The 523,568-nt window shown below is 39.8% G+C and overlaps 6 protein-coding genes across 10 annotated transcripts; 3 read left to right on the top strand and 3 right to left on the bottom strand.

Annotated features, from left to right (window-relative positions):
• The first annotated feature begins 16,304 nt into the window (after positions 1-16,304).
• SLC17A5 (solute carrier family 17 member 5) lies at positions 16,305-40,228 on the top strand. Of its 5 annotated transcripts, XM_074861882.1 has the most exons (12): positions 16,305-16,458; positions 19,541-19,582; positions 19,818-20,014; positions 21,457-21,690; positions 22,194-22,281; positions 25,065-25,151; positions 26,405-26,523; positions 27,394-27,552; positions 29,804-29,936; positions 31,552-31,699; positions 36,915-37,005; positions 38,542-40,228. In XM_074861882.1, the coding sequence occupies exons 1-12, from the start codon at positions 16,398-16,400 to the stop codon at positions 38,677-38,679; spliced, it is 1,497 nt and encodes a 498-aa protein (XP_074717983.1). In that variant the 5' UTR covers positions 16,305-16,397; the 3' UTR covers positions 38,680-40,228. The 5 variants fall into 5 exon arrangements, with proteins under 5 accessions (XP_074717983.1, XP_074717984.1, XP_074717985.1 ...); XM_074861883.1 differs by lacking the exon at positions 19,541-19,582; XM_074861884.1 differs by lacking the exons at positions 16,305-16,458; positions 19,541-19,582 and adding an exon at positions 16,477-17,529.
• Positions 40,229-61,275: 21,047 nt separating this feature from the next.
• Positions 61,276-65,982, top strand: EEF1A1 (eukaryotic translation elongation factor 1 alpha 1). The gene is made up of 8 exons (XM_074861881.1): positions 61,276-61,463; positions 62,274-62,464; positions 63,387-63,566; positions 63,695-63,991; positions 64,250-64,400; positions 64,583-64,839; positions 65,050-65,284; positions 65,580-65,982. Exons 2-8 carry the CDS (start codon positions 62,321-62,323, stop codon positions 65,702-65,704), a joined length of 1,389 nt encoding a protein of 462 aa, XP_074717982.1. The 5' UTR covers positions 61,276-61,463; positions 62,274-62,320; the 3' UTR covers positions 65,705-65,982.
• Positions 65,983-76,897: 10,915 nt separating this feature from the next.
• On the bottom strand, positions 76,898-84,233 carry MTO1 (mitochondrial tRNA translation optimization 1). The gene is given in 13 exon segments (XM_074861879.1): positions 76,898-77,522; positions 77,524-77,723; positions 77,904-78,061; positions 78,562-78,680; positions 79,396-79,567; positions 79,651-79,855; positions 80,319-80,449; positions 80,708-80,898; positions 81,038-81,150; positions 82,271-82,560; positions 82,729-82,846; positions 83,608-83,807; positions 84,030-84,233. Coding segments are annotated over 12 exon segments (1,917 nt in total). The 5' UTR covers positions 83,803-83,807; positions 84,030-84,233; the 3' UTR covers positions 76,898-77,497.
• Positions 84,234-84,377: 144 nt separating this feature from the next.
• On the top strand, positions 84,378-91,097 carry CGAS (cyclic GMP-AMP synthase). Its single transcript, XM_074861880.1, has 5 exons — positions 84,378-85,247; positions 86,094-86,316; positions 87,077-87,322; positions 88,614-88,716; positions 89,793-91,097. Exons 1-5 carry the CDS (start codon positions 84,660-84,662, stop codon positions 90,133-90,135), a joined length of 1,503 nt encoding a protein of 500 aa, XP_074717981.1. The 5' UTR covers positions 84,378-84,659; the 3' UTR covers positions 90,136-91,097.
• A 6,302-nt stretch (positions 91,098-97,399) lies between these two features.
• Positions 97,400-117,041, bottom strand: DDX43 (DEAD-box helicase 43). The gene is given in 16 exon segments (XM_074864721.1): positions 97,400-97,507; positions 100,936-101,065; positions 101,852-101,990; positions 102,694-102,827; positions 103,385-103,512; positions 105,091-105,178; positions 105,965-106,065; positions 109,536-109,677; positions 111,060-111,170; positions 111,443-111,561; positions 111,640-111,796; positions 113,451-113,532; positions 114,065-114,172; positions 115,494-115,623; positions 116,012-116,067; positions 116,705-117,041. Coding segments are annotated over 16 exon segments (2,070 nt in total).
• Positions 117,042-118,824: 1,783 nt separating this feature from the next.
• Positions 118,825-414,524, bottom strand: KCNQ5 (potassium voltage-gated channel subfamily Q member 5). The gene is made up of 14 exons (XM_074861878.1): positions 414,166-414,524; positions 210,615-210,705; positions 194,655-194,781; positions 174,533-174,708; positions 173,978-174,103; positions 164,010-164,120; positions 162,006-162,101; positions 158,687-158,781; positions 157,126-157,152; positions 148,178-148,398; positions 135,383-135,491; positions 125,780-125,911; positions 124,795-124,921; positions 118,825-124,397 (listed from the first exon to the last, which is right to left on the bottom strand). Exons 1-14 carry the CDS (start codon positions 414,519-414,521, stop codon positions 123,456-123,458), a joined length of 2,736 nt encoding a protein of 911 aa, XP_074717979.1. The 5' UTR covers positions 414,522-414,524; the 3' UTR covers positions 118,825-123,455.
• Between the last annotated feature and the right edge of the window lie 109,044 nt (positions 414,525-523,568).

The raw sequence follows: 523,568 nt of genomic DNA, 5'->3' as shown, positions 1-523,568 counted from the left end.
ATGCTGGCAGAAACGCAAGGAGCCTTGTAGCTACTTAAACGTGAACCGATTGGTAATGCATCTCTGCCTTACCGGACTGTCCTCTGTGCCCAATATCTGCAAAATAAGGTCATATCTACATATGCATCTTAACACACTTTCAGAGTCCAAAAAGTGCACCGAAGCAGCTTGGGTGAGATTCTACTCCTTTAGCATGTTCACTGTAACTGTGCAGATCAGACACATCTAACAATGTTTTGATTCATTTGAGTTCTTTTATACCTGCGCAAGTCTAATACATTTAGAAATTCCACCCAGTTCTTGAAGTCTGCCTCTACAGAAGTGCTGGGCTGGCATCCTCTGCACTGTGTTACACAAAATACAATCAGTTATAGCCCTGTTTTGCTCTTAAGAAAATCAGATATGAACAGTAAATGTACATAAACACTGTGCTCTAACAGCATCCCAGGCAGTCATGCCATCTTTTCACATCTTTTAAATCCGCTTTTGTAAGTTTTCATACCTCTGCTGATTCTTTTTGGAGTGCCAGTCTTTGTACTGACAGAAAAGAGGGTGCCACCTCTGTAGACCAGGAAAGGGGTGATATTACAGCAACCACAGCTGATGCCTGGAAAGTCCATCTTGGCAGCTCCTCACCTGCAAAAGGTGCATGATGAGGTAAAGTTTGGGAGATGTTTGCTGTTGTTATTTGCAAGTCCTTAACTCATTGCTTGTGAGAAACAGGCAAGGAAGATGAACAGTCACTGCCGCTCCTTTTCTTGGAGGTGAGGAGAAAAAGTGCTTACAAGTGGTGCTGCATCCCCAGCACACCAGCCTCGGATGGTAAAGCAACTCATAGTACACATTTCTCCAGCCTCTGGCACTGAGCCTAACTGGCACTCCACCATACCTGTCAATATTCATCAGCTCTCTTAGTCTCCAGTACAAGGTGGCCACATCCAAACTCCCTGTTGGGTATGGTCCATGCTAACCCCAAAACCTTATCACAAATTGTTCAAGAGAGCACTTGCTGGCCAGGGCAAAAACATGCCAAGGTCAGCTTGAGGGTAGAGACAATCAACTTCCAGTCCCAAGAACATTTGCTGGCACTGATAAATTCATTAGCATGAATGTAACCCAATATCCATTAGTGAAGCTGCTTGCAAATGCCACAGATTTTACCCAGCTGTGCAACAATATTGTGGACTCCCATCTTCCCTTTTTTTCCCTAAGGGCTTGTTATTTAAAGATACTTTTGTATATGTATTTGATCTCTTCTACAAAATTACCAATAAAGGAATCCTACAGCAGGAAGAAAGAGAAGAAATGGATTAATAGTAATTATTAATAGTAGGATTTCATCTGTCCTGAATAGATTTATCACTGATAAGAAATGGATAAACAGAAATTGTGTTAGATGCCATTCCATAACATGCAAGCTCCATTTCTTAAAGGTATATCCATGTACTCAGAAACAGGTAAAATTAATAGCGGACTGTCCTTACCAGTTGGAGATCTGCAAAGCTCTGGGTCCCCTGAACATACCCCCTTCATTCCCTTCCTAATCCAACATGAAGTCTCCTCCGCTGGAGTTATACCACCCTCTGACTCCCTCTGCCTTGTCAGAAGATGCTTAAAGCCCCTTTTCATCATTTCATTCCCAAACAGGATATACTATGCTGTATGTACATGTAAAGGGTTTTCATGATTAAATGTACCGTTTAGGAATCAAATGTGGTACATAAGGATTCAATAAGTTCCCAGTTAGCACAAAACTTAAACACATAAGAGCCCACTTCAGGCATAATTTTAAGAGTCACATCTTACCAGCATCTAAACAAGGTCTTGACTTTCAAAAGTGCTCTGCAGCTGCTAATTTTCACTGCAACATAAGTTGTGATTTCCCCAAAACACCACTTCAACTCCTACACTCTTTTATCAAATGTTGTCTTTCTTTGGCCCAAACAACACTAAATACTGTACCTGAACAGGGACTAGTTATACTGTGTGATGGTTCCTGTGAGAAAGCCAGCCCCAGGAGCTCCCTCTCCCATTCTCCACTCGGCACCTCCCAGATCTGCAGTCCACAGCCCTCCCAACCCTACTCTGCAGCCTGTGCCATATAGCTCTTTCTGGAAGGAGGCTCATTTCAGTGGCTCCGTTTGCAACACAGCCCCACAAGCAGCTATCAGCACAGTATGTAGATAGGAAACTGTGGAGCACGGGCAGATATGAGGCAAAACAAGGAAATTTTAAGTCCACTTCAGCCCTATAGCCAGTGTATGCTAGAACTACACCATGTATCTCAAGCATCCTCTGCACATTTCTCTGCACACAGAGAATAAAAATGAGTCAGGAGTAACTGGAAAATAAGCATAGTTACAGAGAAATGGCCTGAGCCGGTATCTTGTTCATGCTCACTGTGTTAAACTATTTGTTCTGTTGGACCTGACTTGTGTTTCAAGTAAGCATAATTTATCATGCAACCCTACCAATTACAGGACTGTTACATTCCCCTGCGCTCTGTTAATCTGCTCATTTCCATTTACGGTTGTCTACACTAGGGTTTTGTTATGCAGTTACATGTCACTTTAGTTTGATCTAGGTCAGACTCAAACAAAAACAAGGAGCACTTCAGTTTGTGCTAAATTGGTCAAATTTAAACTTAGTGGCGCCTAGATTTGAAAAGCTTTTGCATACCCACCAGTTTCTGTTACAAAGCACAGAAGATCCTCAGCTAAAAAACACCTGTCCATCCAGAACAGGCAGATGAAATGGATTACATTAGTTCTATTAAACTGCTAGGAGAGCTGTGTTTAAACAAAAGACCTTACCCGGGCTACACATTATTTTCAAGACCATAGAAACAACCATGTCTCAGGCCTAAGTAGGTTTTAAAAGCCTGGCTCTGACACACACCTGAGAGACTAATTTGTCCACCAAACTGGAAGCAGGGAACTGCACAGCAACTTATTGAGATCACCATGTGGGGGAAATTTGTTTTGGACCTGACTTCTGCATATTAGGAATAATTTTGAAAGAGTATAACCTAGCATGAAAGGATTTAATAATATTCAACTGCTCCAAGCCAGGGAAGTGGATACTCTGGAGACACAATTTGGGAGGTAAAACAGGTTGTCATTGTGTTTGACATGCAACCAGGGAAGCTAGCTGAAAAATCCCTCTCTGTTCAATTTTCATGTTTTGGAGTTAAGCAAGCATTACCAGACTCAAGTTTTACACCTATATGTGGTATGTCACCATAATGAAAATTCCACTTTTACCACCTTCACTGCTCCCCAGGAACCTAGTTTTGCTATCTTTCATGGTCTCTTACAAGCAGAGCCTGTAAAGGCTGCAAAAGACATCTACAGCACTGGCTACGGTCTCTGGCAGCTAACAACTATACCGTTGTCTGTTCCTATACAACTTAGTTAAATCTAGCCTGAATATATGTACCAGTATCAGCTGAAATCACACCTTTGAGTTGCAGCCTAGGTATAGTCTAAATAAAAATGTGTTTAAGTAAATACAGAAAACCGGAATGCTTCCTTAATGAGTCCGGAAAACAACTTCTGCCTCGGTAAATAAGAAGGATCGCAGCACCCAGCAAGCTCTACTAATTGAAGATTGGCTGGATATAAACACATGCACAGCAAGGTCTGCTTTTCTCTAATATCACATGTAGAAAACAGTACTGTTTGGTAAATGTAAAAACCTAAGCACTACAGTACTTAAAATACCGCGGAAAATCTCAACAAAAATTATGACAGCAAGGACTTGAATGGTCCATACCCTGTCCTGCTTTTAGCATTAGATGGTGAACTTGGCTGGTCAGACATTCAGTTGAATTCAGCAGGCATTCAACCAGACTGTGGTCCAAACAAAGCAGGTTTCCATGAAATGAAGCAAATTCAGGGAAATCTGAAGAGCTGTTATGTGGAAATTTGAACTCGAAGACCTCTATATATCTCTCCCAGCACAATATTCTGTCTTTTCAAAAGCTTAGCCCGTTGCCTTATGCATCACTGAACTCAAGGCCTGCAACAAAGCTCATTTAGGGGATGGATAAATCTTTTAATTAATCTCAATAGGTTTTGGATGAAGTCCTAGCAGAAACTGAGATTCAGCACCTCATGGAACTAGGAAGGAAGCAAAAGTCTGTTTTATCACTCACAGTGAGTGGACAAGAATTATAGGGAATACTAAAAATAGGTGGGTGGAAGATCATTCCGTGGTAGTAGGAGGGCACATTCCTTGCTTGGATGTAAGCCTGAAGAATTTGCATTTGCTGGAAAGTACTGACAGGAGCATAGGACATAAAGCTCTCCCAGAAGTGCTCAGTAATAACACTTCTGATGCTGGTTCTGGTGATGGAATGTGTCAAAACGTTTTACACTACACTGACAAAGGGTGTGCCATGCACTGAAACTTGCCCTGAGCTATCAGGGTGGAGTTTCATGAAAATCTGGTTGTTATGACCCAGACTGGGAGCCCAGAGAGTCATAAAGGTTCTGTGATCCCCTTGGGTTAAATTAAGGTGAAACGACACCAGACAACCAGTTAAAATGTTTTACTTGTGGTAGAAATAGCTTACACTTGGAAAAGGATAGTAAGCAATGTGGCCTCTTATAAATCGATAAGAAAGAAAAGAAAGGAAAGAAAAGAAAAAGGAAGGAGAGAAAGTCCAGATCACCACTCCAGGTTCCAGCATTGTCTCAGGTCAGTAATCTTGGGTGGTGGGTGGACACACAGCAAAGTTTTCTGTCACCTTTTAAGTTCATCTTATCAGCTGATCAGCACACTAGACCAAGAGAGGCAGGTATTTCACAACTCATTTCCATGAAAGACAAGGAAAAGTGGAGCATGGGTTCTGTGCATGCATTGAGAGGGAATGGGGTGCACCAACCCCCTCATCCAATTGAGTCAGTGGTCATGCTCACCCCCCCACACCTTTAATTTTTCCTTAGATTTTTGCTTAGGTCCATCTGGTGCTGATTATTTATCTCTCTTGTCAGTCTTTTAACCAGAACATCTGGTTTCACTCAGTCCATGTTCCCCCCCTTTGAGGTTTATCTAAGGAGTTTGGCAATACAACCGCAAGGGGAGTGGGGACGTGAATCCTTCGATACACTCTGCGCGTCCTTGGGCAGAGTTCCTTAGACTAATCACAAAGGCCAAAGCTTGTCCTTGAGGTTTTTTGTGTCGATGAATGTTTGAGGCATTAATTCCTTGTTCCTTACACTGGTCTGCACTGCAATTAATATCTTTTCTCCTAGCACCTGAAGACATGTCTCTTGATAAATAATGTTATTTGCAATTCATTTCCAACTTGAACTGTTACTCCAGGCATAGTGGGTAGGATTCACCTGGTCAAATGCAGACTCTGCAGTTGTCTACAACTAGTTATTTACATTTGTGGGATAGACAAAGGAGCTAAGTAGGCACTTTTCAGACCAGATTTATATGACTCATTAAGATATCAACGTTTGAATGAGCAGACATTCAAAAGTGGCCTTCTAAATGAATCAGTGAATCCCATCCTACAAGTACCAATTTCTATGAAATGTCTAAACAGGGAGTCAAGACAAGTAGTTGAAATATATCTTGCTATCTTCAGAGCATGTAAGATGACTATAGCTTAAGTGTTCTCCTTGAGTACTCAGTGAATCAAACCTAAAGATACACATTGATTTTGACAAGCTTTGTATCAGGGCCTATTTGAAGGTATCAGATTTTGATTGTATTTGTTCAAAGGTCAGCATAAGAACAAGCAAGCAATGTCCAAACAGGAGAAAAGCTTCTTTGTTAATATAGCATAGAAAGAGGTTATTATCTTGGAATTATATGTTTACATTTTCACAATATTTTAATTTTTATTATTAAAATACCTGTACACATTTTAGCCATACCCATAAAAAATTAAGGTGATCAAATCTGTAAATATTGTATTACTGAATATTACGCAATATTATATATGTACTTTGAAATACCCCAACAAAGTAAAGCACTGTCTTTTAGGAAACACATCAAATGTAGAAGAACATCATGGATAAGGATTCACTTTTAGAAATTATATTCAGAAAGAAAGGGAATTAAGAAAGAATGACAAAATTATACTATGGGAAATGTGAAAGTCTGAGCAGCAAATCTACAAACGATACACCTAGGAGTTCCCCTATAGCAAAGATAATCCTCAAGTTCCCTGGCCTTACAGCCCTTTTGAACTGACTGAGCAGTGCAGAAGGACCATAATGGAATGAAAATGAGGACCTTGCCTCCTGTTTTTCCCAGAACAATAGATCTTGGTAGTTGATGGATCTCACAGAACCATAATGAATTACTGCAAAATGACCCTATGTTCTTGTTGCTGATGTGTTGAAGGTCCTCCAAGGTGCAAGTAAATGTGGTATCTGTAACAGGTTTTTATGAGTAGCTGAATTTTCAGATTTCCTCTGCAGGCATCCTCAAAGTAGACTCTTGGCTTTACAGAAATCAATGGCACTGAAATTATTGCCTTCAGTGAGGTCAGGACTCAAAATTGTATCCTCCACCTCGCTCAAATCTCTGTAATTTTGATATGAAGAACTGAGTTTTCTTGCATTATTTGCTGCACTTAGACCCTTAACTTTGATTGATATACTGTATGTTATCTGATACGTATGAGCAGAACCTTTGGGAAGCAGGTTCATGTAATGCATTTTTTTATTGCGCAGTAGAAGTTATGCCTTAATTTTATTTTATTTTAGCATTTTTCTCTGATTGTAAAATGTTCAACTGTACAGTAGGGGCATGTTAAAGTATGTACAAACATACTGTTTTTATGAAAGTGAGAGAAGTTAAAAACTTTTACAAATTATGACAGATTGTCATCAAAAATCTGTTTTCCAAGGGCAGTATTTTTTAGAATTGTATGTGATGAAATTCTATTTACCAAGCTTCATTAACCATTTTATCTCAGCCACCTTTTATTCCCTTTGCTCTCTGAGGGTTTTCCAAAGGGCAATACAGCCCCTCCTCATTGCACATACTGCTGAAACAGCCAAGAAAAACCTTATTTTTATTACACAATTTAGTGTGCATTAACACTATTTCATTTTAAAGAAGGTGAGAATTCCCTGAGGATTCAATTATCTTAAACTATAGCGTGTAATTAAACTCTAAATTTAAATTACAGCTTTTAAAGAAGGAATTTCTAAAACCAGTGTTTCCAAAATGTCATAGAGTAGCAAATCACAGCATTCTGGAGTACATGCATTCATACATTGTAACTTCACTTTTAATTAAGTACATAAAAACTGCCAGATTTTTTAATGAACGTGTGTTTCTGTAACAGCTATTTATGACATTCATCTACCCATAAAAAAGGGGATGTTAGTACAGCAGTCTGCTTTATAGACCAGTGTATCCCTATAGGTAGAGGCAGACTCCTTTCAAAAGCAGACTGGCCCCAGAGAATTCATAGTGTATACAAACCTCATTTCCCACATTTCACACAAAAGGAAGTCAAGGTGTGGAAGACAATGCCTTAAACCCACATTCTAAAGAGATGCATATTTTAACTCATCAGAGAAAGAAGACTGTTAAGGGCCTCTATGCCACTTTCATAGGAAGAAAATAACAGGTGCTGATCTATGGGAGAAAAATTTAAAAAGAACTAATGGTCAGGCATTAAAGTCAATCAAAAGCAAATTAGAAATGAGGCACATGCTATCAACAGAGGTTACCTTCCTGAACACACTACCAAGGAAAGCGATGGCTGCTGCTTCTTTTTATGTCTTCCCATCAAACCTGAATGCCTCGAATGCCTCTTTGAAAGTCTAAACCAAGTAATTAGGCTAAATAGAGCGTCAACTTGCTGAAATTCTGTACTCCATGACATACAGAAGATCAGGCTAGAGGATCTCCAGGCAGTATGATGAAAATCCATGAGGTTCCTTTTGAGCTGAGGGACCAAAATCATACACAGAGAGATGTGTATCCTGAAAGGACAGAGCAGGGATCTGCTCCCAATGAAATTAAATAGAATTGACAAGAGGGAAAGAAAAGCACCTAACAATAGTGAAGACTATACTATTTCAGTCCTGGCTTCCTCCATCTTGGCATGCCCAGAAAAGGTCAACACCATAAAAAAGAAGACAGAATTAGAAGTAGTTGTTAAAATGAAAAGTTTTTGTAGGATGTGATGAACAGCTTTTCTTCCTTCTAAAAATGAAAACCAAACTTCCTGCTTGGAAATTGGTCAAAAGTTAAAATTGTGACCATGTTTAAGTTTAGTTTGTCTTTTTTTAAAATCTTAAAAAAAAAAAAAAAAGAGAAAAAAATCCCTCACTTTCCAACCAGCTCCACTGTGGTATCAAGAAGCAAGTTATTTAGAGTAGAGGAAGGTAGACATTAATTATGTAGGTAAAACCTCTCAGAACCTCCATTCTATTTTAGATGACATCCATTTGATAATCACATGAGAGTCAACCTCACGTTATGCCAAATGTCTCTTGCAGAGTCAGTTTCTGTAGCAGCTGAAATGGTTTCCATAGACATAAGCGATTAAGAATTATTTTTAAAAAAATACATTCAAACTATTTATCAAACTTGCACAAAATTTTGTGTTTAGTTTAGACCCAGGTAAATGCCAGTTGTCTCTCCCTGAGAACTAACTCTTAACACATACTGCCTACAGGAGAGGAGGGAGGGTGAGGAGTCCAACCTCAGTGATTAAAGGACCTGAGTGAAGGTTTCATGTTTCAAGGCACCAAATAAGCCAAAGTCTAAATAAACTTAGCCCTTGAGTAATGCCACTATAGGGTATTCATTCACACTGTTCAAAAAGAAGCTGTTTGTTCCATTGCCAACCACCCACAGCAGCAGTCGTGTTTATTTAAATGAAGAGGGTGTGGACACAGAGCTGCATCTTTCCAAACTTTACTGTAGCAACCGAATGTTTGGAAATTGCTGTCATAAGTCTGAAAAGTGTCCTATATTGGACAACTTTCTAAGGCCTCCTAGCCATGTTTTTAGGCTAAAGATTCATCCTGTGATTTTTCTGACCACTAACAGCAGTTCTGGGAGTTTCTTCTTTTCTTCTCATTTTGTTCCTTAGCAGTAATTTACTTTGGATATTAAAAAAAATCAAACTATCTTTAAAACACCTAGTGCACATGCTGTTTTTTACTCCTGAGAGGGGTCGCAGGATCACAGGACCACAGGCAAATTCAGGGCAGATGACTCAAAAGATCATCTAATTCAGCCTGCTCTTCAAAGCAAGGTAAGCAATGAGGTCGGACAAGGTTACTTGAAACTTTATCCAGAAAGATCTTGAAAACCTCCAAGGATTGAGACTGAAAAACCTGATGGTTAAAGGATACAGAGCTCAGGAGCTTGCAGTTACATTCCTTACTGTCTGAAACAGAGTTGTTAAAATTTTCCAACTGCACTTTACTTATGCTTAACTGCAATGCTCATACATTTCAATCTTGATCGAAATAATGTAAACCACAACCAGGTTGCTATTTGAATGACTGCAGTAGTTACTATTGCCTTGTTTCCCCTTCTCCAGTAAAGAGAAATTTGGACAACAGGACAAACGGCTCTTATGCACTGCATAATACAATCAGAATGAGAACTGGTGGTAAAGAAGCAGAGAGTCTGTGATGCTACTGTTTCAGCTCTCTCAGAGAGGTATGGCATTATGGGATGTGTTGCACTGAGTAGGCACAAAAGATTATGTGATAGGCATCAGGCCAGGATTCAATCCAACTGATATTCAACGTGTACATGGACAGGCTGTCCCAAGAGTGATCCTGAGCAATGTGGATGTGTTGACAGCAACTGAGATAAGCCAGGGTTTACTCCCTGACATGGATCACAAAGAATGTATAGATATAATTTACACCTATCTTTAAAAATTCCAGCCCTTGAGGCCTGATGCTCCCCAGCAAATAGAAGGAAAAATACTTGTATTTAAAGACCATACAAAAGTCATGAAAGACTGGAGAAGACTTTTCCATGCTAGCCAGAAAGATCAGTTTGTCTGCAACTTTCTGAAATGTAGGATAAGACAAAAACCAAATCTTACAAAGAAACTGAGAGTTCATAAGGGGTGTATTGGCCTACTTAGCTGAGAATTTTTAAGTCTGAATTTAAACATTTGTATTACTTTCCAAATCCTGAGGTGGAGAGAGTGACTGCTGTAAGTCATACACCAAAATCTTCATGGGATTAACAACTGCACAATAACCTGGAGAGAGGTCCCAGAGAGATGTCCTGCAGCAGACAAGGACATGGAGCCAGTTTGCAGGGGGGAAAAGACAAGGGCTTTGCAGAGGCTCCACCACTCCACAGAAGGATAAGGCTGGGCTTGCAGGAGGGTGCCAGAGACCCCTATGATTGGCACCTCCAAGGGACAGTTGGCTACCTCAGCCAGAGTCTTCGAGACTATGTAGCAGCTTCTGCACCCTGCCACCAGTCACCATGCAGCACATTGAAAAGCTACATAAAAGCTTCTCAGTTGAAAAATGACTCATCTGAGACAGTATGAGCACTGCTGTACAACAAGGTTCAGCTTTTTACATGTTAACTGAATGGGACCCACCTCCTTTTCTCCGTCTCCCTCTCTCTCTTTCTTTCTCTTCCCTCTTTATTTCTTTTTTGTTTTGTAATAGTCCTACTGTATTTTTATGTAAAGTTTTTTATGTACATCCTATAGATGTAATAGCTGGGGATAGCTGTCAGTATTTGCAAAAGAAAAAGCAGGTTGGTTCTGTTATGAAAGTATTATAATTACCATAAATTTAGGCTTAATTTTGGAGCACAGAGTGACAAATTAGAGGCATAATTTTGGGCAACATTGTAATAAATTGCTTTAGTAAAAAGACACCACATTTACTCCTTCAAAATTCAACATTTTTCGAATCAACATCAAAGGAGAAGTGTCTTTATTGTTGCAAGAAGCTTTGTTTCTTTATGCTAGACACACCTAGATACCAAACATCTGAGAATCTTCAGATGTATGTCTTCCTTAGACACCTGCTGGTAAAAACTAGTAAAGTCAGTCTCTATTTCCCCGACCAGTCTAAGGGATGTCACACTATCATACACATTTTCAAGTCTCCTAGATACACCGTTAAGCAAGAGACTACCAGTTATTGAGTACCTAATTCTTACCTAAACTGGCATAATGCATTCCTTGAGCACATAAAAGCACAGCATCCTGTTCTGTGTGATGGTTCCATCCAGCTTTCTGAGATCTCTGCAAAACTTATTTACTCAGTTATCTACAAGAGAAACATTTTTTTCAGGATCTCTCACCTATTATCCATAATGCAAGTTTGCACATACCAGCACTTCTAAGATTAAGTAAAGCTTCTTTGCCGCTGGAATTTTTTTTTTTTAAGTTTTATCATTAACTTTCAATACAGAGTTCGTGTTCAAAGTTAGAAAACACTTAAGTGGCAGCTGCAGCACATTCCCGGGAAGTTTCAGGCTTTGGCAAATCCAACTATCAATCAAGTTCCCAGCAAGCTTTCCTAACAGGAACAGGACAAATCTGTAACGAGATAACCTGTGAGATACCAGCATCTTTTATCCTCATCGTTCCATCTTTCATGATAGGATAACTCAGATTAATTTTGGTTTGCCGCAGATCTGAACAGCCTCAACATTGCAGAATTATAATGCACCACATCATGGGGTGGAAACAAAAAAATCATTCTAGCCTGGCACCAGGCAGGTACAAAGATGTGGTTTTGCAAGACTGAGCCACACAGCTGAAAGCATAAGTCCAACATTTATGTACACCACTGGAATTCATAAAGTACACCCCAGAAACCTGTAAATCCCTAATATTTCAGCACCTGACACTCCACTGGTGAAATGCCTTAAAAGTCAATGTTTTGATGGCTAGGCATGTGCACAGGGAGAAGTAACTCCTCACCAGGGATTCGGAAAATAAGCATTTCTTCTCAGAGCATGCTTAGTCTAAGACCATAAAGGCATACCCCTGTCTGTAGTATATAATTCAGCTGTGGAATTCCTTGCCACAGGGAACATGGATACTAAATTTTACGTGGGTTCAAAAACAGATGGCATAAATTCTTGACAGACAAATCTCTCAGGGACTGCTGACTACTAAGGTACCACATCCAGCTCAGGAAGGTCCTGAGTCACCAGTCAGTGTATTCAAACATGCAGAGACTATTCAGAGGATGTATCACCCTATGTGATCTGTACAAGTCCTTTCCCTCAGCATTTGCTATTGACTGCTGTGAGAGACAAGATACTGAGGAAAATGGACCAGTGGTCTGACACACTATAGCTATTCATATGTTTTTATAAGCCCATTGACAAAAGAATTGCTTTTTTTAGCAAGCTCTCCAACATCCCTTAGTAGTCCATATATCCACAGCAAAGCATTTAAAGCCATTAACATTAAAGCCACAGGGCTGAGGGGCAGTGCTGATGGGGAATCTACTCTTCCCTAAGGACATTCACGGCTTCTACACATGAGGAAACAACTATAGTTAAAAAGAAGTAAGATTCCACAAAGCCCCAGTACATTGTCTTGCCTGAGGTTCAGCATTCACTGCAGAGGTAAAACTAAATGCCACTGACAGAGGAGAAATATGAGTCCATCTTTCCATATACAGATGACTGTCCTGAACAGAGGCCAGCTGATTAATAGGAAATGTTAACATCATTGCTACTCCCATTTCCTTTAGGAAGAATACCTTTAAGTAAGGGAGTCTAGACATCAAGATTGCCTGTACTTCCAATCTATACTTCCACTGGCTACCATAACACTAAAATTTAAGCAGTACAAAGCCTAAGTCACTTTTCTGAATCTAGTTGAGTGTTGCCATACAACCCAGAGGAATACTTTGTAGAGAACGCAGTACATGCTTCCTTTCTTCCATATGAAAGCAATGTTGCTAAATGAGGAAAGTCCCAAGCTCTCTGTTGTCATGGCCAATGCCAAAAATTGAACTGCATAGAGTGCCTCTGCTAACAAATTATAAGAAAAGCTGGCATGATGAATATCTCCCATCCCAACAAAACCCCCCGGGAAAGATTATTTGTGGCGACGGGGAGCCCTGAGGCATTTGCAGCAGACAGAATATTTCCAGACAGATGAAAACACGTTGTACTGCCAGAGTCACATAAATCATTTCTGATTTGGTCAGCATCATCTTATGCATGATTTAGTAATGATTTTGTATTCAGCTTTACAGTAGGACTGCACAGCTCAGGGCATCCTGATTCTTTTCCTTTTTGATTGACTGTAACTTTCTCTCTTGTGGGAAACCTGGGAAATTTTTTGCTTGGATGCATGTGCATAATTTTATATTCTTCCATTGTTTAAATTACCAGTCTAAAACATAAATATCCTTGGTAGACATTTACACCATAAAAATGCTGTATACTGTAATGCATATAAGGAGACTTAGACAAATTTAAAAGTAGATATTTCAATCCAGAGAGAATTGAACTCTGCTTATGTTATTTCCAGTTATTTGAGAATAACTGGATGATTCTTATATTGTGAGTATGAGTTGTATTTCTCTGCTCTTCTGTTTATCTTGAAAAATAAGACTTCAGAAGTCAGATTCTTTAAAAGGAGGCATAAATAAATAAGGGTATCTTGTAATACGAATTTTTAAAAGACTGAAAAAAGATGTGGGAACACAGAAACACACATTTTTTTTATTATATCCTATAAAACTTCAGAACCTGACAGAAGAGACATTATCTTGCTCCATAAGGAAATGCTGCAACTTAGGATAGCGTCACTGATATATTTTCCCAGGCCACCTTCCTCATCTCCTACACAACCCTCAGCATTTAGGGTTGAGGGTTGCTTTTAGTATAGGTAGTGTTAAACAGTTTAAAATGTGTTCCTACATCATCACAGCCATATCCTGTCTGCACCACTGAATGAGTATGAGAGCTTGCCCTAAGGAGCCATGGCACTGGAGGGAACAAATCTGGAGTTTCTCTTAAGACCCAGGCACCATCCAAGGCTTCTTTTCCTAACTGGACTTCAGAGGAAAGAGAGCCATCTGCTGCTCTGCACAAGACATGCCACAGTGTGTCTTTAGCTTGTTTATGTGAAATGTCAGGGTGGGATTTAGGGAAGGAAGTGCAAACCTTTGCTGTTCTCCTCTCTCATGCTGCAGAGCCAGATGACAAGGGAACTGGGGTGCCGAGCAGTGCGGTCCACCACTTCCCCAGCCTAGAGAGTACAGCTGCATCCAGAACTGAAAGTAACCAGGACAAAAGTGATTGAATACAAACAACAGTCCTTTTTAGAAATAAAGATAAATAAAGTCAGAAAAGACTTAAAATACTTCACATCAGGACTGCATCACAAGTATGACACAGACCCTGGCAGAGCAGAGCGCAGGCAACAACCAGCATTGCCTAGTAGGCTGGCCAGAGGCAAACCACGCTTGTTTGCATACACAAAGTCAGCCTCCAGGGAATAAGGAATGATGTTCTCATCTGCTGTGACAAAGGTCAGTGCTCCTCACACACTCCTAAATCTGTATTTATGGGTGTCACCTTTTGACTTTGGGGCTGCAGCCTTGCAATCAAGCTGCTTCTGGTGCAGTGTGTTGCTAGATGAGCGAGATTCACTCACCAGTGAGGGTATGCAAGATCCGAGGAGGAAGCAGGGCAGAGAAATCCACATTACTTGTTGCAGGGTTTCTGACCTTATCCCATACTGAGTGTAGGTAGATCGAAGATACAACTTGCCTTGGTGGGAAGAAATGAGAGGTAAAAAACTGGGAAGCCTAGGAAAAGCTTTGTCTACTGCTCCAGTCCCTGAAGTCCCTTGTCCTCCCTGTGTTACGATGACAGAAGTCTAGGAAGAGCTTGGGGTTCAGCCTCTGGATGGAAGTGATCATACTCATGACCCTGTGCAGCACACATCAGTCCTGGCCCACATGTCCCCAGGCTTCCTTCCGCATGAGCCAGTTGCTTGTGCACTGGTGTCTCTCTCTGGTGGTATGTACAGAAAGGCCAGGAAGAGTACAGCATGTGTGAAACACAAAGCTAAAGTCTTCAAATACTACAAACCAATTGGTTTTCCTCTGTAATTTTGGCTGCATGAATGACTTCCAGGTAAGTTTGACTCACAGAAAACACTTAGGCTAAGTTACAGAACCAGAACAGAAGTCCTGGTTTGCTTCATATGTTCACATAGATGTCTTACTATATGGCCAGCACACAGCCACAGTCATTCTATTAATATTTGCAAACTCGGTATATCTACCTTGTGTGGAATGATATAGTTGAATATGCTGCCAGGAATCTTTTACATTCTTTCATTTTCCAGTACGCAGAATTTTCCAGGCAGTTATTTACACAGCAGTATGATGGCATGGGCATCTAGCAAAGCCGAGGGTTTCAGCAAATGACTGGCAGGGTCGTCAGAATGATTCAGCATTCAGCCCTGGCAAGGGCACAGACGACCAGAGGTATGCTCCTATGTAAAAGCCTGTAAAACTTCAAGACCTCTACCCTGTTGTTAGCTTTGACTGAGGTTGAAAACCACAGATTCCAAGAGGAAAAGCTCTATTACATATGCTATGACACTTATTCATATATATTGGTGCACATTTAAGGCCTCACTCCAGGAATAACGCACTGTGCACGCACACAGAATAAAAAGGCCCCATGCTGCAGATACTGCAACTTATTCTTAGGATGCTGCTCGAGCGGCTGGGCATTTTAGTCGTTACAGAGAAACCCAGCACCTGCACTGCAACCCTTCTCCAGTTCGGACACGGCTGTGGCACTTCACCTGCACCCAGAAGCCGCTCGCCTTCGCTCACACACCGCCATGTGTGCTCGCCGTAGCACGGCCACCTGCCGCCGTGCCAAGGAGCCCTCAACGTGTGACACTGCTCTGCCCCGGCGCTCCTTGGCGGCACGAAAACCGAAGCGCTTATACCAGAGCAACGCTCGAACCACATTCACCGCCGCCACCGCCCCGCGGCTGCCACAGAAGCGGCCCGGACAATCAGGCGTGATTCGCCTGATGAGATGCGTCCTAAATAGGAGGAACTTGTCCCAAAACACTCGAGACAGCCACATCCGCAGTCCCGCCGGCCGCCAGCCCGCCCCGCCCCGCGGGCGGGAGAGAGGGAGCGGCCGCCTGCGCGCTGCAGGCGGGCGAGCTGTCGCGGCCCCTGCCCTCACCAAAGATGGCCGCCGGGGGCAGGGCAGGAGAGGCGTCGCTCTGCGGTTGAGGCCGTTTCCGCCCGCCAGCGCCCGTCACATGACCGCCGGGGGCGGCAGCTGTCACTTCCCGGCGCCGGCGGGGGGGCTGCGGCGCGGCGGGCCGCGCTCCCGTCCGCTCGGCGGTGGCGGCTGGCGGTCTGGCCCTGGGCGCGCTGCGCGGTCCGGGTGGCAGCGAGATGGCGACCGAGGCGGGAGAGGACCGCACCCCGCTGCTGAAGGAGTCCCAGCCCGGCACGGGTGAGAGGACCGGGAGGCGGCACCGGAGTCAGCTGCCCCGGCGGTCGTGCCCCGCCGGGCTCCCGCCTCGCTGCGGACCTGCCGGCCCGGGGCCGCCGAGCCCGGTGGCGCCGTGGAGGGCAGGGTCGGGCCGCGGCCGCGCCCCGTGTGTCGCGGCGTCGCGTTGCCATGGAACCTCGGGCCCGCGCCGAGAGCGCCTCGGGTCCGCGGCCTCGGGGCTTCGGCGCCCGCCCCGCGCCGTTAGTGCCTTTGTGAGGGGGGGCGCGACGGCCTCAGCGAGCGTCAGGGTAAACACGGCCCGGCGTCCTGGCCGGGGTCGCGGCTTTGCCCTCAGCACGGATGGCGGGGAGCGGGCGGGCAGCCCCGGGACTTCGTTAATTCGCCTGTAAGCACCTGCCCTCGGCCTGCTGTCTTGTCTGTGGGATAAGTGGGTAATTCCAGTTTAAATGCCGGTCTAACTATTACCGAGTGCTGGGGTCCACCGAGGTTATTGCAGAATTTAATTTTAAGACAGAATTTGAGTAAGACTGCTTGCTTGTTATGGAAGTATGGAGAGGAAGGAAGGTGGAAGAAGGCACGAAGATAATGATAGGATCATTATGGGGTCAGGGCTTAACAACAGAGCTAATGTTTTAGGGGTTTGTCTGTGCCATTTCATTTCCCAAGAATGTATAAACTTTAAGGAGTAAAGTAAGATTTTCAGTTTCTTCAGTATGCCATGCAAAAATACTCTAAGCTACTTGAGAAACATATAACTGCGGCAAGAGGGGCTGCTAGCAACGTGACTTAAAAGTGCTAGAAAGAGAGAAATTTGAGTTCAACTCGGTTATTAAAGCAATACATTCTTAAGTTTGCACAATGCATCATGCTCCGGTTGAGGTGGTTCACCTCACCCACAAGGAAGAATACAGCAGAAGAGCAACTTCCTTTAACTGCCACTCAACTTGCAGCACAGACCTATTTTTTTAACTGCAGTTTGAGAATCTTGTTCAATTACAGCTACAGTATTATAAAACATGCCCCTGAAATCAGAACTGAGTATAGATGTAGGACCCAAGACCACCAATCAAGGTAAGACCTTGAACATCATGGTTAGCTGCCTTAAACTTTAGGGGGGTGAATGTCTGTGTCCCTTTGATTATAGCAATCTCCTGAAGAGGTGGGTGACTGAAACGCATCTGGAATCTTCTCGAATTTTCTGCTCTGTTAACCTGATCTAATATTCTCAGGTACTGCAGATGCACTTAGTGGAAAGATAGGGAAGCAATAACTTAGCAGCCATTTGTTTTACAGTTGCAGATCTACATGTTAGATTTTTATGATAAACTATCTGCAGTTTTAAAAAATCTGACATTGGTGTTCTTAAGTTCTTGCACATCTGTTTTGTGGAGCTTGCTCTGCAGACAAGGTTTATACCAGTAAGAGGCTTCCAGAGGAAGCACAGTGGATGTTCCAGTTAATCTGCATTTCCAAGGAAGGGTTACTTCATCAGTGTGATATTCAGCCTTCTGTTATTGTTTGTCCTTAGCAAATACAGGCAGTAGAAAGTTTAAATAGCTTTACATGTAATTATATTCGTTGTTATAAATTATATGACTATGCATTTTCTACCTAAGTCAAATTGCTTTTTTAAACAACAATAAAGGACAAGGAAGCTGCTTGACTAGTTTTTGTGCAGTAATCACTTCCTGCTCTTGGTACCTGTTGTTTTTAAAGTAAGCAATAAAATCTTGGCTGCTCTCCTTCATGTCATTTGAAAATCAGATGTGCCTTTTTCAAATGCTCCTGAGGCAAGACTTGCAATTACCACAACTCTGGAAGGCATTTTGCCTATTTGTACAGTAGCTTCACTTATTACTCATTTACTAAATGAACATAGCAAATGCAGTCTCTCTGTGTCATTTTAACAACTTGTGCAGCCATAATGAACTTCACATAAAGTTGGTCAGTATTAGAGACTTCAAAAATGGGGAAGTTCTACTACTTTCATGAAAAATACAGTCTTGCAGAATGGCTCTTTTGGTGCCCCCACTGAAAAAGACAAAATCGCATAGGCTTATTCCCTGTTTCAAGGAAGTTACTGGGAGGGATCTTTAGATAGCTTGTCCACAGAGCATCCTTTTTGCTTCTTACTGCAGATCAGAGAATCCAGTAAAGAGACATACTGCAGCAGCAGATGAAGCTCCACTCAGTTCTGTTGTTCATAGATATATTTGTTCTATTCATCATTTGAATTCTGAATGGTCAGAGAAAAACGAAATCACTGTAGACTGATGTATTATCTGCAGGTGCTGATCCCCAACCCTCTTGGAGTTTCAGACATCCAGGTTATAAAGTTTTCTGTTAGCACCATAGTTTCCTCACAAGGGAGGAAACTCCACCCTCTAACTATTTGTAAATTCATCAGATTCTTCAAGTAGTTTCTCAACAATTTGACATTTCTACTCAGTAGGTTCAGGCATTCCCAGTTCATAAAGGGTATCTTCAGAGCTGTAAACTGTATTTTGTATAGATACAAAATTTATTGCCCCTTGTGATGTGCTGGCCAAGTTACAGCTCAACTCTGATCTGAATCCCCTGGTATCGATGAACAATCTCTGCCAAGTGCTGCTGTGTTACAGTGCAAAGTCTGATATCAGGGTTTAAACAAGCTGACAGAGTCGACTTAGTGCCACAACACAGATTTTATGCTGAATCTTAAGACTCCTTTGTCAACTTCATTGTTGTATGGTGACTGTAGAAGAGGGGCATACTGGGAAACTGTTGCTGTTTTACAGTGCCACTGCATTGTTTGCCATTCCCCTTTCTGCTAGTTTTCTCTGTTTGGCAGCTGTCAGCAAATGCCTATTCCTTTATAAGCAAACTTATAGAAGGAAAACTTGTCCTAGAAAACAGCCTGCAATCTCAATGACTGTTCTTTAACACTACTTTAAGAGTCTCTGTTTTTCTTGAACTGTTTTTACACATATGACAGGCTTCCTGCTAATCTTGGCTTTTTTTAGTGTGAAGTTCTACTTTGAATAAATATTACTGTATTTTGATGAGGACTTCTGAAAACATGTTTCTAACTCCATTTCTGCAGACCATGCACCACACTTCCTCTGCAGTCCCTACACTTGTGCAGGTAGCTACCAAGTGTCTAAACCAGAATTACATTTGTTTTGCACAACGGTAGAAAAGCGGGTGCTTTTTTTTCTGCCTTTATTGAATACACCCCTTAAGACTAGAACAATTAGCTCATTTTCTTGCATATTTTTTCTTACCCATAAATTTCTGAGATTATTAAAAACTGCTTAACAGTTGTTCTTATTGTGTTAGGTTCTGTTAAAACAAAAATTTTTCATTTACTCTCGTTTCAGTCCCTGCATGCTGCTCAGCTCGCTACAATCTAGCACTACTGGCCTTTTTTGGGTTCTTTCTCCTGTACGCATTACGAGTGAACCTAAGCGTTGCTCTTGTGGATATGGTAGAACCTAACACAAGCATAGCAAAGAATACAACTTCTAATGTGTGTCCAGAGCATTCCTCCACCATAAATGTTCCTCGCAACACAACGGTGAGGTCTCAAACGTATTGTCCTGTAATGTGGCATGTAAAAGTGTTTTTAATAAAAGTCTGTGATTGATGACTCATGCTTAGGTGGCAAGAGAACAGGCTACTTTTTACCGGATGGCCTTTGAGTGTTTCCTTTAAAGCTATTCTGAAACATAATAGCCTTAAATGGCTAGCTAATTTCGAAGTGCTGTGCTCAGGGTCAGTTTCTTTATGTACATCCTTTCTGTGCTATTCCTTACAAATTGGCTAATCTGACCTTGTAGATCTACTATGACTCACTGTTTTATATGCCAGTGATCAACTGTTACTGTTATATCTGCGTCAGAGCTCACATCACTGTCCATATTTGCCTGTTTTTCATACAGTCTAAATGGCATGAAATTTCATGACAAATTAACATGTAGTATTTTTCTCTTCACTTCTTTGATCTCTTTCCCAGATCGTGATTCTTGTCTTCATATCCTTTATCTCTGACTTCCTTTCCAGTAATCCTTAAAATCACATTTCTTAACTGAACTGTTGGATATGAAAAAATGCTTTAAAAAAACCCAAACCCACCAATTTTGCGAATTTGGACTTGCACAGATCTCATCTTATAATTGAAGTTTATTACTGAGCACTCTTGCTGTCTTCCTGCCTTCATTTTGTTTGCTTGTTTAGAGGTCATTTATTATTTATCATGAGCAAATTATATCTGAGAACTTTATGAGAATAAGATTCTGCCTCATCACTTCTGTGAAATGTATGCTGCTCATTTAGATGCTCATAAATTGGGCTTTTGGAAGTGATCCCAAACTTCAAAATCACTTTACTGGACAACAGTTCATGTTGTCTTGCTGACTTCCTTTATAGCTTCAGGTTTTGTATCTTGACCATCTTTGCTTTTATTACTTTGTCTGCGAAAATAATCTTCCCTCTGTTGTGTTTATCCCATCCTTCCACCTACCCTTGTGAGTCCTGTCCTTGCCTGCTCTCTTTCTTTGTGTTAAATTTAAGCATCTGCATCTCCTTGTTTGCTTTTCTGTCCATACGTTTTCTGCAGGAAAAGCCATTTTCTAGTGCATAACAGAATGTCCATACTTTGATACGGAAGTGGGATTCACACTCATGGAGATTCTGTAGTCTGTACCTGTGTTACCTAACCCAAGTTGCTTAGAACTCAAGGATAACTGCCCAAACATGGTACATTTCACATTGTGGTGATTTGCATACTTGAGCTAGATATGTCTGGACAGACTGTAAACTACCTGAATTAGCTTTCAACACAACTTTGATTGCAGTATAGACGTGAGCAGAGGAGGGAGACCCTAGGGAGGAGGCCATGAAACATTTGTAGTTTAGGTGTAAAGGACTAAATGATGGATCAAAGTTATATAAAATATGGTCAGAGAAGCTGCTGTTTTGAACTTACTGCATTTTGGGTTTTTCTTCTCCTCTTTTTAGGGGGAAAAGTATTCTTGGGATGCTGATACTCAGGGATGGATCCTTGGTTCTTTTTTCTATGGCTATATCATTACTCAGATTCCAGGAGGATATCTTGCAAGCAAAACTGGAGGGAAGCTGTTGCTAGGGTTTGGCATCTTTGGTACCTCTGTATTCACCTTGCTTACTCCCTTAGCTGCAAATTTGGGAGTTGGCTACCTCATAGCTGTCAGAGCCTTGGAAGGATTGGGAGAGGTAATCCTTTTTCTTTATGTAACTTGAAAATGTATCGGAATAATGTATTAATAAATTGTAGTAATTAGACCCTGTGGGTGTCAGTATGCTGGAGTAGTATATGGATTGTTTCATTTTGAGTAGCTTCGTTTTAATTTCTTTGAATAATTAAAAAGTTTGCCCTATATTTTAGCCTAAGCTTTCCAAATAAGAAACGGGTTTTATTTGTAAGGACACTTGAGACAAGACTAGATTTATCCCTTGTCATTTGTCAGAAACCAGGAATTCAGAACAGTATTGTTTGTATTCTTGCAACTTTTCCAGTATATACAGAATCAAAAGCAGGAGAAATTAATTCTGCCTCCTTACTCATGCCTTGCGCACTTTTTAAAAGTGATTCCTTAGTAAACAAGAAACTAACAGATTGTACTACTGCTTTTTAATGAAAAATGCTTTGAAACATGCAAAGTTGAAGCAAGTTCTAAAATTGTCGCATTTCAACAGAATGAAATGTTGTTTTCTAGGGTGTTACCTTCCCAGCTATGCATTCAATGTGGTCTTCTTGGGCTCCTCCACTGGAACGCAGCAAGCTCCTTAGTATTTCATATGCAGGTGAGAAATTCCCACAATGGTAATGGGATTATACATTTTTACTGCAGTAACAGGGAAGATTGACTTAAATCAAAGGGATTTATATTATAAATTTTAATCAGCATTTAATCTGGAAAGCATAACATTGAATTAAATCTTGCTTTGCATTCATTATCTTCATTTATTCATGGCTTTTATAACCCTGAGGAAAGGTATTGATCTGCAACTAAGTATAAACTTCAATCTAACTTTACTGTAAAGTGGTGCGAAGAGTTACTGTGAAGCTGATGAATAGAAGATACTGTAAACAAAGGAGATTTAGTATTGGGAACAAAAAAGCTGGGTCAGAATCAAAGGACAGAGGTGTTTGGTTGTTTTTTTGTTTTCTGTTGTTTGTTTTCTTTTAAAGTGGTTTTGTAGGAGCTCAAGGAAGAAAATGTCCAAGGTCCCAGGTATTGGAGCAAGAGTCGGAGTCCAGTACTCCCAGACCAGATTCTCTTAGATATTCTATGCATGGAAGGTGTAATGTTTGATATCAAATTTACTTGTTTGAAAATATTTAATGTTACACAGGATTCCTGATTTAGCAGAGTGATGCAAAATGTACTGAAAGCACAGTACAAATATAATAGCAGTTGCAATACATATTTGCATTACTAGTCTCTAATATGCTCACCGTCATGATGCTGGGAATCCCCAGTCGCCCAAAGGGAATACATGGGTTGAAGGCAGCTCAAGTCTGTTGTTCTCTTAGGAATTCTGCTTTTAGTTGTTTAGTTTTTATACTTTATGTTGGGCTGAGTTACATATTCACTCCCTTCACGCTGGTCTGGCTAACACAGGGAGACAGTCACATTTTTAATGAACTCGGGGAGAAATGTTTACACCATAAGATGACCCACTGAACTGACATAGCTGTTTGTTTAAAACAAAAGCCACCCTCTGGTCCCCTTTATGCTGAGATAAAGTCAGCTTTCTGTGCAACAGCTGTGGTCAGTCACACCCTCCCTTATTCCCTGAGCTTCATGGACACATTGCTCTTGCACATCTCCACTGAGCCTTTGTCTGTTTTAGGGGTTTATTGGTCAGTCACTGCTCAATGCAGTATTTGTGGGGCAGGTGAAAAATGTAGCTTTCTAAATTTACTAGTCAAAATTGATATTTTCTCCTTGAGGATGACAAATTTTGCATTCACTTAATGAAGTAATCATTTGATTTACTCTTGTTAGTCTGTTACAGCTTTCTTATTTGACCTGAGCTTCATCAAGAAGACAGGGCTATACCATGTAAACTGTGGCTACAGTTTCTCAAGTAGCTAAGACAGTCTGGTGGCTCACTTGTGCCAACAAGAATGAAGCCTTAATCCTTTCTTCCTCACATTTCCTCATTTCCTCACTTCCCTCCTAGACAAGTGTCTCATTCCTTCCTTTGCGCTATTTCAGGCACTCACCAGACCCTTCCATGAGCCACTTCAACCCATCTAATGCAGCAGAAAGCTTTTTCTCTTTTTTTTTTTTTTTTTTTTTTTGGTCTGTTTTCTATTTCTTAATAGAAATTCTTGTTTTAAAAGAAGTTTTCGTGTGAGAGCCAGCACAGAAGCTAAGCAGAGAGCACAGAGTTGGGGTTGACATCTACCGCATTTAACAATTGGTAGCTTTTAAACTGTCGTTTTGTATCTTGTGACACTATATGCTAATGTGCTAGTGAGAAGAGGCTGTGGTCTTGAACGGTCAGTTGTTAGCAGTCATGAATGCACAGGGTGTCTTGTGTACTCTTAGCAGAGCGTTTCCCCCATGTTTTCATGGTTGGCAGTCATGTGATCTGTGGCTTATTTAATCATGATCATATTGATTTTCTAAGAGAACACATGATTGAGGTTATATGTGGCTGTTATTTTGGTTTATATTTTGCAAGATGTATGTGTTTTTGTTGTTTGTGCTCGAAGCTTTCTGCCTCGAATAAAAATTATTGTTTCCATGAAGATGGAATCTAGGCAGCCAGTGTATCAACATAATCTAATGTTTTCTGGGTTAGCATTAGGTTTGGAGAAGTGAACATATAAATAACATTAAGAGACAAGGTATGCTCTTTATCACCAGTGAAGTTCCTAAGTATATAAATAATATTGGTTGGGTTTCTGGTTTAGATTTGGAGTGTGGGGGGAATCCGTCATCCTTTACAAAATATATATTCAGGAATAGTTCTTTCCTGCTTTTGGCTTGTATCTGAACTGGTATCTGCCTATCTTTCCCTTCTTCCTTGCCCAATCCTACAACCTGTCAAATTCAGGGACCACAAGATTTGAACCTGCTGGTTATACGGATGCCTTCTGGCTCTTGTTTCTAGCATTCATTCCTGTTACTGTGGAGCTAGTAGGAGTTATAAGAAATGCAAACTAATTATATTAAGTCAGAATATTATCCCCCCACCCCCAAGTCCTTAATTATACTGTGATCAGTTCTCTCTTGTTTTGCAGCAATGCCAGCTGACTAATCTGTATTGTTTTGGATGTACTAGAGCCATCACTTTATTGGAGATAAATGTGCCAAGAATGCCTGTCTTTTATTGCTTTTTGCTTGTAATTTTGGATGTTTAGGACTTTGTGGGTCTCTCTACTTGGGGCTGCATCTTATTGTGCCTGTGTTTCTTTAAGGTGAAGTGGCAGCCCTCTAGTGGTGGTGACAAATCTTTTCTGCATGATTTATTACAGAAAAATAAAATAACTGTGAAATATCACTTAGTTTAAGAAGTCTATAGGAGATGTAATTATTGTTTTTTCACTTTGCTTTGCTTTCTTACGGTAGGTGCACAGCTGGGAACTGTTGTCTCTCTGCCACTATCTGGTTTAATTTGCTACTATATGAACTGGGTTTATGTGTTTTACATATTTGGTAAGTAGTTTTTTTAATTATTAGAAGTACAACCCATATTATTTTTGAAAAGCATGGTGTATTATAAAACTTATTTTAAGTTTTAAAAACGTGTTTGACATGTAGGGTTTCTATTTTATTCCTCCTGGGATATTAGAGATATTTAAAGCTAAATAGAGTTTTGTGTGTGGCTATGTAAGTCTTGCTTCCAATGAGCAAAGCTGTCTCTGTGTTGGACAAAAGCTAGTACAAGTCAAATGCTCTTAACTCTCCCAGTGCTTGGAGACAACAGGCTGAAATTTCTTATTTGAAGTGTGAAATTGAGTTAATAACTTTAATCCCAGGAACAAGCTTCTACTCTGAATGAAAGAACATGTGAACAGTTACTGCTGCTTTAAATGGAAACTGTGTGGAAAATCTCTCTAGCAGTTACAGGAACTCCGAAGGAATGCCCAAAATGCCAGGCATAGCCTGTTTACTGTGAGTTATGTTCTAGCAGAAGCTCAGACAGAGAACATACTTTCTAACAGCATATCGTAGATCTAACTGATGCTTTTTATGGGTCTATTTACATGTCTGAGCCGTTTCATATTCTGCATGGGGAAGGGAGAGTCAGAATAAAAGACATGGGTTACACTTTCCTCAACAAAACCACCTTCAATTTTTGGATAAAGGAAAAGGGTTCAAAACAAAGAATTGGACATAATGAAATAAGTTGCAATGTTATAGTTATATAAAAGTAGAGTTCATTTGGTCTGACTATTGAAAAGTTACCTTTGTCAAATGATAGTTCTGGGGTTTGGCTTAGAAAAGAAAAGGAGTATTGGTACATCCATTAAGCTGTATATAGTGATATTCTGTGTATGTGCACAAAGTATTCTTTGTGATTAAACTTAATGTGAACTTTTACTTCCTCTGGGTGAGCCATATCCCTTGTGGCTGTTCCATGTGACTGATAAAAATACAATATGTATGCGTATGCAACTTTCTTGCTGTGTGAGGCACTTCCATGTGGAAGGACAAAAGAAAAAAACCCCACAAAACCAACCCCACTTTCCTGCTTAGTCTTCTTTATTGTTTAATAACTCTAAATGTGTATTGTTAAGCCACTTTGGGGAACTACTGTTTGTAAGTAGATAGAAAAATAATGTTTATTAATATTATATTAGAGTATTTGGAAGAAATCTAACTAAGTCATCTGAGAGTGTTATTCACTCAATATAATTGCTTATGGTTTTATTTTTATCTCTTCACCCATCTTTTCCCAACAATAGGTGCACTGGGCGTATTATGGTTCTTCTTCTGGATGTGGTTAGTTAGTGATACACCAGAAACTCACAGAAGCATTTCACATCCTGAAAGAGAATATATACTCTCTTCTCTGAAAGATCAGGTACAGCACTTTGGTATAGTCATACTTACTTAAGTAAGAACATAAACCACAAATATTGTCATTAGTGTCATGCTCTGCTGATGTCTAGAAACACACCCTTAGTCTGAGATAGGGACAGAATTTGACAAACAAAAAATTAAAAATACAGTGCAGTTGTATAACTGAGAATCAATCAGTAATCAAATAAAGCATTTATAATAATGCCTTTTGTCACAGATGTTGCAGTGCTTTTTAAATAAAAAGCTCATGTCTAGGACTTCTCATTAAACTAGATCCAGACTTGTATAACGTCTTTAAACTTTGCAATACAACATTTTACAACTTTTTTCAATGTGTCTCCTAGAGTAAGAAAGAGATTATTGTTTGCAAAAAAACCCATTTTGATAATGCTAATGAGACAGTTCGTAAAGTGTGCATAAGAGTTTGTTCATGTGACTGGGGATATGTATTACAACCTGTGAAGCTGGCAGAGAGACCAAAGTTAATATCTAGGATTGAGCTAAGATTCAGCTAAATAAACATGAGGGGTGACTTTAAATATTTAATCATTTATAGTAAAAGCAGGAGGCAACAAATCTCAGCAAAGGCAGGCATAGTTTTGAAATTCTGATTACAAAATGTGATAGTAATTGGTTTACTTTGCAACAGTAAACAGCAGAGCGGTAATATACATTAGTATACTTTCAGTGAGAACTGAACACAATAATTCATTCATTGCTGATGACTTGGATCTATCAACTGAGACTCCTTTTGTGCTCTTAGGAATGAATGATCATCATAGATTTGGGTAGGATCAAACACTGGAATTAGTAAATGTTCCTATTGATGTCCTGATCACTCTTTCTCTTCCCTTTGTCTCCTGCTTGCTAGCTTTCTACACAGAAATCTGTTCCCTGGAGACCTATACTGGAGTCCCTTCCACTCTGGGCTATCGTTGTGGCACAATTCTCTTATAATTGGACTTTCTATACACTTCTTACACTCTTGCCCACATACATGAAGGAGATCCTGCGGTTTGATGCACAGGAGGTGAGATAAATAAAAATATAGTCACTTTCTTCTGAATTAAAGAAATGAAATAACAGATCTTCCCTGTTGTTTAGAATAGAAGGACCTGTTTAAGGACCTTGGAATGTAAATGTATAGCTGGGAAATGGTAAAACAAATCCCCACAGTTAAGTGGATGCTTCGAAAACATTGCCTGCTTTGTAATATCCACTTTTTTTCAGGACTTATTTGACATTTAGCTTAATGCTAGCTTTTGAGCTCAGTTTTCTGTTTGAAGATAAGTATTTTAAGGGGGGGAGGGGAACCTTCAGTCTGATTGGATCCACTTCCAAATTGTCACTTTCCTTTCCATAGTGAGCAGCAGAGGTAAAATACCTTTTTTTTTTCTAAATAGGATGAAATAAACCCATAGGCTTAAGGTCCAGATATAGTGCTTTTCAAGGAAATTTTTAAAAATTAAATTATTTATCAGTGAAAAATTACAGGGGCAGGGGGTGTGGAAAATTCTTATTTATAGCAATTACTTGACTGTACTAGTCTTTCTTTAATGAGAAATTTTCGATGATAGCATAGTTTACCTGGAGAAGCTGGTACAACTCAAGTGAAAAGGCACTCAGAAATTCTAACATAGTCTTTTCCTGGTTTAACACCTGAGACTGGTTTAGAGCAAACTGAACACGCTTGCCATTCAAGAAAGAGGTGATGTGAGCAATCTTGGGAGGAAAAGATGGGGAATCTCATTAGAAGAGAACGTTGTGGTAGGGCAAGCTGCAAAATGGCTGGAAAAAAATAGCTGAAGCTGCCGGGTGGTTTCCTTATTATGCCTCTTGAGGGAATACCTGTGTAAACTTCTGTGAAAGTCAATTGCTATCACAGCCCTCGATTGCATGTGTTTTGTAAAACACCGTTGCATTAAATGCTAACAAGTTCTGCTGTGAAGTGGTTTCCTGTGTCTCTGGATTAATTTTCTTCTTTTTGGAGTGACTTAGAGTACTGACTGTTGTGAATGTTTAAAAAAAAATAAAATGGAAAAAGCTTGCATAATAGTGTTGTACTAACTTTGTTGCCACACATTTAGATGGAAATTGCATTACTGTTTAAAATATTATACAGTTGCTACTGTATAGTCCACCAGTTTCCATCCTATGATAAAGGAAATGGTTAAAAATAATGCCCTGTCTTTGAACAGTGCTTCAGAAGAAGTTGGTTTTGTTATTACTGAGACTATCTTCCATTTTTCAAAATTTTATTTACTGCTTTTGAACGCAGAGCATTGAAGCCCAAAGGCATCATGTCTGAGTGCTGATAAAGTGGATTTCAGGTGGAGATGTGTTTCTAGTCTCATTTCAGATTAAATTTCCTAGGGAAGCTTTTGTTTCTTCTTTGACAAATATACATTTTACAATAGTGTATAAATATTAGAGTATTTCTATCCAATAGCTATCCAAATACCTCTTTTTAATCACAGATTAGGTCAAATTATAGCTCTGTTATCAGTAAGTATCCATAATTGTATGGAAAGACTGTAAACTTCTGCAGCTTGGTAGTACCTTTTATTTCCCCTCATTGGAAAATCATGCAGAATCAGGCAGAAGTCTCTAAACAGCTCTTGTTTAAAGTAATGGGGATTAACAGGTGACTTCAGTATAAGTAATGTTAGATCCTGAATAATAGCTTTGCTTTGGGATCATAGGATGTCCAGCCTGGATCTGATAAAAATTCTAGCTCTGTATCTCATCTCTGATTATAGCCAGCGTCAGATGTTTCAGCAGGTAGATATGGTATAGTGTAATGTTGAAGAATTATGGTAGTACAAACCCCTGAGATTCCATATAGCTTTCATAATTCTGAATAATATTTATAGCTTCCACTTACTTTAGTAACTCACTTGATAGCCTGTCCTACTTGACATTGGTGTTTCTGGAAACTTGCATGGTCAGGTTAATGTCCACAAGATACCTTCATGTATAGTTTTGTTTTTCCTGAACCTAGTTGCTGATTTAAAACCTCTGAGTTTTTGGTCTGGCTGCATTGGTATTTACGGATTAAGTCATGCAATGGAAAGTTTACGCATTGATAACTTTAAAATGTTTTGCTTTTTCTGTCCCTAGGTTTCTCTCGTATGGTAATACCAACAATAGTTATGTGGATGGATGGTTGTGACACCTCTGGTTCAGTCTCTGTTAATGCTCCAGCGCAAGTGACTTTTCAGCATATTGAATTGTCATTTCAGTGTTTTAACTGTCTTTTTTTTTTTTTATGTCCTTAACAGAATGGGTTTTTATCTGCCCTACCTTATTTTGGCTGCTGGTTATGTATAATTCTGTCTGGGCAAATTGCTGATTATTTACGGGAAAAACAGAACTTGTCCACTGTTTGTGTTCGCAGATGTTTTACCTTAATAGGTAAGTGCAAGTATCATCTCTGGAACATATCATAATATCAGTCTGGGAAAAATGAAGGATTTGGGAGAGTAGTGTGACATTCTGCTGTGAGATTAGGCAGGATTGTGCATGGCTTGAGAGGAGCAGCTTTATTTGTCAAGAGTAAATCCTATCTTTTTCCATAAAAAAGTAGGCCTATCGGATAAGGGAGCAATAAGAGATTGCCAGAAACTGTGTTTAGGTCAAGATACATCAGTCTTACAAGCAAACATTAAATAAATGGTCAGGTAGAGTCACCATTAAAGTGGTGATAATTGCTTGACCTTGTGAATGGCTTTCTTGAACTGAGACGGGATGTTGTTCTGCATGAGCCTATTCCCAGCCCTGTGTTGTTCAGCATTTTGTTTATTTAAGACTTAAGTAATCAAATAGGAATACACTTGAAAAATTTACAGTTGCTACCAGGGTAGCAAGACCAAATAGAATCTAAAATGATGTTGACTAATTGGGAGGAGAGATGATCTGAAATCAGCAAGAGATCATCAAGATCAGGTTTTTAACTAAAAGGCTATATTTAGGAAGGAGAAGTTGATTAAAAGAGAGGGCAGGGGAAAGAAAGAAAGAAAAAAAAGAGATTAGCACAGGATCCACCCAAGTGGCAGCCTGCTTGATCTGTGCACATCCTTGCTGCCTTCTCCATTCTGCTGATTCAATTGCTTCCTTTAAAGGAGTTCTTACAATAAACCCTCAAGCATTTTTTTTATGTTAAACCTACACCATTTTGGTGATCCAGTTTATTGCAGGGCCTCACACCAAAGTATGTACAACTGAGGGGGAAATATGCTGTTGTGTTAGGAAAAACAGGACTGTTAGGTTGGCTTCATCAACAAAAGCACATACTTGAGGCTGTTTACAGAGATCGTAATGGGGTCATGTGAATGGGCTCTGGTACGGGGAAATGGGTACCAAAGTTGACCGCAGATAGGAAGCAGCATGCAGTAGCTCATGATGGCTGCTGTTTCCAGTACCTAATGGAGCATCTCTAAAACTAGCCTGGGTTCTCTAAATTGTACAGCAAACTTCAGCATAGATATACCAGGCATTCACATCTTGTAAATGTGAAATAAAACTCATTCTAGAAGGTTCCTGTGGAAGAAATAAGCGCATATATATATATGTACATATTTGTATGAACCCTTCCAGCTCTACTTTGTTATGATCTGCAGAAGTCAGTGTTTGTACCTGAAGCCTGGAGCATTAAATGGGGATAATTTCTTTGCAGTGCACTGTTCACCTACCAGTGTCAGTGTGGCTTCTATTATTTTTATAACAATAAATAAAATTAATTCGTGAAGTCACTTTCAGTATCTGATTTTTGTTAATTTTTTATCTAGTTGAAATTGGTTCTTTGCAGCTAGAGTGGGATTTTTCTTGATCTGTCTACCATTTCCTGAGGCAGCAACAGGTTTGCAACCCATCTGCTCTTCCTTACAGGCCCGCTGTAGTGCATGTAGTGCAGTGCTGGATTCTGCACACTAGGTGGTGATGGAAGTTGTATAGAAAATATACACAGCTTAGAGCCTCTTAATGTCTCTCTTGTTAAAAGTCCATTGATTCTAAGATTTCTGTCTTAAAGGAATGATTGGACCTGCGGTGTTCTTAGTAGCAGCTGGATTCATAGGCTGCAACTATGCACTGGCTGTTGCATTCGTGACCATATCGACAACACTAGGAGGATTTTGTACATCTGGCTACAGCATCAACCATCTGGACATAGCACCTTCGTAAGTATTGCTGAAGCTATTGTTGGTGTGCGTGATTTGTCGCCTATCTGTAAGTGACAAATCAGATAGGTACAATTGCTCTTAAATGACTAACTTTTAAGAATGGAAAGTTAGAGTTCAGGCTGTAATTTCTCCAATGTGTTACAAATTCAGAATCTGACAGATCCATCAGTTTCCCAAAGAGCATGGATGTATGTGTATTCTTTTGAAAGTCCACATAAGCATTCTTTGCACTGGTAAAAGTCAAGTACTTTGCTTTGTCATTCATTTACCTGTTTGCAGTAGGACTTAGATATGAGCAGAGTCAAATGACTTTATGACCAAAGAAAAGAGTGTTTCTGTACTAATGTGCAAAATGAAAAGGGTTTAAATGTAAGTGAGGAGGGGGAAAAAAAACATTTTATAGAAATGTTACCTAGAAAAAAATTCTTAAGATCTGAACAACTTAAAGGGGAGACTTTGGGTCCAAATTGAAGATGGTATCTAGGCTTTGGCAATTAGAAGGATGGTGGTCATGTACACAATGATGGATATGAAACAGTGGGAGCCCAATTAATCTTGGCAGGAGAGATTAGGTAGCAAGCAAGAGGGAAGGTGTCAGTAGCCACCTATAAACAGCTTATACTATGAATTGAATATGAAAGTAAGAAGAATAGCTTCTGTGGTGCACTTTGTTTTAAATCAAGTAGAATTATGAATTTAGAAGATGTAGATAAAGCCATGCATCTGGGGTATTATGGGGCCATTATGCAACGTCTGTTTCAAGCTTAGCTTTGCAAAACTACAAGTTAGTTTCCTAAAAATATAAAATGTTAGCTAGGAGTTGAGTTAGTTATTTTATGTCTTTGTGTTTAAAAATACAAAACACAAGCATTGAAGTCAAAAGACATTGCTACTGTAAGTAACTTAATGGCAGAACTTGGATATCTGTGCAGTTTTGATTTGCCTCCTTTTCTCTGTGCGTCACAAATTAGTCTTTGTGTCATTGTTGTAATATTCCTCTGCACAGGACCTTTTCTTCACTCAGTGTACAGGATGGATCCTGCTCTAGAAATGACTGAGTGTTGTCTAGGGAGAAAGACTGGCATTCATTCCGAAACCCTCTACCTCGTAGCTGTAGTAGTGGGAGAGCACATAATGACTGAGACAGGGCATTGCAGGAGAAAAGAAGGGTCATGTTTAAGGTAGCCAAACATTGCTCTTGGGAATTCAGTCCCTTCAGTGTTCTGTCACAGAGTTTGCACGTGATAAGTCAGGTGGATCAGACTCTAGGGTGGTCATCTGTGAGGACCATGTTCATACCCTCTGGCTTTAGGAATCTGGACTCTTAAGAGTTGTTTAGTTATGAAGAGTGATGGGAACTTCTTGAGGCTGGTTCAGACTCCCATAATACGTAAAGGGAGTCTGCAGCAGCTGGAGTCCAAACTTAAACATCTCAGCTGAGAAGCTTATGTCAGATCCAGTGAGATTAATTGAGGTCTAGCTGATTTATTGCTTGTTTTTGTATGCCTCTTCAAACTATTAAGGTCTTCTTTGCAAAAATGGTATTACTCAGAGTGTGAACAGAAGTCAGTGGAGCTGTGCTTTGAATATATGAACAATGCTGTTAAATCATCTTAAAATGAGATCCTGAGTGTCTCAAATCAAGCATCCAGTAGGCACGTACATTTTTGGCCTATGTTTTCACTTCCTATCTATAGGATGGGTTTCACATTGTCATCTCCATCTCTCAAGAGTGTTGTGAAAATAAATGAGTATCATGAAGAGTTCTACTGGAAAGTGTTTGGGGTGATTAAAGTTCTACTTGCAGCAGCTGAATGGAGAAAGGCTTGGGTCCATGCATTGAGAAAGTGAAGTGAAACAAAATATTAAATGGTGCTCATTAAGTGAGTACAATTCATCCTGACCACTGAGTGCAACAGAGCTGTCACAGGAAAAGGGAAATTGCACAACTGCAGTGTGTGCCTCTGAGGCGTGTGCACAAGGAACTTCTGTATGCAGGTGATGGCAGAGGTTTCCAGAACTAGGATGTTGTGTGTGTTTTCTAATTTGAGGGGTACTTCACTCTGCATTTCTAATGTGTTTATTTCAAGAGTGAATTTGTATATTACAGTATACAGAGTATTTTAGGTGTTGAAAAAAGCCAAAAAAAAAAAAAGAAAAAAATCACATGGCATGATGCTGATACATGTCAGCAGGTATAATTAGATTCACCACATGAATGCTGCTGATCCCTCTGACCAAATCCCACTCTATTCTTCCTACCCTCAACAAAGTCCAGCTTCTACTCCTTTTGCATTTAAACCATACAAGTTCCTCTAGCCCTTCTTTCCTCTCAGATAGGCTGAAGGGAGCATACTGATAGTGAGTGCAGGAGAGGCAGGTGTCTTACTGATAGTTCAAGTACTTTGGCCTGGCATTGCCTCTATGCAGACGAATGGCTGCATATGCGGGAAAACTTTCCTGGATGGGAACATGGTCAGGGTGGATGGTGTTTTACTGAAATCAGTGATTCTCTATTCAGCACATGCATGCTTTAATTCAGGGTAAATCTGTCCAAATGGAGAGAGAGAAGGAAAAGGGCATGTCCTTGTAACAAAGGTTGTAGAAAAAATATTTCTTCAACTACAGAATCACAAAACCATCTAAGACAAGAGGAAAAAGAAGCCTGTTTTTTCCTGCCTGCTTAACTTTCTGCGACTGTCTGAACTTTGTTGGATGAAATGGCAGAGGCAGACATTCACAGTTTCAAGGAAATGCTTGACATAATTGTAGAAATCTGAAAACGGGGTCTGCATAAATCTGTGAAGGAAACTTCTGTTAAGATTTTACCCAGAGCTCTCTTTTTTTTTTTTTTTTAATTTACTGAAAGATATTAGAATAACCAGAAGAGATTCAAAGAAGTTTCAAAATGCACTTAAATGCCCATTTTAATTGGTTAAAAGTATGCTGATCAGAATAGCAAAGAACCCCTTGTTGCTACTAAAACTTGCATTATACCAAAGAAATAATTATTATATTCACAGGAAAAAGTGAATGAAAATACTGATACTGAAGGAAAACCAATACTTGTTATTTGGTTTTGGTTTCTAACATGTATTTATTATGCCATCAGTGTATTGAATTGGGGGTGGGGACAAGAGGGAGACAAGATTTTTCTTGTGGGGAAAATGTATTCCATTCTAGCTCTTTAAATCTGCATCAATATGTTGCCATGATTACAATTTTTAGTATTGGTGTTACCCTGAGCCCTCGCAATATTGCTGTAGCTGTGTTACCCACTAAATACTTGACATACGCTTTTTTGCTCTTGATTTTACTAGTTAACTGCTCTGCAGGTCAATTTTTATTTTGTTATCCCCACTATGTCATAAGAACCTGACCAACAGCTTACTATTAGTCTTTCTCTGCAGACGTGTCACTTTTTGCTTTCCCATTTCATATGGGAGTCTCTGCTGTGCTGAGGGAGTGGCATAGCAGTTATCTGCATCAAACAGCAAGCGTTATCAAGAATGCAACCTGTGTCAGAAACACTGGGCATAACCAGAGGCATTTAGCCATAAATTGATTACCAAAGATCTTTGATGACCAGGGAAACTATTAAACTATGTTTAGTTTTGAAAGTGTGTGTTAGCAGTATTGTAGTGCTTAAACATGTTGAAGACAAAATGCATTTGGTGCTACTTAAAGGTTTTAAACAGAGTTTTGCTATATGTGCTGATCTGCCTAAGGGAAACTTTTACACTTTCACATTCAGCTTCATAAAGGCCTATTAATTCTTAAACACTTCCCGAGATAAGAAGACTACATGCTACATTTATAAGAAATAAGGATTATTTTGATTAAGGCAGTCGAAAATACATTGCCACACTTTAAACTGTTGACTTCCAAGAAAAAAATCAACTAGTAGGCTAGATAATTGATTCTCTTTCTCAGGAAAAAACAATTTTCTCTAGTATCATTGGACTGGATAGGCATATCACAACCTTTTGTAACAATGCTGTATGGCTGAATTCTCCTGTTTTCGTAAATAAAATGTCAAAGCTATGTATCTCACTTTAGAGATGAAATTATATTTCTATTATGTTAAAATCAGTGACGGCATAATTTCACACTGCTAAACAGCCTAAAATGATCACTGGAAGTTAACTCCTTTCTCCTGCTGTAAACTGCAACTATTAGTATTTTGTATGATTCTTCAGCCAGCAAATCCACCTTGGAAATCTGAACCGCAGGGATCTGTGCTCTGGTGGTTGGAAGGTTGAGCTCTGCTGTAGAATGTCTAGCTCTTCTTTCTCTTTGGTCTCTCTCACAAGTCTGCGCTTGTGGTACAGTTTCAAACATGATCTTTCGGTATTGCAACACTCCTGTGAGAAAGATATTTAATTGCCTAGAGATGAGGTGCTGAGACTCATATGTTAAGCAAGTTACCAGCTTTTCCCAGCAAGTTTTTACCGCTGCTGGTGCATATGCATGCACGTGTGTGATAGAGCAGCACGTTCGTGAAACAGGAAGCCCAGAATGGAGCTGCAGGAACAGCAACCAGCAGAACTGGTTAAGTCAGACCCATTTCCCATTGGCCTTGACCCACAAAAAGCTGAAGGGAAGGACTGCCGCAGCACTCTGAACTCATGTCTTTGGAACGCTCAGTAGTGTGGGGATATCCATCTGCGCTGGTGACACTGCCTTCTTGGCAAAGGCTTTTTAGCAATGATACCTGAACCAACTCTTACTGCTGCCAAACAGCACCCTGTCATAGACCTTGTCTTTCCACTTCAAGGCATGCAATGTTTCTTTTCTAACTTCTCCAATGGATCCATTCCAGACAGTTTGGTTGTGGCTTAGCAAAGGGGATGTGAGTTTGGATTATGGATCCTGAGCAAAGCCATGAGTAATTTAAGTTAAATTCCATAACTAGCTTCTGGAAAGTAGAGACGTGTACAATCATTTAGGTTGGAAAGGACCTTTACGATTGAGTCCAACTGTTAACCTAACACTGCCAAGTCTACCATTAAACCATGTCCCTAAAAACGTATGTACCAAGTTGTCAGTGAGTTGTTACTAGAATAAAAGCAACCCATTCCCACTGGAATATTTGTATTTTAATTTGTCTGTATGATCAAGATGAGGCCTATGTGATCAGGTAAGGCAAAATCATTTCCGTGACTGGTAAGCAGTACAAGTTAATAAGCAGCATTAACAATTTCTCTTGCAGGTATGCTGGAATTCTCCTTGGGATCACAAATTCTTTTGGTACTATCCCAGGAATGGTGGGGCCAGTTATTGCCAAGAACCTCACTCATAATGTAAGTCTGCTTACTATTTCTTCAGTTGTTATAATTTTATTTCCATTGAATAGAAATTCTGTCTTAAGTCTGCAGTCATTAAATGAAATCTGGGTTATCCATGTAAGTTGTACTGTTCTGTTGCTGTGAGTGACTTAATTCCTAGCCTTTATTCTTCTGATTTTGATCAGGAAGACAAAGATAAAATCAAAGACCTGTGTAGGACTTTAAAATTTTAATGATTCACCCTTATATTCTCTAGGTATAAAATGAATATGTTTTTATCACAGTAAAACTCTCTACAAATACCAACTAGATGAGACAGTTGTGGTATTATTGTAGCAAATTAAAACAAGTTCTTTCTTGGTTTTGTGGGTTTTTTTTAAATCGGTCTCTCACATGAGGTGTTGAGTTGTAAGGTCAGCATTTGTCAGATGAGTGAGAAACTAGACTCAAATGGGTGGTTTTTGTAATGCAACCCTTTGTATGTACATTACAGGATTAGGGTATTCTAATCTGTGTTAGTTTCACAAGACACCTAACTTGGACAGTGTTAGATTTGACTTCCAAGACGGTTTAGTCAAAGGGTGATTTGGAGTAGAAAAAGGGAGTGAGGAGTTGTTTGATATTTTTTTTTTTTAAATCAACTACATCAATTACTCTAAAATCTTTTAAGAAAGGAAGATGGGAGGAATAAGTTTATTGATGCAGTTGAATTTTTGGAGTGGGTGATTTCCTTAAAAATAATATGAAAATATTCATTAACACATGAATCCAAACAAATTAGTTCTTCCAGACATCTTAACAAGTGGGATTTTTTTTAGTTTGGTTTGGGTTTTTTTTTCCCATGCTAATGCACTGTTCTGGTATTATTCTGTTTTTTAGTAAGATCATTTACAGGTTTGTTACAGTAGTCATCTGGAAAAAACAGAACAAAACAAACAAACAACCCTTAAGACATCTACAGATACTACTTTATTTAAAAAGAAAAGAAGATAAGGAAAAAACCTCAAAACCCAAACAAACCACTGTTCTTTGCTACCCATGTCTTAAGGCTTTTCTTAAATACCAGAGTTTAGAGGATTCCTCTTGAAATCTGAGTAAAGATGTCTACCTTCTTTGGGCTAAAAAGCTTATGATTCTTGAATATCCACATAGTAGTCATTAAGAATAGCTTACTGCATAGTGTAGAGCACTTCAGTGCTTGAATCACCTGTCTTAAAAGCAAGGTAGTGTTTTCCCTTACAGTAGCATTCCCTGTGAGTTTGTGTAGCCTTCATGCAAATGTGAATTTTGATATGAAGGTTCTGCATCTCAGATGATAAACTGATCCAGATAGTCTAATGCAATTCTGATAGGACTATCTGCGTATGCTGTATTATTAAACTGAAGTTGACTATACTGATGATTTGATCTTTTATGTTTATATTAGTATGAAATCATGCTGAATAGCATTTATGTTTAAATAGGCAAGGCATGTAGCATCGGTTTTAAAGTTACTTTTTCTTGTGTGGAGCTGCAAATTGACTGCATTTTTTTTTTTTCCCCTTTTGACAGAATACTGTGGAAGAATGGCAGACTGTTTTCTATATTGCTGCTTCTATTAATCTATTTGGAGCAATTTTCTTTGCATTATTTGCAAGTGGAGAAGTTCAGGACTGGGCAGTCAGTGGATATCACTTGCATAGAAACTGAAGGAGATGTTGAAATACCAAAACTGTGCTGAATCCCAATGTGCTAGAATTATGTGACCAAAGTGCCTTCCCTACTGAGGCCTAGGAGTCTTCAGAGCTTTTCAGTTAAACTATTTTATCTCTATATCTTTTGTACTGAAAATCATTTGACAGCATATGTGTGCTATTCCCTAACAAGAAACTACTTGGAGTATATTTAATAGTTTCATGCTAGGACTTGATATCAAATATACGATCAGACACACCATTTTAAATCGGTGTGCTAGGCTCCAATTCTTTCCAGTTTTTAATTAATATTTTCTGAATTAATGTGTAGGCAGATGTTTGATACTGAAATGAGAGGAAAAAGCAAAGTGATTAGGTAGCGCTGTATGGAGGAATGGCATGCAAGAATTGTACCCAAAAAAGTGTTTTGATTTCCATGATGAGATTGATAGGTTTTATTCTGTTTAAAAGTCTAGAAGAGCTCTAGTTTTCTACAGTCTTTTATAACGCTTTTACTTTGTCAGTGTTTTAATTGGTGTTTAAGAAATGCACACATGATTTTATTCTATTCTACGCACAAGTTTTCAATATATAAACATTCCCTGTTTCATGAATTCACAACTGATACAGAGCAATGAGGAAGTAAAATGTACCATTGTGACTGACAGAATAAGCCATGTGTTACTGTTCTCTGTGGTGCAGGCTTTTTAAATAGGCCTTATTTTTATTCCTCTGTGCAAAGAAGCAGCAGTGCAACTCTGTGGTTTCAGTCTAGGCAGCACGCAAGAGTGAACTAGAAATAAAGTATCTGCATGCTTACCTTAAAATAACTTCCAGTTTGGCAGTTCATTTTTTGTCTTTAAATCAATGCAGTAGGTTTCTTTCCTCTTGCATGTAGATATATTTGTCAGCTTGTCAGTGTAAATGCAATAAAATAAGGCCAGTGTAGGGAATAATGAAGAAAATCAGTTCTCTAACAGTCTTGTTTGTTAGTCAGGTAAAAGTAGAGTAAAAAAGAACTAGTGCAATAACCTGATGCTGTTAGTCTCCTATCAACATAGAATTTGACACTCAAGAGCATCCTTTGCACAACATGCAATTAAATGCCACACAGTAGGATTAAATGAAGTCTATGAAAACAGTGGCCTTGTTAAGAACAAATGGCTGAATAATCTTGTAGTCACAAAGCAAAGGAAAATTCCTGTGCCAAAGATTCCTGGTTTGGAGGTAAAAAAAAAATCCCTGGGCTCTGGGTTTTTCATTTCCACCAATCCAAAAGAAAAGCCCAGTACTAAAGCTGCTCCAGTGGAGCCTACCTTCCATCATTTCTAGGAAATGGCATCTGCCTCTTCTTTTTAGCTTTAAGAGCCATTTTGGTTTGACTTTCCTTGAAGTGTCATGTTCTCTGATGGTGGAACTGTGTTTCAATCCATGTTTGTGTCTGCAGCATTTCCACAATAAACAATGTGAAGTTAAGATTAAATTAATACTTGTTCAGTGGGAGTATGTTAAAGCTATATTGTCTGCAGTGTTTCCACAATAAATGGAATTAATATTTTGATGTACATCTGTTGTTGAAAATTACTATCTCCCTGAAGTTAGAACACGGTTTTCAAAGTATGCTGAACAAGATTGGTGACTGGATTAAGGGATGATTAATATTTTCCTGGAAAATTACCTGCTTTGGAAGTTTCTTGGGTAGCTTTACAGGTGAGTACTATCTTCTACCTGACACTGTATTAAAAGGATTAATTTCACTTTGTGTTTACAGAAATTTGTACTCTTTCAGTAGCCTTGGTTAAAAAGGAAGGGAAAAAAAGAGTTCCAAAAATTTTTTAAAAATTCTGGATATAGATTAAATTAATTTATGCCTCTGCTTTTCTAGAGATCATGAGCAGGGCAGCATACAGACAGGGTTGTTATTTTGCCCATTCTGAAGTTGGAAACTCAGCTTCCCATGCTTTTAGTCTTCTTCCTTGAAAACAGTTCTGTTGAATATCAAAATTAAAAAATAGATACTTAAAGGTGTAGATGCAGCAGAAGTGAATGTAGACATTCTTTCTACCTCTGAAACGAGCCTGAACTGGATTCAGTTAAAACTGAATCAATTTTAGGCATATCCGCAACTGAGCGGTCTGGAAATTTTTGACCAGCATACTAGATTTGGTTTTCTTCTCATCTAATGCATCATTAATACTCATTTTGTATACTGTGTAACTTTTAAGTGAGCTTCAAAACTGGGACTGAAAAAATGCTATAAATCCTTATATTGTTTCTAGACAACAGGCTACAATTAACTTGGTACATAACTACTTCCAACTTTATTTTTAAAAGTATCAAAATGTGGGATTGGATTCTTGCTCTTGATTCAGTGAGGCTCTTAACACATACAAACAAGCAAGAAAACCCAAAAAACCTCTTAAGTTTTACCTCTCTGCATCATGCTCACAAAAAGGAAAATCTATAGGAAAAAGCTGTCCACATATTTTCTGCTAATCATGGTACTGTTTCTGTTGCATTGCCAGGTTCCTGTTTGCACAGCTCTGTTTCATCTGTTCGAAAGCATTTCTCATACTCTATATTTTCAGAAGTAACAAGGGTTTTGAGTACCTCTCATCTCAGTTCACCTGTGTGACATAGGATCTTGACAAAAATTGTTTTTTTGTGGTGGCTGTTTTCCTGAAACAATCCTGTGATTTTTATTTTTTGCTGCATTCCCTTAACAGGTATACTAGAGTAAGAAGTTGTGCTCTCCATTCCATCAAGAACCCTCTAATTAGGATGTCCGCCTGGGATGAGGGAAGTTGATTCAAAACCAGATTTCACCCATTTCAGAGCAGGAGTTGAACCACTGCTTTGGGAGCATGTCTTAGTGTTGCCAGGTATTTTTAAGTGCATTTTCGTCAATGTCTCCTTCTGATATAGTTCTGCTTAAATATTTTTTGAACATTTAGTGCAAAATTCTACCAACAGCAGTAACAGATGGAATAACTCTTTGCAGAATATCCTACAGCATGTCCATGGGTGTCGACCCGAGATCTGAACCATGGTATTTTACAGCCTGGAAAAATGCCTTCATCATGCTTTTCAAAAGAGGGAAAGACCACAAAGTAATGGGTGTGTTTTTCATTCACTATTAGTTTGTTCCAAGGGTACCAACTGTCAGTCATGCATCTTAAAGAAGTCTGAAGTATTTGACACCCAAAAACATGAGTTAACTTATGTAGGCTTTTTTAATGCTAAACTAGTGAACGTTTATATAACTCTTTATAACATATAGGCACCCGTGCATGGTGCTTCCCCATGTACGTGTTCCTCTGTAACTGGTAACAACTGTATTTGCTATGTGAAAGGGTCATCTTAGATCATTTCCCAGAAATTGAATTGTTCCTGTGATATATCTTTTTTTCTGGCTTCTCTCAATCAGTTATTTACTTATTCGCCAATTTTTCCTCTTCTACTTTCTGGAAATGTTTGATTCCATGATAAATGAACTAACCTTTGAGTTTAACAGGTCTTCCAATATTTTTAGCATTTGCCAGGAAGGAAAGCTGTGGGTGAGGAAGCCTACACATTAGGAAAAATAAGTGAGACAAAGTTCATATGGAAAGGTAGTGTCTTCTGTTAGATCCCTTCAAGCATCTGGGAAAGAGAAGAAACTTTAAGCCTCCTCTTTTACATTATGAGCTCAACCATCACAACTAAAACACTGTAAGCTGTTACAGTGAGTAGCATCGTAACAGGGTCTTCCATTTCTTCTGTGTACTTGTATCTCAAAAAGCTGAATGTCTACTCTTAAACCACATGATTTAAGATCAATCATATCAAACAAAATAAATCAAAATTATTCTCATTCAAACAGTTGTTGGCTGGCCAAATCCTTTTCTGAGACTTGTCAATAAAGATGTCTCTATTAGGACAAGGGTACTGACTTCAGTTGTTATACTGAAGAAGATATGTCTGACTTGAAGCTAAGAAAAGGATGTAATTTGACATGAATGATTTGGTATTAACACATTTTTCTATTACTGTGCCTGCTGGGAGGAAACCACCACACTAGCAGTAGTGTATTCACCAACAGTGAAGTAGATAATCCTGAAGATCTAGTGGGGAAAAGCACTTATAGAGAAGTTGATTAGGGTTGTGTTGGTCTGCTATGACAAAATATAATTAGCCGTTTTTTAAAAATGCATTTATAATCTAACAAATCAGACCATGCTAGAGTCAACTAAAGTTTTACTGATTTGCCTACTTCATGCTTCACTCATACAACAGTTAATATTCTACAGTTCTGTATCTAATGGACTATATGTTTATAACTCTGAAAAAAAGCTTAAGAAATGGTTCATTTATTTATACTTTATATGACGGTGTATATAGTCTGTTGCAGAAGTAATTCTTGCCATGTTTAATGTGAGAGTAAAACAATGAGTTATATTTATTTTAATTTCTTGCCCTCCACGCAGCAGAGTTGCCTGTAGCCCCGGTAACTGTTTTCTGTCAGGGTGTTAGTTATTAACATTTTGTAAGATTCAAATAGCCAGAAAAAGAACTGCAGGAAGACACCAGAAGTTATTTAAATCCCAGCTGCACAGCACACGGGGGTGGGGGCAGCACACAAAGGTATGCCAGAGGTTAAAAAAGCTGTTACCTTGAGTGAGAAACTGGAGACACTCCCAAGTAAATCACCATTGCAACCTTTCTACTTCCCCTCCTTCATAAAGCTGCCATAATGGTGGTTGGTCATACGTTTTAAACTAAAACTACATCTACATGATTCAAATCCTTGACGTAGAAATCAGGTTTTTATTGTGTGTAAAACCATTGATCTGACTTAAGGCAACACTTGGTAATTTCTAAGAAGCTCCAATGCACATCTGTCAAATGTAGTTCTCAAGAGTTATAACTCAATCCAGTGAAAACTGCATTTCTTTGAGAAAAGTTATTCCATGTGAAATTTTAACTGTTTGGCCTTATCAGTTAAGCAGTGCTATCCTAAAACAGTTGCAGGTGTTATTTTAGAGAAGTAATTTTCCTTACCCTGTGTAAGCTCCAAAAATGCTGAATTTGTGTTTGCTTTTCAGTAGCATACCTAATAAGATTACACATTGGCAGGCTTCAGGCCTGGATCAGACACGAAACATGAAAACTCAGGTAGAGGAGTAATTAAAAAGAAGGTTCAGGTACTGATGTGCATTTTCAACTGAACACAGATTAACTTTAGAATAATGGTAACTTTGCTGTCATTGCAACATAACCTGTGTAAGGTTACAACACACTGCAAGAGAGGCTGCCTGGGAGTTGCCCAAGGCATAGCAGTGGCAAAAAACTGTGGTTTATTAAGCCAAAATTCTGTTTGCCTTCCCCTCCCTTTAAAGGATAGCCATTTGCTATAGAGTAGAGCTGAGTGAACAGTGGTAATAGCCTTTCATAATGTGTTTTTGTAAGGAAATTTCTTTAAAGGAATTTCTTAAAATCTTTTTTGTAGTATACAGAAGTTTCCATATGGCTGCTTCAGAATAGGAAATTAATATATTATTTTTTCTGGTCTTTTCCTAAATTAAATTCTATTGTAGACACTTAATAAGCTTAATTCAGCCAGACTTCGATATTGTCATGTTTTCTGATGGAAAACATGGTCCTATTGATGTTTCTCTGACTACCTCTTCTGATGCGTTCTAGCAGTAAATGACTAATCTTCTATTTCTGAATCATCTTACTAGCTGAGAAGACTTAATAGATGAGAAGCCAGAGGGCTTGTTTGGTTTTGATGTGGGGGGGTGGGTGGTGGAAAAAAAAAAAAAAGAAAAAAAAAAAAACACCACAAACACAACCACCATTTTTCTACCACTCCTTTTTCCCTGACCATCTGGGCTTCATGGAGAACAAGAAGCGACAAGTGCCTTCTGTATCTAGTTTAAACACTCTCTGCTGAAGGGGAAAGAAAGATTTTTCCATGTATTCATTAAAAGGAAATTAAGCAAGAGTCCTGCAAGAACTGATAATTTGTAAGCAATTTAGGGAAAACAATATTCTAAAAATTGCAGATAGTTTTTGTGATAACGTGACAATATAAAGAGAATCACTGCTGTGGCCATCTTTAAAAGGAAACTGAAATGGAGTATAATTACACCTCAGTTCAAGACTGACACTGCCTGTCAGTGTTTAAGAGGCACTTGGACAGTGCACTTCATAATTTGCTTTAACTTTTGGTCATTCCTGAAGTGGTCAGGCAGTTGGACAAGGTGATCATTGTAGGTCCCTTCCAACTGAAATATTCTATTCTAGGACCTAAGTCTGCCAGTCCCACTGAGCATTAAGTAGCTCTAATGCTATTAATTTAAGCAAAAACACTTCAACTGCCTTTTGCATGAAGGGCTGAGAGGGTGTGATAGTAGGGAGAAGAAAGGAGGGCATTTCCTTTAATAACACCAAAAGATGTCTGTCTTGTGAATGATCTTAAAATTAAACTGTATGAAGATACAAAATGTCACTAAGTGAAATTTGGTTTTGACTTGACTTACGATGCTTTCAAATTTGCATGCTATGCATGCAACTTGCGTGGTTGTTTTGTTCAGCTGGGAAAGTACATAATAACTTTAAGTGGAGGGGAGGGTGATTTTTGCTGTCCAGTAGAAAGGAGGTAATAATGTAATGCTCAGATGGGATGGAAAATAAAGCCCATAGCAATTATAGAGGAACTAATTATTTGCCATGGTCTGATTTGCCATCAAATCTCTGTCATTACCTTCATCATAACTGGCATTCATTTTGCACAGTCAAGCACTGCTCCTGCAGTCAGCAGGCCTGATTAAAGGTCTGAGACTGAAATTGAAGGGTTCTTTAAAATATCCATAACTAGATAACTGGTTCACCTATAAGTTGAACTATAAATTCATTTGGAATGGCTATGGGAAGGCTTAGGTTTTGGTCTAGAATGTTGTTTAGTTAGAGCAGTCTTTGACTTTTTTATTTTGGATTTAAAGAGGTGCATGTTTGGAATCTACTTCCAATGTAGTTACTTACATTAATATTTTCTGCTATGAAAATAGCTCTGCTTAAGCTTAAAAGCCCTTGTGTGGAGAGAATGAGAAATCAAGATGTTTGAATTGTTAATGCATAGCTGGTAGAATTGCTAAGCGTCCCTGCATGGTTTTGAAAGTAGAGAAAACTGGCAAATGCAAGATGTACATAGCAACAGAGAGGGATCACATTGTGGAAGAATATTCACACAGGGATAGAGGTGTTAATTTAACATCTCTCTGTAGTCATGTTGATGCCAATGGTACTTTAAGCAGCTATTGAGAGCTAAGCATCTGCGAAAGTGTTTTGCTGTAGTGTGACCTAAAGCCAAATCTGCAAAGGAGATGGCATGTGGCAAAGCTGTGTCGTCCCTAAGTAACTGGTAAAGTACATGTTGCCAACAACAGAACCCACAGTTCTCTGTCACAGGCCTAAACTCTCCATCCCATGGGAGAAGTGGGCTTGAATTCCTGCAGGCAGAGGGTGGAAATCAGCCTTGTTCTCTCTTCCACACAGATTGGGGTGGGGGGAGGGATATTAAATAATCAGCACTTATTCCCTGTTCTAAGAGAAAATGGGCAGCTTTTTTTGTGAACAGCCTACCTTGTCAGTCCTCTCATCTTCAAGAGCTGAGAACAAGAACTGCATGATGTTTGTGGAGCTGTGAAAGGTTTAGAAAGAAAAACAGGGTTACCAAGCAGTTGTATATCAAAGATCTGTGTAGGTGCCTGTGCGCAGCCAGCACCCTTAATGTAAGAAATGGACATATGTGGGCAGAACTGTCTCTAGAGCTGGGCAGCAGCTGAGGTTTTGACTACCAGTCAAAGCGCATGCAAAATGTGCACTCAAGCTTAGATGTAATAGATATGTATAACTTTGTATGCATTGCTACATTCTTGGGATTCAAATTATCCCTTCTTACTGCAACAAGCTGTGAAAATCAATCCACAGCAGTCGTCTTCAATCAGTCTAAGAACACACTAAAATCACAAGCCACAGAAGCTGAGATTCCTCCCCCCAGTTCTCTTAACAGGGTGCTAACTTCAAAGGTTACTTTTGACCATTGAAATACCAACTGTATTAAACAAGCAGTCAAAATGCAAGCAACCAGTTTGAATTGCTGGAATTGAATTATAAGCAGCTGGCTTCACTTCTAACTGAGGATCTAATGTAAAAAAAAAAAAAAAAAAAAAAAGGCAACAGACCAAAACAAAATTCCAAACTAAATCCATCTGTCTGCTTCTACTCAATGAAAGTTAAATAGTAAGTGTGTCACTTTGAAGCCCAGATGAAAGTTTCACTGTTCAGAGAATGTGCAACCTGTACAAACACACTTTTACAAAGGCAGATGTCTTCCTACAGCAGGAAAAAATAAATCTCTCTACAGGTTTCCTCTTCCTCTGTGCCTGTTTTAATTCTTCTGAATCACAAAATATGACGCAAAATCACAACCGCATGCACAGATGGATGGCTAATATGTAGCTCCTGTTGTTCTGAGGAGGTTGCTGTTTGACTCGTGTCTTTTCAGCTGAGTCATGAAGTACAACTATGCGGCTGTACAATTCTTTGTCTCAGTGCGCCAGGCAAGGAGGCTGCTGTTCAGAGCAGCTATCTCTGGCAGTGAGGAAACACAAAAGCGGGGATTTAGAGTGCGTAGCGGGGCAGTGCTGAGTTGGTGCATGCTTCTGCAACAATGGAGAGCCATGGCAGGCCCCTGCCCCAGCATGGCTGTCCTCAGCCAGTACCCCCTCTCCTACCAGTTACCCAGTAGGCAGATCACACACGTGTAAGAAGGCACAGAGGACAATATAGATAAGGCGCTATAAGAATTCAAGGCATTCGGATGGAAATAATTTCTCTAAAAATGCTGATCCTTCAAAAATCTCATCAAGTCAGTTTAGTCAATAAAGATGATTTATTTTCACTTTTTGCATAGTGCCTTTACTGCACTTGATTTTGATCTGAGAACTACTCATAAAGAAATGTACCAAGCCTTCCCAAATAGACCTCTGTCATGCTCCAAAGTGTCCTCCGAGGCCCCTCCACCCCCACATGCAATTTGTTTGAAATCACTGCCTCCAGCTGTAATTGTGTCCTGGAGCCTTTGCTTTAAATGAAAATGGCTTCATGTTGAACCCTAACCCTTATTATCATCCTCAAAAGGAAAGAGGCCCAGTGGTAGTTCTGCTCCTGTAAAGGTTTGAGTAGACCTACTTGACTCCTTCAGAGAGAAAAATGACCTCAAATAGGCAGGCAGAAATGTATTGGTTAGGGATATATTAATGATACAATAATGAAGTATGAATAGCTAGCCTTTACGTGTCCGGCATTTTCCATCAGAGTGACTTCAATCACTTCCTGAGTATCTTTGCATTATGCTGCCTTATTGCTGTTGTTCATAAGATGGTATAACAGGCAGCTGCTTGGAAGAGATAGGGGGGTGTGAGGCAGTTGGAGAGTGGGAACCAGTACTGTGAGTGATTTGCTGCTCTTCAAAGCCTCTGTACCATGCAAATGAGGCTCTGCAGCCCCAAAGCATTAGAAAAGTCAGCAATTGGCTTGTGACTGTTAGATTAGCATGGCTATGTGCTTTCAGTCCTAGATAGCTAGGCAGCCTGATCGAGTGGCAGGTGTCCCTGCCCATGGCAGGGGGGTTAGAACTAGATGATCTTAAGGTCCCTTCCAACCCAAACCATTCTATGATAGCTGTGATGCAAAGGTGAATGTTTTCCTCTTATTTTTCTTTGTCAAACTAAATATACAGCTGGTTCCATTGTGGAAGGTTCTCACATATAGAAAATAGGTAACACAGGAGGGGAACCAAAAACAAAACCCTGGTTAATTTTTACAAAGGCACAAACTAGGGGTGTGAAAAGCAGGAGGCTCTGGCATAACAATAAGCAGCGTCACTGGGAATGGATTCCAGCCATGGGGTAACAGTTCCTCCAGCAAAAGCATCTGGCTAGTGCAGTTTCCATTGCACAAAATCATCTTCATGTTTTATGTCAGCTAAGTTAAAAATGATGGATTTTTAAGGATATCAGTATGATGCAAATCTAGTTTTTCAGTTAAGTGACAACTGGCAACTGTGTAGCTAACTAATAGTATAGTGTCATTCTGCTCGGTGTTTGGGAAAAAGAAAGTAGTACCCAAACTCTTATAGTATTTGTATAGAATGTGAGTCAGTTGTGTGACTCTTCGTAATAACTAAATAATTTATTTAACATCCACACATTGCAGTTATTCACTTTTAAAACAAAATTCAACAATCAAAGTATAAAATATGAGAAAAGACAGGTATAGGTACACTGAATTAAACTGTTTTGGTTAACAAGGAGGAGGGAATTAAAGGACAGAAGTTTGTGTATTGTATACTGGAAGTAGTATTGCTCATAGTAATTCCCAGTGCAGGTGAGTTGTGTATAGAGTTTTGGTAAGTTCATGACTTCTACAGCTGAGTGATTGATTTATTCTGGTTAATTTTTCTTTATTTCTGGTGACCAAGCATTCTGCTGTTTTATTCCACCAAGCTATGGAGGTGAAAACCTTAAAATCACTGCACCGGTGGCTAGTTTTACATTTACGTCTGCATTTCATCTCACTTTCACTGCAAACAGTGACTTCCTGGTAGGCAGGGCTGTACTCTGTGCTCTTGCTTTCTCTCTTCTGATTAAAAAGGGTTCAGGACGGTTACTTTGTGCATGTGTGCTAACTCTTTTTTTTTTATTTTTTTAAACTCTTCAGTTTCTGTTACATTCTCAACAAATGTAGGACTGCAGTAGAAACTATATATGCCTCAAATTAACCGGAAAAAGCATGGTTATACTGATAAATGTTTTGCTTGCATCTCCAGCTGCAGTAATATGAGACCTGCTTGATAATTCATCCACTGGGAATTTTGTGTCTATTTTGAAACCTCTGACATGTGCCTATTAGTAGGTAACTGAGAACTGTATACTGACACTCTCAAGTACAGTGTTGACAGATCATTTTTTTTAAACCTTGTGGGTACTTTTGGACTGAGACTTGCCTAGCATATCATAAGAATGACAGGAAGACTTGCCTAGCATATCATAAGAATGACAGGATTATAAATCATGCTTAATCACTATGGCTTACCTTAATAACCCTTGAAAACCAGTTCCACTGCTGGTTGGATGGTAGCAGGAGTGATTTTTTTCTGTTGAGTGTAGCTGGATAGAACCATCTCAAACCATCCTGTACTTAGGTTAAGGTAAAATGATGGTGATATGCTGTATGTTATGCTGGGTATCTCTGGTAGTCTGCACGGTGAAAAACAGATTTGGGCTTTTTCACACAGGTTTGTGGTTTCTCTTTTCTCTTTCACTCTGAATTAATCTGTGCTTTCTGCATTTAAAACAGGAGTACTCTGGTCTCATTCACAAATGGGTAACTTTGGGGAGATGTCCTTATATCGTATGGATAGTAGGAGAGGCACTTGTAACTGTGATATAGGTGTTGCCTGTGTTCCAGGCGTGGTCAGCGTTCCTTTTCTCTGAGACTAGTCAGAGAGAAAGTACGTGAGACACTTAACTGCTTCCATTCTGGGAGACATCGAAGATACATTAGCAACAGTTTGGAAACTGTTGGTTTGGCTGAAATCATCATTTCAAAGCCATGGCACAGATTATTGTCATAGCTTTGTTTTCATACTGCATTTTAAAGAAGCCCTGAGGTAGTTGGTCTTGTAATCCAAAAAAGTCACTGTTTTATCTCTTTTACAGTGATTCCTCACCACCCCCACCTTAGGCTGTGCTTTAGGCAATCACTGGATATCAAAATGCGTTATGTCTGGAAGAGAGAAAATATGGAAGAATGGAGCAGTTTGTAAAATTGAAATGGAAAGCACATTTGGTTGCTATATTTTTAGAAAGCTACTTATGAATATAGATGACAGAGTTTTGTCAACTGCTACTTAAAGAGTATGTATATTAGCTTAACCAATTTGAAATGCCAAAAACCTGGTTTGGCTTCTCTAAGATGCAACCTAAGAACATGGTGGTGGATAACTTTAAAAAAAAAAAATCTGTTTTTTTTAAAAAAACCTCTAAGAAAAATTCAATGAAACTTAAACTCTGGATTAATTTGGGCAGTTCTGTAGTTGTTGCTTATTCAACATATTAAAAGAATTAATTGGGTAGAAAGTGAACAACACATGATCACATGTAATTGTTGCATATTGCCATTAATAGATCAATGGGTGTACCTGGGTATTGTCTGTTATTGCTTGTATGCTTTGAGATGGTACCCTTTAAGTCCCAGCCCCCATTAGCAGGCATTGTACATGTGTAGAGCGAGAAAAGGGAAAGACCAAGCAACAGAAAAAAAACCAACGTGCATTTCCTGGTTCAGAACTCAGAATTAAGAGACTGTAGAGGTTGTCACAAGATTAGGGTCGCATTAAGATGTCTAAGATGGTCTGACCTTACCTAGTCATGCACACAGTGAAAAGTGATGTAATATTGTTGTAAACTTGTGAAGTTGTAAATTATAATTCTTATTTTGTGCATATTACCATTGACTTCTCTGATGAATACTTAAGAATTAGCAGTGGAGAAATAGAGTTGCCATGGAAAAATACTCAGAATAGTTTTGAAAGAGGTAAGTGTATTTTCACAAGGTTTAAGCATGAAATGCAGGTCTGGGCTTCTTAGGTATGTGTGTAGTATGTGGTGCAGCCTAGATCAGCCTTGATGGTTATAATAGCCACATAGTTTAGTTGAGCGAATAAGTAAGAGTGCAATTTCACTTTGCAGCTAATCTGATGTAACTGAGCCTTGCCACCTAAATGATATATCCTGCTTGGTTGAATCTGGGGATCATGTGGCCATGGAGTTAATTTGGTCAACTGGGTGACTGAATAGGAAAAAAAAAAAAAAATCTCAAACAAACAAAAAACAACCCCCCAAAAAACCCACAAACAAAAACCCCCCATCAAACAAACAAAAGCTTTCCTGTGGATAGCTTCACTGCTCTCACTCCCCTTTCAACTATACAGTCGCTAGATCCAATGCAGGAAATTTCTGGACAGAGAGAAACAATTCTTCTGGCAGGTTCTTCACAGCTGCATAGGTTTAGCTTTGACATGGAGTAACACCTTTCAAATTGCTGAACTCAGATGTAAGATTAAGAGAAGGAATTAAAAACTTATTTTGGAATAGACTTTGTTTTTCCTTTCATATTCTCTATATTACACTTTGTTTTACCCACATCACCCGCTGTCTGCTTCATAGGAATGCCATTATTCTGAATTGTTGCTAGTGGATGCTGTTTCTCAAGAATATCCCAGAAGGAAAGGGGAAAGCAAGTGAGCAAGAGTTTCTGCTTCCTTAGTTCATATGGGAGTGTGAACGTTGCTGGGTAACATGACTCACTGCACAGCTTTGTGAAGTAAATGGTACTACTTTAGCAAGTATAAACTATTTGCCATAAATAGTGATACTGCCCTTTGTCTCTAATGACTCAACGGAGCTAAATTTAGAGAAAGAGTGAAGATTTACTTTCTAAAAAGCAGCATTTCTTTACAACTGCCATTTCACGCACACATACACGTCCACCCCTACCTTAGATGGTGGGTGGACCCCATTCAGATGTGGGGGGAAGTGGGGGAGACACTGCTTGTGTGCGCTCCTATGGGTTTTTTTATTACAGTAGTTGTACGTAGTATGCGCACAGGTTTTCTATGGTGAGTGACAACGTATGTACATAAAACAGCTGGGGGGCGATTTAATATCCTCTGTGCTGAATCAAAAACAGCAGACAGGATTAAAAACTCCGAGTGTGCTTTACACTTCAGGTCGCCTTATGAATTGCAGAGACTGTGATATGGAGACTGCCCAGTAACTAAGATAGATCTTCTAGGTCTTCCTGCTTTGCACAAAGGGATCCTTGATTGCTATTCACAGTTTCACCAGTACAGGCTGTCTCCTGCTGTGAGCAGAAAAGTTCCTGTTTCAGGCAGCAGAGGACAGTAACACGACTCGCTCATATGAATCAGTTTACAATCTTTTTCTAACCCATACTGTCTTTTTTATGTATTTTACTTTTATTCTGGCCTCTGGGATAGCCATATCTCTAAGCTCAATCATCAGTCTTTTACAGTTCATGTTCCCCTTGTCTGTCCTCCCCTCTGTATCCTCCATCATGTAGTCGTGGCCTGAAGAGATGTCATGTCAGCCTTGGCTCCCCTTCATCCTGAGGTTTGGCCCGGGTGCAGAGAGCTGACTCAACACCTGTTCCCTGTGTTAAAGCGGCCGAAGTCTACTTTATACAACGTGTGGTACAAGCTTTTAACCTCTGAAGTGCCATTCCTCTGTGGATTACCTTGCAAAACCACAGCTGTTGTTTTTCACAACTATTGTTACAGAAGGGACTGTGAGGAGTAGCAGTGTGTATGGACTGTCCTCCCCCATAATGTTACTTAGTTGATAGTTCCTGTCATGTTATCACTGCCCGTGGGAAAGTCATGTGCACTGTTTTTTACCATTCTTCTGGTTGTTGCTTAGAAACTGCTGGAGAAACCAAACATGTTTTCCAGCACTTCATTTTATTAAGAAACCAGTACTGAATGAACGCTCCATAATGTCATGCCAGGAACCTACTCAGTTCCTAACAGCTCTAACATAGCCTGCCATATGCAGTGGTAGGAAGAGTTTGTGGTACAAAATTTCTTCTCTCATCTTTCATTTTTAGCCTCGCTCTTCCTTGGTTAGAGTTTAGGACTGACTATTCCATTACTTTCCACACCTCTGTGTTAGTTATATTAGGCTAGTTTTTGGTTTTCAGTAAGATGTACTCGATCATCTAGTATGGAAGATGGAATTTATACAGTGAGATGGATGATTAGTCGTTGAAATATTTGTGATTTTCTATTCAGATGTAACTACTATAACTAAAAAGATTGACCTTCCGCTGATACAAACACATTAAAATCCTGGAGAGATTTCCTTACCAAGCTAAACAACGTGGGCTGGAATTAGGGTATAAGAAATTAATTCATGATCACACAGACCTTCTAAGTAATGTAAACCTGTGGAAACTAAGGCTTGAAGAGACCTTTGGATATCTAATCCATAGATAAGGAAGTATTAGTTATACTTGAACCATTCCTGGTAGGTATTTAGGTGCTTGTAAGAAGTTGGGTAATGATGGGGATTCCACCGGCTGCTCACAGAATCTGTTCCAGTGTTTTTGTCGCTGGGTATCATCTTGAAGCATGGCTCCTAAGATGAACAGAGTATCCCAGTAGGGGCTTTAATGAGTGCTAAGTAGAGTGGAAGGTTTGTTTTGCGTATTTTACAGCACTTTGGTTTATATACCTCGGTATGTTTGCTTTTTTCACAAGAGTATGGCAGTGTTGACTCATGTTCAGTTTGTGATCCACTCTAACCCCAGGTCCTTTTCTACAGGACTGCTGGCTAGCTGCTACTTATCCTGTGTTTGTTCATTGAACTGTTCCTTAAAAGGACAAATATTAACCTTGATTTATTTTCTGATTATTTTAGACCATTTCTCTAACTTGCCCACATTACTCTGAATTCTGTTCTTGACCTCTGAAGTGCTTAGCACCCCCTCGCCCCGCAAATGTGTAATTTAAACCTACATTTGTGTGCATTTATAACTGTGTATGGTAGAATAATGTCTGTGCCCACAGAAACTGATTTGATGCAACCTTTCATAGTGATATTAGCAACTACTCTGAGCACATCTCATCTTCAGCTGGTGTCCTGCACATCCATGATTTTGTCCAAAGTTTGCTGGGCTTACTTATGAAAGTTGCCTGTAAGGAGCATCAAATCTTCCCTTAAATTGAATGATATACACATTTCCCCACCCATGAGCCTGTTAAACCTGTCACAGTAGAAAAGATTAGTTTGATGCAATCTGCTCCTAACAAGTCTGGGGCTGTTACTTATGAACCTATTATCTCCTAAAAATAGTTCATTTGTTCCAATATATTTTTCCAGGAATTGAAGTTAGACCAACTCTTCCATAACTACCCAGCTCGTGCATGAGCTCGCTCTTTCTTTTTTTTCTTTTTCTTTTTTTTTTTTTCTCTTCAATTTAAGGATGTTTTTTCTACTTTTCCAGTGCTCTGGAACCTTCCCATTCCATAGCTTTCAAAGATAATCAGTAGTGGCTTTGAGATAGCTTCAGAGAGACTGTATTAGAGTCAGCTAACTAAAACCAAAGACATCATTTTAAGTAAATGGCCCTTCATGTTTCCCTCTTCCCCTTCAATCAAGCTCTTTCTCCTTTGTTGTGTTTGGGGTTTTTTTACTAACATAAATAAATATTGAGCACTTCTTCATCTGGCTTACTGCTTTCAGCAACCTGTTCCCACTGTTCATTGCCAAATAATTGGCTTCTATTTCTACGTTAATTTAGCTACCAGCAATCTTGAATCTTCCTATGTTTTTGTGCTCAGACTCATGAGTCTTCCTTTACAGGATTTTGTGTCTTCTAGAATTCTGGAGACTAAGACAAATTGCCTTGCAGTAAACTCAGTATAGATTGAAAAGGTCAAATATAAGTACTTTTCCAGATCTAGATTTATTCCCATAGTTCTTCTCTGAAACCTTTCGAAACTTTAATAGTCTCAAATCTAAATTCACTGAATAAATGTCAAGCATATGCTATATACACTAAACCTGAGCAAGGCTTCTATATGACTTGACTTGCACCACTTCTGGCTACTACAGTTACCACATAGCAAGAATGATGCACATGTGATTGCAGTGGAAACTGATCCTATGGCCTAAGTGATGCCAAGACTCGAAACCACAGCAATGTCGAGATGGGAGAGTGAACAATGGATGGCACTTCAGCAGAACAGTGGGATGTGTCTGCACCATCCTTGCTAGCCCAAGTTGCAAGGTACTGCCCTTCCTTTGGCCTCCTGACTCCAATTTGTAGCATACTTTTGCAGTCTGCACCGAAATCACCCTTTTTATGTTTCTCTCCCTTGCAGCCATAAACTGCATCTCAGGTTTTCTTGATTCATGGAAACCCCTTCTAGGAATCTATGTATAAACTTTGTCTCCCTCCTTGAAAATTTGCCTTTACTTGGGTTGGTAGGAGAGGCAGAAAAGGGGGAATGCAAAAGGTCTGCAAGATGAGAACAGGGAATTAGAGGTTTTGTGTTGATGAACTTCCAGCTTGCTAAGTGCACAAGCCAGCTCCAAACCTACTATAGCAAGAGGCAGCAAAATTAACCTTATAAGTGGACATTTAACAAAGCTATCACAGCATAGCTGAATTGCTGCAAGGGCTCAGAAGAGAACTCTAAAATGCATGGTCAGTGGGTGAGGAGTTGAGACCCCACTTAAAGGTTTCACCACAGGCTTAGCAGCACAAAAGGACAAATACATTGCTTTTGGCAAAATTATTTTTAGCAGAATAGACCGGAGCTTTAAAATGGAATTTTGGAAGTTCATGATAAATTGAGAACAAAAGTCAAATTGCCCTCAACAACTGGATTTCTGTTCAGTAACCGACACTTTCTTTATGCACAATGCACTATTTTTATATATATATATATTATTTGTTGGGTTTTACGCTCCCATTTAGGGTATTCTTTGAACTGAACTCCTAGAAGGGCTTACCATTCATTTAGGGTGTCCAAAAAGCAGTGGGATATAATAGAAATGTGATTCCATTTGGGGAAGAGGAGCAAATGCTGTAGCCTGTTTGCTGTTGGAAAACACTAATGCAAAACCACAGAACAATTTAACAAATTATATTGTTTCTCCGTAATAGTGGTGGTTACTTTGTCAGCCCTTCACCTTTATTCTGTATTGGTGTCTAGCAATTCTGCTTTTTGCCTGGAGCCAGGTCATCAGCTGGTGTAAATTAGCCCAGCACTAATGAAGTATATGAAGCTTGGTCAAGGTGTCTACAAGTGAAGGGTCACTTTTTGGTTAAACTAAAGGAGGAATTAATTCTTGGATCTGAAGTCCTCTAGTTGTCTGCATGTATCTTCCAATTCACCGTTCAGCTCCTGACCAGCCTTGCTGAAGCAGCCACCTGTGAGGTTCTTCCCACTTAGGACACTTCTGCTCTAAATCAGATACTTTCATTTTCTAGCTCAGTAATACAGACCTCTGCAGAACAGAACAGAGGCTTAAATACAGCTGTTAGTTCTGGTCACATCTGCAGTATACCCACTCTGTCTGATACTAAACCTTCATTATCACAATTCAGCTGGTACTAGATATTCAGTATAAGGTTCAACTGATACGAAACATTCAATATAAATTAGCCTTCTCACGCTGTGGATAAATGTGGTTTGAAAAGATTGTTCAAAGGATTTTTTTTAAAGCAGACTGTCCTCTAAGCATTGGTCCTTTGCACATTGTAAATGCTGTAACTGGAACAGTAGTGTTTCCCACAGGAAACTTATTTTAGGGGAAACTGCCTTTTTGAGAGGCTTATGTTAAGTTACTCAGACACCTCTGAACTTGTAGTTCCCAATAATACTCTCAATAATTTTGAAGACCACTCTCTTACACCTCCTACTGTAAGACCTTATTTTCTGAATCTATAAGCAAGGTCAGCTATGAGATCAGACAAGGTTGTTGAGGGCTTTATCTAGTCCAGGTCTTAAAGACTTCCAAGGATAGAGGGTTTTACTTTGTGCTGTCTCCTAAGACAGTAACTTAAAATGTATTTACTGTTGTCTCTTTCTTTTACCAAGTGATTTCATTTATATAAAAATATCAGCTACTAGTACAGAGCTAAATAACTTTCAGTAGTAGCTTTTTTTTCAAGCAGCTTAGATTACCTCACCCAGTTCAGTTAAACCATTTTTTTTGAAGCAGGTTTTCTGTCTAATCTCTTCATACAAGAATAACACCATTATTCTATTAATTGTTTTTATTTATTAAACAGATGATTGTAAAATCTGGTAGTAAGTGTTAGGATCATATAGGGAAAAGGATTTCATAACAAATGTAGATTTTTTTTCTATTAAGAATCGGTGCATTAAAGAACGCTTATAGATGAAAGTAAAGCTGTGTGTTCATGCTGTAGTTTATGTTGAACATTTGGACTAATGTACATACAATGATAATTGTAACTTAGGGATTAGAAAGCATTTCACAGTAAGTATGTGGTTAATTGAATTACAAAAGAATGCTGTGTGCCAGAATCTGGTTTTGCTAATCACCAATTACTACTGGTAATTTTGGACTGCTTTTCCATCACACTTTCTGAAAGTACCCTCAAGAAATCTTAGTGCTTCTTCCATATATAGTGAGCTTGATAAACTGTATTTATCAGATCTGTATTTAAAGTCTTGTGCTTATAAAGTCTGTTTGCTTACACTCCTGAATGACCTTGTTCATTGCGGTTAAAACAGTTGTATGAGCGCTAGTTATCTTCATCTTTGTACAGGAGTCTGACCAAAAAAGATGTCACTTTCACATGTACATGGAATAGAGTTAAAATTCTTCAGAGGTGCTCAGTGAGCACATCTTTTATTTTCTAGCATGATTTCACTGGCTGTGACTGTGTTCTAAGCTTATAGTACATTCTGTATGCTCTGGAGCCACATGCTAAAATGAAAGTAATGCCACAGTAGCTTCTGCGATCTCAAAATCCAGTTAACATTTATTTTTAAAAGTCTGAATATTTGGTCTAGATATACTGACAGCATAACTTTTATTTTAATATCATTTGATCTGAGATTCAAAACCATTTTAAAATGGTGGCTATTTTACAGGTTCCTACAATACAAATGCTTTAGAGAATCCTGAGTTCTTACACTTGAAAGCATATGTGGACATAGGTTATTTCAGTTTAGTATATGCTCACCAGTGGTCGAGGGAGAATGAGTACTTTTTCCCCACAAACTCCTCCTATTTCCAAAGTCAGTCTGGATTTAATAAGCACTATTCCAAAGCCCAAAAGACCTTGACTTCTTGCAATATCTTATCTCTGTTTCTTCCTGAATGTTTCATATCAGAGATTAGTTTTGCCAAATGAACAAAATCTAAAATTTTTAATAGGCTATTTGCATACAGGATTTAGTCCAGTGTATGCCTGTCTGTGGTAGGTGAGAGGATTCTTCAGAATGCATTTTCACTGAATTATGTGAGACTGCTCATATATCTGAAGCTCCCCAGCTGTATAAATATTTGTGAGATTGATAATAGAATGGACATTGAGAGATATACCAGTAGTTGAGAGAATAAAAGCATGTATTGGACAAATTAAAGAGGAAATAATAAAATTCTTCTGAAAACTCAAAGAAATGGAGGAAAAAAACCCAACTGTTGCAGACTTGAACTAGGGCTGTGGTTAAAAGTTTGTCCAACAAATTCAGCTTTCATAGCTTTCAGCTATGTACGTACCACAGAAATTGCCATCTTAAGAAATATATAGTTCTAACTACCTTTATGAAATAGCCTTCTTAAAAAAAAAAAGGCCCTTAAAAAAAAAATGTGCAGTTTTGTATGGGCCATGTGAGAAATCAGATCAGTAACACATTTCCTTTCTCCTCTCCCTGTTGAGGCGCAAGTCATTGACTACATTTGGAAAGTGTTAAACTACCTTTTTTTGAGAATGGATACTTTGACAGATCAGTCCATTGAAAATAGCCCCCACAGAAAGACACATTTTAGAAGCTAACTTCAAATCATCCTGAATAACAAAGCTTTTTAGCTGTGTTCACAAACAGTCTTTGCTTTATAGGAGACCCAAAAAGTGCTGCTTAGCTTTCTTACCAAATATTACCCTTTGGTCCTCAGCCTGAGCCACTAAATCACTTTATTATAATGCATTTCCATTTCCAGAAAGTGATCCACCTCCCTTTTCCTGCCCTTCTATTACTGTGCCTTCATATGCAATGCTGTCACTAATAACTGCCCCTAAACGTTGGAGGAAAGCTGAACCATTGCTAGCTTCCCCCCACCCCTGCCACTAATCTCTGCCTAAAAACACAGGGGAAGAAAAAGAACTTAATGACTTTATTCCTTTCTTAAAAACTAGTGGGTTTAACAGTATCTGAACCTTTTTGCAGGTTTTACTCTGAAACTGGATTTTTGTGTAAAAGGTGTATTCTAATCTCAGCATCTTCTCTAAGGTGACATCTCTCAAATCACCTTTTTTTAACAAAATGCACCCTTTTTTTAGATCTTGCGTGTGGAAAAATACCACATATTGTGGAAACACATCAATTCCATATCAGTTCATGAAATACAGCTCTTTACTGTAGTGAATTTGATGCCGGGTGTATCTCAGCTAGAGAAACCTGAAGTCAAGTGAAAGTATAGATGCATGAGATGGATTTAATTTTTTGTTCTTTTTTTATTTTTGAACAAGAAGCTATTTCTATGCTTTACAACTGCAACCTGAAGAGCATACCAACAAATCAATGGGATTATAGTTATATATATATAAGTGACTGTTTCTAACATAGGCATGTAATGTACTTGAAGAAAAAAACAGAGCACATAGCTTTGTTTCCTTTGCAGATCATTTTAAAAGAACAAATGGAGATATTTGTTCAGCTTCTCAGCTTAATTTCATTTGAATAGATATGGGAGATATTGAATATGTAATGGATTTTCTTACATCAGTTAGGAGTAAACAGGAGAACAATCCACTGAAATCACGAGGACTTTTATTTCTGATGTTGTGAGCTGTTTTGTGACTCCTCATTGCCATGATTTCAAAAATAATTTGCTAGGGCTGCCAGTTTTCTCATGTGAAAATACAGTACAGGGACACTTCGGCAGTTTTGGTTTCTTACACAGAAGTCACATATTAAGTGATTCTTTTTAATACATTTGCACTTCAGATGCATCTTTGCTTAAGGTGTGTCCGCCTTGATTTGTATTTTTGTGCCAAAGTTTTCTGAGCCACGTCTACTTTTGTTCTCTAATGGTACAAGAAAGAAAAAGCTTGCTTTTTTTTAAGCCAAACGATGCTGTTTCTTATTCTGGTGTAATAAGCTTCCTGAAATTCCTGCTCTCTCCCTCCTCCCCCACCTCTGTTTCTGAGAGACTTGCAGCATAATGAGTTGGGGGGGTTCATGCATTCCGTAATCTTAAACGAGTAGCAAATGTAGGCTAGTCAACGTAACTAATTGAGCATTGCTAATCTCAGGCATTGAGTTCTTTTGTGTCCCTAATAAGAAACGTAATTAATTTGCCCGGGGCTATTCCCCCGGGACTTCCTTTAGCTGCTGCGTCCCCCCCCGGCCCGGGCCATGATGCAACGTGTGACGACGCCTCGTCCCCGCGGCCTCCAGCTCCGCCGCGGCGCCTGTCCTCCGCGGGAGGGGCCGGGGCAAACGCTCGCCCTCACCGAGCACCCGGGGCTCCCCCTCGGCTCTGCTCCCTTTCAGCTCCTGCCGGCTCCCCTCGGCCGCTGCCGCTCCTGGCGCTGGAAGGGGTCACCTCCCCGCTCCCCCAGCGCAGCCCGGCACCGCCCCGCCGCAGGGACAGAGGAACCGGCAGCCCAGTCCCGCTACCCACGGGTGGCCGTTGTCCGCTTACCCCGGAAGAGGCGGCGGGGGAGGCTCCCGGTACAGGCGGGAGCGGGAAAGGCCCCGCGGGCCCCGAGGCAGCCCCGCGGCGGGGGCGGGGAGCGCCCTTTGCCCGCGCGGCCGCCCGGGCGGGGCTGCGGGGGCGGGGTCGCGGGGCCGCCGGGAGTGGTGACGTGTCCCTTAGGCCCCGCCCCCGCCCAGGGTATATAAGGGGCGGCGTTCACGCCGTCGGTCTTTTTCGCTACGGGTTTGCCGGCGCCTTGCAGGTGAGGCGCGTCCGTGCGGGGCAGGCCGGGGGTGGGCCGGGCCAGGGACCCGGGCACCGTGGGGGCCCGGCGGGCGGCGAGCCCGCGGGTGGCCGCCGCCGCGCGAGCGGTGCGCTGGAGAGGGGGGTCGGTCGGGGGAAGGAGGGGCGGGGGGCGCTGGTGGGGGAGGGCGGCAGGCGGGAGAGCGCGCGGTGGGGAGATGGCGACGCATCGTTCTCCTCGATCCCCTCCCCCGCGCTGGGGCCCACGGACCGGCGTGACCGTGTGGCCGGGGGCGGCCGGCCGCTTGCCCCTGCTGCGCGGGGGGCGGTGGGGCCGGGCCGCGCGCTGCGTGGCGGGCGGCCGGGCTCGTGGCCGCGGTGGGGGAGGGGGAGATGGGGCACGAGTAAAAAAATGGCCGCTCGCCTTTCCTGCCGCCAGCTCCACAAAATGGAGGACGCGGCGGCCCGGGCGGGGTGAGTCACACAAAGGAGCGGGCCGGCCCCGCCCTCCGCGCTGCCCGTCAGCCCCGCCGGGCCCGCCGCGCCGCCGCCCCGGCCGCCGGGGGTAACTCGAGCCCGGCGGCGGCGCGGGGAGGGGGCGACGCGAGGGGCGCTCCGCGGGGGCCCCCGGCCGGCGCCCGCCCGCCCCGCCCCCGGCGGCGGGGGCGGGGCCGGGCCGGGCCTCCATCCCGGCCGGGCCTGCCCGGGCCGCCCTGCACGCGGGGCCGCCATCGCTGCCCGCCGCCCCCTCGGCCGGGTTCCCGCCGGCGGCCCTGGGGAGGGCGCCCGCGCTGGAGGCATAACTAGTATTTGTCTGGGGAACTTCCAGGTGTCGATTCTCTTTCGCTGAAAGAAGGAACTTAACTAACATCCGAAATGGGAAAGGAGAAGACCCACATCAACATCGTTGTCATCGGCCACGTCGATTCTGGCAAGTCCACCACCACCGGCCACCTCATCTACAAATGCGGTGGCATCGACAAGAGGACCATCGAGAAGTTCGAGAAGGAAGCTGCTGAGGTGGGTGGGACTGTGACATCCAGCAGGATTTCGCGGTGCAGGGATGAATAAAGAGAGATTTAGTTGCAAAACTTAGTTGCAAACTGTTTTGTGGCCACAGGGAGGCGGTTTGGTTGCAACTGTCCCGGTAGCTGAACAAGTGCGTAAGTGTTCTGTGGCCACGGGGTGGCAGTTAGGTTGCAGTTGTCCCCGTAGTTGAACAAGTGCGTAAGTGTTGTATCCGCCATTATGTTAGTTGGCAGAGCTCAAATTGTGAAGCGTAGAATGAGGGAGAAAAAATGTAGTCTAAAGCTGCATCTACATAATTATGTCTGGAATCATAATTTAAGTGAAGTTCCCAGCTTCAGTCTTTGCACACATTAAGTTGAGGATAAAATTTAGGTGCTCTGATAAGGTCTACTTCTGAAAATGAGAAAGGTATGGATTTGGTGTTTGAACCTGTAGAAAGTCTTACTGGTCTACTTTTTTCCTTTTTTTCCTGTATAATAACAGCATAGGTGGTCATAAGCACATTGCAGAATGAAATGTAGCGGATGTTGGGCTGAGTGGCAGTTAAAAGTGTTAATTATCACAGGGATTGCATTAGTAAGAGTACTTATATTTGTAGAGGTCACTTGATAGTAGCGCTTAGGCTCAAGAGATCTGTCCTGAAGATCTGTTAGTGCAATTAACAAGCTGTCAAGAGGGCTAAACTGTCAACAAGTTAAATAACAGGAAACAGTTGGCATCTCTCACTAGCAGTGCCAAGTGTGTCTTGTTGCCTGTTTTACAAGCAGCAACATTTTTCAGTATTGAACCACTTACTATTCTTAGATTTTGCTCTTTAGCCAGTGTGTGATTTTTCTGAAGTAAATGCAAATACATACCATTCTTCAAAAATAGGGAAAAAAAAACCCAAGCCTTTTTTCTTTTAATTCCATAGATGGGCAAAGGTTCCTTCAAATATGCCTGGGTCTTGGACAAGCTAAAAGCTGAACGTGAACGTGGTATTACTATTGATATTTCCTTGTGGAAATTCGAAACAAGCAAATACTATGTCACTATCATCGATGCTCCTGGACACAGAGACTTCATTAAGAACATGATTACTGGAACTTCTCAGGTATGTAAATAGAGCTAAGGATTTCAAGAGTTCGGGCAAATTGTTCATTGATTGGTGGGGAAGGGTTCCCCTAATACTTTTGACACGTGTTGCAAGCATTATAATGAGGGTTTCTTTTCTCTTCAAAGGCTGACTGTGCTGTCCTGATTGTTGCTGCTGGTGTTGGTGAGTTCGAGGCTGGTATTTCCAAGAACGGGCAGACCCGTGAGCATGCCCTTCTGGCCTACACCTTGGGTGTAAAACAGCTGATCGTTGGTGTCAACAAGATGGATTCCACCGAGCCACCTTACAGCCAGAAGAGATACGAAGAGATTGTCAAAGAAGTCAGCACTTACATCAAGAAAATTGGCTACAACCCAGACACTGTAGCTTTTGTGCCAATTTCTGGTTGGAACGGAGACAACATGTTGGAGCCTAGCTCTAATGTAGGTTTGACATTTCTTTACAGTAACAGATGAAACTAGGAGGATTATTGAGATAAACTATGCAGTAGTAAAATGCACATGTGTTTTAATAGTTAATGTTTGGAAGCGCTGCAGTCAGAAATCAAATCCGAGCGCTTCATAAATTCTTACTCAGCAATAGTGTGCTGACGTGATGCTGAGATATGCTATTTGGTCTTTTCTAGCCTTGTGCCATTAAACTTTGCAGACAGTTTATGCCTGGGCTTGTTTCTGTTGCAGATGCCCTGGTTCAAGGGATGGAAGGTTACCCGAAAGGATGGCAATGCCAGTGGAACCACCCTCCTTGAAGCTTTGGACTGTATCCTGCCACCAACTCGTCCAACTGACAAACCTCTGCGTCTGCCTCTTCAAGATGTCTACAAAATTGGCGGTATGTGTTCACTGTAATGCTTCTCACTTGCCAGCAACAGCTAATGTATGGGACAGAAGTGCAGTTGTTTGCCCGAGAACTGGTTTTTCAAGTGGAAAATGCAGGATACTTGTCTAAAGTGTTTTTTCCTGTAAGGGCATATGTTCTTGAGCTGAATTGCTAATACTGCTTCTCTTTTACAGGCATTGGTACTGTACCAGTTGGTCGTGTGGAAACTGGTGTTCTGAAGCCAGGCATGGTGGTTACATTTGCTCCCGTCAACGTTACAACTGAAGTAAAATCTGTTGAGATGCACCATGAAGCCCTGAGCGAAGCTCTGCCTGGTGATAACGTTGGCTTCAATGTTAAGAACGTGTCTGTGAAAGATGTTCGCCGTGGAAATGTTGCTGGTGACAGCAAGAATGATCCTCCAATGGAAGCTGCTGGCTTCACTGCACAGGTAATTTTTGCAGCTCTTTTAAAGATGTTTGAAATGTAGCTCTGTATTGTGAAATTGTTCTTTCTTACTAGTAGGCTAAGCTATAAAGTGGCATGGACTTGCGTTCCAAGATCCATTAGCTTGAAGCAAATCACATGAAAGGCTCTGACTTTGTAAGACATCGGTATTCAAAATTATCCTGGTGTTAACTTGTTTTTCTTGGTTTCCTAGGTTATTATCCTGAACCACCCTGGCCAAATCAGCGCTGGTTATGCCCCTGTGCTGGATTGCCATACTGCTCACATCGCATGCAAATTCGCTGAGCTCAAAGAGAAGATTGATCGTCGTTCTGGCAAGAAGCTGGAGGATGGCCCCAAATTCCTGAAATCTGGAGATGCTGCCATCGTTGATATGATCCCTGGCAAACCCATGTGTGTGGAGAGCTTCTCTGATTACCCTCCTCTCGGTAAGCCATCTCCTAAAATGTGTTAATACTGATCCCTGGGAAAAAGATGCTCCTCGATTTCTACTACCGAGATGTAGTGTGTTCTGTAAGCTGTGACTTGGAAGTGGAACCAAAATTTCAGTTGTACAGGGGTGCTTTCTGGATAATTGTGGTATCTCTGTCCCAGTCTGATGCAGTTTTTACTGTCCTAGAGTGGTATTTGCCCACTTACACAAGTTGTGTGTTGCTGCTGTGCGGAGAACACTGTGGGTATGTAGCCCTAGACAAAAGTCATAAACAATGTTTTTGTTTTCAGGTCGTTTTGCCGTGCGTGACATGAGACAGACGGTTGCTGTTGGTGTCATCAAGGCAGTTGACAAGAAGGCTGGTGGAGCTGGCAAGGTCACAAAGTCTGCCCAGAAGGCCCAGAAGGCTAAATGAAAATTCTGTACATCAGCTGCCACCTCAGTCTTAATCAGTGGTGGAAGAACGGTCTCAGAACTGTTTGTCTCAATTGGCCATTTAAGTTTAATAGTAAAAGACTGGTTAATGATTACAATGCATCGTAAAAGCTTCAGAAGGAAAGGAATGTTTGTGGACCATTTGTTTCGTGGCAGTTTAAGTTATTAGTCTTTAAAATCGATAAATTTTTTAAAATGGAAACTTGACCAAAAATCTGTCACAGAATTTGAGACCATTAAAACAAAAGTTCAATGCTACGTCTCTGTGTTCTTTGGGTTAACGTCAAGTTCATAGAAAAACCTATATACGGTCCTGGTGGGATCAGAAAGGATGAATGTTACTTGAGTAAGTTCGGAAATGGCAAAGAAATACTCAAATTTGTTGTTTCTGAAGACCAGAGCAAAATTCAGTGGCAGGTTTAGTTTGAACTGATCTAAGCCTTAAAAAAAATAATAAATTCTGTGGTGCTCTCGTCTTTAAAGTTGGTTTCTAGATTGGGTAGCACAAATGTGAGGCAACAGTCACAGTGTTCTGGTGCATTCTGTGATGCATTGTGTAAACCAAGAAAAACTTTATACTGGGAAGAAGAAATGGTGTGAACAAAAACACATTTAACCTTGAAGAAACATAAAGAATCAAGAGTTGGGTTTCCCAAGTGTCTTGTCACAGATCTTTCTAATGGCTAGCAAAACCAGGTATTTTTCTGGGGAGATGATTAATTTGTGTAGACCTTTCAAGATCACTTAAATGTTTTCTAATATATATATAGTAAGACATTAAATAGTTAAACTTCAAAAACAAATTTTGTTGAGCATACTGTGACGCTTGTCAGGCTGTCTCTGACCCACCATTACTGCGTCTTGCTCAGTTTTTCTTTCAAGAACAAACCTCAGAAACCAGGTATTTCCACTGACTTCCAACAGGATGGTGTTCATACCTGTCCTGCTTGATGGTTTTGAATTTTTGAACTTTGGGTCAGGGATGTTTCTGGGATGTCTGGAGAACGTCCTGGTGCGTTTCCCAGAGCGATGTGATAAATGCGCGCTGCTGTGTCAGCACCCAGTGACGTGGCAGGGCTGTATGCTTGCTGTCTCTTTAGCAGTGGGGTTGAAGATTTGGCTCAAACGGTCAATCGGAGTGGAATTGGGTAACTAGTCAAAAAGATCACAATTACTAGAAAAATAATCCAGGTAAAGCATTTCGGGCTCTAAGAAATGCCAGCTGTGACAAATGGGGTTTCCAGAATTGGGGCTTTGAATTGGTAAATGGAGACAAGCAGTTAATGGATAATCAGGTCTGGCTTGCATAACGATGCAGCTGTTTTACTAACCTTTAACACAATTTCCCCACAGCATCCCCACATAAGTTCAAAAAGAATTCAGTACCTTTGAAGGATTATTGTTCCCATAACACCAGTATGTTTGTTCTGTCTGTAACAGCTATATTCTCTCGTTTGTTTTCCTTCAGCTGTGTGCTTGCTCTGCAGGAACTCATAACATATCTGTACTGCTTGGATAATGCTCAACTGCTATTACTTATTTTCATGCTCTTACTTGCTTTGGTTGGACCTTTTCTCCTTTTCTGCTCACCTTCTGTGTCTTAACTACAGTAAAACCTTGGAGCATTACACACCACACCGTCTCTGAAGGTACAGATGTACTGGGTACAGCGGAAGGAAGGGTTAGAGTGCTTCAGTCTCTGTAGAAGACTGGAATTCAGTAGAGGAATCTCACCATGATTTTTAAATTACTGCTAAAGGTTTGTTGGTATCCCCAAGGCAACAGGAAGTACATAACTTTAAAGTTGAGGCAGAGGTACCGTTGCCATAATAAAGCTGAACTATCTTGCCAAATCTTTGCATGCTTTTCAGTTTAACTGCTGACTTTTTTCTGAGAGACTTTGGTCAGACTGGTTCAGCAAAGTGCAAAGTTCTAATGATGAAAAGAAAAACGGCTTTGGCACAAACTGCGCCTTCCGTGCAGCTCTGCGTTTGTTCGATTTCGTACATGTTCCTGTGTAGGTGCAGGATGTTTGGTTTGGCTGGCTGCGGCCTGGATGTGCAACATCCAGTCTACAGTTCCTCCGCCCTCTTCGCACAGTGCTGTCTTCAGCTGGGTATACTTGCTCTATTACCATTTGGGAATGAATTTGTAATAAGCAACTGATTCAAACTGAAGCCTTAAGGCAAAATAAGGTTTGGAATAGCATAGGCCATGGAAGTGTCTCTGATCTGAACTAGCGGAAGCTGAAGGAAGGGCAGCAGCTAAAGGCAGGCAGTGCAGCTCTTTGGAGAGGCCATTCTGATCAGCTGTATGTAGATCAGAAAGTGCAAAGCGTGGCAACTGCAAAAGCGCCTGGGAGGATGTTTCATGTTAAAACGGCCCAAGTGATCAGGTGCAAGTGAGCTTCATAGCTTGGGGCAGAGGGGGGTGGTTCTGCTCCTGTAGGAGAAAAACGCTGAAGCCTAGAGGAACAGGCACTATTGCAGCTAAAACAATTACATTGTATGCAGTAAAAACAAAGACACCTGTGAATGCCTGCGATACTAGCTATTGCTTTCAAGTATTTAAACCCTCAATTTTACACAAAGTCTGGGGTTTGTTTTTTTTTTTTTTTACTTTTGTAGACCAGTTTTGCTTTCTATGCACTAATGCAATGCCATCTCGGTTCTTCTATTAACCTTTGACTACCTGGGGAAATTGTTAGACTTTTGTAAAAAAAACTTGGGAATAAAACTGCTTTGGTCAAACTTTTAATAAATGTTGATAGTTGAGAACTGTATTTGTCTTCTGACTGCTTATTTCTTTAAGCAACTCTTACAGCTGTCCTTAACTCCATACTGTCCTGCAATGCTGGTGATGTTTATACAGAAGCGTGAAAGCATACTGCCATGGTGATGTAGCTAGCTGTGAAGGCAGAAAACTGGCTAGAATACTATATTTAATCTGTTTGGAGTTTTATTGCTGAAGGTGGTAGTGGGGAGCTGGAAGGTTTAAACATAATTTCTAGTTGATGATGCATGCTTTCAAAGTCTGGAGGGCTTTTAGTACACAGAAATATTCCAACAATCTATGTGGCAAAGTATTTGGGGACTGGGAGGCAACAAAGCCTGGTCTGTGTAGGGAAATGGAGCATCACGGTCGTAGCAGCTGTAGCCAAGTAACTACTTGCTCAGTTTTGTTTGGGTGAATGTTTTAGGCTGGAATGAAATGTGCTCTGCTCAGGGTACTACCCCAAGGTATTTTAATTTTATCTCAAACCAGCTCATACAAGGCTAGTAACTGGTATAGTTAATTTTAGTGAAATTGCAGATGAAAGACTAATTCATACTCCAATTGTAGCTGGCTCAATATATGTTGAAAGGTACTGACAAGCTCTGTTTGAGTCAAATAACATTTCTCTAAACTCGTATTTTCAATTTTAGATTTGGTCAAGATAAAACCATGCAAAACCAAAATTTGTACTGTAGGGGGATATCCTTTTCCTTCTTGGTACGAAGTGTTTCAATATATGTTTAAGAACAGCATAAATTTAGTCTGTAATACAAATATAACTCACCCACATTTAACTTACATTAGTTAAATGTTTATGTAGTGCCTAGGGTGGGCTTGAGGGGCAGAGGAAGACAGCGGAGAGCTGATGAGTGCCCTGCCTCCGCAGCAGCACCCTGCTGCCATATTCTGAGCCACACAATATTTATTTTTGCTGGTCCCCGAAGTGGTAGTGCATAGGAGCCTTACTTGCTGTCAAGGATGGAGGCTTTTTCCTTTATTTTTTTCAAAGCCTCTTCACCTCAGTGCTGTCCAAGCTAGTTTGTTTTTCCTGATGCACGCTGCTGCAGTGTGGCTGTGCTGTGGAGGGTGTATGTGTGTGTGAGGGAGGGCACAGGGAAAGGACCCTGCTTGAGGGAGCCAGGGACTTCGCAGAGACACATGCCCTGAGGAGCTGCTGCCAACCAGCGGTGTGCACAGGTTGAGGTAACTAATTTTGCCATGTTTTGGGCAACCAAGGATAAGTTTTGCTTTGTGCTTCCTTCAAAACAATGCAGTTTCTTTCCCTTGCCTACCTTCATGCAAGGGGCTGCAGAACTTCTTACTAGCTGTTTAAGATCCCTTGCGAGATCTAACTGACTTCTCTCAATCCTCAGTTTATGTTTGCTCCTAGATCTAAAATGGATCTTCCTTTGCTGATCAGCCAGTCGTCTTTTTTCCCAGTCCCTGTGTGGCTTGTGCTTCTCTGAGGTCCTGTTCAAAGTGGCTGCACCATCTGAAGACCCTTTCTACAAGAATTCTTTTCTCTTTCTTGCTTTTCACTGCAAATTGCAAATTCCTGACAGTATTAACACATTTCAGTTTATGATGATTATTTTCATGTCCTCAAATTCTTCATGTTGTTTGCACCAAAAAGTACTTTCTGCCTAGGAACTTATCCTTCTGAAACTGCACATCCTAACAATAACCAAACCATGAGCTAAACAGAGGAATAAACTGTGACCACAGAATATAACACCAAATCGTCATCTCTCTTGCAATGCTCCTAGTGCTTACCAAGGTGAAGGCTGAAACCTCTTCACTTCACGAGGAAGAAGAGAACACCCATGGTGCTGAAGAGAGCACCCAGGGTGCTAAAGAGCTGAATGAAAACCTGGCAGATGACAAAACCATATTGATTTCCAAAACACAGAAGCCGTGTTTTTTTAGCCTTTTCTGAATCTTCTTTAGTCTCTTCAGATTACTTCTGCATTATGAATCAATTACAGCATTGCCTGCTGCTTTTTTTTTTTTTAAATGAGGTTACTTTCTCTGGCTGCCTATCAATAATTCTTTAATCCTTTGTGTTTCAAATATTTACACAACATAATTCAAATCTGGTAGCTCTTCTGCACTGATAAGGTGACAGTTAAACACGTATTTTCCTCGAAAGCTCCTGGATGAAGTACTTGAGGAAATGGGGAGATAAATTAGGGTGCGGTTCCCCTAGGGGCAGTCTCTGGCCTGTGGGCAGGGGGGATGGTGGGGCAGCAGTGGGGTGCACAAGGGGTGGCTGCCAAGCAGCTGTGCCTATGCTTAACAGTTCTGAATTTGTGCAGATTTTGTTTATTTCTTCCTTTAAAAAAAACAAACCCAAAACCCAAGCATTTAAGGTATCTAAGCTTTCACTGGTGACATCCCTCATGGGCCAAATGTGTGCTTTCAAGGATGCTGTAGTGATAGGTTTGTCCTCAGTGTGCTGTCGTACCGTGCTAGAGCTTTCTCCTGGCTCTTCTGAGTGGAGCAGTCCAGTAACCTGGTCATTTGTCCTTCTGCAAAAGCATCTGCTAGCTCAGGCCCAGCACAAGCACAAGTCCATGGGTTAATACGTTATTTTTTTGTATTACATAGTCACTGGAAAGAACCAGAGCCAGCTCACTCCTAACTCGGGGCCCTGCCTGCCCTGCCAGCAGCAATCACAGTCACTTTTTCCCTTTCAGCCCAGTAAAATCTGGATTATTCAACACAAAGGGGAAGAGCCACAGCGGAGCCCAGATTCCCACCCCAGGTCCCTGTTCTGCAGGGCTCAGTGTAGTTGGCCAGCTGGCAAGGCAGCCGACTCCAAACCCGCACAGCAATGGAAAGTTGAGACAACCTTCCCCTACTGGAGGGGTTTTATTGCAGGTAGGGCTGAAATTTAAAAGAAGGTTTCAGATTCTGCTTATCTGCAGCCACCTGCTCACATCTTGGGCAAAGCTCCCATTTTTTTATTTGATGTATATGTATGTGTATCACAGAATCATCAAGGCTGGAAAGGACCTTAAAGATCATCTAGTCCAAACCTTAACCTCACACTAACAGTTCCCAACTACACCATATCCCTAAGCGCTATGTCAACCCTACTCTTAAACACCTCCAGGGATGGGGACTCCACCACCTCCCTGGGCAGCCCATTCCAATGCCTAACAACCCGTTCTGTAAAGAAATGCTTCCTAATATCTAGTCTAAACCTTCCCTAGTGCAATTTGAGGCCATTCCCTCTTGTCCTATCGCTTGTTACTTGGTTAAAGAGACTCATCCCCATCTCTCTGCAACCTCCTTTCAGGTAGCTGTAGAGGGCGATGAGGTCTCCCCTCAGCCTCCTCTTCTCCAGACTAAACAACCCCAGTTCCCTCAGCCGCTCCTCGTACGACATGTGCTCCAGACCCTTCACCAGCTTCGTTGCCCTTCTTTGGACACGCTCGAGTAATTCAATGTCCTTTTTGGAGTGAGGGGCCCAAAACTGAACACAGTAATCGAGGTGCGGCCTCACCAGTGCCGAGTACAGGGCTAAGATCACTTCCCTGTCCCTGCTGGCCACGCTATTTCTGATGCAAGCCAGGATGCCATTGGCCTTCTTGGCCACCTGGGCACACTGCTGGCTCATGTTCAGCCAGCTGTCAATCAACACCCCCAGGTCCCTCTCTGACTGGCAGCTCTCCAGCCACTTCTCCCCAAGCCTGTAGCGCTGCTGAGGGTTGTATAATGTATAATATATACATGTACATGTATATATTAAAATATATATACACATATATAAATTAATAAGATGTCTTTCTCATTTTTAATTATTGCAATTGCCAGACTTCTTAAAAATCTGCAGTTCCTGTTTTGAAGCTGGATTCTAAGCTAATTCCTTAGTAAATAGGGTGAAAACCCACTGAATTACTAAATATTTTGTTGTTATTTATTTTTATATAGTATTATTTATTTTTATATATTTAGTTATATTAGTAAATATTTAGTTTTATAAGCTGGGCTATGGCTCTGCTAACAGGACACAGGTATTATGGAGCAAGAGATGTAGGCTTGTTTGGTGTTGTCTCTGTGCAAAACAAGACCTTAAATAGCCTTTCCCAGGGGAAAAAGAAAAAAAGAGTAGATGAATTTAAGTGTAATTATAGGTTTGTTCCTACTCGACTGTTATTTCTAGTAATAATAACTAGCATTATGTAGTCTGCTGAAGTGTTTTTATGGACAGCAGTAGTCTGATTCTTTGGAGAAGGAAGGGGGATGTACGTGTGTATGGGGACCAGGGAAAGGAAAGAGCAACCCCGAACAAGAGCTATGCAGTCACTTCCTCATGAGGGTAATTCCTGTGACTCATTTCTGGGCATGAATCCCCGGGATTTCTACACTCGTGGCACAGCTGAGGAGAACTGAGATCACGGCTTGTGATGTGACTGCTCTGCATCTGGTACAGCCGCTTCCAGCTTGTGCCTGATGCCCACCATCATCGGCCGGCCCCGCTCTGGGGCAGTGTCACAGAGCTGGCCTGCGGCCACTCAGCCAAAGTCCCATGAGCTGCGGTGGGACAAGAACAAAAACCTCGCTGAAGCAGCCAGCTCAGCAGTACCAGCCACAGCAGCCTGTCCATTTGTCACTCCAAAAATCCTGTATGCTTGTGACACAACCCACCACCTGCTGATACAGAGCAATTTTCAAGTTAGGCCATGTAAAATTGCACCCGAGGAGACTAGTCACAAGCCTGTTGTCAGCTCCTCTCTCTTCTTGCTGCCCTGTAAGGCACAGAGTGAGCTCATTTCCCACCTGGCTTCTTGCCTGCTCTTCAGTTAACCACATCAAGTGCTAAGTCACTTGGAACAAGAACAGCGTGTGCTGATCGGTCCCCAGCAGTGCCCGAAAACGTGCCTCCTGGGGCTTGTGCTGGGAGCTGCAGCTGATGCTAGACATGAATGCCTCCACCCTTCACTTCATCCGCTTCCTGTCTCCACCGCAGCATCAGCTTGTGCTGAGCCATTGGCAGCCCGCTCGTGGTGGCTCTGCAGACCCACTCCTGCAGGGGGGAGACCCTGACTCTGTAGGGACACAGATGGGCAAACTGAGAACAACGACATGTTTGAGCCTGTGGTTCATAGGTGAGCACCCCATGGAGACATCACAGGCTGTCAAAATATCTAGACTTAAGTCTGCAAAGAGGTGAAGAAGTTGCAGCCTCTGGCTTTCAGGCTAGATTTGCCACTCCTGTGCTCCTTGGCACAGAAGTCAAGGCCCAGGCACTGTTTATGGTGACTGTACGATCGTGACTGGCATCAGAGAGCCTCTGATGGGAACCCACATCTGTCTCCTCCCTCAGAGTTACACATGCAGGGTTAAGCCTACACAGCAGTTTAGAAAGAAAATAATCAATCCCTTTCTCTCTGCCCTTTTTGCAATTGCAATTGCAGAGCAAGCCTCCCGTCTTCCAGCTGAATGCTCCAGCCACCACGAATTTTCAGCACAAGAGGGGAAAGACACATTTCATTTTTCACCAGCCCTGTGAAGACATGGCAAGAGATGGAAACAAACACCTAGAAGGATTCTGAGCAGCACAGGCCGTGCTTTGGGGTGAAGCACAGAGAGCACCTCTCCGATGGAAACGGCAGCTCTGAGGGGACAGCAGATTCCTCCTGCATCCACTAAATGGAGTCTTGAGATACTTGTCACTGGGAGGTGGAGGCATCAAAGCTGATAAACCCTGAGCATCTAAAATGACTGCAAGTGAAGATCATTACCTACCAAAGTGCAAAGGCAATGCTCAACTAAGAGGCACACCTGTGTTTGCAAGGGCCAGCAAAGTGGGGGACTAAGGCAAGCCATTTAGCACAGTCACTGCTGCACCACTGCAAATGTTTCAGCAGCACTGAGACCATAAAAGATTGTGATGGTGACAGCTTTTAGTGTCTCCTAGCATAAAACGTCTTCCCATTTTTCTCTTGCTCTCATCTTCCAGGCAGAAATAAAGAAAAGATTAAGAAACTGGGCAGTCCAAGTACCATATAAAATGGAAACTAGAATAGGAAAGGAAGACAACAGTTGTCTTGAAAATCTGGTACAAGATAGAATGGTAGAGAGCTGAGGAAATTTGACTCAGGGAAAATTGCTGATCACCAGACCTGTGTTCTGCAGGAGGGGAAAAAAAAGAGAGACTTGCATTGAAACAGGAAACACAAAGCCCCTTGGTATGTGCAACAAGTTAGGCCAACCTCACCACACGTCCTTCTCTCCCTGCTTGCCTGGTCACAGGAAGGATTACAGGAGGACAAAGTGCAATTCATTACCACGCAGCCAAGGAAAAGCAAGCAGACATCCATGTTAAAGGCACGCTCCTCTGGTTCTGCCCTTCCCATCCTGTCGGCCTTAGTGAGACCACAGGACCTGGGAGGGTCTAAGCTCACTTTGCCTTCCCATAAAAACCAAACCTTGGGCCTTGTAACAAATCCCCAGTGGAGTTAGAAAGCAAATGGCATGATGTCTGCACGCTACCTGCCCATGGCATTTATGGCAGATTATTTGGCCTTTCTGTGCTTGGTTTTCTTAACAAAACAAATCAAACTACTTGTATCTATGATTTCTTTTCATGTTAAAGGTCTTCTTGAATGAGAACTGTTCAACAAGCACGAGATGTTGTGACAAGCCCTATATAGTTTAAACTAATACCTGAGGAACAGTCAGTCCTCAAACTTGTGCACGTGCCAGGTTTTCCATTTCAGCAAATACGGACATCATCAACACACACATGTGAACAGAGGACACCCTGTCTTAACAAGGGAGCTCACCAGTGGCTAAAGACCCACTTCATGCTGAAATATAGAGCAGTTATTACAAAAAGATCTGCTGGAAAGCAATGCATCCATGCACTTCTGACTTCCAATTTCCCCCAGTGTTAACTCTCTCCCTGCTTTCTAACTCTCTCAGACCACAGCTGTGCGCTATTAAATTGCTAAAAGTAAGAAAAGGAAAACCACACTCCTGCTCTTCCTTTGACACCGGTGCCGCTCAGTGGAATCACCCTTTGATTCACAGTGGTGTGTGTGAGACTAGAAGCAAGGCCTTTGTAGCTCAGAAATAAACATAGCACAGAAAGCTAAGGAAAAAGTGTTTACTTTTGTAGCAGGGTGCAAGGGGCTTGCCTGTCAAGACACACATTATCAGAAGCAAGGTTTTTCTGTCAAATGACTGCTGACAAGAACTAGGAAATGCAGTTCTGAAATTGCACAACTGGCTTAAAAGTGAGATGAAGGTGTCAATAGGGCTTCCTTCCTAGTCTGTAAAACCTAGATCCAAGTTTTTAGACATAGGTACATCAAAACCAAACACACCACAAAGATAATGCAGTGAAGAAAGCATGAAACTTTCTCAATCAGAGACTCCGCTGCTTTGAATAGGCACAGAGTCACGGGATTCAGGGCTTCTTTGGATTCACAAGCTAGAATTTCAAGAGCACCATCCCAGGAGCCTAAGTTACACCACAGAAAGCTGCCTTCCTTACACTAAACTGAAGGTTTACAAGGTGGAAGTAATTCTTTGAACCAACAAAGCCAACAGGAAAACAGGCCACAGCCATAAAGGGGCAGATTCGTGAGTTTTTCTGAGCCATTCTGACATGAACTGACGTACAGATCACGTGTCTAAAGCTGTTCTATAGAAGCCAACAGCTGGTGACAGGGAGATGCTTTCAGGCAGGTAGGTGATGCCCCAAAGCTGTAAGCTCTGGCCATCCTCCTGCTGCATGACAGGGTCTCTCAACAAAAAGGATTTGCTCTGACTCCTTTCTCTGGACAGGAAAGCTGCCGCTCACCCAGAGCAAGACAGAGAGAAGTCCAAGATCATGATTTCAAAACAATAGCTGTGTATACATGTGTGGTTTACAGTTGGACTCAGTGATCTTAAGGGTCTTTTTCAACCTAGACCATGATTCTACGATTTAACTGCAGCAAAACTTGTTCCCAAGCCTGTTCGTCCAGTCAGTTCATAGGATGTTCAAAAATTGGATTAGCATCAGAGACTGCTGCCTGTCAGGCAAGGATTCAGTAGGCGCACAGCAACAGCTTCAATTTAGTGTTTCTTGATGGCACATGACAAACTGACTGCCAAAGTGTATCTTATTCAGATGCAAGTTGTACTGGTGTCAGTTGCAGGACCAGTGTTGATGAGAAACCCCTGGTCCTGCTCCCCTGGGCTGCCAAGCCACCCAGCCCCTGGCCCCCAGCACCGGGCAGGGGCTGACATGCCCCCACCTTCCTCAGCACCCTGGCCTAGGCAGTGAGTCTCCCTCCAGCTGCCTTCACCAGCTCTGTAGTGAACCTCACCCCCCCTTACCTGTGTGAATTGGGACTCAGAGAATGGCCAAGGCTCTATTGAAAGCTAAGTGACAACCAAGTTCTTCAGCAAGTTTCAAGATAAGTTTTATTTTAAAGGAGAAAAAAAAAAAATACAGTGTTTACATTTGATCAGTCTCCTACGCAAGTTACATAAATATTCACGTTGCACATGTTTTCACGGCCAAGTGTTTCCTATTGGCTAGCAGCGCAGTAAAACATCAGACTGTGTGCAGTCAGTGCACAGCTATGAACACAAGTACTGAAGTCAACGGAACACACTTTCCAGCTCAAATCCTCTCCCGGTGCCATGGGTTAAGCATGGTAACATTTCTTACTCGTTTCAGAAGAGCAAAACACTGTCCTTTCCAAGATGCTTTATAACAGATTTTGACTATCTGACATCTTCCAAATGAGTGGAATTTTAAAAGCAATTCCCCAGTCTTTTCATTTGAATTGGCAAGATCACAGGCTGTATTTAGGCTCCTGAGCATTTACTTAAGATTTGCGCATTCAACACCTTTGTTCTACTCCATGACACTGCCACAGGACACAACCGGAACTGCCTCGGATCCAGCCAGCATGGGTTTTATCTGTGAAGAGGCTCATGAGCACAGGTGATCTTGCCACATACTCTGGCAGGAGGGGCACACCTCTCCTCTCTACAACGGTGTTTTAACAAAGGTACTCTGGCTCCTCTTTAGAAAACTCTGCTGAAATCTGTCTTTGGGAAGTTGTTTTCTCTGAGTACATTTCCCCTGGTAAATACTTGCCAGTCTGAGGTAAAGCTTTTAGCTTCTCTGTCTTCTGGTGATTGGTTTTCACAAATCTTAGCAGGTTAACGATAGCAGCTGGTGTAATTCCAGGGATGCGGCTGACTGCACCAATCTGCATGTGAAAACAGGAACAAGTTAACTGAGAACAAATCTACACACTGGAGCTAGTGAGAAATGAGAACAAAAGGTGTTGGTATTCCTTTCCCTGATTCTCCTCACCCCTCTGTATCCCCTGGGGAGACAGAGAAGGGATTTCATTGCTGCTCAACCTTGCTGTGGCCCAGTATCTTACCGTCTGGGGCCGGTTAGAGTCCAGTTTCTCCCGCACCTCCGCTGAGAGGGATGCGTCAATGGCAAAGTAATCTAGGTCCTCTGGCAGTCGAAGGGCTTCATCACGACGCACTTCTTCTATTTCCTGCTGTTGACTGACTACACACCACTCGTAAGCAGCTGTGACGGAAGAGGAGGGAAACAAGATGACCAGATATAGATGTTTATGTGAAACAGGTCACTTGCAAGAATTCTTGGAAGCAGAATGAGCAATTCCGCTGAGACAGTAAAAAGCTCCTAAAGAAGTTTCCAGCCTCACAGACTAAAGAGCCTAATTCACATCACTACTTTGGAAGGAGTCACACTCTTCAATCTGTTACAGGAATTAAGATACACAGGTTGGCTTTTCCTCTCATCCAAGGAAAGGATGGTCTATTTGACAGAGCAGTAAAGAGGAAAAACCCAGCAGTGAACATGAATAATTGATCTCACCCCATAAAGTGAAACATGGGTGCTTGTATAGGGCTGTGGTCTATGGTAAAAGGTGCATACTCTGGTAATAGTGTCTCATTTCACTAAGCAGCAACATTAAACACGCTAGGATTAATGGATTGGCTCTCCCCTTGTTGAATAGAACATATGCAGATGCCACTAAGAGATCATTGACTCTTGTACTCTACCTTCTATTTTCAATCTCGCTGCCAGTTCTCTCCACTGAGCAAGCTTTCCCAGGGGCTCTGGGACAGCCCTTGCCATAACCTCCATGTTGGCCTCTGGATGTTGAAGGATGTCATAGGCACTGTGGAGAACAGCAGTGAGTTTTCATGTTAGGAAGGAGCCACTTGTGTAAGGCAGATTTAGAGCTGTTCCCAGCTCAAACTTGTAAAGATCTCAGCATATGCCAGAACAACTGCAGAGCCAAGCTCAACCCCCTACTATCTTCTCTCAGTACACAGAAGAGCTGTTAAACTCTTGAAAAGGGACCCTTTATGAAACATGAACAGCAAGATAGAAGAGACAAGGTAAGGGCATCAAGGGGAACCTTTCACAGAGACTGAGTCAGCCAGGTCCTAGTCACCGATTTAAAACAGCAGTAAAGGTAAGGTGAGATAAAGAATGGGTAAGGGAAGCAAGGGCCTTCGTGTACAAGAACGGCTACCATCTGACACTAGCCTGAAATCAATCCCTGCTTTATCAAGCTTTCAGCAAAGCAGCAACCCACTGCAAAACTGTCACCACTTGGTGACACTCTCAACAAGGACAGCAAAAACTGGCTGGGCTAGTGGAATATGCCCTTGCTTTGAGAGCCTATGTTAGCACCAGGAAACGTGGCATAGTAAAAACACCAATGTCGCACTTATTCTATAGGCAAACATCAGATGTCTGTCCCCCAAAGGTGGAATCTTAGGAGTACTGATGGCTTGAGGAAGGATGAACAAATGGTCTGAAACCACTAGCCAGTTGTGCTAAAGAAAGTGTAGGTCAGACCTGAAAGCTTCAGCTGTAACCTCTACCTGACAGGCGACTTTCGACTGCTACTGATGGGAACTTCTGGTATTAACTGGGACCATTTGGATATGCTGAACTGAAGGGATTTTAGTGTTGCAATTCCATCCTCTAAAGCAGCTTTCATCTTAACTGCTTGTTCATATCGCTGCTGTGACACACACCCAGCTTCTTCAAAGCCTGCAGAGACAGATGGTGTGTGAGAACAAAGGTATACAAACCAGGCAGGGCTGCTCACTCCAAGAGCCACCATAATAAAATACCTCTGTGGGTGAGCCTGGCATCGGCATTGTCAGGCCGGAGGGACATGCGGAACTCCACGCGGCTGGTGAACATCCGGTATGGCTCGCTGGTGCCCAGAGTGGTAAGGTCATCGATCAGGACACCAATGTAGCCTTCAGTGCGACTGACAATGAAAGGGGGCTTGCCATGAACCCGCAGGCAAGCATTGATTCCAGCAATCACACCCTAGGCAGACAGAAAACAGAACAAAACCCATTTATTCTGTGGCTAAGATATCAGCACATCCATCTCCAAAGACTCATGTATCAAACTGTACCTTGGAAAATGCAATAGCCTGTGTTAGGGATCTAGGCAGTTTCTTTCTTGCCATACTACAAATGTCTGAAGGGCTTCCTCCCCACTGCTGACATGACTACAGACAATTCCCACATGTTTTCAATTATACCCATCACAGAGTCTCCATGCTGAAACATTTGGCAGTGCTTCCAATTACTTTTGTTACTGCAATCTCAGTAACAGCAACTGTAGATACTAAAACTAAAAATATCTGGGCAAGTCTGGAATTGGGGTGAGCAACAAAAGTAAGGACAGCTCATTAGCACAAGATGGGCCTAGCAAGACTGCAAAGGCAACCGCCAAGGCAATATCCCTTTCTGAGCGCTGGGAGTACATGATCAGATTCACCCACCTGAGCGGCAGCTTCTTCATAGCCTGTAGTGCCATTTATCTGGCCTGCAAAGAAGAGGCACTGAACAAGACGAGACTCAAGAGAAGCAGTCAGTTGACGGGGATCTAAAAAATCATACTGCACACCATAGCCTACAACAAACAAGACAGATCTTATGGGAGGGATTTTGAAGGTCCCTATTCATCAGCAAAGGCAATCAGTGAGGCAGAATGACTTAGGTTATCAACTTTCATTTACAATTTAAAAGCAACTAATGAAAAATCCCTGCATCCAAGAATTAATTCTACTTCATATATTTCCTTTGTTTTGTTATGCTCTAAACAGAATCTGTTTTTTATTAATTGTTAAGCAATATGACAAATAGATTTAAAACTATTCACCCCCCTCACCTGGCTGTAGTATCTTTGCTTTTTCCAAGCCTGGGACAGATTTGATCACCTGCTCCTGGAGCTCAGGTGGCAGCGTCATCGACATGCCTTGGGGGTAAATGACATTGGACTCCAAGCCCTCAGGCTCCAGCCACACCTGATGTTCTCGGTTTGGGAAGCGCAGAACCTTTGATTCAAGAGAGGGACAGTACCTGCAACAGTAGATAGCCATGAGCACCACCTGACATGGAGAAAAAGTAACTTTCCAGAAGCAAAGCAGGAGACACCTGCAGTTTCAGACAGATTGTGAGCTCTTGTCAGTGACAGCCTTGCATGATGCCACATGCTTACCGTGGGCCCCTTGTTGTCTCCCTTATATGGTGGTTCAGGTGGAGGTTATCACGGATAATTTGCTGGGCTTTCAGGGTAGTGCGAGTCAGATAACATGACAGCTGATCTTCTGGCTGAAAGAGGCCAAAGCTCACTTTTAAGTTAAATCAGTCACAACACTGTACTCTTACTGAACAACTCTGAGGATCTCCAAGAGCTTTTCCATGACATTTGGCTCCCCATCTCTCTAGGAAGTGATAGTGCTGTCATACCCACTGTAGAGACAGAACACGAGCAATGAGAGAGCTTGAGCAACATGCCCAGGAGCAGACCAAGAACAGAACAGAACTCAGGAGTCCAGAATTCAAGTTCTATACACTGTATTCCTAATTACAGGATGGATATTGCTATTAAAGCAACACATTACATCACAGCATTCAAATTAACTACAGGAATTCAAAGCTCTGAAGCACGAAGAGTAAGTGCTGACCCTACAGCTAACAGCCAATTAAAGAGTTTGGTGAAGAAAAAAACCCAAAGAAATGTCTCAATACCCTGCCATTAACATAGAAAATTCAAGGTTTGGAAAAAAAACCCACCATGTGAAGTATTTACTGAGTTTTCTAAAAAAGAGTCAATAGACTCACACTGAAAGTAGTAGTAATGTTGCACGTCACCTCATTAAAACCTTTCCTACACACACCAATGACTTAAGTGATACTACTTTTGCCCCCACCCCGACTATAACAGGTTATTGCAACTCCTATATGCTCTGGGGCAAATGAACTGTTTTAAAGTTACTGTTAACATGCCACCTCTGACCTCTATGGGTAACCCCATCCTTTCTCCTTCCTAGTCAACACTATTAATGATCTCTAATTTCAACATTTTAATCTTATTCTAGAGCTGGGGTAACAAGCAAGACATCATAAACCTCCACGATATAGGTCTAATACCGGAAGTATTTTGTAAACACATGTAACCAGCACATGAAGAATACTAACAATATCATATTTCATGCAATTCTGACTCTAAAAGAAAGCAGCTCTCAAGTTGAGAAGTGAGAAAGTACTGGCTTTGAAAAGAAAACAAGCAATTTCTCCCTTTGCATCAAGAGTCCTCAGAAACATAACACCTCCAAGTATGAATACAGCCCAGCTCCCTTTCCCTGGCTGATTCCAAACATGACATTCCCAGAACTGCTCCCCACCGCCCCCACCTGGCACTATGTGCATTTGATGTGTGTCATCCCACCTTGATCCACACAGCCTCGCTGAGGAAGCTGAACGGCACCGGAGGATTGTCAGCTGCACGTTCCTCCAGACCACTGAAATCAATCGTATCTTTGGCAAGTCGGGGTGGCGTCCCAGTCTTCAGCCTGCCCACAGCAAATCCCAGTTTCTCCAGAGTCTGAGCCAGGCCGATGGCTGGCTGGTCCCCTAGCCGCCCAGCGGGGTGCATCTCCAGTCCAATGAAGATCATACCCCTCAGAAACGTACCGGTGGTCAGGATAACGCTCCCAGCATGTATTGTGCTCCCATCCCCTGAAACAGCAAGTTTTCAGAGATGCACATATGTTTTAAGTTACACTTGGCCTAAATCACTTCTACCAGCCAATTCAGCTTCCTCACTGATGAATCAGAAACGTTTATCCCAAAGGCTGCTCTTAGTGTAGAGTAACTGAAGGTGCCTACTGAGTTACTAGCACATACCCAACACGACTCCTGTGACTCGGCATTTCCCAGGATGGTCTGGTTCCGGCTCTGTCAAGAGAAGATCCTCCACAGATGCCTCATGAACTGTCAACAGCGGTGTGTTAAGGATTTCCTTCTGTCATGAAAGGAGTTACTGCAAAAATCTAGAAAGTTATGAGACATGGGCAGTCCCAAACCCTGCTGATTTCAAAAAAAATCTATCACCCTTTTCCCCTTTCCATTCTTACCAGGTCACTTAGCAGACACTCAATTACTGTACTCTCCTGATCTACCAAGTAGAACTTTTCATTCACAGGTAGAGTTTAAGCTCAAAGGAAACTATGTGGTCGCAAAGCCTAACCTATATATAAAATGCTAAAGTTTTTAAACTATGCTGAGCTCCAACAATATACACTTCACTAAAGTACCAAACAGAAAGCTGTCTAGGTTTGATAAGAAAATATTAAAATACAAAACAACCCCCGCATCATGCTCTGTAGTTTATACCAATACTTCAGATACCTACATTTTTACCAGTCTGTATGTACAGACATCCCTATAAATGGTTAATGTGTCCTTACAGAGGGCAATCTCCTGGCGCTCACAGGAGCGACACGGGTCCCAAGCTGATGGCTCTGTAACCCCTCTGCCTCAGCGGGGCCTCGGCTGGAGCACACTGGGTGCCGTTGGGCCCCAGGGCCGGCCGCCGGGCCCGCTCGCTCCTCCGCGGAGCGCCCATCCAGCGCAAGGACAGCTCAGGTCGAGTTCTTGCAGACACCGTCTTATCTCCGCACAAGGCCAAGCTTAACTTGTAAACGTCGCTCGCTGCGAGAGGGAAGAGGGGCGCTCGGCCTCCGCCGGCAGCCCGCCCCGCCGCCGGCCCCCGCCCGCCCTCACCTGCATGTTCTCCTTGTAGCGGCCCCGGTCGATCTGGGCGCGGAGCCCCCACACCGCCGGGCCCTTGCAGCGGTTCAGCACTTTGTAGTGCACGCCGGAGCGGTCGCAGAGCCGGCCGCACAGCCCGTCCAGGGCGTCCACCTCTCTCATGAGATGCCCCTTCCCGATGCCACCGAAGGAGGGGTTGCAGGACATCTCCCCTGGGGAAGGGACACACGGACTGCCCTCACCACCGCCGCCCCGAGCCCCCGCAACCGCCGCGGCTCAGCGCCGCTCCCCGCACCGGGGAGACCGGAGGCGCCTGCGGAAAACTGGCCAGGCCCCGCCGGCTCCCCGCGGTACCTTCCCCCCGTCTCCACCCGCAGCCGAGCCTGGCCCCGACCCGACCCACCCGGGCAACCCCCCATCCCCCCCAGCGGTACCGATGGTGCCGATCCTGTGCGTGAGCAGCAGCGTACGGGCCCCGCCGCGAGCGGCCGCCGCCGCCGCCTCCGTCCCCGCATGGCCCCCACCGATCACCACCACCTCGTAGCGCGGTGCCGGTGCCGCCCCGACCTCGCTGCCCGCCCGGCGGTGCCCGGGCCGCGGCAGCGGTGACAGCGCCAGGCGGCGGCAGCTGCTCCGCAGCAACATGGCGGCAGCGGGGCGGGGCCTGCGGGCGGGGCCAGGAGCGGGGGGCGGACGGCAGCCGCGCGCCCCTCCGTGGCCACCCGACGCTGCGGCGGCGGCGAGCGGCTGGTGAGGCCGAGGGGGGGCGGTCGGTGCTCGCGTGCCCTTCGCCCCGTGGGCAGGCGGGGCCGCCCGGGCGCGGGAAAACACTCCCAGAGCATTGGGGGATGGCGGGCGCGCGCGCCGTCGGGGTGCGGTAGCCCAGCCCAGCCGCCGCTGTCGGAGCTTTCCCGCGCCCGGGCTGTTGAGCAGAGCCGCCCCCTCGGCGAGGGTTTCGTTTCCGCGGCGGAGGTGCGCTGCCTGGAAGAGGAACTTGACCGAGAGGAGAGGCGGGAACGCCCGTCCCGCGGGGCCGCACTCACTGTCCTCCGGGAGCGGAGTCCATGGACGGCGCCGGCGGCAGAGGGGAGCGGGGCAAGCGGGGAGCGCGGCCCCCGGCTTCGTGGGGCCGGGGCGCGGGCAGGGGCGCAGCGCGCAGCTCCCCGCGGCGCCCCGGCGCAGACGACCGCCCCGGCGGCGCCGCGACCCTCCAGACACCGCAGAGGGACGGAGCCACCGCCGCAGACGACCGCCCCGGCGGCGCCGCGACCCTCCAGGCGCCGCAGAGGGACAGAGCCACCGCCCGGCGCGGCCGCCCGGCGCGGCAAACCTCCGCCGTCGGGAGGCTGCCGGCGGGCGCGGCAGCAGGCGGCGGAGAGGCGCCCCCCACCCCTCAGAGCAGGGCGCCGGGCGGCAGAGCCCCCGCGGCGCGGAGGCGAGCGGCGGCGCCCGACGGGGCGGCCGGCACCCCACTGGCCCTGCGCCTGCGTGAGGTGCTGTCGCGGCTCAGCCTGGGCCGCCAGGACGTGTCCGACGCGTCGGGGCGGGTGAACCAGGTGGTCTCGCACCTGATCCAGGCCATCCGAAGCCAGGACGGCAGCTTCAGCTCCATCGAGCGGCTGGGCGCCGGCAGCTACTACGAGCACGTCAAGGTGGGTGCGGGGCTGCCGGCAGCGCCGCTCCCGCGGGTCCGACGGCCGGGCCGGGCCCCGCGTTGGTTCCGGGGGCGGCGTCCGGTGGGCCCCGGCAAGCGGCGGGCACGGGCCGGCGTCGCGCCACTGCTGCCGCCCGGGAACAGCAGCGAGTGAGCTGCAGGCGCTTCCCGGCGAGGAAGGACTTTAAGGATTACTACGTTAATTAACAACAATTAACTATAACATCGCTTACTTAATGAAGGACGTTCGTGCGTTTAGTAAGAGGCGCCGCCTGAACGGGACTCGCTTTCAAGCCGCAGCAAGCCCCTGCCCTTGCACAGTACGCAGGGAAGCCCAGTGTAGCCGGGGGACGAGTAGGGTATAGCACTGCCAGAAAGGCCCTGTGCCAATCTTTAGTTTATAATTTTTTCCAAAAGCAGGAGAAATGGCAGTACCTTTTTTTCAATCGGGAAAGCTAAGTCAAATAATGGGGATGCATTTTTTTTTTTTAAACCAGGTTCAGGCACAGCAATGCATTTTGTTTTCCTCACAGCTGATTCCTGTGTGCAAAAGGATGACTAAGATCAGCATTATGCCTTACTCAGAACAGCCTAAGAATCTTAAAACGCTCTTAAAAATTAATAAGTTGGAAAGCTGGGAAATTAACTGCTATCAGTAAATTGCTCTTCTCCACTTGAATGCACAGTAATCTTGTAATACAAATCGACAGAAATAAGCTCTAATTACACACCAGACATGAGAAGTACACCAAGGCAGTTGTAGGTAAAACCACAACTGGTATAAAAGCGTAAAGAGAGTAGAACCTAAGTTGTACATTGACTGTTGAATTCTTGTACTTTGCAGATATCTGAACCAAATGAGTTTGACATCATGCTTGTAATGCCTGTTGCAAGACTTCAGCTGGATGAATGTGATGACACTGGAGCCTATTACTATCTAACATTCAAAAGAAATCCAAAAGAAAAGTATTTGTTGAAGTTCTTAGATGAAGATAAAAAATTATCAGCCTTTAAAATGCTTCAAGCACTAAGAGAAATTATTAAGCGAGAAGTAAAAAACATTAAAAGTAAGTACTGAGAGAACGAGCTTCACCTAGGAGTGTTAAAAATAGTTACACTGCAGGTATGGATTGCCCTGTTATTAATGTGCTTTTCCTGCCAGTCAGCTGTCTCTACAACTGTAACCCCTCCTGTCCCTGGTATCTCAATTTTGTTCTTGTGCTAAGAATCACTACCAATACATCACAGCTAATCATATCATGTGATTAACCTACTGCTCCACTGCGCAGTCCTCTTTCCATATGAAAATAACGGAGGGTTCTGTCACATGCTTGGTACTTCCTATATGACCTACATATTTTGAATCTATCTGCTGTGGACAAAGAGCCATTTGCTGAACTGGTAGCAGAAGGAAGAGCTTGCTTTTATACATTATCTAATATTTTATAATCACTCTGTATAGAAAACATATCACCTTTTAGATATCTTCTGAAGATAACCCTTCAGAAACAGTGTGGCCAAATCTCTTCAGTCTCAGTGTTTTCAAAGTGAAGCAGTTCACTGGAAAATATTGCTGTATTTCTGATTCTGTAGACATAGTAAATCAAGCAAACACAGCAATTCCAGAAGAGTGTTCTTTATTTTGTAGAACTCCTCAACAGGTCGTCTTAACGTTTTATTTAAAATACATATCCTGTAGGATAAAGAGCCAGTGGTGGAACCCAGGTATTTCTCTTGATCGATTGTAAATTCTCTTAAGTAAAAACCTTAACATTCTTTAAAAAAAAGTTTCTAATATATAAAAATAAATGTCGTCTTTCTTACTAGATGTGGAAGTGTCTGTGAAAAGGAAAAAGGCTGGAAGCCCTGCAATAACTCTTCTGATCAAAAATCCTCCAGCAGAAATATCAGTGGACATCATCTTGACTTTGGAAGTTCAGCAGAGCTGGCCTCCCAGCACACAGGATGGCCTCAAAATTGAACAGTGGCTGGGAAGAAAAGTCAGGGGAGAGTTCAGAAATAAATCACTTTATTTAGTAGCCAAACAAAACAAAAACGAAAAGGTTCTAAAAGGTACCTCAAATACAGACAATAAATCTAAGTTACAAAATATCTTCTCTACAACTTGATCACTTACAAGTGCGATAAAAAGGGTATCCAGATTCTGTTCAGTAACCTGCCTTCGAGGTACAGATCTTTATCTTATCCTGGATATATCCAGGTCAAAGACAACTGAAATCCTTCTTTAAAACATCAGATTTGTGACACTGCTTGTCCTGCACTGAAATCTAAAGACAAAACTGCTCTGCCAGGCCGTACACTGACCATTCCTAAGCGCATTATATTAAATCTACTGTCAGACACATGGATATGGGACCTTTCTTGTGCTAGAGCTGTATTTAACAGCAACATGCACTCCTTTAATTAAAGGGAGATATCTAAAAAGGCAGGGAACGTCCCTGTAAGTGGGACTGCATATAGCGGTTATATGCTTTTGCAGGATATAAACTCTGTACTTTTCTAGCAAGATATATTATTTCTCATTGAACTCTGGTATGGCTGCAACGTACTTTTTTTAATCCAGACCACTGTCACACCTAGCCTACATTGGTTTGCAGAAACATCCCAACTCGTTACTGCATTATGAGAACTGACGATTTCAGCAAAAAGAGTTCAGGCAATCTTTTAATTAGTACGCCCATCTTAATAATGCCAAATCAACCGTTACTGCTCTACTGGGCTATCTCTCACTCTGAAAATGAAATGTAAAGAGTAACTGAACCAAACAGGTGAGGGAAACAGTCTAATTTATGTAAGGAACTTACATAAGTTGTTGATTGCTGGTGTTTTAAAAATGGGGTTGAGATATGTTAATATTTGTTTTCAGAAATGTTACCAGAAGAACAAAAAGAAATGCTTTAGAACAGTCACCTTACTTGAGACAAACTACTTGCACAGAGAAATTGAAACCAATGGTGAAGATTTTGTTATTCAAAACCAGAATGGTTACGCAGTAAGGCTAATAATACAGCATAGAAATTGAAAAGGTAGTAGATTTCTATGAGTAGTGCAATTCCCTAAATCATGATCAACAAATGAAGGAAAGTCCAGAATTAAGCTTAAAGTAAATCCAAGCATCCTTAAGAATATAGTTAAAGCATCCAAACAATTAAATTAGTAAGATTCTAATTGTGGAGCAGCTGGGGAATCAGAGAGGAATTAATGCAGTCAGTGAATTAAGATTTTTTTAAGTGCAAAGAAATTGCTGATACTTAAGTCAATTATAAAGTGTCTCTTTTTTCTAGTTACAGACACCGGTACTTCGTGCTGTGTAACGATTTAACAATCTTGTACTCAACTTTAGGAAACACGTGGCGACTCTCCTTCTCGCATATTGAGAAGGCCATGATGAACAACCACGGCAGGTCAAAGACGTGTTGTGAATCTGATGGACCAAAGTGCTGTAGGTTGGTATTTCGTATGTAAATTTTACTTTAAGCCTGTGTGAGCCAGGCTAGTACTGTTTAGCACTGTTTCAGTTTAACATTTAAGAAGTTGATCTAAGACTAATTACTTGTAATAGGGAACAAGAATAAGGCTTTTAGGCATCATTGTTCTATAGCAGTACAACACTGCACGTACTCACTGAGCGCTTGTCTTGCATTTACACAGCGAGAGGTAGAAACAAATTACCTTGCAGGTTTACACTCCAGACTTGCCTTAGAAAGCAAAAAGATGCGACTTCTTAAATAATCTTTCCCAAACTCAGTCCTGTTTAGAACCAGCTTAAAAGTCTGATGACTCAGCTTTTTGGGAGCAAAATTACACACCAAGGCAATTTCTAAAACAATGGTGAGAAAAGAACTGCTGAATGGGATCAGGATCAATAAATGGGATTTTTTACTCCAGCAAAAACTGTTTTTCACATTTCTTCAAGAAAGAACAAAATCCACATGAGTTACGGAACCTCCTTAATGGCAAACCAACTTCTTAGTTTACTTAATTACATCTTGTACTGACTCAAAAGAACTAATGACTACTGACACAAGAGAACTAATGCATAATTCTTTTTCTTTGCTTTATGACATCAGACATACCATGCCCCTACCTAGCGGTGTATTACACTACATATACCTCTTCCCCTTGCGGCATGCCACAGGAAGGTAGTGGCGTTTCCTTCAGTGTAAATCCAAGCCAAAAAGACAGCTTTAATCTTAGCAGTGCTCCAGGGTCAATGCTATACTGGTATCAGCTGCAGCTTGGAGAGTGTACTGTGTAAGCAGCTGCTGACCAACACTTCGTATTCCTCTTGTTGTGACTACCAGTGGAAGTGGTGCATGCACAAAAACTATTGTTTAAAGTAGACATCTTTCATTGCTGGAATTTACTGCAGTTATTTTCAGATTTTATTCAAAACATTATTGCAAATGTTATCTTTAAGAACATTTTTATGGCTTTCATGAATAATGTGGATTAACATATCTAAAATACATATTTTAGAACTATGTAGAAGGTACCTAATAAATTCTTATTTATTTAACAGGAAAAGTTGTCTTAAGCTTCTGAAGTATCTTGTAGAGCAACTTAAAATGGAATATCCAAAAGAACTGGAGAAGTTCTGTTCATACCATGTCAAAACTGCTTTTTTCCACTCATGTGTCATGTGGCCAAATGACACAGACTGGCATGTGGGAGACCTGGATCACTGCTTTCAGAAATATCTGGGATATTTTCTGCATTGCCTGCAAAAATCTCAGCTGCCACACTTTTTTATTCCCAAATACAACTTGCTCAGCCTGGAAGATAAAGCGAGCAGTGATTTCCTTTTAAGACAAATAAACGATGAATTGAACAATGGGTTCCCAATATTTCAGAAGAGCTATTAAGAACATTGTTTACAATAACTAATAGTGGTTTTAGATTTGTATATTTAAAAACAGCACCTTAAACATCTCCTCAGTAGTCTGATACTACAAAAAACCAGAACAAAATCAAGAACACTAAGAGAAAACTGCATACTTCATGCTGCTTAGCCCTAACTTTTAAAAGAACTAGGATGTTTTAAGTAATATTTATCTTCCCTATCCAAATGTAGATGTTACCTGCAAAATATCTTCAAGGTGTACTAGGAATGTATAGAAGAATTTGCAGTAGTTAATTTCCCACAGGTAGTTTTTATGATTCCAAATATAAAGGCATCAATGCATGGGTAAAGTGAAAAATTATAATTTTATTTAAATTGAGGATCCATTGCAGAATATCCAAAATACACTCTTGCTTTCAGAAGAAAAAAAAAGTCACTGGAGTGGCTTTGACATAAACCAGAACCTCTCCAGATCAACTGGGTGGATGAAGACTTTTTGCAGAGGACAATCACCAGCAACAGCAAGCAGAGAGAGAATATGGTATCAAACCAATATGAAGTTTCTGAAGTAACCCGTCTTTGCTGAGTCTTCAGAATTGCTGTGGAAATTAAGTCTTTTCACTGGACTTTGGGCAGGAAGCAAGCATTTTCTAATGTGCTGCAACGCAGTAATGTTATTGTGCCAATATGCATTTGTGTGACTGTCCTGGGTTCAGCTAGGATAGGGTTAATTTTCCCAACAGAGCTGGGAGAGGGCATAGCCAAGACAGGCGACCAGAACTAGCCTGTCACACTCAAGATATAACTAGAGGAGCTGGTCGGGACTGGGGGGGGATTGCGGTTGGGGGAGGGGCTGAGCGCATAGTACTTAGTGGTGAGCAAGTGCATTGTGCTTCACTCGCTTTATAGATTCATTTTTTTATTTGCATTGTTGTTGTTATAGTTCTTCTCTTCTTGTGTTCTATTAAACTGTCCTTACGTCAAGCCATGAGGTTTTACTTTTACTTTTTCTCCCAATTCTCCTCCCCATCCCACCACAGGGAGGAGTGCGCCGGTGGCTGCATGGTGCTTTGTGGCCGGCTGGGCCTAAACCACAACAGTCCTTTTTGGCACCCAGCGTGGGGCCAGAGGGTTCAGATAACGGCAAAAATCTCACCAGAGTGTGTTAAGACAGATTTGTTATTCACATCATTGCTGATCACAATGTTGGTTCATTTATTCACATGGTGGGGTTATGTAAATCCTTACATAGCCTACGTATTACTTGTGGTGATGTTTATCACCTCTGGGAGAGGGATCCAAACTACCATTTTGCTGTACTGGGTAATGTCAACTTACGATATGATTACATCACTGGTCACGAGGTTAAATGGTATTTGTATGCAGTATTGTTGTCATTCCCATACTTTGGGCGCCCTTTCTCAGAATTTATTAGTAATTGCACCCAATCTATGGAGAAGATGGGGGGGATACTCTCCTTCAGGCTAATTACAACAGGTTTTGAGAATTTTGAACATCCTGGAAAGATGTCGCTCCAGTTTCCAGCAGGCAGTTCCCCAAACAGAGTAGAAGGGCTGATCTCACTTCTGATCCTCTTGAAGGGACTTCTGATTCTTCTTTACAAAAGGTGAACAAATACTATAACCAGGATTAGAGGGGCCCTGCCTCCAGCCAGGTGGAGGAGGGGGACAACCAGGTTTATTGGACGGTATGGATTCGATGGTCTTGCATGTCAGATCCACAAGAGTATAAGGCTCTGGTGGACACTGGTGCACAGTGCACCCTAATGACATCAAGCTATAAAGGGGCAGAACCCATCTGTAGTTCTGTAGTGACAGGGGGATCCCAACAGCTAACTGTACTGGAAGCTGAAGTGAGCCTGATTGGGAATGAGTGGCATAAACACCCCATCGTGACTGGCCCAGAGGTCCTGTGCATCCTTGGCACAGACTGTCTCAGGAGAGGGTATTTCAAGGACCCAAAAGGCTATCAGTGGGTCTTGGAGAAGGAGGAAATTGAACAGTTGTCCACCTTGCCTGGTCTCTCGGAGGACCCTTCTATTGTGGGGTTGCTGAAGGTTGAAGAACAGCAGGTGCCAACTGCTACCACAACGATGCATCAGTGGCAATACCGCACCTGTCGGGACTCTCTGACTGCCATCCATAAGCTGATTTGTCAACTGGAGAGCCAAGGGGTGATCAGCAAAACTTGCTCACCCTGTAACAGTCCCATATGGCCACTGTGAAAATCTAATGGAGACTGTGGCAGATGGATGTGCAGACATTTGTCTTAAACTTTTCTTGGTACAGAGAAAACCACAAGCAAGAACGAGACACTGGCTTCCGGCCCTGCGGAGGTAGGACCAAACAAACAAGACACTGGTTTCCGGCCCTGCAGAGGCAGGACTGAACAATATGTTCTGTGGTTTTGAACTAGGCATGTCAACAACTAACTGTGCAGGTGTAGGGTGCTAGGTCATTGACTTTAAGGAGGCTCTTGCATGATGCGACCCCCGGAATAGTCTCTCTGCAACCACCTGGGACACACTGCGCTGAACCGGACCACACCTACCATCATGTGACACCATGGCCACCATGCATATGCATGATGTTTCCTGGAACCGGGCAGAGACTTTGGGACTTGGACTGTATAAAAATGGTACCATCAGGAGCTAGGGGGGGATCCCCACCACCAAGACACCAAGAATCAAGAGGACCAATGGGACGCTGCTGGATCCACGGGTGGTGGTATCTTTGTCTCTCTCTCTTCCTGAAAATAGTTCAAATCCTTCTGAAGGCTGGTTTTGACATAAAATGAAGTAAAGTCAAAAGACCTGTACAGGAGATCCAGTTTTTAGGAATAAAATGGCAAGACAGGTGTTGTCAGATCCCAATGGATGTGATCAACAAGACAGCAGCTGTGTCTCCACCAACTAGTAAAAAGGAAACACAAGCTTTCCTGGGTGTTGTGGGGTTTTGGAAAATGCATATCCACAGTTGACTGTAAGCCCTCTCTATCAAGCTACTCAGAAGAAAAATTATTTCAAATGGGGCCCTGAGCAACAACAAGCCTTTCCACAAATTAAAGGTGAGATTGTTCATGCAGAAGCCCTTGGGCTGGTCGGGGCAGGACAAGATGTTAAAAATGTGCTCTACACCCCAGCTGGGCAGAATGGCCCTACCTGGATTCTCTGGCAGAAAACGCCAGGGGAGACCCAAGGTCGACTCCTGGGGTTTTGGAGCTGGGGACATAGAGGATCAGAGGCCCGCTATACTCCAACTGAAAAGGAGATATTGGCAGCATATGAAGGAGTTCAGAAGTGGTTGATACTGAATCACAGCTCCTCCTGGCACCCCGACTGTCGGTGCTGGGCTGAACGGTCAAAGGGAAGGCCCCCTCATCACACAACTGATGCCATGTGGAATAAGCAGGTCACACTGATCAGACAGTGGGCTCACATAGGAAACTCCAGTTGCCCAGGAATTCTGGAAGCGATCATGGACTGGCCAGAAGGCAAAGATTTTGGAATATCACCAGAGGAGGAGGTGATGCGTGCTGAAGAGGCCTCATTGTATAATAAAGTGCCAGAAAATGAGAAGCAATATGCCTTGTTCACTGATGGGTCCTGTCGCGTTGTAGGAAGGCATTGGAGGTGAAAGGCAGCTGTATGGAGTTCTATACAAGTTGCAGAAACCGCTGGAGAAGGTGAATCAAGTCAGTTTGTGGAAGTGAAAGCCATCCAGCTGGCTTTAGATATCGCTGAGTGAGAAAAATGGCCAGTGTGCTATCTCTCTACCTATTTATGGATGGTGGCAAATGCCCTGGGGGGGCGGTTGCAGCAGTGGAAGCAGAGCAACTGGCAGTGCAGAGGCAAACCCATCCGGGCTGCTGCATTGTGGCAAGATATTGCTGCCTGGGTAGAGAAGCTGGCTGTAAAAGTATGTCATGTAGATGCCCACGTCCCTAAGAGTTGGGCCACTGGAGAACATTAAAAACAACCAGCAGGTGGATCAGGCTGCTGAGGTTGAAGTAGCTCAGGTGAATTTGGACTGGCAACATAAGAGTGAATTATTTATAGCTTGCTGGGCCCATGACACCTTAGGCCATCAAGGAAGAGATGCGCTATATATAGATGGGCTCGGGATCGAGGGGTGGACTTGACCATAGATACTATTGCACATGTCATCCATGAATGTGAAACATGTGCTGCAATCAATCAAGCAAAGCATTTAAAGCCTCTGTGGAATGAAAGATGATGGCTGAAATATAAATCTGGGGAGCCCTGGCAGATTGACTATATTACACTCCCACAAAGTCGCCAAGGCAAGCACCACATGCTTACAATGCTGGAAGCAACCACCGTATGGCTGGAAACATATCCCGTGCCCCATGCCACCACCTGGAACAATATCCTGGGCCTTGAAAAACAAGTTTTATGGCGACATGGCACCCCATAAAGAATTGAGTCAGACAATGGGACTAATTTCTGAAACAACCTCCTACAGACCTGGGCCAAAGAGCATGGTATTGAGTGGGTACATCTCATCCCCTGTCATTCACCAGCCTCTGGAAAAATTGAACGATACAATGGACTGCTAAAAACTACACTGAGAGCAATGGGGGGTGGGACCTTCAAACACTGGGATACATGTTTAGCAAAAGTCACCTGGTTAGTCAACACTAGGGCATCTGCCAATCGAGCTGGCCCTGCCCAGTCAGGACATCCACATACTGTAGAAGGGCACATGAAGAATATGTTAGGGAAGACAGTCTGTGTTAGTCCTGCCCTGGGCAAAGCTAAACCCATTTGTGGGATTGTTCTGGCTCAAGGGCCTGGGTGCACTTGGTGAGTGATGCAGGAGGCTGGAGAATTTCAATATGTACCATAAGGGGATTTGATTTTGGGCGAGAATAGTCAGTGAATTAAATTGTATAATGTTAGTTGAAGAAAAAAAAAAAAAAAAGCCCTGCCACTGTACGTCATCACTACCGCAGTTGCTGTGTGCCATATAAATGGTATTACAAAGAATCACCCAAATCAGTGAAGGATGGACTTTGATGAAACCAAGCGACGTGCAGCAGTGATGGAACTTGAACTGGCTTCAGCAACCGGTGCCTAGCAACTTCATCAAGATCAACATCTCCAACCCACAGACCGTGGGTATAGGCTGCACCAAATACAGCAGCCAAAGCTCCGAATGCAGCACATACCAGTCTGACATCACACACCATCTATCCTGCCCCGAAAGACTGCGACAATGGGTGGAGCCCAGAAGTCATGGACTAAATGAACTCAACAGACACATTAGAGGGAGGGACCATAAACTAAGGCAATGATATCTCTCTGTGTGTATAGAGATATATATATATCTATACACACACACACACACACACAAAGGACAAAGGAGAAAAGTGATGGTAAATAACTGGAAAGTGTAGGATCTGGGCATGATGTAGATGGTGTAGAATAAGGGGTGAAGAATGTCCTGGGTTCAACTGGGATAGGGTTAATTTTCACAAGAGAGCTGGGAGGGGGCACAGCCAAGACAGGTGACCTGAACTAGCCCAGGGGATATTCCACACCATGCTGACATCATGCTCAGTGTATAACTAGAGGAGCTGGCTGGCAGTGGGGGGGGATGATAGCTGAGCACGTGGTACCGAGTTGTGAACATTGTGCATCACTCGCTTTATAGGTTCGTTTTTATTTGCATTGTTGTTGTTATAGTTCTTCTTTCCTTCTTTTCTTGTGTTGTTCTATTAAACTGTCCTTACGCCAAGCCACAAGGTTTTACTTTTATGTTTTCTCCCAATTCTCCTCCCTGTTCCCCAGCAGGGAGGAGTGAGCCAGTGGCTGCATGGTGCTTTGTGGCGGCTGGGCCTAAACGACAACAGTGATGAATCTTGTAGAAAGAAATGTATCTTCAACCCATATCAAGAAGGAAGAGTCTCTATGTGAAAGGTTATCAAAACCAAAGTGCAGCATTCTCAGAATCAGAATTCAGCTCAAGTTTTTCTTATGTTGAAGAATATGTGTGTTAGGAAAAAAGAATATAGTATTCCCTGTTATTAAAATTGTGCAGGTGATAAACACACGGCATTTAGGAACTCTTGTGCTGTAAGTAAATATGTCTTTTTCTTAAAGAAGCTGTGGGAATTCCATAGTTTTAACCTACTTTTTGAAGGCAAAATAACCTATTGGCTTAAATAATGCCCAGATTTCACCTCAATTATGAGCAAATAAAAAAAGATGGAAGGTCAGAAGAACATTTAGAGAATAATTTTACTAAAATATTCTCATCTCACTAGATTAATTTTATTAGTTTTTCATTTACATATATAACATGAGTAAACACAAGTTCAGACCAAGCGTCAAATGAAGGAACAGCTCCTTCCCATATAACTTCCTAGGAGTGAAAAGATACCCCATTATCATCACAAGTCTGTGACAGAACCTGACATCCAAATGTAAAACTGGAATCAATGCTTGCTGAAATAAAAGCTGACCTTCAAATGTATTTTTTCTTCATGACTTTGTTAACATTGCTCTAGTAAACTCTTTTTCTTCTGTAAAGTAGAAACTTACATCCACAAGAACAAGAGTAGAAGCTGTTTTTTTACCCAGATAGCCACAAACACACACTTCCTCCATTAGGAGGAAATGCAGACTTCTCTCAAAAAACCAAGACACAAGTCCTAACAAAAATGACTTTCAATGTTAAGTTCTAAAATTAAAAAAAACAACCAAACAAACAACAGACATCAATTACTGCAAATAGAGCCACTTTCAAATAACTAAGTTATCCTTAGAAATACTTCTGCATGCCACTGGCAGATGTAGCATATCAATGCAGGAGTACAGTATGTATAGCCACACTGATAAACACTGCTTACATTCACTAATCCAGTTCTCTGAAAATAGAAGGAAAAATTATGTTTTACATTCTTACATATTAACACTACATTTAATTAAAAAAACCCCAATAAACCCACAATATTTGTTTTTAACCAATAGATAATGGCTTTAGAATTTATGCACATCACACAAGAAAAAATAATGAAATTATTTTTTCTTAAATAAAAATAGTGCCCAAATACAAAACTAGATTTATTTCTATATAAAGTTAATCCATTTTTCTTTTCTAAGCCACTTTTAAAAATGCATTTTAAATGGGACAGGTACAGAAAACAATCAACCGAGAAAAGAAACTTCTAAATTCAAGCCCGTATATGCCAACACTAACTATAATCACTTACTTTGTTTCAGTAACTTCAAGGGATTACAGTTATTCTGAGGTCTTTCTCTGAGATCTTCGTACACACTTTTCAATTTCTTTTCTGTTTTGAAATTGTTTGTATCTTTCTGCCATTGCAATAAGCTCATTAGGAACTACCTGATAAGAAATCAGCACAAGACCAAGGTTAGTTTTAAATGAATCTAAACTTTTAGACTCTGATTTACAAAACCACTATTGTGTGTTCCGACACTTGATTTTGTTATTTATCTTGCTCCTGTCACTTTGCAGATTGTCTTTTCTGTAGAGATGCAAAGACATCTTTTTACATAAAATTATACTACAATACGCTAAAAAATAACCAGCAGTGTCCCTGGATTTTCAATTACATAAGTATGTTCGTATCACCATATCTGATGACAACATATAACCAGCTAAGTAAAACATTTGTGTTTCAGATAGAAATGTATGTTTCAGTGATAATGAACAGCTGGAAGAAACATCCAGTGGCCCAAAAAGGTGATACCATACTATATATATTTGAATGTTACACTATTATGATTGATAGTAAATTCCTTATGGAAGTTTTAAGAGCCTCTGAAGAAAGACTCTGGTACTTAAAGAAAGCATTGCCATAGGAAGTGTTCTCATACGGATAAAACAAAGCTAAAAGACCAGAAAAGAAGGGCAGGAGAACACGGTCAGTTCTCCCACCACTGGGAGGTTACACAAGCATCTTACTAACATCCTCGGTGCTTTCTGGCATGTTTGTAATTATGTGGAAAAGGAGGTGAATAGTATCATCAGCACACTTTGTCACCTCAGAGCTATGTTTGTAAGGACTGAGGCCAGATGCAAAGAAATACAGACAGACTTTACTAGGTTGAGTGGCACTGATCACTGAAGGAAAAAAAAAAAAGCCCACATACCATTCTTACAGATCATGGAACAAAGGCAGTGTCCAACAAGTCGTCTTAAATCAGGTCAGGCATAATGCAGACATTAATGCAATGTTTACTGCAAAAAGCAGTACGGGTGACTGTACTGTCAAAAGAGGTTTTAGATCACTAATCTATCAAAGCCAGCCTGTTTCAACAATCTGCTATAGCATGTACCCATGCAGCAGGTAGAAGACATCCGGTACTGAAGCAGTTTCCTGATCAGAGCGCGAAGAGCAAGCTTCTGCAGTGCGTGTGAGCATGGTATTAATGTGATTGCTCAGCCTCTGTGGTTTGTCTCTCTGCAAGTGGCACCAGTACAGTAAATATTTAAATACTGTTAAGTCTCCTTAGAAACATCTAGACCTGGCAGTGCTTGAACAGGTGAAGAATGCAGCCAGGACAAAGGGCCTGGTGGAACAGGAAGGTGTGTGTATTTTTCCAGTTCCAACTTCCTTTGTCAGGCTTTATAATTCAGCAATGCTTGCCACTTGCTATCAGCAACTTTTCTTAAACTAGCATGAGTGTCAGCTCACTAGTATATTTTATATGCTGGATTGCTCTAACTGGTGAACAACTGCCCTGGCTGTCACAGGTCCACAGAACAGGATGCCTATGGAACAGTCTATTCTGCCTAAGTTTTACACATTGTTTAAAAATAAAGTGAAAAATGATGGATCTCTCTAGCTGGAAGTCAGTACAGACTTGTATCAATAGAAGTGATGAGACAACATTACTATCCAGTCAAAACACTGGATAATCTTCTTCCTCAGTATCAGATCAGATTCTCTCCTACAGCATGAAAAATAATTTATTCCAACTAAAATTGCAACAATTTCTTGCACGAGTGGTTTTTGAGCAGGCACAAGGAAAGAGTGGGAAGAAGCCAGGATATGGAACATAAAAATCTCAGTGAGGCCATATCCAGCATGTAGTGGTTTGATAAGATTTTTACATGGACAATCTGTGTATCTGCTAAACATTAAGGCTAGGTATGGTAGTCCAAATGAGAAAACAGAAAAGGGTAGATACCGTAATTTGTATGTAACACTCTTGGTATTACAGAGATCAGTGTTCTTCCATGATGCCCTAATAAATCTGTTCATGCTTCTTAATAAACTTTATATAAAGATCCCTGCAGCATGATAAAGAAATGTTTCTGTTGTACCTGTTTTTCTTTTGTGAGATTATCTGTATATTTAAAATTATGGAGAACATCTGGCGAACAAATGCACCTTACTTGTTCTGAAATTGAAGTATTCGGAACCCTCAGCCCATGTTTTCCATTGCTCTCCTTCCCCCCTTTTATGAGACACTTCAAGACTGAAGCAATGATATTTTTATTGTTACGAAGCAAAAAAACACCCCTGCCTGTATGGATACTTCCCTTCTATTAGCTGTAACTAAAATTTTGAGAATAATGTTATGACTAGCAGTTACCCCTGAAAGTAAGGATTGGAGGTGCTCTTTTCTCCTCTGAACTCAGAGACCCGTTCCCAGTTGAACTATCACACATTAAAAAAGTTTGGGAACTTCAGTCTGCAGCAGGAGACAAGGTATGGATAGTAACAGCTGACTCAGAATACAGAACAAGGCACTTCTAAATTCTATTTAAGTGGCTTCAAAGTATCATTACTGTTTTAATCTCTTACATTTGCTAAAACCCCTCCCCCAAATCAACACCAACCTCCCCCAACCAACAACAAAACCTCCAAAAACACACACCACACCACACCCCCCCAACCTGCAACTTTAAGAAATTATCAGGGGACAACTCTTGTTTCTGTTTTGGGGTTTTTTGGTTTGTGGGTTTTTTTTGTGTGTGTGTTTGTTTGTTTGTTTTGTTGTTTTTTTTTCTTTTTCTGCCTCAAAAGCACCCAGGTTTGCAATATGTGGCATAACATTTTTCAAAGAAGAGTTATAAACAAGAAGATTTAGGTGAAGTTCTAACTCAGGGTTTAAAGTTTGAGTAAGTGTCCACACTAACAACCACAGGTCCTAGGTAAATGCAATTTAGTTTGTACTCAAAACTTCCATCCCCCTCCACCCCCTCGCCAAATTAAAAATTTCAACTCCAGTCAGGGCATGAACTGGGGCTTTACTATAAATTAGGCAAAATACTGTTTGTTACAGCAAGAAACAGCAATATAACTGTCTCTGACTTCTCAGATTGGTAGCAAGAAAAAATGTTTCAGTCCTACTTCCCATACTATTTACAAACATCTGTAAGAAAGATGTATGGGAAAGGTATATGCAGATATCACAACTGTCAGATATAATAAACTGACATAGTTGAGCTTCTTCTGATATAAATATTGTTAATATTTACACTGTTAAACAAGAACATTGGAATATGTGTCCAGAAGTGAAATACTGGAATAAAATAACTATGAAATAAAATAGATCCTATTATTCTCTGCAGACCTCTCTGTGCATGTGTGTTATTTACTTTTTCTTTGGACGTGGAAGGCTTTAATCAAAGTTCACAGTTCTTTTCTGGGACTCATCTGTAAGGTAAAATACAGATAAGGATATCCAGGACAAGTGAGACTTAAGTACCAATTTTTTTTCCCCGAGACACTACAAACACTCACAAACAAAGGTCTAAGTAGGCTCAGACCTTCATGAACTGTTGTTACAGGTGGTAACCCAGAACCATTGTAAATCTTACCCAGTAAGATGTATTCTTACTTGGTTTGTTCTTTCAAGAATTTCAATCAGCTCAGATGCAACTCTCCAATTACTCTTAGTGACAAGCGTTACTGCCTCCCCAGTACGTCTAAACAAGGAATGAAATAACCGTTGATCTTCAAAACAACTGCTGCTAGGCTTTTCTTACTGACCTATACAGTAATAAATTGTACTACAGCCAATATTATTGGACTCATAGATAAAATTGGCTTGAGTATTTACTACACTTATGACAGAAAGCAACTTTTCATAAAGATCAGAATATGGCAATTGACCTAAAACGGAGCAAAGGCACAACTAATTTAGACAATAAACCTAGCATAAAGACAACATATTTAAGTATGAAGAGACATACATTCATCTCATAATTAAAATAAACACATACACAAGAAAAATCATACTTGTGCCAACCTGGGAAAGCAGCATTCAAAAGTCCTAACACTAAACTGTATCACCATGATAAGCTGAAAACTTTGAATTTATGTATTTTTTTTCCCCAGTGGGCTGTCTAGGAAACTAAACAACGCAGTGGCTCACAAAGACACAAACAAACAAGGAAGTGACATTTCAGAATTTTTATACAGAAGTTTTGAACTGTAATTCTTCCCCAAATTTTAACCAGCTTTCAAACATCCCTTATTCCCATCCACTTCAATGAAATAACAGAGAAGTGGAAAACTTGTTTGCCTTAAATTTAACTCTGAACTAATTTCAAAACATAAAGCAGCGTGTTATTACCTAAACATACTTTGATAGACCATAGTCTGCACTTTCCCACTCCACATCACTTGTAGCTCTAGCATTCGACAAAAGAAACACCTATGCAGTGCATAAAATATTGACAATATATTACTATTTTCTTGTAAACACTTACCCTGCTCTTCCAGTACGACCTACTCTATGAACATATTCTTCAATGTTGCGAGGGAAGTCAAAGTTAAAAACATGAGTAATATCATGCACATCAAGGCCACGGGATGCTAAGTCAGTAGCTACCAGTATTCTGACTTTGCCTAAAATAAGTACAAGAGAAAGAGAATGGGAGTTTATGGAATAAGCAGAAAACATACTCCAGTCTATTGGTTTTCCAGTGTATAATGCACTTATTCTTAACATATAAAGGAAAAATATGCTTGTTGCACATCACACTGAATTAGCTTCAAATGCAAGGTAAGCACTCAAAATGTCATTTTACTACTATTTGTATTTCACAAGCAGAGCAGCAGGGTGTAGGAAAACCTAGAAACACGCCTAGCTGATATAAAGAGTTTTTATGAACAGAAACTTCAACAGCTATATTCTCAGCTGGCATCCTTATCACAGAACTACTCTGTTTTATTCGCACACGATCATATATCCCCAAGGTATAACCCTACTGGCATAATCAAGAGCAGAACTGTTTCACTGAAAGCACCATCATTTGAAACTTAAATTAACTGTTCTTTAGACTAACACAATATTGACCTTCCCAGAGGGATTTCAAAAATAAAATAAGCCTTGAATTATTTAACTTGTGGACATCTCAAATTTTATTGAAAGGCAATCTCTTCGATTTTTTTTGTCAAATTAACAAAGTAAACATATCATTCAGAGTTCTTTAATATTTTCATTTCTATGGTACTGAAGACACATGGCACTTACAAACAGACAAAATTCTGCATATGACAAGCTTTAAAAACCTCGGCTAAACAAACCAATACTTAGGTACAAACATACCTTTCTTGAAGTCATCTAAAGCCTGTTCTCGATCACACTGTTCCCTGTTCCCATGAAGAGACTGTACTGGAATTCCTTGGAGACCAAGGTCACTTGCTAAGTCATCAGCTCTAGGATGAAATAAAACAATGGTTCTTAAAAAGAAAAAAAAATAATAAAAAAAGTAGTGCAGCAGCTAGATTAAGATCTAAAAGATAATGTGACAACAGAAGCTAAACATGTGCCTAAAGGGCAAAACCCTAAGTCAGCTGATATTTATTACAAAATAGTATGAAAACAAGACTACTCCTCACATATATATAAATAAAAGCAAACATGCAAAGAGAAATACATGTTCACTCAAAAAGCTCAGGTATGGTACAATGACCACCCCCGTCACCAATCAGGTCTTGTATACACCAGCTGTGTATGCAAGTAAACAGTACATCACACTAATGTATCCCCAAGAATCTTAACATCTACTCTAACTATGTGAAATTGAGGTTTACCACCACCACTGGTGATATTAAAAAGGATACACACTACCAGTCAGTCTGGAGGAATGAATAAATAAATAAAAGAATACTACTACTACCAGCACATTGTTGACAACAGCTGTTACACTTGGTAGTTACTATGTGACATAAGAAACTATCCAGCATTTCTGTTAGAAAAAAATGAACAGATGTGATACCGGGAAATGATTACATACGTAAGTTTTTTTCCCACAAAAATGATGACCTTATCTTCTGGCTTCATAGAATCAATGAAGTATTGCATGAAAGCTCTTTTTTCCTCCTCAGCAATAACAACCACCCTCTGTTCTACCGTATTTACTGCCTGTTAAACAGCAAAAAGAGATGCTAAGTAGGAACAGATTAGAATAGTATTTTTTCTGTTAATTCCCATATTACAACACTATAAAACTAGTAATATGATACCATAAAAAACTATTCTAAAACCAAAATATGTATCAGTTTGGAGTTCAAACAATGCAGATATATTTGTAATTTCTTAGGAGAATAGTAAACATTTATCTTTAAGCAGTTTGTCAAATCATATATTTGCAGAGATTTAGAGGGTACAGATTAGCAGACTAGTGAGGTGAAATAAATATTCCTGATATTACTGAAAATTAGATTGAAGCATTTAAGACTGACATTGTTCCAACTTGCTCTGGATTAACATAAAATATACTCAAATTTACTTGAAAGGACAAGCTTTTAAAGAAGATTCTGTAATCTATTTGAAATGATCAGTTCTGTCCAATTCTTCCAACAACCGTTTGTTAAAAACTTTACTCTGTTATATTTGAAGGTTGCCATAGAATGTCTAAGGTATAGTATCTAAGTAGTATAAAGGTTTAGATATTCTCAGCATCATAATCTTGTGACAAGGGCTGAAAATCAATCAAGTACATAGATTCTCTCTCCACATGGGAATCCTTTCCCCTCCCCCCCAGAGGTCACCTCTTCAATTAAGAGAAGCTCCTATAAAAGAGAAGAATGCATTAAATTAGAGCTACAAGAGCATCTGATATCCTTCAAATTCTGATCCTCTGCCTTTGACAAGCAATGCCCCTTGACAAAAGCATAGTTCTGAGCAGAACAGACGAAAAGCACAATTTCCCCCTATTTCTACCTAAAAGTGTACTTGATACTGTTTCCTCATTCCCTATCACTAAAAAAGTGGAACTGAAGAGGAAAATTTCATAATTTAAGAACAAAACTCAAAGCAATCTCTGAACCAGGATGCGGAGATCTTGGAAGAACTACTGTTTCTGTAAATTCTGCTGGTACTGAAGCCAACTACACATAGCTGCACAAGCATGGCAAGTACGTAACTACATCTACAGACTAAAAGTTTTGGACTTTAAAAGGCAGTTCTTACTCCAACACATATGTTCCTGCTCTAGACAAGTGCCCTCCAGGAGTTTAGTACAGAGGTTCCACTCTCTTTGAGAAAGCAGCAGTTAAGAAAGGCAGATCCAGATAAGGATCTGTATGCATGAGAAGGAAGACATTCAGAAGGAAAAGTAACTAAGGAACAAGAACTTGAACAAAAGAGAAGGCTGCAAAAACAAGCGTTCAGGAAAGAACACGTGGCACCGTAAAGTACAATATTCAATGTGATTGATTCTTGTCGCTTGTGATGTCTTCTAACTCAAGATCTAGGACTTCAAGATCTTGTTACAGAAACATAAGAACAAAGTTTTTTTCTACTTTTTTTTGTTAGTTCTTTCTAAACTTTTAATGAAGCTTTAAAAGAATAATATGGAGCTGTTTTTTGGAAGTTCAGATTGATTTTAAAGTTACATGCATTTACTTTCATAGTTACAAGCAAAATATTTCCTGCTTTAACTGTAGGTTCTTCTCCAAAAGAAAAAAACAAACCAAAACACCAAACAGAATAACTTACTGCTAAGTCAAGAGTGCCAACATATACAATCATAGGATTTTTCAAATAGGATTTCGCTAGGCGACGAACACCATCAGGCCAAGTAGCACTGAACAGCAAGCAAAGGGAAAACATACACATGAGAATAGCGTGCAAAATCATCTCCAATTCATTAATTTAATCACATTCTTCTTTCTTTTCTTTCTCATACATCAGTGAAACACTCAAGTATGCAATAACAGTAGTGAGCTCATATAACACTTCGAATAATCTTAAGAAGCTATTAGTAAACAGCACTCAATCTTTAAATATAACTTTCCAGGTTAAAAGTACAGGCAACAGTTATGCAGCCTTTCTAATGAAGCTAAAAGTGAGTTTAGTAGTTCAATGATACTTAATAAGCAAGTTTCTAGTCTGTTTTTATCGCTATAACAGCAGCTCCAATACAAAATATGGTAACAAAAATTATTGTTGGGATATTCTATTGTTAAGCTCCCCAAAACTGCATAATTTCAAAATTAATTCAGGTACAGACTAGCACACAGAAACACTGAACAGAAAATTAGGATACACATTTGGTCCCAAATGGAGAAACGGAAGGTGGCATTTCAAACTGATATGGCAAATTCTAGCACTGCCAGGACATGTTCCTTTTTGGGAAGAACTCAGTTGTTTTTCCAGTTGATGTAAAACATCAGAAAAGAGATATGAAATGAAAAAAAAATTTTCAAATGACTCATTAGGACTGACTAGACAGAATTAGAAAGAAGACTGATGCCATTCCCATTTAGGTTAGTAAAAGTTAATAAAACTGACAAATTTATTTTGAAGTTAACTTGTACAATAACCTTATGTTTACAGTGTTCAAGTACTGAGCACTACAAAGTTTACATACCTTGTCATAACAGTTTGTCTGTCAGGCCGCACATCTATTAGGATCTTCATTATCTGAGGTTCAAATCCCATATCCAACATTCTGTCAGCCTCATCTAAAACCTGCTCAGAACAAGGTTATTTATTATGTCTAGTTCGTTAAGTAAGGGTTTCAGCGAGACACTACATAGCAGACCATTTTAATAGTAACAATTTTAACTGCAGAATCCACTCCATAATGTATTGCAAAACCTGTTCAACTTTTATTTCACCTCTTCAATTTCCTTGAAGTTTTTTCATTTGTGGGCAGAACAAGAAAAACCACAGCACCTTTAAGAGCACTTAAATTCAAGGAAGGAGAAACAACTGTTTGTTTGTTTGAACAATGATTTGGTTGATGCCTAAAACTAAGCACAGAATTAAAAAAACCCAACTAAACCAAACCCAACCAAACCCAGGGCGGGGGATGGGACGATGACTCCCCACAACACACTTTCAATACAAATTTTTTTTTGTACTTTAAAGGGGGAATCTCGTTTCTACCTTGTTAAGCGATCTCATACAAGACCAAAATATCAGTTATCAATTTAGTACCTCATTAGAAGTAGGAAAAAAGCCAGACCGTACATTCTGGCTTGCACTCGGCCACTGAAAAACTCCCATAGCTCAAACTTGGTTCATCTGGTAAAAAAAACCCACCAAACCCAAAAGGGAACAAATGAGCTGAAGGTCTGAGTACAACTAGTTGAAACCGATCTTTTTTCTAATATACAAGCACACTTGTGAATGCTTTCAGTCTCATACAAAGGAAGAAGGCTGCCATCCAAGACTCATTTTTCTCCTTTAAAGCATGATCCATGTAACTTTGATTAAGTATTGACATTTTTTAGTTACTTATGTGGAAACATAAGACTTCAATGATAATCCCCTTCTACTGTTTTGATTCTGCTGTTCCATTCTTTTCAGATGTTTTATTCTATTGAAGGTTTTTAGTACATTACCTATGTAGATCTCTGAAATAACAAATCAGCTGAGAGACAGAAGACAAGAACTCTGTTTCTTGATTTAATTATCCTTATTTTCCAAGGACTCATGGAGATTTCATTAACAGATTCTAATAAAACAGCAAGGCTGAAATATCACTAATTTTATATACAGAGGTGGCTACTGTACACCCCTTTCAGCAGCAGAAGCTTTCTAAGCTATTAAGCACACTGGTACTTTGCTGGAAAGGAAGAAGAAAGCATGTAAATATGTGTATTAGATGGATCAGAGTATTTGAAAGTTTACTTTCCTTATTTCTGATAGCTGCTTAATAAAGAATAAAGGCTGTAATAGACATAAGATAGATATCAGCACTATTTTTTCCAAAGGCCTCATAGCCAAGTCCTGGTTTATAAGCTAAATCTCCCCACAACTGACATATTATTTGGTTTCTTGTTGTCTATACATATTTACTTGTTTGTTAATATTATTCATTTCAGTTCTATTTCTCGGCAAGAAATTCTTATAAGCCAGTTCTTCATGTGAAAATTTTCTTTCCTGTTATTGGCAAGTTTTATACTTTTTTTGTATTTGAAGAATAAAAGGACTAGTCCAATCTACCTTCTATATCCTACATCATGATTTGTATTTTTTTAGTATACTTCCCCTAAATGCTTCTCAGTTATTCATGCACAACTCCCATTTCCTTACTTCTGCTTTTTGAGCATAAAGTCAAAAGAAAAAAGCACTCATTACTGACTATTTAATCCCAATTTACACTGAACCCAACAAAACAGAAAGCAATCTTCAAATGACATGTATTGTAAACAATCAAAAGGCCACATATGACAGAATTACCAGTCTTTCTTCTGAAATCATGAAAAACAGCAGCTTATCTTGAATAAATGGGTTCCTAAAAATCTGAATCAAGACTGCAACTCTGTCAGGGAAGAAGAAAAATTCCCTGTCTCCAGTTCACCTCACATATAGTGTATATTCAAATACAACTATCTCTTAAGAGTTTGGGTTTTCATTTGTTTATTTGTTTTTAATCAAACAATAGTATCCCAGTCTCTAACTCTGGAAGTCATTTGGGAAACAATTATACCAGCAAATACTACTCAGTGCACTTTGGGAACATTCACAAGACTCATCAATATCTTTAAATAAAACTGTAAATGAAGCGCTTCAATGAAGAGTGTTCATGCAAGGTGTTAAAGTTGAAATCTAACAGCCCTCTCTCGCCTCTGAAATAAGGCTGCAAGATTAAATTATTTGTTGGCTGAAAATTGACAATGAAGCTGTGGAAACAGAAAGCATCTTATATATTAAAAAGTACAAGAAACTACAAGGAAAAATATATGGTAACAGAATTTTGGATGTCCAACTTTTCATATGGAAACTAAGGAAGCACAGCATTTCCAAAAAGCCTGAGGCATGAGACATTAACCACTGCAAAATGTGGTCCTTGCACTGGTTTCAATCTTCTGAAAATATCTAACTGCTAGTGGTACAACAAATGCTTTTCTCCTGTTTTACATGACCATATTTTTCAATTTGATAGGTAATTTTTTTAGTAATGTCATATTATAGTACACCCTGCACATACTGAAACATCTGATTTTGGTTACATACATATTCTTTGCTTTACAAAGCACTGTGTGCTTGCAGTATGACCATACTTCACCTTGGTAGAGAAAGATGACTAATGTTCCTATACTTCTCAGAAAGCAGGGTTTCAGGCCTTTTTTTCCTCCAGCTTAGCAATTACATGTTACTTTTCCACATGAGGCTACTCTCCTGTCTTCCAATAATATAATTTTTATCCAGATGGCCAAATTTCTAATGATACTCTACCACCACTGGCCTTGCCAGTAAGCTCACAACTATTAGCTAAAGTTAGAGCTAACTTGTTACTGCATAATGGGTATTAAACCCTTAGAGGGACGCGGAGGTGGAGGTAAGGGAGGGAAAGCAGACCAAATTGTCAAACTAGGCAACAAGTCACAAGTTAATCAAGTAACTCAGAAATAATTTGAATATATGAAAGCATTTTACAAAACAGCAATGGTTTTAAGTGTCCAGCACAGCAAAAGGCAAAAATGAAATGAGACATAAGGATTCATAACAACATTTACATGGCTATTTTCCCACTGAGATCAAAAGACAGTCAGTCACCCAAACATTTAAATATCTAACTGCTTGTGACTCTGGTGCTTACTGCACAACTTCTTATGAGAACTAAAGTCACTCATAATCTTTAAAAGAAAAGGGAAAGACAACTTGGGAAAGGCATTTTATCCATTAGAAACTGATCCTGACAAAGTGAATTTTAAACCAGCAAACAATACTAATATGAGATAACAATTTAGCATCTTTAAAATGCTTACTGTGCTAGAATCCTACTATATTCTTTCCCTAGGGAATTTTCCACATCTGCAATGCAATCATGGTAAGTATGAACCATCGTTCCAACACCAACCTCAATGTTAAGGTGTACTGTAATTTAAGATTTAAAAAGTTTGAAGAAAACTTAATCAAAGCTTAAGTTCACACTAAGTCAACCATTTCCCAACTGGTGCATTACTCATTCCATATCAGCTACTTGCCAAGTATGTTATGCTCTTCAAATTTATGAAGTTGTTCATTTGAAGATCATTCAGTCTGCCAGGAGTAGCAATAACAATATCCACACCTTTGGTAACCACATCTATCTGTCCTTTTCGGTCCCCACCACCATATATGCAAATACTGAAAAAAAAAAAAGTTTTACAAAAGCAGTGTATTAACGTTCAACTCAAGTCAATCTCTTCCAAATAAATACCACCATGTTGGTTCATTTTTAAAAGTATCATCTGTTATTACCAAGAGGAAGGAATAGAGTAAGTGTGACTGACAGTATCACAGTAGATAATGGACTTAACACTGAATGATAGTCCCACAACAGTTCAGCAACAGCTTTCTCCTGAAATTGCAGTGGAGTAATCATGAAAGGAATGAAGATAGCTGTTAAGCTATGAGTATGTTTTGGGTTGTTTTGAAAATATTCACACCAAAAATAGATGAATGTATGAATGGATGCACGATTTTTCTGAACAGTATCATAAAAAGTCAGATGTTTTGCTGTTAAAACAATCAATGCGCTCAGTAGGGTATTAGCCTTACACACAAACTTAATGTGCTCTATATAACTCCTCAGTATTTTTGCGAAGGAAGCAGAAGGTGCATTTCAATATTTGATGACTAGAAGACTAACTCTGAATGCTATACAAAGTTACCAGAGAGCCCTAAAAGTAAGTTTCAGAGTACAGTAATGTCTGTTTAATAACTTAAAGATCTACACTCTCTACAGGTTTGTGGATGAAACCAAATTGGGGGAGCAGCTGATACACTAGAGGGCTAGACTGTTACTCAGAAGAACCACAAAAGGCTAGAGAAATGGGCTGACAGGAATCCTATGAAGTTTAACAAAAGCAAAATGGAGATGGAATCACCCTATGGCTGAGGCCCAACATGCTAGAAGATGCCTTTGCAGAAAAGACTTGGGGGGGCCAAGAAACTGAACATTATTCAGCAGTGTAACCTCACAGAAAAGAAAGTCAGCTGTGTAAGCCAGCAGGTTGAGAGAACTCATGATTCCCCTTCATTCAGTACTTGAGACTACAACTCAAGCACAACATCCAGTTTCTGTACCCCCTGCCTCTATTACAAGACAAGACATATCCATACTGGAGCAAGTCCCACAGGCAGCTACCATGATGGTCAAGAGAATTGAGTGCATGACATGAGAAGCTGGTAACCAGGCTTGTTCAGCCTGAAGAGGAGAAGGCTCAGGGAGATCTTATTGCTGTCTACAATTACCTAACAGCAAGGTACCAAGAAGACACAGACAGACTCTCTCAGCTCTCCACACAGATCAAGAAGCAACAAAGCTACAATACAGAGAAGTCCAACTACATAAGAAATAGATTTTCACTACGAAAGTACTCAAAACAGGCATCCTAAAAACTGAGAAAATAGAAACTGCATTTACTACCTTCCCCTCCTCTCTTAGCAAATGCCATTATTTTAGGTGAATTAAGCTGCAAGTGGTAGGGAAAAAAAATTACTTAACAAGCAAGTGAGAAGATTACCTTTTAATTCCTTTGTATGTGTACTTTGAACACTCTGCCTCTACTTGAAGCGCCAGTTCTCGAGTGGGAGCAAGGACTAACATTCCCGGCCCCCCACGCTGACCTTTGGATCTGCAATAAAAGCATCTTTAGAATGTGGGTATATAAGGCTAGGCAAAGTCCATCACATCTGACATGCAATATTTTTATACTGTTTTACTTTCTCAGTACACTGCTATCAACAGAATCTATGGTGACAAATCTGGTACTTACACCACCAGGTTTATAATTTTTTGTCCAATTTATGATTTATTATCTTCTTTACTAGAAAACCATCACATGGGGGCTGGGGATGGGGGGAGGTATCCACAGATGGACAAGTCAGACATGTGAGCAGTTCTTACATTGGTTGTGAAGTCAGATGAATGAATCCAGGCATTAAGTATGCTAATGTCTTCCCCGTACCAGTTTGTGCTATACCAATAAGATCAATTCCTTGGAGTATGATTGGCCATGCCTGGGACTAACATAAAACAACAAATACTTAAATGTACTTTTCTCTTAAGCTTCAGTTAAAGAGTCATCAAAATTGAAGAAATACCTGAATCGGTGTAGGCTTTTGAAAACCAACTTTTCTTATATTAGCCATAATATCAGGATAATGCTCAAACACATCTTCAAATTTACAAACAGGATTGGGAATGCAGCGCTTTTCACCTTCTTTTAAGTCATCGCAAATGATATTATTATTTTCTTTCCTGTATAGAATTAGAGAAGTGTAATTGCTTTAAAGTTTCATTATCTGAGAAAGTAGAGCTAACACAAAAGACTGCATTTCTGACTTTTCTTTTTAACTCCTGGAACAATACAAAACAAGTTCAGGGTCCTGAATGAGACTTATGACTATTCTAACCTTTAAGAAAGCCTTACTATAGAAACACTTCTCCTGGAGGCATCAATTATCATTCTTTCTTAAGAATGACTAATTTGAAGTTATATATGGTTATAAACATGAACTGCAGTTCTGTCATATCAGACTTCAATTATACTCTATTACAAATTAAATAACTGTGACAAGTTTTTAAACCTAAAGACAACCCAGAACTCAGAGGAATGGATTGGAATTCTTTGTCAGAAGCCTATATTCTGACAGAAGCCTTCCTGAAATATTTTCAGAGCAGCTCCCTTGATGCTCTAGAAAATACAAACAGACCGGTTTAGAAAAGAGAACATGGTCAGTAAGACAAGCTCCAAAACCAAACCCCCCAAAACCAACCAACCAAACCCCAAAACACATCATCACATACAAAAAGCTACATTAAAATCTGAGGTTCTGAGGCTCCCTCCAATTAAGAGGTACTAATATGCTTAAGTAGTTTATCTTCATTCTAGTCCTGTACTGAAGATTCCATTCAACAAATACTTCTATTTCAAGCAGGGTATGGGCTACAAAAAGAATGGGTAATTCAACCTCTCCTCATGTTTACAATTTTTTTTTTTTTTCAATTACTGTCTTTTTTTTCCCTTAAAGCACACAGATGAAAAAAAGGAAAAAAATTCCTTTATCACAAAAGTGCTATTCCTCAATGCATGTTCTGAACCTACAGAACAATGTTCTGTTTCTCCTGACTAGTTCTAATGATAACATGTACATATACTTTAAGGAAAGAGGTGTCAATTCCATGCTTCGCTCACTGTGGCAAGGTTTCTCTGGTGGGCATGCAAGAGAAAAAACAGACACCATGCAAAAAGAAAAGTAATACAACGTAACACTTCAGGAATGTTCACCAATGTCATTAGAACTATTGAAAAGGGCTGAAACCATCACCAGGGCCTGAACAGAATCACTTGAAACAGATGATCTGTTTTTCTTGCAAAGTAATGATGTAGATTGATGGATCAAAATGAACAGATACAGTTAACTAAGGCAGGTACTCACCAGGATGTACTTGTAAAGGGAAGATAGATAGACAGATAGGAAGACAACAGTAAAGAAGTTGAAAGTTGTTTTGAAGATGATATTTGACTAAAGTATATGGGGGAAAAAAATGGCAGCCAAGAGGTATTCAACATGTGAACAATCATATTTGGAAGCACCTAGAAAACACGAACATGCCGTCTCATGAAATGTAAAGAAAATGCCAAAAGCCAATGAACTTTTTCCCTTCTGAAAGTCAACTAGATCAAGCACGTTTAGAGAAGCAGTTAATCCCTAAAGTAAATTTTCCACGCAACTAATAATACCTCATCTGCTAGTTATTGTTTAATTCTTAAGAAAGCATTCCCAAGATCCAAGTTATTGCAAGACCCTAACATTAATGCTTCCATCTCAGTACTTCATCTCCCACTTTCTGGGGTTCATACCTTAATAATTTTTGCCAAGCAGATGATTCCCTAAAGAAATGATCTTACCGCCACAGTTCCACTTCTTCTTGTGACATAGATGCAGTCCTTGATGATTCTTTATAGAAGTTTTTCTCAATTGGAGGCAAGTCTTAAACCATCAGAAAGAGCAAACTTCGGTCAGTGAGAAATGCTAAATTCAGGGTAAGTCTGCTAAAGCTTAAGATGGAAATCCCCAAACCCAGACAGTGCCTTGTACTAGAAGACTAGTCAAAAGTGGTGGAAGACTACTGTTGTTCATGTAAAAGATGAAGGCTGAGACAAACAAGTATCTACAAAAGAACCACTTCTCCACATTTCAAGTTCTAAAGTAATCTCTACTAACATATATAGTATAATATTTAATAATTCTTCAATTTTTGCTGTGGCCACATACAAAACCACATTTTCAAAGGGTTAAGTCAAAATACCAATTGAGTAGCAGATTTAAGTTCACACAGCAACTACAGTGTCCTTCCATGATCATGCTGAGAAATGCTGACCTGGTCACTTCACTGCAAATATTTAAATTTGGACACTGAAGGAATTCAGTCATCTCAAAGCAAAAATTAAAAAAGTTTTAAGCATTCAGCAGATTTATCATATAAAGATAAGTACCATACCATCAAAATTTTAGAACTAACCTGTCCACTTCATAGCTTCATATTTAGCTCTGTTTTCTCGAAGAGAAGCCCAGTTAATCACAGATTTCTTTGGGTTATCTTCAGGCTTGATAACGTCCAAAGTTTTTCCTGTGGAGTTAGTGCAAAAATGCTGCTGTTTGACAGAATCAGCAAGGCGGGGCAGAACCCCCCCTTGAAACAAACACCTTATTTTCTTTTTATGTCGCAAGGCCTCTTATGTGATTTTTGAATACACATGAAGCATTTAAATAGAAAATTCTTTCCTAGGTCTTAGCCTGAAACATCGGTAAAACCTGTACAAATCCAGTTCTGATAAAGAAAGAAGCATTTTCAACATCTTCAACTACTTAAAGTATTGATAGGTTCTAAAACATTGCTCCTCCACCATAAATAAGGGTCCACAACCATAAATAAGGCTTTGTTGTGCAGCAGGCTTTTGAAAAACTTGTGAACCCAGTAGCTGATATGCAGACAGAAAGCTTATTTTTAACAGCTGCAAGAGCAAGGTTTACTGCTAAAGCATCCAATGACACCACAATAAAGTCTCAGTGTAGTTACACTCTATACTCCTTTTCCGATGTTAATACTTCTTAAGAAAGAAGGGTTTTTACACTGAAGATATAAATGGCAAAACAATTATGTATTAGTGGAAAAGCAGTAAACATGGGGAAAACACAGTCACACATACTAAGAAAGTATTTATTTCTAGCCTCTTGAAATGTACTTGTCCACCTTCTGGGGCACTTCTAAGAATCAAAACTCACAACTACTCTATTCTTTATTCTGATGCTAGAACACAACTCTCAGATCCCTTCTTCCTCATCAGTGCCTCAGATCAACAACTATGGATGTTGTTTGCCTGTGCAAAAAGTCATTGGGAGCACATACAAGACAAATACCAATAACATAAGCAGCATCTCAACATACAATCATTACTTATATATCCATGTAACAGGCAAAGTTACCAATAAAGCCTAGTAAAGTGAGGCATGATGTGCATTAACTTCCCATGAAAGTAGTAAGAAGTCAGCATCGTCCATGCTATAATCAGTACGTTTGCTTTATAGACTGCATTTATAAAAGTCAATTTTAATACTGCAGAGATACTATGTTAAAACTTAAACTAAACCCAATACCTGTATTTTGAGGGAATCAGACTGATAATGCAAGAAACCAAGTAGTATAACATTCAGCATGCATTAAACAGGAACAAATTTTCACAGATGTCTGGCAGTTTGAGAGGGGGAAACCATTCATAGCTGAGAAAGAAGGATGTCTAGATATTTCGGTTTTATTGCCACTGTCCAAGAACAAAGTGAAAATTAATTCCCTTTGGTAAAATACTAATAATATAAAAACACTCCAGAAAACTACCAAATATATGGAAAAACAATTCATAGTATTTTTTTTTCCAAACCACATTTCTTACCTTTCTCAGTCCCATCTCTAATGTAGTTTTGTCCACATCTTGTAACAGCATCAATCAACATCTTGGCTTTGTTTTGCGCAGCAACACTGCCAAAAACCTTTACTTCAACTTCACAGGTTCCCTTTATAACCTATGTTCATAAAAACTTACTGATTTTTTTTTAATACTGCAAAGACAAACATTATGTAAGAATACATACTGAAATAATTCTTTGATTTTTTTTTCCTGAATTTTAACTTCTTTCCCCACGGAAAGACCCTATTTCCCTTTCCAAAAGAAAGGGAAATAAATGTATAACTCAAGGAAAAAAAATATCAGTAAGCTTTTCTTACTTTCACATACCAGTCAAGTTGCAACCTCAATTCCACTTTGTTTTTATCACTTCTTGTAAAAGAGTAGAATTATTACACCTATTGCAACACCCTTCAATTTGCTGCAGTAACTTTGGTTTACATGGAAGCAAAACCAAGTATGTTCCCAACAGAGTCCAGGCCTTGATGACACACAGCACATGGTACCTTTATCCTGGAACCTGAAGAATCCTCAAGTTGTCTTATTTTACTTCCTCCCTGACCTGTAATAAAGACACACTGAGGGTATTACAGAAATTTAAGCCAAACTGTCAAAAACTACACATGGTAACTTAAGTATTTTGGTTGTGACAATAACCTTAACACCTTCACAAGTGCATGCATCCGTAAGTAAAAACTTCTGATACCAAACTGCAGGAAAATGTAGGTAACTTTTTTCTGCAGTTAATCAAATGCAAGGTGCAGGGCAGGGGGGAAAGCACCTCAGTTGAAGAGATGGAGCAGCAAAACCAGTTTTGAGAGAGAGCCACCCTTCCTCCAAGTGACCAGAGAGGGGCTTTAGCCCACTTACAGACTACTGGCCATGACAGACATCAACCTAACCAGTTTAGGGAGGAAAAGCTCACCTACCCTGGCGAGTGGGAGAGCTCCACTCTTCAGCCAGTAACCTGCAAAAGCATCCTGTCATCCCCAGCTGAGAGAGATGTAAGGGAATCACGAGGGGCTGAGGCCATTTCACAGCCAGGGAGATGGAAGGCAGTGATGCACCTCCTCGGGGAGCTGAGGGAGGGCCAGGGGCCCGAAAGAACAAACCACTCCACAGCTGGATCCTCCTTCTCCCCCACCTGCTTACCTCAGTGGGTCAAGCACCCTGGGGGGTGAAGGGGTGGCCATTATTACCTATGAGAGCCCCAACCAGGGCGCTATCGAGGTGGAAGCAGAGGGGCTCCACACCATCCCAAGTCTGGCTGGTGGCGGCTCTTGGCGGCCGCTGCTGCGCCGCCTCCCCCAGGCCGCGGGACCCTTCAGCGCCTCGAGGCTCCCACTCTTCCCCTCCGAGGCTATCTGCTGCCTCCCACTGCCACTCAGTGCTCCTTCGTCCGGCGCCGCCCGCTTCAGAAGCGCGGCTCAGCGAAAGCGTCGCCGGCGGCTGGGACAGACGCCCGGCAGCAGCAGCAGATGGCGGCCAACTCGGCGCGCCGGCGTCCTCATCGCTGCTCGTGTCCCAGTCAGACATGGCGGCGCCCCCGTCAGGCTCCGCGGCCCATGTGTCAGGCCTTGGCGCGCCTTAGGCTAGGGGCGCGCTGATTGGCCAGGGCGGGCGGCGCGCTAAGCAGTGATTGGCTGGCTCGGCGCGGCCGCGCAGGGGTGGGAGAACCCTGCTGAGGGCTGCTGGGTCCTGAGTCTTGCCCGCCCCTCTATGCCTTCCTCTCTACCGGCTTCGGGGCAGCCCTGGGTGGGCTCTACTGAGGAGGTGGTGGTGGTGTTTTAGGACGGGAAGGGAACGAAGTGGGTCCTGAGTGGGTGGGAAACCCCTGAAGTCGGGGGGGCGGAGGGGGGAGGAGGCAGGCAGCCTCAGGAGAGGCTGGGTGGTGAGGGTGGCACTGAGTAATTTTGCTAGGTGTCAAGGCTTGTGTCATGCTGATGCATTGTGGTCTGAATTTTTTAGGAAAGTCATAATTGATCTCAAATTAAGCTTTAATGAATGAATGTACTAAGGCTGATATAATTTTGGAAACAATTGCAGAATGGCTGAGGTTGAAGGGACCTCTGGAGGTCTTGTGCAACCTCCCAGATCAAGCAGGGACACCAGGAGCCAGTTGTCCAGGTCTGTGTGGCCAGATGGCTTGTGAATATGTCCAAGAATGGAGACTCCACAACCTCCCTGGACAACCTGTCCCAGTGCTTGGTCACAGTCACAGCGAAACAGTAGGAAAAAAAGCCTAAGGTAATACTCCCCCCCCTCCAGACACTTCCCCCCTCTGCCCCAATTACACTGAAAATCTGCTAAATGAGGGTTTAAATTTCCCTTTTAAGCATGGTCTTGTAGTATTATTGCACAGAGCTGAAAGGTGGACATTTATGTATGTGTCTTTATGGATGCACATTACTACATGTGCCTGGCTGTTGTGACCTGCAGGGTAACTCAACAGGAAAAACTTCATGCTGCTGTCTTCCGACCTTTCCCTCTTATCTCTATGTGCACATGATACAAGACTGTCCAGTTTAACACACGAAAAGTGTGTATACATGTTTGCCTTTCTACCTGTCCTCTGTCTATTCTTAGGCAGATCTTGGCAGTGTTCACATAGCCTGTGGGTATAAATGGCTGACAAGGAACATCTGCCTTTCTGGAGACTGCAACTTTAAATTTCAATATCTAAGATTATGTTCATCAGAGAGGTAGGGGGTCACCTATAGATGGAAGTATCTTGCTCTGATTTTGAAGCCTCCACAGAGGCAGTGACTTCACCACAAGAACAGGCTATGTTTAATACTTTACACTCAAATACTAAAGCTTATCTTCAGCAGGACTAGGAATAGCAAAGTGGGGAAAGCAGGCAGTCGGTTTGGTGCAGTAACATTCTAGAGCAACTTTCATGATTCAATGCAGAGGAAAGGGCTTCACCTAGGGCTCAAGCTAAACTGGGGTAGCAGATAGGCCTTCCCTGAGGAATCCTGCTCCTTGCACAGGCCCCTGATTGCAGATCTTCAATCAATTACTGTTTAACTAACAGGAAAGGTAATAATAACTTCCAAACTAATTTTCATAGAGGTGCTGAAACAGCTGAAGTTCAAGCAAACTCTATTGTAAGCAGTTACCAGAAACTGAACATATCAGACTGATTTGTGTACATTTTCTGTTAGTAAACTTCCTTTGTGGTGTTTTGGTCCATGTAATAAAAAATTACAAAACTTCAAAAGGAAAACAAATGAACAAGTTTAAATATTTTTCTTGCCTAATACATTCTTGCACCATACAATCTTTTATGAAAGGAAAAAAACCCAGTAAGCATGGTACTTTTCAAATCATTTTTATTAACAACAATATGGATTCAACTTTGTCAAGAAGTTACAGTTAACATTGTAATGTACTGGCTAATGTTGTTGCAGTGTCAGTGGAAGCAGCCTTCGTGCTTTCTAAGTCTGTTACGAGACTGTCTTTTTATCTTTCAAAGAAGTCAAAAATGCTTCCAATAGCAGATGATATTGGATATGTCTGGAATTGTTCTATGTGTGGCCACAGCTGAATGAATGGCCACATTTGCATCCAGATGAATGAACAGTAAAATATTACATGCTTCCACTGACGCTGCAGGGGACAATTCTTATTTCAAAAACCAATTAACCTTTTTTAGACAGTGACAGCACTTTGTGTGATGTTGTAATCCATTTGAATTAAGTCAATTAACACACTTGAAAAAAAATGTGAAGCAGAAATATCTGGGGCAAATTCTTTTCTGACCTGTATTTCATTCAAACCTAATGAATCCAAAAGGATTGCATGACATATGAGTCAGGATAAAAGTGTGCCCAGAGAGGCAAGTCCATTCCTGGTATAGGTGGGTTCAGTTCCTTTAAGGTCAGTGGAACTGAGCCTGATTATCCCAATGGAGGCTGAACTTCACCCAGCTGGGCAGTGAATTCATTGAAGTCAGTGAAGCCATCCAAGGATGAATTTAGCCTCAGGTGTTTAAACTCTTTTTTCATTCCTTTGCTGTTATATTTTCTTTTCCTGCTTACTCCTCTTTTCTGATTATTCTCCTTTTCTCTGTGCTTTTTAAAAATGTCCCTTTTCTTCTTCCCTTTTTACATCAGTACTTTGTGCGTTATTTTTTACATAGTCAATGTGACATGGGTAAATTCAGCTAAGTATTAGTTTCCTCAGGAAATAACTGGAATATTACCATTTTCACTTTAAACAGATGCCCAACAAAATAAGGATTTGAATCTGAGCTCCCGATTCAAGAAAAATTCTTGCATTCCGTAGAATGAATGAATTCCATAGAATTTTTGCTTGAGTGAGGATTGCAGGTCCCAATCCAGAAATATTACTGTACATCAGATGTTCTACTATACATTAGCAATTCAGTATGATTTGACTTATCACAGAAGAGCAGGTGAATTACTCATCACCATACTATAATGAGAGCAGTCACTCTAAGTAGGATTATTTCAAAAACATATGGAACAACCGTGGGCACTGTGAATAAAAGTGTATGATCTTTGCAATCTTGAACCTTAGGCTAAAACACCGTATTCATATTTAAATAAAAAGTATAGATCATATAAGCCAGGAGCAAATACAAATTTTTAAACAAATAATCATCATCAAAACTATTCTTTTCAGTTCTCTCTTCAATCAGGTACAAGAAACATGCTGATCAGAAAACAGTTATTTGGATAAGGCTTAATTCCTGAAGCTCTTACTTAAGTTCAAATTCTCTCTTCAACAATCCTCAAGTGGATTGTAAATCAGAAAAAGAATTGTCCTTTGTCCCTACTCATGAACAATTCTTATTAGCTGCCATGAGCTGGACTTTAATAAGCAGCTCAGGACAAGACTTGAAAGGCCAGACAGGTCCTTCTTTTGTGAAACCAATGAATGACTGTCAGTCATGACACTGTCTTTTAAAGAGAGAGCATAGAAACAGGAAACTCCTAATGAGGAAATATGAGCAAAGCTTATAAAAATCCAAACAAACAATTCTTCCTCTCCAGAAATTCATATATTCACTACTCTTTCTATTTTCTACCAATATTATGTTAAAAAATTCCTATATGATAAGACTTGCAGCTACAAAAATAATAATGGTGAGCATAAAAGAAAAAAAATTAGGATTTTAAACCATAATTTGAAAAGATATGATCTTCTGGATTTATCAGTACTTTGTAAAGATATTAACATTTTCATACATAATTTATAGAACTCATTCTTTTGTGCACAAAATTGTATTAAATAAATTAACTTAAAATTAGAAGGACTCAAGCATGTCATTTAAGGCAAAAATACCAAGTTTCTGTGAGATAAATTATTAGCAAAACCCAAGGCCCTGTTTCTATGCAGAACTGGTACAGGCAGGGCCAATGCTCAGTTCTCCCACTGACGCCTTCCGGGCTCAGTGGGGGTGCAACCATCTGCTAATGCAGATGAACGTGGAAGAGTGGTGTCCAATTCATGATGCCTTGATTTTTCGATTTCGTCAAGGAGGGGAAGGGAATTTCATTACTGACACACAGTTGCCATGTGTCCCATCTCTTGCTCCTTAACTGAACCTAAGTGCAGGTTTATGCTTAGGCCAGCAGGAGGTTTCATGTGAAAGGCAAGAAAGGCACCATAAACAGCTAGGAAAAAAGAAAGAAAAGCCAAAAAATCCCTTGTAAGTTTTAAAATTTTGGATAGAACTTTAAACTTACAAATCGGTCTGGATAAACTGCAGACATTCAAATAAGTTAATAGGTAAATGAACTGAGATGTGGAAAAAACCCTATTTATCCTCACAAAATTACTGTTGTAATCAGGCTTAGGATGATCAGACTGCACATAAAAGCAAGAAAGGCCGAATGTGGTAAATTATATGGCAAATCAGTGGTGAGGAAATTGTGCTTCAAGGTGTCTTTCAGGATTTAACAGCTGAAATTTGCTCCAGCATAAGCCATGGAACACTGTACCATCCGTGGACCCCGTATAACAACACAAAATATACACTCTACAGTTTGCATGTACTTTCACATAATACGGCTGTCATGTAACATCCAGGAATACTTCTGTAAAGGAAATATGGAAGCAGAAATTACAATGGTTTCATAGTAAACAGATAAAGTCCTTCACAATACAATCTACAGCATTTAGCCATGGTTAAGACTGGAGTGATGTTTTTGATGTACATAGTAAGTTCCCAGGTATGGGCCTTGAGAAAACACTGCCCTGAGTGAGCTGGCACTGGCACCCCCATACATTCCATGTTCCTCCTGCTGGAGGGAAGCTGAGCCCAAGTCGGGTTGTCTACAAGCCTGTGGTGCAGGTGGGGTATAAATCTGGGGGAGACAACGCACAGAAACCTTGTTCAGCTGGGAAGAGCAAGTGAAAGCCTGTTTAGGGTCTGCAAGGGATCTCCCAGTGGCAAAGCCTTGCTGGGGGTGTGCAGATAGGCACTAATGCTGCTCCTGCATCTCCGCAGAAGTGAAGTGTGGGTTAGCATAAGAAAAAAAGAGGATGTATCAAGCAGGAATGCTCAGACTGATGTAGGCTTTGAATTTGAAAACTCTGGTATTAGGAGGAAGGAGTGTGAAGGTCCTTTATTTAAGAGTTCACAAGAAATGACTGCAGCTGGGACACAATGTTGAGCTGTGAGTGTGACCACTTTCCCCTCTCTCCTCCTCCCTTTTTATTTAAAAGCAAACAAACAAAAACCCCCTTGCCTTCAGGTTTGGTTTTTTTTTTTTTTTTCAGTTAAGGTGGTTCTCCCTACTTCTATTATCATTTCTGATTGCCTACGTGGCTTTTTTTTTGGAAATAGCACTCAGTATCTGTGACTGACAGGCTGGATTTAAAAAAAATACATCTTTTTGACTCTTTACCTTCCTTGTTTTATTTTCTGGGATCATTTCCCTTCCTGCCCATCTACATCCACATTAGTTTTTTTTCTTCATTGATTGTGTTGTCTTTCTCTCTTCCCTGTTCTGTCCTCTTTAGTTTTACTCTGTATTTCAGTTCCTCATTTTCCTGCCTTTCCCAGCCTTATGAAGTGCTGTTGTGGTATCAGGTTGGGAGTGCAAGGAAAATTGCCAAGATTTCCACAGAAGGAAATACTGTTTCTACAACAAAGGCAGTGCCTGCTTCCTTCCCTCACCTACTGCTGCCAGAATGTTTCAGATTCACAAGATAGCTCCTCAGTGAGACTGAAAGAAGGACAGATCCCCCTGAATTTTTAGTGCACTCACCCAGGTTATCCACTTCTGAGGCCAGCCTCAATCCTTAAAATACAAACTTTTCATAGGAAAATAGTCCTTGTTATAAAGAACAATGTGATAGTGGTGTGCCACATACTTTTGCCACAGCACTAAATCACCAAAAATCAGATGGATATTAACATACTGTTTTTCAGAGTTAAAAATAACTGCTTACTGATGAGCTAATGTGTGTATCTTGCAACTGGCAGCCACTTCTGATCCCGTATTACTGGTTTCCTTGGTACCTTGCTAGCAGCTGTAGATAATTTTTTTTTTGTTGTAAACATAAACTATCATCTAAATCAGGACATTATATATATATATATTTAATTAGTTCAGAAGCAAAGTGCTTTAAACCTCACGATTTTTACTTCTGCCCTGTAGAAACGGCACTAGGTCTAAATGCTCAGATTTTTGCTTTTTGATACATCCTGCAGCATTGGCTTTGTAGGCAACTCATTATTTAAACCTACTGTACTACATGAAAGGCTGCTGTACTGTAGGTGTAAATTTGAATGTCAGCCATCACTTAAACATGCATTTTCATGCAACTAGGAGATATGGGCTCATTCAACTGCTTTGCAGATTCATCCTGATTTTTGTATTTAATCTTATTAAAAAGGCTTTCAAAACAGTTCATGCTATGATATGTATGACTAGAGGAATGACTCAGCCAATGAAGAAAGCCCACAAGCTGTTATTTAAGTTTGACATGGAGCAGACTGAGTGCTTCTGTACCGTCTCCTGGCTTGCAGATGCTTTGAGATGATCTTGATATTCCAGTCCTTAGAGAGTCAGCAGAGAGAGTTGTTTCCACTAATGGGCGCGAAATGGCTTCAGTAGTCTCTGTTCCTGCCTCTGTCTCCAACTCTTCATCAGTTATAAATAATTTTGACTCCCTCCATTTGGAGTATACATCTTGGCTACCTCTGGAACCACTGGAGTCACTGCCAGCAATCTGTACATTCAGTTCTTCTGTTGATTGTATAAGGTTTTGTACAGATAAAGATTTTCCTAAATCCATTTGCACCACAGGTTTAACTGAGAGCAAAGGTTCCCCTTCTGTATCCAGACTTTTTCTCCATGTGAGATCCTTTGTTGCACTGGGCTGTGCAACTTGTCCATTATCCTTTGATGCAACAAGGCAAGCGGTGACATCAGAAATATTTTCCTGTGTGGTCACAGGAATAATATGAATGGGCTCAGGCCTATTGATATGCTTCATTGATGAGAAAGGTGGTATTTGTAATGTTGTTGGAGTTGCTGGCTTAGTTGCCTGGTTTATTTGGTTTGATGTATTATTAACTGTTGCAGGTCCATCGTTTGGCACTTGCGTTGCTTGACTATGCATAGCTGGACTAAAAGCATAGTAAGCCTGGGTGCTAAATTCATTTGGTGTCAGTATAAGCTGTAGGCCACGAGGCAGATTGGCACTAGCTGATCTGGATACACATCCACTAATTTGTGCAGAATTAGACAAATCTTTGCTGTCTGATGGACTCTGATAATCAGAAGTCTGCTCACACTCAAAAGCTGGCATTTGAAATGAAGCCAAAGTGAGCGCGGATGCAGATCCTTTTCGCAAAACTTGTTGATAAATATCTAATAGACAGTCCAGTTTTGACTCAATGGATTGTACCTACAGGAGGAGAGGAAAAGGTTAACATTAATGCCAAATACTGATTTAAAATATTTGGAACCCAAGCAAAGGGAAAATGTGACTGCTGAAGAGAAAAATGGAAGTACCTTGGTATACGCTATTGACCTTTGAAAAATAATGTCAAAAGCCATGCAAATTTTTCATAAGCAAACTGGCAAAGGGGAAAAAATTTAGTAACCTGTGATTTTTCATTACTTGCTTTTCTGTATATGGAAGACAGTTAAGGTAATACTATTCATATCAATTTTACTTCAACATGTTAATGAAGCATATATTAGAAAAAAATATTTTACCTGTTCAGCCTTTGAAACTGGCAATAAAATACACAAAAGGCATGAAACAGAGCAAGACAAAGCAACATGGATAATGACTCTACCTGTTTCTCCACCTTGACTACACGCCCTAACATACTGAGGTCATCAGTTGTCTCATTTTCGGCAGGATTCTTTTCTCTACTTCTTTTATCTGCTGTGATTTGTCCTTTCCCAAGAATTTGGTCAACACTGTAAGAGAAATCAAAAGATGCTGTGATTCCTGAAAATGGTGATGATATGGAATGCTGTATCCGTACATTAAAAACTAAAATCCCAGTACTTCAGCAAATCACTTGAGAAAGAAGACAAACAATTTTATTAATTAAGAAAAAAAAAGTTATTTTTGAGCATTTGAGGCTGCTTTTCTTTTCTGTTGGCACTAACTGGGGGCCAGAACTCAGCCATCATCTGGGAGAGCAAGGGCTAGACTTGTTGAGAGGGGTAGCGAGGAGGTGGCCTCTCCAGCAGCCTGATGTTGTGGAGGAACAGACATACCAGTGCCACCCTCAGCTCTCCCATCAGCATTGAGTCCTGGGAAAGCTGTCAGTTTAAGGCAGGAATCTCAGCTCTAATGCTGGTAATGATACACAGGAGGCAATGGTTTTTTTTTAAATTATTATTATTATTGCTAGGAATCTAGAACATAAAAACCACATACATACTACATTACCAGTAGTTCCCAATTTCTTTTACATGAAAAGAAAAAGTCTGGGATGGGAGAAAGGCAGTTCTTGATGTCGACTTCATCCTTTTGGCAACCTCCTGACTAAATTTCTTGTTTATGAATGGACTTTACAGATAAAGGATTACCTTTTCTATTGTTCAGACTTCCATTTTCTGAGGACAGTTTAGATACATGTCTTTTTGTTTGTTTTTACCCACAATGTAATTTCTGGTTCAGCAGTATTCACAGAAAGAGAAGCTGGGCTGAAGACTGGATGGCACTTTGTACCCACATATAACACAGCAATGTTAAATGTTACCAATATTCATTATGCACTGAATGACATAAGATGCTTATGCAGAGCAGAAATGATTTTTCCTTACCGTGACTGAAGACTCTTAATCCTGCATAACATGTCTAGATGACCTGCTGAATACTGTTCAATGACATCTTTGACATCATATGGACGAAGTGTTTCCTTAAACTTTCTCTTTGCAACATGAAATTTCATAATTCTGTGGGGAAAAAGCATTTCACAGATTAATCTTCAACAGTTGTGAAACAATATAATATATTCCACTGACAAAATTTGACAGTTAATTTTTAAATGGAAGATACTTTCAATACTGCTTGTGCAAGTGAACATTTCCTTTTACACAATTGTTTTTATAAGTACAAATGTGTTGCAGCTATCCCTTTGAATTGTTATTTAAGAGAAATCAGGTAACACTATTTTAAAGAGTGCAGAGCATGTTTAGTTTATCATTATACACCTATTTGGCTTTTTTATCCTAGGTGCCTGATATGAAAGTTACTGAAGTACATACTTAACGTAAACCAGGATTAGTCCCACTGACTTGAGTGGGATATCTTGTAAGCTACATTTGTGCTTAAGCTACTTCTGTCCTTGTTAGAGGAAAGTTTCTCTATCAATTCGATTACACAAACATAAATAATAGCAATATTCTTCTGGTGCTCATTTTAAGTTCTTTGCTTTCTATTTTGTAAAAAATTTAAATTTATGCACCCAATTAATTTTTCATATTTTTAAATTTTTAATTAACATTAATTTTTAAATTTAAATTTAATTGATTTAATTATCTTTTAATTTATTTTGCTGACTTAAGACCAGACTTTGCAGGCTAAAGAGAAGTTTTCATATTTGTTCCATATAGAAAGCTATGTGAATTATTGTTTAATTAGCATTGGTGATTTTTTCCTCGAATTTTATTGCAGAATAGTAAGTATCAGATAACAGTAAATATCAAAAAATTATGAATGGCATATGTTTTTTATGTGAGACTTGCAGAATTTTCTGTGATGCTTATGTGAATATGTGATGTCTACTGAGTAGCTCTTCTTAGAAAGAAAAGCTTGATATTAAATTGCAAATTTTAAATAAATGTCAAATTTGGAAAGTAAATGACAGTGAGCCAATTTTCCAGGTCAGCTGGTAAAACCTGCAGTTCTCCTTGGTTTACATGAGAACTGCAGAAGAGAGAACTGCAAGAACTGGGAGAGAAGCTGAGGGATCCAGGTGTATTGGCCATTCTGGTCTGTGTTACAGAGCTTATGAATCTCCATTAGGGCCAAACTGCTGATATTTGCTATCTATTGCAATTAAAAACCCAGAAACAGTAAATTAGTATCCTACTCCAAATGCCAATAATTCATGCTAATATATTCCCTCCGTGTTTTCTATGATATGTATTTAGCAGCTATAAGATAACAAATTATAATAAAAACCAAAACAGGGCTCTCATTCTGTGATAAAAACAGATGAGTAGTGTTTTAGTGGAATTTAGAAAATCATACTTGGTATAGTTAGGACAGACATTATGATAATAGGTATGTAGACTCAGATTAAAAGTATATAGTGATCCTTTACTAATTTCTGTATCATACATAAACATTCTTCCAAATAACATCAGCCTTTTCCCACAGTTCTTAAATTGTTGATATTTCCCATTCTGGTAACTTCCAGTTAAAAATGAGATCTCCATGAAGTTTTAAGTATGTCAGATGATGCACTTTCCTCTTTTCCATTGTCAGCCAGTTCTACAGACTAATGGCTTTGGGCGTCTTTTGTAATCTGAAGGCCTCTGAAGCTGGAATGAAGATTTTTTTTTTCTTTTAGCTGTCAAATGATGCCAAGATGTCCCGTTCATAATAGTCTGACAGCACAGACAATCTCCTGGAATCTAGTTCTTATTCAGGTTACAAAGAATAAATGATGTAGCTGACATACAAGAAAGTATCATTCTTTTGTTATTATTCTCTCTGTTTTGGTGGTCACAATTTTTTACTTCACAGTCTTGATAAAGTAAAAATATGAAACTCTATTAGAACAGCAGAGCCACAGGATTAATAGCATAATTGAAGACAACTTAATTTGCCACAACTGGGTAATTTTACAAGAGAAGAGACAGAAAACTAATTTTTATTAACAGCCATACAAGCTTCTTAATCAGTGTGCACAAAAGTTTTCATTCCTGCTTTGCAGCTTTATAACAGGTTTTTGGTTATCAAGGCAGTTTGTTCATAATGTTCAAAAGTCAAACACAGGATCGAAAGCATCACATCTGTATCAGCAAGGTATAACTGTACTATTTTTGGTTTAGTATTAGCTCCCTGGACACCCAGCCTCATGAGCTGGGAGATGGGGAGGGGAAGCAGATTGAGGTCAGTACAGTTGAAGAGGAGATAGTCAGAGACCTGCTACACCGCTTGGATGCACACAAGTCTGTGGGACCGGATGGGTTACACCCAAGGGTGCTGAAAGAGTTGGCAGATGTGCTTGCCAAGCCGCTTTCCATGATTTACCTAAAGTCATGGCTAACTGGGGAGGTCCCATTGGACTGGAGGGTAGCAAATGTGACACCCATCTACAAGAGAGGCAGAAAGGAGGATCTGGAAAACTATAGACCTGTCAGTCTGACCTCGGTGCCAGGGAAGGTCATGGAGCAGATCATCTTGAGTGCCATTAAAAATCATATAGTGGACACAAATGGGATCAGGCCTAGTCAGCATGGGTTTATGAAAGGCAGGTGCTGCTTGACAAACCTGATCTCCTATGACAGGACAACCCGCTTATTGGATGAGGGAAAGGCTGTGGATGTTGTTTACCTTGACTTTAGTAAGGCCTTTGACACTGTTTCCCACAGCATTCTCCTGGTGAAACTGGCTGCTCGTGGCTTGGATGGGCACACACTTTGCTGGGTAAAAAACTGGCTGGATGGCCGGGCCCAAAGAGTTGTGGTGAACGGAGTTAAATCTGGTTGGCGGCCGGTCACGAGTGGTGTCCCCCAGGGCTCGGTTTTGGGGCCACTCCTGTTTAACATCTTTATTGATGATCTAGACAAGGGGATCGAGTGCACCCTCAGTAAATTTGCAGATGACACCAAGTTGGGTGGGAGTGTTGATCTGCTCGAGGGTAGGGAGGCTCTGCAGAGAGACCTGGACAGGCTGGAGCGATGGGCTAAGGCCAACTGTGTGAGTTTCAATAACGACAAATGCCAGGTGTTGCACTTTGGCCACAACAACCCCCAGCAGCGCTACAGGCTTGGGGAGGAGTGGCTGGAGAGATGCCAGTCAGAGAGGGACCTGGGGGTGTTGACTGACAGCCGGCTGAACATGAGCCAGCAGTGTGCCCAGGTGGCCAAGAAGGCCAATGGCGTAGCCAGCAGGGACAGGGAAGTGATCCTGCCCCTGTACTAGGCACTGGTGAGGCCGCACCTCGATTACTGTGTTCAGTTTTGGGCCCCTCACTCCAAAAAGGACATTGAATTACTCGAGCGTGTCCAAAGAAGGGCAACGAAGCTGGTGAAGGGTCTGGAGCACATGTCGTATGAGGAGCGGCTGAGGGAACTGGGGTTGTTTAGTCTGGAGAAGAGGAGGCTGAGGGGAGACCTCATTGCCCTCTACAACTACCTGAAAGGAGGTTGCAGAGAGCTGGGGATGAGCCTCTTTAACCAAGTAATAAGTGATAGGACAAGAGGGAATGGCCTCAAGTTTCACCAGGGAAGGTTTAGACTAGATATTAGGAAGCATTTCTTTACAGAACGGGTTGTTAGGCGTTGGAATGGGCTGCCCAGGGAGGTGGTGGAGTCCCCATCCCTGGAGGTGTTTAAGAGTAGGGCCGACATAGTGCTGAGGGATATGGTGTAGTTGGGAGCTGTTAATGTTGGGTTGATGGTTGGACTGGATGATCTTCAAGGTCTTTTCCAACCTAGACGATTCTGTGATTCATGTGATGCCACATTAATTAATTTCAGCAGGGTTTGGATCAGACCCATATTGCTCACTTCGTTTTGCTTCAAATATATAAAATTTTAAATAAACTATGCAAAAAACCCTGAAGGGTTATAAAGGACTGGCATTTTTAAAGCCTGCAAGTTAATTAAGAACCAGAAAACCTGAATTCTTTCAGTGATGGAGCCTAGCAACTGCTTTTCAGTTATCAATTTTAGTTGATTCTCCATAGTTATTTACTGTCAATTTTAAAAACTAAGTTGACTTTCTATATCTTGAAAGAACTATGTAATTGAACTTGATAGGCTTGAACATCCATCCTGAAAGATTATTCCAACCATATAGAGCATATTCAAAAATAGTGAACAAAAAAGCCTTTGTGCTTCCTTCATTTGTGCTTCTAGAATAAAAAGTTGCTTATTCTGGTGTGTTCTTGTATGATAAAAATGAAGGGTTCAGTTATGCAGGCACAAGTGGGTAACCCACCTGTGCAAAAAAGGGAAAATAAGCACAAAATTATTCATACCCCAAGTATGGAAGCACCAGCCCTTAACACAAACAGGAGGAACAGGGTAAACTACAGCTCAGTCTGTCTTTTCTAGTTGTACCACACGGGGGCAAACAAGATTCATCATAAACTAAACTGAGTCGCCACTGGCAATACTGAACTGCTAGTACTGACCCAACAGCAGCAATTGAAAGTAAGAAGTAACCCAAAATAACAAAACCGTCTAGTCCCCATGACTTTTTAAAACATTATTTGTATTTTTAAATCGTTGTATGCCACGTAGTGAGGTGGTATTTTATAACTCAAATCTAATGTGATAGACGATACATGGTTGTAAACCTATACAAGTCAGAAGCATGACAATTTTTTGGGTGAGAATTAGCCATAACAAGTAGCCTATTTCAATGATGCATCCAGAGGAGAGCGGAAAAAAAGTCTTTTGTGTTGAATTAGACCAATATATCAAAGTGCTTTGTCTGTAGCTAACATCTAAGCCACAGGTCCCACTAATTTTCACATTCCCTGGTACTTTGTAGAAAGTTACAGGTCCAATACCAACTTTTATCTTATTGACCCCCAGCAGCCGAAAGCAGAATCTGTTTCATTTAACTCTTGTCAAATGCAGGATCAGCACTTATCTAGAATTACAGTGTTTTCTGAATGTGTAGGTTGCATATCTTTCCTGGCATTTGTTGCATTTCTACTTCCATTCATGTTGCCCCTTCCAGTAGTAAAAGCTATTCCTCTTGTCATTAGTGTACTTTACTGAGACCAGCACCATGTCAGAACATCTCTAATCCTCTGTGCAGCCCTGTCGTACTCATGTTATATTTTTAAACCTGTATCTTGTCAGTCTTGTCACTATCTCAGGAAGAAATGGCACTTCATTCTACTGGGATTCAGGTAAACTCATACATGGTTACTGCCTTGAAGATTAAAAGACAGGCAGGTTGTTTTACCCATAGCTAGATGAGGTTGTTTGCTCACTTACTACATCAGGAAAGCAGGTGCACACAGATCTAGTGCTGGTTCCTCCATCTTTCTACCCTTACCTTGCCAAATAACCCTTCTTCCTGGTAAACTGCAACGTGCAGAAGAGATCAGGATCCGATATAGAGAGGCCAACAGACAAAGGTGGTTGAGAGATAGTTCCACTACATGTGGGGTGAGTGGGTCAAAATTGCTTCCTCTCTCGGGTCTTGACCTGGACTAACCCATCCCCTAGGAGCCAGAGACATTGTTTTCTCCCAAGCACAGTGCTGTCGTAGCCAAAGACACATCTAAGAGCCTTGCCTAGACTCTGAAGACCATCTGGGCAGAAAATATACAATATGTCGGGATTTAAAAGGAATAGAGGATTCTGAAACACCACCATTGAACAAATTCATAATGGCTGCTAAAAATACATTTTATAGGTGTAGCAGAAACATTTCAAAGGCTGAACATAAATGGTAAATTATAGTTTCCTTCTTTAGCTATTAAATATGTATGACTATTCAACTATACAGCTTATCAGCTCAAGAATTCTCAAGTTTCATTACGTTTAGCTACATTTATTATTATTATTTCTTATTAACAACAAATGAAAACATATCTATACAATCACTAGAGTTAAAGAGAGAAAAGACCTCTTAGGTCAGCAAGTTCATCTTCCTGCCATTGCAGTTATTTCCTATTGCATATTTATTTATGCTTCTCAAATCTAATTTTATATTCCATAAGTAGTAAAATAATTTCATCATTTCCATTGTGGAAAGTATTACAGAATTTAGTGTCTCTTGCTGTGAAAAATGATCAGAGATATCGCAGTATATGGAAACAAGGTATCCTCATCTTCTTTTTAGTCTCTTTTATATACATTCATCATTGTGAACAAACAGAGATGGAAAATGCAATGTTTTTTGTTAGTCTTCAGGAACTCTGCAGGATATTAATGGCTTTTTGTTCACGACAAGACTAGGGCCAGTTGAGTAGTGCTACAAAACCTGGTGGCACAAAGGCTCAGTGTACCCCACTAGCAAGAACTGGTTTGTGCACTGCTCTTATTCCAGCCGGAGGCTGTGAAGGAGCAGGACTGATCCTGGCCTGGCCCAAGGCATGCTGTGGAGCACACTACGTTTCACCATGCTACCCATCTGTTCCCTACTCACTCAACATTGTGCAAATGCTACACAATGCAGCTTTTCCTTACTTTCCCTACTGCCCCAGTTCATCTTTCCTTACAGAGAGTTTATAGTAAGGGGGGGTGGAGGGGGCAGCACAAGAGATGGGCTGTGGAAGACTCAGCTGGGGGGGACTTTGAGAGGAGGCTGACAGCTTGACATGCTACTGGACACATCTGCCCAGTGGGTCTTCAGTAGGACAGGTTGGGAGTCCTATTCTTGGAAAGGGCCAATATGTTAAGCACTTTTTCAGGAAAGGACTGTTTTCTCCATCTCCTGTTTTGACCATTTCAAAATGAAAGTTTGGGGGTTTGTTTGCTTAAAATCAAAAAGTTCTTCTGAAGAATAAAGTAGTCCTGGGATAAATGTAAGTAAGCAAGGTCAAATCTGAAGCAATATGCTTTGAAATTACCAAAATGAAAGATCATAAATAAACCAGGTTTTGTCTTTTGCTGTTCCAAGGCTGTCCAACCTGAGAGTAACAAGCATGTTCTAGGCTCATTTCACAGAAAAAAACCCCAGTTCTTCCTGATTACAAAACTGAGAGAGGCCTTACCACTGTAAACCTACAGGCATGAATTAATTCTGCTAATTTATTTTCTTTCCCAAAACAAAAGGACCATTTGTATCATTGTAAAACAATTTGTACCCAGTTTTAAGCAGGAAAAAAATAATTACTCTCCGTTATTGCAATTTTTCAAGGTGATGTAGCCAGAATGGATTCAACTGTGTGTGCTCATATTTGGGGTCTTTTGTGTAGTGTCTCATGAAGATCTGCAAGTAGCTTCTGTCTTTATCTGCTCCTGTATACCAGCATGAAAGGAAAAATAGCCTCCACCCTCCCCCCATTGCCTTTGCAATTCAAAGCTGTTGCTAAAAACAAACTTCAAAATGAGGCACAAAGTTTCCATATAGGCAGATGTTATCATCTTGAAATTCTACAGTTACTATATAGTGTCTCAGATCCTTCTTCAGATGTTTGCATAGATTCCGATGTAGTCAGGTAACAGATACTCTGAATAATCAGAAAGAGGAGTATCAGCTACCTGATGAACTGAATTATCAGTCTCTTGATTTTGAGAGATTAAGGTATAGCATTTAACACAAGTCTGAAGATCATGGCATATAACCGCTTTGCAGATCTCAAAGGTATGTTTCTGAAGCAAGATGTATGTGCCACTTGGAATCTAGTGAAACCTAAAATTTGCAAGGAGAGATGGGAGAGATTTGTGGCTAACTGATATCAAGCGGAGATGCAGAATTCTTATTCTCAAACTCAGTGGTGAAATGAGTTGGGTTTGGGTAAGCCAAGTGTGCAGAGAAAAAATTGGAGATAATCTAAAAAGTTGACTCTTATCAGTTAAATAGTGTATGTCTGAAACAATCCAACTGTTGCATCTTTGCTCTTCTTATTAGAATGCTACTGTGGATGGCACTGTGGAGAAAGTTTGCCAACTATGTCCTTCACATTTGCTTACTTTCCATTCGAGCTGATAATTACCAAGAGAACCAAGCAAAGATGCAAGTGTTTGAAAAATCCAGTGATGCCTTTGAAAACAAGCTCCATGAATTCAATATTAAAATATCAAGTTGATCTTAAGGAATTTTGACAGTACTAAGAATGAGATGACCATTGCTATCGCTTGCCAGTACAGTGGCAAGGTGCTCTTGGAGCCAAGAGTCAACCAGTCTTTTTAAAATGCAACGTCACAGACAAGGATCTTTGGCACCAGAGCTAACGGGCTATGCTGATTGTTCCTAATTTGAGAATTTTCCATTTGAAGGAACAGGCCTGCCTTGTAGGTGGGTGTCCAGTGCATAGAAGGATTTCTGTCACCTGCTGAAACATTGCTGGCAAGAAATGGTTCTCAGCAGTGACATTTGAGTTGCCAGTTGCAGTGGCTGTGGACACAGACCTGGTATCTGACACGTCCTGTGAGGTCATTTCCAGGCAGGTTGGAAAAATGGTTGGAACAGATGTCTGCAAGTGATCTGTCAAGCTGTCTGTGCTACTAGAGAAGTATTAGGAACAGCCTTACTCGCTATCTGTCTTCACTGGCCATCAGTGGAAAAAGGGAAAGGAATTACAAGTAGCCCATAGGTTATCACTGTATGAAATTATTTGATAAAGAGGTTGAGTCCTTTCTTCCCATACTGCTGAGAAAACTTGGGCGAGTCTCTCCCTGCAGGAAAATACCATCTTTCCATAGGGTTTTGCTGAAATCCCCCGTGGCTGCTGCCTGCCTGCCTGCCTGCAAGAAGGGTGCCGGGCACTGATGTGACTGTGATGCAGACAGTGGGGTGACCCCCAGCAATAACCTTGGGTTTGCTATTGGCAGAGAGGGAATGCTTGAGCTCTGCTTGCTTGTGGATGTTCTCTTTATGGGGATTTTGCCTGTCAGGATTTGCACTTCAAAATATTCAGTAAGATGAAGAGCCTTGGCAGCCTCAGGAGGGCGAATGCTAAGTTTAAGCTTTCAATACAGGTAATTTTATAAGTTTCAATGCAGTTTGCTACTTTCTTGGAAAAGGAGATGACTATTAGTTTTAAATTATTGGGGTTATATTTAGTTCAATGAATAGTGGCAGGCAAGGCTTTGCACAATTGAATGAATGTAGTTATTCTGCTGTTACCAGAAGGAAGTTGCAATAAAAGTCATATGACAGACAGTTTCAGGAATATGGAAATGCAATAAAACCCTAAACTTTTAAAGGAAATAACTTTTCCAGGCAAGGCGATACACATTCAGTAAAACTACATTAAACTGGATTACAGTATTTTTGATTACAGGAAATATAGTGGAAACCAGCATTCATGACTGACTGTCTTTTCTGAGTCAAATCATGTAACAGTTTTAGACATTGAAAAGCTGCTAACAGAACAGATAAAATATTTTAACTTTTAATTAAAATACTGAAGAAAAGGAGGCATAAATAAACTTAGCATTAGTTATGTAACAAATATAGCCATGTAATAAGTTCAACTAACTACCATTTTATTAATTGACATGCAGTTAATTAGTAAGAAGTCTCAAATATTTATTCATTCAGTATTTTTTACTCACCTGATTGCTCTGATGACAGTTTTAAGAGCAGGGGTGAGATCTTCTACTGACACATCACACTGGCACCCTTTATCATCATAAACATCATCTGTTCCGAGACTGGTGTCAGCTGCAAAATACAAGAGCAGAATAAACAAGCAGCATTTAAAAATCTCTTCCTTAGTGTTTTCTAACCACCTACACAGTGGTTCTGGAAAACAAAGGACTACAAATCAAACAAGATAGAGCTTCATCAGTTTGCGAACTGTATGATGCACTTGTGTGTGTCTATGCTTGTGTTATAAATGGCCTGGGTAGTTCCCAGTGTAAACAGTAAAAGTTAGAAAGCAAGAAAGCCCTGTTATTTTTCAAACAAATTAATAGTTGAGTACCAGTATGTCTATTCCTGATTTCTCATTGTTTTTCATCACATTCTCTGTCTTAATGGAAAGTGGTGAGCTAACAGATGTAATGGCATTATCAAAAGATGCTGAAGTTATATTAAATTGTTATTTTTTTACTACTATGGATCAACCTGACATTGAAGACAAAGGAGAAGATACATTTCATTTAATAAGGAGGCTGTGGAATGATCCAATGCTTTATTACAGATGAAAATGAACAAAGTACCTTTTTACTAGAAATGAACAGAGAATGTCATCCATTATGGATCAATTGCCACCTCAAACCTGAGAGCCATGTTGATATTGCAGCCGTCCTTTGCAATAGGAGCAGCTTAAGCCAAGTTACTGTATTTATTTGCCTGAAAAAAATGGATCCTCCACCCTTTCCTAACACTGCCTTTGCAGAGTCACCATTTGAGAATTAGCCAGAAATCTCAGAAGTGCCCCATGTACCTCAATACACAAAGAAAAAAGGGACTGATGCATGACCAAGAAGGTTTACAAACTTAAAATGCACTGGAATGGGAACAGAGCAAGAAGGGCAGGGTCAGTGGATGCCCATACATCGTATATGTCTCAAAGGCATGTGAAGTACAGGAAAACTCTTGAGGGTAGGTGTTTTTCCTCCCAAACTATCTTTCTTCAACTGCATGAAGTCCAAGTGCCCAGGTGAAGAATTTCACCCAAGGTCAGTGTATTTAACATCTAAGTGTCTCTGCTTCATGAGGAAGAGAGTGTAAAATGAAAGAGTGACATGAAATAGAGAAAAAAGGATTGGATTCAGTAACCCTCACTAATGGAGGAGATTTTTTCCCAGTCCTATGTCCCTGCCTACATTCATGCTGTTATTTAAACCACAGGCTTAGTCATCCAGAAACACTGCAAGTAAACCATTTCAGGGGCTTCTATTATAAGCAGATTTGAAGCGCAGACTCAAATGATTGCAGGACATTTTTTGCAAGTTGATTTTTCAGAAGGACTGTAAATTAACGATGAAAAATATTCTTTGTCAGTCAGAAGTGCCTGGAAACTTCATGGTACCTTTTAAACCTAATAGGAATGCTATCTCAGCATAAACAGCACAGTACTAGGCTGCATCTTCAGGAACTGGTATTGCTGCATGTTGTCTTCACAGATTTAATATTTGGCCATAGTAATTTATTTTGATGACTCTAGCTAGTTCATTATCCTCAAGAATATATTTTCTTTTTTGATTGTTGCTGAACCGGTACATTCATGAGGAGCATCTGCTGTAGCTTTGAACAGCAGGACCTTTTATCTTTGACAGATCAACTTAATACAGAAAGAAAGATGGTGTATAGCCAAGTTAATAATATGTTTAAGTACACATGAAGCAATCAAATGAAACCTTAAAAAAATTCATTTTACATTGTAAAAGTGAAATTTTCATACAAAACTTTGAAATTTCCCCTTACATGCTATTACTGTAAGTCATGACTACAATAATGACAAGAGTGCTTTTTTCTCGCACTCTTTCATGAGCTTTGCTACTGACTTGGCTTATCTTCTTGATAAAATATATCTCTCCACCTATCCTGCCTAACTAACATTTGGATCCCTGCCCAGAAATGTGATTAGCTAAAATAAACTATGTAATTAGTTTGATAGGTATATACACTACCTAAAACCCCCTCTCTGAAGGTGTTAACACGAACTTTCCAGGTGCCGTGTCTGATCAGCCTCTCCAGTTACTTCTCCCAGTGCCAAAATCTCCCAGCTCATTTCTAAGTGCCATGCTAAAACCAGAGCTTTTTGTGCTACTGCTATTTCCAGTGGCTCTCTAAGGCTTGAATCTACTCAGTTATGCCAGTATAAATTAGAAATAATTTCGCTAGGGTCAACAGATCTACAACCATGTAACCCCAGTGAAACAGGAGACTCCAACTTGAAAGTTTAAAATAAACATGTTTCTGAATGGTTCTCTCACTGATATGGTTCCTGGGTCCTTTGCCAAGTACAGTGTCATTAATAAAAGGGCTTCCTTAGCACAGTATATCTTTGCAGAACTGTTTTGAGAACAGTGTGGTGCAATTACAGTACTGCATGTTTCTCACATGTTGATACAAAAATCAGCAAAATCTTTAGAGAGATGTTGGAAAATTCTTATAAATTTAAGCCAGCTTTAAGAAGATACCGCTCCTAATAAATCACCTTATTTTTTTCTTTCTAATATTCCCACTGACATGAATTTCCTTCATTATGGCAGGCACTCTACCACATGTTAATAAAACTTGTGAAAAGCTATAAATCTTGTTTGATTCATATGGGAAACTTTCATGTTTCTTTAGAATACTGAGCAGACTTGGGAAAAAGTTTGGGAAATGCATAGTAACAATCTGGAAAAAAATTCCCGCTTAAAACACCACTGAAATCAAAGTTCACATTCTGATGAATTTTTCCAGTGGAAGCTCATGTTGTGCACGACATAGTTATGAGGTGAGATGTACTTGTATTGCTTCTATCCCTCTCAAGTTCATTGTCGAGGTCGGGGCTGTGTTGGGGTCAGTTTGGCCGCTTTGGCAGCTCCAGCTGTTAAAATCCCTGCCAGTTCCCAGACACAGCTAAGCTACAGCCTCCAACAAGCCTCACTCCCAGCTGCTGCCTGTTCCCAGAGAGAGCCCTCCCCATCATTAATGGGGCAGGTAGACCCTCCGGTGCCAGCTCATGCCTAGCCCTGCACACATCTGCTTCTTCATCTTTCCCCATACCCTTTGTCTATGTCTCCTGTGCTCTGTTGGGGTGGCTGTGCATGGTCCAAGCAGGGTCCACAAAGAACCTTAGGCAGCAGCTCCTCTGCATGAACCTGGCCACTCTGCCAAACCTTCCTGGGGTTGGCACTGGTCCTTCTTTCTCTCCAGGAGCCACTACCACCAGCAAAACAGGCCTTTCATGTCTGTTGCTTGGGCAGCTCACAAATCTGGTCTCAATGGTGGCCAAAGTGTCTCTTAATACAGATTTAGATATACCCCTGCAAGTCTCCCAAAGAAGGGGTGTCAGCCAGTCTGACAATCCAGAAACAATTCCCATTTTCTAATATCATCATCTTACAATTCAGGATGTGTTTTGACCCTAAACATCAATCTGGAAAGCGTTCATTTCACAACTGATGAGGCATCTGCCATTGTCTTACAATCTTTGACATTATTTACTTTGGGCTACAGTCTTGTCTTTGCCACTTTTTAATTTCTTTCTCTTTCTTCCTGAAGAGCAGTCTTTGATTTAATCACCCAGCAAATCAGCAATTACCAAGAAATAGAAAAGAGGCATGAACAAGTCATTAAAATCATCTTGATATTTCCCTGTTTGTCACAGTATTTATGCATTCTTCATGCAAACTCCAGTCATTTATGATTACCCCAAATGAATGGGTGAAAAATTACACTGTTCTGAAACATTATATGTCACCAACAGAAAATTTATGAGTTTGTAGCTGCATTTCATATGGCTCTGTGCAAAGGTTATGCGCAAGGCTTGATTTATTATTTCTGTAAATATCATGTGTCCTTTCTTAGAAGTGTTTTCTGTTGCTTAATAATATGCTTTGGCATTGGGAAAACTGTGACACTGCTCTGATCACCCTCATAGCTCCATGCTTTCAATGTCAGTAACATTCAAGTAATTATGTGCCTGTCTAATAGAATCAAAAAGATTTTGTTTCTGGGAACTGCCATATGCTAGCAACAACGATCCAGCATTAATAAGTGCATGTGCTGACACCATGTATAGTCCTATGGAAGTGCTCCCAACAAAGTGATTGGTATGGTGATCCCAACATAGATCCTTTGACTTGTTTTTTGGAAGCCTTTGGAAGCTCTCAGATCTTACTCTGACTGCACAGGAGGTAGTTTGGTCTCTTCGTGTGGGTGATCTAAATCATTCTGCTGAGGCTGAGTACCCACCTTCAAGACATGGCAAAACCTAAATAGGTGGCTGAAGTTGATAGTCTGCACATGACTCTCAATTATTCATGTTACAGCACAATGTTGTGTCAACTTGGTAAAAAAAGCACTGATTTTGGAGAAAAAGTCTGATTGATTTTCATTGTAATGCATGACTCAAGGTGAAAGATGGATGGTGGCCTAATTTTCACAGGTGCTGAGTTACATCAAGCCATAATCCAAAATCCAGAGTTCAACTTGGGAATTGAAGTCCAAGTGATTCATATGCAGCTCCACAGCCTGTTCTCCACCCCGTTCAGCAGCCACATCTGAGTGCAGAGCTGCTCTGGCTGCCCAGGGCAGCAGAGCAGGGCACCCCAATGTGACACACTCATCTCCAAACTAATTTTCTGCGTGAGCGGTCAGAAAGAAAATGAGTGGAGATTTCAATGCGTCTAACTTCTGGGCAAGTAAAGTTAGACATAAATTCAAAGCTTTTGGAGGACAGATTGTCCCTGGGGGAGGTGCCAATACATAGGTCTGCTGCAGCAGGGGTGCCCGGGCAGCTGCTTTAGCGTTAGACTCCAAACTGCCTTACTCTTAAATGGCTACTGAGCTTAGATGACCCCTCCTGTTCAAGAAGCAATGCTGGCAGCTTAATACTCTCATTATTCTGTTCTTTCAGCCCCTTTTGCAAGGAACGTAGCATGCCTGTTATGCTGCTCTAGGTAATGCCTAGCATGCCTACAAGGTAGGTGCCTTTCACTCAACTTTACACTGCTTTTGAAGTACCTTTCTTCACCCTCAGCATTTGCTATGGGGAGTTAGGGATTTAGCCTATATTCTCTAAAAAATGGAGACATCCTGTATGTATTTTATAGTATTTCCACAAATATAATAACGCACAGAATGTTTCACAAAATCTCAGTTACTTTTTTCCCTCAAAAATTATTCTAAGTACAAACATCTTCATGGTTTATGTTCATACAATTCATGCCATTTCTCTTTATCAAAATAAAATGTGTCTCAGCATAGTGCCTTTGTTTAAATTTGTTTCATGAAACTTCTCACCTCTTCACAAGCTCCCATTATTTTCCTGTTTGTTCAACCATGAACACAAATTCTCTTCACTGCCCCTAAAAGTGATTTTCTTTCATGTTTTCCTTTGCTATCAACAAGCTGACTCTTTTTCAGTAAAGATTTCACATAAATCATTTTACTGTGATTGCTTGCTAAGCTCCACAGGAAAAATCAACTGAAAAAAGCAACACTAATTGGGATGGAATTTAATCATATACTTAATGATAAGAACACCTAAAACTCCCCCAAAGACGGAAAGGCAGCAGCCCATGTTTACATGCTTTCCAGAGTAGAGGCCAGAAGAAGGAGGGCCAAGGAAGTGAATCATGTATTTATTTCCTTGATCCCTGAAAAAAAAAGGCTAAGGGTTTCTTCTAATCATGAAAGAAGGAAGGAGGAAGGACAAATAAACTTCTATGACATGCTCTTCACGTTAGACGCTTAAAATTTGTCTAGAAAATGACACAAAAATTTCTGGTAGTACACAACAGTACTCAAGTGGCAAAATTAGGAAAAATTATTGAAAACATTGTTTACAAGGAGCTTTTGTGAAATGGTTGCCATTTCCATGTTGGAAAGCAATTTCACAGGAAAGGAAGGAAATCGGTGCCTCCTGGAAGGAGGAGCACTTCTGCACGAGCTTGTAGGAGCTCCCTTTCCCTTCTGCTCGACCTGAGCCTCTACCCTGCAGGCAGTACCTATGAGGAGTGCAGTAGTGCTGTATGCATAGCCAGTTCCTTTCTGCTGAAAAAGGCAAAGCTTTTCAGACGGGGAAGAGAAGAGGACATCAGAACTGGAACTTGGTAGCTGCAGTGCAGTATGAAGCAGAATATCATAAGAATATCTCTAACACATTTTATATGTGAAAGCATTTCTAAAAAAGCTCAGATTTGCCCAAAATGGAAGGTAGCATTAGTGGAATTTTTTTTACATATTCTGGGTGTAATTATCTAGTCTCCTTTCTTTGTAAGTGCAATTTTTTAAGGTCAGAAACCTAATTTATATCAGTTATCATATAATGCAGGCAAGCTCCAAATATCTAAAATTCTAGCATTCCTTTCTAACAACTCTCAGTTATCTTTAGTTATTATTTAAATTCTCAAAAATTTTCTGCACTGGCAAAATTTCATGGAACAGCTCCCACTACTTAATTAAAAAGTAGTCCTTTTCATTTTGAGTGATGATATGAAAAACCAGGAGACTTTCTAAAAACAATTCATTAACTGCACAATAATTGTGCAGTTAAAAGGGCTGATCTTATTATAAATCGTGGCACATTACCCATCAAGTTTAGATGGCCATGTGAGATAGTATGAAAGAAAAATGCTAGGTGACTCTAAAGGTATGTTTTTAGTGTATTTTTAGATACACATCTCTGTTATTTTATATACACCACACACAAGAAGTTAAAACTGAAAAGAAGTTGCAGATATATATGATAAGATCTAGAACTGTGGACTAATGAGCTCAATGTCACACCTAATTGACTGTCTCCCTGTAAGACCCTGTAGCACACATCAGTTGATGCGATGTCTGATATTCCATAAGGTCTACAGAGATTTTCAGGTCCTGTTGTTTGAAGGAGGTGGTAGCTGTGGGCAAAGGGAGAGAGAAGGATGGCAGCTTTAGATTCAGGTAGCCACAGGAGAGTCCTGTATTTTAAAAAGTCATGAAGGACTTCCCCAACATTTTATAAAAATGAAGACATTCCTCAAATGTTTCAGATTTGGTGCAGGTGGGTTACAGAATCACAGAATCGTCTAGGTTGGAAAAGACCTTGAAGATCATCCAGTCCAACCATTAACCTAACACTGACAGTTCCCAACTACACCATATCCCTCAGCGCTATGTCGACTCTACTCTTATATGGTGGTTGGGAAGTTTTATGAGCATCCTCGCAAAATGACTTCTTAACTCATGTGTTTACTCTTCACTACAGATGAGGTTATCTGAAATCCATGCAAATCATACTTCTGTGTGGTGGTCTGCTGCTGTCCTTCATGGAGCTGAGCTTGCTAATCATTCACCTGTGACCAGCGAGTAAGCACTCAGTCCAGTGAGCAATGGTGCACAGCAAGTTCCTCAAGATGTATCATAAAAAGAGAGACTAAATTATGGACTCATATGGCCAGGACCTTGGTTGGAATAAACTAAAATAATGCCTCAAAACCAATGGCCTGTACTTATTTACACAAAATGAAAAAATGGCTCAGAGCTTAGATCAGAATGCCAGGTCTTCCTAATTAGTTACAGTGACAATGGTAATAAAGGAGAGCTCTATCATTGAGTTAAACAATCACAAGAAAATAAATCTCCTGTCTAGCACAAATTGATACATTGCTAATAAAATGTCATTTAGTCCCATCATATGGGGTTTATACAAATTGAGCAGCTTTGTTTTGACATCATGCAGCTTCATTTTGAATCAGCAAATTTAATCTAACTGAGATGTAAAAGCAACCAAACTAAGGACCTTTGCCCCATCAAGCGAACCCTGTACAAGGTCAAGATGTTTGTGCTACTGAGAGGAAAACCCGTCATTTTTGCAATACATAAATTACATGGTAGTAACTGAAGACATGGGAGCTGAAATGCACAACTGCATTCTTTCAATGGCTCTTATAATATACTCTACCCCGAGGATTTTGTGCAAGTAGGGAATGAAAGGCTAGAGGTTGCGTAAGCAGGGATGGTGAAAGAAATCAAATATTTCCTTAGAGACTTCTTTTTAATTAATCAAATGAAATATGTTTGTAATATTTCCAGTTCTGAATGCTTTTGATGTTTTATTCAAAAAGCCACACAATGTCTCTAGGTTACAGTAAAGGTACAATAACTCATGCAGAGGCTTAGAAGCATAGGATGGTAGAAAACAAGTATAATAGGGCATTTTTGTCCCTCATTGATAACTGCATCCACAACGTAATATCAGTTCATTACTTCAGCTGTGGTGGTGCAAGACTGGAGCATGATTTAAGCAGAAAAGATTCTGTTCCTTAGAAAATGAGGCAAGCAGAAAAAAATCACAGCAGGAACACCAGTGTCTGCAAAGGCGAGATTTTGTGAGGTGAGTCTCTGGCTGGATCTACGCTACATACAATGGGGGATGGGCACAGTGCCTCAAGCAATGGCACGAGATCACCTGTACTATTTAATCACTTGCACAGACTCTGGCACGGGTTTGGCCCCTGCCAGTGGGTATTCTCATGTGGCGGGGGCTATTCCCCATGGGCAGTTTGGCTGTGGTTTCCCTGGTTTTGGTGCAGGGACACTGCATGAGAAGGCCCTGGGGCCAGAGGTGGCTCCTGGCTCATGTTGTGTACAGGTATGGGGGTGGCTGCCTGTGGCTCTGAGGTCAGGCAGCACCTTCACCCATGCGATGCGGCATCCCTTCGGGGGAGGGTCTTGCACGACCTTATATGATTCTTGTATCCTTTTAAGTGTACGCTTTGTAAAGCTTCACTATTTACCATTCTTGACTGGTGAAGATTTTCCTTTGATTTGCTTGATCCTGATAATTCCCTTTTAGACTGAAAACAGAGATTGGAAATACAGCATCCTGGCACCTTCGTTAATTTGTGCAGGGTCTCCTCTTCAAAAGAGTTCTGGCAGTTGTGAGCCACATGTCATCAGAGGCTGGACATGTATTTAAAATCAGTTTATATAAGTCTCGGTTTTCAATTTCACTCCCCTGCACTGTTGTTAAATGCTCTAGAGAGCATCTGCAGCCACGCCACCAAAGACCTCTCCAGTCATCAAAGCTCTCTCAGGTTTGGATTCCATTTGCAAATGCACATATGTAGCTGAAATAATTGCTGCCGTTGCCAAGCTCACTTTGGCAATGGCAATAAATAGTTTATAGGCAGTTTCAGAGGACTGTTGCTATCCATAAATAACGCCATTTATGTAACAGTTTTGGTCATACTGTTCTAAGGCTGCTATGACAAAATCCTTTTGGGAGATACCTGTGCCCAGCTTAAGTGTTTTGCTTGTTGTCAAGAAGCTCTCCTTCTGTGGTTTTAACAGGCAGCAGGGGAGTGTTAGTAAGCTTTTGTTACTGGGTAGCCTAAGAGGAAGGCTACTACATTTTCAGTCATATTAGTCTCTTAGCTGCCTCTCTGGATTAGAAACTTCCCTTTACAGGCCAGTTTCTAATTTCTAATGTTTAGTTTTTTCAGCAGTCTCTTTCTGATGGTTCTGGCCCAGATTCCCACCATGTCCTTTATCAGAACTCCGTCAGCCCTTGAAAGTCGGTCTCTTGACTGTCTTAGATCATCCTCATACATTAACAATTTCTCTTCCTTTCAGAACCCTTTACTTACATATTTGCTTCTTTGCTTTACTTTTACACAGAGTTCAGCATACCTCACCATCATAGCGAGATAGTTCCTGCCCTACTTGTGGTAAGAGAAAATAATTTACAACCTCATATCCCATACGCTGAAAGAAAAATGAAGCAACTATCTGAGTGTCTTCTCTTTTGGAAGGGGGAGTTCATAGTGAGAGTTTATTATTTTTTCATTAGATCACTGATATAAAGTTTTTACACTGGACTGGGTACCCAATACTATGTTGTCACTGTCCAAAAGGTCTATTGCAAGTGTCATTTCTTCTCCCCCCAAACATGCTACAGAGATGTAAGAATCACCAGAAGAACCAGCTGTTCAAGGGTATTGTTTTGTCCAGACTTTTATCCAGAAAGGGCTGGCTTCTAGTTTGGCTTGAAGATCAGCCTGCCAAAATAATTAATCCTTTGGCTGAAGAATACTTCAAGGAGGAAACTGGAGGACCTGACAACTGAAAGATATTAATAAAATGCTGCAAATACTTTATTTTCACCCAGTGAAAAATGCAAGATGTTCAAAACTAAATAAGTCATCTCCAGATCCTTTTCATTGAGCTGTCAAATACAGAAAGCATATCAAACTATGAAACTGGTAACACACCAAAAAAGAAAAAGAAATCAAAGTTGGTAGTGCCTGACTTTTCCTGCAATGGACTGGGTAAGGCAGGAGGGAGCTGCCTCTCAGCAGTGAGCACACTGGACATCTCTGATGATACTAGTCCTAGAAGTAGCTGGATGAGCTCCCAGAGTGGAAACTTGGCATTTGCCTAAAAGCTGGAGACAATGGAAGCTGTTCCTTCTGCTACAGATGAGAAATTGGTTGTATCTGTTGGCCTCAGTTCATAAGGGTGGACTAGTAGCTGGAAACCGCTGACCAGGAAACAGGCTGCACTCACCCTGAGGAGCGGGAGGATCTTTAAGGGTTTACACACAGCAATGAATGCTCTGTTGTTATTATCTTTTATGTACAGATATATCCAAGGTACCGTTTATGCCACCTTTTCCGTGAAAGGGAGACAATGAGAGGGAACATGATCTTCTTGTGCAGATCATTGCTATTAATGACAATACATACAGGACAAAATAGAGGACATGACGAGGAAATGTTTCTGTGACAAATGAGTTGATGGAAAACTAAACGGATGCTTGAGTGAGGTACAGGCTGTGTAGGGCTGGAGCAGAAGTGAGCCACTGATACTCCAGGACTGTGCTCTGCGAATTACTCTCTTCTTAGTTCACTTCCAGGCACAGTGGAAGTTACGGGTGTTTAACCTATGAAATCACTTCTGGTGTGATTTTGGGGAGATACTTATGCGGTGTAAGTGATTATGTAGGAAGACTAAATTTAGACAGGGTAACTTCAACCCCACTCTGGTACCTAGAGCATTTCTCACTTTCCACTGTGGAGCAAGTGGCCTTGTCCCAGCTCCATGTCAGCATAAGACCCAGGCCAGCATCACACAGCCCATGTGCTGCAGCTGCCGTGGGACACAAGCCAGGCCCCGTGCCCCAGAATGTAGCAAGGAGTGGTGAGCAACCTGGATAGCAGCCTGGTGGCTGGTACACCCTCACTGTAATGCAGCCAAATTTGGGATTTGTGCATCTGAGAGGTCTCTGCAGGGGAGGGCTAGCCTGGAACGATGACCTTAGCAAACACTGTTGGTTTGTCTTGTTTGCTCTCCAGGAAATGTTTATTTACCCAGGTTTTTCCTGAAGAGATGTGTTGCGTAGGACATCCTCAGTGGAGGGATGGGACATTTCAGTTCAATGGGTATTTGGCAACCTACATGTCTGTGATAATATGTGCTCTTAAAAAGGAAGCAGACACCAAAATCGCACTTCTGTCTAATTAGTTTTACCACAATTGTTGGATATAACATGCATGATTGCCATTGTAGAAAGAGTTTAAAATTATATCTCTTTACTTGGATCAAATTATTTACATTGTACATTTCCCATACAGTCAGGGTCACTGCCTCCTGTTGTAGCTGATCATTTTTTTTCTCTTATTTTCTACCTGGGCATCCCACAAGAAAGAACAAAACGTTCGTAAGTTGGGAAAAATGTGAATGGAGAAACCCAAATCCAAATTCACTGGGGCAGCGGTACCCCCAGAGCTGTGTGAGTGCACCTTTCAGTGCAGGACCCATCCCTTACAGGGGTCAGGCTCATCTGGTGCTCTCAGCTCCTGCCTATTGGAACGCTGCTTTCACCCACTTCCGTGCTCCCTGGTTAGGGGAGTCACTGTCTCTGTTTTGGCAAGCTTTTGCAGATGAAGATCTTTGCCTGAATGCTGGCTAGTTTAATGCCAGAGAGGACCTTAGCTAGCGAACGGAGAGCAGAGAGGGGCGGCATGGGAGGCAGCATGCAGGAAAGGCTATGTTCTTGCCTGCTGAGGGGTCAGAGAGACATTATGACAAAGATCCACTTCTTCACTTGTCAGGAGTTCTTCCTACATGTCAAATGCCCTTTAGAAAGCAATACATAAAAACAGTAACGCTGGTTTTGTTTGCTAAAGCCACCTGCCTTACCGAACTGGATGCAACCCTGTAAAACTTAAAGCACCCAGTCGTATGTCTTGGTGGCAGTGACTGTATCCCCTGTGGAGGTAAGAGGGCATTTCCCAGCTCCTCAGCAAGCTCCTCTGCCTGAGGAGGCCAGGGCTGTACAAGCTATGCTCTTGGCTGGCAAAGGCACAGCCGATACAGTGGTGGCCGTGGTGCGTGGCCCACCAGCGAGAGGCGGCAGGTTTGGGAACCAGCTGCACCCAGTGCTGGGAGAGAGGGGCTGCGGCAGCAGACCTGCTGCAGCCAAACCCGTGGGATGCATTTAGTCTACCTGTGATTTTCTGTATTGATCCCCTTTTCCACCAGTTGGTCTCTATGCATCACTGACACAAGATTTCTTACTAAAAAAACCCACGTTGGCATGCTCTTTGAAGCAGGCTGTAGCTTTCTTGTGTCTCTGACCCCAAGTAACAACCCTTTCTGCTTTCCAAAAACGGGTTGCATTCACAGCGTAGGTGTGCAAGAGCATCAGCGGGCTGGGAGCAGTGTGCAATGGCAAATGAGGCATGAAAAACTCCTACCGTCAACCATGGGTTTGGGCTGCGAGCTCTTCAGACGCAGTGAGGGCCTGAAGCGGGTTCGGTCATTGAAGCTCCAGCTCTTCTGGACTTTGGTTGGGCTGCCCTCAGTGGCAATGTCGGCACTTGGTGACCGGCGATCTCCAACTGAAGATTGTCTGTTCTTTATACTTTGACCTCGTGGGCTGGCCATCCGGACCCGCTCCTTAAAACTTAGCTTTTGACTGTGAAGAAGAGAAATATATTTTATTTCATAGTTCCTTCACTCCATTATTTTTTGTATCATATGATAATCAAAAATAATTCCTAAAAATTCTCAATAGTATGAATCTGTTTCTTACACACTTTTATTTTCATTGAATATATTTCATTTGGGAATGAAACTGATTTGATGTAATCTGTTTCTCATAAAGGCATTATCAATGGCAGTCTGTCTTACAATACAGAATAACCTTGTAAGGGAGATTAAAATTAATAAATAGAAACAAATTTCACCCAATTATTATTGATTAATCTCTAAGATTTTTTTTTCTATTCCTTGTAGTTTAAATAGGTTTATTTCCATGTTAGTCAGCCCAGCTCAGTGCATTTCTGGTCATCTCTTCAGATAAACAAGAACAAAATGTATTCTATTGTTACTGCATGCCATGTAGTATTGTTTGGGGTTTTTTTAAGCAGGCAAAAATACTGTTAGTATATTCATGCTTTTTCAAGATGTGGCACTTCCAACATTTCATATGCATTGTTAGTGATCACTCATATCCAGAATTCCTTGTTACAGCACTTACTTGGACAAGACGAAACCAAAATTAACAAAACATCCAAGAAACAGCGTGATGACCAATTAATGGAAATGTAATGATACACCGTGTGCTCACTAAAGTAATTGCTGGAGATTAAGCTGGGAGCTGACTACCTGCAGGTGGTACCAGACAGGTGCTTTAGGGCGGGTACAAAAGCCCAGCCAAGCTCATGACTGTAACTGCTGGATCAACGGTGGCCCTGTGGTCTTATAGTTGGTCAAGTGAAAGCTGTTTTTTTTCCCCTCATGTGCTTATAACCCTCCCTTCCAGTCAGCTAAATGCGGGATATGTAGATTTTCTGTTTCCCAGTGCTTAAATTACCTTTGTTCATGTTCAAACATACCTGGTGAACATCCTGTGGTCACCATGACTATCTGCCTATGCTTTTTCATTATTTAACATTTTTGCCTTTGTTTGTCTCTTCCTGTAGCAGAAGGCACAAAGGGCAAACAGAAGGGAAGTCTGATACCAAGGTTTGGAAACCTTGTTTTATCTATAAGGTTGATTGCCTGTACAAGGGAATGGTCATCTTGATCACTGGTCCTGTTCTTGCAAGGGGAGAAATGATGGGAGCAATGCAGTAGTTGCTCATGGTATGATGTTACTGGCTCTTGCAGTCCTACTGCCCTGGCATAGGCTTTGGGGGTGCTTTTAAAACACCTATAGCGAAGCCTGTCTACCTGCAAATTATAATTGTACTTGAAGTTAAGACACTATCTAGTAATTTCCAAGGCTTTCATTTAACTTCAGCACGCCCATAAGATGTTTTAAACAGAAATGAATTCTGCAGGCAATTAACTAATGCTGACACTGACTATTAACTAATGCGAACATGGACTATGTGGTTCTTAGATGTTTAACCTACTGCACTCTGAAAATACAGTGTTAATATGTAATTATATGAAATGGAAGGTACTAATAAACTTCTCTGGCTGTGAAATGTTGAGATAATCAGATATCTTTGTCCATGCACAGCATAGCATAGCATAGCATAGCATTTCATTCTGAATACAAACATCACTGAGAGCAGAAAGGATGCAGTCTGTAGCAGGCAAAGCACATGCTGGGAAGCTTATAATGAGATAATTTTCAAGAATGCTAAAAAATGAGCACATCAATTGAAAGATTATTAGATAAATGTATTTCTATATGGCATGTTGAATCATTTGAAAGAATACCTTTACTGTAATTTCTGAATGTAATCCCCTTCTTCCCTTGCCCAAAGTAAGCGATTGTTGAAATAAACACATCATGGTGCTGGAAATGTTATCTATTTCCATTGCAAATTGTTACCCAGACCTGCAGTACTGTGTGCTGTTGCATATGCAATACAAAAGACCCACAGAACCTACTATTTGAAAGAAAAGTAAGTTCTAAAATTTAATTTTCAATATAAATTACAATTCAAGACTGAATTACATTTCAGCTCAGGAATCTTTTGCATTGTACAATTTAATGAAAATACAAGCTGTAAAATATTTATTACCCGCATTATTGCATTGTCATACTATACAGCATGAGCAACAGAATCAAAATGGACTTCTTATTATAGATATTATTCCTAGGCATGTGTCCCCTGTGCTTTCCTGAACTCCTCTTATGGCTCAAATTGCATTTGCTATTGAAGCATGAAATCAAATTATACTTTTTTTGACAAATTTTAGAATAAAAAAGTTTCTGGACAGCTCTTTTCCTGTTGCACTAATTAAAATTAAAGGAAAATTGATAAAATAGCCATAAAAATGATCAGTATGGACCATATTTTTTATAATCCCATTAATTCCAAAATAAAAATGAAAATTAAAAAAATGAAAAAAAGCATACGTGTTGTTCTGTCAATTAATTTGTAGTAATGAAAGCAATGGCTGCCTTTAAATGATTTCTACACATGGTTATTTCATTTATAAAAGCTGAATGGTACACAATGGCTACTTAACCTGAATATCTTTAGTTCTCCAAATCAAAGCAATGAGGCAATGGTGAAAGGAACAGTAGACACTTCATCTGTACTAGAGACATTTTTCAAAAGTGCAACACTGAGAATGAAAATATTAATTTAAAATGCAGACCTCATACTTAAAAAAAAAATCTGCTTTGTAGCAATGGAAATGTATTGGCATGCCAAGGGTCCATGCAGAGGATGCTGCATCGTGAAGAGAAATGCAGCCCTTGAAGGAAGCATGGTTTGGAAACTCTGTTTCGCATCTTGAGAGTTTCTCCAAAGACACTTGTTATAGCAGTTCTTCACTTCTTGGATTCCTGTTCCTGTTTTGAGACTGGTGGGAAATGTTCCTGAAGTCACTGGGTCCTACTCAGCGCAGGCATAAATTCTATGACTTGCTGCTGTGGAGAATTCATGCTTGGGAGAAGAAAGCTGCTGTCCTTGGGAGCACGCTGCCATGGGGCTCTTCTATGTATGATAAATAACACATCATGAAGGAATAACTGAATCCGAGCATTTTGGGAGGCATCCTGACTGTGGCTTCTTCCCACAGTGAAAGTCCCTTTCCTTATAGACAATACGGTTCCTGGCTTTAGACTCTCTGTTGCAACAGTGGTAGAGATGGTGTTAGAGATACAGAGTGGAGATAATCTTATGCCCTTTCAAGTATCTCTGGGCATTCTGCACTTGAATCAGTAGCCACTGAAGCCTTTAGGGCCCTTTAGTCTGATTTAATGCTTGTTGAATTAGCACTGTTCAGTGCCTCTTGCAGGACCTAGCCTACTATATTTTTCTCTCTCCCCTCTTCTTCTCTTTTTACATAATACCCAGAGGAAATCCCTTGAATTAATGTAAACCTGTTAATGGCCATTGGAAATTCACATATCCCTCCAAGTACTCCCAAACTTTAAGTTGAATGTTTGTCAAAAAGGCAAAAACCATGAATCAGGAAAATGGGTGTCTAAATGCTTTCTGAAATTACACAAGATCCTGAATCAGACCTAAATGACAAGGATCTGAGAGAACCACATCTGTCTTTAGTCATCTCTGCATTCTTTTAGATGTGTGTCTGTCCATCATTTCTTGCACCTTACATGATTTATCCCAGTTTGGTATATATGCATATTCGCTTTCTACTACAGTCTTCCTTGGCAACGGTAATCTCTTGGGACCTATTGCTCCTCTATTCTTGCAGGTTGCAAGTTGTGGAATATATTCACTTCGATAACACTGGAGCTTTGAAGCATCTTTTCGGGGAGGTCAATTACAACTGCCACTTGTGGGAAAAAAAGCACATGACTTTTCCCTATTCGTTTGCCTTCTGGAAGGTCAGTTGCAGGATCTTACTGCTTATTCTTCCCATCAGTACATGCATGAGCTGCTCACTTCTCTGGGATAGCAAAGGACTTTCTAATTTTTAATTATTTTAAAAATTCTCTTTTCCACCTTTGATTTAAAAAGGAGTAAGTGTTTAGGGACACTAGAGGTCACTGTGGCTTCACTGCAAGGGGAACAAACACTTCTCTGCTGGACCAAATAACTAGACTTGAAAAGATTTTGTTTTAATTAATAAATGCCTACAAACCTTTGCTTTTCTCTCTCGTACTCACAGCTCTGTCTGTCTTCCATGGACCACCTTACTAAACTTTTTGGTTAACTGAGCATCTCTTTGCTTCCCAGTCCCACTCCCTTACTTCCTGCATTTCTGGTCAAGTTTATCTTCCGCCCTGCTACAGTCTCAGACCTGCAGCACTACTGCTTGATACTAATCACAGTTTATGATTTGTTTGCCAGTTTTTCATACTGAGCTGGCTGGTGGAATCAGGAATAAGAAGAAATTGAAATGAATCAGAAGTAACTGAAGGGTCTGAGGCTGAGGGAAAATGCTTTGGATCTCAAGTCAGAGACGGAAGCTAAAATTGCCAAAAAATTATCACCCATGGCAAACAACAGCAAGCAAACATATGTGCCAGTTTTCAGCAGTTAACTTCTGATAAATACAGATTTGTTGATTCTTACCAAGCCTACAGATGACTTTACTGAAATTAAGCTAAGTTGAACAAATGCAAATGCAATGGATAGTGCAGTGAAGACTGAGGTTCAAATATTCAAGACTTCTCCACCAGTCTCATGCTAGGACCATGAATGCAAGAAATGTAGTGTTATATCTCATACCTTCAATGCGTAATAACAAGAATTTCAGACACATAATGTCTTAAAGTTCAGTTGTCAAACAGAAAAACATACATGATGTTCAGGGGTTTTGTGTATTTTTTCCTTTTTCAAAACAGTTTCCAGATAAGAGAAACTATTTTTTATCTCCATTTTCTATCACTGGTTTGTACTTGTATTGTCGTTTAAATTATTTTTAAAAAGTAAGAAAAAAATTCTAATAAGCTTGAGTTATAAATCAAGGGTTTCTTCCCATAAGATCTATCCATCTAGGAATTACCATTTTTGGTAAGAGACACACTTTCCACAGAATTCAGCTGAAGCAGATGGTTGATTTCACATGCATTCCTCTACCTTCCAGTATAGGATGCAGGCACAGCTTCCACAGGCTGTGTCCAAGGGGATTCTTCTCAATAACAATTGCACATTTTGACTGTTGGTATTGCCTAGTGTGTTATAGCTTAATATTCCCCACTAATCACTCAACTGCTATGGTTATAAAAATCCTCTTGGACTTGGGGAAATGTCTTTACCCAAATATTCAACCCCAGTTTTAGATCTCCGCAGGGTAATGCATTCCAAAAGTTCAAGTCTCAGGCAGAGAAGGGGAGAACCGGGCTGTGGCAAACCGTGGCGTGCTGCACACTGCAATTGTCTGACCGTGTGAGCTTCAAAGAGCTGGTATTATTGCCATTGTATTAATGTCATTGCAGGCAACAAGCAACAAGGGAATTACAAGCACTTCAAAATAAATTAAGAAACCTTCTTTGGGAAAGTAAGGAACTTTAAAGCACTACAGAGGGGAAGTAAATGAATCATGCACCTGATGTTAGTTGGCATTCTCAAACACCATGTGAATAGGCAGGATGCTGAATACCTATGTTTCCGAGGGGCGTACATCCTGAAGAGCTTCTGTTTATTACTACAAAGCTTACTAGGAGTGAGGGGAGATAGAGGACTGTGTTACTAAACATTCCACTGCTAGGTGAGGGGTTAGGCTTTCCACCTCAAGTTAGATTCTGCATCACTGGCATTTTTTTTTTTCATATGGTGCATGCAGAGAGTTTACATTAAATCTACTTGTAGAAACAGATCTGGTATAGGAGGTGGAGAGAATTCCAGAGTATAATTTACTTGTTACCCTCAGAGCAGGGATGAGTTTTCCCCCATGCTGCTATATTGGCAAAACTCCTCCTTATTGCACCAGAGAGAGTTCTATGAATAGGGAATTTGTATTCAGGCTAACTAGTTGCAACACTAGTTGGGTGATGTTCATCCTTTGCAGACACCCAATGCATGTCCTACACACAGCTTAAGACTGCTTATGCTCTCAGGATGTTGTAAGATTCATCAGTCTTGATCTAGTTTCCTGCACAGGAACAATTTCAGCCATGTTGTATAATTTAACAGAAATGAATATTATTTGCATTCAGCATGTGCATTTGTAGATATGGAGAACTTAATATATTGGCTTTTTAACTGACTTGCAGAACTCTAGAACGGATTTACAGAAATATCTCATTTACAGTGTGGATACACCAGAGAGGTCATCTACCATTAATTTTGATAAATGATTAATTAGAATAGTTGTGTATAATATTTGGAGAAATACAACATACATGTTTTTCTTAAAATCAGTATGAAGCTACAGCCTCATAAGCACAGCTCTTTCAACTCAAATGCACAGCCACGTTTAGTTACCTAATGAAAGACTGTAGGTCTATACATGACAAAATGCAAGAATTAATTTCTCTAAATATAAAATTAATTTCGGTAGGAAAGAAAATAATTAACTTTTACCTAAAGTAATAGAAGTTTTTCTCCACTGTTATTAGAATGGAGTAGAGAGCAAAGAGCATATTCAGAAATCAACCCAATGCACTACTTGTGCAAACACATCTCCATTTAAACAGTGAAACAAGAAACAGTTTACTTAGTTCACATAGCATCCCATGCAAGTCACTCAGCATTGCAGGAAGAAAGAAGTTAAATAGTCAAGACAGTTATCTCGAAGTATGTTGCAGCAGTTTGCATTTACATTTTTACCACAAAAGACCACATACACCACATGTATTTTAAGTGACACAAACATACAGCAATATATCAGCATAACAGCCTCAGACAAAACACACCTTTTTCAAAAGGCAGTGAGTGGTCTATAGGATTTTCACTGTAGACCAGGATCTCAGGAGTTGACTAGTTCATTTTTATACCTACACTAATTTGCAGCAGTGCACATATTAGTTAAGAGTTTTGGAAGGGACAAACATCTTCCATTCAGTGAAAATAAAGTGAAAAAATCTGGCTAAATCATCGACTACTTTTAAAACCACAACAGTTATCACTAATGTGGAGCATGCAATATAATTTTGACAGCTGGGGTTTTTTTTGCATCTAGCTTCTACTTATTGTAAGTAAATTTGTCTCTTTAAGTGCTTGCAGGTACACCTGGGAATAGCTTCTCCCCTCTGCACAAATCACTGTTTTGGAGGTACATACTCATTTACTGCCTACTTCAGTCTCACCTTTAAAAAAGCTGAAGTCAATTTTAAATGTTGCTGTTGAAGGAGTAGGAAATATGGCTGTCAAGTGCAAAAAGTTTTGATCAGGCTGTAATAATTTAATGAGATCAATATGTTGCTAGCAAGCCTATATGAAAAGTCACAGAACTGACAGAGCAAGTGAAGTGCTCTTGAGGGACATCTCAGAGCAAATCCAGCCTCCTCGAGTTACGGTGACACTAACAGCAGTTACATGCACATTGGGGAAAAATGATGGAGTCAGGTGCCGGAGGAGCAATCTGGAAAGTGGAATGGGACATGGGTAATTGATGTGAAGATATTACACTCCTGCCTGTGTGTGAGGTGCTGCAGTGCTCAGACTCCTCACAGGTGATGGAATAATCCATAAGAGTTTGTGAACCACAGTACAACTCGAGGGTGGATGTATTTCAGGGGTTGATGTGTCACCAACACTTTTCTTCTTGGCTTTTCATTGTTTTCTGCTCAGAGTTAAAGTCCACCATTCTCTGATCATGCTGATACCACAGTGCCAGCTGCCGAACACCTGCTGACTCCATCCCTAATGAGTTTTGGAGGTAGTGCAATTTCTCTTGTAGCCACTGAGTTCTTTACTGTCCCTAAGGGTTCAAGCTATAAGGATGGCAAAGAGCAGCATTTCCTCTTACTGCCTTAGGACTGTGCATCTCCAGGGCTTTACTTACCCTGCCAAGGCCTGCCTCTGTGCGCTGTAGGCAGCTGGTCCTCAGCCGGCATCCAGGCTGGGAGGAAACCCCACCTGCCCTCCCAGCCGGCAGTATCAGGGCTTACTTAAGGAGAGATGCCAGGCTGCGTCCTCTGCCCGAACAGGGCTGTGTGAGAGTGCAAACCATGCAGCTGGGAGGAGGTCAGCCACTGCAGTGGTGCTTTCCCCCCACCTGCTGTGTCCTCAGAACACCTCTTAGGAGGAGACGTCAGGAAAAGGTTAGGAAACGTGGAGACATGGCACTGAGGAAGCCTTGAGGATGCTCCTGCAGGGCAGCACAGACCCTTGCCGAGGTGACTTCCAACCAGAACCAGCCCCATCGGGGGTTCCTTCCCCTGCAACAGAGGGCTGGTGGGCTTGTTCACAAAGCCAAATTCAACCATTTGCCTGTAACTTGCACTGAGAATCCTGGAAACTGCAAGCATCAATTTTATGGCAGAAGCTGGGGGCTGCATCCTTGCCCAGGAGCTGGATCTGGCGAGGCTGCTTCACTCTCTACTCCAGCACTGTTCAAACTGAGCTCCCCCTCAAAGTTAAAACATGTGGCTAGAAAAGTAAAAAATTACCTAATTTTTCAATACAAAAGCTGAGACAAAGAAGCAAATTTCAGCAGCATTAGTCTATTGACCCAAGTTTAAAAAAATGAAATTTGTGATTATTATCAGTTAACAGTTTCAGTTCACTGAATCTACTGTACAGAACTTGAGACATCTAAAAGCCATTAAGAAGCAGTGATTTCACAGATAAAAGAAATAAAAGGAACTACAAACCTGCTAGAAGCTTCCCCTTGTTCTTTTCTTCAGGTCAGGGAGTGGGAGGGAAAAATATACTTGTTATGCAGATAGTAATCACATTACTTAGTTACAGATGATGTTAGATATATGATAAACGTAAATGGATATGATAATTAGTGTACAACACACACGTTACATTGCAACCACAAAAACATTCAAGCAAGACTCGTAACTACAATGCTTCTGAAAAAGAAACTTTTCAGTTGTTTTAACACATGCACAACATGCTTAGTACATACCACTGCAGACTGAGTTGGCAAAGCACTTAGGCAAAATGCATTGCTGACACATATATAACAGAAAGCTGTAGGCTCTTATTAGGTAAAGTTATCTCTGGTAAATAAAAATGTTTAATTTTAGGATAGCACAGTAATATGCTTATTTGAAATAACAAGTAGATGCACTTTTGAGGGACAGTCATATTTTAGAATATTTTAAGTGGGATACAGCTTCATTATTTGTGTAATTTTATATCCATCTGTTTATACTGATGTTGCCTTCAACTTGTTTGTATATGTCAGAAATCAATATCCCATGTAACTTTTAATCTAAAAGCTCCTTTTAGTTTGGAACATTTTGGATTTACAGTTATGGTAATGGATTGCTTATAGGCTCTGTTCTTGTCAACTCTTTGAAATTCAAAGATCAGTTTTGGGTACCCAGCCAAACCTCTTTTTGGCTGAGCTTTTTGGCACACGATTACCTTTTTACTGTCATGTGGATGTTCATCACCCAGCTTTGGGAGAAACCACTAATTCTCTTGCTCTGTCTGCAATAACAACAGTTAGGATGCTTATCAGAGCTTTCCCATAAGGTTCTTAGCACTCTCCTTTTTGATCTTTATCAAGTATCTTTTACTTCCTGACTTCTGCCCCATCAACTTACTACCTTCTGGTAAATTTTGTACTAAATTATTGAAGAGTCCTGGGCTGCCAGTGCTCTGTGAATTCTCACCCAAACTAGGACATCAAATATTTCTTCTCTGCCAAACTGTGACATCAGGTCTTTTTAGTTATCTTCCTGACTGTGTGTATAACTGAGGATATATTTTGTCCTAAGGAAATACTGAATATATCAGAAGTTATTAAGAAAAGGGCCAAATTCCCCAGTGCATTCACCTGCAGGATACCCCAAGGCTCTCTTCCCTAGGAAAGGTAGATCTGTAGCTATAGCTTTATACAGAGCCACAGGCATAAAAATGGCATTAAATCAAGGACAAAGGTCTGCATTAAACTTAACATTTTCCTCCTTAAAGATAATTTGGAACTGGGTGTAACATTAACCTTGATATATCAGTGGGTTTTTGGGAAAATGTTTCTAATGCCTGTGCTCAGTGATATTTCTTAGATAAAGGGCAATGATTTGTATTTGTCCCACTGTCCTAGGCTCCTAGATAATGTTGATCTGATTTGTTAGTTGAAATTTTTAATGAGAGGACTTAAGAAGACAAAACAAGACGAAAGAGACAAATAATAGTAATTCTCTATAAGCTTGAACAGACATTGAGAACATCACCAGCTGCCATATTTGTACCTACTTTGTAGGGCTGCAGGTATGCAAGGCCTTCAAATGAGGCTTCCAGGTAGCAATGGAAACCGATTTCTCATCAGCCGCATAACTACGCCATACACACTACGTGCAGGATATATGGTAAAAAAGAAAAAAACAAGGCAAGAGGGAGCAGGGGATGAAACAAAAAATTGAAAAGCAGATTAGTAACCAATACAAGTCATGGCTTTCTTTTATCATTCATAGCACTGATACATGCCTGAGGGGAGGAAGAATACTTTCATAATATCGCCAGGTGGCTGTCAGGTTTGTTCGGCTGGTGTCAGTAGAATAAAACCGCCAAGAAGCCTGGTATGGGGAAACAATAGAAAAGCACAAAGGAACCAAGAACATGAAGTGACAATGCCACCGCACTGATTACGGAGAGAGGGGATTTTGCTCAGATTGGGATGTGCTCTATTAGGTTGATTAAGGAAATACCAGTAACAACCTACGAAACTTTTGTGAATCACAGTACGCTTTACACAGTAAAGTAAGAGTTACCGGCTTTGTGGAAGCACCAGAAGATATTAATCACATAAAGGTGCTCAAAAAAGTATCACAGTGATTTATTTGTGACAAATCCATAGGGGACACCCATACAAGCTTGCAGTCTGAGGTAAAGAAAGTGTCATAATACTTTTTGTAAACGATAATAAAAACCAGACAAAAAGTATTTAGAAGAAAACAGAAATATTCTCTGTGGTTTGAAACACTGATAAATGTTTAAAAACACAAAATAAATAATTTCAAAGGTGAGTATCCACTATTTGGATTTATAACTGCACGTAGATAGTAAGACAGATCCTCAGTTCTATAAACTGCAACAGCTTCCCTGATGTCAGCATACTATATTAATTTGTACTAGCTTAGTATCTGCGCTTCCTATATATTGTCAATCATTAAATGTCATCCAGGTATTCTTATATAGAGTCTAATACCCTGTGTTTTCCTACTGCATATCTCCCAGAAATACAACTAGTCTTCATCTACAGACGGAGAACCTGTCACTTTGTAAACTGTTTCACTGGTTGCTCATTCTCATTGTCAAAAATCTCTGCATTGTTTTAATTTGAAACTCTTTGGGTTTGGCTTATAGCCAAACATATTGGTTACGTTTCTGTCTGCTACATTAAATAGTCCTGTAGGTTCCAGTACTTCCTCTCTGGACTTTTATGGTCAAATAATATTCACAGTGGGTATTTCTTATAAGCTAAAGAAACTGAGAAAAGTATGTCCACATGAAACATTTCAGTTTCCTACAGAGATATCCTAGCTATGTTTAAGTCAGGTAAAGGCTCTAGCAGACAGCATATCTACGGCAACAGAGGAGTTAGCACAGACTAATTCTACAGAGTAACTTATTAGAAAAGAGACATTATCCTGATGAATTAGAGCACAGTGATTTCCATGGTAGCTCATTATCAATAACCACAACAGACAATTTAAAAAAGCCTGGGCACTGTTACAGTAGACAATGATACGTAGTTCAGACACGTTCTGCATTTATGAACATGAAATTTTCTCCAGTCCTGCACTCATTTTTTTCCAATGTTTTCTTTGTTTTCTCCTATTTTGCAGTCTAATTTACAAACTGTAGATGCTGAGCTGATATGTAGCATGTTAGTACCAGCATCACTATACACAGTGGTAATACCAGCCTCCTCCTACTTGTTACTTAGATACTGTTCTGTATTTAAGGACTGTAACAAACCAGCTGGAGTAACATACTGGGAACTTGTATGAAGCTCTTGACCCTTCTTTCCCACTCTTTCTCTGTGTTTCTCATCCTTCGTCAAATCCTTTCCAGAGTCACTAACACTAGGATAGGGTCCTCTTGTAATAGTCTCAATTAATTGTTTCTAGATCAAGTTTTGTATTTGGTGTATTAAGAAATTTGTTAGGAACCATTCCACCCTGTAAAGTCCACAGATCATCCTTGGGTTCATTCCTGTGTGCCTGTCCTCATGTTTCCTATTCTGCTGGTCTTGTGCTCCATCAGCAATTTTTTATTAATTTCCAGATCACTGAAAATGCTGAACATGAAAATGAACACGTAAATGCTGAAAAGCCTTCATCATGGGATCCCACCACAAATGTATTCCTTTCACAATGATTTTGGCCACTGAGAGTCACGTTTGGAAATCAGTCAGCCAACTACTCTTAATCTATTTAGCATGATGTCTTACTAATATTTTGGTTGAACTGTCATACAATAATAAGAAGAGCTACATCCAAAACCTAAATCTATTGTGTGTTTCTTCTGGCAACCAAACTTGGAAGAAGTAGATTAGAATATATGTATTAGAAAATATCCCAGACAGTCATTCTACAGTACAATAGATACAAAAGGAGTGGATTTATATTTATTAATTATTACAATAAACATTAAATCTAAAATATTTAATATTTAATAATAATTGAACAGTAATAATGGAAAACATTTATTAACTTTAAGAATGCTTCAAAGACAGCCTGGCATCTATCCTGAACTTATCATGGAACTCTAGTATATTCATGCTCAGCTTCTTTATTTGGATTTATGATTTCAGAATTAAAAAAAAATCATAAATGGTACACATAAAACACTGAGGATCCCAAGAAAATAAACTAGGACACCAGAGGATTATTTCCCTCCTTTTTTTCTTCAGTGCATCAAGTAGAGTAAAGCTTGGCGCAAAATCATTCTTCAGAGGATTTTCTCATTTTTAACTAGCACTGTAAGTTAAAGAAAAAACTCATGCAAAACAGCTGTTTAACAAATATCCCAATTTTGCTTAAAAAAATCTTTCTCAGTTGTTAATACACGCCATCATGTCAATACTGGAGCTGAAACCACTTCAGACAATTTCAGACATTTTGGGATTGCTAGCAACTACATTTCCAGCTTTTGAACTGACTAATAGTGAAAGCAATTCTCTGGGCAGGAGACTTTTCATTTTTACTAAGTATATCACTCATTGGAGCACTCCAAACCCTGTAGATGAAAAGCAGCTTAATATAGGCAAGAGTGCTGTGTCTATAGTGATCAGTTCTATTTTTCCAAGTAATTCCCTAACTGCAGGCATGCAACACACATCATTGACTTGGTTTCTTCGCACGGATAGAAGAACTCAAAAACTACGCATAGAAACGCAATATACACAATTATGGCAATACACGGCAATCACTGAACAAACTTATTTCATGAAACTAACCAATCTGTTAAACATTATTTCCACAAAGCTTTCCAAATTCAAATAATAAAACTTGCTCCAATATGTACTTTAAATCGCCTACTATTATCTTTTCACTGATTCCATATTTACCTGAATTAGACTGGCAGCTGGATTCCTTCTTTTCTCAAAGTGTTTCTGACGATGCTGTTCCTGCACTTTTAATGCAAATCCTGAGCCAAGGATGCCCTGCAATACAATACGCCATTTATCATTATGCACATAGTTTTTTCAACAACGTGCATAATCAACTACAAAGATTTAATGAAGATGTTATGCTATATGATTGCTTCAGATAACACATGTATGGCAGTACATGACAGTATAAGGCTTAACAACAGTGCCCCTTTCGTGGTGAAGCAGGAGACTCCTTATTTAAGAGGGAACATCTGTGGCACTACTAGTGACCACTCATTCAACCCATTGCTTGGGTTTGTGCTACACTATGTTCCTCCAGCTTTAAAGGGCATGGAGATATATATAGATATAAAATCAAGCAGGAACATTCAGAGGAACTTAAGCCAGGAATGATGAAATGACCAGCTGCCAGATATATATGGACCTCAAAGTCCATATCTGCAGTGCTTACTATAACTTTTGATTTTAGAAAAATTAGAAAATGCCTTGCTTAACAGATTAAGACAATTTCTTCTTACTCTTTCCAATCTAAATAATCCCCGTTGTTCATTCTATAGGCTATGAAAAAAGCTGGTGATTAAACCTCTCCTTTTTTAGCCTTTTAACTTTTGAATTAATAAGATAAATTTGACTCCAGGTGAACAGACCCAAAGAGTGAGAAAGTTTCTCTCCTTGGCTTGCAAGGAGTGTAATATCTTTGCTGAACATGTCTGCATTATAAGGAAGAATATTTCCACTTGATTCTTAGTCAGGATAAAATAATATTAGAAATGCACAACATTCACACATATCTTGTTTTACAGACAGACTCAACACAAAAGTGTTTATGAGGAAAATAAGTATCTGTACATAGATATGACACAGGGAACAAAAGTTCTGGCATCTCTAATATGTAAGGTTATTCATCTTTTACATGTTCATTATAATCCTGATAAGACTAAATTTCTTGTTAGTGGTGACTAGGTGACAAAGGGAATTAATTACAGTAGCTGCCACTAAATGTCAAAGATTCACAAACAGGTAATATGCCAGAGATACTGAAATACTCTCTGTACTTAGAGTAATAAATAAATGCAGTACACTAGATGATTCAATGCTATTGGCAAATGCTGACTTTTAATCTGAGTTTCTTTATACGGTTGAAAACAAATGTAGTATTATAATATACATGTTTTATAGTGATCTATAGACAATGAATCTGAGTATTAATATATTTCTGTATACGTTACCCTGGATGCAATATGACAAAATACAAATGTCACTTCTGTTTTCAAGCTTATTCAATACTAATTTAAAAAATAAAGGCAATTTACTTGCAAAAATGAAAAGTTATTTCTGAAGCTACACTACATTTTAGTAATTAGATGATTCCCATTTCCATTAAAGTCTCTTGAACATTGATAAAAGCAACATAAAGAAACTGTCATGTTTATTTACAATCACTCACAGAAAACGATAGTTGCATTTTTACATTCAACAACATTAACTTTGATTAACTATTAAAAATTAAAGGTTGATTTAATGCTTTCTACTACTCTCTGTTGGTAGCCTGAACATGGTCATACAGGACAACCTATTAGAAATATCTAATTTTTTTTTCCAATAGAATCTAAGTCATAAAAACATTATTTTTTTCAAAAATCTGAAAGGAAAGCAGTAATAGATAAGCCACAATTTGTAACAAAAGAAAGGAATTTTCACCTTACACAATAGTATGCTACTTAATTTAGGATTATTTCCCAGTTTTGACCATGCCAAAGAAACTCCCCAAAATTCAAGCAGTGACATCAAACCTTTTGTTTGGATTTTGGATAGCAGTTCACTAGTGTTATCACAGACCAAAAAGCCTTAAACAGTTGTTCTTAATGTAGAGAGCTTCCTTCAACTTTTTGTATTTAACAGCAGTAGGAGCTACAGAAGATTCTATTACCTTTTTACAAAATTTATAGGCATACTCACAGCAGGTAGTGCAAAGAAAGAAATGCCAAGCAGAGCAAATCCTGCAGAAAGCAACCTTCCAAGCCAAGTAAGAGGAGTTTTGTCTCCGTAGCCAATGGTTGTCAATGTGATCTAAAAAGAAATGAATAAACATTGTGGTTTACCAGAAGTCACTGAGAGATTAGTTACAGATTATTTACATTGCATGAAACAGCATTTCCACTAAATAATCCAAGACACATGAAACATATATAGTTTTTCTGAAAGAAAAACAAACATAAATAAATTAATATTAATCCATCTTTCTGTGAGAAGAGGGACTTTTTACAAGGGCATGTAGTGAAAGAACATGGGGTAATGGCTTTAAACTGAAAGAGAGTAGATTTAGATTAGATGTAAGGAAGGAATTCTTCACTGTGAGGGTGGTGAGACACTGGAACAGGTTGCCCAGAGAGGTTGTGGATGCCCCCTCCCTGGCAGTGTTCAAGGCCAGGTTGGACGGGGCTTTGAGCAACCTGGTCTAGTGGAAGGTGTCCCTGCCCATGGCAGGGGGTTGGAACTAGATGATCTTTAAGGTCCCTTCCAACCCAAACCATTCTATGATTCTGTGATTCCCTCTTGGGAGTTTGGACCCACCCAACCGCCTGGTGCAGGCAGCTGGAGGAGGTGTGGGCAGAGCGGAGGATTTCCAAAGGCCGGGTGGTAGGCTGCAGGCTGCGTGCTCAGGCAATGGCACACAATGTTAAAGGACAAAGATAGACAACGGTAGGCTGAATGCCAAGGACTCCGGGGCCTGTTATTAGCGGAGAACATGTGCACAGAGAATTATTTTACATCGTGTACCAAATGTGGGCAAGTTCAGGCTTAGCAAATATTCTGGCAGGAATGAATTCTTCAGGAAAATGCCTTCTAGAGACATTATTTTGCTTCCAGCTTCCTCAAAGTTCATTCCTAGGCAAGACGGCCAAAGCAATTCTATTTAATGCTGGGGTCACCACAGGACAAAAGAAGGAAAGTCTTTTGGAAGTAATTAGATTTCAACTATTTAAGGCTCTGTAGATAGTAAACAGTGCTTTTAATTGCTCCCATTGTTGGGAACAAGCTGTGGGTGTAATTTACCCTGAGAAAGCCATAGTGACTGAAAGAGAGTGAGCTGAATTAAGGCTGCAGCTGAAATTTCAAGTGGTTATCAAGTCTCAAGTTTTGTAATGCTAGCCTGGTCACAGACACACCACCCTGTGTGCTTATCAGGTCTTGCTCTCCTTCCTTGCTTCTTTTCACTTCCCTGCCTCGTCCCCTCTTCCCGACTTTTGCTGGACTCTTTGGAGAGCCAATGCAACCCAGGAAGGTGGAGAGAATTATTCACAGTTCTGTATGGTTTGTTTCTGCTGTTTCAGTGAGCTGTGTTAGCTCATGGAGGTGCCTAACAAGCTCCAGAGCCTGCAGAAGGCAGTGCATGGCTGAGATTGAGCGATAAGGAGGAAGGGACATGGGAATGCAGCTCCCTCTTTTCTGGCAGAGGTGTGCTGATGCAACCACACTCTTGGCCTGGCAGAGGGGCTTGATTTGGATTTCCTTTGTTTGCTGAAGAACGTATTCCCAGCTCTTCTCATCACAGGGCAAGTGCAGAACAGTTTGAGGCTATTAAGACCCTGAGAGCAACAAAGCACTTGACCAAATGAAGCCTTGAATAGAAGTTCCTCAAAAATCATTTCCAGGCCAGTCATTGCAAAGCAGTTTGAAGCTCTGGAATGAGCCCAGTTGCTTGGCTTCTGTCCAGCTGCCTATCTCTGCCAGACACTGGAAAGTACAGATATCTCTCCTGCCTGGGCTGACAAGAAGGAAACAGAACTAAGTGTCATCTGCATATTAATGATATTGCCACCGAACTGTTTTCTGAAGAAGTCAAAGATAAACTTGAACCTTTGGGATCTGACATATGTGAGCAATCCAAAACCAGCAGCAGTCACACAGACTCTATCTCTGGAATTTCTCCAAAGAAAATAACAAGACCGTATTAAAGCCTTTCCCCTGTTCTTTTAGGTCCTGAGGACTTCATGGTATTAGTCTATGATTAAGAATATCAGTGGCTTCTTGCTCTCTTTGAGCTGTTTTATCTTAGGACAGTCTTTACATGGGTGTATAGGTGTCAGCACTGTGTTGTATTGTCTTACTCAACACTGAACAAATGGGTTTGATCTTCATTTTGTATTCCTCTCATCACACAGATAAGAAAATATTTTTTCAGACAACTTCAGGATCAAGTTCAGGAATAATCCTCTGCATCTTTGTTAGTGCTGCAAGTGAATGACTGGCCAGGCCCTGACTGGCATAATCCTGAGGTTAAGTTAATTGAACAGGGTGTGGAAAACTACTGGATGTGAGACCATGACAACATGAAAAACTTCCAGACGTCACTGATAATATTGTAAGAAGCAGACAGAAGTTACAGATAGCACTGTGAGGGAAGGCTGGATACCATGGGTGGTTAAGGGAGCAGTGATGAAAGTTCAAAGGTGACAGGAGGAAATTATTTGGGACCTTTTGGGGATTACAGTCTTGCAAGGACAACAGCACCTAGGTGAATGCATCAGTGGTATCATACAAGGCCAAGAGTGACTAGGTAACAGAACTACAAAATCTGTGTCGAACCTGTGAAGGTAATTAGGAACAGGTTGTTTATCTGAGAGGAGACTTGGTCAGAGCAAGCAAAGTGCTGAAAAAGAGGATCAAGATACAATAAAAGAAATAACAAGGTGTGCAAATCATGCCTTTCTGGGGATACCTGCTGAGCAGCCTTGTGTCTGATCACTACAGTCTAAATCAGGACAATAAACGAAACCTTTTAGATTTTATTTGTACAGGATTCATTTCACCCAACTTGAAAAATAAAATGCTTAGGTGTTTAGCATGATCTGGTTATTGCAACATGCACAATTCCTCCGGCAGGCAACTCATGCTATCCTAAAATGCAGGATTTAGGCTTGCCTGACAACAAATGTCTAGGGACACCTGAGATGCCCTGGGCCATCTGAGTAGGGGCCACTTGCAGGAGAGACAGCTGACTCTCCAACAGATCTTCCATGGCACTGTATGCCTATGTTCAAGCACTCCTACGTGGCTAAATGAGCAAGCTGAGTCCTATCTTTTGTACCAGATGCAACACTCCATTCTGGTTGCTTCTACAAATGAGATGTCTGGACAGACCAGCTAAGGCAGGCAGTGTCACCTGGCTAGACTCAAAACTTACAATAATGATAGAACTTCTGTTATATCTCATTGCTGGAGCTAATAAATATGCTAATAATAAGTGAGGTAATATAATAATGAATGTGATTATATAACCTAGGTGCCTTCAATTAGATGAGATAGGACCCAGGAGGCTCTCCTCTACCCTAATATTTCTTTCTGATGTCATTTTATGTTCTGCTAGCAGTACTTGTGTTTTGAATCTTTACCTGAAATCAATTAACTGAAAAAAATGTAGTTTTCTCATGCTGCCATTACATTAAATGATAAAAACGTCATCAATATTAACTCATCTGAGCTAGGAATTGTGACAATATTATTCATTGCAATATGATTTGTTCACCTACAGGTCAATGTGGAGTGCCAGAGCCATTCTGTATCCAGCTGTAACTACTGGATACTACTTGAAAATAATGACTTATTAAGAGAAACTCTTGTCAAATGTGTAAGAGAGACAGGAATCTTATTTGCATTACATTTGCAGGTAAAACTAAATAACATACAAACTAAATGCCACTATAAGCACACAGTTCTAGCTAACACTAGGTTCTCAGAAACCCATGCATGGTTTTGTTTTGAAATACTTAAGTTTTTGAATTGACCCTTTGTTCCTGTACAGTTTAGTTATTTTATTCTGTTAAACTAATTTACCTTTTCTACCAAAGCAAATTTTGAACCTGAGGTCTTCATATAACAACATGCTGTTGTGTGCTGCTGTGTTAGGCAGCACTGTGGGGACCCCAACCACAAGAATATTCACAATAGTAACATTAGCATGATGTTTAAACTGTAGGTTGCACGGTACAATATGCAATTGCAAATACAGTGGAGTATTAATATGTAAATTAGGATGCCATATCCTGTCTTTCATTTCAGCATAAAAATAGGGGCTTCAGAAATGGAGTCGGTGAAATGACCATAGCAGGGTATGGCCCTAAATGATCTGAATTAATGAATGGGTTAATTGCTGCATGCTGGGTCTGGTCCTGTAAGGGGGGGACATAAGCGCCTCTAAAAGCTTGAAATTTAAGGCAACTATATTTGCCTGACTTCAATGCGGTCTTTTTTTTCCTGTACCTCTGCTATCACAGAATTCAGTCTGGGATTTGGTAGATACTCTGTGGTTTAAGTTAGAACAACTTTTGCAAATAAACAAATCAATGAGACTAAGCATTGATTTCCCCTAGAATGCCACACAATCTGACCTTTTCAAAATCTGCATGTGGGTTACTCTGGCAGTAAAAACAAGCATGACTAAGAAGCACATTATGCATTTCCCACATACTGTTTTACATATTATAAAAAAATACTATTATTAAAATGGCAAAGATAACAGGTAAGGGGGAACACTGATTTTCAGTAACTTAAGCACATTAAAAATTTAAATGTATTCATGTCACACACTGGGGTAAGAAGAAAAGATATAGAAATATACGATATAGATTGTTTTCAGGTTTTTGATTACAATTTGTTGTTTTTCCTGCTGATGTCAAGAAAAGATTCCTATTTTCTCAGTTGCGCTACTTATGTGACCTATGAGTCATACATTTTCACTTCATAGTGTACAAAATATTTTAAGCACCAGTTTATACAATGATTATTTCTTAGCAGGGTTTTTCCTTAAAAAATAGCAGTCAGCAGGTAGTGGAGAAGCAAGTTCTAAAATAAAGACCTTGTTCCTCCTGCCAGAGCTGCTCAGGGAGTGGGATCTGGATCTAACATGTGAGCCTCAGTCAGATGTCAGAGTTGAGGTCTGAGTTTGCTGGGACTTTCCTGTTCATCGTGGATATGTTTCTCCTCACTATTGCCTGCTGGCAGGTGGATACAATCCTCTGCTTAGTCCAAACTCCCACCCTATGCAGTGCTAAGTCACACATGGCTTTGCAGAGAGGCAAAGGTTGTTTCCTGGAGAATCAAATGGCTGAAAACTTGCATTCCCAGACCCATGCACTACCACAGGAGGGTCTCTTGCAGGATCACATCCACACTGCCACCCCCAAAGGGGCAATGGTGTTTGCAGACTGCTGGAGCAAGGGTACCCATCAGTGAGGTCACCAGCATCCCAAGCCAGATGCTTCACAACCATGTCAATATAGGCAGGTTAGAAAGCTCTAAACCAAACCTAGACCTTGGCTTTTGAAGAATCGTGAAACAAAATAAACTATAGTGATGCGACTGAGAGCAAAACCTTCTCTCATGACTTTAGCCAGCATGAATTTTACATTTGGATTACAGGATAAAAATGTGTATTTTATCAGAGATTTGCCTTGATGCTCTAAAGCAACAAGTTTCAGGAAAAATATTTCTGTATATTTGTAAATGCACAAGTAAGACCTACTAGGTCTGGCTTTTCCAAGCTCCCAATTTTGTGTACTAATAACACAGAAATATAGTCTCTAGGGAAGACATGTAACATATTATTAACCCTTAGATGAAAAAATTTCAAATACACAAACTAGTCCTACTAATAGAAAATGACCTTGACCTTTGCTCAAAATCTAAACAAAACTTACTAAAAATATTTCTCAAGGATTTAAAGCATTTTGGAAAGGGCTTTTGCATAGTCCATCTATGCATGCTCTGAGCCTGCAGATACTACTGAGTCCAGATGAAGTCTTGTCAGCAGAAGGTCTGAGGTGAGAAAGCTTCACTCCTGCATCCCTCTGATGAGGAAAGGTGGGAGAGGCTGGTTCAGGTGTCGCACTTATTCCAGGAAAATTAATGAGTGCTCTAGGTTATAGTAGCTTTAATGATTTCACAGGCATCATTTCACTACCCAGACACTGTTAGAGCTCATGGTGTTTGTTCTACTGCATCAGAAGGAGAAGAAAAGCACATTTTATATTGCCTGGCAATAGCTCTGCCATAGGCTTTGTTGGGGCAGATTTCTTAACCTGCCTAAGTAACTCCCACACTGTGCAGGGACCTAGCTCACTATAGGGCATTTTTAAGCAAAAAACCCTACATATTATGCCATAAAAATAATTTCAAAAATTTCAGACCTAGTTTTTCATTGTTCATTTAAAGCCTAGTTTATTTAAATATGTAAGCATTCATATAATCCTTCTTTCAGAAAAGCAGTCAGGTGTGTACTTAGATCCCACACTTTTCAACAAAGTAAAACCAACTGATTTGATAATTAAACGTGAGCTCAACTAAATCAGGGCTTTTACACCTGTAAAAATAACACTGATGAACCAGAATAGCAAAATTTATTCTTGCTTTTTGTGTTCAAGGTACAGAGGAAGGAGAGACAATATCATTCTTGGGGCAGGAGTTAGCTGGGCTCATTGAGAGCTTTAAACTAGATTTGAAGGGGGAAGGGGGCAAAACTGAGTTTGTGGGCTGTTGTGCCAGTGATGACCCTCACTCTGCCATCTCAGTTGAGGCAAGGGATGGAGACATGCAGCACAACAAAGATGCAAGGGATATGGATGGATCAGTAACTGTGGTACACCTGTGAAAGGTCAGGCCAGACTTAGGACCTCTAAATGCAAAAAGGTGCTGAGGACATCAGCCCATCTGAAGTGCATCTATACCAATGCACACAGCATGGGTAACAAAGAGGAGGAGCTTGCAACAGGAAAATTATGATGTAGTGGCTGTCACAGAAGCATGGTGGGATGTCTCCCATGACTGGAGTGTGCCAATTGATGGCTACAAGCTCTTTAGGAGGGATAGACAAGGAAGGAGAGGTGGTGGGGTGGTGCTGTATGTTAGGGACTGTTATGATTGCTTTGAGCACAAGTATAGTGAAGACAGGGTGGAGTGTCTTTGTGTTAGAATCAGGGGGAAGGCCAACAGGGCAGATGTTGTAGTGGGAGTCTACTATAGGCCACCCACCCAGGACAGAGAGGTGGATGAAATATTCTATAGGCACTTAGGAGAAATCTCTTGCTTGCGCTTGTTCTTGTGGGAGACTTTAACTTCCCAGACATCTGCTGGAAATACAACACAGCAGAGTGGGACCAGTCCCGGAGATTCCTGGAATGTGTGGAAGGTAACTTCCTGACACAGCTGGTGAGAGAACCGACCAGAGAAGGTGCCCTGCTGGATCTCCTCTTTGTGAACAGAGAAGGACTGGTGGATGATGTGGCGGTTGGAGGCCGACTTGGGCACAGTGATCATGAATAGAGTTCTCTATTCTTAGAGAGGCCAAGAGAGGGGACAGCAGAACTGACATCCTGGACTTCCAAAGGGCTGACTTTGCTTGTTTGGGCACCTGCTTGACAGGATCCCTTGGGAGACGGTCCTGAAGGGTATAGGGGTCCAGGAAGACTGGGCACTCTTTAAGAAGAAAGTCTTAATGGCTCAGGAGCAGGCGGTCCCCAGGTGCTGTAAGAGAAGCCGGTGCCAGAGAAGACCACCCTGGCTGAACAGGGAGCTTTGGCTGCAACTCAGGGAGAAAAGGAGAGTTTACGGCCTTTGGAAGAAGGGGCTAGCCACTCACAGTGATTACAAAGATGCTGTGAGGCTATGCAGGGAGGAAATCAGGAGGTCTAAAGACCAGCTGGAAATTAATCTAGCTTCAGCAATCAAGGATTACAAGAAATGTTTCTATAAGTACATCAACAGCAAAAGAAAGACCAGGAACATCCTTCATCCCCTGCTGGACACAGGAAGAAACATAGTAACTAGTGATAAGGAAAAGGCTGAGGTGCTTAATGCCTTCTTTGCCTCAGTCTTTAATAACAAGACTAGTTGTATTGAGGGAATCCAGCCCCCTCAGCCAGATGATAGAGACTGGGAGAACGACCCCCCGGCAATCCAGGAGGAGATAGTCAGTGACCTACTGCATCACATAGACATACACAAGTCTATGGGACCGGACGGGATACACCCAAGGGTGCTGAAGGAGCTGGCTGGGGTGCTCGCCAAGCCACTTTCCATCATTTACCAGCAGTCCTGGCTGACCGGGGAGGTCCCGACAGATTGGAAGTTGGCGAATATATAAGAAGGGTCGGAAGGGTGATATGGGAAATTGACTTCGGTGCCCAGGAAGCTGATGGAGCAGCTCATCCTGAGTACCATCATACAACACGTGTGGGACAACCAGATGATCAGGCCCAGTCAGCATGGGTTTATGAAAGGCAGGTGCTGCTTGACAAACCTGATCTCCTTCTACGACAGGGCAACCTGCTTATTGGATGAGGGAAAGGCTGTGGATGTTGTCTACCTTGACTTTAGTAAGGCCTTTGACGCCGTTTCCCACAGCATTCTCCTGGTGAAACTGGCTGCTCGTGGCTTGGATGGGCACACACTTTGCTGGGTAAAAAACTGGCTGGATGGCTGGGCCCAAAGAGTTGTGATGAACGGAGTTAAATCTGGTTGGCGGTCGGTGCCCCAGGGCTTGTTCTGGGGCCACTCCTGTTTAACATCTTTATTGATGACCTAGATGATTGAGTGCACCCTCAGTAAGTTTGCAGATGACACCAAGTTGGGTGGGAGTGTTGATCTGCTCGAGGGTAGGGAGGCTCTGCAGAGAGATCTGGACAGGCTGGAGTGATGGGCTAAGGCCAACTGGATGAGTTTCAATAAGGCAAAATGCTGGGTTCCGCACTTCGGCCACAACAACCCCCAGCAGTGCTACAGGCTTGGGGAGGAGTGGCTGGAGAGCTGCCAGTCAGAGAGGGACCTGGGGGTGTTGATTGACAGCTGGCTGAACATGAGCCAGCAGTGTGCCCAGGTGGCCAAGAAGGCCAATGGCATCCTGGCTTGTATCAGAAATAGCGTGGCCAGCAGGGACAGGGAAGTGATCTTAGCCCTGTACTCGGCACTGGTGAGGCCGCACCTCGATTACTGTGTTCACTTTTGGGCCCCTCACTACAAAAAGGACATTGAATTACTCGAGCGTGTCCAAAGAAGGGCAATGAACCTGGTGAAGGGTCTGGAGCACAGGTCGTACGAGGAGCGGCTGAGGGAACTGGGGTTGTTTAGTCTGGAGAAGAGGAGGCTGAGGGGAGACCTCATCGCCCTCTACAACTACCTGAAAGGAGGTTGCAGAGAACTGGGGATGAGTCTCTTTAACGAAGTAACAAGCGATAGGACAAGAGGTAATGGCCTCAAGTTGTGCCAGGGAAGGTTTAGACTAGATATTAGGAAGCATTTCTTTACAGAACGGGTTGTTAGGCATTGGAATGGGCTGCCCAGGGAGGTGGTGGAGTCCCCATCCCTGGAGGTGTTTAAGAGTAGGGTTGACATAGTGCTGAGGGATATGGTGTAGTTGGGAGCTGTTAATGTTGGGTTGATGGTTGGACTGGATGATCTTCAAGGTCTTTTCCAACCTAGATGATTCTTTGATTCTAAGGGCGCTGATGATACTCTTCCCTTCACCTCAAAGCTGGTGTAAGAATTTTTTCCCTCCTTCTTTCCTGACACTTGTTCCTCTTCCTGCACTGCAGCATACAGCCCTCTGATTTAGATCAAAGCAGCTCTTTGTGGGACTATATTACAAACTGTATTACTGAAAGGATCTGGGTTAAAAAATAATATGCTTTCTTTTCTTGAAGATTTAGTGGTCTGGTTTGCAGAAGAAGCACATAGACAGCTGTTCTGCAGGATGGAGTGAAATGAACTATGGATGTGCAAATGAATAGCTGGAGGAGGGAGCTTCTCAGACCAGTCTTATGGCAGTGAAAACAATTAATTGAACAGCACACTAAGTTAAAATTCACAGTAGGTGAAATTCAAAGCACTCTAGCATACTGGTTAAAGAGTGTGTATTATTTTTGTGTACTTACTGTGCCCCACCAGAGAGCATCTGCATATGTGGAGAATTGATTATTTGCATCTTTTTCCACCAGATAAACCAGGAAAGATGAAAAGATGAGTACTAAAAATCCTATGTACCAGGCTGTGATTAATTCCTAGATAAAAGAAATCAGAGATCAATATCCATTTGAGACTGGACAGAATGGCATTTCAAAGAAGACATAATGAAAAGATCTACGTTCTTTTTTGGCATTCGAGCAGTTAAAAGTCAAATGCTTTCCTTTTGCAAATTTTCTCTGAAAGTGGACCAAATCTACTTCTATGTTTTGATGCTTCAGCAAGTTCACTAACACATATCAAATTACAACTGCATATCAAGGACAGTACTTTCAACATATTCTTGAAACTGTTAGCATTTAACGTGGCCTGATGTATCTGTGCTAATGCCCATTACAACTGATGTTACTTCAGAAGATTTTAGGTATTCTGCTCAAAACTGATAAATGTTTGTTTCCTTGGCCTCTGGTTGAATCACATCAAGTGAATATATCAGCCAGACAAAATCAGCATCTAAGATTACGTACCTTGCTATGTGCATAAACTACTGAACCTAATAATTTCCAAGTGCCTCCTCTTCGGTCCATGCGCACCATACGAAGGATCTGTAGGAAACGAAGACTTCTCAGTGCTGATGTTGCAAAAATGTTACCCTGAGTTTTTGCAGAAACAACTGCTATTGAAGCGATGAGAACAATGATGTCTGAAAGAAATATATTACAGAAAACATTAATGTCCAAGTACTAATAAATAACACATACATGTACATGAGCTGAAAGGGAACAAAAGAGAGCCTCCCGTGGTGGGTGGGAATCTGAAGCACTGAGATTCCTGTTTGAGGTAGGGATGTGAAGTCAGGGTTGGTGTCAAAAACTACCTCAGGAGCCTCCAGGGTGAAAACTGAGGGTAGTAATTTTGAAAACATATGGATAAGAGGAGCAGTGTTGAAGAAACCTCATGAATGAGCTTTGAAGCCTGATGTAGTAAACTACAAATCAGTAGATGGATCAGAAATTTTTCCCTTTATATCTTTCCCCATAGCAACTTTCTTATGAAAAGGCAAAAAAGAAAACAAAGGTAAGAAAAAAATAAAGCAGCCCCAGTGGTGAGAGTCCAGTGGAACCGGACTTACAAGCACATGTATTAATTTCCTATGAGTACAAACACTATGTGGTTGAGGCACGTAGTTTCTGGACACAACTCCCCTGATGCACCATTTCCTGGAAAGGAAGAAAGACAGTGCTGGGTATTCAGAAGCATTCTTTTAGCTGGCAGCCTGGAAAGTTTGTTGAAGTCCAGCAAGTGTCAAGATTTATTTCTTCAGGTCACAGATTCAAACTGTGAGAGTGAGTTTGTTCTGCATGAACTAATTAGCCAGCTACCCTTAGAGCCAGAACAGCATTTCAAGGGAGATGAGGAGAAGCAGCACAGTGATGGCACATGGATACTATGAGAAGGCATAATGTTCTTTTATGATGATTGGAGCAGACACATTGGTGTGCACGGAGTGGAAAAGTACAGAACAAACTCTGTGTTACTTCATCACCTCATAAGTAATTTCCTGACCTTCTTTAAAAGCTTAAAGAGCCCTTGTAAGAAATACCTGGTTTAAATCTTAGGATTTTGTGGTGTTTGTAAGTTTCTGTGCAAGGATACTCTAAACTCTTGCTTGCCAGTGAAGAACTGAAAGCAAGTTCTTGTTGACATGAGTTTTGCTTCTTTTGTGTTGGTTATGAACACTCAACTTGTCCCAAGTGTAGCTCCTATAAGTCAAGAATGACCAAGTAAGTGAAAAGATCCCACATAGGCAAGCAGTGGGAGAGACTGGCTGTACCTACAAGCAGAAGACTGTTTCTTTAACCTGCTCCAGTACAGTAGGAAGTAGACTTGGTTCATTCTGCCCAGCCACCGAAGTAAGTTGAGGTCCAACACCCTTGCCTGCAAACATCCTGGGTTTCTCTGAACTCACCTATGGGTGGCTTTGTCCTCTTACTACAATACTAAGGGTACAGACAGCCTGTGGTTTAAGGAGTGTCCTGTTAAATTGTGGAAATCCTTGTCACAAGATGTTAAAAGTTTACATAGGCTTAAAGCCAGCAGGACGATCTCATGGGAGAAGATTTAATCCTGGGCTAATTAATACCAAGAGCCCAGTTCTGGCTCATCTCATCTTGAAGTAGAAGGCTGTTTGAGGCTGAGAGACTCTTATTGAGAAATATCACTGTATGTTTGCCCTTCTTGTGTAATCTTCCCTGACTATCCACTGTTGGCTAGTGTCATTGTTGGACATAGTGTTAGGCTAGGCTGACCTTCTGCCTATCTTATGCTCTGACATTTTAAAAAGCCTTTGGCTACTACATAGGTGGATCATGGGTGGCTGCTATATAATTGGCTACCAAAAAAGCTGGATTTGCTTCTAGATGTAAAGCCAAGAAGTTCAGATACCAAGAAGAGCCAGAAGAGGATAAAGTATCCTAGGGCATCTCTGCACAGTACAAGTCTCAAGAGCATGACAACCAAATACAGGAGGACCGGGTAAGAATTCAGAAATAGGACAACTGACTAGGAAAAAGTTAAGGACATCACAAATTCTAATGAAGATCAGAGAAATAGATAGGGTGGGATTCAGCTCCATGTGAAGACATTTAAATGTACGTGTCTACATGCGAAGCAGGTGTCTAAACTCCCCATGCAGCACAAGGAAATCACGTCAACCAAGAGAGGTGCAGATAATCCTCAGGAAGGCTCCTGCTGGCTGCTCAGCTGACTCATGCTCTGGGTTTAGTACAAAGAAGGCTCAATTCAGCTGCCCGAATTTATTTGTCCAGTGCCATTTGAGATGCCTTAAGGTATCTGAGACATCCCCTAGGTCCGGCCACTGTGCTATCAGACCTGGGAGGGCTGTGCCCCTCAGGAGAAGTCACTGGAGAGCAGTGAATATCATGTAACAGGGGAGACCTCTATGTACTCTGCTGAACTAAGCCCTAGATCTCGACCAACTATAGTGGAAGTATAAACAAGTAGCACACATGCACCCACCTACGAGCAAACTTCTATATTTAGGTGTGTTTATCTGGATCTGAGGCTCACATAGAGCATGCTGGAAAGTCTTGAGCAATACAGACTCTGTTGAAGAAAGAGTGCCCCTGGTAACTAACATGACAGCAAGCTTGGCTTGTGCCATGCTGCTCCGAGCAGAGCAGCAACGTAACAGCCATTTTTAATTAGTGGTGACTGGCTAGCAGCAAAATGGATATTGTTAGAAAAGCAGTGTGCACTCCTGCAAATCATTCTTAGAACTTAATAAAGAGTAAGGTCTCCCAAATATTATGAATTATGCATTCAGTCCGGAAATTATTGAAGTGCTTACTGGGTGTTTTGGTTACCCTCAACCGTTCTCAATAGCTCAGCCTTTTACAAAAGGCAATGATTTGCCCCTGGCCTTATTCCTGACCATTTCAGGAGCTCTGTCAGATTTCCTTATAACCTGAAGTTTCTTGTAGGTCCCACACTGCAAAAAATTCATATTAATTCAGTTTTGCCAGCACCATACAGTATCTGCCCTCCACTACTGGGAGCCCTCTGCCCCACTGAGGGTCTCTGGTCCCCTCTGACTGTGAGAGACAAAGAATCCAACAGCAGCATAGCTCTCTTTTCCCTTTTTTTAAGTATTGGTCCAAGGGAGTCATCTACTTGTGTATACCTTTCCAGATGGAGGGTAGGGATGGGGAGAGGCAAAGGGAGGAGAAGCTGAGGAAACAGGGGAGCAGAAAACACTTTGGCACATGTTTAAAAAACAGTTGGACGGAAAAGAGCCTTCCCAGGCTGCTGGTGTTTTTTTCACACCATACCTTCCCATCTTCTTCACCTCTTCACAATATGCACCCCCCAACCACCCCCCTCCCTCCTCAGGCTGGGAATAGGGAAGGAAAGAGTGTGTCCATTGCCTAAGGCAGCCCTCCCTGGCTGTGTTTCCCTCAGAAGCAGGGAAGGTAGGCAGACACATTATTTCAGTGTAGTTTAACTTGCCAGGAACAGGTGTAAGATAAATCAAAATAAACCCTGTTTGGAATGAAATCAGATTCCAAAGAAAAGTTTGCAACAGTTGAAAGTCACTTCTGAATATGTTAAACTTGCTTGGTTTTCTTATCTAAGCATACCTTGGAAAAATGAAAAGTTAAGTACTTTATAATTCTCTCCCTGCCACATTTTTATCCTATATACCTCAGGTGCCATTTGCCCTCTTTTTAGCAAGAGAGCGAAATATTCTTCTGAACTTCTTTTCATATTACACTTGAATTTAGCTAAAATCTCCATGGTATTTCTGTATTTTAAGAAGGTTTTTAGCAAACTTCTATCAGTATTTTCCTCTTTATCTTTTAGTGGCAAAACTGGGAAATCAGGAAGAATTAAATAATAGCGACATTTCAATTAATTTAATGGGGACTGAAATTTCACTCTGTATCTTGCTGTAAAGCACCAGGAAAGTTTGGGATGTGAGAGTCAGTAATGGGCAGTATGATTCCAAACTTCTCTGTAATGACTTATTAGAAGACAAAAATTTCTGATGTACATCTACTTCTTTGATTTCTTCCAATCAAATATCTTGTATACAATCTTTCAAAGTGTTTGTCTCTTCAGCTATGATGCTGATTTTATTCACTCTTTAGAAATATCTCTCATATTTTTATCCTAGCAGATATCGTCCTCCCGTGTTAACTCCAGTCTGAGATTTCAGATCTTCTCAGCAGCTTTTGAAATGTTCACTTCTGAACACTTCATTTAAAATTAAATTTCAAACAATGAATTCCTCTACTTCAGACATTTCTCCTAGTACCTCTCAAGAAACCCCTGAGATTAAATGAAAGTTTTGTTAATAGTAACTTATCAAAGGCTTTTTCAGTTGACAGCCACCATGTTAACAATGGGGAGGCCCTGTGAAAAATAAGAAAAGATGAACCCAGAACTCATGTGTGTAATAGATTACACTTGTATATTGTCCAATCTCACTAAAACAGCGACATATAAGAAGGTAACTGAATCCCAGTAATGCAACAACCTGAAACTTGAATAGCTCATGAGAGATGCACCAGTCTGCGATCCCTACTTCACAACGGAAGGCCAATGTTGGGCTGCCTTAACCTGCTCAAGCTTGGTCAGAAACTCTGGATCACTTGGTTCACCCATGGAGGTGTGATTATCATTTCTAAGCTATAAACACTTCTAACGGCAACTCTGTGACTGGGAGATTAGTAATGATAAAAAAAGAGGCATCACAAATCATCATAATGGATTGTTTTACTTCTAACAACTTTTTCAATGTAACTTTCCTACTATGAACTTTTTGAATGTTGTGAGATTTTATAGTATTTAAAGGTATCATGCTAATGGACCCAATGATATAGGTAAAAGAGTGAACACAGAAGCATTACTTGGATATTGCAAAATGTCCCAAATCCTTGAGGTACCACCAGGACAATCTCTAAAATTACAGAAAGAATGTCAGAATGATATTAGGAAATGTAATCAATAACAATCTCTCACCTGCTCAAAGCTTATGTACATGCTCAAACTAATACTCAAACCTACATTATCTTTCTCTCTTTCATATTCTTCGAAGTCTTAGTGTATAAGATTTCCTGTTGCCCGCATTTAATCCTGATGTGTTGGAACATCCTTTCCTTCTAAATAAAAATGATACTTTAGGCCAATACAGGTTAAATGAATCTTGTGATTTTTTTTTCTCTGATTTTATCTGAATAGAAAATGAACAATATTTATTCATTTCAGGGTCATCACTATATCATCAAAATAGTGTTTGCTATAAATTCACAGAAAATTCTCCAAGTTTACGCATTCTTGTTAAGAACACGCAGGAAACTGCAATGGCTGTCAATACTGTGTCTGCTCTGGCTACAGAAGAGTACACAGAGACAACAAGCGAGCACAAGAGTAGGACACATCTGCCCCCAAAACTGCAGGAATAAGCAGAAAATCTCAAGAGTGTGGTTTATCTAGCCTACTGCTGTATTAACTCACAAAGGAAATTAACTGGCAACCATATGACCAAATTTAGGCTACCCTTAGGCTGTCCTTCTGAGGTCTAATTTTGGGCTAGAGTTGTTATCTATGACCCAGAGAAAAGACATGGCTTGTAGTGGTCATTTCTTATGAATAGTTCTCAGGACAGTTCATTATCCTAAATTTCAAAGTTAGTATTGAAAAAAACCAGCACTCTGCTTCTGTGGTGTTATAGAGCCACTGAGCTCCATAATCGACTAAGAGCACCAAGGGTGCTTTGACATTGGCTCCATCTGCTTACCATGGCACAGGTTATGCATGCCTGTTGCAGCACAGTGAGCAATTATTCTCACTCACTGAGGATTTTAAATAAATTTTAATCCAGATTTACAACAACAACTACATAGAAATAATTAACAACTTTCTATTGGGAATCACTGGGAAGTGTGAGTGGTGGAAGAGAGGGAATGACCAGGATTTTAGTTTTTCTAATATCTCTTTGTATATCAGTCCTTCCAGAAGCTTTATCATGTTTATTGCTATTCTCAGAACTCACTTTAATTTGTCTACAATAATCTCCACAGCTAGCTGTCCGGAACCGGAGGGTATCATCTAATCAATGCAAAAAAGTACTTTGCATTTCAATTGGACACTACAGCCCAAAGTTAACACAACACACATTCTGGAGCACTGTATCTGAGTGTGTCACACTACAGAAACATGACAACAAAAATATATTCAATGGGCTCTATCTTAAACCGATATAAATTGGCAATTTAAAGCAGTTTAAAGTATAGCCTGATGATCAACACGTGATTTAGGCCATACATCAGTACGTAAAAATCAGGTTGCTTTTTTTCAGATTCGTAAAAGAAAAGATCTGTTTATACAAACTTATCTATAGGAACAGCAGCCTTTTTGCACAGCCTGGTAACATATTTGGCATTGGTGTATTTTATGCTCCTGTGGGCTAGCTAAAAAGGAAAAAAAAGAAAAGAAAAAGACATTCATGGAGTTTAAGGCTTCTGAATACCCTAATAGAGGGGTATTCAGAGAGGGAAATAATTGTATCATTATTCCTTGAGCACTTGTTGAGAAAAGTCATAGAATGGAAAAGGTCATTTCATCATAACTGGCTGCAAAAATGCTTTTAGCTTCAAACAAGGGATTAAACACTTCCCTCTACCAGTTCAAGAGGGCAAAGAATAAAAATCATGATTAGAGTATGCTGCAACAGTTAATTTGAAAAGAGGCAAATTGTAATGTTTTTACCAGGTGGCAGTTCCTTTGCTCTGTGAATAGTCCCCTTGCTATGAAATCAGTGGGATATTTCACATAGTTATGGCAGAAAAATTTGGTCTAATATGGGCTGAACTTCCAGTGACCTCGCATAAGTATTTACCCCAGAAACCAAGAATTTTCAATACTTTTATCTTTAAAATATCCAGAATCTTAACTCAATTTTTTTTAAAGGATTAAACATCTCTGAACAGAGAGATGATCAGTATTACCATATTTAGAAAGATGATGGATGTTATAATATTTTGTAAATTATCCCATTGGAAGAAGCAGAACTATTTCTTGATAAAATACAATTCAGTATGTGCAATATTGTCAAATCTTGAAAACTGGATTTTTAGAGACCACTCTGGAGACATACGGTCTTTTGAGGTCACCTGAATTCACTCTCTGAAATATAATATGCTCAAGCATTATTCTCCGCCTATAAAAAAAACCCCAACAGTTTAATGTCATCCATTGAATTATATCACCTGAAGATCTCTAGCGTAATTTGCGAGAGGCAGGAAGCTAAATTCGGCACCTCCCACAAAAAGCTGAGCAGATTTACAGCAATAAGGCCTCAATTATACAGAGAAAAAAAGCTTAAACACCACCATCAACAACAAAAAACCCTAAGCAATATGAGATAATCTGAGTTTTGCATATACTAAAAATATATACTATAAATATGTGCTCAGCATCTTGAGTCCTGGCAAAATTTTCTTTCAGCTATGTCTGAATATAGCTTTTCTTTCTGGTCAGGGATTGCATCTCTCTGCTCAGATGCCAGACAGGTTATGATTAATCGTCACCTACTAGTAAAAGTAATTGGCAGGATATCTTCAGGAAATTCTTGGGATTGATGACGCTGTTTGATTTTTGCAGATGTTGTTGTCACTCCAGCCAAAAGGTCTTTGTGTTTTCAAATATATAACACCCTCTGGATGGAAACCATCTTAATTGTCATTACAGGCAAAACAAGCTGGTGATTTCGCTTCCTTTTGTAATCTTTTTTCAAGATGCAAAACAACTTGGTATTTTTAGAAGTCGGAAAGTGAAATAGTTTTGTGTATCAAGATAATTCACAGAGATAAACACAGAGGAGTGTGAAAATTGACTTTTATTGCTGCTGAAAAATAGAAAGATAGGGATGTATGGCAGTGGCACATGAAGTTATAAAAAATGTGTAATACTATCTAGGCACTGAAGTGGAAAATCCAGAGGTTACTACTTCTATGCTATTGACTTTTTTTTCTTCTAACAATACAAAAAGGCTACATTAGTCACTGACTCCAGGTCTAAGGAGTCCACTAAATCTGATCTGTGCATAGAAACTTGGATTTTTCTTACTCATCAGCTGAGCAACACTCCAGTGAAGAGATCAAAAGAGATGAACCATCTTGAACCCTTCTCTCTGTCTATAGTTTTCATTTGCAATGTATTGAAATCATCTGAGTAAGCAAAATATTTTACTGTGAAATGAGTGTGACCTCCTTGGAAATACAGACATCTTCTTTCTAGGATACATGTTAATTTTGTATAGCCAAAGTGGGTCTATTTAGAAAAGCAGCTCACCAACATGTAAAGCTATCTTTTCTGGCATAGAGAAAATGTTAGGAATTAAAATTAAGATAAATTACATTAAAATTTAAAACATGCATATAAAATAATATATAGCATTATTTACATGATATATAAAACCTATATAATATATAATAATGAAATAATATAGAATATAAAATACATATGTATTTATATTATAAAAGCACTACTGTGTGGTGCTTAGTTGCCAGCTGGTGTTAAACCACAACACAATATAATATAAAATAGGTTACGTTTCATGTATTTTCAGTGCCATGGAAAATAAACTCTGCATTAAACTGCAAGCATGCTTTAGGAGATCAGTTCAAGGGTTTTATAACTGCAAACACTGCGAGGATTAGCTGCAGCACTGTGTCCTGTCGCTGAAACTCCAGATTTGATGAGAGCCCCCCGAGTCCAGCGCTGGGGACAAGGTCTCTTCTGCAAAGCAGCTGTATGCAAAGGGGGATGTACCCCATGGCACGTCACTGGAGACCCTGTCCATGCTAGAGCAGACTACATTGAGCCTCAGCTCAGGCTCAAGCTGTGTGGGACCTCACCCTGGCACCTGGAGGTACCCCTGCACCCCAGTGTGGGTCTCACTCCAGCATGTACCTGAGCTGGGGTGAGAGTGTCTGCTTGGCTGAGGTTGGCAGTAAGAGGTGAAATGCGATATGGTGGCAGATCAGCCTCCTCCTCTGTGGCACATCAAACAGGATGAATAAGTATGCAAATCCCTGCCACTGACCCTCAGCACACACACACATACACACACAGACGCACACACACACAGACACACAGAGACACACACAGACACACACACACAGACACACAGAGACACACACAGACACAGACACAGACACACACACACACACACACAGAGACACACACTGCAAAGCAAAGTGGTCCAGGGGACCATAAACCAAACCTGTCACCTAAAACTGAATTCACGCACCCTTCTGCTAAACATTTGTTTTTAAGCTGGTCTCATGCTTATTTAGCATATTTCTTCAGCCTATCCTAATGAAAAATGATTAGTTTAAGATTTCTTGCCTCAACCACAGAAAGGAGCTGTATAGCCTTTCTGTGTCAAGGAGAACTATCCAGTTTCCTCTATCCGTGAAGACTCCAAGAAGCACCAGTAACTCCCTTTCTTCACAGGCACTTAGGATGCTTTCACTACACCTTAAGTAAAGCTCTTTACCATATAATGCAGTTGTATGTTGCCCCCAAACGAAATTAAACAAAACTGGGAACAAGTCAAAGACACCTGTTGGTAAACCTAATCAAATACAACAAATTTGGACTCAGTAGGTTAAACAATTTTTGAAACAGAAAACCAAGAAATATTTTCAAAAAGTCAATACTGGGTATTTTTTAGATGTTGAAAACTACATATTCCCTTAGGAAATTCCAGAAGGAGGAAGATGGGTCAGATTTTTATTTTGTCATTTTTTAATCAAGGTTTATAATGAGATCCTAATTCCATCCCCAAGAATGGAACAACTGATGTTACTCATTACTATGCCAATGTACTAAAAGTACAGGTACACTGTTTCTGTGTAAAATTAGCACACTTGCAGGCCATGATGACAAATATATCAAAATAACGTCATTTTACCTTTTGTTGTAGATAGCAAAATATTTCTATGTGGGCTGAGAATCACAATAGCTCAACAAATACTGAATTTTAAATTGTAGTTATGGTTACCATTTTTTATTCAGTCTGGATAACAATAACAACATTAATGGGAACATTTCACCTGTCCTTGTACTGTTAGCAATTAAAGTTCATGGCCCTGTAGAGTACACACTCTATGTGGACTAAGTCCTCAGCAAACATCTTTATATTATTAACAGCTGGCTCAATAAATCTTAAAAATCTAAGGGCCTCCTGCAAGCTAAGATTAAGTTCAATTGCAAGCCTTTCATGGATTTATACTTTATTAGCCTCTTCCAATAATTGATCTTTAACATTATGAATATGTACCTGCCAGAAGGAATAAAGCACTATTTATTCAGTAGGAGTTTTATTTGGCTTTAAGAAAGGCTGACAGAAATACATTTAAAACTGTATCTTTGACCCAGTGTTCACCAACCCAGTTTGTGTCCAACCAAAGAAACAAACCACGAGTAACACACACAGATCCTTCCCATAAATCTTTATTTATTCTGCCCAGTAACTGTTTTGTGCCTTACAAGCCCTGGGAAAAGAAGGTGTGTTAGTCACTTTACTATGTCTGAGGCTTTTTCCTGGATGATAGTAGACCTTAGTGAAAAAGGCTATTGTTATGAAGAGAAAAAACCCTGCAGATTTCTGGAGGGAAAGGCAGCAGGAGGGATAGTCACACACACACACTTGATGAATAAAGAGGCTCATTAGTTCGGACTGCAAGAAAACCACAAAGTTATCAGCAAGAAAAAAAGCAAAATAACTACAGGCATGGCAAGACTTGTGTATGGAGAAAGAGCTGAATAATTTAGGAGCGGTTAGTCAGAAGACAAATATGAGATGGCAGATAGAGGTATGCAAACTAGCAGAAGATAAGAAGATCTATTGGATGCCTCCTATTTACCCTTTCTTATAAAAGTGAGATCAAAAGACAATTTAAATCTGATAAAAAGAAATACAACATGCATTTAACTTGTAAAATTCATTGCCACGGGATATAAAGGGATAACCAGGGAAAATGAAAGACAAGATTGGATGTTTCTCCCTGAATTGCTGAAATTAGATTTTTCAGGGGATCCAAATTCCTGTATGAGTCAGTCACTAATTACCCAATGTCTGAATAAAAATATTGTGTGATTAGCTATTTGGGCTATAGGTATTAACACCTTTTTTAGAGGTATCTGGCACTAGTCAGCGTGTAGAAAGTCACCAAACAAGGCTCCTACGTGATCCAGCCCGGCAGGGGAAGCAGTGCTATCTCTGTGCTGGGTCTTTGTAACCACCCAGGTAGGAGTCTATAGGCAGGAGCCTGTACTTTGATGACCTTTTCAATCATACTCTAAAATCTCAGGGAGGGGCAGACAGGCAGGGGGTCTGGAAGTGTCCATCTAACACATTCCCAGGTTCATAAAGTGAAGGTGATGCAGCGGTATGAGAGTGGAAAGGCCAAAAAAACGTGGGAGCATAAAAATCCTGGATGTGAGGGTGAAAGTGGACAGGCAAAAACTGAAAAGTAAAGATGCTGAAAAGAGCAGGGGAGAGAAAAGCATGTCTCTGAGGAAGAGAAAATGTCTGTTTGTAGGTGGAGAGGGAAGAGACAGTATTAATAATCTGCTCTCAAATTCACAGGGTGGGGGGAAACAGGAGGTATCCAGTATCTAGCTGAGTTATCTAGTGCAGGTGTTGAAGGCAGGAACAGGGGTCCCTCAGTGTTGTCTGAAAGAGATGAATTCCTACCTTAAGTTTTCTGAGCCATCCTCTGGAGGCATCTACCTCTCCCCGCTGCCTAAAACCAGAACTTGCATTCCTAACCTACGCAACTATTTTGAATGTCTGCACAGTCAGTGTGAGTGCCTCCTGGGATTCCTCTGTTTCTGTAAATACAGAGTTTACTCAGATGATACAGAACCAGAGATCTCCAGCCGCTCTTTACCCTCAGCTGCTATCCCACCTGCAGTTTGTGGGTGGATAGCCAAAGAAGGACTACTGTGTCAGCAAGAAGCTTTTTATGTTTTGGAGAATACTAGTGTGGGGCACCTTGCAGCCACCCTTGAGACTTTCTCGTGTGGGAGATGTGAAGAAAGAAATAGTAGTTCTTTTCAGTGCTTGTCCCAGAGGGAAAAAAACCATCATCTGGTAGCACTCTCACAAACCCAACAAGAGGCAATCCCAAAATGAGATCTTAAATACAGTAGATGATGCCATTCTGTGTGACAACATCTACACTTTGCCTCATGACATTTTCAACTGAAATGAAGCAGTCCCTAGGGTGAGGGTCTCACGAGCAGGCTGGGCTGACAAAGGGGAGCCCCGGGGCTGAAGGGGCCCTGCCTTTGCCTTGGCTGCTCCCAAGGTGGTTGCATACATGCGTTGGGGCACCTGGGCCCGGTGGCACAAGGGTGGCAGCACATGGCTGGAGCTGCCTCTTTCTGTGGCAGGGACAGCTTAGACCAGACTCAAATAAGCATTTACACCATTTTGGAGCTTACATAGGTTGATGCAAAATCGATCTGGTGGACACCTTCCTCAGAGCTGTTATTGACAGTGATATCATCTATCAGCGGAAAGGTCAGATCCTCACTTTTGAGAGTTACCAGTACAAGCTTAAAGGTAAAAAAAAGTAATTTTTCTTCAAGAGGAGACTACAGATGATGGAAGCCTGGTGCTTAGAGTGCTAAGTGTGGGAAAGGAAGGGAGGAAATTAAAATTTGCAGAACATGCCCAATTTGCCACCTGGAAATATGCAAATATTTCTACTTAGCCATATTGAATGTCAGATATAAACACTGTAACTCTGTTACACAGTGTAATAATGTTGTTACATTGTCAAATCCTTCCTAATTGCTGTATTTAACACAGCAGCTGTAAAAAGAAGGAATTAAAAAAACCTGTACTTTCTTGTACACAAGTCTTTTTTTAATGTAACAGTTGGAGTGTAACCACTTGAGGCATGATCATAAAAATAGAGATTTCCCGCAATTCCCACTGGACTACTCGCCCATCAGCCACTTCAGCAGTGCTGGTGGCAACATGCAGTTCTCTGAATGGACGCAAAAGAATGGAAACGTCTGTGGAAACTGAATTTTTTCAAGCTTTGTGATCACTAATACGATAGTTGCAAGGCTGGATGAAGACACCTGGCAATCTATTTGACTATACTGAATGTAACAGTGGGCAAAGCTTGTGTTTTAAACTCAGCATTGCCAGTTAACAAATTAAAGCTGAGCAGATAGCAAAAAACTGCATTTGAAGAAACAAACACTATCTCTAAAGCAACTCAAAATGCCTATTTCTAAATGATGATACAGCCAAGCAAAATGAAGCCGCTGTTTTTAACTGACTGCACCTATGACCCTTTTTCTGGAGACCTCACTCACACACAGATGACCTGAACAGAAATAAACCAGTCTTCAGCAAAGAAAGCAATAAAGTCACAACATTCAACAGGCATAAGAGTAATAATTATAAACTAAAAACACCAAAGAGATGGAAAGACATACTGCAGATATAAGACAGCATCATGTTGCCTGCTATTGTATGCTGCAGGGTGAACATAAAAGGAACAAAGTGATCTGTGGACAAGGATCAGTAAAAGTGTAATTATTACAGAAAAACATGAATGAGGTAGTTGCCAACAATACAATACCTAGGGTGATCAGGTAGATCAGGTAGATCACCCTAGAGACTGGACATTAGGAAACATTTCTTTACCAAGAGGGTGGTCAAACACTGGAACAGGCTTCCTAGAGAGGTGGTTGATGCCCGAAGCATGTCAATGTTTAAGAAGCATTTGGACAATGCCCTTAACAACATGCTTTAACTTTTGGTGAGCTCTGAAGTGGTTGGGCAGTTCGACTAGATGATCGTTGTAGGTCCTTTCCAACTGAAATTCTATTCTATTCTATTCTATTCTATTCTATTCTATTCTATTCTATTCTATTCTATTCTATTCTATTCTATTCTATTCTATTCTATTCTATTCTATTCTATTCTATTCTATATAATTTATCACTACGTTTCCCCTAGTTGCATAGCACTTTCAAACCATTCTAGAAAGATTCCTGCAGTATATGCCAAGCCAATAACTCCACTTAGACCTCTTCAAATTCTTCATTTAGGCTGACAGGGGTGAGGCTGGAACACCATGAGAGAAAGCATGATTTGACTGACTAACACCTGCAAGAGTAGTTAATCATGGCTCAAATAGTCAGACTGCCAGTTGTCTAATGTACCACACCAAGGCATTAACATTGAAATTTATGTTAACATGCACCCCTAAGTAAGTACAGGCATGTTAGTAAAATAGAATACACATCGAAAGTGACTTTTGAAATAAAACAGTACTACAAGATAGGGATATCACAGTCCCATGAGAGGCTGCACATATGCCAAGGATTATGTCCAATAGAAAACAGCTAGTCTAATAGGATGCTATTTTGGACCAATATGGAAATGTTCCTAAACAATTCAGATTTCTGCCTGGAGAGCATAATTTGCTGTTGCAAATGCAAAATTTGCACAGCCAATGAAGCAGAAATTGCTCTCACAGAGGAGCTACAGGAAAGAGCTGACAATGATCTGAGATGGGAGGTACAAGGAATGTCGCACACCGAAGCAGCTGATCTGCAGCACAACATCTGGAAAGAAGCCAAGAAAGCTGAGCATTTCCTTGCATAACAGTTAGGGTCTGACATGTTATTCACTTCATTAAAAATATCATGTTTTTAGATGGTAGGAATGATAAATTTTGAAAAACAAATCAACTATTTTACTGCTTTTGAGACTCCATATGCTGAGGTAGGCAGATAAGTGAATTTGGCACAAGCCTGTCTGTGGATACGATGGGGATTCAGTGTAGTAAGGTAGGATATGAACATCTCCAATTGAATAAAGACAGGTAGAAAGGTATTTCTATAAGAATCTTCATATACTGGGCATTTTCAGTAGCAATAAGTTTAAAGCCAGTCCCTAAAAAATGTGAGCAAAACTGAACATATAAATTCTAAAACTAGAAAATGTTGACTGCTTCTTGGACTGTCAGTTCCTTACCTCCTTCTTACTGTACATTTCCAGGTCACTGAAACCTTGTGGCTCATAAGCAGCACTGGAAGTTCTATAATATACATTTATAATATATAATATTTTAGAATACATAGTATTTAATAATAGTAAGTTATTATTATTATTGTAATTATACTACAGTATATTGTCTGAGATTAGAATATGAGAACATCAGTAATTTGAAAGACTTCATAAATCATTTACAGAACCTGGGTGAGTATGGACAGAGAACCTCCTTATTTCTCAATTATTTGACTGTGGCATTTGACTTTAGGACACTTTCTAACAAAAGTGAACTGAATTAGGAATCGCTAAACATTTTAGTGCAGGTACTGAGTTATATCAGTCCCCCAGCATGGAATTTGCTCCTGTTGGAACTTGGTCTTGTTGAGATTTATAATGAGATGTGATGTGAGATGTGTCTCCTTGGTCAAGGATATACTTAATTACAGACCATTGCTGGGTTATTTAGAGTTCAAATTATACTGGAAAGGGGCTGTTTATATTGTTTATCATGAGCAGCAGATTTACTATCTGTCTGTATTTAGCCTATATAATGTGTCTAAATACCAAGGTGACAGACACACAGCATATCATTACATAAATATATTGAATTAATTAAAATTAAAGGTTCAGCAGATCTTGTAACACACTAGATACAGATTTGTTTATAAAGGTTTCACAAAAGTGCCATATGATCGTTCATTACCACTCTAATTAATGAAAAATAGATCCAGTAATATGCAACAGCCGCTGCTATCACTTAATGCTCTGAAAAGAGGTTTGCCAGCCATGAAGTTCAAGAGCCTGATTACAGATAATGGACTTAAGCTTCCTGTTGGGAATTTGTTCATTCTGCAGCCTCAACAGAATTTGAACTTGTGACATTTCCATCATGCTGTAGCTTGACTAGAGGTAAAATAGAAGCAGCTGTGGGGAAACTGCTAATGGACTAACTGAAATACATGAAATCTTTCACTGGGCTGGACCACCAGGAAGTCTAGTTGCACTGAAGAAATGTTATATTACTAGAAGTGGGCTCAAATTCAAGTTGAAAAAATTCTGAAATCAGAGTTTCAAACCCCAATTTAAATCTATTAGTCGCATAAAGTTCAGGCACTAAAATTCACTGCTTCCAGCATTCAAAGGGAAGTGTGCTCATGTGCTCTTGCCTTTGCTGGGCTTCCTCGCATCCTAAAGTCTCCTACAGAGTCAGTGGAGAGAAAGAAGTTCCTCTGAAAGCCTAGCAGACTTCAGACACGCAGGTGAGACTGGCAGGATCTTACTCTTCTGACCCACAGCTTGTTATTTATTATTCCTCATTATTTTTATCATGTGCCACTGCATGGGAGCCACCCTCACAGACTGAGATTTCATTGTGATGGTAAAACCTCTCATATGCACAGGACAGTGACCAGAAGTTTAATTTTGCCAGGTCATATGCAACCATCTAGGAGGCCCATTGCCAGAGAAAGGACAATGTATTCTCCATTTATTTCAGTGTCCCTGAATAGCTTGACAGGGAGGGGATGCCATACTTTCTTCCTCATTAGCAGACATGTCCTCTTTTATTTTGAGGATCTTCACAGAGCGCAGCTTCTCCTAAGGCACAGGCAGAACACAGCGTTCTTCCTGAGCATTGGTGTCCCTGGCCCCCAGAAGCAGCAGTTAGGATCCATGCGGTGCCTGGATCGCTATTCTTCTGCACAGTATAACACAGCAACATTGCTTGCAGTGTTAACAGCCAAGCTTCAAACTGATATGCCTGGGAAGTTTAGGATTTGCAGAAGTACATCTTTAAGTACATTAAGTACATGGGAGGGTATGTTGGTATGCCCTTTACATTACACACACAAGCTCATATACAAGCAGAGAAAATGAGGGATGGCAGGTAACTCCTGGCATGGAACAAAATACAAAACTACACTATTCTCATTTTTACAGAACTAAACAAGGGTACAAAACTGTCAACTAATTTTATAGATATCATTACTAACCTGGTAGCATACAGCGATGCTTGATGAACTAATTTGTCAGGGTAGTGACATCGTAGACACACTAATGTAAGCACAGAGCTTTCGCCCTGAATAAATTTTTTCTGGTTATTAGGTTATTAGGGAAAAAATAAAGGCTGTCTGAATGTGATGCTTCAGGCAATCCTCAGATTTATTATTACTAGCTCTTAGGCCATTCCCCTATGTGATTTGTGTTTGATCACAAAAATAAACAGAGAACAGATTTGCTAGAGATATATAGTAATTTTAATTAATAATAAACAGTCTAAGTCTTCAAAAATATTATTTTTCCACTGTAACAATAAGCAGAAAGAATAACTGAATGGACGACTAAGTAAATAATTAAACAAATGCATGAAAAATAATAGGCCAAAACTGACCATGTGCTTTTAAGGAGACTATAGCACTGAGTTCACTGAGTTTCCCCTGAAGCCATCCTTTCTCCAGGCTGAAGAAGCGCAGGTCCCTCAGCCTATTCTCACAGGGCAACTTCTCCAGCACTGATCATCTTGGTGGCCTTCACTGAACTTACTCCAGTTTATTGACATCTTTCATGTATGGTGTTGGAAGAGGAAAATGAGGTACAGTATTTTAGATGTGGTCTAATGAGTGCCAAGGAAAGGGATATAATCATGTGTGTTCATCTACTGATGGTGCTCTAGCTAATACAGCCTATTGGCCTTTCCTGCTAGGGCACACTTTGCCATGACTGCAAAGCCTAAGTGTCAGGCAAATAGTACTTTATGTAACAAGAGATGCAAGATGATTTGCTAAAGGTTATTCCTCAAAAGATCAAATCTGAAGAGATACTGAGCATCAGAAACTCCCTTCAGGAATGCTGAAGTCTAGAAATGGACAAAAATCAGTCAGGAGAAGAGAGACACAGAATAATTAATGGCGAGAAACTCAAGCTACTGGTTTAGTTCCCAGAAGCTACACTAGTAGCTGCAGAACTGCAGAACAAAGTTCCCTTTTCATCCAGTGAACCAGCATAGCAAGAACTAGCATAGGAAGACATCCATAAGCAAAAGACAGTTGGCTACAAATTAATTCTGCTAGCAAATGATGGAGTTGCAAGGGGGACAAAATTAAAGATACTTTTAAGGCTAGAGATTGTCTACATGAACACAGGTGCAACAAGAAGAGCAGGTGAACTCCAGAGAAAGGAGGAAAAAACACAATCAAGTGAAGTAAATCCCAACACTCACCAAGGCTCCTGTCAGGAGACCCGCCTGAACTATTTCACAAACAGTAGGAGGGTAGCTATGAGCTGTTTAAAGGAAAGGGGGAAAATCTACATCAGTCACCCCATAATAACATGCAGCGTTTTGGACAAGGAAGAACTCTTCCATTCACTTTTGCTGGGAATTAACACATCAGAATGAAGTTGATCACTGGCAGAAAACTTGCCAGTTGAATGGAGACAGGAAAGGGAGGAGAAACGAAAGGTGAATTGAACAAACTGCTAGTGTTTCCATACAATGGCATTCGGAAGAGCAGCAAACCACTCGGAGATGTCAAATGCTTCTAGTAAGTTCAAATTCTTTAAAGGTCTGTATGTTTCTAGTAAGTTCTAAATGGCTGAAGTAGGTTAATTTTGCTAAATTAATAGTCTGGTGCTTTCTTATGATTGTGTGCTGACAAAACCTCACTACTAAGTTTCAGGTGCACCACAAAATCTTGGAATAATGGTAAGTCTGGTTAAGGAGGGCAGCTGTGTTTGTTGATGCCAGGGAGAGTGAATGTCTGAATTTCTAGCTTTCCCTTGACAGGTGGCTGGTAAAGGCTGGGAAGATTTTTGAGTTTTCTTTTCACTTTCAGCTAGGCACGGGAACTCTGGGGCAAGCATGTGACCTGGCACCAGGTGGGGTTGGGTAAGGTACCTAGCCACCTCCTCTGCTGCCTGAACAAAACAAGTGCAAATCCTGATACTTTCTCCTCTCCCACAGTGTCATAAAATAGAGTAGATGGGGTGATTCTTTCCAAGGGGGAGACAGTCTGTGATGCCTTTCCACCTACTCATGCACTTCTTGCTAAATACCCTTTTTTCATTGCACAAATTCCTCAGTGGCAGAAGGTGTGGATTTACCGGGGAATGAAGCAGAAGGCAAAAGCTTGCTTTACACATTAGCCCAAACCAGTGCACCGATCTGCTATGCCACAGGACACTGCATAACTCTTTAATTTAAGATACAGGCAGATGAAATTAAAGGCTGGAGAGAAAAGGAAAGTTGAGAGAGAAGTTGGGATGTTGATATCCTGAAGCATTTGCTCCAAACCATTAGAAAAATAAGAAATTATCATATTAATTGGGTTAGCCATTCTTGATTTCTACCTTTACTGGGAAACTGTTTTCCTGCAGATTTTTTTTCAAAATAGGGTTTTGACTGGTTGTGGGCCTATTCACCATTCTCACAGAAAATTTCTAGAGCAAAGAAGGGGAGGAATTGTCTCTTGAAACAGTTGTAAAAGAAGTATGCTATATCCTATGACAGAGTCACTGGCAGAGCAGATACCTGGACCGTCATGCAGAGATCAGCAATGTAGGAAGCAGCAATGTTGTCAGAAGATGTTTATAGGTTGGTTTTCAAACTTATTGCAGTATACACATCTGATCACAGAAGTTAAGTAAGGAGAACACAATGTATGCACATATGTGCATGGTATCTATGCACATACAAGATGTGTAATATGTCCATTAAATGCATACAGCTCCTGTGATTTTCAGTGAGACCAGCACCCCATGCCCCATTCTTCCAGTATACATGCCAGTTGTATGACATGCATAGGAAAATGTCTTTTGGAGAACATAAGAAACACAGACTGACTGGTATTTAGGGACTTCATGATTTTATGTCTAGAGAAGCTTGGGCAGATGACAGTTGGCAGACAGCTATTCTGAATTTACACCCAGTTACTGTAAACTACTGTACTGATTCCAGTAGTTTTCATTTGGAAGGAAAACAGAAGGGGGTTGTTTATTTTTATCTTTAAATAAACTAGAGCTGGGACACTCACCTATTACACAGAATGGTTTCCTTGCAAAGCGCAGTCTTCCTTGCCATCCTCGGTATCGACAACAGCATCCAGCAGACCAAATACGAATAATAAATTCCAAACCAAAGACAACAATCATGACAAATTCCTAGAAAGGGCAAATAAGAAAAATGCATATTACATATAACCAACACTGAAGCATCAGGAAACTTAAGACCACTGTGTGAGCCTAGCAATCCACTCTGAGCATCTGAAGATCCCAAGCCAAACTTGGGATCCTGCTCCCCAGGATGGTTACACATCTACACACAGAACGTAGTCCCCAGGGCTTCCTAGTGAATGGTCCAAGTCTAACGTGAATAACATTAAATATCTGCTAAGATTGGCTACTAAATATGAAAGACTGAAGAACCAAATCATACACAAAAAATATCAAAGCAAAATACTCAGTGACTTTGAATATTGAGGATCAGACGTCAGGTAATTCAAACAGCGAAGAATATGTTATATATTCACATTCATATAATTAGTTCTTAGTTTGGAGGCTGAATGTTTTGGTAGATATATTCTCATTGTAGCAATATACAGGTGAAGTGATTGAGATGATGTAGAAGCATTTAGGAAATTGATTTGTTCCCAGAAGTAGGTTAAGATACATGCAAGTATAATTACATACAATGGGTATGTAATTGTTTGTAAGACAGTGAATAAATGTTCACACTAGACATAACTTTCCCTGGACAACTTGTGAATGAAAGCATTAAAAAATCTCTCCTTGCTTGTCTGGCTTGCTTTTGTTTCACGCTGGAACCTTCTTTAAGACTGTCCATTTTAATAACATCAACCTGTGTTTGTGCAATTTTTATTGGAAGAAATTTTTCAGTACAACAGTGAGGTCAACAGAGTTGCAGCAATACAGCTTGGAGCACAATTCAGCTCCATACCTTAAGGAAATCTGAATACAATACATACACACTGGTATGGAATTGTAAGCTTAGATACTATTCTGGAATACCATCATAAAGTTATGGGTTTTGAAATGATAAAATAAGAATTTGTGTGTTCATCAAAAGAAAGAGAAAAGTACTTGAAGGAGCTTCTTAAACAGTTCATCAAGAAGAACAGGATGAAAGTTGTATTTTATTTGGCAGCTGAATGTATTTCCATGTCCCGGAGAAAGCTGTTCCTTGTCAGCCAATTAATTTGTTATTTCTGCAGAATGAAGACTAGAGTGGTACTGTTAAGAAAGCACTGCAAAGGAATTAAATAGAGGAATATTTGCAAGGGTAGTGTTGATTGACTTTTTCCAAATAAACAGTTTGCATGTTTTCAGACTGTGAGACCCAGCAACTCTACAAGCCAGTAAGGCTGTAAATATCACATATATCAACTTGGGCATTGATTGGCCTGAACAAATGGCATTCTTAATATCGTGTCATGTAATGGTGCTTTACTAGCTTATGATTAGTGGCAGTACATTGAAATCATTGTGAATTTAATTTGCTTTTGCTGTCATAGAACAATTTGAAAACATAGTATTCCTTCCTAAAATATCAGCTTGTGTAACTACATCACATTGAAAGAGTTTTTAGAACCTTCTTCAGTGTCTTCATTTCCAGTTTTGTAAATCCCATATTGAATCTCTAAATCAAAAAAGCAGAATGAGATCCCTCAGATAAAATGTAGCGAAAGAAAATGGCATATTTTTTTGTTAGAAAATAACACATGGAAAAATGAGTGTGATTGTTTAAGGTTTTCTTTTTTTTCATTCTACTACAAGAAAATTCAACTTAATTCCATGGACAGAGTTATTGTACAACTTCAGAAAGGACTATGTGCAAAACTGAAAAAGCTCTCTATATAGTAACAATAATTCTTAATAGTTGGCTACCATGTGGTACATTTCCTTGTAGGAAATTCTGTGTAGGCCAAGAATAAAATGGACAAGAAGCCAACTGGAAAAAAGGAAAAATATATATTTTAGTTATTTAACTACCACTTTTATAGTGCTAGTTAAATCATGAATTGTCAAATCTGGTTTACACATTGTTAGATGATGTCTCTGAATTTATGGGGGTCGATGGCAGGCACCCAGGCCATTTGACATCTGATTCTCCTTATGAAGCTTCTTCTTTGGGGCAGGGGTAAGAGCTACAGAAGGAGAGGAGGCCAGCAAAGCATGAAACATTCTTTGCTTCCAATAAAATCTTTTCCTTGTTAAAAATCTATAGACACATTTCATTGGACTAAAGTTTGTCATTTCCCTGGAAAACATACTGTGTGTACAGATGCATGAGAATCAACTCCTGCTTTTTAAGTGCACTGAAATTGTCACAGGTGTCTACAGGAGTTGATTCACACATGCAGGAGTGGGTCCTCTATCATACTCTAGACCCCAGTAGGGCCTCTGATGGAGCACTGGCAAGAGGAGAAAGTACTTAATGATCTGAAAGGACTAGTCTACAGCTTCAATTCAGTTAAATTAGTATCACAAAACTGCTGGTAGAAGTTGAAAAGAGGTAAATTTTTTTGGTAGCTTACTATTCTGGTTCTTATTAGTGTCATGCAGTTTTGTATTAATCATCTGTACTACCGTTAGCAATTACTATTTGCTCTGCTTGCTCAGTTATACAAAGATGAAAAAGCCTTTGTGTGCTGAAAGCACGTGTTTGAGAGTCATCATACTAGATGGTATACTCGTGTGTCAGAGGCAGCAATCCTATTTGTTTCTCACATACAAATGCATATACATGAACTACAAAGACAAATTTCATGGAGATATATCTATTCTGTGAGAGAAAAAGAGCAGAAGGATGTTTTCTCAAATTCAGTCACAATGTGAAGTCAAATCTCTGTCAAGGTTAATGCAGACCAGGGAATTACATTATTTTTTCCTATTCAGCTGCACAGTCAGGAGGTTCTTGGTTTTCCGTGGACAAAGATTGGAAGGATGAATCCGAACCAAGATCAGATTTTTTTTTTTTTTAAATTTCATTTGGAATGGCTTCTTACAAAATTAAGCATAAATCTAAGCTTTTAAAAAGCTTGGTTTTAGGTCTTTAGCAATCAATGGAAACAAAATCAGAACATAATTGGAAAGGCATGTGATGGAATAAATGATTAGACCTCATATGATTTGTAGGCTTGCTGCAGAAATTATGCACTCCAAGTATCTCTGTCCCATGTATATCATGATGGAACGTCATTAATTTTGCATAACTTATAAGATATGAATAACAACATTTATGTCAGAATTGGAAAATCCTGCACTGTTGATAAATCTGGCCTCCTTCAAAATTCAGCAAAGGTGTATTTGAACTGATGAACAAGCTCAGATTTACTGGAAACCTAATCCTTCCCTTCCTAGGTAGAGTAGGGATGCCCTGGCCATCGCCATTTCTTCCTTTTCCCCTATCTTGTCATCCTTTTCAGGTCACAGCTGCATCTGGCCTTGCACCACAGTTACCACAGTCTGTAACTTTTTTGGTTATTTAAGCTCACAGTTAGCCTCCCACAGTAACTGATACGGCAGATGCATTGGTGATTCGGACAGTGGAAAGGCTTTCTTCCTTCTCAAAGCACAGTTCATCCAGACTGATGAACTTTTCATTCCGAAATGTTTCTGCATACGCAGCTCCAGTTGTCATGGGCAGCTATGTATATGCAAGAGAAGCAAGGATGAAACACATGGGCTTAAAAGATTCAGTTGCTTTTAGCATAAGGAACACGGGTGCCAGTGTGTTCCTGAAGTTTTTTACATCTGTGTGTGCCTTGGTTGTTCTGCCACTGGAACAATGAGGGTCACACAAATGGCAGGAAAGGAAAATAAGAGGTCATCCAGAGCAAGGTTTCTATTAACAAAAGGTCCTGGAGGACTCTAATGAACAGGGTTGATAATTAATTAAATCAAGCATACTTTGCACAATCCAGCTACAATGAGCACTTTTTTTTCTTTTTTGTCTATCTAATTAGGATACAAGTAATGATTTGTTGAAATTTTCTACATTAATATTCTTCTCAGGTAGTTTTTAATGACAAGGATTTCCCTAAGCATAACATTATAACAGCAAAACCCTGTTTTTATCATAGCTTTCTTTTAATTAACATAACTGCTTATTAAAACTTAAAATAATTTGCTGCTGCTGAAATCAGGTGCCTTGGTTGTAGACTGTCATTTCTGGGAATTAGAGCCACTTTCGAGATGAGAAAATGACCAAAGTTGAGCACTCTGTGCTATTCTTCTAGGATGGTTATTTTGCAATGCATAAATAAGTTGAGGTTTGGATACAAGAAATCCTCCCACAAGACAATGGTTCTGCTGTTATTTTAATTATATTTCTTATATGGAAATTGTGTTAAGTATTCTAAAGGCTAGTGAAGTAGGACAATAGAGCTGCAGACTGATGTAAGGAGCTGTCTGCCTTGAGCTCACAGAACTGGGTCTACAAGTAACATTGTCAGAAGCCTGGGAAATGGACTAGAACAAATCAGATTAATCCCCTGAAATAAGCTTTAATAAGGCCACAGGTGTTTCCCTACTGAAGACAACATCTCTGCAGTGTAGCTGCACTGCAGATGCTCACCTGGTGTAAACCAGCACAGTCTCACTACACTAGCACAACAGCAGGAATAGCAGGAGCAATGTCATCTGACACAGCTCGGGAAGTGTCCCCTCTTCCCTAAAAACTCATAAACAGGGAAGTCCAGTGTTTCCAAATCAGTGGGAAAAGAGGGAGAATAAACATTTTCTTATCCTTTAATTTATGACTGACTGCTTTAAGAATGTCACCAGCTGCCAAAATTTCTTTATGGTAACACTATTCAAATAGCAATGCTTTATTATTCATCATCAAAGAGGATGAGATTGTTTTCTCATTCAGTTAAAGAAAGAACATAACACCTCAGCTTCTGCACCCTTCTCTCAAGCAAAAAAACCCTCTACTACTTCAAAGTACTGAGCACCAGAGTTGGGGTCTACACTTTAAACAGATACTATTGGGATGTGAGGGGAAGCACAACACTAGTCTGTCTCAGAGAAACCTGAAGAAGGTTTGAGCTTTAAATAGGTATGATGCAGAAGCTGGTGTAGGACTAGAGACTTCTGTCATAGTGGCCAGTTTCCAGATTAAAACCACCAGTTATGCATATGTGCATGCTTTATAATTTAAAATAATAGTATAATCTGAACACATTTGTGTTATTCCTGGTTCAGCATTAGAAGGGGAGATCTTTGATCTAAACACTAACAAATATATCTACATGTGCAAACATACATTTAAAGAACTAATGTTTCAATTCTTTCCAACTGCAGTTTAAGAGTGGGAGAGGTGGCCATAAATCAGAAAACATAACTCAGAATAGACCCTATTAGTGGCATATAAATCACAACCAGAGACTTCAGTTCAGCTCCCAGTGCAATACACAATAAGCATGAAATGAAATTTATGCACTTTTTTATCGTTTATCAGTTTTATAATGAATGTGATACTTTTACTATACTCCTTTTCCAAATTATGATTAAGATTTCCCATGTTGATTCTACATTAATAGAATATTATTGAGAAATCAGTTCTGTGCCTTTTAAACTAATACACAGCTACAAGTTTATTGATGTAATATTAAAATCCCAGTGATATGCTTAGTTTTAATTAACCACGTTATACAGGACTTCTGCTCTTGTACTCCCTTTTAGCTTTTTGTGTTTATTACTTGAAGTGGCATGTGCAAGTCATGCTTCTTTATACAACAGAAAAAAGCCCAGATTTTTTAGGTCAAGTAAAACCAGTTTTGAATCAGATAGTACAAGCAGGCACCAGAATTACGTACTTGCCATCTAATTATGTTTTTCATCATCTCTTACAGAGTAAATACAAGTATTTATCATATCAGACCCAATACACAATTGCTAGCACTGACACTGTGCTAACCTTCCTCAGCATCCATGAAGGAAGTACAGACACCCTCCTGCCTCCCCAGATCAGCAGACCCACTTCACACCACCATGGACCAACTGCTGAGGATCTGCTGGTGCCACAGGAATGAGTGCCACACAGCTGCACTGGGCAGCTGTGCTCCTGGCCATCATGCTTACTGCAATTACCATGTCAGAGCATGTGTGGGCAAACACATCCCAAAACTCCTTTTGGCTTCTGGTGGACACAGTTCTTCTAGGAAGACCCTGGTGATCACTGAAAACCCTTTTTCAAATTGGGAAAGTGGCAGTGGGAAATGCTGGCTTCGCCACCCAATGTGTCTATGATACAGCATCACCCTTAAATATGGTGTTTTCCAGACATCTGCACTCACTGCTTTGCACCATATCATTTGTTTATGTGTCAGGTACAACTACACTTCTGAGAGAATTTCTGAAAGGAAATGATAGGCATAAAACTTGCACTATAGAATAATATTCTACTTCCCAAACATTTTTGTATCCTGCTTTGTACTTGTTCAAATTTTCCTTCTCTGTAGTGAGATATCAGCAGTAAATGGTCTCATTTTGGTTTTAAAATTATCCACATATTGAAAGCAATGAAGCCCTGTACAGCTGTACCCAGGCCTTTGCATATTCTTTGTAATTTCTTCACGCATTTTCTTCTGCTGTAGTCATGTTTTTATGTCACATGTTACAGGCAGACATTCAAGTACATGTCTCTGTAGCAACACAGCTCCCAAATCTTCCTTTTGAAATGTTTGTGAAGAATTTGATATCTTTTGCTGTGTCCAAAAGAAATGCAGAATGGGTGTCAAAGCCAGTACAGACTCTGAATCCTTTTATGCTCTGGCATCCGTGATGATTTTTTATTGATGCAAGGGGTTTAGGCTAATTGTTATGGCTGATCACATGTATGTGAATTAACTGATAACATTTGACATGCTGTATAGCAGAGCGGGACGAGATATTCATTCTTCTATTCTTTGGTCTTAGCATGTTTGGAGTTGCTAATTCCTAGAGACTCTGCAAATGATTTGCTGTTGCTATTTTAAGTTATTTCTTCTTGAGGTTTCCCAGTTCACAAAGCTCATTAGCAGAGCTTCCCTAGGAGTACGTTTTGACCACTGAGACCTATGGGCACCTGGGATGATGTACACTGCAATGTTTCCAGTACCAAACATTTTCAGAAAGCAATTTTAAGAAAATGATTTCTGACAACTGGTAACTTTTAGTAAACTGGACTTGAAAGGCACTTTACCCAGAATGCCAAAATCCCACTTATGCATTTAGTTTCTTGAAGATACTAACTTCTGTCATCTCACCAAACATTTCTGTTACTTGAACAAGTCTTTTTTTACAATTTTTTTTTCAGTTCCTTAGGTTCAGTGAAAAAGGTGACTTGGTCCCCTATTTTTAGTCCAGTAACTAGACTCTGAGAGCCAGTATACCAAGTCTTGTGTTTCACAAATTATGCATTTTTCTGATTTTTTTGCAGTTTTTCCTATTATCTTTTTTCAAGGTTTATGGAATTTTGGTCTCTTGGAAAAAGCAAAGAACAAACCCCTTCCACATCCTCTCAAAAACATACCTATATCTTTGTGAGACATTCATTTCCTGTGATCATATCTTCATATGGTACAATCAGCCAATTCCTGTCTGGTTCAGATTTTATACCAAAGTTATTATCCTGTCTATGACATACACACTTTCCTTAGGCACTCAGTGGAAGCCTACAAGTTTAAAATGGACAGTACTGATTTTGCTAATTCATCTTTGTAGCTTACTCACAGTTCATGGTCCTCAGGACTAGACTTAGTTTCAGTGTTTGTGTATTTACCATCAGTTACATTTTAAACTCTCTTTGAATTTTTGTTTTATAGGTATGTCTGCTCTGGATACTTACAGATATTTTTTATATTTGCCTGTATTTTGATACTTATTTGCTTAACTTTGCAGTTTTTAAACTGAATCTTGTGAACAGACTTCTTTCTTCACTTGAGGAAAGTTCACATTTTAACTGTAGCAAGCTATGTCTTTGCATGCTTTGCTTTGTCACATCTGTGCAAAGTGACTGACTGGATTATGGTTTCTGTGTTACTCAGATGGTGGGTGTTCTCAAGGTTTCCAAACAGCTTTCATATCACTGATGTTCTGTCTTTTTCAGCATCCTTTTCCTTTTGACATTTAGTGTTTTGTAGACTTTTTCCTTCCATATTATTTATAACCATGTACTTTGGCTTTCCACTCGAGACATATTCTGCATTTCCATTTGGCAAATCAGTATTTCCCTAACAAGGGTCAGGTCTGAACTTCTGATAGAGAGTTTGACATCTACCCATTTTTTCTGTTGCAATCTAAACTGTTGCCTGTTTTAAGGAGGTAGCTCTTACTCTCCATATAACAAGTTTGGATCCTTATCAAACTCTGGCGTGAAGCCAATAAAATTCAATACTGCAGAGTCTAGCATAAACTATTACAAATCTACATCTGCGGAAAATGTTACACTTATGACCTGGGAATGGTTTCCCATGCTACCTTGTTATCACTTAAACTGATAAAACAAGAAGGAAGACATGTCATGGAAGAGCAGTTGTGCAAGGAGTGTTGCTCGTTTGTCCTTAAAAGAGGTCAAGCACAGCTGGTTTGGTTCTTTAGCACAATGCAGTGATTAGACTAAAAGGAGCTGTGCTTTTCCCTCCTCAGAGAATTATATCCCTATTAATCTGAATCCTGACACCCCATCACTAACATCTAATCCTCCTCATTTTCCACTCAATCTCAAAATCCTCCTAGAGGTTGTGTGTTCCTCTGGACAAAGTGGTCCCTATGGACGGTCCTTTCCCACTTAAGAGTATGCTCTCCACCTTTGAATACTAGTCCTCCCTGTGTTAGGAAACAAAGGGAATCAGAAACTGATTGTTCACAGTACTGGTATCTTCTCTCCTGACTTTCTGTGTATAGCCATATAATGTCATGTACAAGTGACAAGCTAAGTGACAGCTCATATAGGAATAGATAAGAATATAAAAGAGTATAATGTAGCTACTTAAAAAATCAACACTGGCTTTCTTACTAAAGGTTAGTCATTTTAATGTTAAAATTGTACCAGGTCGTGAGCTGTGTTACATCTAACACTGCTTGTGGGTTTGCTATTTCTATCCATCTTCATTGCACAGTACCACCCACTCATTCAGAGGGAATGGAAAATAATTTCATGGATAGAATTTCATCCAGCAGCCATTGACTTGTGGCAACTCCACTGATCTTAACATTGCACAGTAAATGGAGATTTCTTGTTGGAATGTAACTGGTTGGTAGTTCTGTCTGCCTGAGAAATGCTCTGGCAGCAACTCTGAAACTCTCCCTTGCCTTCTACTGCATTTGCTGTTGAATGCTGTAGCACTCGAGGTAACCATTCACAGTTATCCTACCTTCTTTAAGTGATTCAGTTATGAGATTTTTCTTTGCCCTGATTGCAGATCACGTATAATAATGCTGTTTTAGTCATCTTTAGTCATCAAACCCATTTAAGCTTTCCCAGTAGAATTATAATATATTGCATTTTTTAATTACACAGGAAAAATGATTCCATTCAATGTGTGATTTTTCATTCTTCTCTTTACAAAGGTTATTCCTGCTTAATGCAGAACAATAAAAGAAAAGAAAGGACAAAACATTACTGAAAATGTAATCCATCCCAGAAACATATCAATAATAGACATGCTGGTATCAAGACATCTTTATTCTCTAAAGTGTTTGAAGTGTATATTATAATCTTTGGCACTGTTGGCAATAGATTTTTTCATAGATACCTTTACAGTTTTATGTGCAGTGTCATGTTCCTTTGTTATGAAATATTTTTTATTATTACTTTGATCTCTCTTCATAGCTACAGTGTGTGCTTGTTTGTTTTAGAGCTTTGTTGGTTGTTGGGAGTGCCAGCGCTGCCTTCTGGCAGAAGAACTACAGCTTTGGGGACATCTACTGATATGTTTTTAAATAACTTCACCTTTTCATTTACATTTTTGCCTTATCAGACTTCCTTCTAATAACTGTTAGTTTCAGAAAACTGCAACCAGCACTTACATTTACAATGGGAAGTCTGCTCTGTTTGCACACAAAGTTTACCAAGCAATTGTAATGAGATCTGGTCCAAATTTTTATAATAAGTCAGCTCTGATTTGATGAAATCAGTATACATAATAGGAAAGTATCAATTTAATCAGCAAAGAGATGAAATTATTTATTTTGATGTGGTAAGATGAGGTGTGGTTGACATGCTGGAGGGAAGGGGTGTCAGCCAGAGAGATCTTGACAGGCTTGAGAGATGGGCCTGTGCAAACTTCACGAAGTTCAACAAGGCCAAGTGCAAGGTCCTGCACATGGGCCAGGGCAATCCCAAGCACAGATACAGGCTGGGCGATGAGAGGATTGAGAGCACCCCTGAGGAGAAGGACTTGGGGGTATTAGTGGATGGAAAACTGACTATGAGCCAGCAATGTGCACTCGCAGCCCAGAAAGCCAACTGTATCCTGGGCTACAACAAGAGAAGTGTGGCCAACAGGTTGAGGGAGTGGATTCTGCCCCTCTACTCTGCTCTCGTGAGACCCCACCTGCAGTACTGTGTCCAGCTCTAGGGCCCCCAACATAAGAAGGACATGGACCTGCTCAAGCGGGTCCAGAGGAGACCATGAAGATGATCAGAGGGCTGAAGCACTTCCCTATGAGGACAGGCTGAGAGAGTTGGGGTTGTTCAGCCTGGAGAAGAGAAGGCTCCAGAGAGATCTTATAGCGGCCTTCCAGTACTTAAAGGGGGCCTACAGGAAAGATGGGGGAGACTCTTTATCAGGGAGTGTAGTGATAGGACGAAGGGTAATGATTTTAAACTGAAAGAGGGTAGATTTGGATATGAGGAAGCAATTCTTTCCTGTGAGGGTGGTGAGACACTGGAACAGGTTGCCCAGAGAAGCTGTGGCTGCCCCCTCCCTGGAAGTGTTCAAGGCCAGGTTGGACGGGGCTTTGAGCAACCTGGTCTAGTGGGAGGTGTCCCTGCCCGTGGCAGGGGGGTTGGAACTAGATGACCTTCAAGGTCCCTTCCAACCCAAACCATTCTATGATTCTATGACTGTTTTCCTTCAAACCTAACAGGTATTTTATTATGACATGCTTGAATTGTTTTATGCTCATGTTATCACCTTATTACAATATTAGTGTATTTGAATCCAAGCAAGACTGAAAACATGAAGGCTTATCAACATACAGCAATGTTTTATTGTTACATCAGTAACTAATTTGGTTAGATTTTTGTCCAGAAATAATAAGCCTAACCAGGGGGAGACCTTATCAACATTACATTCCCCTCTCTTATTACATCTTTGATAATGTTAGTTTTGTATGTCTAACACACGTAATTTTTCAGAGATTCCTATGCAGAAATTTTGAAATTTCAAAACCTTGCTTTGATTTGGGTAGAAAAAAAAATTGGAAATAAGTATTTGTGGAGAAACACTGATTCTGAGTTATGATAAGCTCTAGCAAACTTGAAAAATACTGATTTTTTAGCTGAGGGATCAGTTCATCTGTTTCTCTTGGAAGAGAGAAAACTGCAACAGAACTGCAATAACGCATGGTCTATACCCTTCCGTCTTTGTTATACATGTATCTATAATTGAAATCTCTTAAGATCATTCGTTTCTCCTTTTATGCATTGTTAGCTGGCCCTACAGAGCCATCCATCCAGTCCTCTGCTCAGGTCTGGTGGTCTTTTATCCAAGAATTGCAAGAGGATTCAAGTTCTGGGACAAAAAAATCTAAACTGAAAATGCTACTTCTTTGAACTGACCACTATCCATCTCCCTTTTTTTTAAATCCACTCTGCCCAGCTTTAAAATTTTGTAGCGGATTTATAGGATTACATCTCTGTGGATGGATTCACTCTTCTGGAGCAGAGACAAATTGAATACGTGCTTGCTTGCTATGGGGCAGATATACCCCATGTTTTTTAATCAGTGTTTACCCTCTTTCTGTGTTTCTTTTACGGGAAAATGTTAGAGAAGGAAGGAATGTTAGAAAGATCTTAATTGCTAGAAGCACTTACTAGACTCTCCTTTTGGATCCATATAAGTGACCACAGTACATGTAGAAGCTAGCCTCATCTACTGCACACTGTGTGGTTTTATGTCTTTGGGAGATATTTCTGCTTGAAGAATGTGTTCCTAGAGTACATTTTCAGAGGCCCTTGTCCCACAGAACTGCATACAGCCTTCTACCCCAGCCTTTTCCAGAGAAAAACACAAACCAGATTTGACAAAACCAGTCCTGCAGAAATTCACGAGCTTTGCAATCTCTCCACTTTGTTTAAAATGAAAATGATGAAAAAAATTGAATGCGTTGTCATTTCAAATAAAAATGCCATTTCTTTCCTACAGCCTCAATTTTACTTGTAAGCCAAAAGTTTTAAAATGGCCTAAATTTTATGCCAGGTCAAATGAAACATTTAATCCAAGACTTTTTTTGGACTTTCTGATTTGCCGAATCGTTGTGCATCAACTCAAATTATTTTATTTATTTTTTTGAATTGACAGGAAACAAACAGAAGTGAAAAGTTATTCACAGAGCTTTAGTTGAAAATGATCTTAAAATATAGAGGGTTTGGTAATGAAAGTGAATGACCTCCAGTTCCAGATATATTCCTTCTTGGCTATCTTCCCAAAAAGATTTGATTTTGCGTTCCCAGCCTAAGTTTTACTTCCCTTGTGTTTATTATTTGATAAAGTGCCAGCAAACGTACTTGTAGGAGATCAGCAATACACCAAAGATTATTTTCTTGCTGTGTTAGTTGGATTCTTAAGCTGCTTGTGGTTTTTTTGATGTTGAGTAAATTTTATTCTACTGTCTGTCTGGGATATATCACTGCTACAACTTGAGTGCCAGAAGTTGTGTGCACAGATGAGGCTAAAGCATAATTATCATTGTAGGTATACGGAGTTTTAGCTGTTGCTCTCCCCCTGGTTAGGCTTATTACTTCTGGACAAAAATCTAACCAAATTAATTACTGATGTAACAATAAAACATTGCTGTATGTAACACGCACTTATCTGCAGGACTTTCATTTTAAGCATAAAAATCAAATATTAAATGTGTTTTCCTTGACAGGCCCCCTGATAAGTAGAAGATGCCTAGGAACACAGTAGTATTTGTGCAGATGCCAGAAGTGAAGCCCTGGCTGGGTACGGCATGACACAGTGGGGCAGGTTTACGTCGGCTCTGGGAGCGGAGTTCAGGCATTTCTGCAGTCCAGACAAGTCCATTAACCTCTGCTGATGCTCAGAAACCCTCAGCTAACACTGCTTTCCTAAACAATGATTTACTTTGAGCTATTGTACACTGTTGTATTTTTCTGAGAGAGTATTTTGGACGCAGTGATTAGGAGATAGGTTTTCCGTGCCCTTGCAAGGTGAGGCTGGGGGAGATAAATGGAATTGACTGATTGCAGAACAGTAATCTTCTCAGCTCCTCTGACCATTCTGAGAAGGAAGGAAAGGTTTGCTCACCTCATCTACACTTTCCTTTTTAACCTCCCTGTGTAATTATGAATAGCTGCAATATGTCAAAAGCCACAGGTGCCAGTGCAGGCAGCAGCTCAGGTTTTAAGTTGAAGGAACATTACACTAGCTTTTTAGCCAATTAACATGGCTGTAGGGGGGACCATCTGGAATACATCTGCAAAGCAAACAGTTCACAGAAATCCAGCAGGCAGCTCTACGGATTGTGGTATTTGTATGGTACTTCATTAGAAAGTAAACATATATCTCCCATCTCGAGCATAAAGCAAAACAGTATTAAACCAGATTTCTGATAGTTAATACAACTGTCTCTACTAAATGACACATTTGTAAGAGTTGTGTGAAACACTGCAAGGAAAAGGTTGCGAAACCTCCAGTGACTGCAGCTATGTGTTGGCACAGTCAAAACAACTGCTCCTGAGTTAATGTAGAAATGTATTGTGGTTGCAAAAGCATGCTGTTGATAACATTGGCAATATCGGCTAATGATTCAGTATGCAGAGAAGCAGAAAATCATGCACCAGCAAACTGGAATAAACCAGTCAGCTTTAGCCTGCTTCTGGAACTTCATACTCTGCTGTGTTTATATTTTTCTCCATTAGAGATCCACAGCAGAAGCTGTAAAACTCGTCATCACTAGATTTATTCCTGCCAAGGGTTTGCTGAACACACTAGACTATAGCATAGAAATGTTGGACCAGGCTAGTACTGATGCTTCAAGGATTAACCATCCACCCTCTTCCTCCTTAAGGCCACTTCTGTGTTCAGAGGATGCCATAGGATGTACAGTCAGAACCGTTAAGACGAACAAAGTCCACCTTTGAAGCTGCAGTAGCAGAAAGTGCTGCAGTGTCCTGTCGCAGAGCCTGAGCAGCTCCGCTCCACTGATGGACCCCTCTACAAGTACTGGTGTATCAGCTAGCAGAGCTCACCACACCTCTGCCCAGTGGTGGGACCAAACCCAGGACTTCACAGAGCTTCTCCACATTCAGGCTTCTGGGAGAGCCATGGCAGAGCACAGGGAATGTGTTTATCAGCCAGCTGAGGAATCAGTGGCGGTAAGCATATCAACACAATCAACAAACGTGTGGCTCATGGGAAATGCATATTTTATGCCAGAACAAATGGCATTTCTACAATCAATTCGCATAAGTATACAGGGAAACAGATTACTTGTCACAAAACCACCTGCTATTAGAAGTAGGGTATTTTCAGACTAATCAAATTTTCCTGTTTTCTATACCAGAAAATCCTAGCAGTTAGTGTAGTAATTGCAATAATATAACTAGTTGCAGAACATTCAAACAAACTTCCATTTACAAAGTGTTGTTCAGATATGTAAATAATGGGACTAGGTATAAGTGTAGGATTAAATCTGATTACTTTTAGCTGTTTTAACGCCATCTGATCTTTTCTCCAGAAAAAGAAAAAGTGCTAATATGGCTAGGAAGCAAAATACCACATTTAGCACAGGTCTCTCTAATTAGCCCAGCTAAGAAACCATCAGATGGAGCAGAACACCACACATCTGCACCTAGCCAGCTCTGGACGTTTAGTTCAGGCATCTTGATGCAGTGGCATATTGTGCTGTAAAGACATAGCATACGCCATAATTATGCTTATTGGTCTGCTCACGCCATAATTAATTAAGGAGCTGTTCTGAAGACCAGGGCTTTTGGATATACACAGTGATGACAATTAAAATGTTGGCACTTGTCAACAGTTACTTCACCCCAGGCACTACCTAACGAGCCACAGTCTGCTGTATACATGGAACTGAAATAACCATGGTAACTCTGGGTATATAGTGACATTTTAATGATCACTACTGCTTATCCTCAGGCCATCACTCGCAGCACTAAATGGCCCATCAAGAAGCAGATGAATAAAGTGGCGTCCACACAATGCATGAAAAATGTTAAGCACTTTTAGGGATTAAAGCCATTTGTATCTACCTCAGAAGGGAAAAAGGAGAGATAAACATAATACAAAAGCATGTATTATGAAGAAATAATGAAACTACCACATCCTACTGCAGCAACTGCCACTAAAATGTCAGTATCTACCAATAGCTAGCACCAATTGGTATCTAAGATACCGCAATTATTTCCTATTTTAAGTATAAGTGCCTCTTACTACATCCTGACTTTATAAATGGTAGCAGCAGTATCAAAGGTCTTTCATTCTCAGTCCCTGACAAAATGCAGTAGAAAAACTGTCACTTATAAACCACAGCAATTCTCAAGCAAAGAAAGGGATGCAATACAGTACTTTATTAACACTTTCATACAATCATCTAACCTGTTTTTAAAGAAAAAGATGGTGGAATCCTCTATTTTATTATTCTTTCATCATTCTGATGAAAAGTCTGGTTTCTTAAAGCATTCAGGAATTATACTGTTTTCTCTGTGGTGAGGGAGAGGATTTGAGTGTATATAAAATTATCTATAAAACTGTCTTGTATTTAGAAGTTTCACTTACCAAAATGAAGAGACAACCAGAGGCAAGTTTTGTGTGCTCAGGAATAGTAGAAAACACGGACAAAATCAAGCAACCAAACACAAGGAGAAAACTGAAAAAGAAAGAATATTAATAATTGTTAATATTTTTCAGAACCCTGACCCAGTATCTATATTGATCCTACTTCACCAACATTAATAGAGGACTCTTGGTGAATAGTCTTCATTAATAGAAGGGAATTCAACCACTACTAAGTTCATTAAGGACATTAAATAGTGTATTACTAAATCCATATGCTTCTGAAGAGCAATGGTAGAATTAACAGAAACAAACACAAGAAAAGATTTTTTAGAGAAATGACCCAATATACACAGACACTACTTTTGGTATCACAATCCTTAACTTTTATGCAGTCCAGATATTCTTAGCGGCTTTAAAGAAAGATCACCAATGGGAGAGTCCCCTCCCCAGTCTGAAAAATCATTGCTCCCACAACTGACAAGAAATATCTGCTGTATAAGCTTACTGAAGAGCTGAGATACATATTGCACCTAACTGTCCATCTGAAACAACTTCCTTCTGAGCAACAAACTTCCATGTACAAACTACCAGAAGCCAAGAAGTAGTTGAGTTACGGCATCACTGCCTTAAATGAACAGGCTCCATTCTGGGAACAAACTTAATATCATACAATCCATTGAAGATGTTAAAACAAAGGAGTGAATTAAGAAAGTCTTACACAAGTTGTGCAACTACAATTGGGAAAACATGACCGCAATTTTGAGCTTGCATGAGCTTGCATGTTTCATGGTATTGATGAATACACACATGCAAAGCAGAGCATCAACATGCTGCTAAATCTCTTTGCAAGGAAGATGCAGGTATCACCACAGAAATTCTTGCATATCTCATGTCTGATCCTTATAGCATACTGCACGTGTGGTGTTTGCAGACATGAGCCTGCAGAGCTGGTAATGCTCTGAGGCCAATACTATGGATGATAAGGAATATCCTCTCCCATTGTAGTACTTCATCAAAATTAATAATACTGTGCTGGTGAAACCATCTGTGAAGCAGATCAGAAGAGAAGTTCATTTTACCCATGGACTGACTAATCAGCAGCCAGGCAGCATACTGAATGAGTGCAAAGTAGTGCATGTTCTGTGTTTTAAATTCTTGCAATGGATTTTGCAAGTAATAATAATAATTGATTGTATCAATGTTTTCCTAATTTTCTTCTTAAAACACTTGCCAGTCATGCTGGGCAACAAACAAAGGGCAGGCCTTTAGCTTTTGTCTGAATTGCTGGGACTCTTGTTAGCAGACACTGTAACCCAACATGAATAGGTATTGTAATTAATGCACATATGAATCTACAAGAAAGTAAAAATGGCTCCTTCCTGATACAAAAGGGACTCAGTTCTCTTCCAGGGACAAAGGGAAAAAGCATAGATATTACTCATCTATGTAGAGGGTGCATGTGCTCTTCAATATGATGTTTCTATTAATCAACACAATAATTCTGAAGACATAGAAAGCAGATTTTAAGAAAAGTGTATGGGTGTGTATGGGTGTTTCTGGTGACCAAGTTGAACATCCTTCAGCAGTGTGCTCTTGTGGCAATGAAACCCAACCACATGTTGAACTGTACTAGCAAGAACGTACCCATCAGATTGAGGGAAGTGATTAATTCCCACTGTTCGGCATCTGCAAGACCATATCTGGAGTATTGTGCCCAGCTTGGGACTTCCCAGCATGAGAGACAGATGGACAGACTGAAGCGAGCCCAGTGGAGGGCCATCAAGGTGGTCAGGGGCTGCAGCTCATGACATATAGGAGGGACTGAGCAGAGTTGGGTTTATCCAGCCTGGACAAAGGGAGGCTGAGACCTCTGCTGTCCTCAGCTATCTAATTCTGCTTATAAAGAAGGCAGAGAGGATACAATTTGCAGGAAAGAAAACTATAATTAGCTACAAGGAAAGAAGTCATAGAGAAGGTGGTTCAGCACCGGAACAAGTTGCCCAGTGAGGCTGTGAAATCTCTGTCCCTGGAGATTTTCAGACCTTGTCTGGAAAAGGCCCCTGTCTGACTCTGAAGTGAGCTCCGCTTTGAGCAGAAGGTTGGACTAGATGATCTGAAAAGGCCTTTTCCAACCTAAATTCTTCTACGATTCTACAAGGTTTGATATACTATTGCATCTGTCCCCACTTGCGCTTCAAGTTCTAAACTTGCTCCTTCCCTTATAACATACAGACTTTCCATATTGCTGCAATATAGTATTGCTGTAATATATCAAGTACATCAGAGAAAAATGTAAGTCCCTTTCTTCAGAATTTCTATTAGAAAATCTGATGTGCTATGTGATAAGACATTGGAGGCACATTTTGTAGTCTATCACTTATCTGCTGGGGTGAAATACTACTCTGAAAAATCAAACCTGATAGAGCTTGCATATAAGCTCTACCAAGAACCGTAAATAAAACAGCATCCAGGAGGGTAAAGGGTGTCTCTAGCACATACCAGTGGCAAGTCTATCTTCCAGACTGAAGAAAGATAAAAGATCAGCATATATATATGCTTAAAGGTTTCATAAAAAATTCATTCAAGTGACAAAAATCCATCTTGTGAGCAATTTTGCTCCCCTTCCCCCACTTTTTTAAAAAAGAAAAATCTCCCAGAACATTACTCGTAGTTTCAGTTGCTACAGTCTTCAGATACACCCCCCCCTATAATTACATCCTACTGGCATAGGCATAAATGTGGTTTCTCCTCATTAAGGCTTGCATGGAGGGCAAAATAAAATTAAGAAGTGACTAAGAATTTACGGTAAAAGGATGTAATTTCCTTTTGCTGAATTTCTTTAGTCCTGTATCAGTTAAAATGATATTTTCTTGCTTCATTTGTGTTTAGGTATTAAAAATTGCTCTTGTTTAGTTGTATTCCAGTAATACCAACTAAATTGGAGGCCCAGTTGTACTGGGTCTTGTCCAAACACACAATACAAGTTTTCACTTGGAAGAGATCTCTTAGAGCACAATTATAGAAAACAGGCACAGCAGGAAAAAAAGAAAGCTTGTTGTTCCCATATCACAGCTGGAGAGCACGGCACAGAAAAGGTAAGGGACTTGCCTGAGGCTGCACAGAACGTCTTTATATGTGGAACAAACCTAAACCTTTTAAGTCCCACCCCAGTCCTGCATGCACAAAACCATCTTCCACCCATCCACCACTTGCTTTGCCATAATTCCTCAGGACTGTGATTTAGAAGATCAGTGTGGGCAAAGTGTTAATTCACAGTAGATGGGTATAAAGTGAGTCAGGAGAGGGAACTCGTACAGTTAAGCAGTGTATTAATCAAAATGAAGGTTAATATTCAGGAAAGCCAGGTGCAGCTTGGATTAGCACCTGGTAGACATAGTTCTTCAGATCATCCATGAAAAGCAGAAATAGTCCTCAAGCCATACATAAGAGTAGTCTTGGAAAGATATTTTTTCCAAACCTCTATAACCTTTTGTTCTCAATTTTTCCAGAAACTCTACAAAGAATGGAGCATTGTTATTAATTATTATTATTAAAGAACAAAAGAAAAATGTTTGCATTTATCCACCCACACATTCAAATCTTGCCCCTCTATCCCTCACTCCTCCCTCTAACACTGAACACTTTTTTTTTACTGCCATTCAGCATATTATGTCTAAAATTAGACTGTAAGCATTTGGGGGAGGGGAGAAACCCAGTCCTATTAGCTTTGCAAAACTAAAAGCAAACTTTTAGGTGCTGTAAAACACAACACTAGCAACAAAAGTAAAAGGATTAAGTGTTCTGGAATATTTTCTGTAGTTTATTTGCCACTGACATGCTTTCCTTCAAAGTAAACCAATAGTTAGGATTCACTTTCTGTCTTTTATAATGTAATCTGTTTACTTGGGACATGCAAGAAAGCACCTTTTTTTTTTTTTCCCCAGCTAGAACTGAAGCATCTTTCATGCAACACACCAACACCTTCCACCTGGCTGGACATTAAACAAGGATTTGTCCAGCAAAAATAAGTCCCTAAGGTTCAAACACTGCATTGGTCACAGTGTATCAGAAGTTGTTCTTTCCTATCATGAACTATTTCTCCAGTGACAGATGAAGTGTAGAGGATTGCACTAAGCTCTGGATAGTCATTTTATAACCTTCAATAGAGGAAAAAGTATTTTCGAATGCCATCATTTGAACTGTGTGCTATGATACATGCTATACAAGAGGATGCTGCTGTAGGTAGAGAGTAGTACAAAGCAAAACACAGAGCAATTATATTTGGCCTCTAGTGGTTCAATCTGGATCATATATTTGTCCAGGCTGAAAAAAACAGATGGTCTTTCCTCATGCATTCAGTATCAGACAGTAAAACATATGCCTTAGGCAGCAACTTCCCATAAAATTATTCAAGCACTGCAATAGTCTTGTATTTTATCAAAAGCAGCAACTTCCATTTTGTTTCAGCAGTAATCAGTTTTGATGCAGATCCTTTCATCTTATTTCCCTGCTTCTGAAAGCATACACTAATTGGAGAAAAGCCAATTTATGAAAGATAATATAGCTCAGAAGCTTTGATATTTATTCAATCTGCATCTCATAAACTTTTCTTACTGGTTAATTAAGAACTACCAATTTTCCATTTATTTAATTTTCAACAGAATTTTACTATAGTTTGTGATTTAAGGGCTGTTCATATGGAAGAGGATATTCAGCTTAAAGCAATTGTTAAAACATTACTCAGGGAATATTGTAAGCATAAAAAATACATTCAGAGAAGATCTTTAAAAGCTATTTTGCTACATTATTTACTGCTAGAATTAAAATAATCAGAAGTTAAACATCCGCAAACAGTTTTATGACCTCTTCTGTAAATAATAAAAATGTATCACTGTTAAAGTGACATAATTAAGCGATTAGACCACCAGAGTTATGTTCCGGTATTATTTGAAGTCTGATTTAATCCCCATAAATGCAAGAACATTCAGGATTATGACCAAAACTGTTTGCAAACCATCGGCAGTGCCATTATCCTGGATTTTGTATGGAAGGTAAAAAATGTTTGAAAGCTTTTGCTAACCTTCACTATGACCAAAAAGTAGCTCTTACTTTTCCCACTGGTACAAAGTCAGAACTAATGCAGTTGCTTTCAGACTTACAGAAAGTTGTTTGAATTCATGAATTCTCAGTCTACAAAGAAGCTATTAGAGCCCCTCCATAAGTAATTCCTTCCCACAGCCAGGAGCAGTGCCCGTGTTTTCTTAACAGTGACCAGAATCTTGCTGAGTTGAGTATGCAAGTACCAACTTTAACTGATTTTTTAATTCTTGAATGTATAAAATCTGTGTGAGGCATTAGATAAAGAAATAAATTTGCTGAAGATTATACTGGATGTAGAGCTCCAATAGATTCATTACAGGTTGAGGTAAGTGGATACAATACCCAGCAAAAACCCTCTTGAAGGAAAGAGATGGTCATACATGGCACTGTTGTACTTTCAATGGGACTATTAGTTTTGGTGAATAGTTTTCACAAAAAGCACAGAGACAAACATTTGATAAGCAGGTTGCTCTACACAAGGTCCCTGCCTCAGCTAGATGCTGTCAGCACTCTCACCCCTCATGGTGTGTGAGAAAGGGAGGTGTCATGGCTTCAGTGTGCCGTGGAGCTGATGGGGACAGAGAAAAACAGCATCTCCTGGACTAGGAATTACTGCCACATATACACACAATTTGCAAGGCCCTAAGTTCCCATAGAGGAGAAAGTATGCGTATAGTTGGACTGAGACTGGTGTACCATGTTGCGTCCTGGAGCAGACATGCACACTCAGGACAGGAAGGCAGTAGAAACCTGACAGCTCCTGTCAGCCTCAGTGCGCTTCCTGATGTCTCTGAGCAGACAGTTCTTGATGGTGGGTGAAAATATCCTCTCCAATAGGATATGGCAAGACAAACGCCAAAGCATTTTCCTAGTTTCAGGAAGAACTGAAAGTGAAAATGTCAGCTAGTGCAGGCATGAGGAGGACATTTACGCAGGTCCTGTGGTATCTCCCTTAAAATGTAATCTTTTCAACATTTCTATAAAACAGATAATGCACCGCTGACATGGTGGAAAAGAATACAGTTTAAGAGTTTTGATAGTGCAAGCCATGTGGATTAAATTTTCCATCATTTATAGTTTCAATGTGACTTGTTTATGCAACAAAATGAGATATGACAAAGGTTATTACAATTTGTTAGAAATGTTTGACAAAAGCTGCATGGAGAATAAGCGCTCTCCCATAGAAAAAGCTCATAAATTACTCCTGTAGGCATTCTTTAAAATGACTTGCACTTCAACCTTTTCTTCAAGTGGAAGAGTGCAACACGTTAACGGCTTGATACTGTGCTGCCTTCTACCCAGAAATAACATAACCCTGTCTATGGAGAGGTGGAGCATGAAGACCTCATTGTCTTAAAACGTGAAAATAAACTGGATAGGAAACTTCAAAAACAATTTCTGGGATAAAAAATAAATTCACCGCAAACCCAGCTTTTTATATATTCTTTCTTTGGATTGTTACCTTTTTCAGCAATATAGAAATTTGAACTGAATTTTATGCCTGTAATTTTTTAAGAACTGAACTTGATTATGAAGCAACTTGTTTAGAAAGATGAGTTTTGTCAGGTTCTGATGAATAAATTTTATTCAAACAATATTTTATTTTTCATTCCCCTGCAGGATGTTTATTCATTCTATAAATTAAAACAGTTCATCAAGTATGAAAGCATTTACATTTGCAGTGTCAGAAAAAGTGTTGTCAACCTAAACTGACCTTTTCTGTCATATTTTTAAGCAGTCATATTTTTAGCAGTGTCTGCTAAGTGATTGTATGTGGCTTATATTGACAAAGCAATGGAAAGGCTGTAACAGGAGATGTAATCAGAACCAAGCAAATGAAATAGCGCAGTCACCTATGGGACACCAATCAAAGTGTCATTAAATGCACATTTGATAATCCATTCCACCATAGACAAAAAATAAAACATCAAGGTAAATTTCTCCAGGTATCTATAAAGCAGGCATCATTCTTTCTTGAGCAAGCACATCAGCTTAAAAGTAAACAAAACAGAAAAAGAAATGCTTATTCTGATGGGTTTAATGCTCAGAGATACTTGTAGCCTAGATATTTTCTAAAAGGTTTTTTTTTGGCTTCAACAGGAGATATTTTTGACACAAAAATAAGAATAAAGCATGTGTACTTCCAGATTTTAACTATTTTAAAGATTGGGAAGTGTGATACTCGTCTGCATCCCAGGATCCTTGTTTGCACTTACAGGTGCCTCAAATCTGTAGAAAATGACAAAATGTTCCTTTTATCACATCCAAAGAGAAGGTATTTTTGTGGACCAAAATTTTCAAATGTGAATGCTTAATTTAGTAAACAAAATCTGTATTTATATAGCTTTGGGTATTTTTTTTTTCTTTTGCATCAAATAGCCCTAACTCCCAATGACAAGTCTGGTAGCTCACCTAGCAACCTTTGTTTCACCACAGATATTTCCCAATAAAATTAATTTAAAATATGAATAGAAACTATGTTGTATTTATTACTGACAACTGGCTGCAGCTTTTATATAGTTCTTTAGAACACATACAAAATTAAGATAAAAACTTTATTATAATGCAATGGAGAAAATTAAAAGAGTTACAGTATGAAGCTGGAAAATGAAAGCCACTGCATAATCTTTTTTGTAAAATCATTTGTCCATTGCAATCTATTTATTTTAACCTTGTCCACAACCTAGGGCAAAGGGAAATACTGAAATAACCTTTTTTCTGTAAAAGTGTTTGCTCACACACTGTTCTCAGATCTCTTGATAACCAGAAAAATAATCCTTAATATAAGAAATGAGTAGATGTGTAAGAAAGGAATGTGTTCTGGTAATCACCAGCATAATCCACTTCAAAATCAGATTTTCAAGTCTTTAGATTTTAAGATAGAAATACTGCCATTACCACATGTTTGTTTTTTTGAAGTAAGAGCAAAATCAAAAGAACAGAAGAATTGTAGGACTGCTGGGTATTTTTTTATGCCACAAGTAACACTCTCCTCTTTGCTCAGTGCTGGGCGTGCAGCTCTGGCTCCAGTGAAGCTAAGGCATGATTGACTGTAATGGGGCCAGACAACACTCATGCTCATTACTTAATTGTCCATCAGTGGCCAACAGTGCTGTGATGTTTGCAGATAAAACTAAATAGAAACCATACTGGGTTGGGAAAAAAAAGCCTGTCTAACTTAGTCTCTGGAGTTAATCCCACTCAGCGTGACTCAGCTAGACCCCTAGTAAATCACACTGTGCCAGGGAATGGCACTGTTACTCCTCATGGCTCCTGATGGTCTACATTATTAAATGGTGAGGACTGCCACTAGCATCCTTTTGGCCTGGATAAAATAACACTTTCCTAGATAATTTCTGGGTATGGTCTGGAGGTTAGCATGTATCTGGATGAAATACTTCTCTGGACTTGCTAGTACACCTTTTACTATGGACAGATACTTCTGGATGTCAAGTTAATTGTGTTGAAAAAATATTATCATACTTAGATCCATACCCAAGCACTACCAGATGAGAATATTTAAAAGATGAGCTGTAATTTATGATCAATGAGAATATTTCAGTATTGTTTTACATCTTAATTGAAGGTAAGGACAAAGGCAAAGTCTATTGAAAATGTAATCATTCAAATTCAGGTGCCTGCTTGGCATATTTTAATAAAATGCTTGGGATTAAACTATTTGCAAAATTTGGGATTAAGACAATTAGCCCAACATGACTATGATAGGTTGACACTGTGGGAAGCACCCAAGGATCAGCTGTGCATTTGCACCTAAAATATTCCATCCTACTGAAGAGCTCTGGGACATAAATCAATCTTCTTATTTCTCCTATTTTTCTCCAGTAGTATGTTATATATTGGATTTGGCTGTGGTTTTATGTTTGTTTTTCAGTGGTGTATGGTCAGCAACATAAGAGAATGAAAGGAGTTCTTCAGGGGAAAGGACCACTCAAATGCAGTCATATACTGCTGCAGTACATGAGTGAAAGGAACTTTTGATCATAGCCCTCAAGAAGGCCTCTTAGTAACCCTTGGCTGCTTCTATAATTTTTTATTATTCTAGACATGTGAACAAAGTAGTACCCACAATGAACAAAGTAGTACCCACAAATCCCCCAATAATAGCTTTCCAGACTGCAGAATAACACAGTTATTAGGCAGCAATGTTCACTTTCATGATATAGATGAAGAATCTATGGGATACTTCACTTTGTATAGGGATTCCAGTTTATGTGCTGTCACTAAATGCTATTAAGTCTCACATGTTACAAGAATGCTGGATAAGACAATAAACCACGCTTTTTTTTTTTTTTAAATAAAGATATTTTAAATGGAAATATCAGAGTTTTGATGTGTGTTGTGCCACAACACTATATCAGCCTATGATGGCTGTGGGAGGAATGGTACAGAATGATAAAAATGACAAATACCAGTTAATCTGCTCACTTTATGATACTTTCATTCAGCAGGTTGACTAAGACAGGAACAATTTATCACCTTTTTAATATACTGAAATACAGAAGAATATTTTAAAAAAATCCATTCAGAAGAATGAGGATGAAAGCATAAGTCTGTCCTGAACAAAACCATATATTCATGACAGAATTTCAAAAAATGGTAAACATAACTCAGTATTTAAAAGTCCAAGCTACTTTATAGCCCTAACACCCCTCACAGCTACCACAGAAATCTAAGCAGCCACAAATGCCAGGGCTCATTAAACTTGGCAGAATAATGACATTATGGCATCAAGAACAATGTTTTTGAAAATTTCTTCACTGTACCAAGATCTAGGTCTTCTTTCTCTAATTTAATTTACTCCTCTAAACTAATAGCTGGATTTGGTCTTTACTGAAACCTTACAGCTGACTTCAGTGGAAGTATGGCTTGTGCTGGGAATTATGAACTGACTCATAAATATCACCAGAGCAAAGAAAATCCTGTTAGTTTCCTATAGTTTTCTCCCAGTAGTAAACAAGGATATAAATGGAACACAGAATATTTTTCCAACATAATGCATTGTTAGTATTAAACTTACTTCCAAGAATCAATCACTGCACTTTAGCTTGAGGGTGTTCAGTTTTATACCACACCATTATTATTGTCTTATTTAGTCTAAATAAATTCTGTGCTTTCTGGAGTCTGAAGTGCCCTTTCTTGTTGTTAGGCAGCAGTACTAACAGACCAGGACCTGATGGCAGAAGCATGTGAGACTGCAAAAGAAGAATAATCCTATCTTGAAGGGTTCAAATGACAATGAGAATTTCCTGGGTTTAATGTTATTTATAGAAACCCTTATCTCCTCTCTTCATAGGCTCATCCATATGATATCGACACGAAAGCAACACAAAGTCTCAAAAATGGGGGGAAGCGGGTGTATGCTTTAAGTTTCTTAGTGTTTAAAAGCAAAGAACAGGTATGTGCTTTGTCAAGCACTAGGCCTTGCTGAGGTGGGTACAACAAACAACTTGTGGGTTTGTATCTCACACTGCTTTGAGAACAGAACAGCTCTCGCAGTGACCTAAAGCAAGATGTAACACTTTTCAAAATGAGGCTTTATCCTGTCTGACCCTCTCCAGTCAAAGCCCAATGATGTGACTAATTTTCCTCTATTTTTCAGGGTCTTTTATCTCATAATCACTGCAATTGGTAAGAGGGCTACATAATTTCTTTTGTGCATCAAAGAAGATATTCTGAAATCCCTACAATCTACCACTGCTAAGCACACCAGCAGTGGCTGCACACAGCGGTGTGGAAGGGCAGCATCTTCAGTGCCCAAAGCTGGACCTACCTCTCCTGGGATGTTTTTGAGAAAGTCAGCTGCTGCTCACATGTTTGACTTCTGTGTGCCAATGGTATGCTTATACACGGCTTTGGCAACAATAATATTTCTGTTTCAGTAATGAGTTTTTTATTAAATGCTGAGTTGCAATGGTTCTGGAACAACTATTACGCTTATGCAGAATGTTAAATACACAAAGTGATCACTCATTTTCCATATGGGGAAAAATTTGCCCTTTGAGCTTCTTAAACACATTAAAGCTGCTGCTTGTCCGTTTGAAACAACACATGAAGGTGCTTTTACTTTCCAACATTTTATCTTACAGTGGCTTGCACTCTTTGCCAAAATCGTCCTGCTCAGAAATTAGTGTGAAACAAGTTTGCATTTTTAAGACATATTTCAGGCACAGAGATAACTTTGTATGAATCTTACTTTAGCTGATCAGTTTCCTTTCACAGATGCTGATCCTTTAAGCACTTACTCAAGTGTTCAAGGTCAGATTGGATAGGTGTATGAGGAACCTGACCTAGTGGAAGATGTCCCTGCCCACAGCAGGGGGGGTTAGACTAGATGGTCTTTAAAGGTCCCTTCAAATCCAAACCATTCTATGATTCTATGATCTATGTACATAGTTTAATCATATATGATTGTGAGTACATACTTCCAAACACTGACTGTATTTTTCAAGGCTGGAGAAGAAGCCCTGGAGATCCCATTGTTAACTACATGGTTATTCTGGACCTTCAATATACAAAGCACTATCCTTCAGTAGTTCCATGGAATGTCCTAGTGAACAGGATTGTAATTTCCCACAACTAGGGGACAGGCAGACATGTATCTCCACTGGAAGGAGAAAAACACCTCTCTCACTACAAGGAGGTGCATTCAGCTGGTGTATCTCAGCTAAGAATGATTCCTGGCTGTGAAAGTGTCAAGGGTATATCTCTCTGTTGTACCTCTATGACTCCCACCTACATCTTACACCTTTCAGTGTACTCAGTCCAGACAACTCCACCATAAGACACAGTAGTGTTGTTCCCTATATTAACAATGTGGAGCAGAGATACATGATAGTTTGACCTACTACAATTCATAAAAATTCATATTAAAAATCAGTATGGGCTAGGCACTGAAGGGCTTTTAGCAAATTCTGAGTTTCTGAGAGTCTAAATTCTTAACTGTCTTTAAAATGTTAACTCAGGTGTACATGAGAAGCTTGAGAGTTGAGAGTTGGTCCTTCCTAGACTAGGAGGGATTTAAGCTATGTATGGGGCCCAAACAGAGCACTTACACAGCCAGGAATGGTTCTTAGTTGAGATACACCAGCTGACTGCACCTCATTGTAGTGAGAATGGTATTTTTCTCCTTCCAGCAGAGATGCATGTCTGCCTGTCTCCTAATTGCTCAGGAAACTTGACAAGCGAGAGTGGATCCAGGGTGAGCCAAAAATGTTGTATATATTTATCTGTAAAAAACCAGCTCTGCTAGCTGAACCTTTTTCTTTTTATATATTTTGTGACCTGTTATGAACATTTATTTATGTCATTTTAAAGAATAAATGCTGAGCAGGACTAGGCATCTTGATTTAACTGAAAAATCACGTAACAGTATCCATCCAGTCATATGAGAGCACACAGATGAAAAAGTAACCCAGTCAACCAATATATCAAAGCAACCCTTTTCAACCTAACAAGATCATTTAGTCAAACCTTCCTATAAAACTGTATGAAATAAATAGTTTTGCAGTATTCCCAGAGCATCACCAAGCTCAGACAATCACAGGCAAACAAATAACTAAGGACCGGTCTGTTAAAAATCTCATAATATTAATCTCTAACAAAACTGAAGTTACACTGGCTTCTTTTACAAATGAAATTCATAAAAATCACAGTCTCACGTTGGCTGGAAGACACCTCCAGTGATTTTCTTGTCCAACCCCCTGCTGAAAGCAAGTTCAGTTACATCAGCTTGTTCAGTGCCACGTCCAGTTGAGTGGTGAGTAGCTGCAGGGAAGGACACTCCACGATCTCCCTGGGCAGCCTGGTACGACACCCGACTGCTTGCATGGTTACAATTTTTTTCTTAATATCAAGTTGCAATTCTTACATAAGAAACACTGAGCATCACATTACTCCTCAAAATATAATCACTAAATTTGGTTGTTTTTTTTTTTTTTTTCAGATCACCAAAGTGCATCACTTAGTCTACTAGATTAAGTGGGCTTGATGGGCTGAGATGATGGGATGGCCTGCATCCTCATCCTCCTGGTGCTAATCTCTTACAGCTATCACCTCCTTACCCCAGTAATCTCACTCAGTTTGTACCCTTCGGGTGAAGATTGGTAAACCTAACAGAAGCACTGAGATCAGATATCAAGGCCTCTCAAACTAAAATAGTCTTGCAGTTCTCTGTAGTATCCTCATTACCTGGATTGCTATTCTCGGTACTCTCTTTCCTTTTATTTTTCCTGCAACCCAGGAAAGAACAAAGCTAAAACAGTGTTTAATGATAGACATGGTTTACTCTGTATATAACTCAACTTATTGTTTACTCCTTTTAGTTTGTCAGAGGGTTTTATTTTATATTACTGAAAATGCAAAAATTTCCACCAAAACTGAAGTAAAAAAACCAAGATGCATGCTAATGATATCTTGATTATATAAATTATTATCTTGTTGCCCAGCACTGAAGGATTTTCCAGCTATTAGCTGGTATTTTCAGATACAGAAGCCCTGAGTAGCTGTTTTGACAAGCTGACATACTCAGGAGTCCCAGCTGGCCTGTGGAGAACTTCTGAGGCTCAAGACAGTAATTAAATGCCCAGGCACAGATTCAGATGTCCAGTAGTACAGCACTTTCATTTGGAAATGTATTTATCACATCTTTAGCAGGCTGTGTTGATGTCTTTCCAGAATGTGTTCTATCTGTGGCCACAGCCCAGTAGGTCACACGCTGCCACTTCAGCCAGTGTGTTGTAATGCACATGTATCCAGCAGTGGCTGTAATGCTTTTGTAAGTATGTAAGTAAACAGAGAATTACTTTAAAAAATGAATATTCACATATTTCTTAGAGCTTATGACTGGGAGTGACCATGAGGTCTCTTAGCTGGGCTTCTGAATGGTACCAGTCACCACTGCACTTCAGGGGACTGAACTTTTCCCTGACTTCGGGACCTTGGAAGAGCACAGCCCACCCACAGGGCCCTGCAGCTACAAGCACCATACGGTAAGGACCACATGATTGCAATGGTCATCCCATGGCCCAGCTGCAAAGAAAAGCCAAAACACCTTCTGAGTCCCTGCAGTGAGACTTCTTCCTGACTCCAGATTGACCCATTTGATCTCCATGAAGTAACAAAAAGTAAAATGCAGGCATCTAAGAAAACTTTCTTGGTGCTATTTTAGACATCTATCTTCCATGCATCTAGTGGCATGTCCCTAGTTCTTGTCACAGCTCTCTGCTTCAGAGGAAAGGCGAGAGGGGAACTGAAAGTATTTGGTTGATTTTGCTCATTGGACAAAAAGAAAAAAGTCAAAAACCTCCCATTCAGTTGCTGTCAACTGAAGCACTTATGCCTGAGTTTCACTTCAAATCATCTTGCTGAGGACATGACAGTATTACCAAAGCTTCTTCTGAAAAAATCAATTCTGCAATAGCAAGAAAAAATAAAATGAGAATGCCTTTAGACAGAAAACATTTATAGAGACTGAGGGTAAAATGACAATTCTGATTTGTTCCCATATTTTCAGTTTTGTTCTCCTATTACAGCCTGTTGCCCCTTGCCTCAGGCAGCCTTTGGCTGGCTGAATGTGCAACAGCTAACGGCAAAATGAAGCACCTCAAAATTTCTTTAAATAGTTTGATTTTTCAGAATTAAAAAAAAAAAAAAAAGAAGTAAATTTAGTAATGAAAGTCCATTCAAGTCTACTTTGTCAGGGAACAAACTTTGCAGTGAAGCGCTTTGCCATTCACTGTCCGGACGATCACAGTGGACCAGACCAAAGACTATCCAGCCTTTGCAGCAGTGGCTGGTAGCATATGTCAAGGATCCCTGTGGAGGTGACAAGTGGGCTCCTTACCAGCAGGCTGTAGCTTAGGGGCTCCCCAAACCTCAGACTGTGGGCCTAGACAGACTCTGCTGCTATCAGGGTGCCTAATCACAGTTCTAGAGTCCATGTGTATTTTTAGCATGCATACACAAACTATGAATGATTTACAAAGTTTAAGTATGAACTCCATGAAAATGTATCTTTTAATTTGTTTGCCTGAACCTACTCTTTAATAATTGTGCTCATGCCACCTCTGTGTGGCATTCTGAGAGGCAGTTAATCACCATTCCTGTTCCTCTGCTCTGTTTGCATCTTAACTTTATAAATCCTTATTATATGAGTGCACAGAATAAATCTTTCAGGAACTAGGGAAGATACAGACAGAAGTGAGCTCTAATTTCCAAATTCTAACCCAATGACCACCGAACCCAGCCCATGTCAGGCCAAGCAGGCTGGCAGCGTTAATGAATGCTGGTGTCTATTTTTCATGACTCACAGTGAGGTGACGTGTCTGCAATAATCTCTGTCGCCCTGCTTCTGTAGCTTCATGACCAGATTTGTTGGCTGGAGACAGCTTACACTTACAGGCTGAGCTAGTCCAATGCTTTAACTATATGTATAGTACCTAATATCTACACTTTGCACCACAGGGACAACAACATAATGTTATTATGTAAAGGGACACTACTGTTTTAAAATATATTTTCAACCTGCCTGATAAGAGGAGTTGGTTGGAACAGCACAGTTCTATTCAAAAATTACCATTTTTCTTATTATTCTAGTTACTAGGTAAGCCTCAAATCAGATGTATGGAGAAAATTAAGGGCTAAAATACAATTTTTGCAAGGGTATTGCAAAATATTCAAGGGAAAAAAAATTGTCTAATTTGCTAATATACTGTGAAATTTGCCCACGATTTGTAAAATAATGATACAGTGTGAGTCCTGCAACACACATGTATAAGAAGTCTTCACCTCATTAATCTTTGGAAAAATCAAACTGCTGCTACCAGCTTCAGTGCCTCCTGATCGCCCTGGAGTCAACACAAATTTGTCTTGCATATAAGAAGACTGAAACTGGACCGTAGGTAATTACTGCACAAACGCAAACAGCTTGCTTTTAAAAAATTCTTCTGTGCATGTTGAATGTATGTGATAGATTTAAGCAACATCATAAATGTAAACTGTACTTGAGAAAACTGTGCAGCTGGTAGAGTCCATAAAGATAAAAGAAATGTTTCCATAACATTTAATTTCAAGTTGACATTTATATAACAAAACCATGGTAAAGCTATGTTTAGCTGAAGTTGTTTGCATATTTTGCATCAGCATCACCAAAGGCTCTCTCCCTCATTTATATAGTTACCACATTTTGGTAACCACATTTATATAGCAGAGGCAACAGCTACCGCAAAAGGAAAACTGAAAACCAGAGAATTTGTAACATTTGGATAAACAAGCCATCAATTCTGGTATTGTAACTAATCAACAACTGGATGTGTCCACTTTTGACTGAAGCAATTGCCCTGTTTTCAGTAATAGAAACACACAGTTCGTACCAAGTTCTTGAACATTTAACTGTGAAGATATTCTAATCATTATGATTATTGAAGAACAGATAGAAACACACTATTTTTCTTTTGTCTCTTTCATCTTAAAAGTGTCAGAAGAAGTGGCCAACCTTTAGGGCTCACGCAAATTCATCCTTCTGAGTTCATTTCCTTATCAAGCACAAGGCCATAGAAATGTAATTTTTTCAGTCCCATTGGTTTAGTAAGGAGAGAGGCTTAACATAAGCAGATCCCTTCCTGACTGCCACTGTGATACAGAGAGGGTTCATGTGAAGTTGTCCTAGATGTGTTACTCTTGCTAAGAGATGCAGAAATGTGAGTTACACTTTTGTAGGGTGACATCCCATCCCTGTTTGAATGAATGTTTTGCTGTTGACATTAATGAGGTTAAGATTTCCTGAAAGGAAATCAGGCCCTTTTTTTGTAACAAATCTGTCACTTGAGAAACACATATTCACTGCAGTAAGCCATAGCAAAGAGAGACCTTCACTTAAAGGTGCGAAGACACAGTAAAGACCGTAGCATACGCCAGCCTGCCAAGGTCAGCTTCAAACGAGTTAGCTTGAGCTCTGACAAAGTGCAGCCAAAGAAGCACAGAGGTTAGCTCGGGCTAGCTGTCCCATTATTCAGCCAGCCTCAGACAGGCTGAGTAGTTCATACTTGTGCTCTAGCCTGGCACAATTACACTACTATCATTACCCAACCTGACTGCATAGAAACTAGCTCACGACTGTCCACAAAAGCTTCTGCTGACTTAATCAGAGATTCTTCAGGCATAAGAATACAATTTGCAATACAATATCCAAAACAAATTTCTCAAAGGATCTGTTACAGAAGAATAGCAGGTTTATCGTCATCACCACTCCAGCAAAGAAATTCTTTGTACACCCAAGGAAATTTAAATTAAAAAAAAAAACCACAACAGAATGCCTTTAATAAATGCTATGAAAAAGCATAAAAACTTCAATGAAATGGGAACTCAGGAAATGTTGCACATCATGATAAGCAAAGCTCAGCATTTATACTGAGTCTCAATTAGGTTACATGACATCAGTGGACTACCAAAACACAGAGGAGCCATTTCTCACTACTGTTGATCCTTGCAAGTTGATGAATAGAAATGAATCCAAAAGAAATAAAAGATTATACATCACACACCTTGATATTCAATGACTAAATGTCTCAGGAAGACGCTGAAGACAGTGTTTCAGCCAACACTTCCACGTCTCCCTCTTTCTGTTAGCATCCCTGCTACAGTGCTTTGAATGACATCGCAGGCAGCAATAAATACAGCAGAGCACTAATCAGCTTTGTTTATGAAGGAAAACTACTTTCTTAGTACAGCTTTCAGCTTCTTCTGAGAAACCCCTAGTGTTTGAAGTAATAAGTATTTTTGTACATGAGGGTCAATGATGCAATACAAGCATTGAAGTCAAAAGAATGTGTGCATGGAAATGGTGCAGAATCAAGTCTGAAACCAAGAGCCAACTTTCTGTTGTGATGACTGCAAAAATGGTAGGACCCTAAGGGAACATTTTCGAAGGGTGTTTAGGGGCAAAATATGGAAATACGTACTTAGTGAGATTTTTCAGAAGTTCCTCAAATTTTGCACCTCTGCAGTCTTCCTTCGAAATGTAACCCAAGTAATGTAACAATAGTTTAATTCTTTTTGTCTTGAAAGACATTTAGATGATTTAAACTGTGGTATTATGAAAGTATCTTCTGACTAGAATTTAATAAGAGTGTTCACTTATATCACACAGTAAATAATGTTTAATATAAGCAGTGATGTATTACTGATAGTGGTTAAAACCAAGAGACTGCAACCCCTAAGAAGAGTGATTGAAATTAACTGTACAGTTTAAAATATCTTCCCATTGCTAAAATATGCATTTTACAGTATTAAATCAAAGAAAAGGATCCAGACTTTAGACAGTAATCTTTTGGAGGCAAGCTGTGGTTCATTGAGTGTGTCTGGAAAATGTTCCACATATAGGCAACATGGTCTTGGATGGAGTATCACAGGCGTGGATATGACATTAAGAGTCAATCGCAATCCCAAAATATTTCAGGACATCAAATCCATGCTTTCTACAGTTCATTTTCTATCCTGCAGGCTTTTGCCCAAGTTATTAACAGTGTGGGTGAGGGACTATTGGCTTAACTTGCCAGACCTGGGTGTCACCCTGAGAGGAGCTCCCATTGAGGTGACACTCAATGCTGCTGAGCTGGAGGTGGAGTGCAGTGAATACTACCATGTTTACAGAGGCCCAGTGTGGGCTGTGAAAAAAAACCCTTCATTTTTCACCTTAAAAACCTTGACAAATCAAACCCCAGAAGGTATTTAGGCCATTTTCTTGTTAAGACAGCCTTGAAAACAAACTGAAAGAAACTAAAGGTTGCATATTATGTAGGAAAGTACTGATAATAATGAATTATATGGATTATTGGTGCAAAACATAAGATAATTTCATTTAAAAATACATTAAAAGTAATTCTTCTTACATAATATTGCATAACAGCAACAAAACCCAGAACAACGGAGATTATCTTCAAGTATTACAAGTGGTAATAAAATGATTTTACATATTGCACAAGAAAAGAATATTTCTGCTAGTAAGAGATGAAGGCATGACTTTGGTCCCCAAAACAGTAGCAAGATGAGAGTGGAGGGCTCACAAAGGGAAGATTGTAAAGGTACTCAGCATGAATGTAGTGAAATTCTGAAGTGAAGAACTTTCTGGAAGCATGGATGGGTCCTGATCATAGCTTTGCTTTAGGACATGTAACTGTCTATTCCTGTCAGGAGGGTCAAGGGAGGAAATGTAAAGATTAGATAATAGTAGAACAGTTGCCAAGGGTCCACAGCAAAGAGATCATCCAACAAGAAATAAACAAGCAAGAGTAAGTGAATCAGAGCAATAAAAGAAATAGAGGGTCAAATCAATTCAGTCTCTATTTTGTTCTCTATGAGTAAGCATATTTAGTTTTTTCATTTTTTTCTAAGAAAATTAAGCTAAGAGAAGTTGCAGAGTGATATTCTCCCATATGCAAAGGTCTCAGCTGCTTGGACTGTTGCATGTACTGTTGACATATCTAGTTGATATATAATGTTGAAATTACAAAGTCTCACAGACCAAGTAACAGCTTTTACTGAACTCTGGAATAAAAGCAAAGTAGCTTTAAATGACTTGAAAGTTATAAAAAGAAAAAAGAAAAAACATAGAAAGAAAGATGAGATAGATTGTGGAACAATAGCCTGTTAAAATAACCTAGTCTAATTTTTATAGCTACTCAGTGCTCAAAACATAGCCAAATTTCCATGATGCTACTGACTTAATGCCTTTGAAGACTCATGCCAACAGACTTCTCATATCTGAACAAAGAAAACAAAAGCGGATCTTTTCCATGAGTTACATACAAATCCTAAGTTAACAGGATCCAGATAAAAAGGTAATAACAACTGACAAGATTAATAAACTACATGAGCACACACACTGCATTGGCAGGAGGTTTCCATCAGCTTGAATCCTCAGGCTTGCCCTTCACTTTTAAGCTCCATGTAGTTGTATTAAACAGATGTCAGATGCAATTTTACTGCACTAGTGGAGCCAAGCATCCAAGCTATCCTTTGTTCTAAGCCTGTCTGAAAAGATGGTACGTTTTATTAGAACACATTTTGTGATCCATACTTGTTGTTTTAGATGCAGGTCAACAGAATAGTCACTGGTCAAAAATGCTCTCTTCCACCCATCCAGGTGACAGACAGTATGAGCCTTTTAAAACAAAGGTTCAGGGGTGTGTGCGAGAAAATGTCTGGAAAAATGTATGTGGAAAACTTAAAGAATGTGATGACATGGGAGTTCAGCTACTACAACACACTTACTCTGCTTGACTCTGAAAAAGCCCCTTAAAAAGATGAGGAACAAATGTAGTGTCTGGCATTTACTAACCTTGAGAAATTATTCCCAGTGAATTGCTGTCTTTTCCAGGCAGTGTAGCAAATACATAATCAGCACTGCAGATAGATGGTCTAAGAACTACCACTTCCTCTGAGTGCCCTCCTTCCAACCATGCACAAATGAGTGGGTGCTGCTGACCCAGTATCTCTCAGTTGCTCCCCGCCTCAACTTCCCAGGAGAATCTCAAAGAGCCCCACATGAAACTTGCAAAATTATATGCAAACCACCTTCTTCTCCAAAGCTTTTATGGAGCAAGATAAAGATCTTAGACATGTATTTAGAATTCTCTTTACTTCTCTACAGAAATGAGAGAAAAAAGCATGTCAGTGGTTGTCTATAGGAAAGGTGTACTTTCTCTGTGACTTCAAGAAGAGTTCTTCCTTTTATTTTCTGCATAGATTAACATTCAATTATATTATCATATTTTTTAAAACATTCTGAATGGTGTGATGTAATCAGCATCCAATCCCATTTATTGTCTTACACTTTATGCGCATATAACATATATAGCATTTTCAATGACAAAGAATTTATTCCTTGTTTGGCATTCAAAACACACTCATTACATTTCCTCCCCTTCCCCTGCAGAAGACCCTACCTTAAATTGGGTAGGTAGATGGTTTTCTGGTGCCTATGTATAAAATCTGATCTAGCAAACCTTTAAACTGTGGGCTGCTTAATATCAGTAATAATCTTACCCTTTTATTTAAAAGACCACAGCTGCTTTGCTTCTGTGCAAGGCCAGAAATGGCCCAGGCTGAGCAGCTCTTGGCTATGGAATAGCTGCTAACATCCTCCATGATCCGGTCTGGTTCCATTCAACCTTATTCATGTACCTGTACTTAGTAGAAACTGATGCTCCCTCTTCCATTCCAAGAACCTTAGTCCTCTAGGGCAGAAATCCCTTCCAGTCCTACTAGGCAAGTTAGGATTTTCCCTCACTTTGGGATGCAGAATAGCTATATGACAATAACAAACTATTTCCACATTTTCCATAATGCCAGAGTACAGCAAATGAGAATTCTTTACATCCTTACTCAGCACAACTAAGTTTAAAGTTTTCTCTAGAAAAATAGATTGATCTTACAAAGAGGAGACTCCTTGTTGAGCTGCAGAGTTATTTGCATCGTGTGAGACTCACAACAGTTGTTGGATTAGGGACCCCTCCTGACTGACTTGTTTATTTTGCAATTTGACATCTCAGAAATTCACGATATCTCATATATGGTTATTATATTACTGATGCAAACCATAATTTGGTGAATTCTATATATACTTCTTACAATGAAGTATAATACTTTTGCCACGGAATATACTTTTGCTACAGAAAAAGGACTCTAATCAATAAGCATCCCGTTCTGTGCATGAAAAAATGTAGGAATCACCAATTATTCAGGTAACCTTCACTCTTCATTAGCAGCTGTTTTGATCTTTATTGCCACAAGTTAAAGTATAGCCCAAGTCAATTATTTTTGTCATATTTTAACTGTTTTTTTCTCTTCATGTTTGAAACATGAGGTGGAGGGTTCACCTTTAGGCAACTGTAACAGACAGCTGCAGTTTGGTTAGCTGCCTATGGCCCCCTGAAGAACAGGTACTTTTAAGATGAGATATGTTTAACAATTTTTAGATTTTAAATTAGGAATTAGGAAATTAACTGTTATGCATAACAGCAAGGGCATGTCCCAGACACAGTCCATCTGCCCTTTGTGTCTGAAAGCTCTCGGTAATAGCAGTATAGATAAGGGTATGAGAATAGGAGCAGGCAGAATATTTCCTTAGGCTCTAGTGCATGACAGGAACTTCTAGCACCAGGCATAGTATTTTTCTATTTAATATCTGTTGATACATTTATCTTTAATAAATTTATTTTTTTCCGCCCCTTCTTTTAAACCCTGTGCCAATGTAATAGCATTATAGAAAAGGGTCTCTCTATTGACTGTAAAGACTCTTGACCATTCATATGCAGACATCTGTATTGCAAGTTATATGTCTGATTGTTGTTAGTATTATTAGTAGTGATCTTTCACATTTGATATAGATTTAAAATATTCCTTCTGGCCATTTTCTTAAATCATAAGTTTTTTTGAAGACAGTTCAAACATGACTCAACAAAAGATACATCTTGGGGCAGAATTTTTCTTATCTATTCAGATTTCAATTTAGGGCTCTTCTGTGTATGTCAGTCAGAGACATGTCAGATCCATAATTTAAAAATAAACCATCAAGATCTTGAGTTATATAACCAGGATCAGAAGATACAGGCATGATCCAGATACCCTGGTTAGATGGCAATAAATGCACAGTAAAAAACCCAGTGGCACCTCAGTTCTATAAATGTGGCCCTATTTGTTAGACATGCAAGAGATCAGAGTTCACTCTTGTGCTGCAGTACTCCCATGATAGTGCCATACTGATGGACTGGGTATCCTAGGGTTTCTCAAACAGCACTCTTATATCTAGATAGCTTCCTAGACTTTCAGATGAACCAAACTGATCTTCAGGTTAATTGAGTACGTATGACAAGGTCTGCATGGTTAGCTTACCCACCTGGATGTAATTCTGTTGCTAGTGTCATGTAAGGTACCTTAAAGTATGTCCAGCTACTGCAGCAGAAGGCTGAAAGTCTCCTAGAGGTCATGAGTCATACCTATCAATGCCACACAGATGTTTAAGATACTCTGCAACATTTCAAATGTTGCTAGATACCCATATTTTCGGCAATGGAATGAAGTGTTTAGTGTTTCTCCAGACAACTACATACATGTTAATAAAGTATCTTAAACTTGAGCTGAATCCCATCCTTCTGATAATGTCAGCATTTAAACTATCCCTCTAAAATCTATACTGGCTGAAGTATGTACAACACTGAAAGAGAAAAATGCATGCCTAAATTTGCTTCTGATGTGTTATAGACATTTTTACTGCAAAACCAAGTCATACTACGGTAATTTTTCTCTCATTAAGGTGATACAGGTAAGCAAGCTATTAAAAGGCAAATCAGAATTTTCAGAAGACTGAGAAAAAGACCACAAAAGCTAATTCCCTGTGATAAAGTCACCTCTAGGCCCAATATTAGGATCACTTTTGTGAATACAGAAATAGAATTAAATCCACTGAGGCTGATTTTACCCTTAGAGAAAAATCAGAATTAGGCCCTGAGAATTAAGGAAAAAACCCAGAGGACTGTATTTTCTTTCCACAATAACCTAATCAAATCCAACATGATTTTGATCCAACTTTTCTAACACAACTAAAAAATTCTCTTAGAACTATCACAGAAATTTCTCTTTCCTTCCTTGCAGAAAAAAACTGCCAATGCAGAAGAAACATGATGTACAAAAATCTTTATCTATTAACTTTTGAACACATTTCAAGAAAGGAGAACTTCCGTCCAGAAGCTAAGTACTCAGGCATAGTGCAAAAAATAGTGTACATCAAAGCTATTTCACTATTGTGTCTGCAGCAGCAAATGTTGGAAAGCTGTGTTAGAAACTGTGTGAGCACTGACTTTACCTGCCTGCTGCTTGCAGTGACATTTCACTGAACACAGTTATGTTTTTCAGCTTCTATTTGAGTTATTATGCCATCACAAGCTGTATAATTTGGTTTATAATCTAAAAAAGAAGAAAGAGAAGAATGGTTTCATCTTTCAAGTAATTGGATTATGAACTGGCTGGTCTAAATTTAGTATCAGTTTGAAATGAGCCCTTCACATCTTCTTGGGTTAAACCCTCTGTGAAACTGTAAAACAGGAAGAATTCTTCCCTGTCCCACTGGCTTAATGTGAATTTGTACTGTTGAATGGCATTCGTACACTGACAATGACAGGCCTCTGTATAAATAGCCAGAGAAGTTCCTTGTGTTGCAAGGAACTTTAAGAATGGGAAGGTCAGTCTGAGGGAGCTGCAGGGCCAGGTGCAGTACAGCTCCATGGAGGTGAACAAACACGTTTTGGAAAGCACTATCCATCTCTCATCATCTCCATAACAGAAAAGCGCATACTTTGTTTCTGCCTTTGGAAAAATGTTAGAAAATGCTCCTCACTGCTGGAAACATTTAGAGTGACTGGGTGTAGCTATAGCAGCTGCTCCATAAGGGTCAGATCCATCTTTGAATATGCCCAAGGAATGATCTATTTCCCTGTGTCTGAAATAAAGCAAGTCAAGATTACTCAATGAAGATGTGGGATCACTCACTCCATAGCCCAGTCAAAAACGATCATGCAACAGCTATATAAAACTTTTCTATGATTGAAATGCCACCATCCTGTCAATACAAATCCTGGATTTTGTTAAAGAAATATAAGACTGTTTGAAAACAAACTTTTTAGAAAGAAATGAATACTCAGTTGTTCCTTTGCAGCATTCCCGTGCTGATGCAGCTGGCACATTTAGAAATCAACCAACGTTTTTTCTGAGGATTTTCACCCTAAACCTGAGGTTTTGACTCCTCCTTTAATGTTAATTATCCCCAAAGCAATTAAAAAAAGTTAATATATGCATTATAATGGAAAAGCACACAGGAAGTTGTCAGTTGTCCATGAAACAAGATCTACAATGTCTAATTTTAACAGCAGCTTGCACCACTGGCTTTAATGTTGCCTTGGTGTTTTCATTGCAGAACTTAGCTGCATTATATCATTGACAACAAATCCTCTCTGAAACTTGACTGTTTTCTGTTTATTCTACATATTTTTTAATCCTTTGTTTATTTTCACAAATACATAAATACAGAAAACAAAGCCTTGTGAAAACACAGAACTTAAAAAATTACCATCCCCAATATATCACACTTGGTTAATGACAGAGAAGTTTCCAGATTGGTTGATTACTATCACAAAAGTTTTCCTTCATCTGTCATAAAACTTTTCCTGCTGTACCTGACTAAAAAGCTTCTATTTCTTTTTTAACACCAGCTAGTGTTATTATTACAATGGTACTTAATGTAAATATTATGAGATCAAATTTTCTGGGCCACTGGATTTCACAGACAATTTAACAGGTATTCCTCTGAAACATGAAGGCCAAAAAAAAAAAAAGATTCAAATAAAAAAATGAGGGCAACACTATTTTTGAGGTCAGGAGGGCAAACACTGGCCTGGAAAGAGGAGTGAGGGAAGAGCTAGAAGAGGAAGGAAGGTCTCCATCTTGCAGCACTCTCTCCTCATGCCCTGTGGATTTCTGAGCATGACTAATTTTGCCTTGATACTGTCACAGTGAAAAACCAGAGGAAACCACCTGCTTCTCAGTGTGGGGAAGGATGGGATATGATGTATCCCATCAGGAAATTTCATACAATTCTAGCTACTGAGATGTGCTTTCAAACTTTTGGACTTTAAGCTTTTGAACATAAGCTTTCCATTCAAATACTGTAAGAGAATAATTGAATCAGCTACCTATAAAATATACCACGAAAAATATTTTGTGGAACTTTCCTGGGGGCAGAATAACAGACTAGACAACTCACAATGTCCCTTTTGCCCATATTTTCTGTGATATAATACCATATATGATATATGGCCATTACTCAAGTATATAGCTGGGTAAAATAATAAGATAACCTCTGTAGTTTTAAACTGTTTCAAGAATCAAAGACACATCCAGGCACAAACTGTTACAAGAACTTTTTCAAAATTTCTTACAAATGTTAAGTAATCCAAATGAACATTTTACTGCCATATTAGGCATATGTAAATTCTTTATAAGCAGGTGCAGAATTTATAGATAACTGGTAGCTTCAAGAGCTCAGACACCTGAGGCTTTTTTTGCAGTAATTTCTGGGATTTTTGTCTGGAAGTAGCCATTCAGGTTGCACACAGGTGTTGTGGTCTGTCATTCAGTTACAACAGGCTTGGTGCCTTGAAAATACTGGGTGAATCTCCTGTGTTCCCAGCACTGGATTCAAGAAATCAGACATGTGTCATATGTATCTGACTTGCTGTATGCAAGCAGGATAGATGTGCAGCTTCTGAGAAGGTGTGTAGTGTAAGAAACCCTGGAAAGAAATATGAGACTCCACACAGTGCATCAGGACTTCAAACATGAGCTTGATAGCCAATCTGTGTTGTGTTCCTTCATTAGTTTCTTCATCAGAATTTTGCTTTTTTTCCTTTGCTGCTCTCCTTTGCATGCTCTTTTCTAAACAGCATGCAAATACTGAGTTCAATTTAAATTCTTCAGAAAACCCCAGCATTCAAAAATATTCAAAATTAGACAGATTGAGTTCTTAAAATCCCACATTGCATAAAAAAATTATTAGAAGGTGACAAGCAAATTAAGAAGAGACAAGCTTAAGCATCTCTAATGCAAATATAATCAAAATGATTTTGTAAAAGCAAGAGGTGAATAAGAACAGATTTCCTAGAAACTTTCATAAACTCATTTGCCACAGCAAAAGTACATGACAATCTCAGCAGGATTCTGGCCAGAGATTTCTGACACATTACAACAGCAATAAGGCTTGCTTTTTCAGATATTTAGCATTTTCCCAGTACAGCTAGTAGAAGTTCACAGCATACTGAAGCAGCTATAAAGTTCTCACTCACATGGCATGAGTCCCAGGGATCAGGGGCTTTTGGATTTCTTTTCTGGTTTAGATTCCTTTGGTCAGTGTGATGTGATTTTTAAATTAACAGACTAAACACCTTGAAACAAAAGCATTTATTTATTAACTCAAATATTTCTCAAAAATTATAAAGCTTCTGGCATCCAGTTTAAGTAAGCAAGCAAGTTTATCTGACAACAGCACTCACATCCATCTCCATCACACTGTATTTATGCACAAATAAGATTAGTAGCAGAGCTGAGATCCATTCAGAAAATGTCCCAACAAACTCATCACAGTATTGTGATTAATAACCGTGTTATATATATATATCAGGTGATCATTTAGCATATTTCAAGAAGATAATTTAAAATTGGTCAGTCAATACACGGATTAGTAAGGTTTATAACCTTTTACATTTAGATTTCAAAACTTCTTAAAAAAGTTCCCTGAAAATGATAGATGAACTATTGCCTGCATACATACCAACTAATGGTTTTTATATGCATTGAAAACACATGGTATTCTTTACCATAATTTGGACTTTCATAAACTGATAATTTTCTCAGTATAATAAAATAAGCCAATGTTTTCAAGCCAGCTTTATGTTCCAGCAAAGGAGAAGTCTACTCTTATATCACTTAAAACAGGATCTAATCTTTTGTGGAAGCTAGGAAAGAATTCTGAGGTAACTAAAAAATCCTTTTTTCAGGTTAAAAAAACTGGTGTCATATTGTAGACAGGTACAAGATAGGTGTTGTAGATGTTGGTTGCCTATGTATCTGGTTTCTTTTCCCCAAAAATTCTTCATAGCTGATGATATAGGGACTTAGTTCAGCTGTTTATTACTTTCTCCTTTCAAATTAAGTACGTTTCTCTTAAATTTCTTAATTGGTAGAAACTAAGATTCTGAAAATGGTAAAACATAATCAGACAAGTGCTAAGGATGAAGCTTTGTCTCCTTCAGAACTTACTGACAGAATTAAAAAAACAAACCCTAAGACACAAAGAAGCAAGGGGATGGGAACAGACAAGACAGACTGTAGAGCCTACGCTGATTCCAAGAGGAATGTTTTAAGGAAGTTTTCCATGAGGTGTTGAGCTCCAGTGTAAGTATTTTAGCTCAATGTGGTGTGCCAGGAAGACTCAAGGCTGGATTACCTTTAATGGCCCTCCTAAATGAAAACTGAAATTAAATCAATGATCAGCACTTTCTCCCAGTCTTGAAACCATCAAGGTTTCTACAGAGGATTTCATAATGTTTCCAGGATGTGGCCGGTGCAGAACCAAGCTGCTGATATTCACCACACATGAGAATGGCCAAAAACCAAACATGGAGCAGAGAAAGACAAAATATATCTCGATTATCATTATTTTAGAGACTCTATGTTTTGTTACAACAAAAATTATAGTAGTAGTTAAATCATGAAAGTAAAAAATGCCATAAAACAATAGCTGGAGAGACAGACAAAAGCTATTGAATAAACTGAATATATTTGATGATGATATCAGCTTTTGAATAACTTAAGTCTGAAGTATGTGAAACTAGAATACTCTTCTAACTTTAAATATTCTCAGGGGAAAACAATAAAGAGAAAGTTTCCATAACATGTTAAGAACTGCCTGTTTAAAGCCCGTGAGTTTTGCAATTTACTGAGAAATACAAGGTCTTTTTTTCTGAGGGATTTCTCTGTGAGTGTACCGTGCACTTCATATGCATGAAGAAGGACACAAATGCATATAGTCACAGGTCTTCCTTTCTACATGTGCCCAATGGCCAGTGCAAGCCCATGAAGGGGTACAGTTATTGCTGTAGAGAAGAGTTCAGTTCTGTGCATTTTGCTCCAGTACAGAGTCAGCAACATTTCTGCTGCCAAGACCCATTGTCACTCTCCTTTTGCACTCTCTCAGTGACAGTATCATTGCTGTCAGCTTTAGAAACACAGTAGTCAGATCACTCATATCAAATTCTTGAACTAAACACTTCACTAATAATTCTCCAGTTAAATGACTCAAAAAATTTACAGCTGCAATAACATCCTGGAAACCTTCACCAGTGTGTATGTCTATGTTACCTCTTTTTTTTCACTTTGTATTTGGAATAGGCATGGAGCCATGCTGGCAAACCACAAACAACAGCAAAGGAAACAAATGTCAATCCCAACAAGTAGTTGGGATGTCCCTGACACTCACCCCCATTCAAAGGCTGATGCAGGAGAATGAAGCAGGTCTTTTACCACAACAAACAACATAAGTGTCTCAAAGACAGATTTTTCATTCTTGTTGTCATTCCCTGATGTTTCTGGTCATAGAAGAGCCTGATTAATGATGTGTTTCACAGATGTGCTTCAGCATCTGCCTTATCCTACCACACGTGACGGATACATTATTAACCCTAATGCAGAGACAGGCTGAAACTCATTGCAGGAGTGCTGGCGTATCAGTGAAGGTTAAATGACAATGGCAATCCACGAGCTGAGTCTAGTGGAAACACTCAGCATAAGTTTTGGTCCCATAAGATCTCTCTTATCTCAGAAACTGGTTCCACTGTTCTCCAGCCTTCTTTATGATGTGGAAGTTTAGAAAAGGTTTCACTGGTCCCAGCCTTTTATATCATCTTAAGGATTCAACCCCCAGATATATGGATTCCCAGCCACAGGCAGGCACAGTTATCAGAATGCCTAAAAACCCTTTTAACTCTGCAATAAGCTTCAATCCCCCTCTCCTTAGCAGCGATTCTGGCATTGCTGTTTCCAGCATGGCACTACAGCTTCCCCCTGACTCTTCAGCAGAAGCACAGCCCACAGATGGTGCCAGCTCTGCTCTGGACCAGGGGCTGGGGGGAGGTCAGAGAAGGATGGGGAGGGAAGGAGAACAGTGGCTCAACTGAGGCTGCAGCACAGGACCTGGGTCCGGGGCCACCTCCCCTCCTGAGGTCAGGGCTCTGGCAGCACCCGATCCCAGTTGTGATGCCACAGTGGGTGGGTGGCACGGAGGTGAGACCCCCCACTCACAGTTACTCCCGTGCTTGTGACATTTCAGTTCCCTCGCCAGTGCTGTCCCTAGGTGCTGGGGTTAAATGCTACATGGAGGACTGAACTCACAATAAAAATATCTCAGAGAAAAGCCTGGCTAAGCCTGACACTGGACTATCCATGCCTGGCAAGGCAGGACAGAGGACGGGGCAGCATGCTTCCCTGCACCCAGATGTGGGACAAAAGGTTGGATACATTGCCCAGAGACTTGTGCAGACTGGGCTATGACTGCTGAATCTACTTTTGCTATTGTTTTAAGCCTGAAAGCAAGTCCAATTGCTAGAATGGATCCATCCCAGGAGACAGGATGGGAAAAAAAAAGCCTGCCCCATGCGCCCCCAGGAACCTAATAAATGGGTGTTATAACATGTGAGAGGTCCTTTGAGAGCTTCCAGCATGTGGAGAAGGAAAAGGAGAAAGGAAATCAGCTTCTGTTAATAGGGAGAGAAGCTCTTAAGAACAAAGCAGTCTTCTGGAATATAATTCTCTGAACCAGTATTAGCGGGACTAAATCATTCATACGAACTCTTCAGCCCCAAGCCACTATTTTGGAGGTATTAATTGTTTTTTCTGACCTCCTATAAATCTGTAATTACAGTGCTGGCATTTGCATTAACCTTCTACTAACACAATCTTACTAAAATTACTCAAAAGGCTCTATAAACTTCAGCTTGCTGTAGTGTATTTATTCTCTAAAATTTATCCTATAAATCTATTGTTTACTGCAATCAAGGATGGGAGCAACAGGCTGTATACTGCCAAAATCAAGGGAAGATGCTTAAGCTATACTTACGCTTAAGCAATAATTTTAAACACAGGAGCCACCAACAAAAATGTCAAAGAAGTAATGTAATCTCCATGCTTGAAGAGTTCAAAAATCTTTGAAGAGAATATACAGAGCTTAAATTTCCTGTAAAATGCTTCTTTCTGGTTTGCAGTCTGTTTCTTTCCATTTTGTTTGATTTGACCCAAAAGTGAAGCATGCAACAGATTCTGGTTTGCTTATGCACTGAAGCTACAAGGAAACTCTCCTGCCAAAATCTACATAAGAAGAAATACATGTGGCAGGGAAGGGCTGTGTTGGAAATGCAGTATTTTTTCTGTTTTTTTAATGTCTTCAGTCAGTACTCAACAAACAGGAATAATGTATGAGCATTTCCAGTCTGCAAATGACTATATACATGAACATATACAGAATTATTTACTTTACACAGCACTCCTGGAGGGTATTAGAAACAAGTCTTTAAAAGAGAGGAAACAAAAATGCAGAGAAGTTAAGTGACATGCCTAAAGGTATACATAGAGAGAAATTATACAACTGACTTCAAATATCCAGCCTTTGAGTTTCCATTGCCAGACTACCCCATGTATTTCACTCCTTCCTTTATAGCAAGGGATACAGTGCCAGACTGCTGTCAGGAGTAGTGTAAAGGAGCTTGACCCTAAGGAATAAACAAAACTGGACCATGGGTTCAACATGTAACCATATTAACTCTACAGAAAAATAAATAATCCTGAAGAGATGAGCTTAGAAAGCAAGGGATGTGAGCAACATACGACAACAATAGAATAAATACTGGGAACATGCCCCACAGAAAAAACCTAAATTTAATTTATTCAAAACTCCTGCAAAGAAAGAGCCAGTCTTGTCTGCCTCAGACACATAAAATGTGAGCACACACTGTGCGACAGTATGTGCACGTACTGTCCTGCTGGATGTGCTATGTCAGCACATCCTCACATTGCATCCCTCCAAACGGGCACCCCACGCGGTGCGGCATTCCAGACAACAAAGGTCACAGGGGATGAGGAAGGTACTTCGTTGATGTCGCTGTCGTCACCAAACCTCAAAGGAGTATCATGAAATACTCATTAGGCTTTTGGAAGAAAAGGCATATATAGTGCCGGATTTTGGTGCCACAAAATAAAGGAAGGGGTAATTAGCCTTCACTCATAAAACTCCTGACAAGGTCTGTGCAACATTTCCTCCCAAAAAGTCTTCTCTTTGTTGGCTTTTTTTTTAGATGATATATTAGTGACAACGTATTTAGATGCCTGGTCAGTAAATGTAGGTTTGCCCTTTTTTTGCTATTTCTTTCAAAAATGAAAACAATGAATATGTACAGATGCACCTAGAAGTTATTATTGCCATTACTATTGCTACTAATACTACTCATTGTTGCTATGAATACTACTTTTCACCTAATTAAGCTTTGTTTTCACTGACATTGCTTTTCTTGAAGTTTAGTATTGAGTTTCTGTCTACGGAAAGGGGAAATGGGTGCAGTACTGATAGTGGTTAATGCATCTACCAGTGCTGTTTCACACTCATCGTGTTTCCTGTGATACCAGTCCTGGGTTTGTGCCATTTTTCAGCCTGAAAAATGTGCTGCCTGGTAGATCTCACCACAGAAGCCACAACTGTCACCTTTTCTCAGCTCCATCACTGAAAGCAAAGCAATCCTGGCATAAGATCACAAACTGCACTTAAGCAAAATACATTCTTTGTACTTCCATTTTCCATGGTTCTGGCCAAGAAAAGGGTTTTGTGAACCCCTCTTCCCTGCTCTGATTTAATTTTGGTACTCTATTTTTCCTTGCTCCTGTAGCGATACTACTTTAACTCTATTTTCTTACTGCTTTGCCCAGCCTCACTCTGGATCATATCTCTCTTCAGTCTTATATGTTCATTGTGCCCTAAATGTCCCTATTAGTTTTCCTACAATAATCATTGTATGTACCAATTATATGTACTCATCATCTATAAACTTTTTACATATTTCGTCTTTGTAGTTACAGTGATTTACCATTATGTATTATCTAGAATCTTTTAGTAGCCTTTCTCTTTGTATTCTCTTCTAACTTTAGGTAAACTTTTCTGCTTGTCCAGTTTTTAATTTGCTCTAAATTGAGGAAAAGAGTAGTTTGCTTCTGTTTTCTTGTGTCACATATCCCACTTCTAGTATGGTTCCAAGACTCAAGGTTAAAGATACAAAAAACAAAGGAAGAGCGGGGGATACGCTTCTAAGAACGCAGCACCACACTTTTAATTCATATTGAAGGGATGGATTATTTATTTCAATTTGTAAAATAAACCTCAGTGATATGAAAGATTGAGTTCATTTATCTCTATACTAGCTATGACTGTATTTTTAAAGTCATCCTCACCATTTTGCATATATTCAGTGCTTCTGACATCTGGATTATTCTACAGCAGCCCAACCTTGTATCGCATCCACAAGGACTTCACATTCCCAGAAAATGTTCTTTAACCTCAAAAGTCCTATGGCTTGGATTCCCTTTTTAATGGCAGGGAAAAGTCAGGTTAAACTATCTGCATATATCAATAAATCTCACTGCATGGTTCAAGCAATTTTGGAAGAATCTGAGATCTTAATTTCCTTAATCTTCATGCATGAAAAATACTTCATTTAGCAAGGCTTTTTTCATGGCAACAGCTTTTCCTGATTGAAAGACAGGGACAACCTAAATTCTACCTTCAGTGTAACATCAAGGTAACATCACTGGCTTTCTGCTTAGTATATACAATTCAGCTTTCAATTTTTGATTAGTCAATTTAGTTTTGTTACTGAGCAAAAATCTCATATCAGTGTCCAAAGTGATGATGAGATTCTGAGAATGGTAATGCTGTAGTGAAATAATGGTACAAAAAAGAAGAACTAGCGCCAGTTTTCCATCAGCTTTACAACCACTGTAAAAGTCAAAGTCAAATGCTGAGAACCGTTACAATTTTTTAAATAGCTTAAGCCAAAAACTTTTAAGAATAGATATCCAAAAATAGCATCGTAGTAAATTTTGTATAGAGGAAGGCTTTAAAAGACTTCCTAGTCACTCTTTACAGAAGAACATGTGTTATAATTGACCTCTGGCTCTTGAAAAGGAAAAGGCAAAAGTCTAAGCTACCAGCCACCAAAAGCGCAAATGGTATTTTTAGAGAAGGAGAAGGAATGAAAGCAACAGTGGAAAGCAAGTATGCATAACTGAGTGATATTTTAACATTTTCTATCATAAGCAATTTGGACAAGGTTAATTTCTGGATACGCTGCATATAAGGAACGTACACAACATTAAGCACCATCTGTTGTGTGTGGTAGAAACCACAAGCAGAACGGCAGGCAGTATATGAGGAAGGGATAAGGTTACTTTAAGGGAGGCTTCAGCAAGCTCTTAAATAATAATGTCAGGCACTGCTCTAAGACCTCTTTCCCATTCAAGGATCTTAACACACATTACCGACACCTACCACATCTCTCAGCCACTAAGGAAAGCAGGTAAACCTACTATTCCTTCTATTAACAGGATGCAAAAATGAACCACAGACTTTTTTCACACTTCTTGAGAGTTTTTGAAGAGGTGTGATATAAATAGGCAGAAAACAGGTCAATTCCCTGTCTTGTATCTAATTTCCTTCTGGATAATACTGTCATTAACAGAAGGCAGTCATGTTTCATCTGCTGATGTGTATTTTTTGCTCAAGCTGTCCATTTTAGAGCAGGCATTTCAGTAACTGAACAATTGCCCATCTGCTGTCATGCAGTACCTGGAAGTCTGCAACACACCAGTGCTGAAACTTATCTTTGAAACTACGGAAATATGAAATACCCTCCTAATACTTGAAATTCTTGTAAAACCATGGACATTCTTGGATTGCTTTACTGAAAAAAACCCCCCTCTGCAAATTCTCCAAGTGCTCTACCATATAAGCAGTCCCATCATCATATGATGGGTATAAATCTATTATCAATGAATTGCAGATTGTGTAAAGAACTAATGTTTTTGCAGCAAGTCCCATTGCTAGTAGGGAGCTTTTGAAGCCGCTAAAGCAGGTTCGATACAGAAATATTATGCTTCTTTTCAACAAGAAGTTCCATGCTCTACGAGACCACATCCTCAGAGGCATGCTTTCACGTTGTACATCAAACAGCTAATCAAGCTGCTAATCTCACACTGTGCTCTTTGCTTCCTGTTGAAAGCTAAACTAAACAGCAGTGTGTGCTCAGCTGCAGCCCATTTGGTGGCATCTTAGACATTTCTCAAGCTTGAAGACCAAGTATTTAAGTGAACAACTGAAAGTTGCCGTATAATTAAAACATAATTGGTATTGAGTTCTTTGTACAAGCCTCCTTCTAAGCTGAGAGCTGATGTTAATCACAGTGACAAAGATCACACAGTATCTAACCAAATATGATAAACTTTATCTCAATCAGGTACTGCACTGTTGTCAGCAGAGTGAGGCACATGGCCATTAGCAGACCTAGTGGTTAAACTGATTGCCAGGTTTTAAGAATGATTTTCTGCTTTACTTTTTGGAAGAACAGTAATCTGTAAATCGGGAGGCGGCTATTCACACAGGTAATCACACCTGGATTCTTGTGTAGTTGAGAGAGAAAGAGCAGTTCACTGACCCACTGTCTGAAAAAGCTTATTTTTCTCTTTTCTGTCTACGAATGGAGCCAAGAGACCAGACTTTGGAGTTTAAGTACCCAAGTTCGATGCCTAAGGTAACCAGGTGTGACAACAGCCAACAAAAGGGCTTATACAAAATCTTAAACCACAAAACAGTCCAAATTTGCTGCCCATCAACCATGATTGGAGGCAATTTTGGTGTCCCCTAACTCATTCTGCCAGTGTAGCAACAGCAAAATATCAAGGTGAAAAAGTGGTATTTCCCAGGGTTTCTCAAACAAGAAATAATGTTTAGAAAGAAATAAAACATTTGCCTGACCCATGAATACACTCCAAAACTGTCACGAGCCCAGAGTTTTCAAAATTAAATAGAAAAAAATCCACATCAGTTCACATAAATGCATTTACTTGCATTTCTGGACTTTTAGTGTCTGCTACTCTTATTAGGGGGGCCAAGAGTAAAATATCTATTCATTTTGGTGTGACACATTTGTGTCACACATTTAGAGCTTATGTAGAAAAATAAAACCAGGAAATTCAAGCTACATGTAGCTAGAAGAGCACGTCACACTACGCCCTGTTATTCAAAATTAAAGGGAGCTTAGTGGGGGCTTTTCAGGCAAAGTGATTTAATGTGTTCTGAATTCATTCTTTCATTTAAATTGACTTAACTTTCCTCAACATGCTTGTGTACACAAAACCATAGAGAAGATGCCTCTTCAAATTTACCAAAAATAAAAATCTGCAATCAATTAACTCATCTTTCATCTTGTCATCACTTAGACAATGTAGTTGAATAGGTCTCTGCAGTGCCTCATTTCACTGTCCCTTGAGATCTGCCTGCACCAGTATGGTTAGGAAAGTTAAGCTGAATTAACTAAACATGCAAAATAAAAATGCATCAGCAAAAATGTATTAATCCCTAAGGTGCAGTCCTCATTCACAAACAAAGCTGTCTTAATTCCTCACTACTTTAACTCTCAAAAGGAGCATCTAAACAAGGCTTTTGTGTGCTTAAACTAATTCACTTTCACTTAACACCTTTACTTAACATCCTCCTGTGACAAAGCAATGCCAGCAAAATCCTTAGCATAAACATTTTCAGTAACAGAAACATCTTCATTGCTGGTAGAGTTTATTTCAATTTTGGAGCAGGCTATTCTTGGAGCAGAACACTTCTGCCCAGGGAAGTCTCATCTCCATTCAGATGGGTTGGTGGTAAATGCTATTAAAAAAACCCAAACCACTACCTTCCCAATACCAGACAACATATTTGAGATTCTTCAAGATAGTTGTGGCTATTCACAAGAACTTCTAAAATAATGTAGGTATATTATTTTCCTGCTTCAATCAATCGCATGTGAAAAAAAACTTCTAAAATCAATCTTTTAAACAGCAAGTTTTTCTGGTTTCACAACTTATTTTATTTTTATAAACATTTTCAAAAAATTTGCTAGTTATTGAATGTTATTGCATTCTAGTGCTCATCACAGTGTTAAACAATGCCTCTACTCAAAACTTTTGTGTAACAATTCAAACATTTCTCTTTCTCATAAGTAGATACTTACAGCTTCCTGCTGTAGCTTAATATATCATTCAGCTTTTCAGTACAACCAAACCATGCTGGTTGTAGAATTGGCATTTCAGGTAAAATTATAGCTCTTTGCTACAGTATTTATATTTCTCTCTACAATGTTTCCAGAGCATTTGCTCTAGCCATCACTGTAAAATACCAGTAAAAGCTCAGTCTTTTTGCTGATTTTTATCTCAAACATTTTAACTGAATTATGCAGGATGCAGAAAGCCAGAAGCAGAACTGGAAAGAGAAGAGAAAGTAAAACTAATAGCTGTGATGGCACAGCCCCGGAGCAGGGGAGGTAAGAAGCAGGGATAGAGTAGGCAGGGCTGGAGGCAAATGGGATGGAGGAGGCAGGAGGATGCTCTGTCCAGTTTGCGCCGGGCCGCAAGGCGACCACTGCCAAGGCATCTTTTGGAAAGTCTGACTTCCCGGTTCTGGCAGCAGTTGCTTTTCTAAGCATCTTTGTTTTTGCTGTTTATTTTGCATCCCACAGTGTCATCTGCCTCCCTGCCTCTCACTGTGCCCCAGCCAGCTGTCCTGTCCTCCCTCGCATGCTCATTGCTCGCTACAGCAGGAGTCACAGACTGTGCGAGAGTCCCTGAGCCGCAATTGCCACATGTTTGCTACGGTCTCTTTCCCTTTATTATTCCCTCGCAATCATCTCTTGATAACTTGCTGTCTCTTTCCCCCTCTTCTCATTTACAAACACAAATACATTCTCAGTAGTGCATCCACTGGCCTTATTCCGTCTAGAACTCACTGTTCATTCAGTGTGTAACCATTATGAGCAATGGCAATTAACAAAAAGTTTGCTTAAAACAGATGCAATGCCCCCGAGAGCACCAATAACCCTGACTACTCCTGCCTAAGCCCTCTGGGGCTCCCTCCCATCCTGCCCACAGCCCAGGACCCCATTTCAGCCCCATGAGGCCATCAGTCCCTGCCCCAGCAGTGCCTCAGTAGGGCCAGCCTACAGCTCCATCCCCATCCCTGTAGGTAGCTGGTCTTCTGGGTGGACCCCCACCTCCATGTCCAGTACAGCCTGTCTCCAGCCCTGCCTCTGGCCGTGGCTTCTTGACAGCTCCTGGTACCAGACCATTGCCTGGTGCTGTCAATGGCCCCATCACTACCAGCCTGATGCTCAGCCCCAGTGGCATACCCTGCAGGTAGGACATGTCCTTGTGCAGTCAGCCCTTGCTGCTCCCTGACATGAGGCAGTTTATTTCATAATAATTTCTTACCAAAATGCAACTTTCTACTTGTAAATTGTAAGCATCCCAACCTTTCTTGGCCTCCTTGTCCTGTTTAGGGTTTCTCTCTAGCCTTGCTATCTTTGTAAGAAAGAGTTATATCTTAAACATATGTGTACACCTCTTCTGTGCTCCATTGTTTCCCATTTTGAGCCCCCACCCCCCAAGAAAGGCCAATACTATGGTGTTTAAAGGTAACAGATACGAAATCACAAAAATGGCTGGGAAGGAAGAGAAAGTAAGGAAGAGTATTTGAGGTTTTGCATTTCAGACTTAATAGTTAGAGCTGTTTCCCCTTTTATCCCAAAACAGCATCTCTCCTAGTATCCATCCCAGTGCACTAGCCTTCTTCCTGAATAACTGGTGGGGAGGTGGGGAGCTGTCTCAGGCAGGACTGACCTCTCCCAAGCACAGTCTAAGGATCTGCCCAGAAGGAAAGAGCTGGAGATGTGGTACTTGTTGCAGGCCCTGGTCCTGCTCCTGGAGGACAGCGTGCTTAGCTGGGGGCACGGCAGCACCATGCATCTGTCCTGGTGTCTGGGCTGGTCCTAGCTTAAGGTCTGAATGGCCATACACAAGGTTTTGAAATTGTGAGGCCAGCTACCAATGGTTATTGATGTGACTTTGAAGGGACTTACTCTGATGAGGTTGTTTCTTGGTCACAAGTAAGATGACACTGTAATTTGGGGTGTTAAATTTAACTCTTGCAGGGAATGGCTCTTCTCTGAACATTTGCTTTGGTTTCATTTACATTCAAAGGCTAGAAAGGTGTCTATCTTAACATCAGCAGAGGCTCTATAGAGTGTGCAGCTGGAGGTTAATCTAATATAGAAGCTGCTCTGGAGAGCTGATAAAAATGATCCTGACACCCAGCCAGCCAGGGGATATGTCTGAATTCAGCAGAATACAGGATTCTTCACACAGGAGCTCACATAAGTGTACGAACAACCAGTGAGATCATGCCTTACCTTTGAATTGGTTCAAGTATTCTTACTGTTAGCAGATATGTTTTATGCATGTGCATGTTTCAGTTCCCTGAACAAGGAGAGTAATGAATGAAATATCCCTCCAGAATAAGAAAACAAAACCCTGGAGAACTCTGACCGCAGAGAGATGAGATATAAATGAAGTATATAACATAAGCAAAAATAAATATAAGATAAATCAATATATTAATCCACAAGCTAAGCCAGAGGTTTATCATTATTTTAATATGCAGTTTTGTTGCTTTTGAATGTATTGCACTGATGGCCGGTTCAGTTTCCTAGACACTGTTATATTTGGCTCTGCAGTTTATTTTGAAAGAAGTTGAAACCTCAGCCTATTTTAAAATTAAGTTCATCTGTGACTTTCTTGTAAAGGGTTGCAAAGAGTGTCTTCTGACGCCTACTGCTTGCCTCTGTACTGTGGCCAAGTACAAAAAACAAGCCTTTGAGCCACCTACATTCCCCTCTCAATGCTGCACTTGATTTAAAAACAAAACTCCTATATATTGCTTGTATGATGTGGACGTGGTGGTGGCCGTTGAAAACATTTAAATGGATTGCAGTAGGAGCAGAGGCTATAAAATTATGTTTCATGAAAATTACTTTAACAGGACAGAACAGTGTGGCATATTCGTGTTCAAGAATATTTATGAATGAATCAGTATTGTGAAACAAAGTGGGAGGATCAGCCTCCTGCAAAGTGGAAGTGCTTTTGCATTGTACAAAATTATGGAAGGGTTAAAAGTATTATAGCTGCTCCTCTCTTGCTAGTTATATATAATGAAGCTACTAGAAGTATTACATGGCACAAATTTATTAACAAGTTCCTTGAAGAGATACTGGAATGTTTACTGGTCTGGAGGGACTTATTTTTTTACAGTTTGCTATTCCCTTGAAATTGTTTTATTTTCCACTAGCTATAAAATCCCTATGTTTTCACAGTGCTTAGAACAATAAGGAATATTTTTTCAAAAGAGGAAGCTGAAAATAAGCAGCACCAAATGCTTGATTTGCTTACCTTGTCATTCCCCCTGTCTTTCCTAATCAGTCAAAACCTAATTTTCACGACACTTTATACTATTGTGAATTTGCTTTCAAGCAAAATTATTTTCATTGACATTTCACACTTTTCTTCCTTTTCTGCGCTTTCACAATAAAATTCCTTTTTCATTTCTTTGGGGGCAAACTCCCAAACCAACTGAGAAGAAACAGAAAGTACTGAAACACTGTGATTCCTCCCATACCTGAAATCTTGCACTGCCCTATTTTCTCAGTAATACTGTACAGAGACATTACATGAAGAGTTGTGAGGCATTGTGTGCTGCTAAACCTAAGTGTCGAGAGATGAAAAGCTAAACCATCTCATGACATGTATTGACTGCTCCTCCACATGAAAAGCTTGTCCCAATTTCAACTACAGTTTGCTTTTAAAAAGCATGTGCCACAGCTTCATCTCCTTCCCTCTTTCCTCCACTCTCTGCAGGCATTCCTTTAACATGAATTTGCACCTCAACAGCTACCCCAAGGGCTCCCAAGCAAGATCATGTTCAGCTTTCACAGAAGTAAGTCATTGTAAACTTAGTCAAGGGAGTATGGCACAAAAGCATAAAAGGCCATCTATTAAAGGAGAGCAACACTGTGCAAGATTTTCTCCCGCATATTTTGAATGATATCTGAACTGCAATCAAATATACACACAGAGCATGAAGCATGGTAATGAAAAGAGTAAGTCTGTTTGAAAGCAGTCTATATATGAGAGTTAGAACATTCCATTTGTGACCTCTGTGTAACTACAGCTTTCTGACCTCTTTGTGATTTCAAATTCTATTTTACATTAAAAAAAAAAAAAAAATCCCTTCTTATAATATATGTATTACAATGTATAGGTGTTCACTCCTCTTATTATCGTACCTTGTGGCCACAAACTAACTTTCACATGGTTACCCACATTACCCATATTTCTTTAATAACTGACTACCATTAGATAGGAGTTTAATGAAAGTGCCATTTTTCATAGTCAGAGGGTATAAGATTTGGTTCTTAGTCATGTTGGACCAAATGCTCAGCTGATGCATTTAAAATAGCCAAGTATATGACCTGAAGCTTTCCCCCTGCTTTTTTTGATAATAAAAATATTAAGATCTGTAAGTTGAAGCAGAATACAGCCAAACCCCAAGCTAGTATGTAGAGGGTACGAGCTGCCCGGCGTGGTTATGGCAATGCCAACACTTACAGGATATAGAAAATTCTACTTAGATACATATCCCAAGGTATCCACCTTAGCCAAAATCTTCAGCTTTCTGGAGTGTGAGAGTATTTCTGGCTTATTTTGAAACTATTTTTGACCACTAAGCAGAAGCTCAGGATGCCAGAGCATAAGCCAAATGAGCAGAGACTGCTTCTCCCATATGTTTCTGAACCTCAAAAAATGCATAATCTAAAAGTCAGTTTCAAATCTGAATGAAATTTTGGATTAAATTAATTTCAATTCATATTCTACTGAAATTTCTACTGAGATTCCTAATCATTAGCTATTTAAGACAAAGCAAAAGCCTTATGTAAGTGCTAAGGGGAACTGATTTTAATGTGGAATATGTGATACTATGCAAGCACAAGTTTCCATTACTCTTGCATACTGCATGCATCTTTTTGCTTGGTAGTCACAAGACCACTTCTGAAGTCTCAGACACTTCCCATGCTGGACTCAAAGGCTAAAACTAAAAACCAAACCACATTAAAAATTGCCTAGTATCTGTCAGGGAAGAAGTTGGTTTGATGAGTAAAATGCTTTTTGGAGATCAACGGTCTTTGAGGGTTTGTACAATTTTAGAAAGTCTAGGGCCAAGTTCATTGCTGGTGTAACTCTGCTGATTCCTGAATTTGATGGAGTTACATCAGGGATAAATCTGTCTCCTGGAAGCTTGCAGCTAGATGAATGAATATTACTGCACGAGAATAAAAAGACATTGTATTATATTCTTGCTCTTTGGGTTTAGGTTAGGTTTCTTTCACATTTATACATTTAGGAACCTCTGAAAAAACTCTTAATAGTTAAAGGGTAGATTCATTATTTTCCCATATATATGCTCAATCCTAGTGAAAATAACATTAATTAGCAGACATATAATTGTTAAAGCTGATGTCCTGTCGGAAATAGGAGGCTGCACACGGAAGGTAATGGCCTGTGCTTTTCAGGTTCATTTAAATGTAATAAGCTAACATTGCTACTCCCATTAAGACCTTTGAAAATGTAATTAAATGCTCAAATGACTACTAACACGATTAAACAAAGAATAGAGAAGGTTATTAACTAAGCTTATTAAAGACATTTCACATTCTGTCCTGCTCAATACTAAATCACATTGAATTTTTTTTAAAGCATATCAGCAGGCAAGCAATTTTACCATTATCCTGTTCAGCAGAAGATTAGTCCTGGAATGCTATTCCCTTTTTTAAAAAAAATACATCAGTTATACGTGTGCCATAGTTTTTTGGGTTTGGTTGTTTTGGGTTTTTTTTTGGCATATCAAGTCTTTATTTCTTTGCTAATGCAGTAGAGGGAGCTCTCTTTAAAATACCTACAATCTAATTAAACAATGTATGTACTTACACCTTAAATTTGGTCTGGTATGCACAGAAGCAAACAGATTTTGTGGAATATATTTATGCATATGTTAAAACATATAGCACTATTATAGTGCTTATTAAATTAAGGCTTCCTTCAGTAACTTGTTATTTTTCCCGCGAAGGTCTATACTGTCATCAGGTTACCTTCCAAGCTACCTTCTCCACTACCCTTATGTGACTGAAATCACTTCACTCCTGTTCACTGTCACTGTTTATACATTCACTACTGTAGAAATATTTCTTTATATGATAGTACATGCATCCACATACATGCATATGATATATGATATGTAATGCATGCATTTATACATATATATATGCCATCTATATTATACATATATACATATGTATGTATGTGTATATATGAATGTTACATGAATTAGCATACAAAACATGCATTATAGGTACATCTGTGTATAAATATTTAGTAGTTTTGCTTTATATTGCGTCACTTTTCAATAACGAACTCTATAGACTTTTCAGAGCATTGTTCTCCGGGATACAAATTTCTGCAGCTGCAGCTCAAATTCCTTGTATTTGGTTTTATAAAGATACACACATTTTTGAACATCTAGTACTGCATATTTTAGTCACTATTTACCATATGTTATCTATAAATTCTACCTGCAGATTTTTTTTTTTTTTTTTTATTTTCTTCCAGATAATGGAAAGGTAGGAATACTACCTCTGGAGTCTATTCTACTACCACTACAAACAACTGTAAGTCTCCATACACAAATTCCCTTAGAGTTTTATCAGATAAAATGTTCTTAAGCCCTATTCTTTCCAATAAAGTACTCATGGACACCCATTATTTTGTCCAGGACTGGAACAGAGAGAAATAGTTTCTAGTCATATTTGGGTCTTCCCACTTGCACTTTTCAAGCAATAGCACATCAGATTCCTTTGAATTTATCCTGAGTTCTATGAAATATGAGGAATTATCACCAAAATTGTAGAAATATGTCTCCCCTTTGAGGACATGGAGCAAGTCAGCAGGGCCTGTTAATGGAACAGTATTTATCCCTAATAGATAATTTAAAATCTTTGATCATCTGTCAGATTTTATGTAACAGAAAATAGAAAAACATCTTCCCCTTCCAAATACCTAACAAATATTTATTAAAGACATCTGGGTTTTTTGGCAACATTGGCAATAAATTTCCATCCCGTAAGAGGCCTAAACAACTGAAGAGACTAATAAGAAGTGGTGTTTTAAGTACAATAAACAAAATTCCTAAATGAGTTTCACTTCATCAGAATAGCTTTCTTGTATCTTTAACTTCTCTTATCAACAGTCCATACTTTATAACTCTACTAAATGAACAGATGTAGCAATCTCTATCATTTGAATTTTCTTCTAGCATTTTTTCAAGAGAGAGATTTAGCAGTTTCCACTAAGCAGTAAGACAGACCTAACCATTACTTAGATATGTTTGAGCTTTTGCAGTGCTTATCTCCACTTTCAGGGCAGCACACTGAAGCCATTCCCTTCCTCACTTTAATTTCATGATAATACAAAAGCCAAGATTTTATAATATCAATTTCTTTGCACTGGAGTGGAATAATCCCACACACATCCACAAAATACCCACAGTCGCTCTACCACAGCCTGTAAGTTGTGTGGCACAGACAGGCAGGTACTTACAGGAACGAAATATCACTAAATGGCTGTTCAGAACCAGAAACTGAAACATTTACAGCCAGAGATATCTTGTGGCTGTCTTCCACAACACACACAAGGTTTCTTGCTTTAAAATTCTTGCATCATGCTGGCTTTACTTAACAGGTGCTGTATTGACTACTGTTACCACCTCCTTTGAAATCTTTGCAGTACCTCTATCTACAGAGTAAGTGAGACAAAAAGCGTAGCAAGCTAATTGCATAAACTTTTAGTTAAATGCCTGTTTTAAGCTCAGTTCTTCTTTTAATAAAATTCAGGCCTTCATCATTCTCCTAAATTTTGACCTTGGTGCCATGTAGTCTGAATTTGATTAAAGGAAATGAAAATTCCTATGTAGGTTGGATCTTGTCAGAAACATAAAGTATCTTTTATCTCAGCACTCCATTGATAAAAAATGCTTATTCTGACAACTGAAAATTGTTATAGAATACAAAAAATTCTTACTACCCTTCAAAGATTCAAAGATTCAAAGAAAGTAGTCATAGCAATTGATATAAAGCCTGTCAAGTAAGGTTGGTAGCTGCAAGTATTTTAAAAGTACAGGTAACAGACATTTAGGGTTCAGGCTATTTCTTAAAGTCAGGCAAAATTAGCTGTGGTGGTCTTTTAATTATGCAAAGTACTCAATTTTTATCCATAATTTGTTTTCTGTTCTTATGTTGTATTAAAACTGTGCAAAGGTAACTTGATTCATACTATAGTTTTGCTCTATAATATTTCTTTTTCTCACAGAAAAATTCTTGTTCTACCTGCTCTTGCCATTAAGGATTCATTATACTGAGGGGATGTAAGATTGAAGGTATCAACCTGTACTCACCTCTCTATGATCTTGACAGAACATAGCAGACTGAGGAGGGGATATCTGGAAGAAATCATTAATACACCTGAGATTATGCTCTTTGTCTGGCTGCCATGCGGGATGTGTAGACGTCTTGATTAATAATAATAAAAGACTGTCTGCAGTGGCATCCTTCATGACTGAACTAAAACATTTTTTGAGAAGTCACCTACTATGAAGTCTAGGAAACTTGCCTGTATCTATCTGTCTATCTGGTCTGGAAAAAAATAAGATAAGGGTCTAAAAAGAAAATTCTGTTAGTTGTCAAACAGCCCTTAGCTGAGCTAGAAAGAAATGACAGTCCTACCTGTCTGTATAGCTCAGCTAATTTTCCAGAGGGTAAATCTTCTGTTACTGTATATTATAGCTCCCATAGAAATAACCATTAATCTTCAGCTGTGCCAGTTTAACACAGAGAATTGCACAGACTCACTTAGGACCTCCAGTTTGACCTAATCACACAAGAGGTGTTTCTGATGATGATGCCTTAAATAACCTATGAGCAGTACTAGCCAAGCAAACAATTATTTCTGAAAGTGCAACTGTCTGTTCCTCCACTGAATGCTAATAAAGAAAACATTTAAATTTAGTATATCCATGGACTAACAGCATCTTTAGAACTGGAGAAAAACATCAAAGAATGGCCTATCATAAAGAAAATAGTAATATAATAAACAGGAGATAAAAGAAAAAAGATCTTCAGCTTTCTAGAATGTATCTTTATGAGTATCTTTATTATTTGTTTCATAGCAGAATTCAGTGGTAAATATTAATATAGCCAAGAAATATTGTACAGTTTGACAAGAAACAATAGTTGAAAAAAAATAGTGGAAAAATGGGATTGGGAAGTAGTGAACGGGGTATGGAGTTGAGCACTAAAATACAGGTTTTTTCATATTGATGAAATGACCTATAAGCAATGTAGAGCTCAAGCTTTTGATCCATGCAATAGGACTATTGTTTAATATCAGCATTAAGCATCACCAGTTTGAGGGAGTTTGTCTGGCTATAGGGTCATACGGGCTTCTTTCCTGCATATGAAAGCCAAATACTTTGCACACAAATTTCTACACTTCTCTTTTGAGATTCAGAGCATAGAAACATGTCACAATTATAAAGTTGCATCAAGTTTATACACTAGAAAATTGTTATTCCATTTTATATGTACAGAAGTGAGTAACACAGTGACTAAGATCTGCTCTCTGCACTCCCCAGAGCCAATGGCACTATGCTGATTTAGACCTGCTAACAAGCAAGCCCCATGAGATTTGTTCACAGCCACAAGTAAAATCTGAAGCTTGTCTCTCAAGGGTCAACTGGATGCAGAGTTACATTTCTTCTTCACACAACTTTTCTTTTTAATGATAACTTTCCTAAAGCTAGGGCAGATCTATTTGCCCAATCCCCTCAGGAACTTAAGGTATATCTTGTCTCTTAAGGTAAGACTTGTATTTCAGTTTCTGATCAGATGTCTTTTGTAAATACAATACAGCCTTGATTCTGAAGTGGAAGCAAGAACTGAAAAACAGATGTGTTCCAAATCTGGGACATTTTTTCCTGTCAATAAACATGACAAATCTCAATTCTTTCTAGTATTCACATATACGTATTTAAATAACTCAATAATGAAAGCCAGGGCTTTGGACAGCAGCTGACCATTCATCAATGACACTTGGTATCAAATGAATCCATAAACAGATTTTTTTTTCTCATTAAATGCTTTTAAATATAGCTCATCATAGAAAAGCACAAATGATTCAAGGACAAAACATCCTCCTCTGCCTATTGTCTCTGCTGACGGATTTGTGTCTCCCCCCAAACCAAAAATATTTCATTTATAGCCTAAGAAATATTTACACCAAGATAAAAATAAAAAAAGACTTTTCTTGCTTTTCTTATTGTACTTTAAAATTATTTTAAAAATTTGTCTTCTGTTTCTTCTTGACACATACCACTCAGTAGCATCCCACTTCAAGACAAGTCACTTGTGTTAGACTAGAATCTCTTTTTGTCACAGAAAACTGTAAAATCATTGATTAGCAGCTACTGCATGAAGCTGACACTAGAGAATTACTTTGCTTTACATTACAGAAGTCAGCTCCCGTGTAACTCCAGTGTGTCTCCCTGCTCCTTCCATCTTGAGGTGACTCACCACCACAATGCCCCATGCCATGTAGCTTGCATGGCTTTGGCTACCAAAGCTCTTAGCAGGCTTGTGTTAGTCCCAGCCACCTTTTGTATTCATTAAAAAAACAGTTAAAAGATACAGCAGATGACAGTGAAGGGAAAAATCACAAAGAGATAAACATTTGGAGGCCTGACAGAAACTTTGGCTCTGATCTGATGCATCTGGTAGGACTCAGGTATAAACTACATAAATCAGATGGACCTAGTGAGTAATGTATATAATGAAGGTGTACAAACCCCTGTGTGAAGTTTGTAGTTGTCATTTAAAAGAAAGCATTGTCAGATTTTCTCCAGTGTTTTGCTACAGACTTGCCTAATAGCTTTGGGCATATCCAATTTTTCTGATTCCATGTCTTCATTTATCAAGATGGAATAACAGTGCATATAGTGAGAATGAAGTTATACACACTATGAAGCCCTTGGGTAGGAGTTCAGCATTGCTAGTCATAATACATATACAAAGTGAGACCTTCCCAAATTACTCAGTTCATAAATCTTAATTTTATTTCATCAGCTGCAGACAGGCTGCTCTTTCCCTCTCCTCTCTAAGATATCAGTGAATGCAGCATGTCTCAGTTACCATTACAGTAAATGTCTCCTGCCAAATCCCAGTCCAGACTCAAAAGTCCAGGTACCCAGTGGCTTGGGAGGGCTTGTGAAGTCTATCCCAAAAACTCTTCAGCAAAACTTTATTGACATCAGGACTTGAAATAAATTAATTGAAGCTACCACAAGTATATTTACATGCACTAACATCACACCTCCTGGTGCCTGTCCTAGAAACATACAGAGTCTCCTTTCGATGTTGCTTCCCTTTCTCCAATTTTCTAGCATATCCGTTCTCTTTTTGATCTTGAATTGAAGTTTATACCTCAAATGTAGAAAAATTTATACCCAGGAGGTAGGAAAATTTCTCTTATGTAGCATCAATGATCCCTGGGGAGCCTGAACAATAATTTCTCATTTCAAATCAGGTTAGCTCTGAACACAACATGAGTATTTCTCTCTGATTGGTGTCAAGGTTGCTTCCGGATCATTTTTCCTGTTATTCCAATCTGGAAAAAGGTGTTAAGCACAACAATTCACAATCATATTTGTTACCATGACCGTGAAACAATTTAATTTTTAATGGCTAGAAATTTCTGTGAAAAAAATGTGTAGCTCAGTATTTATCTGCAATGCACAACACTGGTAAAGTATAATTCAAATGCTGGGATATGATTCATACCCTTACAGTTTACCCAGGCAGTCTTTGGGTCCTGACAGGTAATTGGTGAGAGATCAGGCACTTGTCTTATCAGCTTAGCAGATGGTGTGCTAGCTGCGACTAGACAGGACACTTCATCAATTTCACTGTAACTGTGCAATAACAAAGTACACCTCCAGATGTTTCTTTTCTGGAGCACAAGGTTTCTCCCTGTAAACACCTTTTCAGAAATACTTCATTGCTTGTTTTCATTACTGATCTCTATGTTGGGCATAAGATGCTGACAGTTTCTGAGAATAATGTGGAAGATGTAATTAGAAAGTTAGCTCTAATAAACTGTTGCATCATACTCCTGATATATTTTACTTTCATTTGCCTTAATTTTTTTTCAACCTTCCTTGGTGTCCATAATTAGTGAGGTGTTCACCATTATTCTTCTTTCACTTTAAACACTTCATGCAACACAACCAGATTCTGTAACTAATCCTTGCCACTTAACTGTTTCCCAAACTTTGGCTCTAGTGCCATGCTTCGCAGCCTTCATGTAGGATAGTCTCTCTGTAGTTCTACCGATTTGCTGCTACATAGGTATATAGGCTTAATGAAGAGAAGCAGGTTCAAGAAGAGGAAAAAGTCAACATCTATGTACACTGACAACAGACAATACTTCCTTAGCTGACTGCAGCTCCTACTGTTATTTTTCCCATTATAGCTGAAAACCACTTGTTATCTCTCCCACATTCTCCTATCTGTAGTTTGTGCCCTCCTGGAAGTTCTGTGATGCTACAGTCTATCAGGGTCCTCCAAAAGCAGAAAGAAGCTATGGTTGACTCCACACAAACCTGTACCCACATGTTTTAGTGCCAGCCTGCAGAGTGTAGCCCTATTATATGACCTGTTGTTAGCATGCATTCCCATTCCACAAATAAATGTGAACCATTACTCCAACCCTCCATTTATGACCAACAATATCTGCCTACAACAGGAGATAACGAGCCCCATCTTGAAACACCAGATAGGTCCAGAGAAGTGACTACAAAGGAAAAACTGCACCTTCATTACAACAGTCATCGTGAGACAGGTCTCTATTTCAAAATTCTTTATCAACAGGATTATGCCTTCATATGCATCTGTTGGCTTCACCAATTTTTTTCAGTATATGTGCATGGGAAAGGGAACTGGACTCTATCAGGATGCACACACATCATCAAGAGAATTTATTTTATCTAAGTTCTAGATTACAAATTCTGCCCTCTCTTATATCATGCACTCACACTAACTTTATTAGTAAGGGTTCAAAGATAATGAGAAGTGATGGCTTTTGGTGATAGAATCCAGCTTGACTTTAGGTTTGTAGGTCATGTGCATAGTGTTGGCAGTTAGCAGTAAAGACTTCTTACTTGTAAAAGGAAAAAATGTGATATGAAAGGCACTAAGTGATAATACACACAGAATGCCTAAAGGCTATTTACAGTCATTTTTCAGTCTGGAAATCCACATTAAGCCATTTCCTCCCCTCACCAGCAATTAGAAAGCCTAAAATCAAGCATAAGGTTCTCTTTCATTTGGTGTACTACTAGATACAAATGGATTGCATAGAAATTTGTTAAGGAAAGAGAAATTTGATTTTGTATGTCAGAAGCACCACTGAATCGAAAAAAAATTTACCAGAAAGAACTATAACAAAGAAACACACAAGATGCACAGTTGTACTGAGATGAATACTAAAAGAACTGTAAAATGCTAGCCTAAAATGTACCTATATATGCACTTCCAGTTACTCACCTGAACATACTCATGCTTTGATTTTAAGGGTAATTCAATTCTAAAGCCTATCTCTACTATAACTATGCAGTTTTTCTATCATATTACAATTATTCAAAATCAGAAGCCCAGGAACCATAAAATGGCACTACACTCTTGTCCTTTACTGTTGATTAATCGTTGCAAAACAGAGTTCTGACAAACGGCAGATTTAGCAGTCAGACACAGAACTTACTACATTTGTTCCTGTCTGTCCCTTCTCATTTAAAAAATATACGAAGTACAGAAACAAGCTTGGGCTTCTGGGAAAAGCTTGCATGTCTAAAACCAGACAGTAGCCTGAGGATGTAATTCAGTATGAGTATCTGTTAATGAAGACTATTCTTGTCAGTATTGCTATTATCTACTAGGAAGACTGAGAGATGGAAGGAATTGTTTGTTGATGTTTAATGTTCCTGAGTCTGAAAAATAGCAGGGAGTAAATGTGTATCTTACAGGACATAATTTATATTACAGAAAACAATCTTCACAGGAAATCCTCATAAATACAACTAATGGAAAATAAGAATATGTTATAATATTTTTACTAGATGTTGTAATTTTTTAAATACTCTTTGCTTCCAGAGAGAGTATAATCAATTTTATAACCCATATATTTTTTTCTGTGCCGCAACAGATTTGAAAGTTTCCAAGTTCTTGGTTTTTCTTCTTCTCTTCCAAATATACCTATATTTGCAGTGTAGGTGTTCATGTTACTGGAATATATCCAGTGATTTTTCTGTTCCATACAATTTAAACTCTTTTCTGAACATTGCTAATAAAGCCTGATGTACTCTGGTATCATTCAGCTGATGGCTAAACAGAGGACAGCAAAGAAAGACAGAGCAGTCAAAAAGATCTGTGCAACCAGGCTTGATACAGCTCCCTGACCTCTCAGATCCTGTCTTTGTATCTTTGCTACGATGTCAGCTCTCTGGTTTCCTTTTAAAATTTTATGTTTATCCCTGATCCTGTACAATCCCATCTTTTAGAGTTTTGTCTAGACTGTCTAGACTAAACTCTTTTGGGGGGCAGAGGGTATTGCTACAATTTTTTTCTAGATCTGTGCTCAATTGGAACTCCTTTTAGTAACACAATTTTCCGGTAAAGCAGTAAATGTAATGCAAGATTGTAGCAGAAGTAATAACTGTTGCTTTGACCAGTATTTGTAAACAAAGATCCCCAAAATGCTTAAAATGAGAAGTAGGGTTAACATTTAAAATGACACATTACTTAGCAGTTTAAGCAGTACTAAAGGATGACTTGGATATTTAGTAGCACACAGCCTTTCAGTGTCTAATTTTTAAAGAGGAGTTTAGAATAGGTCTCAAGTCACTCAGACAAGTAAATTGTCTAAGCTTTTCCTACTTAAAGTCATTCCAGAAGCAGACAGGATAAATACCAAGCACCCAGCAGCAACACTCCGTCAGCTAGCAAGTATTTTGTGAAGTTCTCTCTCAAATCAAAATATGGGGACCCACAGTGAAGGTTTAGCCTAAGTGAAACTTGCAATAAGAAACTCAGGATTTGGAATGCTGCCTTTTTTTTTTTTTTTTTTTCATTTTTAAGTATTAATGGTTTAAAGATCAAGGGCCAGCCTCTGTCCCATGTTCTACGTGCAGAACTCCCACTGTTGTCAGTGGGAGTTTCACAAACATATCCGGGGCAGAACGTGACATTGTTATGTACGCAGCCTTTTTGGGTAACATTAAAATTTCAGAATTGGTCATCAATTAGATTTACATCAAGGGTAGTTTTGATAAAATGGCTAATACGGAACAGAACATTATGCTGACCTTCAGGGTGAACACCATCTTTTGTTGGCAAATTGTTCAATGAATTGAAATTATGAATCCCAACAGACATGTACTTATTTTGCCATATAAACTGCTAATACTCTGGTGACTATGAAATCCGTGTGTTGATCCTGTGAAGACACAATAAATAAATGGGAAAGGGATTTTGTGCAGATTTTTAAAAAACATCATCAAGAACTTTATAAAAACACACCTGAGACAATACGATTATTCAACGTTTAGTACATTATAACCAACCAGTGTTCACCTGCTTTTGCTTGAAGACTGTAAAGCAATAGTTCTGACTGTACAGAAAAGGTAAAAAAAAGGGGAAAAGCCATATTCCTTCCTTCTTTTAGGCAAAAGTCCCAATCAACAAATAAATCCAATTCTTAGTAGCAACATAAGGTTGGAAGCCAGATTATAAGCACACTGTGAATTGCACTCCTACGTACCTTTATCCTTAGAAAGCAGACTGTAGTCTATTAACATCTACCACTAGTTTGACCAGATATTATCCCTGTAGTATTATCATTTCAGCAACTGATTATGTAATGAAAATCTTAAATAACATTTAGAAAGGGGACAGATTACATTTGTTCCAAGGAAAACTTAAAATATTACCAGAATACATCTAATTTTAAAGATTAGAAAGGCAAACATGCATAAAAGTCCATTTAAAGCTAAAGCCCCTATGATATACAGAAATATTATAGTTATTGTTTACCTTGATAGACCTTGCTTTTCATAGTAATTGTTCAGCATAAATAGTTATAATTTGCAGCAGATACCAATGCAGCAGAGTACTCAAGCACATTATGAGCATCCTAATATAGCCTATGGCTGACATACACTTCTCTTGTCATTTATACATACTGTGTCCTCTCTTGTGATAGCTTAAATTACATGTCTGAGAGGATCAAAGTGGAAAGGATATACAGTGTGATAACTTTATCACAGAAGGTAAGAAAACATGTTCCAGGTGGTGCTAGTGAGAAGGGAAGGTAGCGGGGCTCATTCTCTTGTTATGCCAACCAACTCATACCTGCTGGACCACAAGTTCACAGCTGGAGGCAGCAAGAGGTCCCAAAGTGTAGGAACTACCCAGTGCTGTAAGAGTCACTGGTGAGAGGAGCATGGGCAGGTGGGTGTCTAGGGACCCTCTGTTGGGAAGCGCTGGGTTAGAGCACTGAAGTGTTTCCTAGCCCTTGGTCTCCTGACAGTGTTACAAAAGGGCAAACAGAAATGAAAGCCAGTTGCTGTAAGCAGGGTTCACTGCTATGTTGTTGACTTTGAAATAACTTCCCAGAAGAGGTAATTCTCTTCAATAATGTGAATATTTTTTGGCAAACAGCATACTGGAAATCCTCAGTCATGGTGTAACTCCTATCTGAGTCAGAATCCACAAAAAGAGTAACAAATAGTTGAAAATGTCACTTAATGAAGGCAACAGGATGGTCATGGAGGAGCTATTTTATGAAAATGAATGCTTAAATCAACCACAGGTTAGGCTCTGTGAATACAATGCAGTGATCCTCAGCTTTCCAGGCACTCAGATAAAATGATGCTTTTTTTGACAAGTTGCACAGCTTCAGGCATTCAGAACATGTTAAGGGTCAAGGTGTACGGAGTACGATATTTCAGGTCAATGGCACAAGTACGACATACACTTAACTAATCTACTCTTAATCGATCTGTGAAATTTGTTCCTTGCGTATACTCACTGTCAATCCTCTGTTTCTTAGTTATATGACAATGGTGTCTGCAATAGCTGAGAAATGGCTCAGGGACACCAGTGAGCCTACACAGTCCTATATTCTTAAACCAGTGAAAATTAAATTTAAGATGTCTGGCTTCAGATGCATTCCCCAGGAATACTCATATTTAGAGAATAAGAAGCTTCTGTGAAAGAATTCCACCGGTCAGAGTATAAACTAACTACTACCTGACTTAAGTTTAACAGAAATATCTTAAGTTTAACAGAAATATTCTCAATTTCCAGCCAGTCCTTAACTGTCCATTATAATATTCTCACTTTCTTTGGAAGCAATAGCAGAGCCAAAGCAAGAATAAAATTAGGGAATAGATGTTAAAATGGCAAGTCATATAATCCCAAATTGCACAGCTCATCTTTTCAGCCTAACTTTATGCCCATGTTTATTTAAATTAAAGTCAAAATGAATGTGGAATTTGTTGAACTGGCACCAATGTTACTGCATCAATACAATTTAAACTAAAGAATTTATTCAGGAGGTAAGCTATGAATTTCATTATCTTTGTCACAAAAAGTTAAATGAATAAATCTGGCAATATATTTGACAGATTTTTCCATTAAAAAAAAAAAAAAAAGTAAAAATCTTATATAGGGCTTTTCCATTAGGGAAACCCAAATGACTTTATGGACTGTCAGTATAATGCAGAGGGTCATTTTACTTAATGTTAAGAACCGGCACCCAGGAAAAAGAAGGGCTTTTGGAAAAGTCCTTCAGCAGACCAATGGCAGAGCCAGCAACATGAGAAAGAAGAAAGACCAAGTTAAAAATTATATTACACCAAATTTTAGATTTTACAGCATTTTTTTGTGAAATTCTGCCTCACCTTTGAGTGTGCTTACCCCTTTCCCTTATAGCTGACTGTACCTTCAGCTAGACTTGGACACCTCTGCTAATAGTGTGAGTGGCAACAGCACAGGTTAGCTCCAGTTTACAAACCATATGTTGGATAGGCATAGTGTGTGCCTTCCGTAAGATGTGCTGCCTCTTGGTGAGATCCATGCACTCAAGCACAACATCTCACCAATGCAGGCACATGGCTTTTAGACCAGCACTGCCTTCTGTGCAGCCAATTTGGAGCATGGGGTAGAAAGAATTGGGATTTGTCAGTACCAGTCTGCCAACACCGTGGGATTCAGCACAGGATATAGGGAAAGTTATATTAATGCACATATCCTATAGCAAGTGACAAAGAACGGATAAGGATACTAATGCTGCTGCCCACTTTGACAACTACAGCCCAGGTTGCCCAGCAGCCCCCAGCAGTACCAAGTGACATCTCAGCTCCAGACACATCTTCATAAGCAAGATATGTGAAGTTGTTCAAGATAAGACATGATAGTGGAAAATATCCTTGGAGAATACTGAAAGATATAATCCAACAGATGCATGGAATGAATTTATAAATGTTTCCCAAGATCTCATCTAAGACCAGAACTTGGCCTCCCTGAGTCAGGGGCTTCCACATTCCTAGGATGCCTAGGCATGAGAAGGCCATGATTGTGACAGCTATGTAACCACCACATATCCCCACTCCCCGAGAATATTTTGGAGATATGACTGGAACAGCCTGGACTTATAAAATAAGGGATTTGCACTGAGATACTGCATGACCCATCTAAGGAGGATAAAATTAACATACTAATATCAAACCACATAAATCACAGAGATGATTAACCACCACCATCTACCTTCAGAAGATAAAGGAGTTTACAGAACACAGAAGCAATCCCCTGCAGCCAGAACGTCAAATGAGAGGAGAAAAGTGCTTAAAATACGTATCTCAGATGAAACAACTAATACATGATCTGATATCTTTGCTTTTTCAAGTGGCTCTAGATTTATTGAAGCAGATTCTCATCTGAAGTAAATCAACATCCTTCATTAAATCAATTAGCAGTGTTTTCCTGACTCTCATTAGATGGTGACTGGGCTACTGGAATGCTTGTGGTCAGAAAGCGCTGGGGAAGTCTCGAGAGGACACATGTGGTCGTTAGGAGACTTCCTGCTCCCAGCAACCTCCCCAGAACAGGCAGAAGCCACCGCTTCAGAAAGAGATTTCCTTATAAAAGGTGCTTATATTTAATGCTTATGGGAGGAAGATGGATTCTAAGAGTCACTGTGTAGTTCTTCTTTGGGGTGGGGAGGAGGTGAAATTAAGCATTAATTGGCCAAATTGTTTTTTAGGTTTTGGCGGTTTTATGCTGGCTGACAAAACAAGCCAGCTAAGTAGCAAAGATTAAATAAAGGCTTTTTAATTTGGCTTATCAGCTATAACCATTGCCAGTAGTACTACTTTGATCCATAAAAGCTGAATAAAACTTTAGAGCTTTACATGACCCTAAAATTATCTATGCGAATAGCTTCTCCAGATGCTGAGAAATAGTGCTTGCTTCATAGCTCTCCAAGGACTTGTACAAAGAAATGCTTCTGATATGTGCTTTTCCATTTCATCTGATTTTGGATTCAGTAGGCACAGCTGTTAACACCTCCAGAGTTTAAAGCAAACAAAGAAACCAAAGCCAAGACTGGTCTTTGGGGCTAAAAGCAAAGGGCCAGTTCAGCAGAGTAATGTCAAGTAGAAGAAGCAAAAGTGCATTTATTTGTGTTTGTGCTTAACAAAAAAAAAAAAAAAAAAAAAAAAAAAAAAAAAAAAGTGAATAGGCCAGAGTTAGAAAAGTATGAATTTTGACTGAAACTGTGATTTCTGAGTCCTTGGTCTAGTAACAAATGGCTGGTTAGGTACCATCATAGTTTCAAAATATTTGTAAAAGATTACAGGATTATTGCCAGTTTATAGAAAGATTTTTAACAGGTTTCTATCCTTTCTTAGAACCTACACTCTGTCACATGGCTTGCTTTTTGCTTTATGCCTCCAGCAAGCTGTTTCAGCCTTCCAAGTATCTGATCATGCAGGTTTATTTGCAGTTTACAGAAATAATGAGAAGATAAGCGACTTCAAACCTGGCCCTTCATCACTTAACTTTCAAATAGACTAAATCCTGAGAGCAAATTCATTCTGGGTACAATATACTCTCTTCTGGTTCACTGACCATGAAATTCCCATCCTGTCAGGACTAAGATTTGTATTTCTCTGTTTTGCAGCACATCTGCTGGACCAGGCCTGCTACTGCTTAAACTTTTCTCCCCAGCATTATCATGCCTTTTCTCTCCTCTCATAAAGTACATTTGGAGATGAGGCTCCATTAAAACACCTTCATGCTTGCCTTGTTTACCTTCAGAATATGTCCTGAATTAACTCCTCTGATGGTACTCTAATAGCAAAAGATGTTCTGTTGACCAAGGGCACAATAAGAAGCATAGGTCAGCTCCTTTGGTGTCAGTCCTTCAGTAACTGCCTTAATCAGGAGGCAGCAGAACCTCTTCCTTCCAAGCAAAAATAATATTGACTAGTTTTGTATGAAATGCAACAGCCAGGGCAGAAGAAACTGCTTTCCCAGCACAGTCAGCAGGCTGTGATCTGCAGCTCTTGTCAGGAACAAGGGGGAGACAAGCTTGAGAGACTAGTCAAAAGAAGCTCTTCCAATGAAAGTTTTCAAAACCCAATGTATTTCTGAGAGAAATTTCAATGAGAAAAGCAACAAAGTCATTGAAAGGCTGTCAGCTGGCTTGGTTTCTCTCTCTTCCAAATGACAGAATAACTACAATGTACTCCTTAACTCAAACCTTCCCCATGTCCTTTCCTTTTTAAAGAAGGTCCACACCAGCCACACTTCCTTTCTGCTTTAATTTAAAACAGCTCTCAGGGGAAAGAAGCCACTGCTTCCTTGAAAGACCACTTGATCTTGCTTTGATGAAGTGGCCCCTTTGGTTTACACAGCAACTCTTCTGTCTCCAGTTGAATTTACATGACTTGCATGCAACACCTTGAGCAGTTACTACCTTTCCCCACAATTTCCTGTGTAGCTTTCAGCAATTATAGCATAAAAAGAAAAATCAGGGAAATCTTAACTTTCCAGAAATGTGGTGTGTCATGTTAGGTACATAATGAGAACATAGCTAAAGGGCATTTGGGAGTAGCCCTGTCAGCACAGGTACACACGCTGCAGCAGTCTTGGTAGTGTAGATACCCGGGCCTTGCCCCTGGGGAGGTGCCCGATGCCCCGGGACTGGGGCTCATCCGGTGCCCCCCAGCTGCCCTGCTACTGGCTGGGGTGGTGGGACAGGCCCTGGCTGCTGGCCCTGCCCTGACCCCTGCTTGTACCATGCTGCTCTTGGCAAACTGGAATGATGCCTCTGCATGCTACATTTATAGATACAGTAACAACTTTCACTTTCTTTCTTGTTTTTGTACTTTCTACAAATTGGAACTCACAATGTCCTTTGATGCAATGAAAATACATAATAAGTGCCAAACATACGAAGTATACATTTTGTCCAGCATATTCCTGTGGGTAAGGATTTCAGTTCACAGAACAGCAAGGACAATTTTTTTAAAAAACAGATTTTCATCCACAATCTCTCTGATTTATAATAATTATAAATAAATGCAGTCTATTATTGTATTGTGCTTTATTTCTCCTGTTATATTTGTCATTTGACATATAGTACCTTAATTTTTTTTAAAAGAGATATAAAGCAGAATGGAGCCATTCTTCCTGTTATTCTGTCTAATCTCACTGGTATTAACACTTTGGGTCTAATCCTTTAAGAAAATAAAGTGCTCCTTACAACAATTATGCCAAGGTTTTTATAGAAGGCAGTTTGGCTGTTTTCTAATATTACATTTTTCATAAATTATGCATTTCTCTTTCCATATAAAGCAATTAACACATTTAGGGTGCACAGATGCTCAGTGAAGCAGTTTCTGGCTAACCAAGCAGAATCTCCTGCTGCCTACTGCTCTGCCTGCCCCCGTGGGGGTGAACACACCACAGGCTGCCCCACCAACCCCTTCCATCCTCCTGCACTGTGGGATATATTTTCTACTTTGAAGCTTATGGGACGCTCTTCCTATCTCATTTTCTGACAGGTTGTAAGCAGACCGAGGTATAGTTTGAAAGGCAATGCAAGCCTACGACATTTATGTAACCCCAAATTAGAGAGTAAATGGAATAAAGGGTGGACAGAAACCATATAATTTAAAAATTATTGGGGAATGATAAGGAGGTTTTATTACAGAGCAATATAAAGACGCTTTATCTTGTCATCAGGCTTTAGCAGGGCGTATGCACCCCTTACAGACTGCAAACACTCAACTATGGCTTGCTAATGACATAGCGACTTGCTTTCATCACTAAATGCACTGAAAGAAAATAACAGGTTCTTTTGGTTCCAGCTTTATGTTTTTCTCCTGTTCTTTGGCCTTTTACCTGAAGAAATGGAGAGAGAAGATCTAGTTACACTTGTGCTCTGCCATTTACTTCAAAGAGCACACCTTTCCTTTTTCTTTTCTGTGTGCATTGGTATTAGGAAGCCCAAGTATCATCATGAGATCTTGAAATTATATCAGCTGTTTTCATCATCCACCACCCTTTGTTTTCCATCTCTCTGGGATACCCAACCATCACCTATACAAGAAGCCAAGTTACAGCAAACTCTGTTCAAGTAACTATGTCTCCCAAACAGAAACAAATATATATCAAAAATATAAAGCTACTTCAAGATCTACTTTAAAATTGTTGAGTTCCTAATAATTTAAACTTCTTAAGAGTAGAAATACTCATGCAATGGTATCATATAGTGGGTATTATATTGGTAACAAAGTATATGTTTATGAAAGTATATATTCTTCTATTAATAAATAAATCCATTAGAATATTTTCTCTTAAATAAAATAATATGGATAACGGCTTATTATGACTTCAGTTAGTTTACCTAAAGCTAGACATATATTTAATCATAATTCTACGAATTTTCATTTCAATTACCGTGTGTCAACTATATTGCAGCGCATGTTTGTTTTGTCTCCTTCCTTTTTTTTTTTTTTTTTAAATTATAACAAGTAACTACAATGTAAGAAAAAAACTGGTATTCATTCTGCATCTTTCACCTTCTGAAGGGATACCACTGAACAATAGTTCAGTCTGGAAATCTAATATGTTTAGGTGACAGGAGCAAGCCTGTAAATGTGCTGTATCCATAAAACAAGACAGCAGCTCCCAGAAAAATATACTCTAGGCTTCAGAAGCACTTTTTGAAGGATTAAGTTACAAAATAAGCTTCTACTGATCAGTTAATGCTTTTTTTTTTTTTTTCCTGAAGAGAAAAGATTTTGTGTAACCTCTCTTTCATGAAGGATGATGTAGCCAGAGAATGACAGCAGCAGATTTGTTACCCTCTGCTGTGGCTTTGCTTTTTTCTGCAGTCTAACATGCTTCATATTCTTAAACTAATTGATTTAGGCTCTACAATTCAGTGGGGAATTATGTCATCTACATTGCTGCTTACTATCACACAGAGCTGATACTGTATTTCACCATTTTACCAGACCACCACCAGTTTTGCTGACATCAATTAAGAAAGTAGAGAGGTATTCATCTTTTAAAAGTTCTTTTTCTGAAGGAACAGCCTGGGGTCTGATCCAGCTCTTGGCTTCAGCTTCAGGATCTACCTTTTTCTGCATGTAAGCTTCTTCACAGATTAATTTCTGCTGAAAGGTCTGAACATGAGAAGTCATATCCTGTCTTCTGGGTTCTTACTCACATGAAAACTGGAAAGAGCTCCTTCCAACGGGCTTCCAGATGCTATATCAATATTTACAAATAGACATATTAAAAAAAAGTGCATATATTTAATTTTGAAAAGGTATTTATTTTTAGGAGATCTCCAATTTTTAAGTGAAAGTTTTACTGCTTATTTTTGAAACTATTGCTTTCAACCAATTTTATAAAAAAAACATGAATGGAGAGCAGACTGTTTTCCAAATGTCTTTCACAAGAAAAGCACTCCAATTAAAATGTAGAAAAGTGTTGCACAATGTTGCTTACATTGGTGAATACTCTTTAAAGCTCCTACCATCAGTGTATCTCCTTGTCTCCTGTTGCTAAATTCCCAGGTGGACGCAGTTTTCCTACAAAACAGAAGCCAACCTGGAGGATCCTGTTCAAGACAGGCCAAGTAGACTCCTCAGCTGGTGCGGGTGCTATTCTCACTTCTATTCCCTAAATGCAGAGTTACATTTTTACATGAAACTCAAAGCTATACGCTGAATTTCTCATGCACTTCACAGCACTATTATTTCAAAGTTGTGAAAACCAATGTGTGATAATAGGAAAAAAAAAATCAAAAAACTTGTACAGATTTTATATGGAGAAAACAGCAACAGCTGCAACACAGGCTGCCTTGCCAAACTTTACATGCCAGGGTTTGAATAAATTACACTATAACTGGGCAAAAAGGCTGGATATTAACAGGGAACATTACACAATGCTGCTAAGTGGTAATATACATTAAAGAGATAGAATATGACATAAACCAGTTTAAAACATAATTGACAAATGATATACTTTCATTGAGAATTATCAGAAATGAATTGCATTTCCATGATTTCAAGTCTTTTCTCTTCAAGCCAACTATTGGTTTTAATGGATATTAGGAACACAAACTGTGTCAGTTGTCAAATAATTATTTTGTCTTACATATCAGAGCCATAAAGGGTGTTTTCAGCATCAGCTGATGGACTATTGTGATCAATTCAGACTTATTAAAGCCTTTCTTTGCCTTAAAGTAAAACGAACCAACAAAAATAAGAAAGCAAATCGAGTTAAGTAAAATTAAAAATACTTTCCCATTATAGAAGTTTTTCCTCTCCTTGGAAGACCACAGTTCACAGCTTGCAATTGAAGGAAAAATTCACAACTGCATGCAATTAATACAGCCATAAGCATATGTCTGCTCACCAAGGAAATCTGCTGCGCCAGACAACTAGAGAAACTGAGGACAGCACTCTTGAAATAAGGCATGATCACAGGTTGCAACTGTGGCTGCTAAGAGACAGACACTACCAAAATAAATAAAAGAAGAAAAAAAAAGCAGAAGTGGATATAACATTTATTCTCAGGTACCAATTTCTGTCCAGTGAGAAAATCCAGACCACCTTGCAGATTACAGTAGTTGTCACAGGGTCTTTAAGAGTTCCAGGAAAACTGCTGCCAGTATGGGCATTGGAAAAAAATATACCCCCAAATTAATTCACCTGATGAGAGCTAAACTGCCTGTTTCAAATAAAATGTAGTTCGGAATTACTTGATCCTTGCACTCCATGGGTAGGTTATCAGTTGGCCATGGGCCAGGGATTGCAGACTACCGGAAGGGGATATTCTAAAATAGGAAGAGGTACTGAGTTCCCACCAAATTCATCAATGGGCACATCTGAAGGAAGGAATCCCTTTAAAGGCTTTTTATTCTCTCCTAGAGAAGTTGGCTAATATAGGTTAACTGCTAATAAAGTGCTCCTACAGCCTTTGCAGAGAAAATCCACTCTGTCCTTGTTCCCAGTGGGTATAGATGTGTGAAAAATGGAGTATTAGGAGTTATGCTAATAAATGTTCTTGATAATTAAATCCATAAAAAATAGCCTCAAACAAATTTCTCCCACTGTAGATCCTACCTAGTATGCAAAGTCTATCACTCACACACTAGCCATTCACTTTATAGGAGCTTCTTGACAGCAAATGCCAATTTTCTGATTCTTGCTCTGTCCAGATAAAGTCTTTCAGATATGTTCTGTTTCAAACTCTTGATGGCTAACCAGTAACACCAAGGTTAAATTCATAATAATCTTGATACAGAAATGTGGTTTATTTAAAATGTAAACCCATTAAGATCCATTATCTTAAGATATATGGCTAATTTGTGTACTACATTCTCTGGAATTATAGTTTAAAAGATGCATTTTAGCAGATAATCTAGAGCATACTTTATTCTCCATAATGGTACTCATGGGAATTTTACATTCCATTTGGTTTTCTACTTTACGCTTATTATTTAAGTACTCATGCTAATAATACTAATACTTCAGTGGTCTGCAGTAATACATGCTTGAAAGAGCAAAAAGAACTATTTGCTTTCAATGTTTCAAACTCAGCTAAGCATTAACATTTCTGTGTTACCTCATTATTAAGAACTTCAGGCAGTTTTGCTGTAGGATTTAGGCAGCTGAGTGGAATACAGTTGTAATATAAGATTTTAGGTCCAAAGGAAAACCCTCAAGACTTCATCTAATTAATTTGTTTGTAATCCATACAGTTTCTTACTTTAAAATACTTTATTTACTTCCAGAACTGTTCCTGTCTTGTCTGAATTAATTGCTGCTGGTCTCCTGCTTTGACCTGATGGAGACTCTCAAGTGGTCTGTCCCTTTGCTTAAGCCACTCTGTGGGGTACAAGTCACTAGTGCGACATGGGCATAGGCAGCAAGATTCAGCTCTGTACCCATGGGATGGTCACAAGAGCAGAGCTCCATACCCTAATGCCATGAGCAGCACAGCAAGGAAGATTCCTCTTCCATTTTGGGCATGCTCAACCACCCACCATCCCTCCCTTTTGAGGAACCAGACCTTTGCAACACGATGCTTTCTCTCGTTTTTCCACAGTATCAGAGGAAAGTAAAAAAGAAACAAAAATATTCAGTTAAAATCAAATTTAAAACAAAGTTATGTTTTCTACAGGAGCTGCCAAACTTCAACTGCTGAATATCATGCTCATATTTTTTAAAAACTGTGTAAACTTTGGAACACGCTGAGGAACTTCATCGCAAATATTACTTTACTCAAACTGAGCCTTCTGATTTGGCATGGTAGTGTCTGCACACATCCTGAAACCCTAGACTGCAGATTTGATTATTTGACTCTTTTTAGGAGATGCTTTTGAATTCTCTGGATTGATATTGAGCATCTTGATATGAACATTAAATATATATAACATCTGAAAGACCATAGTGCCCTGATACACTGGTTTTGGTCACAAAGCTGGCTTAAGAAGTTCCTTCTTGCTCTTTTCATCCCTTTGTCCCACACGTGGCAGTGGAATAAAAGAGGCAACACACTATGGTTTGCATATGGGAAAGGAAGTGGTTGGGAGCATAGAGATGGTGGCAGGAATGTCCTAGAATGGCTTTTTTACAGCAACATGTGTCCTCAGCTTCATCTGCTTTGAAAACCCAGTAGATGGGCCTTAAATAATGCATGGGTTTAAGTAGTTCACAGAACAGTGGCAGTAGGAAATTGGTTTCAGAAGCCATTGGGAGTGAAAGGAAGCAAGAGTAGGGACTTTTTTTTAGTTTGCACACTTTCTTTTATTGCCACACAGCCCTTCCAGGAAAATTACTTTAAAACTAATACTGCTCTGAAGCTTATAGAGTATTAAAAATGATTTTTTATTTTTACCTCAGTAACAAAAAATAAATTGTATGGGTACGGAGGTCTGACTGTGAAAGCAAAATTCAGTTCATTTTCTGGTTCACTTCACAAAGTGTATTAGCACCTAGCTGAAATCAGTGAAACGTGTCAGTTCAGGCACAAGCACACTTGCCTTGCAAGGACCACATTGCAAAAAAGGCCCTGATTACAGAGTAAAGAGATAATCACCCTTGAAACAATATACAGAATAAGCAGCAACTACACTTAGGTAACTATACTTAGTATTGGGCCTATCATTAATTGTGTGACCAATTTTTAGTTATTCAGTGTTCTTGACCAATTCTAACTGGTATTGTTACCTCTTATGAGACTGCTCAAAAATGTAATGGGCACTAATTTATTTTTGAAGACAAAAATAGAGTTCAAATTACTGGCTCTGTAAGGTTTTTTATTATTATTTTTAGTTTCACATTTTTAGTGTCAATTGACATGCCTAAGTGCTCAAAACAGAGTCCTGACAGCTCTCACTTCCTCCGCAGCACAGTACGGTGGGAGACGCATTTCTTCAGAAACAATAAGGTCAATTTGGTTTCTTTTCAGAGCTGCCCAAAGTATAATTTCTGCTAAGATTAATATATACTTGTGTGCTGGCTGATCTCATGACTGATTTCTAGTTGTTTTGACAGCTGCAGTTGTAGTATGGGCTGCCACTGAAGCCAGTAGAAAAACGTCACTAACTTCAGTGGGAGTTGGAGCAGGAGCTTTACAGGCTGTGTTTAAGAGTTTAATAAGAAGGCCTTAGAGGCTTCATGGAGCTAAAACATTTCTATAGTATGTCTTTTCCCCTTATTCTGAACAGATTTGTAATGTTGCAAAGGAGATGCTTCTTTAACCAATGTGACAACAAAAAAACATCAGCAGACCACCATCCCAGTCTTTGAGTTTACTTTAGGTATGGAAACGCCCCAACAGGGGATTTATCACTCAATAATATTTAGATGATATTTGAATACTAGAATAATGCAGACTTAAAGGCATTTTTAGGGCATCATTAAGAATAACTTTGTAGCTGATTATTTAATATTAGTATTTTAAGAACTATATCCTTATTATGAATAATTATCAATAAATATTTATTAAATTTTGTGCTTATATGAATGGGTAGTATCAAAACTACAGAAAATTTTAAATGCTTACCCTTTTGCAGTATCTTTGGGTTTGCTTCTATGTCTGCACACACATTTTTGAAAGGATGGGGGAAAACATTTAATCAGGCAAGTCTGGCACTTCCAACATATTAGCCTATGATACCTTCAGTTATTTCAATTCCTGCTAGCATGAATCACATGTTCTGCCTAGTTCGTGTCTCTAGTCACTCCCATTACACTAAAAAGAGTTTCTCGGCTTGAACTACCAAGCTTTCAGATTGAACTCTTACACTGATGAGTTCAGCTTTCCGTGCCAACCTTCAAAGCATGGTGGAACAGTATTACAAGTCATTGTTACAAAGTCTCATTTTCTCCTCTAGATTAATGGCAAAAGCAGTGAAAATCTTACACGAGTCTCTTTTTTTGAGTAGGAATAATGAACATATCATGCTATATGAGAAAGTAAAAAATGATTGTGTTCCAATCTGATTAAAAGAAACTGAATTTAGTTCTCATGTTATCACATGATGCAAAAATTAAAAGTTAAAGACTTCTCCACTAAAAACTGATGAAGGGCAGAATAATATATTTCACTATTTTTACTTCACTTTACGGTGACTGTTTCACCATTTGTCTAGACTAAATTTGTTACTGTTGTGCTAAGAAGAAAGTAGATCCACAGTTGGAGAGAGAATAGCTATTTAATTTACATGTTCGTGAACACCACTGGGGTGGGAACATCCATCAACCATATTTCATATAAGAAATATGGGTTGATATTGATAGGCTTAACTTGGGGTGACTGCGTCTGTACCCCCCTGGCACCACCTAGCACCTTGGTGACATTTTGAGAAAGCACCACCATATTACCACCAATCCTCAAAAAATAAGGCACCAACAAAACAGTTAATATTAAATCTTAATTTAATTAGTATATGGCTACATATAGCTGAACTACTGAGTGAACTACAGTGGAAAAAGGGCTGTATGTAACAACAGCAGTGGTCTTATCCAGACTGGGTGCATGCTTATTTTAATAACAGTTGAATACACGATGGGTATTATATTAGTAACAGAGACAATCTACTTTGTAAATCTTATGTCTTCCTCAAATAAGAAAGACATTTTTTCCCAAATTCAATATTTTCATACTGCTACTGCTAAAAGTATAGTGGAAAACACCAGCCACAGACAGCTCAATAGAATTAAATTTCTATGTTTGCCCCACTTATTTACTTAATATAGTAAAAATTACTATATTACTATTCTAGTACTATATTAATATTAGATTAATATTGCTATACTATTTACTTACTATGGTAAACATTAAGTTCCATTGGACCTACCTTAGATAGCAAGGTTATCTTAATATTTTTGCAAGTTACACTGTCTGTACATTGTCTGTATTTTACATAAAGCACCAAAATGAAACTTACGCAAGAGAATCGCTCTTGCGTGTTTCTCTCTGTTTTATAGAAATTGATGACAAGTTGATAAATTTGAATTTTTGAAGAAAAATATCATTAGATATATGAAACCTACAACTGAAAAGCATTAGTGTACAATCAAGTGGATTTTTTGGTGTAAAAAGTGACTCCAGAATAAAAATGGGAGAGAATAAAATTGAAACAGAGGTCAGCTAAGACTCACTGGAATTTAAACACGAGTAGTGTTTGTTTGCATAATTTTTCAATGATGTCCCAACTGCACATTCACTTGCAGCCAAAGCACAGATGTGGCCATTTAATGAGAATACAGACCTGCTCTAAATCAATGCCTAAACTGTTGTCTCCTAAGAAATATGTGTAAGTATTAGAAAGATAGCTAATGTCTATGATGAGATACCCAGAACTAAACTCAATATTCCAATTATTCTCAAACATCTGGATCTTCTTGGTTTTTTTGTTTTTTTTTTTTTTTAATCTCATCTTCTGAAATAAATTCCCTAAAATATTTTTGCCTGTTCTGTTTTTTCACAAAAGCTCTACACACTACAAAGTATTTGTATATATCAACTGCAAAGCTGGTTTTGCTGCAGTCATAATCAGCATTAATCTTGTTTACTATCCTAATGAAAATCCTAACTATAATTGTAATAAATAATAATCCTGATAATATTTTTGCAGAGCATCAGCTGTACCCACAGTATTCTGATAATATTAAATAATGTACTCTATAAAATTTCACTGTTTAAGCTGTCAGTCAGTGAAACATTACAAGATAGTTAATGAACCACTTCTGAAAATACATACTTTTTGTTCTAGGCTGTGATTTAAAAGGCAAAAGAAAATTCACTTCCAGGACAGCATAAACTTATATATGAGAATCTACTAAAGGGCAGCCTGTCAAAGGCTGTCTATCTAGATTTTAAAGAAAAGAAATTAAGATTCAGAAGAAAAATGTGAAGAACTGTCAATGGGTATGGACCACTAAAAAGTCTGGATTCTAAAATAAGGTGCCTTGAATATTTGCTCAGAATTTAAAATCAGTTCTTTATCTCACAAGCAGGTGGCATTAAACGAAGGTAAAACCAAAGTATCACACTTCCTGTTGGGGTTTTCAATGTGTGATCCAGTCTTTTTTACCATCTGAACTTTATTAGAAAACATATTATGCAACATTAAACATTATGGCTGAGGAAACGTAAAAGAATAAACCATTTTCTAAATGCATATGCATTCTTAATTTAGCAATACTTCTTAGGGTATAATTTGATGGGTTTACTGCAGCTGGAAAATTATACAAAGTGAAGTTGGAATCCAGTGAAAATACCACATTCCTGGCTGCCATTCCCCATCCCCGTTGGCAGCTATCAAGCTGGAATAGCATAGCTGGAGCAGGCTCCAACTGATGTGTTAGTGAAACCTACACTTGCAACACAGAAAAGAGAAATCTGATTTTGAGCTTCTGTGATTTAGGATGGGCAATCTATGAAAGAGATGAGTACTGAGACTTCTGCCTTCTCATCTGTTCCCTAGCACTGCTTTTGTGCTCTCTGGAGCAGTCCAAAGCCAAAAACGATAGTTAAGACAAAAGTGATATTCATACTTTTCACCTTGCCTTGATACAAATTTTGAAGTTGGCAGTCCTGCTGATAATATGGTGTACAAATTCTAAAAGTTTAGGCCATGTTGTAATAATTTAATATTTACTAAAACATGGTGAGGCACAACCTGACTGCACTGGAAACTGTTATGAGCCCCATTGTATCTGTAGGTCTACAAGGAGTCAAGCACCATTTTTGCCAACCCAGTTACCAGAAGGGGCAAGCCACGGAGTGAGAGAGATGATTCCTAGGAACGTCTCAGCATTGTTGCCTAGACTCTAATGTCTTTTACCTTTTATATTCGATATTAGGGGATTTATGGATGTATCAGAAGTTTTTCTATTGCTTTCAGTGTGTTTCAGATCAGTCCTTAATGAGGAGAGTACATGCTCCTGAAGACAGCCTGCTCTGATGATATTCTTCCACCCTATGCCTCAATCTGGTAGCATTATTTGATCCTAGCCTTGACTTCTCAAACCACTGGCTTCCCACTGCTAACTGCCAGAGCATCTGAGCATGGGAAAACATTTACAGCCTACAGTAAGCACTCCTGTTGCTGTACTTGCTGGTAAGTGCTGAGCCAGCATCCATGAAATTATTAACATTACATTGAGACATATAGCCCTCTATAACATATTTTCCCTATGATACGTAGTATTTGAGGTGCAAAGAAGATGATGATCATTGTATATATGTAACCATAAAACACCTAAACCCAAACTGAATGCAGTGAAATCCAGACCCATCTACATCACATATGGGATAAATTTTTTCCAAGTTGTAGATAGGTGAAGTCACCTTACGGTGTTACTGCTTCACAGAGGAAATATCCTTTTCTTATGAGAACTAAAAGTTAATATTCTTAGAATTTATTTTAAATATGACCTAAAAAGTCCTCTTTTCTTTATTTTCTGAGGTGTGAAGGCAGCTGGTTAAAATAGGAAGGCTGAAAGGATAGAAGTATGAATGCATGACTCTGAATGTCTACATTCTGATAAAAGTTATACATATTTGTAGCATTTGCTGAATTATACATTAGAGGATATTGATATTACTAGTTTAATGATCTAGAGATATAAGGTTCAGCAGAACCAAATCCATTGGAAAGAAACAGTGAAGTTTCCCACCTAATAAACCATGTTTGTAATGTCATGAGACATAGCAGAGCAAAATATTTGCAACAATACAACAATAGCACTTACACACAAAAAAGATCTATTTATGTCACTGTGATATCAATGAAGCTGAAGCTCAATTTTTATTAAGATAGCTATAGTAAAGCTGTATTTAGAACTCCAGGAACAATAGCTTCAACTAATTATTACTGTATGTTAATAGCTACAATTTTTCTGCTTTCTTTGTCCACCAAGATAAGTGTATGATACCCACTATATTATGAAAGGCATTCCTTTCATAAATCCACATTTCACCTCATGATTTGTCCTTCCATCTAAGAGCATTTCTCAAAATCTTCCTGGATACAGAGGTAATATATTTGCAGCTGTTATGAAAACAGCAGCCTTGCCAAACCTGTCTGGGGACAAGACTGCTTGTTCCCTTTGGACCTCTTCAGAAGAAAAGAACAGATGTCGCGCTGCTACAAAGTGCTCAACCTGCTGAACGACACTCATGCAATTTGCTAACAATAAATGAACAAGGAACATATTTGCACATCTTATTAGGACTGGTACTACAGAGAGCTGTGAGCCTACAGAGAGCCAGGTACTCCCACTTGCTGTGCCATTCTAATGAAGGCACTATACAAGTAACGAGCTTCGCCACAGCACCAACTTTTCTTAATTACTGTTGACTGGCATATGATTATTACAGAAACTTTCATCCTCTGTGGAAAGATCTGGGTTTGTTAAAACCGGAAACCTTTTTTCTCTCCAAACACACACACACGCACACACACCGAGTTCAGGTTTCAAAGTTGAACACTCCCTCTTAGGACATACTGGCATTAAGACTCCTTGGGCAACCTTCACTTGGACCCCTTGTGTCTATGCATCAGATTACTGGCATTAACTGCACAGTTGTGTAATCAAATACTCTGGTTTCTGATGAGATCCCTATTTTTTTCAACCCACAGCGGGGACAGTGGTCACAGAGCAAACAGCTATTCAGTATTTTGTGTTGTTCTCACCGTGTGGCTCATGTCTGTGTTACAAGAAAACACAGCTCTCATTCTAGTTTAGCAGTATTGTCAACTATCTCTTTTCTGGGCTGCTTGTCATGGTGATGTCACAAATATTAATAAAAGTATTTTATAGCATGCTGATGAAGTACATTAATTCCCCTTTTTTGGATATAACTGAATCACAGGGAGTAAGGTAGGAAATTTGTATTAACTGAGCCTTCTTACACTGACCTGTCAATTATCATTTCCAATCAACTGGCACAAAATGGGTGCACAACTTCATTAAAGCTCCTTGGTGCCACCACAGTAAGACAGGCACATTTAGCTCTTCTGCCTATACTAGTAAATCAAGCAAGCCCTGGAAAGTTGCCAGCACTGAAGGCAGCTGGTGCAGAAAGCTTGCATCCTCACCAGCAAAGCCCTCTCACCTCCACCGTGGCCCTGGCTGCATGAAAACTGACTGCTGGGAATGGTGTCTGGACCATTTTAGTGGCAAACCATGCTGGCATACTGCTGGGAAGGGTGCTGGCTGGGCCACACCAGCTTGGGTCAGGGAAGTTATAACAGTTCACTAGCAGAGGCCTTTCTGCCCACTGCCCAGGAATGCTCCCAGGCACACCAATAGTATAGGTCTCATCACCAAAATCACCTTCTTGCATTTTTCTTTCTCTTCTTAAAAGCACTGCAGAAGGTAGCTTGCTACATAGAAACCAGATCATTTTTCTTATCATTTTTGCTGGTGTTTTTCTTACCCATGTCAGTGCAACACTATGGAACCAAAATATGCATTGTACAGCATTTCAAGGTAATAATAGTAGATATCAGATGTACTTGTATGGCTTGTCACTCCAACATGTTTTATGTTCTGGATATGAACGATTGCTAATGTAAAAATGTAAAATGGATTACTACACTGAACAGAAGATAAGCCTGAGCCACAAAATACAGATTTATTCATTTCTATCTTCCTTAAAAAAAAAAAAAAGGATTGCATGCATTGTTTGACATTTGCGTAACAGCTAAATTTATCACATCGTCAAACTGATGGGCCAAGGGGAAGGAATCTTTTAATGCAACATCCAGATAAAAGATTAGAATAGAGTTCAGTCTTCTGGAAAATAACATTTTTTATACACAAGCAAATGTGTGGCCAAGGGGTATGAAAACCGCAAATTCTTAGGTACATGTGCTCTTTTGAGAAAAGACGAATGTACATTATGTTAATCAAGGTATATCAAATGGTATTTAACATTTTCTTTTGATTTTAGTAGCAGTATTTATTTACTTATTTCCCTGCTTACTTTTAACAGTTGCATCCCTTATTTGGCATTTTCTTCTACCTGAATCCTCAAATTTCTAAGTTTGCAGAATCTACATTATCTCATTTCTAATGCCAAATGACTCATTTATCTTTTTTTTTTTTTTGCTATTACCCTACTGAAACTGGTATTTTTAAAACATGATGCATTTCTTTTTGCTCTGAAAAATAAAAATACCTCTATTCCAGATCTCATTATTTTGGGAATGGAGATTTGTGCCTAGACACTATGTCTGTCTTATTGATTTACTGCTCAGAATAAGGAAGTATCTGAAAAACCATCTTAAAAGTGAAAGCATATTTAAAATCATGCATGGTAAAAAATAATCTTAAATGTCAAAATTAAAATGTCCAAAATGCAGAATTTTAATATCTACTTTCCAGAAGTTAATTTTACACTGTTTTCAAGGTACTAATTCAAATCCTAAATATGTGCATAACAAGGATAAAGCTGGATAGGTTTTTTTCAGTATTTTAAACACCTCACATTAGAGCTAAAAATACTCAGTTCTGGATAAGCATTTTTGTTTTATGTTAACATCAGCATCCAAATATTCAACAGTTCAAGTATCACACAAAATAGAATAAACCTAACCTCATGGTAGAATAGAACTGAAAAACTTCCTTTGCATTAAATAACTCAGGTACAGATTCCCCACTGCTTGCATAAGCTTTTTAACTTTACAAATCCAGCATAATATGACGTTATGAGATGAAAAACATTGTTCTGCTCTGTGCAAAAGTACAAAGGTCTATACAAATTGCAGCGCATTGGAAAAACAAGGTAATTGTTTTGTGTCATTATAGAAACAACAGAAGCAGCACCATTGCAAACAGCTGCTGAATTAGGTGTTTTGGTCCTCCTTGTTCTGTTAATTGTCAGGGAGCCAAACCTCCAAAGAGCATCCATGCACACAGAGGTGTTTCTAATGCTGGTTTTATTACCACAGTAAGGAATTTACTGTATTAAAATCTAAGTGCACATTTAAGACATGATTAAAAAATAAAGGAAGATTTCCCCATTGCCTTAGTGTTACTTACTTATCCCAGGACACTTATCATGAAATGACATTAATTATTTCACAAATAAGCTGTATGCTGATGATATATAATATATAAATGTTTATAAATAGTTGATAGAAGTTACAAGCATGTTGGAGACAGGTGGAGATGCTGTTATCCTTAATGGCTTTAAGTACACATCAATCAAACTTGTTATAAAGAGTTACAAATTATTCTCATAAGCAACCTGCTGAACTGAACTATATATCTGTAACAAATACAATCAAAATATATATATTTCAATTACTGAATTCATGTAAATGGTTCATAAGTTTAACAATATAATAGAAGACTGTAAATTGGTTATAAATGGGGCATGAATAAATTTAGACTTAAAATTACAGGAAGATAGTGAAACATCTGAGGATTAGAGTTCTGAAATGGTTGTACAGGGAAAGAAACTTGAATTGTTTTAATATGAGTCTCATAAGCTTATGAAAGGGACTATATAAAATAAATAGGAGAAATTCTGGATATAAAAAAAGGGTGAGCCTTGTGTATCCAATTTGTGTCAACAAATTAAAAGGAGACTGGACCATAACATCCTTCATTATAACGTTTATTGTATGAAACTCATACTGAGAGCCAACCATAGCTCCCTATGGGATTTAGGAAAACATTTGGCTGTCTTGGAAAAAACAGAGAGTGAGAAGACCAGGAAAAGGGGGATGCTCACTTGGAAGCTGGAGATCAGCCATTTAAGACAAGCACTTGTTCTCCTGCCTTCTCCAGCTCTTAGACATGCAGTTGGTGTCTTCAGCTCACTGATCATGGCCAAGTTACTCTGAAAATTTGGGATCAAGAACAGCTTTTTTTCCCACAGATAAGATTACTTGGACAACCCAGATTGTTTTATTTTGGTTGCTCCTCCCGCCCCATTAGTATACCTTCTAATATCACTCAGGGATATTGTTTATCAAATGTGTTGTTACTACACAGAAAAGCATTTGCTTATTCCCTGATTCTCTGCAGCACATTTCTAGACAGAATATAGAATATAGAATTCCTTCATGCAGCCTCCTCTATGACAGGAATATACATCTGAGCATTACAGATAAAGGCTAGAGAAGAAAAACCAAGGATGTGTTAGAGTTCGTCTGGTCAAGCAATGACTCTGTGATAGTAACACACTACCAGTGAAGCTCCCTTTAGTTTTATCATCATATGAATCTGACATCATAAATTATTTTGGCACCATATTAATCAGTAAGAAGATGCAGTGGATCTTCAAGTGAATCTTGCACTGGAAAAAACTTTAAATGAGGGTTTGGATTATACCCAACATGAGGTTCTTATTAGTCAGTTTTCTGTAGTCTGTACAGACTAAGTAGAAGTATACACTCTGCTAAATTGTGTCCAACCACAAACGCTATAAATTCAAATATGTTTTGAGTAACAAAGTTACTCACAGGCCAATGAACTTTTGTCCCTGATTAAAACATTCAGAAGATTTGTCTTTTATCTCTATAGGAACTATAGAAACTTTTTTCTTCTATTGATCTAACTTTATCTACTAAACCAAAGTGTCTGTGTAGTTGATAGTGTCACATATCTTTGAGTTTATGAAGATATCTTAGCCACGGCTGGGACCTCTTTCTCAGCTGTTCAGATGAAGGTAAGGAGGGCAATGCACAGGGCGTACTGTGCCCCTCCTTTGATGCTCTACCTGCTTATCCTCTACTTCCCTAGAAGGTTCATTCCTCTGTTTCTAGTTCCACCCTATCAGAGCACCAAACAGTGACTGGAAATTACTGCAAATTAGTCTTGTGCTGACTGGGAGTCAGGTCTGCCAAACTACTTCACTGAAGCCACCAAAAGCAGCCTGCATTTTCTCTAAGGCAGAGTGGGAAAAAGGTATCTATGCACATGCATGGGACACTTCTGTGAAAGACACGGGCATTAACATTATTCTATTGGTTTGAATATAGTGATAATTAAACTGAACTAAATTTTCACCAGTTGTAAACTTGAGGCCTTCTTGCCCTCTGTTTTCCACATACATGATACTGACCGTTGCTACAACTAAGTAGCAAATCAATTTGCTATTGAGGAGCAGACAAAAACTATTAGAGGACACTTATATGTGGTAAAAGTTTTTTAAATCTTTTTACTGAATTTCCAGAGAAAAGGCAAAATAGACAGACATTGCCAGAACTGGTGCCTTTCTGCTCTTACCTTATTGAAAACAGAGAATTTTATAACTTTATCACAGCAGCACATGAGTTTTTCTGAATGCATGCTTCTCCAGAGTCACTACTTTGCCTTTCTCCTTTTAGGAGAATTCTGCAGTACATGCTGGGTGTAGCATCTTTGGCCATGAAAACAGGCTTGGTGACATTGCTTGTTTATGCCATCTAACAGCACCTGAAGGAGGTAATGCAGTACTCCAGCAACACATTGCTAGCAAGGGGAATGGACTAAAAATGGGGACAAGCAAAACAAAAACAGTTCTAACAGTGTTTGTTGACTTTGTACTGTCACGGAATGTCATCTTCTTGATCTTGGAAAAAAATAGGATGTCAAATTGTTTTTAAGGCTAAATCTTAATGGAAAAAGGAAGCCTGTGGGCAGCAAAACTAGTGATGTCCCCACAGCTGTGTCCCATAGTTGAAGCTCCCTCTCACATTTCCTGCTCTCCCAGAACACAATATCCTTTGCTGTACTCTAGTCATGCCTACAGCATTAAATGAATGGTCCAGAGAAATTCTTCAACTTTCAAACTAGGTGGCACAGCTTGGATCATGTCAGTAGAGCAAATCCTACCAAGCAAGGTGGTCAAATCCAAACCACCTATTGGCAATGGTCTCTGGCTTGCACTTCCCTGCCCCAACAGGGTCCAGGAATTGTTTGGGACAGGGCTCCTTATCATGGCTTATCATGCCAGGGCCCATTCCTGCAGTTACAGGGCAAAGATCATCTCATACCAGCAGCTGGGACCATAGTCTGCCACTGTTTAATTTATTAGGAAATAATTTATTATTCAACCTCTGTACTTCATGAGTGCAATAATCCCAGTTCTCCTGTTCTCCAACGTTTTCTACATGCCCTTGACTGCTAATGGGATGTGCTAATCAGGACCTATTCACTGCCACTGGGTGAGCCTAAGTTAAGATCCCGTGTCTCTCTCATGAAGACCATAATAAATGATTTTTGGTGTAGGATTAGGAGCTGTATTTGTTAGACTTGATGGAGCTGATTACTCCACACATATTTCTACAAGTAACATTTGCTTGCATGTCCAACCATTATATGGTTTTAAAAGTCAACACTTCTTGCAACTAAAAATATTAATGCTTTGATGGAGTAATGTTTGTCTGAATGGATGTTATCCGCCTTTTTATTCAGTGAATATCTGTAAAGAATCTATTATTTGAGAGATATTTGATATGCAAACTGGCTGTCTTTTTCCTTTTTTGTGCTCTCTCTGAAAACCTCATGAGGTCCTCAGGGTTTTAAGAAAATTCCTCTTGATCCATTTCTGCATGTCAGTGACTCCATGCTTTTAAAAATCAGGCCCTATGTGGCTTAGGATTTTAAAGGCTGTTTTAGAAGTGACATTAGCACTCACATCCCACTGCATTTTAGTGAAACCGAGTGTCCAATTTTCAGGAGACTTCAGGTTTGTATTGATTCAGAGAGGTATCTAGCAGGGCTTATGAGAGCATCAAAGCACTTGGACTTAGTGTGAATTAGGCACCTAGAGTACTTTATCAATTTTAAACTACAATAAGAATATTATCTGAACCTGCTGGAGCCTCTAGGCTCCAAGTGCTTACATTGCTTTGAAAATGGAACTAAGGCTGCAATGATGCTTAGATAATTTTGGAAATGCTGCCCTTTATCATCTCACACACTGTACTTTTCTCAAACACGTAGTAAAAGAAAAAAACCTTTTCATTTCAGATCTCTCTACTGTTGTTTTTTCCCTTGGGCTCAAAAGCAAAATTTCTACTGAAACCTGTGAGGTATCTACTTTGAAGCCAACACCAGAAGAAGCCCATGGAACATAACGGAGTTGCGTGGATTTCTAGAGGATGTGTTGAAAACATCTCTATGAAAAAGATATCAGTGTCTATTCACAGTAATTGCAACAAAACATTATTGCTTCATTATTAAATTCTGCCAACCACGACTATGTTCAAATTTTCTCTTATCCTGGCACAAGTGTTGATTGACAACAGCTCAGACTTAACAAACGGCATAGGAATGGCACAGCTGTTCCCAAATGTTAAAAGCTATTGCAACAAAACCTTTGCTTTTGCCCTGTTGGTAGCGTTATGTCTGGATGTTATACATATATACACATGTATGTGTCCTCCATTATTTTTTACTTATTAATTTATATGTAATAGGTTCAACTTCTCTTTCACTTAAATGAAGACTTTTAGTACTCTCAAAGTAACAAAAAGCATATAAGCACCTCATGAAAGCAAGTATCTTTTGTAGCTCTGAAGATCAAGGTAACACTTAATTAGGCTGCCTTATGATCTTAACACAGCAATGTTCACAAACTCTCTATTAAGGAAGATTTTAAAACAAAGGTGGAGAATTACTTCGGGCCCAGATGGCCAGATATATAGAAAGTACTGGATTAGTAGGACCAAAAAGCTCCCACAAAACCAAATCCAAAACCTTATAAATTCATATTAATCTTATATCATTTCATTATATGACTGGGGAGCACTTGCTTCCTGCACTGATGCATGTCCTGCAATCTCTGTGCACCTCTGGGAAACTGGTAAGTGCCACAGCTGTGAGGGCACAAATGAAGTCAGGCTTGATTAGGACCTGGAGGCATTTCATTTGGTGACCTGCTTCCCATCAGAAGGAAGCTCTCCCAGCAGGATCCACGTGTTGGGGTTTTCCGCCAGCCACCATGGGAAGACCCCATGCTGCCTTCGCTCCCAGGCTGGCTGCCCCCAGCTGCATGGTGTGGGTGCAGGGGGAGTTAAAACCTTCCCTGGAAGGCAGGGGGAAAGTCACAGAGCCCGTGCATCTTCTGGATGAGTTTGCTGTTTAACATAACAGCGATTTTGTGAACATTTTCAACGTACAGTGTTCTTGCAATTTACTCCTATTCTCTTTACAGCAAGGATGACAGGGTTGTGTTAACACAGCACTCAGCTGGTCTTTTCAAAATCTCAGCTGGAAGAAAATATCACACATGCCGGTGTAGACAAAGCTCAGCTCATCCCAAGGCTAATGCTGCTGACAGCAATGCAGCATATATGGATTAAGTTTACCCACATCACTTCAAGGTGAACTTAGTCACTCTTTCCACTGACAGGTTTTTAAAGTTACATTCTGTACAATTCAGGTTTTTAGATATTTTCTACACAGGGTTTATCTTGACTCAGCTAGAAACCTTTGAAAAACTCAGACAGGTGCATTCATTTTCACCAGTTCTAATCCATTAACAATGACCAGTGCCTAAATTTAGTATATGATAATCTTCTGTTTTCTATGGCACTGAAAAGGCTAATCATATCAGGAGATCCTGTCTGAGAGGAAAAACTGAATTATACTTCAGTAATCTCCTAGGGCCTTATGTATATCAACAGTTTAATTAAATCATTTGATTATTACTTTCTTATCATTTCAGAAGATAAAAATGTCAGCGGGGTAATAAAATTCTTCATTTTACACTCAATTGCAATCTACGAGCGAGCAACTCAATGGCATCATGATAACCTTTCATATTTATATATTGATTTTCTAAAATGAACATATCAAATTCACCTTAATTCTGTTAATGGTGCTGCTTACAATTCTATAGCACATATAATTACAGAATAATTTATTTTTTGTAATTAAAATATCTACAGGCATTTAATATACATACTTTCCACATGTCATGTCAAACATGCTCCTTATATGTACATGCTGGCAAACCAAAAATCTTGTTCCTGCATGTGTATTTTCTAAAATGTAGATTTTTAGTATATGGTGATGTAATGGGATAAAAGGTCTACCAATTAGTTCATAGAATACCATATATGAACAAATTGTTGCTAATAAATCCTGTATAATACACCAAGGTCTCTTGGGTATCAAAAGAAGGCAAGGTCTGTACCTTATTTAGGTTTCTAAATCACTTTATAATATTTTGTATGTTATACGCTACTTTTACAGACACTGAACAGGACCATTTTTGAACTTCTAATTGATACACAGCAGCCAAATTAATAATGCCTTCTGTGTTCAAAGGTTAAATACAGGTACATCAAATACTACCAAAGTGATGCAAGAACATGATAATGAGCATACTGAGACATACCAAAGGTACAAGCATGGTATATGTCAGTGGCCAATGTTAGAAGCCTAGGCAATTATATAAGAATAACAAAATGCATAATGTTATTTTCTTAAAGTACTGTCCTGGGCTTAGCCAGACACAGTGTCTTTGCAGCTGACAGCCTACGTTTTTTATTCCATGAATTAGTCCAGTTACTTTTCCAATCCATCTAAACTGTTAGCATCCGCAACAAAATTCCCTGGCTCAGCTCCACTCTGAGTGAAGAACCACTGCCTCTGCTCCAGCTGGCTTGGTAGTCCCTGGTTTTATTTCATGTCCCCTACTATTAGTCAAAGGGACCAAGTCTCTTATCCACAAGTCTATGCCACACCCCACCCTCATACCTTGCCCAGCTTAAAAAGTCCTAGTATACTTTAATATTCCTTAATATGTAAGCTGTCCACAAAGCTTTTATAATACTTGACCACCTCTGAATCTTCTCCAGTTTCAGAACATCCTTTTGGAGGGATGTCAGGGAACCAGAACCATACACAGCATTCATGACACACACACACGTCTAGTTGCATAAAGTTTTTTGTTTTGTTCTCTTCTTCTTTCTAGTAACCCCAAACATTGCATTTGCTATTTTTGACTGATTCTGAACTTTCAGCTCACCTTTTCACACAACAGTCTACTGTAACTCTGGTATCTCATTCCTATGTGGTATTCTTCTAATAGCTCATCACTCAGTGTCTAAAGGAAGGATTGCTTCTTTTTCCCCTGTGCATCATTTCACATCTGAATTTCATCTATCATTCTAACATGTGGTCACTCAGTATCATATGATCCTTCTGCAGTTCTTCATGACAGTCCTTATTCTAAATAATGAAATTTACATTTCTTTATTCAGTCCTTTACAAACCACTTATAATTATTCTGATCAGCATACACATACGTGGGATTACACTGGTGATCTATCTATACTGTAAAAACTGAAAATACATTCCCGGCCTTTGTTTCCTACCTTTTATTCAGTTGTTTTCTTCTGCGGGGAACTTCCTTTTTATTCCAGGGTAACTTTGTTTAAGAGTCTCTGGTGAAGGAACCTGTCAAAAGCCTTTGATATGATCCAAGGAGATCACAACAACCAGTTCTCCTTCATCTGATCATGGTAACCCTCAGAGTGCACCAGTGGGTTACAGAGTTCAGTTCTCTTTTGCAAAGTCATGCTGACTGCCACAATATATCGCATTACTTACATATGCACTAATTTTACTCTTTATTATAGTTTCTTCTAATTTGTTTGTACTAAGTGCAGACAACAGGTTTACTCATCTGTGATATCATGGATCTTTTCTGGAGTCCTCTGAAAAATAAGTTTCCTGCAAGTCACTTTCATATCCTCCAGTACTGGAGTGTTTTTCAGCAAGTGGTCAGAGACCACAGCTTGTAATTCAGAATTCAGAATCTTTCTATCCTTAAGAACATGAAAACAGTCTATGCCATCACCAAGCTATAGAGAATCTGAATAATTATTTTATCAAATGACAAAAACACCCCACCAGCGAACTACACAGTCAAAGGTCCCATTTCAGATCTTCCTGCAAGATTTTCAGATTTTCATGCTGGAGCCTCCACTGCAAAACTCTAGTCTGAAACAGTACTGAGAGAGTAACCAGCAATGGAAGTCACATATTTTTCCTGGAGTTTGATGCAGTGCAGTTTCTCTGCAAAGATCAATACTAACTTACATTTTGTATACACTGCTTCTCACACTAGGTGCCAACAGCTTTTCGTCTGGTTTCTTAATGTCTTCACTTCATCACTCCAGTTCACACTTTCTGTTTTACCAGAAATTATTTCCTTTTCTTTCCACCCTATCTCTACTTTCTTCATTTCCCTTCTAAGCCTTTGGCTGTGTTTTGTGTATATCTGCTTAAAACTTTCTCCTTTGGCTGTGTTTTGTGTATATCTGCTTAAAACTTCCTCTTCTGCTTACCACATACTGTCTTACTTCTTTACCTACCAAGTTTCATTCCACTGTAAATGGTGGTCCAGGACCAATTTTAAAATAAGAGGCCATCTTTTAAAATGTGTAATCAACTGCAAATGACACAATGTGAAGTCTTCTCATTAGTGCATATATAATTGGATGCATAAGTTGAGTCAATGGTAAAACATCTGTTTCAATGCACAGTTATCTGATTTAAATATGTAGATGTTAGCAGAGACTCACAGTGGGGGATTTCCAAAAGCAAACTTCAGCCCCGTGATGTTAACCTCCCTATATCAGTTTCTGTCATCACTGGAGACAGGCAAGTTCCTCCACAGAGTCGCACATTGTGGCTGTCAGATGAATTTCCCAGTTTCAAGAAATGTAGTGAAAGCTGGGGGCAAATAAAAAAAAGGTTTTGAAAGCCAAGAATAACTTGATAATAACCTTTAAGATTTCTTACATATGCATGAAAAAGAAAAATTTCTGCCTCTCTCCAGAGGGTCTCAGAGAGTCTCCTAAGTGGAGTTGTCTGGTTCCAAAAATGCTACTAACTGTTGAATGGAAAGCTGATATTCTGTTACAAAATCAAACAGAAAAACAGCAGTCAAATACTATGATTCATAAACTTCAAGTAGACCTAATTATGAAGAAATCATGAAGGATTTTTTCTTAAAAACTGGTATAAGTGAGCAAAAAACCTTCTGTTTCCCATTTCATTGCTCACTGAAAGCCTTTGAAATAGTAGACCTGTCCTAAACAGAGGACAGATGCAAAGGGAAAATGCTTACCATCATATTTACTTGTTAGTAAAACATTTCTGGAAAAAATAAGACTGACTCAATGAAGTTCCCCATATTAGGATGTTTAACATGACATACATAGTAAAAAGTAATACACTGAAATGGAAAATATGGATAATGATGCTATATTTAATTACAGTTTTCAAAGTAATCAACACACGCAGAAAATGAGTTCCCTTGATTTTCCTGCCTGTCTGTCAAATATAGATAAAATTACACTGTGACAGGATTCCCAGAAAATTTATTGGTCAGAGTTCATTCCAGATGTGTATCTCCTTTCTTTAAGAGAGGAAAAGAAAGGTAGCTATGAAGACAACTTAAAAAACATGAATCAACCACCAACACCCAGAGGGATAAATAAAAGCAAAGTAAGAAAGTACGCCCAGGTATGTGGACATTGGGAACTGAATGCAGGTTTTTCAATAAAACATACTTTTTCCCAGATAAAAAAATTCAAAACAAGTTTTTCAAAACATTCAGGATCCGTTAGTTAATTAATTGGGAGAATTTCTCAGGCTCTGAAGCAGAGAAAAGATAGGAGAAAACAAGAACATGAGTGGGAGGAGGAAGAAAAGAAAGAAAAGGAAGGAGAAAGAAAGAAAGAAAGTTAAATCTACTCCAGAACAATTTACTGATCAAACATTTGCCCAAGATGATGGAGGGTAACCAGCTCCGAATTTCTACTCTGATTGCTTCTATCTCGGGTAAGTATGGTATTAGTATGACTCTTTATCTCAATTGAAATTGAAATTGCTCTGCTCTGTCTAAATAACGCAATATTCACCAGGCAGGAGAGAGGCTGACTCCACAGTCCACTCGTCAGACTTCCCCACACCTCACGCAGGGGCCACTACCTGGTCAGACCAGCAGCCACAGGCCAGGGCTCTGCCGCACTTTGTGGTCCACTTGGCTATTGTGGACTAGAGTCTCCTTCCCACCTCTTACACGAGCATTCACATGTGTGTCCTAGCTTTCTTCTGCACCTCCATGAGCCTCAGGATTTGTCATTATTAATTTCCTCCCCTGCTGTCCATACTAGTTCACACACAGGTACTGATCCACTGGATAAAGTACTTTGAACAAACAAACTGATTCAGGAAAGCACTGTGTTTTTTGAAAGCAACCACCAAGCAACAATTCCATAAACCAGCTAATCACAGGAAGAGTACATGCCTTTGGCTAAAGTGGCTCATCCATTCACAAATGGGAAGTAGCAGGATTCAGTGTAGGAATTGTACAAACCCAGTATTGGAGGAAGATGGGTGCATCCTTTCCTTTTTTCCCAACCTTTGAAAATAGGAAGGGGGTTAATTATTAAACAGTATGGGAAGTGCATATTCTGTAAAGTTTTTTACTCTTGATTTTAATTTTTGTCAAAAATTACAAGTAATTACAATGTATCTTTTGAGTACTAGTGCTGCTGCCCCAAGAACCTTTGGAGAAGGGAATAAAACTGGATGAAAGAGATGTATGTAACTGCAGTGTGAGCTAGCAAATCACAGAATCCACAGATTTATCAAATGACCTGATTTTGAGATATTAAAATAATATTTGCAGATCCATGCCATAAAAGCATATAAACTTCATATCATAACCTATGGCAACAGAAGAAAACAATTATTCACATCATTCCTTATTTCAATTTTCATTTCCACCTGTAGTATCTGTTTACTGGTTAGACTACTAAATAGTGCAAAGAGAAGAATCATGGGGAATTCTACTGCACTATCCTACATTCCCTTGATGATAGTTAAAATTAACTTTGAGGCCTACCTTTTAGCCAATTTGCAATCCATGCCATGTATGGCCATTGATTCTTTAAGAATTTACTCTTTTAAGCAACTCACTTAGAATCTCTCAAAAAGGCTATTGACTCCTGCAAGCCAAAAATCTTGTATGTCTAATGTGATAATGCTTCTATTAATTACTGAAATACCAGTCAAATTATAATGCTTCTTAGTTCAACTCTTGCAAATGAGAAAAACTTTTAATTAACATTACTGGTTCTGCAGATGGAAATTTCTTTTTTTGGCTCAGACTTTGAGTCAGAAGCCACAAGTGTTACATGTGACAGGCCAAAGCAGACATGAAACTGTTGATCTGAATAACTTCTGACTAGTGTATTAAGAAAATATGAAGGATGTAGACTTAGCTAAAAAGTTACTTGTTATTTTTAAGAGTAAGAGAAATCTTGCATTATGCTTTGGTTTTCATTTACAAACACCTGTTATAAAACACTACAGCCTTGCAGAGTAAATCTAGCATGGACATACCTAGCTTAATTAACACAATTAAGAAACATATCTTAAGATAAAATAAGCTTTTATTCATGTTTAATTAGGAAAAGTTAAACCACACTAAGAAACTTATCTTACATGTTTTACTTGGGTTATTTGTTTTGTTTGGAATTCTGTCCCTGACAATTGAAACTAGCATGCTTAATTCCTTTTATTTGTAATCAGTTTGTAACCAACTGAATTGTGAGCACTGTTAATGCTACACTATTTACTTTAAAAATGGAAATAAGTTTGTAAACTAGATATGCAAAATCTGTATTTTAGGTTAAACTTATATTCAATGTTTTTTTCCTCTCTGTCTTCTCCATTTCTTTTAACTAACTTCCCATTAGAAGGAATATGAATGATAACACAGAGAAACCATTTGCATATTCCTTGTAGGTTAAATTAAATTCTTATTCTGATGAGACAGAGTGGAAGATTATATACTTACATCTCCCATTAAGTTTCTATACTTACATCTCCCATTAAGTTTCTATTTAGTTTAGAGGGTTTTTCATTTGCATTTAACTGGTTAGCAAAGACCAATTGTTAAATTACACCGGATTTTCACCTACTGACCATAGAGGATCTTAGGTCTTGAAGTATGTACGCATGTTTAACAGCATTTCAGTAAGCAGAGAGGAAATGTTGCGTGTAGGGAACTGTTCCATTATTTTGGTCTCAGCATTTCTCAAATTAATCTTTTCTTCCTGGGTCTTTCCTTCAGGCTACCTTTCAGTACCTGGATAACACAGCTGTGTTTAGGGGGGAAGGAAGATATCTTAAGGCCATTTATATCCTTGGCCACTTCTTTTCCTCAACTACCTCTCCTCCCATTGTCTATGGGACAAATCCTGCCATCACAAGTCAAGTGGCCAGCTCCTCAGTTCTTTTACTAGTTTGGACTTACTCATCTCATTATCTCCAATCCACAAAAATACACAAGGTTTTGGGCAGTTTACATGCAGACCTCTCTTTCTAAATCTTAACTCAAATAGCAGTGCCGTAAGTTTAGAGGTTTTATAGGTCCTCCATGGTGAAACACAAAATCTGCTCCTTTATACCAAATGATAATACCTAATTTCCAGGTCTGGGCCTACTGGAATTTAAACAATCCCATCAGCCTGTTGGAGAAGACTGTCCCTTCCAGTGGTTGGCCAAAGCCTCCTAGATGTGCTGGTTCAGCGGCAGTAGAAGAGGAGCCACCTTCCAAAGCATCCCACACTACAAGTAGCAGAAGGAAACTGCCTTTCAGCTGTTCTGACTGGCATTGCTTGTCACTGCTTCAGTCTGAGAGTCAGAAAGCGATAGGGAAGGGTGGCTCACCTAACCACTTCATTTCTCTGCCTTCTTATAGCAAAGCAATTTTGGAAGCTGTATCAGCCACGTGAGAGCAACTCTCAGATCACAGCCATACTTGTAACAGGGCTGGGATCACAGAAAGAAGAAGGGGGTTTAAGAAGAAGCTGACAGCCAATGTTCTCATTAGTAATTCTTTATTTTACAGCAAAAGTGCTTATCTGCTCTGCGCAGCCAAAGTGCAACAGAGTGGCCGAAATGACACAACTGTTGCAAGAAAAGGAAAAAACCAACGGGTACCTCTGAATACTTTATCCTATGAGCCAGGTAATACTAACGCTTTAGCAGATGGATTCAAAATGTGTAACAGCTCAGGTCACTACCCAGGAGTTCAATAAGACAGTAACTGACCTCAAATATTCTTTCCTGTGGTGTCACTACCTCTCCTGTTACTACTTACACTGGATGCTACAATCCTACCGAGGTATGTTCCACCAGTTCCAAACAGCCTACCTTGATTTATTGCTGTAATAATCAGTCCTCGGCTTGGCAACACTTCAGTGGGAATTGCGGCTGCCCCAGTTTCTCAGAATCAAGTCCAATCTGCTGTAAATCAGGCAGGGGCTATCAGTGACTGCTTTTGAAAGAGTGGGCATTTTGCCTTTCTGCATTCATTTACAGATCCCCAAAAAAGCAACCATGCTTACTTAGCATAGACCTTGTCATGATTAATCCACTGATATTGCTAAAGCACTGAAAAGTCCGCTCACACTGCCTTTGCACATCTTTTTTTTTTTTTCTCCATTCACTGCAAACACTGTGCTGCGGTCTGTGTTATCAATACTTTTTGTACAAAAAAGTCTTTTTCATTGCAAATAGAGAAACTCACTATAAACATACAGAACCTCACTGTAAATACAGAACACTTGGTGGGACAATAACCTAAACCCTAAGCTTTTTACCCCAAGAACAGGCATCCAAAAGATGCATTTTCTTCACATTATTCTCTTCACGCCTTTCACTGGCAATTAACTTCCCTGAGAGAAGAGCACCACCACCACATGATTATGCCATAGTAACAGGCCTTGGTGTTACACCAAGGGGGTGTTGCTGCAGCATTACTGCCATCACAAGGCCAGTGGAGATGGACCAGTAATAAAACCAAAACCATCAGACTTGCCCATTAGTTCTTTTGCTTATTTTGATGATGTGCAGACCTGCACCATACAGATATTAGCAATTAATTTGATATTTGACTACTTTGTGCCAACACTGCACATCATTTTTAGGTACTCCATGAATCATTTCTACCATATATTAAAACATTACATACAGTCTGCTGGCAAAGTGGAAATACAGAAATCTTGAAAAATTAGAGCTCACCAGACACTGAGAATAAAAAGTGTCTTTTCCTGTTCATCACTAAATTCTTAATTTTGTTCTAGTTTTGTTTCTGATGTTTTCTGAAAGTGCTTTATTTTTATAAAATGTTAAGCAACTGTAGAAAGCCCTGCAAAGCAGCCAGTCCAACTAATGAATATTGTCAGAGTAAAAAGAAAAAAAACCCAAAAGCAATAAATGAAAATGGAAAGGAAATCCACATATTTCCATGAATATTCCAGCTTTTTAAAAGTAAGATATTTTTCACTTAATTAAATTTTGATTTCCAAATGAGGAAATGAAATCAGAAATAAAAAAAAAATTCAGAGAAAGTGCATAAGAATAATCTTGCCACTGATATTATAGTGATACATTTTAAGTTCAATGGGTTATAACAAAAAACATTTTTTGCTCATATTAGAATCACATAAAAGATACTCCTCCAACTGGTTTTCATCCCAAGAGGAAAATTTGTGTAAGAAATATTGAAAGCATTTATTGCATATATAAATCCTTATCTCTATATAGAACTACTAATTGATATAGTAACCATGGAATGTGAATATTTGATTTTATGTTTTTGTTTTTATTTTTATTGTTTTCTTTTTTAAAAAACATTCTTCCAAACCCCACAATCAAGTGACCAACCTCACCTCAATGTTTTCCAGTGCAAATCCCATGGCTTCTCCAGCCAGTTTCTCCAAACTGCACTGAATATAAAGAAATGCACATTTACCTCTTTTTATCTTTAAATCATCCTTCAGATGTTTTTAGTACAGAACCTACCTTGATCCTATCCAGATCAGTCAGTACTTGGTAAAAACAGCTATTTTGGCTAGAGGGATACAAAGTGGAACACCCCAAGCTCATTCTCTTTCAGCCACACACAGCCAAAGCATCTGTTACTTATTTTACAAGTTGCTAATGACAGAGAACAGTTTTCAGCTCCTACTGAAAGTATATAAAATACAACCACACGAGCAAACCCTCAGATAGAAGGTACTGGAGTCTTCTTTGCAAACATATGCTGCTGCATTTCCAATGAATATAAAAAAAGGCTTTTATCTTCTTACTTTTTTCTATCTACTGTTCCTATTATTTTATTTATGAGCGTACTTTTATTTTCCTATAGATTTCTAATATCCTGACATTTTTTGCTTCTCCTTACACTTCATAAAGTTACTTTGAAAGCTAATTCAGGCAAACCAATTTTCTCCCTGTTAAAAGTAAACACAGCCACCACTGTTCCTTATTTTTAAAGAACAATGCCTCTAAGGCACTACCTTTAGAATATACAAATTGTTAATCCTCTTCCTGAGAACATTTAAGTTTATTGCTAGTACAGAAGATAAATCTCTGGCTCAGTTCATAGAAGCATAAGTAGACACTAAGCCTTGGTTGTGCAGGCTGAAAAAAACACCTTATAAAACCTAAAAATCTTTACATGCAACAGTTTTACCCCACATTTGCCCAGGAATATAAAGAGAAGACAGCCAGCTGCTTTGGAAGAAGGAAAAGTGCTGAAATTCTGAAACCCTGCTATATTTAATTGCATTCTCTGCATTTCAAAAACCTTATTTAGATGGGAAATCTTAAATAAGCTAACATAACAACAGTGCTGATACTCTCTTCATAGGGTTTGGTCATGAAAACGAGCCTGGACTCGTCCTGCTGTTTTGGTTCAACCTTTGCAAAACGTTGGTCAAAATGTGATGCTGGAGGTATGCAGTCATCTAGTATCACATTTTCTGACATACAGATGTGTTCTGAGGCAATTGACAGTGCCAAAGTTCTTTTCATTAAACACTCACATTTGCCAATAGTTTGCAAACATTAACAATTTACACTTTAAAAACAAGAATTAACATATATGATAAGATGCAGTCAATGTTTGCTGCGTTTGCCACTTGACATGACTGCATTTATTCAAAGGAAAGCAATTTTGAAGGTAGGAACAATAATTATCATATTGTTTCCTTTTTTCTTTTGATCTGTAACTCTCTTTAAAAAGTTTACATTTGTTTTTAGTAAATAGAAATGCTACTGAATGATTAAATTAGTCATTAAAATTGGATCCAAGCAGAATTCACCAGAATCTGTATCCTTTTTTTAAAAGCTACACTTTAGAGATATGGAAATCCAGTGAATTTATCTTCATTACAGAGGCCAAGAGTGGGTTTCTCAGAAAACTAATCACTTCATAGCCAACATTTGGCAGCTGAAGAACTGTGAAAAATTCAAGATCCTGACAGAAGGCCAATGGAATACGCTGCTATAGACAGGAAAGTAATTTCCAGGGTTTACTAAAAATCTCAAGGTATGCCAGGTTATGCAGTAGTTAACCATTCACAATAGTTAATATTCATGCCACTAAACAAGAAGATGTTGGCAGTGATAAGGAACATATAGAAAAAATTTTTTTAAAACATTACTGAAATTTTATCATCATCTATAGCAAGAGTGCCACTGGTCTGGCATATTTCACTACTGATTTGCAGTAAGAATTCAGACCTCATCTTAGAGCATTATAAATGATATGGAAAAAAGAGCCAAACTGCTGAATATCACAGATGGTAAAGAACACAAAACATTTTAAAAGGTAACAGAATAACAAAGAGTGAAAGCATAAAGAAACATTAGAGATACCAGGAAACATACAAAAAAGAAAAAAAGAGTTGATTGGCACTGATGGCACACAGTCTTGGACAAAGTGGGAAATAACTGAAGACATCACATGCTGCTGTTTCACAGCAATGACCAAAAGACAGTTTGGTGTAACAGTCAACAATAAACCGACATATTTTCAGGCACAAAAGAAAGCAAAAGTTCAGTTTTGTCTAGATATTCAAAACTCTGAGCAGCGAGATGATCATGATGCTTCTAGATACTAGTGACACATTTACCAGTGAGAGCTAAGGGACTAAATTTGCCATTTTCCGCTTCTCCTACAAGCATGTCTCATGAGGTGTTCACGTCCCTAGTTATATGATGAGCCATGGTCAGATGGTAATGGACTGCCACATCCAAAACCAGGCCTTTGCCTACAGAAGGCCATCCTAGGGAACCACCCTAGTGGGTGTAAAATTGCTCCCTGTGAATGGACCTACAAATGCCTGGATCAAAAACTGGACCTCAACTGTATTTCCCTGATGTCTCACACTCTCCTACCACCCAGCCAAAAGGACCCACAGCTGGATCCCAACCTATTCCTCCACTTCTTACCCCTGACCAACCCCACATCTTTAGCCAAAGACTGCATTGCATGGGGTTCATGTTTACATGTCTGCAAGAAATCCAGTTGGCCTTGGCAGAAACATCCCATGAATCATAAAAACATTCACACATTTAATTATATGGATGATCAGGAAATAATGTTTAGCCCTGGCCAATTTAGTTCACTTCTCTAGATGAAGCCTGATAAAGGTATTCAGGACCATGTCAAGTTCTCCTACTGTTTGGTAGCAACCAGGAAAACTGACTTTAAGAGAACTGTTCACAGCCAAATCAGTTCAAAATGCAGTGCAGATAAGCCAATGACCTTTGAAATTATCAGAAAACAGAAGCCAGATTTCTGAAGATTGCAAAGAAAAGACGAGTGGAGCAGAAACAAAAAAATAGACACAAAAAGAAAGTTTCTTAATATGAATAAGTAACGTTTTGCTGTCATGCTTAAAGTACAAGTCTCAGACTGAACAGTATGCAGAAACGTAACAGGATAATCCCCTAGCCACTCCGCTTCAATTTCCTGACTATAAAACAAGTGCAGACCGTCCTATTTATGCGTTTCTCAGAGATAATTTGAACACTAGACTTGAAGAGGATAAAAGCTGTTTAGTATAAAATTACATATTTCTTGTACTAAAGAATGCTTGTCAAGAACTACATATTGTTTCTATGCCATCTGAGAAAGAATAAATAGCATGTTCAAAATCCCATGTCAGATACTGGGCAGCCCCCCTCTGGGATGCACGCTTCTAATCCCACAGGTACCTCCTGCACATGCATATACAAAAGGTGTCATGATCTGATCATTTGTGATTCAGTTCTGCTCTGATTCATTTCCACTCATCTTCTGAAATCTTGTGAAATAATGTTCTCTGGGTTTACACAGGTTTTTACACTTAGCTAACAACTGTAACATAACTTTAGCTCTGGACTAGTGAAAGGAGGCCCATCCAGTGTTTTCTGTATTGCACACTCTGTGTCTGTTCTTCAGGAAGCACAAGAATAATAAACTCATTTCTAAAGAAAAAGGGCTGATTTCCACACACCTTAATATGTCAGTCTATAATTTCTATGAATTTATACCATAGAAACAGCAGGTAAATTGAGAGAGTACACAGGAGCTTTTCTCCTAACTCACTTGAACTGAATTTTCAAATTGGCATTTTTTGAGGCAAAAAGGAACAACTATTCTAACAACTTTGGATTTCCTTCTTTTTCTATTTCTTCTTCTCATGTCTTGTCTGTATGAATAATGAAGGGTAAACATCCAGCTGGTTACACATTCAATATCAATCTGGCTTTCTCCTGGGAATGGAACATGCTACATTCTGTGTAATATAATGGTGCAAAGTAAGGGAGAAAGAATAAGAAACCTCAACATACGGACAATTTTCTTTCACTCAGTCGACATTTTTAGAATTTTTTCCATTATGTAATGATAAGCAGCTTCAACTTCAGTTGAAAATATATGGACATTTTAAGTACTCTTTGTCCAAGAAAATGTAAGAAAATTATATTAACTACTGTAGTGCAAAAATGTTCACTCAGTCAAACTCTGTTTACAATAACATTACCTCTAGTAGCCAATATTAGAGACAAAGAAACAATAACCTGTCATGGCAGATTCTTTGGAAATGAATGTATGAAATGGAGGTCTGAGGTGTAATCCATTTAACCAGTGTAGAATATGCTGTAATGGTTTGTTATAAAGCTTCGGATAGACCCCAAGCAAACATTTACTGCCTGTGTTAAAAGAAGCGAGAGGCATTTGCAGGGTTTTACTGCAGGATACACTATTTCTCCCAGCCACTCAAAGCTCATTAGCTGTCACGGTGGAGGCAAACAGCAACTGTGACATGAGCCGCTAAAAATACCTCTTATTGGCATCTGTTCTGTGGTATTTTGTGTTCATTGGAACCTTCAGTGGGTGTGTGAAATTTTCCAGCTGCTTATAAGACTGAGCCTTAAAAGACTCAGTTACAGACCTTGTGTTATAGAGAAGGGAAGGTTTAGAAGAGGTACAAATAAAAAGGGTATCACTACATGCTAGAACACTGTACACTGCTTTACACCAGGCAGAAGTTTGCCTGCAAACAACTATGTTTTTGCAAACTGTGGTGAAAGTCTATTCAAAAGCTGACTGATTCTACTATTCCCAGAAGTTTGCCAGACATATACTATGTTTTCACCCTGCAAGTGTCTGCTTGATTTCTTCTCACTATGAAACAGATTGCAAGTGACTTATTGTTGCTTGTAAGAAAACTTAAGCATTTTTTTTTTCAGAGTGATAGATGGGATAGCTTCACCTACATTTTTGATTCCCAATAAAGCAAATAAAAAGCTGAGAAAGAGGAACTGGTCTTTTAGGTTTAGTTTATAAGTTTAGTCAACAGTCTGGAGAAATCAAAATCAGCAAGACAAAGAGGCAGAAGCCACTAAGCAGGACACTGAGCCAAGACTGTCTACTGTATGGGAGCCCAGCATGCAGCGGTGGGGAGAAAGGCTGCCCTGTGCCACTGCCCACTTTTGCCATCAACCATCTTCAGCACATTAACTGCCCCAATAGCAGGCAACACAAACGGCAAGGCTTATTCAATGGCAAGGTGCTTATATCGCATTCTGTAGCTAATTCCCAAATATGAAAAAGTTTTCTGCCTTACTGCTTTCTCTTTTGGTACATGTTTAAAATAAAGACATGTAAAACAGAAGAAGAGTTGTTCAATGTTTCTTTATGATTTCTCATAGGAAAAAAAAAAAGCAGCCAGTTAAAGGAATCAAGAAGCTAACTTGCAATAGCAATTTAATGAAATGCTGTGGGTCTTGTCAGCTATCTAATCTGATATTTGCAGTAGATATAACAACTGTCTGCGGCAGGTGGTTGGCCAAAAACAATAAAAGGCATGAGGAACACAGAACTACTTGCACTCAATTAAGGAAGTGTCATATTATCTGGCATTAGTTATACTAAACAATAATAAAGATGAAGAAGTCTGAGTGATCTCAGATGGCAGAAAGGGAAAGAGCTCCACCACAACCTGTATTCAGTGAAAGAAGTCTCAGTGACTTAGGGAAAATCCACCCACATTATAACCTCTTTCCAACTATTTAATGAGCATTCTGAAATGACTACACAATACAGCTGAGATAAGCAGAAATCTTCCTGCTTAAAAATTATTGCCGAATATATTGGTTCACTGTGTCTCCACAGCAAAATTGAGTAAGACTTTAATTCCATCAGCAGATCTAGTGAGAAAAGCATTAATCACATCACTTTATGGAATACTTTGGCATTACTAAGCAATCATTTTTTTTCTAAGTTGTAAGACAAGACACCATTTCTTGTGAGATGAATAATGAGGAATTACCACTTAGACAATGGAAGAGGGCAAGTTTCTTCACAGTGATGTTGCTAGCTTGGTGGCATTCAATATACTTTCATGATTAATTTCCAGCTACAGCAGTTAGTAAATTCACATCACCAGAGATATGAGTTGGTAAAAAAGCAACAAGCATAACTATTTATGAGTATCAGATGTCTCTCTGAGATTGTTTGTATTGCTCATAAGGGTCTTCCATTTCAAGGAGATCATGAGTAAGCAAGTAAACTGTAATATGCTAAAGATAATGATGATGAACTTATTTATTTCTCATAGATCCATACTGACAATTCCAGTGTATGGCTAAGCACTCTTAAATCAGTTCCTCCCAATAAAATGTTGTTTACTGCAAAGTAATAGTGTACTTGTAAGCCTCTTAGAGTAATGAAGATAAAACTTACTGAGAAAGAAAAAGGATACATTGAACCAACAAAATCACCTGTTTCTGTGATTTGTAAAAGCACATCAGTGACTCTCAGGAACTTGGATAGTGTGAAATTCAATGTACAGAACTCAAGCAGCCTGACTCCATCATGTACCCTTCTGCAAAGGGCGTTACATCAGAAGAAATGGTATCTGGTTTTCCTCTTTTGAAATATGCAGTATTAGATGGCAACAGAGGAAATCTGATTCCAACAGAGTGGAATCAAATGGAGCAGATGCCGCAAGCAAATGGAGTGGGAGAAGAGAATTTGGCACCACAGTTTTTATTCCCAGGCCACCTCTGGCCCCCAAAGCTATGATGAACATTGCCCGTGAACTCTGAGGAGTGCAGTGTGGCATTTGTGCCTGCCTTCCCAGGACCAACTGTCCCCTTAGTGACAACACTGAGAAGTTAAAAGTGTGCTGCAGGTTGCCAGTACTGCAACTCGAACCTCTTCCCATTGCTACTGCCAGGAGGCAAGCCTGCTGTTCAGAGGAGAAGGCTCATGCTGCACTACAGGGCAGCGACACTTTGGAGAGCCGCTGCTGGACAGCTGTACTGCACTCGATCCTGGCAGCGCCCGCTCCCATAGCCAAAAGGACTGAGAGCCTGTGGCCTGGGATAAAGATGCTGAGCGTGCCTTGGCAGTCATCCTCACAGGAGTTTCAGACACCAGCCCAGCTCTCTGCATGAAGTCATCCTTGTTGACAGAGAACATGAATAGGAAGCAGATCTGGCTGGCAAAACGGGTTAGGCCAGAGCTTTACATACAGTGTCAGTAGGACCCACAAGTACCAGGGTGGCAATGTGTCACCTCAGTGCCTGGCTGTACCTAGCAGTATGATTGACAAATACAGTGGGGCTCCTGACTGGTATCTAGCATAACATTTAGAGAGTACATGCTTTAAATAATAGCAAATACCTTTTTTACATTTCTTTTACTTTTTACAAAACAAAAACAATCCTAAATAATCATCCATGGGGTTTCTAAATTAACAGGTAGAAGACAAAGAACAGAGAAAGGAGCGGTGAAGCTGAGACTAAATTTGGGATTTGAAAGAGAGTGTGCTGAGGAGAGGGAGAGTTAATGAAGCACAGAGGAAGGATAACGATAATAAAATGGCCCAGGAAAACAGCAATGAGAGATAAGGAGAAAGCTGGAGAAGATGACAGGTGAGAATTTAGTCATCAGTGAAACAGGTGCAGGGAAGATGACAGTCTGTGGACTAGGAGAACTGATAGGAAATTCTCACTCCTCAAAATACTGCACTGACATGATGAGAAAATTACCTGTGGAAATACCAGCTATTAATTCACATGCTATTTATCTTGTGGCCCTATCACAATCCCTCACCAAATTATCTTATGAATTACAAGTTACAAAACTTCAGTGATGTCCTGGTTTAGCTAGGATAGGGTTAAGTTTCCCCAGCAGTGGGGGGAAGCTCTAGCCGGATTATTCAATACCATGCTGACATCACCTCCTGGCGCCCAAGCGCGGGAGCTCGGGAGAGTCGGTGAGCGCGTGTGTTATGCCATCTCTCTGCTCTCACTGCTGTATCCGTAGATATCTTGCTCTGTTCATCGTTATTACTGTTATTGTTATTGTTGTTGTTTGTTGTGTTGCTGTTGCACTGTTGTATTAAACCTCTCCTTATCTCAGCCCCGGGGCTTTGTATTTCACTCCCTTTGTGGGGGAGGGGCAGCGGCCCCACGGTCTCAGGCCCCGGCAGAGTCTAAACCACCACAAGTGACTTCAAGTACTTTTGCGTGGTTTGCAGAGTAAAGTTGGACCCTAATAATGGTACCACCTGAAAAGCAGTCTAGCTTCCAGAACTTGTCACAGATGTGTGACACAGATTTTTTCATCATTGTTCAAGGACAAATCAAGAATAACTTATGGCAATCAAACAGTGAATTAAAAAAAAAAAAACACCAAAAACTTGTACCAACTTCCTCTTCCATTTATAATACAGACCCATATATTTTAATGGTGGTATACCAATGCAACTGAATGTAAGTATTTTACTTACTCAGCAAGGGAAGATGTGAATAGGAGATCCCTGCAAAACAATCCATCCTAGAACCTACTTTATCCTAAGTATTTCAGTATATAGCAAGGGCTAAAGAAGATATAAAGCTATACAGGAGATGTTAAAATACATTTAACAAAATAAGGGCAAATGTAAACTCAAATCAAAATCATCCATCTGATTTTATGATACTAATGTGGAATGATAACCTCATACTTGTCCAGTCAATAGGTTTCCACCTCTAAATATACACTGGGAATCTATTGCATAGCATATACAAAAGAGTAGGGCATAGAATCATTGCAACTACTTTAATATTCACTTAAAGAGAATCCAACACTTGAAGTCAAGACAGATATACCATAATTAAAACTAAAAAGATGTAAAATCAGAAATAAGACTAACCTTTGGTAACGCTTGTGAACAGCACAGAGAATTTATTACGCTTTGCATATCATAGGTTTTTCAATAAATCCTATCTTTTTACCAGTTTTATAATTCAAATTATGTTCTCGAATGTTTTAACTCCATGTTCTGATCATGCAAAATTAAATTTTAAGCTCCACACATTGTGACTGTAAATCCAAAAGAGACAAAAACGGAGGGAACATTTAATTCTTCATCTCCCACTTTAAAGCGCACAGCTGGGTGAACACCAATACAAAATGTAGAATTGGAGAACTCATACTGCAATGCTCTTCTCTTCTCTGTCCCTCAGATGTCATACCTATGAAGGATAGCTTATGCTTTATGCAATGCAATCTTTTCACACAGAGCATTCATATCGTAGCATATTTTGTTATATAAAAAAAAAAAATAAAAAAACTCAAAATGAAAATAACCTGCCCTTAACTTCCTATTATGAGAGGAAATACATGCTGCTATCCAGGGCTGGGCATCTCAGAGGACCAGGAACATACAGCTCCTCTGCTTTTTCAGAAACCAGGCACTTACTTATGAATTGCTCTTTAAGTGAACAGTCAGTGGGAATTTGATAGCATTTTACCAGAAGAATGTTTTGCCTGTGGGCTAGAACCGCTATGGGCAGCACAGTGTCACTTCAATGAACTCCAGCTTACCAGGGCATGTGTGAATGATTTCTTTATGCAAGGCTCTCACAGCCAACACGCATCTGAAGGAAACACTGTTTTGAGAAATTCTAGTCTTAGTCTCCTCCTCACTCCCTTGGTCTATAAAAATAAAAGTTAGCTTAAAAATGTACTAGAGAAATAAAACTGCATCCAAATAAAATTTATTCACTCCCAGGCAACTGTGTTTCCATTTCTAGCTTACTGGCAGAAGATGAATTTGCGACTTAAGGGCAGAATTTTACAAGTGGGAATATAGCAAAAGAGGTACCTTTATACAGTACAGATTTCTCTGCTTTGGAATGAGATCTTTCAGACTGCTCTGTGTTGCACAGCTGAACCTCATGTTTACTTCACAGTTAGGGACTTTACAGTGGCCTTCCAGTACTTAAAGGGGGCCTACAGGAAAGATGGGGAGGGACTCTATCAGGAAGTGTAGTGATAGGATGAGGGGTAACAGTTTTAAACTGAAAGAGGGTAGGTTTAAATTAGATATAAGGAAGAAATTCTTTACTGTGAGGGTGGTGAGACAGTGGAACAGGTTGCCCAGAGAAGCTGTGGCTGCCCCCTCCCTGGAAGTGTTCAAGGCCAGGTTGGACGGGGCTTTGAGCAACCTGGTCTAGTGGAAGGTGTCCCTGCCCATGGCAGGGGGTTGGAACTAGATGATCTTTAAGGGCCCTTCCAACCCAAATCATTCTATGATTCTATGATTCTATTTCTAAAATTGTGTTGTTTATAAAACTGTGCATTTAAAAAATGACTGTACAGCCCAGATAGTTTTCTCAAAGAAATGCATTCATTTTACCTGCTCTGAATGTTAGACTAGAATATTTGTTAGGCATGTAAAACTACAATTTAAATTTCTTGGAAGAGGTGTAAAAGCTTCTTCAGTATCAAATCTCAATTATATCAGCATGAATATTATCTATATATTTTTAAATTACTCTGATATTTGAGTTGCTTAAACAGAGCTAATAAGGCCTAAAAAGGTGTAATGAATATGCATGCATATGTCTGTAAATGTAATAATAATCATTAAGCACCACTTATGAAAACACAGGAGACAAACAATAGCAATTTAACATCTCTCTCAAGATGGAATAAAAAAGCTTTTCATCTCCAGGTGCATGGCATTCAGAATAATCTCTTTAAATAAGCTTTTAGCAAGCAAAGAGGAAGTGTTGTTGTTTATTGTGAAGCCTATGACAACAGAGAGCATAAAAATCAAAGAAGCACAAGATAATTTTTTTCTTTAAGTTGGATTTTTGAAAAAGTGAAGAAGGCACTGCTTTTTCTTTAAAGATGAGACACATTTTAGCCAAATTTACATTAAAATCTCTCAACTAATGGTGATATAATGTTCCTGGTGTTCTAATGCAGTAACATTCAGATAATATTTAAAAATGTCAATATAAATTAAGTCTTTTCCACTAAATTGGTCTAAGTAGTTCCTGTTCAATGGTATATGCAGCACAGCATTAAAGCATATTGAAAACATTTTTGCATTTCTATTATTGATTAGTGCAGAATTGTGAATTCATTGCAGTGGCATCTGGGGACCAAATCACAGGAAAATAAAAGCCATTTCTGCATGGTCAAATATACATTTTGGTCCAATCATGCTATAATGTATGTAAATTGGCTATCAGTTTTGAGGATCTAGGAGCTCCTAAGGAATGCATGTTTGTGTCTAATAGGATAACCAACCACTGGCATAATTAGAGGGTACAGAGATAACTTGGCAGAAAAGCCAATGGGATTTCCCACATGTAGAAAAGAAAGTAGTCAGTTAGTAAAACATTTTACTTAATATTTCAGGATTTGTTTTCTTTTTTATGATCTTGAGAAACAGTTTGCCAGAGGAGTGATGATATGCCACTGATACACATTTGCATATTTCAAGAATTACTGCTTGTTTTAGGAAAATCATGCTTAGACACAATGGGGATTTTAAAACTACTTTATACTTTGTATTTTTTTCCAGAATCACTATACCACAATACAAGCAGTTCAGTAACAGAGTCTTGGAATTTCTTTTAGTCTTCAGTTGGTAAATTCATGGAAACAATTTCACTACTTCCACTAGAGTGGCTGAACTGAAGATAAATAATACAAACTGTTACCCACTGAAGGAACAGTGGGTAACACACCTTCCTGTGAAGATTTAGTTAAAATAATATATTAGTATTTTCTTCAGATAATTATTTGCTTTAGATTTATTAATATAAAGCAGATACTAATATCGACTAATGATTTGCTTTCTTTAGTGGCTGTTGAACATATTAGTCATTTTCTTTCTCATTTAAACTCCTATATAATTTAAACATAAAAGTACTGAATTCTTATTACAAACTAGATTGATTCTGTACCTCTTAATTGTCTTCTTGACATCATGACAGGCCCTCTAGCTCTTTCTTTTCTGAGTAGTTTCAAAAGAAAAAAGAGAATCCAAAAGAGGTAAAAATCTGGAAACAAACCAGCTAACTTAGCACAAATGCTGACTGAAGGGAACTCTCCAAGTTCTCCAGACTATTAAGTTACAAGTCATTTCTTATTATGATGAAAGGAATAATGGTCTTCTCCTACAACCATGAACAAAAAAATCATGAGAAAACCACAAGAAATATAGGCAACAGTATTTTCATTTGCAGCCCTCCTACCTGTCACTGTTCTGACTGCATCAAACATGCACATCCTAAGCAGAAACCTTTGGTAAGGCACAGCAGACAGCAGGAATTCTGGAAGAGAGGAGGCGGGATTGGGAATCTGGGACCCTTTCCTCTAACCTTGACTAGTATGATGCTGCAATGAGTTCAAAGGTAAAACTCAAATATAAATAACAGGGATAATGTTACTTACTTCCTGGGGCTGCTGTGAGTCTTAATGGTCAAGCAATACTTTAAAAATGATGCACAAGCATAAGATATTACAAGATGAGGAGAATCTTTTGGAAGATCAAAAGGAGTTACAAGCTCAGGACTCCCAATGGAGTCAATGAAAAGACTATGGGTTTATGTTTAGCAAGAGCCATTTAGAACAAAAACAATCACTTCTTGAGTAAAGACAGGAAGATGTGTCTCTCCAAAGGTGCTGGGATTAGGGAACAGTGCATCTATGGGGGCAGTAGCTGAATGCATGTGCAAACCTTCACAGGGATTGCAACTAAAGACTGAAGAGATACTTCTTTTGAAAAAGAAAATGTGCTTCAGCACCTTTGGAAGGGAAAAATTCTGTCATGAGTCAAGAGCCGAAACCTACTGGAACACTGTAGGACATGCTTCTTTGGGATGGGGCCATTCTGGGTCTGTTACACACAGAAAGGACTTGTTAAATATGTAATACACCCCTGTTTGCCTGTCACCTTGGTCTGAAGCTACAGTGACCGAAGTGGACAGAAGCTACCCTGAAGCTCAGTAACTCAGTATATGAACTTTAATTGGCTTCTTGAGCAGGTTTTGTAGCTGATGCAGACATCTACACTGACCAGCATCCATATCAACTAGTTAAACCTACCTTGGCTCTTTATTTACTACACTGGTGTAATTTCTGTAGACAGTAGTTTATTAGTCATATTTACAGTTAAACTATAACTCTCTGAAAAAAATGCTGACACACATTTTCAATTAAAGTCTCAAAAGAACAGAGAAAAGATAGCCATATTAGTGATAACCAGATAAACAACTACTGATAACAATTTTATAAATGTAAGGTTTGAAATACTTGTGAAAATCAATAGACTCCCTAAAAATACAAAGAACCGTTGTTAGTGTAATTTATCAAACTATGAATATGTATGAACTCCTATTCCACTTTAGTGTATGAAATAGAAAATTTTAAGGAATCAGATTAAGAAACATGTATCTGCTATATATTAAACAACCTTGAATAAAAACATTAATTAAAAATTAAAAGTTTAGTCTGACACACAATAATATATACTGAGAAAACAAAGAAAACACTAGACTTTTTTTTTTTTAATCTTATGTAATAAAGAGTGTCACCATTCCGCTGTTATAAGTGCTATTCTGTCATTAATACCAAGTCATCTTATGCAGTTTAATTTACCTTTGATTAGATATGCACTGTATGAGTCAGTGCAGATCTTAAAAATCTATTATAAAATACCGCAGTCAGGAGAACAATAGTTAATACAAAGCACTTGACTCCTTCTGCTGATTGAGTTTGATTAGCATGGATGGCAGCCACACATGCACAGGAAGAAAATAAAACACTGCAAAAGAACTCAGGGCTCCGTATGTCAAGGTGCTGGCATAGGAGTCCTGGTGATGTTTTTCCTCCAACACATTTCCAAAAAGGAACAAAACAAAGGCAAACAAATCCATAATAACAACATTTCTTATTTCCCTCTACACTTTTCAAGAAATGTTGCTTTAGCTTTCCTGGCTTGCTTGGCTGCAGCAGAATGACTGGCATAATCAGAAAGTGCTTTTTAGAGATACTTAACAAGCTTAACTCTACTTGCTTTCTCTTTTATCAAAGATCCTCAACACATTTACAATGGTCTTCTCTTCAACTACACATAAATTGTGTAGTTGAAAACCTACGGGAGTCAGTGAGGAACCGCCAGAGGCTCACCACGAAGGTCACTGCCAGCAATAGGCAGGGCTTCAGTTTCCCAAGGATCATCCTTGCCACCGGGACTCAAACACCCAGGTGGGACAGTAAGGATCAACTCCTCTGCTTTGAACTGCTAGCTCCTGGGAATAACATTTCATATTTAGAGGGGTTATTAGTCTCTACTTCAAATGCCATTTATTTGAAAATTCCTTCTCCCCAATAAACATACACTGCCAGAACAGCCTGCTATCTTTGTTCTCCACTTTTCTTTCTTTCCTTTCTAAAGAATGACATAATTAAGGCATGTTCAGGCACATTAAGAAAAGTATGTAGTTTACTTGCATGCCACTCTCTGAAATAGGGGTACATGAATGCAGATGATAAAAATAACTTACACCTAATCACATCAGCAATAATCTGTACAAGTGAGCCACAGGAGATTGGCAGCAAATGAGGAAATCTTTGTGGTCATCATGCTGGCCAAGCACTGTAGGAATAAACAACATACTTCAGCTAGAGCTATTCCAGTTTCACAAGATGACTCTTGTGACCTAGAGCCACTGTCAGATTTGAAACATTGTAAACTTGTGTGTACATTATCTTCCTATCAGGTGTGACATTAACTTAAGCACTGAACCATATTTATTGCTAGACATATAAAAAGCACAGAAAACATGAACAGTAGAAAATTACAACCACTTAAGCCAGTTAAGCCAAATGCATAGTAACTAAAGACTCAATTCATTTGCCTAAACATTGGCACCCATTGCCACTGGAGACATATTGAAACATCTGCACAGGGCTGGCAGTTGACAATCAGGAGGAGACCTGCATCCTCCAGAAGCCACAGCTGGTGGCCTGGAGAAGATCTGAGAGCATCTCGAACAGCACCAGATGCCTGTGGCTAGGCACTGAAATGAACCCTAAAAAAATACCATAGAAAAAGGTTTTTATGGGGCTCTCTCTTTACAGAGGTATGCCTCCAAGTAACAGTATTTCCACACTTGATTTAACTGTTGGTATTCTCTATAATTAGTCCAAAGAATGAGACTGGACACTAATCTTAAATGGGGCCTTTGCAAGTATATACTATCTTTTGATAGGAATAGTTAGATGACGTATTCACAATAAATTGTCATTTGTGCAAGCAGAACTTGTAAAGAAAGATTTCACTTTTAGCAGTTTTTCAGGTAACTGCCAAAATATCAAAGTACCATGTCCAGAGCAGTGTGGTCCTCCCTACCTGAGACAAAAAAATAGTTTGATACCACAGAAGGTTTCATCTGGCAATGCTTTTTAATTTAACTGTATCTTTTTATTCTGTTAAATTTCAATAATGAGCAAATTTTCCTGATCAAATTCTGTTTGGAATCCTTGAAATCTTGATTTCCCAAGACTGCAATAGTAACTTTAAGTCTGTTGTCATAGAGATCACAGTAATATCTTCTAGTTTCTTTCCATTCAAAACAGATAATCTGACAATATGAATGGATATCAAAGGGTGACTACAAGAAACACAGTTTGCTCTGAAACTGCTATAAAAATACAAGATACTAAGGCTTTAAAAAAAGACTTTTAAAGGGCTTATGGTTCTTGATGTAAACTTGAGAGAGTTCTCTTTCTTTCTCCAATCTTTCCACACTGGTACCATAGCTATCCAAATGTAAACATATTTCTCTTTGTAAATGAAGGCATTCATGGTGGAAAGGCTAAAGATTTTCTAAGTATACCGCTATTAATACTTAAATATGATGTGGGGCATTTCCTCTTGGCAATCTGTTGGGACACAGCAAGTTGGGCTTGATTTTCCCCAGTGGAGAAAACATTCAAAGATTATAATGCAGTTTCTCACACCAGTCAAATGAACGCAAAACTTGGTCCAGATGCAAAGTTTTAAATTTAATTTAATTTTAATTGCAATGACAGTATCCTCATAGTATTCAGACAGGGCTCTAATCAAACAGGGAGTATCCCAGGAAAGGAATGGGGTCCTGTCTGCTTCCTCTTTGCCAGGAATGGCAGTTTTCTGCTAGCTTACTCTGTTTCTCTAGCCATTAATGGCTTTGGGGACATGTATCTGAAGCTTTCTCTTGTCATTTATGATGGAAGAGATCTCCGTCCTTTAATCTTTTTCATAAACTCACTGTCCAGGGTGCAGTTTAGCCCCATGTGGCATGACCGTGACTAGCCAGAAGCTGGTCACTGCCTTCCCCCAAGGAAATGTTTCTGCTTGTCAGTGTCACTCCCATGTCTCTCATTTCCATTCTCCTTTATAAGCCAGATTCCCCAGTGCCACAATACCTTCTGATGGACTGTTTTTGAAAACCGAGAACAGGAGATTGAAGGAACATGTATTGACTAGAGGATGAGACCACAAATAAACTGGTCTAAAATTCCATGAGATGATATGGCAGAGCAGCCAAGTGAAAACATTGCAGCTTTCCTTAAGAAAGTTTCAGAAACTTTTGTTTTTGATGAAAACCCAAAATCTTTCAGGATTTTTTGAAAAAAGAAACAAAACCAAAAACAAAACCCAAAACTTTTAATCAACAATTAATTTTTGTGTCAAAAAAAGATTTAGCAGAATGGATAGTATTCACTTCAGTTCGTTTTAATCTATCTTAAGGTTAGTCATATTGTCTAACGCTACCCAGGCTTCCTGGAAATACCAGAACACAGATAGCTCCTCAAGTTGATTCCTACAAAAACATATGTTGAAGATGCACTCTGACATTAGGAAGCGAGTAGTAGCTGCATTAGATGGATATAAGTTTTCCCCTCACTGCCCTTTGTTCATCCCACCCCTGCAGCCACACAGGTATTGCAGTGGTTTCTGCTGCCAGGTTGTGACACAGAGTGAGGAAATTAATGGTCTGGATGAAAAGTGTCTCAGTGGTTGTTACGTGGAAGATTTACGAGTTCTACTGTTTGCAGCCAAAGAGGGCAACACACTTCTGTAACATCAAATCAGTCTATGAGCCACTGGATGAACTGGCAACTCTCTTTTGCCATGGACTAGGAGGGAGCTCAACTCAGAGCTGAAGTTAAGCAAAATAAACTTTATCTGAAATGTTGCAAGATTCAGAACTGTAAGTCAATTTCCTTCTGTTTCTTTTGTCTTCTGAAGCTGTACAAAATTATTTGAAGATCTTTAAAATGGTACAATGACCTGACAACTCTGTATTAATTTCTGATTACTATATATTCCAATATAATGTCATAGCACTCAAAATAATTTACTAAGCTAGATATATCCTCTCCTCTTTTTAAAAATAATGATGGTGATTTAAGTGAAACATTTAAGACATCCCTCCTCAACTGGTTACATTAGCTCAAGTTCAGCATGGTTTCAACAGCCCCAAGCATGGCTTTTTCTGCGGTGTGAAGAGGACAGCGTAAGGCCTCTTAGAACAATTGCTGTAATTACTTCCTCAGATCTCTGGCCACATTCCCATTTCAATCAAATTATCAGCTGCTCTTCTTCATTCTTCTACCTCTACAAGAGCTGCTGAGTTGTCTTTCTTACAGTTCCTTATGCCAGTAAAAAATTGAGAAAGACAGAGAAGGGGAGACACAAACAGGAAAATGTGAAAGTATCTCCTCTTATAGGTACTGTCTGAGTATTTAAAAGATGAGGATAAAACATTTGACTGGCAGAACAGACACGGTCACTGGTTTTGTATGACTTCCAAAGGATGACAACTACTCTTGACTATGATGCCTCTTTAGTATCTTGTACTCTGATCCTCAAGCTTTACTGACACAAATTAGCAATGAGACTACAAGTCTGAGCAAGTACCAGCTCTCATTCTCTTAGGCATATATTGCAGGCTTGTGTTGACTTTAGGCTGACTGAAGCTTATGATGAGTGTATTTCATATAAAGCTGACTAGGTTTACTTCTGGTTCATCATCTGATTTCCAATTTCTGACTTACCCCTTGGCACGTGATCCCACCAAGTACAGATTTGTCAGACTGTGTTCTTCAGACACCTATTATTTCCTAGAAGAGCTGATGACCTCACTGAAAACACTTGCTACATTATCAGCACACTGTTGACAACTCTGAGGCTCATTCTGCTTAATTGGCAAACGTTCTCTAAGCAAACCGCAACTCACAGGGCCAAGTTATCTGTTGCTGAATGCTAATGGCTCATTTGGAGCTAAGGCACAAGAAAAGGCAACCCTGTATTGCCTCTTTATTTTAAAGTTATTGCTTGAAATAGAAGTTAGGTGCTTGAGGCACTGGAATGCAGGAAAATTGTCTTTTAATTACTGATTGCAACAATTATTATTGACTGTGATTAAGGATATCAAACATTTTCCATCAGAAGGTGTCTTGTTTTAATTTTCACAGTCATAAGAAGGTATTTCTGTTTTAATTAGAACTATGTAAGACTTTAGCCACGTGAACTGAAACCACAAAGCCTAGGAAAAATAACATTACTTTGCTCATGTAAAAAATTATGAAGACTCTCTATTTGAACTACACATAGTTTAGAGTCCAGAGGAGAAATACTGAAGAGTTAACATCCTAAAGGCCTGCAATGTCCTAATTACAGAATTTCCTGAAGAAGGCAGTAACATATGAAAGAAATAGGGCATCTACAAAGGAGCAAATTTTATGTTCAGTTATAATAGAGACAATCTATCCAGCACTAATCCATTCTCATGAATGAAACCAATCTAAATTTAAACTATTTAAATTAAGGTACTTTGATTCAAAAGAGTACTCCGGGTTCCCAGGCAGTATACAGCATTCTTTGAAGTAATGTCTCCTTCGTGGCCTTAACTCCCACATGTTGGTCAGCACATAAATCTATACCTTAACTTGGGCTGTTATTCTCTGCCATGTAAACATTATTGCAGTACTGCTTTGTGGAGGAGCCTTGAACAAATGCAGATAATAGATTCTGGGTTGCTGTTAATTTGTATTAAGCTCCTTAGCAGAAGGACATTCTGAGAAACACTTGAAATTTGCAAACTCTTGAAAGAGAATATGACAAGAGATGAGTGTGTGTGGGAGAAAAAAGAAAAATAGGTTCTTGAACCCATAATTGTGACTCCCACACTGTTTCTTTCAACTGTCTGTGGTGATAGTGTTTATAATACCTCATCCCTTCAAGGCCGACATATCCTCAGTGTGGTTAAGTATTAAGCTTATTTTCTATTGCCACAAAATAGTACACATTTTAGAGAATCTGGCTGTGTTCATAGATTCAGAAAGCAAGCAGTGTATTCAGTGGGAAGTGTGGTGGCAAAAGCAACATAATGTTCATTTACGCTAACACAATCCCTTATAGTCCTACAGTAAATGTGTGCACATTTGCAGTCATGCTAGTGTTGACAGCCTAATTGCCAGTGCACTCATAAAAAAAGCAAACATGCACGCAAAATCACACAATTCATGTTGTACACTAATGCACAACAGAAATTTGTACTCATTCATCGATGTTTACATGAAGCAGACTTTGAGGATATTTCTTCTAGTTTTCATCCAGATGATAAACCAATCGTATCAAGCAGAGGATGCTCATCTGACCAGTCCCACTGACTTCCATGAAATTATTCCTGGAATTATTCAAGTTCCCTACAAGGGGGGATGGGACCCACATTCCAATTTTTGGATCCACCAAATTGCAAATCCAGATAAAACATACGTAACCACTCAACAACCTTTCAGCAACAAACCAAGATAACTATCACTGTGTCAGTATATGTAAAGTAACTACCAATTAGGAAACTAGCAACGCAAGAATAGTAGTTTAATATATCCAACCAATACAATCTCCAAAAATAGTACAATACTTGACAAAATGGAGGTGATTCCTCCAGCTCAGATTTTCATATATAGAATTTATGATTAATTTAGTATTTGTATCTTAAACTATTTTCTCCCTCCTAAGAAATGAAAATTTTACTAGTGTCAATACTGTATTTGTCTTGAGAGAGAGCCACGCATTATTGCATGCTACTTACATTCCTTCCCTTTAATTTTAAACTAGCCTTCATAGATGCTTTGGACTGAATTAATATCTTCAATAACTAACTTAATACACAGGTAGTTTACTACCCCTTCAGGAAGACAAATGAACTCCTTTCTGAGGCAATAAATCCAACATGATATAAAAAAAAAAATTGAAATAAATCCTGTCAAAGATGTGATTAAAAACAGTATGGATGCAAGATGGATTATTGTTTGAGTCACAATTTAATTAATTTATCTTGCCCCTTCCCTGCTCAGCAATAGACCATGCCATTCACAGAACTGTTCATTTTATAACTGTTCACAAGTATGTGCAACGAGGACCTCTGTTTTGTACCATTACTCATTTGAGGAGCGTGAAGAAAGGGGCTTAATTCTGTCTGGCACACATTGACAACATCTTTCCTTGGCTTCTTTATTAGATACACCTGCTAAACCACAGCTGTGTTGACATGCACAATGGGCAAACAATGCAGTGCAATAGCAAAACAACTGGTGTTGAGGACCTGGTATTTACAACATAGGAATTTGGGGGTTTAATTGCAGTCGGAATCAAGCTTGGTCCTGGAGACTGAATGCCAGCTCTTAGTGGCTGCAGTACACTAGATGCAAACACCTGGGACACATCTTTTCACTTTCTTTCATTCCAGAGAAAACCATTTAAGGTGCTTCCACACTGTTCATGGTGAAAATCAAACAACAGCCAGTGAGGAAAACCAGGGCATTCACTTCAAAAGATCTGAAAAATGTTAATGTAGACACACTGCGACACCCTGGACCATGCTTTGGGTCTGTCAGAAAGGTCACAGCAAAAGCAGATGTGAAGGGTTGTCCGAAATGAGAACAGACTACCAATGGCACCTGCAGTTCTAGCAGTGAAGCTGCTACATGGCGCTCCAGAAGAGGACCAAGAAGGATTAGCTCAGGGACACGCAGCAGGATGGTCTCTATAGTGTGGGGGACTGAGCAGGGAGACATCAGAAAGGCTTTGTATAGGTCTGTACAGCTGCTTTCTTGATCCCCTGTGTGAAGGCAAGCAGAAACATCCTCCCTGCTGAGGGCAAGAGCCCTCCCAAGAGAAAAATGCTCAGCAAAAGAAAACCCTCGAGCCTTGCCTCTGCAGGCTGGGAAAGGCGTAGTGATAAAGAAGAAATCTAATTTTGATCTGCCTGTGCTCACACTTGCTCTTCATAAAAGCCTTTGACCACCTCTCTGGGACTCAGAAGAAGTCAGAAATTACTCCTTCCACCCTGGTCCAAAAATCAAACCTCCCCTCAGGAAGGCTGAGGGAATGCATTCTCCTTTGTGGGGTGTGAGTATTACAAGCTGCAGTGGTATTCCCTATCCTCACTACATTGGTCCATACGAGGTAACCAGAACTAAACAGATTTTAAACAGAAGGGGGAACACAGCTGGTGTCTTACCTCCATAATTGCAAAGTATCTATTTTTATCCGTTTTCTGTTATGCACTGATCAAACTACTATGGAAACCAATTACCAAACCTGGAGTGATTTTGCTATGTTCACAGAATACATAAAAATAATAATATGTAACCGATGTAAACATACAGATATTGGGACCATTCAGCCTCTTCCATGGAAGAGGTTGTGTGCCCATAGTTTAACACTTCTGGGGACACTGTATTTATTAGGGATACTTCTGTGAGGCACTACTCTCAGGAGGCTGGCACAAAATTTATGATGTCAGCTACTGAAGAATATTGCATCTGTCTAGTGTCTTGAATTTCATGCATTTTACGCCCAAAATAACCAATATGCAAAATTTATTTGGTGTTTTTTAAAATCTGCACATAGCAGAAGGAATGGTGAAGAAAAGAGAAGTGCCTTAAATTTTAAATGGAGGTATTTACATTAAAAGATTAAATGCAGCTTGGCTTTAGTCACCTACATGATGTAAGAGAGAGATATTTTCTGAGTTCTGGACTCAAGTCTTTGCTGAGAAGTGGATGAGCTCCCACATCAAACACTACCAGTTGAGATATGGAGCCTAGAAACTGCCTCCCTGATCTTCCTCCCTCCCTGTCGGAGCAACTGGACCACTGAGTTCAAGCTGCACACATCTGGAGGACGGCTCATGGTGGCATTCACTCCCGTGCAAATTAACCTTAAAATTTATCCAGCTTTATCATCAACAATTCATAGTAAACATCAATTATACATATATTGTATGTTAAGAAATAGCCAGAAAAGAGACCAGTATTTTCACACCAAGGTAACTGAACTGGGCTCAAGATTTTTGCTCCATGTCACACAGCTGGTGAAGGAGTACATTAAGACATTGTAACTGAAATGTGTAATTTGGAAGTCTTGAAAGTGTTTTCTGATAGAAGTCAAAAACATAAGAAAGGGATGAGTGAGTAGATCTGTTCTGAACCAGGAAGAGACTTGAAAGGGATGAGAACATGGAGCAGGGAGGTGGAATTTGTTTAAACTGAAGATTAGAAACTTCTGGAGTTTGTATCCTACATGATGTGAGGGACCTTGTGGTACCACTGCAGAAATACTTAATCTGAACACAGGTTCAAACAAAACTGGAATGGCAAAGAGCATTTACAAGGGATGAGATAAGGAGCAAAATGTTGAACAATTTAAATTGAGCCAAAACCTAAATTAATATTTGATTTGTTTCCCAAATATTTTTTTTTTCTTTTGCTGAAGAACAGAAGGTGAAAGATAGCATGACTAATAGGAAATTATAAATATATTCAGAAACTACCACATCTGACATGGAAGCATTTGCAAAGCTTGACACCCTCATCGTGGTGGAGCTAGTACCTTTTGCTAACCTTTACAAAACACTGAGAGAAGTGGCACCTGAAATGAATATATGGTTGCATACAGACATTTAATAATGACAGTCATGTCAAGGGAATGGTGGAGTTTTGCCTCTCTCTGAAAAGGGAGGAGGGGGAGTCTGACCTGGAGCAAAAGTTTTCAGTGTTTTGCAAGTATCCAGAATGTGTCTGTGAGCAACATCTATGAAGAAAATAAAGAAGGGAAATGTATGAAAGCTGTCTGGAATTAGACAGATGAAATCCAGAGGTTTCTTTTACAGTTTTGAAAGTAGCAATTTCCCAAAGACAGGAAACATGTCAATGTCAAGTCAGAAATATCCAACCACTGAGCAGGAGCTAAATACGAGTCCTAAAAGACTACATACTATTAATAATTTTGGCTTTAAGCTGAGGCTATTCAACTGAAATAGCAGTGGAGAAAAAAGAGGCATATGGGTGGGTCAAGAATGGCTAAAAACCATCAGTGTCAGGTTGCTGTGGAAAAAATGTTAAATATGACCTTGGGTTTTAATAGATGAAGTATTTCCAGGATAGACGGGGCGATATTAGCAGCACTGTCTGGAAACTACATCCTGTATACCATGTACAGTTTTGGCCACTGTTCAAGAAAGAGAAATTAATCTGAAGTGAGAGCAAATAAGGCCCAATTGAATGAGCAAGTCATGGAAGTGTATTCATCACAAGATGAAACTGAAAAGAGCTTGGCTTGTTCAGCTCATCAGAGCAATAGCTGAAAGTGGATACAGTTTTTTTCTAAATGAGTGGCATAATCATGAAAAATAGATATTTAACCAATAATCAGTGCTATCACATGCTGTACAAACTGTACGATGATAAACTACCTATGAAAATTAAGGCTGAAAATAAGATTTCTAATCAAAGTTGAGAAACACTTGGTGGGAGTCGGAAGTGAAGAAAACTTAAGCAATTTTGAAGATTTTGAAGATTCATAAACCAGAGCGTCTCCAATGATCATATGTCATGGTTACCTGTAGCAGCTGGTGATTACACTCAACAACCCAGGAGTAATACTATGTAAATAATGGAATCATACGGCCAGCCAAACCAAAGCAGGACTAGAGGAAAAAGCATTTCTGGTTGACTCCAAATGGAAATTCTGACAGGTTTTTTTTTAACCCAGTTGTTGAAATGAAATGGGAAAACACCACAATTTTTTATCCTACTTTCAGTCAATAAAATGATTCATTTTATTCTTGGGTTACTTAATCACTTTTTAAAAGTCTTTAAAGTTTTGTTTGGTTTCAAAACACATTCTTTCAAAATGAAAAGCTGAAACATTTATTTTAGAAACCACTGAAATGGCATGATTCATCTTTTCAAAGGTGTCTACTCTTTTCAAAGATGTTTCAGCCAAATCTATTTGAGGATTCAACACAAATTCATAGAATCATAGAATGGTTTGGATTCGAAGGGACCTTAAAGATCATCTAGTTCCAACCCCCCTGCCATGGGCAGGGTCACCTTCCACTAGATCAGGTCACTCAAAGCCCCGTCCAACCTGGCCTTGAACACTTCCAGGGAGGGGACATTCATAAATTCATAAATTGTTCTCAAGGGGGCACAATCAGTACAACAAAGGAAGTTAAAAAATAATTTACACAAATCCAGTCTTCAAGGAATTTAAATAAGAATTTAGCTGTGGTCAGAATCTTGGACTATTTTTGGAGGATTTAAATATCCCCAAAGGTGCCTTATTTTAATTCACATATAGGATCTTTATTTTTATCTTGAGGAGGATAGTGAATTGAAGAGTAACTTGTTCAGCCTTAAATAGAGGTTTTTAATATTAAACAAAAACTGTCTGTGATAGCCAAAAGAAGTAGTTCTTGCTGGGTCTTCATGTCTAATCACCAGCTGTGAGGGCTATATTTGATTCATCTGATTGCAGAGTAGCCATCTGCTTTATAGATTCATAAGGTACGTCCACTCACATAACGTGCAAAAATGCTTTTTCTGGTTCACTTTCTAATATAACTTCAACTCAGCTTCTAAAACTGATGTTATACATAATTAAACACTAATAACTCTCCTTCTATGCCCACAGAAGTAGCTGAAGGATTATGAGCACATGAGTATATGTATGATGAGCTATGGACTCTCAAGACTTCAGTGCAGTAGGGCAATTAATAAAGGTCTTGAAAATGCCACACAGAGAAGTCAGGACTATATTTAGAGAAGTTTACTACTTTTCTTCCTCTTTTCCAGCAGAATAATTATTACTTTACATGAGGACTCAGCAAAGAAGAGTGCTTGATAAAAGCATTTCAGTAATTTTAGCAATCAAAATGTTCATTGGTAAAGGGGGCTGAATACACTGGAACATTTTCTTTCCTATCAAATTGTATCACAAAATCCCGTTCTTAGACTTAATAATTAAGTATTTCAGGTAGACTTGGTGTTTTCCAAGTCCAAAGTTAGATGCTGTACAACTATGTCAAGTACTTTATAAATGTCAAAGAAACTAAATTAAACACAGGCACAGATTTCATATAATAGCTACAGCTGAATGACCTCTTCAATCCAAAGTGTATTTACAATAAATGTAGGTTGGGTTTTTTTTCTTCTCTCCAGGAAGATAGTTTCTTTGCTTCAAAATTGCTTATATTTCAAAATGTGCCTTCTGTGTGTTTATTCCAGAAAAAAAAATTCAGTTTTGGGATAAACTCAACCGGAAAAAAAGTTAAATGAAAAATACAAGGATTTTTGTAGTAATTGAAGTTATTTTTCACTCAGTTTTACTGAACTAAGAATTGTCAGTAATTGTGATTACACAAAATTCTACATCTCTGAAGAGGTGGAGTGCCCAAAACCAAAAAACTAAATATGTTTTTCAATCACTATTCTTGTGGGTTATTCCTTTTGATATCCATAGTAAAGTAGATGGATTAACAAACAGTCTGTTTTCAAAAGAAAGACATCTCTGTATTCCTAACAAATATAATGAGCTGATTTTATATTTATTTATTTGCTTTTGCAGAGTAATATAGATGCCAGTTTCAGCCAATTTGTCCATAAGTATATAACACCTGTCGACAACAAAATAGATATGATCTAGTTTCTATAATGATTATTTTAGAAGATACTCATAAAACAGGTCTTTTCATTCCACTCTGTTCAGATTGATGTTTTAGGGTAAATGTTAGAAAATATTTACTCTGGATATGCATCTTTTAGTCTGGACCAGAGTTGATAAAACCCAGTATCCTTAACATACATGTTCTGTTCTAATTACATCTGCAAGAGCTTGACAATCCAGAAGACTGAAATGGTGGTGTTTACAAAAAAAAAAAAAAAAAAAAAAAAGAAATAGTGTACATAGAAGGTGTTACTAACAATGCTAGAAAAATAACTGAAAAATATGAGTAAAGGGAGTTCACCTGTTAAAGAAGTAAAGGATGGGATTTTAAAGAAAGACTGAATTTATCAAAATGCATCATTCTAATTTTTTAACTTAGCCAAAAAAATTGAGGGTTGTTTTGATTATTCAGAGGCAAGATCAAGGCACTATAGAGCTCTTCAGCCTGTGCTGTATCTGTCTGCCACAGGCCGTGGAGTATTGGAGCTTGAGGGCTGGGTACCATCCAGGATCTGCACTGCTGTCTTTTCAACCAGCTGAGGTGGGAGGTATTCCATGCGTTAACAAGTTTTTCTCTGTCACTTTTATCTCAGCAAATTACTGCTATGCCCTGTGACAGTCTTTGAAAAGTGAAAGAGCCTAAATATATGCAAATATATATTTACACATTTTAAATGACAAATGTCCAGATTTCAGATGGCAAGATCAATCACTGCCCTGGTCGCTTCTCGTGAGAAATGGAAATGCAGCACAAGCCATTCAGCCAAACAGATGTGCTACAAAGGAACAGTCATTGCACCTTCCTTCTCAGGGCTCAAGTCTTGTTACCTTTGGTTTTCACACAATGGGGAAAATGCTAGGATTCCCATTTTTCACACTGGCCAAGTATTCCTTGAGGAGCAGAGGCCAAGCACATAGCTCTCATTTTGAGATTCATAGATGGGGTGCGGTGAAGCAGAAGCTCTTGTGGAGTTCCACATTGTGGAAAATGGCATGTCAGGAACAAATGCCTGGAAACTGCATCCACACAAATCAGAAGTAAGGAATATTTCTCATTAAAAAGGCTGAGGAATCACAGCAAAAAAAAAAAAAAAAAAAAAAGGTAAAAACCCACATTCAACTTCCTGATTACTTTCAAGCTTCACCACATCTTCCTCAAAGACCTAATGTAAGTTATGTCATTGGCAACATTGTGGGCTCACTACAAACTTCAGTGGATAGAATTTGATGCCATCTGATGCAGGACTCCTAGAATCACTTTTGCTGCATTACAGAAATACAGTTTTCCTGAAAGGTGTGGAGGTTTAAGGGTTAGTGAAATAAGCAGGAAAATTCTGGTCACTTACACCTGCTACCACAGTTACTTTGGTTAAGAACAGTGATGCTTTCCTCTCATTCCTTGAAGACATCAACCTGGGTCCACAGAAATTTTATGTTCTTTATTTAGTTTCAACAACATAATATGGACTTTGTGTGCATGCATACGTTTTCTAAATAACTTTTTAGGAGTCTGAGGCTCAGATGTTCTAAACATTGTCTTTCCTTGTTATCCCAAAAGCATATACAGTTTCACTTCCTCCTTGCTCAGTGGCTTGTGAGTCACATTTCTCCCTTTATTGTTGCTGTGCTCATGATTAAGCCTGACTCAGTGTCCTTCCTAAGGGTCAGCATACAGCCATCCTTGTGTTTCAGCATACCATTAGAGTTCAGTTGTTTCTGGTTTTGCATTAATCAGTATAAAATGTTTTACTGTGTAGTACTTGAGGTTTGGAAGGTCTTAGAGAAAATGAAGCTGCTCTGAAGGTGGTTTTGTTCCTTAGTGCAGTGAGATGTCTCTGTGTGCCCTACTGCAGCTCTGCAGGGGATGCACATGTCTGAAGGGCCAGCTGAAGTGCTGGGGACTGGAAATCCAGTTCCTTCTGATTTGGGATAAATACTACTTCTCTTTTGCTCCTTTTAAAGTTAGATGTTATTTTAAGACCTAAGAAACAGATTGGTAGTTCATTAACAAAAATTATCTGCTCGCTTTTTAGCCTCTTCTCTCCTCCTGACTATTCTCAGACTTTCTAAACACTACTTTTTCTTGCTATTCTAGCAGCATAGACGGCTATATTAATAATTTATTTATTATGTATATATTTATTTATTATAATAATTACTTATATTATCTATGTGGGTGTTAGGTACAGCATTACAAGTAAGGGTGTGATGCATGAAGATGCCTTGCAGGCACTGGCCACTGCAGTGGCACCAACAGAGTGAACTTCCACTCCCTGCAGAGCAGCTCTTGCCTTTGTTCTTTTATCCAAATGGGTTTTAAAACTGGTCAAAGAGTTCAAATGGGTAACCAAACCATTCTCAAAACCATACATTTTTCATACTCTCTCAGCAGAGAGCCCTTCCTCTCAGATGCTTGAATTAAGCAACTGAAATGTCCAAGCAAATTTGTGTCCTGGAAAAAAAAAATCTCTGGGCTGTTGATATTTATTTTAAATAAATCCTGAAAAACTGAGCAAGTTCCAAGGGACTGGAGGTGAGCCAGAGAGAACAGAAAAGCTGACTGGTAATTATGGGCTTGAAGGGCTCTTAACCTCACATACCGCCCCCCCCGCCCCAAACCTGAGTGGATAACTGATACAGACTTCAATAAATACATTATGGAAATAGGGAAATATTAGAATCATTTCACTGAAATTATACCTGGACAAATATACTACATATTACCCTAATTTATGTGCTCAGTTGAAAGAAGGAGTTATACTGATGCATTAGGATTAGATATATTAGCCTATATGCTGCTCTGGTAACTCAAAACAGTCTAACTATTAAAAAAAAAGTGGTACAACAATCACAATCATATTAATGAATTAACTGTCAGACTTAGTAACAGATTAGGGTCTAATGAGTCCAATCCTGCAGAAACTGGTTGTTGCCCTGGTGTTGTTCATTTGTTTCATCAGATGATGTACATGGATATGTCATCATAATTGAATATGCACCTTTTTTCTGAGGTGGGGTGTGCAGGTGACACATTATTTGGGTTAAAAAAGAGAGTAACAGTGACAGTTCTGAATCCATCTTTACAATTTCTGCTGCAAGACTGAGTGCAACTTGATATTTTTTATTCATTTCAGACAGATGACCTCAGTGAAGGTTAAAATCTCACGAGTAACTCAAGGTCTGGAAAACACAGGTTATCATCCATCTTCAGTGGAAGTTCACACTAAACAGTTTATCAAAAGGCAGGTTTAGAGATCGGTAACAAAAACAACAACCTCTGATAATGGTTCTTCAGAGAGTAAAGGCATAATAAGAATAATAAGATCATATGACTTGAAACTGAAGAAAGAAGAATGAAAACTGGAAATGACATTAAAGTTTTTATTAGGAAGGTTGGAGTAAGATATCGCTGAGACAAAGGAAGGTTCTATTTCTATCACGAGTTATGGGACTTAGTAATGATATGAGGCCATGTGTCTATAGCCTGAATTATGAAAGATGTTCATGACCCATTGTCCAGAAAAGAATGCAAACTCACTTCTAGTTCTGGGAAAAAAATAAATTACAATGTGTGCTTTTTTTGGTGACTCAAATGGTATGAAGACTTGCAGAATCGTGCTTAGACCCCCCTGATAAGATACGGCAATGTCAGTATCTGAAAGGTAACAGCTATTTCAACTGTGGTGTTACCTTTACCATCTGAATTGCATCTTATCCAAAACCATCATTTTAAACCACTTCAGATTATCAGATCACCTCTCAATCCTTTTGTAGAGGGAAGGGACCACTCTAAAATATTAAACACTGATTTGTAGATAAAATTAATTTAACAATTGGAATATCACATTTAGAGCTCTTTATAATAACGGAGAAGGTGGTGGTTTCTTTTTCAAAGCAAGGCTTTTACTCAACCCCAAATTGCTTCTTCACCTTATCAGAAGTTCAGTACTCAGTATTTTGAAGCCCATTATTTCAATCTATCAACATACTCATCAATCATCAAATATAAGAAAGGTGTCATTCACAATCACAACATTTTAAGGTCGGAGAAATTTGTTGTTTCCTACAAACAGCCAGGCAAACACTGATCAGTTAGTTAGAAATGAAAACAACTGGCACATTGCAGTGTTTGTACTGGACTGATAAACTTCCAACAGTTCTATAATATATTGATTGAATAGCAGAGCCTGCATTTGCAAAAAGTACTATAACTGCTTAATAACCCTTGAGGGCTAAGCCTTTACCTGTATTTATATTTAAAATCTACACAATAAACTTCAGCCCTGGTTTCCGATTGTCTTTCACAGAACTTTTAAAAGAAAAATTATAGAAGAAGTTCAAGTAAAGAAACACCAGAAACTGGTTTTGCCTCCTCCCTGACCTCAGTTGACAGTTATCACAATACCCTGATCATGAACCCAGAAAGAAAATCCACCCTGTTTATGCAGGCTCCAAGATAACATCTGTGAACTGTTTAAGATTATCCTTATGATATCTAGCCCTAATACAAAATTTTCTTTTTTTTTTTTTAACTCAAGTGTCCTACTAGCAGTCACATACTCATGCTTCGGGCACCTTGCACAGCACAATCCTAAATATAGAAGACATATGGAACTCTAGAGGTCAGAGAAGTAACATAAGGATATAAGAGCAGTTCCTTTACTCTATACCGATACACTGTTGGGGGAAGAAATACAAAGGCACATAAAGCAGTGTAAGTAGACAGACAAAATGGATGCAACTGCTAATCAGAATTCTTCCACCATTTGTATGGACAGTAAAAATGAACATCTTTTCTACTATCTGTCCACCAGGTATAAATACACACTCCCCTGTCTTGCCTGTGACTAAATGCTCATGCTAAATAAGCATCAAACTACTCACAACCAAAAAAAAGCCGTGTACCCATCCTGCTGAAATCATCAACTTCACATGGTGAAAGAAGTGAAGAATCTGCTTTTTGTTATCTTTGATCCCAAACAATACAGTGATTGAAATTGGGTTACTAAAATTTCTTCTTTTCTCAGAACACAAGAGAAGCATAATTAAGTTCACTCATGCAGCAGTAAATATAAGGCAAAAATCAACGCATACTTAATACAGCAGTAATTTTTACTAGCTCTCAAGTTCTGCTTTGGCATAGTGCTGATTGGCCCATTTATGCCATAACTCAACAAGGAAGTTTTCTGGCCCTGTCAAGAAATTAAAGTGGGGCAGCATTTGGTTTTGGATTAATATAAAGGTCGTTTAGAGTAAATGTTGCAGTATAATTCCACTCAAGGCCAACTCTTGTTGAACAAGCAATAGAAACATGACTAAACACCCTTCTAGGTTAACAGTCTTCTTCTATCACTTTCTGTTCTAAGTTTATCAGAGAGCAGTCATCTAAGTCTGTTGTCCAAGACATGCAACACTGGAACCAACATTCAAACTTGATTAGAACTCTCTAGTTTAGTGCATTCTTTGGAATATTTTTTTCAGAAGGCAAAGATTTAACAATTCTCTCAGATAAAGACATACCAATATAAAAGTGTCTTATCACAAACAATGAACACTGTGGCAAGTGTACAGTGATGCATTAAATAAACCTAGTTTGACTTTGTCCATATGAGAACATATTCCAGTCCAGATTCATCTAAAACTGATTTCAGGTACCAGGGTGCCCGGGCTAGGGGGGCACAGTTGCCCTGCATTCTCCACTACAGTTGGTAGAGACAAAGAGAAACTTCCCGAAGAAATTCAGTTCTGCTAAGATCTGAATTGTCTTTCTAGAGTTGCCTATTTGTCTTGGTAAGTTACGAGCAGATACTTGGCAGAAGGTCAGTAAACCTAAATTAGCCTTCTTAGTTATGTACCTAAAATTAGGCGGGATCTAGCTGAGAATCATTGCCATGTAGCATACCCCAGAACAGTCTGGTTGATTACTTACTATTATATGCATGTATGTGGACAATTTTTATTCTTTTCTTCTTACTTTATGTAGAAAACTCACAAAACAAATTTTCTGACAGGAAATGTGACTGTTGACTAGTGAAAACATTTCAGCTGAAAGTGCGACTATATATTCTACCTTTTGCTCATTTGCAAAGGTTTGAAAAGGTTGCCTGACTCTGTCTAGCTAATTTTCAAGCCAGTTTGATGCTGGCAGCCTCAAGTTCCATTTCCCCCCTCATTTCAGATGTTTTAGGGCTCAGTATTCTTCTGCTGAATATAGTACCAGAGAAGACAGAGGAAGATTATGTACTGTTTCTACTTCAGTCTGATTATTTGTGCAGAACATAAAAATTTGAAGAACCATGCAAGCGAACTTCTCAGTGCTTCCCTCTCTATCTGATAGTTTGGTACTAAATCATTCGACTGTTCCTGGATTGCTCCCTGATACCACCAATTTAGACTGTGATTTCATTAAAATAATCATTACCAGGGTAAATACCACCTAAATGAGTGTGCAGCTGGTGAAACACAGAAGCCAGAATGCAAGACAATCTGCTTTAGTTCCACCTCTTTGTCCATGCTTATATAAAGAATAATGAATATGTACAAAAACCTGCAATACAATAGAACTTGAACATTTTACTCACTGTTTTATAGTCCTAATGGAACAATTTACAGCAAGATGAAAAGAAATTGTTCTGCCTTTCAAGACTTCCTTCCTCACATGTTCTTTGGATCTAACATGGCATTATTCATTCTAACCTCAGACAACAAGAGCATGGTAATCCTTTTCACATTTATTGCAGATTGAATATGTATCGACTTCAAAATAGTATTCCAAAATGTACCTCTGAACATCTCAACATGCTGCCATGTAGTGCTCAACCAGCAGTCGTCACTGACATTCTATAATCCACATAAATCAAAATTGGACCTAGACTCTTCACAGACCCTGCAAAAGGCATCGGTCTCTCTTTTTCTCTCCTTTCTTAGCATTTTGCATCTTTCCTCAAATGACTTCAAATGTTTCAAAGATTTTAATTAATTGGTAGAGGTTTTTAAAGCATGTGTTTTCAAATCTGCTTCTGGTATCTTCAGGATGTTAATGGCTCCATTCTTTTATGTATATGTAATGAGATAAATAGACTAGATTTAACATAGAATAATTCTTGGTGTTAAAACAACTAGTAAAATAGATAAACAGCTTTAGGTATAGCAAAACTGTACTTAAAAAATGGTAACATTAAAGCATATTACCAAATGCATGAATCTGTGAATTCATGCTAGAAGATGAGTTATACATGGCATTAATCAAAATTAGTATCTTAATTACAGTAAGTTCAAGTTTCATCAATGGCATAAAGAATGATTTCTGACAGAATACCCCAAGGATAAGCTCCAGTCTTTAAGCCATACATGTCACATTTAATTTGCCCAAGCACCAAAATAGCATGACCACTATTTAATCAGATGCTGTATTTCCTGATCTCTTCAATCCTTGCTTGTCAAACTGCAAGTATACTCGAGATTTTAACTGGTCTGCTAGTTTTCTGTACATAAAAAATGAAATCCTTCACGAAGCTCAAACATTCAAAGCTAATATGGTGACCTATCTCAGCAGTAAAAGATGAACTACAACATACCCATCAATAGATGTGAAGGAAAAAAAAAAAAAAGCTGGGAAGTGCTAGGCAAGAAACAAAACTTTAATCCATCTCTTATTTAATCTGAGAAAATCAGTATATAGGAAGAACAGTACAACAAATTTTGGCACCAATAATATTTTTATATGACCCATCAAATAATAGTGATAACTACATTCTTGTTAAACTATTAAATGCTTGTTAAATTATCATTCAACAAGGCAATTACGACAGACTAAACAGAGAGCTAAATTTCCCTCAGGATCTATAAATTAGTATAAGTTCTTTCACGTGTCCCTGTCTGACAAAAATGTCACCTTAAAATGAATTTATTCAGAATGGGCAAAGATTTCATTCACGTATCTTGCCTTTTCATTCACTTGAAAGAACATTTCCTGGGCTACAATTGTCAGATTTGATTATGCAAAGGATGGAGACACTTTAAAATATGAACCTTGGAGTATTTCGCAGACATTTTTGCTGAGCAGCATGGTACCTAAACATCAGTTCATATTAGATATTTCCTAACACAGGGAAAAATATAATATGCTAGAATGGATATTTCAGATTTCAGACCCTACATATAAAAAAGACAGAGAAGTAGAAGTAAATATTATAGCATAACAAATGCTACTGGAGTGGACTTTGCTATCTTATATGTAATATATATTAGAAGATAAGAATAGAATCAACAAGAATAGAAAATAAAACCACAAGTCCTCTTCTCCTCTCCTCCAATGATACCTAAAAATCATAGGGGAGGTGAAGACAATCCTTCCGTACATTGTCCAAGATCCACAGAAATGTGTGAAAGCCTGATGTAAATTTTTTAATTTGCTTGGTTTCTTTATAACACAAATGAAGGCTTTTACATGGAAAACTTCAGATTTATCAACTTATTCCTTTATAAAGAAACAGATTACTTGACAAGTCTCACCTATAGGTCTTCCTCATTTCTTTTATGAACCCACTATCCTATTTCAGTGTATACTCACTCATTCCTAATGCACTTTGCTAACTTTTCCTCTGTCTCTTAAATCCAGTAGTACACGCTATAAGCAATAAACACAAATATTTGGTTTACTTCAGTATGTATTTAATACATAATAGATGAACTTTGTGTCAGATAAAGAGCACTCTCACACCCAGATATTATAAAACTTCTGAATGTCTGTAAATGAACAGTTCACAGAAATCTTCTATCACCTAAAAGTGGAAAAAAAGGTCAATGTGAATAGAATAAAGACTAAATGCCTCAAAAAACTTTGAATTTGTACGATATTTGTAGTAGAATGTGTATTTTTCCTGGAACTTCAAGGACAAAATTTTACTCTCTCTAAACATTATTTGTTCTAATGCTAAGGTTTTATGAGACCAAAGTCTGAAACCAAAACATGAAGAGGCATCAGTGGTTATTTATCAATAATGCTAAAAGTACATTAGTAACTATGGCAAAATCAGGTGGGATATTGTGAACTAAGCACGATGTGAATTGAAAAGAGCGAATGGAAAGTGCTATGACATTTTATGATGTAATTAGAAAATTAATGATTCTGCTTGACCCCAGGAGCTTGAGCTTCATTTCATTTCTGTATCCAGGGAGATTTATCTTTCCAGATTTGAATGCCCTTTGTAGTTGACTACATTTCTACTACTTCTATTTCATAGTCTTTTTATTTGGACATTATTGTTAGCCTTTATCTCATCAGTGATTAGCAATCAAGCTGACAAGTTTATAGGTGTCATTATTGTCTGGGTCTTTGATGACTTCTGTTACAGATTTTTACCTCTTATCTTCAAGTGCTTCTCTGCACACTAGAAAGCAGGTAATTGAAGAGAATTTAACAGGTTGAAGTGACCTGGGGCGTTCTGTCTCTTTCTGTTTGCAGAATGTAGGTCTTCTGTAAGAATTATGTTGGGCTGTGGGGGAAGTCTGGATACAAGATGTACTAGAACATGTAAGGTCTGCCCCTGTTATTTTACAACCTCATCCAAAGATTGACAGAACAGATATGTCTAACAGACACCTAACTTCAGGAAAACATGTTTAAGTCTAGGTAGTAATTTTTAATGATGTTATGGGCAGGAGCTAGTTATAAAGATTAAGAAAAAGCAATCATCACAAAAAAATGTGCAGAATATAGAAAACATAATGGATGACAAATAGAACCAATAAGCAATCCACAATATAATGATGGAGCAGTTCAAATAATAATGTTCAAGCTTGCTAGAATGCTTTTTGCTTCATCCACTTCAAAGCTGGAGCAAGCAAGTTTAAATACTAATGACATTTCAGTTACAATATTCGCTATTTTGGTGAAACTACAAGGTCAGAACACAGCAAATATAAGCAGCAGTGGTAAGTGGCATGAATAACAGGAAAATTTGGAAATCAGAAACAAACTGAAAAACTTAATGCTCGTGTATCTTGAAAAAAGAATAACAACTGCCTTTGACTTTTCTGTAGGAAAGCAGATAAATTTCTTGAAGATATAAAATTATTTAAGCTAGCAGGACTCACTGTTCTTTTAGGTCTGCATCTAAGTGAGGCAAAATCACTTGGATATAAAACCCTGTAGTTTTATAGTTAAAACCCTCACGTTACTTGCATATATAATCATTCCAGCAGCAATGGACAGGATTGGTAAACTAGCGTTTCGACTAATAATTTCTATTTCTCTGAGTTTTTTTATAGTTTTCTAGTGGCCAAGCTGATTTTTAACGAGGAGTAAAATGCCAGGGATTACACTAGGTAATCGTATATCCAGCTAGGAAAAGAAGTGATTGCAGATGTACAGAATTAGAAGTGGCCTCAAATTTGCCAGAGCTGGTCTCTTCTTGATCTCTTTCATGCTGGCACATGGAGATAACAAGTTTGAAAAGCAAAAAAGAGTGACTATGCTGATGTTAAAATGTTATTGTATGCTATATGCCGGTTCCTGTAACATATAACATTTCCCAGCTGATGCGCTTGATAACTACATTAAAAGTATTTGCTTTGGTTTCTAAAACATAGAAAATTTTTTACTAGGGACCTTACATTCTTCTCTCCCCAAATAGTCATAAATCACAGAAAGACAGAAGGAGATTTTAAATACCTGCCTAGAACTAAACATATGTGGCACACAGAGATAATCCTGATGTTTCCTTTGATTTTCTCCTTAGAGACAGTTTTCTGAGGGCCTAGATCACCAAAAAAAAAAAAAAAAAGGCATTCAAAAAACCACAATGCTTTCTTTTTTGTCTGACATCTAAATTGTTCTGCTGTTTCTCTGTATGTGAAAGATGTTTTTCCTTCACTCAGACCCAAGTGTAGAGCTTCTAAAGATAATAAGGATGATACCAATTTACTACAACGACGGAGTCACTTCTACTTCTCACTTCCTTCATGGGTACCTTTTACTTACCTTTTTAGTTCAACAGCAAAAGCATTTATTTTTACATTGGGCAAACTCTGAAAGGAAGAAGTTTATTATTGCAGTACTATCTTTACCTTCTCAGTATGGGCTCTGCATGATTAAGTGCTTTTACATCCTCTCACCAACTCTAACCGGTTTAGTTAGGCCTCAAAAGCCACAAACAGGAAACAACCAACAGACTCCTCAGAACAAAAAAGAAACATCAGGTTTTTTTCCTTTTTTTCAAAAAGCTGTAAAAACAACACATTTTCTGGAAGATGTTCAGCAAGGAAGCAACATCCAGATTCAGCTTTTACTGACTCAGTAAATGGTTACTTTTTACCTGCTGGTAAGAACTCACAAGACAAATCACCATCTGATGCACCTGAAGGCAACCTTACACACCTTATGCAAGTAAGTCAATTAAATAACATGTAAGATACCTCACTCGGACCTTATAGACTGAGAATAACTTAGGAAGCATGTCAAAATTCAGTATTACTCTTCCTGGATGCAGAAATATTTCCAATGCAACCTCTACTTTGGAAATGTACAAATTAAGTAAAGCATCAAACTGAGATTTCACCACAAACATTTTTCAGACCCCGCTCAAGTCTGTACCCTTGCCCCCCTCCTTCTCTGGAAATGTTTAAATATACTAACCTCTACAGGATTCCTCTTCTCTTCCCAATTTTTAAAAAATTCTGCCATTCCACTAATTGCATATCCGTGGCCAACAGATGAAGAGCAGACCCACCCTCAGCCACAGCAGAGATGTACACCTGAGACCAGAAACATCTACAGACATCCTGCCTATGGTCTCCTCTGCTATTCACAAGAACACGTAACCCAAAGATTTGCAGGAAAGTGGTCTCCAACCTAGGGAAGATGTCAGGACAAGTCTTGTTTTTCCTTTGCCCCTCTCTGCTTCCTGAGAGCATTGATTCAGCCTTGGTGCAGCTGAAGGCTTGTTCTTTCCCCACCATTCCCCACCGCAACATGAGCGCTCCTCCATGAGCGAGCCTACAATACTCTCCATCTTTCTTCAATAGCATTCCTACCCTGAAAAAATAACATCCACCAAATAGGCTGATCTCCAGACAACACAGTGAGGTTTTTTTCACTATGCAGAAGGTAATGTTTTAGATTTAGGATGGATAATAATCAGTGGGCTTTGTTACTGAAATTGTATGGGTAAACAATATATACTCATATTGTTTATGATATACTTGAAAACAAAATCAACAAAAAAAGGTTATGATAAATAATATCAGACCTTTTTCTCCTTGGCAACATCTACAGTGAATAGTTTTCTTAAAAATGTCAAATTTCATACAAGGTTTTAAATGGATATGTAAGTAGTAAGCATTTTTTAACTGTCCTGCCACATTACTAATTTCATTAGTTTGCTTTGTAAAGCACAAATCAAAACAGACGAAATGTCTGTTTATGCCTAATACTAGCCAACAGTTTGCAGAAATAACATCAGTAAGTTTGGGAGACTCCAGAATAGAATTTAAAGAACATGGGTCAACAAGAGGGAAGGCACACTGCATCAAAAATAGAAGGAAATACTATTAACAATCCAAGACCCTTGTAAACCAGGAAAATTAGCATTTTTTTAGAAAAAAAACCCCCACATATGACATGACAAATTACTGTCAGAATATGGGACATGCAAAACAAACCCAGAAAATTAATGTGCAGTATCAGATATTCTAGCATTTCAGTTTACAAAGAGCATGTGGAACTGATAGCAGAAGAATACTTACAGCAAGCAGAACTTTTCAGATCCACAGAAACAATCTCTGGTGTTGTGACTGAGGGCAGTCACAATTCCCCTTATGAACTCCATTTTAATATCCAAGCTATTTCAAATTACATTGAAATACAAAGTAGTGATTACATATGCTGTTTGGAGACTTTTAGGGAGGTATTCCAGCCCACATAATTGGAAGTCATTTTAAAGCCAAAATAGTAATTTGGCACTAGTTCTGATCCCTAGAGGTGGCTTACATTCAAAGAACAAAAAGCAAATGGTACATACTACAAAGAAGCTGTAAGATTTTTAAGAGTATGAACTTCAGTCAATATTTGTTTCCTTTGATGTTCACTACAAACATTTAAATACTAGATGACAGTGACTGGCTGAGCAGCACCTAGATATACACTTTATGTATGTGAGTGAAATATGAGTGGCAGAAAGGCTTGCGTGTTTCCACTGTTAAATGGGGTGAATAACATCATGCCTCTCCCATCTGATCAGCCACAGTGATTCAGCACAGATCAGTATGAATGCTTCCCCATAATGTTTTGAATAGATCCAAAGAGTTAAACATCAGCTGCAAAAAATAAAAATTAATTTGAATAAATATGCAAGTGTGAGAAAATAACAAATTATCCACAGTAAGTCCATAGATATGAAAAAAACCCTAATGTAATAAAACACATGGTTTGTAGAATGCAAGTTCTACTTGTTCTGCTTTCTAATCCTCTTACATTTTAGATTACTTATGTATTTTTTGAAGTATTCTTGTAGATCCACCTGCAGGAGAGACTGGGATGCCTGGGGATCTGCTCTTCCTGTGCTTCCTTGAATTCACTCTGCCAGACAGAGGGGTTTTGACACATCCTCTGCCACAGAAGGACAGAAAATTATGTTTTAACTATGCATAGATTCTGGGAGTAAGCAAATAAGTAGAAAGAATTTGTACAAAGGCACTGTGGTGTCACTACAATAATATCAGTGTCTACTTGCATCTGTATTACCACAGCTTAGCAGTATTGCTATTGTGCTAAACCCTTACAGGTATAAGCTTCAAACTGCTGAATGTTCAAGGCAAAGAAGGTGACAGGAATAGTCTGACATCCTTAACATGCGTACCAAGGCTTACAACACTGAAAGGGCATGAACTTCCCTTCATCCCAGTAGGGCCAAAACCATTCCTGCACGTTGGACAGGTGACTAAAGAAATTACTGTTGGGCATTGACTAGTTACATGTGTACTGTGCTATTCCAACATCAACAGCAGATATTTAATAAATATTAAATGAGTAAAACAGATATCAACACTACAACTAAACTATAAGAAAATCTAACAATAATTTTCTATTCCTTTTAACATGAAATCAGTGGAACAAAACTGAATTATTAAGTAAGAACTGGTTTTGTAGGTTTGGAAAAGGAGACAAAGTTTGAAGGGCCATTTTTTCATTTATTTTATAATGAAAATATTTTTCATGAAAACAGGAAAAAAAGTTAATTACCCCCCCAAAAAAGAATGAACAAAGAACACTATGATCACTGTACTGGGGAACAGTATTTTAACATTTTTCATTGCTTCACATTACAAAGACATTCAAAGAGAACTGAAGCAACCAATCCAAAAACCCAATATGCCATAATAAATGAAGAGAGAAGATGACACTGATCATGCAGTTTGCCACAGATAGCAAATTGCTGGCATGAAGCAATGGCATAATGTACTCGTACTTAAGCCCTGCTAAAAAAGACCTGGTGGTTACAGAGAATGCCAGGGTGAATATGAGCCAAGAGCACGATGCCATTGCAGGGGGAAGCACACTGGGCTACATTACAAGGAGTGCAAACATCACAGGGGGGAACTCATTATCCCCCTTTACTTGGCACTGCTGAGGCTGCATTTGAAAATGGCATTTAGTTTTGGGACCCCAGTTCAAGACAGATGTGGAGGAATTCAGGAAGACAAAGCAGACAGCAACCAAAATGGTCAGGGACTACAGCAAATGACCTGTGGAAAGAGGCGTTGGGCTTGTTCGGTCCTGCAGAAGGGAGGCTAACGGGTAACCTAATAGCAGCCTGCAGCTACTTGAAGGGAAATTGCAAAGATCATGAAGCCAAACTGTTCTTGGCAGTGCCAGATGGAATAATAAGGGACAATGACCTCAAATTGTGCCTTGGAAGTTTCAGGCTGGACACCCTCCCAGCGGGGTAATGCAGCCTGGACGAGATTGCCCAGAAAGGTGGTGGAATGTCACTCCTGGATATTGCCAAGACCTGGCTAGACAAATTCATGGCTGACATGCTCTGGAGTTGGGAATACCTATGCCTTGAGTGGGATGACTGGATGACCTCCAGAAGTTTCTTCCAGCTAACATTTCTGTGATGCTGCGATCTCAGTACCATTTTACCAAACCACTTTTTTCCTCTTTTCCTTTTTTTTAATCCTTGAAATAACTTGTGACTCATAAGTGAAAACTTTGAACTGATGAGAAAATGATGCATTTTTCATATAATTTGTCTTAGTATATATTAATCAAGGAACTCAACTACTGCATATTAGAACAAGTTTGATGAACTGTGTTCAGACTGTTTAAGAAACAGCTTTAAAAGTGAAGACAAGCATTTAAGTTTAATGCAATACAGACATAGGAGCCAGTGGAGTGATTCATGGACACAGGGTGAGACTGTGAAATAGACTGGCCAGACAGACCATTGTATCATCTTTATTTTACGTGGATATTGTAAGGGCAGAACTGCACCTGTCAAGGCAAGAGAACGCAATTTAGCAGTAACCACAATGCAAGATGGTGAGGATGCAAATAAGGGATTTACATCAGTGGATGAGAGGGAGAGAGTGGTCTCTAGGAGATCATGTAGAGAGGTGACCTGCAAGACTTGTCATAGTCTGGCAATGAGTTGCTATGGAGAAGACTGAGTCCAAGATGTCACTCAGGCCATTAGGGAACATGCTAGTTTAGAGAGAGAAAGCTTTCCATACACATCAAGAAAGAAGGTATTGGAAAGCATTTGAATGGGAAAAAAAAGAATTCAACTCAAATTTCAGTTAGAGACATTGTGCAAGAAGAGACAACAGCAAATAGGTCCTAGATAGGAGAAAGTAAGTCTGGAGCAGACCTCTGAGTCATTAGCACACAGATGATGACTGAGTCTGTGTTCAAGAAGATCATCCACTGATGTGACAGCAGTAGAAAAAAAAAAGACTTGAAAAACAAACACTTCGGGCACCTTACACAAAACTGAACTAGGGAGGAAGAGACAGAAATCATCAGAAAAACAGATGACTGTAGAGCCAGTTAATCCAAGGGGGGGTAACAATTGCAAGGATACTTCTTGTATTGTCTCAAGTGTCCCAGAAAGGTCAATGGGAAAAGTAAAAAGCTGGTGGTCAGATTTGACTAAAAAGATTAATTAATCAGAATTCTAGAATTACAATTCTAAAACCCTAGAAGGACTATTTGTTTTTTCTTGGTGCCTCCTTCCATCTCATTGCTTGTTTCTGGCAGCTTTCTGACTCCCTCACATACGCTACATTTAAATTATAGGTAACCAGAAGTGGAACTTGGTACTTATAGACAGGAGTTGCATTGGGATCCTGGACTTGGACTTCAAGTTGGCATAGTGTGAAAGACAGATGCAACAGAAACACAAATACAGAAGAGAAGGGTGTATCTGTCTTTTTTTCTTGTGATACCTGACAGTATAACCATATCTTTGAAGAAATTCAGACACAAAATGTAGACTAACACAAAAAAATAAAGTGAGTGTTCTTACAATGGTTTCCCTTCAACTGAGGCCGGTTGGGGGCACCAAATACTTTTCATTTCTCAGTTACTGTGTTGTGTTTTCTGTCTTTTGGTAACCATGATATTCAAGCCCCCTGAGAAACACAAGAACATACAAGGCAACTGTGTGGGAATATGTTAAGATCTATAATTCAGACTAACTTGCCAGTGAGACTGCAATGTTATCCTAGATTAACAAGTCTGGATGTAATAGGCTTGGTTCTCATCATATTTACAGTTGTATAATTAAAAGTGACAGTGCTTATGAGAAAGCTTTTACACCATTATTAGCACTTCTCGATATGTAATATATATATAATTAAAATACTCAAAAGTGAATGCTTTCTAGCCTGTTTCTGAGCTCCCACTTATAGGTATTACTTGTATGTATATGTAAATGATTCTGTGTAAGAAAATAGATATTTGCATCACATACAAGAAGCATCTTGTAAATATGTGTAAATGTTCTCTATCAGAACTTAAGCTCAGCTAAATAACTTCATACAGAAAAGTAAACATTAGAAATAAAGTAACTATTATATTTGAACAGATGAACTGACAAGGTATATATAAATGCCATCAATAATCCCCTGGTTTATAAAGCCATTTTTTCTCCTCTAGAGCAGAGAATTTCTCATGCTCAACAGTGTCTAGAGATACTCAAGGCAACAATACCAAGTACAAAGTAAAATGTATTTATTGCCAACCTAAAATTAAAATCACTGCTGTTTTCAAATAATTGCATGAATAGCTAGGCACATATAACACTTCCTCTTCTTGGATAAATGGATACATTTAATTGAGAAGAAGATTAATGTGCATTTGAAATAGAATAATAGGTATAAACAGAAATTAAAGTGGTCTATTAAGATACAAGACTCTAAACACAATATTCTTAATCTAATCTCAGAGAATGAATAATTGCTGGACCTTTGCATTCCTCTTAATGAATCTATTTACACATAATTAAAACTATTCATCCTCTTTCAAGTCTAATATTTCTTGGATGACATATTAGCAACTTAAAGCCTTCGATTTGCAATTTGTTTTTAAGAAAACCATTGTGCAGGGAAACAGTAATATTCCTTTCAGTTTTACTTTTATTTGCAAATTATCTCATGCCAAATATAAAGTGCAGATCATGGACATTATCTTTTCCTTAGTAATCAAAAAAAGTCATATTGTCATTTTGTCTATATTATCTTATGGGTTACTAATAAAAAGGTGGTGTTATCTGTGATTTGCACTTGCTAAAAGCAGCATACTATCTGCACTTACTATTTACTGTGATTTATCACTGCATCTCCTCTACACAAGGAACAGTATTTCTCTTATGGAACTGACAGGTTCACCACAATTAAACTCACATTTTTTTCATTTTCTTTGGTAGTGTCAGAAATAGCACGAGCTGCTATTAATAAAGCCCTCCTTCCTTGCAGGTAGACCAGATGCAAGTTCTTCTTGTATGCCTTAATTTTTTGTGAGGGGAAAGGGGTGCAATGAGTTTGTCCCTCTTTCTAAGTGACCGGCAACACTTATGTGCATTACCAACAACATTGGGAGCACTGAACTCTAGTTGAGTGCAAAGAGTAGTCTTTTAGGAAGGGGTAAGAGTTATCAAGAAGAAAAAATGCTTCAACCTTGTGGGCTGTTTACAAAGACCACAGGGTGGGATACAGCCTGTGATAGCAAACAGAACAGACCTAGGCTTATTCTCTGGATGGGAGGCCAACCAACAGAGAAGAAGGAGGGGACTGCCTGGGCAGGGCCCTGATCCACGATAATCCCAGTGCTGTTGGGACAGCACTGGTTGGCATGGGACAGTGCTAACAACTGCACAGCATGATTAATCCAGTGCTCAGTGACCAAGGAGACGGACTCGAGTGCTGACATGGGTGCCCCAGGTCTTGAGTTTACTAATGTAAATGCAACCTGAAATTGCAATGCTGAGTGTCTGCTTTATTTTACAGTCATTTTGTATAGGATCACTCTGCCAGATGCCCTCAGCACATGTTAGCTGGACTTGATCTTTCTTGGATGGGGGTGGCCAGAACTGCAGAGAATGTTCCTGCAAAAGTCTCAAGATCATCTCATGATTTCCAGTCAACATTTCTGTCACATTATGACCACATTTGTCTTTTTCACAGACACATTTTGGTGGACCAAAGTTCAATATTTCAAAGTTCAAGAAAGCACAAAAGAGAAATCTGTGAGAAAGTACTGACAAAATTATGGAGGATCTTCCTTCTAGCTAAGATGTATGTCCATACTAAACCTGGTCCTAGGACTTCAGCTCATTTACAGCAAAAGTAACAAAATTGTACTGGAAACAGGGCATCCATTGCAGTAGTTTGTTGCTCAGTGTCAGCTGCAAAATAAAATTCATCTAAATAGATAAAGCAAGAAGAATTTCATCCACTTGAGTTTTGGGTTATTGAGAGACTCCTGTTTGCAGGGCCCTAGCCAAGAATCTAAAGCTAGTTTTGATGCATCCTCACAGGCTGCAGTCTTAGTGAGGGACTACAACATATACATATCCTTACAGCAAACTGTGGGGGTCTTCACAAACCAATTATATTTCTTCTGTTACTTATCTGCATTATCCTGCTACTTGTCATGTAAAATTAAGTTCAATATAATAGAATTAAAAATTCTAAAAAAGGAGTGCAGATACACAGCATAAATCTAGAGAGAATGTAATTACAGCTCTTTCTCCTCAAGACTGATGGAGTCCAGACTTCAAAATCTAGTTCCTAAACTAATTTCCTTGAAAAATTCAGCTTGAAAAACAAGAAGTGATTCAGATTCATGGTCTGTTTACTACTTTATTGCACACTTATTTATTTTGTTTATTAACTGGAAGGCATTTGGAATTGTAGAACTGCCATTCAAAATACCCAAATTTGTGAAAACAGTGTAAAATATCTTACTACACAATGCAAGCAATATGTTCATTGCTTTAATGCAGCAACTGATGATTTAAACTCAGTTAAGGCTAGGAAGAGAGTAGACCGAAAGGAATGATAACTGCCTTTAAGCACAAAGGTTAATTATTCAAGAGACAATAAATCACTCAAAAAGGAGAAATTAACAGTCGCCTCAAGAAGATACTGCTTTCTGTGCCGGATACACGCTCCCAAAAGGCAGACCAACGTAATTAGCAACCCTCTTAAGACCATTTATATATTGTAGAAGCAGTAAGGACAGCAAATATCTTCAGTAAGACATATTACTACAAGTACAAAGCCATTTATATGAGGCTTCTATGAGGTTAAAGAATTAAGCACAATACACCTATCTATTTACAGCCAGGTATTTTCCTTTTCACTCCTTAAAAAGGCAGGGCTCCATATGGGTGGCAAAAGCCTCCTCCTGCCAGCTCTTCTGTTCACATCTTTGGAGAGTCAGAAGCACAGAGGCCAGTCTGGATGCTTCATAGCCACAGCAGTTGATCTTGACAGGGCTCCTTTTCTCACCTCATCTTCTTCCTAAAGTACTACTGCTACTCTCTGAGGTCACTGTGCATTATGCCTCTAACAGAATAACTTTATATATATATATATGCAAAAGAAGGCAAAGTTGTCTTCCAAGAATCCCTGCAGAAGACCTCAGAAGGGGACAAACCATTGGCAGAACAGGCAGGGCAGGAATTGAGGCGCAGTAGCAGGGAGGCTCTGAGCAGTGCAGTAACTGCAGTTCACAGAAGAAAGCTGGGAGCTTGCTGTCCCTTCGGCAGGCCTACAGGACTGTCAGAGAGCTCCTCACATGTCCATGCAGCTCGGAGACACCTTTAAAATCACGATGGGGCTCTTTCTCCCTACACTGTGAGTTATGCATAAAGTGTGCAACCTAACAGGTACTTGGCTCAAATGTTTCCAGGACAGGATGTAGGGTGCAAACTCTATAGCTTGGCATGGATGTTCAGTGTCACTCATAGGGTAAATCTGATGATGATAAATTCAGCTGCTTTCTCATGTGTGTTACTAGAGCAGGGCAAACAGAGATGAACCAGGACTTCTCTGCTCTCTAATTCAGATGACTGAGAAGAGTTTTGTAGGACAGAAAAAAAGACTGCATTTAGACACAGAAAGGGCAAATCCACATAACTGACCAGAGAGGGGACAACTGCCAGAGGATTCAAGCTAAAGTAAAAGCAGTTGCTTACAGTCTGTTTGCAAGTATCTAGTGAAGCTCTGAAATTAGAGACATAGGTACTGCATTTCTAAACATTGATCTATTTTAATAAGGTATTTAATAATATTTAATTATATTATTACCATAGGAAATTAGTAAAATCCAGTAACAATTCAAAGCAGAGTTATTGTTTTCAATATAGGAAAAAAGCTTTAATTTACAAAATGTAACATTAGCTGTGACAATATCTTAGGAAAGTATTTGCATCAGTTGCTTCCCTCAAGCTCAGGTTACCTGATGGCTTATTTTTTACATCTGTTCTTACAATTTTCTCAAGTTGCATTAAGTGAAATGCAACTTATTTTTCCAATTCCAACTATTTTTGATTCTGGAAAACCAGTGCTCCATGCTGAGCTAAATTGTTGAATTTTTTTAAACATGGATGTTCTTAACAAACATGTATTCTTCTCTTTTATGCACTTTTGCCTCGAGAATGTGTTCACAACACTACATATAAAAATGGTAATACTACATAATAGTTTGTCCAAAACAGTTATCATTTATTATTTTAGGATAATGTATTTTATGCTGTATTGAGTAGTACTAATTTAAGTAATTTTGGGATGAAGCTATCTAAATATACCATCCAAACTCTGAACTGTTTGAACTGCTAAATTAGATGTGATGGATGTTTTTAGGTATGATTACCTTTTCTCCCAAACTCAAAGCATTTTATGACAAAGCTTTTAACAGCAGTGAGGAATAGGTTCTACAAGGTCCTCTCAATAAGCATATGTGAGTGAGAGGCTCTCAGGGTTTTTCTTCTTGGGGAGATGCTTTTGGAAAAATACCATAAATATTTCTTCACATTCACTAACAGCATTCATCAAAATCAGTATTCCATTTAAGAAAACAGACCATGAGACAGAGAAAAACTGAGAGAACAACTCATACAATACAGCAGAAAAATCTGAATATCTTTGTAGATGAATGAGAAAATAAATATTTTTAGAACAAGCCTTTCTCCTGCAAAAATCTAATGTCTCAGGATGGCTCATGGAAAAAAAAAAAGAAACAAAAATACTTCTTTTTTTTAGGCTTTTGAGTTTCCTCTCAATTCCCCCTTTGTATTTATATTGAAAGAAACCTACAGGAGTGGAGAAAGTTTCACTAGGCAATTATATTGAACTGAGAAAGTAGGTAACTGAGTTAATAAAAGAAGATTTAAATTCTAGGAACACTCTTCAATTCTGCCCTTTCAAAACCTTCTGTTATGAAGTTTTCCCAAAAATTTGAATTTAAGTCACAATGCAACGGTGGTATCAATTGTTACAAATTGATCTGGCTAACAGAGTTCCTTCATGAAACCTTAAGCTATTATAAACCCAGATAAACCTTCCTGTCTTACTCACTTCACTTTCTAATTAACATTAACTGGAAAAATATTGCCTTACATGGCTACTGAAAAAATTAAGTTTTGTCCATGTGCAGAACATGTAAATTTCTAATAGTCCATATTATAAAAGTACATAGATCTTACACAGATAAAACAATCTTTTCTAAACTGTTTTCAGTTTAAATTAACTGGTTTTTGGTCTGTTGGACATACATAAATATGTAAGTCAGTACGCTAATAAAAGCAACAACACATGCCAGAAAAAGTGTATTTTCTCTCTATGTATTTATACATATAAATCTTTATTTTAAATGTTCCCTCAGCATAGTTTCTACTATTTAGCTTATCAAGTTGCTGAGTTACCAGCATGTATCATTAAGGTTTGGTTTGAGTAAGTTCCACAGTTTAATGTCTGTCAGTGATACACAACATAAAATAGGATAACTATTACTGGTTAACAACTGAGCAGAAATTGTATGAAACCTAAATTGATCTACATCTACATCTACATCTACATCTACATCTACATCTACATCTACATTATTTCTAGTGCTATAAAAAACCTTGCATTAGAGTTTTTGTGGAAATAGGTAAACTCTTGAACTGCTATAAACTGTAGTTACATAACTGATGATCCCTAAATCCTGCCTTATGATAACGTAAATATATAATTTAATTCAAGATGATTCAGATACAAAATAAACATAAGCATTTTCAAGCAATTTTTCTTAAATCACAGTTTACTTAGAAGATAACTAAGAATTTGCACTGTTTTGGTCAAATCTACAAAATTCCTGTGTCCTATCTTCCTTAGTTACATATAGGACACATATTTTTCCCTTAAAAGATATACATCTAATACAAAACCAAGAAATACTTTACACTGTATGTTTGTCCTTATAAATGTAATTATGAAGATCATGTTACTCTAATGATCTAACACACATAGTAAGGCACAAGAAACATAAGAGATCATTCCCCAAATAAGAAAGGTGACCTGATAGGTCGTTCCCAGGGTCCTTCTTTCTACCTTTTTTTAAAAATGGGTGCAGTGTTTCCTTTTTTCCAGTCACCAGGGACTTTACTTGTCTGCCATGACTTTTCACTCATCCATCAATGACACAGACTGAGATCGAGTGCACCCTCAGTAAATCTGCAGATGACACCAAATTAAGCATTGTGGTTGACACACCCAAGGGATGAGGTGCCATCCAGAGGGACCTAGACAAGCTTGAGAAGTAGGCCCATGTCAACCTCATGAGGTTCAACAAGGCCAAGAAGATACTGCACATGGGTCGAGGCAACTCCCAGTATCAATACTGGCTGGGGATAAAGGGATTGAGAGCAGCCCTGACAAGAAGGACTTGGGGGTACTGGTGGATGAAAAGCTGGACATTAGCTGGCAATGTGTGCTTACAGCCCAGAAAGCCAACAGGATCCTGGGCTGCATCAAAAGAAGTGTGGCCAGCAGGTCGAGTGAGGTGATTCTCCCCCTTTACTCCACACTGATGAGACCACACCTGGAGTACTTCATCCAGCTCTGACGTCCTCAGCACAGGAAAGACATGAACTTGTTACAGTGGGTCCAGAGGAGGGCCACAAAAATGGTCAGAGGGGTGGAACACCTCTCCTGTAAAGAAAGGCTGAGAAAGTTGGGGTTGTTCAGTCTGGAGAAGAGAAGGATCTGGGGAGACCTTATTATGGCCTTTCAGTACTTAAAGGGGGTCTATAAGAAAGATAGGGACAGACCATTTAGTAGGGCCTGTTGCAATAGGACAAGGGGTAATGGTTTTAAACTAAAGTAGGGTAGATTCAGACTAGATAGAAGGAAGAAATTTTTTACAATGAGGGTGGTAAAACACTGGAACAGGTTGCCCAGAAGGGTGGTGGATTCCCCATCCCTGGAAACATTCAAGATCAGGTTGGACAGGGCTCTGATCAACCTGATCTAGTTGAAGACGTCCTTGTTTATTGCAGGGGGATTGGACTAGATGACCTTTAAAGGTCCCTTCCAACTAAACTATTCTATGATTCTATGATTTTATAGTAAAAACTTCTTCATAACATCCCTTTTACCTGTTTCCATACAGCAATATAAGAACTAAGTCATAAAAAGCACAGATGCGAGGGCATCCTCACACACACACCTTGATGATTCTGAATTACTTTGGAAGTTCACTTCTATTTGCTTCTGTTTCATATTTATTGTGAGTCCAGTTCAGATATTGTGATTACTTAAAGCTGGAAATTATCAATGTTACAAATTTCTGTATAAATGTAGAAAGCGTGTTCACTGAAAACACTCTCTTACAAACTTGATAGTAATAAAAAGTGGTATTTCTAGGTGTGTACAGGATTTAATCTTAAGCCATATTTACAGTTATCCTAAATATTACTGATATTTAAATATTACCTATACCCAGGATAGCACATGCCTAATGCTACTCTAGACAAAGCCTCAAAGCCAAGCCACTTCCCATATAGCATAAAGAGAAAAGATAGATAAAGAAGTCATTATCCCACTCTACTAAGTGCTTGTCAGGCCATACCTGGAATACTGTGTGCAGTTTTGGTCCCCGCTATATAAAAAGACGTGGACAGGCTGGAGAGGGTCCAGAGGAGGGCCACAAAGATGATCAAAGGACTGGGAAGCCTGCTGTATGAGGAAAGGCTGAGAGAACATTGTTTGCTCAGCCTTGAGAAGAGAAGGCTTAGGGGAGACCTTACCACCATATTCCAGTATTTAAAGGGTGGTGACAAAGAAGATGGAGACTCCCTTTTTACAAGGAGTCACATGGCAAAGGCAAGGGATAAGGGGTACAAGTTACTCCTGGGGAGATTCCAGTTGCACACAAGAGCGAAATTTTTCACAATGAGAGCAATCAGCCACTGGAATAATCTCCCAGGGAAGTGGTGGATTTCCCAGCAACGGGCACTTCTAAAATTCAGCTGGACAGGGTGCTGGGCCATATTGTCTAGACCGTGCTTTTGACAGAAAGGTTGGACCAGATGATCCCTGAAGTCCTTCAAACTTAGTATTCTATGATTCTATGATTCCTTAAATGAAAAAAACCTTTCTCCTTAGAAAAATCATCCTTAGTATAATGAAAAGCATAATGCCTTCTTGTATTTTAAATTATTTCAATTATTATTCTTTTTAAAAATGAGAATCTGCTTGGACAACTGATATGCAGGTGCTGTAGTGCAACCACTACTGTTAGCCTATAGCAAATATATTGTAACTGACAAGAAAGTTTCAACATTTTATTAACAAACACTGAACAAACCCTGTAACTTTAGCTGTGTAATTTTAGATCACTTAAATAAAAATTCTCCAAGAACAACTTTTACCAAATGAATTAATCAATACTTCTTATCAACACGTTACTTAGAATTTTGTATTTTTATTATTTTGCATGTAATTCAACCATATTCTGTTTTAATAGCTATAAATTGAAATAGTTGGTTTTGTATACCAAAACCTGCATTAAATGCAAAAAATTTGATCCCAGTGTGCATGAGGACTAACCACATAGATCAGACTGAAGAAAAACCCACCTTTAGCAATTACCTTACCTAACACAGCTCCAAGCCTGCAACCTGCAACAATGCCTCTTTACCAAACAGTTAATCTCATAAATTAAGTTTTGGATTAAGCATTTGTGTCCTGAACTTGATGCTACTGAGCAGCTACATGTAGCTCAATGTAAGTTCACTTCCAGAAAGTCTACAATGACGTCAACGCTTCACATATACAGAGCCCAACATTGTTGTCAGACATGGTCAAATGAAAAATATAAACGACTAAGTCTCAGTCATCCATGGGCAAACTATCAGGGTGGTGGATTACGCGGGTTTTGCTTTTCCCCAACATTCTGTAGCAGTGCATGGTGCAGAGATCCAGCCAGGTCCCCATCTACCTTCTCACTCTGCTCCAGCATGCTGCAGAGACCTGCAAAGGTGAATGCTTCAAACATGTTCTGGTGTCCTGACTATAGTGAAAACATGGTTAACAACAATCAGATCGAAGAGAAAAATTTCAAAATAGCTTCAAACAATTCAGATGCCTACAGAATACTGAGAATCTGAGCCCCAGCCTTTTTAGGTTGCCTACATTACCCTTGCAGATAGGAGGAACTGTTTTTGTTTTGAAATGCCCTCAGATACTGGCTTTGTTGACACTATCCTTGTCTGCATCGAGGCAGTTAGCAAGGCTGTGCCTTTGCCCTTGGTCATGCCACAGGTTGTACATGAGTGTGGGGGTCTCCCACTTTCCCAGCTTGGGTAAAAGGCTGAAATCCACTTGAAATCAGAGCATCTTTGCAAGCCTGGGCCCTGGCCACAATCTTGCACTTTGTTTCACTGCTTTTACAGCTGTAAAAACTGGGATGTAGGCAATCTATCGAGCAAGCTCCCAAGTGTGGTGACTCATGGGAGAAGCCCTGGTGACCACCAGGCGGCCACTCTTCAAGCCACTGCTGATCCAGCCTCCTCGGGATCTGACTTATCTCTCTGTGCCCTTCCTGCCCTCACTCCTCTCCTGGCCAGACTGCACCACGATCCAGACAGTGCCTAGTGGGATGGCGTCTCCTCAAGGTGAGATGGCCAACACAGCTATGTTCAAACAGCAAGCCCAAATGGTGAAGCATTGAAGCCAAGGACACCTGGATGTCTAATAGCAAAATACATTCATGAAGGGGTAGGTATGAAGAAGTGACAAATGAATACAGCCATATTTTCAGTGGTTTTGGATCAATATATGACATAATTTAATTTGTTGCATAATCACATACATTACTGAAATGAACTGCAGACAGATGACATCTGAGCATTCAAGCGTCAAGCTGAAGTGTAGGAGGGTATCGCGGGTTGATTAACTGATTTTAAAGAATATAATCTTGCTAGATATAATCTTGCTAGCAAATATATTATAAATGAAGTACATATGTTGAAAATATATTCTTTATAACAGAAAAATCCTACCAACGCAGGCCATCTGCTTTTGAGTGATAGGTTTGGTAAACTGTCAGAATATCATGTAAACTGTTACAAATCTCATTTAATGAATACCTCAAAAACATACATAGCTCACATTACTGGCAAGCTTTTAATGAAAATATATATTTGAAGAATCAAATATGTGTGAAATCTGAATTTCAATTACTCAATAAGATAAAGAACAAAGGCTGTAGAAAAACAGCAAGAGCTCCATCTATCCATTCTGAGATGAATCAAAATCCCCAAATGATCTAAAAGCCATGGTTATCAGCTTCTTAAGAAATATAATTCTTCCATTGAAAATTCCTTTAATATTATACAGCATTTAAAATAATTCTGTAGAGAGCAAAAGCAAACTAAAAAGACAATACAAGTTCAGGCCCCTGTGAGTATTTGCCAGAAATTCTGTCCAAGAGACAGGTATTCTCCCCATCTCTTTTCATTATCTGAAATTTGTCATATTTCCCATTACCATCTCATTAACATCCCCCCAAATATTATGATGACCTTGTAAGGCCTAGTTGAGGATCCCACTGGTGTCTAACTGTACCCTTTCTGGACTGCTCCTCTATGCAAAGACAAACTCATGAACAGTCCACTGCAGGACCAGGACCACTTTTGTGCACATAATAGCTTCTCCCTTTGTTTTAAAAGTTTGTCCATAAGTTGAAGGCATGTGTTTCTCTGAGGAGAAATAACATCTTTATTTTGAATGCATGAAACATTTACCAACAGTACTTCTACCAGTACCCAACTGATGACAGAAATAATTCCTAATCTTCTTGAACACTTAAATTTCACTGGCATGAAAACGCTAGACTCTAAGAGACTTTTCACTGTGATGGGAGATGATATACACAAAATGAAAAACAGCTTTTTCCATCACAGCATGTCAGGTATAATGCACCACAGGCTCCAGCCCTTGTCCAGGCAGCTTTCTTCCCTGACAGGTGCCATTGCTCTCTGCTTCATCATGGCTAAGCACAGGACTGTGGTAGAGCATCTGTCCATATAGGTCACCTTCATGGAAACGCCTACAAGTAGCATAAAACTGTAAGAATCCATTTTCTGTAGAAAAGTAGGTGATATAAACTGAATGTCATGTAGTCTCAATGTTTTCTCTACAAATTTCAGTCTTACACACTCTGACGTTAGTACTGAATGGTGTGATAGTCCCATACATAGAAGACATTAATAATGACATAGAGTGAATGGAGTAGGTGCAGGCAGCTGTCAGATTCTATAGAATAACTCTGCAAAAACGCAAACTATTACTTATCACGTCTAGAAACTCCACGGCTTCTTTCACAGCTCCTTCCCTCCAAGCCCTCTGTGATGGCAAACAATCTTCTGAACAAGAAGAAGATGCTGCTGCTCCCTCTGAAGGCTGCAGTTGCATTTTGTAGACTACTAGAGCCATCCATGGTCTCTCCTCACTCTTCTCTGTGTGTACAAATGCTTTACTAAGTTCGGCATTATATTCTCATATAAATCTGCCTTACCCTGCCACTAAACTGTTACCATAACATGAAATTCAACTTTCATTTTATTTCCCAGGGTAGGGATAGACTCCAGAATCTCCCCGTATGTATTTTATTGATGGTATTTTTACACCCATTTTAAATTGCTTTGCTATCCCAAACTGTATTTCACATTACCCTGTTTTCAGTTTCTACAGTTCATTTGTTTAGATTTTGAAACACTTTTTATTAAATTGTATTCAAAAAAAGCTTTTTTTCAGTTACGTGTATTTTTATTAAAGCTGTAATAATGGCAGCAGAAACTCAGAATACTCTAGCCTTGCTAAATGACTATTTGACAGCCTATAATTTCTCTGTCATTAAAATACATATTCTAGTACTGAGTTCATGTTGGAGGAATGTTACCCTAAGGAACAGTCTTTTCTCATAGTATGTAATTTAAGTTTACTTAACACACCATGCATTAAAACAAAAAGCGGTCAGTTCTGGGAAGAGAAATTCTGATAAAACTGACCATTTAAAACAACGGGAAGTACAGCTACTTCTTAGAAATTAATTCCAGAATACTGTTCACTGCATATATTGTCTAGGAAGGGTCTAATTGTTAATGTACCAGTATATTTGCTTTGATATTGTTACCTTAAGATAACAATATTTGCCTTAACAAATAATAAATGGCAAATACACATGGGGTTCTGGAAGGCCATGCAATAAGCATTGTGCACAACCTAATTAGCAGGACTACCCTTATAACATATATACAGTGAGGATCAGAAACAATGTTTGAAGTTGAATAAAGCAGTCTTTAAGATTACTTTTTCCAGTAATATTTTTATCCAGTAACATGAATTTTTAAAACCTCTTCTCCTATTCCCCTACAAACAGCTCGACAGACACTAACTTCCTCTTCTGTGTACCTTACAAAATGTCTAGCTAGCAATTATCCAGTCCCAGAAATATCCACTACTGATAGTCGATTTAACTGAAATTTTAGAAAACAACAGGAAAACAAGTCCAAAGAGGACCTAGAGACCTTGAGAAAATGTTGAAATCTGGAGAGGAGATATGCAGCAACCATTCCATCTCCTGTAATTTTCAGAATGAAAGATGCCTAGGGGCAGTAAACAGCAGAAATTATTTGTTCCTGAGCAGTTACTTTTGTATATACTGTTTGGTCTCAGTTTTCTATCCTGTGTAAGACAAATCACCATTAAACAGCATCTGAGTCCACTCTAGATGTGCAAACTACAGAACATTTTACTGCCTTTCACATGCTCATTTTAGTATCCCCTGTGGCAGCAGTACCCTGTCAAGTCTAATAGTTTTACTACTAACAGCAATATTAATACATATATTTACATTGCTGCATATTTAGGAAACTGTGGGAAAGATCAAAGAAACGGACCTGCAAGAGTGCTGGATTCTGCAAAGTTATTTCACCCCTGCAAGAGGCACTGGACATTACCATGGGAAAGCCACTGCTCCCACAGATGCCGTTTCACCAACACGGGAGCACTGTGATGCAATGCCCAAGGGGTGCGTGGTGCCATCCCCAACTCCTCAGAGTGCCCCCCACCACCTGCAGGTGCAGAATGCACAGACCATTAGAGCTGACATTCCTACTGCAAACTGCTGCAAGTAAATGCATTATTAACCCATATGGTTGCAAACATGGTAGAAAGAATAGGAAAGGGATGGTAAATGAATGCGAAGCAGATACTTTGATACCACATTTTCTTTAACTCTGGAATTTTCAAATTTATTTTGACAGGTCATAGTTTGGAAATACCATGGCTATTAGTTTAGAAATAATTTTTGAACCTCAGTAAAGCTCTCAAAGGGCACAACTGCACCAGTCATTTCATACTAGGTCAAGAAAAGTGTTTTTAACCACAAGCATTGTATTCACCACATATTCAGAATATTAACATGTGAATACAAAGAAAATACTAATTACAGATAATTATAATTGTATTTTCAAAATAGTCAATGGGGGAGTTAATATTTTTCACTTCCTTTGTCTGTTTTACTATAGATACCTACATACTCAACTGATTTGTTGCTGTTTGGGGTAGTTTTGTTTTAAAGTTTGCAGTGGGATGATTGAGTGGTAAGAAGTATTGTCCCTACAAAGGCTGGAATAACATGTTTGTGCTGCTTCTCTTTTTGAGCTAACGTGGTCAGAGTTACCTTGGGTATCTCTGCACAAGCAATCATAGCTCTACATACATACATCAGATCTGCAGTTGCAAATTCATTTTTAATGTTCTGTACTCAAAAGATTTTGCTAATTAACTGAGCCACCCACTAGTTCATCATTATTATTTCCTGAAGCATTTGTAGATGCCTTAGTTTCCCAGAGCATTCAAGAGAGTAAAACCTAATTAATTTGTGAGGACTAGATGGCAGGACAAAGTGGCTGCAAGCTATGCAATACCACTTTTTTCACATATATTCTTGTTATGCTATAGAAGTCTTAGCCAGGAACAAAGATAACACATAGACAATTGCACAGTACTCTAGTAGAAGTTCAGTCACTGAAATATGAGGATTATACAAACATCTTAATGGCATTACTTACAGAGCTACTGGGGAAGGAGAGATTATTTGGCAGAAAGAATTCAATTTGCTTTGGAGCAGCACAATACTTTAGCCACATAGCTGTCTTTCTAGCCCCAGATTAGAACTTCTTCATACGGCAAATCCTAAAACAATAAGTAACCCAGGTTTCTTACAAAATATTCATAACACAGAGTCCAAAAGATGCAGTGATGCCCTCGTAGATTGGCAGCTGATTCATATGATGCTAGAGTTACCATGGTAATTTTCAGTTCAATTTTATTAAAGCAACAGATAACTGTCTGCTGTCATTACAGGCCTAGAAGTCACCAGAAGTACAGGGCTACATAGCTGGTAAAACAGAAGTGTGCACAAAAGTTTCTTTACAAAGCAGCTTAGAAATCTGAAATCAGAAGATAATGGTAAATTTTACAGCATTATTTGAATGTCATGATTTAAAATTACACAATAATTTATGAGAGCCTTGTCCAGTGGCTTTTATGTAAGCATCTTCCTGTTTAGCTCAAAACCAGCAGAGTATAATGTGCTTTGCCCACCATGTTACTACCACCACTGGAGTGTGCCACGGAGAGCTGGCTGAGTCTTAGCAGGATGAACTGAAAGTGGGTGCTCAGATGTAGCAGGACATGGCAGCTTACACTTAGGATTTGAGGCTGAGACACACCTGTGTCCAGTGGCACCGAAGCCTTTAAGTCACCTCTACAGCTCCACCCTGCCAGGCCTGCTCCCTGTCCCCGGGGCCCATGCCCAGCAGGTTGCCCCACCACTCTCTTGTATATTTTGATCTGGTTTATTGACCAGCCTTTTCAGCTGCATGCACGTTCAATGACAGCAGGTTTTGCAATCTGTTCTAAACCTATCTCTTCATTTCTCATCTGGTACCTTTTCAGTTGACAGCTACCTGTGCAAACAGTTTTCCACTCAACCTACTGATAGCAAGTTGGATGTCGTGGTTAACTCTATCATATACCACAATTTTACCAAACATGTTTTCAATACCCAGTTTTCAGAACACAAAATTCCCATTATGTATATTTCCAGATGCCATCAACACCTTCATGATGGACAAAACCTGTGGTCCTGGGGACTGTGCCTTTAAGAGATGAGCATAACAGGAAAAGATCCTGAACACGGAAGCAGTAATTAAAACATTTGGAACAAGGCTTAGAAAAAAAGCATATTTCCTGCCAGAATTTAAATGCTGAAAGATCACTATCACATAAGTTGTTAAAATCCACACTAAAAGTCATTTTAGTTGCTTGGATGTATAAAGAAATGGAGGATCTCCAAGTTTTGGGCCCACAGAAGTCAATGGGAAGCTTTGGGGCATTATGTCTAATTAAGTCTAGAATTATTCAACCAGCCTAGCTGCTGTGCCCTTTCTTTTACCAGTCTTCTCAGTAACAAGAGTTGAGTCTTATTTGATCATGCAGCAGTGCTGTGCGTCAGAGAAGGATCATAATTATTAAGGTTTTATGATATCATGTTTATAATCACATCCATGTTAAGAATCACAGGCCAGTTGAGGCTGGATGGAATCTCTGGAGATCACCTAGTCCAACCCACTGCTCAGAGAAGGGTAACCTAGAGCAGGTCACTCAGGACCACACCCAGACAGCTTTTGAGTATCTCTAAGGATGGAGAATCCACAACCTCTCGGGGCAACATGCGCCAGTGTTTGACCACCTTCACAGTAAAAAATGGGTTTTTTTATGTTCTTATGTTTGAGTGGAACTTAGTGTGCTTCAGTTTGTGCTTACTGACTCATGTCCTTTCAAGAATAAAGAGTGTTTCATTGGCATGGTTTGAAAGAGCAGAGAAGCATGTTAAAGACAGGACTCCAAAAGATAATTCTGGAGTAATAACTCTTTTTACATACAGCTTTGAATAGTATGCTACTTAAGATACTGTGTGGAGTACTGTAAACAGATTTTAATTAGAGAAAGAATGAACCCTGTCAGATAAGAAGGAAAAAGAAACACAGAGATCTTCCTATTCCTACATTTGGTAGATTTTTAGAAACTGATCCACAAAATGCTCTTTCAACCACAATTGCAATGCGGATTCTCTCTTCATGCTATTAATAAACAGAAATGAGCAAGGAAGGTGCTACCACCTCCCTTCTTCTACAGACCATCGTGGCACTAGATGAAGCTAGTTACCATCATCACTTAAGGTATTCAAACTGGAACTTTCTACAGGACTCACACTTCTGTGAAACAATGTTGGAAGACAACTACAAATTCAGAAAGGGCATTGCCGACTGTAAAGACTAAATTAAATCAATTAAAATTATTTGGGTGATTAAATGGAGGCACATTTTTAAATTACTGACTCAAATGTCTAATTCTTCTGATAACAAATGCAATGATCCATGAATGCAGTAACAGAGAACCTGGAGAAGAAGCTATCAAAGGTCCCTTTCATCACTACAATAACTCAGAAGATCTACAGCAATAAGAATACAGGAAAAGGAACATCACATAAAGGTTTCCAGTTCTTCTGACATGTTACAAGTCCCCCTAACACTATGCAGACTTATTAGAGTCTTTATTTTGGGGTCACAGTGGAGAAGCTGAGAATTATTTTCAGTTTATGTGTCAGACAGAAAGAAATTACCTAGGGAAAGAAATACTGTTTATATGTGTGTGTATATATTATACTACACTCCATAAAGAAATATCAGTTTACAATTACTTATAGAAATGAGGCTGACAAACTTCCTCATTCTAAAGCAAAAAGGACATATTTCTTTATCAACATTTTAATAAGTTTTAATTCATACATTAAAGAAATTAAGAAAACATTACAGTACCAATTAGCTAATTATAGGTGGTGGGAATGACAGAAGATGGCAAGCTGCAATGTTAGACACAGGGCCACACACATACATGCACTACTTCCTAACAGTAATATACAGCAACAGTCTTCTATTTCAACAGTTAGCAACTTGATAAGACAATAAAAAGCACCAAGTAATCTTCTCATTACAATCATACAAAATTAGGGTGGAAAGATAGCACATGTTTTTCTAAAGAGATGGTATTTTTTAATTCATTATGCTCCTGCCAAAGAATACAGAATCAAGGAAATACTTTCATGGTTCCACTTCTGGCACGCTGAATCTTTGCTGCCATAGAGAAAGTGTAATAAATTCATGTTCTCAATTGTTTTCCAGAAACTGATGGATAATTGAAAAAAAAAAATTACTATCAGTATTCTTTCTAAGCATCTAAAATGCTCTTGCCATCATGTTATATTAAAACCAAATCACAAAGAGAACAGATTCAGAAATTTTTTTCCATTACAGTTACTAACTCATACAGACAACCCTTTATATTTTATCTTTGCTCTGCTGTATTTACAGGACAAACTGGGAAAGGTTACTGATTCTCAAATAAGACTATTAGCATACACACAGAATTATCATAATACAATTACAATGAGGGTACCAGCAATTTTTCATCTAAATAAGGATTCTTAATGCTATGTTTAGCATTTCTGATTTTTGAAAAATGTAATTTTCTAAAAGGGAAATGTAAAATTATAATAACTCACAAAATGATGAGGAAATAGAAATACGGGCAATAAAACATAATTCCAGGGAATCTTTTCCCATGTTAATACATAGCTAACTGTTTGTATAGGAATTTTCAAATATATTTACATGTACTATAACACGACTTTCTGTAAGAGGATGTCATTTATCTATCAAACAATTTAACTGAACTTTTGCTTCTACAGCAGTTATGCCATACTAGTGTTCGGATACAAAGACTCCAAGCAATTTAGACAAACTTACTAAAAACCCACCACTCATTTCTAGAAGTGTTTACTCCCTCTTGACTGTGGATAGCAAAGCATGACTACTGATAAACAGAAAAAGACATTCCATTGCTGAACTTACATTAAAACATTTTAAAAGGTACATTATCAAAATTTTAAAAATATGACAAAATGCTTTTATGCATTTTCAATGCTGAGTTTTCAGTACTCACTTGTGAAATCATCTTTGTGTTGTACAGCCCGTATGCATTATTTGTCCTGAGTCGTTTAAATATTTAGGTTCAAAAAGTTAATCTTCAGTATATATATAAAAAATCTTCATATAACATCCACCAGAAAGCATGTATAAATTACAAGAGAATGAAAAGTTAATGTGGCTGACCTTCACTATTTTCAAATGTCTAAAATCTCTGCATAAATAAGTATGAATCACTGTTTATTTTAACATCTCATAGGGCAGCTAATAGGAATTAAGTTATTAGACTCAGTTATACTCCAGTATAAAAAACCTTAACAATTCCTTAAAGGAAGCTGCCATCATCACTCATGGAATTGTGTTTTATAAAAATCACAACAGTTTTTTTACTTCAAGAAGGCTTCACCAGTCTTTAAAAACAATGCTGCTTTTCTTGTTGGCCTTGCATCCCCATTCGCTCCCCATCTCTTGCTACACGCACACACACATACTGGTAAAAAAGATAGTCAAATTGGTTTGTCTCATACCTAAATGATAGTGTTGGGTGCCTAGAAAGAGCACTTTATCTTGTCCTAAAATGAGTATCAAAGACGATAGTTACAATATCTTTGCCTCTCAAGGTATCTTTTTTCCTCTCTATAGGTTAACATAGAACATTTAGTTGCTCAGTCTTGCTGAGTCTAAGGTAGATGTCCAGATATCCATCTTCTGACTGGTGAGGTGATCCTACCTCACTGATCATATAAAATAGATCAGAAAATAATCTCATTTCAAAGGATGCATTAATAGCTATAGTCTTAAGTTATTTTTCTCATGTTTAACCAGCACACTGATGTCTTAACACATGTCCTTTAATACCCACTGTTGTCACTAACATCAGTGTAAACCCACACTGAACTTTACTGAAGCATACAAAATTCTTTTGAACTGGAACATAAATCAGCATCATGCTACAAAATTTACCACTAACATTCACTGGAGTGAATCCTTGAGGTCAACATTCTTGCATGAATATTTAACTAATCAGAGGCATGCACTTTTACACTGTAATAAATCTAAACTTGTGTTATTCAACTCCCAAACTCTTAATCACTAATCTACAAGAGACACTTGTTGAAAGAAATACCATGTCTAGCACTTTTAGAGATGTAAGTGCCAACAACAAGCAACATCAAGCTGAAGAATCTAATGCTGGAAGAGATTTGAATGCCAAAATACAAAGAGCTTTGAAGTACAATTAGAGTATTTGTCAATGTAGCTCCACTGAAGCACAGCCGCAGTTCACTGAAGCATAGAAGGATATCATTTTTCCATACCTGTGCATACTGGCAATCATAGGTAATGTTATCTTTGGTCTGACCAGCATGGCCTTGTGTATGTCCTTATAGATGGAGAAAGTAACAGCCTGAATAGCATCCTCCATAGAGACAAAGAAGAAAACTGCAAGAGGCATAGGTGAGAGCCTTATCTAGAATACAATGGAAAAATCTAGTCAATCTTTTTCAAAAAAGCCCTGAGAACCTCTTATATGAGGAGGGTAAGAGAGAACACCTGTTTTGGCATAGCAAAAACAAGCCAAAGGGAGTATGATCCATATGTATGGATACACTGGGGGCAGTGAGGGAGGAGACACAAGAGATACAGGAACATGGTTGGCACAAAAGGAAATGCATATAAACTAAGAAATTCAAGTTTCAAGTTAGATGTCTGTTTCTAACCATAAAAACAGCTGGACTTTGGAACATCCTTGTGCAAGGTGTCAACTAGTTCAACCAGAAGATGCCTTCATTCAGGTATTCATTATGCATGGCCATCACTAATTGTACAAGAGGACTAGATAATCTTAACTGTTACTTTAGGACCTTAAAATCTCTGTAGCAAAAGAGTGTAAAAAATAGAAGTAAAATAGTCCCACAACTCATGTTTCATGCACATAGAGGGTTTTTTTGTATTTACTATTTTAGGAGTCGTTCCTTTCCAAAAAGCTGTTAAGCAGAGTTTATGGAGCTGTATGGTTAAGATGAAAGATAGTGTTCATTGAAGTAGAAAAAAGAAGTTAAAGGAATGCAAAATTAGAATTATGAATAATTGTGATTTTTTTAAATATACAATGAATAAAAATGTCTACATAGGCACACTGCATTGATGATATCAAGAAGATAACAAGACATTTGACATTTGTTTTCGCTAGATATTGACAGCATATTCAACTTCAGTAATTACCTAATATTTCAGTTCATTACAGACCTGCTGACAACTGTAAGAAATCAAGGTCCCTCCATGAGATCCACAGACATTTGACAGAACTTTACAGCTAGAGGAATTTTCCTTAAATCATTATTTTACAAAGATAAGATCAAAATTAAAATGCCAGAAAAACATTGAACATTTTGACATGTGAAACTAGAGGACACCCTTTTATATTGAAAGCATTCTATATTTACAGTTGTTTTTAATAAAGATACAAACTAAGTCAACTTTTCAGTGTGTACAAGTATAAGCTTAATAAGGATTTAAACTGCAGTGACTAAAGCTTTGTCTGTACTACTAAAAACTGGTAGAGGGTTCTGGATGATTGCTACAATTTCACCTCAGTCCAAGAAAAGGCCAGAAAACTGACTTTTTACAGTTACCACTCTCTCACCTTCTAAATTTTGTTTCAGCATCCCAAATACTATCATTACTTGGATTAATAAGTTGTAAAGTCCTGAGTGAATTATGAATCCTTACTTACATGTGGTTAGTGTATCTTTTAAGCATAAGTACATACATTTAGCTATCAATCCTGGAACTTCCCTGGAAAGCCTGCTGTGCAAAATCATGTATCAGTTAGAAATGAGAAACAGTCAATCACAGGCTTTGCCTGGCCTCTTCTGGCAGTAACTTCCACAGCGGGGGCTCTGCTTCTGAGGATGGTTTGCACAGGAAACAAGCCAAAAGTCTCTTCTACTATTCTACATGGTACATGGCAAAGAATGGTGTGGTTTGCTTTTTTTAAAGGTAGACATTTCCAATCTATCAAATGGTTTTGTAGGTGGAGAATTTTAGCTCTGTTCTGATGAGTACAAACTGCAAGTGAAGTTCACACAGAAAAACATGTTCATTTGGCCATTCTGTTGTCCATGAAAAGCATGGCTGGTGACTTCAGATTAACCACAGAAATCCATTGGAGCACAGGATAGTTGAAAGTGCTCAAGTATATCTTTAAGTTAATTCTTAGTATATTTTTCAGTTATGCAAAGCTATTTTTCATATCTGAGATACAGCAAATGAATTTCATGAAATCACACAGTTACTAAAAATAGCACTTACCTGGGCTCAAGTTCCCTAGATCATGTGTTATGTGACACCACCAAGGCAGTGAACATGCTGAAGTCTGGACCCTTACTCCACAACAAAGCTGAACTAATGTTACAGGGGCTATAAAAAACACTAAAAGCCCATTTGAAATGAAAAGACTTCTTGCTCCCTTCTTCGACTTTAGGTGGGGGGACTCAGCGCATATAATTTCACTGAAGTATCACTGACAGAGTCATCTTTAGGTCATGCTTCTGTGGTGTATGGTGTGACTCTTCTTTCTTGCCTCCAGAGTGGAAAAGGTTTATAATAATAAAAGCTCATGGAAAGTAAAAGCAGCAGCTTGTTTGCTATATTGGTGCCAATCTGCAGAAATTTTTCTCCTCACAGAATCATGATGGGCGTTGACAGCCTTTGCAGAGAGCAACGAAGAGATCTCCAACATAAATGTAAGCTCAGAATAAATATAGTCTAAGCCATCTTAGTGTTTATGGTCTCTGGTTAGTCAAATAACTGTATTTGTTTTCTTTGGTAAAATTAGCAGTGCATTGGCTGGGAGAAGAAGAACTGGTTTGTATCTTCAGAACAAATCTGATGAACAAGCTACTGGGTCTGCCTGAAAACCCCTAAGAGCCACAGCAGAAAACAGATTTATAAGGAACAGTCTTGACTGCTCAGCCCGAGTCAGTTCTCACAGAGGTCCATAACCCAGCTTTTTCTGTATTACTTAGAGCAAAATCACATGAAACACAGTTTCTGAAAATCACATCAGTGTATGTAACTGCATATGGTGTAACTCCCAGTTACTGAGAAATTATTCAGTGAGTTAACTAACTGTAAGAAACCAAGAGCTTACATCTTTTCATATGAAAAGATATGGGTGACGTGTTTTCATCTTTTGCTCAAATATGACAGTATCAGTAGACATCAAATTCAGATTATATTGTTCAGTACTGAAAGCTTCCTTCTGCCATATCCCCCAAAAAATCACCAGCACCTTTTTTGTGGGACAGGGACTAAGACTGCTTCCACATTTGAATCAAATACCAAAATAATCAATTCCTTCCACTATACAATATTAGATAGAGAGGTTTTTCTCCTTTGTTTACACAAACAGTGCATGAATTTTGCTGAGAAATTCTGAATTCCAACAGTAACTCCCCCAGCAGCAGCAGAGCCTCTCAACCTCAAGCTCAAAATATTAAACTTCTTGCAATCTCAGTAACCATCGTTCCTCTGTAAAATTCAAATTACTTCATGCAAAATATTCCACCTCCCTGCGTCTCATTTCCACAGCTCTATATATTATCCAGGCAGAGGTAAAAGTACGGACACCATTCAATGGATCAGCGGGACAGAGAGAGCCAAGCGCCTAGCTGCAGAGCAGCGTACATGACCTGTGTGTACCAGACCATCACTGGCACAAAAGGCAATAATCCTTTCTGAATTCTGTATCCCTAATAATATTGGTTTTTCTCCCTTGATATTTCACATTTATCCAACTTCCTTCTCTGCAATTTAGCTCTTTATTTAGCTCACAAAGTAGGCATTATCCTAAGTAGGTAGAGTATTCATCTTTCGGCGTCAGTGCCAGTTACCCCTGGCAACCAACCTTTGAAGGGAAACCTCATTTTCATCTGGTAACTCAAAATAGGACTAAAGGGTCAACTGCAAAGCAAATGCAAGAAGGCAGCTCTTAAGCCTGAAAAATGTTTGACAAAGGGTCTGCTTTCATTTGCAAAATTCAAATGTCAAAGAGATTAGTTTTTAAAAAAAATTATTATGTCACATGACTGGGGGAAAACCCCCTAAAAAGTGACTTGTTGATACTCACTTAAAAAACAGATGCAACAGTGTTGCATTTCCAGAAGCACATCCACTTGGAAGAAGCCTCAAGCACCTGACAGAGACATACTGACCTAATTTAAATAAGAAGAAACCACACAGTCTAATTACAAAAGCTAGAAACAATGACACAGGTTTTAAATCTAGTGCATTTGAGATGCATCGGTATGCACATATACACAAATGGTGTAGGCTGAGACCTACGTGTGCTATATTGCTGTGTTTAGACAAAGTAGTCCTATGACCAAGCAATAAAAACACTGAACTAAAGATGGGTCCTATAGCAAATGAAAATGGTAAAACAATTGATAGAGTTATCTGAAAGCTAGCCGGTTGACTCGCAGAGCAGTGGTGCTTTCTGCAGACACAACATGTAAATCTCCATAAAGACACAAAAGCAGAACAGAATTTGCCTCTCTTCTGCCAAGGCTGGGAATGAGACCTTTGCTTGGTTTGGATCATCTGAAGCAAAATCTCTCAGGATCAGGGAAAAAAACCCACCTCCTTTGATGACAGTGGGTTTGGTACAATTAAGTTTTGTCATCTGTTATGCACCTGGTGGCCTTGAGAATGTTGGCAAGGCAGAATGAGCCGATAGCATGGTAGTGGTAGAAACAACTACGTGATTGCATCTTATAGCATGAGATTCATCTGACAGATACTGCCTAACATGTCACCTGACCCTTAAAATCAGTGATAATTTTAGAAAGTAGTTCAGCTCATTGGAAACTAGAGGTCTAAAGCAGGCCAGATGAATGGCACCCTAATGCCTGTTTCTCTCCACTGGCTACTGAGGGAGTGTAGGATGACTGCCTCCCATCGGTGACATCCACAGCCCAGCATAGTGTCTGATGTCAGGGGGCATAATGCCCACTCCAAAGCCAGAGTAAGCATGCGTTCACCTCAGTAAGCAAAAAGCCTGCTATCTCTTCTGAAATTCTCTTGAAATGTAAGTTGAAAGCCCAAACAGATATATTTTTTTAACTAGCTTATGAGGATCACATAAATGCATTCCTGACTCTTTATATATGGGACACGGGAATTTCAAAACAAGGCAACTCCAGAAACACCACTTACATTCATTCTCGCTTTTGGATATTTCAGATACACTTAATCATGGCTAACAATTGAAGTTAAACTGCCAGACCCATGATTTTGTCTCGGCTTTGTTTTTGTCAAGAGCAGGTAGGTTGAAAGACATGAGCTTCTAATTTATATTCATCAAAAGTACATGGGAAAGTATAACATAATTTAAAAATTCTTTTCTCTCAAGGAAATAGCTTTAGTCAGTGAGCAGCACTGCAATTTACTGACCAAGCATGCACAGGTTAACATTGCTCAGCAAAAATATCAACTGCTATTTTTTATTTTAATTTGAATTTATAAAATTAGAACCAGGACATGCAGTTATTTGTTTCACAAGTGCTGGAAGAAGCACATGCGATATTTACCATTTGGGCATAACCTGCTTCTACTGAAGTTAATCAACTGACGTTGATTTCAACGGAAAAAGGATCAGTTCATGTTTGCAATACCATCTACTGTGTATTACTGCTTCCGTAAGCAAATAATGGAGGACATGTGATGCTTTTATTTTCAGTGCTTGGATTTCTTCGCTCTCAAGTGCATTAGGATAAAATTAGTAAGCTATATTTCTACCCACTTGTGACCAGCAATACTCACTCTTGTAGCCCAGTGCACTTTTCTGTGGTGAAACCTAATCAACATCCACTTTTAAAAATTTAGATATGGGGACTCACATTTCTTCTTTTTGTGTACAAGGAACAAGGAGAGATGATACAGTAGTGTTTGTTTGATAACAGACTATAGGTCTTTATGGGGGAAAAAACCCAACTGAAGTGGGGTTGTCTACACAATCATGAAGTGAAAAGAAAACATTTACTATTTCTCAGAGTTCAAAAATTAGGGACATAGAATGAAACTATGCAGTGGAATATGCTTTGGGTCTACTAAGCACAACAGAAAGAATTCAGCTTCCAGTTCAGAAAACGCTGAACCCTTCCTTATCAGAAATCAAAATGGTTACTAGGGGAGGCATCAAGGAGGACCTCGGCTCCTTCACTCTTTCTCTAAGAATCCATTACTGGCCTGTACTGGGAGATTGGAAATTAGGGTAGATAAAACCCTAGGCTGATTCCATGAGGCTATGGAATAAACTGTATCTCATAATCCTTAAGAAAATCCTGGAGCAGCCAGGACAAAGTCTCTGCTACAGGTGTCAAAGCACTATAAAAGCACAGGCATAAGGGTCAACATCTTCACATTACACCTCTGCTCTAGGGCAGAATTATTAAAACCAGGGTGGACGGAAATCAATTCAGTCTGTTCATGTCTAGGAAGGTGAACGGACTCATTATAGATGACCACAGAAACATTTCCAGAGACACACAGAAGAGACATTTGCATATGCAAGTTCTGGACTCTTATTAATATGAACACGTAAATCTAAGGCAAACTTTTGCCCATGTGAACTGATGGACTGAAAGTGTAGACTGCTTATTCTGATTTTATCAGTTTCCATTTTATTCAGTTTCTATTGGGCAGACATTTCGTTTTTATGCAAACGTTTGCAGCTTTGACCTGCTTTTTTGAAAATTTGGTTTAGACTACTGAACAGCTTCCTTCTTGTTGTTCCTTTAAATTTAGTAATATATCTATCAGTGTTACTCCTTAAACACTGATCTGCTAAGAAAGCAAAAGTTTATTGGAAAATAGCCTAGACTTGATTCAGTGTGGTCTCCCCTTCTCATGATACTAACTCATACCTATGGGCACAAACCAACTTGTGTAAAAAGAGGGAAATAATCTGTTCTCCCTCTCTCCAGAGGTCTGAGCCAAATAGCACAGGAAGTGAAGAAAGTGTTTTTGTCTTCTTGTTGAGATTTACCTTTTATCAAAAGAGTCTAATGCTCAAAGTCAATGACAAAAGCTGGAAAGAGCTGAGCTTATCTAAAAGCAAAATGGTTTTTGTTTGTGATGCTTTTGAAACAATTACTTTTCAGGAAAGCCAATTACAGAAGAGTTTGAATATGCCATCTAATGCTCTTATTTTTAATCTGAATGTTTTCCTTGCACGTTATAATGCAAGTGTTAAAGGTAATACAACATTTGTGGATCAATTTAAAGAACTGAGTTTAAGAATTGAAAAGAACATGATTTTGAACTAATAGGAAACCTTTATTTAAATTTATTAAAATATTTCCTTGAATATTTGCTCCTTCATTTTGTTTCCTAATGAAAGATCTATTTTCTTGACTGCTACCCACTAAAACCTGTTGGTTTCCAATTAACCACAACTTTTTGTCACCTTGTTGCTAACCAGGAAGCTACACAGATTATATATATTTTCACACACACAGAAACTATATATAAATGGAAACATATTTACACAGCTTTGTATCAGAAAATTTATTCATTTGCTGATGTTTTGCATTTTAATTTATGAAACAGTGAAACAGTAATTTTTTTTAGCAATTTGTGTCTAGAACTAGAATCATAAAATGTAGAAAATAATGTTCTAAAAGTACTTACACACTTTTATCAGACTTCTGGATTCATACACACAAACACAGTCTCCTCCCTCCCCAATATTATTAAAACACAGTTTTGGAAAATGATCTATAAATCAAAATGAAGTTGTATTTTCAGCTAAATGAGCTGAAACTCCTGATGATCACATCTTTAAGGAATTTAAGATTAAAAGAGACTTATTTTTTTTATATAAAATTGGAGAGAATGCAACTGCATTTCAATTCCAAATTAATCTTTTTAGCTTTTGAACTGAACAAGCTGAAAATACTATTTCTTTATCCACAGAACAGACTAGAGACAACCACAGAGAGGTTAAGCCACAAATTTTCATATTTGGTGGTATGTCAAACATGCTGGCTTTAAAATTTGTATCACTTGAACATTTTTTTTTAAATAAAATATAAATAGTGTATCATAGTAAATATTGACTGATATGTCACAATTTTAGAAAGGAAGAAAAACTTTATAGAAAAAAAACCCTTACTTGGATAAAGTAGAAAAAAACCAAATTGTTATACATTACAACACATATACACACACACACACACACATTATATCCACCTCCTGAAAAAGATGGGTGTGTGGTATGAAGCTTATAGCTTCCTGGTATTATAGCATTGTACCAATCAGTATAGTACTTTCTTTTCAACAATAAAGAAACCATACAGTAGTTTCTCTGTAGTCTCTGGTGTCAGGAGTAACTTCATTTTTAAAATGGCCCCAAAACGAAAGTGAGCAAATCGAGTCACAACAGCCAAGCACTGTGTGGGACTGCAGCTTCTGTACTCGGTCCTGAGCCATACAAGACCTGGCCATTCTGAATTTGCCTCACTTCACATTTCAGCATCTTCTGGTCCCAGCAACAGAGTTGTTTCCTGGAAGATGACCTCCCTGGTTTCTGATAGACTTATATTTAGTCAAAGCCAAATACACATTCAGGATCAACCACAGAAAAAAGAGTGGTCCCTCATGGAACCAGGGTGATATCAAAAAAGTTTATGAAAATAAGCATGCTATTCAATCATGCATAAGGAAACTGTACTTACTATATGTATAGAGAAAAACATATAGAGAAGAGAAACTGAGCTCTATTTGCCATGAAAAAGCAAGTCACTTTTTTGGCTTGAAGTTCATTTAAATGCTAAAAAAGTTCTAATTTCATAATAAATTTAAGTTTACCACAAACTGGAACTAGCTGAAGACTGTCTCTTGACACAGATTATCTTTCTGTTAGTGGGTACTTCCATTAATGTATTTGTATTATGTTAAGAGGTTACCAGACACCAAGGATAAGCGTTAGCCCCATTTACTCAGATGACTCTGAATCTATCAAGCATTCCTGAAATAGCATTTGGGGAAACTATACTCTTCTTGTACCCAATCAAGTCCAGATTTGTGCCTGGCATTGTGTCTTCTCCCATCTAATTTTGTTTTTCTAAGACCATTTTTGCTTAAAAACACCTCACTTCTGCAACCCATAGACTAATATTTTTTTAAATTTTAATTATCATGACTATTAATAATATCCCACTAAATTTTCTGTCCAGAATGGGGAGTCCTCATTCCTGACATGATATATTATGTCAATTTGGTTGGAAATGAATAAAGGAAGAACAATCCTATAATGCTGTGAAACAATAATGATGGTTGAAGCACTGTTTCCAACATGATGCTTCATCCTCATGTAGGACAGCATGTAAAAGGAGTTAATTTTTAACTGTGCACAAGCATGATGAGAATTTGCATACGGCTGCTCACATCTTCAAACCAGAGCACAAGCTCCCCATGCTGACTGAAGATCTCAGAGGTCCTCCTGCCTGCTTCTGAGTTACGATGCCAAGAAAACTATTCGTCTTTTTTGCTCCACAGACTCCAACTATAATCTCACAAAATGTCTTTTTTCCATAAACAAAGCCAAAAAAAACTTCTTAGTCATTTGATTGTGAGCAGAATAGCCTTTTATCAAAGCACTGCAAGACTGCTGACAGATATGGCAGTAATTATCACCCTCCCCAAATATGTAACCTAGAAGGACATATAGTCCTTATCAGAGCAATAAAAATCCAGCTAAGGGGAACCATACTGCTTGCTCAATTCTCAACAAGTCTGTAATAAGTCTGTTCTAATACAATAATAAGAATTATATTTATATAATCTGCCTAATAAGACTTAACCAGGAATACCATTTGGATACAAGACAAACTCTCTCACAACACATTGTGCTAAGAAGTAAGGATTTGGGGGTTATGCTGACTTTTTAATGTCTGTTGGAGGCAGAAGGCCACACTGAACAGGCATATCAAATGGCAAATAACCCCACAGCAACCAAACACTGCCAGAGGTAACTTCCCCCCTCCCAGCACCTGTGGAAAGGGCAACAAGTCCCCAGCCGTTTGGGCCACACTTCAGAGCAAAACTGCTGGTAAATGTTTCAAAACTATTTAACTATGACAGTCAGACTTACTTCAAATCTCATGCTGATGATAAAATGCTGGTTACATGAGTCTGCCACGTACCCACAAAGAAACCGTCGCATTTATCAAAGACCTCATGTTCTGTAAGACTGATTTCAAATAAACATAGCTGCCCGTGTTGCTGGGAAATGGGAGGAAGCAAAATACTATCATATTTTCTATTATTACAGGCACATATCACATAGCACAGCAGGACCTAATTAGAGCTAGTACAACATTAGTGTGACATTAATGATTATTAATGTCAATTTGTTTGGACAAAATTGGACCTCTCACAAGGATTTGATCCATTTATTAATTCCCATTTTTCAGGATACCTTCCAGAAGCAGAGCAGACAAAGTGCTTTTGTCGTTGCAAGTATTAAAAAGGTATGTACCTTATATTTTGTTCTGGGTTGGTGCACTTCATTGAAATTATATGTCTTAAGCAGTCAGGCCACAAAACCAGGATGGTCACTATGAAAGTCGTCCAGAATAAAAGGTACGAATGTAGTATTCAGGCAGATACTTTACAATTTGAAATGACAAGCTGAAGCTAGGGAAACATATTCCATACACAGCTTCAGTTCACTCTCTGATTTCAGTCAATGACTTGTGGGGTCAACTGGAAAAAATCTTTTTGGCTCTTTGCTCAAAGACAGAGAAGCAAAATTTCAAGTTATTTCCAAGCTGAACAACAAGAACACCCCAACAATTTCTGTTTCTGGGCATGTGGAAGATAAAAATACTTGGGACAATATAAGACTAGATTTGTAAAATGAGAATTTTATTCAATATAATAATAATACAAATAATAATACAAAATGTAGTTTCCCACCTATATAATATCTCTGTGGCTAGACTCCTCGGAGAAGATACTGGATATTAGGCTTGACTTTACCCAAAGTGAGAGTGAATGCCCTAGCAGTCAGCAGAGGCAACAGTATCATCTGGAGCAGCTCCATATTACACAAAATACTTAAAAAATTACTGATAAACAGATCAACAGATCTACCCAGGAAACACGACATGACAGTTTCTATTCAAGGACAATCATTTATAGAAAATGCAAAGGTGCATAGAAGAGACAGAGAATCTCCCCCAGAATGCTCTGTAAACTTGTAGCTTAAAGTTCACTGCAGGAAAATACAAGGATAGAAATGTGACTAACCAGAAACCATAACCATTCATCTTTCATGACTTTCTGAGTCTAAACTCAACCAACCTGTTTGATGCAACAACTCACCAAATTGGGGACATATTTACAAATAGCTTCAGGATGACGTTTTGACTACTGGTCCAAAAAATGTCACCGAAATCTATTCATGACAAGCCAGGACTTACAACGCTATGGCTAGCGAGCCTACAAAAAAAACTTATTCAACTTTGAACTTCATGAAGCATCATAGCTTGCATGTTTAATAAATATATAGATACACACCGGAAGTATTATTTGCAAAACTTGAAAAAATGTAGAAGCAAAACAATACATAAAAAGTATGTAGAAATTGTAATTACTCCAGAGAATATTTTTTTTAAATAAAAAAAAAAAAATCAACATTTAACCAGTGGTAATTCTATCTTTAAGCTCTTAAAATATGGGAACAAATTCTGTTTCCAGTTATACCACTCTAAGCAGAGATATTGCTTTAAAAAGCAAAACTTGAAGCAAGAAGTTAGAGGAATAAAAATCACCACTTTTGGTATGTGACCACTTACATATGCATCTTTAGCATGTCCTCTAACTAGAAGTTTTGTTTGTCTATGTGCTAGTAGTTCCTTAAAATAAGTAAAATAAAAGATTATAATCAAAACACAGCCTTTGTTACCACACTGGCTACTGTGTGGTGGGTTTTTTTGAACAAAGAAAGGGGAAAAGAGAAAGAAAAAGAAAAAAGAATACATTCTTGCTGCTTGTTCACAGAGAACTGTGTACTCCAGATTGGACAGTGAACTCAGAGTTGTTTTGATTTTAATACTTAATTCATTAGTAATGGAAAAACTTCACATCACAGTAAAGGAATAATCTGGTGAATTTTTCAACTTGTAGGACATTGTTTTTGATAATTTGCCAACCAGAGTGGGAGATTTATTACGCAGAGTATGCCAAAATGGCGAAAGGCTTCTCACGCTGTAGGGCCATGAAACAATCATTTTATGGGATTGAATACTGATTCTTATGCTTTATGGCCCTATGCTGCCAGGCAGAAGTCATTAAGTCTGCTGTCAGTCCTGTATCACATCTCAACAGTCTGCACAACTGGCTGGGATGTTTCATTTGGGTCCTTTGGGCCACCACATCACCTTTTCATTTAAAGTAGGTCCCGACACTTTTGTCAACCTGATGGCCAGAGGTTCAATGTGCACGTGCTATTGCTGTTTTGTTACTTTTCTATGAGCAAAAATAAAAGCATTTGTCCCAGAAGGTAGATTAGTTTCATATCTTTGGATATAGAACAGATGATATATCAATGTTTTCTTTTATACAAAGTTTATTTTTAAATTTCAGATATTTGCTGTGAAATGTAAGCATTTGTCATAGAAGAAGACAGTGCTTTTTATTTTAACTTCAAATTTATCTTTTTAATTATAAACAGAACAAAGCACAACCCAAATCAAATTTTTTGTATTAAAATCCCAACATTTATATATATGTAGCTTAGGTCTAATTTGTTGGCAGAATTGAAGGAAAAATTCCAGTTCTAAAAATATTTGATACAGCATCTAATGATATCGGGAAAATATACATTTCGTAGTTTGTCAGTGGGATATGACACTATGAGTAAGAAATAGTTCTGACACTGTCAGAAAAAAAGCATCCCACAACTTGGTTGATAAGCATACGAATATACCTACAGTGCCATATCTCTATATTCCATTGTCAGTTAACAGAGCATAATTATTTTTCCTAGTACTTGTACAGTAGTCACTCACACCCCTTTTTTCAGTTAAGAAAAAAATGTACATGCTCAGACACAGCAAACGAACATGAAGCCCAGACTGTTGTCATGGTTACTCTGAGACATCCCAGTATATAAAGTATCTTAAATTTCATTTTTGTTATTTGTTTACTACTTCACGTTTAGGTGCTAATACATCCATAATTTAGTGACTACTGTTTTTCCAAGTAATTTAGTTTTAATGGCCTCTGTGCAGTGGAAAATGTGGTATCATAAAGGATTTCCAGAGCAGTTCCAAGCAACATTCAGCAAAATGTTTTGTCTTGATAAATTGGACAACCCAGCCATAGCATGCCACCTTCCAAATATGTGGCTTCCCAGATGAATTAAACATTCATTTTACTCCAATGGTTTAGCTAAAGGCTGGTTTATTTATTTATTCTGGAGACACTTCCTTATGCTGTTGTAGTTAAGTACTTGCCAGCAATTTTATTTTTAGACCGTGCACTTTGGTGGTAAAAACTGAGAAATAGCAGTATTTCACACTGAAATCTTGATTTGTATTGTTTAAAAATTGTATGTATCTTTTCTGAAAACATCTACCCTTTAAACACATTTAAGAGCTTGAAGATGTGCAATAAAAGGATGCAATGCCGAGGTGATATTTCATATGTTCATGAGAAAGAACTACAATTTGCATGTGTAAACAGGAGTTGCCGAAAGATTTTAATAAAATTTCCAGCGGCATATGAAATTGCTTATACGAAATAATGTTTGTGTGCTCCAGCTCAGCAACTGATGCAAAGCAGTACAAATTTTTACAAACACTGTTAACCTCAAATTTTACAAGTATGCTAATGTTCTGGCAGTTCAAGTATGTTATTGAAAACGTGAGCCGATGGCAAGTCTCGTGTTTCTTTGGAGTCTCTTTGTTCAACATGATCTTGGCTAATTTTAACATAGGATCTTATTGGCATGATTAAAATTTATGGTGTGCATGTCTTAATTGGGGGTCAAAGGTTTTAGGGAACTATTGTTGTATAAAACTAGTCATCAAGGTAGGCAATGATGTTAATGCCTGTTACACAGGAGTTACATTTCTGTGTGATCAGCAGCAACAAGTGAGAAGAACCCTAACAAACAGGTGCCTTCGGAGGAGGAAAGCTTCCTGAGTGTATCCCGGCGTACCAGTCTAACCCAGCTGCTTTTTCTGGACACTGCCTGAGTTCACTCACACATCCACAATAGGCTGGTTAAATATTCATATAGGAAGTAACTTTCTGAAGGTCAAAGGAAGGAAAAAAAGAAAGTAAAAGAAGGACTGATGTGAAAGGTAAGGGCAAATGAGATTCAAGTCAGCAGGCAGCTGGAAAGGAGATAATTCGAATTAATTCTTACCCATTAACACAGTCACAGTGACCTAAATTGCTCCCAACTCTGCAGTCTCATCCTCTCCTTTTGGCAAAAGTAAATGGCAAAGTGAGGAAAAGGATGAAAGCAGAGATGTATTAAAGCAAATGAACAGGCTTTCCTCTCCCTCAGCAATGTAAGGAAGAGGACAAGTGTAATTCACCACATCTTATGTGTTTATTTTATTCATGCTAGCAAGCAAGGTAGCAGGGAGAAAACTGGTTCATCACCTTGCTCAGAAGCAGACGGCTTTCCTCACATCACCTGCATAACCAAGCAGACCCACAGAATCATCTTGGATAAAATGTAATATTCATAACAATAAAATTTAAGATGTGCCTTTTCCAAAACTCCATATACTTTTGTGGCACGAAGTAGTGTATTTTCTTTAGCAATTACTAATATTGCCTCTTGATCTGTCACCAAATCAGAATTTCCCCACAGCACCACAGATTCCCCTGCCCAGCAAAAGAGGCAGCAAGGCCCCTTCTGCCAGTACCAAAGTGGTTAAGCCTCAGGCTCTCATCAGGTCAGATCAGAAGCAGCCTTCTTATTGCTATTACCCTGCCCTGGTGGCAAACAGAAATCAATCAGCTTGAGCAGGGTCAGTTGGACTGAATGGAAACAGCCGCACAAGCCTGAGAGCATCCAGATTTTGCCAGGGAGAACAAAACCTCACTCAGTCTAATTCCTGTAAATAAAGAGAAAAGGCAACTTATCTTAATTAGGCCACAGTCTAATTTAGATGGGAACAAAGTATGCACAATGTATGCTCATTGTTTTTAAATTATTTGTTTAAATAATTGAACGATTGAAATGATTTTGTTATATCAATTTGTTTCAAGAGGGCCAGTATCATGCGTCACACATACCCAGAGGAGGAAAGGCAGAGGCTCAAAATCCAGTTAAATACATCAGACATACTCAAGATTTGAAGGAAATGCAACATCTCACCCTAAGAAACGTGAAGGAAAAAGCTCTCATGCCAGAGGAAGTGCAGGAAAGGGAAAGAAAATCAGCCAACCTCGTAACATCACTGCACTATTAATTTGAGAAACCGAGCCAAGGTAGACACGTGCAAATGTCATTGGCATTACCTTTACCCTAACACAGCATAAAGGTCCAGGGCCAGGTAAGCCCCTTCTAATTTGGCTATCTCATGATGGATCAAAATAAAAATTGCTTTTGGTAAATAATTTTAGTGAAAGAACTCCAGGCATGAACATAATTTCACAGCTACGTCCTAGCTGCGAAGCAAATGTCCAGAGGCAAGTTGTGCATGAGCTATAGGCTATGGAAACACAGGAGGACCTTCACAAAAGTGGTGGGGGAAGAGACATGTTACTCGCACATCCCGTTTGGCTCCTTTTCCAACGGGCCCTGAAGCAGATGAGATGTCCAAGCCCTGCCAAGCACCTGCTCCTCTGCTGAAACTAGGCATCCAGCCACCATGGCAAACAGCAGGGACGAGCCTGGGGCTCACTCCCAGCTCCCTGTACCCATTGCAGCTCCAGAAAGCCTGCTTTGACCCCAGCTGGCACATCCCTGAGTCACTAACGTGGCAGAATTGACCTGCAACTTTCTAACCTGCTTTTCAAAGGCTTCCAATGTCACCAAATGCCGGCAGATATTCACAGGTCATGTCCAAAGGCCAGACCCATCTACAACTGCAAACCTCTGCTCTAAAGCAACTCTGACAGCTTCTTTCCTGCTTACTTGTTTTCATTTATTTCTGGTAGCTAAATGTAAACAAAAGCATCTGTGTTTCCTTCTCTTTCCCTATTTTTTTTTTTTAAAGTATTCTGCAATATTTTAATTGATGATTTTCAAAGTAATTCAGGTGGAATTCAGGAAACACATGCTTAGTTTGCCCACACCTGAAAAATATGACTGAAAACACATCCTTGAGACATGGATGAGAAACATCAAGCAAATCCGAAATCAGGCAATGATACCAGCTCAGCCTATAGTTAGAAAAGAGAAAGGGAACTCATTGCGCTTAAGTTTGTGCTGCATTACAACTGTGCCATATGTACAACAACACACATATGAATTCATCATTTCTGAATACAGAAACAGATAGTGAAGTGTTCAGGACCGTTCGCACATTATCACAACTCACAGGCATCTCCAGTCCCGAGAACATTTATGTCTCCCCCTGCTCCATATATCTGTTAAAATGAAAATGAAAATAAATAATTCCAAAGGAAAGCACATAAAATATAAAGTGACATTAAGCATCTTTCTCATAGATTTGCCACATCATATATATGAGAAGCCTTTTCCTCCAAAAAAAATCTCAACCCACTCAGCTTTTCCCAAGTTTTTCCCAGTGTATCACACAGAAAGCCTAATCTTTCAATCCACTCTTCCTAAGCTTTCAACTTATTACCCATCTCAGCAAAGCTTTCCAAGTGGTACTGCTATTGCAGATGTTCTGCGCGAGTGTGACATCAAAGATTTACCTTACGTTTAACTATAGCATTTATCTCATTTTCAATCTAACTTCACTTTTAAGAACCCCAGCCTGTTTAAATTCACTGAACCACAAAATATTATCTTTTTCCTAAAAATAATTCCCACAAAGTCTGCAGCAAGCCAAAAATCCAGAATATATGTATATTAATCAATAAAGAAGACAAAGATGAACATGCACCACAAGGAAATCACAGTTCTGCAAGCAAACTTGAGTAAGCTAAAAAACTCTGCACAGCTACAGGCTGAAAACAATTAAAGCTCAGTTCTGCAAAGTCAAACTCACAGGAGCATCCTTACTCTCGCACTATTTTCTGATTTGGGTAGAACTTCTTTATGAACTGTGGACTACAAGGTTTGAGTCATTAGCAGTAAAAAGCCTTTTCTAACAAAGTATTTAATACAGACTGCACAGTGAAAAAAACATGTTGTAGCTCAGGTATTAATAATAAATTGAAACAACTTAGCATGAACCTTTCATTTGTGTTTATTTTTTTTCTACACTGACAAACATATCCCAAATCGGACAATTATACTCTGAATAATATTTCTGTGCCAGTTCTTAGTATTAAGTGCTATTTTTGAAACCAGGTGTGGATTTCTGCTGAAATAAAACCTTCTCCAAGTGATTGTAGAATATGACGCACAAAGTTTGCTTTGCAAATCAAAATGTTAAACAACATTCTGAATTCTCACTAGCCTTCCCATTATGTATTTTAGGCTCCAGATGCAATCTATAGAAACATGAGTACAGATGGTTAAATCTCTCTGCAAGTTGCCGGGAGTAACGTGCTGATTTCAACTCATCAATCCCAAATGAAAATGCTAGACAAGTGCCACATATCCTTGTCTCCAGTGTCAAGTTTGTATTTTCTTCTTTTTTTGAAATGTCATCCTCAAAGTGCCTGAAGTCTGTACATGTTTTCTGGCTACCTATCTCTCATTGCTTGTCATTTAGGGAGATGTGGTACAGCAAAACTTTGCCATGAGTCCTGTTTCCACAACTCTTGGAAGTTTCACTTGCAAATAAAGGCAGTGCTTACTCTCCAGCTGCAGAGCTGACCGAGAACTTAAATGTCAGCATTTGGTTCTGGTTTATTTTTAAATATCAAAAAGAGAAAAGAGCAGAAGAATGCAGAATTCAATTAGGTCATAACTCGGCATACATGCAGCAAATGTAGAAGGACAACTTCACCAAAAGCCCAGAAGACCCCTAAAATACCCTCCAGTCATTTCCTCAGCTGTGACAGGAGCTCTCCCCTGGGTGTCCGTGAAGAAGTTAGTTTGGCAAGCTCCACATGCTCACCAGCTGAAAGCTGGGACCACAAGATATGGGGGCAAGGAAGGGGTTTAACTACAGGAGAGGAAAAATGGCACTGGGAGCTGTGAAGGAGGAGAGAGGGAGCCATCAGTGGGCCCTAGCACCTCTTATATTTGGGACACAAACTGCAAGCTATCTGTCATGCTGGAAACGGGGCAGATAGCTTGCTATTGACACGGAGACTGAATTACTGCTGTGACAACCTGAGGACTGCTGCTTACAGGGGAAATTCAGGTCTATTCTGAGGCTGCCATTGTGTTCCGAGTGCATTTAAGCAATGCAAAAACATGTATTTGGAGATCATGTGTCAGGACTAAGAAATCACCCCGGTCAGAAGGAAAAGATCTGTGTGTAGGGGTGTTTCATCTAAACTTCATGTATGTAAGCAAGCAGAAACAAAACAAGAAAAGCCTGTTTAGAGGAAGTGAAACACAAGACAGTTCTTTTAAAACATTATTCCTAAGTATTATTTCCATAGTTGCAAATGTTGTATTTTATTGCTCCTTAAGAAACTGTACTGTACTTTACCAAACAATTGCTCTAAGATTTCATAACATGTAACACCTTCTTTTCCTAATAACCCAGAAAAAAATGTCATTCTGCACTTTGTTTTAGCAGAAACATAAGGCAAGGTGTAGGACAACTGGAAGTATAACAGACTATTAAAAATGTCTATTAGCTGAAAAAAGTCTTGTATAAAAGTATTGTATAAAAGACAGAAGAAACCTGAATTAAAATTTGCTTTAGGATACGAAACTAATAGGCATATTTCTGTGAGTTCAGAGATATTTTTGTCCTTCAGAATTTTTTTCCTCAAGTTCTGAAATTACCTGCTAAACTTGAATACCCCTGTGATCTTCTGCGGTGAGAATCCATTCTATTTTCTCTTCTCATCAGGTCACCAATCTCGTAAGAAGACACCTTCAGCATGGCAAGCTGATAATATGAACTAGGAATTTACATCCTTGCATCTTTTTCCTGACCATTCAGAAGATCCTACCATTTTAAAATAGTTAATATTTCCTAAATGCTAGCTTGTAAAACAGGGAACACACTTTTGTGTGGGTTTAGACACAATTAAAGGAAGCTTACACGAAGGCTGCACTATGACAAATGCTACAAATCCACCCCGAAAATTCAGAAAAAGAAGCTGACGCATGTGCATGTGCACCCCCACGCACAAACACAGAGTAAGACTTAAGTGATGACATAAACACGAACAACAAAAGAAAATGAGATCGTCTGGATTCCTAGACCAGAGATTTAGCCTGATTTTTTTTCCATGCTGCAGAACTTACCAGAAAGCTTCCACACTAAGGAGCAAGGTAAACTGACAGAGCAGAATACAGGGACATGCTACAATTACTTACAGTTTATCATCAGAACATGTAGGCAATAGTCTTTTCATTTTATTCATTCATGTTGGTGGATTATAAAGTATATACAGCTGTTGAGCAGAGATCATCTCTAAAGCTTTCAGTACAGTACCAGACCTCTCGATTTGAAAATGTCTAGCTCCACTGATACTCAAACCCATAATCTACTGATGTTTAAAATTTCTAATTATCAGATAGCAGTGATTGTACTTTTGTACTCCTCACAGATTAATACGTTGCCTTGTCATGATATGGCTCTCAGTTCAGTCTTTAATGGCAAAGTCTTTCCAATACAACTTGTTAAGCTACAGAAGTAGACAATTTAATGGTAGAGCTCTAATCCAAGAGGGAAGAAATGATGAAGTAATTATATTGAACACCTAACTTTTAAATCTGACCCTGTACGTATTAAAAATTCACAGTATCAATGAAGATGCAAAACTCTCCACATAGCAGCACAAACTTCAAATACACATCCACCACTCCCCCCTAAAACATCTGGAAGATTATCTATAGATCCAGAAACTCTTTGCTGTGATTTTCACCTATTTAAATTAATTTGCTGTTTTACACTGACCCAGAACTAATTCAAGGGTAGAAAGCCCATTTCCCTAAAGGAAATGCTACTGGTGCCATTGGTGTCATTTGCTACTGGTGGAAAGGTAATTGAGATTAACTAAAAGAAAGCATCTAACTTTCTTTTAAAAGAAAAGGTATAAAACACAATCCCAGTTTTCAAAGGAGTGAGGAGATTGCTTTGTACTATACAATCACCTCCTAAAAATGAAGGGAACATGTAGATATTCTACATCAATGGTTTCAAGAATCGTCATCAAAATTTCAATTAATACATTTCGTTTGCTTAAACTAATCTTCCACTACTGAAAGAATAAATATCTTAATAATTTGGCTATGATGATTTCTTTTTGTAAATGTAATCAAGCTGAAAAGAGTATAAAGATGAGGAAAAACATATTTTTTCACCATGACACTGATGGTATCGGAAACAAGGGCCACAAAGTTTTCAATTAAAAAACATCTATCTTTAGGAACATTGTATTAGACTCACTGTGTATTATTATTGCAAGCTGTTTTCTGAAGCAAGATATTTTCCCAACCTTATGATCTGTATTCATTATGGAAAGTATGTGACAGGTAACACTAATTTTTCATTAACGTCAGTTTATACATTCTACTGTAATTTGAATGTATTCTTTCATAGTCTTAATCACCCCAGCATCCAAAAACCTTTTGGCATAGGGCAAATGACATAACTAACATTTATACAATTCAGCCCTGCTGTTTCTTCCCAGGACATGAAAAATGTGTGCATTGTCATTTATTTTCTTTTACTATGTATAGTCTTTGTATGGGACTGCATGATTTTCCATAATGTGAAAACTGGTGATCTGTATACAGCTTAGATGATGTGAACATATCAATTTGCTGGATGTTCCTCCTAACTACATTGCAAATACTAGGAATTTCTGCTTTTATTTTGCACGGCCTTGTCTCATTTTTCCTGTTCAGACTTGTACAGTGTGATCTGCAAGGACAAAATGATTGTTATGATTGCTTTGAGTACACGTGTAGTGAAGACAGGGTAGAGTGTCTTTGCATTAAAATCAGGGGGAAGGCCAACAGGGCAGATGTTGTAGTAGGAGTCTACTATAGGCCACCCAACCAGGACAGAGAGGTGGATGAAATATTCTATAGGCACTTAGGAGAAATCTCACGATCGCTTGTCCTTGTTCTTGTGGGAGAACTTAACTTCCCGGACATCTGCTGGAAATACAACACAGCAGAGTGGGACCAGTCCCGGAGATTCCTGGAATGTGTGGGAGACAACTTCCTGATGCAGCTGGTGAGTGAACCAACCAGAGAAGGTGCCCTGCTGGATCTCCTCTTTGTGAACAGAGAAGGACTGGTGGATGATGTGGCAGTTGGAGGATGACTAGGGCACAGCGATCATGAAATAATAGAGTTCTCTATTCTTAGGGAGGCCAGGAGAGGGGGAAGCAGAACTGACATCCTGGACTTCCATAGGGCTGACTTTGTCTTGTTTGGGCACCTGCTTGACAGGATCCCTTGGGAGATGGTCCTGAAGGGTATAGGTGTCCAGGAAGGCTGGACACTCTTTAAGAAGAAAGTCTTAATGGCTCAGGAGCAGGTGGTCCCCAGGTGCTGTAAGAGAAGCCGGTGCCAGAGAAGACCACCCTGGCTGAACAGGGAGCTTTGGCTGCAACTCAGGGAAAAAAGGAGAGTTTACAGCCTTTGGAAGAAGGGGCTAGCCACTCACAATGATTACAAAGAGGCTGTGAGGCTATGCAGGGTGGAAATCAGGAGGTCTAAAGCCCAGCTGGAAATTAATCTGGCTTCAACACTCAAGGACAACAAGAAATGTTTCTATAAGTATGTCAGTAAAAAAAGGAAGACCAGGGAGAGCCTCCATCCCCTGCTAGATGCAGGAGGAAACATGGTAACAAGCGATGAAGAGAAGGCTGAAGTCCTTAATGCCTTCTTTGCCTCAGTCTTTCATAACAAGACTAGTTGTACTCAGGGAATCCAGCCTCCTCAGACAGAAGACAGGGACTGGGAGAACGACCCCCCCGCAATCCAGGAGGAGATAGTCAGTGACCTACTGCATCACATAGACACACACAAGTCTATGGGACCGGACGGGATACACCCAAGGGTGCTGAAGGAGCTGGCTGGGGTGCTCGCCAAGCCACTTTCCATCATTTACCAGCAGTCCTGGCTGACCGGGGAGGTCCCGACAGATTGGAAGTTGGCGAATATATAAGAAGGGTTGGAAGGATGATATGGGAAATTGACTTCGGTGCCCGGGAAGCTGATGGAGCAGCTCATCCTGAGTACCATCATACAACACATGCGGGACAACCAGATGATCAGGCCCAGTCAGCATGGGTTTATGAAAGGCAGGTGCTGCTTGACAAACCTGATCTCCTTCTACGACAGGGCAACCTGCTTATTGGATGAGGGAAAGGCTGTGGATGTTGTCTACCTTGACTTTAGTAAGGCCTTTGACACCATTTCCCACAGCATTCTCCTGGTGAAACTGGCTGCTCGTGGCTTGGATGGGCACACGCTTTGCTGGGTAAAAAACTGGCTGGATGGCCGGGCCCAAAGAGTTGTGGTGAACGGAGTTAAATCCGGTTGGCGGCTGGTCACGAGTGGTGTCCCCCAGGGCTCGGTTTTGGGGCCACTCCTGTTTAACATCTTTATTGATGATCTAGACAAGGGGATTGAGTGCACCCTCAGTAAGTTTGCAGATGACACCAAGTTGGGTGGGAGTGTTGATCTGCTCGAGGGTAGGGAGGCTCTGCAGAGAGGCCTGGACAGGCTGGGTTCTACACTTCGGCCACAACAACCCCCAGTAGCGCTACAGGCTGGGGGAAGAGTGGCTGGAGAGCTGCCAGTCAGAGAGGGACCTGGGGGTGTTGATTGACAGCCGGCTGAACATGAGCCAGCAGTGTGCCCAGGTGGCCAAGAAGGCCAATGGCGTAGCCAGCAGGGACAGGGAAGTGATCTTACCCCTGTACTCGGCACTGGTGAGGCCGCACCTCGATTACTGTGTTCAGTTTTGGGCCCCTCACTACAAAAAGGACATTGAATTACTCGAGTGTGTCCAAAGAAGGGCAACGAAGCTGGTGAAGGGTCTGGAGCACATGTCATACGAGGAGCGGCTGAGGGAACTGGGGTTGTTTAGTCTGGAGAAGAGGAGGCTGAGGGGAGACCTCATCGCCCTCTACAGCTACCTGAAAGGAGGTTGCAGAGAGATGGGGATGAGTCTCTTTAACCAAGTAACAAGTGATAGGACAAGAGGGAATGGCCTCAAATTGCACTAGGGAAGGTTTAGACTAGATATTAGGAAGCATTTCTTTACAGAACGGGTTGTTAGGCATTGGAATGGGCTGCCCAGGGAGGTGGTGGAGTCCCCATCCCTGGAGGTGTTTAAGAGTAGGGTTGACATAGCGCTTAGTGATATGGTATAGTTGAGAACTGTCAGTGTTAGGTTAAGGGTTGGACTGGATGATATTCAAGGTCCTTTCCAACCTAGATGATTCTGTGATTTTGTGATTAGGGGAATAAATACCTTGCCCCAGAGAGAACTAAACTTGAGTTTAGCTGCCCTGGCACACCTAGACCTCACTTTGAATACACACACTAACAGCTTTTAGTAGTTCATATCTTTCTTTATCTTGGAAATATGTTGAAAGCCCAATCGTTGGATGCTACCCTGACAACTTGCTGACGAGGTACATGGAGTGGGCTAAGCAACAGACCTAAAGGCTGAAGACAAGAGGTTCAAGGTATAGGAAGACCCAGCTGAGCACAGGCATACCTACCACAGCCAGGCCAATGTGGCCAACAAGTGCTCTCAGCATGGATGACACATGCAGCTCTGATTTTTCTTTTCTAAATGCCCTAGCATGTCATATTTAATCAATGACAGCTTCCTTATTTTGAAAAGAAATTGTGTCAGTAATATTGAAGAAACATAAAACACAAAACACAAGGTCTGTTTTTAAATCATTTGCCAATTTGTGCCATTTGGTTATTCAGAACAGAGTATCAGGTTCCAATTTAGCAGATACTAAACAAATTAGCAGGATGCACTTCAAAGCTCTTTTATGTTTTTGAGACAGGGTTCAACGTTGCTGAACAAACGTGCTGCCAGAGGTACAGGACTGGCGGCTGCACTCGCAGTAGCGCTAATGTCTCCCTTACATCAACAGTTACTGCTTCCAATTATTGCTAAACACCATTATACTTAACGAGCTATGGAGAAGTGCTAACCCAATCACACAGCATAAATGAGCTAAGGGGGTGGACAATCAGTCGCCATGGTCTTTGAAAGTAACCGTCTCTGTTTTCTGGGCGATGGACCAGCTGAGTTTGCCTGACCTTTACGCCGTTCTCTAGCAACATGTTCTGCACACTTTGTCTGCTCATCATCAAGGCAGTGGATAAGTTATGCTGCTGTCTTTCCAAGAAATATAAATGGACTGTGAATCGTGTTGCAACTCATAGCAGGTACCCATTTTAACGGAAGGCTTTAAGCCCACTTTGTGCAAGGAGGAGCCCTCTGCTCCAGTGTCCTGAGACTGGGGCTCACATCAGCTTTTCCTCAGCATGGGCTCTTTCACAGTGCTCGGAAAAACCTGCTGCCAGTCATCAAGCTCTCACTGTGACTCCAGGGTAACTTCTTCCATACCTACCTAACTTAAATGGCCACCTCCAATTTCTTCCCTGGTATTTAGATGTTCCTGCAGCAGATGCCTAGAATTCAGTGGACACCCACAAAACCCATATAGCAGGTCTCTTCTCAGCCATGTGAAGCTTATAAAAGCTGGCATCGCTGGCACAGATGGCACTAAATGACATGCAAAACACCCAAGTGCTGCCTGTTGATGCTAAGATACCCTGAAAATAAGATGGAAAGAAAAAGATGAGAGTCATTAAGAGGAAAAAAAGATGCCCTTGGTGAATATAAGAAAGGAAAGAAAATAGAAAGGCAGAAAAGCACAAACAGGCAGTGAAACTGGGGGAGGAGTGAAGGGATTGAGACATGTCTACAGAAAAAATATGGTGGCTATAAAAACCCAGGGTTGCAAATATGAATGAGTGTTGAAAAAATGTATATAGTCACTGTGGTCCCTGTTGAGAAGAATAAAACGGAGCACACAGCTTTCTGAGCAAGAAAACAGCTACAGTGGTTTTGGCACAAGACTTACACAAAATGCCTCAAAAGAGAAAACATGCCTAGAATATATGAAAATTTATACTATGACAACAAGTAGACCGTACTCAAAAAGGTCTCAAATGTCACTGAAGTGAACTGACTTTACTGTCTTCAGTAAAGAACATTATCATGAAATGCACTTGATTAGAAGTAGCAGGAAGAGGTCCCACCAGCAAGCAAGAAAGGTGAGGTGTATCACGCTGCACCATGCAATGCAGATCAGCACTTTCTGTTGATAAAGAAGTAAAATAAAACCAAGCCAAAGCACCCTGCACAACATCACTCTGCCTCAGCACAGTTATTTGCTGTTAGTCAATGAACAATTTTATTTGAATCCAGCATGTCTACCAGTAGTACACATCTGCTGTCTCAAAGATCCACTGTTCCGGTACTTGATATGCAACTGCTATAACTGCAACAAACAACACGTTTTTAATCAAACTGACCTTCTTTTCCTTATTGTTTTTCCACATTCGGCATGCTTGGAGCTTTGAGCTCAGTTCAAACCTTCTTCAAATGCTTTTAGCCATTATCGAATAAAAGACTCACAGCTCATCTCAACTCCTAGGGTTTTGTTGACTATTCTGAAACAAATTCTTTGATCAAGTTTGCCAAAGGACCAGAATAGCCAAGAGAAATAAAACTGAAAATCTGTCATATATTCAATATCAGCATATCTTGGTTATTGCAAAATAGTGTGTCAAAAATCACAATTTTTCCTCTGACATCACCTAACATTACTTTTTGTTGATATATATATATATATATATATTAACTGGCGCTATGACTTTGTTTGAATGGATCTCTTTGCATCTGACTGGGATCTATGCCCCAAAGACACATAAATTATATTCAAACACTATGCAACAGTTCATCTTCCTCTATTTAAATTTTAAAATCATAATCTTCATAATCTTTGTAATACCCACAGATGAACATGCCATAAACTAGACTTGCTAAACAGTGGGTTTGGTTCTGGTATACATTTTTCAAATATTAAAAACATAAGGATTGCAAGTACTTCATTCAAACATAGAATTTCATTCAAAAATTTAGTTCAAATCACACTGTTCTCCTAATTACTGATCTACCTTGAGATGCTTGAGAGCATATTCTACCTATGGCATTAATTGTCATAGAATAAAATCTGGACATCACTTCCTCCCCAGGGTCCCACAGCAATTATCCTTCTACAAATGAGTGGAAACTGCGAGAGTTTCACCTTAAGGAAGTTATTTTTCAGTCCTCTTGATGGAGTTTGGGTTTGGATCCCTCAACACTCCAGCCCATTGAGATACCCATGAATCTCAGATAGCTCTATGGAGATGGGAATGACTTCTCTCATCTTTTACAGTGTACAAACTATAATTTCTGGCCCTCAAAGGCATCTTGCTGCCATAGAGGCTCCAAGGGAACCAATAGAGAACAATGTCCTGGGCCAGGGCACCATCAAACCCCTTCCTCAATAAGCTGCACCTTGGGGAAACAAGCTTGTGAAAAACCTACTAGAAAGGTCCTCTACACAGCATACCTCCCAGCTCAGTAATGCACAGAAATTCATATACTAATTACACTCTTTCTTTTGTTTTCAACATGCATTGCAAATAAAATCACTTGTTTCAAATTTCTCATCACTTCCCTCTCTACAACACAATCAGACTGGAGTATTTCTGTCCATATTGTCTACATGAGGAACCTTAACATGCAAATACAACTTATTCTAACAAAATTAGGCATACCCATAAAATCATATTTTGGCATGTTAAGATAGGAATTCTCATCTCCATCTGTTTTTCCAGTTCCCTTAGATTCCAGGTTTTTATTCCAAGAAGAAAAACCCCATGAATTCTAAGAAATAATTAACAGCTGCTCCACAATTCTTTGTATTTGTTTTCAGCTTAAATTGCTTTAGAAGTCCACAATATTTCTAAAGGTAGAAGCATATAAAATGTTAACTGAGAATATAAAATATATTGGCATATATTTACAGTATTCAAAATATTTTAAAATTGGCAAAATGCTCATTTCTTACTTTATAGATGTAGATAGAAATGAACTGCATTCATTCACAATATATTTTTTTAATGACTTATCACATTTCATCAAGATAACCATTTTTATACATCACCTTCTTGTACTTCATGTGTTTAGGAAGAACCATTATTAGTCGCATTTTTGCTGGCACAAACCCACCACTTACTTTCTAACTTGTGGAAAAGTGGCTTCATTCCCATTTCTAATTTCAGAGTGGAACTGATTATGACTGGGTTATGAACCCATATCCTATAGAGAGCCAACAAAAACATAAATAGGAAAAAAGTTTTTATAAAGAACTTTATAATAATATTTTTAATAGGATTCTGTTGGCATTCTGCAATTTTGCTAGAATGTTTACAACTCTACAAATCTTAGAAACCTAAAAGGGACACAGACTTTAACTTTTACTGCTGATAAAAGATATGGCATTTACTTACGTCTTTCAGAAACTGTTCCTGTCCTTCAAAAACCACCAGTATCTAGCAAATAATTCTTGATTAAACAATGGATATTCTGTCATCTCTAAAATGTTACTAACTGGCTTGTTAATATGCCAATATTCTCTTACAAAAATGACATGGAAAGTATATGTAGAATAAAAGGAATGCTAGGCATTTGTTCTTAGTTGCTTGTTTTTCTTCTTCATTTTAGACATGCAAAGATGTTCTTTCTTTGGGGGGGGGGGGGGGGGGGGAGGGGGGAAATCCACAAAAACAACCAAAATCAGTACAAGCATCCTCTTTCCAAGAGCCTCCTTTCCATCCAAGCTTTTCAATGACCTTTTCTTGAAGAAAATGGCATTTCAGCTTTCATATAACTTCAGTTCTTAACCCCTCTGACTAGAGCTTTTAACTATCCTGCCAACTAGTGACAAATAAAATGTAGGGTTTTTGTGATGTTGCCACATGACCAGAAACAAGTATAATCCAATTCATTTGACACAGGCAATCTTTAGCCACTGAATAGGTGACATTCAGACAAGGAACCCTGAAGGGGGATGCAACTTACTCTGTTGCCAATTTCCACTGCATTCAGCACACGTAGATGGTTTGGCATTCAAACACACAAAGCAGGATGCTACCTTTTGAACTTCAGGTATGTGAATTATGCCAATCAACTCTTACATTTAAATTACCTGCCAAGTTTAGAATCGAATTAGTTTATACACAGTGTATGCTCAAGTACTCTCAATCTCTCCATTCCTGCTAATGAGCTAGACTGTGTACCTAACATTAAGCATGTTGTTTCTAAGGCATTTGGTCATTCAGGATTATTGATGTATGCCTCTTATTTCAGACCAGTAATTTTAATCCCATACACAAAAGAAAAAGTATTTCTCAGTTACAGTTACAAACCAGCAGTAGAAAGTAAGTTTAAAATCATCATTCTCCTGAAAGCCATGAAATCAAAAACAAAGCCACTTTGGTTGGAATCTTCTTTGCCACCAATATGTGATTTATTTTGCCACCAACATTGTGAATGTCACTATAATAATTAACAATGCGTACAGCCTTGATGAAAACTTAGTCAAGAGTTTCCTGCTGCTGAAGCAGGATATTGCATTTTCTGTGTAGTGCAGATCAGCAAAGTCACTCCAAACCACTTGATATTAAAACATGCCGATTTAAAACTAAAATAATTTACTCCAAAACCAATTTATTCAACCAAGTTCAAACACTAGCAACTAAACTGTTACTCTACAGAACGGTTACCCAAGGGTAACTCCATTCAAGACTAACAAAGTCTCATTTTCCAAAAGAAGATACTGTTCAATAACCAAAAAAAAAAAAAAAGTAGGATGCTTATGCTTTTCCTGTGAAAGACAAACAGGTAGAGAAGCAAAACCTGCAAGTGTTCTTTTACTTTTACTATACAAAATACTGAGTATATTCAGTGTTTTTTTCTGTTTTCCACACAGTCTCAAGTATTTGTCCAATCTAATTTAAGGTACTTCCCACAGCAGGGTTGCATCAGCTCCCTAAGAAGTAAAAGCATTTCTGGAAGCTTTTGAAGGTGCAATGCCCCTTTCCTCTACAGCTCCTCCATCCATCCCATCCATCTGGCCTGGTCCAATCGGTACACTGTACTCTGCTTTCCTGGCAGTCCCCCTCTGTTTATCCACTCCTTGCAACCCAGCAGGCACCCAGTTTATTTAGAGAGTTTTCTTTGGATAACACTTCTAAATGCTGGCAACTATGCAGAAAGCACTGTCATTGCTTAGCATCAACATCTCTCTGGTCTGGTAAAAGGGTGTGATTTCTCATCTTCATATTCATCACCTTTTTTGTCCACAGGGATTAAGCAACAGGTGTGGGGGTACCTAACATTCATCATTCCAGGAAAATTCTCATTCAACAGGAATGCTGTTCTTGCTCATGGTGGAAAGACCTTGGGTGAAACCTAAGTGACAAGCCAATTTTAATATGCCGTGATTTGCATTTTATTTAGGATAACCTTTGAGACAGAGGACTCATCTTTTCCCTGCAAAGTACAAAGCATGTTTATGGCACAAGAAAATTAGTGTTACTATTAACACTCATTTAAGCCAGCTGTCGCTGGACAAACTAAGCATACTCTCAGAAAAATGCCACATCGTCTTGAACTGTTACTGTATGCTTCTGGGAATATGGTCAGTTTAGTCCTCTTCAGTAACAGATGGGCTAGCAGTGGGATTGAAGCTGGATGCTTACGGAAACAAGACTTCTGCAATCAGGCTGCTTGTGGGCATGCTTGTCCGCTCCAGCCTCCCCTCAACGCAAATTGACTTTTCAACCCAGTAGCTGATTTTGATCAGACTTGACAGAGGGGAGAATTCACAAAAATGCTACCTTTTTACATATTTAATGAAAATAAACGACCTGGCAGAGGAAAGAAACTATGTGCAAATCCTGTGCCAAAGAAAAGGTTCAGCATGTGACACAGCTCTCACTGCACATCGGAAATGCACAGGAGAGAAACTTGCAACATGCCACAGCTGAAGCAAAAGCATCAGACAGAGCTCTGATCATCTTAAGGCATCAAAACGGGAAATAAATCCGGAAACATAATGCCACATTGTATTAATTCTGCTGCTTATGGAGCTACCATATAATTAAAATCATGCTAATTCTCCACTCACCCAGCATCTTTTGCCTTTGCTTAATTGCTAACTTTGTAGGCAAGGAAAGGGACTTGGCAAAGAGAGTAACCAATATTGTCTTGGAATCAGTAAACATGAAGTAAGTTTGTGGCTGCCAAATACCTTTGCAAAATGTGAGGCAATAACTGCTTTTCAATTGCAGTAGAAGTCGCAGCAGAAACATCTGTTTGCCAACGAGCAGGCTCCCTGTGATGCCTGCATCCTGCCAAGCCCAGCAAGAGGGTTTGCTCTGCATCTGCCTGGCACTTCCAGGAACTTCAGGGGCCTCAACAACTCACTCCCACTGAATTTCAATACATTCTCCATGCCTTGCATGTTACAAAAGTTAACCTGTGCAGTCCGTGTGGTAGCCTAAAACCGTAAGTGGTTGTATCTAGCACTAGCTTCTAGCCTCAACTTTAAAAAAATGTGCAACCTAGGTTTGTTAGCTGTCATTGCCCCCCAATTCCCCTACATATGTAGAGAGTGGGGATAATTAGGAGACATCAGGAGCAAGGGAAAAGTCACGCTCCAGGGTATCAGCTACCTTTTTTTTTCTTTCAACCTGAAACCTTGGGTAGCAGGTTATCAAGGAGCTCCAAGCAACTCCATCACAAACATTCCCCACAGACCAAACACAGAAACTATGGAAATGGTCTGCATCAATCTGTTTCCAGCCTGTTGCATATTTGTATTTCAAACAAAACATTTAGATGTTTATTTAAACTACAAAATATTCAAGATCTGGAGTGGACATAAAAATTCCCACAGAAATTAAAAAAAAAAAAATCCAAATATTTTTCAATTCTTAATTTAACGAGGAGAAATATTAAGTGCAGAAGCTTTCCTAAATTACATCATTTAGAAAAAGTCCACGGGAATGTGGACTCCAAAGCCCTAAAAAACTCCAAAGCCCCAGCTACCAAACTCATGGATGTCTCAGCTCAGTGGGCTTCCCTTCAGCTTGCCTACAGAGAGGTCTACTAAGGAAATACAGATGGCAAATGGCAAGCTGGAAGCGCAGGGAGCTGAGGAGGCAGGCAGACAGCAGGACAGACTGGTGGGCAGGAGTGCGAAGCAAAGTGGTATGGAGAGTCGTCAGCCATCTGTCTCCCTTGCAGCTAGACCTGCAGCATGATCAACAGGTTCCTGTGGCACTTCCTTGTGGTTCTCCTCTAGAAACAACTATTAACTGAGATTAGTAAGGTTAGGAATAATAGAAGTTGCCAAACAAACATATTATTTTCCCAGAACTCAATGCTGAATGAAGCTTGATTGGTTTTTCACAACGTGACATAAAAAACCCCTACAGTTTTTAGGTTATTTTCCTGATTTAAGAAATCCACACCAGTGTTACAGCAGCGCCTGGCAGAAAAACGTAAGCACATTTAAGGGCACATTTTGCTACGAATATTTTTTTATATCAAGAGCATAGCCTCAAAAAGCTCCTTCATGCTTAAAAATGTGACTACTTTAAATGAATCATAAAAGTTAGTGGTTGTTGCACTGGCTTCTCAAGCTGTTATTTTATGCCTTAAGCCAAATTTAAAAGAAGCAACACCAGAGTGTAACATCAACTTGTCTTCACTTTACTGGCTTGCTTCATTTGCATTCTCTCAACAAGGAGTTGTGAAATGTTAAACAACCTGAAGAATATTTCTAACTTGTAACAGCAACTTTGCTTTGAATTATCCTTTGATTAGTTTTATAACAAAAAGGCTTCTTTATCTTAAAAGTATTTCATGCACAGATAAAAATAAACAGGTTAAAAATACTATATCATACTATTAAACAGAAAAATACTACTACATTCATTATTTATCAGTCCAAACATTTCATACATTCATATAAAGTCCACAGATGCTGCACTTGGTATCTGAACTGCTCACTTCCATTAGAGGTCTTTAAAAGAACCCATATCAAGATAGAAAAATTGTAATTATACATATATGAAAAAATACATATGAAGGGAGTCACCTTTTTCAGTGAGTGATAGGGGATACAATATACTTCTAAAACATTATTTAGATATACAAGGCTTCAGGTAAAAGTAAGCAAACAATATACCGGTTGCCCAGAGAGGCAGTAGATGCCCCATCCCTGGAAACATTCAAGGTCAGGTTGGATGGGGCTCTGAGCAACTGATACAGTCGAAGATGTCCCTGATACAGTCGAAGATGTCCCTGCTTGTTGCAAGGTGGTTGGATTAGATGACCTTTAATGGCCCCTTCCAACCCAAAATACTCTATGATGCTATGATTCTATCTGGAAGAGTAACAACTCATTTTATGTGGATCCTTCTGGGGATGTCTGCATCTCTGGTGGGATAAAAGGTGGAGCCTGGAACAGCCACGCTGCAGCCAGCTCACTAAAGGTTTGAAAATCTGGATTGTTCCACAGTATAGAGCTATGCTTGCAGTAATGAGGGATAAGACCTGGGCCCCTGATAACAGTAAAGGCAAAAGCTAGTCTCTTTGGTGCATGTGCAGTGCAAGCCCGGTTACGTGCCGCAGCCAGCTGGGATGCTGGTTATTGAGCACTGCTGCATGGTCCTTGGCTTCCTTACAGCAGAAGCCCTGGAAAACACTAAGATCCAAACTGAAAGCATTACCAAGGACACAGAAGTCTGAGTTTAAGAAAGGGTGAAATACTTGCTTATGCATACAACTCCTACAGTTTTAAAGCAGAACACCCTTGCTCACCAAGTTTCAAAAACCAGCCCAGACACTCACCAACCTTTTCAAATAATTTTGCCTTTCTGGAGGAGTCAAAGTAGGTGATTAAAGGTTAAAGCTGGGGGTCAGCTTGTCAAATTCTTTTAATAGCTTCTAATGCTTTTAACCAGTATTCAGCAGTCCTTCCATACTCTCTCCACCCTTTCAGCTCCCCAACTCTACTTTGCACTTTTAATACTGAACTGTGCTTCCTAGAGCACCAGCCAGAGTGAAGAAGCTCATCTCTTAGAGTATCAGTCTCCCTCTGTGAATTCCTCATGAAAAATGCAGCAAGAAATCTCAGGTGGGAGTCTCACTGCCCTTCCACATGTTGGTCATCTGCAAAGAAAAGAGGGGATATGGAAAAGAGAAAATGACTGGTTGGGAATTTTTAGTAAAACTTTCTCCCGAAATAAAACATACTGATTCACAAGCATATAAACTTTCATCAAAGGAAATGATTGATTTTATCTGTACTTCACAGGAATGTTGAGGAGTCTGTGAAGTATTTCGATTCAGGTGAAAAAGTCCTCTTAGTGAAGTGAAGCTCAGTACATTTAAAAAAAATGTACAAAGTGGCTAACACTGAAGCACAGCATTTATCTAAGACATATTTTTACATTTGATTTGGGAAACAGTGAAAGCCAGCTCTTCACTGCAATTTGGGATGGAATTTTTTTAATCCCACGTTTTCACAAGACAAAGAACATTCTCCAAAGAACATTCTCCATGAGTTCTGACTGCCAGTCACCCCTTCTACACAATGACCTAGGGACGCTCTGCAGAAAGAGCTATAGGTATCTTTGGGTATGCCTACACTGCTAAAGAGAAGGTGGCCAGGACGAGGTCTTGGGCACTGCACTCCTGAACACTTCAGCTGTTCAGTCCCCAGCTCTGGTTTGCTCTTTGTCTTCAGGGACAGTTTGCTCCCATGACCCCTCATTTTTGGGGAGAAGGACACCAAATGGATGAAGTGGCCACAGATCTGGCTCATATGCTACTTGACAGGCCATAAAACATGTGATTTAAGTTTTGTGCTATAAAAAGCACCATTCTGCTGGGCTGCAACATAGTTTTCTCATTCTTTTGGATAGTTTGAACCAAAAAGCCCATGGACTATGTGTAAGGGCTAAAGGACTACCACCTGATGCCCAGAAGAAGCCCACGGCCAAGTACAAGACAGAACAGACGCAGCCTGTTAACTCTGATGCAAGTTAGTTCCAAGTGGTGTGGAAAGGAGAAAGCCTGCATCATTTCACCTCGACTTCAGGAGTTGCTACATTCAATAACATGTTTGTACATACGTACACGTATATTTATATATAAAAGCTCTGTCCATTGTATGGATGCACGTTAAGGCAGGTCTCCAATTTGATAGAATTGATTCACTTGGTGGTACTTCTGGTATGCATTTAGCATGAAGAATAAACCAGTTATAACAGTTAAATATGCTCACATTGCACTGGCACACCTATCCAGTGTGTGCCTGTTAGGTCAAAAGAAACAAACAACATCATAGAAAGGAAAGGCAAGCTTAAAACACAGAAGAAATGCCACTACACAGCAAGGGATAAATGCTCATTCACATCAATATTATTTTTAAAAAATTACTGTGTATGGGTTTTAGAATGATACTTTTATAAAAATTATTTCCTTTTTAAAAATAAACCAAAAATACCACAGCAATTTCACAGAATTTCAGCTTTGGCTGTATATTTCCACTCTTTGTGTCTCCAATGTCACTTCATTTTTTCTGTCTTGGTAATTCAAGATGTTGTCCATGCTGTTTACTGGAATGTTAGGGAATGCATTTACTGTTATTACCTACTTAACTGGATTTTAAATAAAAGAAACAGAATAATCTAGTTTTAACTATTTAATACCGGTTTGCAATATGTATATTTTAAATGGAGTATTTTTAATCTTAACGTAAGGTTTCACAGATAAGAAATTCATATGTAAACTATTTTTAGTAGAGGAAATAAACAAGACTCATAAGACCATATATTTAACAAAAAATAAATGAAGATACACAATAGGGAAAAAGCGTAAGTAACCATAAATATAAAAATATAGTGATCCAAACCTAGTATTCACATTACTACAGACTTCAAGACTGACTACCCAGAGTTGAAGTAACTACCACAACAACAGCAGACCAGCGGCTTAACAGCACCAAAAAGCAAGCCAGGTTTCCCACACAGCCACACCTTGGCAAACATTTATTGGCACCTCCCAGAGAAAACCATGCCAAGGGTAGAGTTGATGCAGCACATGAGCTCTCAAATGAAGCAGATAAAACAATGGCAAACCTCAAAAGATAAATCTAAAGAAAAACTAAAAATAGGTTCTGGGTTTCTTTATAGAAGTGCATAAAAATGGAATTTTTTCCTTATGCCCTTAAATTCTACCCACTTCTCTTAGGACACAATATTTTCAATACATGGAGGTATGTGATTTTGTGCTGTGAGAATTGAAAGATTTTTTTGAATTTCAAGAAAACCAATACTATATACTGCTGGGTTTAATTGCTTCCAGGTGTGTCTCAGTTAATACCCCTAACAATTTTACTCTGTTACTTACACACAAGCAATTAGGCACGTAATCATGTTTGATGCAGTTAACACTTATCTGTTCAATAGAATCTTAGCCTTCAAATATATGGAAACATTTTTCAGATACTTTTCCTTTTTAGTAAGACATTTATAATCAAACTGCTTCCCTCTCCTAGTGACAAATTCAAACCCAATTGTTAGGAGCCAAAAATTATCCGCAGTGAATAATTCCTGTGTCCCCTGGAATACAAGCTGCTGGTTTCAGTCCTTTTTTCAATCGGCACCATGCACCCAACTGCAGTACCACTAATTAGCACACTTTTTAGCAGGCTGGTCATGCAAACCAGACTACACAAGCTACAGAAACAAAACTCACTTTCAACAGCAATGCCCCAGGACAGGGCTACAGAAAACAGAAATCTGTGGAATTTAATGACAATGCTGGTTCTGTATAGCCACTCTGAGGTTATACAGGACACCTACATTTCCAGGAATGTCCATCTGGCATATTTCATATGTATCACAGTTATAATTATTAAAAGAAAAAAAAAAGCAACGAGAAAATAGAGGGGAAAAAAAAAAAAGCAGAATGTCATCATTACCAAGAGGCTCATCAGAACAGGTACAATCATAATTCAAAGTTAAATGGCACTATTTTCTTCCAAACAATTTTTAAACCATCCCTCATATTTCTGCATTTTGTGTGCCTGGAAAGTTGCACAAAACGTGTTCCTTCAGGGCTGCACCTAATCATATTGGGCATCCAGAAATAGGTGTGTCTGACTCAGAATTTCTCCATGCTTTGCCAACCAATCAAACCATAAGAAATGCAAGCTATGGTTAAATTAAGCAATAAAACACTGCAAGCTGCAAGTTGTAATGTATTAGCATACACCACACTGCAAGGAAGAAGTTCACAACAGGAAACAGTATCAAAGTAGTAGTTGTCCCCAGTACTGCTGAGAATATCATCACAAGTGTGACCTTACACAGTGAGTCAGAGGACCAACTACTCTAAACTGAATGTTACAGAACAGGATTAAACATCAAATAAGGGTAAGTGCACTAAAGCAGTGATATCTTTGGTTGCCAGCAGTTATCTACCACCTTTTTACACCTTTATAAATGCAAGGTTTTTTGCTTGATAATCATCCCTCTCTGTAAACAAACTTCCAGCCAGATTTAATTCCTTTAATGACTCCGACAAACACAGAACTGGTAGAAAGCCAGACTTAACTAGCAACTCATGCTGAGACTTTGTCATCAACCTTAAGTTAAAATGGTAAGCTCGGGTGCTGTCTTTGGAAGTGGTCCATGACAGGTGGGCAACTGGCCAGGTGACTTCCCAAAAAAAGTGGTTGTCCAGGTCTCTTCACTTGGAAACATCTCTAAGATGTCAGGTGCAGCTGAGCTGTTTTACTTTACTCTTTCACAATACTATGCAAGCAAATTATGTAAATCAACTGAACCAAATACGGTCCCAGAGATTTCAAACGAAAACGTAGTTCATCATGAGAATGTTAGGATATTTGTTTTCATGCCCCAAGTGTGGCCATTAATAATTATCAACTTACACAAAGTTGTTAGACAAAGCACAAAACAAAACAGTAGATTAATCCCTAGATATTTTCTGCCTAAATTTTAGGAAATCTAAAAATTAGTCATAACAGTAAGAGAATGGCCTGAGAATTGCTACAAAGCAATTATAGTTATTGATAACCACTGCATACATAGGCAATGTAGGAGAAACCAGTAAGTGATCCATGCCAATATTGAGAACTTTCCATTAATAGCTACTGTTCCATAGAACCGTTATAACCCTGCTAATCCAGTCATTTGACTAACTTGTAAGGTCATTTTCTAAACGGGAGGTTATAAGTCTTGAGTTTGAGTTGCAAGGGGTTCTTTTTGTTGATAGCTATGTGTCAAGCAATATGGCAATAAATTCCAAGCAGTGTGGCAACTTCACATCAACTGCATTATATGAATACGTGGGGGTTTTTAGACTGATAATACGAAGAACAGTCTTCATTTATATTAATTATGAAGCAAACTCTGCTATTAAACACTGCTTTGCACAAAGGCTGCAAACATAATATACAATCAGCTATCAAACTAAATAAAATATGTTTAAGAGCTATTTGAACAACTGAAGTATTTCCTATTGATTTTACCTTAGGAGCATATCCAGATTTCCATGCCTGCAAGAGAACAATCACTTTCAGAAATGAATAAAACTGTATGTAGCAAAATACGTTATTTTGTACCATATCATTTTCCAAACTATGGTTACTTTTGCAGGAGTATTTTAATGGCTACTTTTGAAGGAAAAGTATTTTGCCACTTACAGTCTCTGTTATTCATTGCAAATGGTTAAAGCAAAGGTCTAAAAACATTGTCTACAGCATATTGTGATCCACTGCAGCTGCAGATGATTTACCATATAACATAATGCAGTTCACGCAGCACAAGCAATCCCTCGTGAGGCTGCACAAGACAACGATGACACGAGGCTGATAGAAACCTGAAGTAGAAATTTTTTTTAAATTACACAGCACTCTTAGAAAATTCAAGAATACAAAGATAAAGCATCCTATTACTTCACTGGTATTTTGCTTGAATAAGAGCTTCTGGATTGAGCCTGGAATTAATGACTAGTAAACAGCTTTAGGATTTGAACTGCCATTTGGTACCTGCTAAAGACTTCTCTATCCAAAACTACTAGTGTTTGACTCAATAAAATATAAATCATGTTCTCTGCTTTTATTAATGGGGACAGCAATGTATGTCAGCGCTTTTACATATATATATATATCTATAAACATCTACATGCTTGAATGCATCAAAGAGTTTTCTGAAAGCCCAGAGCAGTGTGAGCTGAATGCCAGCATGGTGCTGAAATTTCAAAGGAAATAAACCACTATGATAGAAGCTGTGTTCTTTTCACCCCTCAGCAATGTCCATGGGGTCCTCTTACAAGGGTGACCATTAGCGAGCCCTTAAGTTCCAGTTCCATGGTCCCCTGAGGGAGGACTTGAGTTAATCAGAGAGCACAGAGGTAGGAGAAGATCATTAGTCCCTTAGGAAACCAACTGGGCACAACCAAAAGAAGAAAAAATTGACTGGCAGAGTAGCTAAAAAGCCACTCAAAGGGAAGTCTAATGTCTTTATTTTGAGTGGCTTTTTAGAAAACACCTGAAATCTGCTAAGAAGAAAAAGAAGATTTTCTTCACCTTTACATTGGGAAAAAAAAAATCTAGAAACATTTCACTTCAGACTCAAAAGCTTGCCACGACTTTCCACGTTAAAAAAAAAAAAAGGAATAACCACGTTTTTCCAGTGAGCTTTTTTTCCCCCCCTCAGGATAAAAGAGCTGACAGTCCTACTTGCTTTGCTTTGTCTTTGGGGAAGATGTGAACAAGGTTGAGGTTTCAGGAAAGCATGGGTTCTCTTTGGTCTGCTATGGTTGTGTGAACAGAAAGGCCATACATTTCTAGCTTTCCCAGTGTGTTCTCTGAGGCACTAAAAAGGCAAACAAATTCTAGGGTCTATTTTAATGAACACAATGTATTGAATGATCCAATGCAGAACCCAAACAGCAGACATAGTGGACTCGGCCTACCTAGACACAATATATATATCAATTTTAAACACCTGTCATCTGTAGAGGTTTAGACTTCTAGTTGCAAAGATCTGAATTGCTGTTCCATCCTAGGTCACAAGCAAAAACACTCTTTTTTACTCCTGTTTTTGAAAAATTAGACTTTATACAAGGCTTTAAAAGTTTGATAGAATGTTCCAAAGACACAGTGATCATATCACAGCAATGTGATCAGTTGAAATTAATTAAACTAGCTGAAGAGCATTAAGTCCATCCTCATTCCATACTACAGACTGCAAAAGTATGCAGATGCAGAGGCCTGTTTTGAGAGAAGATGCTTCATAAAAACATACCTTAAATTGAACAAACTAGTCCAATTCATGTCTACGTTTCTCAAAGTTTGTCAAGCCCTAGGATTTTGACAACAGTCTGTTTCAAAGAACTCTTGAGACTGGTATCAATCTGTTCTCATAGGGCATCCCATTGACTACGTTCCCCACGTTCTTACTAGTTTCTATCAGCCACATAATATCTGCTGGTTTTTTTAGCTCCCAACCTCAGAAAAAGTGGTAAGACTAGGTGTATCTTTACCACCATTAATTCATCTGGACCCTGGTATCCCTGCCACGTGCTGGGAAGCTGCATTGCCATTCTGCTTGTTCTTCTACCAGGCATCCATTTCTCTAAGTCAGTATCTTCAGACAAAGCCAAATAATGCAGGAAGAAAACTCTCATTAAGCACATGATATATAACATTCATAAAACCATTACACAGTGAAATTTCCAGCTAATGTAACAGCTCAGTATTTGCTAAAATAAATGTCACTTTCAAAAAGTGACTGGAAAAAAATACACCACAGTTTTAGTTACAGGTTTACTGAAGTGGGGTTTAGTTGCAGTAAATTAGAAATGCACCCACATTAGTCCTCTGCTGTCAGTAGTTTACCGTTGAATGAACAGCATTTCTATCACGTGCTGCTGAGGTTGTCAGATGCAGCAGAAAGGAACGGTTTCATTTGTTCTTTTTTTTTTCCATTTAATGAATCATGCAAAGTTAACTTTCTCTTTTCGTTATTAAGTTATAAATGTAATTTTAAAAATTAAATAGCCAGATGCTTTTTTACAGCTATTGAAAGTTAAGAGAAATAACTTTCTCCCTAGGCAGTAAGAGGAGCTAACTCTGGGCTGAGGGAGGGGGTTATACAGTCATAGGGATGAGCACTCAGAGCATACTGCTGAGTCCAGACAGAAGGAGGTTGCAAGAACTGAAACGTTTAGAATGAGCGATAGTTTGAGCTGTAGCAACAGATAGGTCATACCTTTGAGATATTAGGCAGACAGAAATCATATTAGCAATAATAAAGATCCGTCTCAACAATGATGCCTGGGTTACATCCTCAATAAAAGACAGTGACATTGTTGTCTACAGTAATTTAGAAGAATGTAGGGGGAGAATTGACATTCTTGCCTACGATGCTGACCAATGCCATTGTGGTGCCTTTCCATATTATTCCAAGAGAAAAGACAGATTTCTTTTGTGAAGATTTTTCACTGTTTGCAGAGCATCTAAGACACTGACAGATAGCTAGATAGGTAACTAGAACACCCAAGAACAAAAATGATACAAATACTTGGTATTATTTAATCATGAACTTGCATTTGGTACATGAAAGAAGTTTGTGGATTAGTGAATGACATCCTGCAGAGCTGTAGCTGTGTGTGCCATCATTTTCACAAGGTATTCTAACACTTTTCCAGTATTCTGCATTAATTATTGGTTTTAATCAAACTAAAAATGTTAATGATTTTTTAGAACACATAACCAGCAATTCAGCAATTCCCAGGGCTAGACTGCGAGATACCAGTTTCATCCTCCTGCCAGAAAACAGTATGAACTGTATGTGTAGTGATTTGTTGCCGTCACCTGCACACCCTCTAGAGGTTGGCACGGCAGTCCTCAGTTTGAAATTAATCCACAGATCCATACTTGGAACAGCATAACCTGCCAACGTCACATATCCATTACAGTACTGAGCCAGTGCAACATACTGAATACATCAGATCCCCTGTATGTTCATAAACATTGCTCTGTGACACACACTGGATGGTGCTGAAAGCAAACACTGGTTCATTGCAGGATGCCCAGTGTAGGTATTGGGAGATGAGTGGGCTTCCCTAATATACTTATCTCATTCCCCAAATCAAAATACACTTCAGATCTCTTGACAGACTCTTCTCTAAATGACTTCAAAATCTTTACAACTGTTCACGTTTTCATCCAGGATCATTTTCATTTTAGTCTTATTTCACAGAGATTTGCCTCTTTTATGCTCAAGACAGAGAAGAGCATAATTTTGCCAGGGATTAATAAACCTGAAAAACACAATCAAAATTTCATAAAATCATACTTCTTAAATACTGAGAACTCTGCTAATTTTATCTTCCAGATACAGATTGTATCTGAAATGTCATTTTGCTGTCTTAATATATCTGAGTTTTCAGTCACTATCCATTATATTATTTATTATTAACTCCTAAAGCTGGTGATAAAGGGAAGACAAAAAGAATCCCATGACCCTTCACTGCAGTGAGGTAATTTAGAGATATGGGCAGATGAAAAAATACTGGAGAGCAAAATCATACAAAGGATTTTTCCAAGTAAATACTTCTCTTCCTGCAATTACTGGTGTGATATCGTGTTTCAGTGTGGTACAGCTACTTCAGCTCCAGCTCTTCCATTAATGAACAGCAGCAATAACAACATTTAATTGAATATTATAATATTTTAGATGTCTTTGATATTTTATGGATATTATTAATTCAGCTATGGTTTCAAGGAGAAATTCCCTGGACAGGAATAAGACTGACTGAATTCCTTCCTGCAGAAAAAGTCCCTGAGGACTGTATTTCTGACCAAGCTAAAGGGTATTCAGAAGTACTGGAATGTCAGATGCACCTCCCCAGGTTCTCTTCCAAGTGCAGGCGTAGTCATGCTGGAGGTCAGAGACTGGGCTGCACTGTGCTGACCCGGCTGCATCCCTTCACATCAAATGACCTGCAAGAGCAGCTAAAAAGTGACCTAAGCTCCAGCAGAGAGTGGACCCAGATGGGAATAAACCATTTGAGGCTCAGACTCAGCAGGGAGATTTACATGAACATTTACCAAAGGAAAAGCAATCAGAAACACAATCAGGTAGTGAATAAAATTTTCATGTTGTAGTAAAAGAATTACTGATTATTTCCTCAGGACTGCAGACAAGGTCAAGACCTCAATGGAAGAAAAATTTAAAGATCAATACCATGTTTTATATATATAGAAATCCAATAAATTGATTCACACTAGTACTTCAGCTTTGTCTCCTCAGAAAGCAGATAATAAAAGGGGGAAAATGTTAATTAAAAACATATTATTTCTATAAGACAAACGCATTTCTAACCTGAAAGTAATATTCAGTATCGGTCAAATACTGTTACAGTCAAGTAGGCATTCATAAATTCTCCTTCACCTCAATGATTTTGTTCCCACCTAGATAACTTCTCCTGCCTCTGCAATTCCACAAATGCTCTCACCATAACTCTCCCTACATAATGACTCCAAACAGCAAAATCTCATGTGGAGTTCCTGCACGTACATAAGTTAGTAGCGTTGAAGATTTCAGGATAGGCCTTCTGCTCTCCATAGAAGACTTTCTCAAGTATAACTTCAGAAGTTTTATAAAAATGTCTCTAATTCAGATCGGTTTTTGCCATCATCTGTGATTGAAAGATAGAGCTTTTATCAATGATCAGTTTGACTTCTAATTATTATGTAAGTGCCTAAAACTATACCACTAAAAAGTATGTCCACATGCATTTTCAGGATGCAAATCAGAATTCCTTCTAGTATTTATAATTCAGGATCACCACCTGCCTCATCACTGCCTACAATAACCTCTCAATTCCAGTACCCAGCAAACAGATTATTTGCGGAAGCCAAATCACGAGTTTAGTCAGCAGTCAGTGCAACCTTTGAGGAAGGTTAACTTCTTTCCAGACAGTATCTCCAACCACCAAATGAAATCTATTCTTTCTAAGCTTAAGGGGAAAGAAATATGTCTGTTCGAACAACCTGTTTTATTATATAAAAATTTACAACACCCATAGACATTAACGAAGTTGTTCCTCTTTTATTCTAAATTCTGCTTCATCTTCAGTCTACAGACGCAGTTGGGACATCTCAAAGAGAGAAACGTCTACAGACTAAATGACTAGCAATTAAATAAATCACTTGAGAACACGCATACTTATTGCGACTAACCACAGTTGCATAGGAAGTATACTGGAACCTCATTGAAAAAAACAACATTCAATTAAGATTTCTAGTAAAAACAAGTAGGTGGGGTCAAAGGCAGGAGAAAAGGAGGTTGAAAGGAGGTTGTAGTGAGGTGGGTGTTGGTCTCTTTTCCCAAGTAACAAGCGATAGGACAAGAGGAAATGGCCTCAAGTTGCACCAGGGGAGGTTTAGATTGGATATTAGGAAAAATTTCTTCACTGAAAGTGTTATCAAGCATTGGAACAGGCTGCCCAGCAAAGTGGTTGAGTCATCATCCCTGGAGGTATTTAAAAGACATATAGATGTGGCACTTAGGGACATGATTTAGTGGTGGACTTGACAGTGTTAAGCTTATAGTTGTACTCAAATGATCTTAAAGGACTTTTCCAACCTAAAAGATTCTACGATTCTATGATTCAAAGTTCTGCCTCCCAACTGCACTTCAGAAGGGCCTGAGGGACAGGTCTAAGAAAAACCCGCCAACTGCCAGCACAGGCTCTTCTTTCCTCCCCACTGCACAGATACCTGCAAGTAGCTCATTCACATGCCGCTTTACATTTCCTGCCACCTAGACGCATCCTTTTGCAGAGAGCAGCAAAGAGCAAGACTGCTCCTTCCTGTGGCAATGGTTCATCTGATGCCTATGAAAAAACCCTGACTCTACAGCAAAGTATCAACAGCACAGAAATGAGAGCAGAGATTTCTTTCCTCCTAATGATTTTAGTGACTACTTCTAACCCCAGTCAGCACAACTTTCTTGGATATAAAAGAGTTTTTCAAGCTGATGAGTTCGCTGCATGATTTTCTGGCAACACAGCAATGCCTCTTTTCCAGTGTTGGGCCACTGAAGGGGAGAGGACATTACCTGCTCACCAGCCCTGGCTGCAGTGCTGACACCACTCCAGCCTCACCATGCCAGCTTTGACTGAGCCATCACCCGTCATTCTCTGGCAATGTGGCAGTTCTGTCATTGAAAAGATGTGGTTACTGATACAGACTTGTCTCCTGGGGAGACCGACCCACATTTCCAAACTCACTGCCAAGGATCAGTGGCCCTCCACCCCCACTACTTACAGAAATGCATCCAAAACAATATTTCATCTTAATTTTCCCACAAAAGGCCCTCTCAAGTATGTCAGGATTCTTCTGCTTATTCAGAAAGGCCCCAGCAGTAACTTTTAAGTGCACTCCTGCCACAAGAGCTTGGAAGAGGAAGATTTATACATTTGCTTCTAATGGGTAATTCTCAGATACCACGGTTATGGATGAGCTTAGGCTGTATGAAGCAATTAAATTTAATGCCCTAGGAGAAGTTAGATGCTATTTCTGACTGAATGACCTCAAAAGGGTGTGTGCAAATGCTCTAATCTATGTCACTAGTGAACTGAGGAGGCATCTGAAAGTGTTCAGTAGCATTTTTTTCCTATCAAAGCAGAAAGTTTTTACTCTGTTGGTTTGGTCATATTTGACTGCTGGCACCAGTCTGTTGCTACCATATGATATCAGGTATGACTACAACAAAATTAAAACTCTACAGAAATCTTGAAAGGCGTAATATGTTTGCTTTGTTGAACTAGGGAGTCTCAAAGCAAGAAGGAAGCCAAGACAAACAGGAATATATTGCTTAAATCAAGAAGTGGGCAGGTACAGAACTTCCTTTCTTCATTATTTCTAATCAGTTTAAGAGCATGATTAATTTGTTAAACTTCTTTCTATACAAGTGGGGAGAAAAAAGTGAATTACCCATTGAATGCACAATAGAATAATGAAAGGAAGCTGCAGGTACTCCATGCCTTTGAAAATCATTCATTCTTCAAGAAAATGCTTACTACATATTTATGTCCATCTCTGTAAAGAAAAATACACATATTTATGTTTGAAGATTTTCTTGGGTGAAGGCCAAATAGAGAAATTCAGATATGGCTAGCTGGAGGACTGTGTCCACTTCTGAAGCACTGGATCAGACTGTATACATTAAGAAGTAATCACATAGTCTTTCAAGTAGAGGACACTGCCTGAGACTACACTTCAGTGCCCAAAATGATGAATGTTTTTCTGAGCTTCCTGTAACGCAATTACACTGCAACTCAGACCACTATCACAAGATAAATCTAATGCTCAACAGAAAATTGAAAATATTTCTTAAGTGCAGCTGACCTGTAAGACAGGCTTTGAACTTTTAATTAATATATTTAAAGGAAGTTTACTTTGCACATGAGCACAGCAACTGCTTGAAATTCTTCTGCAATTGATAAACTTTACAGCTGATGAATTTTCAACCTTAACTGAGCTGTGGTGGCAATCCCTTGGGTAATCTACCTCTGCTCTCTTACAGGAAATCTGTAAACCAAACTTTCAAAAAAAATCTCTCAGAGAAAAGAAGAAAGGAGAACAAAAATACATGTTTCCCCAAACTTAGTATAGTTTATATAATACAAATCTAGAAGTGGATCTCAATACACCATCATTAATTAAAAAAGCCAAGAATGCACGCTCTGTTGTGTTAATGGTTTGCAAAGGGAAAAAGCAACATTTATTGTAAGAATAAACATGTGCCTCATTAGGAATAATGTAGCAAATGATGTCTGTTGTGTATACATGTTAAAGATTTTGCATAAGATAGTGTTATTTATGCTTTCTGCTCCACCTCTTTTACCTGTGTGCAGAAGACTCACTTTTGCTTCAATTAAAATCAGTGGCAAATTTCATTAATTTTCATCAGACATTTATGGTAATGGAAATATGAACCATATAAAAATGTTAAAGACTTGGCAATTCAGTTTTACCTTTGAATTATTAAAAAACAACTACCTTACAGCAGTGAGATTTATTTGCAATGTCAGAAGTTTACACTGTCTAGGAATATAAATTTTTGCTTTTATATATTTTCTCCATAAAAAGATTAATGAAATTACAAACCATGTACTTTCCCTTTGCACCAAAACTATTATGAAAAATTTCACTGCATTTTTATGAGTATTGGTAAATATATTAATGACGTTTATCCTCATGAATAGGGAAATCACTACTAATGACTGAATGATCATTGGTATTCCATTTGGCTGATGCTAGAAAACATTTGCAATTATTGAAAAAATATCAGTTCAATTGTACTTTCACCCAGTTTAGGGAACTTAATCAAGCTACAAACAACAACAGTAAACCAGGATGAATAGCTATTAAAAAATGTAGTCAGATTTGGAGCACGGAAAGAGCATCAAGTCTGTGTAGATATCATGACTTTTATTTTTGCTTTAAAAAGACAAAGACCAGGGAAACTTAAAAAGTATAGGGGGAAAAAAAAAAGTAAAAAAAAGGTGTCTAGCTCATTAAGCTATCATCTAGAGCCTACTCTGAAAATCTGTCACAAAATATTGTCTCACAGGCAATTAAAGTTTTTCTTGCAGCCTCTGAAACAACTACTCCTTTGAGACAGCACATATTTAATGCTACATTATGCATTCATAGATCCTATGACCCCTGGACAAAAATCTATAATTTAGGGCAACTTCTTTCACCATATGAGACCACAGGAAGTTCATCAAGCGTCCCTGCATCATAAAAGACACTCAATAAGGAAGACAAGAAATGTCACGCCCAAGACTGACACGCCAAGAAAAGCAGATCTGAGATAGGACTGTCACCCCCAAATATAATGCCAATTGCATGATTTTTGCATGAGGGGAAAAAATTACAGCAAAAAGATAATTACAAAGAAAGCTCTTAACTCACTTCTTGCTTTAAAATGGAGAAAAGATGAAGACCATGCTTGCAAAGGTTGTACGTTTATTTAAAAATCTGAAAACCAAACACTAACCTAAGATACTATCCACCTTCCTATCCATAATTCCTAATCCCGTTTAGAAATAAATCCTATGACAAATACAAGAAATTCCACATGCAGGAACTTTTCCCAACCCACATCTTGGTGACACTTTCTCAGAGAAAGCCTTTTGTTCTCTTCTTTCAGAGGATCAGTTTTGATTTTTATGGCAAATTTGTTGTCTCCTCTGGATCACTGCTCTTGAGGGGGAAAGCGAGTCCAGTACAAATGAGAAAACTTAGTAGGCCAAGCCTCAAAAAATAAAACACGAAACAGTATTTTACTAAGGTAAGTATACATCACATCATAAACAATTCTGATACTTATCTACTGAAAATCCTGAGGTGGGCAATAGTGCTCCAACGAAAAACAAGCGAAAAAAAGAAGGTAGATGTTATTTATTGCTCGTGAGGAGAGGACTGCTGTCCGTGAACAACATGTCCAGGAAAGAGGAGGAATGAAGGGTTGTTGAACATTTTACCTTCTCTGACAATCACGGAGAAAATGCAAGTGGTTTTAAAGATTGTTTTATTTCCACCTCTCTGGTCAGTGTATAGTGACTGAGGTAGCACAAGAAAATTCAGGATGTGAACATAAAAACCTATGAAGTCCAATTAAGAGAAAAGTAGAGATCTGCATCTGGTGCAGAAGGATCCCATGCATCCATACAGGCTGACAACCCACTGTTTGGGCAGCAGCCCCACCAAAAAGGGCCTTGGCGTTCCTGTGGACACAGCAGCATAAGCGTGCCCTCATCAAAAATAAGACAAGCAGCACACAACCGCATTAGAGGAATGGGGCCATCAGGCTGTAGAAAGTTATTTTTCTCCTCTACTCTAGGTGGCCTCACACTATGGCACCTAGTCGTGCACCCCATCTCCAGCTGAGCAGGGATGTGCAGAAGTTGGAAGAGACGCTGGACAGCAACCAAGGTAGTCGGGGGCCTCGAGCTTGTGTCTTAGAGAAGTTGAGGGAGTGAGCTTGTTCAGACTGGCAAAAGGGTGATCTGATGACCTAGTAGCAGCCTACAGCTACCTGAAGGGAAATTACAAGGATAAAGAAGCCAAATTCTTCTTGCTAGTGCCAGATGATACATAAAGGGGCAATGGCCATAAACTGCCACTTGGGAGGTTCAGGTTGGCTCTCCCATTCTTCCTTCCCCATGTCAAAACCCCTCCTTTCTCAACAGGTGGGTGTTGCAGACCTGTATGCTACCCACCAAGGTGGTGGGAACTCCATCCAGTGAAGTTTAAGACCTGTCTAGACAAACCCTGGCTGACACGACTGGGCCTTCCTGTCAGACTGGGTGACTTCCACAGGTCTCTTCCAAACAATGTTTAAGTGAGAAATAAGCACACATACAGAATCGCAGACTGTCTCAGATGTTGCAGACCACTGCAGATTTACACTGAAGTGCACCTAAATATCTACCATCATTCACTGTCACTCTGAAAGAAAATGCCTCCTAAAGTTTAGGCGTTACACTTAAAGAGTTTTAAATTTTTACCTCCTTAATACCTAATAAGATTTGCTTTGCCACATCATTTCTGTTGTCAACACTATTAGTTATTTGTAAATATCATGCTGTTATTTGTTTTTTAAAGCATATAAAAAATGTATTGTTGTCCTAACAACATCAGACCCTGACTCTGAAATTGTGCTTGAAAAGATGAAAGCCATAGATCTACCCACAGAGCACCTAGAACTAGTTCATTAGATGACTTGAGATGGATAAAATAAAGAGCTAAAATAATTTCTCCTACTTTCTGATAGCAGGAGAAAAAGCAAGTATTTAGGCTGTTGCACATTATTGGGTTTTTTTAATCAGAATGTGAAACCTCCCTAATTATACAAATGGCACAGTATGATGCAGCGCTGTTAGCTCACATGCAAAGATGCTGCTGTTCAATTGCCATCTGATCATTAGTAAGCTATGTCCTTTCCGGCAGATCTGGAAAGCTAAAATAGCTAGTTAAATCTTTGATGGCATCATTAGATTAGAACATAGAACAAGAACACCGTACAGGCTCTTAAATTCATCTAGCACTGCATCCTATCTCCAGCAGTGGCCAACAGAGGATGCCCGTGGAAACGTATCAACACAGGTCATGCAAAGTGATACTGCCCCTGTGCACGCATCCAGCCCTGCGATTTGTGATTCAGAACCTTCCAGAGCAAAAGGTGGTGGCTTTGTAAAGAGAAGGACATCCCCACAACAAACATGGGATGCATGGAGTATAGTACAAAGAAGTCTGTAAGAAACAGAAACTTTATTACTCCTGAAATAAATCCAACATGTTAAATTAGGAAACTTATGCAACTAATTATACCCTACCAGTATAAACAGTATCAAAGAGCAGTATTTTTTTCTGAAGCTCTCATGCCATCTCTTTTTCAGAATGTCAATTAAGAATAAAAATAATACAAAATCCTTTTGACAACTGGAGATGAAACCCAGAGTTAAATTTGCAACAAATATGTAATTCCCCTTTGATAATTCTAAGGCAATGTCTATACATTTTTATCAAACCAAAGAACCCAAAATAATCTAAATAAACAGCCACAGCAACAACAGAAAGAAATCCTATGACATCCCAAGACAATGCTTTTGAACAGTTACAATATCACAGTATTTTAATGTAGGCGCACGCATCTTAAATATGCACATGCTCCACATGTAGGTGATGTGGTGTGGCATAAATATTTTACTAGCAGGAGTTTAAGTTACTGACTCATTACTCACAAATGGTATGAATGTTCTTTTCTGATTTGATAAGTGTTCGTATTTTCGGTGTTCCTGAATGATTAAGAACAGAAGACCGTGGTATCTGAAAAGCAGTTTTGCAAAAACTTGCAGGAAAGATCTTAGATTTTTAACTAGGGCTTCCATGTAAAGATCTACTGAGGTGCCCAAAAAGGATCCAAGAAACACGTAATTTATGGGTCTGCTCCCCAGCACAACATTACTGAAGTCAAAGGCCTTTGCTCAAGAGTAAATCCTTCCTCTGGTAGCAGAAGTTTGCAGAACAGCTGTCTTTTCCAGCATTTGGCAAGTTTATATTTATAAATAAACTAACCAATTGACTTCTGAATGTAGGTCACAACCCTCGTTCCTCAGGTGGTTGGCCTGTTCTTCTCTCATTTGAAAGGGCAAAAAGAAAAAAGAGTGAACTGTGCATAATTATCAGCTCTAAAGTGTTTTTCCCTGTGGAAATAAGCAATGAAAGAATCACTGCAGGGATGGTTTCTTGTTTGTAACTGATGCTTAATTCCCCACTTCTTATTTCAAAAACAAACAGGCAAATGTAAACAAACTTCCACATCTAAGACTTCCAACTGAAACTCTGAAACTACCCTTGTGTTACTTCAACCTGCATATCAGAGTGAGCTTCATTTCAGGAGACCAATGATATACACAAAAGGTCTCACCCCAGATAGCCCATTCCTGAAACAGAAACAGTACAGAGCTGTAACGGGCTCCACTGCAGTCAAGAACAGTTTAACAGAGGTAGGAGCAGACATCTCATCCACGTACTTAGTAATTTCTTCGCAACTCTAGGCCACTTGTCTCAAGACTTTTTTCTTTCAAATAGCTGGAGCTTTTTGTTTTGTTTTTTAATTCTGTAAGAAGGTGTGTTTTCCAAGATGCAACTGTATTTGATCAGGTGGCTAGAAAAAATTGAGCCTGAAACACCAAAAATATTATCTGAATATCTAGCAGTCTTTAAATCAGAATTATATAAATACATTAAAATAATTTATAAGCTGGCAATGAGGATGGCTGTCAAACTGAAATCCAATGGAACTTCAAATGCACCTTAAACACTGTAGCAGTGACAGATCCTTAAAGGTAATATTATTACTAGGTGCCTTTATATTACAGTAATGTTTCAAGCTCTTTCACACAGATCTGCTCAGATAAAAGATATAATGTTGGCATTTACAGCTGCCAAAATTGCCATTTGCAATTAAAAATTAAAACTGGCACTCTTTCTATGCAGGCAATTATCTAAACGCAACTGGCAATCTTCCTTGTTTACAGTGCTGCTGTGTCATGACTTCACTCTGTTTGGAAATTTTTTTTTTTTTTTTGAGGTTTAAACTTGTCAACCTTATTTCCAACTCGAACTGTACTTGTTTTAATGATTTTCTTCAGGATCTCAAAGAGAAAGGTCCAAAACTACAATTTACACATTTTATATTGCCACTTCAGGCACTGCAGTAAGATAATTCCTAGTAAATACTTTGGTGATTCTCACAACATTAATTTACATTCATCTATGCTGCAGGATAACACCTGTAAGAACCCAAACAGCAAAATGTAACAAATAAATGCCCTCCAAGAAGAAAGTTCAAGCTGTAGGAGTTGACTTTCACAGTAAAACAGAGAGGATGGGCAGATATTCTAAGTGGACAAAAATCCATTTACTGAGTAAAATATTACATTAAGTATGTTTCTACTGCTTGTTATCTATAGCTATTTTGATCTACTAAATAAATCTATTCACAAAGTATCTCATTAATCAGACTGCCATGGTTTTGGCAAAGTATTTTTTCACTTATAAAAACTTTTATTAAAGTCGGATTTGGGGATTCCCCTGCTGCCAGGAGAGGAGCACTCTTTACGCTGTCAAACAGCTTTTAGGGAACAGTTGCTTTTTTCCTGAAGTGGCTGTAACCGCTAGCTTGATTCCGGCAACTATCGTGGAAATACAGTTACCTACAGCGTATCAGTTAAAACTTGTGATTTATTTCTATTTTCGGTAGCCAAACACAGAAATACCTTATGTTATATCCCCGATACAGTAATGCCTGTCATCCTCCCTCCGCAATTTATCGCAACGTTCTCATCTAGGACTATGATCCAGTGCAGTGACTCCTTGCCAGCCCGCACTGCACGGCTCGCTCAGCCGTCCAAAAGGCTTTTGCGTCGGGCCTTTCCCCCGAATATTACCAAAACCCGTAAAACCAGGGGATTGCTAATGAACTGAGGAACACCACTAGCCCCGGGGCTACTTTAAGTCGTTACAGGCTCAGGCCCCCCTCCCACAGCTCCCCCACGCCAGCCTCCGTCGGTAAAGCAGCGCAAGTTTCGCAACGCGGTGCCAGCCCCGCTCCGCGCAGAGCGATGCGCCGGGACGTGCGGTTCAGCCCCCGGCTCTGTCAGGACGAGGGCGACGGGAGGGGTCGGTCCCTCGCTAAAAGCAAAGGCGCAGAAATGGCAGCGCCGGAGGAGCGGCCGGGCCCCGCGCCCTTCCTCGGGGGCGGCGAGCGGCAGGTGGGCGCGTCCGGGTGGCGGCGTCCCGCGGCGAGCGCCCGCGTGGGACGGCGGCGCGGCCCCCGCCGCCCCCCGCACTCCCTGCGGCGCGGAAACCACGCGCGCTCGGAAAACACGCGGGAGGAAGAAACGCGCCGCGCGGCTCCGCGGCGCTAACTTTTCAAACCGCGCAGCGCTCGCTCTCCGCGAAGCGAAACGCACGCCGGGGGTACCACCGGCGCCTCCACCGCGCCCCGCCACCACGGGGAGGGGCCCGGGAGCGGCCGGCACCCCTCGCCCCATCTAACCTCGGGGCCGGCGGGGCGGCCCCTGCGGGAGCGCCGCGCAGCCCCCCCCCCCCCTCCCCTCCCCCGCAACCCGGCGGCCTCAAGCGCCCCTGAGCCAAGCGAGCATGTGCTCCCCGCCGCGCTCTGCTCCGGCTCCTTCTGCCGGGCGAACCAAGCCTCCCCCCCGCCCCCGCCACCACCGCCTCCCGCCGGGGGCTGCGCGGATTTTCCGTCGCCCGCGGAGCGCCGCGCCGCAGGTGGCGGTGGCTCCCCCGCCTCCGCTGGTGACTCCCAGGCACTTTCGGCGCAGCGCGCGGGGGACTTGTCCTCCCCGGGGACCGGCCGCGGAGCGACGCTCGGGGAGCGGAGCGGGAGGAGGGGAGGTGTGCACCGCGGCTCTGGCCGGGGGCAGGTGCGGTGCAGCCGCCCGGGAGGGGCCGGGCCGGGAGGGGCCGGGCCGGGAGGAGAGGGGAGCGGGGTCGGTACTCACACGAAGGCGTGGTAGACGAAGGCCCAGCCGCGGGGCCGCTCCAGCACGTTGTACAGGTAGTTCTGCAGCCGGCGGTACTTGGCGTTCCTGCGGCAGCTCGGCCCGCTGCTGTACGACAGCGGCTTCCCCAGCAGGCTCATGCGGGCGCCGTGCTTCCCGCGGCGGCCCTCCCGCAGCCCGGCGGGGGCGGCCGCGCCGCCGGTGCCCAGGAGCAGCAGGCCGTCGCCGCGGGCCGCCGCGCTCGCCAGCGCCCTGCCCCGGCCCGACTCCACATCCTTCATGCCCGCCGCCGCGCCGCTCTTCACCCAGAGCCCCGCGGAGCCGCCCTCCTCCCCGCCGCCGTGGTTGCGGGGCATGGCATCACCCCGGGCGCCGGGGCGAGCGCCGGGGCCGCGGCGGAGCAGGGCGCGGGCGGCGGCGGCCAGGCACCCCGCGGCGGCGGGCCGCAGGAGGCAGCGGGGGCCGAGGGTCTCCGGGCGGCGCCCGCGGGGCGCGGGGGCGCGGGCCACTTTGGGCGCCCGGCGCGGCGGGCCGGGCTGCGGCAGCTTCGCGGGGGGCCCCGGCGAGGCAGCGGGCGCCCCCCCGGGCGCGCTCTCCTCCCGGCCGCCGGCCCCCGCAGCGCCGCCCGGCGTGGCTCCGCGGCCCGGGACGGGGCGGCGGGAGGAGCGGGGCGGGGGGGCAGCTCCGCGCAGCTCCGGCAGAGAGGCCGCGGGGGCGAGGGCTCCGGGCCGCGGCTCGGCGGTGCGTTTCGCCGCCCGCTCCCTCGCCGCCTCCCGCGGCGCTTGGCCCGGCCGGGCCGGGCAGGCTGTTGCTCTCGCTCCCGGCGGCGGAGAAAGTCGTCGAGAGAGGCGGGCGGGCGGGCGGGGGCTGGCAGGGGCCGCGCTGCCGGGCACCCCCGCGTCCCCGGGGTGCGAGCGGCGAAGGCAGCGGCGGTGCCCGCGGCGGGGCGGGCGGCGAGCGGCTGGCGGGACGCGGCGCCCGCGGGCTACGCCCGTTCCCGGGAAATGTCCATTTAAGTCCGAGAAAGTAACAAAACTGCCGTAAGTCTCGGCGGCGGCGCGGGGGCGGTTCGGCCGGCGGCGGGACCCCGCTGCGGGCGGGGAGCGTGGCCGGCCCGGGCGGGGCAGCGCAGGCGAGCCGCCGGGTGTCCCCCCGAGGGGGCGGCGCAGCCCGACACGCCGCTCCGGCGCTTCCGCCGTGCCCCGGCCCCGCGCGGCGGCGGGAGAGCAAATCCCAGCGGCGGCGGGGGCTGCCCTCCCTGCGGGCTCCCCCCTAGGCCCCGGTAGCTCCGGCCCCGGCGCGGTGCAGCCGGAGCGCAGCGGTGCCGCCGCTCGGTGCCCGAGCTGTGCCGAGAAAACAAAGCTCCCCCTGCCGAGAGCGGGCCTTTAACTCCCCGCCGCATCAAGGTGAGCTTGCGGAAAAAAAAAAAAAAAAAAAAAAAAAAATCCACCTCACCACGCCGCAGGCGCGGCCGCTCCGCGCCTCCCCGCCCGGAGCTGGCGGCAGACGCGCCGGCTTTGGCCGCTGTTTATTGCCGGTGCTCGGCGGACGCCCCCCCAGTCACCCCCCCGCAGCCCCCCCTTAGCCCCGCGGCTGCCTGCGGCGGGCAGCCACCGCCCGTGCTGCTCCCCGGGGCTCGGCAGCGCCCGCCGCCCCCCCGGGGGACGCTCGGGAGCCCCGCCGTGCCCGGGGGAGAGGGCGAGCCGCCGTCCGGGCACTTCGGCACCCACTTCGTGAAAAACAGGCGCGTGTCACTGGTTTTGCAGCCTGAGCACCGCAATGTGCAAAAATGTGACGCTAATTCGTGAAGGGTTAATGAAAAGCGATAATGTGGACGCTGATGTTATGCGAAAATCAATAGAGGCATTCAGAAATTCAGTTAAATTTCGGGTTTTTTTTTCTTCGTACTGGCAAGTTAGAGGCCAGGCTCTCAAGCCCTTGATTAACACACCATCTCCAACTTTAAGAAAAAGAGGTAAGCAGTGAAGTGGATGTCATATTCTGGCTGAGGACATTAACTTGTGCCTCTACTGAAGAAACATGGAAACATCACAGTACTAATTCACTGCTACAATGTCTCCAGAGCCGTTCAATCAGTTGTCTTTATTTAAAGAGCTTAATCTTCTCCCTTTCTTCACTGCACTTCCTCCTCCACTGCAGGCGGCTTCAAACAGGAACTTCTAACATGTGAACCGCAGTGGCCACTCACGCTCGTGATAAGGGATGGCAGAAACAGCACACATGTCAAAACAGATGTTAAGTAGTTGATATAAGTATCCACAGCAACCCCATTAATATTTAAGCTTTCCAGTGGCACATATCTACTCCTCTTTCTTTGAATTGTAAATGGAGTTAGTTAATCCTTCATTTACTACTTGTTTGCATTTCCCTGGTTTGATATGCAAGTGTTTACACTCTTCATTTTTCTCATCCCACGTACTTGTTTACAGCCAAAGATGTATAGCATGCCTTTCACATCAGCTGGGCCTCTGGCACCATGCTTAGATTTATACTCTACTGACCTCAGTCACTTGAGTAAAATATTTGAGCGCTGGTACTCAAGTTCCGTTTAACTGGGAGCACACTGTCCAGCCCACTCAGGAAGGCTCCCTCAAGCCCCTGTCCCACAAGCGCTCACCCGAGAGCTTCGGTTCGTTGGCATGGGGAGGCCGTGGCACAGCTTGCTGTGGCAGAACTGCACGCCTGCATCACTGTTGACAGGATCAAGTCTTTAAACTGGGGATTTGGACAATACACTGAAAATTCCTGAACTCCTGTTCCCGATGCACTTTTTGTGATCTACTAAGAAATATTGTTATAATTCTGTGCCCTCTAGTGGTGCTTAAAATCATCTATTAATTTAAATAATAGTAAGGAAAGCAGTCTGTGAGCACAAATAGTATGGGCCAATATTGAAATGTAGCCATAGATGCCAGGACAGCTACAAGCAAACAAAAGTAATGCTCTTAGTGATAAATTAAGTACTTTATTTTTACAGTTTGTGATTAAAAGTATTTTCCCATTTATTATCTTTTATTAAATAATGCTTTAAAAGTATATATTATGGTAATTAATCTAATCCCCACTTGTTAATATGTCAGATAACCAGGACGTGATACACTGGTTGAATGCTGAGTAGATCATTAGTACCGAGGCAGCTGCCTGCCCTGTACCAGACAGAGGGGTTGTATTGTGTGAAAAAGCTAGTCCTCCTCTAAGTATTTATTGCAAAATATGGGTCTACATTTATCTGACAACAAATTCCCCTGATATTTTGGCTTCAGACTATATAATACCTACAGAGATGAGTCGTGTGAAATTCTAGCGTGTCCGCATGGTCCAAGGTCACCCTGGGTTCAGGTGTCAGTAAGAGGATCTACTTGACGAAATCTCCAAGGCAAGAACATCCCAAGGAATCTTGACTTCTCGAGGCTGCAGGTACAGTATATCCCACCTGCAGGTGAGACAAGAAAAATGGCGCGCTAAAGTGCAGCTGGGGAGTAGCCATTACTGTGCTTTATGGCAAATGCCAACAATGTATTCCTCCAAAATTCTAGGTCATGGGTTTTAAGGTCACATTGCATTATTCCAAATGTATACATCAGATCCTGGCTTGTGGAAGGATCAGGTGATACACATAATCTTTTCTGATCAGGAACAAAATGTCACATATGTTTGGAATTTTCAGGGTTTTCTTTCCAATGTGTTATTTGTGATATGTTGTCTTCAATCAGTGTTTCTGGGTTCCATTTGAATAAAAGAGAGGAAACAGTTTAAACAGCAGTGATATTCCCTTATTCCCTTATTTATAATAAAATATGCTTTTGCAGCAGCATGGAACTTCTTTTCTAAGACATTTACTAATGCAATTTTGGGGTTAGCCACACTAGAAGTTAAAGCAGGCCTTCACAATGACTGAATTTGCAGATAAATAACAGGAATACTGAAATGCACTGGTGTAATTGTGACACAGGGTAGATATTAACAGAAGAAGAACCTTGTTACAGGGCAAAAAAAGAGGGAAACAAAGAAGACCAGTGGTGTTGGGGGGCAGTGGCCGGAGTTCAGTGCCTTGCTCTGTGCTGCCAGGCCAGGTAGGAACTGGAACCTGCCCACATCATGTCCAAAGTACCCGAGCATGTAGTTGCCTCAAGTCACAGACAGATGCTTACCGAGCTGCTGAAAACCAGTTGTGTACCTCAGCTTTTAGTATTTATGTGGATTTGAAAATTCTCTCTTTGTGCCTCAATTACATATCTGTCACAGGGGGTGGTAGCAATTCGTTCGTAGAGAGAGGGATTGTTAGCATACATTTATGGAACAGTGTAAGATGCTCAAAATACTGCAAAAGGGAAACGGTACAAATCACGTACATACAGTGGCTGTTTTAAACAGAAAAGCAGCCAGAGTGCAAGCTGGAGGGCCTTCGTAGCAACGCTTTGCAAAGGTCAGTTTACCGTGGTATCATGTTTTGAGTTCATTTGAGTTGCTTGTTAATAACCTTTTTTGTGTTATATAATACTGTGAGGTATCATGTGTGCTCTAGTTTTGCATCTCTTTGTAAGATTTTTAGCTTTCTGCCTAATTATATGGAGGAGGGGATACACATAGCTATTCTTGGTGACAAGCATACAAGAGTCAGGAATAAGTTTTCAAAGCGCTTAGGTGTTAGGAACAATGCATTTGCTATGTGGAGCTGTTGTGTGGCCTGTAATACATGGTATGCATCTCCAGGAAACCCCAACCTGAGCATCACTATTGCATAACAAATCATTAGCAAAATGTCAGATGATGTGGACAGCATGTCAACGGTTGTAGCAGGGCTCTGATATCAATATTCAAAAATGTTGGAGTATTATATATATATTGCATTAATATTACGAGATGTTGGAATATTTTCCTGCAAGCTTTTTTCACATAAATGAAAGAAGCAAGACTGTCAGTAGCATGAGGCATTCAGGCACTGAACATGGCAGAAAGGACTGCCCAACCTTCCTGGTGCATTCTTCATGGGATCCCTTAACCTTGAACTTGAGGGAGTACCTTCAAAAATAATTTAGTTTTGATCTTCCCTTTATGTGTTGATCTTGCTGTTAGACTGCTACGAGGTTGCTAGCTCTTGAGGGATACCTGTGTCCACAAAGAGCTGTCCTGAGACCAGACTTTCATTCCAAGCAGACTGTGGCCAGCACTAATGATCACTCTGGGTTACTACCAGCACAGGCTAAATTTTAATTGGACTACAAGATGCTCTCTCGCAGTACCTGTGCCTCCTTGGCTGGAGGTATGCTAGAAACACTTCTGCCTGGTTATTGCATCTGTAAACACCAGTTCCAGTTTCTGGACCCCTTCTTCTGCCAGGAGCTGTTTGCTCTTGCCCAGCTAGAGGAATGGTTTGGCCTTCTCTCCTTGCCTGGTCCAGCTCAATGGCAGAAATTCCTGGCCTTGCTTCTGTGCTGTCTCCCTTTTCTAGCAAAATGTTCATTTTGCTTTTCATTTTGCTTCCTGACATCTAGTATTTCCTCTCAGTCATCAGATATTCATCCCTGATAAGAGAATTAATTGATTCCATTGATTCCTACTTAACTAAATATCTAAACATCACCCTCTGTTAATAAGGCATGCCTCTCTCTAAAGTCATTGCCAGACCTCAACACCTTCTCTCCTAAATGGCTCTTCTGCTCATGTCTTTTACTTTCTCTTTCATTTTCTGCTTTTTTTTTTTTTTTTTTTTTTTTACAATTTTGTGGTGCTTTTCTTCCTTCCTTCCTAAGCCTCCTCTCTCTGTGATTCAACTATCTGAACTCCTGAGCAAACAGTCTGGTGACAAAACAAGACCATATGTCTTGAATGGTGCCAACCCTGCCAGAGGCACAAGGCTTGCTCCATAGACCATTCCCACTCTCTAATGTAGCAAAACCAAAGCATTTGACCACTAAAAAAAAGGAAAAAAAAAAGACAGTCTATACTGAGAACCACAGGACAGTTTACCATACACAAGCTGGGAATAGAATATGAAATATTTTTTCAGATAGAAAGGTTTCATTTTTCAAAATATTTAGATTTTCAAAATCATATTCCCCAAAATACCTAAAAGTTTTGAAGAAAACATGCCAATCAAAAATGTTAATGTTTAATGCAGTCTTTTGTAGCCAAACACAGTTTCTAAATAAGAAGAGATCCTTAGGGTCCTTGGGATATTGTCTTCAAAACTGCTTGTTTTCAAGAAGAGTGCATTTTGTCTAGCTTGCAAGTCAGCAGGCATGGTAACAACTCACACCAGGCCTGAAGAAATCTGTCAAGGACAGAATATGGCCACTTAGGAATTCAGCAAGAGGACATTATTTTTTCAGTTTCCCAGTGTAGGAGACAAGTAAGAATTTTTTTGTTTCGGATTTATTTCTGGTTTCTTTGGGCATGGAGGAAATAGTCTGTGAAAGCTCAGGTTGATCCTTAGAGTTAACAAACTTCCTTTAAGATCTAGCAATACATAGTCTTAGTTTATGCATTAGATCATCTACAGATGTACCTGAAAGAAGCTGGTGGCTGATAATTTGATCTACCTCATTATGAGCTTTTCCTTTAGACTATAGTGACCTTCATTATTTACCAGACATGAACTTCTGGCCATCTCCTCTTTCCCCTTCTCTACACATCTTTTCCACTTGTACTATAGCACTCTGATTTTGAAAATTCCTATTCAACTGTGGCTTGATCTTTAAAGCATTGAAAGTTTTGACATTAATATTTCAGAATCACCTAAAATTTTTCTCCTGAAAATACTAGAAACCCTTAGTCTTCACTTGAGTCAACTGGAACATAATTTGCATTTATGCTGTTTGTTTCCACAGACTTAATTTGTACATACAGGACATGTGCTCACCTTTGTTCTCTCTGGCCCAAATAAATTTAAGAAAGTCTATGCAGAGTAGCATGGAGACACCCAACCGTTTCAGGTGGTCTTACCTCAGAGTGCTTGTACTTCAGAAATGCTGAACATCTCTAGGTGCTGCTCCTGGGCAGCAGAGCCATGCTGAGGCTGGGGGGAGTACCCTGACCATTGACCCCTAGGACAGGTTGGCAGCATCACTAATCTCACATATGGGACACAGCAGGAGATACCATCTGCATGTTTCTGGTCAGTTTAAAAGGTTCCTTGTTTGGTGCCCTGGCTTCTGCAACCCTCATATGGAGGTGCCTATATGCTTCATGCATTATTGAGATGGCCTAGTCCTAACATAGGAATCTGGTTTCTGCTCTTGGAATAGGACTTAAAATTTTAGGGGCTAAAACACAGAGTTTCCTGGAATCTAGTCTCTGTTGAGATCTAGGAGTGATTTACTATTCTCAAAAGATCATCAGCTGTTCATCTTGCATACAAATGCTCTTGTGTCTTAGGCTTTATTCACAGTGTAAATACAGGACTCAAAACTAAATGACTGTAATTCATTGTAACTGGAGTAACATTCTTTCTAAATTAGATGGTTAATCACCAACCTAATATATTCTGCAGGTACATTTTAAAATAAAAAATAATTTACTGCCATTTTTGATAAAAAATACAAAAATATTTGGCCTTTTTGATGTGCCTGTTCAAACAATTTGACAGCATCTATGATCCTCAACGAATTTGAATAAGATGTGCCCTCTGAGTTATCCAAGTGACATAAAGAGAACTTACTCATAAGCTAGAGGCACCACAGAAAGCTGGAATAGATACAAACTCTGACAGCGTGTGCTTCCATTAGTGTATCAGAAGACAACTAGTCATTGGAAACCTTTTGTAGGATTTGTATGCTTGGGGCTCTTCCTTTCTACTGCTGCATTCCTGTTGACTTCAACAAGATTTATTCCTGTCATTAGGTAAACTGTAAAGGCTGAGGGGAGAGTGTCTAAGGTCAGTAGGGCCCTGTTGGATGAGTAAAGAGATTCAGTCGGAGCTGTTGGAACCGTAGCACATCAGAAAGGAATTTCTTAGGCTTCTACAGGCATGGTTAGGCACTTGACTTACCCGTGGTTTTAAATCTTATCCTAAAGCATGCACTTCAAAAATCTCCATCAGGAGAAAGATGAAAACCAAGAAAGCAAAGAGGAAGAGGAATATAGTGAGGATCTAGTGAGGCTGTGAGACAACAATAATGAGACAGAATTTACAACAACACGTAAGCCAGGAATCATAAACATGGGGAATAAGATGATAGTAGAGAACAGGGCTTTTTCCCTCATAGCTTAAAGAGGTGGTCTAACAGCTGTATTCCTAGAGAAAGGCTGGAGGTAGTTGTTTCATTTCAAAATGAAATAGAAGCTGTGATGTATCTAAAGTTAGCTTGTTTTATGTCTCCACATATATCATTGTCTGCAAAGAAATGTATGAGCCAGAAGTGATTTTTAATATCCTTGTAGGGTTGGAGAGAGGATGATTAAATGCCATAGGCCAGATTTACTAGGGGAGTGTTTTTGTGTGAAGCAAGATGTACAATTATAAGGCAAAACCCACAATCTTTTACAATGAAGGTGGTCAGACACTGGCACAGGTGCTCATATACGTTGTGAAATCTCTGTCCTTGAAGTTTTTCAAAGCTTAGCAGGCCCCAAGCAACCTGATGTAACTTTGACGAGAGCCATGCATTGGGCAGGTTGGAGTAGATGACCTCTAGAAATTCCTTCCAACTTAAATTATTCCATGAGTCTAGATGACCTAGGGCAATGAATACTTTATGATCTAACCTGTGAAATAAAAACCCATTGATAAGTTTGACCTGGTCAAAACTGTAAGGACACATAAGCATCTGTCACTGCTGATATCCTGCCCCCGCTGCAAAATCACAAACCTTATGTGCAGGGGACAGAGGGTTGAAAGGATAGCAGTGGTTTCTGCCTTTGATGTAATAGCTCCTCCGATTGCTTTTCTGAAAAGGGGGAGGATGGGACAATGAACAGAGAGAGATGTCATGGTACAGTCCATTACGAGCATAACTGTGAGGAGCAGCACAGGACCAGGTGCCTGCCCTGTCTCCACCATGGGTCCCACCACTCTGCAGCCCATTGACTTCCCCTTCCTTTCTCCAGCCCTCTCTGCCATAGCAAACATCCTTCCTTTTCATAAAAAGGCAGCATTTAAAAAATTTTATTTTTTAAAAGACAGTAGTTATTTTAGTTGCCCTACATAACAGACCATTTTAAGAAAGTGTTGAGTGCTCCTGGTTTGAAAATCATGGTTTTATTAGCATTTTCCTACTAGGATGTTGAAATCTCTAGTCCCTTTTGAAAATCCTGATCAAACTTTGCCTCTGGTTAATAGGACATCCACATTAAACCCATTTAGGTTGTTTAATTTAAGCAGGGGTCAAATTCTGCCTCTTTTGTTATTCTGCCTGAAGATTTTTATTCTGCAGGGAGGTTCATTGGTTCCAATAAATGAGAAGAAGAAAATAACCAGCTCAAGTTGATGATACCGTAAATGCTTGGAATGAAAATTAAACATTATTATTAGCAACTTTCAGCAGGGTTTAAAGTGTTGAAATTTAACCTTGCCATGTGGATCCCTATCACTTAACTTTAATGAGTAACCAGTAGCAGGAGAGTTTCCTATATCATGTGTGCAGTAGCTGCTGAAGAGAGATATGACATATTATCTAGACTGGTTTATAGAACCAGCTATCCTATCACTGCAATAAAGAGAGAAACTAGAAATTTAAGCCATTATCTTCTAAAAGGTACACCATAAAACTATGACTCTAAAATTATTTTTGTAGTGTAAAGATCATTTACTGGAAGCAACTCTTACATATTTCAAAAAGAAATGATGGCCCTAGGTGATAATGATGGATGATAAATCAACAGACTACCTTCATAAGTCAGTTGGAAATGGTTATGACTATTATTCCACCTTCCTTATGTTAGATCCTGATAGCAAACCTTTTTTTTTTTTTTTCCCCCTCAAAATGTTTCACTGGAGCAGAAGTGAGAAATAGTTGAAAGCTTAGAGATGAGTGTTTTGGAACATTTTGCAGAGTACGCTGTCTGGGGCCATAAACACACGATTCAGTTGTAACTTAAAATATCTGATTGAAGTTGTTCTTTCCATTCACTGTCTCTTTCCATATTTAAATCCATACAGATAAGGATACCTCTCTGTTTCCAGAGCGAATCTGTACACTTGAGTAGTGTAACAGTGGAGGCAGTTTCCTGCTGAAACAAATGAGCTGCAGATAGTAACAAATATTTTATTGTTTACTTCTGCTCAACTGATGAAGAATTACTGACTTTGTTTTCTAAAGAAGGGAGCATTTGCGGTGCTGATGATAATTTCTGAAGAGCAATGTTGCTTTAGACCCCAAGTAATATTGATTAGGATTCTTATTCTCTGTTACAAAACATATTTTCGTTCTTTAATATAGTATACGACAATCTCTTTCATACATTGCCTTTGGCTGAGGAGACTTATTAAAGGCATTTTGGTTTCATGCAGCGCATTAGTTAGGAGCAATAATTTCCACCGTGTAACCTTACCTTGTCTTGCATAATTATTTGCAGCCCACTGAACCATCACATTCTCTTTCTAAAGCGCACCTCTGAAATCAAACAATGTGCTTTGGAAAATGGAAGAATTTACAGCAAAACACACATTGTGAAAATGCCGCACCATCATAAGGCCACTAAACATCATTTCTTCTCACTTAAGACCTACGAACCGGCTGGTTTGGGAGACTGGAACTGGCAGACTGAGCAGCTGCGGGGGAACGGAAAGAAAACCGGTCGCCCTAAATTGATCTTGATTTGACACCGTCCTTAGCGCTGCGATGCTGATGGTGAACACCAACATCGACGTGCGGGGCTGACGGCATCCTCCGCATCCTCCGCACCGCCCGGCCCCCGGTGGTCCCCCAGTCCCCAGCGGCCGCCCCCGGGGGACCCGGAGACCGGGGGACCGCCGGGGGCCGGGACCGTCAGTATCTCGGTGCCCTCAGCAGGTGGCAGTGGCGGCCCACGGCGGGGCGGGGTGCGCGGAGCCCACCCAGAGCCCGCCCGTGGGGAGCCGGTCGCTCCGCGGGGCTCCGCGGAGAGGCTGCAGGGGGGACGGGGTGAGCGACATCGCAGGCGGATGGCAGGACACGTCCTTCTCCGCCCCTCCTCCCCGTCCCTGCATGCAGTGTGACTCTTTTAATAAATGTTAAGTAATTCCTCAAAGGAATTTCAAAGAAAAATTGGAAAAAAACCCCACCAACAAACAACAAAAAACCCCCAGACAACCCACCCCCCAAAAACTCCACAACCACCCAAAAACCAAATCAAAAGTATTGCTCCCCTATCCATGCAGTCCCTTCACCATCACAGCTGTGACTTCACTTGTGTGTAAATGATGGTAAAAACATCATGGTAAAAAACACATCTTTTTGTTAAATTTGGTCAATGTGAATTTAATGTTATGACTAAATACTTCTGTGACTGCTTACTCAAAGGTTTATAAACGTTGCTAGTCTTGAGCTATTCCCCAAAGGGAGCAGATACGTAAAGAAGTTACCATGTAGAAGTATGTTGAAACAATTAAATTTCAGACAGAATGATCCCTCTTTATTTGAATTTCCAAAATATTAATCATGTGAATGTGTTGAGTTTATACAGCCAGCCATGGTAAATGGTGTCTGTGTTTGTCTTCTATTTCTTTTTGAGGTATGCTTCTGCAATATCATTTTGTCTTAGATCTCAAGAGTTTTAAAATAGCCTTAAGTTAAATATATCCCTTTTTTTTAAGGGATATGTGGGGATATTAATGTATATTAAGCAGATATGTGATTACATATTAAGAGGATTAGAGTTTGCAGGAACAACTGTTGAATGGAGTTTGTTTAATAAGTACTCATCTAAATAAGGATAGTCGAGATCCTGATCCAGACTCTGTTTCCCATTGTGTCTGTGCTAACTTCAGTGGAATGACACCAGTAATGAATACTGCTCATTATTTTTGTTTTTTTAGGTTTTTGTATAGCACATGTGGTTCTCTAAGAGAGAATAAGGCGAGAGTAATGGAGTGTTGTATTTTGTGGCTTCTATTTATCTGCTAGTACCTGTTTATAAATTATGAAAATGCATATTTTTATATATTTGCCTCATTTGCATACATCATCTGACAGTTTTTCTCTTTATTTTCAGAAGCTGTGTATCCATTAGTTAAAACTGCTGCAATCTGATGCAGTCACGTGCTGGCTAGTCAATGATTTCAAGCGGGACTCAAATTTTTTAAAAGAAATGATAGGTCTTGTGATTTGGGGCTGCAGGCAACTAGGAAATAATACATTGTCTGTGTGGGGAAGAGCATGCATATCTTTATTGACAAGAGCTTCAGAAGCCTCTCTCTGGAGCCTGGAGAGGCATATTGATTGACAGTTCCTCTTCCCCTGCCCACTGATGATGATTCATCTCGAGACAGAAGAGGAAGCGAGCAGGAAGCAGAGAAAGGAAGGAGGTGCAGGTTGGGTCCTTCCGTGCATCCCTAGGAGGTCCTGCGCCTTCCATCAGAGAAGACCTGCTGGTGCAGTCGTTTCCGCGGCTGCGCTGCTCTGGTTACCTCCTGTAGCATTCAATAACACCTAGCTTTTCTGTATTGTTCTAATTGCTTCACATTGGACAACATTCCCAGGCTTTTGCTTTTTTGAAGCCAGGTTCTATCCCCAACTTTAATTCTCAAACTGATTACTGCAATGTTTGTTTTTTCATTAAAATGCATGCTCTGATGAAAGAGGCTGGTACAAAGGCAGCAGAGTAGTGGAAGCCTGACTGGTGTTAGGCTGTGGAAACACAACATCCTACACATTTTCCATGCTACATTATCTGTCAAACTATTGTGCTAGATCAGATGGTTGCAGTTACTTGAAATCTGAAGCTTACAGGTTTCTTGAAACGCATGTAACTGCAGGTAAAAAAACTATTTTAAATTATGAAGTTAATATTTATATGCGGTCCTCTTTCTCCTGTCAAAATTGTATAAAGAAGACATTCCTCATCTATTTATTGTTATTTTAAATATAGCCTTACCTTATGCACTTATACCAGTAGCATATAGGAAATATTCTTGTCCTAGATTTTGACTTCCAATTTTGTGTGTAACTGTGGGTGCCTATATTACTTACCCCAATCACCAGAAGCATGCATCTGCTTTGGGAGAAACACTACAAAAATCAAGTAATTCCACAGGTCTGAAACACTGTCTCCCTGAGGATCATGGCTTTTGTGACTTCTAGTGCAATTCAGTGACTTGTTACAGAGCTCTGACAAAATAAAATGCTTAATAACATATCTATAAAACAAACATTCCCTTATTACTTCTGTGGTTGCTATAAGTGGTGGCTCTACCACAATGAAACACCTTTAAATTTGCTTTCTTCTTGCTTTACATCCTGAAATCTTCTACTCCCTTTCCAAGTGATATTATGGTATTGAATAGCAATTGTTTTTTAAAGTTAAAGAGAACTCCATGCCAATTATTGATCCCTAAATTGTCCTTCTGCAGAAGAAAGAAGCCCCCAGAAACTTTCAGTTCCTACCCTTAACTTTGCCCATTTGTTCAGAGGGCACAAACTCTTTCTAAGGAGACCGAAAGGCAAAGATCATGCCTTCAGCAGATACTTGGAAAGGAGTTTAACTAGAAGTGTCCTACCAAGTTCCCCAATTTTCAGTAAGTGTGTTACTAAATGGGTTCAGCATCTACCATGTTGCCATTTAGTACATTCAGCTTTCTGCTCATTTTGTTCCAGACAACTTCAGGTGAGTAAAGTTGCAATCTGCTGCTCACTTTAGACATTATGTTCCTTCTTAGAGGCATGCAGAATGGGACTTGACTAAGCTATTTTACTATGACATAAGAGCATCAAGTTTATGTCAGGATCAATAGAGATATCTGCCTGAGGAAAGCTTTTCTCTGCAGTATTTTTAAGAACAATTTAGGATGTAGGTTTTACAAAATTCTAATAAACAAGGGAAAGATTTATACTGATATTAAATAATTTTTCTACAGGGGCTGTAAACCTTCTGTAGTTTTTTATCAGAGAAGCATTTGTCTGAGCTAGTTATTCAGAATGCAGAGGAATGGAGTCTTCGGGATTTTTCTTTCAGCTTTTTTGAAAGCTCTTTATTTTAAGTTCTCTAATTAATTTCTCAGGTGGAAGTGATGCAGGCAGTACAATGCATTGCAGGAAATGACCCCCAAAATGCACAACTCCCCTTTTCTAAGCTAGCTGGGGGACAGGACATAAAAGCAACTCAGATCTTGGCCAGAGTTGTGTTATGATCTCAACTTTCAGATTAAAATACTTTTATGGAATGAGGTAAGAGGAAGAATTAATTCTTGGTTTAGAAAAAGGGAAGTTCTCATGAGAAAGGATTGAAAGGAAGATTGTTTTTTAATTTAACTGCTGCTGATTTGTTTTGGATGTGTCGTGTATGGAGGATACTGCAGCAAATCCATTAGTTTGCCAGGAGCTCGGTGTTCTCTTAACAGCACAGCCAGCAGTCTCCCCGAGCAGATTTGGGGAAATTACATGGCATGTCTATGCCTCAGTTTCCCAACGGTAAAATTGGAGTAATAATTCAGATAATTCATAGGGTGTTATAATGGTATCCCACTCAATTTTAGGAAGGATTAAGATGGTTTAAAAGCCCGTGGTTAAATACATCTACTCTTCCTTTATATTCAAAACCAGTACAGTTTGCTGTCTCTTCAGTTATCTACCACAGATGGAGAGGACTGTGCTCACAGTCAGGATAACTCTGACACAAGTGGATGTTGCTTAGTCAGTGAGATGATTTGTACATTTGTCATTGTGTAAAATACATCTATTTTAATGCATGACTAAGAGTAAAAAAAGTATTACCACAGGGTAAATCAATTAAATGTTCTTATTCTTATAACAAGTATGCATTTCTAATGGAACATTTTGTAGCATGTTGTTATATTGCTCTACAGTACTAACAAACATCTGTTATTATACACAACCAATCAAAATCTGACTCAGTTACCCTGCAGATAATTTTAAAAGGCCTTAAAAATTTTAACCATGAAGCACTCAAGCACCACTTTTTTTAAAAAAAAAAACAACCCCGAATTGAAACATAGAAGTGGAAATAGCAAGATAAGGAGTGGATTAAACTCGTATTGAAAACAAGTTATGGTGCTGTTTTGTTGTGAAATATTACAGTCTGAAGTACAAGCTTCTGAGTGTGTGCTCACTTGAGTGATATTCCTCTCTCCTCCAGTGGATGTTGACATTCCCTTGCCTTCTCCACCAAAGTAGTTTATCTACTTATTGACTAGTTTAATATAATCTTTGAAAGCCTGCAAGCCCTTTGTTGATATGCGAACAAACCAAGGTTCCTCCACTGCTTTGCTTGCTGTTCATCCCTTTTCCCATCACTCACCTGGCAAGATGGCTTAAGCCACGTGGCTGAAGCCATAAGAGTCAGGGGGATTCGCCAGTCACACTGTTTTGGGGAGGTAGCATAAAATCCCCATGTAGATTACATGGCGTGTCAAAGGATGCGGTAGAAAGTGTCTGTGGCTCAGGGTTGGACTCTTGGGTTTTGATGAGCCAGTAAACTAACTGGCCCTGTTAGTTTACTGTGCCGTGGATGCTCAGAAACTTCCTTCTGTTTTGGCTGCCTTAGGTTATATATTCAATACTAATTCATATGAACAAGGGAGCATTAACTCGCAACAAGTCAGTAGGAACTATGGGTTATGCATCACCTCTGAGCATTCAGCCAGCTGAGAATATGGACGTGGGGACTCATTTCTGGTATCTGGTTCATCGGCATGGTACTGGGACATGGTACATGATTATTACTGTTATGGAGATATTATTGAGCCATTGCTTTTGTTCCAAACCTCAAACCACAGTTCCATATATCATGTAACATAAAGTACATAGAACCTGTATCTTAAAATATCTTGTTTCATGTTTATTTTTCCACTGTCTTGGTATTCTTTACTAAGTCAGTAGTTACACTTTTGAGAGACAGGCAAATTCAGAGTTTTCTGAGCAAAAACCTGTCAATCCAATGGGATATTTCTCCAGCTTTTCATCTCTGGAGATCTAGCTCTAAATATAATCACCTGTACTGCAGTTTGTTTGTATTGCTCTGGTAGAACTGAGTAGTATTAAAAATCAAAGTTAAACATGCAGTGAGTTGTATACAGGCACAGTTTGTAGCCTCTCCCCACATTTGTTCTGGTAGGGCTTGACATTAGAGAAAGATTACCGAAAATCAGAATTCAACTACCTTTACAGCATCATGTGGGAAATCTTTCCAATACCTGAGTGTTATTATTATCATATAGCAGGACTACTATAAACAGCAAGTCATATAAAAGTTTTTAATTGGTTCTCCTGATAGTCTTCACTACAGCATGAAAAACTTCTTCTAAAGTGGAATTTAACTGCACCACCCAAACAGTATGAACTCCACTCACCCCCCCCAAAAAAGAAAGGAAAAAGATAGACATTTCACTTACTCTGTAGTTTTTTTATTGTGTTTTATAAAGGTCACTTAAATTATTGATGCAAGATCTTATGTGCATGTATTACTGTATTATAAATGCTGTCAGAACTGTGTTTACTTTGCTAGGTTATTGGGAAAAATAGTGAAAGGAAAGAATTTGGCCATATACTTCATAACGAACAGAAACCAAGGAAAACATAGAGATTATCTCAATTTGTTTATGTATTTGCTTTTACATAACACATTTTAAATCATTCTGGTTTTCCCACTGGTAAACTGGTACTCAGCCTGAGGATAAATTATTCTGGGGACAGAACCAGGAAGACTCGCATTACAAACCAGCACCGTGGAAGCCTGGATTTATTCCACCTCCCAGTCTTTAGGGATTTTCAACAAGTCCTGAGTATCTGCTTATTCTCCGAAGACAGAAGGGCACAGAGGCTTGCATAACCATGGCTCACTTTTGGAAACCCTGCCATGGGTGCTGACATGCTCAGCCCATCAGCAACTTCTATTTCCCCTGACCAGGAGCTTCATTTGGGCAGGCAGAGTTGCCTGAGCCATTCTCTTGTGAGAAATGTCCCAATGGTAACTTTGTCTGTCACTCATTCGCTCCAAAAGCCCTGCCAGTTGTCCTACCTTGGCATGTCATCCCCTCCCCTTGTCCATTCACCGTGAATGTAAGCAGCTGCTGCAGCAAGAGGAACAGCATGGGCTGTCAACTTTCTAATTGCTGGGACACATGCAAGTCTGCTTCTCATTTTTCGATGCTGCACATAGGACTATGCATTTCTGGCTGTAAGTGTAGTTCTAGGAGGGTGAAACCACAACATCAAGCAGAACATCTACACCCTGTTTGTCTCATATCATTGGCCATGGTCTGTGCTGGACTGTGCTGACTCAGAAGTGCTTCCACAGAAGCATCCCTGGAAAGGTTCGGGATGGGAACATCAAATGCATTCCCCAACCACACTGTAGGCAATCATGATGGTAAAAAAACTTAAAACTGTTCTTGGAGCTACTCTGTCACCGACTCTGTCTTAATCATCTTTGCTGCCGTGTAGGAAAGGCAAGGTAGCAGGTGCTGCCAGCAGCTAAGCAGGCTCCTCTCCCTTTCTTCTGACTGGCATCAGACCTTGTCTGGCCAGTACAAGGCCCACATAATCAGCTGAAGCCAGCTGAAAAGCAGGACCAGGTTTGGTGACAGCTTGGACCACAACTGCCATTACAGTGGCCAAGGAACCAGGGGACCTAGGTCTCTTTGGGAAGTCTGGTCCCTGGTGAATCCCCTGTGCCACCTCTGAAAAATGTAATCTTGCCATCCCAAAGCTTAAGACATTTGTTTATTTTGCCTCCATTTTCAGAATGGCATCCTTAAATTTCACCTATTTCTGCTTCCTTTTCTTTGCTGTCTCAAGGACAACTTGGGGGAGAACCATGGAGAACCAATCTGAGATAGCTAAGCTTCATTTTCCACAAGCTAAGGACCACTGCACGGTGGGATATCTTGAAAGGATATTTTGATAGGTAAAAGCAAGGCTTGAACCTTTCTCAGGTTTCAAAGGAACGTGTCCATCATACAAGGATGGGTGCTGGTTGTTTGAAGAAAATACTTAAAGGATGTGGTTCCTCTGTCTCAGCAATACTCTTCAAAAATTTGCAAAGTGGAATCACCAGAGAGAAGTGCTTGTCTCTGTATTTCAAGTTAACACCCCAAAAGTGCTTGGATAGCTGCTTCTCAAAGCTTTCATGTTTGTTCACACTTCCAGGGTAGACATCAGTGTAGAGAGTTATTATAGGACATTTTACTTGTAACTCTGGTAACATGTCTGTTCCATAACTTAAAGCAAAGCTAGAACTATATGGAGTATGAAAATGCTTCCAGAACTTTGAGTTTTCTAGAGATGTTTTTATCCCAGTTCAAGAAAACTTCAATATTAAAGTGTTCTGCAAAATGAAAGTTATCTAGTTTCAGATGGATCAATTCTTTCTAATTTAGATTTTTTACACATCTCACATATGTCTATATGAAACACAAAAATCAAAGTATAAAGCCATTTCAAAAAGGAAAGTATAAGACTTCCATTTGAAGATGTCAAAATGAGCTATTTTGACATTGCCAGAGCCTTTCATCCTGTTTTTTCCTCACATAAATGAAATTTCAGTAAAAAAGACAAGAATTCATAAAACGTTTAGAGAGCTACACTATTTTAATGAAAACATGTTCTGCTACTGGTTTGATTATCAGCCGTAATCAAAATAATAGAAGATTTTGGTTTTGCTTAAAAAATAAGACTCATAGGTAATAATAAAATATAGCATCACTCAGTTAACTGACATAGAATGTATAATAGCATCTACTTCAGAATTTAGTTCTCAAACAGTCTTTTATATTATCCATCAGTCACTGATTTTCCACATACAAAAGATAAATCCTCTTAAGATTCTTCGGCTCTGGTAGGTAGCAAACATATGTGAGCCTGAATTTTTAAAGAAATTTTTTAATAAGAAAAATTGTTTACTGTTGAGATTAGATACTTCACTATACTTTTTTTTTTCCAGATGATTTTACTGGAATTTTGCAGTTTGTTTATAGTAACACATGTAGCTTATTCCACTTTATTTGATGGAACTATGAGAGTTGCCTGCATATTTGAAGGATAGTGATTTTAATGATTGAAGGACTTCAATGCATTTGGTCTAGCAGGCAATTATCCTCCATGAAAACTGTTTTCCAGTTAGAGTTAAAAACAATTCCCTGGTAATAGCCACCTTCTTGTACAGTGATTTAGAAACACAGCTAATTGGCAAACTTGGCATCATGCTATATTAAGTAAGTAATCTGCTTTGTCTTATTAGGTCTGCTATCATAGCTGATTTTCAAATTGGTTTGGAGGTATGAAGGACATAAGGATCAGCTATAGGACCCACTTGCACAATTGTGAAAATAAACAACAGAAAAAAAGCCTGTTTTCTCATGCTATGAAACGTATCATTGAATACATGACACCTCTCTCATGTAATTGACATTAAACAGCAGATTAGGCTACTATAATTATAGGGTTCTCACTGCATCAAAACATATCTTAATGATAAGTCTTATTATGTAGGCTTTTTTCCGTATATTAATTTTCTTATCAATGAGAAACAAAAAGAAAAAAATACACCAGTGCTCAAAAGTCAACTTCTGGAAACTCCTGTTAATGAGTTTACTCAGACAGTAAAAATGTTCTTCGAATTGAATCCTAGTTCATCCCATACAGTTAAATAAACAGAAAAAGAGTTCAACTCTAAACCAGATATTTCCGGAAAAAAATCAAACTAGTCATCTATTGAAAGATTAATAAAAAGCAGGAAAGACATTTAAACCTATTTTTTGCCAATTCCAGTGTTTTTTCTGCTTTTAACAGGTACTAAGTGAGCAGGTTTTAAAGGGCAGGCAAGAAATATCAGCATAGTTTCTTCTACGTCATGAGTGATCTTTCATGACTATTGAATCAAAGAAAATGTTCAATCTCACCTAGGTGTGAGATACAAGGAAGACTAAATTACAAGTTAAAGAGTACTCCATTTAAAAAGTTCTGAGATCATCTCCAAGTTAGGCCAAAATATAAAAACTCTAATTTCTTACATGAAAATGTAAGATGTGGAATAACAAGTTAAGATGAGGGCAACACTGTAATTTGTTTCTTAGGCTTCCCTGTTAATCTTCCTGCATATAAAATATTCATTTCCAATATTTTCTCATACTTCCACTGATCTTTTTTCTGCAGCAGTGATGGTAAACCTTGTTGGGTCTGATGCCAAATTTATTTTAAAAAGCACTGTAACTTTCTGTCAGTGATTCCCATCCAAATCCCTGCTGATGCCAAATCTGGCACCAGTTCTCCACAGCTTTTTCGCACTAAACAATTACTGAACTCTGAAAACATTTAAATATTAGCAAAAGACATGTTTATCCACTGCGATGCTCCTTCTACTTCCTAAATACCCATGTCTTTCCCCAAAACCACAATCTGAATTGCTGGTGACCACCCCTTCCATCCCCCAGCAGAAAAGCACCACTGCTGACCACAGAGGACCGGAGGCTGTGGGCAGGGCTCCCTGCCTGCACCACCTCTGAGTTGCTGGAAACCATAGATACCTCTTCCAAGCACAGAAGAAAGAAAAGGTTTTTACAGAAGCCTATCCTACTCCTTCTCCCTTCTTGTCCTCTTCTCCTATTTCCGTCTCTAGAAAGAAGGCATCTTGTTGCTGAGGAGCCCATTGACCCAGGAGTGGCTGAATACATGGATATGCTCCCTGCTTTGGCCAGGACAGGGGAAATACAGTGGTCTGGACTTGTTCATGTTACATCCTGACTGCCAGCCACATCTTTCTGGAGGTGGGACCTGGCTGTGCATCAGGAGCTAGCAGCTGTGTTTTCGCTTTCTGCAGAAGGAAAAAGAGAAAGTGAAAAGGCACTGTGTCATCTGAGAGAACCTCTGTGTCATCTCCGCTGGGAACAGTGTCCTTTTCCTGCTGCCAATGTGCCCTGGGGATAAAGATTGCTGGACAGGTAATCTAGTGGCAGCAAGTCCTCAGTCAGGCCTTTGGTAAAATAGCTCCGAGGGCAAAGGCAGTTCCCTAAATTCTTCTGTCCACATGGACTGTTCCTGCTGTTTCCAGAGCTCATCCTGGTTGGGGGGTGCTAGGAAGCACCATGAGCCTCCTGGGTCTTTTTTTGCAGAGAATGGCAATGATTTAATGAAGAAGTACAAATGGATGCACGACTGAAAAGAGTTGACGGGCATGAGAGAGCGAATGTGCAGGTCTGTGCGTGGCCTGCTGCCACCTTGCAGATGTAAAGCAGCCTCCACGTAGCAATGAGCTGTGGAAGGCTGCCCCTCTTCAGCTTCTGCTTAGAGGTTTGCATGCCTGTTACTGTGCACACGAGGGAATTGGCCACCTGCCTGATAACAGTGGCATCTTGCAGGTGCCTCGCCGGGGGACAGCATCTATCTACACAACATGCTAGAAAAATGTCAGTTTGGGATGTATCACTCACCTTTTTAAATAATGGAACAATAATCAGCAGTGATTCAGAGCCTGGTTTTGACAGTTTTCTGGAATTATGTAATACTTTTCATATCTTATATATATTGTAGATATATACATTATATATTATAATTTAGCATATATACACATTATTATATATATAATGTATGCACACACACACATTAACACTCTTGTTAAAAATATGTACAGCCTTTTTCTTTAAAAAGGATGGAGAGTATAATCAGATGTCAGACCCTGAAAAACTCACATGACTAAGGAATGCCGCATAATCCGGGGTCCCAGTTCTGTGGCAGGTGGCTTTGAGAGGCTGCCAGAGGAATCTCGTGACATCGAATAAAGCTGACTGAGCAAATTAAGAGTTTCCTTCTTAGGGGGAGTTCAATTCAGATTTTGAATTGCTTGCTTGAAGCACAGAGTCTCCAACATACAGTATTTCTGTTGTTGTTTTGTTCTGATTTCTTTTGCTGCCTATTTTGCAATGCAAATCTTTTGTTTAGAATTGATAGAGAGGCTTACTAACAGACAGCCCCTGTGGACTCAGCCCACTCGCACGTCAACCTGGTGAGCTGGCTAGCAGATGAAGGCACTGTCTTCTCCAGAAATAGCAGCCAGCTTGAAGCTGACTTTTCCTCCAAGATTTTTGTGCTTCTCTTGAATTAGATCCAGCTGTCAAGTAGCTCCGAACTGGGATGCAGAGACTCCCAACCGGAAGACCAAGCAGAAGAGGTCCCCCTCACCTCCTCACATTCCCAGTCAACTCTTTTATTGGTCTTTTTCCCATTGAGAGGTCACCAGCAGCTGTGTGTAGCTCCCTCTTCCAGATAGAAGCCTGTGCGAATGTCTTGGCCAAGCTCCTGTCCTTGCTGCAGGGACAGGACCCCAGTGTTCTCACCTTTTACGGAAAAAAATTGTGTGATGGATTTGTATTTTCCTTTTTGACCAAGCAAGCATCTGGAATGCATTGCTCCAATCTGCAATTTATATTTAAACCTCTTTTTTAATGGATACTCAGAAAATATAAAATGTCAGTCTTCAGTAGTTTAATCTCACAATGCATTTTACTGCTTCCCCCTGGATTTTGAACGTCTGCTTGTTAAACTTTATTTGTGCTACAAAAATTTTCACTTTCTTATATCAAGAAGGTATAGCTTCAGTAATTAATGACTGAAGACTGTAGTAATCTTCATTTATGATGAGTAAGTCCTTACCTCATGGACTCTTTCAATATTTTTAGAATAAAGAAATGCTCAATATGGAAATTCTTCATTCTCCTGAAATGAAGAGCAAAATATCCATCTATTTCAAGAGGTAGGATTTCATCCAGTTTGACAAAAGAGTACAATATTCTGGTGCTAAGATATAAGCAGATATTTCATGCTAACATATTTAAAGTGTGTGATTACCTAAATCATATCCTGGTGACTTCTTATGAAGGAGAACTAAAGTTTTACTAAAAGCAGAAAATTGGGAATCACTGTAAGGGATAGATTGATATCTTTTTTTTGAGTGGGATGTGTCCCATCTCTAAAGAAATTATGTCTAGTGCTTGCCAGAGCTTCCCTCCATCTCTCATGGCAGCAAAATATCAGCTACTAAAAAGGTGCCTGCATCAGCAGAAGTGGGGAACATTGCAGGATCCTTGACACACACAGCTTTGTAATGGGATGACTACAGTAGATTGAGGAATCTAACCTTGAAATCTTTACTGGGTACAGCATGATATAGATGACTTCGTTTATCTTTTTTTCCCACATCATGTGCTTTTTTCATCTATTTCCAAATACTACCATCTGATAAAAAAAAATCCAATAAAGGTCAGAACACAGTCACATACCAGTGCAATTTTTGTGAAGGATGCTAAATAAATCATTGTCTTTGCACTTAAGGTTGCACTGTCAGAACCTCTTGACTTCTCTGACATCAGTTGCAGGCATGGCAGTGGATGCCAGGCTTTATGGGCAGCCACAGGGAAGGGACTTCAGCTCTGCCAAGGCCAGTGGTTTCAGCTACTCAGCCCACATACATTTACATGCTCAGCACCAACAGGTCTCACCTTAGCAGTGCTGTGTAGGAACCTCTTTCCTACAAGTCCTTCCCTTTCCCTCTACAAAGTGAGTGTCACTCTTGATGCTTCAAGGAAAAAAACCATCAAAGTCTGACTCTTTGCAAATAAGTATGTTAGCTGGGAATCAATGTTAGGAGGCCATTCACACCTTTCCAGAAAATAAACCCACAATGCAGAAAAGACAAGGCAAATGCTTTGCAGAGTTTGTTCTGATGCATAAATTTCTACTAAAAAGCATCTTTCCATTGCTAATGTGGTGATGACTTGACATTCATGTAATGTGTTGCATATTGAATAGATGTGGGTGATTTTTAAAAGCAGTTTTCAACATCTCCCTGGAAAAAAATGAAGCTGTTAGAAATTATTTAGTCTGTTCGCTTTCCTTAAGGCATTTGCTATGGAAATAGGAGAAATTATTTAGTTCTTTGGGATTGAAAATGTGTTGTTGAGACATTATCTTCATTGTCTTAGTCCTTAAATATCCTAAAATAAATATCCTATATCCTTAAAACATATATCTGAGCTATATCTAGTCAGATAAAGGCTTTGGTTTATAACACCTAAGAAGTGGACATATTTTAGGGCCTCCAAGTAGATAATATGGTTCTGATCCTAACTATTCCCCATTTCAAGAGAAAATGTGTAACCAAAAAGTCCAGACGTGATGCCAACACTTTCATAATTATTTAGGTATAGAACAGACACCTTAAATTAAAGATTTGTGGGAGCTTCACTGAGCCCTCCCATCCTCTACCAGTTTTTCAAATTGTGCCAAAATTCAAGTTTCAGTGAAAAGTGTTATTTGAAATTTTAATCTTCTATATGTTTTGACGGGATAGCATACATATTTTGTCAGACCTAGGTATTCCAGTCCTACAACATCACTGCACTAGCTAGTATGATTTGTTACCCAAAAGGTAATAGCAGGACAGTACTTTTGTGCAGGGAGTATGGGGTTTTTTTGACTAAAGACTCAGAGAAGTTTCAGCTTTACAAAAGAAAGATGGATGCTTCATGGTCCACCTATGCTCTCCAAGTGTTGCTTGAGGATGTGCACACTCTCACAAGGGTACACGTCGCATATCAAACCTGGGCCCTTGGGTCCATCTGTGAATGTTGGTTAGTCCCCACTCTGCTCTCATTTGGTGTCCTGAAGAGCAAAACGTGCCTGTGGTAAGTCTGTGCATGACCCACAATATTTCCATCTCCTGCACCTGGCTGTGCCCTGTGCCCAGCACTCAACAGACCTGTATGAACCCTGCAATCATGCCAAGGGCACAGCTGTTCCCACTGCACACCGGCACAGTCTGTTTAGCCATGCAGCAGCAAGGCACTGCCTGCTAGCACTGCCTTGGCACCTCCACTGTCATCGTCACCACGTGCCTGATGCATGCTGCTGTACCTGCTGGTGAGGTCTCTGCCTTCCCAGAGGTGCTGGTGCTCCCCCAGCAATGCTTCTAGGGGCTGGTGCCCATGCTGAGCTGCAGGAGCAGTGTGGGAGCCTCCAATGGACAGGAGCAAGAAGGAGCCTGCAACAGCCATACTCTGCCATGGGACCTTGCACAATGGAGTGTGGATGCAAAGCTTTTGTACGTGGCAGGCTAATTTTACAGCCCACCTGCCACCCAGTGCATTCATGCCCGCGAATATCCATTTTGTTTGCAAAGGGGGCCATTGTGCAATGCCTTTGGCACACCTCTGTCTGAGGAGTGATGTCTTGTCACCCCAGCGCGACATATGAGCTGTCTTGCATACTCTTTATGAAAGTTAAAAATAAATGTGGAGTGACATGTGGCGTCAGACAGCATGCCACCAGCTGTCAGTCTGAAATGAACCCTGTTGACTATAATGCAAGCTTGCACCTAGCTCTCATGTAAACATTTATATTTAGCTACCTAACTTCAGGTGTCTTAATTCCATCTCTTTTGGGTGGGAACCAGTTACCATTTCAAGGGCCAGAGACTTGAAATGCCCTGGGACATTTGAGACATCTGAATCATCTGATACCTCAAATTACATTAGTTGCTTATATTTAGGTACCATTCTCCATCTCCAGGCCAAAGTCTGAGAACTGAGGGGCACAAATCCTTTTTTGTCCATCCCACCAGTCTCTCAGACAAACTGCAGTCTCTTTGAGTTCATCACAAGTTTAAAGTAAAGCACATGCATAAAATCTAAAAGGGATCACAGTTACTGAAAAGAATTGTAAAGATGGTGAATTAACACACAGTATCAAGAAAAAACCTTAAGTTTCATTTTTAGGGGTGAGAAAAGACAAAATTCTGATACAGAATAATGCCTTTGGGAATAAAGACCTTTTACAACTTTAAAGTTTCAACAAGATCACAATGACAAATACACTAGGGAAGAGATTTATATTAAAGTCATAAATAAGACTCTCTAACTGCTAGAAGTGACAGAAAAGAAAAAGCTGCAAGGCTTTATAGTCAGAGTAGTTTTCTGTACTTGGGGAATGTAGAATATTTTCGACGTAAACAAGGAAAAATGGATTTAAATTCTGAGAAAAGGAATTCTTGGTGAGCTACAGGACTCAAAATTATATATGAAAAAGGTAGATCCATAGAAGATATCTCACTTGTTTAAAATCATGCTGCAGTTAATTTCTAGCTCCCCATCATTTAATGTTAATCTTCATTTATGTATACTACTCCAATTATATACATAGAAAGAAGAGACCTTTTATAGTTACTAAGTCAAACTACAAACTTATGCCTGAATCCAGGAATTATAGGTAAGTTCCTATTTTCAGTGGGACAGTGAAAATTATTTTAAGACTAGTGATCAATATACTTACCTACCTGGGGGAGAGCCTAAATACTGCTGTAGTTTTACTTCTGTGTACTTAATATTCATCAGTCTTGGCAGCCTTGTATCCCTTTTTCTGGTGGGATGCCCTAATTCACCAGGAACAAGGATTTCATCCTCATTCTCTCTCTGAACTTCTGCATATTGACTTCTTCCTGGCAAGTGGAACAAGACCCAGAGGAAATATAAATATTCTCACCCTGCTCTGTACAGTTGGCTGTGGTGGCTTCAGATATGAATCAAATTTCTCTCACAGATGTCCAATGCCAGGGGTAATCACAGAAGTGCTGAGCAAGTGAGGGTGATGGCAACTAAGAGATCTGCATCCACTGTCCTTTCTTGCTGCATTTTTGTGGAGCCCAATCAGTCAAGCATTCCCCAGGCAACCTTGCTTGCCCACAGTTCGCCTCATGCAGAGGTCTAGTGGGGTGGATTTAAGATGGTATTAGCTGTTCAGCACTTTGGGGCAGAGGACTTCCAGGAACCTGCAATCTCTAATTCAGGATAAGACAGCAGCTGAACAGCTGTTTTGAGGCTCTAAATTGTAGACTCATTTGTAAACCCCTCTGTGATTGCAGTTCCTGGACTCCTTCCTTAGAGGAAAAAAAATAGATTCTGCATGAAACAGTAGTTTTGTCTAAATGCAAAGTGCCAGATTCATAAGTGCTGTCAGCTGGCCCAGCTTCACTGCATGCAAGAGCATTGCACTTAACCGGCCAACATGTGCACTCAGAAATGTTGGGAGGGGAGAATGTCTCACCCTCTGGTCTTTGAGGTAATTTGTATGGCCGTAATAGATGCTTCCAAAGAAGACCATACCTGTTGTAAAGAAGCAAAATCATTCCACAGAAGATGAAAATAGACAAAATAGTCAATCACACCTCAAAAGTGCGTTGTGCCAAGATGCTGCCCAAAGCTGCAGTTAGAGTAAGCAGTGTTGTTTTTTTTTTTTAAACAGGCAGATGTTCAAACAATAATACATTGACAGGAGGCAATGGCAGCAGACAATCAGCCACTAACTTTGTTCTTGTAATTTAGGAGAGTGGCTGGTGTACGAAAAGAAATAGTTAATTTCCAAGGGAGATATGCAGAAAAATCAAACTGTCTCTAACTGTGAGCAGATCCAGAGCAGGCAGCCGTACCAGCACATAGGACACCGTGTCTGGAAACCATCTGTGCCCAGGGCTCCCAGCTGGTGCTGCCTACGGCACAGCCCCACACACAGCCCCAGCCCTCATGGCAGTCCCGCAGTGCAGTGACAGCCCTGGACCAGCACGTGCCAGGGAGGCCTCTGGCCTGAGGGACCTCAGAGGACCTCGGTGGGTGTTGTAATTGCTGAATGTCACTGCTGAGGAAGCTGGGAGGGTGCGTGCAAACCATGAAATTCACAGTGGTAAAGGGTGTCAGGCTGGAAAGTTCTTATTTAGTGGTTAGACTCATGGTAGAAAGGTTTTTCTCTATGAATAGGTGGTGTGGAGAGGTAGAATAGCTGCTGCTTCTCATGTTGTTCGATGCCTCTTTTTCTGCAAAAGCCAGAGGAGGATTTTGGTTGCAGTGGAGGGGTGCTGTATGGGAGCAGTGTTCGTGGGTCAGCATGGAAGAACCAACCTACAAGTGAGCACTCATCTGAAGAAACACTCCCAGCCTGAAGAGGACGAGTCGTTTTGCTGAGGACATGAAAATACTACCAAAAAAATCAAATATGAATGTCTTCAGGGTAAGAACTGAAGCATATACTATGCTCAGAGAAGTTGTGGATGCCCCATCACTGGACATGATTAAGGCCAGGTTGGATGGGGTTTTGAGCAACCTGATCTAGTGAAAGTTGTCCCGGCCCATGGCAGGGGGGTTGGAACTAGATGGTCTTTAAAGGTCCCTTCCAACCCAAACCATTCTATGACTCCATATTTCAAGTCAGCATGTTTAATCCTCCATTGAGAAAAGCTTTGTGGAGAGGCAAACTGTGATGTTGAGTGATGGAAATTATATAACTGTCCTTCAGAAGTAGGAGCTGTTTCATATTCTCTGCTAAGATGCTAAGGCAGGAGAGTCGGTCATTTGAGTCAGAACTGGAGGAGAAAGCAGGTAACAAATAGATTCTTTTCCTGTTCGTATACTGGGAACATATTCTTTCAACAACATAATTTGGTAGCTCAAAATGTAATTTTATTTCCATTTTGCTGCATTAGGCAAGGAAGTTTATCGAAATATCATTTTTAAGGGACAGTACAAAGAGGCAGCAGATTCCTGTCAATGATTAAACAGCTAATAGACTGAAACAATTTCTACTAAAAATCAACCCTTTCTTATACATGTGTTTCTTCATAGATGTCAGAGTCTGGGGGCTGAAATTACTCATGTTTTGAACTTTTTGAAAGTGATAATTTTAGGAAAGGCTGAGCAATAACAACTGAAAAAATCAGGAAAACTAAAATTTTTTACAGTCAGTGCAGTGTAGTACCTGTTCATTTCACACATACAATAGTTTACACGTACAATAGTTTAGGTATTGATTTTGCATATTTTCACCTTGACTTTGCCTCTGCTGTTTCTTATCTTGTCTGTGTCTCCACATGAAGGTGAAACTTAGGAGAAACAGGTTTCAACACACTAAGAAATAAAAAGAAGTAAAAAGCATTGAACAAAGGCTGACACCTGAAGGCTGCAATTTGGAAGGTATGTGGCACTAACCAAATCACATATTAAATGATAGACTTGGATTTAGATGGAAGACAAAACACATCAAGAGTGTTGTGGAGTTCCCAAAATTAACCTTTGGACAAAGTCACTAGATTTTCTCAAGAAAGGGATCCTACCTGTCCAGAATGACATGAATTAGAAGTGAATACCTAAGTCCAGCAAGACATGCAAAAAAACTCAGGATAGAAAAGTATACAAGAGCTCAAAATAAAATTCCACAAGGAAATATCACAAAAAGCTGTGTATCCTTTGCCAAACAGCACTGCCAATGTCAAGCATATGGAAAAAGATACAAAACCTTGGACGCACACTTTTGTGGTGCATACGCATAGGAGTAGCAATGAATGCCACCGTATTGCTAGCTCAAACAAGCCTCATAGGACAATGATGCAGCAGATGACAAATGGACAGTCAGTCTGAGAGCTAATGGGACACATTACTCGTAACACAGAGAGGCAGAAGCCAAAGTGGTGCCAAAAGCAAACATGTTTGCTCTGAGGGAAAAAAACAGCAACAACCTTATGGACAGAAGAAAACAGACTGCCATAATCCAATGCTTATAATCAGGGAAACATCACAGAACTCAGTGTTGGTGTCCCTCATGTGCCTTGAGGCAAGGACCCATGAACAAGGGAAGCCCCTGATTGTTGGCAGCCCAGCCTGATGTGCACCCCCAAGTATGGCCCACTTGGGCTCTGGCTTCCCCTGTGCAGAAGGCTCTTGACCATGGGGCCTTTTGCTGCTGGGCATCACTGCCCTTCCCCAGGAATGGCCTGTGCTGCTTCCCACTGAGTTCGCTCACCAGCCAGCCATGGGCTGGAGCTTCTTGGCTTCACTGACCATCTCCTCTTCCCACAGGCTGCTCTCCCCCTGCAACTCTGCAGCTCACTGAGCAACTGCCCTTTCAATATGCCTTTGCAGCAGGTTTTCTGATTGTTCCTCTGGTCTCAACTTTGTGTACATGTGTGTGTGTGAAAAAGCAAAAGGAAGAGTATGGCAGTAATACCTTTTCATCAACTTTTTCCAGTTTTTTCCCAAATGAGGTGTTTACATTCCCTTTTACAGAGTATGGAAAAGGCATTCCCCGGAATAGTACTAAGGGAAAAGACATTAGAGATGTGCCAAAACCCTTGGTTTCATCCAGCAGATGCATTCACTGGAGAAGGCAGGGGAACCAGCTGTGTCAATCATATTCCAAGGTTATAGTCAGAGGAAAAAGAAGTTCACAACTATGTTCTGTGTACTACACTCAAAAAATCCCGGCAATCTCACAATCCCCTCTAAGCCTGGGGCAAAAAGATAGGGAAGTAGACTCTTTGCCTCAGAACCATACAGCAACAAGGAGAACCAACAAACGTCCAGGCACGCACAATTCAGAGCAGAAAAAGGACCCTTCATTTAGATGTCAACTCCAAGGAACTAAATAGTCACACTAAAATGGAACATCTTATATTACCTAGAAAGGAGAGGAATATTTAGACAAATGGTAAATACAAGTGATTTTTTCCATGCTTAATAAACCAGGAGGTTGTAGTAAATTCGTATCCCGATAAAGACCAAACACTCATTCTGGCCCTTAAAAAAAGGAAGAGATTAAAAGGGTTGATGAAATTTCAGTCGTGAGTTGCTATGATGATAAATGCAAAACAAGTTTGTTCACTGATGGCTCTAAGAAAAGCATTGCACAATCCTTTACAATTGTGTGGTCAAAACTTAAAAACCCCAATAGAATAATCATCACAGGAAAGAACAAAAACCAAGCTTTCAATAAACTCAAATAAAGAATGTGGCTTTGGTCTCAGTCCATGGGTGAAAAATGTTTCATGTTTTTATTTATAAGAGGCCACTATTAGCTGACACTGACCATAAACCACTTGTTGACAGTGCCAAAATGGGTCTGGCAAACTGTTCTGCTGCCGCTAAGAATAGAGTTTGTTTTTTCAGCTACAAATGTATGATTTGCAAATTGAACACCAAGTGGGGAAAGAATTAGTGGTTGCAGATGCACTCAGAGCATTTTGACAGTGCAATGGAGCTAAGTCAAGAGGTATGTTACGTACTGTGAACCTGATTAAAAATGTGGTCTGGTTTCAGGTGAAAATGAGGACTATTATTTCTGGCACTATTGTTAGGAACAAGACCCTACCAAAAAAAGCCCTGAAGAACCAGTACAGTGTATTCCTAGACCCCATTGTAAGGGAAGGCTTTCAGTACTGTTGAGATTTATTTGAAAGCACCAAGATAATGATTGCCAAGCTATTATAGAAAAAAATTGCTTCAAAGGATAGGTATAGAGATGATTTACAGAATCAGAAACCTAAGAGTAGGACAAGACTTTAATGTTGACCTAAAAAGAACAATTGCTTTCATTAAGGCTGTTTGGCTTACAAAAAGTACAAAGAATATATATAGCAAGTCATCTCAAAGAGCCAGTGCTTGTGATATAGGAAGACTTGGTCCATTAAGGAATTACAGGTATAGATTTTTTTACATTATATATATTTGTTTATGATGAGGCTTTTTTAATAGTTATTTTGCCTTCCCTGACATTACAATACTAGACAGTAACCATGCTTAAACAAATTATCATATACATTTATTTTCATGGAATATAGTATTCTTGGTCTGACTACAGCATGCTTTTCAGTAGGCATGAGTTTGCAGTGAAATTTGAATTTAGAAATATAATTCACTAGCTCCAACTACCTCTAGTTTAAGTAGTTGGAATAAGTTAGTGACAAAAATATAACACCTACCTAAAAAGATACTGAGATTGACATGCATCTGTATTCAATACTATGAAGTTAAAGTAAGAATATTACTAAGGAATTATAGGACTTTTTATTTCCCTGCAGAAAACTGAAACAAGATACCTTCACTGCTATACACTGATATCAGGCATGGAAATTCTTGGAAACAAGCAAAAAAACAATATAAAATTTCATATGTCTTAGTCTGGAGAAGAGGAGGCTGAGGGGAGACCTCATCGCCTTCTACAACTACCTAAAAGGAGGTCACAGAGAGGTGGGGATGAGTCTCTTTAACCAAGTAATAAGCAATAAGACAAGAGGTAATGGCCTCAAGTTGTGCCAGGGAAGGTTTAGACTGGATATTAGGAAGCATTTCTTTACAGAACGGGTTGTTAGGCATTGGAATGGGCTGCCCAGGGAGGTGGTGGAGTCCCCATCCCTGGAGGTGTTTAAGAGTCGGGTTGACATAACGCTTAGGGATACGGTGTAGTTGGGAACTGTCAATGTTAGGTTAACGGTTGGACTGGATGATCTTCAAGGTCTTTTCCAACCTAGATGATTCTGTGATTCTGTGAATGCAATTCCTTCAAATGGCACTGCAATAGCACTGGGGTAGCAAGAATTAGCTCTATCTTTTGATGAGATGGTTACTCAGGATGGGTAAATATGATAAAGAAACAGGTAAAGAACCTCAATTTACCACCAAAAGAATGGCCACAAGCTATCTACCGTGGAGAAGGCAGCTGCAGACAGGCCATAAATACGGCAGCATGACATAGCTGAACCAAAACACAGCTAAGCCAGAAAGAGTGAACCGCCTAACAAAACTGGGGTATTGCTGTTGGAGAGCTATAGGTCTAACAAAATTGTACATTGCAGGTAAGTTTTAATGTAGATGAATGTAAAACACATGGAGAAAAATAAGTCTAACTAGATAAATTCACTGAAGGGCTCTAAATCAGTTATTACATCTCAGGAAATGGATCGTAGAAGTTTGGTGGATCATTCTAGGAAGATGTCTGCTCAGTACTTGAAACAAAACATTACAAATTATTAGAAAAGGGAAAGAATCAAAGAAAAGAAATGAGAAAAGAAAAAAATATGATGGTGCTGTCCGTCCACATCTTGAACATTATATGTGGTCTTGTCCTCCCAGCCCATGGACATGTCTAATAGAATAAGGACAGTGGAAGTTGACAGAGGAAGGTGGCAAAGATGAGTAGGAGTATGAAACAACTGCTTTATAAGCAGATAGATTAGCATTCTTTAGCACAGAAAAAGATTCCTTAGGTGAATATTTTAAGAGTGTATGAAATTATTAGCACCATGGAGAACATGACGAGGGTGTGATTATTCACTAGTCACAATGCAGGAATAAAGAAATGAATCTAAGCAGCAACTTCAAAGCAAACAGATGTAGTAAAAAATATACATTGTGGAATGATTGCTACAGGATGCTAGGGATCTAGAATGATAAACTGGTTCAAATTTACCTCAAGAAATATCAGGAAGTTGGGGCAGCAAAGGTACAGCAAGGGAAGCATGACCTTATGATACCCTTTTCTCACCATCTGTTACTGAGAACACAGACAGGACTATGGACTGTATATACATCTTACTCTGGCCTGAGAATAACTCCACACAGGTCCTGAGTAGTAGTAGTGTCCAGGACCTACACTTGAGAATATATGGAGACAACTCCACAAAATTAATGAAGATCCAAAAGGCCACATGTAAGAGGTTTCTGAGAATATTTTAAGGAGGAACAGAAAGAGCATTAATGAAAACAAGCTCTACCCATTTTGTTGTCTGTAGAGAGTGTATTGAAATGTCAGATTCAGAGAGAAAAAAGTGATAGAATCACAGAATCATAGACTGTTTGAAGCTGGATGGCAACTCTGGAGATCATCTAGTCCCTGTGCTTGATAACAGTCACAGTAAAGTATTTTTTATATATGTTTAAATGGAATTTCCCTTATTTCCTTTTGTGCCCATTGCACCTTGTCCTGTCACTGAATACCACTAAGAGTCTGGCTTCATCTTTACTCCCTCCCATCAGGTATTTATCTACACTGGTAAGATCCCCCTGAGCCTTCTATTCTGCAGGCTGAACAATCCCAGCTCTCTCAGCCTCTCTTCATATGTGTCTGAATCCCTTCATTGTATTTGTGGCCTTTTGCTGGACTCGCTCCAGATTTCAATCCAGCACTCCAGATGTGTCTCACCAGAGCTGAGCAGAGGGGAAGGATCACCTCCTTCAGACTGATGGCAATGCTCCCCACCATGCAGCCCAGGGTGGTTTTGGCCTGCTTTTCTGCAAGGGTGCATTGCTGGCTCATGTTCAACTTGGTGTCCACCAAGACTCCCAATGCCTTTTCTATCAAACTGGCACATGGGGTTGTTCCTCCTGAGGGGCAGGATTTGACATTTCCCTTTGCTGAACTTCATGAGATAACCACTGGCCCATTTTTTCCAACCTGCCAAGGTCACAGAATCATAGAATGGTTTGGGTTGGAAAGGACCTTAAAGATCATCTAATTCCAACCCCTCTGCCATGGGCAGGAACACCTTCCAATAGATCAGGTTGCTCAAAGACCCGTCCAACCTGGCCTTGAACACTTCCAGGGAGGGGGCAGCCACAACCACTCTGGGCAACCTGTTCCAGTGTCTCACCACCCTCACAGTAAAGAATTTCTTCCTTATATCTAATCTAAATCTACCCTCTTTCAGATTAAAACTGTTTTATCACTGCACTCCCTGGTAAAGAGTCCCTCCCCATCTTTCCTGTAGGCCCCCCTGTAAGGCCACTATAAGGTGTTCCTGGAGACTTCTCTTCTCGAGGCTGAACAACCCCAACTCTCTCAGCCTGTTCTCATAGGGCAGGTGCTCCAGCCCCCTGATCGTCTTTGTGGCCCTCCTCTGGACCCACTTGAGCAGGTCCATGTCCTTCTTGTGTTGGGGGCCCACAGTACTCCAGGTCCTTCTGAGTGGTAACACATGCATTTGATGTATCAGCCACTCCTCCTATCTTTGTATCATCTGCAGATTTGCTGAGGATGTACTCTGCTCCATCATCCAGATCATTAATGAGGATATTAAACAGCACTGGCCTTAGTATCGACCCCTGGGGTGCATCACTAGTGACAGACTTTATACCACAGACAGATCATAACCTTTTCAGCCCAGCACTTCAGCCATTTTTCTGATTTACTTCACTGTCCACCTGTCTAACCTTCGTCAGTTTGTCTATGAGGGTGTTATGAGAGGTAGTGACAAAAGCCTTACCAGAGGCAAAATAAACAATATCCACTGCTCTCACTTAATCCACTGAACCAGTCATCTCAACATAGCAGGTTGGTCAGGAATTATTTCCCCTTTGTAAATTCATGTTGACTGTTCACAATCACTGTCTTCCTGTGGATGCTTAAATATGATTTCCAGGATTAGTTGCTCCAGGATATTCCCAGGGGTCAAGCTGAGGCTGGCAGGCTTGTACTTCCTGAGATCCTCCTTCTTGAAGACAGGACTGGCATTTGCTTTCATCCAGTCCTCAGGAACCTCCCCTGCTCACCGTGAGCTTTCAAAAGTAATCTAGAGTGGTCTCACAATGACACCAGCCAGCTCCTTCAGCAGCCGTGGGTTCATCCTGTCAGGTCCCATGGATTTGTGCATGTCTAATTTGTTTAAATGCCTCCTAGTATGATCATCCTCCACCACAGGTAAGTCTCCATTGCTCCAGAATTTCCCACTTATCTCAGGATCCTGGGATACTTGAAGGCTGTTCTTACCACTAAAGACAGAGGGAAAGTGTCATTGAGCTCTTCAGCTTTTTTCATGTCCTTTGCCACCAGGCCACCTGCCCCATTCAGCAGTGGGCCCACATTTTCCCTTGTCTTCCTTTTGCTGCTGTTGTACATGATGAAGCCTTTTTTGTTGCCCTTTACATCCCTGTCCAGATTCAACTCCATGTGGATTTTGGCTTTCCTAACCCCATCCCTGCCCACTCAAATAGTGTCTCTCTCTATATTCCTCCAGTGTGACCTGTCCCTGCTTCCCCTTATGTATACTTCACTTTTATGTTTCACATTTGTCAGGATCTCCTTGTTCATCCATGCAGACTTCCTGCCACCTTTTCTTGAATATCTACATGTGGAGGAGGACCAGTCTCAAGCTTGAAGGAGGTGAATCCTTTAGAACTGACCAGGTTTCCTGGACTACTCTTCTCTCTAGGACTGTATCCCTTGAGATTCTTTAAAGAATATCCATAAACAGGCTGAAGTCTGCTCTTCTGAAGTCCAGGGTTGTGATTCTGCTCCTTGTCTTGCTCTTTTTTTCTCAGGATCCTGAATTTCACCATCTTATGCTGCCAGCACAGATGCTTCATAGACACAGCACCCAGCCTCTCCTCTGCTACAAGGGCACTGACCCCGTTCTGGAGCTGCAGATCTGCAGATGGGTCTGGAGACATTCTCCTGGTGCCAGAAGTCACCAGCTAGCAGCCTTCACCATCACAGCAGCCTCCATTTCCCAACACCACAAGCATGGACTCTGCCTCCTCCTCCATCGATGTAGCTGGGGGTTCAGGGCCTGGTACCTGCAGGGTTTTGGAGAAGCTCCAGTCAATCTCTTGTTTTCCATCTCTGATGTTGCGCAGACTGTGGACCCTCTCCTGCAGCTCCCTCAGTTGGCAGCATGGGCCCTCCCCAGCACCCATGTGGTGCGGGTGAGGACCACATCTAAGCTGGGCCCCTGGTGAGAGGCCTGTGGTGTCTCCACAGCCCTTGGCTGCAGAGCTGCATCCAGCCTTAGGAGCTCACTCTGGTCCAAGGTCTCTGATGTGCCAGGGGTAGATGGTGCTGGGGAGCTGGGGACCATGCCCTGCATATGTCACACCACTGCAGAGGATGTGGATGCTGTTCTGAGCAGAGATGCCAGGCCCCTCTGTGTGTTGTCCTCTGAAACCTGCTGTGTCTGGGAACAGACTAGCCAAATCAGAAAACCGTCACTTATTTTTAGTTTTGCACTGGAATTGTAAGCAAAACATCAACTTTTGGCAGTTCTCCTTCCCAGCAGATGTGAGCTGCACTCTGTCCTCCAAAATAGTTGGAAATGTAATTAAGTCAAGATGCTTGTCTCTCTGTAGACCCTCACAGGCTAACAGAGAAGACTCAAGTCCCTTCCATTCTCTTTTTAGAGCATAATAATCTCCTTAAGGTTCACAAGAATTCATCTTTTTGTTTGGAATAGCACAAGGGCTCAGGACTCTAAAATTCTCTCAGCTCTGTTTAACCACGTTCCCAGTTGTTTCAGTTTAGACATACAAAATATATGGTTGCCCTAGAACTTTCTTATTCTGTGCTTCAATTTCCTACTTGTAAAATAAGCATAATACACCTTCAGGCCACGTGGTATATGAAATTATGAAATTGTGAAAACAAATCATGTAACTTAATAGTTACAGCTTTGTTCAGCCACCTATCCCACATAAATTGGTCAATTTCTAATTTTAAAATATTTTCTAAATAAAAAATTAAAAATACCAAACTATTCTATGTAATTTCATGTAATGCAAATTCCAATTCCCTCACAAGTCTCACAGTCAATAGTATTAGAAACCTGTGAGGGAATTAATGATAATGAGAAAAACCTCCTTAGGGGGTTAATTTTAGGAGTGTGTTGTAAACAAGGAATGAGACCACATGCTGAACAATGCAGAATAAAAATTTAAGAAGCTGCTACCCTTTAAGTAAGATGCCATCCATCCTTTTCAGTAAATGAGGATGAAAACTTGAGGAAGAAGTAACATTTGTTCAGGTAATTAGAGGCTCTATGATAGCATATGCCATATGCATATACACAAGGAAACTAAAATAAAGTTGAGAGGAAACTTTAATTAAGTTTCCTAAAGTTAATTAAGAAAATCTTAAGGGGGTTCTACAAGCAGCCTTCTAGGACCTATGACAAGGTCATCAGGAAGACAGAGACAGGCGGGATAAGAGAGAACGAACCTAAATTACAACAAGAAAGGTTCAGATTGCATGGAAAGAGAAATTTTTACACTGTGAGGACAGCCCAGCAGTGGAGCAGGTTTTCTGGGGCCTGCTCCCATTTTCAGGACCCACTGGGATAAAACCATGAGCAATGTGGTCTGACCCACTAGCTGACACTGCTTTGAACAGGAGGTTGAACTAGCAGCCTCCTGGTTCTCTTCCCACCTGGATTATCCTATGATTCTGTGAATTTGCTTTATTCTTCCATTAGGCTGCTTGACTTTGTGACCTTATTATTCTTTATGCATCATATTTATGCATTGTCACGGAAAGCTTGCAAAGGTAGCTACTTGTGCTTTCTCCTGTAGCTAAACTTCTTTCAGTGAAAAACCTTCACAAACCAAAGGCCATCTGAAATAAATTGATCACTCTGATTTCTAAGTTCTTGTTTCATATCCTCCATGGCAATTTAAAATAAATATTCATACTGATCCCTGCAACTATAGATTGCTGGGGAATGGATCTTTCCACACAGGTTTCCAAATATGTCATGTAGTGCTACCAAAATTGATTATTTTATTTCCAGCTTCTGCCTTTAAATCTGAATGTGCAACTAACTGTGCTAACTATGAAGGAAATTAGGACCCGGCCAATTATTGCTTCAGTTTTTTGTTTTTATAAATGCATGTAAATTTAGGATGATCTGGTGGTCTTAAAACATGAGACATCTTATCACAACCTTCCCCTGACCCTGTGGCAGGGTAGCACACTCTAGCTTCACTAACAATGAAAGGACTAAAAGGATGAGGGAGAATAAATGTCTCCAGAGGATACTTTGGTTATAGGAGAAAAAATTCATCATCTCCCCTTTCCTTTTTTATTGTGCAAGAGACTTTGAGAAGGAAGGAAGGGTCAAGACCAGGGTGTTTCCCACTGAGTATGAGCTTGGAGAGATTTGCAAAGATCACCTGGGAAGACTTTACTCTCTCTGAACACTAGCTGGTAGATTTTTTTCTAGTGAATAATAATTGGTAAAACTAGGATTTCAATCTGCCTGAATTTGAATAACAAATTCAGTCCCACTGTATTGAAAGGTTTTAAGTGGGTTGGTTTGTTTACTTTAAGAACCAGACACACAAAACCAGAATAAAAGAAAAAGGAATAATTCTGTCCAGTCACACAAGGGCTCAAGAACCAGAGCTTTTCAGGATTTTTCAGGAATATGCAGGACACTAGCGATGCAAATTAAGTTCCATTTTCTGCTTGAGGGAACTGAAACCTGCCTTCTTACCTTCCTGGTGTAAACCAAGCAAACAAGTTGCCCTCACTCACAGTCTGTGTTATAAAGAATATATATATCCTTTTTCTAATGGAATGTAAGAATATCAACAGGGATTAGAGAGAAAGCTCAATCTGGAGTTGTCCCACCAGATTGGAGAGTGGGGTGCTCTGCAAGGATATGGGGCATATAGGAGGAGAGAATTCAACCGGTCATAACTTGGGTGAGAAATCTGATCCCTGAACCTATGGAGAAAACCCATGAAATTGTCACACCATATTTTATGAAGCTAATGCTTTATTTCTTTGGCTTTTCTTTCAAATACCTTAATGGTTTTGTTTGTGCCAAATGGGAACATTCTGTGTCAGAACATCTTTTTTTTGTTCTTGCCAAAATAAGAACTTAGAATTTGGTTGGTGCCAATGACATTTTTATTTCTCATTTCCTGTTTTACAGCAGAACTAAAAAAAAAAAAATAATCAGTAATTCTTATAGAGCTCTGCTGCAGGTTTGCAAGGGTTATTCAGTTTAGAGCTGGAGCTAGAGAGCTCCTTCTAACCCTGGAATAAATAGGCACAACTCCTGTTGGCTTTAAAGTTTATTCTGGTAACTATCCAGGGCTGTATTTGAGCCATGGAATAGAAAATAAATGTAACTGAAGAGAAGTTAATAAAAGTTTTAGACACCCATTAAATAATGTACCTTTAATGCTCCAGACACAGTAATCCCAGTGCTTCTAAAATTAACAAGGGTTCTTTTTGTCCTTGCCTGACTTGCAGTGTAGTTCTATCTCATATTACTGATAAACCCTGGAAATACAGGGAATGTTCCTTCTGCATGTATCCTTCACAGCTCAGTTCTAAGGATACGTGCTGTACCTTGGGCTGTGTCAGGATCTACTGTGCTTCCTTCTCATCTATTCATTCCTTTCAGTCCTTAATGTGCAAGATCCTCTCCTATTGCCATGGGGATAGCCATTCAGTCAGAAAACTGTTTATTTCATTCCAGGCTCTTACATGGTAACTGTAGGCTCAGGTTCATTCCAGCTTTTACTCCTGGTAAGGATAAAAACAAATCCTTCATTTTAAAATATGCTTTGATTTCTCAGTTGCCCATTTGATTTTGTTTGCTTCCACCAGCATCTAGCAATGATTCTCGGAAAAAATTCTCTTTCTTTTTCAGTACAATAAATCTGAAAAAGAAAGATATATTCTTCCTTTTCCACTTAGGGTCTTTTCAGATGTGTCCTAGATTTAAAATGTCTCTTCAGACCTCCATTGCTACCAGACGTGATCCCTTGCCAGACCAATCAGACTTACTGTGAAATAAGGTTTCCTGTCATATTAAGGTACAGCTGTCATCTTAACCCTCAGTGCTGTAAACAAGCAGTTGCTGGCAGCGAATCATAAACAGAACTATAATCTATGTACCTCAATTTTCCACATGTCTGGCCAAGAAAGGTATCTCTCCATGACATCATTCCATCTCATCCATTTCTCTGACTCCTCAGCCTTACAATGCTTTCATCCTCCTTTTTATTTCTTTTGCATCCACTTGCCTTCATCCCCTTGAATCATTTCTCTGTGTCGTTTTGGTTACTCTATGTAGCCCAGCTGTGACTCATGGAAACGCCTGTAGACTCCTCGCCTGTTTATTCTACCAGCCATATCCTGTTATTTGTCTGTCTCTCAACTATTCTTGTAACTAGATACTTTCTGCTTGACTTTACAAATGTTGCTTTTCTTGCTTAGGGTTTTCATTCTTGAACATGCAGCCCCAGTGCTGCTTCGGTGCTTTTCCTGTCTCTAATTGTCCATGCTCTGCTGACCAAAAAAACCCTACTTCTTTGGCAGTTTAGTGAAATGCATCCATCCACCTTCTTACTTTTCCAGTGGAAACTGAGTCGGCCTCTTCTTCCATTGACTATGAGTTTTCAGCCCTCTTCTCTTGCTTCAGGGATTCCAACCCTGACAGAGGCCAAAGGACTGCCCCTTAAACCTAGTCCCTTTAACCCTAGTACCACACTCACAGTTTACTGAGTTCAGGGCATCCTGCATGTGGGTTTTCTTTATCTGCACATCTTGTCTACCAAAGACATTAAAACCTTATCCACTTATGTATATTTACAACTGAGTGATTTTGTTCATCCCTCTGTAAAGGAATGACAGAAGTAAAGGAGAAAAGAATGAAAAGACAGAAGAAAAGAGAAGACAAAGGATCTTTTCTATGCATTTTCTTTCTTCTCCCATAGCATTTCCTGTTTCTTTTTCTTGACACTCCTTAACTAGAATACCAGTTGTGTAGATCTGAGGTAAAAAAGTACATACTCCTCACTCTGCTCTCTTTGAGGTTACTGAGACTGCCATTAGAGATGGCATCCATAGGATAAAAGCCCCTAAATGCTATGTCTCAGTAACATCTTTGTTAGCATTTTAGCTACTAATACTTAAAAATTATAGATCATATTAGGATCAAGTGTCATTTTTCTCTTGTTCTATTAACCTTAGCAGATATCTTCTTCCTGTGTTGTCATCTGTGCTTCTCAAAATACCGCAGCCTTTTCCTTATGATGTAATTTTCTTCAGTTTTGAGGTTAACACTGTACCGCACAAAGACTTCTGAATTTAAAACAACAAAGAAAGATTCTAGCCTCTGCCTATAGCAACCGTGTTTGTTGGTCTTGGAGCAGGGCTCCGAAGAGACAATGACCCTTATACTTCCTTCCCTCAGAATCCAGCTTCAAAACCTGCGTGCTCTGGCAGGGACTTCAGCCTCAGGTGAGTTTTAGAGCACCGCCAGTACTCACAGTTTCTGGATCCTTTCATTCCAACCCTCCTGCAGAGACAATCCCACTAAAATACAGCACCTCTCTAAAAAAGAAATGCTATTCTCAGGGGTCATTTGCAGCTTTAGGCTCTGACAGCAAAGGTGTCCAAAAGGAAAACATTTATTTATGGGTCAAACACATGTCACTAGGGGCAAAGCAGGAATCTTCAAAGAAATCTTAGGGCTTCAGTATTAGCTATCCAGCTAGCATTGAATCTCATTGGCAGATAAAGAGTCTAAGATGTTCTCATATGTAATTTTTAAACTGTCAGTCACAATCACTTTAATGCTCAAGAACTCCTATCCTACATGCCCACTGTTTGTTTAATGCTTCAATCTAAAGACAAAGAAAGCTGTTAGTCTCATTCAAAAATATCCCAGGCTGACAGTTTTCATAATTTTCCCCATGGGAATTATAATAAACTCAAAATATATACTACAGAAAATTCAGATAGTAAAAAGACATGGAAGACACATCCATTTTGACTGGATTCACTGTACATTTCACATTGGTGAAAGTTTTATTTTTTAGCAGCAAGACTGTAGCATTTTCGTTACAATACTGACAGGTCAAAAGTATTTCTGATGCAAAGCTCGGTGACTTTGAAGTTGTCTGCCACTAAGCTTGGAATAAACTTTTTGCGCGTTTCTTAATGTCTTAGAATCCAAAATCTTATTCTCCAAAGTGACTTTTGACTTTCTGGGTAGAACTCACATAGTCTTATTTCTGCATAAGTTGCCATTTAGCTACAGTGCTGTACCCAGATGTCAGCCTGTGAATTTTGGAAGGTGGTAAGGATGGATTTGAATTCACAAAATCTAAGCAATACCTAGAACTCAGGCCACCTACTACTAACATTTCTGTGCGTTCAACGATTTACACTACACTTCTACACTACAGACATGCAGCACCACTCTTCCTCTTCCTAAAAGCCATGATCAGTTGGACAAATTTATGCTTGTAACTCCTCCCTAGTAGGTGGTTATAATGGCCTTTTTCTAACCTCTTCTTCATAGTTCTTTGAGGAAAAAGGAAAATGCAGGTGTCTGTTGGCACAAACTACACTTGCAGAAAGGAAAGAGTGAACCAGAGTCTTTGCCAGATCCTTCCACAGAACATTTCTTGACAATTTGCTGTTTAAAGGATTAGGCAGTTGTCACCTCCCAAATTAAAAGAATCTCCTATCTTCACCTAAGATGTTATTTTCCTTGAATTGATCTTTGAAGAAAAGATATGCAAGTCCTTGTCTAAAACTGCCATTCATGAATACTTGTTCTGGCTGGATGCAGCACTTGAGATACCAAAAGAAATCAGTGCTATGTTTCTTACTGTTTCTTCATCAAAAGCTCAAAACAAGTAATAAATATAATGCAGGAAGTACCTCTCAGATTCCATCATTTGCTCCAAAAAAGGGAGGGATATGTGATTTTTATTCTGGTCTTGTTCACTTCACTGGTTGTAGGGTTAGGCCTAGAAGAACAGTCATTTTTTCTTTTGTCCTAATTGCATATCACAGTCTGTTGATAGAGAAAAAGTGCAGAAATGGATCCTGGTCAAATTGTCATTCCTAGTGTCCTGAATAGGTGCTGCAGAAAGACATTGTTTTTACAAATGTAAGGCTCTGCAACTTCCAGGACGCTAGAAATTTTTTTTTTAAATCTGAAAAAATTAATCAGTGAAGTAGGATAGTAAAGGTAAACTTCTACTTCTCAGAGACACCTTCTGTCCAGTTAATAAAGATGGTGTCTCTAGGAAAACGCTGCTTGTTCATTTTAAAGACAAGCAAGACAATTTGGCTTCCTAAAGATTTAACTCCTTTCCCTAGCCTGCATTCAGCATAGGAAAGTCTCGGACTGTTCTGCTACTGATTTTGCACTTCAGACACCAAAATACAGTACTGATCTCTGCCTGTTTGATAGCAGAATGTGTGCAGTGAAGGGGGGAAACAGCCTGCAAACAAACAAAACAACAAACAAAAATCCTTAAGAAAAATTGGACTTGTAAACTGAGAGAACCATCCTTAGCTAAGTCCCAACACTAAGCACACAGCAAAAGAGAAGGATGAATAGCTTGCTTTCTGAGTTGTAAAAAGAAAACTGTTCACTTAAAGAGGGGAAATATGAGTACCAGGATGCATACTGTCTTTTTAAAATATCTGTATGATTATGGACTCCAGCTCTCAAAGCTGAGCGATCTGATGGGGGGATAACCCCACCCTGCTTTGGGGCTGAGCCTGAGTGTGGGCTGGTCCCCCTGCAGCAGCTTGTTCCTCAGCCTCCCTGCCCAGGTAGCCATTTGCTCTCCACAAAGTGGAGGTGGGGAATATTGCTTTTCAGCGAGCTTATGTGGAGAGTTATGCGTAGGAACAGGACTCCTTTCTCCCTTACTTTTGCATTTTATTCACATTCTGAATTTAAGTCACAGCTCTTCAAAAGCTCTCAATTTACTTTCCACAGTCTTTGTTACAATATTAACCATTTTGCCATAAAACAATCTTTTTTTGTGCCTAGAAGCCTAATGGTTTTTTTCAGTTGCAGTTAAAACAGACTGCAGGCCTTGAAGAGCAATCATCCACTTTGTCTGTCACCAGATGCACAAGACAGGGTCCACCAGCCACTTTTTCTCTCTCTTCATTCTGGCCTTCCTGCTCCATCTTGCATTAAGGGCTGGTTGATCTCATGCTCCGTTAACGTCCCTGAAATGCTCAGAGGCCAGATAGCAACATGACTGGTCCAACACTAGTCGAGAATTTGAATTTGTTGACCTATAAGAGATTCATCAGTGCAGAAATCTTTCTAATTGGATACGAGTTTCTTTTGAAATTTAGCCTACAACCTTCAGAGTTGGACATGAAAGTCACAGAGAGATGAAAATTTCTCAACCAGATAAGGACACAGATTTTCTGGTCAACTCTTTCTTCATAAAGTGAGGACCCTGCCTCCATCTCTTAGCTGGAGATTTTCACCACCGCCATTCAAAAGCACCTCATTTCATACATTAGCTATATGTAAGCAGTATAATAGAGAAGAAATGCTGTTGCTACTCAGTGGCACAGAGAACAGAAAACATGATTTTAACCAAGGGAAAAGTACCAGTGAGGTAGTACCTTCACTAGCATGTGTGAAGAAGTACAAATTTAATCTCAACAGACCTTATTCTTCCCAGAGTTACTGTTTTTCTTATGACAATGTCCTGAATCCTTTGTGTAGGCTCATGAAAGCAAGGTTTTCCTTTCTGCATGTGCTTTAATTATTGCCAAATATTTTACTCTCCTGTATATTCTACTCTAACTGCTTCTGTCCCAGGGTAAAATGACACAGCTTCTCAGACTGGGAATTTGTGAGTGTCCTGCCTTTTCACTGTGACTTGGGCATCTGGAAGAACCAAAGTGTTTCTGGCATGTATCCCCAGTGAAGTGTTCCTGGTATCTAGATCCAATAAGCAAGAAGTTGGGAATCACAATTAAGTTTTGGTTCACAGAATTGCAGAACCACTGAATGGTTGAGGTTAGAAGGGACCTCCAGAGATCAGCTTGTCCAACCCCACCCCTGCTCAGGCAGGCTCACCTAGCAGGCTGACCAGGACTATGTCCAGATGCTTTCGAATATCTCCAAGGAGGGAAACTCCACAACCTCTGTGAGCAACCTGTGCCAGTGCTTAGTCACCCTCACAGTAAAAAAGTGTTTCCTGCTGTTCAGAGACTGCTGTGCTTCAGTTTGTGCCCATTACCTCTGGTCCTGTCACTAGGCACCACTGAAAAGAGCGTGGGTCCACCTTCTTTGCACCTTTCCTTCTGTTACTTGTACACACATTGATGAGATGCCACCTGAGCCTTCTCTTCTCTAAGCTAAACAGTCACAGATCTCTCAGTCTTTCCTCATAGACGAGATCCTTCAGTCCCTTAATCATTGTAGTAGCCCTTTGCTGGCTCGTGTGCAACTCGGTGTCCACCAGGAACCCCAGGTCCTTTTCTACAAAGCTGCTTTCTAGCCAGTTGAACCCAAACATGTGCATGGGGTTGTTCCTTCCCAGGCGCAGGACTTGACACTTTCCTTTTTTGAACTGTATGAAGTTCCTGTCTGCCCATTTCTCCAGCCTGTCCAGGTCCCTCTGGATGGCAACATAACCTGCTGGTGTATCAGCCACTTCTCCCAGTTTTGTGTCACCTGAAAACTTGCTGAGAGTACATTCTGCCCTATCATTCAGATCATTAATGAAAATGTTGGACAAGATTGAACCCAGTATTGACCCCTGAGGTACACCACTAGTGACTTCAACTAGACTTTGTATTGCTGATAAACACCCTTTGGGATGCTCAGATGATTTCAGTCTACCTCACTGTCTGCTCATCTGGCCCATACTTCATCAGCTTCTTTATGAGGGTGCTATGGCAGATGGTGTTGAAAGCCTTCCTGAGGGCAAAGTAGACAATAGCCACTGCTCTTCTCTCATCTATCAAGCCAATTATCTCATCATAGATGTTTATCACGTTGGTCAAGCATGACTTTCCCTTCGTGAATCTATGCTGACTACTCCCAGTCACCCTCTTGCCCTTCATGTGCCTGGAAATGGTTCCCAGCATTAGTTGTGCGGGGGTTGAGGTGAGGCTGACTGGCCTGTAGTTCCCTGGGTCATCTTTCTGGTCCTTCTTGAAGGCAGGAGTGACATTTGCTTTCCTCCAGTCGCCAGGCACCTCTCCCAGTCACCACAATAATGCAAAGATTACCAAGAGTGACCTTGTAAAGACATCAGCCAGCTCCCTCAGTACTTGTGGGTGCATCCCATCAGGGTCCATGGGCTTCTATATGTCCAATTTGCTAAAGTATTCCCTGACCAGATCTTCCTTGGCTAAGGGCACATCTTTCTCATTCCAGGCTTTACCCTGGTCTTCAGGCCTGGCATTTCTGAAAGCTGGTCTTGCTGGTAAATACGAAGGCAAAGAAGGCATTCAGTACCTCAGTCTTTTCCATGTCCCATGTCACTAGGGCCCCTGCTCCATTTAGTAGCAGGCCCACATTTTCCCTACTCTTGTCACCTATGTACTTACTTATAAGAAGCCCTTCTGCTGCCTTTGACATCCCTTACCAGATTCCACTCCAGTTGGGCTTTGGCTTTTGTGAGAGACTGAAATGTCAAATGACTGTCTCAAAGCTTGCTTGTGTCTGTGCAAACCTCCAGGAGAAGATGCTGCGGCCTTCAGATTAGTCTAAGGAATATCACCCAAGGAAGCAGGAGTGTATTGAAGGATGCACCCCCCAATTCTTTGCAGTTGCATTGTCAAACTCCTTAGATAAGCCTCAAAGGGGCAGACATGTACTGAGCTGGACCCATCATGAAGCCATTTGTGGCTCAGTTGTGTACACCAGACACCATGCATGCATTGCTAATGAACTGATAAGAGGAAAATGTTTCTGCCCCAGAAGCCAGATGCAGCAAAAACCTGTGGGACCAGAGAAAAAAGCCTAAAGGTGGGCAGATATGCTAATCAGCAGATATGATGAACTTAAAAAGACAACAGAAAACTTTGCTCGGTGTGCATCTACCATTGAAGCCAGATCTGTGTGCACCCACCACTGAAGAACTAAAGACTGAGGACCAACGGGACGCCACTGGATCCATGGTGGTGACTATTCTTGCAACCTTATCCCGCATCCTTGCTTTATTTCTGTCTTTTCCTTCCATTCTGTCCTATTGTTACCTCTCCACCTTTTTAACAATAAAAAGCCGTTTTAGGTGTACGACATTTGACCTTGTTTGTGTCTTAATCTCGCTCTTGGGATCATATCAAAACCTCCCCCAACATTGGATCGGGACAGCTTTCCTAATCCCCATCCCTGCATACTCAGACAATGTTTCTATATTCCTCCTGGGTTGCGTCTCCCTGCTTGCACCCTCTGCATTCTTTCTTTTTGTGTCTGAGTTTTGCCAGGAGCTCCTTGTTCATCCATGCAGGCCTCCTCACACAGTTTCTTTCTTTATGACTTTCTGCTTGTTGGGATGGACTGCCCTTGAGTTTGGAGATGGTGATCCTTGAATATCAACCAGCTTTCTTGGACTTCTCTTCCCTCCAGGGCCTTATCCCCTTGGACTCTTTCAAGTAGATGCCTGAAGAGGCCAAAGTCTGCTCTTCTGAAGTCCAGGCTTGTGATCTTGCTTTTTGCCCTGCTCCTTTCTCTCAGGATACTCAACTCCATCATCTCATGGTCACCGCAGCTAAGGCTGCCCTCGGCCTTCACATCCCAGTATATCCTTCCTTGTTCGTAAGTATGAGGTCCAGCAAAGCACCTCTCCTTATTGGCTCCTCTATCACTTGTGTTCAGGTTAATCTATCTGAACCAGTTTTATATGCCTACAAGGGAGATACCTACACCTATGCCATTTTATAGTAAGTGGAAATAAACAGGAACTTTTGGGATGTGATTCATCCAATATATTTTAAACTTCTACTTCGTGCTGAACTGAACCCCAGTTATAAGTGCCTATTTGTCTCCATCAGCTATAAACAGCGGAGAGGGTCACTAACTCATGAGTAGACAACTGTATTTGGTCATAATGGTCCTATCACCAAAGACTCTTTCTGTCTCTTTCTGTCTTCATTCTACTTTGTTGAAGATTAAGTGAGTTTTCATCTTTCAAAATGAATTTCATTCTCTGTTGAAACTATCAAATGCCCTTATATCCTCTCATTTGCCATTTAGATTTGCACAGAGAATAGACAAGACTAAAAATCAGAAGAGAATCAAGGATGTGTCATAAATTCAGGTCCCTCTAATGAGGAACTGGACCTGAAAATAAGGACATGCCATTAACATGAAATGACATACACCAGATTTCGCAGACTTTCACTTTATCTGTAATCAGCTGTTCTGATACACAGCAAAATTAGCTCTAAATCCTTGACATGAAATGCTTAAGTTATATAATGATTGTATGCATATATGCACATATAAACTTAAAAATGAATACATACTAATATATATCAGTATGATACACATATGTAACAATATTTGTACACATACGATTATGAAAATTAAACAATTTTTTAAATTATAAGTTGTGGTAAACAAAAAAAGTGTAATTTCTTCTTCTGTTTGGAGGTAGTATGTAGAACAAAACAAGTTCATGTCTTATCATTCTAAAAATCCACATTCAGCACTGGAAGAACAGATTGACAAAAACAAAAAAAATCACATTTTAAAAGCAAAATACCATACACACAAACAAACCCATAAAAAATAGCTGGTGTATAAAGTCTAGACAGGACCAGCACATTGTAATCTATTGAGAAAAGCCATGAAATTAGAATGGTCATTATGTAAAAAGAGAAAGGAGACTGATAAAATACATCAAAATAAATTAGATGCTTAGGCAAACAAGTGCATTTGAAAAAGATTTTCTAAAATAAAATTATTCAGTCCTTCTCTGAAATTCGTGTTGAACACATTGTACTCATTCACTAGCTAAAACAAGAGCTAGGCACAGAAAATGGAAAGCAATGTGTCTGTGAAATGTAAAGGGGAGGACCTTGCTGAAAAGCAACTATTTTCTGTCTCACTGGTGCTATTACCAAATAGGTGTCAAGAAGATATACCAAAGTATTCCTAAAGATGAAGCTTAAAGGGAATCTGACTTTTAGAATAGAATCACAGAATGGTTGAAGCTGGAAGGGACCTCTGGATGTCATCTGGTCCAAGCCCCCTGCTCAAGCAGGGCCACCTAGAGCAGGTTGCCCAGGACAATGTCCAGATAGCTTTTGAATATCTCCAAGGAGGGACATTTCACAACCTGACTATGCTACTTCATGTTCTCAGTCTGTGATTATGAGATGAATATAAAAGGTATTTTCACTGACAATCTAATATGATGCACTTTTAAGTGTGTTTTAATATACCTGAGAAAAGGAAATTAATAAGTAAAAATTATACCATATGACAAACTAAGATATTATAGTCAGTAGCAGAACTAGTGCTAGAGCTGTCAAAGAGTATTTCTCCTAAGAAATGATTACACATTTCTATGGAATGGTAGAGAACTAAACAGTACACTTCAGCAGAATGAGTCACAATAGGTGACAGACTATGAAAGCCCAATGTAACTGCAGGTATACGTCTAGCCCCATTTCTTGCAGTCACTGCATGAAGATGGCAGACTTTTTGCATACTTCTAGTCACCACTATTGCATAGTAAAGCTAAGTATGATGAGTCTCAAGCACAGTCTATGCAGTGGTGCATGCTTGGATCTGTAGAGAGCTTTTATCAATGATTAAATCTCCTAAATATTTGGGTAGGTGATTTACAGATAATTCTGGCAGGCTGAGCAACGGGTCCCTGTTGCATTGCACAGTGGGTCCACTCTCAACCAGGACAGGGACTTTGCTGGCACTACCCAGAGCTCCTGCATTTGCCCCCAGCACAAAGATATGAGAGGAGACTGGTGCATGCTTAAGTCTAGCTCTGCTATGGGGATACATACCTGGACTATGGATCACAAAAGTCTTATTTGGATCTGCCAGTCTGGATGGGTTTTGAGACCTTTACTCCAGGACAAGGCATTCTTTCCTTCAGAAGGTTTACACAGTTCCCCACCCTTCATGACTCTTCTGGGTTATTTCAGTAACCCTCTACATCCTGATTTCCAGCTCTGTTCCTCTCTTGTCCCTTATACGGGTGCACTGGGCATGAGGCCAGTACTGATTGCATTTCTGGTTTTGAAGATCAGAAACAGTGCTTGGTGGAAGAGTTGGGACTTCTTCCGGCAATTCATTGCCTGCCACTCACTCTCCAAATAAAGTTAGAGAGAGCAGGGTCCCTAAGAGCTGTTTCAGGCCCTGGGTCAAATTGCTTTAGGCTTCTCATACTTCTCAGGAGCTCTGACAGAATCTTATCAGAAGTACTCTGGGCAGAGAATTGTTGTGGTTATAGGTGGATTTAATATGACAAAATTCAGAAAACATTTTAACATGTAGTTGTAAAGTGCCACCAAACTATGCTCTTAAAGTTTCTCCACTACATTATATTATCTTCTTCTCTTTAGCTCTAACTGGCATCTGCTGTAAATTTTCTTTTCTTAAGTAACATTCCATTAAAGGAAATTTTTGGCAGCTCTGTGCACCTGAATTGTCCTAGTGTAATTCTACATTTGATTATCTTCCATGAAACCAGAAGTGAGTTTGGCCTCATCTGCTTAGGCTAGTCATCATTACTGTATTTCACCTCTTCTCTGCAAATATTTTTATTGTGTTCATGCTAGCATGAGAAAGAATTCTGTAGAATTCATTAGGTTATTTTACTTGGCTGTTCAAAGAGCAATGCAAGAACACAAGAAGAAGATTAGGAGTTTGAAAGATATGACTTTTCACCAGAAAAAGCAGATCCCACCTAAGAATCACACCTACACTTAAACAGCTAAATACTTTTACAAATTTGGTTCTTAGTAATTCTGGCACAACATGTGCTTCTTTTCTCCAAAGTCAATAGGAGCTTTTATCTATGTCTTAAAAAATCCTTATTATGTTCACAGAGGAACAAATATTAAAGGATCTATGAAAATAATGCTTCATCCCAGAGGGAAAAATGTTTCTCTGTGGTGATTTAGGGAGAAGAGCAAAGATGTCTTTTTAGGACTAGCAGTTCTCCAAGATGAAAGGACCTGATGTGCTGCAGCTCCTAAAAATGGATTGCAATAGGCAACAGCCTACCAGTTTACAGAGGGAAAGATTAAACAACTGCAGTAACCTCTCCCAAGCTTTCCCAGGTAGGACAGGAAACACTGAACCAAGTCAAAAAGAGAACGTGACAGATGTAGGAAACAGAGAGAAACAACAGGTCGCTACCAGGCTGTCTCTCCTTGAGGAACCTCTAGTATCTAGCTGGATATTCCTTCAAAAAGCTGGTCCCAGCAAGGATGTTTCTCCTCTTAACTGCTATGTTTTTAAAACGAAGATGTTGTTGCAGAAGCAGCAAGGCTAGTTCAGCCCCAAATAGTTCATTAATTCTTCCTTTATCTTTGATAGCCCCTTGTTCTGTTTAAGGTAAGTAACACAAATGTTCATTTCCAGGTCTGCACTAGGTTTCCCATTAAGCGTTCACCTTGGGTTGAAGCTTGGTAACTGATCATCATTGGTCTTTTTTCAGTCTCAGAATACAGAAAATGTCATCCTTGCCCTTCTGCCCTCCTGCAGCTGAGTAACAAAACAGCTGCAGCTGCATTAGCTACAGGCACAGCGTGATGCTCTCTGCCACAAGCTACCTTTTCACTCCAGATTTTTCAAAGCTTTATAGTGTTTTCTCAATGTATTGACACGCTTGGTATCAGGAAACATCTCTTTGTTCTCTTTCTGTACAGCACCTGGCTGAGGGCCCCCCCATCCAGGACCAGCTCTCGTAGGTTTTATAGTGATGTTGTAATAACAACAACTGTGGTTAAGACTAAATGCCACCCAGTCGTTGGGTCTGCTGTAACCAAGTCTACAGAGATGTATAATTTCTGTCTTGGAGACTGTCAAGAAAACAAGTTGCTTAGCAGGAATGACTAGGAAATATGTCAATCTTTCTTAAATAAATAGTCAAGGCTAACCTTCAGGTTCCTTTGTTGTCCAAAGTTACCTGAAAGACACAGCAGGAACATTTCTTTCTCTCCTTAGAACTGGTGTAAGGTATTATCACTGGGATGTCTTGACTGACATCTTTCGTCAGCAATCTAACCACAATTACCTTCAACCTTCAGTAGCTTCTCTCTTCTGTAGTCCTAAGATCTCAGCATTTTCAAAATACTAAGGACCACAGAAAACTGAGAGCAATCAGAGCCTGCACATTATTTCCAGTCTCTTAAAAGAAATTAGAATTCATTTTCTTTTTGAATGCTATAAAAAGAAACATAAAAACTAACGCCAAAATAATAGAAATACTTCCTACAGAAATATGTTCAAAATTCAAAGTTTTAATGTTAACATCCAAATTAAATTATTTGAAAATTTGGGATAGTGGAATGCGATGGGATCCAGCCAGCACTTTCAAATGGATTTACTTTTCACTATAGTAACTTCCCAGAAAGATCAAAAAGCTTCTAAACTCAAAAAGACAGGTCTTATTAGGATATAAATACTTCATAAATAGAGAAGCACTCAAAGTGACTGGGTGAGATGGAACAGAAGTAAGAGGGTTTATAAACAAATCTCGCTTCCGCTCATTGTACCCTCGCTTTCTGGAGCACTTTCGGCCAACTCTAAAGCTTACTGCTTGGGATCATACTGTGCCCGTTCCTCTTGGCTCCCCAGGGTGCCTTCCCTCCCACCTCTGTTGATGCTGGCTGCATGCCGGCTGCCCGTTACCCCTGCAGCCCCAGAGCAGAGGGTGTCCTGCTTGATGTGGTGCCACTCCAGCTCCTCTGCTGGCTTCTCTGCAGCCACCTCCAATGCTGTGGGCTGTGGGCAGGACCTGGCCCCACTCCCCTAGCAGGTCGCAGAAACCTTCACCCTCTCCTCTGCAGGTAGCTAGTGTGCTGATGGGGAGCAAACCAACCCAATGTGCCACCGGAGGCATTAATGTATGCAAAACACCAAGGCTACAAATCTACTTTGCACATCTCCCAGCCTCCTGGTCTGATGCCAGCTGAGATCCAAAATTGCTTGTACTGCATGTACGGTCATTTAGGATACTGCTTCCAAAATTATTTTTGGCAGAGGGGTGTAGAAGGTGAAGGAGTAGTGTTTGAAAGAAGAAATAATCCTTCCCTTGAAGGGGTTAGTTTTGGCTATGAGGATTTATTACTATAAAGCATAACTCTATCATATCCTATCCAAAAAAACCCCACCCTAATTATTCCAGATAATTTTAGGAATAAATAACTGAAAATATCTCCAGCAGTACCCAGTGAACAGAAAGCTTGGTTGTGTTTGTGCTTTTGCTCTGTACTTCCATGATCTTGGCAGCTGGGTGTGAAACTCGGTGCTGAGAGCACAGCATGGCTCCATGAAACTCCGGCAGGACCCTGAGTGAAGCACAGGCACCTGCCTGTCGTCAGGGGTAACACAGGCAACGTTGGCGGGTCTCTAACAAATCAGTTGAGCAAAATTCAATATGAAGTTCAGGTTAGAAGTATTCTCCAGCACACATAACCAGTTCCCCTTGTACTCAGCACTTATGTGCATCGCCTGCAGTATTCGGTTGAGCCCATAGACTGAGCTTTCTGGCAGGGCAAAGGATGTGGGTTTGCTTGCTCTCAGGTTGCTAGGAGACCTACTATTTCCTAGCTATAACCTCTCAGATAAAAGGGGATTACCACTTCCACATTTCAAAAAGAAAAGAGATTTTTTTTGGTTTTTGCCAGGGATCAGGTCTGGTCAGGGGGTGGTGACCTCTCCTACAGTGCCAGACCCTCTGGGTAAATGAAGCTACAGACTGACCCTGATCTTGCACCTGGCTAGTGTTTGGGTGGGAATTACCTGCCCAGGCAGCACCTGAGCTGGGCACACCCACACCTGCAAATCTGAGCATCAGGGAAAGTCTCTGGGCAGAAGCAAAAAAAGCCATGGAGGTTAGCTACTAACCAGAAAAAGCTGCTGCTACACAAGTATGTTTTGCACTGCAAGTCAGAATTTGTGGGCCTAAAGGCTATCTAAATCTTGTTTCAAGCTCCTAGGAGAAAAAGGCATGAGTTTAGATTTCCAGTGATCCCAATGGGCAGGGCAGCAAAGCCAAAAGGACCAGTTTAGTAAGACACTTGGCTCCTGCTTAACCTTCTGGGGAGAATAGTCCCTCTGAAATAGAAACTACTCAAGTGTTCAAAATTGGGCATGTGCTTATTTATCTCACTGAACCAGTGAGATTAGAGCAATAGATTAGCTGGAAGGGAAGGAAGGGATTCTTTATACCATATCTTGTTATTCCAAAATGGAAGGAAACAATTTCTGCATCCCAAATTTGATCTGCACATTTCATTTGGTATTTATCTTCAGGATATTTTTATATTAAACTGTTCACGTAAATCTTTTTGCCCTGGATTTTTCAAATATTTTTCGCATTTGGGATTATACCTTTTCACTGCTTATTTGATAGCCAGTGCTTTATCAAATTCTGCTGCACTTATTATCTAGGTTTTTTTATAGACACTACACAGTAAGCTTGGCATGTAGATAAATAAAGCTAATTGTTAATCTGGTTATCTGGTACTGATCAAGTATCTTTTCCCTTAGAAAAGATGTGACAGAATGGACGTATTCTGATTTCATTGTAGATACTAACTACAGAACAAGATTAACTTCAGTTGTAAACAAGAGTACCTCAACATTTTTTTCTTTGTTACTTAGAAATAAAATATTTGTCTTTCAAGAAAGGCCCATAATATTCATTAGATTGGGTGTTTTGGAGCTGCAGAACTTTCTAAGTAATCATTTTTAAGATAAAAATTTTTCCATTCCCACTGGCAAAATTATTTGATGATGAACCACAGATATCTTGTTTGGACTAATATTTTTTTGAGATCCTAAATCTGACTTCCAGGTTTTGTCATTTGTAAATCTTTCCATACCTACTTTACTGTATTTTGTATTCAATAGTTCAAAAGGGAGTTTTGCAACAGTGATCCACTTTTGCTCTGAAAATTCACACCTCCAAAAAAGGACAACTAGTGTGAGCTGGTTAGCTTTTTGTCCTGTCTCTTCATTACCTGTCTTTTGATTTCTTTTCTTCCCACATTCAGCCATGGAAAACTTGCTTGTGGGTTTCCTTTCTGTAAGTTTCTTTTATGAGTAAAGAACAGATTTCTCTCCTTGGGACTACACGGTATGGTTTTGTGCTGTTTGTTACTTTATGATGACTTTAACAACGCATGCCGATAACTGTGTATTTCAAAGATTCACTCCAAGAGAAACAGATTGGTATTTGAATAATACCAGTGAAATCCAGAATAAAAAATTAAAGTTAAGCCCTTAAACTTGTGCTTAGGTACCCAAATACAAGTTTTGGCATGATTTTCACAGGACTGAAATGACCTGACTGAAAAGGTTTATTCAACACTTTTTGGAGAGAAAGGGACAGAGCAGCTCACACCACTGAAAGCACCTACTACACTGTCACTATCTTGCATATCCATATTTGCCTTGGTATCTGAGAAAAACTAATAACTGATATTAAGGAAATCAATTCCTTGAAAAAAAAAGGAAGATATGGAAAATCCTGAACTTTACCTGAACACTTCAACTTACTCACCCAGAAGCCTGGGAGACAAAAATACAAAATTTTAGCATTATGATTAGAAAAAACAGGATGAAGGACACTTAGTTAAACTTCTGGATGATGAGACTGTGCCATATTTAAAAACTTTCAGTGTTAATGGCCTGAAACATAAGGTCATAAAGTGCACTTCTGGTGGAGAGAGGAAAAGAGGAGTATGAAGTCTTTCATACTTATTCTTGAATAAGTTCGTTCTCTCTGCCAACTTTTCTGATGCATGGAGAAAACCTGAAAGAGAAGCAAGTAGCTGAAAATATCTTACTGATGAGGGGCTAATGGTAGCATCAAGCTTTGTATCACCAGACTTCAGAAGTCTGTACCTTTACAGACTTTACAGACCTTTAAAAAGTTTAGGCCATTCCTCTGACACTGGACAAGCCTCCAAAACACTTTTGGTGCTGTCAGCACCCACATACTTAATAGAGCTCTCATTTGTTTGCTTTTTCTCCTCACAGAATGAGTTAGTTTGAGAACTGGAAACATGGTTCATTGCCTTTGTCGCAGACAGACACACATGGGAAATGTACACTTCAAGCTCTCAAGGATCCAAATATAGATGACTTGGTTCCCCAAAAACAACATATCCATGCATGTTCTTTACCTCCTTGCTATATTATAGGTGCATCATCAGTGGAAAACTGTTATATGTCAAAGACTGGTTATTTAAACCTGAGATATGAGTGTGAACTGTGCCTCATATTCCCTACTTCCAGACAGCTTTTCAAGAACAAACTGAATTTGGATTACATAGAAATCTTTTTGGCACCAATGGCTTTTACACAGATTAAAGATTCGTTAGAATGCATTCTTTCCATCCCTACGTGATTATGTGTATATTGGCCAACATTTTTAAACATGGAGTCCTCAGGCCGAACATTCTAAAATATCTTTAAGTAATAAATACATGCTCTGACTTTCAGATATGGTCAGCAACAGACCTTACAAATCTCAGTATCTTCTTCCCCATAAGTAACTAAATACCAGTAATTAGCTGTAAGAGAGCAGAATTCAGTACAGGCATATTTTCTTTCCAAATTTCCAACTTGGCAGTAGATGGTTACCTTGTGTGTCATCCTGTTACTGTTAAACAGCTCTTCCAGACCTGACTGTATTGAAATGGGTAAGATAAATTTAAACATCTCTTCCAGACCTGACTGTATTGAAATGGGTAAGATAAATTTTGTTGAACAGAGCTGTACAAAATCAATCTGCTATAGAGAAGAATATACAGCCAAAACACAATTATATTGGTTTAGGGAACTGAGTGATGTGGCTCAGGTTCAGCAATACTTTGGAAAACACAAACTAAGAAAGAGACAGTTACAGTGAATTTCATGATTCATCGAAAGAATATACGGTACAATGGTGACCTTTAAAACTGGTGAAAACCCAACAGCCTCATTTAACTTTCTCATGCTGTTTGCAGACAGCACAAAGAGAAAGAAAAAGTCCTAAGTACTCTGGTCTTTAACAGGTTTTAAGAATATGCACAGTAAAATGTACACTCATTTTTAAATGGTGGAGGAACTTCAATCTGTGAGGGAAGTAGGGTTTGGAGTTCAACAAGCTTACATCTTCTTATCGTTAACACTTACCATTCCAAGTAGCTCACAGCTGAAGAACCTCAGCGTTACATGCTTGGCAAACAACCAAACAAAAAAGAAATCCATATAATCTGTTTTCTCTAACTCTCTCATTGTATCTTAGCTCAACATCTGTTTTTTCAGTCATGAGCTCCTAAGAGCAGGGACCTCTAACACAGCATCGAAGAAATAATGTTAAAAATCTAACAAATCTAAGACAGATGAACCTGTTGGAAAGATTCTTATTATTGCAAAAAGCTTTGGTCTCATTACTCAATGTTCCAAAAAGTAGTATCTTTTTGGAAGTTCTGACTGTTTTTTATAGCCATTAAATATACAGAAGTAACATTTCTCTTCCGTTCTCCCCCCGCCCCCTTATATTCAGACACATACACTAAGTAATTAGCAGAAGTTTGGATGGTGACTCAAACAGAGTTCTGGTTTCCCTGCACATTCCCACTGCACTCCTTGTTCCTCTATCTTTTGTCCCAGCTTCATCTTCTTATACCTCCAGTTTCTCCCACATATAGTCCCCTCCTCCCAGGACTCCTATATTTATTCTCATATTCCCTCAAGCATTTTCTATCTACTTTGCAAGTCACATAACTTCTAAAGGGGCAAGGGGCAGCATGGACAGTGACTGGCTTGAAAGTACATGCTGTTGACTGCCAGCCAGGAGGTCAAACGCAGAGGATAAGTGTTGAGTTCACTCAGCAACCTTTACCTTAAATGGGACAGTAATAGGGACCATTCTTCACTAACCACCAACCGGTTTCTATAATATCTGTAGGAATTTAATATCTTCCAGACATCTAGCTTTCTGTGAGAGTTTACTGGACAGTGAATTAAGAAGGTCATCTGTAATCCAGAACTCCTCTGGCATCAATGTCTCCTCACTGTGGGATGCAGTCCATTATACACAGGAGAGGAGACAGCCTTCTGACCCTCCTGAGGTTTGTTATTCTATTCTATGCTTTGTTTCTCCACTTTGCTGTCCCACCCTGTACTCTCCTCTGCTGTACTCTAGCTCAGTGATGGGATTCTTTCTCGAGTTCACTCTGTGGTATAATTCATAAATATTACCCCTCTTTGTTTCTCTTTCTATACCATGGGAGACTAGGGTATGTGGTTTAAAACCAAAAGAATATAAAACACATGCAATTAAAAGCAGTGGACTACTTGGCCAGGGGGAGCAAAACTGAGTCTGGAGACAGGTACCTAGTCTACTTGGAGTAGAATAAAGTTTATGGTAGATTTAGGTCCCCTAGGGAAATCCATCATTCTTGGGATGGTCTTAAAAGTATTTCATAATTGATGAAGATAATCAAGCCAAACGCCACCACAGAAAAATATTATCCAGAACTTCAAACTCATTCCTGCACAAGTGCCTCTGCGTAAGTCAAAGATGCTACTCATATGCATGTGTTTGCTAGCATACAAAGTGTTAGAAGGTTCAAAAGCCTTATCATGGGGAATTAATGCACAACAGAGCAGAAGTCTATTGCAATCCACACCCTTGTGAGAATCTAAAATATTGAGCTTTAATTTCCCCATTAAGACTTTGTCAACTGGAATAACAGTCTTTCAGGAGAAAGAGTGTTTAAACTGACATCTTTAATGGATGCTGTAGAAATGCGCAAGATTGTTCAGAAAAGCACATTAAAGCCTGCACAGACATTGAGATAATTCTGAAGGACTTTTAAAACATAACAAAATATGAAACAGCTAAAGCAAGAATGGAAGATGTTTTAATTAAGTCTAAACTAAGAGAAATCTGTGTATTTCCCTTGTTTGCTCATCTTCTTCTCTAACTGTTAAGGCTGAAAAAAAAATCCCATTAGACTCCCCAGGCCTGGAGACTCTGGTTTCAGTGAACTGGCCTTCTCCATCTTCTCCAGGGTTGTGCTACAGCTAGCAATTTCTAACTATTTTTAATTAGTTTTTTTTAGTTTTGTTTTTTGGTTTGTTTGGTTTTTTTAAGTCGCATAGAAAAGTTCTAGAAATCTTTTTTTAATAAAAGTCATGACTTTCCTCTGGAGACCAATAGTGTAAAATTCCAGCAGAAAGTACTTTTCATGGAACAGCAGAGTTTCAGAGGCCATGAGGGGCAGTGCTGCAGGCTCTGCTAAGCATGGGGAAATATGCTGTGTGACCCAAAGGCAGGCAGGAAAGAAGGCCAAAATGATGGTTCCATGGGGCCCTTCCTGGTGGAAACAGGATTTTGCAGCAATGGCATATGCGCTTGTAGGTGAGGGCAATGAATGTCCTCACCCAGGACAGCTCAGCATGTGGCCCTGTGGGCCTGACATCATAGCACCAGGGGCTCCTCAAGAAGAGTCTGTGGGTGGCAGGGGTCCGGACCCCAAGTCCTTGGGCCAGTGAGCACCTGTGGGTTCTTCCTATAGGTATGGTCACCTCATGCACCCACTTCTGTCCAGGTGTTTTGAGACAGAGGAATGAGGATGCCATAGATTGGCTTCCCTGAAGAGGTTAGGGGCTGTGTGTTTCCATAGCGACAGCAGACCTCCGCTGCAGCTCACCCATTGCCACCCGTAGCTCCCCTGCAGTTGCCATAACAGCCCCACACAGCATCAAGACTTTTATTGAAGTTCGTCACAGATGCTGCAAAGACATAAACCCGCAACACTTCCATCACACATGCTGCCTGGGGAGCACTGGAGGAGACAACGTCCTGCCAAAAAAAGGATGGTGGCGAGATCTAATTGCTCTAAAACCAAATAAAGCTTGATCTGCACACTAACCACCACGTGCAGGAGCCAGCAAGTGCCACAGCTCTTACTGGAAAACATTAATGAAATGGGGAGATGGGAAGGAAAGCAAGGACTGTGATTAATGGGATAACATTTCAGACACCGCTAAAGCTTGGTTTCAGGACCTACTGCTGCAGCTGACGTAACACATGAACCCATCATCAAAGCTCCAGGTCAGGGAAGCAGAGAGTAGTTGTGTCTCTCCCAGCTGCCCCGTTCCTTGTGTGCCCTTGGGCAAACCCAGGCACTTCAGCTATATGTTGAGTATAGAAACAGAGTAGCACAGGACATGGGCAACATCTGTAGTAAGTTCAGAAAATGGCAGCCATACAGACCAGCTCATACAGTGACTCCACTTATCCTACTACCAGTGCTAATGTCTCAGGAATTCTATAATTTTAGGTAGCACTGTAATATTAATACAAATATGGTCAACAACAATCTTTGACATAGACGGTATTTTATATAATTATAGTCTACTTCCTTGGTTCTTTTTAAACAGCCCACCTATTAACATGAATAAAACTAGTGCTTTTCTTCAAGAAGATGTCTTACACTTGCTTACATTCATCTCAAGTGTCCTTCCCATATGCTTATCTCATGCACATCTGCAGGCTAAGTGGCACGGCTATGGGATATTTTCTAGCCAATGCTTAACAATGTAGGTGGGAAAATAAGTTAACTACTATGACATTTAGCTAGTAAAATATTTGCCTTATTTTTCCCTGAAAAGACAAAGATGCAAAGCCATGTGCCACATGCCTGCAGGGCTAGGCATTATGTGCTCCTGGCTCAGCCATCTCTCCCTTTCCCAACATGGGAGCTCTGCGTGGCCTGCAGGGACATGTCTATACACTCTCACATTCGGCAAACTGGGACAGTGCTCTCCAGCTGCTAGAGGGATGCTTCTGAGAGCGTGATGACCACATCAGTTTTTAAACTTAAGAAGAAAAGGGTTTTCTGCATCTCTTCTCTCCTCCTCCTTTTCACAGCTGTCTCAATCTCCCATTTCTGGTCACTACTACCCTTCCTCAGCTATGACCACCACTTTCCTCTTCATCTATGTATTTCCCACCCTTTGGCATAAACCCATATTTCATATTAATTTCATATTCTATATTGTTTGCTTCTTTGTCCTTGGTATTTGCCTTGTTCTTACACTGACCTTCTCATATACTCATCCAATCATTCACTTCTGTGCAGTTAAATTATCAGATCATCTCCTGACTACTAACACTAATTTTTTACATTTTCAGACAAGAACTACTGTGCTTTCTTCCATGCTGATCTCTTTACCCCATGCTCAGGAAATGTTCCCTAAATTCCCAAAATGCCTACAAAAATTTGGTAATGGTTAGATTCCTAATGCTGCTAACTAATATCTGCTTGTTTTATCCATGAATTTCTCATCCATCTTTCTCTGGTTTATGCTTGAGCTGCACTTTTTGAGAAGTAGGAAGTCCCTTTTGGCTCTGTGTTTGAACACTGTCTGTCATGACTAGGTTCTGATGATGATACCCTGAGAGTTCCACAAATACAAACAGTAAATAGTTTTCTGTTAAAATAAAATCCAAGGAACTTTAGCTTTAGCAGGAATCAAAGCCCTGATATTTAACTCTAATGTGTCTCTTGGGACACTCTAGTTTATACAGTGCATAATGAGACAGCGAGACCTTAAAATAGGCCTACTGCACTGCTGAATGAAGGAACCATTAGTCTTGGAACTAGTGTAGGAAGAACGTCTACCCAGGACCATTAATACTTCATAGAAACACAGAGCAGCTGAGATCAGTCAGGAGCTCTGGAGATTGTCTCGTCTACCCACTATGCTCACAGCAGGGTCGGCTATAGCAGCTTGCTCAGAGTCTTCTCCAGTCAGGTTTTGCATATCTCCAAGGATGGAGAGTCCACAAGTACCCTGGGCAACCTGCTCCAGTGTTCAGTTACCCTCACAATAAGAACTGCTCCCATATTAATTATTACAGAGCTCTAGGCTGACAACTGCTCAGGCAGGGTCTTGATAGTGTGCAGAAGAGCAAAGAGAGAACAAGGACAGGCAAATGCACCTCTGAGCTCCTGAACCCAACTGTGTTTTTAAACAGCTCCATTGGGAGAGACTTCTTGCACTTTCTCCAGAGAGGATGAAATCTCAAAACCTTTTAATGCTACTGAGCTGGTCCAGTGCAACTGCCCCAACAGTCCCATATATGCACCAATTTACCCCTCATAAGCTCGAGCAGCATCAGTGGTGTGTATGAATTATCTGCTACTCACGATGAATCTGAAACAGAGCATTACCACAGATGACAAAGCAGGGCATGGCCGATGCCAGACACTGGCATCACTGATGCCATATGAAGCTCCAGCAAAAGGATCAAGACAGATTCACAATCTAAGTAAGAAAACCTGTTCACAAAGGAGCTGGGAGTGTAATGTAAGCTTCCCTGGCTATTCAAGAGATTTTCTTTAGACTGTTCCGTGACACTTCTCCTCATTAAGGAGTATATGTCTGTGACAAATTTCGCAAAACATTTGTCAAAATTTTGGTATAAAAAAATCTTTTATCAGAAAAAGAAGAAAAAGAGAAATATAGAGATCTTTCCTCTCCTCTTCTTGACACCTGCCTACACACACACATTCCCCAGCTAAAACATTTTTGGGTTTGAGGTTTTCCTTTTAGACAGTGATTAATTATAGAATATTTTGGCCCAGTGCTGGCGAGCACTTCTGAACTCTGTTTTTGGTTGAAAACTTTTTCCATTGTGGGTGAAGTTGCAGTCTTAGACTCCAGAAGTCCAAACAGTGAAAGATGTCATAAATTACAGCCTAGGACAAGTATCCCCCTGTTTAAAAATCCCTTTAAAAAAATACGGATCTTAAATTTTTATGGTTTTCAATATGTAACTGCTATACCCAGATATTGTCAATGTATAAAATTAGACTTTAATAAGATGCATTTGGCACTACCCATCTGAGCATTGCTAACAGGTCACATTGTAAAGACAGCATATTGTAGTTTTCAAATAGTGTTTTATTCTTTCTTTTCAAAAAAATAAAATAAATTCATTGACTACACAGCCATCCTCTCTTTGTTTTGTGTTCCTGTTGGGATTTCATATTGAATAGAAGCCAAGCAGTATGAATTGCATTATCTGATGTCAGTGTGATCATTTCACTCAAGCCTAGATATTCTTATCTCATAGAAAAAAATATAATGAAATGAAGCATGTGTAAACTTTTTCTAGCAGTAGATGAGCTCTCTGTGGATATACTTTTATGGTTCAATTCACGCAGAGGAGTGTTTATGTGATAAAGGGGAAGGTTTTTTGCTAGCCTGGGCAATCATGTTAAGTTGTTTTCCTGAGATCTCTGAAGTTTCATAAAGAAAACAGATTGTGGATTTTAGATTCTAAATCATGTCTATCAGCCGAAGGCTTGCACTTTCGCCACTAACTACTCTGCTGACTCACTGGCTGACTCATTCAATGAGTTTCATGTTGTTCAATATTAATTTAGCTTAGGGAGAAGCATGCCATAGAGCATTTGCCATCTTAACACACAACCTCTCTCTCAACTCTGATTTGTAGCTAATAACAAAACCCAGAGTTGGGCCAGAATGGGGAAATCCAGCATTTGCTGCCTTGCAAACTTTGACCCTGTCAATGAAAGTCATGCGCTGGGGTAGGCATGTGGCCAGTCCCAGGAGTACTAGATGTGAAACTCAGTGGCTTTGGGTGTTGTAGTTTAGTCTCAGTCCAAGTTACCACTAGTTACAGAGTTCTACCATGAAGTGAGACTTATAAAAATGGTGCTGAAACCCTTCCAGTGGCTACACTTTAGACACTTCAAGTATTTAATATAAGGTGATGTTTTGAATATTTATGAATAGAATTGTAAGTGGATGCTTTCCTGGATGGAACTTGGTTTTCCTTTTTTTTTTAATGCTTATGTATAAACAAATAAAATCTGGGATTATACCAAAGACAACAACTGAACCCTTTGCTGTTTATGTGCTTCATATTAAAGTTTTCTGCAATTTTAACTTCAGAAAGCACACCCAGCTAAAATAGACAAAAATTATTTCAACAAATAGTACTGTTTGAACAGATTCTTATCACAGAAGGATGGTCATCTAATAATATTTTTTTTAAATCCCAAGTCAAGATGAAATACTGTTACATTATTTACACTACTGCAGCTTTAACCTTCCTTCACCCCAACCTCAGCTATAAAAGGCTTCCAAAGACAACAGGAGCAGCATCCTCCCTCTAATTAAATTAGAGCTGGCCAAGACAGAGCTCAAACGTTTTTCTCAAAACATAGGCAGGGTTTCAGGCTGATTACCTTTGTGCCCCTGCTTTTTGTCAGTTTCACATCCACAATTTTTTGGGAGTGGGGGAATACATAAGTATTTGGAGACTTACTGTCATCTGGCCTTGTTGGCTGATGTACTCAAGGGAGCAAGAAATAGCAACCCACAATGGAGATGACTGCTCAGATGACACAAGAGGTTGGAAACTATTAAGGCTAACCCATAACCTCAGAGACATTCCTGCCATCCCACATCCCAGGGTCACCAAGTCCACTACCCTGTATACAGTAGGTCTGAAAAATGGTAACATTTAAATTGCTACCACTTGGGCTGACAAGGAATCCTGGTCTCCAATTTCTCAGATAGTTTACTTGGTTTTGACTTATCACACATGCAGCTGAGAAGGAGGGTCTACCAATTACCAATTACTGAGAGAAATTAGTTAACTGCCACAGTTCTATTTCTGGATTTCAGGCCAGCTCAGGAATAAGCCAAGTAACAAACTGCTCTTTGTCATAGCTGAGGCATATATAGAAGCATAATCCACAGCGACCCTCATTCTCTAGTGTGATAAACTCCCTATGGTATTTCGGCACTGAAAGTTTGGATGGCAACTGAATTAGGAAGTTTCAGAACTATAGTTTGGGATTTGAACAGTAACGCTCTGCCTAAATCCCTTGTTCAAAGAATTCTTCTGAATGGTTCAGATGTTTATATAATATAGGTTAAAACTTTCACTCACAACCAGGAATCATGTTCCTCATTTTCTGGTTGCTTGTTTGAGACCCCAGAGGTATGACATGGAAGTTGGAGAGAGGAGATGAAGTCTGTGAGAAATGAGCCACAAGTTACTCATTCATGATCAGGCACTGAAACCTAGCGGGCACTTCTGGGAGTCTGGGTCAATCTTCCTTGGTGGTGGTGGAGCACTCTAGTGATGAAAGCACAACAAAGTCCACACAGAATTTAATAGTTTGTGCTTAGTGGAGAAATTGGAAGATGGGTTGTAAAATTTAGAGTTAGGAGTGAATAGAAACACAGCACATTTCAGTACAACAATCACCATCTATCATTACTGCTTGAATAACGCTGGATCTGGAGAAGAAGAAAGAATCTGTTTTTATGCAATTGAACTTCCATAATCATGTGCCTGGAGCAGTCAAAATAAGATTGTATATACTTCATTATTCTGTTTTCTCCCTTTTGATTGCTTTTACTAAAGAGTCTTGTATTTTAGATAAATGTAGTTATTCATGTAAAAGAAGGCAACCTCCCTACAAATGCTTAAAACTGCATGGGGCTGCACATTTAAGAAGCAAAAACAGAACTGAGGGAAGGACCATAGATAGATTAATAGAAACTGAACATCTGGGGTCAGCTCCTACAATGCCACAGATATTGTTTATCCCCTGTGTCTTAATTCTCCCTGAAAATGGGTAAAATATCACTTTCTTACCTCCTGAGAGTCTTCAGGAAGAGGAACAATATACCCAGACACTACTGTAATGAGGCCATCTAAAGGATATATAGATAAGAAAAACATCTGCTGCATTCTATAACAGCCTTTCCTCTTTTCCCTATCTCCTAGGCAGCAAACTAGGTTGTTTCAGAGGCAGAGATTATTCAGCTGTATTCCAGTGTATGAAGAACTTTTGTCACATTTTGCCTAATCAAAGGTTTTATCACTGTATCACAAGCCACACCAGGTTCCTGTATAAGAAAAGCAAAATTTCTGGCAAAGTCTGTTGTCAAGCTTTGAGAACATTTGGCTCAAAATGAGTACTCCTTTCCCGCCTAGTCTGCACACACTCACAGTCTACCTGGCTTCTGCATGGCTGTAAGGTAACAGGAGAGGGAGAGAAAATCAGGTCAAGAGTTGTTTTTCCCTCTGCTCCTATTGCCAGAGGCACAGTTCAGTCTGCCTTCTAGTTCACTTGCAAGGCTTTTACATAAAGCTCCGCAGAGCTGTGCTGGTAGACTCTCTTCAATTAATACAGTAGATTCCCTTTATTTATTTAGTAATCTTTCTTCCACTTTACAATAAAAGCCCCTGGTACAATAAAAGGTGCTGTGACACCAGGTTTGGGAAAAGGTCTACCAGTCCAAGTCCAGAGATCAGTATGAGAATTAGGGTTCCAGACAGCTTCACAAGCCTTTAGCAAAATTTCCTTCAGAATTTAGACCTTGTTGTGCTGGGACTCATGTGAAACAGCTTTTAAGTTACACTACTGTCACATACTTTTGTAATGTGATGTTGAAGTGCTAAGGCTTGGACAACAGGCCCAAGCCAGAGTTGACCTATAGATGAATCCTGTATGTTTTATAACTGATAACCATTGTGCTAGTAGGTATTGTACTAAGTTATAACAACCCACTTATGCTGATGTAAGAAGTGTTAAAGTGTTGAAGTACTGAAGCCTGAACAACAGGCCCCGAGCCGAAGCTGCTAACTTAGTATGTAATCATTAACAAAGTATGTAAGCTCACTAGTGAAAGATGCAGCTTAGACAGAAAATAATCAGTAGTGAGGATGAAATGCTGAGAGAATGTATCCGACTTACCTTGTTTAGCCTTGTTCAAGGCTGAGAACCCAAGTGTTTGGCCTTGTTAGAAACTCCCTTGTTCCTCCTGCCCCCCCCAACCCCGAGCCCTGGCCAGGCTTTGGGTGGAATCCAACAGGAGAATGAAATCAGAAATTTAGAAATTTTCCGCTCAAAACAAAGGTGCCAGCTATTCTGGCTTGCCCATCTCTAGTATATAAGGCTGGACCCGCTTTCAGTGACTCCTCACCTATGGATGGACACATCACGTGGGACTTCCCACTTGCCGGGAAAGGCTCTCCAAATCCTCGCTGTAACCGGGGCTCCCCAGCGTCTGCGGATCTGGATGACAGTAACGTATGCAAGTGGTGAGGTATCTTTCTTAATCACTATTCTCTCTCTCATATAGTAATGATTTGATGCATTACCCTGTATTTTCCTATTTGTTGCTTTAGGTGCATTATTCTGCCTTTTCTTACTGCATGTTTTCTGTATTACTCTGTTACATTCTTTAGTTATCACCAGTAAAATACACCTAGTCTTTTCACTCTGGTGTCTGAGTTTAATCGGTATCCTTAATCAGCAAAACAGGTGTGAGCTGTAATACAGTGCCATTGTGCTTCTTAGTTTCTCAACATTTCTTAACTTTTAAGTAGTGGAGTTTGCCATCTTAATATCATTTTTAACACTGCTTTTTGGTAGTGATTGTATATTCCTATGAATATCAGTATAATGACCTGAACTGAAGAAACAGCAAATTCAAAACAGAAGCTTTCTCAAGTGGAATTGTATCAGTATTTAGGAAGGTCATCACCAGGGGTGAAAATTCTCGATCCACCAAACAGGAATCTGCCACTTGAGATGCACAAGAAGGCAATGGAGTAACAGCTAGCAGCATTAACATGTTACTTACTCAGAAAACCAGCTCTAGTAGGGACAGAGGTGTACTAGTATAGAAATCTGTTCACAAGAAATAGGAAGACTTAGGAATCACAGATTGTATTCCTCTGGAAGTCAGCATGAACGAGTGAATATGATTTTCCTGACTCTTTCATCAGCTTAATTTTTTCTCACCTTTGGCTTCATCCCATGCTCATTCTGTTTTGCCTGCCAGTGTACAGATTCTCATGCCCATCCTAATATTTTTGTCCAGGAACATGAAGTGGTACAATCAGCTTCATGAAATAATCAATCTAATTAACAAAATGCTAACAATATCTTTAATAAAAGCATCTGATGAATGTTTGATCTCTAATATCATGCATTCAAATACCATAGACATAATTATGCTAGCCTTTTTATGTAGAGTAACAAAGTACGTCAACTTCACCTAAAAGGTTAAGAGATTGATTTCTGTCTTCTGACATTTCAGCAATGATTTCTGCTTTATGTACTTTCAGGTCTAAGCGCTGAAAGAGTTGCTCTCCTTTCTGTGTTGTTCTGTGGGATGACAGCTTTAAAAGCCCTGACTAGACAGAGGTCTTTTTCTTGTAACAGACAAATTGAATCCTAATTTCTACTTGCATGAACCTTGGTACTCTCTTCTGATTAAATCTCTTGTAGAGTACAAAACTGTTTTTTAAACATGAAAAACATGCCATTAGCAAAGCTTGTCTTGCTGATATTTTTATCTCCTATATTCTGTGTCATGCTCTGAAGTCTAATGAGGCAAGCCACTCTGCACTCCTTAGGTAGCAGTGTGGAACAAAGGTTTGAAGTGTTCAGTTGCTTCTGTTGCTTGGGAATTAGCTTATTTTTTGCTAGGAAGATGTTAGTTTTAGAATTTTGCAGACCATTGTACTCATTTCATTATGTTCATACTAAAGAATTCCATGGAAAAGCACATGAAAAGAGAGGAAACTGCTGTAACTAATAGCAAAAGTAAAGAGAAATAAGATCTAAAAATCTTTGGCAGCCCTCAATGTAAATCACTCTAAATCCCTATCTCCAGATTTGCTTTTCCAATAATTAATCATATTCAGATTACATCATTATTCACTATGTGAAGCCAGACTTGGAAATCTTGGTTTACAGGAGTATTCTCTATCATTTTTATAAAACTACAAGGTATACCATGCCACACAAGAACCTCAGGGTTTTTGAGGGGAAGAGGAGGAAAGTGCCAGACATGTTTGGGCAAAGCAAATCTGTTGCTGGATCTGCTATTCATGCTATTATTAAATGGTTTATATGTAGTCTTTTAAAGAAACTGGGGATAGGGATGTCACTTAACAAAGTGTAACTTGCTGATACTGTATATAACAGAAGAACATTTTTGTAACCCCAAAAGAAGTCTGAGGAATTTAACATGAACAGACTGAGAAGGGACAATTAGTTAGTGGGCTGTCTAGGCAGCTCTGAAGTACTGAAGGCACTTGGCTCCAGCTAAAGCCATCTGGAATATTTCCATTTGTACTCAAATCTTAACCAGAAAGAAATATCAAAGGGGGTAGGTAGAGTCATATAAAACTTAGGGAGCCATCTGGAAGCCCTAGGAAATGTGTGTAGCCCCAGTTTTTGCAGCTAGGACATGCCAGAAGAATGTAGGTGACAGGTATAGAAAATAGACAAAAAGGACTGTCATTGTTAAGTAAAAATAAAAAATACATTTTCATATTTATCTTACTTGCAACTTTTGTCCAAAACTTTCTCTAAAAGCCCGATGTTAAGTCTTGTTAATTATGTCTTTACTTATTTTTTCCACAGGGCCATTCTGGTGCCAGGAACAAGATGAATCTGGATGGAATCAGCAAACAGGGGGTATGGTAACAACAGGGAGAACCAGAAAAGATGGTGCATGCAGGGTTTGATCGCCCTGTGTATGGCAATGGACATTCTACCCATCCCAGCCAGCCAAGAGCTCTGGGAAAGGCAGTGCTCTTCCTGCAAGGAATAAAGCAGAGGTACAGCCCATGCTCCTATGCGCTAGCACTGCCACAGCCCCTTGTAACGTTGCTCAGCTGTAAAGATGTGAAGGGACAGCTCATAGCTGAAGAACACAGCTGATACTGGCAGGGCAGGGCTGTCCAAAATGCTGTGGCCCTCCCTGATCTGTAGAGCTGAAACTGCAGTGGAAATGCCATGAAAAATGTCTAGACTGTGGGGTTTGTGCTCTGTGGTGGTTGCACATTATCAGGTCATGAAAGTAGATCCAGACTTTGGAGCAAAGAAGGTTTCTTTTGCTAGCTTCTCTTCTCATTCCTCCCACACACACACTGCTGCACTATCATCTGCAGATTTAAAGGAGTTTTAACAATTCCTGAAGAGTTGAATAGGATCAAACTCTCTTCATTCAGATCACCTTGAGAACCTAGTATCTGAAGAAAACAAACAAACAATGCAATTGCTTATCTACTATGGAAAGCTGACACAATATTTCCTTAAATTGGATCTACCTTTACCGGCTTCTGGAGGGACAACATTATAAGTGATTTCCAAAGCTTTTCAGTGGAACATGGGCATTCTGCCATTTATACACAAATGAATAAAGCATACTCCAAAACTTAGCAAATACAAACTCCAGGTGGACTGGCCATATTTTGCATCATTCCCGGCCATGGAGAGCAGCCCAGACCCTTTTCAACCTAAGAAGTACAAAACCCAGAAAGTACCACACTCTGCAACACTTTGTCCATACTGAAGGATGCCAAGCACGTCGGTAACACATGCGTATGTACAGTCACCAGCCAACACTTTGGGAACAGAACACGTGGCTGTTCTAGGACCAAGTGAGGTAAACTCTCTTTGCTGCAGCAACATTTCTTCTCTAAATTAGCAAAGCAAAGGGCCTGTGCTTCAGATGGCCTAAACAAGGTGTGGACTGAACCCCATGCACTGAACTCCAAGCTTGCTAAATGTGGCATCCCACCATGGGAAGCTGAGTCTCAAAGTGACCCAGCTTCACCTCCGGCTGGTCAGCTACCTCCCAGCCAAAGCTGGTCAGGGACAGTAACAGCAGGGGGAGAGAGAAAGTAAGTATGCATGTTTATAAAATTTCTCCCCACCTCCCTTACTCAAAAAAGTGTTGTCATCCCAATCCTTTAGAGTGCAGTTTTATCGTTCAGACAAAGAGTTCACAACAAATGCCAAAACAGAGATATTTCCTGGGCCAAAATGACCTAGAGCTATTGCTCACAACCTCAAGCCAGTCTAGCTGCATTGACAGGGAAGAGATCTTATTTTGCTAAACCAACCTACCCATACTTTTTCACTGCCAGTCAGGTTCACGTTTCAACTCACTGCCATAAATCATAGCTCTTGAACAAATATCCAAGGCAAAGACAAAAACAGGCCTTATCTGCTTCACAGGCTTTGAGAGCCTGGTACATCAGCCAGTGTTGAGCTTGGGCCTTGCTCAGGAAACAACTGAACTTTTGTCCTCCCCCTGGGAATGTACATAGCAGGGTGGGTGTGCTTAGCAGCACCTTAAAGGACTGGGCTGATCTCTGGATGCAATGTGATACAAAGAAAAATGAAGAACAATGATAGAAACACTCCATGCTTGAAGTAGGATAGCATGCCACACCCCGGTAGAAAAACACAGAAATGTGTGTTCAGAATATCCGTGGGAATGCAACAGGACCAATTGTGATTCTGCCGATGCTGGGGGCATGCCAAATCTAGCAAACTGCCTCTGGAACCACTGCCATTGGCAGCTGCCAAATATTGCCAGCCATCTTATTAGCAGCGATCTGCATCTGCCAACAAGAGAAGCTGCTAGAGTGAGTTATAGCTGCTGAACTGTGAACTTGCTGAGGGCTAGTGGGCACTTATGAAGGAGAGACACTGATTTTATGTCCAGTGGAGCCACTCCACTCCACTTGAGGTCAGAAGCAAGGAGCTGGATTTATGCCCTTTGTTTCCTTCCCCTTTTCTTCTTCTCCCATACACACTACAGATAACTTCAGTTTTGATTCAAATAATTTTTCCCATGCAGAAAAGAGAGAAAAAATAAATCATATCTCAAAATATCCCCCAAAAGAAAACAAAACCAGTGCAGTAACCAAAGCAATGTTCTAACTCTGAGAAGGAAAACTGGCAGGAGCTCTGTGAAACCAGCTAACAGCTACTCCGGGCTGTCCCTCCTGCTTCAATTTTACACAGAAGGTGCTCAGAAAGCATGGATGGGATGGAGGAGGCAGAAAGAAAAGACCCAAGAGTGACAAAACAAGTAGTCGAGCAGAAACTTCACTTTTTCAGATAAACTAATACAGATATTCATAATTTAAACTGCTGCGTTGGTATTACTGATAGACAAAATATTTATGTAGAGGTTTCTTTCAAAAGCAAGTGATTTTGGGTGCTGCACAAAAGACAGATCCTGGTCTGAGTAATTTGCAGTCTTGCTCACCAGGATGTCTAAATAACAAATACCATTTGCTATTTGTAGTAGTGCAGCACATAGACACATAGCTCCTCTAGTCATGAACTGAAACCTCACTATGTTAAAGATTTTACATAGAGGTGGAAATGCCGGGCTCTACTCAAAGAAGTGAAGCAGATGGAAAACAGACAGATACAGGGAAAACAAACACATTATGAGTAAATACTTCTGACAGAGGTCCCATGATCACAATTTACAGTTCACATAGGTTTTTGCAGGCCTTCCTACAAAGACGGGTTGCATCAGGAGCCTGAAAGACTCAACATCGCCTTCTTGCAGGTGATTTTAGAGAGCTCATCCAAACATGAGGGCCAAGTTGGAGAAGATCACACAAGCTGATATTTGAAAACTGTAGCAGGGGACATTTGAAGAAACCAATTAGTGGTGACAACTAGCTTTCACTGTTAAAAGACAGAGAAGACACAGAGTAATAGGGGATGAAGCATATAAATCTGAGGGCAAGTCAGATGCAGCAGAGAAAGAGGGAGTCTCTGAGCAACTGTGGGTTGCAATTGTGAAGATGTTGCAACAACTGAATAAGACAAAAGGCTTTGAATGAGAGAGTAAGAAAAGCTAAATGATTTCATGTAAAGTGACGTTTTTTAAATAACCCAAGGTTGCAAAGCATAACAGAAATGTCCTCATTCTATGAATATAAACATTCCTTTTACAGTTTTTCTTATCTGAATGTTCCTATGGAAGGAAAATTCATCAAATCAGTAGCAATTCACATAGTGACCTGCAGTCTGAGGTTCCACCATCACTCTGATTTCAGTTTGGGTGGCTTCAGGATGCCTTTGGAGTGGCAATAGTTATTCCCCCAGAGTAGTTTCCAGGTACCAAAGGAAAATCTGATTCCGCATAAAATCTAACTTCAAATGTCCTGCTTTAAATTCAAGGACTATCATTCATATGCAGCACTAAAAAGACATAAAATATGCTTAAGGCCACAAATTATGTTTACTAAAGTTGCTCAGGGCTACACACAACTGTGCAGCATGGTCATGAACTGCTGATGTAACTAGTGCTCCACAAGCATCAGATTGTGAGGGAAGAAATACACTATGGCCTTGATGATGAAGCCAAGGTAGTAATTTCATTTCTGACTGCTAAGCAGTATTCAAAAAAGTTACAATATAAATAAAAGAGCATCTTGCTCTGTATTTTCATCCTCTATTAGAGAAGGTGAAGGTTTTTTAATGTTGCTTGGGATTCAAAGATTTTCATGATGGAGGTTACAGGCTGTGAAAATGGAACTGGAAGATATCTCTGGAATTTCCAACTACAGCCCCGTAATGGTTAGATGTGTCTTGAAAGTTGGGACAAGCAGGAGCTGCTGAGCTGGCACACTGCTCCTGCCACCCACAGAGAAATGTTAGCATAAGAGCTGGAAGCAGCCTTTAAGTGGCCTGACATGGTAGAGGAGAGCTGCCAAGGGATATATATTTTGGGACATTGGTAGTGACTTTCATGATGTGCCACTTGTGGATGATATACAGAGCAGTAAACAGTTCATCTATTTGGTGAAAATATTAACTGTAGACCTTACTTGTTTGATTCAGTCCTCTTGTGATGAGCGAGGCAGAGAGGCATGAGGCTGGCTGGCAGCATGCTGCAGGCAGGCCCTGCAAATAGGGCTGGGAATTTGCTGAAGTGCAGAGGACAAAGCTTTCATAGATTCACAGTATGTGTTCAGGCCTGCAGCACCATTCTGGTGCCTTCACCTGTCTCATCAGTTGTCCACCTCCTACACAAGAGGCTGCTGACAGGAACGATTGTAGATTTCCAAGGACATCTGCAAAATGAGCGCAATTCAATGGTGAAGAGGTAGATATGGCAGCCTAAAGTTTCTAGCCTCAGTCCTTGCAACAGCTTCTGTAGAAAAGGCTTAAAAGCTTAATCTCGCTACAAAATAAGGGTAACGGTGCTTATTTCTCAAGAGTATTTTACCAAATGCAAGTGTGGACAGGAATAGAAAATGGAGACTAAGTATTGCATTAATAATGATTAAGCCTGATGTTAATCCTGTTTAAATTTCCACATCAGCGTAATTTCTGATTTGAAACGCCATTGCTTCCTGGGTTTTAACCATCTGTTTTTCTTACCTCTTACCTTGACTTTTATTACATCCTTCATTATAGAGCTAAGCAGCTGTATCTTTTATTTCTCTATTTATTCAGCAAAATTTGTAGTGATTACAGTTGTATTCTGCGGGGAGAAAAATCATTAGGGTCCAACTGAAGATCTTCATCCAGTGGTTGAATCTGAAGTTATCTGGCAGCTTTAAGTGACTTTGAGTATGAGGTTGAGTCTGAGGCAGAAACAGAATTAGAGCCCGACATCAAACCTCACATGAAAGAGAAATCTCAGTAGGGGAAAGAACTTAGCCCTTTAAGCTGGAAGGTTTTAATGGAAACATTACAAATCGATATTAATTGAATTGCTTGCATTGTAGGAGGGCAGGTGAATGATAGACAAGAAGTGTTGAGGCATTGTTTTCCCTCCTGCTTCACTTGGCAAGGCCTTTTTTCACTATGGAGCTGCTTCTCTTCTTGCAAATATGATGTCTTCATCATAGATTAGTCATAAGGAGAGAAGTGAAATTAGGGTAGAGTATGCCAGCACACCTGAAATAGCAAAACAATATAGGGGGAAAAAAATAGTAACTATCAACTGAGTGTTTGCTTGATGATCTAGGGGTACTTCGAGGATCTCTGGCTAAAATACTGTCAGTTCCTCCACACATAACAACTGCAGCAGGCAATTTGTCAATATTTTTAACAGGGATCTTTAGTTGTATGGGAATTGAGTATGCTCCTTTTTAAGGAGAGAACAACCTGAGCCCAAAGAGTGTCTCCGAGACTGAGCTCTCAGAGGACCCCTCAGCTCTCCTGCAGAGATAGAATGATGACGGTGATACTTCAAAGGCTTTTCCCCTCTAGCTGAGTGGCTGAGTGAGGGTGTTCACTGTGTAACAGTGCTTGTTGTTATGAAAACAAAGATGGAAGGACCGCCTGCACCACAGTCCAGACCCCCATGATTGTGAGCTCTTTCATGCACTGATGAACCTACATTTTAAGAAGTAGTTGTGTTCTCTGCTACAGTCATGAGCTTTTATCATGTCTGAAGCAACATTCTCATCAGAGTCAAACACAGTCTTTCCCACATACAAATATATAGGAGTCAACAGAAGTATAGCATGAGCCAAAGGCTTCCCAAGGGGCTGGCTGCATCACTCCCTCTGAAGGAAAACTTTCAGTCCCTAGAGAAGTTACCTCCAACCCATGATCTGCTGACACCCTGTTAATATACAAGATCCTCCCAAGTTGCTTGTGTTTATTTAAAATTGAGGCAGGGCTCTGTGTTTCAGGTGTGGGGTATTACAGAGTGCTACTTGCTTGCTGCTGCCCCCCAGGACCTAGACTACTCTTGGGGTCTCTAGGGAATGCAGAGCATCCTGCCAGAGCATCTTGTCTGCGTGGCTTTCATCTCTCCAGTGATGAAGGACAGCCTCAGCTCAGCATGCTAAGAACTGTGCTCAGCTCTTCTGGAAACCCTGTCACAGCAGAAAAGAAGGGAAACACTCATCTAGCCTCCCAACAAAAAAAAGAAAAGAGTGTTATCATGGGAGAGAGAACCTGGATTATCCTGCCCAGACAAAGGGTCTCCTCCAGTGTGACCCAGAAAATATAAATGGACCAGGACTTTGCAACTATTTTGCATCTTCCCGAAACAAAGAAGGTGAAATCATAATACTGCAGATTAGGGCCATTAAATCCTGCCCATAGCGATAAGGCCCTTAAATCCTGCCCATAGCACCAGTGGCATTTGTGGCACATGTATGTGAAAGACATGAAATTTAGAAGTGTGTCTTTTATCTGGGTGAACTTCATTTGGAATGAGACAATGAACTTCATCAGAGAGTTTGTTGCATAAAGTAGTGTGTAAGGATCTGTGTGTTTGCACCCTGGAGCATGGCCAATTCCATTATCTGCCCCCTCTCATTCTTCGTGCCAAAATAATGGTTTCCTGGACCCAGCAGAGACAGATAGTTTCTATCTAGTGGCCTGTTTATTTGTTTCAGTTGCTGAGAATCTGCGTAACTGATGATTAACTCATGCATTACCACAGCAGTGCATCTAGTCTTTTAAGTGAACTGGATCCTTTGCTATCTGACCATAATGCAGCAGTTACTAATATTTTTTCAGAGGTTATACCTAAGACAAAAATCAAAACCTGTGATTCAGCAGGAGGCTGGGTCTCAAGGAACTTACCCTGAGCACCCTCCAGCCATCCAGCCCCATGCCTTCCTTCCCCTTCATCCTCTTCCTTCTCTTCGAGGAGCCCCTTGTCACTAACCTTCTCTCACAGCCTATCTGCTGCTCCTGCTTGACTTTTCCTTCTACATTCACTCATTATATCTTGCAGATTTATGTGAGGAGACACATTATCCAAAAACTTATTTTGCATATAAAGGGATGAGAGCCAGAATTATGAAAATCCAATATATTAGTCTGAGATATTAATGGTGAAAGACCCGCTGTCATTGGCAAAACCTCAAAATTAATCCAGCTGCCCACTGAAGCATGAACAAATGCAGTCTGAATGTCTCCAAAACCACTAAGAACTATTAATTCACCCCACATAAGCTCCAGTGAACTCCCTCTGAGTAGGGCAAGGGACGGCATCTCCATCTTCCAGGGAAGTGACCCGGTCTTGCTGCATCCTAACCAGGAGCCAGAATCCTGTGCTATCAAAGCCAGCAGGAAGTCTGCCATTCAGTTCCCCAGCGAAGTCCTGGATTTGATCCCATTTTCCCGGCAACAGATTTTTGAAAGATATATTCAAACCTGAATCTCTTTTATCCTGAGGTTCAGGATGGCAAAATCAGAGTTTCATGTATTTGATTAACACCTTGAAAACAATTTCTCTCCTCTTTTGTGGCTTCTTGAAACTCATCTACCCTGCTGTACTAGATTCTGTAGAAATAATATTTTGGTAGTAGACTGCAGCAACACTCCCTTTCACTTCGCCTACTTTTTACATAATATCATATGACACAAGTTACAGATGTGATGGCCAGACAGTGAGTTATGTGTGACGGCTGTCTGTTGCTGGCAGCAAGGAATGTTACACGTTACATAAGCAACATATGGGGGAGTAAAACACAAATGGGAGAGTAAAGACAGCCTTGTCCAGTCCTGCCTTTTCTCATTCATTTTATATCAGTTTTAGGCTTCAGCATTTTTCTTTTTAGCACTTCTCTTGCTTTCTTCATGGATGATACCTGCTTTGAATCAGCAGTTAGCTCTGTAAGACAGGCAAGTAATTGCCTCAATTACTCTTGAGATACCAGAGGCCAGAAGAGGCTTGTAGGATAACTCAAGAGTTGAGTAGGATAATTCCAAAGGAGGGATAAGACAAAGAGGGGACCAAATACAAGAAATCTTTTTGAGCCTCAGTAACCTGAATGGTGGTGAAGGAGATAAATGCATGCAGGGTTAGAGAATGAACTGCAACTTTTGAGGACTTTACTGGCCCTTCATGGGACATTTTGGTGTTTGGGGGGCATGGTGTGGAATGGATCAGTTCAATTACACTTTTGCTGCAGCTTCAGCACAAAGGTGTATGTAATTTTTGTGTTGGAAAGGTATATATACCTCAATGGTTTGCCTGGTATATCCACTGAGAAACAGTTTTAGAACTAGAAACTCCCTGTTGGGGAAAGTGTTTGTCATCCACAGAACCCAAGGCATGACACAGACTCAAAATATGTTTTTCTCATTTAATACAAGGAGAAACAGGCAAGAGATGTTGCATGAGGCTCTCCAGGGTAGAGCCAGGGAGAGCGGCAGGGAGCCTGGCACCCCAGTCTGGCCTCCAACCGCTCTCAGGCAGCCAGACCCTTGCCAGGAAATCCAGCACTGGCAGTATCATGTGCTGTCCAGGCTGGATGAACCGCCCTGGCCCTAGTGATGCACGTTTCATCTTGGTGAAAGCAAGCACTTGTTAATCTAAATGTATCTCAAAAAAAAAAAAAATTCCATATAAACATATCCTTATTCTCCATCTGTACAAGTGACAGTAGGCATATGCTGTATGAATTAACACATTCTTTGCCCTTCTCTCCTACAAAGTAAATTCTTTATTTCAGATGCTAGTTGTGCTGTCATTTATTATGACCTAGGGTCTTTCCTTAAAATTTTGGCAACTGAACTGTTATAGCAACTGTCTTGTTATAAATAGTTCAATTTCATTAAGACTTACTAACAGAAATGCAATTTCTCTCTCTCACTGAAGTACAACCCCCACCCCATGCAGCACAGGCTCCATGCCCCCACTTAGGGGATTTCTTTTTTCCTTAAATTGCTTACACACTTTATTTCCCTCATATCACTAAAACTCCTTACTGCAGACTTTTTCAGCCAAGTTTATGAAAGCTGCCTCATAGTCTAGAAATATTAGCTATATTTTATTCACTGTATTTGCATTGTAGATGGGATCTTTTTTGGGGGAGGGTGGTGGGAAATATTGAATTAATTTGGAAAACTTAACCGTTTGATCGGTTCCTTGTTAGTTTGGAACACAAAACACAGCCTCTTATTTCTGACTTGTTTTTTTTTTTTTTAAGAAGAAATTACTGGATTTCCTTCTAGTACTGCTGTCTCCCTAAAATGATTTAAAACAGTACTGTGCTAGCTCAGCTCTATTACAAATAAAGCTCAGACCACTCTGCTTCAGGAGACCCAGTAAATAAGCACAGAGACTGCAAAGGGAAGCAGTAACAATGATCAGAGGACAAGCAAATGGGATCTCTGAGAAAGACTGAGTGAAGAGAAGACGTTCATTGTACAGAGAAGGAGTCTGAGGGAACAAGATGGTATTCAAGCATGTTGAAAAAAACATGTTTCAGAGGAAGGGAAAAAATATTTTCTCTGTATGCATAGAGCAAACAAGGTAAGAATGGCTTAAATGTAGAAAAGGAATTCAGACTGGACATAAGAAGGAAACCCTAATGACAGACCCTAAAATATAGTGAAGCACTGGCTTTATTACCAGATGAGCCCTGGGAGCCCCACTACTAGACCTGTTAAAAACAAATATTTTGGTAAATATCTGTGAGCCATGACAGAAACATAGTTGATCCTTCCTCAAAGTAGGGGTGAGTGATCTTTTGAGATCCTTCCGAGTCCCTTTTTCTATGATTCAGTCTTCGGTCACATCACTTAAAACACACTTTATGGTGAAAACTGAGGAGGCAAATTGAGTTTAGAAGTTGGATCCTTGCTACAAAAAGACAAGAAAGCAAGAAAATACCAGCATCAACAGACATACTAACTCCATAAGTCTTAATGACTCGAATCAGGAGTGAATGATTTGAAAAAATAAAAACATCCAATACTGTCTACTACTCAGTTGTTAAAAGGGATTTCAAAACTAAAGCATACAGCTAAAACACATTTTACATTAAATTTAACAAATTAAAGTGGAATAATTTATTCTACTCACTGCAAGATAATGTGACATGACCTTACAAAGGTGGGGTCATTAAAAAAAATAAAATGGGTCAAGCTAACAGTATCAGGAAAACCTCTAAAATGCACTGATAGAGGCAGTTGTGTAAGGGCAAGACAGTGCCCAATTCTATCCCTTTGGTGCACACAGGGGCTCTGCGACCCCCAGCACCCTGCAGCAGCCCTGCTTCATTAATGTCACATGAGGCTTCAGGGCTCCTTTTCTGCATCATATTGGAAAAGTGAAGGCCTGGCCTCAGTTAATAAAAAGCTATGGAATTTAACTTCCCAGACTTTTAAAAACATTTATGTGTTAATGGAAAACTATTACCAAAATGACACTGAAGATTTCAATACTTTGGAACCGAGCCTACCCAGCATACAAATAAGCAGCTTGCTCTTTTTTGCCTCCAGTCATTAAACTTATTGAAGATTCAATCTGTGATCTGAAAACTAGGGGTTTTTTGTAAGCTTGTAATCATGAAGATGACAAGTTTTGTCCATCCAGGTCTGTTGAGAGCTTCCAAGCTTCCAGAGCTGTAGACAAGTGAAAATGAGGACCTGTGTTGCTTCTTATTTACATGAACGGGCTCTGGATTCACATAAGTCTGAACATAAATAGGTTTCTTTTCAAGAAACCAATGAAGAAACAGACTGGTTTTTTCTTAGTCATGTTATTTTGGCATCTATAGCAGGAGGATCTTGGTTTTGTCACTAAAATAAGATCCAGCTGAAGCCATACAGGGAGCACATTACAGATAAAAGCAATTTCACAGTCACTTTTCAGACTTAAGTGGCAGTTGAGATGGAAAGACACACATTATGTTAATAGTAAAAGAGAGCTGGAAGACAAGTGAGAGAGGTTTCAAAAGAATGTTCGTTAAGGAAAGAGAAAGAAACTCCAGGTTTCCCTAATGGCAAAAAGAAAAGCAACCATCATTTCTTTAGAAGTGATATAAAATAAAGGTACAGTAAAAAGAAAGGAAGGTGGAACATTATTTAAAGTTGCAATTGAGTGGTGAAATGAAGGACATAGGACAGAGGCAGGGCAGCAACTAGCTCACAAGCTTGTGGCCACAATCACCCAAAACAGCCCAGGACCCAGAACAGACCCGCAGCCACAGGGCTACAGCCCAAGCCACTCATGGCTGCCAGAGATCAGGTGCATTTTCCTTCCTAAGTCCTATGTGAGTTTGCAGTATTGTGACAAAAACCACCAGATTTGTTAAGATAGTTGTGAAAGTTCCTAATATCGCAGGTACTTTAAAAAAAATCATTTTAGCCAAGTACCCTGGCTTCATTTCAGTCTTCCTCTGGGTTTCGGGTCTGCTGAGAGCTGGAAGAGGAACATGGCCTTCCTCACTAAATTACACTCATGTATCCTCTCTGCTTCTTCTCTCACAGGGGGATGAAAGGTGCCTTTCAGCCTTGCCACTCAACCCTAAACTGTCCTCCTGCAAGACAGCCAAATGGGCACCAGTTTTCTTACACGTGCAAAACTGAAACAGAATTTAGGCAGAAATAATCACAGTACCCCAGACCCTAAATGTCCAGTCCCACTATGGATTGTTATTTCTTCCCAATATAGTCAGACGTTGAACTGCCAACAGAAAAAGATAACTGGGTCATGTGTTTTTTATGCCAAAAGGGTCAGCATACTACAGAATCTTATTTTGCCTTATATAAACCACCAAAATTCAGTGAGAATTACAACAAAAGGTCTCTAATTTTCCTTTTGCGGGGGCATGTGGCAAACTAAAGGCAATTGTACAATGACCATGGTGCTGTATCCAGTGGCTGATTGGTGTTTATTATCCAAGACCTTGAAAAACATCAAAACCACTCATTTGTTAGCACATTCTGGTATGTCCTCTCATTGGCCCTTGGAGACTGGAAATACAGGAGAAAATTTGTAAGGGAAGAACAAGATAAAATGACACTATCGACTGCTTCCCTGTAAACTTGTTAGAGGAGCAACACATTAAAGGTGATACCTGTCTTAAAATCAAACACTTCCATCATGCAGTAGTTGTACAAGGTTTTACCATTCTTCTTTCCACTACGTCAGGCCAGGCTCAGAGAATGATGCTTTGTGGGAGTGTACATCAAATGAACTCAGTTGGGAGTCACCTGACTTCTCTTCCCAGGCAGGGCAGGGGGCTGGGAACAGGACATAGCAGCACAGCTCCAGCATACAACATCTGACAGCCTGTGGAGACCCTGAGCGGGGTATCTAAATCCCAGATGTAGTTCAGGTAAGTGATTATACTTCTGTGAACCAGAACAAGAAGGGTCTGCTGCAGAAGATTACAGAACAAGCCTGGGTGAAGAAATATCTCATAAATGCTCTGGATTTCTAGTCCACTTTCAATTATTTTATTCAACTTTCTCTCTTCTTTTGCATGAAAACAGTTTATAATATTTATGAAATACCTTGTTCCTTGAAAATTTGGTTTAATTACAACCAATCCAGTTTCCAAATCTGAGTTTTGTTGTATATGTTTGACCAAAATGAGGGAAGAAGTCCAAAGAAAAGAAAAAACTACTCTTCCCCTCCTTTAGACTTCCATTCAGATTTGGGAAACCTGTTTCAGACCCCTCCTATTGCTTCCTCCAGAACAGATTGCCTGTAGGGTAGTCTAAAGAAAGTTCATTTCATTATCAGCTAGTCAACATGCTTCCAATTTGTATAAAACATTTACTATTGACCAGAGCAGGGACTGGCAGCTGGGCCTCCTGGGGCCATGACCCGCTGATTAGCTCTCTGGTCAACCACAGACACAAGTGTTTCCTATTTCCTCTAAAATGGGACTGTTTTGGCAGAAGAGAGGCTCCATAGCACAGGGGTTACTCGGATGACCCTGCTGGGAGTATAAAGATCCACTTCAGATCTCTGTTTCTACTCAGGAAAAATAAGGATGAATTTATCTCCTAAGTTATCAACATGTCCTGGCCCTACAGGTATCACCCATAAGGGCACTTTTTGAAGCTTCTTTGAAGCTATTTGCTAAATGTCTGCTGCTCCCAGACTGTCAATTGTTTATTTTATGGTGTGTTTGTTTTTTTTTTTTAAATCAGCCCCATAAGCTGATTTTTCTGCATATAGTTAGTTTGCTGCACATATATAACTTTTCTGGTGATTATAAACCATCTATTGCAGTACAGCATGAAAGTACAGCTTTCAGGTCCTGAGTTAATGCTGACTTTTATTTTCAATTTTTTTTCTCCCTCCTTAGGATCTACAGCTTTTATGCTCTGGATAGAGTAACCTCAGCAGAAAAAAAAAAAAAATCCCTGTCATATTTATTACTCTATTTTCTACTAAAACTTTGGGGAAAGTCACTGCATGTAAATATTGGTATATACTGTATGTGTTTTTTTAAGGGTATGCACAGCATCAGTCTCAAAGTAGCTTTCCTGACAGAGTATAAATCAGCAATAACCTCCACCTTTGACACTTCTTCTTTTTCAGATTTTCTCAAGGTTCATCTGCTTCATCTTTTGTCCTGCTGTACTCTGTTTCTGCCCCATCTACTGATCCCTAAATATTTATTCTTCTTCTGACAGTTCTTCTGCCCTCTGGCATCAAGTGAAAAGGTACTGGGGATGCTGTGGAGACCCAGCTGTGAAACACCCCATTAGGCTTACTGAAGTGACAGTGTGGGCTCACCATGACACTGAATGCAGGCATGGGAAAGAGCATGGTCCCCTTGCCTGCATGTTTTCTGGAGGTGCAAAGCCACCCCTATAAGCCTTCTAGCAGTCTTCCTGGTATCAAGCCAGCAGGCACTTCCCTGTAGTCCCCCAGGAGAGGCTACACCAGGGTGAGCTCTGGTTGAGGAGCGCTGTAAGTGGGGGCAGCCCTTCAGCACCACAGGACCTGCAAGGCAATGGTGAGATGATGAGGATCAGAGGACAGAAGGTCCCAGGACTCACCCTCATAGAGTTAAATTGGCCACCAGCTTCTGCTGCTCATGATTCACGTTCACCAAAGGAAAAATACGCAATATTAAATGAGCCAGAAAATAATGGAGCTGTTCTGTATCTCATCTCCCTATATGTGTTTGTATTTCAGAGCTACAGCAGGATCTTACTAATGCCAGAATTGCTTAAGGAGCCATGCTCAGTTCTGTTGCCTTGTGCTCGTTCTTGGCTTTTTGGAAATGCTTTGTACGTAATGTACTTTATAACTTATATCTATGCTGTGATAAATATTTCCTTCTATTTAAGGAAGGCCAGGGCCTCAGCTATGTGGATTCTTTTATGTTGTGACCAGAAAGCATCCTTTCCTGTGCTCACCTCTGAGATCACATCAGCACATCACCGTCTTTGTCATCAACATCACTCTTTAAATACATTTATAATTTCATTTCCTTGGTGGCCCATGTTCCCAGTATGACATAGCATTATGGAAAAAGGCAAATGATCTGCTAAAATCTCGATGGCTTGGATAGCATGTTTCCTAATCTAGTTGTTCTTTACACCATAGATGCTTTGATGTACTTCTTTTTGTGACAATGTTCTTACCCTCATATGCCCACAAATCAGATACATTTTCATTACTATGACTCCTAACACTGAAATGGGATGTGGTTCACACAGTTTATTTTTTACAGATTGGAATTTGAGATTTCTGTCCCCCCCAGAGGGATATAATGTTTGATGGGTAACAGAAAGATGACATTTGGTTCTGCAGTGTGTTCAGCCAATTCCTTCAGACAGCCAGGCTGTACTCCACCTGCAATCACTGTATATCCTTTATCTAAAATTCAGGCAATCTTGCTATTATTTAATATTCACAATATTGATTTTATATATATACATACTTACCTAAAGGCACTGCTGGTCACTTACTGCAAATCAGCAAGCATCATCAGACCAAATCAAGATCCTAAACACATGCCCCCTAAGGTAAAGAGGAATTTGTCTGGGGGACACTTGATCCAAGTCCCGGTCACAACAACAAAGAGAATAACCCAGTTAGCTAATTCACATTTTAAGATAAATGCTGAAGAGTTCAAAGCTGCATGAGGAGTAAACCTCTCCTGTACCAGTGGAACTACAGAAAGGTAAGCTGCCTGCATGATACCTCCATGTTTTTTGTAAGATAAAAGTTTGCTGCAGGTTACTGTGACTCTAACTGGTATCACACCCAGCAAATGTGGGGTATTTCAAACAGTGAGCTGGAAGGAGATTTGCCGGGAGTAAGCTAGTTCTGCAGGACAAAATGCTGCTTCATTCACAGCCTGATGCCCATTACCCCATGCACGCAGACCTGTTCTCAGCCTTGTCTCAGTCCAGAGGATGGTCACTGAAAGGATACTTACGAGGCATCCTGCTGCTTGTTTTAAGTGCTGGTTTGTTTACTTTCTGAAAAGGAATCCTACTGTCCCTAAATAGATTTGATTTTTTTTCCCAAAGTTGTAACTTCAATTATCCAGTAGCATTATCCAGCTGACAACTATCAGAAGGGAAGCACTGAGTATGTTTTCTGAATGAGAAGCAGAAGTAGATTTACTATTTCTTTGTGCTGCAGTACTTTTTCTCAGATGTTGGACACAGCATGGGAAGGATTTAGCTGACCATAGCACAACCTGTCCTTCCTACCACCATGTTGCTGATTTGTCATCTCATCTTTCTCTAACAAGCTGCTTAGTGAAAATGAAATGTGGGGTTTTTTTAAGATATATTTATATTGGCTTTCCAGATTGTACCTTTTGGTCACTTTCTGGATAGGCAGTTGGAAGAAGTATATTGTCAAATGCTGTTGAAGAAAAAAAGGAAACCTGGTGGAGAACAGATAAATGAGTGGAGGAGATGAAAATGGTATAAACCCAGTAAAAAATTCATAAATACAAATCCCTACCTAGCAGACTAGGTAAAAGCTATATTTTTGATGATCTTATCAGGCATTCACTTTTATGTCCAGATTTCTCTTATAAGGTAACAGTAAAATCTCTGATCTGTATCATAATTTGGCCTTATGTTTCTTTGTGCCCTGTGTTTTTGCAGGGCCCTAGATCTTGCCCAGACATAGATGTAGGTGTCAAGGACATCAATCACTTCCAACCCCACAATGAGTCAGCCTCACTAAGTATTTTAACTATTGCTCTTGTTGCAAGACCCATTGATGGTTCTAGAGATTTTAAAACACCCATGGACTGTCAATGAGACCCTAGCATCTGGGTCCCTTTTTGCAAGGGCCTTCTAAATGATTTGGACCTTTCAGATAGGAGCAAGGTCAACATATCTTCAACAATCTGAGTCATTTCTGCTTGTGTCCAAATATTCTGCAATGGCAAGATGGAGAGCACTAGAAACACAGTCACACTCCTTCCATTTGGAAGACTGAAGCAGGCCTGAGCTGGGAGTCTTACTCTCTATTTTCATATCATGCAAAACAGTCTAGCCTGGTGCTTCTACTTTTCGTTTTTTTTTTTTTTTTTTCCACTAATAGTCAGATTAGAGAAAAAAAAGCAGCTTCTTTTACATGTTTTTGGTAATTTTCTTCCTATGCATCTCTTTGGCTAGAATATAAAGCAAAAATTTTTCAGAATATACGTTCTTATGGAGGAAAAAAACCCCAATCATGCAACAAATCTCAGCTCAGCTGTTTTTGAAACGTGTGCACAGGCAGCATTTAGCATTCAGACCCTTTCAGAAACCCTTGCATCATTTTCCTCTGGTTCAAGCTAGCTTTGCTTAACTTTTCTTGGATAAAAACAAACAAACAAAAAATTACAGATAACACCCCTTCACCCTTGTAGACAAGCCAACTGTCAAATTAACTATTTTCCCTTCTGTAGACAAGCCAAGCAGCTTTGCAGACTTAACATGGTGGCCACTGAGCAGTGGTGCTGGTTGGTGAGGTGGTGGGAGCAGCCATAAAGATGGACTGGTTAGAAGGGGAAAATTACTTAACAGAAGAAAATATCTACTGGAAAAATACTGACAGAGGAAATGCCTGCCAGCCTGGGAACTGTGAGCCTGGGAACCAGGCCTGGGAACAAGAAGCATCCTCGAGAAGCGCGCAGCTGGCAACTTTGAAGTACAGCTGGGTACCTAGAAACCAGAGACATCCAGAGATACCATTGATAACTGCAAAAACAAGGAACTGTAACAGCAACTTATCATCTGAAAAGGTGAAAAATAGTCTGGAAAAAAGAGGAAAACATCCTGAGAAAGTATGAATCAGTAGCTGCCATTGGCTGTTCTAACTGCAAGAAGAGGAAAACAGTCTGGGAAAATAAAAATTGGTCTGAAAGAACAGAAAACATCATCATCTATTGGCTTCCCCGGGTGAAAAACAGAAATCAACAGCATCTATTGGCTGCTCAAAGTGGTGGTGTCCTATTGCTCTTCTGTCTCTGTGATATAAAAATGACTTTTTTTTTATCCAAAATGGAGCTGCTCTCTCTCTGTGAACTTCCTGTGCTGCATGTACTTTTCTTTCCCTAAACAGGCTGAATCCTTCACACAAACTTTCTATGAGATCTTGGACCCTCGCTGGGGATGCCCGGCTGACTGCAGCCTCCGTGACACAGAGCATCACTGAAGTGCAACTCTGTTACATTATTGGTCCCCTTAGGCCCCCTTCTGGGGTCAGTTCAGTTTGTCCTCCCACTTTTGGGATGGTTTGGCCCCTTCTGAGATCTGTCTAATTTGCTTAATACTTATATATTCATATAAGTAATCTATCATAAGTATATCTGCTGTTATATTGTTGATAAGTTGCTTCATTAATGATAACTTTGTAGTAACCTGTAATAGTATACACCTACTTGGTTGTTGCTGTAATGCTATTGATTGTTGCTATACTATTCATAGTTGCTATGCTATTGATTGTTACTGTTATTGATTTCTGCCACACTATTAATTGCTGATTGTAGTTTGTAATATCTTGATATATATATATATTCCCTTTATTAATCATAGATACACTTGCTTGTGGTGATTTTTGTGGTATTTGTGGTAATCTGTAATAAAGCCAAGGAATCCAGAGGATAAAGCTTTCATGTTCTTGTGTATTACAGAACCCTACAAACCCAGTCATGATCTCTACACACTCACAGGCTGGCTAGCCTTTCAGGTCATGACATGAGGAGGGGAAATGGCAATTTCCTCAAAGAGCTCTGAGGCAGATGAGTGGAAGCACGTGCGAGGTTGGCACCGGTGGTGCCACAGCACTATGACCAAAAGGTGAGCTGGGGAGCAAATGTGGAAAGTGGGAGCGCACACACACAGTGAGAGCAACTATAAGCAAATTAAAATCAGTCAATGTCTCCAGTATTTCTGCATTTGTAAATTACCTAAGCTTGTTTAATTTTACAACAAAAGATTTGGGAAATGGCAATGTGAAGAACCTGGGACTGGGAAAATTGATGAGTGTTGCTGGGAAAAGATTGCTGGACTTAGTGCTCTGCTACATATGTGTATTTCATGAAAGGAAAAAACAATTATCTCCACTTAGATTTAACTTTCCTTTTGCTCCTCTTACACCACTTCAGGTATGAAAACAATTTATTTACAGTGTCAATTTGCTTGTAGTTCTCAAGCCCAGTTTTACAGCTTGTCTGGTAATTGTTTACATAGGCAGTTGCTAGGGAATAGAAAATGAATTGTCTTCATCTCAGCATGTGAAAAATCAAAAGTCTGCTACCTTGTTTCTGCCTTTGAAGGTCTATAGCAAGCACAAGCATAGGAGATAGGAGAGAATGAGCTTTAGGGCATCCGAGCAAGAACATTGCTATGAGGTGATGGAGATAAGATGATACTTTCATTGTCCTCCTCCTCCCAGCAAAGGTAAAAAAAGGTTTTAACTAGATCTGCTTGGAAAGGGGGCTTTGTTTTTCCTAAATACACATTTTATCTTTTAAAAGAAAAATCTGAACATGAAACTGACATTTGCCTGTACCAAAGGTGCCCATATGGCTCAAAGGCGCTGCTGAGAAGGGTCTCTCCGCTGTTTGCTTCTGGGGACAGGCTCTTCCCATACGCACTCTCTCTCCTTCACAGAGATGTCAGAGCAGCACAGTTGCCACAGTGCATTTTGGGAGCTACAATCATCTGGAGGCTTGGTGAGGAGAGCAGAGGCGCGAGACAGCCAAACAGTGACTCCTGCAAGCCATTGGCAACATTGCCAAATAAATTTTTTCCACACATCTGGCCAAAATGTTCTGAGTTTTACTGTTCAGTTTTTAGAGAAGAAAAAAATATAAATTTTCCATCAAAAGCAAATGCTCTTTTGTAAAATGAAAACTTGAAATTTAACTTCAAAAGAGTTTTGACATAGATTTTCTAATCAGTCGTCTGATAGAATGGAGGGTGCAGAGATGGATGCTCCACAAACAGCATCCCCTCCTGTCCTGGCAGCTAAATGGGAGGGTGTGTTGGAGGTCCTTGAAACTCCCCAGCTCCCCAGTGTGACTCAGGAGAGCCTGGCCCCCTTTGCTTTGGAGGCCATGCAACTCTCACAGGGCCCTGCTCGCTAAAGGGCCTCTGAAAAGAAATGAAAGGACCCCTCTTGGTGCCTGAGAGCTGGAGAGCTAAGGGGGACCCTGCTGCTCAGTGTTTTCTTCCAGAAAAATTAAATGTTGGTGTTTAAACCATTTATTCTCATCTTTCCTGTGTGTTTTCTTCTTTTTTGTGGTTCCCATTCAGCAGCAATATTCTTCTCACTGCAATTTATGGATAAACTTGCCCTCGGTAAGAAGGAAACCTCTGCAGCAGTGATATATGCCCATGTTGGTCATTTTATTGTTTTTCTAGTGTGCACTGCTTGCAAAAACCGTGGCTATTCAGCATTTTTTTTTCCACTTTAATATCTGCAAGATCTTGGTCTTGTCTTCTCTCTTTCATGTGCATTAACTTGAGAAATAAGCAGGCACTGTTTCTTAAATCCAGATAAAAAGGATACATAATAATTACCAGCTGTGCTGCTTCCTGGGGTGGTCCCCTCCACCATGCTCCCCTAATCTAATAAAATTAACTGTGAGCAAGATCTGATTATGACTATCAGCTGGCCACCATATTTCTTCATAACAGCCAATAAAACCTCAATAAAAAAATAAAATTGTGATTTTTATCTTTTTAAATTTTTTAGTACGTGGAGGTAAATCACAAGGCCCCCCAGTACCCATCTCTGTGCCTACGTAACCATCCACGTTCCTCTCGTGCACCCACACTACAAAATCTCAGCACTGAATCTCCTTCAGAGACAATTTTAGTGGCCAAACAACCTCTCCTCATGGTCCTTCCCCAGGAAGGTTTTGAACACTCCTTAAGGCAATACTTCCACTCCCTTTCTTAAAGGTTTTTAAAGGAAGATTGAGCTCCTTCTATAAGTTCCCTAGATATCATGTAAAATATAATTTCCTTGACATTTTTTTTTTCTGAATTCTGAAACCTAATAAACAACAATACTTAAATAAAAGAAAACAGTATCTAATGTGGTACTGGATAGTGTGTGTTCAGGCTGAAAGGGAAATAATTGGTCACAAAGAACTTCTGCAAAGGAAAGTAATCCTAAAAAAAACATTTTTGTGCTAGAGGAACATTAAACAACTCCAAAAAGATTAAAAACAACATATGGTATTTTTCCCTTCCCCCCAATACCAAACACATAATTCAGCTTTTTATGATCTGGCATCAGTGGGTGCCAGTTATCATTGTTCAGTTGCCATCACACAGCTCCTTAACAGATTGCAGTATAGCTACAATTAATTAGGAGGAGAGCTCGTTGCTGGCATTGCTGCCCCAGGTCTCCTGGGGAGCATGTGGTCACTCCCCAAGAGGAGCGCTTGGCGGGCGAAGGCCAGCAGGCTCTCCAGGATCCTTGACCCAGATTTTTCCAGAGATGTCTTGCATTTAGCACCATGTAATGACCAAACTTTAGCACTGAGAAGGATGTGGGACAAGCTTTTGAGTACAGGAAGCAGCTACAAGTGGAGAGCTTAACAAAATACAAGAGTTTACTAAGTATATTAGCTGTCACCTAAATGCACAGCTAAGATAGAGAAGTTCAAGTATCTTGCTGGGGCTACCCCCCTGAAGCCATCCCACTCCTCCCCAGGACAATTTAGCAGTTCTCAGCATGAGATCTATAGGTCTTGAGGGGGACCCAACACAGCACAAGCATACCTGCCACTTTGATGCTGCTGGACTTCCATCTCCTATCTATCTGATAAATCTCATTAAAGGAAGCTAAAAATAGAATAACATTATTTTTCCATTTTCTTGGACCAGAGAGGGGAAGGGCTGTGCTGGGGAATGGGAAAAGCAGTCCTGTGTACGTGTCTGCAAAGCCAAGGAGTTATGTCCTCCGAGATTGTTTTTTATTAAGCTGCGTCTCAGTGAAAAAGCTGGTGAACTCTACTTTAATCCCAGTAAAGGCTTTTACCTTCTGCTGACTTATATTATCAGGGAAAGTATATCTTTTACAGACTACCAATCATTTAAACATTTGTGTATGGTGAAGCTAAAGAATTAAAATAAATTGTCAGAGTTTGCAGATCATATCCTCCCTTACATTGCTGGTCTTAAAGTGGAGAAAGCTTATGCAGTTGAAATAACTTTTTATTTAATAAATCCCTCTGTTTATGTTTTTAAAACAATAGGAAATACTGAATACATAGAATATTTCAATTAGAAAAAAGAAGTTTCCCTTCATTGCTGGTTCTTCTATTATACCTTTCTTCCTCATTCATACTGAATGAAGAGTTAAGATCTCCGTCATATTTTTAATGCCCTGTTCCTATGCTGTCCTCTGCAGCTTCCAGTGACAGATTAAAAAGGGAAAATACCTACAATCCAGCCACAGTCCAAATGTTATGCACTGAGGTACAGTGTTTTCCCGACTAGTAAAACATTAGGTGCTAGATATTATACTTTTACTAATTTAGCCTTGTACTTCTGTGTTAGTCCATTAATATCTCTTTCAAAAGCCCTGCAAAGCAGGAAAAGACTGTTATCCTTGCAGATCCTGAATCAGGGAGTGAAAGAGGATTATTTAACTTGACTAAAGTTATACAGTGAGTCAAACTGGAATTAGAAAGAAGATCCAAGAACTGACACCTATAATCTACTGTTCTTACAGTCTTTTTTCCCCCTCAATTCAAGGGATCTTTTTGTTTTCACATTTTCCATTCAGAGGACTATTTTTTTGCAATACGACTTTCATGTACTTCAAGAAACTCAAGTCAAATTTTGGAAAAAAAGTAATACATGTAGAAGTCAAACCAGAAAATATGAAAGGGGTCCTCTTTATCCAGGTGCATAAATCTTAATGGAGCTTCTTAGCCTGACACTACCATCTTTTACTGGCAAATGTTTAAAGACAAGAAAAAAACCCCCAATATAAATCATAGAAGGATGTAACAGGATTATTCACTGTAATATTGGAGATGTTTCTGGCAAAACTTACTTTATAATGTACTTTCTAATGGATGTTGTATTCTTAAAATTAAATAAAATAGCATAACTTAAATTACATTCATTTTGCAATGAGGAAAATAGTAGCTGAATTAAAAAAGAGAAATACCAGCTAAGTTCTAAAATCTCCTAATAGTCATCATTTTGAAAAATCTTATAATTTTCAGATCTTGTGACAGCGGGGCTTTTTTACAAGAGACTTTGAGGTCTCTGATGTTGTTTTTCTGGGTGCCACAGCCCAGGGTGGCACCATTGTGGGGCAGACGAAATGGCATAGGAGAGGCTGGAGAAGCACAGACCAAGAATATAGAAGAGCATAAAGGGAAATGTAGGGTCTTTCATAAGTAGTACAGAGTTTTGAAAGTCTTACTGCATATTAACTACGTCCTTTAAAATTATTTTAAATTACTTGTTTTTTATGACATAGCTTGTCAGTCTGGCCAGCTGTAACCCAGGGTGGCTGGGTGCGTGCAGCTGCGACAACTGAAGTCCAGCTGGGGTCCACGGGTTGGGGCAGGGCAGATGTTACTCCTTTGGCCTCCCTTTTCACCCACGGCTGTTCCTGCGGGAAGAGAAAAAGAGTTTCTCAGTCAGACAGACGCAGGAGCTGGAGGGGGAAGGAAGCCACAAACACCACTGCAGCTGCAGCTCTCCTGGACTCAGGAGGCCAAAAGAGACACAGATGGGTTTTGGGACCTGCCTCCAGTGAAACAACAGGGATCACCCCAGGAGAGAAGGGATGTGGCTCCCAGCCTTCACCACAAAGGCTGCACCTTCACGCCACAGTGCCAGCCTGACCACCGCTGGCTGAGCTGCACAGGGCAGTGGTGGCACAGCACCGGGGGCACCCCATCTGCAGCACCAGGGCAGGGTGGCACCTACCCCGCCTCTTCCCCCAGCTCCCCGTTGCCTCGTAGTTGGAGTAATCAAACATACAAGCGGCCACCCATGAAATGCCACTTTGGAATGACCTTTGCACCTCTGGAGGTTTTACATACACCCTATGACTTCTATGGGCACAAGTAGCTATTGAGCATTGAGGCAAATGTAGTGATTAAGTACTCAGATTTGCTGCTATTCAGAGTTTCTTTAATATCCTTTATTTTTTTTTAACCTTCCTTTTATCTTTTGAATACCAAATACTGAATCCTTTCAATCAAAACAGTAATAAGTTTCTTTGAGTGGCTCACTGGTTTGCAAAGCTGCTGCACCTACCTTCCTAAATTCCCCCTGGCCTCAAGCTTTGCTCCTGATTCTTTGTGAAAGGATGGCTTCTGCATTGAAGCAGAAGCCATATAGAGAGAGAGACCTAAAGTACTATATATCTTTTTAATATGACTGTCAGAATAGCAACTTCTAACATTAATGTATTCTTTAAAAAATGCTATAATTCAGATGTGAAATTCCTTGTCCTTCTGTCTTAGGCTGAAAGTTCAGGCCAGGGTGGGCATCTGGGTAGAAATGAGAGAGTTTAGGATTGTGCAAATTGGATTTTTTGAGAAAAAGACAACTATACAACCCTTATTCACAGGGATAGAAAACCCATTTCATCCCAGCTATCCTTTGCGGACATTGGCTGATAGGGTGTGGGGGTGATAGCACCCAGAGGAAGGCATGGTACCACTGATGAATCAGATGTATCAGCTACTGTCAGAGAAAATTGCCATGTTAGATGGCCTGGAGGCAGTGCAGACAGCCGTGGCAATGAACCTGAGATCTATGATATTATCTAATTATTTTTTCACAGAATCTGGAGGAGGGACATTCAGTCCTTTTGCTGGGACTTTATAAACACCTCCTTTTTAAGTACAGTATGAAAGCACTCAGCAGCGCACACCTCTAAGCAGCACCTGAAACATCCTCATCACAGCCCTCTGTGATACAAGATGAAAGCATAACTGGTTCTAACTGCATTTTTAAAAACGTGGTTAAGAAAATTAATCGTGCAAATTCTGTGCCAAGTGATTAATATTAAAGAGGAGAAATCTCAATTACTAGTCAAAAGGGAAGCATGTTCTTAATAAGAGAACATTTGGACCAAAACAAAATGTCATTTTCTGATCAGCTGCATCCTCAGCTTGATGTGCCTCCTACTCTCTCACAAGATCAGCGTCACCTACTGAGCTCCAGAGTGAAATCAGGCCTACAGCTTGGTGGCTTTTTCAAAGGGTGCTGGTGCCATCGGGGAGTTACAGCGCAGCGGTGGGAACAACCAGCCCACGTGGAGAGTGTAGGCACAGTGGGGAGGCGGGAGCCCAAGCTTCGGAGGGACCTGAGGGGTGCTGCACCCTTTGGGGTGCATGATGAGACTAACAGCCTCAGAAGAAAAACAAAAGTTGGTGAATACAAGTGAAATGAATACTCATAGGTAACAATACAAGACTATTTTTCAAAACATTTGCTCCCCAGGACCAAAGGTGTTAATTTCCACCCAACAGACAACCATCAGGGGTCACAAGCCTACAACAGCTCTGGGTTTCACTAGCACCCCTCTGTGTTTGAGGTATCTGGCTCCCTTGAACCTGTACCGTAAGGCTTTATGACCAGTAGGAAAGGCTACAGTGAAGAAAAAATGTTGGGCCAAATGAGGCATCTGCATTGGCCTATATGTTTACAAAACCCTGAACTAACAGCGTATACATGTATGACAAGGATTTGAAAAACTGTCATTAGAACATGATCAAAGAAGTTTTCTTTAAAATATAATTCTCACCTGCACAAAGTGAAGTACTGGGAAGCACGAGGAAGTGGTAGCCTGAAAAAAGATTTCTGATAGCTCCAAGCAACAGAAAATGAGGCTTATGAAAACAACTGTTTCATAATCAAAATTAAAGTAAGTGATAAGGCAGTGTATTCTCTAGCATGGAAACTAAGAAGCTGTTTTCATACAAAGATACTTGGCTTATTAAGTTAACTGAGAAGGTCACGGTGATGCAGGATGATATTCCCAAGAAACAAAACCCCATCAGTTTTCCTCATTATTATACCTACATTCCATACAGTGAGTAGGCACCTAGATGATGTCACCACTATATATATTAGATTAGCTGCAATTATTTCATTGTAACTGTGTGTTTCTCTCTCTTGTTTTCAGTTCAGATGCTAAACAGCAAAAAGCAACAGCAGTATTCTGAACATTTTATGGTCCACTGCAGGGAGAGAAAAGCACCTACACCTTGGGTCTGGGGCATGGGATGCTGGTCACCCTGAGTCAGCTCTTCAAAGGTAAAGCTGGAAAGGTGTTTCTGCAGGACCTTATCTGCCCATGCCTTGTTGGGCGTCTTTGCTGATTTACAGCGGGCACCTCACCTGCAGCTCTCCACAGACAGAAAGAGTTCACAGAGCTGCTAAAATGAAGGAAGGGTCTTGCTATGCCCCTGCAGCCCCTCTTACCTTCCTCCCATGGATTTGAATTGTTCAGTGCTTCCTCCTACATTTTGGAAGAGATGACCCCAAACCACAAGCTCGGGACTATTTGGATCTCAAATCTGATTCAGACTTATCTCCTTCTACCAACATCTGTTTTAATCTTTAATGAGGCAAATTGTACCTTAGTGTGTGATTTGAAAGAGAACCAAGAAAAACAGGGGTTTGATTTTCAGTTCATTTAAACACCAGACAGTCAAGAAACATCATCCTTCCAGATAATTGAAGTTAGACTGCAGGTTGCTGCTAATCTGGGACTAGGAGTTGTGTCCCGTATTGTGGCCCTGTATCACCCCAATATGCAGATGCGCAGAACAGCAGCCCCACTAAAATGGAGGGTCATGAGCAAAGCAGATAATAAGAATACCACAGTAAAACAAACAGGAAAAGAAAAATTGCTGAGGTGCTAGTGCCAGAATACCGCTAATGGAAACTTTCTCTAGCCAAAGCCTTAAGCATCTCACAAACCACTTTTTGACGTCAAATTCCAATATGAAGAGCCTGGAGCTTTTGGACTCTGTGTTTGGCTGGAAGGGCAGGTCTCCATGATGCTGCAGAACTGGCTTTGATTAATTCTAGCAGCACCTGATCTACCTTTCCATGAGCTGCTGTAGAGACCAGTGGCAGACCTTTCACAGCAACAAGAAACTTAATGTAAGTTTATTTACCTGTCCAAAAGTTGAAGCGACTACTGTGTAAATACATCCCAAGCTCAGACAGTTAGGGTACATACTCTCCTCTTTCTAAACACCTTCAATTGTGTTAAACACATCAGGTTTTTATTTTAAAAAATCTTGGTGTTATTTCCTGTTTCAGTATGATCCTGGCGAATTCACCATGATTGCTGTAATTGTCATTCCTTGGGCCCACAGTTTGTTCTCACCTTGTTTTTACCTTTCTTCTTCTTTTTTTTTTTTTTTTTTTAATGTTGATATCAGCACCCTTGGTAAAGATAAATTGGCAAGTTACGACTGTTTAGAAGCACACTGGTTTGCAAATCAAATAGCTGTTGTAGAACTGATGAGTCCCTGGGGAACTTTTAACACCAGGAGGATAATTTTAAATTGGAATCTGAGATGACTATGGCCTGGCTGATGATCAAACAGGGTGGAACCAATATTATCTTATTTTTAGAAAAAGAAAATATCTGAACATAACATTCAGGGCTCACTAATATATATGTGGTAGGAATCTATTAAAAAGTACAAAAGAGAATCTGGATTTGTCGGAATGAACAGGTGAAGACATTAGCTGTACATTCAAGGACAAGCAAACCAGGACAGAGTTGAAACATTAATAATGTTTGCGTTGTGGTGAAAGGTAAATATTCTGGAGGAGGACTTGGCAGGGGGGTTGGGAGTTGGGGTCCTTCTAGACTGTACCACTTCTCTTAGCTGTGCTACTTGGAAGGTAGTGTTTAGCCTACAGACAAATTTACAATGCTATGACTTGTTCATCTTAGTCTGAAAGCACAGAAGACACTGTAATTCTATAAACAGTACTCTTTGCTTCTATTTTTCTTTCTCTCTTTCTTTCTGGCCACAGTTGCTGCTGCCTCCATTTCCTCTTTGGGTTATTGCTGGCATTAATCTCTCCTGGGAGTTCTACTGCAGAGTACAAACCTACCGACTGCTGCCTTGATGGCAATGTGACAGACATTCGAAGAAATATATAGGCATGTAGATGTAAAATGATAGAATTTTGTAAGTATATTTTATTCACTTAAATAATTTTTAGCCCTGCTTGACCTGGTATGTCTGGCCACTAACATCAGATTAATTGCTTTTCAATTCCCTGTGAAAGAAGGGCCAAGAATCATTTAATTGTAATTGTCTCTTTAAATACAATATATATTATATTTTACAAGAAACTGTATCTATGATCTTCCACAAAAACAAAATCAAAAACAAAACCATGCTTTGCATGAGATTATTGCCAGAAAGACAGTTGCAGCAGTCATGATGTCCTTGGCCCAGCGAAGGATGGCTGTCAGAGGAATGAGGTGGTGTCTCCAGCTCTAGCGGCTGCTGCTTTCCAGCCTCTGCTCTCCCCCTAAGGACGAGAAGTGGGGTGGGAGGACAAATGCTCCTCATGCCTTGCCTGGGAGCCATGTGGAGAGTTTCTGGTGGGAAGCTGGTTGGCAGCAAGGAAAGTTTATGGATTGAGTATGTGAGCCAGCAGAGAAGACGCTGGGTAAGTCTAAAAATGTCCAGGCAAAATATGCAAGCCAAAGTACATATATGCAGAAGAGAGAATGCAGGGCAGTGGGTGGATAAACAGTAGAAGAATGAAGGAGCTGCATAAACACTACTGGAAAACTTCAGACTGGTACAGAAAAGGCTGTGAGGCCACTTAGACACTTGAAGGCTTCTATACGTGTACTGGGGTCTCAGCTCCTGTTACAGTCACTGAGATCTAGGGAGCAGTTCAACAGGTCACAGATGGGCAACCGAAATGCCCTTGTAATCTGAGCTGACTGCTCCAGCTGCTCTTCCAGAAAGGCAAGGGTCACATCTGCCGGCCTCTTACCAATGTCTGGGCTATCCTAAGGCTCTTCAAATGGCTTGAGATGCCTGGTACAGGCAACTGAATTAAGCTTCTTTAATCAGCAGAGTAGTAGAGCATAAGAGGTTTGGGTTGCCTTTGGTATGCAGCTGGGGCTCAGTCAAGTTGGCTGAACGTAGGCAGCTATGTTATGTTGTTTTAGGCACTATGGGCCATAGCGGCATCTTGTACATCCCATGTCAGATCTGCCAGGCCTGTGCAGCTCCTGGGTGTTTGTGGTGCCCCTGGTGTCTCAAACTACATAGGCATCTGGATTTCATCCCCCATGGCTGGTTAGCTTTAGGCTCCACTGACTGCATTGACCTGACCTCTCTCTTACTCTCAGAGCTGAAAGACATATAGATATATAGACATTCAACTTCAGGTTTCCCATTCTTGAACTCGACAGCATCCCAAGTGTTTACCTAACCAGATGTATATGCTGAAGGCTCCTTAGAGTTAGTCATATCCATTCAAGAGAAAAGACAGTTTTATCAAATTTTATCAACAGTTTGAGGAAGATTATACTGGCTGGATTGGATAGGGTTTTGTCTTGAAACTTTTCTTGCCAGCAAGCAGCCTATGTTAACAAAGGGAAAAAAAAGGCAGTAACAATTGACACTGTAACAGACCCTATAGCTTTCTCTGCCCCAAGACATCAGACAGTTTATTTCGGGTATTTGTCAAAGAAGCCTAACAAAGGAGACATATCATTTAAAAAAAAAAAAAAAAAAAAAAAAAAAAAAGAAAAGTAGTCATTATTGGTTTTATTTTTTGAGGAGCTGTCTGGAAAATTTCACCAAATTAAACTGGAAACTAAATAGTACAGCAATTTTCAGTGCATTTTCTCAGTTCTTGGAGCAGTTCTAATTATTCTTTCAGAGACAGCTCCTAGGGACTAAAATCTATTGCCTGTGTACAAAATCAGACAAACACAGAACCAATCTCTAAAAATTTACAACCTGACTAAAATCCTAATCCAGAAAACCATTTACTCACTCACTTTACAGTAAGTGTTTAAATAGCTAGAGGCTCTTAAAATCATGCTTCAACAGATGAGCTGTGTGAATATAAAATATGCTTGTCACTTTCTGGTTTTTGCCAGAATTTCCATAACTTGTATAGACACAGAGCTTGGGAACACAAGAGCTGAAATTCTAAGCAGTCTTTTTATACATACACACATACATACTCTCTCTGTCTCTGTATGTGTGTGCATGTGTGTAGTATATGTATAGATCTGTGTATAAATATGATTACATGTATGTATGTATATCTAATTACAAAGCTTGCACAAATGCTGGGAATCTTAGTCACTGCTGTGAACTGAAAAGGTCACTTGAGCTGTATGAATTCAGAGAATTTGCTCTGGGGAGAGAGTCTGGAACCGTCAGCCCATATAGCTGTCCAAGTATGGGAAAATAATTCTGGAATTTTTTTTTAATAGGGATGAGCCTGAACAGCAAACCGTAGAGCCAAACCATCCCAAATGTAGTACAGCTTGAAACTGAGTTATAAATTGATTTCTTCATAAAGAAACAGTCTTCCATCTTCTAGAAGGACAGTCAGGAGGGTCCAGTCATAATACTGGGTAGGAGCCATCTCAGGTTTTCACCCCCAATAAGGTCATTCATTAAAATAGTTACCAGCACTATGCTCTATGCTTCTCTTTTGCATTGCTCTGACTGACTGAGAAGGCTTCAGAGGTCAGATGAGTGGACCAGCAGCTGTTTGAACTCTTATCTGGACGACCCTTCATCCATCTCTCCATGTCAAAGTGTTCATGAGTTTTCCTCCATGTTTGATGACTCTTTCAGGTCCTCAGTGACATTTAGACCAGCTTCACAGGACTGCAGATCAAATCACAGATCTCTGCCTTTTGTGCCAGGGACTCTTGGCTACATTTGACCCAAGTGATGACGTCTGTAGAATACGTTAGCGAGCTGTGATTATAGGAGCCTCCACTCATCCATCCCTACTCATGCCAGCTGTATGGCTGCAGGGGGATGAGAGAGAGGGGAAACACACTATCACTTTGAGAGGGGGATTGCAGATGTAGGAAAATCCCCTTGACGGTCTAAGGGAATGATGGAGGATCAATGAGGGCAATGATCTGTGGGGGCCCCCTGCGTCTTCGCAGAGTCAGCTGAAGCCAGTTAGCACTGACTCATGTTGGAAAGAGCCTGCAGTTTAACTTTACTTGACATTTAATGCCCCAGGGCTGTTACCTGCTGAGGGATAACCAGGGTACTTGTAACATGTGCTTACTTACAAGGCACTGAATACAGTAGGGTAAACACCTTTAAGGAATCTTTGTTCTATTTTCTTCCTGTATTTCATTTCCAGTTCCTCAAGATGCAGTGGTTGCCCTTGGCAACATTCTCCAGATTCTTCCCAAAATTTGTGCAAACAAAATGGCACATTTGAGGACAAGCCAGTTTGGTCATTAAATAAACATTTCCCTTCCATTCAGTGGCATCATCAGAGCCACAGAAAGTCTTTTGCCTGGTTAGTTTCCTGAGATTACTGTCATTTATTACCAAAGCTACCTGGTTTTTCAGCAGAAACCTAACAAGCCCCACTCCCATAGTACATCCCATCTCTTGGCACATTCTGGGACATGCATAGTCCTGCTACTCAGAGAACAAGAAATTGTTCATCAAAATACTTGATGAAATGATCCTCTTGGAAGTTCTAAATTCATCATTTAAAGAAAAAAAATCCACAAAAATATTCTTAGCTAATTTTTTTAATTCCAGACTAGTTTGAAATCTATTATCAGACTTCAAAAGAAAAAATTTAATGGATAGCAGCTCTATAGCGACCTTCACACAAATTTTTATCTGGCATTCTTGAGTGGATGACCCACGATCACATAACATTTTCTGTGGCCCACAAGTAGCCTAAATAGGAAACCAAAATAGGCACAAAACTTCACAATGAGAAAAAAAAAAAACAACAGTGAGAAAGATGAAGAAAAAAATTCAATAATTATTCTAAATAAATCCTTAACTCCATCTGCACAGTATTTAATTATAGCAAAGAGAGAAAATCAAACCCTTCAGACACCAATATTTTCAGGCAATTGATGTATCTTGGCACTAGCACAGCCACATTACAATGAAATAGAGTACCTAAGTTTGTAAAACCTTGGCTGTAAAACCAGATTTTTCAGAGGATGGATGGTTATAGGAGAAAACAAATATGATTTGCTTACAGGCTGAAGTGCACATTCGGCAGGGCTATATGCAAAATATGGCACAGAGGTCAGAAAATATGTCACTGAAACAAGCTGCTGAAGAGAAAAATCAGTTAGAGAAAGAAATGTGGTAGAGAAAAAGATCTGAACCAATAATCTGTCAATTCAAGTTAACAAGGGGTTAACTCCTGCTTTAAGTAATTTCTTTAAAGAAATTTTACAAACAGTGTTGGCTTGAAAAAAGACACATACTCACAGTGCCAGTAACAGACATTCGTACTTGTCAAGAAGGAAATGGAAACTTTCTTAGTAAAAGATGTATAGTAGTGAAGCTAATCTTCAGATTTTGACCTTGATATGTTAAGATTAAAGTGTATTGTTGTGATACGGTGTATGGGGTTTGCATGGCAAGGCTTTCGTAGTGGGGAGGGCTACAGGGGTGGCTTCTGTGAGAAGCTGCTGGAAGGTTCCACCATGTCTGATAGAGCCAATGTCAGCCGGCTCCAAGGTGGACCCACTGCTGGCCAAGGCGGAGCCCATCAGCGATGGTGGTAGTACCTCTGGGATAACATATTTAAGAAGGGAGGGAAAAAACCTGCACAACTACAGCCAAAGAGAGGAGTGAAAATATGTGAGAGCAACAACCCTGCAGACACCAAGGTCAGTGAAGAAGGAGGGGGAGGAGGTGCTCCAGGCACCGGAGCAGAGATTCCCCTGCAGCCCGTGGTGCAGACCATGGTGAGGCAGGCTGTGCCCCTGCACCCATAGAGGTTCACAGTGGAGCAGATCTCCACCTGCATCCCATGGGGGACCCCACGCTGGAGCAGGTGGATGTGCCCAAAGGAGGCTGTGACCCCATGGGAACCCCACACTGGAGCAGGCTCCTGGCAGGACCTGTGGACCTGTGGATAGAGGAGCCCAAGGTGGAGCAGGTTTGCTGTCAGGACTTGTGACCCTGTGGTGGACCCATGAGCAGTTCCTGAAGGACTGCGCCCCATGGAAGGGACCCACGCTGGAGCAGTTCATGCAGAACTGCAGCCTGTGGGAAGGAATCATGTTGGGGAAGTTAATGGAGGACTGTCTCCTGTGGGAGGGACCCCATGCTGGAGCAGGGGAAGTGTGTGAAGAGTCCTCCCTTGAGGAGGAAGGAGCTGCAGAAACAATGGGTGATGAACTGACCGCAACCCCCATCCCCTGCTCCCTGCACCACTGGGAGGGAGGAGGTGGAGAAATCAGGAGCAAAGCTGAGCCTGGGAAGAAGGAAGAGGTGGGAAGAAGGTGTTTTTAAGATTTTTTTTTTTATTTCTCATTACCCTACTCTGATTTAATTAGTAATAACTAAATTAATTTTTTCCCCAAGTTGAGTCTGTTTTGCCCATGATGGTAATTGGTGAGCAATCTCTCCCTGACCATATCTCAACCCATGAGCGTTTTGTTGTATTTTTTCTCTCCCCTGTCCAGCTGAGGAAGGGGAGTAATAAAGTGTCTTTGGTGGGACCCTGGCATCAAAGTCAAACCACCACACATGATCATCGTTTAGTCCTTGCTGGAGGTACAGTATGTCTTCACTTTCTCAGTTTATTATCTTTTTAACTCTTACGTTAAGAGGGCTTTGAGTGTTTTTACAGGAGAATGTGCTACGCAGGTTTACTAACTTGCCTGCTCAGTGCATGACCAACCAGAGAGGGATTATATAAGAATCCATAAATCATTCTGACCCTAATTTCTTGATATGTCAGACAGAGATTGATAAATAAAATTAGTTGACTACCAAACAGCTATCATTTAACTAAATGTATGTTTTTGCCAAGAAAGTTTGGACCTGATGATCCTTGAAGTCCCTTCCAACCTGGTATTCTATGATTCTATGAAATGGAGACCCTCAATTTTACTACAGAGAAAGACTATTTTCTCAGCCCCATCCCCAAACCACTTAAATTCCATATTCCTAGTTTAAAGCTGACAAAGAAACAAGAGGGTAAATACTATGCAAAGGAAGGCTGAACTCCAGAAAAATTTAGGGTGAGATTTCCAAAAGCACTTCGCCATCACCTAACAGAACGTTACCACTTCTCTGGGAGGAGTGATACTGAACATTTCTGAACCCTCAGAGAAGTCCTCCTTGACCCAGGCAGGTTGTGTCCTATGAGGTTTCATGGTGGTGCCCACCACAGTGATGGACATGGCAGAGCTTGGTTGCCTTTGCTGGTGTTGTAAAGAGAGTTTATACTGGTTAATCCACCTAGTCTGGCTGTGGGTAAGACCCACTGGCCCAGACTGGTGCACAGGTTGCTTTGCTCTTTGCTAACTGACTCTCCGCACTGCTGGACCTACATCATGCAGACGTGCTCCAAATCAGGAGTGCAGCTGCCTGGAGCTGGCCTCTGCCTGCTGCCCAGCCAAGGCGACGCTTGCCCTCTGCTCCCAGCGCACCCCAGCAGAGTGGGCAGCATGGCCACAGATCTGGCTGGAAAAGACCCACAGTTCTTCACTTCAGCTGGGACCTCAGGGGAGTGTGCCACAGCCTCGCGCCGCGCTTCCCACCTGCAGAAGGTGCCCTGCCTCCTCCAGCACCTAGTATGCTTGCCCAGGTTAAAGTATCAGGTTCACGACAACGTTTGAACTTGAGCTGCTGACCCAAGTTAAAACTGAACAACCTGCTATTCACAGCTCTTTGAAATCAGGTTAGTGAACCTAGATTAAGAAGATATCTTTTTCCTATACTAGTAAAGGCATACTCCCAAAGATGCTCTCTCACTTTGTCAGCTTGTTTTGGTGTTGTGCCCAGGCTCTCATGTACTTAACACCAGCCTGTTCTTTTTCCACTCAAAAGCAAATGAGCAAGGCCATTTCTGTGCAAACTAAGTACTAAGTGTACGTTTGTGTGAGATGTTTTAATAACAGCAGCCCTGGAATGTAAAGATAACACGCCCGGCTCTATTTACAGAAGAGGCTGAGGATGTAGCATACATTTACATATCATTATTGTAATAAGGAAGAGTAACTTTCCATGTCTCCGAGAGCTTCTCCTGCTTCTAGAAGCCGTGAAGAAGGGACACAGCAAACGGGGAGTCTGTCAGGAAAGAGGATCTGGTATAAAGACATAGAAACAGAAGGCAGGATATGACCAAAAACCCAGGGGTGGCCATAAAAAAGCTTATTTAAAATTACCTCTGTAATTGTAACAGTTCCACTTGTTGGCATATTATGTTCCTAGTGGATATGTTGTTATGAATTTAAGGCGAACATGTTACGTTATTCCTGTTGATTATCCTTATGTTTATTCATACACTGTAGGGTAATTTACTCAAATGTTAACTTCTGGAGTTTCTCACCATAAGGGAATCAGATATAAGGAAAAAAAGCAAAATTAGTGCAGGCCTGGCTGTAGATAACCCTCCCCCAACCCAAAATAATTTAAATTAAGCATAAAGCAATCTCCTCTGAAAGACTGTTCTTGCTGGAGAGGGAGATGGACAGTAATGGAAGCTCTGTTCCTCGGCTGGAAGCCACTGGGAAGCAAGGGGAGCACAGAGATGATCTAAGGCAGGAGGGTGGGCGGGGGGAGTGGTGACTGGGTACTGCCAGTGCACGGGGCAGCAGCTGCTCGGGAGACATGTCCATTGCAGTGGCCTGGGGCACCTTGCTCTTGTGAGAGGGTCCAATAAAACATTTTAATTATCTCCAAGAATATCAGGTTGCTTTAAAAGTCACTTGCTGTACACAATGTAAATCTTGTCATTTTGAGGACACAGAGGTGTTTGCAAGATGACAAGTGTTCAGGGAGAAGAAAAAAACCCCACAGCAAGCCAATGGGAACACAAAAGAAGCAAAATCTAATATCCTTCCCATCAAAATAAAGTTAATTGCTTTGCCTAGGTAAAGGTTAACTCAGTGTCCTCAAGAAGGGAAGACTGATGCTCAGCTCACAACAAAATAAACAGAACATTGTAGCCTGTTTGAGTGAGTAATTAACTATTCAAAGTTAAAAATGGCCAAGCAGTCAATGGATGTTAAAATGGGAGCCATTCTGAATGTGCTTGGATTTCCAGGCATACCATGTTTGTTTGGATAATAGGTTTTTGTAGTTTGAAGCTAAGTTAATGACACTACCTGATTTTTTTCTTCATTTTAACTTTCCAGTTTGCCAATTGGTGTAACATAGCTAAATCCTTAAAAAAAAAAACCAAAACAGAAACGATCCATATATCCTGACTGACTGCTGACTTTATAGTGACTGGTTGCTGTTCTAAAAAGATGCTGAGGAATGTATAAACTGCGGATAAGAGACATCCGAGTAACAAGAACCGACTTATGTCTGTAATTGGTGTTACTTATTCATGCAAAGACTGGTGATGTTGCAGGAGGAAATGCTCAAAGGTCTGGCCTCAAGCTCTTAATGTCAAAGTTAATGGTGTCAAGCTCCAAGAACACCTTAACAGCCAACCCTAACTGCAAATACGTACTTCTTCTGCCAGGTCCCAATAGCAATTACAAGGGAGGGGGTTGAGTTCAGTCTCTCTGAGGGCCCTTTTCCAAGACTTTTCTGGGCTGAAACCTTTGCAGCTCCACTGGCAGAGGGCTCCTTCACAGCACCTGGGAACAAGGAACCACAAAAGGAGCAGACAGAAAAGGCTCACGACAGCCCTAACCATATTTACGGGTAATGAAACGTGCAAAACCCAGCTGGCGTGTCAGGACGGTGATCAGCAGCTCAGTTCAAAGTATTAGTTATTGAGCCTGGTGAGGTCCAGCAGGCTTAGTCATGCAGCAGCTTAGTCAGTTCTGCATCGCTTCAGCCTGTCCCAGACCCAGGGGGATTAGGATCACTATGCAGGGAAATTCAGAGCAAAATCTGACCATCAGACAGCCTGCGGGACAACCTCCTCTCGCTGAAAATTTCAGCCATACTTTTCCCTCATCTGTATGCCCTATCCAGACCCCAGGTGGTGAGGGTCACTCGGGTAAGTAACACAGCTCCAGGCCCATTCTTCCAGATAGCCACTGAGCATAAACAACTAAAAATGGAAAATTTTCAATTAAAACAAGAACACAGCATGTGGCCTGATAAGTGAGCCACACTTAAACATTTGCCCAAGTGTTCTGTCTTCTGACTGACGTGTACCTTTATCATACAGAAATGAGTTTCTCTATAAACAAAGTCTCTATTCCTCTTGGAAAGGAGAGTAATTGAGTAGCTTATTAAGCTTAAAACAGTATCCAGAGTAATTTAGAGAGCATGTGAGCTTCTTTCAATATACAGGATGTAGCCGCAATGTTGATTGACGTTTTGCTACAAGTCTTTGTTTTTTGGAAGGTACAAATGTGTTTCTGCAAATGCGGTGGAGGGGGGTTAGCTCTGAATTCTACCACCAAGGCACCTTTTATCTTTCAGCCCTTTCACACAGTAACACATGGGAGCTGTCACTGCTGTGTAAGTTACATGTCTCTCTGCTCTTACGTATGTAAATACCTAATCCCATATGTAAAAGCAGTGGTACACAGTAGGCAAAAATCTTCTTCAGAAACACGTTGTAGAAGGCTTGGAGTACAGCCTGGTAAGAACATTTAGTAACAGCAGCAGCATCCCCAAATTCCTTTTTCAGAGTTTGCACAACCGGTAAATGGAGATTTAAACTCACGCTGAAAATTGATACAATTTGTTTGTTGATATAGTTACTGTCATCTGCAGTTGTATAATTTATTATCGCCTACCGCTGCTGAGGATAACAAAAGAGTGAGTGGGTTTTGTGATGTGAGTAAAACATGAGCACAAAATCTCCAGTGGAAATACTGAGTCACTTAATAAACATGTAGACCACAAATTCATTGTACATTATTCATTACACAGGTTACAGATGGGCCTGAAATAGAGGAGTCTGCTTAGGTTTGTGTGCACATCTGCTGGTGCACACAGGCTCGAGCAGGGAGGTAGGGTGTCCGGCCCTGGATGTCACTTCAGTCCCTGTTCAGAGACAGAGGCCAGAGAGAAAGTTTGGATGCAACAGACTGTATTGCAGCCACCTCCAGGCCCAGCAGCCTGCAGTTTTATAGGTTTTGGCTGATCTCCAATGTAAATGTTGTTAAAGACATCGTTGAAGGAATAGTGATCAGGGGTGTCTGTATTTTTATAAACAACAGATAAGAGATCCGAGATATCGCAGCTTCTTTTTGACTCTGGTGCCTACCTCCAGTACAGCAGCAGCAGCTGGCTGGACCCGCATAGCCTGGCCTCCTGGCAGCAAAGTAGGTAGGGGCAGAGCCCAGATATGCCCACAGGGTGGTTTGTCTTAGTCGTGTAGATGTGTCAGTCTGACACGGGCTGGTCAAATGGCTGGTGGGACCCTCATCTGACCCTCAGCTCTGAGGGACAGATTCTGACCTGAAGGTAGAGCCTGGGCAGCGCTCAGCAGGAAAGAAAAGCGAGATGCAGGAAGTCTGTACAGCCCTGCAGTTAAGCCAAAGGTTAGGACTGGTGACTTTGGCATTTATTTTAGACCCCTGGCAGGAGAGAAGCACCTGCAGAGAGAAATGCAGAGGATGTGAGCACTCTGGTGGTGTGCGGCAGCAGGGAGCAGGACCAGCCAGCCCCAGAAGTGGCTCTGGAAGCAGGTCCTGCCTAAGAACTTTAGCCAGAGGAATAAGGGCAGTGCTTTACCTCAGCCTTCTTCTCACCTGGTGCACTTGCCTAACCCAAAACAAGCAGCACAACCTGCCTTTTCAAGGCTGGAAACTTGCTCACCTGCTTGTGTCGGGGGGGAATCAAACCTTTGAAGATTACATGTAGCTGTGCTAAATGGTGTCACCTGTCATAACATGAGTAAACTACCAAGAGTTTGCATTTGCCATTTGAAGTGCATTTTGTAGTTGAAATACAAGGAAATTGGTGTTCAGTGTAAGCCCAACTGCTAATCCGGCATGTGTTTCGGGGTGGGGGAGGTAATAGGAGGAATTGTGGAGATCTATTCTAACCGAGTAAACCCCACAGCTTCGCTCATTTTTTTCAGACATGGACCACTCTAAGTACTGGCTCCCCTGGGACAAGTAACTACTTGCAGATTTAGCCATCATGGCAGAACTGATAGACACCAGTGTAACTACCCCAGACTGAAGCATTTATTTGCTTTCTCACATTAAAAAAGACCCATTATTGATGATTTCCAGGAAAAGCTCTGCAATGTTTCATCAGTCTCTTTTTTGGTTTGTTTTGGGTTTGGTTTTTTTTTTCTTTTTTTGCAAAAGGCCATGGAGGGCTGCAGTTTAAATCTCTAGAAAGGCTGTAATTTCCTTGGATCGTCATAAGTCTGTTGTAATAAAATGGGCAAAATGCTTAATGGCAACCTCAGTACTAGTCTTTGCAGGCAGTCGGGGTTTGACTTTTAGACGCTCACCCAGCTTACAAGCACCAAGGCATTGAAGCTCAGGTGCTGAGGCATGGCCATACACTCCATCTGGAATCTCTTTGTGCAGTTGTCAGGGTG

Source organism: Strix uralensis, chromosome 3 (genome assembly GCF_047716275.1).
Source record: "Strix uralensis isolate ZFMK-TIS-50842 chromosome 3, bStrUra1, whole genome shotgun sequence".
Lineage (NCBI taxonomy): Eukaryota > Metazoa > Chordata > Aves > Strigiformes > Strigidae > Strix > Strix uralensis.
This window is presented reverse-complemented; position numbering and strand designations above follow the sequence as displayed.

Bases quoted from the DNA above. Each gene is read 5' to 3' on its own strand.
- KCNQ5 (XM_074861878.1), bottom strand. From the start codon at position 414,521: ATGCCCCGCAACCACGGCGGCGGGGAGGAGGGCGGCTCCGCGGGGCTC. The intron at 210,706-414,165 runs GTGAGTACCGAC...TTTCTTTTTCAG, and splicing joins TTCGTCTACCACGCCTTCGT to TTTTCTCCTTGTGTTTGGTT. The intron at 124,398-124,794 runs GTAGAGTCATTA...CTCCTCCTGTAG, and splicing joins TAGTCAAGGTGGAGAAACAG to GTACAATCCATTGAGTCAAA.
- SLC17A5 (XM_074861882.1), top strand. From the start codon at position 16,398: ATGGCGACCGAGGCGGGAGAGGACCGCACCCCGCTGCTGAAGGAGTCC. The intron at 16,459-19,540 runs GTGAGAGGACCG...CCATTTCTGCAG, and splicing joins GGAGTCCCAGCCCGGCACGG to ACCATGCACCACACTTCCTC. The intron at 21,691-22,193 runs GTAATCCTTTTT...GTTGTTTTCTAG, and splicing joins CCTTGGAAGGATTGGGAGAG to GGTGTTACCTTCCCAGCTAT.
- EEF1A1 (XM_074861881.1), top strand. From the start codon at position 62,321: ATGGGAAAGGAGAAGACCCACATCAACATCGTTGTCATCGGCCACGTC. The intron at 63,992-64,249 runs GTAGGTTTGACA...TTTCTGTTGCAG, and splicing joins TGTTGGAGCCTAGCTCTAAT to ATGCCCTGGTTCAAGGGATG. The intron at 64,401-64,582 runs GTATGTGTTCAC...TCTCTTTTACAG, and splicing joins AGATGTCTACAAAATTGGCG to GCATTGGTACTGTACCAGTT.
- CGAS (XM_074861880.1), top strand. From the start codon at position 84,660: ATGGACGGCGCCGGCGGCAGAGGGGAGCGGGGCAAGCGGGGAGCGCGG. The intron at 85,248-86,093 runs GTGGGTGCGGGG...TGTACTTTGCAG, and splicing joins GCTACTACGAGCACGTCAAG to ATATCTGAACCAAATGAGTT. The intron at 88,717-89,792 runs GTTGGTATTTCG...TTTATTTAACAG, and splicing joins GATGGACCAAAGTGCTGTAG to GAAAAGTTGTCTTAAGCTTC.